This window comes from Rhinolophus sinicus, linkage group LG01, assembly GCF_036562045.2.
Source record: "Rhinolophus sinicus isolate RSC01 linkage group LG01, ASM3656204v1, whole genome shotgun sequence".
Lineage (NCBI taxonomy): Eukaryota > Metazoa > Chordata > Mammalia > Chiroptera > Rhinolophidae > Rhinolophus > Rhinolophus sinicus.
The window spans coordinates 62,984,140-63,443,458 of NC_133751.1; the positions used below are offsets into that span (position 1 = coordinate 62,984,140).

At 38.9% G+C, this 459,319-nt stretch overlaps 5 protein-coding genes and 1 long non-coding RNA gene across 18 annotated transcripts; 3 read left to right on the plus strand and 3 right to left on the minus strand.

The window, feature by feature from the left end:
• Positions 1-9,591: 9,591 nt before the first annotated feature.
• On the minus strand, positions 9,592-15,852 carry LOC109446331 (uncharacterized). Its single transcript, XR_012496032.1, has 3 exons — positions 15,665-15,852; positions 11,677-11,956; positions 9,592-9,790 (listed from the first exon to the last, which is right to left on the minus strand). It is a non-coding gene; the product is annotated as an uncharacterized LOC109446331 (long non-coding RNA).
• GPR156 (G protein-coupled receptor 156) lies at positions 11,770-101,457 on the plus strand. Of its 5 annotated transcripts, XM_074331477.1 has the most exons (11): positions 15,741-16,083; positions 19,100-19,268; positions 40,445-40,881; positions 41,048-41,184; positions 74,247-74,382; positions 74,633-74,743; positions 77,795-77,920; positions 78,904-78,999; positions 81,343-81,579; positions 91,451-91,609; positions 95,784-101,457. In XM_074331477.1, exons 3-11 carry the CDS (start codon positions 40,786-40,788, stop codon positions 97,110-97,112), a joined length of 2,427 nt encoding a protein of 808 aa, XP_074187578.1. In that variant the 5' UTR covers positions 15,741-16,083; positions 19,100-19,268; positions 40,445-40,785; the 3' UTR covers positions 97,113-101,457. The 5 variants fall into 5 exon arrangements, with proteins under 5 accessions (XP_074187570.1, XP_074187580.1, XP_074187578.1 ...); XM_074331469.1 differs by lacking the exons at positions 15,741-16,083; positions 19,100-19,268 and adding an exon at positions 11,770-11,907; XM_074331459.1 differs by lacking the exon at positions 19,100-19,268.
• Positions 101,458-146,653: 45,196 nt separating this feature from the next.
• Positions 146,654-336,934, plus strand: GSK3B (glycogen synthase kinase 3 beta). 5 transcript variants are annotated; one of them, XM_019729654.2, is made up of 13 exons: positions 146,672-147,812; positions 212,230-212,423; positions 243,907-243,990; positions 263,815-263,925; positions 270,783-270,913; positions 274,212-274,318; positions 278,484-278,581; positions 296,330-296,425; positions 304,993-305,031; positions 307,682-307,868; positions 323,398-323,496; positions 328,637-328,686; positions 336,730-336,867. In XM_019729654.2, exons 1-12 carry the CDS (start codon positions 147,725-147,727, stop codon positions 328,639-328,641), a joined length of 1,239 nt encoding a protein of 412 aa, XP_019585213.1. In that variant the 5' UTR covers positions 146,672-147,724; the 3' UTR covers positions 328,642-328,686; positions 336,730-336,867. The 5 variants fall into 5 exon arrangements, with proteins under 5 accessions (XP_074187592.1, XP_019585213.1, XP_019585211.1 ...); XM_074331491.1 differs by lacking the exon at positions 304,993-305,031 and having other exon boundaries at positions 146,654-147,812; positions 336,730-336,905; XM_019729652.2 differs by lacking the exon at positions 328,637-328,686 and having other exon boundaries at positions 336,730-336,934.
• Positions 336,935-344,999: 8,065 nt separating this feature from the next.
• NR1I2 (nuclear receptor subfamily 1 group I member 2) lies at positions 345,000-373,648 on the minus strand. Of its 5 annotated transcripts, XM_074331494.1 has the most exons (10): positions 373,352-373,624; positions 371,936-372,035; positions 355,414-355,632; positions 353,241-353,374; positions 351,735-351,922; positions 350,574-350,848; positions 348,494-348,547; positions 348,156-348,272; positions 347,716-347,821; positions 345,000-346,310 (listed from the first exon to the last, which is right to left on the minus strand). In XM_074331494.1, exons 3-10 carry the CDS (start codon positions 355,443-355,445, stop codon positions 346,020-346,022), a joined length of 1,197 nt encoding a protein of 398 aa, XP_074187595.1. In that variant the 5' UTR covers positions 355,446-355,632; positions 371,936-372,035; positions 373,352-373,624; the 3' UTR covers positions 345,000-346,019. The 5 variants fall into 5 exon arrangements, with proteins under 5 accessions (XP_074187595.1, XP_019585216.2, XP_019585215.2 ...); XM_019729657.2 differs by lacking the exon at positions 371,936-372,035 and having other exon boundaries at positions 348,494-348,636; positions 373,352-373,648; XM_019729656.2 differs by lacking the exon at positions 371,936-372,035.
• A 9,217-nt stretch (positions 373,649-382,865) lies between these two features.
• Positions 382,866-440,970, minus strand: CFAP91 (cilia and flagella associated protein 91). Its single transcript, XM_019729664.2, has 18 exons — positions 440,755-440,970; positions 435,429-435,505; positions 434,256-434,413; positions 433,391-433,474; positions 432,232-432,288; positions 425,714-425,895; positions 419,341-419,518; positions 415,932-416,089; positions 414,066-414,248; positions 412,821-412,963; positions 402,733-402,849; positions 401,210-401,281; positions 399,871-400,017; positions 396,775-396,996; positions 393,034-393,182; positions 392,385-392,476; positions 389,828-389,989; positions 382,866-383,317 (listed from the first exon to the last, which is right to left on the minus strand). The coding sequence occupies exons 1-17, from the start codon at positions 440,876-440,878 to the stop codon at positions 389,829-389,831; spliced, it is 2,304 nt and encodes a 767-aa protein (XP_019585223.2). The 5' UTR covers positions 440,879-440,970; the 3' UTR covers positions 382,866-383,317; position 389,828.
• A 5,012-nt stretch (positions 440,971-445,982) lies between these two features.
• COX17 (cytochrome c oxidase copper chaperone COX17) lies at positions 445,983-452,989 on the plus strand. The gene is made up of 3 exons (XM_019729663.2): positions 445,983-446,200; positions 448,049-448,142; positions 452,861-452,989. The coding sequence occupies exons 1-2, from the start codon at positions 446,094-446,096 to the stop codon at positions 448,131-448,133; spliced, it is 192 nt and encodes a 63-aa protein (XP_019585222.1). The 5' UTR covers positions 445,983-446,093; the 3' UTR covers positions 448,134-448,142; positions 452,861-452,989.
• Positions 452,990-459,319: the final 6,330 nt, after the last annotated feature.

The following is a 459,319-nucleotide window of genomic DNA, read 5'->3' on the forward strand; positions in this document are numbered from 1 at the left end:
AGGACACTCTACAGGCAGCCCTGAGCCTCTCTGAGTCAACAAAGGGATTACCCAAAGGGGCTCAGCAGCAGAGGGGAAGATCAATCAGAAAAGATAAAACACCAAGAAGACACAAGTGCAGGAAAAAAAGACCTCTAGAGCCAAGAAGAAAGAATGGAAGAAAGGTTGGGAAGGATGGAGGGAGGGAGCAAGAGAAGGAGGGAGAAAACGGGAAGAAAAAAGATTCTCTAATTTAATTCTGTGCATGAATGAAAGGACAGAATGATTGCTGTTGAGACCTAAATTAGTGGGCTAGAAGATCAAATGGAGAAAATAAAGTACAGAGCGAAGATATTGAGCAACTGAAATCATGAAAGAAAAGACGAGGCGTGAGGATACATCCAAGGGGCCTAGCACACAATATTAGGATCTCTGGATAAAGAAAAAGGCACATAGGAAGGAGAGGCAATCATTAAGCATATAAAAGGAGGAATTTTTCTTGGATCAAGAAATACCTGAGTCTACAGATCAAATGGGCTCTCCAAGTTTCAAGCTGAATCAATGAACACACACACACTTAGGAATATCCTGGTAAGAGTCCTGAACTCTAAGGAAAAGAAGAAATTTTTCCAAGCTTCCACATAGAAAGAACAATTGCCTTATTATTAAAAAAATATAGATCTAGATCTATCTATCTATCTATCTATCTATCTATCTATCTATCTATCTATCTATCTATCTATCTATCTACAGAATTAGACCTCTTATCTGTGTCACCAGCAGCTAGAAGTTACTGGAATAATATTTGCAGACTTCTGATAGAAAAGGACTTCTACTCAACAATTCTGTAACTAGCCAAGGCATCATTCAGCTGTCAGAGGAAAGAAAGATACTTGCAGATATGTAAGAAGTCAGAGACTAATACCTATGTATTCCCATTAAAGAAAATACTTCAGAAGAGGCTCTAGCTAAACAACAGATTAACCGTAACAGAGAGAGCGAGATGATGAAGGAAAAATTGTCGTAGTAAATAGACCGATATAAAGATAGAGATATAGAGATAAAATATAGAGATAATTATAGACTGACAATGTGTATATATATGTACCAAACAACAGAACTGCTAAATATATAAGGTAAAAATTATACTAATAATTTGACAAAGTGTAATTATTATAGGGGAAGACTAATACTTAACTTCACAATTGGACAAATCTGGTATATAACAAATATTGGATGACAGAGGAATTGAATAATACAGTCAATAAACTTGATGTAATAGCTTTGTATAGAATCTAATATCTGTCAAACAAACAACAACAAAACAGTTTTTTGGTACCCATAGAAGATTTACAAAAATTAGTCATATATGACAAGAAAACCTTAACAGATTCTAAAAACCACATTCTCTGATCTGCATCCAATAAAGTTAAAAATAATGTAAAGATGTCCAAAAAACATGCACAGAAGAAATCAAAACAAAATTATATCTATAAAGCAATGAAAAAAACACACTTTTTACCAAAACCCAAATGTCACAGTGGAAACTGTACTCAGAAGGAAATATATACCTTACATGTTTTCATTAGTAAAGAAAATAATATCAAAAATAAAGTTAGCTTTTACCTTAAAAAATTAGAAAAAAAGAGCAACAAAGTAAACTGAAATAAATTAGGAAAATGGAATCATCAAAATTAAAGCTAAAATGAATGTAATAGAAAAGAAGTAGAAAGTACAAATAAATACAAAAGCCCTCCTTTGAAAAAAAGTACTAAAATCTGGCTGGATTAACAAAAAAACAAGCAGACGTGGATAAAATTATGAATTCTGTAGAAAACAACAGGTAGAGGAGAAATTAAAAGTATAAGAAGAACCTATGGCAACAAATTTGAATCCTAAAAAAAATAGGTGATTTCCTAGTAAAAATACAAATTACTCAAATGGATCCTGAAATAAGGAAAATACAAATAGACCAATTAGCATAAAAAACTTGAAATGGTACTTAAAAACCTTGCATTGGAAAAGCCCCCAAGATGACATGGGTTCACAGCTGAGCATTAGCTGAGCTTTAGTTAATTGCGATGTTATTTTAAATAACATCTCTAGCTCAAAGCCTAGAGGAAAAAAATGGGATCTTTTCATTTTAAGGTTTAATAAAGCTTGATATGTAGTTGACATATTTCATCTAAGATACCAATCATTGTAAAATTCACATTATTTTATGTACATTACAAAAATACTTCCTTAGCACTTAGAATTTTTATTTTAAATTTAGCGGAGGCACTGCTTAAGGCTTATTTTGAAAGATTACTTATCTTCTGTCACCATTGTGCATTCATTAAAAAAAAAGAAAACATCTTCATACTCATTCACAAGTGCTTCTGAATCACTTTTCAAGTGAAAGCTGCTGTCTGTATTTTTCCATACAATATTGTCCTCTGTGATTTCACTTACATGTGGAATCTAAAAAACAAAATAAATGAACAAACAAACAGAAAACAGACTCATAGATACAGAGAACATTTTGATGGTTACCAGATAAGGGGATTGGATGGATGGGTGAAAGGGGGGAGGGCAATAAGTACAAATTGCCAGTTATAAAAATAGTCACAGAGATGTAAAGTACAGCACAAGGAATATAGTCAATCATATTGTAATAACTATGTATGGTGTTAGGTGGAAACTAGACTTATCAGTGGGATCACTTTGTGAGGTATATAAATGTCTAAAGCATTATGCTCTATACCTGAAACTAATATAAGTGTAATTGAAAATTTTTTAAATTAATTTTTAAAAAAGCATTGATAATACTGCCTTTCCCAGAAGGAGGGCCCATTATGGTCTCTGGGATTTCTTTTTCCAAACTGCTGACGTTCACTTGGCAAACTTTGGTGCCATAGCTTTCTTACTCTTGCTACAGGTGTCCATGGACAGTTTCAGACAAGTGCATACAGGCAGCGACAGCTATGTCGGGACTCAGGCCTGGCCGACAGCAATTGTCAGCTGCATCCTGACTTCAGAGCTACTAAAACATGAAAATATATGTATCTCCAAACGTGAAAAATAGTAACACAAAAACAAAACTATAATCTCACATATGGAATACAGGTGCAAACATTCTAGGTAAGGTATTAGCAACCAGAATCCTGCAATGGATCAAAAACAATGACCAAACACCAATTCTCAGGAGCAGTTGGACAATTAACAGGAAGAGAAATTGAGTGAAGATAGTCAAATCATGACTAGAATAGTGCTGGTATCACTATTTTAGAAAAACAGTACTTGACCAGGGGCCCAGAGACCCGAGTTACAATCCTAGTTCAATCTTTTAGTACCCTGTGACTTGGACCAGTACATGTCACTCCTGCGTCTCAGTGTCCTCAAGGAAAAGGAGGACATAGACAACGTCCTTTACAGCTCTGATATCCTGGGGTCTAGTATGCGTCTATGGCAGTGGCTCATCCACTAAGAATCCAGCCCAGGTTTTGTACAGGACTTTGCACAAATCAAACCTTGGGTTACTCAGGTAGAAAACTGGTCACACTGCCCAATAAATCTGTCTGCTCTTTAATTTCACACAACAGTGTGGAGTCTAATCACAACTCGAATGGAAATTTTAAAATTACCAGGTTCCCCTCCCCACCTTACTCCAGACAAATATGCATGTCTTGGCTCCCTTCTGAACCTCCCCCCCCCCCCATAAAAGCCCCAGGAGGCCTCCTGTGCTGTAGCCTTCAGAGAGAGTCACAAGACAAGGCATTAAACTTGTTTTTACTGCCACCACAGAGCTTTCTCACACACTCACTCCATATTCTTCCCGCAGCTCTATTCTTCCCTTGATACTTTTATTTAAAATGAAGTTACATACACAAGGTCTGACAATTAAGTTTGCAAACATTGCAACGATGTTGTTAACCTTTTTTCATATCAGAGGGATTATTCACTACGAATTTGTACCAACTAGGCAAACAGTTAACCAAGTTTACTATTTGGAAGTGCTGAAAAGGCTGCGTGAAAAAGTTAGACGACCTGAACTTTTCGTTAACAATTCATGGCTCTTGCATCACGACAATGCACCAGCTCACACAGCACTGTCTGTGAGGGAGTTTTTAGCCAGTAAACAAATAACTGTATTGGAACACCCTCCCTACTCACCTGATCTGGCCCCCAGTGACTTCTTTCTTTACGGGAAGTGAAAGGAAATATTGAAAGGAAGACATTTTGATGACATTCAAGGGTAATATAATGACAGCTCTGATGGCCATTCCAGAAAAAGAGTTCCAAAATTGCTTTGAAGGGTGGACAAGGCGCTGTCATCGGTGCACAGCTTCCCAAGGGGAGTACTTTGAAGGTGACCGTAGTGATATTCAGCAGTGAGGTATGTAGCACTTTTTCTAGGATGAGCTCGTGAACTTAATTGTCCGACCTCATATTTACTTGTTTATTGTGGAAAAATATACATAGCATAAAAATTACCATTTTAACCATTTTTAAGTGTACAGTTGAGTAGCATTACGTACATTCACATTGTTGCACAAACTACTTCTTTACTGATTTTGATTTGTATCCTTTTGCTATAATAAAACTGTCATTGTAAGTGTAGCACTTTCTTGAATCCTGTCATTCTAGAATATCATATTATCAAACCTGAGAGAACAGTGGGAACCCCTGAATTTGTAGTCAGCGGGTTAAAAAGTGGCCTGGAAATCCCAGAACTTGCAGCTGGTGTCTGAGTGAGGGCAGTCTTGTGGAGAACTGTGCCCTTAACCTGTGAAGTGTGGCCTAACTCTGGATAGTTGGCATCAACACTCATTATAGCGAGGGAGAATCTCTACGCAGAAGTTGGAATTGTGAGGTGTAGTCACCCCTACCCTTAGAGAGAATCCATGACAAAAAGAGTTAAGAAAATGTTCATCTATGTTCATTACTAAATAATCAAACAGCCTTGCAGCTTAGCAAATAGGTGGCTTCCACCTAAAATGTCCTTTCCTATCTTTTCTCTAAAGACTTGACCCAATGGGCTACTTCTACAGGTCAAGGGAGAGAATAGTAGGTTCATCAGAGACCATAAATATTCAACTTTTTGTCCCACTCTGAAAACCTACAACAGTGTTTCCCTATGATGATAGATACTCAAAGTAGTAGTAGTTAGTAGTAGTAGTAATTTAATGAAATTCAGCAAGATCCACATATGGTAGCCAAAGGGCTTGAGAATTATTCATCTTAAGGGTTAAAAGAGACCTGGCCAAAACAATGAAGGCTGAAAGGAGATGTGAGAAAAGTTTATGAAATCTTGAAAGGTGTGGATGAGGTAACCAGAGAGTGCTTACTCTCCATTAAATTGTACAGTATTTAAATCATAAAGCAGAAAATTTTAACACAGGCAGTATACACAGTCGGTAATGGGCTGAGACAATCTATTATTCAATGAAATAGTGCAAGTTGAAAATCAAAAGGGTTTAGAGAAAACTCAAGAGGGACTAACCAAAATAGATAATTTCTTAAGGAAAAATAAATATTTAGGGGATTTATCATAACTTTCTGAGTTTACGAGGTAGCGCCGAAGGTTCACATAATACGTGCTTAGGTTTCACTCCAAAAGCAGAGCCCTCAGCTGGGTGGATAATGGAGATGACTCAGTCTCGCCTCCGAAAGCGAAGGGGAGACCCATTATATCAGATCCTGCTTAGGACTCAGGCTCATTCAGCTGTCCAGTCATGCGGCAACTCTTTCTCCTGCCCTCAGATGTCAGTTTATACACCTCAAAAGAAATCATTTCAGTCTTCCCTATTGGGTCCCTAACAAACTTCCATTTCTACTGGCACTCTCGCATACTCTGGTGGGAAGGGATACTGTACGAGTTTTGACAATTTGTCATTATTTATTGAGGAGTCCAGCTCCAGGCCAAAATCCTATGTGCAATATCTCAGACTCAATCATAAGAAATTACAAAGCTTTGCCTGGCAAAGACATCATGGGGAAAAGCTACCCTTTCCATACCAGACTTGATGTACTGCCAACGCAGTGCAATTTCCTGGAGGGAGTTAGTCAAGAACTTAGCTCCCCTTCTCCCCACCCCAACTGGCCATGCTCATACACATACCTACATTCTTAGGTATGAGATATGCCTCCATTCAGATCCCTCCTTACTGGGGGCATTGGCTGAGGCACTGCTCTACTTTCACTCAGTACGTTTCCACTACTAACCCTTCCCTCTCTCTCCCTCCCTCAGGCCCACAAGTCCATAAAGAGGCAAGATCGTTTTGTTCAGGGCTTCTTGACAGTGGAGATAATTTCCCCTGTATGTACTGCATTCACCTGAAAAGTTTTCAAAATGTGTACATTAACAACCTAAATGCCCAGCAATAAGGATTGTGAAAATAAATTTTGGTGTATCTATGATATAATAATATGTAGATATTTAAAATGATAATGGAGAGAAATGACAAGATGCTTATTATAGCCGGTTCAAAGCAGTAAGGATTCTGTATTTGCATTCATGTAAAAAAAAAGTATGTAGACAGAAGTTACCAATGGTTACCTCCACAACATTACCAATGGTTATCTCTGGGTGGGGAGGTTAGGCATGTTTGATTTTCTTGCCTATCTGTATTTTCTGATCTAGGATGACCATGTATTATTTCTGTAGTAAGAAAAAACCATGAAAGGTATTATGTTTAATGTGCATACTCCTTGAATGAGCAATTCTATATCTAGAAATTCATCTTAAAATTTTAAGCATGCATGCAAAGATTTAGCTAAAATAATGTTTATTGAAACGTTGTTTATAATAGTAAAATTATAGAAATAATTCAATTTCTAGTGTTAGGAGATTGAGAAAATAAATTGTAATACTTTCATAGATTATAATTTTAGGTAGCTATTTTAAATATTTAACCTAAAAAGAGGTTCATAATATATTAATAGGTTTAAAAATAAAAGGCAGGTTACAAAACAGTGTATTTCCAATATCCTTTGATCCAAAAACTCAACTTCTAGGAAATACTAGCACAAAGAAACAAGTATAAATGTCTCGATTGTGTCATTTCAGTGAAAAATTAGAAGCTACACTAATGTTATCAATGGAGAATGCTAAAAAAAAACAAAACAATAATGGCACAATCATATAGACTACTAAGCAACTGTTTAAAAATAAGAAATAAATTCCTATGAGCTAGCATGATAAATTTCATGATATATTCTTAAGACATACCTGTATGAAGGGATTGTAAAATACATCCTAAATTTTACATTTCTATATTGTTTCAATAGCTTTACAATAAGCATCTATAACTTTCATAAACAGAAAAAAGGTTTCAAGAAACATATTTAGTATGATATATGTGTATGTGGGGATATAATATGCATAGCAAAAAGTCTGGAAAAATATTTATCAAAATGTTAAAAGTGGTTATTTTTGGGTGGCGAGATTACAGCTGATTTTTATTGTTATTTTTGTTATTCAATATTCTTTGTGACTCTTATGGTAAATATATTATTTTATAATAAGAAAAATTAAAACTGCTTAAATTTTAAGACTTTCATTTCATTCCTAATAATCCCAAATGCCCTCCCCAGGGCTTGCCCAGAGCTCCTAGGTTCCTCCTAGGTAGTGGAGCTTAGTTAAAAGCATAAAGGCAAAGAAGCCCATTCACAAAAGACCACATATTTTATGATTCTATTTCTGTGGGAGCCCAGAATAGGGAAATCTACATCTAGAGAAAGCAAATTAGTGGTTGCTTAGGGCTAAAGGGATGAGGACTATGGGGGTTCCTTTTTATTTTCACTTACATATTTTCTTTATGCCATTCTATGTTGGAGAATAGATACTATAGTGGTTTAATAGAATTTTATTTATTTATTTATTTATGAATGTATGCATGTGTATTTATTTTATTAATTTCAGGTGTACAAAGCAATGTAATAGACATTTACACCCCTCACAAAATGATAACCAACCCCTCCCCCCCAGTCTACTACCCCTCTGACATCGCATATAGCTGTTACAAAAGATTTTTAGATGTCAGAAAGCTCCACAACTATCAGAGCCATGCTATTTTATTATTCCCATTTTCGAGATGAAGAAACAAGTCAGAGAACAAGGAGGGAGTGTTGGTCACGCAGCTCTCAAGTAGAGACAAGACTCCTGTCTGCCTTCACAGTCCACACCCTTTCTGCACCTTTAGTTGTGTCGGAAACCATCTAGAAAGGATCTTTCCTCCCAGGGGCCTGTTTATGATACTTCCTCTTCTAAAAAATAAATTGTGGTAAAATACACATAACACAATTGACTAATTTAACCATTATTAAGTGCACAGTTCTGTAGCTTTAAGCACATTCACGTTTTTGTGCAACCATCACCACCATCCCTCTCCAGAATTTTTCATCATCATCCTAAAGTGACAAGTCATTAAAAAATAACTCCCCATTTTCCCCTCTCCTCCTCCCAACCCCTGGCCACCACCATTCTACTTCTATCGCTATGAATTTGACTCTGGGTATCTCATATAAGTAGAATCATACAGTATTTGTCATTTTGTGACTGGCTTATTTTACTTCGCATAATGTTTTCAAGGTTGATCCATGTTGTAGCATGCGTCATATTTTCCTTTTTAAGGCTGAATAATATTCCATTGTGGGTATAAACCATATTTTGTTTATCCATTCATCCAGTGATGGACACTTTGGTTCCTTCCACCTTTTACCTGTTGTGAATTATGCTGATATGAACACAAGTATACAAATACCTGTTCGAGCTCCTGCTTTCAATACTTTAGGGTATATATACAAGATATAAATTGTTTGATTACATATAATTCTACATTTCATGCTCACCAGCTGGGGTTTCTTTTTGAGGAAATAAAAATCACTCTAAAATTGACCGTGGTGACGCTTGCAGATATCTGTGAATGTACTAAAAACTACTGAACTGTAAAGGTTAAATGGGTGAATTGTATATGCTACTTGCATAAATAAGCCTAGTTTTTTAAAAAGAAAGAAAGACATTTGCCTAAAAGCACTGCAGGCTGACCCCTTCTCAACTTTCATCCCCAAGAAGGTCTGGACGACCAGCAAGCTTCCCAACCTCAAAGGACTGGCAGTTTGCGTCAACTGTGTTGGATTCTGGACATCTAGTTTCGGGGAGTCTGGTGCTCATTAAAACTCTCCCTCTGGCCACAGTGCATTAAACATTTGGTGACGAAAGTGGGTTGGAGAATGTCTATTTTATTAATTTAATTATTCTTAATATAATGTTTACTTCTGTTTCCCACAGGTGTTCCCCTCTGTATCTTGTTCCTGCCTGTCCCATGGAACTCGCTGTCTGGCAAGAGAGGCCTAGGAGGCAGATTCCCTGCTAAGACTCATAATGGCAACACTTTCCAGTGGCCTCCCATCGTCCCCGAAAGCACCAACAAAAGATGTCTCTTACCTTTTAAAGGCTTGCTGGGGGTTGGAAACGTAACCTTAGAGTCATTTAGGTGCATGACTGTAACATGAAAAAGAAAAACAATAATCTACTAATTAGTGTGACTCAGCCCCTCTGGTTCATAAAGACCACTGTCCACACATGTAAGGACCAGAAATCTTCCCACTCACTTTATAAGAAAGTATTTAATTTGTGTTCCTGAAACAGTTCTTCCCCATTGTGTTATTGGAATTCTGGAGCACAGGCCACTTCTCATTCAAAGATGACGCTGTTGCTGCTTTTATTTCTTGGGATGGATTCCTCACATTGACAGCACCTTTAAGTGTTCCAGGCAGGCTCCTCGTGTTCAAGTGAATATTCACTTTCATCTCTAAGAGTTTCTTTCTTCATTTGGAAAAGGAGAAAATTAAAGTAGATTATCTCTAAAGTCTTTGACAGTTTTGATATTCTGTAATTATATACTGAGTAAATTAGAAAGGAAAGTATTTATTTAAGGGACATTTTCCTTCTGTTAAGGAGTTTAGCCTCTACAAGGACTCTTTTTTCCTACCCAGGGCCACTGAGGTGGAACCATTAGGCTCTACTACCTCCGATTAGGCCAGAAACCAAGCAACCACACAATCTAGTTCCAGCCCACCTGTTGTGTCATCTCCCATTGCGCTCCTATCAGATCCCTCCAGTTCTAAGCATGGACCGGCTTGCCTTGATCCTTGCCTCCAAGCTTATGCTCACACTATTTCCTCTTCCTGGAATATCTTCCCTGTCCCTGCCCTTTGAAATCCTCCCCTTCTTGGACAAGGTCAAGTTCCCTTTTCTCTGTGATCATTTCTCTATATGGTCCTTAAGAGCAGAAACCATCACTTGTTTCCATATTCTCAGCTTCTGTCATAAAACCTTAAGCCAGAAAATGATTTCAAAATAGTTGATAATATCCTCATTTGAATTATTGGAAATGTCCTCTCTCCACTACAAAACAAATTTCTTGAGGGCAGGGACCACGTACATAGTTCTTTAACTTCCTCACTGTTCCTAGCAATATATTGCACACAATGAACACCAAAAAACTGTAGTTTGAGAATGAGAATCATATCCCTATTGCCTCTGAGTTCTGAACACAGAAACATCAATCCAGGAATCGGACAATAATCTAAATACCAGCTTTTTACGGTAACACTAGATTGGAGAACACAGCCTGTATTAGAGGTTAAACCAAGGTTCATACTCCTTCTTCCCAAATTGAACGCAACCGTGCAAGCCCAGGCAGAACATGCACAACCACAGGCCATCTATAGAAGCAGGGTCTGCTCCAGCTAGTCTACCATACGAAGAAGGGAGGAATGCACATCTCCTGCGGGTAGCATCATTCCAAAAGAAAGCCCAGGAGGGACACGACCAAAGGCATGCAACGATCCTTTTTCTAAAACAATAATATAACCATTCTACCTTCCACAAGAAACAAGTGGGAGGTAAAAGTAAAAAGGATTGCAGCTTTCTCCCAAACATTTCTGAGAAGGCAGAAACACTACGCTTTGGACCAAAGTAAGAAAACAGGGGAGAGGTTGGTACCCCCTGTACTGGATACATTTTTGTTGAATAATAACAAAAGACATCGCTTCTCGGCCTTTTGGCTAAGATCAAGTATAATAACAAAAGAACGAATGCCATTCTGAGAACAGTCCATTGTTAGAATGTACCATTCACAAACTACCCGCAGCCTTCTAGGCACCAGGAGAAGTTGGAGCCAGTCTTTGGAGGTCAATTTGAGGCCACGGAGGCAGCATCTCAGTTATCTAAGGTGGGTGCTGAGGCTCAATGTCTGATGCTACTAGTTGGTTAAAGAGGGTGTGGCCTTGGGATTGTAGTGGCTTTCAGGGCAATTTCCAATTAAAAATTCTAGAGTCTTATTTTAAATTCCAAGTGGAACAAAATGAACAAGATGAGGAGCCAAAAGGACTCTTCTACGTACTGTTTATAAAGAGCATACAAGTTCTGACAAGTAAGTTCGCAAACTTGTTGCAATGATGTTGCTAACATTTTTTATATCAGAGGGATTATTCATTGTGAATTTGTACCAACTGGACAAACAGCTAACCAAGTTTACTATGTAGAAGTGCTGAAAATGCTGCGTGAAAAAGTTAGACTACCTGAACTTTTCCCCAACAATTCATGGCTCTGGCATCACGACAATGCACCAGCTCACACAGCACTGTCTGTGAGAGAGTTTTTAGCCAGTAAACAAATAACTGTATTGGAACACCCTCCCTACTCACCTGATCTGACCCTCAATGACTTCTTTCTTTACGGGAAGTAAAAGGAAATATCGAAAGGAAGACATTTTGATGACATTCAGGACATCAAGGGTAATATGACGACAGCTCTGATGGCCATTCCAGAAAAAGAGTTCCAAAACTGCTTTGAAAGGTGGACTAGGTGCTGGCATCGGTGCATAGCTTCCCAAGAGGAGTACTTCGAAGGTGACCGTCGGGATATTCAGCAATGAGGTATGTGGCATTTTTTTCTGGGATGAGTTCATGAACTTAATTGTCCAACCTTCGTACATAGGTAAATATATGACAGTGTAAGTATATTTTTCATTTGTGACTCTTCTTTCAATGTGATTCAAAAGACTGCATATAGCAGTAATTAGTTATAAAACTGTTGATGGGCTTATTATGTATAAATAGTAATATTTATGTGAAAACGATAGCACAAAAGAGGGAGGAGGAAATAGCTCTATATTGAAGCAAAATTTTTGTATGCTATTGAAATTAAATTGGTATTACTTAAAATTAGATTATTGTAAGTTCAGATGTTAATTACAATGCCCAGAGCAACCACTGAGAAAATAACTAAATATGTAAAATTAAAAGCAACAGGGTAGATCTGAAGTTTTCAGTGGCTGGGAGTAAAACAATCATTTACGACACTGCCAACCTAAAATTCAAGATTCAAATTCCTGGGAGAGAAATTTGTCCTAGTGTGGGTCATGCCCCCTATTGTGTTTAAAAGAGTGGGGTTCCAAGACTGGCAGATCTCTAGAACTGTATGGGAGAGACAGCAGGTGGCATTTTCCCAAAGGAAGAGATATGGGGCAGAAAAAAAAAATGATGACCACTAAATGTGTTAACATTTTGTTAACTAGAATTTTGATTCCTCAAAATGATCTATTTAATGTGACTCTGCCAGATAATAATATATAGAAAATTTGTACTATATTATAAACACAAGTATGTTTGAGAATGGGGCAATGTAGATTAATAGGGAATAGGATGGTATGTCAAATTCTAGAACAAGTTGTGAAATACTGAAATAGAAGGTTTCCCAAGGAAATTTGAAACCGCAAAATCTATTTTAGTTTCCTAAGTGCTATGTTGACTCTCATTATAAGGCATGTGAAATTAACTTGATGTCAATCTGAGTAAAATTGTAATTGGTTTAAAAAACGAAGTTGAAAGATAAATGAGAGATTAGGGAAAGTACTTACAACAGATACAGCATACTCAAGGGTTACTATCTATAACATAAAGAAATTTTTACACTTTCAAAAGGAAAAGACCAGTAATTCAAAAAGAAAAATGAACTAAGTATATGAATAAGCAATTTACAGAACAGAACAGAACATCTAAAGGAGAAAAAGAGAAAACATGAGCAGCCTCACTAGTAGTCAGTGAAATACAAATTAAAGGAACAACAAACTACTATTCACTTATCAGAATGGTTAAAATTATGCAGAGCAAACTGTTACAGCCTTTCAGAAAGGCGTCTATTAACATTTTAAATAGACCAATCTCATATCTAGGAATCCATCTTTCAGTAATTAAAGTACCAGGGCATTTGAATACACATATAAGGATATTTACTGAAACATTAATGGCAGTGGCAACTTTTTTAAAGAATCTGAATGCCATGAATAGGGGAAACATTGAATAAAGTTTGGTACATCCAAAACATTAGGCGGCCTCTAAAATAAAAGAATGAATTAGAGCAGTATCAGTTAAATTGGAAGAATGTTTATGACTTATTACTTAATGAGAAACGCAAAAAGCAGAGAAGTGTATTTACTGATTCCTCATTTTGTAAAATAAATAAGAACAAAAATATACGTGTGTGTATATATATATATATATATATATATATGAAGTTATATCAGCATGCTTAACTTTTTAAATAGTTGAGAGTGAGGGGGAGAGAGTAAGAAAAAACTAAAAAGAGAGATCTGAAGAAAATACAGCATACAAGAAACGATTGCATGAGTGCATATATGGATGGATATGTGCATGAAGAGATACGTGAACATATCACCAAAATATTTACAGTGGTTATTTCAGAGTGTGGGGGGTTATTTCCTCCCTTATACTTTGATGTATTTAAATTTTTACAATAAATACACAGTTTAAATACAACCAAGAAATGGTTACATATTTTAAAATGTGTGTGTGGCTAATACTTGCTGTGAGGGATGAAGATGAGTCAGAAACACAGCCTGCCTTGCAGGCCCTGACAGTTAGTGGGAAGACAAGAGGACACAGCCAGCTGTAACCTAAAGCCAAATTTAGTGAGTGTAGTAACAAGCACAGAGTGTTGGGAAAGAGACATTAATTGATCTCACAGATCTGACTAGGAAGATGTGGAAGAAATTCGTCAAAGGAGAAGGTATTTGAGTTGGATCTTGAAGGCTTGGGAGATATTCAACTGGTAAAGATGGGGATAAAGAGAAATCCAGGCTCAGGGACCAGAGTGAGCAAAATAAACAGGGGTATTAGAAAACCAGGGGTGTGTATTCAAAGAACGGCAAGTGGCCTGGCTTAGTATAAATGGAACACAGGTGTTGATTGGACAGAAGCTTGGGAAGAAAGGTCAGCTGCTTCCAAATTGTGTAAGTGGTCGAGAGGGTATTCCAATCGCAGAGGGAAGCTCTGCAGGTGTATGTGTGTAAGGGGTAGGGGCAATGTTTTGTTTGTTTTGCCAGGAGAGTGACATTCTTAGGTCTGTGTTGGGGGTGGGGAGACACAGGAGGCAAGAAAACCAGTTAGGAAACTATTAAAATTATTCAGCCCAAGGTAATCAAAGTATAACAAGAGCAGCAACGTGGGAATGCAGAGGAGGGGGAAAACTCCAGAATCGTTTCTGAGGTAAATAGGGCAGGCCTTGGCAGAAGATGAAAAACCTTCTGTGCCTGGCAACTGAGGGGACGGGGATACTCCAATCTGAGAGAGAACACTGGGATTAGCGGTGGGAACCACATGCAAAGAAAGAGTTTGCAGAATATAGAGGGGATAGTGAGAACAAAGAGCCCACTGAGAAATGCGGAGGGATCAGACCATCACAGAGATCAGAAGAACAACTAACTTCTCAATCTAGAACGACAGAACAGAAGATTTGATTCTGGCTCTGAAGTCAGCTGCCCTAAGATGAACCTACAAGCCTTCTTAACTAGAGTAACTCCCGCGGAGGATTAAATCCATCCCCCTCAGTTCGCGCACATACCAAATTAAAGGGTCTCGCTATACAGCATGAGAGCTCTGGAAAGAGTCTTGGGTAGAACCTCAGACATAACGCGTACTCTCGGGAAATCCAGCTTTTTGCTCACTGCCTTGAGGCCACCCTTGGCTATCCTTCTTACTTCTCATTTTTCTCCTCAGTAGAACCTCTCTGTGAAAAGAATTCTTTGGGGGTAACATCGTGCCTAGGACATCTAAGAATGTCACTACCGTCCTGTTGGGAGTGGGAGCTGGCCCCACCTGTCTTTCCTCCCTTACCCCTTCGCCAGCCAAGGGTTTCCTCAAGGCAGTCGGGAAAATGTGGGGTTTTCCAACCAGCATAAATACGTCTGAGATTTTTAAATAAATGAAAATATGAAAAGTCTAAATAGATTCCCAAGACCCTTTCCAGATCTCTCACCCTGTACCTTCTTCAGGGTGTCTTAAACAAAAAGCTCACACATATTTTTAATGGGTGGGCATCTTGTTTGTGGCTTTTAGCATTCCGGGGCAAAAGTAACGTTCTTGTCTTTCTGATTATAAATAAAGTACAAACTCAACGTAAAGAATTTGGAAAATCCAAAGAGTCTGAAATAAGAATACTAATTGGTAACTTCTCCCCAGAAATAAAAAATGAACATTTGCACAGAATCCCTACAGTCTTGCCACTGGCCTGTTGGGGACCCGAACCTAAGGCTCCCTCCACGGCCCCAGGTCCAGCTCGTGGCGCAGCCGCTGGCCTGAAGCCCGGGAAAGGGCGCCGCAGGGAAGCACCCACCGAGGGAGGGTCGGAGCAGGGCGCCCGGAGGCGGGGCTGCCCCTGGGGACTCCGCGGCGGAGCGAGGAGACAGACGCGCGCGGTGGGAGGAGAGCACGGCGCGTGGGTCCGCGGGCCCCGGAGCGGTCTCCCAGCCGAGCGCCGGGTCCGGGCGCGCCACGCAAGGCTGCGCCAGGACCCGGCCAGAGGCTTCCTACCCCACCGGGCACCGCACGCCCGCGCAGACCGCAGCGGCCGGCGCCCGCGGCCCGCCGCTTCCACGCCCCGCTGCCGGCGCGGCGATGGGCGCGGCTCCCGGCCCTGGCCCTGCCCCTCCGCGTCCCATCCAGTCCCGCGCACCCGCGAGAGACCCAGGCGTCGTGGGCGTCCCGCCTACAGCCGCGGGCTTGGCGATTCTCGGCGGTCGGGGACCTGGTGAGGTGAGCAGCGCGCCCTTGAACTTGTTCCCTATCTGCCTTTCAGGGGAAAGTTCACCCTACCGTGCAAGGGTGGCGGGTAGGGTTGGCTCCTCACCGGAACAGTGAAGTCCTGAATGCAGAAAGTTTCGTTGCGCTCCGGGCTCTCGAACTGTCTTGTTCTGGGCTGAGGAAAGTCGCCCCGGAGCTGCAGCATCCTTGTACCCTGGCAAGCACCCGTTTGCAACTTAGCTCTCAGAAGCGCGGGGCCACTTGTTAGAACTCGGTGTTTGAATGGTGCATATGCAGGTTTACTTGCGCTCCTGCAGAATACCAACCTTGAGATTTTTCTTTAGAATCGAGTTTTGTTGTTAACATTTCAGAATAGAAATATGTGGGGAGAGAAGTCATGACACGATGCCCTCACGCTTCCCTTTGTTGGTTTTCTAGGTAAATGCGTGCACCAGTAATAGGCAAATTATGTCCTCACCTGTACTGAAATGTATTTCCTGGTGTAGTCCTTTAAACCAGGATATGGAAGATAACGTTAGATTATTGCACCCCTACGTGAAAGTGAAAGATGTTCAGGTGGGGATTAAAAGCTGGAAAAAATGTTGATATCGTTGCATTAGGCAGCAAGGCCTGCAAAGGAAAACAAATGTTTCTCCACCAATGGTGAAATGCAGCATAGAAGGTCCCCTTTCAGGGTGCATTGGCGGCCAGGCTTGCAAAACAGTCACTTCTTCCTTGGCTGCAGTTGAAGCAAAGGAGTGTGGAGATAAATAAATGGCTGTGGAAGCGATTGTATAGAGTGTAAGGCAGTTTGAGTCTAAAGCATAAAATGCCTTAGAAGACTTTGCTTGAATTAGGGATCTCTTGGGAGGGGGGCGATGGACCTCTGGTCCCCATTTTGCCAGTCTAATTCCACTTCAGGGCCACTACTGTCTCTGGAGTGCTGCCTGTATGTCCCTTCTCTCTTCTGCCACCAGCCTTTAGCTTCTCTCTGTTCCTCCCGAAAGTCTAGAGTTGAGCCTGGTCAGAGGCAGAGTTATGGTAGCCTGGGGATAGAGAACTTCAAGTCTAGTGAAAGCAGAATTGTGGTCTAGGAGAGACCCAGGGGGTAGGGGGGATGAAGCCACTGACTTCCAGCCTAGAAGGCTCTCTAAAGAGTGGGAGAATAATGATTGAGGGAAAGAAATTCTCTCGGAAGGACCAGAGGTGCTTAACAGTTTTCTTGCTGAGAGTTTTTATATTTTGTTGTTGTTTAACCACAAGGGCATTTCCAGATGGGGTTGGGGGAGGGAGTATGAGGACTTCTCTGAAAAGTGTCCCCCTGACCCCCATTCACATTTTATTCTATTCCCTTAGAAGTTTCCAAAGAGTAATTGGGGGCAGGGGGAGAGAGTAAAGAAGCACAGAGGCTCTGACATGCCATAGAGACCATGGGCAGTGGACAGTCTTGGGCAGAGAAGTTGGATTTGAAAGTTGAAAGGAATGTTCTACCTTTAGTTAAAAATCAGAGCCTTTATTTTGCAGAAAGCTGTTGAGAACTGCAACATTAATGTTTAGTTGCTGATGACTTTTGCTTGATAAATATGTCAATCCCCACCTTATTTTGCTCCAACATTTTATTATGAAAAATTTCAGACATACAGAAAAGTAACCTACCTCTCTTTTTATAAACTAATAACTACCTTGAGACATAAACTTGTTACTAAAATATCAGAGTTTGGAATCCAGACATATGTGATCTGGACCCAGACAGAGCTTGAATCAGGAGGTAGTTAAAAAATATTAGATGTGTAAAGGATATTAAGCTCTTGAGGGGAAAAAATAGGGATCTATTCTTCTGACGCTTCCCTAAGAATCTTAGGCAAAGCTCTTAATTGCCTCCTTTTTCCCATTCTTAAAACTTCAGTTGGATTATATCACTCCCCTCTTTAACACTCTCCACTGGTTTCCCTTCACACTTTGAATAAAATCCTACTCTCTTCCAGGGCTTATCCAAGCCCTATATGTTCTGGCCTGTTTGACCTCATATGCTATCACGCTCCCCTCCTTTGCTCTTCCCTCTGCCTAAACACTCTTCCCTCAGGTACTTACTTGCACTGCTTCTTTCCTCAATTTATTTGGTCTCTTTTCAAATGTAACCTCTTTGATCAGGTGTCCCCTGACTACCAGAGCCAATACAGCCCTTTGTCACTCCCTGTTCTCTGACTCTGCTTTATTTCTTCATTGCACTTATCATTACCTGGCATTATATATAGTATATATGTTTCTTTGTTAATTGTCTATACATACCCCCCACTCGAATGTAAGCTCCATAAGGACAAGAAATTTTTGTTGTATTCATGACTGTGTTTCCGTTTGGCATATTGTAAGCAATTAATAAATAATGGTTGAATTAATTAGATAAATGACACAAACAAGGCATTGACTTCCATAAGGGTTGCAGAACCCTTGGCAAAATACTAGAAGTCCTTTTAGGTAATTCAAGTCAATCAATATTTTATAGGTAAATGATGATCCTGGAGACCAGTGGCCTCTTTTATACTCACAGCGCTTCAAAGCTGAATCCTGTGTTAGAAGCTAGGCCAGTTTTGACAAATTCACATCCCAAACAAGATATTAAAAATGTCAATCTCAGAAATTTCCTTATGCCCCTTTCTGGTCACCCCCACCATCCAGAAGCATCTTTTGTCATAATTTCTGTTATCATAGATTAATTTTACTTTCCCGAGCATCATATAAATGAATTCACATGGTATGTACTTTTATGTCTGGCTTCTTTTTGCTCAACATAATGTCTGTGAGATTCATCCATGTTATTAAGTATAGCAGTTGTTCATTTCTTTTTATTCTAAGATAGTATTCCACTGTGTGAATCTCTACCATGTGTTTATTGATTCTATTACTGATGGATACTTGCATTGTTTCCTGTTTGGGGCTGTTTTCAATAAACCTTCCATGAACATTCTTATAGGGTCTGCCTCATTTTGAGTCCTATGTACTTTATTTAAAAATCTTTTTTGTGTCCCAGTGCTGAGACAGAGGCATGGCAAGGTTGGGAGGGTTGTGACTGGTGTGGCAGCCTGCCTGCAGCCCAGCGAGCACCTGCTCCAGACAGCTCCACTGGGCCCTGACTGCCTCCCACTGCAGAGACAGAACACGTAGAAAATGAGTGTCCATGCACACTGGAAAGCCCTAAGGTACACTTTCCGTGTTTTTAGATCCTTAAAAGAGACTATAGAATGCCGGCTGCCTTTGCTGTTGTGTTCCCCTCCTCCTCTTAGCTGCCCACCCCTGTACAAGTTGACTCTTATCAGCCAGTGAGCATTATGCTATCAAGGAGTTTAAATATTTATGAGCAAGAGTCTTGTTCATAGCCTGATAAAATATTTATGTGTTTCCACGGGCACTGGTTTCCATCTAGACTTCTCAAGGTGTTTTTCTGAACACTTGTCATAATCATGAGTTCCCCAGACAGAGATCGATGATAGGGCCAGAGAACATCCCATGTTATTGAACCCCACTTTGCAGAGCACCCTGCTTTCTAGGGCTGGGGGGAAATGAGCACACAGAAGAGTGGGCATTAATAGTGTCTGGATCAGGAGAAATACTGCATGTGCTGATGAAAATGGATTGGAAAAAGAAGGGCCTGTTAATATAGTACCCCTAAAGGTGCGAATCCAGTAGAGATAGTGAGAAAGAACTTGTTGGAGTGAAGAGAGATTAATTAAGATGGAATGTGTTCATTCCAAATAGAAGAATGAAGGAATCAGCCTTGTAAAAGACACACACAGTTCCTTTGACACTGAGTAGACAAGGCCTATTGCAGACGACTATGTTGAGTGCTATAATTATCACACCTGCTATGAAAATATGGGCGAAGCGGTGGAGGCTAGCCAGGGTTTCTAAGTGTGGGGTACAGAGCTAGTTATTTCAAGAGGAATTGTTATTCTCCTTTAAGGAAGAAGTGCCTTTTGAGTGGAGTTCTGACGGAGATGTGGCTCTTTGATTGGCAGCTGTGGTGTGGTGGGCAATTCCTGGAAGAGAAGAACTTGAGCTGATATTTGAGTCATGGCCAAAGTGCTGCTGCGGCTTGAGTAAGGGGAGAGGGCCAGGTCAGGTCAGGTTTGCAATAAAATAAAACAGGAAACCTAAAGGCCAGCTTGTCAAGGACACCACAGTGTTGACTTTGGTCTGTTTGTTGTGGGGAACCACGTGACTTTTTACCAGAGATTGGGTCAGATTTTGAGCAATTCTTGGGAGGTGCATCTAGCCCAGGCAAGGCCTTGAGGTCTGTTTATATCCAAGGCACTTCCAGAATATTCTCCTGTTACCAGTCCAGTCTAGAGACTTTGTGCAGTCTAGTCTAAAGTAGGTAAACAAGAGGGGATCAGATTCATTCAGGATACTCCCTGGACTGACCAGAAACAGGTCTTACCAACCACCTTCCTGCCCACCATAACAATTAATGTGACTCAGAATGCTCTGAGTCAAACTGAATTCATAGGATATATGCTGCATCCTCTGATCTCCTTCATAGCCACTTTGCCTCAGTGGAGGGAGTTGAGGGGGTCTAAGTACCCCTCTATCACCTGAACCCAAATCTGGGTCAGTGTACTTCAGACTTGGGTTGCTAGGCAACAGAGGACTAAGAGATGAGGCTGGCAGACCATCCCTGCAGAACTTGGGCCTGCTTTGACCAGGCTACTGGGCAGTGACTAGAGAGGGTTGAGGTCATGCAGATTGATAACCCATAGACAGGACTGCCCAGGCCACCTTCCACATATGTGCTCCCTTCAGATTACAGGTTTCTATTCAAAAGTACCCCCAGGATATTCATTCATTCATTCATTCATTCATTCATTCATTCATTCATTCATTTATGTTTAACTCCTAATGAAAATAGGAAGGGAGGTTAGGAAAGATATTAAGCCTATCGGTCATCTATACTTCATGATGTTTGTGCTAAGGGATAACTGTAGAAGTGATGACTCTGGGGAAGTCCGTCTTCAGTGAGAAGCTTTACATGTACATAGATTGGCCAGAAAGCACTGGAGTTCTGATGGGGAGAGGGGATTTCTTGGTGTGAGGACAAGAAAGGGCATGGGAAATCCTCTTAGAGAAACCATGATTCTGCCCAGGGCCTTGCTAGTTGGAATTGCTCTCTTGCAGCCGAGGATATTTGGTCCAGAGTGATATTGGGAACACCTAGGAATGAATACTCTGGGCCTTCCTGTTGCCATCTGTCTATCCTGGGAAGTCAGACTATCATTTGGCACTGCCAGCTCTCCATCCTGATTTTCCACAGGTAGCTGGGGAGACCTGGAGAGAGAAGGCAAAAGCAATTGTCTTAACTAGGGAAATGGTAAGGGTTTAAAGGTTTTGTCTGGACGGAAGGGGTGGTGAGGCCAAAAGTGTCGGTCTGGCTAGACTCCAGACCAGTGCGGTCCTTCTTGGCTCTAATCTAAGATAGTCCTGATTTTCTGTGTGGAGTGGAGTCTCCCAGGGGCCACATTAGCTGTAGTTTTCCCTCTGAAGAAGTGAACAGAATGCATGCCTCAATGAGCACCTTTTCCAAGTGGACACTTCAATGATGATTGTGCCCAGGCTGATGATGGCCGCCTGCTGTTAGGATAAACCCAGAAGATCAAGTAAAGAGGGAGTGGGAAACATAATAAATAGCAGGAGACAGGAAAGGGAAGAGAGAGTAGTGACCCGCTGGGAGCCTAGGTACCCAATTATCTGCCGGTGAAAAACTGGAGGAAAGAAGATCAAATAACCACCCATGGGAATCTACCTGCAAATATTGCCGCCTTCCAAGGCAGCTGTGAGGAGAAAAGAAAGGCCGACGCTTGAAGGCTGCTGTCACAATCAGCCTGAGGAATATTAATGCAGGCTTGACCGTCCAGAACACACAGCCACACCACAGCAGTCATACGCTGTCTACACCCCCTTCCACACTTCCACACGTTTTCTCATATCCATTCATACTGTTATAATATTCATAATACGTGAGACATTCATCTACACTTGCAAAGCTACACAACCGCAGACCTACTTAAAAAGGTAAAGACTTTAGTTTCTTTAGAAGAAGAAACTATTCCAAACTATTGCCAGCAGTGGGATTATAAATGATTACTTTTTATTTATTAAACTTACCCATATTTTCTACGATTGCTATAGCAAGCATTTCTGCGATAATCAAGAAAACATTAAGTAAAAAATCTGTTAAAGAAGTTACGTAGGAAGATAGAAGAAGAGGCATTGGTCGAGGAGAGTAGGATTGTACAAAAAGAGAAAAAAGATGTTAGAAAATGAATGATCAAAAAAGATAATTCTTCACAGGCTGCTAGCCTCTGTATATTCTCTTTATTACTGAATAGGATATACCTATTGCCCACCAGAAGATCTGGAAGCTTCTATTAGACTGAAACCAAATTGCAACTACTAAGCCAAGTGTCACACCCACCTCCAGGGCCTGAATGCCATCCTATGGGCAACAACTGGAAGGCCCACAGCTGGCTCCCAATGGTCCTCAAAGAATCTTCCAGCAAAGTACTAACCCAGAACCCTTTAAACCTGGGCGGCCACGTCTTTCCCACAGAGTTTAATATTTATTCCTGCAGCGGCTGGGCCAGCTTTGTGCATCTCATCTCTGAAGTATGGAACAGGAGCCAACAGAGGCTGTCAATAGTTGGAGTGGTGGGATTCTCCCAGACAAAAGCCTGTTCCAGCCTCAGCCATGCCTCTGCCCACTGCTCACTGGCTCAGGAGGCCACTTGGGAAGTTGTGCAGCTGAGGCTTTGGAGAAGCAAATGCAGTTTTCATTTCACAACCACCGGCCTTTCCCAGAGGCTCTGTGAAGTCTTTGCTTTAATTGGCTTCTGTTGAGGGACCCAAGGTGAGGCCCCTCTGCCGGAGCAGAAGTTCCTATGTATTTACCTCTACCCACCAGGATCGATTCAGAGCAAATGCCAGAGAACTACACACCCGCTCAACTCGAGTTCAGCGTTACTTGTAATATTATTTGTAATTATTAAAGTCTCAAATCCCTTCTATATTTTAAATTTATTACATTTTTAAAGTATAAAAGCAATAAACACTCATGATAACAAGTCTAGGAAGACAGCAGTAGGTAAAGAAAATGTTGTTAACCTCTCCCTCCTCTCCCTTCTGTCTTCCTGACAAAACCACTGTTACAAGTGCAGTGTGAATGCATTCACTCCTTTTCTATGTTCAAACAAACATATGTAGAGTTATTTTTTGTTTCCTACATGGGTGGTATTATATTTCATATAATAGGAGTTACTCTGTTATTTGTGTCATTTGATTTATTATGTACATTATTCTAGATACATACATTTAATTAATCATCCAATTTATTATTTTTAATAGCTACCAAATATTCCTTTGTGGGAAGTTTCATAATTTTCCCCACTATTTCTGTATTGGTAGATATTCCAGTTTTTCTTCCAGCTTTTTACAACAACAAATTATACTACAATAAACAGTCTCCAATTATTCTTACACTTTGGTTTTGATTTCCTTAGGAAGACTCCCCACATTGGCATTTCTGTGTCAGAGGGAATACATACAATTTTAATGCTCACTGTGGGTCTCCCCTACGACTCTTGTTTCTCTCTCTCCTTTGTCCTTCTCTCCCCTCTCCCAGTGCCTTCCTCAAGGGGAGCCTGGTATTTAGGCAGCCGAGCCCTGCAGTGTGAGCTCATCCTTGCCAAGTGTGGATTAGATCAGCTCAGTGGGGAACAGGGTCTGGGCTGCAGACCCTGGGCTGCATTGTGTCTCTGTTGCTTCTGGTTGGCCAGACTGTTTACAGTTCCCGCCTTGCTCATTTATTCCATGCTGTGGAATTATACACGGTCTTCATCTGTAGCAGGAGCCGTTTGGTCATTGGGGAGGGTGGGGGAGGCGGAGGAGGAGGGAAGTTTCAGAGAGAAAAGGCTGTTACAATGCTTTCTCACAATGCCAGATCTGCTATGGTTTTTGTTATGCCCTTTCTTTAGTAGTTGGATTCTTTGATTCTATCCCCTTGTTCTCCCTCTATTTGGAGGGATTTGGGATTTGGGGACTTTTATGAGTATATAGTCAAGCAACTACAACTGATTACTTGACATGAGGATAATTAGTTAAGAAGGTAGGGGTCTTGGAGCTTAAGGATCAGTGCCAAGCAACAGATGCGAACATTTTTAAACAAATGATTTCAGCAAACCAGGTTTAAGAGCAAGCTTCCCGGGAGTACATGGCTTTCATTTTTAGTGTTGCTCTTGTTTGGATTTAAACTTCTCTAGTCTGGTCCACCAGACTAGAGAGGAGTGGGACTCCCCACCACACCAGGGCTGGAGAAAATATCAGAGAAGCATTAAGGGAAGCTGGTGAGTACAGATAAGTTAACTGTAAAAAGTGAGCTGACAAAATAACAAGAAGTAAACGAGATTTTAAAATTCTCAGCTGAAGGCTGCTGTGTGACCAGTGGGCCTATGAATATGAGTTGGTGGACAGTTTATAGAAATCTTTGGTCTCTAATCCACATTAGAAATCCAATTGTGAGTCTGTGTTCAGAATATAAACATTAGCTAAGCAGAGGAAAAGAAATTACAATGTCCTGTGGCAGACATTTTGCTACTGTCTCCTATAACACATGCTGCAGCTTTTACTCAGTAGCTTTGAAATGCGTTTCTGTGTCCTAGATTTAAGATTAAAGGAAGAGAAGAAAACCAGGATAGAAGTCATTGCAATTAATTTGAATTAAAAAGAAACTTTAACTTTAGTTTCAATATGTATAAATCTCCAAAATAAGCATTAACTTTTGTGTTAATACATACTTTTACATAAACTTTTAATTTTCAAATATGCACTGACCAGTAATAATGATAGTAACCAGTCCCTATAATAGGTTTGTCTTTTATAACCTAGAGATTCTATAATGTATCTTAATTAGTGTCATAGTTAATAGTAAGGATAATTATATCTTATACTGTTTGCACTGTCATTTGTGTCTGTAGTGTAAAGATTATCTTTAAAGAGCTTGGTCTTGTTGGTAAAAAAAATTTTAAGGTTAAATATAGCACAAGACATTGGATTACCCAATAGCAGACCATTGCTCCCATAGAGGACATCTACAAAAGCTACTCGTAGGTTTAAAAAAACTACTTGAAAGCATAAAAGACCTATGAAGAGAGCTAGGACTTACAAGCTAAGACCTTAAAAGAACAGAAACTCACTGGATATTCCACATTCCAGGTTGTTTCTTCCCTTAATACAGTTACCATTTATTAAGTAGCACCTGAGGAGAAGCTAAGCAAAAAGCAGCTGCTAAGATTCAGAAAAGCTGAGTAGAACATTCTACAGTCTGATAAGGCTGGGGCATGGTGGGGGGGGGGTGGGAAGAAGAAGGAATTCAAGGATACTAAATGAGGCAAGACATGAGAGGCCATGATCATGGAAAGAAAAGAGGAACAGAGAAATCATGCCAATGAGTTGAACAATTTTCCTTCCAAATTCTTCACTTATTTATTTATTTTTAAGATTTTATTGGGGAAGGGGAACAGGACTTTATTGGGGAACAGTGCGTACTTCCAGGATTTTTTTCCAAGTCAAGTTGTTGTCCTTTAAATCAGTTGTGGAGGGTGCCGTTCAGCTTCAGGTTGTTGTCCTTTCAGTCTTAGTTGTGGAGGGCGCAGCTCAGCTCCAGGTCCAGTTGCTGTTGCTAGTTTGCAGGGGGCACAGGCCACCATCTCTTGAGGGACTCGAGGAATCGAACTGGCAACCTTGTGGTTGAGAGCCCACTGGCCCATGTGGGAATCGAACCAGCAACCTTCGGAGTTAGGAGCATGGAGTTCCAACCACCTGAGCCACCGGGCCGGCCCTTCTTCACTAATTTATAAGTAGCACAGACCAAGAGGTAAAAAAGCCAATCAGAAAGCAGGTGCTAAAAAGCCAAGAAGCTAATGAAAGCTACTTGCAGTCTTAAATGTTTACAGATAAAAAGTGGAGTGTGGGTCCACCAAAGTGAAAGGCCTGAAAAACACTGTGATGGTTAATTTTACGTGTCAACTTGAGTGAGCCACAGGATAGCCAGGTATCTGGTTAAACATTATTTTGAGGTGTATCTATGAGGGTGTTTCTGGAAGAGATTAGTACTTGAATTCATGAGCTGAGTAAAGCAGTTGGCCCTCCCCAATGTGGGTGGGCATTCCAATCTGTTAAGGGCCTGAGAACAACAGGCAGAGGAAAGTTGAAATTTCTGTGCGTGACTGTTTGAGCTGGGACATTGATTTTTTTCCTGTCCTTGGTACTCTTGGTTCTCAGGCCTTCAGACTCAGACTCTCTGGCTCTCAGGCCTTCAAAGGACACCATTGCTTTCCTGGGTCTGCAGTTTGCAGATGGCGGATCCTGGGTCTTAGCCTCCATAATTCCATGAGCCAAAACTTTATAACAAATCTCTTTTATGTATATATAAAATATTTGTCCTGTTTCTCTGGAGGACTCTGATTAATACAAACACCCTAAGCTTTCAGTTGGGACTCCTGAAGGACTGTGCCTGAGGAGTTAGCCCAGAAATAGACCTCGTCTTATAAAAACATTGAAATCCAATCCCCGGAGACCAGTCATTAATTAGATTAAAGTGATCTGTTTTTACTTTAATACCCTAGTAGAAGCTAAAGAGCATATTCACTAGAGAAGAAAAAATGATGCAGAGTCTTTGCATTTTTAATACATGGTTTCTGATATTCAGTGAAACAAAATGAAACAAAAGCAGGCATACCAAGATACAGTTTCTAGAATATGGTACAAAAAGAGAGAATTCAGACTCCCTGAGTTGCCAAGACAGTTTCAAGTCCAAGGAGATCAAGGCAGCTGGAGATTGTAAAACAGAGTATTAGAGAGGAGAGAGCTGCACTTGACATGAGAAAATATATAAGGTTTTTATCATTATTTAAACCTCTTTTAAATATAATTGGTAGGGTGTTTTTTTTAAAAAAAAAAAAAACATATTGTGGGGTTTATAACGTATGTAAAATGAAATATATGACAATAACAGCACAAAGGCTGGGAGTGAAGATATGGAAGTATATTGTTATAAGGTTCTCTTACATGTGAAGCGATATGATATCACTTGGGGCTAGACTGTGATAAGTTAAAGATGTATCTATAAACATAAAAATAATCACAAACAAAATAAAACAAATAAGTGTAGCCAATAAGCCAACACAATGGGTAAACAAAAATGGTTAAAATGGAATCACAAAAATTCACCTAACAGAAGGCAGATAAGAAGGGAAAAGGGAACAATTAAAGAGATGAGATAAACAAAAAACAATAGCAATATGATACATTTAAACCAATAACTACTTTAGATGTAAATGATCTCAACACTTGAACTAAAAGGTAGAATTGCCAGATAGAATAGAAAAGCAAAGCCAATTGTGTACTAGGTACAAGAAACACACTTTACATATAAAGAGGCAAATAGGTTAAAAGAAAGGATGGAAAAGATTTACTATGCTAACACTAATCAAAATGTAGCTGAATAGCAATTTTAGATAAAGTAGATTGCAAAGAATATTACCATGGATAAAGAAGATCATGATGATAAAGTAGTCAATTCATCAGGAATACATAACAATATTAAACATTTATGCACCTAGTAACTTCAAAATGCATGAAGTAGAAATACTATAACTTCAAGGAGAAATAGACAAATCCATAATTTAGTGAAAAATTTCATTAGCTTTCAGTAATGGATGTAATAAGAAGACAAAATAATTTAAACTATAAAAGAAGGAATCAACACAATCAATCAGCTTGACCTCATTGATCTTTATATAGCTCTATAACCATCAGCAATAATATATTCATTCCTTTTCATGGCACATGGAACATTTATCAAGATAGACCGCATTCTGAATCATAGAACAATTCTTTATAGATTTAAAAGGATTCAAGTCATACAAAATATGTTCTTGAGCTTATGGAATAAACTAAGGAATCAATAATAGAAATCTTCAATTATTTGGAAACTAAACAGTGCACTTCAAAATAGCTTCTGAGTCAAAGAGGAAATGAGAAATTATTTTGTACTAAATGAAAATTAAAAGTTATGTATCAAAAGCAGTACTTAGGTGGAAATTTATAGTGCTAAGGGCTTATAAGAAGAAAAGTCTCAAATCAATATCCTCAGTTTCTATCCTAAGAAACTAGAACAAAAAAGAGAAAATGAGACCCAAAGTAAACAGAAGAAAAGCAATACTAAATATCAAAGCAGAAATCAATAAAATAGATACAAAAAAGCAGTAGAGAGAATCAATGAAAGCAAATGCTGATTGAGTATGAATATCAAGAAAATCAATAAATTTCTATCCAGACTGATCAGGGTAAAGAGGACAGATACAATTTACTAATTGCATGAGTTAAAGAGGTGACATCACTCAGCTTTATTCCAATAATTCCATCAAATTAGATGAAATGAAAAAATTCCTTGGATGACACAAACTACCAAAGTCTTTCAAGAAATATTAGAGAATGTGAAAGCCCAGATATATTGAAGAACATCTCAGCAAAATAGGAATAAAAGAGAACTTCCTTAACCTGTTAATAGGAATCTATGGAAAACCTGCATCTAACATTATATTTAATGGTAAAAAACCAAATACTTTCCCCTTAAGATCAAGAACGAGACAAGGATGTTCACTCTCACTAATTCTATTCAACATTGTCCTGGAGGTTCTAGCCAGTGCAATAAGGTAAGAAAAAGAAATGAAAGGCATCCAGTTTGGAAAGGAAGAAGTAAAACTGTCTTTATTTGCAAGTCACCTGATCAATCATCTATGTAGACTATTCAACAGAATCTGTAAAAGAGCTATTAGAACTAATGAATGAGTTTAACATGGTTGCAAAATACAATATCAATATACAAATGTCAATTGTGCATATTGATTGTTGAACAATCAAAATTGAAATTAAAAAAATTAAAATAGCATCAAAAATATGAAATACTTAGGGATAAACTTGATAAAAAATTATGCAAGACCTATATATGTAAAACTACAAAACCTTTCTGAGAGAAATTAAAGAAGACCTAAATAAATGGAGAGATGTACCTTGTTTGTGGATGCTATGAACTAAATGTTTGCATCCCCCCCAAATTCATATGTTAAAATCTAGTCTTCATTGTGATGGTATTTGGAAGTGGGGGTGGGGGTGGGGGGAGCCTTTGGGAGATAATAAGTCATGAGGGTAGACCCCTCATGAATGGGATTTAATGCCCTTATAAGAAGAGGCCAAAGAGCTAGGTAGCATTCTTTCCATCATGTGAGGATATAAGAAGTCAGCCATTTGCAGACTGGAGGAGGGCTTTCACCAGAACTTGAGCATGTTGGCACCATGATCTTTGATCTTTGACTTCCAATCTCCAGAACTGTGAGAAATAAATGTCTGCTGTTTATAAGCCACCCAGTCTATGACATTTTGTTATAGCAGCTGAGCTCACAAAGACAATGGATTAGAAGACTCCATATGGGGGAGATGGCAATTCTCCCCTAAGTGATCTATAGATTCAGTACATCCTCAATCAAAATCCCAGATGACCTTTTTGTAGAAATGGATAACCTTATTCTAAAATTCATGGGAAAATGTGCAGTATCTAAAATAGCCAAAACAACTTTTTTTTTTTCCCTTTAAGGGAACAAAGTTAGAGGACTATCAATACCTGCTCATTATTTCAAATGAAAGAATGGTTTTACAGGCGTATATATAGTATGTTAAAAGTTACCAAATTGACACTTCAAATATTTTAAATATATGCAATTTATTGTATGTAATTTATACCTCTATAGAGCTGTTTTTAAAAAGCTAATAGATAGGAAAATGAGAGTAAAAGCTACAAGAAAAGGAACATAGGACAGGTTGGAAAAAAAACAAATAATAACATAATAGATTTTTAACTCACTTATGTCAGTAATTATCTTAAGAATAAATATACTATTCCAATTAAGAGATAAACATTATTAGACTAAAGAATAAACATTAAAAATGATTATTAAAATGTCTTAATTGATGACAGAGTTTGTCATAGCCTTTATCATCTTAGTGCACGTGCTTTTTTGGTGAGTAGCCACAAAGAAGTATTTGATTTACGAGAACAATGTAAAGAAACTTAATTTAAAAACATTTGAATCCCTGGCTTAAGCTGATTTGTGGTTTGAAGTGAGCCTCCTCATTTGAGATGATTGGGGTTTAGAGGGAGAGGTTGATGCGTGGCCTGTGATCACCCATCCTGATTTTGTATGTAAAATATTACGTATTTGTATGTTTTTCAGGAGAATGTCTAGAGCAGGGGTGTCCAAACTGTGGCCCGCGAGCCAACTGCGGCCCACAATCCATTTTTAATTGGCCCGCAGCAAATCCCAAAAATATATTTAGTTTACTTAAATGAACCAGGTGAGGCAATACGTACTTCACCTCAAGTGAGTGGCCCGGCTGTTTGTGTATTTTACCGCATATGGCCCTTGGTAAAAAACGTTGAAAAAAGTTTGGACACCCCTGATCTAGAGCTTTCATCAGTATCTCATGTACAAAAAAATTTAAGAATCATGGTTTAAAGAATGAAAAAATTGAGTGCTAGTCTGTGTCGAATTTCTGAACAGAACTTCTTTGAAATTAATTTAAAATAAATAATTCAAATGACTTGGTCTATAAATGTGTACGTGAGCCTCATCACAGCAGCTTGAAGTAACAAGTTAAAGGTTATCCCAAGGGTTTATGTGGTTTAAACTCTGACGAAAGCCCTTTATTTCCTTTAGCTGGACTGGGGTTCTTATGGTATGATTCCCAGGTCAGCAGCTGTAGCATCACCTGGGAACTTACTAGAAATGCAAATTCTCAGACCCTACTACTGAGTCAGAAATCTGGAGGTGGGCAAGGAAGCCTCCAAGTGATTCTGATGTGCACTAAAGTGTGATAACCACTGGGTTAAACTATGCTTAGAAAAGCTATTCTTTACCGCCTATTTTCAGGCCAGGTTTAGGACAGTTTGTTAAGATAGGACAGTTTGTTAAGAAAGTGGCTGCAGAATGAAGTCTAATAATGTTGATAGCTTGTATTTTTCATCTTTATCCTCAAAGAGCCTGAATTGCTCTCACCCAAGTGTCTTTTGTTGTGCAGCAACAGTGAACAACAGTTTAGAGAAATCCTATGTCCAACTGAAATTGGAATTTAGAGACACAGCATGTAAGTTCACATATAAAAATTATGACGAGGCGGCCGTTCAGAAATGAGCCCCAGTAATTCCAAGGGCCTTAGATCTCTGCTTTCTTTGAGGAGTGGAATATTCAGTCTCCTGAACAGACTGACCCTCAGGAACCAAGTTTTATTTACCTTTTTCCAACTGTGAGGCACCCTCACAAATGTCCTTTAAAGGAGTGCTCAGTACCACCGTGGTTCCATTTGTAAGAAGTTAACAAAACCACTCAGCCTACGTTCTGAGTCCCGAACAGGACAGAGGTCTCAGCTATAACAGCATAAAACTTGAGTTTTCCAAAACCAGCCTCTGAAACCTTCAAATGATCATTCTCTGGTCCTTCTGGTGCCTGAAGCTTGATTTGTCGAGACACCTTACTGTTTCGCTGATGAGTAATACGTAGCATTGAGCTCTTCACAGCAGTTCTCATTAAAGGAGGGCAGCCAAGTGGAATTCATTCTTGGCTCTTAATAGTTTTCGAATGAGAATTTTATTGCATATTAATGAGTACTAATTGACATTTGTGACTGGTTTTTATGGAAATCAAGCACGTATAATTTGCATAATAGTACCTAAGTGCTTTTAGGTAACAATACAGCTCTGGGAAGTTGGTGAGGGTTTTAGTATGTTGCTGATTTTTGTTTTATTTTCATTCCCAACTACAGTCCCTGGTTATACTGCGGAGTATAACAGGTCTCTAGACTATAAGGCAGTAGTGACCGACAGCCCCGTTTGTGTGGTTGTGTCAGCTTACACCTGAGAGTACAGAACGAGTCAGCAAAACATATTGGGTCAGGGCTCAAAAAGCAGGAGATATTTCTGCGGTATCAGGGAGGGATGTCCCAGCCCTCCTTCCAAATCAAACCTCCCGATTCTCCTGAGTTATAGGAGTATCTAGATGGTCCTGAGGATTGTTCCTAGGAGTCTGGAACTCCTATTCTGTATAATGTTTTGAAAATGTCTCTGAGTCCACTTTAGCAAATGGTTATCGATTACCTACTTACATACCAGGTACTGTGCTTGGTACTAGAGCAAAACCATGTTGGCTGGTTCCATGCTGCATCCCTAGCTCTTAGCATAGTGACTAGGATATAATAGTTGATCAATCAATATTCGTTGAATTAATGAACATGTTCTCTACCATTAGGGATCTGTAATTCATTATTCTTACAAAATCTGATTTTAAGTACCATATAAAGTTCATTGTTCTTCATGTTAGAAATACATTAATGGTTCAGAACTTGGGATTCTGTCAAGAAATTTAGAGAAACAAGATGGATAACCTCAGTTATGTGCCCCAAGTCTTCTGTACCGATAACCCTTCTATTGCATGGAAATGAAAGAAGTTAATACGTATTTATTGATGATCTAGTATGTATAGCTTACATACATCTTATAGATCATATGATCTCATCACTAATGAAACTTATAAGATATAGCTAGTTATTATCCTCATTTCCTTGAGGCATCTAAGAAATAAAAAAGTTAACTAACAAAAGCCCCAGATAGAAAATGTTGGAGCTGAGACTTAAACTCAGCCTCAGCTCTGTCCACTGCAGTGCCACTCATTACACCCAGTGGTCCTGGATATGTGAAGTGAGGCCAACTCCAGGTACTGGGCTGGAGAGCTGAATTGGCCCAGGGGCTCCGGGATGTGCCCTGTATTCAAGTGACCGACTGTTCATAGCAAATGTACTATTTACAGCACTGTTTCCCAAATCCTGTGGGCGACCAAAGTCAATAGCCAGTCTGATTCACTTTAATTCTACCAAGTAGCCAGGAAAGTTTAAACGCTGTGTAACAAAGGGAGAAATCAGGTTTAGGCATAGAAAAGTTACAAGTAATATGAAGCTAAAAGGTTGTGTACAGCTTTCTATAATGTTGAGCAAAAATGTTCTCCATATTGTGGGAAGATCACTAACTGCAGGCTGGGAAGCGTAGGAGGGGAGAGGCTTTGGAACACAGGGATTAGGAAAGAATGGTGGTCTAGTTCAAGAGTTCATACAAAGCCCAAGGATCCCAAAGGTTTATTTTCTTTAAGTTCCGCACTAGACTAAGGGAATGAATCAAGTTTGCTCTTCTTACCCCACCCCACCCACCTCCCACTCCTGCCAAGGGACACCAGTGAGTCCACAATGCTTTTAAAATCCCCTGAGACTGATGTGTTTGGAGCAGCCATCTCTACTGCCCCTGCTCTTCCCTCTGGTGAATCAAGAATCCCTGCTCCAGGGTTCCTGGGGGTGGTTATTCAGAAACCATAAAAGTATGGGGAAACCTTAATTGGAGGCACTTCAGACGCTTTAAAAGGGAACTTTTATCATCTCTCCCTATTTTATAAGGCAAATGTGAGATACTGAGAAACAGATTAATTCAGTCCACTTTATATTGTTGGGAAGAAAATGTACAAGATCCAAAACTTATACTTTCCCAATAGAATAGTCTTTCTCCTTCTACTGCAGTGTTTTCCCGAAAATAAGACCTAGCCAGACCATCAGCTCTAATGCGTCTTTTGAAGCAAACATTAATATAAGACCCGGTATTATATTATATTACACCCTGTCTTATAGTAAAATAAGACCAGGTCTTATATTAATGTTTGCTTCAAAAGATGCATTAGAGCTGATGGTCCGGCTAGGTCTTATTTTCGGGGAAACACGGTGTGTTCTTCTTCTCTCTTGGACCTCCTCCACAAACTTCTAAGCTTTAGAGCTGTGACCTCTATGGCTCTGCCTGCTCCCCAAGTCCAGGCCTCTGCCCCAGCTGCCCCAAATGGGTGAAAGGCCAACCTTAACTTCCTCAACAGGTCCTGTAAAGTAGTATAGAAAGAGCACTGAACTTGGGAGACCTAGTTTCTGTTCCTACACTCCCTATGGGACCCTGAGCCTCTCAACCTCTATGGAGCTGTTTCCTTGACCCTAAAATGAAGAGATTGGACTTTATGCCCCACCATTCTGTGACTTCACCTTCTTTCCCTGACTGAATTATCTCGTCCTATATATGCAATACTTTCCCACCCTAATCTCATGCCCATGTTCTCCTAGAAAGTATGTGCAACTGTGAGCCATCTTCTATGTTGAGGATCTATGAGTATGTGGCAGGAGGTCTTAGGGGAGGTTGAATCCCCTCTGCCTTGCTTGTACCTGCCTGCTGCCCCCACAAAAAGCAATGTATGTTCAGGGAATGGAAGTTAATTTTTCTGTTAGTACAGGTGATCCATATTCAGGATGTTTGTAAATCTGCTACCAGAACATAACACATGCATTCAAAGGTAATTAGAAATGCATTTTACATTCCCTGCTGTTTATAATTCTCCATGTATCTGCTGCCTACATTAGCACAGTTAATGGAGAGCTAATACCTCCAACAACAGTGGTACCAGAAGGAACCTTAGTGAACATCTCGGCCAGTGCTGTTGGTGGTGGTGATTTGAAAAGATACATTTCTGATGCATTTGCATGTGGTTCTGTCGTATCTCTCTTAGTGGGTAGCCTGAGTCTGAGGTACTTCAATATTTGCTCATATTGGATAGAAACATCCCTATTACTCCAATTGTCCTTTTTCCTGCTTTTCTTAGGTTGGTGCAAAAGTAATTGCAGTTTAAAAGGTTAAAAATAATTGCAAAAACCACATGACTTTTGCACCAACCTAATAGTATAAAACATATAGTGGGATGAAAAGTAGAGAGGTAAGGAAATCAGGACAAAGGGAAAATAGACATAGGATGATAACACGAGGCAGAGATACCTAACACTGCACAGTTGCTATAAGTGAGTCGTATTTGATTCTGAACTTCCCAGCAGCCAACAAAGAGAGAAACAGACTATTCGTGACATAAAAATGTTCCAGAAGAAGATAAACTTATCTTGATATTTGAGAGGAAGAGAAATTATACCATGTGTTCTCATGGAGGGACCACTAAGTCAGTGTTATAGACCATACCCTCAAAAATAGTCTATTAATATCTCTAAGGCTATATTCATTCATTCCGTAAGCATGAATTGAGTATCTGTTATGTACCATATATGTTGCAGTGCATTACAATTATTCTTTTATGATGATGAAATTACCCTTTCATTGGCCAGCGGGAGAGCCATTTGATTCCTGTATCCTTTTGACATGACTGTGGCCTCTGATACTTTTTTATTTTCTGGTATGACAAGACGTCCCAGATTTATGTTGTATGTTTATTTCCAGCACCAAAAATTAAATTGTCCATTTTGCTAAAGAACACTGATTCCGTTTAGTGGAAAGTGGTTTTAAAGATCCTAATCTGGGCAGTTGGAGTGTTTATTGTTACTGGGGTGTAATTACTTCCGAGCCAGTTAACAGACTAGGAAATAGGAATGTTTTAGAAATAAATAAATTCTGAGTCCATACTCATATTTCCCATTTAAATTAAAGATTGAAAATTTTTTACTTATTTTATATGTGTATCTCTTCTCTCTCACTTTGAAAATCTTACTTCTCAATGACATGAATATAATTACTTATTTGCTTTATCTAATAGATACTTATATGTGTGTATGTGTATGTGTGTGTATCCATATATGTAAAATAGGAGCAATGCCCACTTAAAGCAGTTTAAGATTTCTTTGTGGGTATTTTTTGTCCTTAGAATGTATAATCAAGTTCCTGTTACTTAAAATAATTCTTGTCTATGTGGTCATGCCATCAACTTGATATAGTTAGGTTCACTTATTTCCATTTGTTTTTAATTTTTAGAGGTCGATTTTCTTCTTTTTGATTTAGTTTTGTTTTTAAGTACAATATTTACATGGCTTCAGAGTCAAAACTATAAACATTGAGAGGTCTGTTTCCTCCCTGCCCCTCCCCTGTTGTTCTTTTCCTCCTCTTATAGGTAATGCTTTTATTCTTCCAATGTTTGGTTTTGAAAATAAGCCAATGACCTGTATGAATTTCATCTTTCTTACACAAAAGGCAGCATATATGTTTTTGGGGGTTTTTTTTGCATCTTGCTTTTTTTTTTTTTTAACAATATATCCTGGAAATCATAGCATATATAGATATTCCTTATTATTTTTGTAAAATGGAAATACTCCTTATTTAAAATAACAAATATTATTTATACAAGAACAATAGAGTGAGTTCCCTCGGGAGAGCAGTTCTGATGGGTGGGAGCAGTGGCCTGGAATGAATATGCCAAGAATTCATGCTTAATTCTGGGTGTTGTTATTTTCTTCCTTGTACTTTTCTGAGTTTTAAAGATACCTATGAATTAAAAAACAATTTTAAACACAACTGCACACCAGGGCAACAAAGGAAAACTCTCAGGAATCACTGAAGTATGAACATCTAATGGAACTCGATCAAAGAGGGAAAGTTCAGGTAAGGATGGGAAGGGTCTGTAGATGGTGGAGCTGGTCCTAAATGGAGAGCTCTATATACTCTAAGAGTATTTAGTGTGAGTGTGAGAATTTCTCACCTGAAGTATGAGAATTTATCACCTGAAGTGTGAGAAATTGCTGAAGAAAAGGGAAGACGCAGATCCTCCCCGAATTTAGTTTGCAATAGTCATTTTTTTTTTATCATCACTACTTCTCATTTTCTGCAATAACAGGAGAAAGATTAATTTGGAAAGCTGTCATAATTTTCACTACAGAATCAGCCTTTAATTTTTTAGGCTTATGTGGCCAAACCTGGAAACCTGATTTAAAATTGCTTCACTGCCCCTCGGTCCTTCCCAGATGCTCTTGCCCTAATCTACCTTTTTCTCCATTGTCCTCAGCACCTTCAAAATATTAATTTATTTAGGTATTATGTCCACTGATTATTGTTTGACTCCCCTCAATGTAATACAAATTATTTCAAGATAATATATTTCAGGTGCCTAGAACAGTGCCTGTCCTACTGTTGGAGCTCAAAGAAATATTTACTAAACGGAATGAATATTGGCAGCCACAGTGTTTTGCGGGGGAAAGGGAATGTGTGGCCAAGGAGTTCTGCATTCATGTGTATACATCATCCCCTTACACATTCATCTTATCACATCATGGCTTTGGAAGCCTTGTATGATTCATCTTTATTATTGGTAATGCAGACACCAACACAGCGAGCAGTGCGAATGTGAACCAAGGCAGCTGTGTGTGAAAAATGAAATGACACAGGTGAAGTGGGTTAAAGGAGCATTCAGTGTATGTGTATTTTTCCAGTAGGTATATGCTTATGAGCATAGCTTTAAAAATAAAAAAAATAAAAAAACACGATCTTTTTACATTTACCCACACATTAACATGTACTGCACCCCTCATTCCTTTGTATAGATACAGATTGCATCTGGTGTCCTTTTCCTTCTGCCTGAAGAACTTCCTCTAACATTTCTTACAGTGCATATTTCTCAGATTTTCTTTGTCTAAAAATTATTTTACCTTCATTTCTAAAAGACATTTGCACTGGGTATTGTATTCTGGGGTGACTTTTTTTTTTCTTTCAGCACTTTAAAGGTGTCATTCCATTCTCCTCTGGCTTATATAATTTCAAATGTGAAGTCTGTTTTAAGTCTTACTGTTGTTCCTCTGTACATAATTTGGCTGCATCTAAGATTTTATCTTTATTACTGGTGTTCAGTAATTTCATTAGGATATGACTTGGTGTGTGTGTGTGTGTGTGTGTGCGCATTTTAATACTTAATTTTCTTGGGGTTGGTTGAGCTTCTTAGATCTACAGGTTTATACTTTTCATCAAATGTAAATTTTTTTGGTCATTATTTCTTTCAAATATTTTTTCTATTCCCCCCCTTAACACCCAGAACTCTAGTTACATATATGTTAGACCACATGCTATTTGTTCCATAAGTAACTGAGGCTATGTCCACTTTTATCAATCATTTTTCTCTCTATGCTTCATTATGGATAATTTCTATTGTTTTGTCTTTAAGGTAACCAATATTTTATTTTTACAGTGTCTAATTTAGTGTATTTTTAATTTCATAATTATATTTTATCTCTAGAATTTTATTTGGGTCTTTTTTATATCATTCATTTTTCTCTTTTTGTTTATGTTGTGTTTTATATCTTTGAGCATGTTTATAATAGTTGTTTTAATGTCCTTATGTGTTTGTTGTATCATTTCTGTTATTTCTCTTTATTTTTTATTGATTTTAAAAATGTATGGTTATAGGTTATGTTTTTGTTTCTTTGCATACCTGGTAATTTTTTATTAGATGATGGACATTTTTGAATTTTATGTTGTTGAGTGCTGGATCTTGTCGTAGTCCTTTAAAGAGCATTGGGTTGTGTTCTAGAATGCAGTTGAGTTTCTTTGTGGATCAACTTGATCCTTTTGAGGCTTTCTTTTAAGCATTATTAGGACAGGTCCAGAGTAGCTTCTAGTCTAGGGTTAATTTAGTTCCCCTACTAAGATATGACTTTCCTGAGAATTCTGTCCAACATCTTGTATGTTATGAGAATTGGTATTGTTTACCTCACATGATGCTGTTGTAGTGAGAAAATGAGGTGTTTACACACACGTATGTGTGCGCGCACACACAAACACACACACACTGGTGTAAACTTCAATGTGATTTAAGGATATAAAAACATGGACTTGATAATGACTCAAATACTCGTATAACTGTATTCATTTGCCAGTATGATTAAAAGGGAAATATAGAGGAAAAATATACCTTCCAATCCACTCTGTAGTATAGGCCTCCCTGTGTCTTACAATGTGGCTCTGTTCTAGAAGGCACAATCGGGGGTGTCTAATTTTAAGTAGAAGGAAAGGAAAAAAAGGTATTTTCAGCAATTTCAATTAAATCAGGATGCAAATAGTCATGTGTTTATGTTTACTTTTCTTAAAATGCTAAAATAAATGGTGTTTATCGTTATGACTTCATAATATATTTCCTTCTTAATTTTTCATTGAGTAATCTGACTAGACTGCACAAGAATTTAAATGTCTTGACAAGAGATAGTATAGTGGCTCTTAGGTCTCTTGGGATTTCATTGTAATGAATCTAGTAAATAATTCAGGACCATATGAGAGTCCAATCAATGGGCAGCACCTGGTGCTATATTGTTCGTGCCTAAACACGCAGAATCCAAAGATGGCATACTACACCTGTCACTATTGTTCTGGCTTAAACACAAGTCCCATATTCTGTGGCTACTGAAATAATCATTGATATTTTTTTTCCTCTTCCAATTTTTCTCCACAATGAAAGAAAGCTGTGCTAAGCTGTTTCAAAAACACAAAGCAGAAGTGGCAGCCTCTTTTAAATTCCCACCAGCAAAATTTCAAATCTGTTTTCTGTATTAAGGGATAGATTGCTTTAAAGAGTTAGGGACATATCTACCTTGTCTGCCGGGGCTAACTGGAGCTTTTTTGCATTTCAACTTTTGTTCTGCAAGGTAGAGCTTCTTTTTTACATCACGATATTCATATTGCAAGCATCTCCTCAGAGAAATAATGCTATCATCAGGACACTCACTCATTCCTAGAGACCTCAGTTTCTCTCCCTATTACCTGAGTAGCCTATCCCACTTCTAAGAATTTTAAAACAAGCAAACAAAAACCTCTTGCCAAAGGGCTTGCTTGTCTTTCTGTGCTCCCAGCTGACTGGACATAGAGCGTTTCTCCGCTCTCTGAGAGACCGAGAACTGGAGAGACCGGTAGATATTACGTGCAGACTCATGCAGCACCAGAGCCCGCCACCACCAGGGTCAGGCGGAGCTTAAGCCATGTGTTGCATGGAAAGGTCTTGGCAAGGCAGGGGATTTCCCAGTAGGCAAAAAAGGACAATGTACCTCACATGTCTAAACTCAAGTTTTTACAGTGCTGGGCCATAAAAAGGATCTGAAGAGACACTGTAGAGCTTTATATCTACATAAAGCTTCAGATGTGCTTTGTCTTTGTTTTTAAAGTACTGCTTATTAAAGAGGTTTAAAATGTATTTATTTAAATATACTCGTATATTCTATTTTAAACCTTTGTTATATATAATAAAGTATATAACTATATATAATAAAAATATAACTATATAATTAAAATATAGAAAATATTTTAAACCTCTCCTAAGCCATTTGCACATATATGTATATGTTTCTGTATATGTATAATTTGTTTGTTAACAGGATTAATTGCTTTCCTTTCCTTCAGGACCTGTGTTGAGTACTTGGAGCAGTGACTGCCATCTGGTGGCAAGCCAGATTCATCACTTTGTGTAACCTGTTACTAAGATGCCCACTCCTGGCTCACATGGTGTGGACTGACAACAGGGGAGCAGGACAGCCTGGAGGGTGGCCGATGAAGGAGCTTAATGAAATAACCCTTCACTTCCATCTGCATGGGTTGTTCATCCCAGATTCTGAGCCAAGAGCCATGGTGCCTCTGAAGAAAAGATTTGAGTTGCTCTTGTGTTTCAGTCAAAGATCTGCTGGTTAACTACCAGCGGGTAACCGATACTGCAAAAGCACTCACCAAGAGGGACATGTGATGACATGGAGTCTGAAATAAACTGCTCTGAATTATGTGACAGTTTTCCTGGCCAGGAGCTGGATCCGAGACCAATTCATGATCTCTGCAAGACAACAATTGTAAGTAAGCAGCCATGGGATGTCAGGGCTGCTCAGACATACATGTCGTTGGTGGAGGAGGTGGGGGGAGGGGGAGGAGGAAATGCTTTGGTGATGATGGGGCAGTTCGTGTTTGATCTATAGAAGAGCCTTCATTCCTAACAGCTTCTCTTTATTCTGTTCTCAGACCTCTTCCCATCCCAGCGGTAAGACCATTTCTTCATTATCTCCTGTCCTCTTGGGTATTGTTTGGACTTTTCTCAGCTGTGGACTTCTTCTGATAGTCTTCTTTCTTGGCTTCACAATTCGCTGCAGGAAGAACAGGTAAGCAGCCCCATGCCGAGTTTCATCTCCCATCGCCTGAATCATGAAACCCTGAGTGTTAGTATCATTTTGGCACCATGAGCTGCTAGCTTGTCTGCTACTGTGGCATTAAGCTATGTAAGAAGTTCCCTCCCTGCCTCCGCCCAAATGGTCCTGGCCTTGCAGTATCGTTTCCTCTTGAGAAGGAGAACGATCTAGCCTATTGTGCTAACTATTTAATATTACAAGGATCCCAAAAAAACAGAGAGTGAAGAATCTCTCCTCAAAAGGACAGTACGATCCTTCTAAGAAGATGAGGTACTTGTATTAAAAACAGAGAACATGTAGGGAAATATTCCAAAGCAACACTAGAGTTTATAGCCGCACAGTTGGAACCAGTCTGGGTGGGATAAAGTTTTTGCAAAAATAGTGAAGCCCTACTACCTGGCTGTTCTGCTGGACAATCGTGCCTGGTTGGAAAGCCGCTGGCTCATTAGGGTAAGAATCTACAGCTCCCAGGGATGACAAAAGAAACAAAATGATAACGTTTTCCTGAAGGGACTTGCAGAATCTTGCCTTCACTGCTATTCGATCCTGCCCTCACAGACCACCCCGTCTTTTCCACTCCAATACTCTGTACCCTCCCTCTGCTCCAGCAGTCCCAGGCCTCGCTCCCTAGCCCACAGCTGTATTTCTGGATAGAGCCTATAGCAGATTTCAACAGCTCCAGCAGAGAGGCCACACTCCTCTGGCCCCACTCCAGCCTTACACTTTGTGGTGGTCAAGTGTGTTTTGCTCCATTACCTGAGTTTGTCACTCAGGATGAGGGTCAGTCAGTTGAATTTCTCTAGCAGGCATTTTGGGGTGCTATTGGCCGTTTGAGTCACGGAGGACATGGAATTGGTAAGCAGCAGTGACTTGATCTGCTGGGTCAGCCGCAACGGGACAGTGATGCTGTGTGGCACTCAGTCCTGAGTATACCCCTGAAGCTGCTTCAGCCACTTTTCGTTCTGTTCCTCAAATACACCAAGCCTACTCCTATCTCAAGGCCTTTGGCTTATTGTCTCCCTCTGTTCCCACCGCCTAATGGTCTTCTCCAGATCTTCCCATGCCTAATTCCTTATCATTGTATAGGTCTTGGCTCAAATGTCACCTCTTCAGAGAAGCCTTCCCTGGTCATCTTATCTAAAGTAGCCTCTCTACCCGATGGTCACCCAGCCCCTACATCTCATTCTATATCCCATCACTGTTTTATTTTCTTCATAGCAAGGATAACTCTCTGGTATTACCATATTTATTGATTTACCTTTTGATCATCTGTATCCCCCACCAGAATATAAAGACTATGAACACAGGGACCTTGTCTGTCGTGCTCACCATTGTCTTCAACATTTAGAGCAGACTCAGGAACATAATAGGTGCTTAGTAAATACCTTTTCAGTGATCCTGGGAGGAAGGAGATTTTAATCCCAACGGTGGATGCTGCCAAGAAAATGACTAGGAAAACCACACGTATTAAAGTTAGAGAACTATGGAGTACAGTCTTTTCACCTGCAACACATTTCTATAATGCAAACTAATAACTGATCAGCAAATAAGAAAACGATATCATTGGTTCATGTATAATGTTTTCCTAGAAAAATCAATGATTTAAAGAATTCAAAGACAAGCTTTCTTACAGTTAAAGAAGGAAGCCTTAAGCTAAGAATACTGTGGCACTGCCTTGTCTTACAACGAGTAGTGGCTGGTTTAATGGCGTTCAAGAACTCGTATCCTTCCTACAACATGAAGCTATCTGGTGAAGCTGTAGGAATAAATGAAGAAACAGAGAACATTCCTGTGTTTAAAAACAATTGATTATTAAAAAAAGCACAAACCCAGAGCAGATTTTGATAACAATGTTATTTATTGGAGGTGAATACCCTTGAGGACCTACATCCTGCAGATTTAAGTCTACAACCATCATCTACCATGTTTCCCTGAAAAGAAGACCTAGCCGGATAATCAGCTCTAATGCATCTTTTGAAGCAAAAATTAATATAAGACTCGGTATTATATTATATTATACCCAGTCTTGTAGTAAAATAAGACCCAGTATTATAATATAATATAATATAATATAATATAATATAATATAATATAATATTATATTATATTACATTACATTACATTACATTATATCTGGTCTTATATTGTAGTAAAATAAGACCTGGTATTATATTATATTATATTATATTATATTATATTATATTATATTATATTATATTATATTATATTATATTATATTATATTATATTATATTATTATATTCCTGGTCTTATAGTAAAATAAGACTGGGTCTTATATTAATTTTTGCTCCAAAAGACATGTTAGAGCTGATTGTCTGGCTAGGTCTTATTTTCGGGGAAACATGGTATGATCCTGGGAACAAATAAATGGTAGTGGACATTTACTGAGTGCTAGTATTTTAATAGGGTTAATTATTATTTTTATTGGTATTCTGGTTATGAAGTTAAATATGTTTCAAATGTTATGGTCTCATACTGTCTTTCCCATAATATATTCTCTTTATACAGTTTTGTAGAATGCCAGATTTTGAAAGCATTTATATATCCTGTTAAAATAGGAACACTTGTATACAGTCTTATAGTGGGAACAACTGTATTTGCTGCCTGTCTTGCTTGCAGTGGCAGCATGACTAGGCATGAAGAATAAAATATTAAGAGGCACTGTGAAAAAAACACATTTTGCAATTAAGTAGCTTACAAGGTCAAACAAGGAAAGAGAAGATAACCCAGTTTCAAAAGTGCTTTCTTAAATAACAAAATTTGTTCAAAGGCAAAGCATCACAATTAGATGCTTCATTTTGTTCCAGTTCTGTGGTCTCTAAACTTGTGGTTATGTGTGTGTGCACACATGCACACTCATGCGTGTGCCATAGGAAAGAAAAATATTTTAATGAAAGAAAATAATATAGTAATGTTCAAGTTCAGTTGCAGATACTGCATTTTTTTGGTAAAATTTTACAATGTAGTCTACAAGAGAAAATCAGTAAAGATATAGAAAACTTGAATAAGACCATGAACCGACTTGACCTAATTGACATTTATATAATCCAACACCAGTAGAATGCACATTCTTCTCAAATATACATGGAACGTTTACCAAGATAGAACATATTCTGGGACATGGGAAAAGTATCATTAAATTTAAAAGGATTCAAGTGATACAGAGTATGTTCTCTGACCACAGTGGAATTAAATTAGAAATCCGTAACTGAAAGATCTATGGAAAAACCTGAAAGATTTGGAAACTAAATAGAACATTTTAAAATAACTCATGGTCAAGGAAGAAATCAAAAGAAAAAGTACAAAGTATTTTCAATGGAATGAAAATGAAAACACAGCGTATCAAAATAATGTTGGCTGCTATTAAAGCAGTACTTTGGTGGTGGTGGGAGGGGGGCGGTGATTATAGCACTGAACTCCATGTTAGAAAAGAAGAAATATCTGCTTTACAAAACAGGAAAAAAAAAAAAAAAAAGGGCAAATGAGTCCCCAAAGTAAGTGCAAGAAAGGAAATAATAAAGATCAGAGTAGAAATTGATAAAATAGAAAACAAAAAAACACAGGGTAAAACAGTGAAACCAAAGCTCTTTATGAAGAATGATAAAATTGACCAACCTCTAGCTGAAGTGATCATGAAAAAAGAGAGAAGATATAATTATCCAAGTAAGGAAAGGAGAGGTAGCATCACCTAAGATTCCTCAGATATTAGAAGGATAATAAGGTACTATTAAGAACAACCATGGTAGGCAGTCTCTAAGATGTTCTTCAATGATTCCAGCCTCCTGATAGTTACCCTTCTGTGAAATCCCCTCTCCTTGAGTATGTGCTGGACTTACTGACTTGCTTATAAGTGAGATGTCACTTTTGGGACAAGATTACAAAAACACTAGGACTTCCATCTTAGATCTGTCTCATTCTTTCACTCATTCACTCTGAGGGAAGCCACCTGCTATGTTGTGAGCTCCTCTTTGGAGAGGCCCATATGACAAGGAAGTTATGTTTCCAGCAAGGATCTGAAGCTAACTAATGGCCGTGTAATAAGACTGAAAAGAGATCTTCTGAGGTCTGCTAACAGCAATGTGAATGAGCTTGGAAGCAGATTTAACCCCCAGTCAGGCCTTGGAGGACTGCAGCCATGGCTGACCCATTAACTGCATTCTTGTGAGAGACCCTCAGTCAGGGGTACCCAGCTAATCTGTGCCTATATTGCTGCTCTTTTACTCAAACTCTCCTAAAACACTGAAAATAATGGAACATTTTCTAGCTCATTCTATGTGGTCAGCAATACCCTGATATCAAAACCTAACTCCAAGAAAACAAACTAACAAAAAACCCTATAAGTTATGCTCATGGTATCCCTCATGAGCATAGCTCCAAGATTCTAAACAAAATTTTAACAAATTGAGTCCAACCAAATATCAAAAAGATAATGCATCATGACAGAGTGAGGTATATTCCAGGAATGCAAGGTTGGTTTTAACATCCAAAGATTAATCAGTATAATTCAGCGTATTTACCAACTTGACAAAAACATGTGATCATCTTAATAGAGAAAAAGCATTTGACAAGATTCAATATCCATTTCTGACAAAGTCAACAAACTAGGAATAGAAGAGAACTACCTCAACCTAACATCTATGGAAAACCTATAGCTAACATCATTTTTAATGGTAAAAGACTGATTGCTTTCCCATTAAGATTAGAAAGATGAGATGTCTGCTTTCACTACACTTATTCAACACTGGAGATTTTAGCCAGTGCAATAAGATAAGAAAGAAGTAGAAGGCACCTAGTTTAGAAAGGAAGAACTGAAATGGCTTTATCCACAGGTGACCTGATCATCTATGTAGAAAATGCAATAATCTATTTCTTTTAAAACTTCTAGAATTAATAAATGAGTTTAGCAAAGTTGCATGATACAAGATAAATGTACAGAACTCAACTGCATTTCTACGAGTATAGACTAAAAACAGACAATTGAAAAGTAAAATTAAAGACAATATCATTTACAATAGCATCAAAAATATGAAATATTTAGGGATAAATCTAACAATGTAAAATACTTATACACTGAAAAGTACAAAACATTGTTAATCTAGCAAACTTTGAAATAACTACATGCTGAAAGCTATAAAACATTACTGAGATAAATTAAATTCTAAATAAATGAGAGATACTGTGTTCATGGTTTGGAAGATTCAGTATTGTTAATTCTCCCTTAATTATATAGACTAATCACAGTCATAAGCCCAGCTGGCATTTTTTTGAAATAAATTGACAAGCTGTTTCTAAAATTCATATGGAAATATGAAGGACCTAAATAGCTAAAAGAACTTTAAAAAGAAATAAATTTGAAGGACTAAGACCACCTGATTTCAAGACTTATTACAAATCTATAGTAATGAAGATAGTTTGGTATTGGGTAGCGATAGACACATACATCAACAAAACGTAATAGAAGACAGAAATAAACCTATGTATATATGGGAAACTACTTTTCAACAAAGATGCAAAGGACATTCAGCAGAGAAGGGACAGTACTCTTTTCAACAAATGGTGTTGGCACAATTGGATATCCACATGAACATTGATATTAACGTGGAAAAAATGAACGTTGATCTACATCTTGCACTATTAACTCAAAATGGATCATAGACCTAACTGTAAAAACCTAAAACTAAAATTTCCCAAAGAAAACATAAGAGAAAAATTTTGTAACCTTGGAATAAGCAAACATTTCTTAGATACAACACTAAAAGCACAAACCATAAAAGAAAGTATTGATAAATTGAACTTAAAATTAAAAACATCTTCTCTTCCAAAGAGAATCTTAAGAAAATAAAAAGAAAACCACAGCCTAGAAGAAAATGTTTGCAAATCATCTATCTGATAAAGAATTTATTGATGTAATACAGAATTGTACACCTGAAATCTATGTAATTTTACTAACAATTGTCACCCCAATAAATTTAAAAAATAAATTAAAAAAAAAAAGAACTTATATCCAGAATACATGAAGAACACTAAAAGCTCAATAATAAGAAAACAAACAAAAAGAAAAAGAGTGCAAGATTTGGACATTTTACCAAAGAAGAAATATGGATGGCAAATAAGCATGTGAAAAGAGGTTCAACACCATGAGTCACTAGGGAATGCAAATTAAAAACAATTAAATACACTACACAGTTATTAGAATGGCTGAAATTTAAAAAGACTGACAAAATTAAGTGTTTGGTGGTGGGAATGTAGTATGGTCCAACCTCTTTGGAAAATAGCCTGGCCATTTCTTTAAAAATTTGGTAAACACCTACCATATGATCTAACCATTCTACTCTTGGGATTTTATCCAAGGAAAATGAAACTATATGTCTATACAAAGGCTTATACCCAGTGTTCATAACAGCTTTATTTGAATAGCCCTAAACTGGAAATAGCACACATATCCATTAACAGGTGAATGGATAAACAAATTGTAGTATATCCATATACTAGAATACTACTCATCATTAAAAAGAATAAATTATTGATACTTGGAACAACATGGATGAATCTCAGAATAATTACGCTGAGTGAAAGAAGCCATGAAAAAAATATGACATACTATATCATGCCAATTATACAAAATTCTAGAAAATTTAAGTCTATTGTTAACCAATCTGTGGTGATAGAAATCAGATCAGCGGTTGCCTGCAGATAGGAGGGGCTGGCACCGGAGAGGAAGGAGGGTTTACAAAGGATGTGAAAACTTTGGGGATGGTGGATATATTCATTACCTTGATTGTGGTATTTCACAAGTGTATACATTTATTAAAACTTATCAAATCATGACTTTAAATATGTACAGTTTATTTTATGTCAGTTATATGCAATAAAGCTATTTGGAAATGTAGTCTACAAACATTCTTATTTTTCTGAAAAGGTTCTCATAAGGGAAAAATGTGTATCACATCTGTTATCCTTTTCCAAAGGGCCCTGCTAGGTGACCTAAAACCATCTGATAACTTTGCTAGATATTAATATCAGATTTGGGTGAATGTGTTCTTTTTTTCTAGATTCTTCATGTAGTGTAATAAGGACCATAATAACTTAACTCTTGGAGCAAAGCAGATATTTTAGGACCAAGAGGTATCTTTCCTGGTGCTTCCTCTGAAAGATATAAAATAAAGGCAGTGTCAGACGGGCAGCTTCATGCTTTTGCGTGAAGCCAACTCGTTCAATTTAAGGACTAGCTTTTATTCTGAGAGCTTACTCACTATCACTTGTGATAATGATTGTAGATCGTAGTTGTTATTTACATATCGTTATTTCTCAGAATTGAAAGTGGCATTCCCACAGTAATTCCCAGTATCTGGGATTTTACTATCTGGGAAATCCAGAAGTTTGAGTAATAAGAATTGTGTAGGGTATGAGCTTTTGCCTTACTTGTAAGTTAACAGATTAACCTGTTACTGTTTTAGGGATGCCAGCAAGAGACAAGAGACTCTTAGGTTAGAGACAGAGTACTTCATTACTCATGGCAAAAGCTGTAGTCAGAGCTTCGTGTTGGCTTCATGCTGGCTCCCATGACCCCAGGTCCTATTAGGATAGATGCAGCCCATGATGGGTGATGCTTGCCCATACAGTGGGCTGCCATGAAAGGAGAGGAACTTGAGCCTGGGGAATTCACCACTTCTGTAGTGAGTTGTAACAAGCCTGTTCTTTGTTTGGGGGAAGATATTATCTCATCCCTCAGGGTTGCTCACTGCAAACACAACCCTGAGAAATGGCCTGGGTCAAGAGAAGGCAGGGCTTTGCCTCTTGGTATGCCAGCAAGAAGGTGCAGAGCTGCTCGGGGTGTGTGGCAGATTGCCTCTCCCAACGCGGGGAACTGTGCACGGAGGCACCTGCCACTCTGCCTGCATCTTGGGCTGGAGTGGCAGCTGGAGACCCAGATCCTGGTAAATAGCTGAAATGTGTGCATTCCTGTGGCCTCCTTTCTCCACCACAGCTTCCTTCCCGGACAGGTCCTTGTGTAGGCCTCCTGGCAGCATCCAGCAGAGCTGAGTTACTTACTTCTCTCCTCCTCTGAACATCCAACACACTGTATGAGTCCTGGTTCTCAAGCATGTTCTTGTTGTATCTTCTGAGACTCTCTCTGATTCCCCAGCCTTCACATTATTTTCCATTATAATGAAAGGCCTCAAGATCGCCACCCTTTTGAGAAGGATTAGACGCATCCTCATCTGTTCTGTTTTCTTTCTGTTCCTGAAAGCCTTATATTACCACCTGAGTGAGGCTGATCAATATCAGTAGTCAGTACACACGCAGCTAAATACATACTGTGTTCAGGAGACTGTAAGATGTGATTTAAGGGTCCCTGGGAGCTTCAAACACATCACCTGCATGGAAAAACATGAGCAAGTCCAAAAAGTACATTCTGTTTTTTAAAAATAGCTTTTCAAAAAGTAATGCTTTGCTGCAGGGATGGGAGCTGTCCTTTCATATTGATTGTTTCAGGTCTGTCCTCTTTGTGGTTTGAGTAATTGGAGCTGAAGGGAAGGTAACTGAGAAGAAAGGAAAGCAGGACTGGTCTTGTTGGCTACAGGAAAGTGTGCACTCATATTGTGCCCTACAAAGATTTCTGGGATCTTCTCTATGAATTCTGGTATGATGGTGATTGCCAAGAAGGAAGAAAGGGAACTAGTCAGGACTAGGATAAATACCACCCGCACAGCTCAATTTGGGGATAGTGTTGCAGGGCCCAGGATTAAATGAGGCAGAGTGGCCAGGAGCAGATCCTGTAAGGTCTTATCCAAAAAGAAAGCTAAGGTTCACAGCTGGAAAACACTGTATCAATCATCATTTGAAAAGGATTGAGCATAGAGCCAAAAATAGGTGGTGTATCATGAGGTCAAAAGCCTTTGGCACACAGGAATGGTGCCAGAAAAGAGGTGAAAAGCAGGAATGAGGTGAAAAGGTCTAGGATTGTGAACAGAGATGAGGTCTTTCTTGGATAATGGCTGTAGGGTGGAATATGGGTGAGTCAGTGAAAGTTAATGACGCAGGATCAGGATTAATACATAGGAGTAGTTTCTACACAGCCCTCTGAGGCTGTTTGTCCATCCTACAGTCAGGCCTACACCAGTATCACCCCTAGATGGAGTGGACGCACCCTTCTTTGTGCACCTGTTGTTATAGGCATATCATTGCCCCATCACAGCTTACTGAATTGGGAGCAGGGGGAGCGCTGTCTCCCTTACCAGATAATGAGCTCCTTGGGTTTAGGACCACATCTTATTCGCCTTTGTATCTCCATCGTGCCTGGACTATGTTTCCTGAATGAACAAATTAAATGGCCTAGAATATAGACTGATGATGATAAAGTTAAGTTCTTAGGAGATGGGTATTTTCATTCTTTTACTTTAATACAGTATCAATTCTGCATGAAATTGTGCCAAAGGTAAGCAATTGTTTCCTATTCTCTCCTCCCCCTGGTGGTTGCTCCCTCCAGGAGCCCCAGGAGTGACGTCCAGAGTCTCAGATTCTCAGTCCTCCTGGTGGCCCTTCGTTCTAAGCTATCCTTTCAGTTTTTTCATTCCATTTAAATCTGTCTGTTCTTGATACCCTTTTGACCACAGAGTTCTGTACTTTTTAAAAGGCTTTCTCGTAATTACAAATTACGAGTTTCTTACAACTGTGCCTATCTACTGTTTTAAAAAATATTTAGTCAGCAATGTATCAGATACTGTTCTGAGTGTTGGGATTACATCAAAGAACAAAGTAGGCCAAAAAATCCCTTCCCCTGTGGATTTTGCTGTTCTGGAGGGGTGAGCAGACAATAAATAAAAGAAGTTGTCAAATACATGGAATGTTAATGATAAGTGCAGAAAAAGAAAGTAAAACAGGGAATGTGAATGGGGGATATCAGGGTGGTAGCTGCTGTTTTAGAGTTTGGCCTGGGAAAGACTCACTGACAAAGTAACATTTGAGTATAGACTTGAAAAGTATAAGAAACAAGTCATGAAGTGGAAACCATTCCAGGAAGAGGGAACAGAATGTGCAAAGGCTGTGAACATATCTACTGTTCAAAGAAAAGCAAGGTAGCTAGTGTGGCTGGAGCAGAGCAAATGAGGCAGAGAGTAAGAGAAGATGAAGTAGGTCAGTAATGGGGGCCAGATCATGTAAGATCTTATAAGTCAGTGTAATGACTTTGACATTTACTGCAAGTGTCATGAAGAATCATTATAGGGTTTGGAACTGAGGAATGACATGACCTGACTTACACTTAACAGGGAAACTGGTTGTTTTATAGAGAATAGACCTTTAACGTTTAAAAGAGGTACCTATAGCACTCCCTTAAATAAAGTCATGCTCCTTGGGGTACCTTAGTTCAAGAACAGAAATGGCTAAAAGTAAAATTTAAGACTACTTAACCAGCCCCCAAAATTGCATAGGCCAATTGCCTGTGACAAATCTATTTATCTCCTATTGGTTCTGTTTCTCGGATTGAACCCTGACTAATACACTAGGAAAAGAGATGCAGTATCTCTACCTAGAAAATCATAAAACATTTTTGACAGAAGTTAAAGAAGTTCTAAATAAATAAATTATATATTTATATATTAGAAGACTCAATATTGTAAAGATATAATTTCTCCCCAGATCGATATATGGATTCAGTGTAATTACAATAAAAATTCCAACAAGTTTTTTTCTGGTGAACTCATCAAACTGATTCTCAAATTTATGGGGAAATTCAAAGGGCCAAAAACACCCTGGGAAAAATGGACAAGGTGAGAAGCTTTCCTCTTTTGGATATTCAGGCTTCTTATAAAGCTCGTAATTAAGACATGCTAAGTATGCTGTAGGGACAAGGATAGATAACTAGACCAAAGGAACAGATATAGAGAATCCAGAAACAGTGCTAAATATGTATGGGCACGTTTTAATAAATGGTGTTGGGTCAGTTGGTTATCCACATGGGGAAAAAAGGCAACTTGACTCCTACCTAACAGAATCATTTGCATTTGTACTATAAATCTAAAAGCAAAAGACAAACAACAAAGCTTTAAGAAGATCATTTATCTTCATGAACTTGTGGCAGGAAAACATGTCCTAAATAGGACAGAAAGTACTATTCATACAAGAAAAGATTGTTAAATTGTTCTATGTAAATACTGAGAACATCTTCCGTTCGCTAAAAGAGACCACTAAGAAAGGAAAAAAGAAAGCCATAGAATGGGAGAATATATTCATAATGCCTGTATCATTAAAAGATATTTACACAGAATAAAGGGCTATGAATTGATAAGAATAACACAGAGAACACAGTTTTTTAATGGACAAAGATATGAACAGAAGGACATATCCAGGAAGTCAATAAATGAAAAAGTGCTCATCATTAGTTACCAGGTAAATGCAAAGTAAAGCCACAATGAAATAACACTACATACTCACTTGAATGTCTGCAATTAAAAAAGACTGACAAAACCAAGTGTTGGAAAGGATGGGGAGCGTCTGGAGTTCTTACGCATTGTTGTGGGAGTACACATTGTCACAATCCGTTTGGAAAACTGTTCAACAGGACCTACTAAATCTGAACATACTCATACTCTATGTCACAGAAATTCCAGCAAAACTTGCATACATGTATTCACCAAAATAGATGTACTAGAATGTTCTTAACAGCACTATTCATAATAGACCCAAATTGGAAACGCCTCAACTGTCCCTCAACAATTTAATCTCTTACTACATCCCAGTGCATTCAGTGATTGGCTACTACACAATCATGAGACTAAACAGTCTACATGCGACATTATGGATGAGTCTCACAAAAGTAATGATGAGCAAAAGAAACCAGGTGCAAAGATTTACTCCATATGATTGCACGTATATGAAGTACAAAACCAGGTACATCTAATCTATAATGTTATAAGTCAGGATAATAGTTACTCTGGAGATTGAGGGGGGAGGTAGGGGAGCTTAATGACAGAGGGATCAAAAGGAAGGCTCTGGAATGGTGGTGATGTTCAGTCCTTGACCTGCTTGCTAGTTGCACAGGTGTGTCAGTTTTCAAAAATTCACTGAGTTGTGTGCTTATAATATACTTTATGCACATTTTTCTTCAATAAAAGTTTTAAAAATGACCTTTGAGTTTCTTAAAAAAACAAAAAAGAAACATTGAAAAGAGGATACATGTCAGTTTTTCAGTAGAGACCAAACCATTTTAAAATACTTTTTGAAAAAAATTCTCACTTAAGGTTTTATATTACTGCATTTCCCCAAAAATAAGACCTAGCCGGACAATCAGCTCTAATGCGTCTTTTGAAGCAAAAATTAATATAAGGCTCGGTATTATATTATGTTATATTATAACCAGTCTTATAGTAAAATAAGAGCCAGTATTAATATTATATTATATTATACTATATTCTATTATACCTGGTCTTATATTGTAGTAAAATAAGACCCGGTATTATATTATATTATATTATATTATATTATATTATATTATATTATATTATATTATATTATATTATATTATATTCCATTCCATTCCATTCCATTCCATTCCATTCCATTCCATTCCATTCCATTCCATTCCATTCCATTCCATTCCATTCCATTCCATTCCATTCCATTCCATTCCATTCCATTCCATTCCATTCCATTCCATTCCATTCCATTCCATTCCATTATATTAAAGACCTGGTCTTATATTCTAGTACAATAAAACTGGGTCTTATATTAATTTTTGCTCCAAAAGACGCGTTAGAGCTGATTGTCCGGCTATGCCTTATTTTTGGGGAAACATAGTATGGGCATCGAAAGACAGGATGGATAGTTTTACTATTGATGCAAAGCTGAATTGCATAACACTTTTTATGACACCATTGATAATAGTAAAAAAATTAAGAATTTCTGTTTATCAAGAGGACACCAGTAAATGACACCAAAAGTACAAGCAATGACAGAAAAAACACACTAAATACATTATTCAGTGTCATCAAAATGAAAAACTTTTGTGCTTCAAAGTACACCATCAATAAAGTTAAAAGAACCAGAGAATGGGAGAAAATATTTCCAAATCATACATCTGATAAGGGACTTGTATCTAAAATATAAAAAGAATGTTTACAATTCAATAACAAAAAGATGAACAACCCGATTTTAAAATGAGCAAAGAATCTGAATAGACATGTCTCCAAAGAAGATGCACAGATGGCCAATAAGCACATGAAAAGATGTTTGACGTCATTAGCCATGAGGGAAATACAAATCAAAAGCACAATGAGATACCACTTTATATCCCCTAGGATGGCCAGAATAAAAAAGACAGAAAATCACAAGTGTTATTTTCTGATATGGAAAAATTGGAACTGCGTACACTGATGGTGGGAATGTAAAATAGTGCACCTGCTGTGGAAAACAATTTGGCAGTTCCTCCAAATGTTAAATGTAGAGTTACCATATTACCCAGCAATTAAATGCCTAAGTATATACTCAAGAAAATGAAATCATGCCCACACAAAAATTTGTACATGAATGTTCATAGCAGCATAGTTCATAATAGCCCCAAAGCAGAAACAACCCAAATGTGCTTCAACTGATGAATGGATAAATGAAATGCCATTTCCATACAATGAAACAGTATCCGGCAATAAAAAAGAGTGATGTCCTGAATCATGCTACAATGTGGATGAACCTTCAAGACATTATTTTAAGTAAAAGAAGCCAGGCACAAAATGATTCCATTATATGAAATGTCCAGAATAGAAAAGTCTATACAGACAGAGTGTAGATTAGCAGTTACCTGTGGCCAGGAAAGGCAAATGAAACTATTAGATGTTAAATAAAAACCTTTGAGGCTGAAAAGTCCTGAAAAACAGGGTTTATTGAGTCATATGGTAGCCAGAAAAAGGACCATGTCCTGGGGCATACAGTCTAAACCACGGGCAGGGCTAGACAGAGAAGACAAACACGGTCTCCTGCCCTAGGGTTGATCGGGCTCTTTTATACAATAAGTTTGGAGAAGAAAGATGACTTGTTTTGAAATAATTTACATTGGCCAGAAGGTGAAGAGGGAAAAGTTATGTGTTAGGTGAATAGTCCATAAGGAAGAAGTACCTTTGGATTGGTGTGGGCAACAGTCTCGAAAGTTCATGCATAAACAGATGTGGTAGCGTCGGGTGGTGTGCTATTCTTTCTAGATAATCACTGAAATAGCTGCCTGGAAGTTTATTCAAAGTTTCAACATACATTCAGGAATGCCAGCAGTCTTGTTGGTTTCAGCACATGGCTAATTAACTGATTAACTTCCCTTGTCTCTTCCTCCCATCCTCTGGCCTGCTGTGATTTAATTTAGGGCATCTCAGACATTTTCTCTTGTTAGAGATATATACCAAATGGCTTAAATTTTTAAAGATAATTTTAAGATAAAGATGTAAAGCTATGAAATTCTCATCTACTCACAGTGAGAGAGCAAATTGGCACAACCACTTTGGAAAATAATTTGGCAAATCTTCTAAAATAACACCTATACCTTGTGAGCCAGCAAATCCATTTCTAAATTATACCCGGGAGAAATGTATGTGCATTTATACCATGAGTAAAGAATATTCACAATAGCCTTATTTGTAATCACCTCAAATGCCCTCCAGTAGTAGAAGGAATAAATAAGGCAGGGTGTAGTCTTACAATGGAATACTATACAGCAACGAAAATGAAGAAGTTACAGCTACATCCAGCAACGTGGGAGAATCTCACAAAAGTCAAACTTAAAAAGCCAGCCACCAAAGAGCATGTACTATATGACCTCCTCTCCTATAAAATTCAAAACCAAACATAACTAAAGTATTGTGTTAAAAGTCACGATAGTGGTTTACCTTTAGGGAGGAAGATAAGGATAATAATTATGAGTAGAGATTTTGAGGTTCTGTCATGTTCTCTTTTTTTTCAATGTTCTTTCTTGATTCAGTTGACAGTTACATAGATATCTTTTTTGTGATAATTCACTGAGCTAAGTATTTATAGTTTGTGTACTTTAAAATACCTTTCCTAGCCCAAGATTATTAAAAAAAAAAAAAAAAAAAGTCATCCTGTCGGGGATCGACAATTACAGAAGTCATGAAAAGGAAGTGGCAATGTCTCCAGGGGACTATTGAACATGAGGACAGAGTCAACTTTCAAATACCTTCTTTACATAATATCAAAAGTCCACATGTGCTCAACTGCTTCACCACAATAGGCTTTCTTTGATCAAATTACTGCATCAAGATTTATTCTTAAATTTTCTGTTCCCTTTGTTTTTATAAATGTAACTGAGCATCCAAATTTCACTTAATTTGGATGCTAACAAAATCAGACAATAATCCTACATTAATCAGTTTTTGATCCTACTCTATGCCTTCTTCCGTCTCCATCCCACTGAAGAGCTTGCTTTTTTGGGAGGGTGGCGTCAGATAATAAACAGTTCTCAGGCATTTTGAATTTTGCCATTATCAATGGTGAAAGATACTATTCTTGTGTGTGTGTGTGTGTGTGTGTGTGTGTGTGTGTGTGTGTGTGTGTTGGGAGGAGGTGGTGATCAGGATGCTAATCTATGCACAGTGACCTTTGTTTCTATCTGACTGAGCAGATGTAGGAATTAATCATTGTCACTCCTGGATGCTGTGGCTGCAGCTGTCTCCCTCTGCCTTTCTGCCCGATAGATTTCTTCGTGCATTTTGTTTGCTAGAAAACATTCCTCAGCACTGAGGAACGGGCAAATTAGAGAAGCCTATTTGTGAATATAATTTTCTAGAAACATGTCGTTTTGTTCTATACATCTGTACCTATTCACTCTGAACTCTTTAAAAGAAGAAGAAAAAGAGAAGAGAAACAAACTGGTAATAATTGTTTATGTAACATCTAAACAATTATTTCCCATCCTGGGAAATTTCACATTGGACCAGTGTCCTAGGGTTGCAAAGAACTGTCTTCTATCCTCTATACCCTTCTTCTTTTTGCAACCAGCCCCCATTAACTCCCAACTTTCAGTTTAGTCCCCATCCCCAGAATCTGGGCATACTTTGGTTTTCGACTCAAGAAAATAAGTGTTCTTAATTAGTACAAAATTCATTTTATAGTAGGCCCCACTACAACCTTCAGACGATAACTAACACTTTTTGGACCCCAAGCATCCGCTTACATAGATGTCCCTGCAGCCTCACCAAATCCAACCCCTGGAGATACTGATACCAGCCTGGGTAGAAATCAAAGTAGCCATACCCCTTTGGGTGTTGGGAGTCAGCTCCAAAATCCAGTATAAATTTCCCAGGCTTGGTTTATCTTTTTTTATCCCCCTTCCCCCACCACCACCCTCTCATCAGGTCAGCATGTCCTGAGGCAGAGGCTAAAGTGTATTCAGAATCTGTTCATTCTTTTCCGGTGGCCCACTGCCTACCACAATCCTAGAGCTCAGCATTAGAAACCTATGCTAGCCTGGGCCTTTCAGGCACCACCTCTCATTCACTGGGACCGCAGCTAATTTCCTGCACTCCCTCACCCTGCTTGGTTCTCACTCATAGTTTACTCCTTCATTGATTCTTTCTGTATTTCTCTCCCTCAGAATGATCTCCTGGTTTTAAACACCCTTGCATGTTCAATCCCTAAATTACCACTACTTGTCCTTATTTGAATGCTCCCAGCATCTGCCTTATGTGTCTTAATTTTTTGAGTCTGCCTAGACTCCTGAATTCAAACTCTTTTGATCTAACCTCTTCAGCCACCATTTGAGCCCCAATTCTGACAGTCTTTCTGTTTGTGATAGTTTTACCAAGCACCTTATTAGGAGAATACAGGTTAATCCTTTGGATGTCACCTTAGTGGTTGGGCCCATCTCCCCAAAAAAGAGAAACAAGCAAACCAAGTGTCTTGACAAGAGAACAGATAAATGAAATGTGGTCTATACATACAATTGAATATTATTCTGCCTTAAAAAGAAAGGAAATTCTGACACATCCTACAACATAAATGAACCTTGAGGACATCTTGTTAACTGAAATAAGCCAGTCACAAAAAGATAAGTACTGTATGAATCCACTTGTATGAAGTATCTATCATGGTCAATTGTGGAAATAGAAACTAGGATGGTGGTTGCCAGGGACTGGGGGGAGGGAGAAATGGGGAATTGTTGTTTAATGAGTATAGAGTTTCAGTGAATCTTCATTTAATTATTGTTTAATGGGTATAGAGTTTCAGTTTTGCAAGAAGAAAAAGTTCTAGAGATTGGTTGGAAAACAATGTGAATATAATTAACACCACTGACCTACTCATAAGCTCGTATACCTAAGAGTGGAATTGTTGGGTCATATGGTGGCTCTGTATTTACATAAGTACTGAGCTGTTTTCCAAAGTGACTGTACCTTTTTATAATCTCACCAGCAATATATGAGGGTTTCAATTTCTCCACATCATTGCTAACACTTGTTACTATCTTTCTTTTTTATTTTAGCCAACCTAGTAGGTGTAAAGTGGTTTTGTGGTTTTGATTTTACTGAAATCATTGTGATTTTGATTTGCATTTCCCTGGTAGCTAATAATGTTGAGCATATTTTCATATGCTTATTGGCCATTTGTATATCTTCTTTGGAGAAATGTCTATTCAAATCCTTTGACAATATTTTAAAGTAGATTATTTGTCAGGAATATACTAAAAACCAGTGATTTCTCAAAATTGGTTCACATAGAATTTCCTATGGAGCTTTTAAAAATCCAGATACCTAGGATTCCCCCTACACCAGTTAAATCAGAATCTCTGGGGGTAGAACACCAGCAGAAATGAAAAAAAACTCTCCAGGTAATTCCAATGTTTGAGGACCAGTGCTATAGACTAGATAACCAAGCTGATGATACCAATATAGAAATGTTAAAAATTTAGAAACTTAAAAATTATGCAGGTATTAAAAATTGAATTAAATATGAATTATAAAAAGCCTAATCAGGTCAAGAAGAAGAGGCGAGCATTTTAATAAGGATTTTTTTGATAGGATGGACTTTCCTATAACAGGAAGTTTCCAACCACCTATTAGAGAAAATGACTGGAGGTGGTTCTTACTTAGTGACTGGGAGTTGGTCTTAGGAGTTAACCATAGGTAAGCCAATAAATGTGAGTAATCATGACACAATTAAATCCAGAAGCCCAGAAAATTGATCTCAATTATTCCATGTTCAAAAGGAAACTATGACCACATGTGAGTATTAACTAGGAAAAAAATGAAATGTAGGCTTTTGAAAGTCATTAGAAGATTGGAGACACAGTGGAGGGAAAAGAACATCTCTCAAAGAATGTAAAAAGCTCCCCAGAGGAGAGCAGGGGGCCCCCAGAGTTTGTCAGGTTAGGTACAAAATATGAAAAAAAGACTTTGAGAAGCACCTTTGAAGAGAGTTCTAAACACATTAAGGGATTGTTTAAATCTATTCAAAGGAAGAAGCTAGAATAAGTGGGAACTTTTGCTGCCAATAATGGGGCATAGGGAGTGTTCACAGACCAACAGACAAGACCAAAGAAATTGGGTGCCTTGGAATTTACGAAGATACCAGAATGATTACCACACTCAAATTGCCCCCATCGATGGATCAGTAGTAGTTAATTAAATAGTATTTTTGTGCTCTGCATATTTCGAGTCAGGTAGACAAATAAATACTGATGAATCACTGGAACCTGTTGGCCTCTAAAAGAAATGTTTCTCTTGGTCTTGCCTCTCCCTATTGCCCCAGCCCTCCGCCTCCCATTACCACCAACCCTCTTAAAAGAGTGGCCTTCACTAGTCACCTCCACTTCCTCATCTCCAGTTCATTCTTCACCTTATGCCCTGATTCCACCGAATTGACCCTTGCCAGGGTCATTAAACCAACTGATCTTTTTAGATTCCCTGTGTTTAGTCTCAAGCCATGTAACACTTAACCATTTCCTCTGTTCCTCTTTTTTTTTTCTTTTTTTTTTTTTATTAAATTTATTGGGGTGACAATTGTTAGTAAAATTACATAGATTTCAGGTGATGTTCCTCTTAAACCTTCTCTTTTCTTGACTTTCCCCTACGTGAATGCCCCGATTTTACCTCTCTGCTTCTTACCAGCTGCTTTCCCTGGCTGCTGAACTCCACCTACCTATTTAATGCTGATATCACCCTGGGCCCCAGTCTTGATTCACTTCTTACACTGCTCCCCTCACAGGGAATCCCTCCTGCACCACATCCCCAAGCCCTGCCTCTTTTCAAAGCCCATTTTCTAACTTCATCATTGATATTGTCAGATGGATGTTCCTCAGTCAATACGGCTCTGTGACCATAATTTACCCTAATCTTTCTCTACTTCATGTCTTTCCTATCTCAGTTAATAGCACTTCCATCCAGCCAGTCCTCATGCTGGATTCCTTGGTCTCCCTACACATCCAGTTAGCTCCAAGTCTTAGATATTAAACCTCTGAAATATCTCTCAAATCTGTCTCCTATTGTCCATCTCCATTGCCCAAGTTTACCCCTGATTTACTTTTTATCTGAATTATTGCAGTAGCCCCCTAACTGGTCTTTTCCATTTCCAATTTAGCTACTGTCCTCTTGCCAGCATTTTTTTTCAAATGCAGACCTGGCTTTCAAACATAGATGTCTATTGCTATACAAGATCTTTTGTAGTATGGCCTTAATGAACAATTTCTGCTTATTCCCTTTAAGTTGTGCTCTTGTCTTACCATGCGCTGTCATCACCATGCCTTGGTTTACAATCTCCCATGTTTAATGAGCTTTCTCGTTTTTCACCCATTCATCCTTTAAGACAAACTCTGATTCATCAAAAATATGGTCCCTAGACCAGCAGCGTCAGTGTAGTCTGGAAACTTGTTAGAAATACAAATCCTTGGAGCCCTACCCTAGACCCTACTAAATCCGAAACTTGGGAGATCCGTAGCTGAACAAGCTCTTCAGATGATTCTTACCAATTCTGAAATTTAAGAACCACTGTTCTAAGGCCCAGTTCCTTTATCAATGCCCATAGCACTTTGCATATGCCTATATTACTTTGTACATATTTACCTATTCATTCTTTTGTAATCATATTTACGTATTCACTTATTATTCTCCTCAACTACATATTGAGTCCTCAAAGTCAAACACAACATTTTTGTGTGTTTCCTAGCACCTGTTACAATGTCTGACATATAGGAGAAGCTTGATAAGAATTCAGATCCTAAAATGTACTCCACACCACTCCAGGATTCAGTCCAGAGTGCATACAAACACACAGGGCTATTAATCAAAAGGTTTCTACTCCTAGAGGCTGACATGTGCCACACAAGCCAAAAGAACACATACAACACCAAGAGTCAGCAAGGATGCAGAGAAACTGGATCTTTCACATATTTCTGTTAGGTCTGTAAAATGTTACTGCTGTCATGGAGAACAGTTTGGCAGATAGTACAAAATCAAAAATATACTCATTGTGTAATTCAGCAATTGCACTCCTGGGCATTTACCCTAGAGAAATGAACACTTACATTCATTTAGGGGGAAAAAAAAACAACCATACACAAATTTTACAGCAGCTTTATTTGTAATAATAAAAAAACTGGAAACAACTGAAGCACACTTCAGCAGGTAAATGGATAACAAACTATGGTGCACCCATACACTGGAACACTACCGAACAATAAAAAGAAACAGCTGTTAATACATGCAACAACTTGGGTTAATCTCAAGGGCATTATGCTGAGTGAAAAAAAAGCCAATCTCAAGAGGTTACACACTGTATGATTCTATTTATATTGCATTCTCAAGAGACGAATTTATAGTGATGAAGAACAGATCGGAGGTTGCCAGGGTTTATGATTGGAGGAAGAGTGTGACTATACAGAGGTAGTTTGAGGGAGGTCTTGTTTGCATGATGGAACAGTTCAGTATCCCTATTATGGTGGTAGTTACATTAATCTATACATGTGATAAATTTCATAGAACGAGAGAGAGAGAGAGAGAGAGAGAGAGAGAGAGAGAATGTAAAAATTGGTGAAATTTGAATAGAGTCTATAGTTTAGTTAATAGTTTTGTGCCAGTGTCAATTTCCTGTTTTTGATCATGTACTCTAGTTATGTAAGATGTTATCTTTAAAGGAAGCTGGGTGAAGGGTACCCAGAAACTCTCTGTTCTGTTTGCAACTTCTTGTGAGCCTTAATTAATTTCAAAATAAAAAAGGTTTTGAGAAAAAGAAAACACAGGGATTTCTGGTAAGAGCTATAATAAATTAGAAAGCACTACTTGCCATTATGCTAAAATAGGGCCCAGGAAATGGTGGAGAGCTCACTGCCCAGTGGGGGTGGGAAAGGAGGAAAGAGGGGTAGAGATTCCTACCTTGGAGACCATCTGGTAGAACTTTGCCCAGGCCTGTTAGCCTCTCTCCAATTCAACTGTTCACTCCTGCTTGCATGGGGAGGAGTGAATACTGGAGTGAAAAGGGAGGTGAAAGCCTTTCCTCAATAGGTCCGGAATTGGGGGGAATGGAGAGAGGGGATAAGGCTTCTCCTTAGCAATGTTCACAAGCAGGTTAAGTATGTGAGCAGTGAAATATTAAATGGCATAAGCACTCAGGCTCTGGAATCAAGTCCACCTCAAATCCCAGCTCCATGGCACTTACTAGTCATGTGACTTCACCGCTATATTGAACTTAACTGAATCCCATTTCCCTATTTAAAAATGAAGGTAATGATACTACTTGTCTCAGGATGCTGTGAAGACTACATTAGATAGGCATTTAGCAACTGCCTAGCACATGTTACATATATAATCAATGTTAGCTACTGCTTTTAATATTATTCCATATCATTACCAGTATTCTAAGAAATACCGTGTTTCCCTGAAAATAAGACCTAGCCAGACAATCAGCTCTAATGTGTCTCTTGGAGCAAAAATTAATATAAGACCCGGTATTATATTATATTATATTATATTATATTATATTATATTATATTATATTATATTAATTATATTATAAGACCCAGTCTTATATTACAGTAAAATAAGAGCAGGTCTTATATTAATTTTTGCTCCAAAAGACTCATTAAAGCTGATTATCCAGCTTGGTTTTATTTTCGGGGAAACAGGGTAGAAAACACATATAGTCAGAATCATCTGTAATATGTAATTTTTGATGATTCAGAAATACTTCAGGATCCTTCAGTACTTTGAATTCTTCATAAAATCAGCACTTAGTCCCTATATGTATGTGTAAATACAGACAATTTGACATAAAATTAATAGTTGTTACTTTCTATACCAGGCTTCTTATGTGCTTTTCACTTTAGATACATATCTCTAACTGTTACAACACTCAAGAGGATAAATATTATTTTCCACATTTTCTGATGAGAAAAACCAGCTCAGTGTGGGTAAGCAAGTCACTTGCCATACACAGCTAGTATATTTAGTCAATCTGATTTCAAAGCCCATGCTATTCCCACTACATCATGTTACCTTAGTATTAACCTCAGTATAATCCATGAAAGCTGCTTAAACACGTGCACGGATTATCTAACAGCTGTTCCTTTCACATCAAATCGCAGGACAGAATATACAACTCCTGTCACAGCCCAGGCCAGACAGTCCAGGCCATTGCTGGGGCCAGGATTTGGAGACACTAGACAATGATGGAAACCAAGAGCCCAAAGCCGATTGTAGCAAGTACTCAGTCTGGGGTTCTAGCCAGTAGGTACAGTCAGGAGTTATAAAGGGAATCCTGACAAGGGTTGAGGTCCAGGCCAGCAATCAAACTCAAAGGACAGGCAAAGCCCAGCAGAAGGCACTCCTGGGCACTCAAGACTGTCTCCTCTTGATGATAAGTGCCAGCTAAATGGGGCCTTTGAGGAGCCTCAGTTGAAGAGGCTGGTGAAAACCCTTGGCCAGGGCTACTGCTGGATGTTAGAACCAGGCTGAAAAAGGCCCCTAGCAGAAGCGGGGTGATCAGAAGCGGGGTGACCAGGTGGTTGGGGAAACGAGGGGGGAAGTGAAAGAACACTGGAGGGAGCCAGGAGTCAGGACACCTGAATTAGCTGTCCCAATGTGGTCACTATCTGGCTGGAAAACTGGATGCAGGTCCTTTCATCTTAAAATGAGAGGGTCAGGCCTGATTACTGGTTTAAGCGTGTTCCTTAGAACCCTGACTCAAATCCTGCCGTAGGCAATTCGTGGGGGCATAGGGTGGGGAACAAGCAGGCTGTGCCTTTCTAGCAGTCTCCTATCTGTTCTAAGAACTGGACCTATAAGGGCCCTTCTAAGTCTCCTGATTTATCCAGGATAACAAACATTTAGTAAATTCCCACCAGGGTCAAGGCCCTGTAGAAGGTGCTGACAGGGACACAGCTGAGTACAACTCAGTCCCCACATCATGAATTCCCAGGTTCTGGCCCAGTGGGGAATAAGTCCAGCGGCAATAGTTGTTCAAGACTCTTCTCAGATTCACCAAGGCCCAAAGTTCTCCTGCCGCAAATATGAGGACAAAAAAGAAAAGAAGAGGAAAAGGAAACCTCCCCAATATGGCAGGCAAATCTTTCATGTCTCAAAGAGAGGAATTTACGCGTAGCCTGGTAGACAGTAACCCGGCTCACAGCAGACTCCCTGTGATTGGGTGTTTCATGCGGCCAATTGTGCTTGTGTTCTGTGCTCTACTTAAAATCAGGGCATCTGCTCTGCCCTTTGGGAAATGCTACAAATCTCCTGCTAGGAATTGCCCAAGGCCTTCTCCCGTAGCTAAGGGAGAAAGGAAGATGAAATCACTGCTTTATAAATTACAACACATGCCTACACTCTAGGGTCGGAGTCTATATAAGGGAAGAGGATTTTTTGTGTTTCTAGTGTTTCCCCCCTGGCATTTAAAAACACATTTAAAATATATTACACTTGTATGAGACATGGCAAAAATACATTTGGAAACTAATTTTTTTTCAGTGATGTTGAGTGTGGCCATAATAGTCCTAGTTAAAGCCATGCAAGCTCCTTTCTACTAAGGGTATTCTTTGGGGTTTTTTTCCCCTCTCATCTCCAGCTTATCTTGAATCTGTCAGTATGCTTTTTCACTACTGTCCTAAACTTGAGCTGGTATAATGAAGTAATGGAGTTTGGTGTTATAACTAAATTTCCACATTTTAGCTTTAAAAATATTTGCAAGGGTGCATTTTTAGATAGATCCTTGGGCCTATTCATAATCCAGGAGAGCTATGCATTCTGAAATTTGTACACTGGAAATTTATATGCATGGTCACATATAAACATCTATAATAAACATACATTCATATACATAGATTTTGTTGCATGGCCCAGTGAGAAAACTGAAAAAACAACTGATAATATTAAATTAAAATTTTATTCTATTTTAAAACATGAAAACACAGAGTAAGACAATTGTCTTTGCAGTGAAAAAGTTAGAAACCAGGAAAGTGGTATCCTAATGGCTAAGGACAGAAATTATATCTCATTTGCTTTTCTGTTTACAGTTTTTCTTAATACCTTGCTTAACAAGTAGGTATTTAGGAATTGTTGAATTAATGTTTGACACAGGAAGATCATTAAAAAGATAATAACTTATAAAACATGGAAACACTGAGGTCATCTGCTAAAAGATTTTGATGGCAGGATATTTAGCAAGTTGTCTTTTGCACTTAATAGCTAAATATTTTGATTGATTGATAACTGATTGATTGGAACCTAAATCCTAGTGCATCTGTGCTAACCAGCTCAGCCTGTTGTTCCTGCTCAAGGTAGAAAAGCAGAAATGCACAGTATGACTGGCTTATTTTCCCAGTGGCAGGGGTAAAGAATCTTGTCTCTGGAATAAATTAAAGGAAGAACTGGAAGGGACCTTAGATTTCATCAGGTCTAGCCACTGCTAACCACAGTAGCTATTGTGCAGGCAGAATGTCTTTGTTCTTTCATTTCCTCTCCAGCTTCAGCAGCTGTAGGCCTGAACTGACAGAAGACTAGGTAGGGAGCTAGCTCTCAAACAAATCTATGCCAGTACTTATGACTGTGGGAAAGCAGGCAAATTTAGAGAGTGCAGGCCCAGCCAGGACAAGAGGCAGGGCTGAGTGTTTTAGTTCATGACAAAACAACATTTACTGGCTGCAAGGATATAAAGAGAAAGCATGCATCCTAGCCTGGCTGAATGCAGCAAATCAGTCCACGATCAGCAGATTTTCTGAAGCCAGTGAATGGGATGTGTGTTGTTAACCTCTGAGCAGATGTAAGCTGAGAGTCTAATCTGTGTGGTCGTGAAGATGAGGTCTCATCCATCAACTGCTTGACAGGAGCTGTCCTCATATCACTGGGCCTGCATGGCCCTCAACACATGATGTAAGAGACATATTGGACAAAAGCATTGCCTGGGGGAATTCTCCAGGAAGAATTCAGCCAATAGAAAGGCATCTTTCAAGTGGCCTGATTTCACTGGAGACAAGTAAATACATATGTGCATGTGCATATGTGACTACACCCACCCCCCAAGAGGCTGCACTTTCCTAGAAACAAAGAGAATGGGAGAGCAGAAGCTTCACAAGCACAATGATCCTTTCTTGCATTTATTTTTAGACTCCCTTTAGCACCATGCTGACAGGGGAGGCAAAAGAGAGGCTCATCCAGAAGAAGAGACTTTTCAGTGAGGGTTTAGGGTATGAGGACTTGTCAAGTGGTCAAAACCCAGTGTCTGTGGAAATCCATGGAACTCAAAGCCCCCAAATATATCTCTGGCCCTTTTGTGTTCAGTAATGCCAGGGAGTTCTCAGCCATTCCAGGAGGAACCAAACGGATTCCCCTGAAACTCCTACCAGTACCCCTCTTATCTTAATATACAGGCATTGAACCAGCTCTTGACTCTCCCTCTGACTGTCACTGATCTCTGCTGCTTTACAGCCATTAGCCACCTAACAGAGAGTATTTCCAAGGGAAATGAGATTAGGGAAGAGGACAAAGAAAGGAAGGAAAGATGGGTCTTCCATACCCATTAACTAATGTATTCATTCACTAACTTATGGTTATGGAACACTTGCCATTTTCCAAAACTGCTAGGGGCTGAGATACAGATGAATAAGAAACAGCCGGGCTTTTTAGGAGTAGAAACTGTAGTGGGACAAACATAAAAATCTGGTAATATAACATGACAATTTTATTGATGCTCATATACCTTGGGGTTGTTATAAGGACATAGAGGAGGACACCAAAACTAAAAAGAGGGCATCATCCAGACACATATGTGCTCTTATTTCTTTGAATTAAATGAGGTGAGTCACTCACAAAGAAAATGTTCATTACTCATAGAACAAATAAAAAGATTGACTGGTAACACAGTGAGCTTGGCTGATTGATATTGGAGACCATCGATTTTGGTGGCAATAATCTCCAAGATTGTATAGTGTTTCCCCAAGCATTCAGCTGTCTGGATGTAAAAGCGGACAATGGATTATAATTTTACGAGAGTTTTGTGGAGCAGATACAGCAAAGGGGCTTATTTGGAATGAGTGTTGCTAAGAAAACAGTCCAGATGACCAACCAGAGGTTTGAAATTGGGTAAAGAAAGGAAGAGAGGCTGGTAGACTCTGAGGAAGCGAACAACCGAGGAACTGGAGGTGTGTATGCTGTCAGTGAGCAAGTGTGTTAGAGGGAAGCGTATGAGGGGGCTGCAAGATTGGAGGTTCATTCATTCATTCAAGTATTTATTGAGTGCCTTCCATATGTGAGGTAGTGCTCTAGTGCTGGGAGTACATCATGAACAATTCTAATTGGAAGGAGAAAACAATAAACAACAATAATACTAAATATGTAAATTCTGTAATACATTAGAAGGTAATAAGTACTATGGTGGGATGGGGGTGGAGATAATAGGGCAAGACAAGAAGGATTTGGAATTCTGGGGGAGGGGAGTGATTTAAATGGGGTGTGATTATGGCCCTAGTTGAGAAGGTAACATTTGAACAAAGACAAGAAGGGAGAGAGGGAATAAATCAAGCAGGCGTGTGAATTAAATATTCCAGGCAGGGAGAATAGCCATTTCAAAACCTTGAAGTGTGTGAGTGCCTGGTATTTCCAGAAACAGCAAGGATGCCTGTGTGGAGTGGAGTGGGCAGGAGACAAATGAGGTGGAGAGATAATGGGGACCAAATGTGTAAGCCTTGTTGACGCTGGCAGACACAGGCTTTTCCTCTGAGTAAGATGGAGAACCATCGCAGGGTTTTGAACAGAGAAGTGATATGATCTGATTTACCTTTAATGGATCACTCTGACTGCTATGTTGAAAATAGATATAGGGAGGATCCGGTGTAGAAGCAGGGAGATCTGTTAGGAGGCTATTGCAATAATCCAAATCAGAAATGCAAAGTAAGACTTTGATCTTGGTGGTGGCAGCAGAGGTGATGAGAAGAAGTTGGATTCTGGATGTATTTCAAAGATAGAGCCAACAGGATTTCAGGACAGAATGGAGGTGGGTGATGAGCAAGAGTAAAGGATGACCCCAAGATTTTCGGTCCAAGGAAATAGAAAGATGGAGCTGCTATTATCTAAACTAGGGAAGAATTTGAGAGGAACAGGAGGGAGAAGATTAGGAATTAAATTTTGGAAGGATTGTGATCAGAGAGTGAGTTACTAGTGTTTAAAACTTCTGAAGTGGTACCATTCTGAATGGTTATAAGACCCAGGGTATGACCCTGGGGATGGGTATCTGAAAGTGGAATAAAGTGAAGATATTACGTTTAAAGAATATAGAACTCTGGAGGTTGAAAGGTTAATGAAATCTCCTAGGATGGTCTACTAGCATGGTGGCCCAGTCAGGAGAGGAAGGAGCAGGGTCAGGCTCCTCTTGTCCTTATGATACAAAGTTTGAATATAAATGGTTGGAGGTCACAGAAATAGGAGTTTGAAGTATGTAGAATTTGAACTAGATTCAGATTTTGAACCCAATACATTAGAAATAAGGAAGATAGAAAAATGATCACATTCGCTGAAACAAACCAGACAACATTATAATAAAGCTGTTTGTAACATATCCAGATGAGAAAGATTTATAATCTTATTGTAGCATGAATCAAAAACAGTGGATTCAAAAAGAAATTCAGCAAATTCTCACAATTTAATCTTAATTGTTTTATTATAAAGCTTTTGAAAAGACATTCGTATTTGATTTTAGTTATGAGGTATGATCAAAGACAACAGTGAAGGTTTAAATAAAAAAATTTATTACAGTAAGACACATTGCCATTAATACCCCTCAAAATACTCTCCTTCAAATACACTTATCCCATTGTTCTTGCCACTTTCTGAAGCAGTTCTGGGAGTCCTCTTTCGTGAGTGTCTTTAGTTGCATGGTTGTGGCTGCCTCAATGTCCTGAATCGATTCAAAACGTTTACTTTTCATGATCATTTTGACTTTAGGGAAAAGCCAGAAGTCGCCCGGTTCCAGATCCAGCGAATAAGGTGGATGAGGACACATCATAATGTTTTTATTTGACAGAAATTGCCGTACCAGAAGCGATCTGTGACATGGAATGTTGTCATGATGGAGGATGAAACCGTTTGTCCATTTCATATTAATGCGTTGTTTGTGATACATGATTTATGGCACACTTTAAAACACACCTCTTAACCGTAGCTCACACCCTACTGACTGCACCAAACAGGTTGAAACTTTTCACACACTATTACTAAGGTTCGATGTGCTGCTTCCTGTAATGGAAATCATTGCCTTTCCATTGGATGGCACCCAGCAATAGCATTCACCATATTTATTGATCACATCTCATATGTTTAAAACTCAATGATACCATTTATATCAACTCATGTAGCATTTTAGAAAGCATGGCCCTTTGACATCTTAGGAAAGTTTTCTAATAGTCATGGCAAGCCAAGAAGTACCCTCAGCCCCGTTTGCAGTCCATGTTTCCTAACTCAGTCCTTAACTGTCATTAAAAAGAAACAATAACATAACCGGTCAGTCCTCCATAACTCCAAGTATGGTAAACATCCAAGTTCAGAAACCAATATTTGATAAAGATTTTTAAAACATCATATTTGTGAACTGGTAGATGTCACATATGCATCTGAATTCATGAAAAACTATTGAGGGGCAGGCCCGGTGGCTCAGGCGGTTAGAGCTCCATGCTCCTAACTCCGAAGGCTGCCAGTTCGATTCCCACATGGGCCAGTGGGCTCTCAACCACAAGGTTGCCAGTTCAATTCCTCGAATCCCACAAGGGATGGTGGGCTGTGCCCCCTGCAACTAGCAACGGCAACTGGAGCTGAGCTGCACCCTCCACAACTAAGATTGAAAGGACAACAACTTGACTTTGAAAAAAAGTCCTGGAAGTACACACTATTCCCCAATAAAGTCCTGTTCCCCTTCCCAAATAAAATACAATAAAATAAAAACTATTGAGATGAGAATACAGGTTCTATAGATGTAAATGGATATATTTCTCTATATGTATTGAGACCTTACTTAAGAATAGAAAAATCAAGAAAGCACTTGCCTTATATTGCCAACCAATAAATGCAGAAAAAATGATAATGAGATAGTCATGTGATGCTTTTTTCTTTTTTTTTTAGATTTCTTTTTTTTAATTGGGGAAGGGGAACAGGACTTTATTGGGGAACAGTGTGTATGTACTTCCAGGCCTTTTTTCTTTCCAAGTCAAGTTGTTGTCCTTTCAGTCTTAGTTGTGGAGGGCGCAGCTCAGCTCCAGGTCCAGTTGCCGTTGCTAGTTGCAGGGGGTGCAGCCCACCATCCCTTGTGGGAGTCGAACTGGCAACCTTGTGGTTGAGATGACGCGCTCCAACCAACTGAGCCATTTGGGAGGCAGCTCAGATCAAGGTGCCGCGTTCAATCTCACTTGCAGGGGGCACTGCCCACCATCCCTTACGGGACTCAAGGAATTGAACTGGCAACCTTGTGGTTGAGAGCCCACTGGCCCATGTGGGAATCGAACCGGCAGCCTTCGGAGTTAGGAGCACGGAGCTCTAACCGCCTGAGCCACCGGGCCAGACCATGATCCTCTTTTTTAAAAAATCCCTCCTTGTTTTTGACTGTCAATAACCTATTCCAAGCTTTTCTCTCTTCATAAATGCAGCACAAGTAATCTAGATATGACTGGCTCTTTATAATTAAGTATATAGTATTTAAATCTTCTTGCTTTGTGGAAATTATGTATTTGTGGTTGATTAAAACTCAGCATATGTAAGTTTCATCTTTTAGTTCAATAGAAAAATATAAATGACAGAGGTTGGATTCCTATCAAAGTAGCAGATATTCCCCAGACATGCATAATTATCCAGCTGAACTGGATGTGATTCACTTTCAGTGACTTCACAGGTGTTCACTTGGCATAACAAAATAGGTAAATCATTTTCCATTCATTTTTTTTCTGAGGCAAGTTTTCAGTAAAATTGCTTTTCTAGGAAATATACATATATGAGTCCATAACATGTCTGTTTGAAAAATGAATTTGCATCAACTTCTGAGATGTGAAGACTATGTAGTATATATTTTGTCAGAGATAACTAAATTGAGTTCCTCCTAACTAAATTAGAAGAGGGAGGAATTCTAAATCAGGATTTCCTGCCAGTACTGGATTATATGAAAGGAGAGCTGATTGTACAGTGGTGTTCCAATAAAATGGGTCCAGAGAAGAATGAAGAAAGAAACCTACCCATCAGTGATCTAGACAACACAAATGTGTGGCTGTGAAACAGGGGCTGTTGCTTGGTGAGTAGGTCACCATCAGATACTTATGGCTCATGCCCAGGAGCTTGTGAGTGGCCATGGGGGAAAGTGGCCTGTTATTGGTCTTGCAGGAGTCCAGTCATTGGCAGTACCTCTGCCCAACCTTCTGACTGCACCAAGTGGCCAGTCCCAGGTCAACGGTGTGCTCCTTTCTGAATCAGGGCAGCACTGGTCTCTCAAGCGTATTCCTCATAACACATGCTTTGTGAAGCTGCTGCTTAGCGTTGCTCTCATGTCAGTAGTCAACATTCACCACATATCCCCATTCTTATGGAAGGAGACAAAGAAACTAGGGAAGATTACTCTCCAGAAGTCCACAATTTGAAGACGTGGTGACTGAGGAGGATAGAACTAGATCTTAAATTTGAATACAGGAGACTTAAGGTAAACAGTAGGAAAATGTTCTTTACACATGTAGCTCTCTTGCTAAGTGATGAAGGTGGTATTTTAAGAAAATAAGTCTGACAGTAATGTACAGGTTGTCTTAGGACAGGGGAAAATGGGTATTACACTAAAACTCCAAAAATTAATGTTTTAGCATCACCTTAGAGTTTTCAAAGAGTTTAGGCACACACCTCATTTGGTCTTTGCAGTAACCTCTGGGGTGGATATGAAAGCTACTATCTTCAGTTCACACATGAGGAAACAGGAGTCTAGGATAGTTAAAAGACTTGCCCAGAGTCACACAGCTGTGAGTGGCAGAGCCAGGATTCCCATTTTTCACACCTGACTCCAGTATCATTGCTCCTAATGTGACTGTCTTGGATAAATGTGGTAGCAGGAATGGAGAGTGAGGGACAACTCAAGAGAGATTTTGAAAGAACAAATGAAAGAAGTTGGCAGTTGATTGGGTATGGGTGATAAAGAAACAGGGGAAGGAAAGCTAATTCCTAGGTTTCTAAAGTCTGGGAGCTGGTGAGATTAACAATGTCATCAGCTGCTGTTGGCAAACATGCTTACTCTGTGGCAGGTCCTGTGCCACGCTTGGCTATACTGCCTCATTGAATCCTCACAGCTCTGAGGGTCAGGGGTATTAGTATCCCCATTTTATAAGGGGAATACATGAAAGTTGTTTTCACTTTTAGAGGGGAAAATGAAAGGAAGTATTTTTGCTCCAAGACAAGGGAAATCTCAGCTGGACTCTTTGGCCTGTGTTGACCATGCTTGGAGCCTGAGTCCTGGGGCAGTGGTTTGGTGTTCTCATGTGTATGGGTGCAGTTATGCTGCCAGCCATGCAGTCATCAAGCTGGGCCAATGATAGTTATGATGCTTGCAAATCCAGCACTGGCAAAGTTTTTAATGCCTCCTAGATGCTTTGCCTGCTATGAAAATAGGCTGCACCAAGCAGACGGTTTTTCCCTAGCTCTGCACTTTAAGGTGGTCAGCCAGGTAATCCAGGTACATAGCTAACAATGCTTTCCTCCTCTGATATTATTCAAAATAAATATATAACTAAGTGTAATTATCATATGACTCAGTGTAAATACTGCATTTATGTAAAATACACTATTTGGATTAAAACTCTTAAATACGATTGCATTCCTTCTTAATTGTTACCAGTGACTTTTACTTCTTATTGTTATCCATAATAACAACAAAGCTTAAGCCTGGTTTTACCCTAAATTTGACCAATTCACACATTTCTACCTTGTCCTGAGCCTCTGTTGGCGCCGCCTAGAGTTTGTCTGAGACCCTGACTGTCCATACCTCCCTCTAATCTTTGAATTGTTCTGTAACCTTATTTAAAACTCCTCAAGAAAAGACCCTTCCCAGATTTCCTGCTTTTAATACCTGCTTCCTCTTTCTCTCTTGGTCAAATAGAGACAGGAAAACAATTTATGTCTCAAATAAAGCAAATAACGTGTGGGGAAAAAAAAAATCCCAAACCTTTTTCCAAACGGGTTTACTCTACAGCTCATTTCCAAGGGCTCCAAACTGTATCTCTTTAGGTATCTACCTGCTACTTATTTATTCACTAGGCTGCATACAGCAGTCTCTTAGCAACCATAAACTTCATGGAAAACTAACAATTCTTTGATACCATCTGTGTTTAGAAGCTGGCCTCATTTTAAAAGACTTGGAGTTATACAAGCAAGACGTGCCAGAATTCAGTTCTTTTTGAAAATAAATTTAAATAAATCATAATATTCTATGGGGCGATAGGTGGTTTCTTCCCAGTGGCCCTTCCCTCTGAGGCTGCAGTGCTGGTGGGGAAGCTCTGTCCACTGTACGTGTGTTTCTTCCCGACTCCTCTAGGATTGTGAAGATGTCCAGTCCTAATCTGAACATTGTGACCTTACTGGGCAGTTGTCTGACTTATAGTAGCGCTTACCTCTTTGGGATTCAAGATCGAGATGCTTCAGTGGGAGGCTCAATGGAAACTCTCATTCAGGTAGGTGAAGTCTTACATTTTTGTTTCGAATGTAATGCCAACGTTTGAAAATTGTTTTAATCAGTGGCTTCTGCGGGTGGTGGTTATCCTCGCTGTGGGTACTTTCAGAGGTGATCCCTGAAACTCTCAGTCCATGGGGTCCACTTTCTGCCCCACACCCTCTGTGGACTGAGGCTTTGCAGGTCAGAATGTGTGGAGAAGAACAAAGGTTCCTCTCATGCCTGTTGTTTCTGTCCCTTTCCACCTGTAGGTAAGACTGTCTATGCTGTGCATCGGGACCTCTCTCGTGTTTGGACCCATTCTGGGGAAGAGCTGGCGACTCTACAAGGTGTTTACGCAGAGGGTCCCGGACAAGAGAGTGGTGAGTAGGCAGCAAATACACATTGCTCAACTGCAGACAGCAGCTTCACTCTTGATGAAAAACTGGAGAAGCTTGTGCCAGATTACTGGTCTGGCCCTTTTACGACAGAAGTTCTTGCTCCTCATTTCAAACCTTGGAGTCATGTGGCCTCATGAGCCCCCACGACTGGAAAGATGTGTGTCAGTGCTATTGGGAGATAGGCCTTTGAACATAGCTTCTGCTTCATATGTACCTCAGGTCCTGGTACTGCTCCGGGTATGTGAGCGGACCCATAGGTGGCACCAGCATGAGAAAGCAAGATGCCCAGAGAGACTGTTGCTTAGCACAGCTGTGAACTGACAGTGGAAGGAGGGAGACTGAGTACAAAGAAACTCTGGCAGATAAGTAGTTATTTTCCTCACTGGAGCCCAATTCTTTTCCATGTAGAAGGCCACTCTCGGCATTAGAAGGATGATGGGCCTGGAGCAGTGAGCAAGGAAGAGGACACCCATTCAGCATAGAGAATCAACCCTAGAAGCTATGTGGCAGCAGATCACCTACATGTCCCTGATATCAGCTGTCATCCTAACCACATTCCCCCATTTTATCACGTTCCCTGGTACAGCTGCCCAAACTTCAAAGCTTATCATCAAACTCTTTGTCTCTGGGCCCTGCCCAGACCCAATATATCTCAGTTGGAGTTTACATCTCTGGAATGGTGGTTTTTGTTTTTTAAAGAATTTTGTTGAATCGTGGTGAATATTTATCAAAAGCTCCGTTGTACTCACATACATATGAAAAAGATTGCCTAAAGGACAAGAAGTTCATCCATTTTTTAGATCTTCTTTCATTTCTCTCAGCAATTTTTTTGTAGTTTTCAGTGGAAGTCCTTCACATCTGTTATTAGATTTATTCCTAAGTATTTTATATTTTTATGCTACTGCACATGTTATTGTTTTCTATTTCACTTTCAATTTTTGTTTCTAGTACATAGAAACACGATTGATTTTTGTATGCTGATCTTATTTGCTGCAACTCTGCTAAGCTATTTATTAATTCTAGTAGCTTTTTTGTAGATTCCATCAGATTTTCTACATGAATTATCATAACATCTGTAAGTAAAGACAGATCCTGTCCCATCTCTTGTATAATGGAAACAACAGTACAGATGTTTGGTAGAAATGCTGAGAGTAGACATGCTCGAGTTGTTCTTGATCTTATGAAGCATTCGGTCTTTTAAACTAAGTATGATGTTACCCATAATTTCATTGTAGATTTCCTTTATTTAGTTAGGGAAGTTCCCTTCTATTCCTATTTTGCTGAGAGTTTGTATAAAGAATTGATGTTGTATTTTATAAAATACTTTTTCTGTGTCTATTGAATTGATCCTATGGTTTTTCTTTTTCAGTTTGTTCATATGTTGGATTATATTAAGTGATTTTAGGATCTCAAACCAACCTTGAGTTCCTGAGACAGACTCCACTTGGTCATGATGTATTATCCTCTTATATTGTTGAATTTATTTTGTTTATAATTTGTGTATTAATGTTCATGAAGAATATTGCTCTGTAATTCTCTTTTCTTGTAAAATCTTCTTCTGGCTTTGGTATCAGGGTAATACCTGCCTTATAGAATGAATTGGGAAGTATTCCCTCCTCTTCAATTTCTGGAAGAGTTTGTGTATAATTGGTATTCACCTAGTATAAGTACTTTAAAATAGTATCCTTCTTTTTCTTCCCTTCTCAATCTTTGTGTTATTCTTTTTACTTTTATATGGTATAAACCCCGCACAATTATTTTTGTTTAAAAATTAGTTATCTTTTAAAGACATTTAAAAATATAAAAATAAATCACATATTTTCCTATAAAGTTAACACTTCCAGAGCTCTTAATCTCCTTGTATAGGTATTAATTTGATATTATTTTCCTTTTGCTTGAAAGATATCTAACATTCTCATGTGGGCGTGCTAGCCTTGAATTTTTCAGCTTTTGTTTATCTGAAAAAGTCTATATTCCACCTTGGTTTTCAAAAGATATTTTTTGCTGGATGTAGAATCCTAGGTTGAGGTTTTCTTTTTTTCCTTTCAGTACTTTGAAGATTTTTCTCCACTGTATTTTCACCTGGCCCTGTATCTGATGAGAAATCTGATGTCTTCCTTATCTTTGTTTCTCTATACATAATGTATCCTTTTTGCTGATTGCTTTAAAGATTTACTTTTTATCACTGGGTTTGAGCAGTTTGATTAAGCAACCAATTTATCTTTATCTTACAAGCACCATGAATCATGTAACTGGTTGTACTTCCTTCTTTTCACTGGTTGACAAAAACTCAGATCCACATTTCTATCCCAATTCATGAATATTATATACTCTCCTGACCTGAACCGTCATCGTAATTCTCTTTATCTTCTCTTTTCCTTAGTATTTTTCATTCTTTATCCTGTTGCAGGATATATATTTTCTTAGTTTTATTTTTGTAGTCACGAAAGTAACACATCTTCTTTGTATTAGGTCAAGTGATTCCTATCAGTATATATAGTAATGCTCGTCCACCACCCTCAGCTCTCAATCCCACCCTTCAGGTTAATGGTTAATAGTTTTATGTGAAAGCTTCCATATCTGTCTATGTGCTCATATAAACGTATCTAGAAACAATAGAGTATTTATTTTGTAAGACCTTTGAATCTTCTGTGGAAAAAGGTAGGATATGGAAAAGATAAACAAATGGAAATATTTAATGGTGATAATGAGGATAGGGACATAGAAATCCTTGTACCTTTTGGAGGGTGGTGCCAGGGTCTATGAAGCCACCTCAAGAGCTGGAGCTGTTGTATTTCCTTCTGTTTTACTTCTGGTTGCAATCAATAAAGGCAATTCGTACCATAATCAAAAGAAAAAATGAGAAAGAACTCCTTGTAAATATTTAGTATCTGTTTCACCTTTAATGATTGGATTTGAAGCTTTGGGTGAGGGCTAACCCTGGAGCCTGTAGTCAGAACACAAAGGACACTCTAGCCCCTTTGTCAAAGAGCCAGTGAGCTAAGGAAAATTATGACCTTGACTCTTTTGCAGATAATCAAAGACCTGCAACTCCTAGGGTTGGTGGCAGCCCTGGTTATAGCTGACGTGATCCTGCTCACGACGTGGGTGCTGACTGATCCCATCCAGTGCCTCCAGATTCTCAGTGTCAGTATGACGGTGAGGATTCCAAATTCCTGGAGAATTTAATTCCTGAGCTGGGGTGGGGGGCGGGCTTTGAGGGTACATGGAGGTCATTCTCCTAGTTACTTGCGCTGTGGGGTCATCCTCCCAACAAGAAGATAGATGGTCCAAAGAGGAGGGCAGGTCAGGAGCTGTGGCTGCCATGAATGCCTTGCCCCTTGTCTGCAAGGTATGCGACCACTCCCACTGCGCCTCCGGCCCCAGCTGTCTTCCAGAGGCTGCCACCGAGATGACTGCATGCTGGAATGGGCCTCTGCTTCCATAGTATCAATAATGAGAACTTGTAGCTACAGGAAGTTGCCTTCCCTTAATTGTTGAGAGGTAAAGGTAGAATTTTGAGGTGGCCTTTGGAGTTAGTCACCCCGGCTTCAAATCCCAGCTCTACCACGTTCTACCCATGTGACCTTGGGAAAGTCATTTAACCTCTCTAAGTCTCTATTTCCTCATAGGTAAAATGGGGATGATAATACTACCTTTTTCTTAGGGCTCTGGTGAAAAATAAGTGAAGCGATGCAGGTAAAGAACTCGACTGTGCCCGGTACATAGTGTTCAATGGATAGGAATTATATGTCTCCAGCCTCACACTGAGCTGGCGAAGACAGTGGAGTCTTGACATTGCACAGTTAATATTTAAGGTTTCAACTGTTAACAAATAGCAAGAATATGATGTGAAATATTATAATTTGTCATTTTGCTGAGGCAGTAATTTGAATCATTGTGGTAGCAAAGCACATAACGGGGGGTAAGCCATGCTGCCACCAAGCGTCCACATGTCAGCCAACTTTATTGTCTATTCCTCCAATTAATAGTCATTCATTAAGATTCCAACGAAGTCACCTAAATATTACAGCTTTTCTATTCTAAGGGGGTAATTACATGCGCCAGGATGTTCACAGGGATCTGCTGTGTGTTCCTGGTCATTGTGGGCGCCCTCAGCCCGGACTCTCTGTCCCTCTTAGGTGACAGGGAGAGACGTGTCCTGCTCACTGACCAGCACGCACTTCTGTGCTTCCCGGTACTCCGATGTCTGGATTGCTCTTGTTGTGGGATGCAAGGTTGGTAACCACACCTCTTGGGGATACAGCTGGTCTGTCACCAACAAAACGGATATCAAGAGGGAATTAATGAGGTGATTTCTGCAAAGACTCATGGAAGCAGGGGAGACCACTGTTGACACATCAATCTCAAAGTCATGACCCTTATTATTTCTCTACTTTTTTGGGGGGCAGGTCACTTTTTCAACTCTTTGAACTTCTTCATTTTGTCCTCCCCATATCATGTGGAATTCACCTACTGTTTCTCCCATTTCTTGATCTGGTTTTTAACATTGATTTGGCAATACCAGTTTTCTCCCCAGCTCCCTACAAGGAAGATTTGGATCAAGGTATCCTTTTGTCATTCACCCACCTACCTTTCTCACTGTGGTTGGAAGCAGAGTTGGCCCTAAGACTAGTGACAACATCCATGGTGTCCTTTGAGTGATTCCGGCTTCCTCAAAGTGTGTCCCATACTGCCCTGAATCTCCCATCATTAGACTCATTTGTCTCTGTTAGAGACAAAAATAAGATATTATTTCCAGAGGTACAGGATACCTATACAGTGCACTAAGGGAGGTCCTTAGAACCAACTACCTATTAGCTGGTTTTCAGCTTGGAAGGACAGAAAACCTGGCTCTGGGGAGCACAGGGCAGGCCTGTTTCAATGAACAGGGCATTAAGTTCAGGAGCCCCCAACCTGAACCTGTCAACTGCCCCTACTCCATACTTATAAGCAGTGAAAGCGAATGACATCCAAGTATATATGATTCACTCAAACACAAGTCATGGATGGATAGAGGCCTCATTTCCTTTTGGCAAGAATTTTAATGGAATTAAAACATTTTAATAGAATCAGATTTGAACATTTCAAAATGATAAGCATTGCATTCACATTTGATTAAATTACTAATCCAACTCTGCCAAATGCCACCTGATGGCATCAGTTACCCAAAAGTCAGGCCCCACTGGGCTCCTGGTGTGTTTATCTTCTAGTCATTGATGATATCAGGGTGGCCACGTTTGGTCCTCAGGCCTTATTTGGGACAGTGGGCATTGGGGGCACCCAGAAGGCATTTCTGCCACACTGACTCCTTCACTGTAGGCACAACCAGGCTTTCCCAAAATCATCTTTAGGGCCGTCCCTGCAGGTGGAGTTGGTCACGTTGTGGGATTTCAGGATCCCTGGCAGAAGCCCTGCTGATAACTGACCTTACTTTCATTATTAGTTCTCCCTCTGAATCCGCGTAGCTCCCACACACCCCCTCACCCACCGTGGCGTCTTCACATTCTGTGCTATAAAACACGAACATTTGTATGCTTGCCTTACATCTCCCTACCAGACTGAGCTCCTTGAAAAGGCAGGACCATGACTTCTTTCTCTTTGTAGCATCATTTCCTGCCCTCCACCTAGCATGACACTGCACGTAGTCAGGGGGATATGTGTTGAATCTATATATTCTGTATTGTTGATTAAAGTTTTGATTTCAGTTTAAATGCAGCTCTTTCCAAGAAAGACAGCAGTTAAAGGTGCTGTGAGTCATTTTCTCCTTAGTACAAATGAGAAATCTGAGAGCAAGTTTATATTCATGGGAAAGAGGAAAGAATAGGACCCTGGGTTCCCAGTGGTGGGGGCAGAAAATATCATAAAGAAGGTGAGGGGTATAGGTGGAGCCTTTGCTGCCTGTGCCTGCCACACCGTCTAGTCTAGGTTCCAGCCTACCTTTGTTCTCCCCTGTTTCCACTTTCCATCTCCCATAAACACCCACTGGCACAGAGCCGCTGCTAGCCTATAGAGATCCTTTGTGTAAATCAGAAAAAGGCACCCCTTCGAGGCAGATGCAATCTTGCTGGTGCAAGGCTCGGCAAGCAGATGGTGCCTTTAGGAAAATTAGAAAAAAGAGCCCGTTCCTCGGGACACTGCCCCTCCTAAGGCACATGACTCGACAAGCAGACCACAGGGCTGTTTCAGCTTCCACATGGCCCTCAGGGCCATGCAGCGCAAAACCACACCATGGACGTGGCAGCCCTCAGCCCCAGCAGCACGATGTACCCACTACCCTGCTAGTGCCCGCAGCCTTTTCTGTAGAGTTCCTACCCACCTGCACCATCCTGCCCTGTGCCTTGTCCTGGCAGACTCCTGTCTGATGGCTGACTTGCTGGCCTCTGATAAACGAATTCTCAGTGCAGGAGAGAAAGGTAGCATTTAGTCAGCACCTCCTCGGTGCTCATAGCAACCCTGTAAGGTAGATATTATTATCCTTTTTTTACAAACAAGGACATTGGTTCCAACCCTCTTGCTCTTTGACCCCGAGCCTGTTATTCCACATCCCTGAGCCTCTGGTTCTCCCCTCTGCCCTCCAGGGCCTGCTGCTGCTGTATGGTGCCTACCTGGCTGGCCTGACCGACCATGTCAGCTCTCCTCCTGTGAATCAATCTTTAACCATCATGGTTGGCGTCAATCTTGTGGTGCTGGCTGCTGGGCTTCTTTTCGTGGTCACCAGATACTTGCACTCCTGGCCCAACCTGGTCTTTGGCCTCACATCTGGAGGAATCTTTGTTTGCACAACCACAATCAACTGCTTCATCTTCATTCCCCAGGTATGCTCTCAGGAGAGTTTGGCAAGGCCAGCCCTCCTAGTCACTCCAGAGGCTTTGCTGGGCATGATAAACTGTGCTTTCTATTAAGACTTTTGGGTACTATTTATTGGAGGGTCAGAAGGAAGGTGGGGTCTTAGTGAGCTGGCTCCCTCTGTTCTTCCCTCCTCGCTTTTCTGAATGAAGATAACTCAGCTCCCGGTCAGCAAGAGGACAGGCCAGAGTGGCTGAGCCATAGTGGCAGCCTGTTTCCACTCCTAGCAGAGCTGCCTTGCAAACGGGCTTTTCCACGCACCCTCCACTCTGCTTCACTCTTCCCCAATTCCTTCTTCTTCTTAATAATGTCATTCTTTCACTAGACTGGGAGTGAGGAACCTTTCTTTCTTCCCATTTGTGATTGCAGATTTACAGGGAAAAACTCATTTGGAATTTTATGCGATTATAAATGTTTTTTCTTTTTTATTAGAGGAAAATCTAGAGCATTCCTCTTCTTTTTACAATATGGAGAAATTAAAATGTGTTTTATATTATGGGGATTAAGGGGGGAAAGTCAAATGAGGGAGGCAGATAGAAGCAGAAGTGTCCAGACAGCAAAGAGGAAAAAAGAGAATTGGAGGGAAAGGTGAAGGAATTCATAGGCTCTGAAAGGAAAGTGATGTGAAATTATTCATGATATACCTGAGGGTACCACTGAGCCACACACATCTGAGTTAATGAACTTGGCATTAGGTACTTTTCCTGTTTCCCTTCTAGTCCTCTTTTTCTAACCCCAAGTTTTCCTCATCCCACTACGTCCTCAAGACTCCATCCTGCTTCTCACTGCAGCTTCTAATTGACTGTGAATGACTTCTCCATGAGGACACTAACTAATAAAGCATTGGCTGATGAAGGGTTATAGTGTATTTATAAAAGTGAAGAATGTACTTTGGGATATGATGGTGTGGCACAGGCATAGACCCTTTACTCTTTTTCCCTTTCATAAATTCTCATTAAAATAATCAAAAGACTCAACAAATATGGAAAAATCTGTAACAGCAACACTAAAAACCAAGGATGGGTATTGCCTCTATGTGAGAAACGAGAGGAATTTTTGCTGAATCTTTTTAAAAATTTTAACAGATTTATTGAAATGTAATTCACATACTACACAATTTACCCATTTAAAATGTACAATTCAGTGTTTTTTAGTATGTTAACAGATATGTGCAACCTGAATCTTAATATTGTAAGAAGTGGATTGAAGGAAGCCATTGAGAGCTGAGTCTTATTTGTCTGGAATGTAACAGAAAAGGACTATGAAAAACAAGGGCTCTTCCTCTTTGGGAGACGGGGAATGTGGAGTGTGGATGGGCCTTTTGGGAAGCCCACCCTTTAGGCCCTACGGCAACATTGTTGATTGGTAACCCATCCACCCATTGCCAAACTCTTTCTTCCTTGCTCACCTCCACTATATAGGCTGAAAGAGCTAAACCACTTGCTTTCCCAGCCTCTCTTATAGCTAGGGATTCTCATGTGACACAGTTTTGAACACTTAAGGTTTTTTGGCAGGTTTCTGGAAAAGCTTTTCCTTTCTTGAAAGAGCTATGAGCGTGGCTGGCATCACTTCTGCCATCTTTTTACCTTGAATGTTTGTGATGCCTGGAGCTATGGCAGCCATCTTGTGATGATAAAGGAAAAGCCAAGAGAATGTATTTACTGTACCAAGAAACTACCTCTTCCCATGTAAAACTATAAATTCAGGGGAAAAGGACCTATGAAGAGATTATGCAATTCATAAGAAGAGGACCACAAATTTCTGAAGGTTTGGGGAAGTTGCCTTCCTCTGAAGTAAAATAAAGAGTTTTTAGAAGACATCGGATTTGTTTTGTCAATAGGATTCAAAGGATATTGCCTCTCTTCAACTAAAGCAAACCATCTTGAGAACATAATCTTAGATCATGAAATATTAAATAAGGATGAAAATATTGTGTTAAATTTAAAACCCCAGTAAAAGCATTGAATAAGCAATTAGACATGGCAAAATATTGAATTAGTTAATTAATTTAAGGAAACAGAACACAAGGAGACAGATTAAAAAGTGAGAGACTAGATAAGAAAATACGAAATTTCCAGTCAAGATGGCAGAATAAGTAAACATTGTGCTTGCCTCCTATCACAACCACATCAAAATTACAACTAAACTACAGAACAGCCATCATTGAGAATTGCCTGAAGTCCAGCTGAACAGAAGTCCTACAACTAAGGACATACAGAAGAAGCCACATCAAGACTGGTAGGAGGGATGTAGATCCCAGACAGGCTGGTCCCACACTCGCATGTGGCAGTTATAAATCAGGAGGGATATCTCAGCTGTGGAGGTCCCTCCTGAGGAGTGAGGGGTCTCAGCCTCACATCAGGCTCCTTAGCCAAGGGTTCCAGTGCCAGGAAGAGAAGTCCCCACAACTTCTAGCTGTGAAAACCAGCATAGATTGTAGCTGAGTGAGATAGAGGGCTGCTGGAGTCCCAGGAATTCCTCTTAAAGGGCCCATGCACTGACTTACTTGCTGACAGACTCACTCGTTCTGAGCTCCAGCACTGGGGCAGTAGCTGGAAAGGCTTCAGGTATATATGGGGAGGAACTAAGTTGTTTGGTTTCAGGGCAAGGGCTAAAGGGGCAGCTTTCTTCCAGACAGAAGTGGTGGCTGAAGGCATTGTTCCTTTGTTGAGCACCCCCTCCTCCCAGCATGCAGATTTAGGGGGGAACAATATCTGAGTCTCCATCAACCTGGCTGACATCGTTTGTCCTGCCCTGGTGATTACTTGAGCTCCTGCCCCACCCAACTTGTGGGCCCACCTAAGCCACTTTCAGTGACTTTCCGGTACAAATGGTCAAGCCAAGATAGACTTCCCTAAAATTTCTCTAAGGTTCGCAAACCTCAAACAAGCACCATCTGGCCTTGGCATGCCCCATACCTCTTCCTAAGCATACCCAAACCTTTCACTAGTGGGAACCAGGCTCGGTTCACAGCTTAGCTTATTCCAGTCACCTCCAAACCCAGTGTGGGTGGTGGCCATCTGCAGGTTACTTTGTGGCTCCTTCCAGGTGGCCCCAGGCAGGACACAAGCTATTGCTGAACTTGGCCTACAGCTGGGCCCTTCCCAGGAGGCCCGGGGCTGGCACACCCAGTGGCAGGCTTCAGACTGAGTCAGAATACCAGCCAGCTTCCTTGGATGACATACCCAAAGGGCAGACTGGACAGGCATCAGAGCCCTGATAAAGCAAATCCTGCTTTGTAGGGTCAGCCCCTGCACGACACTTCCTCCACTGTAATCACAGCCAGTCCTTACAATCAGCCCAAGGGTCAGTCCCTCCAACTGATGTGCAAACAGCAACCTAGGCTCAACTACAACAGGAGGGCACACACAACCCACACAAGGGACACACATGGAAGACCTGGCTCAGGTGAGCAGGGGCCACTAGGCCCCACAGGACACCTACTATATAAGACCACTCTACTAAGACTAGGAGACACAGCAGCCCTACCTAATACATAGAAACACAGGAAGGCACACAAAATGGGGATACAAAGAAACATGTCCCAAATGAAAAAACAGAACAAAGCCCCAGAAAAAGAACTAAACAAGTTGGAGACAATGACCACTGAGATCATTTAGCATCCTTATAACAAGTGTTTGAACTCTGCAAACCAGATGCAGAGTTCAAACACTTGTTATAAGGATGCTAAATGATCTCAGTGAGACTTCAACAAAGAGATAGGAAACAAAAATAGAGGTAGAAAACATAAAAAAGAACCACTCTTGGGCAGCCGGATGGCTCAGTTGGTTAGGGCGCAAGCTCTGAACAACAGGGTTGCTGGTTCTATTCCCACATGGGCCACTGAGCTGCGTCCTCCACAACTAGATTGAAGACAACGAGCTGCCGCTGAGCTTCCAGAGGGGTGGTCGGATGGTTCAGTTGGTTAGAGAACGAGCTCTCAACAACAAGGTTGCCGGTTCAATTCCCACATGGGATGGTGAGCTGTGCCCCCTGCAACTAAAGATTGAAAACAGAAACTGGACTTGGAGCTGAGCTGCACCCTCCACAACTAGATTGAAGGACAACGACTTGGAGCTTATGGGCCCTGGAGAAACACTGTTCCCCAATATTCCCCAATTAAAAAAAAAAAAGAACCATTCAGAAATGAAGAATACAATAACTGAAATGAAGAATACCTTAAAGAGAATCAACAGTAGCTTAGATGAAGCAGAATATTGAAGGAGCAATTTAGAAGATAAGGTAGCAGAAAACACATAATCAAAACAGAAAAAAAGAATCCAAAAAAATGAGCATAGTTTAAAGGGCTTATGAGACAACATCAAGCATACCAACATTCGCATCATACATTCACATCATAGGGGTACCAGAAAGAGAAGAGAGAGAGAGCAAGAGAAGAGAGAGCGAGCAAGAAATTACTTAAGAAATAATGATGGAAAACTTCCCTAACCTAGCGAAGGAAGTAGACATACAAGCCCTGGAAGTGCAGAGTCCCAAACAATATGAACTTAAAGAGGCCAACACCAAGACACATGGTAATTAAAATTCCAAAGGTTAAAGAGAAGGAAAGATTCTTAAAAACAGCAAAAGAAAAGCAGTTTGTTACCTACAAGTGAACTGTAAGACTATAAGCTGATTTCTCAACAGAAACTATGCAGGCCACAAGAGATTGGCATGAAATATTCGGAGTGATGAAAAGCAAGGACCTACAACCAAGATTACTCTACCCAGCAAAGCTATCATTTAAAATTGAAGGACAGATAAAGAGCTTCCCAGACAAGGAAAAGCTAAAGGAGTTCATCACCACCAAACCAGTATTACAAGGAATATTAGAGGGACTTCTTTAAAAAGAAAAAGTATGAATAATAAAATGGCAATAACTACATATCTGTCAACCATTACTTTAAATGTAAATGGACTAAATGCTCCAATCAAAAGACATAGGAGGGCTGAATGGATAAGAAAATAAGACCCTTACATATGCTGCCTATAAGAGAATCACTTCAGATTGAAAGACACACCGACTGAAAGTAAAGGGATGGAAAAAGACATTTCATGAAAATGGAAATGAAAAACAGAAAAAAGCTGGATTAACAATACTTATACCAGACAAAATAAATTTTAAAACAAAGGCTTTAACAAGGGACAAAGAAGGATCCAGTAATCCTACTTCTGAGTATTTATCTAAAGAAACACAAAACACCACTTCAAAGGAACATGGGTATCCATGTGTTCATTACAACATTATTTACAATAGCCAAGACATGGAGGCAATCTGGATGTCCATCAATGGATGAACGGATAAAGAGTAAGTGGTACATATATACAGTGGGGTATTACTCAGCCATAAAAAAGAATGAAATCTTGCCATCTGCAACAATATGGATGGACCTAGAGGGTAATACGCTGAGTGAAGTAAGTCATGCAGAGAAAGACAAATGCCATATGATTTCACTTCCGTGTGGAATCTAAAGAACAAGATAAATGAACAAACAAAATAGAAACAAACTCATTGATACGGAGAGCAAACTGGTGGTTGCCAGAGAGGAGGGGTTTTGGGGGGTGAATGAAAAAGGTGAAGGGATTAAATAGTACAAATTGGTAGTTACAAAATAGTCATGGGGATGTAAAGTACAGCATTGGAAATATAGTCAATAATATTGTAATAACTATGTAGGGTGTCAGATGGGTACGAGATTTATCAGGGTGATCACCTTGTAAGTTATATAGATGTCTAATCACTATATTGTACACCTAAAACTAATATAATATTGTATGTCAAATGTAATGGAAAAATTAGAAAATCATTTAAAAAATACAGAGAACTGATCTAGGGATACAATTTAGAGCTAATAGGAGTCTCTGAAAGATAACGAAATAATTTGGGGCAGAAGTAATCACCAAGGAACTAATAGAGGATCTAAAACTAGATCTCCATCTGAAAATTGAGTGAATCCACAACCTCCATGAGATGGCCCTACTTCTGTCTCCTCTCTCAACCCTTGCCTCTGCCCCTCTTGCATCCTAAGCCTCAGACACGACACTTCCACTCTCCTTGGTGTTTGAATCCTCAGCACCTAGGACAGTAGTGATATCTAGGTGCACTCCCATCTATACACAGACATAAAAATGCAGGATGAATTTCAAAACTTCCAGGTTTGAACTAAGCAACAGGCACCTGATTTGTTGAAGTGAGAGTGGAAGCGGAATTATTATGGGATACAGGAACTGGATGGATGGACAGTGCTGGTCTTTTTCTTTCCTTCTCCGACTTCCATTTTTCCTCTTAACCTATCTGTCGAGCTTTATTTTTCTTACTTTCTTTCCTCTTCTGTTTTCTCTCTCATGCTTTTTCTCCTCTTGAGCTGACCACGACCTAAAACTTAAAAATATATATTTTATAGTTCATTGTATTTTAGGTTTAGGAAGTAATATTTTTCCCAACATATAAAGTAACATATAAGGTTTGTCTGTTTTTTTCTGTGCCCTTGAATTGATTTTCCCCTCTGGCCCAGTGGACTTTGGTAGAAGATTCTCCCTGTGAGATCTGCACTGTATATTCCCAGGAGAATCGGACAGCTGAGCAACTTTGGGAAAGTATCTGAGTATCATGGGTACACGAGGGAGCAGAGGGTGGTGAGGCTTCCTTCTTGCAGCTGAATCTTCAGACTGGATTGTAGTGGGAGGGGTTTATGAAAACAAAGGCGCAGATACCTCAAGGGCAGCTAGGTGGCGCTAGAGAGCTGAGTGAAATAGATGAAGAAGCAAGTGGACCAAGTAGCATTCTATATAGATGCCCTCCGGAAATGCCTGAGTGCTTATGCCTAACACTGAGGTCATCTTCTGCTTTTGTGACCTGAATGTGAGCCATCCCCATACACACCTCCCGCTTCCCTCCCTCCACGCCTGAGAGGCAGGTGGGTCCTGAGGTAGGACATTATTTTCTCCTCTAAACCCCCAAAGTGTTTCATCTGCTTCTCCAGGTAAGTACCTAGGATTTTCTACTCTGCATTGGAGTTATCTGTATATGTCTCAGTGCCCCTACTAGATAGGTGAGCTTTTTAAAGTTCCTTCGTTTTTTTCATGTATTCATCCATCCACTTACTAAGTGCTAGGAACATGCAGTTCAACACACAGCCCCATCTCTAGGTCTAGTTTGGGGCAGACATGAAAGGAATTATAATACGTGTGTTAAGTGTTTGAGGAAGTCACGTTACACGATGCTGAGGGAGGGGTGCCCCAGCCTGTCTGGGAACTTGGTGACACCTTCTCAGACAATGGTGTGTTTGGGCCCACTCATAAAGGAGGAGTAAGAGTTCACTGAGCAGGTCGGGGAAGGGCAGTGAGTGGCATTTCACATGTGGGAACACCATGACCAGAGGCAGAGGTGTGAAAGAAAACAAGGTATGTTTGGAGCACCACAAGTCTTTGCACTTTTTGAAGCACAAATTGAAACGAGGGGAGAGTGACAAGAGATAAGAAAGGCATGTGAGATGAATTTCTCAAGGCCCTAGTGTATCCTGTTAAAGACTTGAGATTTAATCCCACTGTATTAGTTTCCTATTGCTGCTGTAACAAATTACCTCAAATTTCATGGCTTAAAACAATACCAGTGTATTATCTTATAGTTCTGGAGTTCAGAAATCTGAAATGGGTCTTATTTGACTAAAATCAAGGTGTCAGTAAGTCTGTGTTCTTTCTGGAGGCTCTAGGGGAGAATCCATTTCCACGCCTTTCTCAGCTTCTAGAGGCCACCTACATTCTTTGACTCATGGCTTCTTCCTCTATCTTCAGAGCCAGCCGTGTAGCATCTTCAAATCTCTCTTTTTCTGGCCTGTTTCCATCATCACATCTCTTTTTCTGACTCTGACCCTCCTGCCTCCCTCTTATAAAGACTCATGATTACATTGGGCCCACTTGGATAATCTAGAATAATCTCCCCATCTCAAAATCCTTAACTGAAGTAAAATCCCTTTTGCCGTGTAAGGTAACATATTCACAAGTTCCAGGAATTAAGAGGGGAACATTTTTTTGGGGGGTGGGGGGCATTATTTAGCCTATCACACCCACATAACCCGGAGGCTAAGAAAACGAGAATATGCCTGTCCTTCTGAAAGAAGGATAATGGAGAGGTCCTGAAATTGTGACCTGAGGGTCATTTATTGCCATATTCTAAAACCCTGAAGGGTCAAGCCTTAAGGACCAGGATCTTAACAAATGGGGAATTAAGGCGGAGTAAGCTTTACTCAAGGGGCACCCTGGCTTCACCTGGCCAGCTTAGGGTGAGACAGACCGGAAGCCCTTACACAAATGTGGGCAGTTCCTCCAGCAGCCCAGCAGAGAGGGCTCAGGCTGAGGGTGATGGGGAAGAAAGAGGAAAAGCTGTGCTGCTGAGCAAATGAGGAGACCCCAAGAGGGAGCAGAGATCCTGTGACACTGCTAGGGGCAGTGCCAGGAGAACAGCACTGGCGGTCTGCTCCATCCACTCCAGACCACAGCATGCTCCTGCAGTACCAGGCTCTAGTAACTAACTCCTCAGCAGGGTGATAAGCTGATGGCACCCTAGGGATGGGGCCTTCGAGAAGGGCCTCTGAGGGGGAGGTTCCTGGCCTGACCCAGCAGGGGTCACACAGGCTCCCTATAGCATGAGGGTTCTCTTGCTATCGTACTAAGTCAACAGAGAACCCAAGAGGACGTGGGTGAGAATGTGGTATTGAAATTGATGGAGAGACTTAGACTCTTAAGTGACATGTACCACGTTTGGGTGAGTATATGTTTAATGAGTGAGCCAAAAAGCCCCAGGATACCTGTGGGGCTGGCTCCTCACACACCCCTCAGCATCATTTCTGGAGCTAAGGAGCCAGAGCACCCAGTGTACGTCACTGGGACTCTCAGTGATTTAGTTATGAGGATTCCTAGGAGGAAAAGAGAAGCCTCCAGAGCTCTGGCCTCCCCTGGCATCCACGTCACGCATTCACCAGGTAGACAGCGACGCAGGAACAGGCCCCCATGTGTGAGTGCTCTATGTTCAGTTCCATCCTGTTACTCCAAACCAGCTCCCACAGATGGTTTCTCATAACGGGTTTCTCCTGAAAAACTTTCCCCAGGACCCCCACCGTTAACAGTCTGTCTCGTCATCAGCTGTGGTGAGGTCATGCGGTGTGGCACGGTGCCCCAGCACAGCTGCCAACTAGCTGCGTGGGCCTAGACCAGTCCTGTTCCTTCTGAGGCTTTCCTCATTTGTTAAGGGAAAAAGATGGTCAGATCGCAGACCTAATGTTCTACCATTTTTATTGATTTTTTTTATTACCAGTTGTGGTTTTTCTATCTGAGCCTTGACTGTTGAGTTGGGTTAGAAGTCCTCCAGCAAGGAACCGGGTTTTCAATCGCAGTAAGCACACCATTACTCAACAAATGAGGATAATTAAGAACAGCTACATATAACCAGAAACAGTTTCATATGAAACATACAGTGTTTAGATTGTTTAACCCTGTTATCGCTCCTAAATGCTGATTTTTGAATGTGTCCCTAGAAGTATTCCTCAGCTCTGGTTTTCTTTGACCAGTTCGACAATGGGTGGGTCAAGCTAAGATTGTTTTATTGCATCTACCTGTCATTTTCCTTTCCCTTCGGCATCTTTAAAACTATATAACCTTAACATTCGCTATACCTTCTGTGACTACTACCTATGAGCTTTCCACAGTAAAGTACATTTTGAGGAGAGAATAGTTTGCACATTTGTGTATCACTATCATTCCTTGGTGTTTTCTAGAAAGAATGAGAGAATGTGTTTCTGCGTGAGTAATTAAATAAATAACATGTGTTCTTTTATCTAACAGCTGAAGCAATGGAAGGCATTTGAAGAGGAAAACCAAACAATCAGATGCATGGCCAAATATTTCAGCACTCCCAGCAAAAGCTGCCATACCCAGTATGGTGAGGAACAGAATTGCCACACTAGAGGAGACAAAAACACCATGGAAAGGCTCCTCACGGAAGTAAGCTAGACCCCTGCCTGGTGGGTTCTCTGTAAAGAAGAACTTCAATCATGCACTGGTGGGCCCTAGATGCCACATTGCTAACATTTTCTTCTCCCATTCCTCTACGTCCTAGCCATTCCCACTCCCTTAGTAGCAGGCAACACCGCGACATTTCCCCATTGCTGACCCTCACTCACTTCCTTCATTCATTGAACAGATGTGTGCCAGGCATTGTGCTAAGTGCTACTGAATAAAACAAATACAGTCCCTACCCTCATGGAGCTCAGTCTAATGGAGGAAATAGATATTGATCAAGAGAATGATGAAGGAAAAAATCAAGGTGGTAAGACAGAATAATGGGAACCTAATTTAAAGCAGCAGAAAAGACTCTCTGAGCTGAGAGCTGAAGGGTAAGTACAAACTGGCCTGGCAAAGAGTGCAAGGAAAAGCATTCCAAGCCGGGGAACAGCACTGTGAAGGCCCTAACTTGTAGTGGATGCTAACTTCTTCTGTGTGATACATTCCTTTTTTACATAGAGTAGTGCCCTCATTTATAAGATCATATGGGGCCCCTTACTGTCTTTTCCAGGATCTCAGTCATCGCACCAACCCAGAGAGTCAAGAAGTGGCTAAAGACGGGGAGGAGTGCTGAATAGAGCCTCTAAATATCATAGTAGCACCAGGGGAGGAACAAGGCAGCCCCCAACCTTCTTCTGTACTTGAGCCAGAGTTGGCACGTCTCCCAGAATTGGGCAATGTGGTGTGGGCTTGAAGAAAGCACATGGAAAAGCTGAAGGCTGCACTTCCTCAGAAAGGAGGCATGGGGCCCAGAAGACTTAGTCAGTATTTTCACACTAACTAAATTATATTCCATGTTCTTTTCAGTACAGGCCCTACCTGAGTAGGTGCTGTTTGGGAAACTATGTTTTTCTGTAATTGGACTGACACCTGGGTGTCAGCAGTCCCTGTGTGAGAGGATGGTGTGATGGGGACCTAAGAAATACAACCAGTGGAGGGATTAACCTCCCCAGACACCCACTGTTCACGCTCTAGTCTCCCACACCATAGCCTCAGTTCTGGACCTTTTTCATCCATCAGAGTACTACTTCTCCATTACTTTACTATTTATGAAGCATTCAGGACCTTATTTCAAAGCCAGATTTCTCCCCACCTGGCAAGGGAGTAGCTTGCCTTTGATACTCTGGGAAGTCTTCAAAGGAGCTTTTTTCCCCAGCTCAACAGAAGGCCAGAAAATTGGCGAGAACAACCAGGATGATTTTCATTCACAATCAGCTAATGTTGGAACAGCCAAGTGGCCTGACTCTTTAGCCTTATGGTAATTCGTGACGTGCTTTTTGTACTTCTGCCATGCTACCCTGTTTCCCACGCAGTGACTGAATCTGCTCTATCCAAAAAGATGCCTTGAGTTTGCAGAGGAAGGGCTCTAATAGGAAGCAGATGCATGTGCAGTAAAAGGCTGGCCTCCCCCCAGCACCCTACACCTGGAGTATCTTTCCCAGAAGAGGCCTGAGAACCAGCAGCCATCCTAGAGCGCCGCAGCAGGCCTCAGAGGTTGCAGTTCTAAACCCCCAGCTCCGGCCCTGCCTGGTGGACAAAGTATCTCTCCGGCCTCCAGACTCCAGCTCCTTGGTTGCAGCTCCCTCCTGTGCAGTCCCCTCTCCCACCATGGTGTCCTCCTCTTACTTTTCCATGATCTGGGCAGGCCATCTTCTCATTCTTGCCTCCTTTGCCCCAATGGCTAGAGGTCCCCCAGAGGCTAGTTGGGGCAGCACCCATCACTGACTTCCCAGGCTGTGTGAAGGCCAGCAGATAGAACCTTCCCAGAGGTAGAAGAACCTCCCTTCTACACTCTGCAGCAGAGCAAACCCACCTGTGACTTTTCTTCCTTGAACCAGAGGAGCAAGAGGGTGATTCAATTTATCCTATGACCTGCACCTTATAAAACACACCTGTGCATGTTTGCTTTCCCAGATGTGCCAAAAGTAATAGTTAATAAGCTCATTTAAATGCAGCTGCCATGGTAGGTCAGATTTTGGTCTCACAATGTCAGTGGCTCACACCACGCCTCTAACTAGTGTTCAGCCATAGTGAAAACAGAACCTCACTTCTTTCTCTGAAAGAAGAGAAATTTACTGTTTAGGCTGACCTTTCTGAATCCATCACCAGACAACTTCAGATGTTTTTTCTGCTGGGAGAAGAGTATTCTTTCCAACAGAGTATTTATCCTATTTTCCTACACTCAAGGAAATGTGTGGATTAGGCACCAAAAGACGGCACTCAGACTTTACTTGCTGAGGTAGTTCTCATCAGTGGTGGCTTCCTCCTAATTCTGAGGCAGAAACTTCTGGCCTCTTGAATCCAGCCTGACAATGGACAGGGTAGGCTTCCTGAGGAGGGGCTGCTGAGGAGGAGGAGGATGGGGGTCCCTCCTGAGCAAGCAGCACAGTCATGAGATCCTCAGACAGATATCTGGCACCAGCCAGGTACCATGAAGAGCCTGAATGAATGGCTCCCAGTTACTCACCCACTCTGCTCCTGGTGAGTCCTTGAGTCATCGACCCTTCCCCACCGACACCCAGACCTTACCCTGTGGGTGAAGAAAAGGGAGAACAGAGGCAGGGGCTCCTCTGCAAGTCCCTTCTGCTTATTCACCAGTTACTCACTGGCCTGGGACTCTCCTGATGATGAAAGAAGTAGACTACACCAGGATGTAGCTGGGAGTGTCAATGAACAGAGAACTCACCTTCCTGTTATAAATAGGAGCCGTAGATTTACCTTGGCCTTGCTGCCAGAAGACGAGTTTACTTAAAGTACCACTTTCCAAAAGGGTCCTTTCGGGGCAACTCTCCCATATCAACTTGAGAAGACACCACAGGTTTGCTCCATAGGCAACTAGTATCAGGGATCCTAAAGAAGGGAAACACCCTTTCACGCGTAGGGCAGAATAAATGGATGTCCAAATGCCCATCCTCAGCTTCTGAAGAGGATGGCAGCAAAGAGGCAGCATCGGGATATCCCGACAGCAGTGCCTAGATCACAGTGCCTGTTATTACCTTCCCCAAACCCTCGACCCTGGTGGTCTGCCCCAAGCCCAGCAGGTTCCCATGACGATCTCGTCCGTGCTCTGCTGCCTTTGAGCAGCAGAATTTTCAGAAGGTGGACACAAGGTCAGAGTTACAGAAGCTGCTGCTGTACCCCTGCAGGACGCTCGGGACATGCCCACCAGTACTCTTCCTCCTACTTCATGCCCATGATGTCAGAGTTAGAATGGGCACACCTCTGCAGCTTGTACCTGCCAGCCCTTCTGGGCACAGACTGTTTAAAAACTAATAGCCGTGCAGCAGATAAGACAGCTCAGTGGCAGAACTGACCCACCCTCATTCATCCTCTGGTCGCCATTCTAGACCTACTGAATCAAGCTATCAGAGACTAAGACCCAACAATCTTATTTAAAAAAAAAAAAGTCTCCAATAATTCCAGTGCCTGCACTTGTTAGGAGATAATAACTGATAGTGCCACATGGTAGTTTTCACACACACACCCCCACCCCTGAAGTCCAGCCAGGGGAGGTGATAACACCAACCTGAGATTCTCATTGGCCCCTCCTGGCTCCAGTCTTACCTCTTTGGCCCAGGAATTACCACCTTTCTCTCTGTTTTTCCATTTTCTAGTCTGTTGAGCAAGAGGCAAAATACTTATTTCCCCTTCGATGGTCCCCTTGAGATGTGCTTGCAAAAGTGTGATAAACCCAGAGTTGGGCCATCCCAAACATTATTCAGACCGGTGTCCTGCAGAGCGACCCGACCCTCTCCGTTCTGAGGAGACGAGAGGGTGTGCAGCAGCCAGCCGGCTGCTATGCTGAGCCTCCTCCCACATGGTGTCTGGCTGACATGCCCCAGTGTGCGGGGAGGTGGGGGTTAAGGTCGTACAACAATAAATCATGCATTCACCTTTGTTGAGCTCCAAGTGTCAGTTATTGTACTAAGCACTTTGTGTCATCAACTTATTTCACCTGGTGGAGGTAGCGCCTCAGAGCCTAAGATCTGCAGCTGATACACAGAGGAACTGGGACTTCAACCAATGTCTTCTGGCGCCACACTTTCTCCACTGTGGGAAACTGTAAAAACCCTCGGTGGCATCTTTTGTTGATGGTTTTGCTTTTATCTTACAGAAAAATGCTGTGATTGAAAGCCTGCAGGAACAAGTAAACAACGCCAAAGAGAAGCTAGTGAGGCTGATGTCAGCTGAGTGCGCCTGTGACCCCCCAGAGTGGGCTGTCCTGCCTGTCTCTTCCCACAGCAAAGACGGCCAGGCCGCAGCCCCTGGGCACGGCCTGGCATCTGAAAGGCATTCAGGATTCCTCTCTGACTCTCAGAATGAGCCGAGTGCAGCTGCCCAGGACTCACAAAGTACCTCAGTGCCCTCCTCAAGTGCACAAAGCCTCGAGGGGTCTGGGAAGGGCACTGGCCCCTCCCCAGGGCAGGAGATGTCTGACTTGAAAGACTTTCACGATCACTTAGATCTGGGCTGTAGCCGGAAGCCTCAGGCTGAGCAAAGCCAGGGTGCAGAAAGAAGAGACCAGGTACCTACGACCCCCCACTGGAGTCTCATACCAGGCGAGGAAGGCTGTGTTCCCCAGAGACAGGGGCAGCTGGAGAACTCAGGGGAGCCCCAAAAGCAGCGATCAAGGGTCAACTCAGTGATCAGAGAGAAGCTTCAGGAAGTCCTACAAGACCTGGGCCTAGGCCCTGAGGTGCCCCGCCCCTCTCCCCCAGCTTGTCCCCAGCAGCCCTGGAAGAGCAGTGCTGCCCAAAGCCCCCAGAGGACGCCCCTTTCCAGGGAGCTGGGCTTCAGCCCATACATGGTGAGGAGAAGGCGGGCAGTGCAGCGGACTCGCTCACACTTTCCGGGCTCTGTCCCCTCCTACATGGGGTATCGGGCAAATAGGACTGTTTGGGGGGCACAGAGTGGGCTCAATGTGCAGAACAGAGACAGCCTCTGCCTGGTCCCCCAAACGGCTGACTCCAGGGTACCCTTTCCCAAGAAGCCTTCACTACTCCCAGACTCCCAAGGCAAGCCAGGCACCCTGGAGGACAGCAAACGATGCCAGACAGAGCCCCAGGGCGCCAGGAGGAGCCGTGAAGCTTTTCCTCACCAGCCCTCTGCTGCTGGGCAGGCCCCATGTCCCCCTGCCCCACGTCTCGCCCCAGCCTCGCCAGATCTGCCTGAGCAGCGGCAGTTCCCACGATCTGCAGGCTGTCCCTCCCTTTCTTCATGCAACTACCTTGACACTGAGTCCAGCAGCTCAGACGAGTTCTTCTGCCGCTGTCACCGGCCCTACTGTGAAATCTGCTTCCAGAGTTCCTCTGATTCCAGTGACAGTGGCTCATCGGACACTGACCTCGAGGAGGCTCGGGGGCTGGCTTCCTGGGAAAAGCTGTGGGCCCGTTCCAAGCCCATCGTGAACTTCAAAGATGACTTGAAACCCACGCTGGTGTGAAAAGCAGCAGAGGAAGAATGGCTGTAGCGGTCAGGCCAGGACCCGCCATAACAGCGCCGAGAGGAGGAAGACCAGTTCTGGCCTTCGGGAAACACCCCTGGCCTGGGTTTGAGCAGCTCACATGAGCACTGTGTTACCTTGAGCACTTCTTGATCTATAAAAAGAGGGGTATTGCCTGTCTTGTTACTACCTCACAGCATTCCTGTAAAAGACTCCAGTTGAGTGATCATAACAGATACTCCTTGGACAAAAGGTGCTCAATGAGCACGGAGGATTTTCTATCCTGGTCAGCTTATATTCTATAAAACTCTTACTACATACCTGATGGCTGGCTGGTGGGCAGACAGATGGAGACATGGAAGGAAAATTTCTACAGAACCAGAGTTGAGGACTGGGACCCATCAAACTTGCCTTTTGGTGGCAGACCTGCTATAAAGATGAGTTTCCTATATCCTTGGGTGTCCCACTCTTGGCAGGGGGTGGTTTTGTTTCTGCTGAAGGCTGTAAACAGCACCAACCTTGGGTTCCAGCTTCCAGCCAGACTCAGCTCAGAGCCACCTTCTTCAGCAGAATTTGGGGTTCATGTTTTTCTACTATGATGGTATCTCACCATCATCCCTGACACAGCCAGGTCTCCACGTGGCCGCAGTCTACCCAGACCTCCCTCCTAGGCGTGAGTGGCACCTGAGGCCAGACTGTTTACTGGTCCTGTAGTCCACCCTTGGACTCTGCCAGCGGTGCGGTTTGGCACGAGGGAAGTACACACTGGCCGTCTCTGTTGGCGTCAGTGTTGCCCTGTTGGTCAAGAGGTGCTTTTTGCGTCACTGTAGTTACATGACCACCAAGGGATACATAAACCTGGAAACAGAAAATGGGGAAGTAGAAAGGAAGAAATCGGGGAGAAGGCAGGAAAGAAAACAGGTTTTGAACCTGGTACTTGGCAGTGTCAACTGTCACTAATTCCGTATGGTAACCCTGTGAAGTAGACAGTGTCACTTCCACTATTATAGGTGGGGAACATGAGGAATATGGGGACTATGAGCCTTTGAGAACTTGAGTAACTTCCCCAACATCACACGGCTGGAGAGTGGCTGATGTGGGGTTTGCCCGCAGCTCATGGGACTCCCAGTTGGTAGATTTTCCTGCGGACACGTCTTCACTCATTCTTCTGAGACTGGCAAGCAGGGCTTCGCAGGCCAGGCAATAAACCAAGGGCAAGGTAGGAAAGCTGACACGTGCTCGCCCTGGAGTCCAGGACACCTTCCCCAGGATAACAAAACTGGGTTCCTTGCCTTGGGATGCAGCCCTCACTGCCTCAGGGGCCCACCTGCACCTCCCAAGTGAGCCAGGGAGCTGGTGAAGGGTGAGTGCCAGGAACTCACCTGCTGCCAGAGCCACAGGGAAAGCACAGCTGTGTTCACTCTTGCTTATTGCTGAGCTGCTGGTTTGGAGGCCACCCCCTGCCCCCATTCCTGTGTATGCACCTGTGTGTGTACATGTTCATGTGAAGGAGTTTGAGCCTCATTAGATATGCCTGGGGGAGGGGGTGAAATTTGGCTCTAAATGTCTCACAGAAGATTTATCACAGACTCTCGGGGGCTGCCAACATCTTGTGAATCTCCAGACACTGGACTGGAAGGCCGTCCTGGTAGCACAGCTTCTTCCATCATCTCCTTTTACTTACAAATGTCATAATTTATTCTGCGTGTGGGTTTGTAGTTTCTGCTTGTGCTGTTTGTTTGCTGTCCAAGTGATACCTTAATAAAAGAGAAATGGCTCCCAAGGCAAGTCTCTTCCAAAAGTGTGGCCTCAGGCTGGGGAGCAAGAGCGTAGAGAAGACTGAACCGCCCAGAGGAGTGGACACACAGCAGCCATCAGTGTTGCTGCTGGGTTACCCTGGGTTCCAAGAATATCTTCTACCAAACTTCCATTTGTAACAGACTCTGCTGTGGTCTCCTATCCCAGAAATACCTGTCCCAGTGGATACAGGAAACTCGGGGGACCCTGGTCTTTTCCCACTCACGTGGCGTCCGGTAGTTGGGCTTCACCTCCTTCAGCTCCTTTCCTTCCAGGATGTCACCACGAGCAGCCTGCTGTTTGTTAATGTGCAATGTGCAGGCTCTAACCCTGGCCATCTTCTAGCCCTCTCACGCTATGCCCCTGTATCCTTGGTCTCACCCTCCCAGCCCTGCTCCATCTCCATCCCTCTTCTATCTGGAATTCCTTTCCCCTCTCAGTGCACCTTGTGAATTTTTCATCCTTCAAGACTCAGGGGGAGCACGCATTCTCTCTTCAGCCTTTCCTGAACACCCCCAAATAAAGTTGACTAGCCCCCCCACCCCCTGACCCCCAGTTATACAAAGAAGGATGCTTGGAGGCCCATGTTTCAAACTCAGGTACATAGAGGCTTCTATTGTTCATTTGACCTACAATGACTTTGTAACCCTTGATAGATTTGGTTGAAAAGATGGAGAATATATCCCCAATTTTCCCTATCATTTGATTCAAAAACTATGTGCCGAACACAACTACCTGCCCAAAAATACCGTTTCCAATCTATTATTTACTCTTGCACCACCCCACCCCCACTCCTTGCCAGCTCCTTCCCTAAATCTTTTACTCAAAACCAGCTAACCCAGTGATGAAATTCGTAAAGGAATGAGTGTGCCTTGACTTTTGGCATGCTCTTGATTGCTATGCTCTTAAAGAAAGGGCAGTCACTTCTACAAAGGAATCCTGGAGAAGTAAACATTGTCTCTGTTGCTGTCATCTGGGCTATGCATGTCTCTGTTGATCCAAAGCTCTGGCATGGAGCCAGGCGTGATTCTGACCCAAGCATGCGTTGCCCTGCTGATTGAAATCTTGGAAGTGTCGATCCTGATTTCAAAGTCTGTCACTATCTCCTGGCCTGTGCCCAAACTGTCTTTCCTTAAAGGATCAACTTGGCCTTCCTGGAGCTAGTAGAGGAGAAAAGACGCATCAGATGTAGGTGGCATGTTTTTAAAGAAAGCCATATTCTAAAATGGTAAAAAGAAGAGTCAATGCAAGTTCCACAAAATCTCTTCTGTGTCTGTATGTATTTTATTATATTTAAATGTGTCTCCTCCACAGATTTCATGTTCCTAAAAAGCATCAAGTATGTCTTCATTTTTGCATCCTCTGGAGTAGCCATCAGAGGACTTTGCAGAAAGAGTAAGCCCAATAAATGTCTGATGGATGGATTTCTGGGCAGATGAGTGGATGAAACAAAGGAAGGCAAAGAACCTGTGTGGGGCTAGCAAAGCATCAGAAAGGGAGGCAGAGCCATCTGTTTTCACTATATTCCAACGAGTTAAGAGCAAGAAACAACATCACCCAAAAGTAACTGAATTCTGAAAGTGATAGTCCTTTAAGTCTCTTTGGGAGAGATGGCATAGAGTGATGCCATCTCATAGAGAGAGGGCGTAGGGTTAATGGAAGAGAAACAAGAAAATTATTGTGAGAAAGGTTTCTTCTTAAAGATACTTTCTCCACAGGCTTGTAACTAACAAGCATTAGCAGGAGGACAGTCTACTCATCTTTATCACCATCACCTTCCCGAGTCCCCTTTCTTAGAGCTACAAACAAAGCAGTGTCTCTGTTCCCTCTGGCTGCTGCACGTTTCCCAGTAACACCATCTAGGCTTTGTTATGGGAGGTCTAATGCAAAGGTGACATTTATGGGGCTGAAAGAAGGAGAGAGGCTACTCTTGGTCCTCAGATTTTGCTCTTCCTCACCTGTGGTACCTACTTTGATCTCTCTCCCAAAATATTCTTGATCTTAACATCCCCAGCCAAACTGCAATTTCACTACTGAGATCACAGCGAGACAGGAAATGCCAATGTCACAGGACAAAATAACCCGATAAGAGCTGGACAAGCTGTGGGTCAGTGTCTCCCAACCACCTTCATTCTTTGACTTACCTTTGGATGTTCAAATACACTAGCAAGACCCATAGGCTCAGAGAATAAGTGTTTGGGAGAGGCACTGGAAAGGTCTTCAGGTGACTAAGAGAAAAGCCAAAGGACAGGAAAAAAAGAAAAGGAAGACAAGAAGCCCAAAGGACACAGACATGTGGGTGCTGAGATGAAGGAGGAAGGCAAAGAAAGACAGCCTCCCGCTTGGCTTCGTCAGTGGAGAGACTGTGGCAATTGCCTCCCTTGTAAATGAACGTGCTGGCTCCCATTCTGCGTTGGGAGAAAGTGAGCCTCACGTCTGCGAAGAACAGCAGAGCTACCCTTGCAGAGCCCTTTCTTCAGCTGTGTGTGACGGCTGGCTCCTTGCTCAACTTCCCCCACTTGACTGTGAGCTTCTTGAGTCCACAACTTGTCATAATTATCTTGCCGCACGGTGTGTGGCATGGGGTTGATGCTCAGTAGATGTTTGTCAAAATAAATAAATCAAGAAGAGTGGCCTAGCCTGAATTGAATTGGCTCAAGGGGGGCCCTCATACGGCAACTCACGAGCTGAAGTCACTTAGGAAAGCAGGGCTTCGGTATCTCCTCTCGGACAGCAGTGTTGTTGATCCACTTACGTTGAAATCCTTTGTGATAATACCTGAACCCTTTGTCAAAAGAAGACATTTTTGATGGGGTCTCTTCTCCACTAATTTGTATACAATAATTTTCTACCCCCATTGCAATGCCTGGGCTTAAAATCACCTATGTGTCTGGGTGACTTTCAGCAAGTTGCATAACCTCTTTGTGGCTCAGTTTTCCCAACTGTAAATTGGGAGAATAACACCTACCCTATAAGGTTATTATGAGGGTTAAATGAATTAATATTTGTAAAGTGGTTTGAACTGTGCCTGGCACAGAGTAAATATTATGTGTTTGTCTTAGAAAGTTGTTTGGGAAACAGGTTTACATTTAGAAATCCCTTCATGTTTTCGTGCTTTATACCCAAATCCTCCTTCTTTGTTTTCAATTTATTCCTGAGGGAAGGGTCTTCTAAACAGATCTGGCAAAATGCGAATTGGTTCAGCGCACTTCCTGGGCAACAGAATTTTCTCCCTGAATCCCTTCTAAGGTCAGGTTCACTTACTGTAGGGAGCACAACCACCTACAAGACTCATATATTAAGGCTGGCCTAGAAAGAAAGGTGCGGTTGGAAAGTCAGGAAATCTGATTTTTTTTAGGGTGGAGCCAAAAGAAACAATTTCCGTTGTAGAACCATTATACACTTCGTAATAGAAAAAAATACATGGAGTAACTACTATGTGTTACTTGATATTTGTCTCATTTAATACGTATAACCACCCCACAAAGTGGTAGTTGTTTCGGTTTTACAGATGAGGAAACTGTAACAGGGAAAGGTTAGGTAACTGGCCTAAGGTCACTCAACTGGTTAGGGGCAGACCAGAGTTTGAACTGAAATCTGACTTGATTCTAAAGCCCTTTTTTCACTCCCTGATGCTGGTTCCGGAGCATGTGCTACAGGCATGCTACCAGAAGACAGAAGGAATTTCAACCCGGCAGGGCAGGGGCCCAGTCTGAGGTTTTTTTAGGACACCAAGGCTTCCTTAGGAAAAGCAAGCTAGTCTGGTTCTGTAAGCCTATTGCAAAACCCTCCACTGCTGAGTCATTGAACAGCTTCCTGGAGACTGGAAGGGAGCTTTCTAAAGTTACCTGGTCACTCCCACCCCCTTCAGGAAGTTCGCTACCAAATACTCGGGGTACAGAGAAAAAGCCAGTCCCTTGTTTAAAAAGACCATGGTCAGGCCCCTAAGCTGAAAGTTTTTTTCCCAAGTACTGTGTCCTTTAAATGGGACAAAAACATGACGCTGGGAAAGGGTCCCAGAAGATCCCATGACAACTAGAGACAGACCACAGATCTTCTGCTGAGACCAAGGTAGAGCCATAGAATCTCTTCAACTCAAGTTCTTACTTTGCTGAAAACCCTTCATTGCTCCTACTTCCTGCAGAATGAAATCTCACCTTGGTTTGGGGATTGAGGCCCTCCAATCATGGAGCTCTGCCCTCCTCCATTCTTAGCTTACCTAAAATGCTCCTCCTGGCTCCTGCCGAATGGGTTTACAGTTGCCAGAGCATACCTGGGTCCACCTCAGGCTTATGCAGGAGGAACAAACTTTCCTCTAGCCTCAAGGCTCTTCCAGCCGATCTAATAACCAAATAGACATGAGACAGGTTAGCAAGAGAAAAAGAACCAAATTTTATACATATCTATGTATGTATGGGGACACTACATGCATAAGAGGTTCAGAGGCAGAAAGGGTGATTAAGGTATGTAAGACATCCTGAGCTACTAGGGATGAGGCAATGCACCTTGGAGGCTTCAGAAGGTGGGTGTAGGATGATAAGAATAGACCTTTAGTAAATACAAGTTTACTCTGCCCTATAGATAGGTCAAAAGAAGTTGTCTCTGATAATAGCTTATTTTGGTAAGGCCCCCTATGGCAAGTTTCACTAGGAAGTTAAAGGGAAGGGCAGAAATTTCTCTTTAACTGACGTTAAAGTTGCCTTTAGCTCAAAGTAATCTACATACCACTGAGGCATATGTTGGGGTGGCCCATTCTGAACCCCTACAGGCTCTATACTTTTGGTCACACCAGCCCCTCTCTCTTTCATTCTAACTACCTCAGCCTAAAGGGACCTGTTTTCCTTCTGACTAGTTCCAACTGCCTTTTTATTAGGCAATAAATCAAAAACGCCTGAAATGCCCCCTGACAACAATTTTATTGTTGTCCTAGGTTGCTATATACATCCTTTATTGTTAACTTTTCACACGTTCATTTCTTCCTTCTCCAGCCAGATGATGAGAGACTGGAGGGCAAGAACCATGCTTATCATTGCATTTTTAATTTATCGTTGCTTTTCTTTCCATAATACCTTATACACAGTGCTGGATGCCTTCTAGGTCTCAATCAACATGTCTAGGTTTATTTTGAAGACTGGCCAAATCTTTCTTTGCTCCTACCTTTTTGTTTGTACCAAGAATATCTTGAGCAAATAAAAAGGAATTTGGCAATATTTTTCTTTGAGATTGTACTTGAAGTTTAGCATTTAGAAGGCTCTCTGCTGTCTGATTTGTAGAGAGTTCACGATATGCCAAGCATTATGATAGGGCCTTACAGATAATACTAGAAGAAATTAAGCTCACAGGACCCAAGTAGTAAGATCCCTAAAACTTGGGACCCAATTTCCGTAAGAGTCTCAGAATAAGCAAACAAATAAAAACCAGCAACAACAAGACCTGCTTTTCTGGATGGTCCCTGTCTACAAGCCCCTATAGGAAGTTGAAGGGTCCTGAAAAGAGGGAAAACAGGTTAGTTCTGCAGCTCTTGCTCCCATAAAATATAGTAGAGAATTGGAAACGGGATGCAGATCTGTCAACACATTCTCCTGATGTCACAAGCAGTCACTTTTACAGTCAGGAAAAGGAGGCCATACCAGTGGAATGTGGCCAGATGTCTTATTTCCAGCGGTTATCCCATCGTGCCGGAACTGCAGGAGTCTCATGACTGGGCCAGAGTGGCCTGAGTCTTGCAGCCAGAAGCCACTGCTGTCAGTCCACATCCTAAAAGGATTTCTTCCCTCTGAAGCCCTGCCTGCACTTTCTAGGACATCCCAATCAAGGTGGAGTCTTGGTATTAGCATTTTTTTATAGTTTCCAAGGTGATTCTAATGTGCAGCCAGAGTTGAGAGCCCCTGGGCTTTGGCTCCCATCTCCTGGGATGCCAGAATGAAGCTTCTGGCTTCTGTTCCTCATCTCCATCCCCAAGCCTTGCCCAACCTGGGCCTGGACCAATCCCACTCCTCCCTGAGCATAGGCCCCAGGTGTTTGCACATTCTATCCTCCCCTATCCTTCCTCCTGTTCCCTTCTTTCATCTCCAGTGCAGGTCCCTCCTCCTCCAGCCTTTCCCTCCACACCCTCAGCCCACTGCACCTTCCCTCTGCAGCAGTTACCATCTAACACCTGTCCAGCACACCTACTCCGACCTGGTCGTGGAATGCAGCCTCTCACATGGGCATGTTTTGTCTCTCCTGAAATCACAAACTACTCAGAGACAAGAGCCCTTCTTTGAACCTCCTTATGTTCTGACAGGGATGAGCATGGAATGCCGTGTACACAATAGACAGAAGATATGCTTAAATATTGAATGGAAGGAGAGAGGGAAGGGGACGAAGAAGGATACATTCTTATTCAACAAGTCCTTACTGCACATCTAACATGAAGCTAGTGGAGAAATAGTGAACGAGTAAACAAAAAATAAAATAATCTCCTAGATTGTGGTAAGTGTAATGAAGAATAAATACATCAGAGTTAAGGAGATAGGGAATGAATAAATAAATGAATGAATGACTTCATCCAGTGTCTAGTAAATGCAAATCACGCGAACATTTAATTTGCATCCGCACAGGGTTTTTCCCACCAGATTGTACAAGAGTGAAAGGAAGCCACTGTCTATTAGTTTGCTAGGGCTGTTATAACAAAGTACCACAGACTGGAGGGCTTAAACAATAACAATTTATTATCTCACAGTTCGGAACTGTGTCTAAAATCAAGGTGTCAGCAGGATTTAGTCCTTCTGAGGGCTAGGAGGGAAGGATCTGTTCCAGACCTTTCCCTCTGATGTGCACCCTAATGATCTCACTTGAACTTAATTCCCTTTGTAAAGGTCCTGTCTCCAAAGTAAGGTCCCATTTGAGGCACTGGGGGGTTAGGACTTCAATATATGAATTTTGGAGGAACAATTCAACCAATAACAGTGTCCAAACAACGTTTTCACCTTTCTATGAATATCCACATACCTTTCAGAATTAACCACTTACAGATTATTTTACTCAGTTGTAAATTCCTTGAGGGCAGGAATTCTGCTGTTGTTTACACCTATCTCTGAAGTCATTAAGACCATACCTGGCCAGTGGAAGAGATTGAATTCACTTTTGTTCAAGAAAATTCAGGGCAAAGGGTAAAGCCATTTAACCCAGAAAATCAAGAAAGCTTGATAGCCTGCAGGAATTCCTGGAACTCTCTGAGTCAAAGGAAATTACGTTTCCATGACACAGAATCTGTCTCTGGATTTCTTAATTAGGGGTATTTGCATGATGAGAGGAGACTTGTTTCTGAATAGTCATTGCTCTCCTGTCAAATCAATGGCCTCTGCTCCTGACATTGGAATTATCTCTACAGCTACTACGTGAGTCATAGAGAGAAGGTTTGACTCTCAGTAGGGGAATGAACAGCAGGAAAGAGGGAAATCATCTTAAGATAGACATCTCTTACCAGGATATACAGGAGAAAAGGAGAACCCACAGCTCAGCCTCTCAGTTACCAAATGCAATAGAAATAGCGAAATAGCTTTTAACCAAGTGTCTCCCTCACCTTCAGGATATGCTGGTACTTCCCTTCCAGCTGCTCAGTAAAGGTCTCCAAAGCTCCATACCACCTGGGTACCCTGCTCTCTGCCCTTAGGGCAACTGTGAGAAGCTTAACACCCAACAACCCAAAAACAAGAGACCATGAGTGTGGAGGTGTGGGCTATTACCACCATCCTGCCTGACTACTGGCCTTGTCCTCTAGGGATTTCAGATCTGGTATCTCAATCCAGCCACCATGGATTCTCTGAATGGGGGTATTCCATATGTGATGCTTCCCATGTCTTCTTCCATCACTAAAAGCGTTGAATAAAGGTCTCAGCAAGACTTTGTCACAGTGGGCAGTATTCTTAAGATCCATTTGTTCAGATAACCAAGAACAAGTGCCATGTTTAAGCAGGAACTTTTCCGTTCTTTCTCTTCTGCCAACTGGCAGCCTGTGTCAGGGATCCAGGCCTCTAGGTTGGATACCAAGCAAAACCTTAAGAGAGACTTTTGGAAGATGATCCACAAAGCTAAGGCATGTCAACCAGAACTCCATACAATAATAAAGAATGTTTTCCTTATATTGCTGTGAAGAAGCTGCTGAAGAACCACAATGCAGCTGAAAATGGTTAACAGCAATTAGGGGACGTTAGCAGTGTACCTGAGGGAAAGACATAGAGATGGCCAAGACCAAATTCTTGAACTACTGTGTTTCCCCAAAAATAAGACCAGGTCTTATATTAATTTTTGCTCCCAAAGACGCATTAGGGCTTATGTTCAGCAGATATCCTGAAAAATCATGCTAGGGCTTATTTTCCGGTTAGGTCTTATTTTCGGGGAAATACTGTATAGCTTCCCAAGGGAGCTCTGGGGAAAGGACTCTTGCAGCGAATGCACACAGCTTCTGATTACAGGACTTTTGACCTTCATTCACTCCAGGAAGTTAGACTGGGCCATGTAAGTGCTGGGAAGAATTTGTTTGCCCCTCTGGCCTAAGGCTTAGATTAGTATTTCTCTAATGCAGAAGATATTTTCAGAGAACTGTAAGATCTCTCTGAGACTTTTTTTTTTTGAAATTTGGCTCTTTATTTTAATGACAATATAAAAATAATTCTAAACTTGTTCTGAGTCTCCTGGATGACTGTTTTAAAATGCTCCATGAAATTTCAGTACCTAGGGTTGTGTGTGTGAATGTTTTCACAACAAATGAAGCTCAAATGACATTAAGGCCTGCTGTATAAGTGAGGATTTGGAAATGGTGCAAGTGTAAAAAAAGTAGTGGGAGAATTGAAACATCACATGACAGATGGCAAATGCGGGAGATTGTATTGTCCAAAAGTGGGCTCAGCAATATTCCTGGTCCTACATGCTCTTCCAGAGCCTTGTCACTATTTCATCAAGAGGCAGAGACTCTCTGTACTCTCTTTCAACCACCATGGGCCTTTGTGACTGCTTCACCAAATAGAATGTGGTATGACTTCTCAGGCTAGGTCATGAAAAAGATAGAGAGCTTCCTCCTGGCTCTTTCTCTCTGAACATTTGCCCTTGGAACATAGCTCTATGTTGTGAGGAAGCTCAGGTCCCATGGAGAGGCCACACGTAGGTAATCTGGCTGGAAGACCCAGGTAAGCTCTCAGTCAGTAGCCATTGTCAACTGCCAGACATGTGAATGAGCAAGCTTTTAGATCAGAGGTGGGCAAATTTTGACCTGTGGGCCAAATCTGACTTATCGCCTATTTATACAGATAAAGTTTGATTACTCTATAACCATGCTCATTTATTTGTCTATGACTTCTTTTGCACTACATGGCACAGTTTTAATAGGTACAACAGCAATCATATGGTCTACAAAGGTAAAAATATTTTACCACCTGGTCTTTTACAGAATAAGTTTACCAACCTCTGCATTAGATTATTTCAGCCCCCAGTCTTTGAGCCACCCCAGGAAAGTCCTAATGGAGCAGGGACAAGCTGTCCCCACCAACCCCTGCCCAAATCATAGATTTGTCAGCAAAACAAATGTTAGTTTTTTAAGCCACTAATTTTGGGATGGCTTGTTTCATAGCAATAGATAATTGAAATAGCATGCTGGATTCAAGAGGACCTGGCCACAGCAGGTGATTACATGTGCAGATTCTACTACTCAGAGCTGGTCTTTGTACGTACCAACTTGTAACAGTTCATTAGCAGCAAGTATAGTAGGTAATTATAATAAAGGGTTTTTCCATTCCCAACACTAATACGAATTAGATTAGATACCCCCTTTAATTCAGATTTCAATAGCATCACAATACTAATCTTATCTTTAAGAAAAGATAATTTTGCATTATTTTCTAGTAGCATCTCATTAAAATTGGTCTTCAAGAATCATTTGTTGGCACTGTTATGGTTAAGTGTGTGGTCTGATTATCCTACACTACAAACCAAGCTTTGATGTTCTAGTGACATTTTCTATAACTTACTAATGCAAACAGTTATTCTCTGCATTAAAATGATTCAAGTCAAAAATGGAGACAAAAATTAAATATAGAACTAGAAGCAAAACTCAATTATTAAACAACTTTGGGGATTTGTTTTAGCAAAACATCATCTCTCACATTAAATTTAATTTTATAGGACTTTGTGGATTTTTAGGTTATTTTGATTATTTGTTTTTCTAATTATCTAAGCTATAGAGCTGTAAGCATAAGATTCTATAACGACTTTTACACACGTGTGTGTATGCAACATCAGAATAGTCAGTAGAGTAAATCTGTAACATATTTTTTCCTTTAAAAGAGGCCTGTACAGACACAAAAGGACAAACATTGTACGATTCCACTTACACGAGGTACTTAGAATAGTCAAATACGTAGAGATAAAATGCAGAATAGTGTTAGCAGGGGTTGGAGGGAATGGGGAATATGGAGTTATTGTTTAATGGTATAGAGTTTTAGTTTGGGATGATGAAAACGTTCTGTAGACAGATGATGGTGACGGTTGCACAGCAGTATGAATGCACTTACTGCCACTGAATTTTATACTTAAAAATGGTCAAAATAGTAGATTTTATATCATTTATATTTTACCAAACAAAAAAAGAGAGAGACCTGTACCTTACACAAATGTGAGAAATCCCAGCCCAAGCTAAAAGCAGCTGGGAGTCTTTCTAGGCCCCTTCCCCTCAGGCCCAGATGCTTAACCTAGTCCTTTGAGACTAAGACTCAGAAGGTGAAAAGCGCCCCTTTGCAAAGGGGCACCAAAGAATCAGTGAGTGTCTCTCACTCAGACGGAGCAGCACCAGCTGGAACCACTCACCCCTGGACTTTTGGTCCTTACCTCCCCTGAGCTGGGAGGAAGGAAGTAATTCCAAAGAGGAGCCTGGGCTTTCAGAAAGGAGAAGGCCCTCTGCCTGGAGGCACTCGGAGTCTCTTCCTGAACAAATCCTCATTGCTGATTTGTTTCCCACCAAATGGAACTCCTCTTCCTAGAAGACGGGGATCTTTGAGTTACACAGGAGACTGAAGAATCCTTCCAACAGGAAGCAGGGAGGCTCAGTGGAGGAAATGGGGTAATTAAAAGGGAGATTTGAGGGTGGGCATCAAAAGGAAATGACTGAGCACCTACTAGTGTCAGACTCTGTGCTTTACATTATTTATAGCCTTTGAATCATCATAATAACACTAATTGTTTTTCTCTCCACTTTACAGAAGAGGAAACTGAGGCCAGAAAGACCAGCTCACTTATCTAAGTTTCACATACGAAGCCTCGAGCACTGGGTCTGTCTGATTGTAAAATCCTTGATCCCTGCCCCTCCGCCTCCCTGTTGTAGCCACACTGACCCCATCGAATCTTCTCTCACCTGCTCTGTAATGGCTCTGCCTCCCTATACGTCAGCCTCCTCATCCAAAAATACCTTTTTCACAGTCTTCATGGAGTCCTTGGGCTCTCTGAGTAATGTAATAATTTGGCAAATAGTAAGGGACCCTGGGGAAGTGGGGTGCACAGGAAAAACAGTGAAACAATCCACCCCAGATGGCACCAGAACGCGAGGACCCCTGTAGTGCCCAAGGAGGCACTCCACACTATTCAGGGTGCACTCATATGGAATTTATTTTTTCAGAGTGTTTAATTTAACGTGCTGGTGCACCTAGCAACAAAGCCCTCCGTAAGAAAGCTAGACATGTTAAACATTCTTCATCGCCAAACAGCACCACGGTCCTTTCCAGCCACACTGTTTGAAAACAGCTCTAAAAATAATATCATGAGCAGCTTCTATTTGCCCCTTCCCAGGAGAAGGTAAACAAGTAAAATCAAAGTCAGCTGTTGCTCCGCCGCCTCTTCCTGTATTTGTTTCTCCTCTCAAGGACAACCCCCTCCCCACCCCGCCCACCCCTGCTCTTCCTGCTCTCCACAGCTCCTCCATCAATTCCTCTCTTCTATCAAATTAGACACAAGGGCAGCATCAGTCACTGACATTTTCTGAGTAATTATTTACACTTTAGTGTGAATACATTTTTTGTGTCATACTGCCCGTTTGACATTTTCATAGTTGGATCAATATTCTCCAGTAACCAAACGAAGGGGCTAGGGCCTGGAAGGGACAAAGGGGGTTATTATACTAAATGACTTGTATGGACCATGATGATTCCATACCTGAAGAGACTATCGATGGCTGGAATGGAGCTCACACTTGTGGGTTTGGGCCACTAGATGGCAATTACACCCCTTTTGCTGTTGCAGCTGACCCTAGACAACAGGCCAGCAATCAACTCCTCCTTATCTACCTTTAACTTTCCTAGAAACACTTATAAAATCACTCAGAGAAACATTAAAAATGAAGAGAGAACATCCTCATACCTCAGTGGGAGCTCCATCTGACCAAATATTTATCTAATATTAAGTAAGAGCTTTTGCTCCACTTTCAATCACGTTCGTTATGTTGTGTGCCTTGGAAAACCGTGATTCTGGGACTCCTCTTTGGAGCTGCTCTCTCTTCCCAGCCTCTCCCTCAAGGAAGCCTGTCAGGACACTCTGGTTTAGACTACTTCTCGTGCCTCCATTTCCATCTAGAAAAGTCCTAGCTCCCAATCCACTCTGCTGTGAAGCCTTTACTAAGTCCTTTCCCAAACCTGAGCCCCATCCTCTCACCAGGTATTTTCAAAACAGGTATTTATCATAAGACTACTAAAGAGTAAATACACCATTTCATTCTCATTTGCCCATGTGTGTCTTCCTCTCTAGACAGCAAGTGTCTAGAAACAGGGATAAGGTTTTCTTTATTTCTGATGCCCATAGCGTCCAGCCCAGCAAGATGCCAAATACAACCTGAACAGCAGGTAGGGACTGAAGAGAAAAAAACCCTGTTATGTGCTGTGAAAATTCCAGAACTAACCATTATCCAGTCACTGAACAATTTTATGTCATCTCTTCTGCCCTATCCTAGGGCCTGAAAAGCTGAATCACACTATCACTAGGTGGGTGGGTGAGGAATGGGGCGTGTGTAGATGAGTATTTGAGGGGGGGTATATGTAGAGTGGGGTGGAAATACTGACATATGTCTGGATTCCTCTGGACATTAATCAGTTTCCTTATCTCTGCTTGCTCACAAAGAAATGTCATCTGTCTGGGAGAAGATTACAAAAACCAGGTGATGAAGCCCATTTCCATTTGTCTTAAAGGTGACTTCCTTTCTAGCTGCAAGATGATTATGTCCATAGAAGGACATAATTTGGAATTATGTCCTGAAATATTTTCCATCTGCTCTGCTTCCTTCGGAGTCTTGCCACTCAAAGTGTGGTCCTCTGACCAGCGGTATTTTTTTAAAAGATTTTTTATTAAAATATAGCTAACATACAATATTATATTAGCTTCAGGTATACATCACAGTTATTCAGCAGTACCCACCTGGCTCTATACAGAATTATTACCACTTATTGATTATATTCCTTGTGCTAAAGAAGTGATCACCGTAAGTCCAGCAACCATCTGACACTGTACCATGCTATCACAATGTTATTGATTATATTTCTTATGCTGTACATTACATCCCCATGACTTATTTTATAGCTGAAACTCTGAACCTCTTATTCTTTATCTTTCCCCCCACTTTTAAAATTTTTCAATTACAGTTGACATTCAATATTATTTTATATTAGTTTTGGGTGTACAGCATGTGGTTAGACATTTATAGAATTTAGGAACTCATCCCCCTGACTAGTATCCTCCTGGCACTATACATAGTTATTACCATATTATTGATTATATTCCTGATACTATTTTGTAACTACCAATTTGTATTTCTTAATCCCTTCACCTTTTTTACCCTGCCCTCAAACCCCTTCCCATCTATCACGCTGATAGATCTAGTACCCATCTGACACCATACATAGTTATTACAATATTATTGACATATTTCTTATGCTGTACCCTACATCCCCATGACTACCATATAACAACCAATTTGTACTTCTTAATCCCTTCCCCTTTTCACCCACCCCCAAACACCCTCCCATCTGGCAACCATCAAAATGTTCTCTGTATCTGTGAGTATGTTTTGTTTCATTTGTTTGTTTTGTTCTTTAGATTCCACTTATAAGTAAATCATATAACATTTGTCTTTCACTGTCTGACTTACTATATTCAGCACAATACCCTCTAGGTCCATCCTTGTTGTCACAGGTGGCAAGATTTCATTATTTTTTATGGCTGAGTAATATTCCCTTGTGTATATGTACCACCTCTTCTTTATCCATTCACCCAATCAGGGATACCCAGGTTGCCTTCATATCTTCGCTTACATAAACAGTGCTGCAATGAACATATGGAAGAGCATATCCCCTCGAAGCAGTATTTTGGGTTTGTTCAGATAAATACCCAGAAGTGGGATTACCGGGTCCTTCTTTGTCTCTTGTTATAGTCTTTGTTTTAAAGTCCATTTGGTATAAGTATTGCTACCCCAGATTTTGTTTGTTTGTTTCCATTTTCATTAAATATCTTTTTCCATTCCTTTACTTTCAGTCCATGTGTGTCTTTCAATCTGAAGTGAGTCTTGTAGGCAGCATATGGAAGGAAGGGTCTTGTTTTCTTACCCATTCAGCCATGTTCTCTTTTGATTGGAGCATTTAATCCATTTACATTGAAAGTAATTGTTGATAGGTATGTAGTTATTGCCATTTTATTATTCATATTTTTTTATTCTTTTTATCTCAAAGAAGTCCCTCTAACATTCCTTGTAATACTGGTTTAGTGGTAATGAACTCCTTTAGCTTTTTCTTATCTGGAAAGCTCTTTGTCCTTCAATTTTCAATGATAGCTTTGCTGGGGAGAGTAATCTTGGTTATAGGTCCTCACTTTTCATTGCTTTGAATACTTCCTGCCAATCCCTTCTGGCCTGCAGAGTTTCTATTGAGAAATCAGCTGATGGTATTATGGAGCTACCTTGTAACTAACTGCTTTTCTCTTGATGCTTTTAAGATTCTCTCTTTGGGGCTGGCCCTGTGGCTCAGGTGGGCTCCTGTGTGCTGCTGCAGGCTACCATGTGCCACCATGAGCAGCTGGTGGCCAACGTGAGTGGCCAGCAGCCAGTGTGAGTGGCTGGCAGCCATCATGAGCTGCTGTGAGTGGGCCGACCAATGACCAGCGACTGTGCCTCAATGGGAGGGGGGGGACAGCGCAAGGCTCATAATACCAGCATGGGCCAGGGAGCTGTGTCCTACACAACTAGACAGAAACAAAGGCTTGAACTGGAGTGCGGGGCGGGGGTGGGGGTGGGGTGGGAAGGCAGAAGAAAGTGGAAAAACAAAAGATTCTCTCTTTGTCTTTAACCTATGGCATTTTAATTGTGTGTCTTGATGTGGGCCTCTTTGGGTTCATCTAGTTTGAGACACTTCCTGAGCTTGTATATCTATTTCCTTCACTAGGTTAGGGAAGTTTTCTGTCATTATTTCTTCAAATAGGTTTTCAATTCCTTGCTGTCTGTCTTCTCCTTCTGGTACCCCTATAATGCAAATGTTAGTCCCAGAGGCCCTTCAAACTCTCCTCAATTTTTTGTATTCTTTTATCTTTTTGCTGTTTTGATTGGGTGTTTTCTGCTACCTTATCTTCTAAATCACTGATTTGATTCTCTGCTTCATCTAATCTACTGTTGATTTCCTGTAATGTATTCTTCATTTCAGTTATTGTATTCTTCATTTCTGACTGGTTCTTTTTTGTTTTCTTTCTCCGTTTTTGTTTCCTATCTCTTTGTTGAAGTTCTCCCTGAGATCAGTGAGCATCCTTATAACCAGTGTTTTGAACTCTGCATCTGGTGGATTACTTGTGTCCATTTTGTTTAGTCTTTTTCTGGAGCTTTGTTCTGTTCTTTTATTTGGGACATGTTTCTTTGTCTCCCCAGTTGGCTGCCTCCCTCTGTTTGTTTCTATGTATTAGTAAGGCTGCTATGTCTTCCAGTGTGAGTAGAGTGGCCTTATGTAGTAGGTGTGCTGCGGGGCTCAGTGGTGCAGTCGTCCTGGTCACCTGAGCCATGCACCGCAGGTGTGTCACTTGTGTGGGTTGTGTGTGCCCTTCTCTCGTAGTTGAGCCTTGATTGCTGTTTGCATGTTAATAGGAGGGATTGACCCTCAGGCTCACTGGTTGTAAGGACTGGCTGTGCCTACAGTGGGGGAGTTGTGGTGCAGGGGCTGATCCTACAGAGCAGGATCTGCTTCAGCAGGACTCTGGTGCCTGCCCAATCTGCCCCTTGGGTGTGTCGTCCTTGGTGGCAACTGGGTGATGTTCCAATTTGTTTTGAAGCTGGCCTCTGCGGGTGTCAGCCCCAGAGCCACTTGGGAGGGGACCCACTGCAGGTCAAGTTCAGCAGCACAGTGCCCCACCCAGGGCCACCTGCATTAGCCACAAAGAAATCCGCACATGGCCACCACCCATGCCGGGGGTGGAAGTGCCTCGAGAGGCCAAGCTGAGAACCAAGGCTGGCTGCTATTAGTGCCAGGCTTAGGGCTGCTCAGCCAGAGGTACAGGATACGCTCAAGCCAGATGCTGATTGTCTGGGTTCTGCGAACCTTTGAGAGACCCTAGGAAAGTCTGCAGCATGAGCCAAGGCAGGCAGTTTGTACAAAAAAGCCACTGGAAGTGGAGTGGGTGTGGCTGAAAGTTGGGTGGGGCAGGGTCTCAAATCACCAGGGCATGGCGAATGAACGGCATTAGCCAGCTTGATGGAGACTCAGATATGGCGGCTGCCTGCGTATGCACGCTGGGAAGGGGGAGGGCTCAACAAAGAAACAATGGCCTCCACCCGCTCCTCTATCTGGGGGAAAGCTGGCCCTCCAGCCCCTGTCCTGAAGCCAGACAACTCAGTTCCACCCCCAAACTCGAATGTCCCTGCCACCTCTCCAGCTGCTGCCCCAGTCCTGGAGCTCAGAGCCAGTCATTCGACGGTAAGTACTTGCGTGGTCAGACCGCTGTGTTAACATCACCTGGGAACTCACCAGAAACGCAGAATCTCAGGGCCCACCAGTACCTGCTAAATCGTAATCTACATTTTTACATAATCCCCAGGTGATTCACATGCACATTACAGTGAGAAGGTTGATCTACAGCATACCTTGAGGTGACAGTGGGATTAGTCAAATTCTGCATGCTTTCGGTGTTTCACAGAAAGCCCGTTATTTGGTAATGTGAGGCCACTTCACATCCCTGATGCATCTTCCAGATATTGGGAGTTAACCATAAAGGCCCAACTGGTGGAAACCTGTAATCCAGACCAGTGTCTCTGTCAGGCTCTCAAAAGATTCCTGGGGTTAAGCAGGCCGTGATACCTGTGGTCATCTGAAGTAGTGTACACACCAGGTTAAAACAAATAGTTTCTAGCAGGCTCTGTGGAACCACTGCAGTCCATGTGAGGTTTTCTTAGTAACTGCATCAGAGAAGATTGACAATTAGCAAGCCACTTGGGGTGGGAGTAAGGGAGTTGTGTGACCTGTGGAGGGCTGTAGACTGAGCTTAGGTGAATGATACTTATGAAGACTGAGGACACCAATGACCAAACCAGGGTAAACCCCAGAAACCTCCACTGGGCAGTAGGCCCAGCAGGGATGGCCTGGGCCTAACCTCAACCACAATCTGCTTCTGTAATTGGGGAAGGACACTGTTCCCAGGCCTTCCTGAGGTCAGGTGAATTAGAGGTCAGAGCAGAGCACATTCTCAGGGAAGACAGGAATTGAGTTCACCTGGGAAAGGCCATGCCACTCATGAAATTGTACAGATTTGCCAGGGTTTGTAATAAAGCTTATCCCTGGCAGATGACCATCCATAGGGCAAGACAGCAGTGGCAGGTAGGGGGTTAAGCAGCCAGTGTGTTCATGGCCAGCTAAATGTGGAGGAAACTCCTGAGGACCTGTAAGGTCCAGGAACCCGAGTCAGGGCCTGAAAATAAAGCCAGAAGTGACATTCAGGAAATAGGCAGAGAATGAGCTCTTGTACTAATTAAGTTCCAAGAAACAGAAATAAGTGAGGCAAAGAAATGAAACATAGTTTCTAATCTTTAATATAGATATGAAGTAGAAATGAAAGAAAATGAGGTCCAAGGAGATAGAAAAGCATTGGAATTGGAACTGAAAATCTATTCCATTTATAACCCAATCTTACCCCAAGCTGACCTTGATGTTTACAGAGCGTGTATCATTTGGTTTATTATTTTATCTTTTCCTTGGTGTGCAGGAAGTGACTCGTTGCCTCTCTTCTCCCTACTCAAGTCTTAATGGAACCCTTTCTTTCCTCTGTCTTCAACCACATTGGCTTTTCCAAACAGAATCCTAACAGTCCCTAGTCTGGAAATCCTCATTGACCAATGAAGTGTCCAGTCAGAAATTGTTCCCAGACTAATGTGAACAATGTGTGCATGTATATATATTATGGTAACAATTTAACAACAATTTTATATTTTTAATATTTCTTAATTTTGTGGTAACCATTTAATGGTAACTATATATATTTGTCATTAACTGTTACCACAAAAATTACCCATAACTCCTTCACTTAAATACAACTATTTTTATCTATCATTCCTGTGTGCCTTAAAATGACAAGTAAACACATATGAATATAACCCATGTTGTCCCAGGTCACACCTGTCTGAAATAAAATAGAGTCACAGTCATGGTAAAAATGGCATTTCTCTGGCTCTGCTGTCACCTTCAATTTTGGGAAATCTGACCACTCTCAAATTCCACCCAACTATTTCTGGAGTCCCTAAGCAGGGGTGGAGACGGGGGGTGGTCTCTTGTGTTTTCCCAAACAAGGATTTTTCAGTACGAAGTGGTCTCTACCATCCCTCTGTTCCCCCCTGTTCGGAAGCTTTGCTGTTATCTCCTGCATGTCTGTTCACCCAAACTGTAACTTCTTCCCCAACATCTGAACCCCATAGGTAGCTGCCGAAGCTATTAGGCCCATTATAGATTTAGATTCCTCTAGAAGGCACTCCCCTTCCCTTTATCGCTGAACAGGGGCTCTCGAAGTCTTACACGCCTCTGGTTCTCCAACATGAGTCCTGTGTGCAGGGCTAACAGACATGCTGGTAAATGACGAGGTGTTACAATCTTCGGTTTTAATGATTAGTGGTAACAAATGGTGACACCCCTCACAACCTGACATCACCAGTAAGAACTGGAAAGCTGGATGTTCTCTTGCTATTGGAATTCAAAGGATTAACTCAGCTGGACTGAGAGAGAAGTCCTCATATAGGAACATGAGATATGAGCCCAGTTTTTAGAGATAAGTAAAACTGATATGGGTAGGAAGAGCTGGTGAAAGATTTTTAGGTAGAGAAAATGGTGTGGACATAGGCACTGAAGAAGAAAAGCACAAGACTTGTTCAGTGACCCGTTGGCCTTAACTACAGGCTCACGTAGGGTTATCAGTGGAAGATGGAGCTAGAAAGGTAGGTCTGGGGCTGCCACCCTGAAGAGAAACCTTAATGCCAGTTCAGAAGTCTGGATTTTTCATAAAGGCACAGAGAGAGATTGAAAGATTTTGTGCCTGTGAATGACGTAAAATTGGCATTTTAGAGAAAATTGTTCTGGAACATGTTTTCAGAAAATATAGGAAAGAAAAGGTGAAAGAGATAAAGACAAATTAATTGTACCAGGTCTTTGGGTTCTTAAAAATCTTACTCTAAATTGCTTGTGTAAATGTGTAAATATAGTTACTGCTACTTCTAGTAAAAGTTGAGTACATGTTATTCTTGACAATTTAAAAAATTCTATTTTTGATGGTAAATAAATATAACTGAGTGAAGAAGTACTCTTTGTTACTCTATTAACCATGCTTGTGGATAGCTGCTTAAAACATCAGACTAGATCTAATTTACTATGTCTATTTACCTGTTGCTATATTAGGAGAAATAGCTTCCAGTGACAATAAATTCGTCAGAGAGATTGAAAAATGGCAGGCATTCTGAATCGAACTTTTAGTTAGAAAACCCAGAAAATGTGAGATCAGTATGTTTCAAATATGAAAGGTACATAAATTTAGATGACTTCATAATTGTTTTTCCCCCAGATGTGTCTAATATCTGTGCATCTATTTTTCCTATTTAAAAAAATAGTAATCTTTCTTAAAGTACTTACTTTCATGTTAGACTTTTTGTTTGGTTTGTTTCGGAGTGGTTTGGGTTTTTTGTTTTGTTTTGCCTTATTTTAAAAAATATTATAAACATAAAGGAAATACTAAATTTTTATTTTGACTTTTTGTATTTGGAGAACTCCTCATCTATGAGTCTTCATGGGAGCATAGCTTGCATCCTATTACAGAAGCTTCAAGTTCAGATTCTTACTTTCCCAGCTTCTTTGTCCTTGGGCATGGGAAAATCTCCTAAGTTCAGTCAAACAGATGTGAACTCCCCAGACTCTGAAGCGTGGCTATTGTCACAAAGTGGCAAGTATTCATTTTGGTGATAGGTGAGGCCAGAAGAGCTTCCATTCAGCAAAGGTGGTACCCAGCATTTAAGGGTGGGTATCACTGTAAGCCATGGTGACTAGGAGTCATGGCAATGGGGGGCAGGGGTTAGTGGCAGCAATCGCACTGTCTTCACCAGACTGGTTCAGTTTGGGGCTCACTGATGACTGCCTTCCTTCCAACCTGGTTTAGCAGACTGCCAGATGTCTTTGTGAGCTCCCAATATCCTTTCCGTAAGTTCCTCTTCCACTTAAATCAGACTTGGTCATCTTCTGTTGCTTACAAATGCCTTAGCTGATATGAAAAATTCATTGTTTAAATTTAACAATATATAGAGACAAGGGAAAAACATCACTCATAATCTCCTTTAGGAGAACATCTTTTAACTTCTTGTTTATACAGCCTTTCAGAATTTGTCTTATACACCTATATTCCTCAGGTCCTCAAAGTCGTTTTGGTCAACATTGTTTTGTTATAATGTTGATGAGATGCCATAGGAACTTAATTGTTTATATCAATTAGCCTACGGTAAAATTGCTTTCGTTGTACGTTGCTTCTCGCAGTTCCAAGAACCTATCGACAACATGAGGTGGGGACCTACTGTGCATTAAAATATAGCGCATGTGAGCACGCGTGCATTTGCCTGCGCACGAACCCCTCTCCCCCCCCACACACAGTTAGTTAGGATACTTTTGGTTGCAAGTAACAGAAAACTCAATTCAAATTGTCTCTAGCACATCTGCTGTTCTTGGCATCCTGCCCTTTAACCTCACCAAGGCCTTATAGATGAGCGTGCAGACTGACCTCTTAGCTGCCCTTAATGAGCCTGGATTCCTGGCTTGCCTGGTCCTATTTTGAGTCTCTATCATTTCATAGTTTCATAGACTCCACACAGTCTGCCTTCGGACTGAATGTGGCACCAGGAGCTGCCTACAAAGCTCCAGGCTTTGGGGACCGACAGCGGCCCACCTACGGGAAGGCCCTGGGGACGTCTAGAAGAGCTCTGCATAGCAAACACTTCCTGGACCACGTCACACGGATCTATGACCTCTCTGATCTCTTTGCAACCCTGCTGAGATCTGAGGTTCCCTTGGATCTTGATTCCCATGCCTGTGCTTTTCATTGTTCCATTGCCTTACCTCAGCCAGTGCCTGATTTGTGACTTGGTGTTTGGGGTCCCACTGCTGGATCCAGGTCAGGATCCTTGGTCCCTGAGCCTGGAGCCAAGAACTGGGTCAACGTGTTATTTCTCCTTGTAGCAATGGGTACCCTGTAATCCTGGCAAGCCTGAAAAAGGAAAGTAGCAGAAAAATCATCAAAATCTATATCAACAGAGGCAGTCTGGGAAAAAATAATGGGCCAATGTTCGTTTTCTTTTTACAGTTGTCTACACTAAAAATTTATATTTTTTAGCAATGGAATAACTGTGACAACATGTAATCCATTGACAGCTAAGTAGAGTTTACCCATATTAATAAACCCATATTAGTATAGTGATTTTTAAAGTGTGTTTTAAACCTTTTAAGGGTTGGCATGAATTATTCCAATTGATATAGGAAGGCCAGAAATAAATATTGAAAGGTCGAAATATCTACCAGTTATCGGGTACTACTAATTGCAGAAAGGACCCATTTATTTTAGCTTTGAGGGGCTTTAAAAGTCTAAATAAGCACTAACATCTCCCTTAAGCACCAATGACTCCCAGACTGAGAGTCATTGAGTTTGGGTTTAGGAGCCAAAGAGAGAGGAGGAAGGGACGCAGGATTCGAAACATCTATTGTCTATATACACCTCCATTTCGCCCCAAGTCTGCAGTGAACTCTACTCTATACTGCATACTCAAATGTCTCATGTAAATTTGGGGAGATGGGGAATAGAAGGAGGATGTCACCAAAAACAAACAAAAAAAAAAATAGCTGAGGTTCATATTAGGTCAGACAGCACACAGGGAAGAAAGAGCTGCCAAGGGTGAGATGCACATGAGATACTGGAAAGGAAAACTGGAGCCAAGTAACTATGTGACAATATGAGCTTCCTGCCCCTGATCCCCCAGGATGGCAGAGGGCAGTGCTGCCTCCTTGGAGTGTAGGGGCAAAGTGGGTGAGGGGCCAGATATTTCTTCAGTCTTGAAGGACAAAAATCACCTCTGCTGATATCTGCATTTAGGTATTCAATATTTCACCTCTGACCATCTATTTTATTTTTTCAAGAGCGTGTCATTACCTGTATCTCTATTTCACTGCTCAATAGGGAGTCACCTACCAACAGAAAAACACAGTTAAATGAGCTTACTTCTCCTGTAGAACTGACCTCTGGAGCACTTTTAATCGGTCTTCAGGGGCCCACTGCCACTAATGTCAAACAATGTTAGCTAAGAAATCTGTGTATTTAAGTTGCACCAGTTCCTTAAACATGCCCATCTGCCTGTGACATCCAAAGAGACAGAGAAAATAGGGGAAAGTATGCATATCTGACAACGCAGGAGTGAATGAGAGCAGGCGTCCATTAGCAAGTGTGTCCTACATAATAAATGAATGAACCGGTGAGTGAATGAGTGAATGAATAAATCCACCCTTCAGAAAATCCTTTCCAAGTATAGAACATGTTTCTTTTTAAAAGTGTTTCCTTCTTTTCCTAATTGAGAAAAATCTGCTGATCTGCTTTTCAAATCCTGGTCATATCAATTTGCATTTAAATTATTTACCCAATATAATCTCCTCAGTGGTCCTGAGTTAAATGTCAAAGAGGGGAGTTATGCTCTCAGCTGGATTTAATGTAGGAGTCAATGAACCTTTCTTCCTGATTATTTCCTAGGAGTCCCTGCCTGCCCTGGCACTCTCAGCTATAGGCCTGAATGCCCCTAATCTACAACTCTGTTCCTGAGCTGATCTTGACCAACGCAGAAGCCTCGCCCCACCCGCTGTTGGGGCCTAGACACAATCTTGTCATTTGTTGAGTCTCAGGTGGGTCTTAGCAACCCAAGTGTCGCAATGCTACTGCATACCCCAACATATCATGTTTATCCATCTTAACCTCCTCCTTGCTTGACCTCCTCCTGCTTGTCCAGAGTTCTGCCCTGAATTATGATCCATTTAGCCAGAGCCCCAACTCTTTACCTGGATCCTAGCAGCACTTTTCCATTTTATTCTGCACCTCTAAACTCAGGCTGGGTGGAGATCTGAATAAAGAGAACTTGGAAACTTATGATCCTGTCCTAACGTTAAGTGCTAGCATTGCCTGGAGACAGTTTCCATCCTACAGAGTGACCTCCCTTGAGTATCAACATGGAAGTGAGCCAACAGTCTTACAATGATATCCCTCTTTATTTAGGCAGATGGGGTGTGAGTGGGGCTAATATCAATCTGATGGGCGAGGCAAGGCACCAGACAGTAACATTTGAAGTCAGGGAGTTGCCATCTGTAGCAGCAGCTTAGTTTGAGACCATCTGTTCATTCTTGGCAGGTGTGATGGCAGGGTCTCAACTCTCTGGACAAAAGTGGATAAGAGCTAGACCTTACTTAATTGGGCTGGGGTTCAAGGGAGGTCTCCTGTTCTAATGGGCTAACCGCTTACCAGACAGGGAAACGCAAATGGGCGCCTGTTATTATACACTAGTTTAACACAAGGTAGGGGAAAGAGGACAGAGCTTTTCAAACTGTGGGTCTCAATGAACTAGTGATTTTGAAATCAGTTTGGAGGATCTCTGCAAGGATTTTTTAATGGAATTAAATTAGTGGAATAAAAAAAAAAACCCAGAAAGTATCACAGGACGTTGACTGTAGCAAAGAGAAGTACATTTTATGAAACTTTTGCTTCAGTTACATAAACTTATATAGGCACTAACTATCTCTGAGATGGTACATGAGAAACAAAGGGAACTGGGGGATGAAGAGGGAGATTTATTTTCATATTCAGTTTGAAGTGTATACCACACACAGAAAATGAAAAGGTAAGCAATAGAAAAATATTTGCAATAAATGTAATGGACAAAGCTCAACACTCAAAATAAATACATCTTACAAGGAAACCACAATTGCACAAAGATATATATGTTGTTTATTACAGCATTGTTTGTGATAACAACAACTTGGGGAAAGAATGTCTATTAATGAAAAACAAAACGTTTCAGCCCACTTTGAACAATTACACAGCTATCAAAAAGAATGAGGAAGATCTATACATATGTATCTACGTGAAAAGATATCTACGATGTATCCTTCAATTAGAAAGTAAGTTCTAGAATAAATGTGTTATGATATCAGTTTTGTATAAATGATTATTTGTTCAATAAGTATTTATTGAGCTCCTACTAAGTGCTGGACACTATTTTAGCTGTCGGGGATCCAGCAAAGTACAAAACAGACAAAACTCATGACTCTGTGATTCTTATATTCTAATATAGAGACTGAAAATAAATAAGTTTCCTAGTATACGGGTGGAAAGTACAATAAAGAAAAATCAGGGAAGGAGAGTAGAGAGTACTGGGTGATGAAACTCACAATTTTAAATCAGGAGCTAGGGAAGATCTCCCACAGAAAGTGACATTTGGGCAGACTTGAAAGAGGAGAGGGAACAAGATAATGGGATACTAGGAGAAGAGCTTTCCAGGCAGAGGGAACAACAAATCAGGAACATGTTTTGGTTGTTAAAAGAACAGCAGAGGCCAATGTGGCTAGAACAGAATGAGCATTACTTTTAGAAATTGAAAAATATACATACACACATATGTAATAAATGCTTAAACTCCATGGGCAAGTGGATAATGGCTGTGACTCAATAGTTCACATAAGAATAAATATAACCTAAAACCAACATTTAGAACATTTATGTAGCTTCTCTAATGCAAAAAACAAATATTCAGGTCAATTCTTCCGAACGTGTTCTCTTGCCACCCACCTGCCTGCCATAGGTATTGGAAGTGCCTATATCCCCAACTAGTCTGTGAGCTTGGTGAGTGTAGAAACTGTTTCTGTGTCTGTTGTGTTTCCAGTTTTATCTCTGGAATGTAGCACTGTCCTGGCACTTATGGGCACTCATAATAGCCTGCTGTTATAGGGTGCTTACCAAATGTCAAGAACAGTTCTCAGCACTTGACTCATTTAATTTTCACAGTATCCCTTTGAGATTGCTACCATTATTGTTGCTAAACATAGAGTGCTGAGGCACAAAGAAAGGAGGTAACTTACTGAAAATCATATGTCAGTGCAAGAATTTGAACCCAGGTAGTCTGGTGCCAGAGTCCTTGACTTAAACCATTACAATGGCTTTTAATAAATATGCTCAATAAATTCATCAAGTATGAGCTAAAACTTAACGTTTATCAGATTAACCAAAATAAAAAGAATAGAATCCCTTGCTGGTGAGGCTATGGGAAAACAGGCCCAGTGGTCCATTCTTCAGAACACAGCGACTTAGGAGCTTCCTGTAGAGTAGTCAGTCTATATGGGCAAAATGATTAAATCTTGTTTGTCCCTTTGATATACAACTTCTTCTTCTTCTTAGTAATGCATAAAGGAAATAATTGAAAACAAAAAGAAAATTGTTTGAGTAATGATATTTACGTCTGCACTGTTTGTAATAGGGAAAAATGGGGCACAACCCAAATGACCTGATTTGAGGACTGGGTTTGCAAAATATAAGGTAAAACAATGTAAGTATATAACTATGAAAATGTTAACTTCGTGATTTAAATTTGTGTATCCCAATGTGTATATGAAATAAAGCCATGGGACAAAAAAACCAAATTACTATGCACCCAGGCATTAATACATATATATTTTGCAATGATAAATAAGGATCAGAGAGCTTTATTTAAATAGTTAGCTGTGTTAATATAATACACTTTTTTTTCATAAACATTTTTTTAAATGTGTAACAAAATTCCATACATGGTGATAGAAAGAGAACTGAGTCTGGGTGGTGAACATGTAATGAGATGTATTGATGATGTATTACAGAATTGTACACCTGAAATCTGTGTAACTTTACTAACAATTGTCACCCCAATAAACTTTAATGAAAAGAAAATGTTAAAAAAAAATGTGTAATAAAGGTATGTCATCCCTTAATAAGGTTGAATTCATAAAGCAAGTTCTATAAATGCCGTGTCCTCTAAGGACTAACTCAGAAGCGTTGGTAGCTGCTGATACGTGCACATCCAAGCCTGGGGTTAGGATGGCAGAGTGGTGCTTTCAGTCCTGCTCCTAGGTAAAGAGAATTTAATTTCTAAATCAGAATCCCAAGCCTCGGTATTTAAAAAAAAAAAAAAAAAACTCTAAGGAAATTCTAATAAAGTTATATTTGAGAATAATTGCAATAATACTTGGACAAATTTAAATATACAGTATATTCTTAGAAGCATTCACTGTGCCTGTTTTTCCATAAGCCCCATTAATAAAGGTTTTAAACCTTTTATTTTAGCTAATCTGATAGGTGTGAAGTGTTATTTCCTAGCTGATACATTTATTGAACATATTCATTAAAGGACATCATTAAGATGCACTTTTTTAAAGAAAGCAGCAGGAAAATGCTAGCAAAAAAATAAAAACAATCTAAATATCCACCGTTTTCAGACTGGTCAAATAAATAATTGTACTTCCATACCATGGAAAGCTCTGCTGCTATTTAAGAAATGAAACAGAACTCAATGTACAAGTAGGAAATGTCTCAAACATTTATTGTTCAAAGATAATGGTGAAGCACCCAAGAGTGTGTCCATTATGTCACAGTTATGAGCCCATCCCCAGACTATCTCTAGAAGGAGACTCCAGAAACTGGTAACAGCGGTTGTCTCTGGACTGGGTTTATTGAAGTTGCAGCGATTAGGCAAAAGGGTAGATTGACTTTTCATTGTACACCCTTGCATGTATTCATTCTTAAATAATAAAACATGAGCAATTCGGTACAAGTGGAGCCCCAAATCTACCTCAAGTTCATCCCCTGTTAATTATTGTTAAATTATTTGGAATGTCAACCCAGATCTAAGTGTGACACTCCCTACAAATAGTTTTCAGGCCTCATTCACTTCACCACTTTGGTTTCCAGGGCTGTTAGGTTGGTCCTTCTTCCAGTGTTCAGCTCTTAATTAGTTGTTTGTCCTATTTTCTCTCTCGGAATGTATCTGTTCCTGTATCTTGAAGCATTTTCATTTCAGCTACCTGGGGCTTCCTGGTAGTGTAATCAGGAAGAAAAGAGGCCTTTGTTCTCTTTCCACTGACCTAATGAGGTCAGAGAGACACCCACCAAAGCAAATAAACAAACTCACCCCGAGTTCAGTACCCTCAGAATAGTCAGCACCATCTTTTCTTAAACCAGGGATTTCTTTTAACAACCAGAATTTCTCCTAGCAGGCTTCATGAACCCTAACGAGCACAAACACTTCTGTGCAATGGAATTTCTTTATTGAGCAATGAAATGCTGAGGATTTTCAATGAGTCCTAAATATTCTAAAGATTCCCTGAAGGAAATTTTAAGAGGGCATTTTAAACAGCATTTAACATAAAATAGTTCTGTAAAAACATAGCGGTGTATCCAAACCCATAGAAGGTACAACATCAAGAGTGAACTGTCATGTGTTTTCACTTATCTTTGTTTCTCTGTATACTGGTAGAACATGAGTGACTTCTTTTAAGTTTGTCTCTTTATCACTTGTTTTGAGCAATTTATTATGTGTCTTCATGCAGTTTTCTTCATGTGTCTTGTGTTTAGGGTTTGGTGAGCTTTTTGGACCAGAGAGATTAAAGTTTTCATTAAATTTGGGAAAGTTTTGGCCATTATGTCTTCAAATATTTTTCTGTCCACTCCTACAGGAAATCTGGTTAGTGCTTAAGCTGTCCCACAGGTCACTTTTTTAAAAAAGATGGACTCTAGTTAATAAGTTGAGAAACAAAACTTCACAAATTTTTGGTTCTAATTATGGAAAAGCTTGAAAAAATAGTGATATATTGAGTTGCCTGTAGGTAACACTGTACTTAAGCATTCAAATCACATAATTTGCTTATAACTTCCTTTCTTTGAAGCAATATCTCATGGGCTCATTCATACCAGGCAGAATTAGGTGAGAACTGATCTCAAAGAAAATTATTGAGCATCTAATAATTGGATACCTAAAAGTGCACCAGGAAAAAAACAAAAGAAAATACACTTAGGCCTATTTAGGTTCAATGAAATTTATCCATAAAAATCTATTTCCATTTTTCACTTTTATGTAGTGAGATCTGTTGACTACCTGGTACAATTGTAAAGCCTATAAAATGCCTAATTCTAGAGTCAGTCAGAACTTATAGTGAAGTGGTAATTAACCTCATATTATATTTTAGAATATGTGGATCATGCAAATCTCACAAGGAATTGTTTCTTTTTACTTTACATGTGTTGTATAACAGCTTCGCCAACTAGCCTTCCGCATTGACTGCTTTGACTTGGTTGTTACTTTTTATTCCTTGTTTCTTAACCATTTACAACCTGGCTCCAACTTCACTGGAATTATTTTCTTCAAGATTATCTGACTACTTCCTCACTGATAAATTCAGTAACCTCTGAAGAATGTTTGTTCTCCAGGAGCTTTCTGCTACATTTGATGTGATTGATGTTATCTGCTCCTTTGTGTAATAATGTCCAGCTTTGGCAGACCCAACTTTAAACACACCAAGTTTTCCTTCGATCCTCTGAGCACTCCCCTCACTTTGTCTGGGACACTCCTCCTCCAAATACCTATTGTATGTGGCCTTTGCTAAAGGATTTATTGTTAGTTAGGATTTCTTTTTTCCTGGTCTAGACTATCTTCAACATTCTCATTCTCTTCAAGCATCTCTGTTGGTGACTAACAAATCTGCATTTCATCTTTGCACTCCAAATCCAAAATACTGAAAAATGTCAAACTGTTTCTAGATAGTATCCTCAGGTCTTCAAATTCAACATGTCTCAAAATCAAATGCTTCATTATCACGTTAAAGTCTGCCCTGAATTTCCTAACTCTGTTAACAGAACAACTATTCTCTCAGTCATCCAGGCTAAAATCTTGCTACCTTTGATTTTTTTCCAATATGTTTCCAAACTATAAATACATATATAGAAATACATATATTTAGAAATATATGTATATATACATATATACATACATATATAGTTTATATATATACATATATGTATATATATGTGTGTATGTGTGTGTGTGTGTGTATATATATATATATATATATATATAAAGAGTTGTATGCTTGTTCAAAAACAGTGAGGTAGGGAAAACCTGGGAATTAACTCCTAATTTATGAGTGGTCTTGAGGAAGAGTCACCACTGAGCAAGTGTGCTAGCCGTCACTGGAACTTAGATTGTAAGATCCGTTGATAATGCCTCAGGTGTGTAGAGCGCCTTACATCTTTTGTCCTGGATTATTGTGATAGCCTCCTCAATGCAAGGCCTTGGGCTAGGTTTTCAAAATCTACCTGTGCAAGTCAAGGCAGGAGAGATGTGAGCAAGCAGTAGAACATAGCGGGGGCAGAGGGCATGGGAAGCAGGGCCGTTAGCTACAATTAGAGAAACATGAGCATTAGTGTGAAGTGGACCTCAACAAAGTGCCATATTGGGTCACCCTGTAAGGCCTAGAACAAGAGAGGTGATGTAAGCTCTCTAGTTGGAGGGTGTCATGAAGCTGGGTATACTGCCTTCTGTTCTTGCAACAATGCATTAAAAGAAACAGAGACAAAATGGAGTTTATATGAGCCAGTAGTCTGAATAGTGGAAGGGCCCCAAAATTAATTCTCATGAGGAATTTTTAACCAACTGGAGATATTTATCTTGGAGAAAATACAAAGGGGATAGTATAGTTGTCTTCATATATCTAAAAGACTATCTTACGGGAATCACCGAATAATTTTATAAATGTCACAGTTGGCCTGAGATGGCATGCATTCATTGCAACAAATACGTAGTGTATGTCTACTCTGTGCTGAGCACTGAAGAAGCACGATCATAGGCAAGGCGGTCCTTACCCTCAGGAAACTTGAGTTCCACTCTGACAGACAGATAATAAGCGAATAAACAAATAAATAAATGAGTAATATAATTTTAGAAAGTGATAAGCTCAGTTGCTTAGGAGATGATGATAATGTATCTGTTGCTAGGAGTCTGTGAACCTAGCTGTGATGACCACTTAGTTGGCAGGAAGGTTTGAGGAAGAAATTTAGGCATCGGATGGGTTATTGAATCGATAAGATGACCTCAGAGGACCCTTCAACTCCAAGATTTTATGATTCTGCCTTTCTACTACCATCTACCAAATTAGGACTTCCTCACAGATACCCAAAGGCTTAGAAACCTCAAACTCCGTGCTATTCCAGGAACAAGCCCTGCACTGAGGTTAATGAGTCAACAGTGACTCAATGTGAGTATTTGCCCATGTGGTTCCTCTGCCTGGAATGTCTTTCTCTTATTTCTCAGCCTCTCAGGATACTCCTAGTCCATCAAGTCTCAACTCAAAGGTGAACTTTTTAATCAAGGTTTCTGAATACCCCTGAAGTGTGTTGTTCCCCCCCTCTGGGCCCAGTGACAGTTGCTTGTAGCACTTTTAAAGCACCTACTGTATTTTACTTGTATTGCAGTTCACTGTTTCTCTGTCTGCTTCCCTACTAGCTTCTGATTTTCTTGCGGACAGAGACCATCTCTTCCTTCTTTCATGATGCTCCATAGTGCAAATCTCCTAATTATTGCTTTGCACCCAGAAGATATTCAACAAATAATTGAATGTGATACCTGGCAATAAATTTACTCGTAATTGTCTGGAGTGAATTAGACAGGACCACTGCTTGAAGTACAAAAAAGAAATAGCCTATAGATTTAACTACCGTGTTTCCCCCAAAATAAGACCTAACTGGAAAATAAGCCCCAGCGTGATTTTTCAGGATGACATCCCCTGAACATAAGCCCTAATGTGTCTTTTGGAGCAAAAATTAATATAAGGCCCGGTCTTATTTTCGGGGAAACACAATAACAACTTTCTCTACCAATCTCTGCTGTATCCCTCTCTACTCACTAGCGATGTGGCCCTGCCCATGTTACCTAACATCTTCATATCTCAGGTTTTTCACCTGTACAATAGCAATAGTAATAGTAGCTACTTCATAAGATGGTTGCAAGGATTAAGTACAACAATCCATGTCAAGTGCCCAGGTCAGTACCTACCACATAATTAACCCTCACAAAATCATAGCTATTATTATTATCATCATCATCATTATTATTATTATTAGGCATTCCTCCCTTCCAATAGCTTTATGGTTTAAGAGTATGAAAAGACAAGAATTTTTGAAAGGAAATTGCAAAAGAAGGCAGATGATGAATTTTCTCTTAAGTAAAATTTCCATCATCCTATGAGGCAAAGATAATTTGAGATATAAAATTAAGAAGGAAGCCTCTACTTCCTTGAATTGGAAAGCAGTGTAATAGAAGACTAAATATAGTTACCAGCAAGAGTCCCTGTGGGGGATGGGCATAGAGATAAACTCCCTTTATGGATGAAGAAACAGATGGTTCAGAAAGATTCAGTGACTTGCCCAAGTTCACATAGCTAAGGGTCAGAACGGAGACACACACCTTAACCTTCCAGGTCTACTTGGCTCCTTAGCCACTGCTCTTTCCACTGCACCTGCTGCCTCCTACTTGAATGGCTGAGGCCAAGACAGACTGGAGATGCTGTTCCTCCAAAGCCACACAGGCCCTAATTCTTCATTGTAGCACTTTATGGGCAGCAAGTCTCATTACAGACTGTTGGACTGAGGCCGCTGATATCCTAGGGTCTGAGCCAGAACTGGCTCACAGCCTCAGGCAGACAGGGGCCTGCAGGTGGAGGTGATGTGGGGCTCCACCTGTGGCAAAGCTGGGGACATGACAAAGGCAGAGGAACTGAGGCCTGTCTGAGGTGCACTTACCCTAGGAGAAGTAAGAAAGCGTTACATGGTTCTGCATCCGGTGTGTCAGGAAGACCAACCCTGGAATGGATCAAGACTCACCCAAAATGCCAAGCCAAGCAAAAAGGATTTTCAATCTATGTTTGGAACAAGAAGCTAAAATCAGGAAAGGATAGCCCTCACCCCCTTGCTCTTTGAGAAGCAGTGTAATAAAGAATTGAAAGGAGGCAGAGTTACTCTGGTCTCAAGAAAGGGAATAGGTTAGAACAAACAGAGAGAGGAAACGGAAGCCCAACTGAGAGGAGTTCATAAAAGTACATCTTGCTGCTCTTCTTGAGTCTTGGGCTTAAAAGAACTGTAACCCAAGGGGCTGATTGCCTGACATTGATCTTTATATTATTAGTGCATTATATTTATATAAAACTCTTCAGTTATGAAGAGTTCTCATTTCAATAGTCAATGAACTCAAGTTAACCAACATTTATTGAGCTTTTGCTTATGCAAAGTGCAACCACTTTTCCCCATTCAAATTGAATGACAGGACTTCTAAAATCTTTCCTAAATATATATCAAGCACCTCTGCTTCTCACCCTGGGTTATGGAGGGCCCATGGTGCATCTCTGCCATGCGCCGGGGAAAGGGAAGCCATGGACAAAATGAAGCATCTTTCTGAAGTCAATTATTTGAGGATTTATATACAAGAACGGTGTGTGTCCAAGCAACCATTGTCCATTTTGTGGAGTAGAGGACAAAGTGTGCTCCTTTGAGCTTTGTTATGAGCAGCTTCTAGTACAATAGGGATATATTTTTTAGTGCTAAAGTCTGAAAAGTACTAAATCTGAACCTGGATACCTAAACTGATACACTTACTTGTAGACATATCAAAACTTCATTAATTCAGGCTCCATTTATTTGGACTTTTTAATGTGAATAAGTGCTATAGTCTATGTATATGTAAAAATGATGATGAAAGCTAGTTTTTTAAGTTCCATTGTTATTATTTAAATATTGAAAAAACAAAAACATTCTCAAACATTTTATAAGGAGTAATTTATCTTCAAATACTTAATATACAATTTATAAGTATTCTTATCTCCTCATCAAAGCAGATGTGGAAAGTTGATCAGTCTCATTTTGAATTAAATTACGTATTTGAATATTTACAAAACTTCCTTTAATGTTCTTTAACAGTATCCTTGTAATCAAGGCTTTTCCTTCACCTTTTTCCTCTTTCTGCCATTCGTGATAATAAGGTTTAAGTCACTAACCACCTCCCATTTTCTACCACATAAACCTTCTAAAGAAGGTGTGGTTTCCTAGCTTCTAGATGGGAAAGTTGTAACAGGGTCATTGTACCTAGGTTCCTCAATACTGTTGCCCTTGGAATGACCTTGTTAACTTCAATTCAGAAGAAAACCTTGGCAAACAGTAATAATTCGATGGGCCATTCCCCAGGGAAACCCTGACATACTTTTTAATAATTTGTAGCCCTGAACCACTCATTCTATTTATATAGAAGACAATTGTCACAAAATTCCCTTCCCAAACCAGTAGAACAAAAGTTTTCGGATTAATTCCCAGCTTTAGAGAATTTCCTATTAAGAGGGTAGCAAATTCTACATAAAGGTCATTTGCAAACACAGTATGTTGCAAGCACACTGTGTTTTTAATTCTCAGTATTGCTTCATGCATCATTTATCCCATGCCACGCTGTTCCCTGGGTACCAGTTCTACTCACCCTTTCCTAGTGCTTAGGACCAGAGGAACAAGTTGTGTGGGGAATGGAAAGCATATTGTCTTGGCCACAGGGGAAGGACTGTGTGTGGCCTTGGGAATATCACCTCATTTCTCTGGGCTTTAGTTTCCCCAACTATGAAATACAAAGATTGTATAAGCACCACCTTCTTGATGATTGCCTGCTCCAACAGTACGTGCTTTTTCAATGTGAAGCAGGAAGAGGTGAGATTGGAAAGGTGGTAGAGACTGGTGGGTGAGTGGCAGGGGTGGGTAGTTGAAGAAGAACTCTGAATGAAAGACTGAAGAGCTTAGATTTTTTACAGCAGACAGAGGAATAAATTTAGGTTCCTGAGCAGCTGGGTGACATGATGACAGTGGTGTGAGAGTTAGATCAACCTGACAAGTGTGTGGGATGCACTGGAGTGGTTTTAGGGGTGGCACACATACACAATAATAGCAAAGGCAAGGCAAACATCTCATTATTTTTGCCTCCCAGACAGGAAAAGATTTCACTCTGTCACATTGGAAAGACCTAATTTAATAAGAAATTGTAAGGCTAAGGAAAAATTCAGGGCTTAACTTTTTGTTATTGCCCAATAATCATCCTCATCCATATCCCCTACATGAGTGCAGGCCTTTAAATTGTCAAACAATTTTCACAAGTGCTACCTCATTTCATCCCCTCAAACATCAAATATTTTCTAATAACAGAAATAGTCCTACACCAAGGCCAAAAAGCAACTGAGCACAGACTCTTTTAGGGAACCTGACCGCATTAGCATTTTGTATAGAAAGCTTCACTCAGCTGATGGCTACTCAGAGAAGGTACTCTTGGGCAGTGGGCCATGAGTAATGAACCTGGAAGCCCACTTCCTGGGGTCAGCTGAATGGCAAGTGGTTCCCTGACCTTCTGGACAACCTCATGAGTGTACATTGACCCAGTTATGCTCCCCAACCTCTTGGGAGACGAGAGCCCTTCCCATAGCCGAGTGATTTTTAGGAACTTATCCTCTCATCTGAAGGTAGACTAGGCATCGTCACAGGGGAGCAACACACAGGTAAGGAAATAGGTTTTAAAATGACCTGACGGGGTCACTGGTTAGCTCAGTTGGTTAGAGCGTGGCGCTAATAAAACCAAGGTCACTGTGAGCTGTGCCCTCCTTAAAAAAATAATAATAATAGATAAATAAAGTTAAATGACCTGACAATTACCACTGATAGGTAGTACCTACTTAAAGTTCTCTATTAACTGAGAAGGACCTCAGAGACTGAGTTATCTATTATCCATGCCTGCCATGGTTATGGAAATGGACTAAATGGTGCCACAGGTCCTATTCTTTGTTATGCCTGCCCTAGGCCTTAACACTTAGGGCTTAAAATCTCCACTCAAGGATTTACCTCTACTAAGGTGGTTTCTGATTTGCCAAGTCATTAAATTAGCCAATGCCTAGTTACTAGTATTTTGCCTCCAGCATAGCCTTCAGTAGGTCCCTAGGGCATCAACTGTCTGGAAGACCATCTCTCCCTCTGGATTATATGAGGCTCCTGTGCTGTCCATGATGGAGTTTGATATGTTTGGCAAATCATCATTTGGCTGTCAGCATAGTATGTATCCTCTTCCTAAAGCAAGGTAATTCTAATTTTGGCAGGGAACAAGTTGTTCCTTTAGGGAGCACCATGAGGCATCTTTCATAAGTTGTCATTTGGATGCCAATAAGGTATGACCTCAGCATTAAAGTTCAAGGCGAGGGACCAGTCTTCTAAATGGGCACTTGGCAAAAGCAGTGGAGTTTATGCCCACATTCAATGGGTCCTGAGCCAATTTCCAAAGGGGAAAAATGTATATTATATTAGCTTGCTTGATGAAATTTCAGCCAGTCTCTAAAATTTGCAACTTTGGACTCATTCACCTCGGAGTTAAATGTTAAATCCTATAGATTACCAAATGTCCAAAGTATCAATATGGATTATCTCAGTTTAGTTTGTAGTTTTTCCATGAGGATATTTCAAACTGTGGCTTGATTTTCCATTGTATTAGAAAGTAATGCAAATCTTAACTTAGAAGAATACCTGTCTCTATGCCAACTGTTGGCTTCCAGAATGATCACCAATACTGACCTCCACTTATTCTTCCAAGACATTGTTAGGGTCAAGACAATTTCTATTTTGCCTGCCCCAAAAAACATTAGCATCCCCATATCTTCTTAGTGTATTCTTCCCTACCTCTACCCCCTGATTTCCTTAGCTTAAGTATTCTTTTAGCTATTCAAAATTGCTCTGCAACCTGAATTCTGCAACCTTCATAATTCTGACTCTACATAGTTATAGAGGACTCTAATGACTTCCTAATGCTAAATATAATATCATTTGCAGTCTTTTTTTTTTAAAAAAAAATTGATATAATCGTTTACTGTTTACCCTCCTAAATTGTTCTTTCTACTATTTCTACATCTTTGCAATCTGTAAAAGTGAGAGAGTTAACACCTCAGCTCTCTGTTCTGTCATTCCACTGTTTCTCAAATGCTTCATTCCTCCTTACAGAGTTTGTGATCAATCTTACGTGGATAATCCTTATCCTTTTGATACAGCTCTAGATTGCCTTCTAGGCACTGGCCTTATACCTCCTGCTGCTTTCTGAGTGTGGCAAATATCCCACTGAAATGTATTAATTTATTAACTAAATAGACCTATAGTTGCTTGGGTAACTGTAGTTTTGGTCTTCCCAGTATACTGTCCCAGCCCTTCACCATTTTTAATATTTGCAATGGAATTCTTTCTTGTGGGGACATTATTCATAGGAGTGGATGTGCAAGATGGGTATGGCCAGTATAGTATTCCATTGTGAAATTTAGCTATCTGCTGAATCTATCTATCTATCTATCTATCTATCTATCTATCTATCTATCTATCTATCTTCTATCATCTATCATCTATATATATATATATATATATATATATATATATATATATATATATAATCTACACATATATCCTCATATTCTTGGTATTTATCATGTGCTACTACTTTGGACCAATAATGATCATTTATAGTTATCCATCCATTCATTCATTCAACAAGTATATGTTGAAGATCTTCAATATACCTAGTCTATACTAGTCTATATCTTATCCCTTCCTAGCCAGATGAAAAATTATTAAGGGTGGTGAGCATGTCATATATATATATATATTTTGATTCACTCTCATTAAGAACAATACTTTTCACATAATAGGTATTCAGTGTTTGTTCACTAGTTAAATTCCAATTGCAACCATACTTTAAATCTGGTGGGACTCTACATGTACATCTTTCCTTTAAAAAAATCTGGTTCATGTATCAGATGCCATTGACATTGTTCAGTACTCCAAGAGTATTGTTTTCCAAGATGTCTATTTATTTTTATATAATTATTAAACACCAATCATTACAACACATAAAGGAAGTAAATAGCTCGATGAAAAAAAGAAGACTCATGAAAATTTTTTTGAAAAAAGATGTCCTATTGTAAACTACTCTCATTTTATGAGACTTCTCTTACCTGCTCAGAGCATACTTTCATACGTTGTTTTTTTTTTAAATATTATTTCAAGAACAGGGTGGAATGCCATAAACCTGTGGCTACTCAAAGAACATTTATTGGTCAATGTGGTAAAGTTGGGCCAGAAAAGCTAATTATAAGTTTGGGTTTTTTTGTTTTCTTTTGCCTCCATTTAAAAATAAAATGGGAGTAACCAGTTTTGTCTTATAGGTTTCAGTATACATCCAATACAATAATGTTCATTATAAGCTATAAAGCATTATATGAAAAGTAAAACCCTGGAGCTGCCTCTTTGACAAGGTTTAGGTTCTAAGCACAGCATTTCAGGTGCAAATCACATACATCAAAAATTACCCTTTAAAGGACCTAAATATCAATGAATTCCATTCAGCTAGTTTTTCTCCCAGTATTGGAACACATCACTGTTTCTTTGGTTGAACACCAGAAGAAGAATTGTACTTAACTTGCATTTATAGGTTGTGTTATAAAAAAATATGCCCTGTATTTTTAAAAAACTATCAGTACCCTTAGTTCTGTGAAATGCTCACACAAATAAGAAGGATGTGGAAATGGGGACCACTGAGTGAGGAACAGCAGATTCACTTCTCACATTGTATTCTTTATGAACTAAAAACCATAATTATGAATTTATGGTTTCATAATTCATATTTCAGTGGCTCCTTCCGTTGCCTGCTGATGCAGGACCTCCAGCTCCTTGCAAAGTCCCCTGCCCATAATTTCTAGGAGCCCTTAGAGAGTGTTTTATGTAGGCTCTAGAACAAGTGTTATCTGCAGCCACATGGATTCTGCTGCTGAGGTTTCTGTTGTCTTTGAATATTTCTGGTACTCATCATTGAGCCAGCCCCATTAAGCCAGGGGATCACCACCTTCTACTGGAACTTTTCATGCTCTCCATTATGACTCTGAAGAAATTAAAATACTTTTGTGCTTCTGGAGTCTCCAATACTGCAAAATTATGTCGTATTTCCTGTGGAATTGGAAACAAACCCTAATTTTTGCATTATATTTTGTGATGTAATAAAGATTTTAGTGCACTCCTATTTCTGCTTACGGTGCTTCCAAGAGGAATCTAAAGCTGCATTATAATATGAATCTTCAAGATAGTAAGGCAATGTCCCCTCAATCCAAGAGTGACATCCAAAATAGGTTACCAGCTGGCACGACATGGGCACTGACCAATCGGAACACTGGCTGGGGCATTGTGGCAGTGCAAATTGACTGAAAAGTAGCCTGGCCAACCCCCTCCTCAATGGTGCCCACACTTCTTGGCAGTCTTTCCGCCAAAACCCTTATGCAAATCACCGCTTGGCAGCATAAATACCAGTCTGCCAGATATGCCAAGACATGTTTGAACCCCAGTGGTGGACAGAGCTTCATCCCAAGCTGTGATTGTGTTATTCTTAAATGCATCTAATTTTTAAAATTTGGTACCCAAATTACTCATATATTGTAGGAACATTAATGGAAAAATTTTAAATATAAGAAAAAACATTCAGAAAATGAACAAATGAATAAAACAACTTTTTATTTTTGGATATTCCCTCTGAGTCCTGGTCCATATGCAAATATTTTATAAAATTGTAATTTTTATGGTCATAATTAGGATTTACTTTTTCTTTTTTTTAAAGTTTATTGGGGAGACAATTGTTAGTAAAGTCACATAGGTTTCAAGTGAACAATTCTGTATTACATCATCTATATATCACATTGTGTGTTCACCATCCAGAGTCAGTTCTCCTATCACCACATATTTGAGGTTTTACTTTTTCAACTGTAATAATATTGCTTATTTTGCGAACATTTACTAAGTTCCTACTATGTGCCCTTCATCAACTGAGATCAAGAGAAACACCATACACCTCCATGTAATTCCATTTAAGCAGGAAGAAAGTTACACATAAAGGCAAACTGTGTGTGTGTCCTCTTTTGGCAACTTCTGTTGATAATTTTCTTTTTACTCTATGGTTTCTCTGGTGCTTAGAAGTACTTCACTTTAATTCCTCTCATGTTAGATTAAAAGCTTAACTCCATAGAATAGTTTACTTAAGGTTCCAGCTGACTTGGCTCTGTAAGAGATATGTTTTTAATTCTAAAAGAGCCCATACCCCTTTGACGTTGAAAATATTTAAAAATGCAGTTGAACAGATTATAGTCAGGTTTTAAAACCTATACAACAGTTTTCTCAATTTGCTATAAGCAAATGTTTCCACTATGTCTGGCAGAGTTCTGGGGACACAGTAGATACACAATAAGTACTTCCTACTGCAATCAGGATATTCAATATTGTATCTTTTCATGTGTTTTCCAACACAGACCAGCAAAATTTATAAAATTTATAGACTCACAGCCAAAGCATTTAATGATTAAAAAAAATAGAATTGGATCACCTTTGAAAAGAAAACTAAATGTGTAAGCTGTATTCCAATTATCAAAAAATGGTTAGAGAAAGTAGAAGAGTGCATATAGATAGGGACCGTGCTCAACTGTCTCAAGAAAAGAAAAATCTAAGTATTTTCCTGAGACTCTTGAATGCTCCTAAAATAGTATGTTATTTAGAGAAATAATGGTTTTTCTAAATTATTATTTTTATCTTCAAGTACTGCTCACGACTACGGCATATACGATATAAATTATAAAAATAATGAACAGATGTGGTGAAATATTTATTAATGGATTTAAAAAACTGAGCTATAAGCCCTCTCCCACAGGAATCTTTCCTGGTCTGATATCTGGCACTTCCTACTACTGTTTGAGCTGGAAGTTATACAAGAAAACACATTCCACTGGGCTTTGTGCATTCTCTCTCCCATTCCCTTTCAGAATTCCATCTTACAGGGCATAGGAATGAAGTCAGAGCAATGATGCACTTTGATGGCCACAATCCAAATGAAACTGTGGCCTGCCTAAGGGATACAGGCTCTCTCTGCATTCTGGAATTCCTTCTTGGATAATCCATGGGATATCTTAATTGTTTTTTGAGTTGTTTTCCTCCTCCAAGTCAAAATGTTCGATAGCCAAGAAACAGAATTCTGGTTTTCCTTTACACTCACATTCACCGTCAACATGATATAGATTAAAGACCTAAAGACTTTTTTGTTCTATTCTGAGATATGTGAGTTCTACTTCCATGTGAAGAAGAAAATATGACTATTTCTGATTTACTAATTGGCTAATGAGTTCCTAAAGTATTTGTTCCAACTGAGAATTTCTCAGGCCTATATTTATTACATTTTAATGCACATAAAACAAAGCTGGGTGACCTAGAATTTTTTGTAAAGAAGTATGCTTAAGTCAAAGTATTGTCAACACATTCTTAACTGTTTTCAATTCAATTCATGTGAATTCATTTATGCAATTCAATGTGAAAATATTTACACTAGTCTAAAAAAAATTTTCAAAAAATATGAATAGAAACAGAATAACAGAAGTGAAATTGAAAGTTTGAAATAATCTAATCAATGAGAATATATTAACCTCATAATTATACCCTAATAGGGGCAAAAAAATGTGATAAACATAAAAAATTAAAAGGATTCATCAAGGATTTGTTTTTCTTTTATCTTAGATAGTAAGTTCCTTTAGATGTCAAAGTTAAAATAATTATATGATTTGTCAAAGGCTTGATATAAAACTTTTACTACAACCAGAGTCCACTTTATAGTGGCAATGTTTCAAACACTTCTTTTTGGGTAGTCATCCATTACTTTTCCATTTGGGCACATCTCAGTAGTTATAAGAAGCATGACCAAGAATGCTGTGCCTTGTTACCCTGGGCACATTTTCAGCATCAGGAAAAACCATGTGGTGTATGTTACCTCAGAGGCTTTTGGGGGGGTTCATATCAAGCTACCCCAAGATGTGCTTCTGTAGTATGCCGATTGTTTTGACCTAAAGATAATTTTAGCTTCAGGCTCAAGAGAAACTTCTGCCCCTACCTTTAACTACCTGGGAGAAACTGAATTAGGGGCCTTGCCATAAAGAGATTATCAGTGATAACCTTTTTGACCCACCTATATGGCAGGGTAAACTTTTATTTAATAAACACCTCTTACCATCCTGCAATGACCCTTTGAAGTCCCCAAGGTTCATTATCTCATCCCTAGCTCAGAATGTGTTATATACCGCCATCCCTCTATCTCTGAATCTCTCCTGCATGTGGCCATCTCTGACTCATGTGTGTGGGGTTCCCATACATACTCATATGTATTAAATTTGGTTCTTTTCTCTTGCTGATCTGTCTCATGTCTATTTGATTATTAGACTAGCCAGAAGAACTGTGAAAATAAAGTTTGTTGCTCCCTAATCCTTTTTTTAGTGACAATGTCTTATATCTCCTAAAATACTTCTCGTAATTCTCTATAAGAATTTGTCTATAAGACAAAACCCAATTTCTTGGTGGAACATTCAAAGCTCTATCAAATCTGGCCACACATTACTTTTTAAACCTTATCTTCCATTGGTCTCCTCTATCAGCTTTTTTTCTAGCCAAACTGGTTTTCCTGAAGTTATACAACAGACTCACATGGTTCTTAATTGCTTTGACAGCTCCACCCACCTAAGAGTTTATAAGGGGGTGGGGGTGTGCATGATGGGTTAGAAATGAAGTGGTGGAAAATAATTTACTTCCTCTCTCCTTTCTTCATCTATTTAAGATCCACTTTAAAATGTCCTCCACCCACCTATTATAAATAGGACAGTATGAGCAATTCATTTGAGTATGAGTACAATCATATTAGCAAATTTGTTCTGCCTCACAACTTTTTTGTGGATTCAAAATGTGACTTTAAATAATTATTTAACTTTTCATATTGTTATTTCCCCAAAGGATGAGCTCCCCAAGGACACAGAGCTGCTCGTGTACTACTTTATATCAGATAGATGTCTTGCATATAGTATGTACTCAATAAATATTGCTAGTTTTATTAATTTAACTCATATTACAAAGGGTTATCAGTAAAAATGTTAGTTGGAAAGCACTGCTGAGAAATTTGGAGTTTTTAAGAATTCCATGTAATCAGAAGCTTTCTGAGGAGTGTGTGAACCACAGTGAAAAAATGAGTTATTTTGGGGGCAACGTCCTTTAAAACCAAACAAACAGAAATTTATTGCAGAAATATTAAAAACATTTAAGGTGAATATTTTCATCTCTAATTAAATATGCCAATATATTAAGAAAATTATTCTAATTTCTGTATTCCTTTCAATCTTGATCTAAATGTATATATACTTTACAGATATGGAAATATATAATCTGAAGTTCTATATTATTCAGTTAGTATTGTTTCTGAGTTGCTATGAGTCTTTGTATTTATTATTTTTACTGGTTGCATAACATGGATTTAATACAACATAATTTACTTAACTACACCTCTGTTGGCCAATACTGTCTTCCTTTATTTTCTCTAGTTCCATATCTTATATGCTACATAATTTCAAACTACCTCTAGCTCACTGAGGTCGGACAATTTGTGTACTCATCCTAGAAAAAGTGCTCCATACCTCATTGCTGAATATCACTACGGTCACCTTCAAAGTATTACCCTTGGGAAGCTACGCACTGACGCCAGTGTCTAGTCCACCCTTCAAAGCAATTCTGGAACTCTTATTTCTGGAATGGCTTCAATGTCATCATATTACTCTTGATGTCCTGAATGTCATCAAAATTTCTTCCTTTCAATATTTTCTTTATCTTCGGGTAAAGAAAGAAGTCAATGGGGACCAGATTAGGTGAGTAGGAAGGATGTTCCAATACAGTTACTGTTTGTTTACTGGCTAAAATCTCCCTCACAGACAGTGCCGTGTGAGCTGGTGCATTGTTGTGTCATGGCAAGAGCCATGAATTGTTGGTGAAAAGTTCAAGTCGTTTTTGTCTTTTTTACACAGCCTTTTCAGCACTTCCAAATAGGAAACTTGGTTGTTTGTCCAGTTGGTACAAATTTATAATGAATAATCCCTCTGATATCAAAAAAGGTTAGCAACATCGTTGCAACAAGTTCACGAACTTGAGAACTTGATTGTCAGACCTCATATATATATATACACATAATTTTGTATAAACAGGATAAACAATGGTATTTTTTGATGGAGGGCAGAGTGATCTAGCAGAAAGCTGAATTCAAATTGACTCAGGTATAAATCCCATCCCAACTCTGCCATTTACTAATTGCATGACCTTGAGCAATATATTTATTGCTCATCCCCCTCATCTATTACAAAAGGAGCTAGTAATGTCTCTCTTGGGGTTTTGGGAAGGATTGAACAGGCACTCAATAAATGTAAATTTATTTCCCCTACCTCTTAATCTTCACTTTGACCTTGATTGGAGGGCTTTCCTAGGGTTCATTACTAAATAACTCTATCTCATAGTATCTGACTACAAGTACCTGGCGCAGAGACCATATCATATACATTTTGAAGAGCAGCATCCAACAACATTCAGGTGTTTAACATGTATTGGCTGCGTAAATGAGGTCCTAGGAGGAGTTTGTTCATTTACTTGTTTGAAATGGTTGACTCTGGGTTCACCTAAATAAACAGCATCTTATATTCTCTTTGCTATCTTCCTTATTAAATGTGCTTATATTTTCTTCTAGTTGCAACTAAAAATTGAGCTAAGTGATTTTGAGCAAGTCGCTTATTCAAGTGTGTAGTTTCCTCATTTGTAAAAACATTAATAGTTTAATAATAGTACTTCCTAAACATATAGTACTTTCTAAGTGCAAAGTGCTATACAAATACAGGCATACCTCATTTTATTGCACTACGCTTTACTGCGCTTCACAGATGTTTTTTAACAAATTGAAGGCAAAACCCTACAACCAGCAAAAAGATTACGACTCACTTTATTGCAATGGTCTGGAACTGAACCTGCAATATCGCCGAGGTATTCCTGTACTTCTTATTACTACACAAGCCTGTTCATTGTGCATTTTAATTTATAACTATTACCTTGTGGGCACGTTCACTAACCTTTTTTTTTCTACACTACTTAACCTGTTGTGTACCACCCAGCTTTCCTACCTTTATCTTTTCCTAGTCCTTTGGTTTGTTACTGTGGCTCAGAATCACTGATCTCTGCAAGGGACCATCTAATAAGCCCTGGAGGAAACCAAACTGTTATAAACCAAACTAGGGGATACGTTCACAACCAGACACAAACAGTTCAAGACATAAGGCTTAGACTTTAAGATAAAGCAAGATATATCAGGAGAGGTGGGGACTGCTTGAGAGAGAAGTGTGTATTAGAACAGTGAATCTGAATCTTGGTTCTACTTTAGCTCTGTGGACTTAGCAAGTTAGTAAACCTTCCTGGCCCTCAGTTTCTTCATCTGAAAAGCAGAGGTGATAACAGTACTTATGTCATAAGATTATTATACATTTGAGATAGTATATGTGTGAAGCACTTAAGAACAGTGTCTGGCATATTGTAAACACTCAGTAAATATTACCTATTAAAATTATTACAAACTAATAAGTGGTTAACAGCAGTTGGGAAGGTAAAGTGTTTGAAAATTCAGAGAAACAAACACTGAATGTTAATTTTATTAGTTCTGTATTTTCTCATAAACTTCTTCTTTAAGTCCTAATTCTGGACCGAAACACTTTTTTTTAAACAGCATCATTTCAAACTATTTGAAGGCAGCAACAATAATCAGTCTTAAGGTAGACTATTTTTGTACTTTATTATATAGAAAAAAATAGCCATGTTTCCAATTTGTATAACCTAAATATGTTATTCACTTTCCCGCTGGTAGAATTGGGAGTATGGATGGAGAGTCAAGAGAGAGGCAGGACTTAAAGCGCCTCACAGCATTTTTAGGGCCTAGTGACAAAGGTCGTTCACTAACAATAGTTTGCATGGAGAGGCAACATTCATTGGCAAAGTTGCCATGCACTGAGTTTGCTTTTAACATTCTTTACTCTCCTCCATGACATTCAGAGATCTCATGTTCTCACTTAATTGCAAAGAACAAGAGGCTCTACTGCTCTGGGGCTATAAAACCCATGCTCAGGTTTGAAATTACAAATTGATTGCATGTTGGCTACATTTATCCCAGGATGTTAGTTTGGCCTTCAGGGTTTTGAAATACTGGTTGCTAACATTTAAAAATAGGGATATTTTACACAAATTAGGGTTTCTCTTGGGAGAGAAAAAACCCCACAATATCTCAGAACACTGGACCCTCATTCCTGAGGGCAACAATCTGCTAGATCTGAACAGCTGCTCCCTTCAGTTACAGCATGGACACTCCAATTTGCCACATTCCTTATCATTCCTCATTGTCTTCCACCAGGCCAGTTTTACTCATTTGCTTTACTTTTCTGGCCCTTGTAGACCTGTCTGCAAACCCTACCTAGACCTTTTTTGCCTCCCATCAAAGCTTACTTTGTTTTGCCCTAAGTCCCTCATCAGTTTTTCAAAGCAATAGCTACACAATTTGATTAGCCATAGGTATTTTTACATGCGCTTTCTGGAGATAGTATTTTAACAGAAAGAGATGACTCCTCAGGTAGAAATCACCTGCACCACGGGATTACAATCAGGATAGCAACTGTCCATTCTACTTTTTCTGCTATCCTGACGTAGTCATACCTCACTGTCCTCAAGCAAACCAAAGGAAATGATTTTCTGTAGAACAACGAACACCCAGCTCTATGTGAAACCTACTTAAATAATATTTTCCTAGATCATGCTAGTTCCAAAGGACCAAAAGCTACTAAAGGCTATTCTGACTCCCCATTTCCTCGGAGGCTTCAGGATATCCGGCCTGATGGCATTTCCCTTCACCTGATTTCGGGGCCCGTTTTGCGCTGGGCAGTCGCGCCCAAGGAGCGCGCGCATCCAGCATGAGCTCATTTCTCAGGGGGCGTTTCCAGAAGGCCGGCCTGGCCGCGCGCACCAGGCACAGTCAGCCTCTTTCTAATCAATGGCCCCCACGGTTGGGCGTGGCGCTGCCTCTCTGAAAGCTTTGTTCCCACTCTAGCGTCTGTGAGCTCGCACCCCGCCGGGGAGGCGCCTGGATCCATCTGGCCCTTGCGGGGAAGACGCCGGTACTCGGGACTTGCTAGCCTGGGCAGAAGGGCGTCTCGGAGGAGCAGAATTAGCCGCGCCCCGCCTAGAGCCTGTAGTCGGTGGGGACAGCCCCTAAGCCCTCTGCTCGCCTGAGCGCTCCGAGCTCAGCCCAGCCGACCGCAGCAGTTTCGGACCCGCTGTGTGGAGGGCCTGCGCTCCCTATTTGCGGTTTCCACATGGTCTGAGAGCCGCCGCCACGACCCCAGTCGAGCTGCTTCTGGCTCCTGGGACCGCCGCCGGAGGTCGGAGGCCAATCACATTGCAGCTAGGTCTTGCGATTGGAAGGCAGTGAGTGCCGATTGGCTATCGCTAGGGTTTCCGCCTCCCTCCTTTTCCCTTTTGCCCCAACTCTAGCTCCAAAGCTTCAGGCCAATGAGAAGGCGCTTTATAGACGCCCTCCCTTTGCTTTCTTCTCCCCTCCTTGGCGAGGGAGGAGACGTTGTGACTGGCCAGACTGTCCTCGGAAGCCCCCTTCCTTTCACCAATCACCAAGGGAGGTGCACTCCCAGCGGAGTTTTTGGCCAATTACAAAGCGGCCACGGAGCCCAGCCGTGCTGTTTCACCCGCGACTCGGAGTTTCACTGCCCTTAACTCTTCAGGCGGTTTCGTGAGGGCCGGCGACTCTGATTGGCCACTATTGCCACTGTCGAATTTCTCTAGCCAGCCACAAAACAAGACGAACCCACCTTCTTCTGGTTCGGGTATCTTCGGCATTCTTCGGTCTTTGGGCGTGGATTTCCAGCGGCACATTCTAATTGGGTCCTCAGGTCCATCGGGTTTTTCCGGGAGGAGCCGCAAACATACGACGTCCGTGATTGGCTACGCTCAGGCTTCGGCCCTTTAGCAGAAGCGGCGGGCGCAGGGCTCGGCCGGCGATTCCCAGACTCCTGTTACGCGGGCGGCGGGGCACTGGGTGGTGTAAGGCTGGGTGGGGGAGGAAGGAGGCGGAGGACGAGTAGGAGGGGGGAGAGGGAGTGGGGAAGAGCTAGGCGGCTGCGCAGACGGCTCTCCTCACACAGAGCAGCCCCTGACCCGGGCGAATGCGGGTTTGTGCTGCCGTCGCCGCCGCCGCCGCCGTCGTCCGGCCCCAGTGACAAAGGAAGGAAGGAAGGAAGCAAGGAGGAGTCGGCCCCACAGCCGCTGACAGGGCTCCGGGCTGGGGGCAAAGCGCGGATACTACTTGAGTAGGCACCGAGCAGAGGCGAGGGGCGGGAGGGCGACCGCGCTGGTGCCGTGGACGGGGGAGGGGGCCCCGAGGGACGGAAGCGGTTGCTGGGTTCCCATGTCCCCGGCGTATGGGGAGCAGTCAAGGAGCCGCTGCTTGGGGTCTGAAGGGAGCTGCCTCTGCCACCGCCGCCGCCATGGCCGCTGGATCCAGCCGCCGCCTGCAGCTGCTCCTGGCGCAATGAGGAGAGGAGCCGCCGCCACCGCCCGCCTCTGACTGACTAGCGACTCCGCCGCCCTCCAGTTTGCCGAGCCCCCGCCGTCAGCCCGCCGGATCCCGCCGCTGCCGGAGCCGCAGCGTTTTCCGTCGCATCTCCGAGCCACCCCCTCCCTCTCCCTCCCTCCTTCCCATCCCCCTTCTTTTCAAGCGTGAGACTCGTGATCCTTCCGCCGCTTCCCTTCTTCATTGACTCGGAAAAAAAATCCCCGAGGAAAATACAATATTCAAAGTACTTATTTTCAATCAAGTATTTACCCCTGTTTCGAGTGATATATATATTTTTTAGGATTTCTCCCCTCCCTTTTTCTCTCCTCCAAGGAAAGGGAGGAGAAAGAATTGTATTTTTTCCCAGCCCCAATTCATCTATATGTTAAATATCCAGACTGATCTGTCTTGAAGGAGAAATACATCGCTCGTTGTTTTATAGCTATACAAAAGGAGTGAAAAGCCAAGAGGACGAAGTCTTTTTCTTTTTCTTGTGGGAGAACTTAATGCTGCATTTATCATTAACCTAACACCCCAACATAAAACAAAAGGAAGAAAAAGAGGAAGGAAGGAAAAGGAGGAAGGAGGGACAAGAAGGTAATTCGGAAGGAAAAGGTGATTCAGAAAGAGAGCAATCATGTCAGGCCGGCCGAGAACCACCTCCTTTGCGGAGAGCTGCAAGCCAGTGCAGCAGCCTTCAGCTTTTGGCAGCATGAAAGTTAGCAGTGAGTATTGATTTTATTTTACACCCCTTCGCCACCTCACCCTTAGAATAACAAACCTTGAAATACCAGGATCTTCAAATCTTAGACCTCCTGATACAACAATCAGAGGGAATGGAAAAAGGCAAAAACCTGTCTTCAGTCAAGGATGAGGCAGCTCCCTCTTTTCTCCTCCCATACTCCCTCCCCCGGTCTCATTAACCTTGAATTGAGAGACTATGCTTTTTATTTGGATGATTTGGTTTGCGCCTGATTTCTTTTTTTATACTTTCCTTGCTGTTGATAGTCAGCTTCATCAAGTGCTTAAGTATTTCCACGTTAAAATAGTGATGAAAGTGTTTACTTGCTCATCCTTTTGGATAAAGGGAAGGACAAGGCTTGATTCATAAACCATTATGTACGTTTGCTCAGTGTATGTCTTTTGGAATGAGGGATATTTTAGGTAGCTCAGGTCTCAGAGGTTGTCATAGTTTTGTATACTTAATAGAAAGACTGAGTGTCACAGCCTCCTAACATTTCTTTCTTGCTTAACTATATACACAAAGTATTTGTTCTTAATCCGGAAATCAACTTGCTCAGTAACCAGCATTAACGTTGGGAGGCGAGCACTGATCGTTCCCTTTACAAGGGGCGGGTGGGAACTGATACTCAGTAGCAGTAGTATGTCTACATGCATTGTTTTAAATTGGATAAGTGGTTTAATGTGTTCTCTTAATCTTCCCGTTTTGACATTACCAATCTACCACTATATAATTACGTTTAATCAAAAGATAACTTGGTCCAAGTTTTGATTGAGGTTTGTATTGTCACATTGCCAAATATGAAGTTCAATGTTGATGTTAATTGTTATTGACTCCATCATTTAAGTGCAATTTTGGGGTGGCGTTGCATGCAGTACTTGTTACATGAAGAGTTCAGGGGTCCCTTCTTAGGACTATTTAAAATACTCTTGCATTGGTTTCCTGTCACATTTAGATAAAACTGTGGATTTAGTTATAAGATTTAGACCTTTCCATCATAGGTTTTGCAGAAGGCTGTGATCCTGGATATAATAGGGAAATTTGGGCTCTGTTCAGGGATGTTGCTATTGCTAGACTGTATTCTTATCCCAGATTTATGCTGAAAAGTCTGTGTTCTTGAGATGTTATACTAAGTGTCCAATGTTCCAATGTATCTCTCTTTGTGGGTATGTTTATGTGCTATTTAATGACAGTTTATTTAAACATACATACAGAATTTGACAAAAATATAGCTTTATGTTCTTATTCCTGAGGAAAGGGGCATGATGAGGGTAACGAAAAACTAGTTTGTTGCCTAGAAGAAGGAGAGAATGAAGAACTGAGATTTTGTTTTTTTTTAAAGTATATGCTGGTATGTGAAATTGATTATATCTTTAAGCAACATAAAATGATTTTAATTGAACTCAGGCTTTCAAGTCATGTTGGCCTTTGGAACTTGCCAGAAATAGGGTAGTCTAAGGTAATAGGTGAATGGAAGATTATTTTTGAAAGTTAATTTTTTTTTTTTTTTTTTGGGGTGAGTGGCTTGTACAGAATGCAGGGTATGTGAAGAGGGAAGCTGATGATGCATCTTTCAGGGACGGATCAGGCTTTCTAAGCACTGGGGTCATTTGAAAGGAATATTTAAAAATTCTGGGGTAATTTTCAGCTATGATGAAGCAAATTTTGTAATAGCTACTTAAGAGCCTCTTGTGGTACTGGAGTGTTTGCTTTTCATCTTGGTAATACAGTTTAAAAACCACTCAAAATCAATTTTAGGTAATTAATTTATTAGATCTGTTTTAGAGAGCCAAATAGAATAGCTTACGATGTTAAATTTTTGGACTTTTCGTTTTGTTTCCAGGATTTTGTTTGAAAAAGACTCCTTAATTCTCGATAGTGTGGATGTTGGCTAATAGGGGAACCCCTTATAAAGTGTGTAGGTTAAAATGTTTAATTATCTGTTACCATATAGGTCAACTTAAAAAAGCTGGAGTTCAGTGCTAATTGTTTTTGACAACATTGATTTTAAGGACATTTTAGAAGGGAATTGCTAAACATTGGTTAGAGTGCTAGTGTACTAAGGGACCCCTGTTCAGAAGAGCTACATGAGAAATTGTAGTCGGTGGCCTCAAAAGCTTATGATTTAGTTCTAGAGGCAGGTTTTAAGGACAAAAGATGAAAACAATACGGTGATGACTGTAAGTGTAAAAATACAAATATAATGCTTTATTCAGAGGGACAAACAATAAATGGGGTGAGGCAGATGGGTTGGAGAGGGAAGACTTCCTGCAGAGGTGTGTTTTAAGACAGATGTTAAAGGAGGCAGGAACTTCAATTGACAGAAGTATAAAGGATTCTAGATGGAAGGAATGGACAGAGGTACAGAAAATGGTGATTTTTGTTTGACAGGTAAATGATTTTTGTACTTGCTAAGAAAGTAGGTAAATTTGAATTAAAGGGTCCTAAATTGGAAAATAAGAAGCGATGGAATTTGAGAAATGTGTTCATGTTAGCTGATGGGGGTAAAAGGGGTCTGCAAGAGTTTGGTTGAGATTCAAGAGAGATTGGAATTTACTGTAGATTGTTTAACAAGATTTTGTAGATGATTTGGGTAGCTGAGTTGATGGATTAGAGTAGAGACATTAGAGCCCTTTTAGGGAGATTGAGGGTACGTTGTGAATCATGAGGGAATATAAAATAAAATGTGAAAATGGGATGAAAAGAACACATTTGAGAAAATAGTGTGAGTGAAGAAGTGGCAGGATTTTGGATTGGATTGAAGGGGAATATTTGGGAAGGAGTCAGGAGTTAAAAATAAATTCTGATGTTATTGGTCTGGAAGACTTGACCGCCAAGTTATATTGTTGATTGTAATGGGAAGGTTGAGAAAGTGCTGAGATGAGAGGGTAGATGAGTTCACTTTTTAAAAATTTAATATACAATAGATTCCCTTGAAATTCAGCAGACATCAGTTGGTTCCAGCCTATTAAAATTGCAGTTTCTAATTTTTCTGCACCTAAAAATGTTGGGTTTATTTTTGGGAGTAGTAAACTAAGTGTTTTTATTTAAATGCTTTCCATTAAACTCTTAAAGAAGAACATAATTTTTTATTTAGATTCACATAAAAGCCTCACACTTGAAATCTACTTGTAATAGTTCCATGGTTATGTATATGATAACAATGAAAATATTTTTTTGCTGTGACCTAAACTGTGACTTAAAAATTTCAGATATTTTACATAGCCTTGAATCTTTGGTACAACTTAAAAAGTTTTGCATAAATAATGATTATTCTCAGGTAAACCTTGCATTTAAAATAATGGCAGTAATAATCATAGCAGCCTTTTCTGGGTTCATGAAGGCTTCAAGCTGAAACTAAAAGTTGATTTTGTAACAAGTAGTTTTTGCCTTTTTTGTTGAGTTAAGCATTCATCCCAAGTTTAAATCAGTATATTTGAAATATTTCTTTTTATTTACGGTGGTGAAGCCAACATTTTTTATTTAATAAATGTTAAATAAATGTTAATAGCTAATAATTCACATGATATTATACTCAAAATAGAGAAAGTAGGACTCTCTATGGTGATTTTGGTTAAAATATTAGTAATAAATCCTTTGATATAGGTGAAAATTTAGCTAATTGCCTCGGCTTACATATAGGATTTGGAAAGAAGAAAATAAGTTGAGTATCACTTACGTTATTGCCTCATATTAAAGCTTTTTTAGATTTTTTTTATAAGTGAGGAATGATTAATAGTAGTTAACATATTATTGTGCAATATTTAGTCCTATGGTGATTAAAACCAGAGTAGGTGGCAACTTAGAGTTCCTCTGTTCCCAAGGGAGTTTAATCTCTTTCTGACTTCTAAAAATTAGGTTATTAGAATATAGCCAATTTCTAGATTATGCATGTTGTTGGTGGAAGAGAGCTCATGTGTGAGACTGATAACCAGAACCTTATTTTCATTCCTTTCCCAACCAGACCCTTCCAGGGTTGGTAAGACACTAAGACCTTCATGTAAGAATTGCATGCTTTCTTGTCATGTGCCTGGAGAAGGGAAACTTCAAGGGAACCCAGAGATGCATAAACCCATTTGTGGCTGATTGGGAATGGCATTTAGAAAAGGAAGTGGAATCTTCTCATTTCGCTGGCCTAGCTCAACTGAAAATTAGTGCTTGCAACCTGTGCTGTCTGCCGACTGTTTTAGACTTGAGTTGCAGGTGTGAGATACTGGTTTGGAGAACACAGCAAGGCTGGGACCACCAGTTTTTATGTCGGCAGCAGATTGTGAGGCTAAAGGAGCTTTGTGTGTGTGCGCATGTGCCTGCGCACTCCGTGTATAGAGAAGGTTGTGAAACGTGCATGTGCTGACCCCGGTGCCCCAGTTCCATGCTTTTTCATAAACATTTGTTAGAGTGCTAGTGTGCTCATTTTTAAAATAAGACTCACATGCATGTGAGGCAGGGATGGGGAAGGGCAGGCAGTGAGATTGTCTCTTGCGATGCTCCACCCTCCAAGGGAGAATGGAGGGGCAGAGTTCGTGGGTGTGACAGGAGTACATGCTGGTAGTAACAGGACCAACCTGATTTCCTGGATGTGGTACTACTAAGAATATAATCACCATGAGTAAATGAATTTGTTGGAATGTTTAGTGTCGTTTTCTAGCATATTTTGGGGGGAGACAGGGTGGGTGAAAAGGGAATCTTGCATGATTTCAAGGATACAAGTATTTTTATGGTTCATTGGTTTTAAAGTAGAGGTTGCAATCTTTGTTCCTATCTTAGGTCTTACAAATCTTCCTTGATTATGTAAATGTATTTGAAATTGGTTGAATGTGATGTAGAAATGTCTGTCTATATAAAGACCTGTGTAAATAGAACAGAAGGGAAAAACTGACAATAACGGAGAATAACTCGTTTTCCCAAGAGTTTCCTACCATTAAATTGATAAAGTAAAGGGATATTCTATTTATTATTGAGTTTTTAAAAAAATGAGTTAATACTCAGCAAATAAATAATGGGCATTCAGTAAACTATTTCAATATGTTTTTGTGTCTGTAATGTACTTGACCTGGTATAAGATAAAGATACAACTTTGTTGATTTGGAGTCTTAGTTTACAATCCTCCTCACTTAGTTGTGTTTTGAGGAGAAAAGTCTACTTTCAAAGGGTGTATGCAAGTTAAAAATTCGTAAATGTTTGAATCTTACATTTTTGTATTGAATAGGTTTTTTAGAAGCACTTTGGTTTGATCAAATTAAGGCAATAATGTATTGTTTTTTTTGGAAACATTCTGCTAAACCAGCTTTTCCTTTTGTCTCAAGTGCAATGGCCAACAGTGGTGCAGATAGGAACCCTTAACATGTTCCCTCATTCACATAGTCTGGAGTTGGTAATTTCTTGATTGTCCTTTCAGATCCATTTAATAATAGAAGTAAACATTTCTGGCAAGGGAAGAACTATTTTTCAAGAAACTTGTATTTTAGGTGATGGTATAATTTAAATGAATTTACAGGTTTAGAATTGGATAGGCGTGCGCTAAAGCTGGCGACAGGTATGCAGGCAAAAATAGGAGTAACATTGGTACAAAGTAGTAACATTAGTCCTGCATTTTTTTCATTACCATTAATTGTACAATGTTGAAATCCTTGGTTTAGAAAGCTAAAAATAAACAGGTTGCTTTAATAGAAAGTGGTCATGAATAATGTCACACACCTATTTAATGTTTACTGTTACAAAGTATTCTGCCAAATTCTTCATATGCAATAATATCTCCTTTTAATTATAACAACTCTACAAAGTAGCTAATAGTATTATCTATCCCCACTTTATAGATGGGGTAAATGAGATTCAGAAAGGCGAAGCAACTTGTCTGAGATTACCTGGCCAGAAAGTTGCTCTGCCAGAATTTAAATTAAACCCAGGCATTCTGATTCTAGAACCCTTGCATTGTGTGTGTTACAGAGAATGGATCCCTATTACCTTAACACTTGGATTCCAGAGATAGGCTGAAGTGCTTTTTGCTTTTGGGATAGTCTTTCATTGATAATTTGACAGTGACTGTGTAAGACTTTCATTATTAGAACTGCTTTTGAAATTAGTTTCAGGCATGCCTATTAGCAAATACAATACTTAACTACTTACAGTTTTTTGGAAAAAATCCTTAATTCTTTCAAGATTTCAGGGAAAACTTCTTAAGACGAATACTGAAAATGAAAATATTAGGACTTATGCCAGCACAAGAAGAAAAATAAGTAATACATGGTATTTTTTTTGTTTGTTTAATGTTCAGTCAGAGCTCTGGTTTTTATTGAAAAGTACTGATTGTTCATAAGTAAATCTGGTGTATTTGTATTTCCAGGTAATATGAGAATGCGATTTTCCAAATTAGCCATTATTAAGGATTATTGTATCTATCTCTTCTTGTAGGTTGTATAGTATTGTACGTGTTCTAGTCCTCCTTTTGATGTTTGACAGCAAACTTCACGAAAGGCTTTCTTAAAATTTTTTTTTATTACATATGCACAACCAGTTAGTATCTGTTGGACATTTGTTCTGCCTGGAACTGAGCCTTCAGGGTTGTTGTTTTTAATTTATTTTCATTTTATTTTTTTTATTTTTACAAATAACAGCTATACATCAATGTGGAATTGGAATTGGGTTATTTGGAATATCATCTTTTGGGAATAGGTTGATATTTGGCAATCAGAAAGTAAACCAAAAAAGCTTCCAAGCAGCTGAAATGCCCAGACAAATGGTGCATACATTTTGCTCATAGGTTGTTTTTTATTTAGACTTCTTTATTATTATTTAACACATAGTTCTAATTCATTCAGTTGTTTTGGTTTTCTAAAACTGCAAATTAGAATGGGATGAATGAATGGCTACTGATACAGAGCATCACACCTACTAAAAAGAATAGACAGGCAATTCAGGAAAACAAGCATATTGGGATTACTTAGAACTTCAGGGGAAATCACTCTGATCATTGTTCAAAATGTTAACCAAGAGAAAGTTAAATTATACTAACTTCACTCTCTTTTAAAAGAGCAGGAGTCATGGAATGGCCAGTTGCTCAGTTGGTTAGAGCGTGGTGCTAATAACACCAAGGTTGCCGGTTCGATCCCTGCATGGGCCACTGTGAGCTGTGCCCTCCTTAAAAAGAAAGCAGGCATCAGGGAAGTCAGTTCTGGATAACTGGGGTTCTATAATAACTTCTCACTACTTCAGACGTTCTCTAATTTGTTGGTCACGAAAGTGATGAGGAAGAGATCCGGGTCATCTCCTCTCTGTCTGGTTGACCAACTCTAGTTGGATTTCAGTGATCTAGATAAAGGTACTCAAGTCTTCAGTATGCTAGCTCAGAATATTGTTTCCAGCTCCTTCTGCCATTGTCCATTTACATTTATTACACAGCCACAGCATTTTATTTGATTTAAGGTTTGTTTTATTTTTTTTCTTCGGTGGTACACATGGAGTTGCTATTTGGATTCTGACCTGCCCATGTCTTCTGTTTATTGGGATGCTTGAAGGCACTGCATGGAGTCCTTTATTTAAGCTTTCTTTATGAATTATGATTAGCTATTAGAAAGTAACTTTACCAAATACACATATGGCCTATGTAATGAGAGTTGAAAAGGTGGGTATCTTAATTGTTGATATGCAGAAAAAGGACAGTCATACAAAGTACTTTTTTCCTTTTTGGAGGTCTAAGAAATTTTTAGGGCATAATTGGCTAATATAACTAAAAAGGTTGTGTGTTTTAGATTTTTTTCTAAGGAAAACTAACCTGTCTTTTAAAAATGTGACTCCCTCTACTTCCCTTTATTCCTTAAAATCAGTTAATTCTTTTAAAGTGATTAACCACTTCATGACTTGTGTTGAAGTTACTGAGCTGCGTCAAATTACTGCTCCTAACTGGAGTTTTGAGTTTGTAGAGGCAGCATCTGAATAACTGCAGGCACTGGAGTTACGCCTGCATCAGACTGATCGCATTACTGGTACATTTGCTGTCCTGTTGGAGTTACAGAGCTCCCACAGTATACACATTATTATTTAAACTATGCGGGGAAGAGGGATACTTTGAGTTGGTAAGGTTTCAGTATTAATATATAATTATGTATGCATATATTTACATAATATGTAGTAATTGCAGTGTTATTAATTGAATGCTATATGATAGACAATTACATGCTTATTTACATATTTTGCTTTAAGAAACGGAATTTACTCACATGATTCAAAATTTTAAAGGTATTTTGTGTGGTGTCTTTTTCCTGCTTCTGCAATACCACTTCCCTTTCCTGGAGAGAGCCAGCTTTCCTATCTCTTTCTTTTTAAAGATTTTATTGGGCAAGGGGAACAGGACTTTATTGGGGAACAGTGTGTACTTCCAGGCCTTTTTTCCAAGTCAATTGTTGTCCTTTCAATCTTAGTTGTGGAGGGTGCCATTTAGCTTCAAGTTGTCGTCCTTTCAGTCTTAGTTGTGGAGGGCGCAGCTCAGCTCCAGGTCCAGTTGCAGTTGCTAGTTATAGGGGGTGCAGCCTACCATCCCTTGTGGGAGTCCAGGAATTGAACTGGCATCCTGTAGTTGAGGGCCGCTCTCCAACCAACTGAGCCATCCGGGAGGCAGCTCAGCTCAAGGTGTTTAATCTTAATTGCAGCGAGTTGAACTGGCAACCTTGTAGTTGAGAGCCCACTGGCCCATGTGGGAATCGAACCGGCAGCCTTCGCAGTTAGGAGCACGGAGCTCCAATCGCCTGAGCCACCGGGCTGGGTCCCCTATTTCTTATGTATTATCCTTTCATAGGTATTCTGAATCTTTACAAGTTATTTCTACCATGGAATTATATTTTGTGCATACATACCTACATTAACACTGGCTTTAGCATAAGAGTCTTAGAATTAAAACAATTTAAATCAGTTACTCTAGAAAATTGCTATTGTTTTTCATCACTAAATTTAAATGATTTAAAAAAACTTTTTAAAAAAACATTTTAAACAAATGTTTAAAAAAATCCTTATTTTTCTGAATGTGAGTTAGATGGGGAGTAAGGACGAAGAAGAGAGAATGCTTCTCTTGGCAGTAACAGGTAAAGTGCTAAGACATTACCAGTGAACACTTAACTTAGTAGCACATTTAAAACATTTCTCACAGTGTATTTGAAAAATGATTTGTAGTGTCAAATAGATATTATCTGTGTTCTTGCTGCAAATAGTTGTTTATTTCATGGTAAAGAAAAAAACAAAGGGTGCTTTATTTTTTCCCCCAACTTTCCTTTTTTCTAACATCTTAGATGAAGCAACCTGTTCTCTTGAGAGATCAGAGGCGCAGAGTGCGTCAGTGTCGGTGAAGCCTGTGCCTTTTACCTCTTTAAGAGCGCACGGTTTCATTCTGCTCGTACACCAAGCACTTCTTAGTTTAGTCATTTTTTAAAATATATGTATTTTTTTATTTTTATAAAGCAATACAGTCATATCATTTAAAGACATCAAATAGTGCAGAAAGTCTTGTTATAGAAGCCAGTTTTCTGTCCCCCATTTCTTTTCTCAGAGGCAGCCTTAACAGTGACTGCTGTTTCCTTTAGTAGTGTTTGTCATATTTTTAATTAGTGTACTCTTTGTCTATTTCTTAAAATTATTTTTAGAGATTATTTATTGTCTTCTCATTATGGTAGATACTATTTATTGTCATCCTCATCTCCCTTTTGCTACCATGCTGATATAATTATGCCGTTATTGTTAGTTAATCATTATTTTATTTATTTACTTTATAATTCAAATGATTAATACTCAGCGTCTAGATACTAAACAGTATTCTTGGCAGAAGCAAGTAGTGTACAATGACCACATCTTTTAAAAACAGCTTTATTGAGATATAATTCACGTACCATAAAATTCATCCATTTAAAGTTGTGTAGTTCAGTGGTTTTTAGTATGTTCACAGCTATGCAACCGTTACCACAGTTTAATTTTAGAACATTTTTTTATCACTCCAAAAAGAAACCTGGTACCCATTAGCAATCATTCCCCATATTCCCGTTCCTCCTAGCGCTAAGCAACCACTAATCTACTCTGTGGATTTACCCATTCTTGACATTCCATGTAAATGGAATCATATAATATGTGGCCCTTTTATGACTGGCTTTTTTTACTTCCCATAACGTCTTCTACGTTTATCCATGGTATAGTGTTTGTCAGTACTTCATTCCTTTTTATTGCTGAATAACATTCCATGGAATGGAAATGTCACCATTTGTTTATCCATTCATCAGTTGATGGACATTTGGATTGCTATTTACTTTTTGGCTAGTGTGAATAATGCTGCTGTGAACAATTGTGAGCAAGTTTTTGTGTGGACATATTTTCAGATCTTTTGGATATATACCTAGGAGTGGAATTCCTAGGTTGTAAGGTAATTCTTTTTAATATTTGAAGGAACTTTCAAACTGTTTCCAAAGTGGCAATCACATTTTCTTTGCTTTTAATTTTTTAAAAAATACTTTATTGTTGCCATTTTTTCCTTGCATTGTTTGCAATTACCATAATCTTGGTGTTTTCCCTTAAATTTTATCAGGCATTCTCTAGATTCTGCCCCACCCTCTATTCTTTCCGTGCAGTGTCCTTTTTCCTAGAGTCCTCATCCTACTGCTGGGATCTGGCCTGGTGGTTCTCCAGGTCTCGCTGTACAGCTGTCATCCTCTAACTTCTTTCATTGCTCTTTAGTGCCCACTCTCCTATTTCCTGGATCCCATGTCTTTGTATCACTGAGTAGTTCTTATCTAACAAGATCTCGTGACATCAGCCAGCATTAACTGCTTGGTAAATGTATGTGGAAAAGATGTAGTTGGTTACTTTTTTCCACATTTGCTCCAAAAGGGTAGTTAAGCTGACACACTTTTTTGGCAGGTGTCTTACCTTTTCAGTATCTAGACACTGAGGCATAGATGTTTGAGAGGTTACTTTGTATCATTATGATCAAGTGATTACCAAGCCAGTATGAAGCAACAAGATGAAGCAAGTACAGAAAGCTGAACAATGTTAACATTAAGCAACTGTTTAAATCCGAGCTATTGAATAGAAATATAATGTAAGCTGCAAATGTGAGATACGTATACAATTATTAATTTTCCAGTAGCCACATTAAAAAGAGTAAAAAGACACAGGTGAACTTAATAATATGTTTTATTTAACCCAGCGTATCCAAAATATTTCAACATGCAATCAAATATAAAATTTACTAATGAGATATTTTACTTTTTTTTTTTTTGGTTCGAATCTTCACAACCTAGTGGGTATTTTACATTTACAGCATGTCCTAATTTGGAGTATCCATATTATAAGTGCTCACTAGCCACATGTTGCTAGTGGTTATTGTATTGGACACTGCAGGTTTAAAATACTGTCCAAGAATTATGTTATTGTGTAATATTGTTGTGTGTCTAATCATATAGGCGGTTTATTCTCAAGTGTATGTGGTTTAAAAACACTTCATTGATTTGTCTCATTGCTTTGTTTTGTTTTTAGTCATATCTTCAGTTTATTTTGAAATTTTATACCACATTAAAGGAGGTTGGGACATTTATGTTCTTTAGAAAGGTGCTTGGTAAAGGAAATAATGATTTCTCTCCCATACTTTCGCACAACTGTTAACAATGTATATTGATATTCTGTTGGTTAGTAGTTGTCATTGTCGTGATTGTCTTGGTCCCAGCGGAATTTTATTAGTCTAAGTATTCTTTGTCATATATTCTTTCCTCTTGCTCTTTCAAAGACCTGCCCAGTGTTCAGGGTCCCACAGGCCACGTCAGCGACTGAAATCTTCATGCCTTACCCCCAGGCCTGGGATTCACTTGCTTGTAACTCCTGTAGCACAGCACGCTCTATCGGTCTCCCTCTCTTCTCTGCGTTCTAGTTAACTTGTTTTGTCTCTTTAGGGGATAATAAATTCCAGTGTGGCAAAAAAGTATTTTACTCAAACCTTTATATTTTCTGCAATGTGAAGCACATGCTTTCTGTATTGGGTTACTTACTACATATTTGAGTTGAAGGGAATTTTTTGTGGTAGTACATGAATACTAGACATGGTGCTTCCATGATATAGAGTTTCCAGGTCACCAAACTATCAAATGTTTCTAGGAACATTTCAGTTTTGATATAAGAAATTTTAAAGTTAAACCTGGGTTTTGTTTAAACATGAGGGAGCAACAGAAGGGAAAGGAAAGAGAGACAGAGATGTAGACACTTCTGTTATACTGTGTGCTTAGCACCGAGTGGCTCTGAAATCTTTGGATGTGTCGGTGAATGAATGGAAGGACGTGGCTGTCAGGTTGCCCTGGTTGGGAAGCATAGTACCTTGGAAACATTGAGCCTGTCCGGCTACTGCAATACCCCCAAGCCTTCCAGGATTTTATCTGGAGTAGGTGAGGATACGGATAGAAGAGAGATTCAGAACAATAAAACCTGACAAATCAATTTCTTTATTTTCACCAAGTAGCTTATCCTGTAAGATATAAACAGACAGTACTAAATATGAGCAGGCATGCCCTGTTTATCATAGATGTACTTAGACTTGTAATTGTAGGGATTTATGAAAACTTTAATTTTTACAGGACTTCTTTTTGTGTCTCTAAGATAATATTGGTTTGATGTACAAGTGCATATTATATCCATTTAAGAGCTTTCCCAGAGAGAGTGAGAAATATTAATAAACAATATAGGCTCTATTGCTAAATAAGCCAACCTCTTAAATAGCTTTAAAATTTTGCTGTTCATATTTGGTTTTGAGAAATCATGTTGTCAGGATAATAATTTGGTTCCTATTGATAAACATGATATCTGCCTCTGTGACTGACTGTTACATTGTGAGATGTTTGGCTGGTCCAGGGTATGATTCTTAGACATAGAGGAGATTGATTTATTTTCTGTGTAAGTAGCAAATGCTTACTCTGCCCTTCTTGAAATGTAAGAGGAGTTCCTAAAGAACAAAGCGCAGTTCTAGTTAAAAGTTCAGTTGAACATAAGTGATAACCTTGTTTGAGAGACTTTTGAGACCTTAGTTATATATTAAGTTTCTAGAAACTTAACTGCTAGTTTCTAGAAAATTAAAGAATAGCTGTGTGCATTTTTTTTTAATTGGGGAACAGTGTTTTTCCAGGACCCATCAGCTCCAAGTCAAGTTGTTGTTTTTTCCAATCTTAGTTGTGGAAGGCACAGCTCACTGGCCCATGTGGGAATTGACCTAGCGATGTTTGTGTTATGAGCGCTGCGCTCTAACCAACTGAGCCAACTGGCCGCCCCCTCGCTGTGCATTTTTAAAGGATAGAGGAAATGTTCTAGTATTATATTTAATTTCTGGGGTCCAGAGACAGAAGATTCTCTGACTCCACTACTTTGTACAGTTGACCCTTGAACAACACAGGTTTGAACTGTGTGGGGCTCCTTAACTGTGTTTTTTCCCCAATAAATACACAGTCAACCCTTCATATCTCTGGGTTTCTCATCCATGGATTCAACTAGCCATGGATTGAAAACAGTGTTTTTGATCCGCTTCTGGGAATCTGTGGATGTGAAGAAGGGCTGACTATGTGCATTGCTCAGTGCCATTTTATATAATGAACTTGAGCATCCTTGGATTTTGGTATCTGCGGGGGTTCTGGGGGGGTCCTGGAACCAATCCTCTGTGGATACTGAGGGATAGCAGTAATTGTTTTAGGGGAGTCAAAAGTTACAGGCAGTTTTTCAACTGAGCAGGGCTTGGAGAGACCCTAACCCCTGCATTGTTCAAGGGTCAGCTGTATGTGGCATCAGTAGAAAGTGGGTAGCTTGTCAGCTAGCAGTATGTACTTAGAAGTAAGATATTGTTTAAAAACGTGGCTTTACTTTATTTAAAAAAATGAAACTAAAAAATATCTATTTGATGGAATTGTAACAGCTATATACAATGAGGGGAGGAGGGTTATCACCTTGTGAGGGGTGTAAACGTCTAACTATTACATTTTTTGTACACCTGAAACTAATAAAAAATAAAAACTCTTCCAAAATAATAAAAAAAAAGTGTCTATTTGTTTGTCACATATAACTGAGAAACCCTGTGAACTTTCTCAAGTTTAGGGGAAGAGGTGAGAACTGCTGCTATGGGCTGTAGGAGTAAGGTTTGGGGAAGAAGTTAATTAGAAAAAAATTTGTGGTTTTGATGGGTATACCCAGGTAATTTAGTCTAGAGCTCTTAATCTTAGCTCCTTTGTGTCCTAAGAGAATGTGAATGATTATGCAAAAATGGAGCCTTGCTACCATTTTGGTAACTTGATGGCACCAGTTTTGAGCCCAAGTAACATACCATAGCTTGACTCAAGGCAAATGTTAGACTTCACAAGCTTCCATCCTTATTGTTTCCTGTGGTCACGTGTCTCAGTATTTTTTGTTGTTGATTTGTATTGTTCTTGAACATGAAAATCCTCTTTATCTAGTTGGCACTTAACAAATGTTGAATATTGAAAAATAAATAAGAAATTTGAAACATTGACTCTAAAGTATAGAGACCAAATTTTAATACATCAGTTCGTAAGCATGTTTTTCTTTTTAAGATGTGTTTTTGTACTTTTTAAGAGTAGTTGAATGTTAATTTAAAAAGTTGATTTACAGTTCTCATGATTTGCAAAAAAATTTTTTGGCCACTGAGGAACTTGCCTTAGTTGATGAGTGTTTTAAGTGTCAGATTACAATAATATTCTGGGATGATACAAACTTCAGAAACAGTGTAATTGGCTCCCACCCTCTACCCTAACTTATTGTTTGAAGGTGAGGCCAGGTACACATTTGTCTGTAATAATTGCTTCATTTCATGCAATTCTAGTAAATGAACACTGAAACATGAACTTACCCTTCCCTGTCTCCTCTGCTCTGTAACCGGAAAAATACTGTTTTCTGTTAACTTGGCAATCACAAGCCCTGTTCTTCATGCAATTAGATTTTTCAGACCACACTTACAAGAGGATGGCTGGGTTTTAACGCACAGTATTTTGTAAATGGAGTGCTCGTATATTAGCACGCACATTGGTTTGCCACTTAACTGTACAGAATGAAGGCAGAAACTAGGTAGTGGATAAAAATGAACACTGGAGAGCAAAAAGAGCTGACATAGAATCTGAAGCAAAGTGTTGTTTTGTTTTTTTAATCTATCGTGTTTCCTGGAAAATAAGACCTAGCTGGACCATCAGCTCTAATGTGTCTTTTGGAGTAAAAATTAATATAAGATCGGGTATTATATTATATATTATTATCTTATACCCTGTCTTATGTTATAATAAGACCGGGTCTTATATTAATTTTTGCTCCAAAAGACACATTAGAGCTGATGGTCCGGCTAGGTCTTATTTTCGGGGAAACACAGTATATGAAAGGCCTTTTGGTCAATATTTCCTAAACAGTGTTATGCTGTAATAAATATTCTGCGGTCAAAGAAGTTTAGGAAATGCTGCTCGTAGGAACCCCTGAAGGACTGGTATTCCTTGGATCACACTTTGGAAGCTTCTGCCTTAGGTAATTTGGAGCTTGCTTTTAGAAGAGAAGGGAGGGGAGCCAACATTCAAAGAGCGTTATTTCCCATGGCGTCGGTGATCTGTTTATTTTACATACAAGGAACCCGAGGTCCTTCTAGAGGGTAAAAGATGTAAAACTAGTAACAGGGCAGAACGGGGAATGGATCCCTAACCTCTGATTCTTAAGTCTTTGCTCTTTTGACCTTACTGTGTTACTGTGTGATTGTAATGAACTGCCAATTTAGGTTTTACTCATTAGAAACAGTAATTTAGCGGTCATAGTAGGAAAGAGACTGTCCTAGATAATTAATTGACTATTTGACACATGTCCCCATCCTTTGCTTTGCATAGATGATGAACTCCATGTTCCAGAAGGGAAAGTTTCAGAGACTATACTGTAAATAAAAGTGCTTTTTGAGTGAGATTTGATATATCTTTAGATGTGTATAACTTTATTTTTTTCATCCCAAGGCACGAAGCACAGCCCTCTCTGAAGTGGTGATAGTAATGCTTACCCTTTCTGGGTGACTGTAAAGCTTACAGGAGGTAATTATGCATGTAAGGGGCTTGGCACAGTGTCTGGCACGTAATTCTAGCTGCTGTTATTAGCAATAATAAAAATAATAAAGGCTTCGGTGTAGATTGTTACTTCTCTGTATCCTGTTTTGTGTGTGTGTGTTTTAAATGGGAGTGTGTGGGGTGGTCATATTAGTTTCAGGTACACAACATAATAATTTGATATTTGTATATGCTGTGAAGTTGTACATCTGCCACCATACAAAGTTAAATTGTTTTTTTGATGAGAACTTTTAAGATTTACTCTCTTGGCAGCTTTCAAATATGCAGTACAATATTGCTGACGATCGTTGCTGTGCTGTGCGTTACATCCTCATGACTTACTTATTTTATATCTTGAAGTTTGTGCCTGTTGACCCCTTCACCCATTTCACCCAACCCGCTTTCCCTTGGCAAGTATCAAGCTATTCTGAGTTCTGTTTTTCAGATTCTCCATATAAGTGAAATCATATGGTGTATCTTTCTCTGACTTACTCCGCTTAGCATAATGCCCTCAGAGTCCATCCATGTTGTTGCCAATGGCAAGATTTCATTCTTTATTTTATGGTTGAATAATATTCCGTTGTACACATGTCCACAATTTCTATATTGTTTCCATTTCTTGGCTATTATAAGTAATGCAGTGAACATAGAAGTGCATATATCTTTTTGAATTACTGCTTTCATTTTCTTCGGATAAATACCCAGAGGTGGAATGGTTGGATCATATTTTTAATTTTTTTTAGGAAACTTCATATTGTTTTCTGTAGTAGCTGTGCCAATTGATATTCCCACCAACAGTGCATGAAGATTTCCTTTTCTCCACAGCCTCTCCAACACTTTTTAATTTCTTGTCTTTTTTATAATAGCCGTTCTAACAGGTGTGAGGTGATAGATATCTCATTGTGGTTTTAATTTGTATTTCCCTGTAGTTAGTGATGTTGAGAACTTTTCATGTGTGTGTTGTCCATCTGTATATCTTCTTTGGAAAAATGTCTATTTAGCTCCTCTGCCCTGTTTTTAATTGGATTCTTTTTTAACTAATGAGTTGTTTGAATTCTTTATATATTTTGGAAACTAACCCTTTGTTTGGCTATATGATGTACAAATATTTTCTCCCCTTTAGTAGGCTGCTTTTTCATTTTGTTGATGGTTTCCTTTGCTGGACAGAAGCATTTTTAGTTTGGTGTCACCCCACTTGTTTATTTTTGCATTTATTGCCTTTGTTTTTGGTGTCAGATCCAAAAATGTATCGCCAAGACCTATGTCAAGGAGCTTACCCCCTAGGTTTTCTTCTAGAAGGAGTTTTATGGTTTCAGGTCTTACATTCCCCAGATGCCTTTTTAAAGTAATGGAAATTCCGTCTTGAATATATTTTATAGGGCGTTTAGAAAGTTCAAGTTCCCATTAGGGATCTGGCACTTCTCAGTATGTACTAGTTGTGGGCAGCACATGTTGGCCTAGTACCATAAAGTTTTTGTTTGTTTGCTTGTTTTTAATGTGAGATGTGTATTTTAAGTACATCTGATGTCTGTGTGGTCAGTCTTTTTAGACTGAATATTTTTCTTCTGAAAACGATTTTCAGGCAAGTCTGTTTGCAGTGGCAGTTTGGTTTGCATTGACCGTTGGGTATGAAATGCTTCCCTGTGCCGGGCGCAGCGGGTTGTTATGGATCCGACGATCTCCCCCAGCTCCGATCTCTGCAGTGGGGTTCAGCAGAGTAAAATGGCCTGAGGTGCCCTCTGAAAATTTGGAGAACTATTTAGAATCATTTAAAACCACTGTGGCTGTTAACTGTGAATTGAGTTAAGCAGAATACAGTATTTTTTCCCCCCTTTAATTAGTCCTCCTCAATTTTTAGGAAGTGGGGGAGAGAAGTTTCTTTCCTTCTCTGGCAATTTTCTTCTCCCTTCTTAGCGTTTAATTTCCTGCTTTGAAATAGGCAAGATCCTGGGGCCTCTAAGAACATCAAACAGTTTTCACAGCTTGAGGCCGAAGGATTTTCATGGGAACCTTTTCTTATAAAAGTAAAATACTCTTTGTCCTTGCCAGGACGTTTTTAAAAGAGTAGCACCTCACTGCTTTGTCACTAACTAGGGTGAGGGAAGGGAAGAGTGAGTCACAGGTTCATTCTTTCTCTTTTTCCAGTTTGTTTCTCCCTTTCCCTTTCCCTTTGGCTCCTTGTGGGCACTGAACTTGGCTTCTAGTAGAACGGGGGTGATTTTATTTATTTATTTATTTAATTTATTTATTTTAGGGAACCTGGTATTCCCAAACAGGTGATCAATATTTTCTCCATTTTGAGGTGTTTATTTTTAAATTACTCATACATTATTAAGACATTTTCAATTATATAAAAGTACGTAAAATAGTGAAACGAACCACCATGTGTCTATCTCCAATTTCTATAAATATCTATATGCGGTCAATCTTGTTTCATCTATACCCTCACCACTGCTCCAAATATTTTTGAAGCAAATTTCAGACATGACTTTTTGGGAAATATTACATCTCCCTAAAGGTGTTTAAAACGAACAGACAGACAGACAAACAAACATAATGTAGTACCATGAGTCTACCTTTCGAATATTTAAAAATTTTCTTAACATCAGATATGCAGTGTTCACATTTCCTGATTGTATTTTTTTTTCCCTTAAAAAAATTAGTTTGTTTGGATTAGGAACCAAAACAAGGCCCATATGTTGCATTTGGTTGCTATTTTTAATTCTCCTTACAACTGATGAAAAATTTTTGTTCCCCCTCCTTTCCTTATCATTTATTTATTGAAGAAATCATTTGTCCTTTGAAACTTCCCACGTTCTGGGTTTTGCTGATTGTATCTCTGTGGTCATTTAATAATAGAGGGGATGTTCCTGTATCCCCAGAATTTCCTACAAACTGATAGACTTTAGTCAGATTGCTTTATAAGGTGGTATTATTTCCTATTGCATAATACCAGGTCAAAGTAATGTCTAGTAAGCTGTCTCTTTTTGTGATCGTACAGTTGGTCACTGGATTTATTCTTGTCCAACCGGATTCACCGTCCACTATGAAGTTCCCTCTCAGCCTTTTATATAATAGTTTTAATAGTCATTGATGATCATTGTGTAGATCAGAGTTTGGCAAACTACAGCCCACTGGCCAAATCTGATCCACTGCTTGCCTACTTTGTAAATAAAGTTTTATTGGAATAGTGTGGCTAAGGAACTAGCCACACTAGTTCCTTTACATCTTGTCTCTGGCTGTGCTTGTGCTGCAGTGGCAAAGTTGGGTACCGTGTTTCCCTGAAAATAAGACCTAGCTGGACCATTAGATCTAATACGTCTTTTGGAGCAAAAATTAATATAAGACCCAGTTTTATATTATATTATAAAGACAAGGCCCGGTCTTGTATTACATAAGACCGGGTCTTATAGTAAAATAAGACTGGGTTATAAGACCGGGTCTTACATTAATTTTTGCTCCAAAAGACGCATTAGAGCTGATGGTCTGGCTGGGTCTTATTTTCAGGGAAACATGGTAAGTGCATTCACAGTGTTGTGTATCCATCACCGCTATCTAGTTCCAGAACTTTCCCATACCCCAAAAGGAAACCTTGTATCCATTAAGCAAGCAGTCATTCTGCATTCCTTCTTTTTCCCAGACCCTGGCACTAACCTGCTTTCTGACTCTATGGATTTGCTTGTTTTAGACAGTTCACATAAATAGAATCATACAATATGTGGCCTTTTGTGTGGCTTATATCACTTAGCATAATGTTTTCAAGGTTCATCCGTGTTGTAGAATGTATCAGTATTTCATTCCTTTATGATTGAACAATATTCCATTGTGTGGATATATCACATTTTGTTTATTCACTTCATGGACATTTGGGTTGTTTCCAGCTTTTCTCTGTTTTGAATAGTGCTGCTGTGAATAGAAGTTTTTGCTTGAACACTTGTCAGGTTTCTTGGGTATTTATCTAGGAATGGAATTGCTGGGTCAATTCTAGTTTAATTTCCTGAGGAACTGAAAAGCAGTTTTCCACAGTGGTTGTACCATTTTACACTCCCATCCGCCATGTATGAGGGTTTCAGTTTTTCCGCACCCTCTCCAACACTTGGTGTTTTCCATTTTTTGATAATGGCCATCCTAGTTGGTGTGAACTGGTATCTCATTGTGATTTCGATTTATATTTTCCTAATGACTGATCTTTTCATGGACTTGTTGGCCATTTGTGTATCTTCTTTGGAGAAATGTCTATGCAAGTCCTTTGCTCATTTTTATTAAAAAAAATTTTTTTTTAAGGAGGGCGCCCTCCACAGTGGCCTATGTGGGGATTGAACCGGCAATCTTGGTGGTGTTATAAGCAGCTCTAACCAAGCCACCCTCCTTTGCTTATTTTTAAATTGGGTTGTTTGTCTTTTTGTTGTTGACTTGTAAGGATTCTTTATTCTGGATACTAGACCCTTATTAGATACGTGGTTTGAAAAAACATTCTTCCATTCTGTGGGCTATTTTTTTATTCTCTTGCTAGTGTTCTTTGATGCACAGAAGTTTTAAATTTTGATGAAGTCAAATGTACCTACATCTTTTTTCTTCCTTGTGCTTTTAGTGTCATATCTGAAAAAGTATTCCCAAACCCAAAGTCATGTGTTTTCATCTAAGAATTTTATAGTCTTCTTATATTTAGATCCCTGATCCATTTTGAATTAATTTTTGTGTATGGTGTAAGGTGTAAGTGAGGGTTCATTTGTACAGATTCCATTTGTTGAAGAGTCTGTTCTTTTCCCATTAAATAATCTTGGGACTTTTGATGACAGTTAGTTGACCATGGATGCGTAGGTTTATTTGTGGGCTCTCAGTTCTATTCCATTGAATATATTTTTGTCTTTATGCCAGTAGTACATTGTCTTGATTACTGTAACTTACTGTAAGTTCTGAATTGGGAAGTTTAACTAGTCCAACTTAGTTCTTTTAAATGATATATTTATATTATTCAGAATCCTTTGCAATGCCATGCAAATTTTAGGTTCCTCTTTTCCATTTCTGCAAAACAAAACAAAACGAAAAAAAGGCCTTTGGGGTTTTGATAGGGATTGTATTGAATCTATACATTGCTTTGGGTACTATTCACATCTTAACAATATTAAGTCTTCTGATCTATGAACATAGAATGTTTTTCCATTTTTTAAAATCTTCTTTAATTTTCTTCAGTAATGTTTTGTAGTTTCAAGTCTTGAACCTCCTTGTTTAAATGTATTCCTAAATGATATTTTATGCTATTGTAAATTGAAAATTTTTAATGCTGTTGTAAACTGAATTGTTTCTTAATATCCTTTTCAGATTGTTTATTATTAGTGTATAAAAATATACAACTGATTTTTGTGTTTTGACCTTATATTCTATAACTTTGCTGAATTTTGTTGTGTAATTATTTAAATGAAAAAATACACCATGAGTTCATATCAATATTTCCAACTCTGATTCTGTTTTAAAATTAAGTTAAACTTTTTAAACTGTGTGTGTATATTTATAGCTCTTTTCTTTTATGTTGAAAATGTTGAAAGTAGTGAATTACTTGCTTTATTTTATATATATACACATGTATATATCTTTGCACATATATTAGTATTGTTATCTTGAGATTGTAGAAAGTGGTTGCTGAAAACAATTTAAGAATTCTTAGAATTAACAAATTCTAGGGATTTACAGTCAAATTACTGTCTTCATATCATTTGAAATGATTTCTCCCTGAGATTAAGCCACTCATTTGATACGTAGTTACATTTATGTGTTTATTGATGTTTTTGGCAATAACTTATTTTCACTTTGATTAAATTTTGTTTTATAATTATGTAAAATATTTATGTGGTTCCAAATCCAAAACTAAAACATGAAGTGGTATGATCAGAAAAATTTAGCTTTTATCCTTTCCCTCCCTCATAGATAACCATTTTTATTAGGTTTTAGTTATTTAAAAAATAAACATATGTATACTTATTCATATCTCTCTTAGATAAAGCTTATACTGTTTTTCTAATTCAAAAAAATCCTAGACATCTCATCGTATATGAAGCTCTTTATTGCTTTTTATACTGCACAGCACTGCTTTTTTGTATCCAAGCAATTCCATATGGATGGACATTAAGGTGTTACATAGGGACATTCTGATGGGACCAAGTGCCTGGTTCTTCTTTTGGAACTGAAACTTTAAGTATTTTATTTCTCATTTTTATCATAATGATATTATTTTACTACAAATATTCAAACAGTATAGACGCATATACAATAAAAAGTGTAAAGTTTTCTCTGATTCCCTTCTGCCTACTTTCCTTTTGTACCAAGCTCAAGAAATTACTACTGGTAAGTTAGTTCAAGATGTTTTCTAGGTGTGTACAGCACTTATGTATACTAAAAATGGTTTTTAGTCAAAATTGGGATCATATGAATAGTCTTTAACTTGATTTTTTTAAATGAAATATTCTCAATTGAGCTTTAGAGTGGATTATGAAAAAGATCTTGAGTGTAAATAAGATTCAAAAAATGTTTTTGAGACATTTTTCCTTCTCTTTCATTAATGCTAGGTAATATATTTTGTGTGTGTATAACTTCCTAAATTTCCTGTATCTTAATTACTGCTCTAAAATCCAAAAAGTAGTACTCGTATGTGTAGCTATATTCTTTACTTTCCTCTAGATTCCAACCTCTATTTGGAAAGAAATTGAAAAAATGTTTATTGTTGTAGTGTCTTGTAGCTTAATAGTTAAAGTAAACCCAGATAAAGTCAGGGTACCTATTAACAAACAGAGTTTAATGTAAGCTCCATAAACACAGGAAAAAAGCCTGCCTATGGTGTTCACCGCTGGGCCCCTAGCACCTAGGACAGCGACTGCTTCCTTAGTCCCACACTGTATTTGTTTTATATTTGCCATGTGATTTATAAACATCATGCTATACAACTGTTCTATGTTCTCTTTTCACTTGTTAATACATCATGGACATTTTCCGTGTCAGTACTTTATTCTTTTAAATGAATGTATTAATTGAGATAAAGTTTGTTAGATAATTAGGTAGTTTTAAAGACTTTAATTTGAACCCTTTTCTTCTCTCAGATTTTGGCACTAGTGTTTTGTTTTTAAAATATTAGTGGAAGATACTAACTTGAGAGTTATGATGGAATGAATGCATATAACTCTCTCTTTTTGAAAGTGTATTACATAAGCATACGTGTTTATGTAGAGTGGCAGTGCATGTAATGTGCTTTAATCAAATCTAATATGTGACTGTTCTGACCATGGATACTGGAGTAATTCCCTTGAAAATATTTTGACAAGCAATTTACAATTTAAAGGAGAAAAAAAATAGTATGTGAAAGTGTGCAATTTACTATAAATGAGGAAACACAAAAATAAAATGAAACCAAAAACACCCTTGCTCTCCAATCATATTTTCAAAGATTAAAGTATAATACTTAGTTGTTGACAGGGTTTTGGGAGATGTGTTGCTGAAGGAAAATAAATTTGTATATTGTTTCTGGAGGGCAATTTGGCAAGAGTTTAAGTTCTACTTTCTTGCTCCCACCCTTTTCAGGAATTGAGAAAATTTGTTTATCAGGTTGCTGCTTATAAATCTGATATATGTAGGACTAGAACTTATGTAGTTCTATATAGTTTTATGTCGTTTCATCGTTAAGCCTTGTTAAAATGTTTTTCTTAGTGAGGCCTTCTTTGAACCCTTATTTAAAAATTTACAGCTCTTCCCCCTGACCTTGCACTTTATATTCCCCCTTTCTGTGTATTTTAAAACATTTATCCTAACCTTGTAATATATATGATGTATTGATTTTGTTTGTTTCTGTTTTTTCTGCCTCTCACCCCTTGTAAGATGTAACTCGGGTTGAGTACAGGGATTTTTGTTTCTTTAGCCCACTGTGTATTCCTCAGAGCTCAGAACAATGTGTGGCACGTAGTGATATTTCATTGGATATTTTTTGAGTAATCAGTAGTGGACACTCAGTATTTGTGGGATGATTTGCACGTTCAGTTTGGTTGATGGAGGTGAAATTTAAGTGTTTACCGAAAGTTAGGGTTCCTTAGTTTTGTAGTATGGCTGTTTCATTGTAGGTCTAGTAATAAAATTAAATTTGTAGACAAGTTGAAATTTCTGAATAATTGCAGAGCAGGGATTAGTTTTTTGTTTCATTTGTATGATAGTGCTTATTGAATATTGCTCAATGAGCACCAAAAAGACAAATACATAGGGGGGAAAACCTTTTAGCTTGCTCTGAGAGTCTGGCCTTTTTGATCCTTGTGAGGGAGTTAGACTAAAGTTTAAGAGCTCACCTTTTCTCCCTCTTCCTTTAAGACTCATCCCAGGGACTTTGTAATTTTAGGTATACTTCTCTGGAAATAAGAAGTTGTGAGGAAATGAGTTGGATGAAACTTGCTGCATGATTGATTGCTTTTTTGAAATCAAAACTGTTGTTGAATGTTAATTAGCATCACAGCTTTGTGTGAAGGCTTTTAGACCTGAGTGCTAATGGGACCCATTATTAGACAGTTAGGTGTTCCAAGGTCTCATGTATTCATCCAGTACTTATGGCCAAGTAACTAATCGCTCAGCTTAGCATCTGAGGATCCAAAAGTCAAGTAGGACAGTATCAGAAACGGAGAGACATCAGCAACATTTGTTCACAGTGCTTCTCCTGGGCTCGGGATTTCCCGAAAGATGGAAGAATTTATTTTCTTGGGTGTTTTTGGGTTTGATTAAATTGAAAGTGAAAATGAGCCACTAAATATTGAGAATACCTATAATTACAACATTATTTTGATGTCCATTTGCCATTGAGCTAGAGTTTGTATCTATGTATGTATGTCTTTTTGAAGGAATTAGCTCTTATTGAGTGTTATATTTTATACTCTTTACATGCTTTATTCTTTTAACATAATCCTTATTCTTTTAACATAATCCTTATAAGAATCCTGAGAGAGAGGAATTATTATCAGTATTTTACAAATGAGAAGCTTGAGCTTTAGAGGTTAAATAATTTGCTTAAGGTTCATCGCTTAACTGTGGATTTTAAACCAGGTCTGTTGATGCAGAAGTCCGTAAACTTTTTGTGAAACTTCCCAAAGAGTTATTTTTGTTTGTTTGTAGATAATGTTAAATAACAAGATGTACTGAATTTGAAAGTTCTGTTGCAAATTTTTCCCCCAAAATTGAATCTCTGGCTTTTGAGCCAGAGTATTTCAAAATACAAACATACAAAATACAAACAAACAAATTTTTCTTATTAAAAAACTAAAATATGTTCATTATAGAAAGAAATGTAAGATTAGAGGGAAGAGAACAGAAAGAATGGTAGCTGGGGTGGGGAGAGAGCCCTGTTGACTCACTGTTACCCTTTTGGTGCACAGGTGGGATTTAACATTAAATAGAGTTTTGAGTTCCAGAGTCCGAGACCTGGAGTCAAATCTGGGCTCCACTACTTAATGGTTTTGTGAGTTGAGGTTTTCATGGTTTGGGGACCAATTACTTATTTCAGTTTTACATGTGAGAGAACTGAGATTTAAGAGAAAGCAGCCTATATCATAAGAGTTTTGAAGATTAAATGTGATAAGGCATATAAAATTCTCGGCACATACCTAAAATTCCCAGCACATAGTTCTTCGCATATGGATGTATTATCTTTTTTTGAATCATCAAAAATTGTAAGTGCCTTTTTTTTTTTTTTAAAGATTTTATTGGGGGAAGGGGAACAAGACTTTATTGGGGAACAGTGTGCACTTCCAGGACTTTTTCCAAGTCAAGTTGTTGTCCTTTCACTCTTAGTGGTGGAGGGTGCCGTTCAGCTTCAAGTTGCTGTCCTTTCAGTCTTAGTTGTGGTGGGTGCAGCTCAGCTCCAGGTCCAGTTGCTGTTGCTAGTTGCAGGGGGCGCAGCCCACCATCCCTTGTGGGACTCGAGGAATTGAACTGGGAACCTTGTGGTTGAGAGCCCGCACGCTCCAACTAACAGCCATCCAGGAGGCAGCTCAGCTCAAGGTGCCGTGTTCAATCTTGGTTGCAGGGGGCACTGCCCACCATCCCTTGTGGGAGTCGTGGAATCAAACCGGCAACCTTGTGGTTGAGAACCCACTGTCCCATGTGGGAATCGAACCGGCAGCTTTTGGAGTTAGGAGCATGGAGCTCTAACTGCCTGAGCCACCGGGCCGGCCCCATAACTGCCATTTTAAAAACCTAATTTATCAAAGATACCTTTCCATATACAATATTTTAAATCATCAGATAATAACTAATCCACACAATGGGATTCTGTAATATATTCAGCCGTCTGCTTCTTGGTAGACGTTTGTTTCTAGTTTTCTCTTTTGCAATTATAAGCAATGCTTCAATGAGTATTCTTGTAGCAGACTTTTGCATGTTTTTATCCTATTAGGATAGAGTTGGAGGCTGAGAAGTATATACGCTTTTAAGATGTCTGATCCATGTTTCTGGACTGCCTTCTAGAAGATTGTAACTAGATATGTTCCTAACAGTAATTTATATGGACACCTGTTTTCCTGCATTCTTTTCTTTGGGGGGGGGGAAGGGGAGGGTCCTGTTTTTCAAGGACCCATCAGCTCCAAGTCGTTGCTTTCAGTCTTGTTGTGGAGGGCACAGCTCACTGGCCCATGTGGGAATCGAACTGGCAACCTTGGTGTTATGAGCACTGGGCTCTAACCAACTGAGCCAACCGGCCGCCTCCCCTGCATTTTTACTGAATTCGATGTTATAATTTTAAAATACCACTGCTGATTTAATCAGTTTTAAATTCGCATTGCTTTGGTGACTAATAAGTTTGGGGGTTATTTTTCTACATGCATATCGGCCCCTTCTGTATTACACTGTTTTCCCATTAGTTCTCATGTCCTTTTTGCTATAGTGGGAGAGTATTTGTCTTTTCCTTAATGATATGAAAGAGCTCTTCATATGTGAATACTATGAACCCATTGTTGTACATTGCAAGTATTTTCTCTCAACTTGTCAGTTTTTCTCCTAATTTTGCTTATGTTTATTTTTGGATGTATGGAAGTTTAAAACATTTATATCAACATGTGTGTTGGTTGGTCTTCTTGCTTTGGGGTCATGCTTAGAGAAGCTTGCCCCTGCTTAAACTATGTAAATCGGCAGTTCTTGAAGTATTTGATCTCAGGATCTCTTTATACTCTTTAAAATGGTTGAGGACTCAGAATAGCTCTTTTTCATGTTGGTTACATCTGTAGACGTTTGCCACATTAGAAATTAAAACTGAGAAATTTATAAATATTAATTTATTAAGAAATATAATTGTTTTTTCATAAAAATGTTTTTGTTAACATGTAAGTCCATGTAAGTCCATTACATGTTAACAGAAACATTTCTATGAAAAAATAATTATATTTCCCCTAATAAAAAATTACTGAGAAATTTTACAGTTTTTGCAAATCTGGCTTAATAGAAGATAGCTGAATTCTCATATCTGCCTTTGCATTTAAGCTTCTTAATGATTGTCTATCACAGGACATGTTCCCTCTGGAAAACTCTATTGTATACTCCAGAGAATGAGAATGAAAGAGCAGATGTCATCTTATTATTGTTATGAAAATAGTTTTAGCGTTGTGGGCCCCCTGAAAGGGTTCGGAAATCCAGACTGTACTTTGAGAACTGCTGATATAAATATTCACTTATATTTTCCTCTTGTATTTTTATGACTGAATTTAAATCTGGAATGAATTTGAGTATAAAGTTTCAAATATCCCCTCCCCCATCAGGAGCCAACGTCTTTTGTTGAAAGATCCAGTTTTAAGTAAATCATTGACCGACTAGGATAAAACTGTACACCTTTCCACGTTTTCTCAGCTGTCACTGGATGAGCTTAATTAACTATTCATTGAAAGCAGTAGTTTTAGCAATGGTTGCTTAATGTTGTATCTCTCTTTTTGTATATTCTTTCCATTCCTGATGCCTGTTCCCAACCCCAGCTTCTAACTTCACAACCATGTTGTCCTAAGAACATAGATTTTTCATTCATGTTGATTTTGGCATTTTGCTCTAAAAATATTGTTTCCTCACCAATTGTGAAAATGATGTACGATCATTGTAGGATATTTAAAATGTACATAGAAACATAAACAAGAAAGAATATTTTGTCTCTTTGACTATACAGAGCACTGATATGCTATTATTGCTGTATTGTCATGGAGCTTACTTTAGTATTGAAAAATGCTGGCATGTTGAACTACACATAAATGCCTATTTCACTATTAATAAATTATACATCTTTGGAGGTGTTACTTAGCTCCTTGGAGTCCCTCACTCACCAGACTTATGTTTGTTACTCTTTATGTGTTCCTAGGTGCATTGGATAAAAAGAACGAGACACGGTTTCCTGCCATTAAGTTAGCAGGTTAATGAAGAAATACACATGTTATGTGATAAGTATTATAGCCACAAGCAGTATTACAGTATAGCCTGAACAATCTATTGTTGAGAAAAGATGGGGGAAGGGGAAAGATTTGAAAATATTAAGATTTTATAATCTTCTTTTAGTATTTGATGATTTATTTGGCTGTCTGGGTCAAGAGAAAGACGGGGTGAAGAATTACGCTTAGCTATTTGGCTTGGAAGACTGGGTGGATAATGTTTACTAAGTAGGGAGTATACCGACTCCTAACAAAAGAAAAAGTACAGCTACTCTTTCCAGGGCTCAATTCTTTGGCTTTCCAAGATCAGTTAGTTGTGGCTGTGGTGAGTTTGAGGGCCCTGGAAATCCTCAGATGGAGATCTGTGGGAGGCATTGGAAAGCTGCCAGGGTGGTTGTGTGTGCTAGAGAGTTAGATGCACAGCATGAGTGGTTGAATGGAGCTTAAGACCATTATTTGAGAATTCTTAATAGAAGAAGAGAAGAAAAGAAGTCCAGGGACCCTCCAACATTTGAGAGACAGGCCAAGGAAAATGAGTCCAGCAAAAAGTAGTAAGAAGAGGGAAACAGAAGAGTGGTAGTGTAGGAGGCAGCTGAGCAGACTTTGAAAGAGGAGGAGGGTAGAGGAGAAAGGGGTCTGAAGTGTTAAATCCTGCTTTAAAGGACCAATAAGACCCGACAATTGTTCATTTGATTTAGGAATAAGGAGTCATTGATGACGTTAGCAAAAACAACTTAACTGGGGAAGCTAGGGACAGAAGCTACAGCAAAGAGGAAGGAGGTGAGCAAGTGGAAATAATGAGTGTTGGCTACTCTTTGAGAAGCTTGCCTATTAAGCTGGGTGAGTGCAAGTTAAAAGTGGACAAAAACAGAGACTTGAGAATGTGTATGTGCTAAGGAAGAAGAGAAGAGAGGATAAAAGATTGAACTGAGAGATGGGGACATACCATCATCTTGAACTTTCTAGAAAAACAATTTCAAACTTTGTTTGCACTTTTTGTAGAAATTATTCTAAAAAATATATTTTAAATAATGCTGAATATTGTTTTTTGATACAATTTTATGATACAGTAAGTCCTCACTTAACATTGTTGATAGGTTCTGAGGCTTGAAGTAAAATGCTGTGTAACAAAACCAATTTTACCGTAGGCTAATTGACATAGACGAGTCCTTATAGCATCTCATCAATGTTATAACGAAAGGATGCTGTTATTGGAGCTCCAACTACACTTCAGTTGTCATGAAGATCAGTTACTTTACTGTTCTATTGAAGGAGAAAGAAACAGCTGCATTTCATCTTTTCCTGTGTGTGCAAGCGTGTCTTCCTCCCCGTACCCCCAACTTACTAGTTACTAGTCTGGGGTGGTTCCAGTGGTAGTACTACCACCTGTTCCCACAAATGTGCTGCACCTAAGTAACTGCACTGGGAAATCCATATGAGCCAGTGTTAGACTTGTGCAATGAGTGACGTTGCTAATTTTAATCAGTACTGGACATTGTAAGGCCCAGCTGGGGGGTTGCGCTCGTAAAGCTTAGTCTGTGATGCACGAGGTCTGACAATTCAGTTTGCGAACGTGTTGCGCGGCAACGATGTTGTTAACCTTTTTTGGTATCAGAGGGATTATTCATTATGAATGTGTACCAACTGGACAGTTAACCAAGTTTACTATTTGGAAGTGCTGAAAAGGCTGCGTGAAAAAGTTAGATGAAAACAACCTGAACTTTTCACCAATTCATGGCTCTTGCATCACGACAATGCGCCAGCTCACACGGCACTGTCTTTGTCTGTGAGGGAGTTTTTAGCCAGTAAACAAATAACTATTGGAAAACCCTCCCTACTCACCTGATCTGGCCCCCAGTGACTTCTTTCTTTTCCTGAAGATAAAGGAAATACTGAAAGACAGTTTGATGACATTCAGGACATCAAGGGTAATACAGCAACAGCTCTGATGGCCATTCCAGAAAGAGTTCCAAAATTGCTTTGAAGGGTGGATTAGGCGCTGGCATCAGTGCATAGCTTCCCAAGGGGAGTACTTCAAAGGTGACCACGGTGATATTCACCAATGAGGTATCTAGCACTTTTTCTAGGATAAAATAAGTTCGCGAACTTAACTGTCCGACCATGTATATGGTTTTTTGCTGCTATTTGACTTAAAGAATGCAGAGCTCTACAGTTAGATTGCTTTAGAATCCCAACTCTAACATTTTGTAACTAAACTGGAACAAATGACTTACTTTCAAAACTTGACTTCATTCATCTTTAAAATGATGTTAATGGTACTTACCTCACAGGGCCATCGTGGAGGTTGAATGATGTGATGCATGAAACACACAACCTGGCACAGAGTAGGTAGGTTCAGTACATGTTAGCTATTAATAATTATTTTCAGTCTCCAGGGCTTTGATTCTCTAAGCTTGGAATTTCTGGAAGTCTTCTTGGTGAGAGGAATGTTATTATATTTGAAAGGGAATAGATTAAAATAGTCATACTGTAGATTTTAGGTGTTTGGGAGGGCAGTGAGAATTTGCAGCGTATATAAACGAGATTTATTTCCTGATGTAGGTTGGTTGGCTGTTATAGCTATTTAGGGAAGGTTTTTTTTAGAAATACTGTATTTCTTACAGCGGTTCTGTAGTCTCTTTATTTTTGGATGGAATACTAAAAAGTATTTAAAAATGAGAGGGGGTAAAAGACTGCCTAGCATTATGGTATGGGATATTTTACTTGGAGTGTGTGTGTGTAGGAGGGTAGGAGGTGTAGACTAGCTATTTTAGGGCAGGAAATTAATGTAACCCGGTGAGGCTCATGAATATTGCAGGCTTAGTATCAAAACTACTGGTAACCTGTAATTTAAGCCAGGGCAGTACTTGGAAGGCAGGAAGTTAGGGTTTGTGCCATGGTTTGAGAAAGCCTATATTCACCTTTTTAAATGAGACTTGTACTCTTAAAAGAGACACTGAATGAAATTATCTAGGATATTTGATAATCATCAATTTAGTCATGCTTTCCTTCTATCAAATAAACTTTACTATTCTTTTAAAAATTTTAGAGTCCTGCTGAGAATCTGTACCTTTTTGATATAGTAAAACGTTAATGGATGGAAAATCCTTCTTTGTAACTTTTGTGAATGTACCGGTACATTTGTAAAGTAGTTCTGGCCACTGAACTTTTCTGACACACACAGACCTCCCTTTTAAAGGAGAAGAGCATTTAGTATATTTAAAAATAGTAAAGTAAATTGTTTCCTTCTGAGAGTTTCTCTGGATGTGTTAATAGAGTTTAAAGTTTAATGCTGCTAAACCCACACAGGAATTTTCACTTGTTTTAAATGCCATGAAAATAGATTTTACTCTTATTGATAACTGATTTAGAAGAAAGACCATGTGAAATTCAGGAATGATTTAAAAAATTATTAAAGTATTCATTGCCTAAGTACAGTCTTACCTCAGTTTTCGAATGTCTCCGTTGACGAACATTTCGGTTTACGAACACCATACATTTTATGGATCTATTGTATCATTAGATAGTAAAATTCATGCTAAATTTACACTTTTAGGGGTTGATTTTAAAGGTCTGGAATTGATTAATCCATTTTGCATTACTTTCTATGAAGAAACTGTGCCTCGGTTTTCGAACGTTTCAGAACTCGAACGGTCTTCCGGAACGGATTACATTAAAAAACCGAGGTACCACTGTACCTCCTATTTGCAAGTCTTTCCGTGTCTGAAATCAGACCAAATGACTCATGAGTGCCTTGGTTCTTGCCTTGCGTACAAAATTACTCTCTCAGCAATAGGTAGGATTTGTGGGCAGTGATGGGTCAGTGACTTGGCTACGAAAGCAGTGCTAGTTTTTCACTGAGGGGAAGATGAGATCTCTGTTGTCTGTTGAAATATGTTAGATGCCTGTCAGTTGAGAAGACTATTGTACTATTTGTGGGAGGTATTAAATTAGTATGGTTTAGTATTTGTGACTTTTTGAAGTAAGGTTTGATTGCCTTGTATTAAAAAGTTGCTCTTATGGTAAAGTGCTTCTGAAAATTAAAAGCCACAATAGTAACACCTGAAAAATTTAGAAACCCCTGGAGAATTTTCTTGCTTAAAAGGAAAATCTCCTAAAAACTCCAGTTTCAGTTAGCCATAAAAATACCTCCCCTTTGGAGTACAGTCAGTTGCTACCAAGTGATAGTTGTTTTCCAAAGACAACGTCATGTTATCAAAAATTGTGTTTATGTTTTTAATGGTTTTAAATTGCTGTAATTTTAGGGAAAAGGGTTGGTGGTGGCTTAATACATGTGTCTTCAGAATTGTTAGTTTTTTTCCTCTTTAAGTTAATAGGTGTACCACACTGAGCAAATTAGCATTTGATGACATAACTCTAGCTTTCACGCCAGATGAATGGCCTTTTCCTGTCATCACTACTATCATTAGTGTATGTTAGCTGTTGATATATAACAAAACCACTCCAACACTTCGTTTCTTACTGCTCTTGAGTCTTTGGATCAGCTGGGTAGTTCTGTCTGGGCCAGGCTTACGTGATCTTATTGGGCTTGCTCAGATTTCTCATGGCTTAGTTGGGAGATAGGCTAAACCAGTTTGTCTAAGGTGGTCTTACTCATATCTGGTGGTTGGCTGGGTGCCAGCTGGGCAAAGGGTGACTGGGCCATATGTCCCTAGATATGCAGTAGGTTGGCTTTAGCTTGTTCCATGGTGGCAGAGCATATTTCCGAGAGAGGTGTGGAAGCAAGTGGGAGTTCTTGAGGCGTAGGTTCAAAACTGGCAAACTCATTTTCACTGCTTTTCTATTGGCCAAAGCATGTCGTCAGTCCAGTTCAGGTTCAAGAGATGGGGAAAGAACACAAAGTGACATTGCCAAAGGTGTAAATGTAGGGAGACCAGAAAAATTGAGGGAACTTTTGCAGTCAGTCTCCCACACTTAGCATAGTGCTTTTTTCAATTACCCATTTATATACTCCCCCCCCCAAAAAAAAACCTTTATTAGTAAAACACATATCCACTCCACTACGTAGCTGTGCTTACACCTACAACAGGTTTTATCTTATTTTCTTCACAGTTACAGTTTCTCCACATAATGCAAATTGGGTTCCCTAGGTAAACAGTTGAGCTGTGTCACATTCTAGTTGAGAAAACTGGAAACGATGCCTAAAAGTGTCCTCTGTAATCTGTTTTAATCTGATTAAAATTTTCTGCCTTTCTTTGAAGGCTTTTAATAATCTGGTTTCTCATAGTCTATACAGGTTTATTTCCCACTGTTCTTTTCTCTGGCTTGCCTACTGATTTTCTCCCTGCCATTTTTAAAAAAAATTGACATGAAATTTATGTAACAAAAAATTGGCCACTTTCAAGCTTAAAGTTCAGTGGCATTTACATTCACAGTGTACAGCCACCACCTTTTTATCACGTTCCAAAACATTTCATCACCTCAAAAGAAAAATCTCTCCACATTAGCTGTTACACCCCTTCTCCCACCAGACTCGGGCAACCACCACTCTGCTTTCCGTCCCTGTGGATTTACCTGTTCTGGGCTGTCATTTGTTTTTAACCACTGTGCACCTGTGTATGTATGTTCTTTCTGCCTGGAGTATCCTAAATCCTATTAGATTTCTTCATTGTTTGGTCCAGTAATTTCTTCTTCCTCATCAAGATTGTATCCTCTAGTTAATTTAGTTACAGTAATCCTTATCACTCCACTCCACTGAAACTGCTCTTCTGTCTCCTCAGATTGTTTCCTCTCATTCTTCCTGCAGGATGTTTCCCCCTTGCAGGAGTGTGGAGTGGTGTGTTGGGGGTGGGGAGAGGGCCCTCCCCGCAGTGTTTATACTTTGACCTCAGACCTTTGTTTTTACTCTACCCACCTTCTCCCTGGGTGATCTTAACTACTTATGTGACCAAATCTAAATCTCTAGCCCAGATCTCTTCAATTTCCAGACCTGCTGGAATTATCTCCTGAATGTTTCAAAACTACTTTATTTTTTATTTATTTTTTTTAGGGGAACAGGACTTTATTGGGGAGCAGTGTCAGTGTGCACTTCCAGGACTTTTCTCCAAGTCAAGTTGTTGTCCTTTCAATCTTAGTTGTGGAGGGTTCTGTTCAGCTTCAAGTTGTTCTTTTTTTTTCAGTCTTAGTTGTGGAGGGCGCAGCTCAGCTCCAGGTCCAGTTGCCTTTGCTAGTTGCAGGGGGCACAGCCCACCATCCCTTGCGGGAGTCGAACCGGCAACCTTGTGGTTGAGAGGATGTGCTCCAACCAACTGAGCCATCCGGGAGCTCAGCGGCAGCTCAGCTCAAGGTGCTGTGTTCAATTTTAGTTGCAGGGGGGCAGAGCCCACCATCCCTTGCGGGACTCGAGGAATTGAACTGGCAACCTTGTGGTTGAGAGCCCACTGGCCCATGTGGAAATCGAACCGGCAGCCTTCGGAGTTAGGAGCACGGAGCTCTAACCTCCTGAGCCACCGGGCCAGCCCCTCAAAACTACTTTAAACTGAAAGTGTTAAAATTGAAATAATTTTCTCTCCTCACCCTCTGTGCTTCCTTAAACAGAAGGAAACCTCAGTATTACTCTTCCTTCTTTTCTGTCTTGGTAAAGGGCGCCATCATTCCCAGAGATCCCTGGGTTTGTTCCCAGGAATCGGTGTTGTTTCCTCTTTATACTATAGTGCTCACTTTCGTTTAGGAACTCATCACTCTTTGCCTAGACAGGGATTCACAAATTTATAGCCTACAGGCCAAATACAGTCAGCTGCCAGTTTTTGTAGATTCAGGTTTTATGGGAATAGTCTTGCTCATTAGTTTAAGTATTCATTATCTATAGCTATTTTTATGCTAGAGGCAGAATTGTGTAGTTGGAACAGAAACCATATGGCCTATAAAACCTAAAATGTTTACTATCTGGCCCTTTACAGAAAAGGTTTGCCTACCCTTGGACTATTACTGATTTCATGTCTCTAGAATTGTTGAGCCTTCTCTCCCTCCCCAGGTAAGTAGTATTCAGAATTTTGACCATATGTCCCCTTGCGTGAATCTTTTCTTTCCTTGCATTGTAGAGTTTCAGACCCTTATCATGGTATAAAGTCCCTGCCTACCTCTCTTGGTTTATTTTCTCATTCAGAAGGTATCTCGATCTCTGCTGTGCTTTTGCCCCTGCCTGAAACGTTCTTCTCTCTCTTCCTGGTAAATTTATCTCAAAATCTAGCACAGATGTTCCTTTCCTACAAAGTCTTCTCACATTGCAGATTATTCCCCCTTCCTTGCTTCCTTCATATCTTTTACAGTTTTTGTTGTACTTAACAAACCCCCTGTGGTTTTGTCCATTTAACAGTATCCCCCAATAGACTTCAAAACCAAGCTTGGACCAGGCCTGGAGCTGGGCGCTAAATACTCCTTCAAGAAGTGTTTGTTGACCGAATTGATTGCTGTTGTGTTAAGAGTTTTCCTTACTAATCTGTCAGGACAGGAATTATGGCTCCAACAACCTTTAGTACTCTGATTTCTACATAGGGAAATAATAGGCCCAGATATTGGTTAAATTATTTGTTTGAATTACCTGGATAAAGTGAAGAGACACAGAGATTCCTTTCGGGGAGAATGGATGTTCATCAAAGAGAGACTATCTAGCTAAGCCCATTAAAAAGGAACTTGATTTACCTGAATTACTAACTTTCCCCCCTTGTCATGTATAGGCATTTTTCCTCCTCTTCTGTACTTGGTGATTTGATGGATTTTAATTAAATATTTTGTGCCATTAACTAAGCATTCTATGATCTGTTCTCCACAGTGCATGTAGAAGAACAGGTTAGATGGAATGTGCTAAATTGATACATTATTACAGGACAGAGTCCTTCTCAAAGTACTGAGTTAGTCTGAGTTGTAAATGGGAACGGAAATGGAGTGTTCCTGTTGCCATTAGCTGTTAGCTATGTGTCCTTTTTTACAGGATTCATTTGCCTATCTGGTACCTAGATGCCCGCCTTCGTGGGATTCTTAGCAGTAGAAGTAGAAGTAGTAGCAGTTGTCGTCGCTGACACCTGTTGAGTGTTTTGATGAGCCAGCCACTGTTGTAAGCGCAGTACATGAATGAACTCATTTATAACCTGTGAGCTAGATGCTGTTGTCCATATTTTACAGATGAGGAGCCTGAGGCACGGGAAGTGACATAAGGCTGTAATTAGTAAGTTGTGAGCCAGAATTTCACCCCAGCTGTCTGGCTCCAGAGGAGCTGCTGGTGGGCAGGACGCCGGACTGTCTCTTCGTGGGTCACTGAATGGTTGTGTGCACGGTTCTTGCATTCATTGCCTTCCTCTCTAAAACAGAAACTCAGACTGGGCTTTTGGGTCAGCGAGGAAAGGAGGAAAAAATGGTTAAAGATAGGTGTGTTTTTTTTGTTTTTTGTTTTTTTAAAAACATATGTATTCCACTTTATATTTATCATGTATGATTAGTTATAGAGCTCCTTTTTAGCACCATTCTGTTTTTATCTTTTACTGGCAGCTAAGGCAAGAGTTTCGTTTTCTTTTGCCTTAACTTGTGTGTATACGGTAGGTGTTTATTAAATGATTGGCTTTAAGAATAGAACTGTGGGACAATAGAGGTAAACATATTCAATTGGAAAGTTAAATATATATAATGAAAAAATCACGTATGTGATTCTAGAAGGTGTAATTGTATTTAGTTATAGGGATTTATAGTCCCGAAATATGGAAGTATATTAATAATTGAATTGTGCTAATCAAGAGGAAATCGTCATTGGAGCTGGGTAGTGTTGGTCTTTTACAAGCTTAAAAAACACATAGAGTTATAACTTATACACAGTAGATTGCATGAAGCCCAGGTATACAATACAACTCAGGGAACACACTGCCACTCAGCTCAAGCTAAGCACAGAACATTTTCATCATCATTCCGGAAGGCCCTCTTCTGGCCCCTTCCAGTCAATAAACACCTTACCCCTTATCTTGCTTTATTTTTTAAAATTGCGTTTATCACTACTTGACATAGAAAAATTTGTCTTCCCTACTAGAGTGTAAGCTTCCTGAGGACCGGAACTCAGTGTTGCTCACTGTTCTGTCCCAGTGCTCAGCAGAGTGCTGCCTTGCAGGAAATGTTCAGCAGCTATTTGATAACTGTAAATTGAAAAATGCTGATTGTCCCCTATATACCATGTTACGTGGTACACACGTGCTCTTTTAGGTACTGGGTGCTGAGGATAGGCGATAAATGCTGGTTTTCTAGGATGAGACTTTTGACGTTCAGCATGATTCTTAGACCAATTGTAAGACATGGAAATGGAACTGTCCTGGCGTTGGGTTAAGTGTGTGCTGGTCTTTGCTCACGTGAATGTTAGGAAATAGGGGAAATTTGCTACCAGTAAGAGATAATGGCAGCCTATCTATTGGATTGCCTTCTTGAGAGTATCTGATTTCTTACAGTTATCTCAAATTCTTAACTTACACTCTTGATGATCTTTTTGAATACCTCCAACAAGTTGCAAAAGACTAAATGCTCTTGTTCTTTTGGGGAGAGAATTGTGATAGAAAAAGCATTGGTTTATTTGGTCAGGTAAGACAGTTTAACTGTCGTTTGTGTCACCTTAGTTAAAACAATGGAAATTCTGTTTGTCTATCTTGATTAGGTTTAAGATAAGTAAGGAGTCTGTGGTTTAGAAATTGTTTTAGTTTAAACTTATATTCATTCATACGGTGGAGAAAAATTTGAGCCGAAAGTGACCCTGGTTTTCTGGTTTGTGCTCTTACCTGTCAAGTTTAACCCTCTCATTTTACATTTGAGGAAACAGGAGCACAAAGAAGTTATGTTGTATGTGAGTTTAGTACAAAGTGGCAGCCAGACCAGTTTGTTTAACCGAAAACTTCCTGGCTCTTTTGCATCATGTTGAATCACTTGGGAAGTTTTATAAACATATACATGTTAGGGTCCTACTCCCAAAGGTTTTTATTATTGTTAGATTTGGGATAGGGACCAGACATGTATAATAAGGTAACAAAAGCAAAGCAAAATAAAAACTCAAACCACTGTTTTTTCATGTTTAATAATGAATAAATTTTCTGAGTGATACACACTCAAGTGGCTTAGAAGCATTGTGCTATGATGCCTTTTTTCTTTTTTAACTTAATGCATTAGAGCAGTTTCAGGTTTACAGAAAAGTTGAGCAGGAAGTAGAGAATTTTCATACATTCCCTCACTCCTACCCACAGTTTTCCCTATTATTAAAATCTTGCATTGTGTGGTACACTTGTTAAAATTGATGAACCAATATTGATACATTGTTATTGACTAAAATCCATAGTTTACTATTCACAATGGGTATGAAGGCACACTCTTTGTGTTGGATAGTTCTGTGGCTTTTGACGATTGTATAACGTCATGTATGCATCATTATAATACCACACAGAAGAGTTGCACGGCCCGAAAAATTCTCTGCTCTGCCTATTCATTCTTACTTCCCTCCTCTCCCTGGCAACCACTGATCCTTTTTCTATATATCTCTTTATTTTTGTCTTTTCCAGAATGTTGTATAATTGGAATTATACAGTACGTATAGCCTTTTTTAGACTTCCTTCTTTGACATACCAACATGCATTTAAAGTTCTTCCATGTCTTTTTGTGTTTGATAGCTCATTCGTTTATATTGCTGAATATTATTCCATTGTATGAATACGCCGAGGTTTGTTTTACCCTTTCTCCTATTGAAGGACGTCTTGGTTGCTTCTACACTTTTGGCAAATACCAGTGAAGCTACCCTAAACATTTGTGTACAGGTGTTTAAGTAGACATGCTTTCAACTCATTTGGGTAAATACCCTGAGTGCAGTTGCTGAGTTGTATAGTAAGCGTGTGTTTAGTTTAGTAGGAAACTGCCAAACTGTCTCTCGAGTGGCTGTACCATTCTGCGTCCCCACCAGCAAAGAGTGCGAGTTTTCTGTTGCTCCACATCCTCATCAGCATTTGGTGTTGTCAGTGGTTTGGATTTTAGCCATTCTAATAGGTTTTTAGTGGTATCTCATTGTTTTAATTGCAGTTCCTAATGACATACGGTGTTCAGCATCTTTTACCTGCTTATTTGCCCTCTGTATATCTTTGGTGAGTTGGCCAAGTCTTTTGCCTGTTTTTAATGTTGCTTGTTTCCTTATTGTTGAGTTGTAAGAGTTCTTTGTATGTTTTGGATAGAAGTCATTTATGAGATACATATTTTGCAAATATTTTCTCCCAGTCTGTGGCTTGTCTTTTCATTCTCTTAACAGTGTCTTGTTGTAGAGTACAAGTTTTAAATTTTAATGAAGTCCAACTTACCAATTTTTCTTTCATGGACTGTTGTATCTAAAAAGTCATAATCAAAATGCATTTTACCTTACCTAGATTTTCTCCTGTTATCTTTTAGAAGTTTTATAGTTTTTTCATCTTACTTTAGGTCTCTGATCCATTTTGTGTCAATTTTTGTGAAAGATACAAAGCTCAGTTTCTATTCTTTTTTTTTTTTTTGCATGTAGATGTCCAATTGATGTAGCATAATTTTTTGAAAAGACAGTCATGACTTTTGGATGTCCCCTTTCAGTGGAGCATGCTTAAGTGTGAATTACGGTTATTAAAATAAAATAAACCTGAGATTATTATCATTATCCTGTTTTTTTTAATACTGAGTCTTCAAAATCTGTTAAGAATTACAGCACATTTCAGTTCAGACAAACCATTTTCAGATGTTCAATAGCTTCATGTAGTTAGTGACTATTGTTTTGGACAGAGCAGGTAGAGAGAGTCAATGTGACTTCAGAAGGAAGAATCATTGTAGTTTACAATGGTTAGGAAAGGTCACAGAGAAGAGGCTACTTGAGTTTATTTTGCTCATTTACTCACTGATTGATTGATTCAGTCATTCATTCACCTAAGAAATCTTGAGCTTTTACTCTATACAAAAACTGGGGTGAAAAATACAGACATGTCTTATCTCTTTGTGGACAGTACATTTAATGGTTACTTTTACAACTATTAGAGTAGATTGCTTATGAAGTAGTAAGTGGTAAGAATATAGATTGAGAGTTAAATATTCCCTGTGAAACAAAGGCTGATGATAACTCCACTGTGGGATTGGTAGGAGTAAGTGAAATGTGATACACCCAGCGCTGGACTCGTTGTCAGCTGTTTAATAAATACTACTTGTCCTTCTCTCCTCCCACTTCAGCCTCTGTCCCTTGTTGAACGCTTGAGTCTGGGCCTGGGGAGAAGAGGCTTAGGATGTGGCTGAGTCCAAAACAAACTGGCTACCCAGGGATGCAAATGAGCTCTTACCTTCCTTTTTTATCCCCACCCTTTCACTACAGGGTCCTGCTTCCTGGACCCAGAACTAAAGTTTATACTATTAGTACTAATGCCTATTTATTAACCACTGTTAAATAGATTCTTGTGGACTGGTTTAATATAAATTACTTCTTTTCCTGGAAAATTTTACCTATTTCATTCCAAACAGTTGTTTTATTAGTGAAAATGTGAAGCTCCTGTCTGATAAATTACTTATTGGCTGTCTCTTGTTTGTTAGATAAAGGACGTGTTTTAGAAATATTTTGAGAAATGTTGAAATAAAATTAGTTTATAACTTTTTTGATGACGCCATCCTCCCATTACATTTCTAAGCACTCTGGTCCTTGTATGTAATTTTTACATTGTAAGAGATCTTGAAACTTGACCATATCCTTTTACAATAAGGATTATTAAATCTATTTAAATATTAAAGGTAGTTAAATTATGTTTGAGATGAGTTGTCTGGACATTATTATTGTGTATTGAATACTTGATTTAAATTGAACAGCTCTTGTTTTTCTGTGTGTTAGCTGTATGTTTGTAGGTAAGTCCATTCATTTACTGATTTTTGATTCATTCAAAAGATCCTTTGACTATGGTCAGGACTTTATTTGCATATTTACTTAACAAATTGTGATAAGTGCTTTGAAGGAAATGAACTGGTTACTGTGAGAGGATAATAGGAAAATTACTTTAGATTGGTTAGTCGTAGAGAAGGCATCTCTGAGAAAGTGACATTTAAGCTGAGACTTAAAGGATACAAAGTAGTGGGTAAGTGGGCTAGAAAAGGAACATTCTATGGGGCTCAGTTGTTTAGAGTGCGAGCTCTGAACAACAAGGTTGCGGATTCGATTCCCACATGGGCCAGTGAGCTGCGCCCTCCACAACTAGATTGAAGACAACGAGCTGCTGCTGAGCTGCCGGAGGGGCGGCCGGATGGCTCAGTTGGTTAGAGCGCGAGCTCTGAACAACGGGGTTGCCGGTTCAACTCCCGGTTCAATCCCCGCATGGGATGGTGGGCTGTGCCCCCTGCAACTAAAGATTGAAAACAGCAACTGGACTTGGAGCTGAGCTGTGCCCTCCACAACTAGATTGAAGGACAACAACTTGGAGCTGATGGGCCCTGGAGAAGCACACTGTTCCCCAATAAAATTAAACAAACAAACAAACAAAAGAACATTCTGGGCAAAGGCAAAGGGAAGTATAAAAAAGAGTCCTGAGGAGTCAAAGAGCTTTGTGTATTCACTAAACTGAAAGGCACCTAGTGTGAGTGAAGGATAGAGAGCAGGGGGAAGAATGGCGTGATATGAGACAAGCCAGACCTTGGCAGAGTCTTGTAGAACATGTCGAAACCTTCCAACTATTTTTATCAGGGAAATGAGATAGACAAGTATAACTTCGAAGTGGGAAGTAGAATGTAGGGGTCTCTAAAGGTTGAAAGAATGGTCTGGGCTACAGAAATAAATATGAGAAGCAACAGTTCTCAAATGGTAATTTATAAATGCATAAGATAATTTGGGGAGATGTAAGAGAAAAGGGGGTCTCAGACCAGGCCCAGAGGAACGCCAGTATTTAGAGGTTGGTAGAAGAGGAAGCAACATAACAGGGACTCAGGTAAGCAGGGTTTTTGTGTTTTTTTTTGGAGGGGAGGGGTTGGCTGACCAGAGGTCCTGAAATGGCGGTGAGGGGCAAGGAGGACATGTTTGGAGATGTGTGGAGGAATTGAATAATCTCAGACTCAGTGGAATTTGTGAGAGTAGTGTCTTTAAGGGAGTTATGTTTTTCTTAAGGCCGGAAGATGGAGTTTGCTGATCATAAAAGGAGGAATTCTGAGGGCATTCTAGAAGGGGGAGGGTTGAAGAGTTCACTACGATGAGCTAGATATATAGAGGAGATGGGGGATGAGAGTTAACAGCAAATGGGAGAGGCTTGCATTTCTGTTGAAGCCTTAGGTAAACAGCTTATGAGGTGTGATAAATGTAGTCCTTCCAGTCTCTTGTAAGCTGGAGGGATCTATGGTCTTAGTGATGTGGTCTGGACAATTTCATTCAGTTTCTTGGGGGAGGAACAAAGTTTTGGCAAGGTGGATTGGCTTAGCGGTTCCACTAGTTACGGCATGGCGAGGCTCTGGCTGGCCTCTTCAGTTCTTTAATCTGTGAAATAGTACTGATACCTCATTGGTTGTTTTATGGTTTAAAGGAACAGTCACAGAGTGGTTTGTAAAAGTTGAATCTGGATACAGATACAACCTTTTAGGAAATTTTTAAAACATAACATCGTAATGTTATGATTGATCTACCTTATTTTGTTGTCACTCTTTTCTGTATTGAATATAAGCACCAGTGCTTAATTGAAGAGTAAACATTGGCTATGAATGAGGTATCAGGCCATCTCTGTAATGCTGATGATACTCAGTTTTAGAAACAAGTATAAATCATTCAAGAAGTAAATATTTGCTCAGTTTTACTTTAAACAGTTCCGTAAGCATACTTGAATTTTTTAGAACCCAGCGAAGAAATGTTAGATTATAACAATAATACTTCTATGGAAAAAATATCTTTATTTATTATTGGGGAATATTGGGGAACAGTGTTGTTTCTCCAGGGCCCATCAGCTCCAAGTAGTTGTCCTTCAGTCTAGTTGTGGAGGCCGCAGCTCAGCTCCAAGTCCAGTCGCCGTTTTCAATCTTTAGTTAAAAGGGGCGCAGCCCACCATCCCATGTGGGAATCAAACCAACAACCTTGTTGTTGAGAGCTCGCACTCTAACCAACTGAGCCACCCAGCCGCCCCAGAAAGAATATCTTTTCAGAACTTTAAGCAAATACATCTTTAAAAAAGTTTACTTGCTCAGTTGTAGAGAATTTGGAAATTACAAAGGGGTACAAAAAAGAAAATGAGAATTTACCTGTATTCTCACTATCCAGAGAGAATTCCTGTTTGCTTTTTGGTATTTTTTGTGTAATATTTGTTTTCAGAATTGGGATCACATAGTTTGTAACCTGCTGTTCCACATATTCTTGTATCATGAATATTTTCTTATAACCTTAAATATTCTTTGAAAATGTAATTTTAATGGCTGTTTAATATTCTGTGACACGTGAACATATCCTGTTTTCCTAATGATTCTCTTATTGGGCATCTAGATTGGTTCCAATGTAGTGATATTATATATAGTGCTTCAGTGAATGTCTACATAAATCAATCATTTTCTCTCAGTTTGATTATTTTTTATCACTGTATTCCTAGAAAGGGAAATACTGGGTCAAAGGGTAGGGCTTTGTTGTTGTTTGTTGTTGTTGCTGCTGCTTTTAAGGAAAATTATACTAAATTAAAACAGGATCTCATTTTAAGAATAAATATATATGTATATATTTGTCGGTATGAAATTATTTATTGTTCTGTTCCAACGGTGATTAATCTGTGTGTGGATTTGGAAACTTTGCAATAACAAATACTTTACAGGCCTCTGGCCCATATGGTGAGAACTACTACTGGAGGCCTTCAGGGCCCCCCTTCACCTTCTCTTTCACTGCTCTCGCTCCAGCAGATACCTTAACAAATATTCCTTTTTCATTCAGTGACTTTTTTTTATAACCTTCTTGCTTGATATTTGGGAACAATTTTAAGACTTTTGTAACAGTTTTAAGATATCAGTCCTCAAACACTTGAGAGTAAAAGTGTAAACTGATAAAACCTTTCTAGAATTCAGTTAGCAAGCGCTCCATCATGTTTGAATATGCTTAGTTTTATTGTATCCTTGTTAACTTCGAATGTTTACTTTATATATTGTTAATTTGCTAGGTAAAATATGGTAGGTATATTTGGGGGTGGGAGGAATGACTGAAATAATAAGTTCTTTCTTTCCCAGCTTAATAAAATTAAAAGATGAATACTGAATAAAAATTGAAAGGCGAGAACTAGGTTATAAAACCCAGTGTTTGAAATTTATCTTCTTCATCTGGCTGCCATGGAAATAACATTTTCAGTGCTGAAAGGTATCTAAAAATTCAGTTCTTTTCAGTTTACAGATAGGAAAACTGAGGTCTAGAAAGGAGCTTCTTTGACTTTCCCAAGGTCATAAGCCAAATAGTGGTATAAAAAAGCTTGCCCTGTTCTTTTCCTAACTAGTCTGTTGATTTTTCCACAAATGCCTTCTGCCCCCACCTCCTCCCCGCCCCATAAGTGACTAGTTTCTTTTTCTGGTTGGATGACTGACAGAATTGTTTTATCCTTGCGTTTAACCAGGATAAGCTGACCATTCTGAGTCAGTGGTGTTTGGTGTGCACTGTACCTTTTTGTCCTGCAGATACAGTTGGCTCAGCATCAAGGAAATTTATGTCTTTGAATACGTCTTCTATGCATGTGTTGGATCCATTCTTGCGATAATAATCCTTATGATGAATCATGTTTGTTCTCCACATTTATTATCTTCTCCAGAATTACTTTAATCTCTTCATTGATTCTCTCTGCGTTACTGTGATTTCCTTTCCTCTGTGCATTAATTTTTCACTAAGTCTCTTCTCTGCTGTTTCTTGTTTATTAGATCGATGGTTGTTTTGCTAAGCTAAGAAACAAATTGTGAACTGTGGTAGGCCAAAAAAATGGCCTCCCATAGGTATCTAGGACTGAGAGAATAATTTCTGTTATTTTAAAGCAACCCAGTTCATGGTAATTTATTACTGCAGCCGCAGGAAACTAATAAAAGGACCAAAACAATTTTCCTTTTGTACCTTTCTGTTGTTTTATGACTTTATCTCTGCACGCTAGTTTTATTTATTTCATGTTCTTATTAAGGTCTTCTGTAGCACTAAACTTGGGAAGTAATTTTTTCCTGCCCTTTAGATTGTTTTCTCCCAGATATAGTTCGTGGTTTGGCTTTTGCATGTTTTTCCTGGAGGGTGTTTGTGTCAGTTTTTTCAGCTTTCTGATGGTTAAATTGGGCAGCTCATTCCAGATATTTGTTTTGATATGACATTCCCTCAGTAAATTCTTTTTCTTTTCCACCATATTTTGGACATCTTTGTCTTCTAAGAATGTAGCTGTTGTTTTTATTCCAGTCTTCTGTAGCCTGAACGGTTTGCCACCGAGGTAAAATAGAGAAGTCCCCTGGCCAGTGCAGTTCTTTCTGAACAACTTGCCCACCACCTAGTCGTGTGTGTATAACGCTTTTGTGGGCTTCTTTTTCTGCCTTCAACTTCGTACGCTAATCTGGAAGAGAGTGGCCTTTCTGCCTTTGCTGAGGTTCACAGGTGATGTCTAAGGGGCTTTTGCGGGTAAAAACCATAAGCTATAGACTTTTTCTGGACACTCCTTGCCACCCACCTCCATAGCTATGTACTGCATTTTCATGTTCCACTTTTTACTATATGGAGGAGTATTGCAGAGAATTCTGTTTTGTCTGTTCACCATTTTCCTTCAGAACTGCTTCTAGACGTATGAGCAGTGTTAGGAACTGTGCCATACTGCTCGTGGCTTCAACATTTTCAAGTTTTTTCCTTGGTTCCCCTCTCTCATAGTTTATAGCAAAAGCTGGTTCTGCTATCCATTGTTTGGTTACTGATGGTGAGTTTTTGGTAATTAAAATACTTTGTGAGTGATTGGGGGAGAAATAGTGGTAATACTGATTCATTCCACTTTCTCTACCTAAAAGATAAAATGTTTAATTAAAACAACACAGGTGTTTTATTTTCATTGATAGTCATTGTCTTTCTAAATATAGCAGGGCAAGATGTTTAATTTTATGATCTGCTTAATTAGACACCACTCACTTCTCAGCAATTTCAGTTTTATTTAAAATGTCTACCAGCTAAAGTAGTCAAATTATTTATCTGATGTTTATGTAAAGCCAGTGTGGGGAAGGTAGTGGATTTGTTCTTCAAATAACTGTTTTTGAGTTGCAATGAATATGTACTGAGGTATCAGACAAGAAGTCATTTAATTAAACCTAGTGATACTGGAATGGCCTACAGAGCTGCCTAATGATAAAGCTTCTGGCCTCTTCTCCAACCCCCCTCCATTCTTTTTTTCTCACCGTGCTTTAACCACATTGCCTCTCCCCCGTTTAAGGAGGATGGTTTTTTATTTTATTTTTAACAACTTGATTGAAATATAATTTACACACCATAAGTTTCATTTATCTAAAATGTGCAGTTCAGTTATTTCTAGAATATTTACAGGGTTGTACAGCCACCACCATAATCTACTTTTAGAACATTTTCATCATCCCCAAAATATATCTCTTACCCTTTAGCAGTCCTCTCCCCCAGCCCCAGGCAACCGCTAATTTGCCTTTTATCTCCGTAGATTTGCTTATTGTGAACATCTCATAAACAGCATCATGCAATATTTGATCTTTTATTCACATGTTTTGTTAAATACCTTCACCTTTTTCTTTTTCTGTGCTGTTATTATCTTTTCCCACCCCACTGTTCCTCCTCCCCTTCATACTTTTCCAAATTTCAACTGAAATGCCAATTTCTCAGGGGACCCAACCCTGATCAGATTTTAGACCCTTCATTGTGGGCTCCATTGTATCCTGTAATTCTCTTTTATATACTCTTACCTCAGTTATTATATAACTGGACAATCCGTATGAATAATATTTGCTTTTCTCACTATAGGCCCATAAAAGCTGGGAGTTTGTTATTTATTGTTGATTTTTCACAGTCTAGTTTAGAAAGAGACACTGGGGTGTATACATTCAGGTGCTCAATCCAGTGGGGGGGGGTTTCAGAGAATAGAGGGAGTGTGTGTGTGTGTGTAACAGTGTTGTAACACTGCTCATAGTTGAAAATGTAAGCTTAAAAACTAGAAAATTAGTGGTTAATTAGGCTTTGTGTGTGTGTATTGGACAGATACTATAAGAATTGTCTGTTATACTCGCCCAGAAATATGAGTCTGGAAATTCCTTGCCATAGGAAAACCTAACATTGTCACTACCAGGTTAATTTCTGGACCATTTATGTTGTTGGCTAGATTATCTGGAATATTTAACTTACCCAAGAAGTTGAATAACCCAACTAAAATCTTCTTTCTTTTATTTGGAATCCAACAGTTCAGTTTTCCAAGGACATTTGTAAATTACGGGTTCTACTGTCTACGTGGGACACAGTTTATTGCAGGAGGGTGTTGCTTCACTTGCTTTGATGGATGTGTTAATGAAATTGGCGAGGTTCAGCTGCTGTTATTGGCCTCTGGGATCCACCATTTCTTCTCTGTCTCTCATGGTGCCTGGATTGTTAGGTACATTTGTTCTCTTCTCCCTTAATGTTTACTTTGCCCCTTTTTGGACAGTGCAGGTACCTGGGACAAGGTAAGCAACTCTGGGTTGTGTGTGTGTGTGGGGGGTCTCAAGATAGGGGAAGTAGTAGTTTTCTTCTCGATTAAAGTAACACTTAAGTAAATAGGTCAGATGGCTTTGTGTTGCTCTGCAAGGCAATGAGTAACACAGGACTGTTTACCATATCAAATCGTGAAGCCTTAAACTGTCTGCTGTGGGTCTCTTCTGTAGGTCTGTCGTTACATTTTTGATCATGGAAACAGGTGAGAAAATAGGTTTGCTCTACAGATGCTTATTTGATAGCTAACTTTTATTCCAAAGTATCTCATTATTCACTTATGTGTTCACGTATCGCGGTATTTATGTGTCTATGTATTTATGTATAACAAATGGAAAACGGAAGCTGTCCTACTTTGGGCACATCAGGAGAAGGCAGGGTTCTTTGGAAAAGACAATAATAGTGGAAAAATGGGAGGCAACAGGAAAAGCGGAAGACCAAATTTGAGATGATGGACCCATAAAAGCAGCCATAGTGTGAGCCTGCAGGAGCTGGGCAGGGCTGCTGAGGACAGGACATTGTGCACATCACTATTCCTGGGGTTGCCAGGCCTTGGAGCTGACTTACTGGCATGTGACAACACTGTCATCTATGAAGCGTGAAGGTGTATAGAATGGAGGGCTGTATTGGATGGAGTCTTGGCGGGACTGCACTCAGAAAACTCTTCAATGGAATCTTGGTCCTGTTTGCATATATATTCCTGCCAGAAACGTTTTTAAAGGTTTTGGGCATTTTTTTCTACACATGAATTAATTTCATAACCTGGGCACCTGGTAGTACCTTTTCCTGTTCGGCCTTTACTTAGAAGCAGATTGATATATTAGCAATGGAGTTAGAACAGCTGTTTTTATTTGGCCCCTCTTATTAGTTTGTGATCTCTAATAAGTCTCTTAACTTCCTCAGTTTTGTCATCTGTGAGATGGATATAATTTCATGCACTTCACAGGATTGTTAAGATTAAGTGAAGTATTATGTGAAAATAATTAGTAGGGTACCTGGCTCTATTAAGTTATGAGAGATGCTGAACCCAGGTTTTGAATAAGTAATGAATCCAGATTTCATTAATAGATTCTCTTTGAACAGAAGCCCTATGAAGGAAGGGGCCTTGTTTGTCTTACTCATCTATTTGTGACCCCAGTTCCTAGCGTAGCACCTCCCTGGTATGCAGGTAGTGCTTATTAAGCATGTGATGGATTAATAATGACAGTGTATTCGAACCAAAAATTCTGTATCTTTTTTCCTTTTCTGTTCTCAAGATTTCTGTCACTGAGCCTACTGTGTGACAATATAAGAGAGTACTTACAAAATAGAAAGGATGTGCATAGCATAAACACATGTGAGAATTAATGTTTTATAAAGCCATACAGATGTTTTATTGAAGTTCAAATACTCAAAGTACAGGATTGTGTCCCCCCACCCCCCTTTTAAATGGAACTCACTTTTCCCGATTTCTTTTAAAAAGGAGTATGTATTCTAGTGTTTCTGCAGACGGTGGGGGTATGGTATAAAAAGGAATTCAGCCAGCAGTCACTATTAGACTTAAGATGAAAGTTCTTTGTCAAGAGAAAGTGTTTCCTGCCTTTCAGTCCCTGGGCTTCTGACACTGAGTAATGCGTCAGCAGTGCGGGCCGCGCTCTGTTCTGGCATTGGGTGTCCCAGCATGCTCTTCTGTGACCCACTAGCAAGAGGGTCGGCCGTAGTTCTTAAGCAGTGGCAGTTGGAGCCAAGTCTTATTATAGTCCCACTGTGAGTGCAGGACTGTGTCATTCTAGTGGCCTTTTTTTTAACAGAGCCCAGTTAGCATCTCTTTAGCAGCGCTTTGTGGGGAGAAATACTAAGTGGACTCTGCTTTGTGAATTGACCCAGTTGGTCTGTTAGTCCCCTTCCTCTGTGGAGACATGGGCCTGGCTTTGCCCTATTTGAATGGCATTGCTAGGATCTCTAAAGTCTGTTTTTTTTGTGGGGAATGTGTTGGGGGCTGTTAAGCCCGTTTTCAGAGGGAAGGGCAGAGGGGCAAATACAAAAAACCAATATGGATTTGATTCCTAGTAATTAAAATCTGTTGGGACAATTTCATTTTGTAGTTTTCTCTTAAGCATATTCCTTAGTAACTATGAACATAGCATCATTACTTGCACAGTTGTAGATGTAAACTAAAAATTACTCACTATTTGAAAATGAGTGGTGTCCCTTGCAAAAATGGAATTAATGACAGAACTCGTACCTGTTTTAGTTTTCATAAAGAGACTCTTGTAAAGCTCTTAGGGGGTACCCTATCTTATTTCCACTTTAATAGTTTAACTAGTTAATCTGTAATATTTTAGGTGTATTGCCCCCCCAGATTATGTGAAAAATATGGCCCATAAATGGATTGTGTTGTAAGAGTTCATCAGTTGTTTTGGAACTTAGAACATATTTTTCTTACCTTTTTTTTTTTTTTTGTAATCATGTATATGTTTATTCAGAAAATGTTTCTTGGGCACATAGATTGTTTGGCTTGCTGAGATACCAAGACCTTGAGTAGCATAAGTTAGGGAAACAATTATCATGCAATGTCATAAGAGGTATGAATAGAAAGTAACTTGAGGACATAAAGTTTAGTCTATCTTTACCTAATTGGCCCTGAAGAGGTAGCAAAAAAGCAGCGAATTAAAGGATAATTAGGCATTTTCCAGAGAGGAAAGACATTTAAATTATTGCATTACTTCCATATCCCTTGGTCAAAAATTTTACCATTCAGAACCCCCATGCAATGGGAGTCAACCTATTTGAATTAATTATTTCTGACTGTGCCTTATGCTTTCTGAATTTTGTTTCCAGTTGTGTCTGTTCAGTCTAAAACCTGCAGTGCTTTGCTCTTTTCTTTAAACTCCAAATACTGTTTTTCTTTTCATGATCTTCTAAGAGTCCATTCATCTTTCTCCTGACTGGCAGTCATTTGGACTGAATATCTGTTTCCTTTCTAATAGGACTCAGAACAGTCGACCTTATATTCATAGCTTCTTTAATGCAAGTTACCTCTTACCTTCCTAATAGGACAGCAATGGCCATGTGTCATAGACTTAACGTTAAGGGGAAAGATTTTATTACTAAATCCAATTAATACCTTTCCATTCTTATCTTATTTGCCTCTTAGTAACATTTGGCACTGTTGATTCTTCTTGAAATACACTCTCCCCTTAGCGTCTCATTTTTTCTGCTACTTCTCTGGCCACTTCTCAAGACACTTTTTGCAGGTTCTTTATACCTATCTGTCCCTTGAGTATCTGTGTTCTTCACGAGGCTCTCCTGAGTTCCTTTGTTCTCGCGCTTCACACACACAGTCTTCCCCAGCCGTGTTACTCAGCTTGGTGGCGGAAGTGATCATCCGGATGCTTGTGCCTCCTGAGTCTGAACCCTTAGTCCAAAGTGCTTTCTCAGTTCAGAACCATAAGTGTGACTTCTGCCGCTTGGAGGTTCTGCAGGCACTTCAGCTGCAATATGTTCAAAACTGAACTTGTCCTTCCCCCTTTTCTCTTATAATTCCCACACTGGGGTGGTGGTGGGAATGATGACACTGAGTATTTAGATGCCAGTATTATTTACACACTTCACGTGAATTAGTTCATTTAATTCTTCTCGGTATAATTATCATCTCCATCATAAGCATGAAGAAACCGAGGTCTAGAGAAGTTAAATAATAGTCCCAGATTCCCCCCTTTTAAATGGCAGAGCTGGGAGTCTGGCTGTAGAGCCTTTGTCTTAACCGTTCTGCATCATTAACTCAGTTGCTCAAGCCACAAACCTGGGAGTCATTCTTACTTCATCCCTCTCAGCCTTTCTCACATACCCCGAAATCCCAACCAAGGCCTTTTGATTCTATCTCTTCAGTATCTCTCAAATTTATCTTTCTCTTTTTATTCTCACAGTCGTCATCTCTCCCTTGAATTATACAGCTGCTGAGATGGTCTTCCTAGTTCTGGTCTGTACTTACCCAGTCCTTTCTCTACATCGTAACCGGAACTTCAAACCTTTTTCTAAATGAGGTTGATAGACTCTTAGGCTCTGGAGTCAAAAGACCTGGGTTAGAATTCTTGCTTTACCAGGATTAGCAGTGTGACTGGTCAGATTCCTTTCCCTCAGTAAACCTTAGTTTCATGATCTGTAAAATCGAATAATTATAGTGCTTCCTTTATAGATTTCGTAGGACCCTATGAGGATTCACTGCAGTCCTGTACATAAAGCACTGAGCACAGTGCCTGGAAAACAGCAAGCACTCAATAAAGGATACTGTGTAAATCTGATTGTGTCGGCTCCTGGCTGAACTCTTCCTGGGATTCACGGCGCTCTGAGGTTAAACCTCCTTTCTTTACCATGATTTCCCAGGCCCTTTCTGACCTGGTCCTTGCTCACCTCTCTGGCCTTATCTCCCATCTCCTTAGCTGCACCGTTTGTCCTAGCCTCACTGCACTGCTGTCCTTTCCCAGAATGCACAGGAACTCGGAGCCTTCTCCATGGTAGCGCAGCTCCTCATGTTCAGACTGTAGGTCACCGCTTAGATAAAACAACTCATTTGGGAAGCCTTTCCAGCTGCGTGTCTTAGACTTCTGTGTTCCCTGTCAGAATGCTTTTCCTACTATACTTGCCCTGTGTAAATGGTTTTCCTATGATATTATCACTTATTTTTTCATAATTGTCTGTTTTGTCCATTAACTCGCAGTTTCCTGACCATTAGCATCAAGTCTGTGCCATTGGCAGTTTCCCCCAGCCTGCAGCACAGGCCCGGCGCGTATAGTAACAGACACCCTTTAAATATTTGAACCAATCAGCTACTTGGTGGATGTAATTTTATACTCTGCTATGTTCCAGTAAAGATTTAAACATAAATATATACGCTACAACAACAGAAGTACCACAACATAAGAGGAGAAATTAAGGTAAAGGGAAAATAAGGGTGTAAGGTTAGGATACAACATATATGTTATAAGGTTGATATATAAAATATATGTTCTATATTCCTATATAATGTGAATTATATTCTTGCACTTTCTGTTGAGGGAAACTGAATGGTATCCTTGACAGGGTACATAAGATGCTTGGAAAAAGCGCGCTTGTTTCTGCAGGACTCGAGAGGCAGCCCTGCTGTGCCGCCCCCCCCCCCCCGTGCGTCCTCATGGCTCTGCTGAGCCCCAGCGGCTCATCCACGCTGCTTTGCGCGCACAGGACAGTGGAGGACAGTCTGTCATGGCACTCAGAAACTCTCTTTTGAAGTTACAGCTTTTGAAATATTTATTGAAAACTGAGCAGCTTCTTTGAAAAAGTGCTGGTTGTGGCAGAACACTGTTCACACATAGCTCTTATTGGAAGAGTACTGAGTAGTGTCCAGAACATATTTTGCACTGAAAGTTTTGTAAATATGTAAAATAAAAATGTCTAGGTTCCCAGGCTATCCTACAAAAGTCTCACTACGCCAGATTAACTCAGATACCTGTCTACCTATATGTGCAGTGAAAAAATAATAATGTTGCAAGAATAGTATTAAACAAAACTAGAACCCCCCCTAAAAATTAGTTTTCAAAAATTTTCTGAATGCTGGCACTTGGTTGATAAAGAATTTAATCTGAGGGAGATAAGGAGTAGATAGAGATTTATGGAATGCTGGCAAGATCTTTCTGAATACTTCCATGAGCTTTATAGGTTAACGGTATTGGCTTTTCAACTCATGCTATATTCTTTTGCTTACCTGCTGTGGTTAAGGCTTTTTTTTAATAAACTCTTCAGTGGAATGCAGAGAGTAGGGAAGAAAAAGGGAGGGGAAGTTTTCTCAGGTAACTAAGATCTGGGGGCAGAGGAGGAAGAAGGTGACTTAACCTAGAATGCTGCCTGAGGTGGATTTAATTGACATAAAAAGAATCGGCAGTTTAAGGGAATGAAGGGAGAGGATAGCAATGTGGTGAATGTCTCCTGCTGGGGGAGAGGGGACGACGAGGATAAGACAGGACGCTGGGTTAAACAGCGCTGCGGGTCAGTAAAGGGTGCTGGTGCCGGCTCTGTTTAGAACGGGAGTGAGGAACAGTGCTACCTTGGTATTTATATACGTACACATTTTAGAGGTGGTTTTTTGTGATGTGGGACAGCAACCACCGTCTAAATATTATATACATTTGGGGTACTTTTGAAAAATAAATTTTATTATTATAAGCAAACATGCTCTGTTATCTTTAAACGTATGGAAAGTAAAATATTGTAGCTTGGGTAAATTAACAGGAGATACCTAAAACTATGTGATGTAGAAATTTAGTTTTTATATTCCTTTTTTGTTTATTGATTAGAAAAATCATGCTTCACTGCTGTTTTAGTCCCCAGTGTTTCTTATTTTGAATAAACCAGTAGAAAACAAAAAACAAAAACAGGCAATTGTACTTCTATTCCTGCAAAAGTAGCAGCTGTGGTTAACCAGTGGCCTATTGCTTTGTATTCTGATAAATCTGTTGAAGTGCTTAAATTTAAATGTTTACTATCAGTTCACTGATTCCATTTTCCTCGGGAATTCCGACTCTCCGTTTACTCAAAAATTTAGACACTTTTTCATTCAGGCTAAATGAAGTATTTTGCTATCAAAAGGTATTTTTGCCTTAATATTAAAAGGTGTGAGGACGCTTACTAAAATGTGTGGTTATTTTGGACTGAGTTATTTTTTATTTTTTTGTTAAGGTTTTTTGTTTTGTTTTGTTTTCTTTTTAATTGGGGAAGGGGAACAGGGCTTTATTAGGGAACAGTGTGTACTTCCAGGACTTTTTCTTTTTCTTTTTTTCCCCAAGTCAAGTTGTCCTTTCAATCTTAGTTGTGGAGGTTGCGCAGCTCAGCTCCAGGTCCAGTTGCCGTTGCTAGTTGCAGGGGGCGCAGCCCACTATCCCTTGCGGGACTCGAGGAATTGAACTGGGAACCTTGTGGTTGAGAGCCCACTGGCCCATGTGGGAATTGCACTGGCAGCCTTCGGAGTTAGGAGCATGGAGCTCTAACCGCCTGAGCCACCAGGCCAGCTCCTGGACTGAGTTATTTTTATGGATTTATTTTGGAATAGAAATAAATGGCTTGATTCACCTCCAATTTTTATAGGCATTGGAAAGTCTACTAAACTTGGGAATTGGATGACCTGGGTTGTAGTTTTCAATATTAATGACCTTGAGCAATTTTACTTACCTCTTGAGGTTCAGTTCTTTCCTTCTGGATTTAGCATTGGCTCTACCTCCCTCATAGGACTGCTGCCTGGATAAAGTGGTGTAATGTGTCTAAATATGTTTGTAAAATATCAGGTGCTCCACACATACGATGTTTGTAATGATGACGGGTGATGATGGTGTATGGTGATCAGGGTTGGTCCCAGGAAAAATTGCCAGATCAGTGAATTTTGTCTTTGTATTTTCTTCTTATTCCATTGGGTGACTCGGCCCTTTCGAGGGGTGATGACAGGGTCCTTTTGTCATCTTAGAGGAAGCGTTAGAGGTACTTATGGGGACTTTTAGACCTTTAGCAGTTATCAAAGTATAGTGGAATCCTGTAGGAATTTGTCTACTCAGAAATGAACAAATATTTACAGCCTGTTATGTGCATAGGCATAAAGTGAGCCCACAGCGTTAAGTGTGTGGTAACATGATTGCTGCCCTCATGGATTAGATATTCATTGTGTCAATTTAAAAAAAGTCCAAACCTGTAAAGATTTTTTGTAATTTTATTTGAGCCAAAACTGACAGCAGTTGCCTGGAAGCAAGATCTCAAATGCTCCCAAGAAGAACTTTTTCAGTCTTTTATGCATTTGAAATTAAGGAGGGGAAAAAGTAAGGAAGATTACATGAAGGTGGGAGAAAGCGAAGCAGGGATTACAGGCTAGTTAAGATGATATGCTCTCTTGAGGGTGGCTAAGCCTTCCAGGGGTGTTACTTCTGGCGTCTCAAAGGTGTGTTAACCTAGATGCACAAGAACAAAGGACAGGGCTTGCTTAAAACCTTTCACTAGAGAAGTTACAGGCCTGGGGCCTGACTGCCCACCATCACCTGCCCGGTTGGGACTTTCTGATTTATTGCAGCATCCCCTTTCATCCATTTTGTTGAATTGTAATTGGTGAAGCATAGAGGACCAACCAAGAGGAAGCAAGTTTTCTGGAAGAAGACAAGTCCCACGCTGCTCTTTTCCCTCTATTTCCATCTGAAATTTAACAGAATACTTCAGGCTTATAACCAGGTTTAAAAGGCATGTAAAAATGTATGTAAGTTTGTGTGTCATGCTGTAAGAAAAGCTGTTTGGATTTAAGGTTGGGGATTACTTTAGTGCATCATTGTTCAGGGGAAAGACTGAGTGAGTTGTTACATTGTGGGGATTTGGGTTGTCAGAAAGCAATATTGAGGACCGAGGGGATGTGTGGTGAGCCAAACACAGACCTAATCCATTAAAAATTTTTTGTAGAGCATTGATTTTAATATTATGCTCACTGAAGACTAGAATAAAATATATCCGCTCTGTGAGTACTATTATGTGGCTTTCTTCGTGGCTGCTGAAGACTGAAGTTGCCAGAAGTGTTACCACTGGATCAGTGAATCTTTTTTTTAATTAGAATCTATTGGGGTGACAATGGTCAACAAAACTGCATGAGTTTCCCTTTTGAGGGCTACGACGAAGTCTGTGAAGCCGCCCCAGGTGCCGGAGCTGTCGTATCCCCTTCCTCTTCCACTTCAGGTTTGCATCAATAAAGGCCGTTGGTACCGTAAAAAAAAAAAAAAAAAAAAAAAAAAAACTGCATGAGTTTCTAGTGTACAATTCTATAACACATCATCTATATATCACGTTATGTGTTCACCACCCAGAGTCAGTTCTCTTTCTATCACCATATATTTGACATTGTGTTTTTTAAAGTAATTTGTTTCTTTAGTTGAAGTGTTTACCACTTATTCTTTCCATCCATGTGTAGTGTACTGTTTCTTTGGTAATATGATAAACTTCCTCATTAAGAAAAATTTAAATGTACTATCTATTCCCCCCACCCCCAATTTGTAAATCAAACGGATAAGCTTATTTAAGACTTAAAGATTGTAATATAAATTCCTAAAAGCAGAAGGTCTTTACACACATGCTGCAAGTTTCTTAGACTTTCATGGGAAATAAACCTGTTTCTAAAATATATCTTGATATTATTTCAAGTGAGGGCTTAAGACCAAATGAAATATTTGTTCATTTTGGGCTTGGTTTGACTTTATTCCCGTTCACTGGAGTTAGAAAAAAACGAAAATATGCTTGATTCCAGTTCTTATAAGGAAAGTAATATTTAAGTTCAGGCTGTTGAAAATTAGCATGGTTTATTCTGGTTTTTGGTTTGTTTGGTTTAAAGTAAAATTTGGGTTTTAAGAGAAGATAAAAAATTAAAGTTAGTTTGAAAGGAGCATGGATGTTTCAAAGTAAAAATTTGGGTATCTAATAGATACTTTCATCAGAATCTTCTGTAAAATATTTGAAATTTTCAGTTTCGGAAAAATGTAAAGTTGATTTTAGGACCACAACCCCTCTGTTATTTTTATGGAATGGTCTTAAGCAAAGTAATTATTAGGGTACAGGTTTTAGAGTTAATGGATGGGTCTGAATCCTATAGGTACACTTTATTGAAGGGGTTTACCTTGCGCAAATTACCAAACTTTTTTGAACACTGTAGTTTCTCCTGTTTGTTAAATTAACATGAGTACCTCGCAAAGTTGTAGGGATTAAATGGTATTCTGGTTTTTCTCAAAGTATGGTAGCTGGAGCTGCATTAAGAATCATTGAAGGGGTGTTTATTAAAAACAGTTTCCTGAGCCCCACTGCAGACCTACTGAGTCTCTCTAGGGGTAAAATTCTAGCTTCTTTGTTTTTAGTAAACGTTCTCAGGTGATTCTGTCGTCTGCTGTGAATGGTACTCAAGGAATATACTTACTTACATCTGTACTGATGTAAATTGAACATCAGACCTCAGAGGCGCCCTTGCCCACTTCTTACCCAGTGCTGCATAGTGATGCGCCAAGGAAACCGGAATTATGGGAACGCCTGTTAGTTACTGAGCAGCAATTCTCCACCTGGAAGTAAATCCACATGTGGCACATTGGGTCATTTGTTTTGACTTCTTGTTACTATATTTTCAGTAAGCCCTCTATTCTGCTTTACTACTTGTAAGACCGTTATATGTACCGTATCCCTAGAGATTTGTATCTGATCAGTGCAAGCACAGGAGAAGCAAAAGCATTGCTTCCTGTTTAGCATGAAGTAGTCAGTTCCTAAATTCTAATACTTCTTTGCTTGAGTGATTCTTACCTAAATTCAGCAGTAAACCTTTGCTGAGCACCTGCTTCGTGCTGGACCCTGTGCTAATAAGCGCCAGGCAAATGTAAATGATTCAGATAATGTCTGGCCACCCTAAGAGCTCTTAGTCAAGTGAGGGCTCAGACTCTTAATGATGATAAGACATGTGATAAGTGCTATCGTAGGACACGTGAAAAGTGCATAGCAGAGCAGAAAATATTTTTTTGTTTCCACTGGCAATAATTCAAAGTTCAGAGAAACTATATAATTTATTGAGTACCCACTATGTGATGTACACTGGAAAAATACCACAACAACCCTGCATAACCTGTTATTTAATCATCACAACAACCCTATATAATAGCAGCTATCTCCATTTTATAGATATTAAGTCGTAGAATATATGATTCAAACCTTTGTATGACTTCGGCGTACATACTATACCGTGATGCCCCTCTTTCCGTAAGGAAAGAAATTTGACTGAAGTTTTTTCTTAAGGGGAATTTTTTGGTTCTTCAGATTTCTGCTTGTTAATTCATTTGGCATGGTATCTTCCTGAGATTCAAAATGCGGTATTCTTGTGCTGTCTGTGACTCTGGAATCTTTTCTGTCTCATCTTGGTCTTTTGCCAGCCCGTGTTTTCCTATTTCTAGAAGTGATATATAGGCAAACATCTCCTAAAGCCAGCCCACGGATGCCATCTGGCCATTTTGTTTTCCCTGCCTCTCCTTTTGCTTACCCTTCCTATCCCCAAAGAAAATTTAGTAATTCTTCTGTTTGTTTTGTTTTTTCCCAGTCCTTTAGGTAGAATCATGTGGAGATGAGTGGTATCTAAGGGAAAAGGCCCTGCGAGAAAGATTTTTATAGTGTCAAGGTTAATGGAAATTGCCCTAATTTTTTTTTTATATCGTGCTGTTGATCATGAGGGTTGATTTGACTGATTCAGCTGCTTGGTTGGCATTCCCCTTCTTTCCTCATAGTCTTGCTCCAAGAGACGTGAGCAGTTGCGCTCTGGCCAGAGCTTCCACGTAATAGGGTAGAGGCCCTGTTTCGTGACAAGACAATTTATTTTAGAATTCGTCTAACTCTGATTCTGTGGACCTTAGTTCCTTAGTTGTTATTTCTTTTGCTTATTAATTTTTATGTTGTTTTCATGTTTGCAGTCTGTTTTGTTTATTTTGGGGAGAACGTCTTGTTTTAATATACGTTCCTTAGCAGTTACTTAGGATAAAGAGTTGTTTGAACTTTGATTTGAAAACCTGAAAATTTGACAGTGGTCAGTTTACCCTTCAGACAATCTTAATCGTGTCTGAAAATAAGGTTCTTCTTGGTTCGTTTGAGTAATTTATATAATAATTATTTTCAATAGAGTACCATAGGTATCTGGTATTTCTCTTCCTGCTGGGGAAACAATAGGCAATGCTACCTCCCCTACTGTTGTTAGGTAAAACTTCATAAGATACTTTGTTTCTCTGGGCTTTTGTTACAGACTTTAAACTTTCCTTTATTTCTACATGGAGACCTTATTCTTGAGTTAAAAGAAGATATATAGAGACAGTCATTACTGACTTCTTTCAGTTTGTATCAGTAGAATGGCTTATCAGCATATCTCTAGAAGTTACAGTGTCACAGCTGTTACCTTTTCTCTGCTCACGAATCTTAAGGAACATTAAATTAACTGACTAAAGTATGTTCAATTTTGAATTTATCATTCATATAAAATGAGAATGCCCGTGTCAGATACCTCCTAAATATTTAAACATGCTTGAAGTGGCCTTTGGTTTTTGGATGCTCACTGCACACTTTGGATGTGGATGGGCTGTTATGCTTTAACACTTACTTGTTCATCTCAGGGTGGATTGGTCCGAGGAGTGACTTCAGAAGGCTTAAAAAATGTGACCACCAAGTATTGCTTACAGATACAAACCTGTGTTTGAGAGATTGAGAACTAGGCTGCACTTACGGTTTTGGGCTATGCCAGAAATTTTTATAGAAATCGTATTCTATATTTAACAGTCTTCAGTAGAAAGTGGTTTGTTGTGCTGTTGCATGCCATCTTTCCATTGCTTCATGAGGAATCTATTGTGATGTATATATTTAAGATTTCTCCATTGTGGTGAAGAGTAGGGGATTTAATTCTGTGCGCTGGTTATAATGGGAAATTAATACCACCTGAGTGAATTTTGACTGAACTAGAGGAGCTCAGGGGTCCCCTGGCCGGAGCAGCACTGGAGCCCCCTAATCCTGCTGTTCTGCTGCTGCTGTCCCTGGGAGACGGTGGCAGTTTCTGGACACCACTTTTATCGTAACTGCTGAGACTCACTGCACCGTGCATTCTGGAAAGTTTAGTATTGGGCGAAGTGGAGACTTCTTATAAAAAACGAGGCACATTTGTTATGATTTCTAGGTTTTTAGGAGTATTTTGGTCTCTTAGTACAGTACTTAAAATGCTCTATTGCTAAAATCCAAAATTATCCAATTTCTAGTAGCAAATGTTAAATTAATTTGAACATCACAGAATCAATTGTTTTATATTTTTGTTTTACATATGCTTTTGCTTTGGGATAAGTTTCAAAATCTAATATTGTCAAAGTATGTTTAGAAATTGCTTTTTAGCTATTAACAAGTGAATAATTAAGGTCTGAAAACTGTAAAAGATCATTCATTCTCTAATTACTCTTTTTACATCATATTTTCAGAAACAACTGCTACTTTGGGGGCGGTAATAACAGTATATGAAGTTAGTCTTTCAGCTGTAGTAGGAAGGTTGTAAAATACAGCAGAGCAGTGTGAGGCAACTGAAGAGTTCTGCTCAAGCTTTATGGTACTGGACACGCTAGTCTGTTAGTCTCACTTTCCTCATTTACATAGTAAAATAATAATAGATATCTACATTTGTTGTAAGTATTAGAGTAGATGAAACAATGAATTGGAAAGTTCTTTGTACAGTGAAATTTTGCACAGCTGTTATTTTCTTGCTAAGTCGACAAATTACAAGGCCAAATGGTGACATGCTTTTCCTTGGCACACTAGCTGCTGACTGTCCGTGCGCTGCTCGTGTTCATGCCAAGTCATCCCCAGCGCTATCTTGCCTTTCTTCACAGCTCTGCTAGTTCAGATCTCCGATGGAGCAGTGTCAGGTGGTGGATATCCCAGAATAAAAATTCCAGGATGCTTGAGGTAGAAAGCCTGAGAGCTATTGTTCCTGGTATACATAGGGATTGCACATTAGTAGAGTATAGCCTGTAAGAGTTCTCAGCAATTTCTCTAACTGCTTGAAAGAGAATAGAATAAATCTTTTACTTTCTGCTAAGATAGTAAGTAGGTTTTTACTAGATAACACAAGAAGGTGAAAGGATTGTTCCTTGTTCACATCCAATTGCAGTTTCAAATTAAGAGGCCTCAAGCGTCTCTTTCAAGTGATGGCATCTGTATGACCTGTTTATCTTTCTACTCTGCTTTTAATATTTTTGCACAATTACCTCATTTGTGCATTTTCCCTAATGCAAACTCTGATGCTGGGCTGGATTGGATGTTCCCATGTATAGTAGTTGAGATTGAAGAGATGCTGAATCCCATGGCTGTGACGGGTATCTTTCACAGCTGGTTCTGAGGGCTCTGAACCGTTTTTCTGAAATGTGAATTTTTTCTTTTTTGGAAATGCAACCTTAGAGGAAGCAAGAGGGGAAAGTCATTACACATGATCATATTGCTTAAATTCTCTTACTGGAGCAAGCACTAAGCTGTAACTACTGTTTTCTTTATTAAATATGGCTATATAGTAGAAAAGCATAATTTTTGGTTATATCCCAGACAGCCTTTGTTTTTTAGTTAAGATTGTGGAATACAACAGTCATCCTTAAAATCTATTAATTTATCTTAATTTAATAATAATGATGCTTTGTTTTGTGAATTAGGCCTGTGAAATTTTGCAAGCAACTTGTTCAGTGGAATTATTAATTCACAGTTTTTGACTTTTTTTCCCCCCCGATATAGTAGTTTTAACTAAGATGATCTAGGGAGGTGTCAGACTGTTTGAAATCACTGCTACTTTTTATTTTCTTTGGGACAATTAGATTATAAGAAAATGTATTCAGTACCTTGGATTTTAATCTTTCTGGATCTGACTTTCTAGATCTCTTTATTTAGAGTTTAAGTTCAAAAGACTGTGGTTCTGTCTTTAGAAGTGCCATAATACAGGTAAAGGCAGGTTTATTTTACAAATGAAGAAGAAAATAACTTATAGTAAGTTTTATAGTCAATCTGAACAATTGTAGTTGAGATTAGTATGGTCAGAAACAAAAGTAATATTGACTATTTTGGGGGATTGGAGCATGATGATTTAGAACTCAGATTAAACTAGTTTTTTTTAGCAAGTGTGTTAAGATTTATTTTACTAGTAAGTGAGATGGGAAGGGAGCATTTGAAAGCTTTGAGAACTGAGTATGTGTCGGCTTGTGCTGGGTTTATATCCATGTAAAACGTGTAATACTGTCGTAGATGCAAATGGTGGCATTAAGCAAATGCTTGTGTTGACAAGACTTGAGTTATTCTTTCTACAAGTAGTGTTGGATTTGTGCTAACTAAATCCTACCTGTTGGGGTGTTTCACCTTGGAGCTAAAGACTTATATGTTCAAGATAGCTGGTCATTATATGATATAGACTGCCTGTTACTGACTTTTGTCTGTATTAATACCTCTGTGAGCTTAAATGGCAATAAATATTGGTTATAATATGCTACTAACATTTTAGATATTCATTTATCTGGCAATATTATATTTGGTAGGGGAAAACACTCAAACCATTGAAAAATTAGGTTATATTTTTTATCTTTTTAGATGTAAGGTACAGATGAATATTTCATAATCTTGGCTTGGTATCTAGAGTTAAATATTACATTGTTTTTTCTTTTATTAGGTTAGTATGAATTCAGTTAGCATCTTGAAAATAAAATTGATATAATGGAGGAGTAGCAGAGGATAAAAAGAAGAAGTGCAATTTAGTCAGTGAGCCTAAGGACTTACATTGTACTGAGAATTGGTTTTAGATTTTTCAGGGAAGGGAGAAGACGCACAAGTCATAACTGCGGTTTCACAATGGTTGTTTGTAGTCAGTAGAATCTGTGTATTTTGAAATCAGTAAAAGAACAATTTAAAGCTCTCTAAAATCAAGTGCTAGGTAGCCATAGAATGGTTTAGAATTGTTTAAGAATTGAGAAAAAAAGATGACTGTGAACTATGCCTAGTCAAGTAGGAGGAGGTGGATTTTGAGCTTGAATTGAAGAGAGTCTTTGGCTTGTTACTGGGGGAGTGGGGAGGAGGAAAGGCACAAAAGGAAGGAGAGGGGCCGTGAGTGGGCAGAGACCCCAGAGCCAGCGAGCTGCTTATGAATGAGGCTCAGTTCAGAATACATTTGATTTTCTTTTAAGTTTTACATCTCTTACCCCCCAGTTAACATTCTTTCCTGGTTCTTTTTCCCCATCTGACCCTTCTCTTAGAGGTATTGCTCTATTTCCTTACAAGAAATAAGCTATGGAGAAGCAAAAACTCAAAGCCTTACCTTCCTAAAGGCAGAGTGGTCTGAATAGAGTTGGCATATTTAGATGTTTTCAGTTGTACATATTTTCAAGTAAAATAAGGCAGCCTTGGGGAAATCTAGTGCTGTTGGAATTGGACAGGTCAGGCAGATGAGGAGTCAAACCCTGGCAGGTCCACCTTTCTTCCCCTTATGGATAATACAGAAAAGTACTTTCAACTTCATGGTGCTGGTGTTTTCATTAAAATTACTTACAATTGAAACAAATAGTTGAAGTAATTCTATATGATAAACTACAATGAGCACTTAAAAAAATAGTTTGTGGCAAAGAATATAGTTTCCTTTGTGTACTTTGGCAATTTTCTCTAATCCTTTACAGTACTCACTTTGTATCCTTTTTCTTTTAGGAGACAAGGATGGCAGTAAGGTGACCACAGTGGTAGCAACTCCTGGGCAGGGTCCAGACAGGCCACAGGAAGTCAGCTACACAGACACTAAAGTGATTGGAAATGGGTCGTTTGGTGTGGTGTACCAAGCCAAGCTTTGTGATTCAGGAGAACTGGTTGCCATCAAGAAAGTACTGCAGGACAAGAGATTTAAGGTAAGACCTTTGGTATTTCATGGACTTTGTTGCTATCAACACATGTAAATGATTATTTTTTTCAATTGTTTTGTTTGTTTTCCTTCCAGTTTCATGTATGGTACATGTTTTTGTTCAGTTTACCTACTAAAGCAGCTTTATTTCCCATTGTGTATTTTGTAGAGATAAAATTTACTGAAAATTGCAGTAATATTTTTGAGCCACTGCTATGAGTCATTCGTGTTTAAAATGCTGTGAAAGGTAGATTAAAATTTCCTAATTTATACTTTCAAAAAGTGACCTCTCCCTACCTTGGATGTCACTGGTGTAGAAGACAGAGAAACACTGCTTATGGCACATGATCATTTGATAGTTGACTGTGCCTCCTTTCTGGAAAAATTTTCTTTGAATCTGTGACTCAACACTGTGACTGCCACCCCCTTCCCCCCCACACACAAAAACACCCAAACCTAGCAATCCCCACAGTTCATTTTATTTTCATTTCTTACACCATTTTATAAAGGGGATCCTGTGCATGGATGTACAGAGGTCGTCTCTGTGTTACGGTGTCGTGGAGAGTCAAGGATCTGGGCTGTGTCACGGCTCTGCCAGTAATAAACTGCGCAGTTCTGTGCCCTTCTCTGCCCCTCCCACCTCTGCAGTATTTTCCTGCGAAACTCCTGTGTGTTAGGAAGCAATTATGCTAAATATTAAGTGATAGAAAAATAAGAGGTGATCACGGCTCTGAAATAGCACACAGTCTGTTGTCTCTATGTTGTAGAATGTCTCAAACATTCTCAAAAGGTTTAAAAAAAAAATTGAAGTTTTTGTTTTCAGAGTTCTCTCTCCCAAGCACTAGGCCCATGCTGTCACGTGCCCACTAGATCTTGATACTTGAATGTTGCACTGTTACCTCAAATTGGCAAGGCTTCTCATACAAGCCTGACTTAACTTTCAAGACACAACAGAAATTGTTTCTGTTGGTTCCTGTTCATTTTTCCTTCTTCCTTCTAATGGTTGTATTTACCTTGTCGTTCCTGTTCTTCCATTCTCTCTTACCTCTTTACCTGAAACCATTATCAAATTTGGTTGATTTGTTTTTCCTCGCTGCCTTGTTGATCTAGCCCTTCTTTCCTTTTCTCATCACTCCTCTTCTAGTCAGTCCCTTGTCATTGTTTGGCTTAACCACCAGTAAGACTCTCCCTCTGCTCTTCTCATTTCCAGTCCCCTCTACATACCAATACTAGAATAATCCCATAGTTCACTTTGGTCGTGTTGTTTCACACACAAATCTTCTGTGGTTCCTCATAGTCTAGGATATAAAGCCTGCCCAGTTCAAGTGTGCATTCAGGAGCTTCCATAGTGTCGTCGAATCTCCAAATACTCCGCTTTCCAACGCTCTGTGTCATTGGTCTTTATGGCCTCTCTGCTGTATTCAGCTTCCTATATCACTCCCATTCTTCTGCTAACGAAATCCTGTATGTATATAAAGACCCATGTTAGATTTTTCCCTTATGAAATGTCCCAGATGATTCCAGCCAGCTATACGGATCTCGGTATTCTAAATTCCTTGACTACTAGGAAATTCCAAATTCTTTATGACAAGGACTCCATTTTTACTATGTATGTTTCCTGGATACCCACATATTCAAAGTTTTTTTAATTTTTTTTGTTAGTAGTTGATGATAGCAAATACTTAACCAAATCCTTATATGCTTGGTAATCTAAGCTTTTTACATGAGTAGTGTTTTATTTGAGATTTACCGTTAGCACCATGAGATTGATACTGTTATTCGGATTAGGAAACCTACACATAAAGAGGTAATACTTTAACTTGCCCAGGGTCACACAGTTAGCATGTGGATAAATGGGCAAGTATTTGAATCCAAGCAGTCTTGACTCCAGAGTGCTTTATTGCATTTTATTACATTTTATTATTGCTGTATCAAACCCGTGTATTCTGTTGGGAGGTATTTGGGCTTTTCTTTTTCTTACTTTTTTATTTTTAATTTAAAATTTCCTCTTTAGCATAGTTAGATTATTCATTTGCGATATAGTTTGGTTTATCTATTTCTGTATGTATCCCTTCTTAGAACTTTATGCCCATTTTCTGAATTTTTATTTAAAATTATATTTTAAATCCAAAATTTTATTTTCAGTCTGTGAATCACTAACATGGTTCTAAAAGTAAGAAATATACGAATGTCATTCCCTGTCATTCCCGCTGTCTTATATTCACTCACTCCCTGTAGATGGCCAGTCTCATTATGTTCTTAGTTTATTTTTTCTGGGTTTCTTTTGTACAAATGAGTAGTTAAGTATAGTTTTCTTGGGTTCTTTCTTATACAACAGGTAATATGTTAGAGATACTCTTTTGTACTTTGCTTTTTCTCTTAACTGTAGCTCCTGGGAATCATTGCCTATCAGGTCAGAGGCTTTTCTCGTCCTTTATACAGGTACACAGAGTATTACAGCATTGATTCAACCATTCTTGTACAGGGAATATGTAGTTTCTTTTCAGTATTTTTTAAATCTCCGAGTGCTGTTGTGCAAACCTTGTCCATATGTATTTTTTTCTAAGATGTGTATCTTCAGGGTAGATTAGAAGATGTAGGACTGCTGAGTCAAAATATAAATACATTTTGTTTCATGCTGCTAACTTCCCCCCTAAGGGTTATACCAGTTTGCATTCTCTCCAGTGATACGAGAGTGCCTATTTCCCACAGCTTTGACAATACGCATTGCTTTCCTTTTCCAATTTTTGCCAATCTGATAGGTGAGAAGTGATAACTCATTGTAGTTTTAATTAATAGTCTTATTATTATGAATGTACTTTAACATCTTTTCATCTGTTTGGTGTCCATTTTATTTGTTATTGTGAGTGTGTGAATTGCCCTTTTTTTGCCCATTTTTAGTAAAAAAAGTGGATTTTTGGTCTTTTCCTCTTAACTCTAAAGAGTTTATTATTGCTATAGTCTTGTCTGTGTTATATATGGTATTTTTACTGTATGTGTTCTGATTTTTTGCCATGTGAAAGTTCCCCCTACACATGTAGACAAATGTATCGTTCTTTTATCATATCCAGATTTTGTTAGAAAGCCTTTTCCCTATAAAGCCTCTTTTTATAGATAGCCTTCTCCTTAGGTTAAAGAGAAATTCATCCTTATCTTCCTCCAGTAGTTGTAAGATTTCACTTTTTACATTTAGATCCCTGATCCATTTGAAGTTTATTCCTATGTGGAGTTTATTCCTAGGATTGATCTAATTTTATCCTTTCTAATCATTAACCAGTTGTTCTAGTACAATTTAGTAAAAGATCTATCTTTGTTGCACTGATTTGAGACGCCATTGTTATTACATGCTAAATTTCCACATGTAGTTGGTCTATGTCTGGACTTCCCATTCTGTTCCATTGGGTTGCCTGCATTATCCTCTGTAAGTACCACACTGTTCTAATTGTAGTTTCGTGGTATGTTTTAATGTCTGGTAGGGCTAATCCGCCCTTGTAACTTTTCTTTTTCATGTTTTTCTAGCTAATCTTGGATGTTTATTTTTCCGTATGAAATTTGGTACCATTTTGGCTAACTCCGTAAAAACCTTGTTTTTATATATATACAGTAATTAACATAGTTTATTGCTCCTTGTTTATATTTTTAATTGGAATTTCATTAACTTTATAAATTAGTGAGCACTAACCTATTTTTGATATTAGATTATCTTAACCAGGAATAAGAGATGTCTTTCCATTTGTTCAAGTTTGCCTTTGTGTCTTTCAGGAATTTTACTTATACAGGCTTTTGACATTTCTTGTTAAGTTTATTCCTAAGTATTTTATGGCTTTCGCTATTGTATAGTTTCGTTTTTTTCTCCTATATGCTAAAAAGTGGCAGGCCGCCATACACAAAGCTCAGTTCTTTCCACTATATTATCTTTCCTTTGTGGAACTTAAGTATTCTTTGTTCTCCTTGCTGAATGTTACCTGTTTCCAAAAAAATGAAATTTGATATAGTGACCATTTCATTTCTCTTGATTATCATAAAATAGTAGGAATTTTTCTGACAACTTAGAATTCTGTAGTTTTACATCAGTGATTTACATAGCTGCTGGCTAGGATTACATAAAATAATTATCTATTTCCAGAAAAAGATTGGAATAAGGTCTTCTCCTTGACCAATTAAATAAACCAATGTGCTGAACATGCTAATGTAAGTGAGAAGCAGTTTGTTTTGGTGAAAAAACAAGATCAGAGAGGTCCGAGATAAAAAGAAAACCAAGAGTAATTATCCTTGCATCAGTAGTCACACAAACTATTATCTAAGACACTGAGAGTTTTTTTTTTGTGTTTTTTTTTTGGTTTGTTTAGTTATTTCTGGTATAACAAGCTTCATTTTATGTTTTATTTAAAACTTGAATGCTTTTTTTCCTCTGTGACCCATCATACTGTGGCAAATTATGTAAAGTAAAATTAAACTACGTCATTTGGCCAGTTTGGAAGTGCTTGTGATAGAAAATGCTATTGTGGTGTTGGGGTAAAGTCCAGCTAGTGCCTTATGTAGGAGACCTTTGATATTAGAGCTGGGAGAAAATTAATCAATCCCCAAAGCTACTGATGGTTGTAGAGGCTGGCTTTTCCATTTGAAAATCAGTAAGTTGCATTTTTAATTAATTAGTGATCTTAGTTAGCTTCATTAACTATTAATTTCAGTTCTCCTTTGAACTAAGTCATAGGTTTCAGGTCTCCTGCTTGGTTTCATTTGTTCTGGGTTGGGATGTGGGGGTGGTGATGTGAAGTGTTGCTGTTGTTCTGTGGTGAATGGAGAGTGAATGGAGCCCTACTTTTTAATCCACACCATTTTGGAGAGTGAGAAGAGATCATTAATGTCTGGTTTCCATCCTTAGGGAGAGGATTATTCTCTTCATGATATTCTGGAGACAGCATAGGGGAAAGACCTATTGAAGGGCATCTTGGTTGCTTCCATATTTTGGCAATTAAGAGTAAAGCTGCTGTAAATATTCAGTGTAGGTTTTTATGTGGATATGTGTCTTCAACTCATTGGGTAAATACCAGGTAGCACAATTGCTAGATAGTGGGGTAAGAATATGTTTAGTTTTACAAGAAACTGCCAGACTAACTTCCAAAGTGGCTGTGCAAAAATAATTTTGTATTTACCCCAGTGAGTGAGCGCTCCTGTTGCGTCACATCTTCACCAGCCTTTCGTATGGTCAGTGTTTTGGCTTTTAGCCTTTCTAATAGGAGTGCAGTGGTGACTCGTTGTTTTAATTTGCAATTTTCTGGTGATACACGATGTTGAACACTTTTGATACGCTTATTTGCCATTTGTATATCTTCTTTGGTGAGGTGTCTGTCTAAGTCTTCTCCCCATTTCTAGTGGTTGTTTTCTTACTGTTGAGTTTTAAGAGTTCTTTATATATTTTGAACAACAATGCTTTATCAGATATGTATTTTACAGTGATTTTCTCCCAATTTGTGACTTACCTTTCTTTTAATTAGTGTCTTAGAGAAGAAGCTTTAAATTTTAATGAAAAGTCCAACTTATCCATTTTTTCTTTTAGTATGAATTGTGCTTTTTGGTGTTGCATCTGAAAAGTCGTTGCCAAACCTGAGAACACCTAGAATTTCTCCTATGTTTCCTTGTAGCTTTGCATTTTACATTTAGGTCTGTGACCCATTTTGGATTAACTTTTGTGAAAAATGTAAGATCTGTGTCTACATTCATTTCTTTGCATATGGCTATCCAATTGTTCCAGCAGTGTTTGTTGAAAAAATTACCCTTTTTCCATTGAAATGCCTTTGTTTCTTTGTCAAAGTTCAGTTGACTATATTTGGTGGCTATTTCTGGGCTCTTTTTTTCTATTCCAGTGATCTATTTGTTCTTTCTCCAATATCATCACACGTCTTCTTTTATTGTAGCTTTATAGTAAGTCAGTTAGTATCAATCCTTTGACTATTGTACAATATTGTGTTGACTATTTGAGTCCATAAAATAACTGTTGGGATTTTAATTGTGTTGAATCTATAGATCATGTTGGGAAGAACTGGCATCTTGACAATATGGAGTCTTCCTATCCATGTGCATGAAATATGTTTCCATTTATTTAGATCTTTGATTTCTTTCCTCAGAGTTTTATAGTTTTCCTCGTGTAAATCTTGTACATACTGTTTTTGATTTATAATTAAGTATTTTACTTTTTAGGGGGGATGCTACTGCAAATTGTATTGTGTTTTTAATTTCAAATTCCAGTTGTACATTGCTGGCATATAAGAAAGAGTTTGACTTTTGTAACTTAATCTTGTATCTTGCAACATTGCTATAATCACTTATTTGCTCTAGAAGATTTTTTTGTTTGCTTGTTTTTGGTTCTTGATTCCTTGAGATGTTTTTTTTGTTCTTGATTCCTTGAGATGTTTTTACATAGACAATCATGTCATCTGTGAACAAAGACAGTTTTATTTATTCTTTCCCAATCTGTATACTTCTTCTTCTTGTGTTTTTTTGTTGTTGTTGTTGTTGTTTTTTTGGGTCTTAATTGCATCCAACACAATGTTGAATAGTAGTGGTATGAAGAGGACTTCTTGCCTTGTTTCTGATCTCAGCAGGAAAACATCTCCTGATTAAGTATAATGTTGGCTGTAGATTTTCTTTGTCAAGTTGAGAATGTATCCCTCTATTCCTAGTTTGCTAAGAGTTTTTTATATATATTATGAATGGATGTTAAATTTTGTCAAATACTTTTTCTACATCTATAGATATGATCAGATGATTTTTCCTCTTTAGCCAATTGAGGTGATGGATTATGTTAATTGATTTTGAATGTTGAACCTGCCCTGCATACCTGGAATAAATTTCACTTGGTCATGGTGTATAATTCTTTTTATCCGTTGTTACATTCATTTTTAAAAAATAGTTTGTTTAGGATTTTTGTATCTATGGTTTCTGAGAGAAATTAGTCCGTAGTTTTTCTTTCTTGTAATGTCATTGTCTGGTTTTGGTATTAGGGTAATGCTGGCGTCATGGAATCAGTTAAGAGGTATACCCTCTGCTTTTGTCTTCTGGAAGAGACTGTAGGGAATTGATATCATTTCTTCCTTAAATGTTTGGTGGAATTCACCAGTGAACCCAGTTGGGTGTGGTGCTTTCTGTTTTGGAAGACGATTATTAATGCTTTAATAGATAAAGGCCTGTTCAGATAATCTATTTCTCCTTGTGTGTGTTCTGGTAGATTGTCTTTCAAGGAGTTTGTCCATTTAATGTAGGTTATCAAATTGTGGGTACAGAGTTTATTGTAATTTTTTTTATTCTTTTAATGTCCGTAAGGACTGTGGTGATGGCCTCTCTTTGATTTTTTATTAGTAACTTATGTCTTCTCTCTTCTTTTCTTGGTTAACCTGGCTAGAGGTTTATCAGTTTTATTAATCTTTTCATTGATTTTGGATTTTCTTTTTATCTAATGTATGCAATCATTGCTGTAAATTTCCCTATAAGCACTGCTTTCGCTGCATCTCACAAATTTTATTTAGCTCAAAATTTTGTCCTGAGACTTCTTTGACCCTTATGTTATTGAGAGGTATGTTGTGTAAGCTCTAAATATTTGGGGGTTTTTCTTGCCTTTAAAAAAAATTTCTAGTTTAATTTCATTGTGGTATGAAAGCATACTTTTATAATGTTTATTTTAAATTTGTTAAGGGATGTTTTATTATTCAGAATTAGGTCTAGCTTGGTAGATGTTCTATTTGAGCTTGCGAAGAAGGTGTATTCTGTTATTGGACAAAGTTTTCTGTAAATGTTTATTAGATCTAGTTTATTAATCGAATCAGTTCAACTATGTCCTTATTTTCTGCTTGCTGGATGTATCAATAACTGATAAAGGGGTGCTAAATTCTCTAACTATAGTGGTGGATTTGTCGATTTCTTTTTGTGAGTTTCTTAGTTTTTGGCTGAAATATTTTGATGCTTTGTTGTTAGGCACATGCACATTAAGAATTACTATGTTTCTTTGGAGAATTGATCCCTTTTTCATTATGTAATACACCCTCTTTATCCCTGATAATTATTCTTCATCAGAAGTTTGCTTTGTCTGAAATTAATATAAGCAGTCCAGCTTTCTTTTGATTATTGTTAGTATGATATATTGTTCTCCATCCCTTTAGGTTTTGTTCTATAAAAATATATAACATTAATTTTATCATCTTAACTAGTTTTGGGGTTTTCAAAATTTTTTTCTGGACTCTCCCTGTCCCCCCAATTTTATTGAGGTATAATTGACAAATAAAATTGCATATATTTAACATGTTCCATGTGATGACCTCATACATGTATACATTGTGAAGTGATTGCACCAAACAAGTTAATCAACATATCTGTCACCTCACATAGTTACCTTTTGTGTGTGTTTGTGTGGTGAGAACACTTAATATCTACTCTTAGCACATTTCAAATATATGATATAGTATTGTTAGCTATGTACATTAGATCTCCAGAACTTCATTTTATAACAAGACTTACACCCTTTGACGAACATCTCTCCATTTTCAGCTAAGTGTAGATTTTTAGGTATTTTTTTCCTCTGTTATGTTCTCTGAGCTTCCTGCATCTGTGGTTTGGTGTCTGACTTTAATTTTGGAAAATTGTCAATTACTACTTCAAATGCTTTTTCTTGTGTGTTTTTTTTTTCATTTTTCCCTTCTTCCACCCACCCTTCCCACTCCCCCACCCCCAGTTCAAGTCCGTTGTTTCTCAGTCTAGTTGTGTAGGACACAGCTCCCTGGCCCATGCTGGTATTATGAGCCTTGTGCCGCCCCCCTCCATCCCCCCACCCCCAGACTGAAGCAGTGGGTCACTGGTCGTTGGTCGGCCTCTCACAGCAGCTCACGGCAGCCCATGGCAGCCCAGCTCCAGGGAGATCCTTTGTTCACAATCTTAGCTGTAGAGGGCGCAGCTCACTGGCCCATGTGGGAATCGAACCGGCTTCCTCGGCCTTAGGACCTGAGCCACAAGGCTGGCCCTTTTCTTCTTTCTTTTCTCCTGTGCTATTCTCATTATGCATGTCACACGTTTTGTAATTGTCCCACAGTTTTTGGATATTCTGTCCTGGTTTGTTTTTCCTCTTTGCATTTCAGTTTTGGAAGTTTCTGTTGCCTTCCAATAGAAGCTCACTTGATTTTTTCCGTCGCCATATTCAGTGTATTGATGAGCCCATCAAAGGCTTTGTTAATTTCTGCTACAGTGTTTTTGATTTCTAGCATTTCATTTTTAATCTTTCTTAGAGTTTCCATCTCTCTCTGCCTACATTACCTATCTATTCTTGTGTGTTATCCACCTTTTCACTTAGTACCCTTAGCATATTAATCATAGTCGTTTTAAATTCCTGGTCTGGTAATTCCAGTGTCTCTACTGTATTTGAGTGGATCTGATGCCTGCTCTGTGCATTCATGTTCTCATTTTGTCTTTCTTTTAGTATTCCTTGTAATTTTTTGTCGAAAGCTGTGCATGATATACAGAGTAAAAGTTACTTAGGTAAATGGGTCTTTAGTGTGAGGTTTTATGTTTTTCTGGCAGGACATAGACTGTGTTTATTGTTTGCCTACAGAGATATCAGAAGCTAAAATTTCCTCCGGTGTCTTTTTGTCTCTTCTGTTTCTTTGGGTTTCCCAAGAGACTTCTTAAAGTCTGATACATGCGTTTCTTTCCATTGTACTTCTGTGTCATTATAGAGGAGGCCTATTTCTGTGGTGGTAAGGTGTTTGAGAGGAGAAATGCTCTGTAGTTTTAAAACTAGGTCTCAGTCTCTTAGGAAGCCTGAGCTGAACCTTTATAAGTGCATCTCTGTTTTTTCTCCTCTCCCCAATAGGAGAGACAAGAGGCTAGTGGGGCCTGGAGTTTTATATTCCCCTCCTTCCACATGGAAAGCTAGATGAGGTTAGAAGTGGGGTTTCCCGCCCCCAAATTGGAAGTCTGGGGAGGGCTAGAGTTGGGTATCTCCTTTCCCCAAGTAAGTTAGCTCTGGTAAAATAGTTTTCCTTGAGGGCAGGTTCTATGAAGAACAGAATACTTGGGCCTGTTTTAAAATGATTACCTTTCCCCTCCTTCTTCCAGCAGATTTGTTTTGGATCTTCACTGTGAGAACCTTGTAGGGTTCCTGGAGGTAAAACTGAGAAAAGTGTGGGGCCCCCTGTGGAGTTTTTAACTCTTGAATTAGTTCACACTGGCCTCCTGTCAGTTGCAGTTTATGTTTTTCCGTGTTGGTTCTGGCTTCACAAGCAATTTCTGCTGCTGGGCTGCTGCCTCAGTGAGCTGAGACTCTGTTTCTCTGCCTCAGGTCTCTGCTGGATTTCAGAAGAGTTGTTGATTTTTCATTTTGTTCAGCTCTTCTCCTGTTGTGAAGATGGGAGGGAAGACTTTCTAAACTCATTTCATGCTGGATTGGAGACCAGAAGTCCTTCTTTTGATCATTTTTAAATAGATTTATTTGTCTTTTTATTGTTGAATATAGTTGTTTATTCTGGATACAGATCCCTTATCAGATATATGATGTTTTCTCCTGTCTGTGGGTTGTCTTTCCACTTTGTTGATAGTATTCTAGAAGCACAAATGTTTTTCATTTTGATGACTCCCAGTTAATCTATTTTTTCTTTCGTCGTTTGTGCTGTTGGTGTTAGATCTAAGAATCTTTGGCTAACTAACCCAAGGTAACAAAGATTGACTCTTATGATTTTTTTCTAAGAGTTTTATAGTTGAAGCTCTTACATTTAGGTCTATGATCCATTTGAAGTTAATTTCTGTCTGGTGTCAAGGGCCCAAGTTCAGTCTTTTTGCAGGTGGATATCCAGATGCCCAGGCTCCATTTGTTGAAAAGATTATTCTTACTGAATTGTCTTGGCACCCTCATCAAAAATCTGTTGGCTATAAATGTAAGCATTTTGTGCTCCTAATTCTAGTCCATTGTTCTGCAAGTCTGTCTTGATGCCAGTCAGTCCCACACTGACTTGATTATTTTAGCTTTGTTGTAAGATATGAAATTTGCAAGTATGGATGAATCCTTTTGTTTCTTCTTTATCAAGATTATCTTGGCTATTCTCTGTCCCTTGCATTTCTATATGAATTTTAGGGTCATCTTCTCATTATCTTAAAAAAAAAAAAAAAAAGGCAGCTGGAATTTTGACAGGATTGCATTGAATCAGTTCTGGGAACACTGTTATCTTAGCATTATGTCTTCTAATGCATGATTATAGAATATCTTCCTCTTTATTTAGATCTTTCTTAATTTTTGTTTTGTGATTTTCAACATAGGAGTTTTACGTTCTTTGTTAAATATTCCTAAGTATTCTTTTTTGTGCTATGTTAAGTGGAATTTTTTTTCTTAAATTCATTTTCGGAATATTCTTTGCTAGTGCTTTATTATTTTGACATCTATTCAGTATGTAATTTTAACCTGTGTTCAGAGTTCATTTTTATATTAGGCGAGGTTAATTTTTATAAATGTCATCCTAAGATAAAAGATCCTTCAACAAGATAGAGTGGTGGTAGGATATAGCTACTCCTGAACTCGGGGGTATGATTTCTGTTTTACTTAAATTATTTGAAAAAGATTTCACTGTTAACCCCCAGCTAGTCTCTTCTGGTTCTTCAGTGTGCTTTGGTGACTATATTATCTGAAGGTACTTATCTGTGCCTCTTTGCCACCATTACTAGTTTGTCATTTTCCTAATGCTCTAAAAGTATTGAATAAAGCCCTTTATTAAGTTAGACGTGTTTATTTCACCTTTCTGAATTTGTTCCTTGTTGGTAACATGTAGGAGGAAACATTTAATACTTACACGTTTTTTACCCAGAATCAGGTGAGAGAACTTATATAAAATAACTTTTTAACACTGTGAAGTAATATCTAAATATCAGGGACCTTCTCTCTTCAAATTAGATTTTATCATCTTTTAGCTTGGGATAATCTAGCCAGATTCATCTGAATAAGCTCCTTTCACTTACCCTTCCACTAAAAAAAACCTTTGTTGACCTGTTGAGTTACAGGGTCAAGTGTAAACTAAGGCTAGCCAACTCAGTCTGTGTATACTTTGCACCATGAACTAAATTATATTTTGCGTGGGTCACAAGAGACGATAAGACGCAATCTATGCACTCAAGTCTACAGTCCACATAGGATGACAAGACAAACCTTTGGAATGTGAAGTATTAAGCAGATCATGTATTTTATTATCAGATATGGGAGCTCACGATTTGTGTGATGGAATAACTTCTTGTAGATTCCATCAAGTCCTAGAGAGTCTGCATGGTTTATATTCCTAGTCACTGTTTGGGCTAGATAACACCTAAACTGAACTTTAGGGCTTATTGAGGAGAATTTTTATCTTGTTATTGCCATGTAGTACCTGACTCTTGGTGATGCTTCCATATTGAGGAGGAAAACTTGGGGGTATTTTTTGGTGAGGGAGGAGGGAGTTAGGCATGGTGACTTTTCAGTTGGACTGGTAAATTCTTTCATGTCAGTATGTTCTTGCAAAACTTTATTAAGGTAATATTGTATTTTCCTGTGTTCTTTCATGGACATACTTTGTTAAGAATATTCTTTCATTGACATATAAGTGTAGCCTTTCATTGACATACTTAACTGTCAGTGAAAATTCAGAGATACTAAATGGCACATTAACCTATTATCTATGTAGGGATGCTTTCATTAAGATGTTGACTGAAAGGCAAAGATTTGTGTTGTTATAAACAAATTCAGCTTGGGTTTGGAGGATTAGAGGGAGGTTTTAGTTTTCTCATCACTTAAAATGCCCAGACAGTGAGGAAGAGAGAAACACTTTTGTATACATGCGTTCTTTTTGATGGGCTAGAGCCTGGCTGAAGTGTGGTGTTTTCAGGCCTGCGTCTTTGCATTGCCGGGCATGTAGGGCCTTGGCCAGTTCTTCATCTGCACTGATCAGGTGGAGAGTGACTTGAGAGAAAGTTACACATCACCACAGCTTTATTCTCCTGGATGGGAAATAGTCTTTTTATGTGTGTTGAGAGGGGAAGGGGGAACTTCGTATTTGGGGCTTATTTGTCTCTAGTTCCCCCTTTGTTTTTCTGACTGGTTGTATAACCTTTGTTACAATGAAATGCTTCGTTATAATGTATCTTTGTAAGTAGGAGTATTATTTTATGTCATCAATCCAAATATGCATTCAACCATTGGATTATTGAGCACCTCCTATGGGCTGGGCCTTATTCTAAGTTTTAAGGATACAACAATGGATGAAACAGACAAAAAAAATCTGTGCCATTTTTAAGCTTATATTTTAATGGGGAGAGATAGACAATAATGAATAAATATGGAAAATAGATACAATATGCTAAATGATTTGTTTTTGTAGGAAAAAATAAGCCAAGAACAAGGGAGAAGGAATGCTGGGTGTGAGGGTTGAGGTGACAGTGTACCATTTGAGGAAACATTTTATGTAAGTATGGGGACTAGGTATTCAGGTGTTTAGGAGAAGATGGTTCCAGATGGAAGGCAGAGCAAATGCAGAGACCCTGACAGCAGTGCTGAAGTAGAGGAACAGCTGATGGTGAGGGTGGTACAGGTGTGAGGAAGCTGAAAGTAGTAAGGTTAGCTGAGCAAGGAGAGTGGGGCTGGGGAGTGTCTCTGCAGCAGTGGGTGGAAGCCTTGTGAGCCGTGGAAGGATTTTGGCTTTAACTCTGCTCAAAGTGGGAGCCACTGGAAGTTTTAAGCAGAGAAATGTCATGATCTTACATTTTAAAATCTAAGATCACTCCGCCTGCTTTGTTGAGCATAGATCGGAGGTGAGCAGGAGGAAGCTGAGAGACCAGACCATTTAGGAAGTTATTTTAATAATTTAGGCAAACAACTCCTAAAAGACTTGCTCTAGGGAGGGAATAAGAAATGATCACATCCTGGAGTTACATACACACACACATAGTTTTTTATATTGAGATACACATGCAATTGTAAGAACGAATACAGAGAGAGCCTATGTACCCAGTTTCCCTCATTGATAACATATTGCAAAACTAGTACAACATTGCTACCAAGATATTGACAGGAACATGAGTCACCAGTCTTGCTCAGGCTTCCCCAGATGTACTTCTTTGTGTGTGTATTTAGTTCTCCATGTTTATCACATGTGTATGATGGGTATTCATTAGTCGAGATACAGAACGGTTCCATCGTGAGGATCCTTTTATTGCCCTCTTCTAACCATACCCATTTCTTTTCGTCCCCATCCCTCTGCTTTAACCCCCAGTTTAACCCTTCGCAGCTACCATTAATCTGTTCCCCATTTCTATAATTTTGTTATTTCAAGGATGTTACTAAGTTAAGGGTTCTTAGACCCAGTTCTAAAGTGTGTGTGTGGGGGGGGGGGGTTCCTCCCACACCAACAAACAAACAATTCTCAGACACCAGCAGGGTGTGCAAGAATTCAACTCAGTTCTGACATGGTACCGGGAGGGAGCATCAGATTCCACAGAAGGGTTCAATCCTTCCTGCCAGGTCTCCCCCACCCCCACGCCCACACACACTTCAGATGCCAGCCACAAGCCCAGGCTCTTACCTGTGCAAACCAACAGGCTATAGATTGAACATTCCAGGGACCTTCTCCTTGGGTTTAATTAATTTGCTAGAACAACTCACAGAACCCAGGACAACCTGTTTACTCACTAGATTACCAACTTCTTACAAAGGATATTAAAGGATACAAATCAACAGCTAGATACATAGATAGATACATAGAGTGAGGTCCCGAGCACAGGAGCTTCTCTCCTCCTGAAGATTGGGGCCGGGCAGGGTGGCACATGGAAGTGTTCTTGAAACCCGAGGCCAAATGAGCCCGGGGCTCCTGCTGCCTGCGCCACTCAACTAGTACGGACGCAGGAGTTGGGTCGTATAATAAGCGTTTATTATCAGAGCACCGATGGTCTGAGAAGGCAGTGGGTTAACACCTCCAAAAACTGCCTTCACATTCTCAGACTAGTCTGGGAAATTTAAGGGAAAATCGGGGCCTTCCTCCAGAGGCTACATGATGGTTCTAGAGGTCTGCATGGAGCCTCCCCTCTGGCGATGTGGCTCTCCGACATGCTCCCCAACCCAGGAGCAGTGATGACAGTAACCTGGAGAGAATGCTAGGCCATAGAGATTGTAACCAGCAAGCACGGGGGAGAGGGACGGTGGAGGGGGCATTGTGACTAGTAAGCAAGCATAAGTTTCAGGATAATTATCTAAAGCAGGGAACTGGGACAGGGGACATCCTAAGCTCAGGAACTGGGACAGGGGACATTCCAAGCTCAGGAACTGGGACAGGGGACATTCCAAGCTCAAACTGCAGGGAGGGGGTTGATCAACTGTTAAGCTCTAGGGCAGGGAGAGGCCAGGCCTCTTTTGTGGGGTTCCCAACCGGGCCCTGTTTCATTTTTGTTCCCCAGTGTGGAAGCTCTCTGAAAAAAAGGACCAAGGAGCTGTTCCCCTGGGTTTTTATGGAGGCTTCATTACACAATCATGATTAACTAAGTCATTGGCTGTTGGCAATTGAACTTAACCTCCAGCTCCTCTCCCTTCCCACTCCCAGGTCAAGGGATAGGACCTAAAGCTCCAAACCTCTAACCACTTGGCTATTCTCCTGGCAACCAGTCCCCACTCTGGAGCTGGGACCAAAAGTCACCTCATTACCATAACAAAAGACACTTTAAAAAATCACTTTGAACACTTCTGGAAATTCCAAGGGTTTGGGGAGCAGAGAGCCAGAATTGTATACAAAGACCGCATATCTTACAGATCACAATATCACAGTTACATAAATGGAAGCATATACCATATGTAACCTTTTGGGATTGGCTTTATTTGCTCAGCACAATTATCTGGAGATTCAGCAAAATTGTTGCATGTATCATTAATTCTTTTTATTGCTTAGTAGTATTCCATAGTATGGATATAAAGTAGTCCCCCCTTATCTGTAGTTTTGCTTTTGTTGGTTTCAATTACCTGCACTCAACCACAGTCTGAAAATACTAAATGGAAAATTCCAAAAATAAACAATTCCTAAGTTTTAAATTAAGTTTTGAGTATCGTGGTGAAATCTCACTCTCTACTGCCCTGGACGTGAATCATTCCTTTGTCCGTCATCTTGATGCTGTGTATGCTACCCTCCCTTTGGTCACTTAGTCTAGGTTATCAGGTCAGTTCTTAGAGTGAGGGGGGGGATGGGGGGCACACCACATTCACATCACTTTTTATTATAGTATATTGTTATAATTGTTCTATTTTATTATTAGTTGTTAATCTCTCACGGTAACTAATTTATAAATTAAACCTTATCATTGGTATATATGTATAGGAAAAAACATAGTATATCGTGTATGTATATAGGGTTCGGTACTATCCTGGGTTTCAGGCTTCCACTTGGGGGGTCTTGGAACCACTGTTCCATAGTTTGTTTATCCATTCATCCATTGAAAGACATCTGGTAGCTATTCTGAATAAAGCTGCTATGAGCATTCATCTGCAGGTTTTTGTGTGAATATAAATTTACATTTTTATGGGATTAATGCCCAAGAGTGCAATTGCTAGGATCTTGGACATATTTTGAAGGTGGAGCCAACAAGATTTCATGACATATTGAATGTGAGGTTAGAGAGAAAGAGGAATCAAGACTTCAAAATGTTTGGCCTGTACATCTAAAAGAGTGGACTTGTCCACAAATGAGGCAGGGAAGGCTATAGGTGGAGCAGGTTTAAGGAAGATCAGGAATTTGGTTCATGACATGTCAAGTTGAGATGTACGCATATATACCAGACACACAAGAGTTGTCAAGTAGACAGCTGGCTAAAAGATTCTGGAGTATATAGGAGATATCTGGCCTGGGAATATAAAATTGGGAGATATTAAGAAGAACTAGCAAAATAAACTGAATTTAGCAAGAGAGGAAGAAGGAAAACCAAGATAATTTATTGTCCTAGAAGGCAGTTAGAGAAAGCATTTCAAGGAGTGACCAACTGATACCGGTTTGTGTGGAAACCATAGTTCTAGCACATAGGCATTCTCTGTAGTAGCTGAGATTTTAGTTGGGTTGTATTCTAGTGATACTGGATGGTGCCTGCCCCCCCCAACCCCCCCCAACCCCGTTTCTTCTTAGTAAGAAAAAAAAAGCAGTTTTAAGAGTTTTTGTTTATGTATTCAGAAAGCCAATGGTCCCTGAGAGGAACTGAACCCTGCTAGTTAAGATCCAACTTAATTGTATGTGTATCCTTTCATGAAAAGTCTTTTAAATCTCAGGCAAAAATGTTCTTTCTCTTTTCAAAACTCATGTGTGTTGTTTTTTTTTGATACCTCAAATGATACATCTGTCATGTGGTATTATTATTTGCACACTAGTAAACTTGTCTTGTTTTGAATTACAAGTGGTTTCAATACTGAGGTCCTGCTTTATTGTAATAATGTTCCCCAAACATATAATAACAAATGAAAGTTGATGGAATTGAGTTACATTCCATTGTTAGTTAAGAGCATGGGTTTAGGAATCTGACACACCTGGGTGGAAACCTTGCCTCTGCTCTTTGCTGGCAAATTCCTTTAACCTCTGTACGCCTTCACTCTCTCTGTAAGAGGGATAATAACGTTGCCTATTTGATAAGTTAGTGGAGAGGTTATTAAATGAGTTCCTGAAGATGAAATTAACACATTCTTGGCTCTGGATTCTCAATAATCTATAGTTTTTTGGCACCATCAGTTATGCTAATTATAATATGCTATTATTACATTGTCTTTCAAAGATATAGGCTTAAAGGAGTGTTGCATTTAAATTAGTGTTGACTTACCTGCTGGGGCCTCTGAAAACTTAAGTGTTTAAGAACCTCGTTGATCTTCCGTAGTCCATAGTAGCTGACAGGAAATAGAAGTCCTTCAAGCTCTCCAGGAATCCTTTCTGTTGTTTTCCTTTTCCTTCCCCTTTGAATGCTGGGCAAGCTGTTTATGTGGCTGTTTAGCAAAATCAGCTTGTATGAATCCCATTTTATTTTTTCTATAAAATTGGAGTTTCTTTGTAGAAAATTTTCAGCCTACCTGAGCAGTGTGTATTTTATAACTATACAATTTAGATTTTTTATTTACATACTGTCTAATTATATTAATGTAAAAGAAAAATATCATAAATTCCCAGAACATTGGTTGATAAATTAATATTAGAAATTCCATTGTGTGTATGATATATATGCATTAAGTGAGAAAGAGATTATATATAAGGAACTTTCTTTCCTTGGCTTTTAGAGCAGGAAATGGCAAACTGTGGGCCTGTTGCCTGTTTTTGTAAATAAAGTTTTATTGGAACATAGCCATATCCATTCCTTTACATATTTTCCTTGATGCTTTTCCACTATAAGTGCAGAATTGAGTGGTTGCAACAGAGACATACTATGGCCTGCAAGCTCGAAGTATTTATTATCTGACTCTTTACAAAATGTTTGTGGACTCCTATTCTAGGGTTTTATTTTTGTGTTTTGTTTATTCTCAGTCTCTTGTATGATTCCTTTTTTTCTGTCTGCCTAAATGTTGGTATTCTCCAGGATCCACTCCTGAATATCTTACCTGCTTGGCTTTTGTGACATCACTGTCTAGGTTATAATGCCTGACCATGTTCTTTTTAGTGTCTTTTATAGACTTTTCTGCTGCTGGAGACTCTGGCCACTCTTCTTATTTTCCAGGCAATTTTACTTATTCCTGTGGCTTCAAGAACCATCCATAGCTCTTGCTAGAGAATAAGAGAAACATATCAGATTGCTTCCTGGACCTTTCCACTTCAGTACACCTCAGTCGTTTCAAACTGAGTGCTCCTGCCTGCTTCCCAGCAGCTTGCTAGGCCAGTGAACTCCGCTGCCATTTTAATAGTCACGTGAGTCAGATAGTTATCACCCCCTCCTTGCAGTTACCAGACAATAGCAGTAGGTGATTAATAACTGATCTGTTATTAATCTTTCATTTTCACTGTTCTTTCATCGCAATCTGCCAGTCCTAGTGTATCTTCCTTCTCCTTTAGGAACTTTTTTTCATACCCAGTGATCTTCCCAAAACAAATGTCTTGTTTAGAATACATCAGTGGTTCTTTTTTTTAAAATTTTAACATAAAAAGTTTACTTGGCTTGGGCTTGCATTTTACCTTGAAATTCTTCATGTTCAATTGCATTATTTTTTTAATTAAAAATAATGTTTAAAGATTTTTATTAAAATATTAGTTTCAGGGGTACACCATAGTTATTCCGCATTTATAGACCTAATAATCCCAGCAACCATCTGCCACTGTACTGCGCTATCACAGTATTACTGACTATATTCCCCCTGCTGTGCATTACACCCCCTACATCAGCGCTTCTTTATGGCTTGTACTAGTCAAACTTTTTAGCACTGTATTTAAGACTTTCTACCTGACCTCTTTCTAGAGGTTTTCAAAGTAATAAACAAGTTTTTTAGCTTCTGTTCCCATTGACTTACAGCACTTTCTGAGTTAGACTTTTCACATCATATTGAAATTGATGGATTTGCTTGTCCATTAGAATATGAAACCTTGAAGGACTCTGAATTTTTGTATACTCAGACCCCTGGCTCTGACACATAGTTGGCTTCAAAATATTTGCTGTACACATGGAGTTATTTTGAGGTGATAATCTAGTCAACTGTAGCGTCTTTGGGGGCATCTGAATTCACTGTGGAATCAGAGAATCAGAAGTGGATTCAACAGTTTCAGTCCTAGTGTGATTACTAAGGATAGATGGTGGAATTTTGGATAATCCTCATTTTTTGAAGAAAATATATTTTGGGAAAATAGTCTTTGAGCAAAATTTTTGAGGTGAATCCTAACTTACGAAAATGGAGCTTTCTACCGTGGGGGAAAATATCTCCTGGTAGGATGAAATTTGGTGAAGAACAAAAGATGATAGACAGCCATGTGTGCCCACCCGTACGCCCACCGTGTGAATCTTGCTGGTTGTTACTTCACCTAAAAGTTCACTTTTCCTTTATTGAACTTTTACATAAAGGTGCATAAAGTACCCTTCTGGGAATCTCTTGACTCCATGCTTTTAGCTTCCAGAAGGATTTCCCCCCCTTTTTTTCCTTTTTTAAGTGTGAGGTATGAAATGATGTAAAAATGAACAAAAGCCTCTATGTCTGTTTTAGAGGTGGATATATTTTAATGGTTGTTACTTAAAACAAAAGGATAAATTTTTTCTTTAAATGTGCCTTTCAGGTTTTCTTGTACTGGTGTGATATCCCATCTTTACTAGTCATTTTGTTTTTCAGATCGGAGTAATAATGAGATAGAATCTAGCTTATATGTACTTATGTTTTTCTATACTGGAAAAAAAAATGCCTTTATAGGTAGGTTGTTGACTACAGTGGATTTCAAAATTTTAACCATGATTCTGTAGTAAGAAATACATTTTACATTGCAGCCCAGTGCACGGGAGAAAAACTAAACACATTTAATGAAAAAGTCCTTGCTTTTACTATGCTTAAAGTTCTGTTATTTTATTCTATTCTGTTGTGTTTTCTTCTGTTTATCTTACCCACTCCCTTCTCAATGCTGATTGGCTGGGACCCACATTTTGGAAAATACTGGTCTGCAGCAAGTAACCTGCTTTGAGAGAGGTCTGTGGGTGATATGGAAAAATACAAAATTCAGCTTTTGCTCTTAAGGCACTTATGGTAAGCTAGTTGGGCAAGTTGTGTGTGTCTCTTAAAAATGACTGTAATGTAATATCTGATTTCTGTGAGCTGCTTTTTAAAAAGCATTCTTTTATATAATACCATTGAACTGTAGTTGTAAAAATAAAACAAAACGAAGAAAGTATATAATAAATTTTAAAATATTTGTATGTGCTATAGGAATATAGAGGTCGGAAAAGATTAGTGGGAGTTGGAGCAGCTGGGGATGGTCTGTGAAAGAGGTGGGAGTTAAATGGGAACTTAAGGGACGGGTAGAATGTGTGTAGGCGGGAGGGAGGGAGGGAAGGTCGAGACATTCCAGGGATGGTGTGATCAGTGGCTGAGAATTGGGATTGAAATAATATGTTCAGAAAGAGAGAAGTGGGATCTAGTTATGACCATATTGGTCATGAGTGGAAGATAAGATGAAATTGATAAGGAGGGACTAGATTATGAAGTGATTAGACTTTATCCGGTAGGAAATGGAGATGTCTTTCTCTCTCTCTTAAAATTTACTTTGCTAATGACACTGCCACTCCAGATCTCTTTTGGGTGCTGTTTGCATGGTATATCTTTTCCTATCCTTTTACTTTCAAGCTGTTCGTGTCTTGGAATCTAAAGTATGTCAACTATACAGAGAATATACTTGGAGCTTACTTTCTTATCTGAGAATCTCTGCCTTTGATCCTATGCTTAGTTAACCACATTTGGTGTAGTTTTTGATATGGTTGGAATTACCTGTTCCATGTTCTTTGTTTTCTCTGCAATGTTTTTTTTGTTCCTCTCTTCTCTCATTTGTTGCCTTCTTTTGTGTTTAACAAATCTTTTTTACTGTACCATTTCAGGTCCAGTGTTGATTTTTTAGCATTAAAAAATTGTTTTCTTAGTGGTTGCTTATGAGTTACAGTATGCAGTTTAATTTGTCACAGTCTGCTTCAAGTTATACTGACTTAATTCCAGTAAAATACAGCATCTTTTCTCCAGTATAGCTTTATTTTCTCCTTCTTCCTACTATTATTGTCATATGTATTATACCTATTTATGTTATAAACCTAATAATATACTGTTACCAGAATTGCTTTATACAGTTTATGTCTTTGATGAAATTAAGAGAACAAAAGTGAAATATATGCAGTCTTTGATATTTTCCCATTTATGTTTACCATTTCTGGTGCTTTCATTTCTCTTCATGGATTTGAATTACCTTCTGGTGTCATTTCCTTTTAGCCAGAGAGTAATACTTGCTTGAGTATTTCTTAAAGACAGGTCTTCTGTAGAATATTCTCTTTAAAAAAAAAAATCTGGAAATGTCTTCATATTTTCTTTTCATGTTTAAAGAATAAATTTTTTGTATATAGCATATTAGTTGGCATGATTTTTTTTTTCTTTTGGCGTTTTGAATATTTTTTATTGCCTTTTTGCTTCCATTAGTTTGATAATCAGTCAGCTGTTAATTGTATTGTTTCCCCCATGTATATGATGAATCACTTTTGTTATTGCTTTCATGATTTTTTCTTTGTGGCTTCATTTCTAAAGTGATGTGCCAAAAAAAAAAAAAAAATTAATAAAAAAAAAAAGTGATGTGCCAAGATGTGAATCTCTTTTTGGAGGTTCATTAAGCTTGGGCTACCTTAAGCTTTATGGTTCAGTAGATTAGTGTTTTTCACCAAATTTGGAGAGTTTTCAGCAATTATTTCTTCAAATATTTCCTCTCCCTTGCCCCTTGTTTAATACTGCTTTTATATCTGTTGGTAGGTGTAATGTTATCCTGCAGCAGGTGTCTGAGGCCCCGTTCATTTTTCTGATGTCTTTTTTTGCTTCAGTTGGATAATTTGTATTTCTCTATTTTCAAGTTCACAGATATTTTTTAAATGTCATCTGAAATCTTATTTCGAGCTCATAGTGAATCTTTCACTTCTGTAATTATGTTTTTCAACTCTAGTATTTCCAGGTTTTAAAAGTTAATATTTCTTTATTGGAATTTCCTATTTGTTGTGTAATTGTCATCATATTTTTCCTTTATTTTTTTAAATTAAAGTTTATTGGGGGAACAGTTGTTAGTAAAGTTACATAGATTTCAGGTGTACAATTCTGTAATACATTATCTATATCTCACATTGTGTGTTCACCATGCAGAGTCAGTTGTCTTTCCACCAGCATATATTATAATTTTTAAAATAGGATTTCTGTTAATTCTTTGCACATTATTTATATATTTATTTTATTTAAAAAATTTCCCCCAGGTTTATTGCGATACAATTGGCATATAGCATTATGTAAGCTTAAGGTATACAACGTGTTTGATGCACTTATATATTGCAAAATGATTACCACTATAGTATTAGCTAACATGTCACGTCTTGTAATTATCATTACTTTTTTGTGGTGAGAACATTTAAGACCTACTTACTCTTTTAGCAATTTTCAAATATACAATACAGTGTGATTAACTGTAGTCAGCACACTACATATGAGATCCTCAGAACTTTTTCATGTCATAACTGGAGGTTTGTACTTTTTGAGCAACCTCCCCCCTCCCCTGGTAACCACACTTCTAGTTTGTATGAGTTCAGCCTTTTTAGATTCCTCATAGAAATGGTATCACACACTATTTGCCTTTCTCTGTCTGACATTTCACTTAGCATAATGCTTCAAGGTCCATCCATGCTGTTTCAAATGGCAGGATATTCTTACTTGTTATGGTTGAAAAATCCTCCCCCCGCCCCCCACACACAATCATGTGCCACATGATGACGTTTTAGTCAGTGAGGGACGGCATATACACCAGTAGTCCTGGAAAATGACAATGGGGCTGAAAATTTGTTAGCGATGTAGTAGCACAGTGCATTACTCACGTGTTTGTGGTGATGTTGGTGTAAACAAACCTCCTGCACTGCCAGTTGTATAAAACGATAGCACATAAAATTATAGTAATAGACCATACCATATAGATTTGTGTAAGGACACTATGTGTTCGTGAAATGGCACAATCACTTAATGCATTTCTCAGAATGTATTCCCATCATTAAGCAACATGTGACACACACACACACACACACACACACACACACACCATTTTCTTTATTCATCTGTTGATGGACACTTAGGTTTTTCCATGTCTTAGCTGTTGCGAATGATGCTGCAACGAACATGGGAGTAGAGGTATCTCTTTGAGATAGTGATTTCGTTTCCTTTGGATGTATACCCAGAAATGTCATTGCTAGATCAGATGCAATGACATGTTGAGGAACCTCCATACTGTTTTCCATAATAGTGGCAACAATTTACATTCCCAGTAGCAATGGACAAGGGTTCTCTCTTCCCCGCATCCTTGCCAACATGTTATCTCTTGTCTTTTTGATGATAGCCATTCTAATAGGTGTAACATGCTATTTCATTGTATTTTTAATTTGCAGTTCCCACATGATTAGTGATGTTGAGCACTTTTTCATGTTCCTGTTGGCCATTTGTATGCGTTCTTTGGGAAAATGTCTATTCCGGTCCTTGGCCCATTTTTTAATTGGCATGGTTGTGGGTTTTTCTCTTTTTTATTTATTTATTTTTGCTATTGAGTTGCATGAATTCATATTAATCCCTTACCAGACATGATTGCAAATATTTTCTCCCATTCAGTAAGTTGCCTTTTGATTTTGTTGATGGTTTTCTTTGCTTTGCAAAAGGTTTTTGATGTAGTCCCAGTTTATTTTTGCTTTTGAGATCTTTCCTTTGGTGTCATATCTAAAAAATCATTGCTGAGACTATTATCAAGAAGTTGTAAATGGGATTGTTTTCTTAATTTCTCTTTCTGACAGTTTATTATTGTGTATAAAAATGCACCCAATACCTGAATGTTAATTTTGTATCCTGTTACTTTACTAAATTAATCTATCAGTTCTAATAGTTTTTTCGTGGAATCTTTTGGGTTCTCTCTCTATATAGTGTCATGTCATCTGCAAATAATGACAGTTTTACTTCTGCCTTATCAATTTGGATGACTTTTTTTTTTTTCTTGTCTGATTGCTGTGGCTAGGACTTCCAATACTGTGTTGAATGAAAGTGTAGAGAGTGGACCTCCTTCTCTTGTTCCTGATCTTAAGGAGAACACTGTTAGCTATTCCCTGTTGTGTATGATGTGCGCTGCAGGTTTGTTGTGTATGGCCTTTATTATGTTGAGGTATGTTTACTGTATTCCAACTTTGTTGAGAGTTTTCATCATAAATGGATGCTGGATTTTGTCAAACTCTTTTTTTTGCATCTATTGATATGATCATATGATTTTTATCTTTCATTTTGTTTATGTGGTGTATTCTGCTAATTGATTTGCAGATATTAAATAAACCTTGCATCCCAGTAATAAATCCCACTATGATCTTTTTAATGTATTGCTGAATTTGGCTACCTATACTTTATTGAGGATTTTTGAACCTAAGTTCATCAGGGATATTGGCTGATAATGTTCTTTTTTTTGTAATGTCTTTGTCTGGCTTTGGAGTCAGGGCAATTGTGGCCTCATAAAATGAGGTTGGAGCCATCCATGCTCTTTAAATTTTTTGGAATAGTTTGAGAAGGATAAGTGTTAATTCTTTGAATTTGGTAAAATTCATCTGTGAAGCCATCCGATCTAGGAGTTTTGTTTGTTAGGAATTTTTTGATTCCTGATTTTATTTCATTTTGTAGTAATTGGTTGGTTCAGATTTTCTGTTTCTTCTTGATTCAGTCTTGGAAGATTGTATGTTTCTAGGAATTATCGATTTCTTCCAGATTATCTGATTTGTTGTCATATAATTGTTCATAGTAGTATTTACTCTTCATCCTTTGTATTTCTGTGGTGTCAGTTGTCACTTCTTTTTTGTTTCTGATTTTATTTTGATCCTCTCTTGATGAGTCTCACTAAATCATTATCAATGTTGGTTATGTTTTCAAAGAATCTTAGAAAAGGTTGCGTTGTTATTTTAGACTATATTTTGTTTATTTATGCTCTCATCTTTATTATTGCCTTCTTTCTACTCACTTAGGGCTTTGTTTGCTATTCTTTTATTCTACTTCCTTTAAGTGTAAGGTTAGATTGTTTATTTCTGATGTTTCTTGTTTCTTGAGGTAGGCCTGTATTGCTATGAATTCCCCTCTTAGGACTGCTTTTGCTGTGTCCCATAGATTTTGGGTCGTTTTATTTTCATTTGTCTCAAGGTATCTTTTGATTTCTTCCTTTATCTCGTTGATCCATTTATTATTTAGTAGCATGTTATTGAGCCTCCTTGTGTTTGTGTGTTTTTCGGTTTTTTTCTTGTAATTGACTTCTAGTTTCATACCATTGTGGTCTGAGAAGCCACTTGATATGATATGCATCTTCTTTAAATTATTGAGACTTGTTTTGTGGCCTACATGTGGTCTGTCTTGGAAAATGTTCCAAGTGCACTTGAAAAGAATGTATATTCGCCTACTTAGGGGTGATGAAATGCTGTAAAAATACCAATTAAATCCATCTGGTGTAGTGTGTCGCTTAAGGCCACTGTTGCCTTATTGATTTTCTGTCTGGAAGATCTGTTCATTGATGTCAATGGGGTGTTAAAATCCCCTGCTATGATTATATTACTGTCAATCTCTGTTTATGTTTTATTATTTAAAAATATAGTTGCTTTATATATTTATGTGCTCCTATGTTGTGTGTATAGATGTTTACAAGGGTTATATTCTCTTGTTGGATTGATCCCTTTAACATTATGTAATGTTCCTCTTTGTCTCTTATAGCCTTTGTTTTAAAGTCTATTTTCGCTGATGTAAGTATTGCTGTCCCATCTTTTTTTTTTTTTTAAGAATTTTTTTTAAATTAGTTTCAGGTACACAAGACAAAGTAATACTTAGACATTTATCATTTATATCCCTCACACTGTGTGAACCCCCTCCCCCATCCACTGTCCCTCTGACATTGCACAGAGCCATTACATTTCCACTGTCTCTATTCCTAATGCTGTGCTCCACTTCTTATAAGTGTATACATACATATATATGTACATATATATATGTATGTACATATATATGTATATATAATTATAGTCAACATTCATTATTGTTCAGCTTCAGGTGTACAGCGCAGTGATCAGGCATCTACATCATTCCTGAGGTGGTCTCCCAAATGTGTCCCATCTTTTTAAAAATTTCCATTGACATGAAATATATTTTTCTGTCCTCATACTTTGTGTGTGTGTGTGTGTCTTTCAATTTGAAATGGCTCTCTTGTAGACAGCATATGTACGAGTCTTGTTTTCTTATCCATTCAGCTACCCTATGTCTTTTGATTGAGTATTTAATCCATTTACTTTTACAGTGGTTATTGATAGATATGTAGTTATTGCCATTTTATTTTTCAACTTTATGTCTCCCCTTCCCTTCTTCTAAAGTCCCTTTAACATTTTCTCTTAAAATTGGTTTGGGGTTCAGGACTCCTTTAGCTTTTTCTTGTCTGGGAAGCTCTTTACCTGTCCCTCAATTTTAATTGATAGCTTTGCTGTATAGAATAGTCTTGGGTGTAGGTCCTTGCTTTTCATCACTTTAAGTATTTCATGTCAATCCCTTATTGCCTACAGTTTCTGTTGAGAAATCAGCTGACAATCTTATCAGAGCTCCCTTGTAACAAGTAACTAGTTGCCTTTCTCTTGCTACTTTTAGGATTCTGTCTTTGTCTTTATCGTTTACCATTTGAATTATAAATGGTCTTGCCTGTGGGCCTGTTTGGTTCATGTTGTTTGGGACTCTGTGCACTTCCTGGGCTTGTATGTCTATTTCTTTTGCAAGGTTAGGAAAGTTTTCAGTCATTATTTCTTAAAATAGGTTCTCAATCCTTTGCTTTTTCTCTTTTCCTTCTGATACCCCTATGATGCAAATATTATTAGGCTTGATGTTCTCCCAGAGGTCTCTTAAACTATTCCCATTTTTTAAAATTCTTTTTCCTTTTTGCTGTTTTGATTGCTTTCTGCTTCCTTCTAAATTGCTGATTCAATCCTCTGCTTCATCATGTCTGCTGGTGATTCCTTCTAGGGAATTTTTCATTTCAGTTACTGTATTCCTCAATTTTCACTGATTCTTTTTTATGTTTTCGATGTCCTTTTTATGGTTGCTGTGTCCTTGTTGAAATACTCACTAAGTTCCATGAGCATCCTTATAACCATTGTTTTGAACTCTGTCTCATTTGTTGCTTGCTTCCATTTTGTTTAGTTATTTTTCTGGAGTTATCTCCTGTTCTTTCATTTGGGACATACTTCTTTGTTTCCTCTTTTTGACTGCCTCTCTCTGTTTGTTTCTATATTAGGTAGTTCTGCTACATCTCCCAGTCTATGCCGGGTGACCTTATGTAGTAGGCGTCCTGTGGGGCTCAGTGGCACAGTCTCCCTGATCACCTACGCTGGGTGTTCCATGAATGTCCCTTGTGTGGGTCGTGTTTACCTTCCTGTTATACTTGAGCCTTGATTGTTATTGGCATATCAGTGGGTGGAATTGACCCTCTGGCTGACTGGCTGTGGGGTTTGGCCCCATCCACAACTTACGGGCTGCTGTGTGGGTGGCTTATCCTGTGGAGCAGGATTAGCCCTGGTGGGTTTGTGAGCCTGTTGAGACTACCTTTTGGGTGTGCTGCTTGTGGGGCTATTTAGGTGTGCTCTGCTGTGGTCTGAAGTGGGCTTCCAAGTATGTTGGTTCTGGTGCCTTTTGGGAGGGGCTCTGGTATAGGCCCAGTTTAGCTTCTGCCTCTGATCAGCTGGGGTCTACCTGGTAGGAGCTACAAAGCGATCCACAGTTGTTCGCTGCCTGTCCTGCACCTGGAGGCATGTGGAAGAGGCCCTAGTGTGAACTGAGGATGTCGGCCACCAGTTCTGGGCTTGGGGTAGCTCCACATAAGGCCTAGGGTACTCCAATGCCACCTGCCAGCTCCCGTATGGTTCAGCTGCTGGTATAACCTTGGGTGGTCACAGAGTTGGTGAGGTGGGCTCACGGGGAGTCATCAGTATGGGACTATTGGTGTTCAGTAGATTAATGTATGTTCTGGTTTGGTACCAGTTCTGAGCCTGAGCTACTCAGCAAAAGTCTCAGAGCACACTGAGGCCAGCTGCCCACCTGGGGCCTGGAGAACCCCACGAGTTGTCCAAGAAATAGTGCAGTGGGAGCAGGGCTGGCTGTTTGCCAAGAAAGTGCCTCAGGTGTTGCTCAATTTGGGTGGAGCGGGGCCCCATGCAGTCAGCAGGGTGAAACAAGCTGTGTTCACCAAACCAATGCAGATTCAGATTTGGCTGTGCAGTGGTACCTCGCTTTCGAACATAATCCATTCTGGAAGACTGTTCGAGTTCTGAAACGTTTGAAAACTTAGGTGCAGTTTCCCCCATAGAAAGTAATGCAAAATGGATTAATCTGTTCCAGACCTTTAAAACCGACCCCTAAAACTGCAGATTTAGCATGAATTTTACTATCTAATGATACCGTAGATCCGTAAAATTTACGGCGTTCATACACTGAAATGTTCGTCAACAGAGACGTTCGAAAACTGAGGTACCACTGTGTTGGGGAGGGCTCAACACAGGAAAGGTGGTGCCCACCTGCTGACTGCATAGGATGATTCTACACAGGGGAAACGGCGACTGTCCCTCCAGTCCTCGCCCTGCAGCCACACAACTCAGTCTCCCCCGTATGTCTCTGATGCCTCCGAGTCACTGCCCTTCTGCCAGAGGCCAGGCTGAGCACCTGCAAGCAAGTGAATCTGTGCAGGGGCCCTTTAAGATGACATCTGAGTTTCCTTCTGCCTTTCATCCCACCCAGCTGGTTGGAATTCCTGCTATTTTTCACAGCCTGATATTTGGGGGCTCGTCTTCCTGGCACCAGTACTCCGGGTTGTGGATCCTGGTGTGGGGCTGGAGTCCATTGCTCCTCCTATGGTGGCGGGAGGGGGAGGGGATGCCTCTGTAGCTGAGATATCCCTCCTGATTCTCAGCCTCTACACTCAGGTATCAGGCCGGCCCATTCTACGTCTTCATCCATCTTCCCACTCCTGACGTTACTTCTTTAAATCCTTAGTTATACAACTTTTGTTCAGCTAGACTTCTGATGGTTCTCCAGGTTGATTGTTCTATAATTTAGTTGTAATTTTAATATGGTCTTGGGAGGCAGCAAGCATAGCATTTATCTGTTCTGCCGTCTTCTATCTCTCTCCCTAAAACAGTCAATCTTAATATCTGTACGAGTATAACACAAGAGGCATGAATCTTAGCTTACTAGTAGTTTTCCCACAAAACTAGCTACCTAGATGCAAATTGGCAAACTATAGATATACTTACAGAAATAGGTTTAGTTTGGAATGGAAATGGCCACAGTTTTGAAATTGGTAAAGTTTTCTGCGTTCTCTTCAACAGTCAAAACTTAGTCTGACTTCAGACTTGAATTATCATTGTTCAAGCAGTTATACTGTACTGCCTAAGTTTGTTTATTGCTTCAGCTATAAACATTTTGTAGCAAGTAATGGAATGTATGATTGATACCTTATAAAAGAATTTTAAATATCACCATACACATAAGCCCAGCTCTCATGGTCAGGTTAAAGGGACAGAAGGAAAGTCTTCTTGAGTTTCCTATTTTCCTGAGAGGAAATGCTAGAACAATCATAGCGTGTTTGGGAAGTTTCTAGAGGAGGAGAAACATTCACTTATTTCTGCTACCATCTTCTAATAACTGAAGCTTACTCTGCTCTAGAACAGTTCTGCTTATTTGACTTGTAGTCCCCTGTCCATCGTCAACTCCTTTTTTTGGGGGGCCATTTTTCCCCTAACTATAACAGCGTTTCCCTTCCAGATTCCCAGGTATATACTTTATGTTTTGTCGCTCTGCTAACTTATTATTTTAACTGAAAGTTTGTATTTTTTGTACACATAGCTATTACTCTGGTGTTCTTTCTCTGTGTTATGTAGTTTAGCCATTACTAACTGATTTCTGACAGCCCAAGTATGTTGTTGGAATTTATCTTTGTTAATATATGAGTGTACTCTTCAAATTTACTACTGCGAGATGTATTGTGTTAAGAGGTCATTATATTATTTAATGAAGAATCAGCATAACTTTAAGTCTCCTCCAAAGGGAAATTATTTGTGTGGTCTATAAATTTATCAGACTGTACAATTTCTAGCATATCATATTTTAACTCTGTAAAACTTAGCAACTGAGCCCTTCTAATGGGGTTGATTCTCATATTTTTCACTGTATCTTGGAAAACAGTGGGGCTTTTAAAGAGTTTTCTTTGCACTCAATTTTATTTGTTTGGGGAGAAGTTTGATTTTTATTATAGTTGTAAAAATTTTGGCAGTAATAGCTCAATTCAGACACCTCTTATATACTGTAGACCAGTGCTTCTCAAACTATTTGTGGTAAAGTACCAATTTAAAAATTTTCCAATTTATTAAGGACTGACATTTTTGTGAAATAATACAATTATTGAATTACTGGAAAAGTAGAATTTTAGGAAATACGAAATATAGGCCCCATTTCATTATAAGATTCATTGATACAAAATTATTCTGTCAAATTGCTATAAAAAATTCTTACACTTATTCTCAATTTGATTTGTGGAGCAGTAGTAAATAGTTCATGGACTAGTAACAAATAGTTTACAGGTCAGCACTGGTCTGTAGACCATACTTTTTAGTAACATATCTATAACCGCTGTTCGTAATGTTTAATATTAAGCATTAGTCAATGTGATGAATAGCAGTTATCCTTTAAAAAATATTTTCATGTGTTTCCTTTTCAGAACCGAGAGCTCCAAATCATGAGAAAGCTAGATCACTGTAACATAGTCCGATTGCGTTATTTCTTCTACTCAAGTGGTGAGAAGGTATGTCTTGCAGAAAGTGTGTACTGAACATTGTGATAGACTTGTTATTCTTCTAGAAATAGTCTTCCCCCTCCCTCAAGTGAAATAGTTTTGTTAATTGAATGGAAGAATTGCATAACCCAAGTCCTTGTGATTCTGGGCTCAGTATATTATCATTAAGCGTCATTAGTTATATCAGGAAAACGTTAATGAAATGACAAAGGGAATGAATTTTTCTAAAACTTTCTTTTTTTAAAACATCTGCCTTCAGTTCTGAAGCAAGTGTGTGTGTGTGTGTGTGTGTGTATTTTAAACATTCTATGTTCCCTATGTGCTTTATTGGAGGGAGGAAAATGATGTCATTTTGTTAATTTGAAGTATTAGAGGGGAAGGGGAAGCAGGTGGACTTCAGTAGGACCAGAATGAGACTTACACATTGGGAGAATGCTAATGTTGTTTTGACAACTAAATTGGCCTTTTAGTGAATCTTTTTTTGCAGCCCCCCCCACCCCACCCCTTGCCTTTTGAGTTTAAATGATGGCCTCTGCTTGTATTAGGGACTGTAAACCCTCATAGGTATAAACCTCTCTAGGTTTCTCTCTTAACCTAGAGAAAAGTTAGAAAATGTGTATTTCAGAGCTTGTTGTGAGTGGTCACTATTTATGATCACTTTTAAGTTTGTGAAAGCAGAGAATAATTAAAGAAGACTTGTGCTGTGACACTTCTCCCTCTGTCCCATCGGTTTTTCTCTTCAGAAGATGTATGAATTAATGTCATTGTACTCTCTCGAGTCGGAAGCATAGAAAATCAGTTTCTTTTGTTTTACTGTGGTCTTTTTTATTTTTCTGTCTGTTCACTGTCCCTTCTTCCCAGATTCAGTCTTTGCTTTGCATTTTTCCTTCACTAGTTTGAGATGAGGGGTCAGGGCAAGTAACAAAGCACTTAACGTTTTCAACTAAATAAATAGGATTTTAGATAACATCATGAATAGACTATCCAAAGTCCGTAAGATCCATGATGCCTCTTGATTTGTAGCCTAGTGTTCTTTTTACTTCACATAACTATTTCCGAATTAGCCAGTGTTTGATTATTTTCCATTACATTTTATTTAGATTATTTCCTTAGAAATTCCTTTTTTTTTTAAATGACTGAGCCTGTTATATAGGAAGGTACCTACACAATGAGCCAGAATTGTGATATACATGCCTACAGATACATAATTGGTGTGTGTGAGAGAGAGAGAGAGAGAGAGAGAGAGAGAATGCTAATGTTGTTTTGACAACTAAATTGGCCGTTTAGTGAATCTTGTTTTGCAGGCCGCCCCCCCGCCCCCAACACACACCCCTTGCCTTTTAAGTTTAAATGATGGCCTCTGCTTGTATTGGGGACTATAAACCCTCATAAGTATTTGAGCTCTTTTGTTTCTAAAGCCGATTACTTGGCTAATGCTACTTTTCTTTTTTAATCTAGCAAACTGCCTATTATGTCTTTAATCTTATCTGTTTTGGCGTGTCTTTACTTTTTCCTATCCCTTCCCAAATAAAATTATGGAGCATCTGTTACGTTCACAGCACTCTTATAATGGAATTTTGCATCCGTGTGGCTTTTTGTTATTAGATGCTAGACATTGTAAGACACCAGAGAGGAAAGTAAAGGTCAGAATTATTTGTTCCATGAACGACTGGATTGCATGCAGATTCACTTGCAGACGTCTCCTTACAAAGCCCCTTAAACATTTTCTCTTGACTACTTAATTTACACTGTTTTCCCTATATGCTGGGTACTGTTTTAGTGCTTTACAAATATTAACTCATTTAAGGCTTATGAAGATAAAAAGCAGAACGAGAAGAATATCAAACCTTTTGAATGTAAGGCTCTATTTGTGGCGGCACCTGAAGGCTTACCTATCTGAGTTTGGTTTGGCAGAAGCCCCCCCCCACCCCCACAGTCTTCCTCCCTGCTGTCACTTAATCCAGCCTCACAATGACAATGGACTGACTGTTATCTGTGTATCCCCAGGATGATTTTCCTCCCTGCTGCTGTTCAGAGCTGCTATTTATCTTAAACAGTCTGTTACTGATAAAGAGCAATTGAGAAGTCATTAAGGGAGATTAACCAGAAGGACAGTGAAGGAACCTCTATTATAAAAAAGAAATATACTTTCTGATATTTTATTTATCTCAGAACTTTCCCTTAAACATTGTAAATTTTCCAAAGTGAAAAAAAGGCAACTTTTAATTTTGTTGGATAGCTTCATTAAAAGAACAGAAAGAAAAGTTGTGATATATTACTGAATATAATTATCCTGCCTTGTCAAAAAACGGAGCTTTTCTGAAGATATACAGAAATACACAGGGTCAGGACATCCAACCACCACAAAGATAATTTCTTCTTAGCCTGCTCGCGATCTCCACTTCCTTTCGTCTGAATTGTTCTGGCAGGACCAGTGTTACTCAAGAGACCAGTTAGTAAACTAATACGTTTCATATGAGACCGGTTCTGCCCGAGGGTTGAGAGCTCAGGTTTGTTATTATCAGTTCTAACTCGCCAGGAGTAGATGACTGAGAGTGAACTGAGAACCACCGTTTAGAAAGGGATCTAAATGTCTTACGAAATTCTTACAAATTCTTAAAGGTGATTTCTCTCTAAATGTGGTGGTTCTATATTAGGTAGGTATTTTACTAACAGAAGCATTATGTATTGTCTGTGTGTATGTTAGAAGAGCTTTGGAGGAGGAAATAATAAATTAATAGTTTGAGATGGCCTGTGAGACGTGCAAAGAGAGATGCCCAGTAGAAAGGTATATGTATGATTTCATGGGGGTGGGCGTGGGGCGGTAAATGAAGAGATGACATTGAAAAGGTTGGGTAGATAAGCTGTGTAACCATGAGTTTGGGAAAAAGGGAGAGGCGATGTTTGAGGCCAGGACAGCAAGGAGCCAGCCGTTTGCAAGCGTTGCCTTCTGGTCCTAGAGTAATGGTGAAGGGTGAGAGTAGTCTTTATTTGAGAGAACCGCAAGGAAAACAGTACCATCGGGTGGGATCCAGATTTTATCTAGGGAAACGCAGTAGAAGGAACCCTCTCTGAAGAGACGGGGGTTTGAAACTCCATGGAGAGTTTTTTGAGGGGTTTCAGAGAGCTCAGGGGAAGCTGTGGGCCGGAGATCAACGGTAAGAACGGGAGCCTAAGAGTGGCTTGAGCAGGCAGTTGGGGGGGGGGGGGGGGGCCTTGTGAGGGTGAGAGAGAGAAGGAGGAGTCAGTGGTGCAGGACTATGGGGCTGAAAGACTTGGTTAGCTTCCCAGGACGATTCCACATGTATATGGGGATACTTCGTAATCCTCTCCTCTTCACTGTCATCATCATCATCTCGGACTCGCTCTCCGTCTCCGTCATTTTCTACCTGTTCTTCTAAGCCTTTCGTCTCTTTTCTCTATACTCGCTGTCCTCTCTGGGTTTCTGTCCCTTTCACCCTGGACTCTGGGTCTCTATCTTTGTGTCTCTGGGTTTCTGTCCCTCTCTCTTGGTCTGTGTCACCTCTCAGATTTCTTTCCCTTGTTCACTCTGGTGTTTGGCTGGCTGGCTGTGTTTCTCTGTCTCTCTGTGCCCCCCACCCCATGGTGGGTCCTGCATGGATCTCTCAAGCTCTTTCTCTGGGTTTCTGTATCCTTCTTACTCTCTTTCTTTAAATATCTGATTCTTTGTAAATTTTTGTATGGATTCTCATCTGTCCTGAGCCTTCCTCATTCTCTTTCTTGGTATCTTCTCTCTGAGCCTCTACTCTTCTCCCTTTTGTGATAATTTTAAAGAAGAAAAGTTTTTAGTCACTATCCTGACTTTTGACTTCAATTCTACATCTTATTTCATACAATATACATGTTTTACATAGTTGTAGGAATAATTCTTTATAACCTTATTAAATATCCAGGATCTTGTAAAATCTTTCCCTTGTTGCCTCATAATATTTGTAGTTACTGGTTATGTAATGTTCCATTGAGTTGTACTACATAACTATTCTCCCATTGTTAGTTTTAGTTTTAGAATTGTAGGTAAACTACTCCAGGGCCTCATTATAACTTTTGTCCGTAAGTACTTTTTAGTTCTGGGTGAAGTTCAAGTAGGATTGCTGTAATATTTGGCAGATATTTTCACTGACCACACAGTTTGACTGGCTGTGTCTATTTTGGTGACCTTTTCTTTATTGTGCTCCAGCCATTTAGAGACTGTTTTTCTTTAGTGATTATAAATAATCGGCTTTTAGCCTATAGTTGGGGGAAGGTGTAGCCAGTGTAACTAGAAGAAGGAGGAATTGAGTCAGGATAGAGACTAAAGATGTGACCTAATTAGTATTAGTCTTTTGATTGGAATCATTAATGTTTGCTGTTGTAACTGGAACGTCACGTACTTCATTAATTAGTATACTCTTGCTTACCCTAAGAGGTTTTAGTGACTCTAATTTAGTACAGAGTAGTTTTTCTCCATGATCAGAGAGGAAAAAATGGGATTTTTGAATGTTTTGAAAGACTGGGCTTATAATACTTTTGTGAATTCCATGTATTATATAGGATAGTTCTTTTTGTAAGTATTGATATTTGGCAGTAGAAACCCCTGAGTAAAATTTTATGAAGAACCCCTATTGTATAGAGAGCACAGATAAACACCAAGTTGCTCTGGTTGAAACTGGGGTGTGGGACCAGGTGACTGCCTTCCCGGAGTCACTCACTTTTGTAGAACCCCAGGCCTCTGAAGGCCATAGTATGAAAACCACATGGCACCTTTACAGCAGCCTAACATTTTATTTAGATCAATTAATAGTTTTAAGAAAAATTTCTGAGTGACCTTACATGTAATAATATTTTACCTGTGGTTCATCAGAGATTGATTACTTGAATAATTGAGGTCGCTTTCCTTAAATACATCTTTCCTCTCACTGTATGAGAGAAGTTTACATAGCAAGGATGGCGCATTGATTTTATTCCTCGACTTTGTTCTACTGATAGTAAGACTGTGCGGAAGGGGAAGATGGCACCACTGCTTCCGGGATCAGGGAGAAGAATGCAGTGCCCTGATTATGCCTGTTGCCGCCAGCCCGGGAGAGGGCTGGGCAGAGGCAAATCTGTTCTCAAAAGTAAAGAGCACTGGCCTGTAGCGGGGCGTATTTGGGTTTGTACCCCAGTTCTGCCGACTCATAGTTATGACTCGGAAAGATGTTTTCCTCTTTAAGCCCTTTTCCCCTCCTCATCTGTGTAGTAGGGACTTTGCAGGGGGAAAACATAATAATGTTTAGTAAGTGCTTACCATAGCACCTGGCATGTAATTAACACTTATTAAACATTAACTTACTATGTATTTTACAAATTGTTGTTTAATAATAGCAAATTTATATTGCACTTGCTATGTGTCACACATTACTCTAAGCCCTTTACATGTACTTTTATAACTCTCTTAAACCTCACAGCAACCCAGTGAAGAATGGGTACTGTTATGATCCTCATTCTATAGAGAGAAAAAAAAACAACTGAGGCAATCCCAGTTAAATAAGTTACCTAAGAGGGGTACAGCCACTGAATAGCAGAGCTAGGGCTGAGCTCTAGGCAGTCTGTCTCCAGAGTCCGTATAGTACACTGTACTATTTAGCTTAGAATGCCAGTTTCTAAGCTAAGCACTGTGTTACAGATGTAACATTTAAAAACATCTTAGTAATGATTGTTGAAAAAGGGGAGATTATGCCGTTCTTAGGAGAACTTTAAGAGAATTAATAGCTCTTTGCTGTATGATTATAATAGTAGTAGCAGTAATAATAATAGCCAAAATTTATATGGTGCTTGTTATATGCCAGGCATTAATCCAAATACTTATACTCTCTTTTTTGAAGGGAAGAGCTTAAAGAGGATTGTTGTTAATTCTTTAAGTGTGAGAATTTACCATTGAAACCATCTGGTCTTGGATTTTACTTTTTGGGACGTTTTTGATTACTGATTCAATCTTGTTATATAGGTTTTTTGAGATTTTGTATTTCATTAGTATAGCAATTGGTGTGTGTCTAGGAATTTGTTCTTTTTTTTTTTTTCTGTTACCTGATTTGTTGGCACACAGTTGTTTACAGTATTCTGTTACTGTCCTTTTTATTACTGTAAGGCCACTGTTGTCCCTACTTTCATTTCTGATTTTAGTTATTTGTGTCTTCTTTCTTTTTTCTTTGCCAGACTAGCAAAAGTTTTGTCAATTTTGTTGATCTTTAAAATAACCAACTTTTGATTTTCTTAAATCTATTTTTTGTCTTTCTCTGTTTTATTTATCTCTGGTCTAACCTTCATTATTTCCTTCCTCTGCTAGCTTTAGGTTTAGTTTCCTCTTTTTTTAGTTCTTCAGGGTGCAAAATTAGGATACTGATTTGAGATCTTTCTTAATGTAGGCATTTACAGAAGTAGATTTCCCCTTTGAGTGCTGCCTCCACTGCCTCTCATAAGTTTTGGTGTGTTGTATTTTTGTTTTCATTTATCTCTTAAATTCTCCCTCCTTCCATCCCTCCGTCCCTCTCTTCCTTCCTTCCATTCAAAGTGTGTCGTTTACTTTCCTCTTTGACCTGTTGGTTCAGAGTATGTTGTTCAATTTCCATGCATTTGTGATTTTCCCCCCTTTGTTACCGATTTCAAGTTCCATTCTATTGTGGTTGGAGAAGATACTTCGTGGATTTCAGTCTTTTTAAATTTATTGATATTTGTTTTGTGGCCTATCCTGGATAATATCCATGTGCACTTGAGACGAACTTATTCTGTTTTGGGGCGGAGTGCTCTATGTATATCTGTTAGGTCTAACTGGTTTGTAATGTTGTTCAGATCTTCTGTTTCTTTATTGCTCTTCTGTCTTAGGTGTTCTGTCCATTATTGGAAGTGGTGTATTCAAACAAGTCTCTAACTATTATTGTAGAATTGTCTATTTCTTCCTTCAATTTTATCAGTATTTACAACTGTTGTTTGGTACGTATATGTATAAAATAGTTATATCTTGATGAATTGACCCTTTTATCAAAATACAATGTCTTGGATACCTTTTACTTCTTTTTCTTACCACTGCCCTGCTTAGAACCTTCAGTATAATGTTAAGAAATGAAAGCAGACATCATCTTCTTGTTCCTGATTTTAGGAAGAAAAAGTATTTAGTCTTTCATTTTTAAGCTATGGATATCATCTACCAATGTCATTTATCAATAAAAGGGGAGTTCCCTTATATTTCTAGTTTGTTGAGCATTTTTATCATAAAAGGTTGTTGGATTTTTGTGAAATGCTTTTTCTCCCATCTATTGAAATGATCGTGTAGTTTTTGTCCTTTATTCTATTAAGGTGTTTTACGTAAATTTTTTGAATGTTAAACCTATAGCTTGCATTTCTGGAATTAATCCCTTTTGGTCATGGTGTATAATCATTTTCATATGTTGCTGGACTGTATTATTTTTTTAGAGGATTTTTGCTTCAGTATTCATAAGGGATATTGATTTGCTGTGTAGTCTCCCCTGATGTCCCCCGCCCCCATGACTTTGTTTGCTTTGTATCAGAGTAATACTGGTCTCATTGAATGAGTTGGGGAGTATTTTCCTCTTACATGTTTTTAAAGATTTTGTGAAGAATTGGTACTAATACTTTGAAAATTTGGTAGATTTCTCCAGTGACACCACCTGCATCTGGGCACTTTTTGTGGGAGGCTTTTAAATTACTAATTCAATTTCTTTCCTTGTTATAGGTGTATTTAGATGTTCTATTTCTTCTTTTGTCTAAGTTATCTTACTTATTGGCACTAAGTTATTCATATTTTTCCCCTTAAAATTATTTTTATTTTTGTAAGGTCAGTTATGATGTCCCTTCTTTCATTCCTGGTTTCGATAATTTGAGTCTTCTCTTTTTGTTTCCTTAATCTGTCTGGCCAAAAGTTTGTCAATTTTGTTGATTTTTTTTTTTTTTTCAATAAACCAACTTTTGGTTTTATTGAGGGTTTTTTTCCAGTTGCTTTTCTATAATTCGTTTATTTCTGTTCTAGTCTTTATTATTTTCTTTCTGCAGCTTGTTGTGGGTTTATTTTGCTTCCCCCCCCCCCCAAGTTTATTAAGGTAGAAGTAAAGGTTATTTATTTGAGATCTTTTTTTGTTTTAGTGTCACTTACTGGTCAAAGGTTGTGCTTAAGGTTCCCATTGCCAGTTACGTTTTTATCCTTTACCACTGTACGTGTGAGTGGCTTGGATGCTGCTGTCATAGGTCAGGGAGTTCATATTTATCTGTTACATGTTGAACCAGGAACTAGTGACTTGGAAGTTCCCTTCTGATTGCTCCTGTGAAGGTGCAGCTTTGGGCATTCCCAGCCTTTCTGAGCGCAGGGATGAATGTGATTTTACTTCCTGGGAGCTGCTCAGGGGTCAGAGTAGTTTATTGTTCAGTCTGTGTTTGCTTAGCCGTTACGTGTGAGCCCTTTGTGCCAGGGATGTGTCTGCTGTGTGTTGATGTATCAACTTAGGGAATGCGTCCTGCGTGTCCCCCATCCTGCTCAGTCCAGCACCTGTGCACGTCCTTACTGAACCCCAGAGATCACTATAACCCCCACCGAGTAGGCGCTTCTTGGCTGTCTCTTTCCTCGGTTCTGTATTAACTTCTGGTGCCTTGCCGTTTTCCCTTGTGTCCTGGACCTACCAGCTTCTCGAATTGCTCTCCGCAAAGATCTCCATTGTTCTTGGACAATGTCCATAGGCGTGGAGTTCTTCCTACTGTGTTGCAAGTGAAGTTAGTCTCTTGGCAGAGCACGGAGCCTGCCTTTCCGCCTGGACAGGACCTTTGTTCCCTGGCACTAGAACTGAGAGTGAGAACTGACTTGTCCCAGAGTAACACCCCACTTTCTGACTGGGCACTGCAGGAGGGGCAGAGGCAGCCCTGGGCTTCACACCCCACCCCTCCCGCCTGGGAGCTGTGCCCTCTGCGCAGCTGCCGATGCGTCTCAGAGCGCCCAGCCGGCTGCACCTGGAGCACAGCTTCTGGCCAACTGGTGGGGACCAATTGGGGGAGGGACACACAGTCCTCCTGGCTGTGCCCCGCTGGGACACATGGGGCACAGCTGTCCCTCCTGCGGTGAAACCAGCCTGGGAGCTGAAGGGACAGGAGTTACCCCTCTTCTTGCCCAGGCTTGTCTGGAGTAGAGTAGCGGGCGGAGCTTCCCAAACATGCAAGTAGGATGGCAGGTCTGCTGAAACGCCACCATTCTTGCTATTACTGAGATTTGTTTCTTCATTTGCTATGTGCCCTTAAAACAATTACCAGTTACTTTTTACCAGTTAAATCATTTACCAGTTAAATTTTTGCTTCGCTGAGGAGATCTCCTGAGCTACCTACTCTGCCATTCCAAAAGTCCTGCTCCCCCACTGTTATTTTCTATACTTTGTTAATGGACTGCTGATTGAAATTGTTAAGCTAGGTTGAAAAGATGAATAAAATAGTGGCTTCCAGCTGTGGCGGGGCGGGCACAAGGGAGTGTAAAGGGATGGACTGAAGAGTAACGACTGAGCAGATGCTGATCGGCTTCTCTTTTGGTTATATACCTTATCATGAAAAAAATGTTAAGCAAGCACAATAAATTACTATCATTTTACTAATACATTTTAAAACATAAACCAAAATAAATATTTAAAACCATAAAAGGAGTATAATATACCTTGTGAATGATAATTTTTATCAGATTCAAATTCTTACAGATATTCTCTTGATTAACTAGAGAGTGTTACATGTCTTGAATCATGAATACAAATACTTGATTTTCTTTTAAAATTTTATGATTTATAAAGGGCTTCTTCTGTGTATTTTACGCATTTTCTGATTTAATCATCGGTGCTACAAGATAGATAATAGTATCATTTTGTGAGCTTTATCATTGAGAAAATCGGAGCCTAGTGTGATTAAAGAATTTGCTCGATGTTGCATAATTTGTAACCACATGGGAGCCACTTTCAAACATAGATTCTTCAACTGTAAAGTCTGTGTCCTTTCCAACCACCTATTTTTTTTTAAATTCCTATAGTTCACTTCATTTCAGTTTACTGGCACTGTATAGTGTTTTAGGTACAAAGACAAAGTATGAGATCATTCTAAATGAGTTTGAGAAGGACAAGAAGAAAAATATACTGCAGAACGATACATGGAGTAACAGTCATTTTTTTCTATGAACAGATGTAGTGTAGAGGAAAGTAATAAATTAGCCAGAGCGTCAGCAAAGGAATTACGTAGAGGTGGTGCTTATCCAGGTTTTTGAAGGTTAAATAGGGGCTATTTAGATAAATACCGTGTTTCCCCGAAAATAGACCTAGCCGGACAATCAGCTCTAATGCGACTTTTGGAGCAAAAATTAATATGACCCGGTCTTATAGCATAGCATAACATAGAATAGAAATAATATAATATAATACAATACAATACCGGGTCTTATATGCATTTTTGCTCCAAAAGTCGCGTTAGAGCTGATTGTCTGACTAGGTCTTATTTTCGGGGACATACGGTTGCACAGAGAGCGTGTGTATCAAGTTCAAAGTAGAGGGTGTTCGAAAGGCCTGGTACAGTTAAACAGCATGGTCTGTATATAGGAGTTAAGAGTATTTTGAAATTTCTGGTATATAAAGTATGGGAGTGTGGGGATAGTAGTGGGAGGTGAGGTTAGGAAAGTAGAAGTGGGTTCATAAGTGATTGTTTGGGTCAAGGTCAGCCTCCTTGTATGAAAAGGACTTTATGTTGTTATTTTTTAATTAAATGAAACCCCAGGTTATAGAAATGGTGTGTGTGTGTAAGTACTATGCAAAGTTATAGCTAAGTTTATACACTAGTCCCCCCTTTTCTGTGGGGATATGTTCCAACACCCCCAATGGATGCCTGAAACTGCAGATACTACCGAACCCTCTGCTGTGTTTTCTCCTCTCCATAGGGAAAAGTGCTTCCTTTTTGCTTCAAGGAAGCACTTGACTACTTCTCTTTGGCATGTCCAGATTGTCAGCATCACTACTCTTGTGCTTTGGGGCCATTAGTAACTAAAATAAGGGTGACTTAAACACAAGCATCAAGACACTGCAGCAGTTGATCTAATAACTGACACAGCTACAGGTCGGTCGCCTACGAGTATACAGCGTGGATATGCTGGAAATAGGGGTGATTCACATTCTGGGTGGGACAGAGCGAGATGGCAGGAGATTTCATCATATTACTCAGAATGGCATGCAATTTAAAACTTAGGAATTGTTTATTTCTGGAATTTTCCATTTAATATTTTCGGACCACAATTGCCCCTGGGTAACTGAAACTGCAGAAAATGAAACCATGGTAAGAGGAGACTACTGTACATGGTCAAGTTTACGAAATACAACTTTCATCCCCCTTCCTTTTCCTTTTCTCTCACTTTTCTTACTGTGTGAAAATCAAATAAAGAGGTTGCTAAGTGAGCTGAATTTTGTGTCTTCCTTAAAATTTTATGGTGACTTCTGTTAAAGTGGTATGTTCGTTATCTGGATGAAACTTTTACTGATGAAATGCTGACATTTTCAGAGGAGTGTGACCTAGGGAGTGATTATATAGGTAATGTAAAACTGTTAAGGTGGATGAATTATCAAGACCTCCTCATAAATTATAACTGTTATAGCAAATAAGATGATAATTATCATCTGCTTAAAATGTGAATCTAGAAGTTTATTATGAATATCAGTTTCCAACTTTGCATTTATATTATTTTAATATTTTGTGAAACTAAATACTGTTATTACATGCATATTTTAAAAATATTGAAATAACACAGAAAGCAATAGATAACAAGTAAAATCTTTGTCCCCCCAAATCCCTTTCCATAGAGGTAACTTTCCTGTATTTTGGAACATGTTAATCCTCTTTCCCAACAATATACCACAATGGCTTTTTGTGTCTCTATGCATAGCCATTGCACCCAGGTTCCCCTATTGTTACCATTTATGTTAGTATGTTAGTTACATTTGTTACAATTTATGAACCAATATAGTGATACATTATTATTAACTGAAGTCCATAGTTTATTCAGATTTTCTTAATTTTTACCTGATGTCTCTTCTCTTCCATGATCACATTTAAGCTATCACATTGTGTTATTATGTCTCAGGTTCATCTTGGCTGTGGCAATTTCTCAGACTTTCCTTGTTTTTGATGACGTTGACAGTCTTGAGGAGTGCTAAGTAGCTATTTTGCAGGATGCCTCACTATTGGAATTTATCTGATGCTTACCTATAATAAACTGGGGCTGTGAGTTAATTTGGAAAAAGACTACAGAGTGCCATTTTTATCCCATTATATCAGGGGTACATACTATCAACACGATTTGTGACTGTTGTTATTAATCTTGATCACCTGGCTGACCTAGTATGTTTCAGTTTTCACCTCTGTAAAGTTACCCTTCTTTCCCCTCTTTCCCTGCTGTACTGTGTCCTTTGGAAGAAAGTCATTATGCACAACCCACACCTAAAAAGGAGGGAGCTATGCTGCTTCTTAAGGGCAGAGTGGCTACATAAATTATTTGGATTTTTTTTGCATGAGAGATTGTCTCTTCTCCCTCATTTTTTAATCACTGTAATCATTTATGTCAGTGTGGATTTGTGTATATTTGTTTTATACTTTTGGTTATAATCTAATACTATTTTATTCATCAATTTGGTCCATTTTTGGCCATTGGGAGTTCTTTTCAGTTAGTTTCAGCGCCCCTTTCTCATTCCCCCATTAGTTTTATTATTGAGTATGTCTTTACTTTTTGGCATGTAGATTATTCAGCCGTCTTTGTGCATACACACATACACACACACACACACTTGTTTTCATAGACCTAATTCGTAGAAATGACATTGTTGAGTCAAGTTGAGGGTCTGTATGTCTTCACTTCGGGATAAATGTATTTGCCCATTGACTTCCCGAAAGACTAAGTGTTTGGGCTTTCACCAAAAGCGTGTTGGACTATGACCCTCTTCTAGTACTTAGTTTTGTCAGATTGAATTTTCTTTTCCGATATTATAGATGAAAAATTGTAGCTCATTGTTATTTATTACATTCCTTATAAATTAAGTTGAGCATCTTGCTAGACTTATGTTGGCCGTTTGTATGCCCATCTGTTCATGCCCCTATCCATTTTTTTTCTGTTGGACTGTTAGGCTTTTTTTATTGACTTCCAAGAGCTATTTGCATTTTAAACAAAAACAAATTAGCCCTTTGTCATGTGTAAGCAAAATTTTCTTTTGCCAAATTGTCCATTTTTTTATTTGGTTTGTTCTGTGTGTGTGGTTTTTAAGTAGTATAAAGGTTTCCCATGTTTATGTAATCAAATTGGCATTATTTTCCTTAATAGCTTACAGATATTTTGTCCTCCAGCATTTGCAAACGCACTTATGTTTTCTTCTGGTACATTTATAGTTTGTTTGTTTTTTAACTTTAGTGATTTTGGAATTTATTTTGTTTGAAGATGTGAGGTAAGGAGGAAGCTTGCTATAATTGTGTGTTAGGTGCTCATCTTTCCCCAATCCCTCCTCTCATCTCAAATCTAAAGGATGTTTCTCTTTTCCTAATTCACATCCACTTTACTATTAGTATTATTCTTATGTCTAGCTGTCAGAGAAAAATAATTTATTTTGAAGTTTTTTTGCTAGTCCAAGTTCCCTAACCCAATTCTCAGGGGAATCCTGGGCTACCATGTTGAGTGTCTTATTAGTGGGTTCTCTGATATGCTGCTTTGCATCCCATCAAATTTTTAGAATTATAGTATGATTCTATTTAAAACTGCAGCCTCAAGCAACTTTGTTTCCTTGACTTCAGAAATCACCTGGGGGGGATAAGGGTATCAGAGTAGTATCTGTTTTTCAAACATAGGGTGGAGTTTTCCCAGTTCTTGTTGAGTTGTTGTGAGGTGTGATCAAAATTTTGTCATTTAACTGTCTTATTCAGTGAATGGTTTTAGAGTAGAGTTCATGGAAGAGTGGTTATTAGAAGTTAGAGAGTAGTTTATTCATAAATGCGGTAACTAGAAAAGTTGTACCATTGAGATAAATACTCTGTAAATTGTACATCGTATAATTTTTTGAAGACTTCTGAATAACATACACTTTTGTATACTATAGATTCTTTTTAAAGGATTTATAGCTGTGACTCCTTAGCAAATTTATTGGAAGCCTAGTAACTATTCTTTGAAATTAGTACTTTCTCATTATGTTAGTAGACTGTTGTCAGTATGTCTATTTAAATTTTACTTTTGTATGTTGTATTTTTGTATTAGGCCCTTAAAATCTGCAGCTAATCTGTATTTAGGCATTCTGCTGATAACCCAACAGAGAGAGACAGTAAGAAAACTGGACCTGAGGTATTTCAGAAAAGTACAAGTGGTAGAAATGCTGAATCCTTGTCCTTCTTTCATCTCAAAATAATAGCATCTCAGTCTCATGAATTGTCTTTTGCACAAATCTCCAAACAAAACTACGTTAGGAACATGAAAATGTTCATATTTTTTCTACTGTGATCATGTTTCCTAGGGAGGAGCACTCTCCGCTCAGGGTTATTCCTGTGGCTGTTTTATCTGCAGCAGAACATCTGTAAATTTAACAAGAGCATCTAAAAAGCATGATGTTGAGCCCATTTATTTCAAATCGGGATTGGTGGTAGTATTATTGGTTGATTGTTTTGGTTTTTCAGTCTTAGGACCCAGTTAGATTTTTTTTTTTAAGTGGATTTGATCTGAATACAAGCACAGAGCCATGATGTAAAAGGTAGTTCACAGAGTCTTTGGGTACAATGAGACATGTCCAGTCTTTCAGAAAATGAAGACATTTAAAAGGACAGCTTTTAAATGTCAAAGGGATATTTACATCATACCCACAAAATGGACAAACCTCTTCTGTGATTCTAAAGGAAATTGCAAGTTTTTGATCATTAATGGAATGAATAAACAAAGTTTATTTGAGCAAAAAGATAAGCTTATGTAAATCCACAAAGTACTAGTACAAATATAATTTGAACCCCCATATTTCTCACAGTGTAGTAAATTACAATTTCAACCTATAGCAGACATGGTTTAATTAACCCTTCTTTGATATGTTCTGCTTTGTTAGTATTATGAATAAAATACACTACCTGAAAATGGAGATGATCAGTACATTAAATTAAATCTGAACTGTACAAAGTAGAGTGGGATTATCTTTATTGATCTGAACACAATACTTCTGTAACCTAATAGTGCATTGTTTTTCATTAACTGTACCTCAGTGTTGATTCCTCTTGAGTTCTGTTCAGTTATACCTATCATTTTTTTCCAGATGAATTACTATCAAGTCTTATCTGTCAGTCTACATAATAAATTGATACTTTGATTTTAATCATAGGGCTTTATATTTATCTTTGTTAAATTTTAAACTGTGGGTTTGGCTTAGCGTACCAGACCATTAGAGTTCTTTACATTTCTTATTTGGTCTTCCATGTAAGCCACTCTTCCTAGGCTGTGTGTCAATCTTCAGAGTTTTATTGAAGTTTGAAATTGTAAACTGACGCCCAAATCCATCCTCTGATGTGTTTTATTTGTTAATAATTTTTGAATTAGAATGCTTTTAGTTAAATCCTATACTCTCTGATTTACCAACCACTACCCCTTACTGCATTACACTTTTATGTTTGTTGCTTAGTCATTGAAAGCATTTACATTTACAACCCCTAGTAAATGAAATCATTTAGGAAAATAGTGACTGGGACGAGTGAAGGACAGAGCTTGTATCCCTAACTAGAAACCTTCCTTGATCTTGGCATTCATTTTTTCATTTTTTATTATTTTTTAATTTTAATTTTTTTTTTTTAAAGTTTGTTTTTCCAGGACCCATCAGCTCCAAGTCAAGTAGTTGTTTCAATCTAGTTGTGGAGGGCACAGCTCACAGTGGCCCATGTGGGGATCGAACCGGCAACCTTGTTGCTAAGAGCACCACACACCTGCTCTAACCAACTGAGCTAATGGGCCGCCCCTTGGCTTTGATTGTTCAAATCTTTTTATTCTTCACTTTTGTTATGATTGTTTAGCAAATGAACTAAATTGTAATACAGTTGCATGTACATCTCTAGGTCATTCATAAATATATCAGGATTAACCTTGTCATATGATTTATAAAAATCAACTAACCTTGTAATCAAATAACAGTTAAAAAAGGATAGCTTCGACGTCTGTGTTAATGACCTTTCAAAAACCCGAGACTCACCATTCCTTGAATTCTACTTAACACAGCAATCCCTTTGACACCAGTTTAGCCGTCTATTTACTCGCTTTATTGGACCTCACTTTCACTTGGAAGTGATCCTTGTCTAAATCTCAGTCTCCGAAATGTTAAGAGAAATCTTCGGCATTACTCTTGCTACCCTTGGGTTTCCATATGACCTCATCTCTTTACCAAAATTAGGCTTATCAGACATACACTCATTTTACTTTTAATCCTCCCTAACACTTAATCACTTATTTTAGGTGTACAGAAAGAAAAAAAAGTGGTGTCATTCCTTTTTAAAGATGATAATAGTTAAAATTTGAGTCTTTATTATGTGCCAGGTAATGTGCTTAAAGAACTTTATATGGATTATTTCTTATAATCTTATGACAGTCTTTTAAAGTAGATACCAGCATTAGCACTATTTTATAGGAAACTGAGGCTGAGAGAGGTTAAGAAACTTGCTTGTGGTCACATAACTTGTCGTAGCAGAGTTGGAAGTTCGGTGTAGTTTTGTGTGATTCACGCTAATTACTGTATAGCTTCTTTGTGTTCTTGTTCTCGTCTTATGATGTTCTAGAACCTTGCTTTATCACTTATCCCTTTTTTATAGCTTTATTCTGTTCATTCAGCCTACAAATAAATTGGGGTCTCTTAGCCATTAAAAAATACAAACACAAAGCACATCAACAATTTTTGTTATCTGCTTCTCCTCAAGATACCAGCTCCCAGCTGTCTCCTTATTTTCAACATAGGGATTTTGTAAGAACAAACTAAATTAACTGCCTCCTGTTTCTCACATGCCATTTGATGAACCATGATATACCAGATCCAACAACCTTTTCAGTCCTGTCCTTGCCCCTGAAATTAATTGTGATAGATAGATAGATAGATAGATAGATAGATAGATAGATAGATAGATAGATAGAATATGTGTATATGTGTGCGAAAAAGAGGCGAGTGGGGAATTAATGATGCTGCTGAGGTTTTTAGCCTGAGCAATATCACCTAGACAGTTGAATATAATACTCTGGAGTTAAAGGCAGAGACCCGGGATATACATGAATTTGGGAGTCATCAATGTATAATAGTATCAGCTCGTCAGGGGAGTGAGCAAATGTGAAGAACAAAGATCTGATAACTGAGCCCTGGGATCCTCCATTTACTTCAGAGATAACGGAGAACAGAAGGAACCAGAATAGGAGAGCAAGAAGAGTTGTCTTTAAGGTAGGATGAAAACCAGAAGAGTACAGTGTTCTAGAACCCAAGTGAAGCAGGTGTTTCAAAGAAGGGAACATGACCAACTGTGTCAAATGGTAGTGCTAAGCCAAGTAGAAGGGAGAAATAAGATGACTAAAAATTGGCATTGGATTCAGCAACAAGAGAGACTATGGATCTGGATGATGAACGATTCTGGTGGAGTAGTGGTGCTCAAATTCTACGGGAATAAGTTTTAGAAAGAATTAAGACAAGACCGGTATTGGACAATCTCAGTGTGGACACCTCTCTTCAGGAATTTTGTTCATAAAGGGGACCAAAAAATACGATGGTAATTAGTGCAGTTAGAGGTTTTTTTTAAAACAATGGGAAAAATAACAGCAAGTTTGTGTACTGATTGTAATGCTCCCACAGAGAGAGAACAATTGATGAAGAAAGACAGGAAAATTACTGAAGCTGTGACTATGAATAGGAAAAACAGTATTTTTTTTTTTTTTTACAAGTAGCAGGGTTTGTGTACATGTGTGCAAAAAAGGGGAATGGGGAATTAGAAAGGAACTGGCTTATCTCTAGAAAAGTGAAGGCAGAGGGTGCATGGGGATAGATGATGGTGGGTGGTACATGGGATGGTGCCAGCAAAGTCACCAGCGGAGGGTGAGAATGGGCAAAGAGGTATTGGAGGGTGAAGAGAAGGAGAGAAGAAATCACGTAGCTTGGAAAGGTGAATAGCAAATGTAGTATGATTGCTGGCTGATTGGATTTCTTGAAGATGAATTTAATATGAGACCAGTCAACACGATTTTAGGTTTGCAGCCGTGTTCATCTCTTGGGTACAGGCCTGGAATGGGTGGAAAGCTGGACTTAACCAGACTTGTGGTTTATCAAACAAGTATGACGTAAGAGAAGGGCTTACACACACGTGCGCACACACACACTCTCAGCAAACTTTTTCATAAAGGGTCATATAGTAAGTATATTGGTTCTGCAGACTATATGGTCTCTGTCACAACTACTCAGTTCTTGCCGTCGTAGCCCAAGAGTCATCACAGACAGTACTTAAGTGAGTGAGCATCACGGTGTTCCTATAAAACTTTATAAAAACAGGCAGCACGCCTTTGCTGGTCTTTACTGACCCCCACAGAGAGTGAAGGTAATGATAGATCATGGAATTTAAGCTGGATGTGGAGGGAAGAGAGGAGAACGTGAATGTGTGAGAGACAGTGAAAAGGTAGTAGTAGGGTCAGTGGCATGCTGTGTCCCTAAACTCTTCTGAACTCTGCTGTATTCTTTGAGCCCACATCTTGAGTATGGTTTTCTCGTTGCATGAAATGCTCCTTTCATACTCAGTTTAGGTGTCATCTCTTATACCTGTACCCTTGCTTCCTCTGTCATGGCTACTGACACATAGAAAATGTTCAGTAAATGCTGAGAATTGAAATTCTTCACCTCAGTTTGATAGGTAAGATGATATCAAATTGGGAAGATTGTGGAAGTTTGTTCACCTACAGATTTTCTCACTCAGTAGCCAATTCTAGACTTCAACTCAGTGATTATTCAACTTTGTTTTCTCCTTCAGTTTACTTATCTGATATTCACACGTTCAGGGGAAGGGTAGTGCTCTGTTTCTCTGTCTTACTTGGTACTTAGTTGGAATTCCCTTCTTTTCCTCCATTGATCTTGGGTTGATGTTTTTATGCTGCTGAGAATGGATGTTTAAACATGTGACCTGCAATAAACTTGTGACTATGGTAACTTGCTGCTTTATAAGTTATTCTTTTTCTTTCAGTTAATTGTAGAAGACAAATGGTTGTTCTAGTACGTATAGACTATCAGATAACCATAGAATCTTTTTTGTATAGGTGAGAGAAATTTTGAAGACTATCTAGTCCAACTTTTCATATTATAGTTGAAGAAACTGAAGCCTAGAGAGATTTACACATCAGTTAGCAGCAGAGCTAGGGTTAGAAATGCACATTTTTAGCCCTCAATTCAACACTCACTTTACTACTCTGACACCTTTTCTGATAGGATATGAGGGCATTCATTTTCAAACTATAAAATATGAAATACTGTGACAGGTGATAATTTTGAATACCATATAACCTAAATAATAGTTTAAATATGATTAAGAAGCTTAACAGTATCGAAGTGGCTATGTTTTTTCCATGAAATTATTAATAAAAAGGTATGGTAGATCATTATTACTGTTGTGGTTATATTCTGAATTAATTTTGTATAATTAAAATTAAACATGTGAACCTTTTTTTAAATCTGAGTAAGTGGATGTATAGAACATTTACTGTAATTTGACTATTTAAATAAAGACTGGTTTCTAATCTTTTTTTTTTTTTTTTCATTTGTTTTTAATGACCTTTTTCAGAAAGATGAGGTCTACCTTAATCTGGTGCTGGATTATGTTCCGGAAACAGTATACAGAGTTGCCAGACACTATAGTCGAGCCAAACAGACGCTCCCTGTGATCTATGTCAAGGTATGGAAAAATGGAACAATTTCCCATTTTACAAAGTATATCATGAGCTAGGGAGAGGGTTGGGTGTGTTTTGACTATATTATCACATCTGAGACTGAGGGAGAAAAGCTAGGTATTGCTAGAGCTTCATTAAATTCTTGTACAGTTTTAAAGTGTGAAGCCTTCACCTTTTAAAGTTTCATGACTCAGGTATTAAGGATACTTGTTATCTTTCTGACAAGTGAATTTTTTCAGACAATTACGGACTTTAATTTTACTAGCCATAGTACCTTTTTATTTAATGTCTGATACCCTCGTTGTGCCACAGACTGAAATAAGAGCAAGCATGTCATATAAAATTATAAAACATAGTTATAAGTATGATCAAATTCAATGTTTTATTGCCATTTGTAGATACTTTGTGTCTGCAGCTGAAGTTTAAACTTTTGACAATTTTAAATACTGTGTTTCCCCAAAAATTAGACCGGGTCTTATATTAATTTTTGCTCCAAAAGACACATTAGGGCTTATGTTCAGGAGACATCATTCTGAAAAATCATGCTAGGACTTATTTTCCGGTTAGGTCTTATTTTCGGGGAAACACAGTATGCATAGACTATCAAGATGTTATTTAATTTTTTTGGTACCTGATATCAGTGCCATCTTGTTTATTTGCTAGAGCTCATGACAAAATGGCTAGAAATTTATCCAGCTTAATTCTGATTATCCAGTTACTGTTTATATTTCTAATATGTTTTATACATATTTTTTAAATCTCTTTGTTAGAGTCAGGATCCAAGTAAGGTCCACATGTTACAATTGGCTGATGTGCCTTTAATGTTTCTTTTAATTAACCCCCACCTCCCACCCCCTGCCACCTCACATTCACACTCACGCTCTCTTTCTTGTTGAAGAAACTGGGTCATTGACCTACAGTTTCTTAATCTGGATTTTACTGATTGGATTACTGTAGTATAGTGTATTGCTGCCCTCTGTATTTCCTGTAAATTGGTGATTAGATAAATTTTTGTAGGAATCAAGACTACTTCATACACAGTTTTGAGTGCTTTCCTAAGGAAGAAGATAATATCTTTTTGTGATGCTTGTAGCCATTGATAATTGCCGATACATCCATTAATTCATCAAAGGTTACAAAATGTTGATATTTTAATGTTATTCCTTCTTTAATTTGTAAGCTAGAATAGTTCCATAAATAGAAACTTACCCATGTCAACTATTTGATTATTCTGAAATACAGTTTATATAAGAAAGACAGGATATATATTTGATTATGTCTCTATATTTACCAACTTTTATAAGTTGGTTTCATATCATTCACCAAAGGTGACCAATGACATACTTTTTCTTGTTGTTTTGTGTTTGTTTTAAAGCTTCTTGTATTCTTCTTAATAATCTTTGATAGCTTCCTTGCTTTCTAGCATGCACGACAGTGTTCTAGGTTCATCTTATACCTTTCTTTCCCAGACTTGGAATGAGCCTTTTCTTCAAGGAAAGCTTATTCTTTTATTGGGAAATGATATTTAGAGACCATAGTCTGGAGGTTAAGGGTGCTGATTGCCACAGGGTTGGTTATTGTTTTTAGGTCTTTTTAGTGTGCAAAGCTAGAAAATATGTGGATAATTTTTTCAAAGGTAAAATGAATCCTTTTATTATCCCAAAGATAAATATATTATGAGATCATACTGATATTTCTAATTAAATATTGGAGGGCTTAACAGTCTTCCATCTGTATTTCCTATCTCTTAACATTAAAAATTCCATTTTTCAATGACTGTGTAATTACTTACTTTTTCTATCCCACACACTGCGTACAATAGTCTTAGGATAACAATACCAACGCTACCAACACTGGCTGAAAATAATTTAAGAGATTTTTGCAGCTCTTTGTATTCCCCTGGTATATCCCATGAGGTATGAATAGTCAAATTTCTCTACTTTAAAGAAACATTGAATAATTCCTATCTGTGTGATTATGCCTCGTTGACTTTTGTTTGTTTCATTTTGCCTTTATTATAGATGATGTTTTAAAATTTTTTGAAAGTTAATTTTGCTTTAAATTTTACATCAAAAGAAAATATTTACAGTTCTAAAGTAAAGTCTACCAAATAAGGTATATACAGTTAAATAAGTTTAGCTTTTATCCCTATTTCCTCTACCCTATTCCTTCCCTCCCCCAGAGTTAGATATTTAAATTTCTTAATAGTTTATCCTACCATTTTATAAATAAGCAAATGTGTATAATTATTTTATCCCGCATCTCTTTTTAATGTAAATGGTTACATAATGTATATATTTCCTCTACCTCACTTTCTTATTTAAAAATATGTTCTGGAGATCACTCTTATTGTAGGTAGGTAGGTAGGTAGGTAGGTAGGTAGGTAGGTAGGTAGGTAGATAGATAGATAGATAGATAGATAGATAGATAGATAGATAGATAGATACATACATACATACATACAGCTATTTTGCCTTTCTTTTTACAGCTGCATATTAATCTGTTGCATGACTATATCCTAATTTACTCAGCTGGTCACATTTTAATGGACATTGTTTTTCCATTCAGTTTTGTTTGTCATTTTGTTTTGGTTTTTGCTATTACAAATAATGTAGTGAAGAACCTTATGTGTATCTCTGTATTTTTGACAGCATATATTTGGATTAGATGCTCTGGCATCTGTATTTAAGAAAAAAATAAGATTATTATGCATATTGAAGTTGGCATACAAAGAAATATCTAGCATTCCCTTTTCCTACTTTTGGAAAAAAGAATGGTTCTTTTATACCGTGTTTCCCCAAAAATAAGATCTTAGCCAGACAATCAACTCTCACGCGTCTTTTGGAACAAAGATTAATGTAAGAGCCGGTCTTATAGTAAAATAAGACCGGCTCTTATATTAATTTTTGCTCCAAAAGACGCATGAGAGCTGATTGTCTGGCTAGGTCTTATTTTTGGGGAAACGGTATAACCACAGTCCTTTTAGAGTCAAATCTATTGGCTGTGGACATTATTCTTTGAGGACACAAGTCTATTCTTATCTTTAAGGGTCTGGAAAGATAAAAACATTGTCTGGAATTGATAAGTTGATGCCGTTCACTTACTCATTCTACATAGTTTATGAAAAGTTTTTTGTGTGTGAAAAATCCTGGATTGGGAGATGGAAATAAAAGTGATAAACACGTATAACTTTTGCCTTCACAGACTTCACCACCTAATAAGAACCTGTTTGGCACACGTTACCAAAATGGGAGCTGTAGTTCTTTGTGATGTTTTGTTTTTTGACTTGCACTTTTTCTGGGGGAGTTGAGTATTTCTATGACCTTATTGCTTCAAACCTCGTTCTTCACTGCTTTTATAGTACTAATCACTTTGTAGCTGATGATGGTTATATGTATGTTAAGTGTTTGAGCACCTTTTCTTTTCTGATGAGCTTTTTAAAAATAAGTGGGCTTTAAAACACAACTCTAAAACAGATGGCTGGCAATCATCGTTGTAAACTTGAATTTTTTTTTAATTGAAATGTTATGTTTAAGGACAGGCTCTGGGTACACAAGGGAGCTGGATGCATTTTTGTGAATCATGAACAAAATTATTATTCCACTATTTGTTTTAAACAGGTTTAGTAGCACAGAGGAGAGGACATTGGACTTAGTTAGATTTGATAACTTTGTAATAGGGTTCACATTGTGTTCAACTGTTAATTAGGCCTCAGTGACCTCGCCTGTAAAAATTAGGATGCGTGTATCTCACAGAGTGATTGCAAGAATCAAATAAACAAATGGAGGAAACACATTTGGTTTGACAGTACATGTTAAATAAATCTTGAATTTAAACGTGTTAAATATCTCTGAGTTTCTAAGTGTTTATCATTCTAGTCTTTTACTTAGTGATCAAGCTATTTAACAATTACAGTTTTGCACATTTCGTTAATGGAATAAGAATATGGCAAAAGAAAGAAAGAAATAATTAAAAGAGCAGTACTTATCCAAGCCTCTACAGAATATTAAGTGTGTGATATTGGACAAATTGCTTAACCTCTGTGCTTCAGTTTCTTTATATGTAAAACAGAAATAATAGTAGAGCCTGTTACATAAGGATTAAATGAAGTACTACATGCAAAATGCTTAGAATAGTGCCTGACACACAATCCGTTGTTTTTCTCATTATTGCTATCTTTCTAGTGTAGTAAGCCTCCGTTATCCTAGAAATACTCTTTTACAGAGTCCAACAACAACAATAAAAGATATAAAATTGCATATTTCATTCTTTATCTTGACTTTTCCAAAGATAAAGTGAAGAGAATGTAGATAGAGTAGATCTTGCAGGGGACTGAATAGAGTAAAAAGACACCTTAACCTTATTTAAACTCTTAAACATTTTTGACAAAGAAAGTGTTTTTTCCCCCCACTAATTTTTGCCTAGACATTAGTACCTGATACAGAGTTAATAAAGTCTCTCCTTTAGTAAATTAATGTCTGTGAGTTCAATTTCTTATGGAAACATATTTTCTTAGCTGTAGTGAACTTAAACTCTTAGAATTCTGAGAGTAAGCTTTAAGACTTGGAGACTGATTCTGTGAAGAATGATACAATAACAGTTACAAGGCTTTTAAAATTTACGTAAATTCCTTAATTTTAACTTTGGTGGCAAAATGCTGACCCAATTGAAGATCTTATCTGTACATTTTACATCGTGCTTCATTTTAATGTAAGCGGGCATTTTCCCGCCAAATCGCGTCATAACGCGGGGCTTTTTTGACATTTTCTCGCCAAAATTAGACTTTCCGTAAAATATTCATATCTTTCGATCTATTTGATATTTTTCTATGAAACTTTCAGTGTTTTAGTTTAAAAAGAGGTCTCTATTTATTTACTTTGCAAAATTTTTGCCGGTTCCAACTAGAGGCGATATGACAAGTTTACTCGTTTCCCGCAAAAAATGTGTCAAAGAGGGCTTAGACTTTTCCAGCTTTAGTTCAGTATAGCAAGCATGTACTGACATTCACCTGTCGGCAGTTTTCATCATGCCCGTTTGAAGGAAAGTAGGTCCCGTGTTAACTTTAGTTAACTAAGTCTTAACAATAACTTCTAAATATGGTGCCTTATGTCAATGCTTTACCTGACCTTTAATTGTCTTTTTTGTTGTTGTTTTTACCAAGACACTGGTATCTTTGGTTTCAATCATTTCAAAAATTCTTCACGTGGTATATAACTTTGGGGTAGAGGTCAGAGGTGAGTAGTCAGAAAAATTTAAAAGTGAACCAGAACACTGACCTTGGGAAAAACAGAAGGTTGACCCTTTAATACAGGGGGTTAAGGGCACTGACCCCCACCATGTGCACTCACGGTCAGAAATTCTATAACTTTTGACTCCCCTAAAACTTAACTACAGATAGCCTACCATTGACTGGAAGCCTTACTGATAACATAAACAGGCAATTAACACATGTTTTGTATGCTGCATGTATTATATACTGTATTCTTAAAATAAAGTAAGCTAGAGAAAAGAATATTAAGGAAATCATAAGGAAAGTACATTTACAATACTATACTGTGTTTATTGATACTGTAAGTTTATTATCTGTTTACAAAATAAATCGTCTCTTTCAGTACCTACGGCAATATTGTCTTATATGATACAAAACACGGTAGATAGCGTACCGTGTTTCTCCAAGTATAAGACCTAGCCGGACAATCAGCTCTAATGCGTCTTTTGGAGCAAAAATTAATATAAGACCCAGTCTTATATTATATTATACCGGGTCTTACATTAATTTTTGATCCAAAAGATGCATTAGAGCTGATTGTCCGGCTAGGTCTTATTTTCGGGGAAACACGGTATGTATTACTAACAGTAGACATCAAAAATGAAAAGATAATGTGAAAAAGAAATTCATTTATTTACGGGTATAACAATTCATGCATTGGTAACAAAGAAGTAGCAGTATGATAGCTTCATGGTAGCCTGGTGTAATTGATATGTGATTGTTTCACGGTAGTAAGGAACTCTCTAAAAATTTTTTCAACATACATAGTTGTTGAAAAAAAATCCACATATAAATGGATCCATGCAGTTCAAACCCATGTTGTTCAAGGGTCAACTATACTTACTTTCTTCATAAAGTCAATCAAGGGTCTGATTCTTTCCTGCAGTCCCAGTTCTCAGTACTTTTTTCCTAATAAAATTGAAATAAATATTCTTTTAAGTTGATGTCAGTAATCAGCTAGGATCTGTTTTTAAATAGCATTTTAAAGTCTACTTATTTCTGGAGGATATTAATAGGAAGTATAGTGATGCTCTTTACAAGGTTACTGATGTTGTAATAAATCATTAATTATAGATTTTTCTCAATTAACATGTGAATTTTTCCAGGCCACTGTATCAGTAAACTCTGGGGCTGACATCTCTGAGAATTATTGTTCTAAAGATGAAACTGCAAATACTTTTAAAGAATGATGAACTTAAAAAAACAGAAGACTTGGCGTTTGGTCTAAACTTTGCTACTTATTAGTCACATGCTTTTGGAATACCTCTCTGAGTTTTTTATCTATTTGGGAAAAAAAACACCCCATCTTAGGCTTGTTGTGAGATGTAAGTAAAATAAAAAGTTACAAGCACATTGTAAAATCTCCCTTTTTAAGTTATTAAAGGATGGTACAAATAGAACATGTAGTTAATGAAACTAATTAGTTGATTGATACAGAAATGACATGAAACTTGTTACAGGAAGGTTGAGTGCTAATAATCCCTGGCATTTCACCTGTTTTGTTCTGAAAAATCTGTTACTTCATTTACTGCTTAAGGTTTCTGATTTGTTTGGGATAGGAGGTATTCAATTAATTTTTACTATTTATTCCAGTTGTATATGTATCAGCTGTTCCGAAGTTTAGCCTATATTCATTCCTTTGGAATCTGCCATCGGGATATTAAACCACAGAACCTCTTGTTGGACCCTGATACAGCTGTCTTAAAACTCTGTGACTTTGGAAGGTAAGCTAGCTCTCCTCTCCCTGTTTTCTCCCCTCTTACCTCACCTTTCTACCCCATATGTTCTTTTTAAATATATTTCTTTTATAATGTCAGTCTAAAAAAGCTATAGTTCTCATTCAAGGAATATAAATTAGAGCAGTTTCTTGCGAGGGTAGTTTTGGTAAATTCTGTCAGAATTATAAATGCATGTAGTCTTTGCCCAGCAATTTAACTTCTAAGGAATTATTCCCTTAGAAATACACATTTACAAAATAGTGTGTATACGGGGATTTTTATCATAGCATTGTTTATAAATGTCTGTCAGTAGGAAAATGACGAGATAGATTATGGTACCTATGCATATAATGTAGTACATGTAGCTGTGAAGAAGCATGAGCTGGCTCTCTATGAACGGAAAAGGAGTGATCTCTAAGAAATACTAAATTAAAGAAAGGTCAAGACTGTACATATAGTATGCTATCTTTGGTGTTTTAAAGACACACAGAATGTAGTCATATGTATACAGATACATGCATGGCTTATTTCTGGAATGATATATAATAAATCCATAATACTATTTGCCCCTAGGAAGGGGAACTGGGAGTATAGTATAGTATAGTTAGGGAACTTTTTCATTGATTGTACTTTTGTGTTGTTTGAATTTTTATTATGTGTATGTATTTCTTTTTCAGTAAGAACTAATTTTTAAAAAATACTTATTATACATTACTGTGTATCTTCAGAGTTAATCGCAATTTAGAGGTGCAGTAAGAGGTCTAATAGCAGTATTTTCTTCTTTTCCCACTATAATTTAATCTCTTATCCTCCCTTTTCTGCAAATTCCAATGCACTTTCTGTTTTCTTAAACTCAATCCTTGGTAACATAGTGTGTAATAAGACTTCATCCTTTCCATCTCCATAGTGTTCAGCATCTTTTACCTCTCTGATCTAACCTTTCAACATGAAGCCAAGCCTGTATCCCCATGTAACTCAGTCAGTTACCTTCTACCTTCTCTCTAGTGTAATCACCTAGAGTCTTCGCTCTCCTCTCAGTCTCTAAGACATGTCTGAGTAACTTGGATTCTCTCCAATTTTTTTCATTCTCTCAAATTTTTATTTTTCAACTCAACTCTTTATAGATATTGACCCAGTGCTAATATCTGTATTTCTACCTCTTTGTAATACTTTTATGTCAACCCAAATTTAAAGTCTAGGTTTAATATAGGATGTATTTTCCACAGGCTGTCTCTTGAGAGAGAGTCTTAATAAGCCCATCTGCTCTGTCATGAGTTAATTCTTCTTAGTATCACAAGGGTTTCCTCTTTCAGACCATTCCCTTTTAATAGTTTTCTAATTTCAGACACCTATTACAAGATGCAACTCATTTTGGAGGCTATAACTCTGTCCTTTCAACTATAAGAAATGGTGAAGGATATTAAATCAAAACTCTTTATTTGATGCCTGAAACAAAGCACTACTATTATTATCTGTAGGACCAACTACCTAAATCAGATGAGTTTTGTTTTTATGAAGTGTCTCCCCCACTGAGAGTATCTGATTGGTATGGACTGGAAAAGACAGACGACAAGTTCAGTAGGGTTTCCGCTTCCACCAGAGTGTCTACACTGTTGCAATGGGTCATTCTGTTGGGATATAGAAATCGCTTTGTTCTAATGTATTTGGGACAGGGACTTCACTTGTATGGTAATACCTCATTTTTAATAGCTCTGATAACAAAGCCCTTTTTGGTTTTTAACAGTTTGTTTGGGCAAGTAGAGTTTGGGATATACTTTAGATCCTTAGTGCCAGGTTGGTGGTGACTTAAAGAAAACAGTATTACTGTCTTAGCAGTAATTCTTTACTGGATGAAACAGGACCTGGAGGTAGGTGAAGGGCTAGTTGGGCTTTCTTAGGACTATATGTGATTACGGTATTAGACGCTCTCAACCCTCAAAGGGCAGGAAGTTACAGCCAGACTCACTTGAAATGAAAGAACATAACTCCATCAAGCAGTGAAGAAATCTACAGGCTGCGGAGTTTCCAGTAATATCTTCTTTATCTTATAGTGAATTTCTGACTATATAATTGGAGTTTGTCTTGTTAATGAAAAAAATTCTTCATAAGGTAGAAAGGTTTTATCAGTTATGCTGAAAAAATATCTCAACTTTCATATAGCTTAAAAACAGGGAGTAATATTTTTTAATTTATGAAATGGTTGCTGTGTGTCAGTACTTGTGGAAAATGTTAAAAAATAAACTGCCTCCCACCTTCAAATCTTGTGATGAAAGAAAAATGGGTTAAGGTCAGAGTTATCATGGACCAGAACTAAATGGAAGAAAAGAAAGCCCAAACTTTGAAACCCTTGTGACCACTTTCATCCATCTCTACTCTGATTTTCCCGTACCTTTACCCCCCAAAATTTTTTACCTTCTCTTGTTACTTATATTTTTATTTTTATTTTGTTGTTTGTATTCATTTCCTGTATTTATTTTTGCTATTATTATATGTCAAAATAGTTAGCTTCTACGGCTGTTTTTTTATTTCAGTTTGTCTTCAAGTTATCTTGAGAGACATCTTAAAAGAAACTGATTTTAATTTACTTTAATATTTAAAATACATGCCACAAAGTTTCGGAAGGAAAATTGGATTAAGAGAACATGTAATTGAACTTAGGACAACAGAGTTAGATTCATCTCTGAACCATCTCTGCCCTGAAGGAGTGAGCCTGTCTTTTTTATTGGGTAATGGATGTTTAGACAGTTAATAAATTGACAGAGATGGTGGGGAAATGAATTAGATTGGGTCTGTGAGCCTTAGGATATTGATACTCATTCTGAGTCAGAAGTCAAATTATAAAAGAGTAGCCAATTTCTTACCCTTAAAAAAAAAAGGGTAAAGAGTGTTCATTCTTATGTTATAATCTATTACTGTGCCTTTTGATAGGGAGAGATACCTCTTACTTTTCTGCCCTTTCTTCTTTGTATTTTGTTTTGGAGATGGAATTTAGGGAACAAAGGATCAGAAGAAATCCAGCATTTATCCTTTTGTGACTTTTTATCTCTTTTTCCTTAGGTGACAGTTATGAAATGAAGTCTTTAAAAATTACTATTATTTTTTAAATTAATGTTATGTTAAAATTATGTTTCATTTGTCAGATAGATATGGTTCATATTTTCTTTTTCATATGCTGCATGATTGGAATTGTATGACTTAGATAAACATTCAGTGTTGTGTGAATGATAGCAGTTTAGGATTTCTTAAGGTTTAGATTTAGTTAAAAGACTTTCTGCTTTTTATTTTTATTTTTATTTTTTATTAGTGCAAAGCAGCTGGTCCGAGGAGAACCCAATGTTTCGTATATCTGTTCTCGGTACTATAGGGCCCCAGAGTTGATCTTTGGAGCCACTGATTATACCTCTAGTATAGGTAAGTACTAAATCTGAGTAATGGCTTGTCATTAATCACTTAATCTTGTTTTTAGTCATTTAGTATTACTAATCTATACTTTAACTTAAATGTAAAGATAGATATGCCCTAAAATCTTTCTTCTTAAAGATTGACATGCAAAAAATGTGTAGAATGTTTTCAATTTTACCTTTTAGAACTTAAACTGTATTTATGATTCTCCTTTTAGGTTTCTTCGATTATTAGAATAATAATATTTAATATTCACTTTATGAGTGCATGATTTCTTTATGATTACATTTGTTTTTAACTTAAACTTCCAAATAAATCCTAAATATACTTTTCTTTCCTTTTTCTAAATTTTAATTCCCCTGAAATACTCACTTCTGAGCTTGATCACCAGTTAGAGAATTTGCATCCATGAAGTTTACGGTGATAGTAATGGGATGACCATATTGTTGATATTCCTACTGTGCTGTCTCAATTGGTTGATTTTAATTCAGGTTTAAAAAAACCACTCTGACTTCTGCATTAGTAGTTTGGCTAAACCCACGATTCTGTAGAAGTTTTCATGAAGGATCTTTAATGATAGAAGGCATTGAATACAGACAATTTGCTTCAATCTTCACTGACCTCTTCTGCCCCCTTCTGCCCACGCGTCAGAGTAAACACAGAGTGTATGATCAGGTAGACATGAATAGGAAGCTAAGAAAGCCTTAGGCCTTAGGCGAGGTGTGAGTGGAGGTCGGAATTATTGTATTGTTATATATTGTTTCTGAAGAGAATTCCTTAGTCCAAACAGAAACAAAAGCATACAAATACCAAGCAAACAAACACCACCACCACCTCAGTAACAGAAAACTAAGAATAATCAGAACTTGTATAGTTTTTGTTTTTTGATACAAGTAGAAATTCTCTGGTGAACAAAGACCTCTAAACAGAAACACATTTCCATTTTTATTATGCCAAGGGGCCAGAAGTTTTATCCACCATTTCTTTTGTACCACTAGTGCAATTGTGAACACAGTGAAAAAGGCAAATAACATCTTAGTATTTTATAAAAATAGCTTTGCCTTTCAGGAACTCTGAAAAGGTCCAGGGGCTTGCGGCTCTGCACACCATACTTGGGACCTGTAGCACTGGGGGATAGAGAGTGTAATTGTGTGTGTGTGTGTGTGTGTGTGTGTGTGTGTGTGTGTGTGTGTGTTGCTCCAGGTTTCATCATGGCTGCATTATTTGGCAGTGTTAAGGGATAAATGAGAAGTGAGTTGCAGGTTTATTACTACTTAACTAAGCTGTCAAGTGGACATTACTAATAGTTCTGCCTACCTTTCTGAGTGGCTGTGAGGATTAAATAAAATGTCAGTAAAAAGTACTATAGAGATGAAAGGTAGTATTCTTTTTGTGGTTAACTTGACTCTCTCCAAGAGCACATTTCAGCCCTTTATCTTTAGAGAGGGATTTTCCAGCTGCTTTATATTTTATTCAGATACATGCTACTGATCATCTGCATACCAGCTACTGGGATGAGTTGTGCCTGAGTAGATGCAGTTTGCTTCTTTTAAAAAAGTTATGACCACATCATCTGACACATTAAAGCATGTGTATATAAACCTTTGACCTTCTTAAGAGTGCATTACTTCAATAAATGTCCGTGTGCCTGGCAGTTCTTTGGAATCTTCTCACAAAAGGACAGTATAGTCTGTTTTATCAGTTAGGAACCAGTTCTCTGGGTGTTAGGAGCACCTGCTTTTCAGTAGCCTCCTTTGCGTGGCTAAGGCCAGATTCTGACTTCTGACTTTCTTGGCTTAGGACTCACCATGTGCCACTGATCTAATTCTGGGGCCTTTTGAACCCCAAGGAGCCTAAATTTGGCCTCCCTTTTTAGATTTAGGATACTTACCTCTGAAGACTCTGGAAGATTTATAAACAGACAAAAACAAAGGTATTTAAAAGTGTACTAATACAGGTACATTTTAGAAATTTTTAACAGTGATTTTTGAAGTGAAAGAGTAGTTGGTTCTGGCTATATTATTACCGTATTTGGGTATAACCAGAGGTAAGCCTGATGGTCCTGTTATATTGTCTTACTGAGAAATGGCAGCGTGAGAAACAGCTGCTTGATAAGGAATTGAACTTACAGACCCTTGAAGAAACAGTTAGTTATTCTGTGATAGGTAGTTATTTAAGACAGTGGTATCTTGACTGGGAATTGAAATTCAGCTCCAGGCCTATCTCTGCTGTTCAGTAGTGTCACTTTGGACAAGTCATTGAACTTTATTATGCCTTAATTTCCTTATCTGTGAAGTAAACGTGTTAAGCTATTAATAGATGCTCTTGAAAGATTGCTTTTACCATGAATTAGAGTTAAGTAGGAAATAGTATACCATTTTAGCTCAAATCCCAAATAAACAGAAAATTCAGTGTGCCAAAGCACTTATTTTTTTGTTCTTTCTGTTCTTTTATTCTTGTTGGAGAATATCATCCATTTGTCCATTGTGAGGTAAGAACAGATTTTGGTATTTCTCAAAAAAATGAATGATAAATATCTTGGTTTTAGTAATTTGCCTGAGTTAACATATACTGAACACCACTAGTATAGTTGCCACTTGAACCTTTGATTATTAATCTTCTGTGGCAACCACTAAGCAATAGTATTCCTTAATGTTTTACTCCCTGTCTCCCATATTTGTAGCTTGAATCCTGCCTAAGAAAGTGTCTTCCGTGCTTTTTTAATGAAAGTGTAATTATTCCCCTACAATTTTTCCAGCCTTGTCTTCTGAGATGAATTATTCTGTATTATAGAGGAAAGAAGTGAGTGCATATTACCTTTAACCTAATTAGCGAGGTAAAGGGATACTTTGAAACCTAGATCAAAATAAAGCATTTACATTAATAAGGAGATAGATGTTTTCCACTGGATTTGATTTTAAGAGTTAATGTTACTATTAGCTTTGAGTAAGATTTCCTAGCAGATTTTCGTATTTGTTTCATTTAGCAATTTCCTAATATTATCAAGGAGGGCTTTTTTGACCTATGTTTGCAAAATAGGTGTCTTGGTTGTCATTATATGAAAGTGGACAAAACTGACTTAAATTTCTTAAATGAATTTTGTGTCATTATTTTTCTCGGTTACTAAATAGAATCACTGGAGCAGCAATTACTAGTTCCTCTTGAGAGTGCATGTCACCATATCTGACCTCTTAAATTATTTGTTGTCTGTCCCCATGCCATTCCACTGTTCTCCTTCCCTACTGTTAGATAGGAATGCCCAGCAATGATTTATGTTTATCTCCCTAAAGCACTTGATTGTTGGTTCATACAAAACCCAGCAATCTCAGGCATCCAGAAACTGAAAATTAGCTTTTCTTTGCAGGAAGTCTTAATGATGGGCTATAGATAGAGTGACCATATAACTTATCTTCCCGCTTGGTAATACTATTAAAGGAGAAAGGGGATGCGATTAGTAATTATCCTAGGACAATAGATCTAAACCAGGATGATTTTGGAAAGGCAGGATGTATGCTTTAAATTATTTTTTTAATTTATTAATTAAATTTATTTATACATTATTAAAATTTATTAATTAAATACTTTTTAAAAATTTTCTTCAGGGATTGAAGTTTCCACTTTGACTTAAAAGTGAATTTTCAAAATACAGTATATTGTATCTTTGCATTTAAAAATTATATGACATATTTAAGCACATTTTCCTGTCCATATTATCGCATAAAAGTCAACTATTTGAGGTCTAAAAATTTTTCTCAGATTTTGCATTGGCTTAAAACTCTATGTACAGGAGATTGAACCCTTCGTTGTTGCTACTCTGTTAACACCGGCTAATGTGTCACTTTAAATATGATAAGTAGATAATCATGCCTTAAGTTTTGGTACTATATTCCCCTGTCTTGGTTGTTGAAGACTTGAACCTGATATTTGATAATTAAATAGACTTTACCTTTTTTTGAATGTTATTAGCCTTGTTTCCTCTTTCGTTAAGTTTAATACAGTTTTAAAATGCATTAGGAATAGTTTGATGACTTTTTTCCTCTGTTCTGGATTGTACAATCTTTTGGTTTTAATATTTATTCCGTGATCAAAGTGAAACTAGAAAATGTATATAAATATTTTTCAACTCAACTTAAGCTACACAATATTAATGAGCCTTTGTTTCTTTTCTCTTCAGACGTATGGTCTGCAGGCTGTGTGCTGGCTGAGCTGTTGCTAGGACAACCAATATTTCCAGGGGACAGTGGTGTGGATCAATTGGTGGAAATAATCAAGGTGAGATTTGAATTGGAATTTTTGAACTGGAAGGCATTTTGTTATTATTCTAAGTGCGTATAACACACACCTCCATGAAAAACTTAAAAATGGAGACAGTGATCCAAGATCACAAAGCAAGTTTAGCTATAGAGGAAGTGTAAGAACACAGCCTTTGGTTTCTAATTGAGTTATTTTTCTGCTGTATGATCCTGGAAAAGCCATTTTGCATATCTGATGCAAAAAAGGATACATCTGTAAAGTACACAACTGTAAGATCACTAAATTGTATATAAACTGAATACAAGCACAAACTATGTCTGATTTTGCTCACCATGTACTTTGTTCCTAATACTTTGCTGAGCACATAGGAAATGCTTGCATTTATTTAATATATTGATATTTGTAAAATGGAAGAATGAGTATCTATATATACAAGTACATCACTTATAGAAACAGAAATTTGACTCATCAGTTTAATATAATTTTATTTATTAGGTCTGTCAACACTTTTAATAACAACAGATTCAAAATATTATCTTGGAATTAATATTGTCCCTTAAGAACAGTGGGGGGGGGAGATTTGAATTGAGTTTTTAAATGTAATTTTTAAAAGTTTTTAATATTTCAGATCTTAAAGAAGTTCCCACCTCTTTTTTAAAAAAATCTAATGTCTGTACATTTAGACCATTAAATTGGTTCACTCTAAGGTTACAGTTTGGCCAAAGCAACAACATCTATTTTGGGGGCTTTATTCTTGATTTTCCAAATGTTTCATAGAAGTGTGAAATTGAAAATCTCCTTAAAGGTCATGTAGTTCAATCCTCTGTCCAGTGTAAGAACCTTCTTAGTTACATTCCAGTGTTTTCCAGTGTTTTCTTGAATGACAGATGGTTTTCCAGTGTTTTCTTGAATACTTCCAGCCATCAGATCACTACTTGGGAATGCAGCCTGTTCTGTATCTGGACAGCTTGAATTTAGTTTTTGTTGTACTGAGCCATACATAACTCCTCGGTAGCTTTTACCAGTTGTACACAGGACCATGATTAAGTTATTTTAAAATCCTTGTACTTCATTCTATGAAAATGTTAGTTTTTGATAAGGTGCTTTTGTTAGGTATCAGTTTGTACAAGTGTGGTTGAAAAGATCAGTGTGTGATCAAGAATCCCCCTTCCTATCCGTGTAATTTCTTATGGTGTGCATCTGAGACCACCAAAGTGTTTGTAGTGATTTTTGTTTTTTGTTGTTCTTTGTTTTTTTGTGTGTTTTATTTTTTGATAACCATCTTTTAGTTTCAAATTGAACCTTTAAACTTTGTTCAACAGATCTACTTCCTTCCTGATTGCCTCACTATACTCAGATCTAAATTCAAACATTTTGACCTTTTTGTCTCCCAAAAGCCTATATATTCCCCATTATTCAAATTAATATTCTGATACAGGGATTGGCAAACTTTTTCTGTAAAGGGCTAGATAAAATATTTGGGCTCTGTGGACTAAATGCAAATCAAGAATATCCTAGAGATATATAGCAAAAGAGAAAACAAATTTCCACAGATTTTTCGTTAATGAAATTCAAAATACAGTAACTACGTATAATTTTTTTGTAATATAGTCTAATTACTAGAATGGAGTTATTTGTCGGGGGAGCTCTCAACATTTAATTGGGTGCAAAGTTAGTATTCCCTATCATAAAATTGATTGCAAATTGATCATCTGTGAAGTCAATTCTTAGTTCACGGGCTCTACAAAAACAGAGGTTGGGCCATAGTGTGCTGACCTCTGCTCTATAGCAGCCATTTAGCCTTTTTCCTGTCCCCAGGCTTTCACTTGATGAGCTTAAGCTCACAATTCTCTGGGTATACTGCCATTCTATTTGTCATGTGTTTAGCTTATTGGAATTGTTTCATTTCTCTACTGAATATAGTTTTAGAATTGTCATTAATTTTAATCAATTCATACATGATACAAATGAAATTGCCCAGGAAACTTAAGTGTATAGCTGTGATGAGTCCATAGCCCATACTTGCCACCGTATCTTATAAACCTTTACATGGAGAGCTTTTTTGCACTTTTTGTCCAGTTCTTATAATTCACTTTTCTGCTAATATTGGTTTGTACTTATTTAATAGATTTTAGTAGAAACTCAGTTTGTTGTTGATGGTTTAAGACTTCGTTTTCATTTAGGGCTTATCTGTTGCAAGTTGGTCCAAGATCAATTTGTAGCAGTAGGCCACCTCTAAAACAACACTTTTTCATTTCTGTATTTTCTTGTCATCTTGCATTTACATGCAAGGAACATAGTCATCACCCTACTATAGTTCCACGTCACTGTCTATAGGTGTTTTGAAGGTGACATGAAATCATGGAATTAGCACCCCAGAGCTCTTTGGAATATCTGGCTTTTTGGTCCCTTTTAGTCCTAAGCATGACTCCCCGGGATAAATGAAATATCAGTACAGTAGTACTTCGTTTTTCGAACGACTCCATTGACGAACATTTCAGTTTAAAAATGCCGTAAGCCCAGAAGTAAATGCTTCGGTTTTCGAACATGCCTCGGAAGTCGAACATGTCACATGGCTTCTGCTGAGTGCAAGATCCTGAAGTCTAGCTGTCAGCTCTTTTCGAATGTTTCAGAACTCGAACAATCTTCCGTAACTGATTACATTCAAAAACCGAGGTACCACTGTACTAGTTTACCATCCATTTGGTGACATGAAGTTATACATTATATTGAGGTTAACAGACATTGTGTTGTAGTGTGTATGTGAGTCTGTGTGTGTAGAATAGCATTAAATCTCATTGCATGGAGGTTAGTAAACATTGTAGGGGTTCTCTGTGTTTGTTTAATATAGCTCTAAATCTTGTTAATTCTACATATGTTTCTTAAATATTGAATATCTATGATGTTTCATTGGAATGAATTTCATAACTAATTCTGATTTAACTGTTCCAGTTTTCCTGATTTAAGTCAGAAATCAGAAAAGAGAAGTTGTGTAGGTTCGCTTTCAAAGTTAAATATTAAGACATTTTTATTTTTTAAACAGGTAGTATCATTACTGCTAATCAGAATTGATTTGAATTGTCCATGAAAGGTGGTCTCAGGTCCCCAGTTCATTTCCTTTTTTTTTTTTTTTTTTGACATAATAGTCACGAGCCATTAATCCTTATGGTAACTACGGAATCTATCAATCTGTTCTTTCCTACTCTTTCCATTTCTCCTTTGAAAACCTCATGGGGATTCCTCTGAAATATCTGTGGGTAGCTGACCCCCCACAGTGAAATAGATACTCTTCTCTTTGATTTGAGTGTATACAAAAAAAATGAACAACCATATAGCAAACTTAATGAATTTTATTTGTGATACACTGCCTCATTATTTTGTGAACTTTCTGAGCAGGCACTTTGTTTTACTATATTTTAATATCCAAGGGCACCAAAATAGTTTTCAATAAACATTTAAATTGAATTAAGCTGCTAGACCATTGTTCACTCATGAATTTGGAATTAACCTGGAAATTAATAAGAGAAGTTAGTATGGTTTTTGTATATGTTGTTCATTAAGTTTTATTGGCTCAGATGTTCATGCCAATATTTAATCCATGAGTAACATAGTTTTATAAACTGAGCTAACTTTGTCTTATTCTAGCAAACCTTTTAAATCTCTTCTCTCCCTGCCCTCCAATAAGAAGGCTTTTGCAACATATTTAGAATAAGTAAAAAGTATAAAGCAGAACAGAATTGAAAGTCATGAAAAAGTATGAAGAACACTTAATTTTCTGAGGTTGATTTCATGCATAGGATTATCAGATCAGTATTTTATTATGACAGGCAACCTGTGAATATATACATATGAAAAAAAGCTTTGGATTTTTAAAGCATTTGTAAAAAGAGAAATTCTATTAGGGACTTCTCAGATAATAAGATATTTTTCTTAAAATTTTCCTCAACATATTAGTTAAAATAATCTCAAGAGTTATCTGATGTGGTTTCACATACCTGGTAAAAAATAAAGCATTTTGGGAGAAACTCTACCAGAAATTTCACAAACATAGGTTTAGTGCCATAGCATTATTCTTTGACACCTCTGCCATCAGTCACACCAATGGGGTTATTTAGAAAAGAGAGTCTTCTGAATAGTTGGAGAAGATAGTAGTTTTAATGATGATTACTTTTTAAATAATTACATATGTTATAATTTTATATGCTCAATGCAGAAGACTGAAAACACAGACACACAGAACAAAAGCAATTCCTTACTGTTCTGGCATGCCATGAAAAATAACTTTTATAAATATTTTTATATACTTTCATATGCATATATATGTTTATATGAAAATGCCATCTGTTTTATAGATTTTTTAAAAATAATTAATTGTATTTCTCACATGAAGAACTATATTTTGACAAGTGATTTTAATGACTGTATGGATTTTATTGTATGATTATATTGAATTACATAATTGATTCTGAAAAGAATATAAGGTAAAGTGATATATTGCCTTTGAAAAGAAATTATGTACAATATTTAGCTTCTCAAAGATTTGATCATTAACTTTCTTATGTAAATGACAAATGCCCCCCAAATTTCCCAGATGGATTGAAGTTGAAACAATAAAGGAATTTCTGGACCTGGGAATACTGGAGGTTTTACTAGTAGTTTTTTTTTTTTTAACCCCCTTCAAATTTTAAAACAAAAATTTCAAGTAAGAAAAAGTAAGCTTCAGTCCAGAGTTCAATTTCTAGATTAAAATATCACAAAATCAAAAGTTTCAAAGAAACCAACCAATTTGGAGAATTTCAAGTTTAAAATGCATTAATGTTCCTAGAGATACGCTTTCATTTATTCCATAACATTTACTTACGCTTAGTAATAATTTGACCATTGCTTTCTGATGGACGTTTTAGGGCAGAATTAGAGTCTTAACCTTTTGATGATAGAATTTCAGTAGTTTCCATGGTTTTAGTAACAAGCTTTTTAAATTTGGATGTATCTCTTAGAAAAACATGACAGTTAAACATATAGATACATAAGTTATTTACAATAATAAAATTTTTATATGGCAAGTAAAGTTACTTAATTTCTCTTTAAAAAAACTTTACCATTGTATCATTTTCTCAGCAATGATCTCAATTTAGGTATCTATGTAGATAGCTCTTAACATAGCTGAGAGCTAGTAAAATCTTAATCTCTAGCAGAAATTTGAAAGTAAAAACAGTAAGATCCAAATAATCTTCTGCTTATGTTATTATCGCTACGTAGATGGACTTCATTTCTATGGCTATCAGTAGAAAAAGATTTAGAAGGGAAAAGATTTAGAAGTGGAGAGTGGAATTAAAAGGCAAGAGAAAGGAGAAGATTTTCATTTTTTTCTGTTCTGTGATACTGGTTTTTTTTAAACCATCTCTTTTTTCTTTCTTTTTTTTTTTTTTTTGGTAATTACAGAAACTATGAAAAAAATAGATGCTTTTAATTGTTTCATGCCAGAATCTTTTGTTAGTAAGCAAATAAAAACAGTTATATAAAGTTGAGAGAGCCACATTTTGTTACAAATGTTTTTCTAAATAGTTGTTTTCCTGGTCTTCCAATTTGACTGATGGCTATTTGCAGTATAATTCAGACCAAGAAATCAGTGATTTTCTGGCTCCTCAGAAGTCTACATTTTCAAAATACTGGGAAACTACTGCTGATCACAAAGCTGTCACTTAGTGAGATCTTCCTTTGTACCAGGCACTGGGCTAAGCGCTTTACATACATTACCACATTAAATCCTTATATTAATCCTAGGAAGATGATGATGGTGATGATTACCACCACCACCACCAGATTTGGGAGGGGTTAGGTGGTAGGAAAAGCCTTTCTGATTAATCTTTAGCTAAATTGATGTTCTCTATTGATGGAATTTTATAGATCTAGGGAAAACAATATGATACTTAATGTCAGCTTGATATCCAGAACCCATTAAGTCATATTTATTGCATATTAGTATTTTTAAAAAGTGACCACAAGCTAAAGGAAATAGCCCTTAAATCTTATTGTAATAAATATACCAATCAGCTTAACATGTCTTTGGACTAGGTTTAATTGTGCTTCATCTAAAGCAATCACAGTTATAGTGGTGATTTTCTTTGCTTTCAAATACAACTCAACCTTATTTTCACCATCTTTGTTTAGCAAATGTTTTAGATTTTCTCCACATTATGGTTTGTCCAGCACTGGTGTGCTTAGACTCTCCTGGTTTAACATTTTCACCAGCAAATAGAGACAGAGGTCTAAGCTAATAATTAAATAAGTTTAATAAGTGTAAAATACTTTTTTTCTTAATTTTTTTGATAGATCGATAATATATCTTTTAACATGCTTTTGGAGGTTAATCAGGTTACCTGGTGACATTTCTTGTGTTGTCATATCATAGAGCTCTTGTGTTACTAACAGAGAGCAACATATTAAACTTCTGTCTTTTCCTGCTCCCCAAACATGTACATACACCCCATTACACATTGTGTTATAGATTTTTACTTGTAAGATACATTGTATGTAATATACAAACTAAATATTAGATTGCTTAATTCATTCTTACATTATTTAAATTTTTCCATGTTTATTACTGACTAGAGAAGCAACTTTTAATAGCTTTTGGATCATGAACCACTTTGAAAATCTATTCATAGCAGTGGATTCTCCTCCAGAAAAATGATGCATGCCAGAATTTTGCATGTGTCAGGTGGTCCCTGGGCTTTCTGAAGCTCACCCAGTAACCCTAGGTTAAGGGTTAATCTTTAAAGGTTGCATGCAGCTGAATTACTGAAGTTTGGCGACCTCTCGTGTTGAGCTATTAAAAAGCAAGGCTGTGAAAGAAATACTAATGTTTATTTCATAGCTTTTGTCAGATTCTTGGGTTTGTTTCATTTCTTGAAAAAATAAATCAAAATTTCTAGTTTTATATTTATCGATGTCTTGGTAAATTTTTAACTAAATGAATGAAAAAAATGTTAAAACAAATGTGGATGGGACTGGCTACAAATGAGACGATTGACTTAATCGTAAGAAATGAACAGCATCCCCAAAGGTATGTGCAGGCTGATCTCTGATTCTTTGGATTTTTCCATCCCTGAACCCCCATGATCTAGGATGGTGGACAAAAGAATAGGTGCTTTATAAAAAAATTTTTGCACTAAATATTAGAAAGGTCTTATTCTAATAATAAATGACTGAAAATACATACTCTTCCAGTGGTGTGATGATTTTTAACATCTCCCTTCCTTTTATTTTTTTAATTGTGTGAGATATCATACTTACAGAAAAGTACATAAAACATTCGTGCAGTTTCATTTCCTTCAAGTCATGGAGGAACTCAGTTTTTCAGAAATCCAAAAATAAGTTTTTTGGTGGTTTTTTTTAAGACTTTTTCAAGTCTAAAAGTCATGAAAAAAATATTCCTTTTCCATCTCTTAAAATTAAAGGGAACCTTAAAACTTGTTTTGTGACTGGAATGATGTGGTCCATGTCAAACATTTTTTTATCTACAAAATGAAAACATTTAATTATACTATTTCAGAGTTTCTAAATACAGTATATAATTCAGCAGAAGTAGATTGGGTGGGAATATACTCTGAACCTAATAAAAACTAAATGTAAAACCTAAAGATATACTCAAAAGTAGAAATAGGATAGTCTGTTCATTAAAATGTTTGTGGTATTGACGCATTTATAATCTCTGCTCTTCATCTGTCACATGTTTACCTTTCAGTCTTTTAAGTTTGCCGTCCATTGTCCAATCTTGAGTCTATCACTGCTCAGCTATTACAGTTATCCAAATCACGCTGTTTTCCACTTCATACCTAACATGCGGAATGTGCTTCTGACTCTCTTGCTTCCTAGATTCCTTAAATAATACCAAGTTTTGTCTCTCCTTACAGAACCCTTTCCTGAATCCCTTCCTCACTCCAGTGCTGTTTAGCACTTTCACCTCAAACATAATCGATGCTTGTTTTGTTGGTACTGGTTTTGGCTGATTGTAGTTGTGTACAAGTCTCTCTTCCCTACAGCTCCTTGAGCGTAGGAACTCAATAAAAGTTTTGAATGAGTGAATGATTTAAGAAGCTGACAAAAATCTTTTAAATGCCTCTTGATTATGCCTTACCTTTTCATTCTTAACATTCCTTTGCATCTTAAATCATACCTTTGCTTTCTTAAAGACTATATATATTGTATATAAAATAATTCTGATTTTAGGGTTTGACAGACTCTGATACTTTTAATGCTAGCCTTAAAATAGCAACATAAAAAGGATAAACATCTGGCTATATTTAGTGTAGTAAAGACATCACGAATTACATAATGGTCTATTGTTTTACTTTTTAAATTAACTTTATAGAGATGTAATTTACATAGAGTAAAATGTAGCCATTTTAAGTGTACAGTTGAATGAGTTTTGACAAACCCATATAATCACTGTCCTGGTCAAGACTGAGAAAATTTCCATCACCCCAAAAATGTTTCTGTGTGCAGCCTGGGGTGACCAAACATCCCGGTGTGCCCAGCACTGAGGGGTTCACCCTTGTCATTCCCCTTTAGAGTCAGTCTGCTGTCTCCTGTTTCAGGTGACCATTGGTCTGCTTTCTGTCACTACAAATTTAGTTTTTTCTGTTATAGAATTTCATGTGAATGGAACCATATGATATGTTTCTATTGTATCTGGCCTCTTTTGTTCAATGTCATGTTTTTGAGATTCATCCATGTTGTTGATTCGATCATCTGTTTACTCCATTTTATGCTGAATACACAACAGTTTGTTTATCCATTCACCTGTGGATGGACATTTGACTTGTTTTTGGTTTTTGTCTGTTATGAGTATAATTGCTATGAATGTTTATTTACATGTATTTTTGCAGGCATGTGTTTATATTTCTCTTCCATAAAGAACTAGGAATGAAATTATTGGTCCTGTGATCAGTGCATGTTAACTTTATAAGAAATTACCAAACTGGTCTCCAAAGCAGTTTTACTATTAACACTCCCACCAACAGCATATGAGAGTTCCAGTGCCCTGCGTTTTCATCAACACATGGTATTCACAATAATTTTAAGTTTAATAGTATTAAAATTATTTTTATCATTAAGAAATGTCCCTCTTTATTTTTATTTAATTTCTTTGTCCTGAAGTCTACATTTTCTGATACTAATGTAGGCAGTCCATCTTATGATTATTGTTTGTATGATACACTTTTTTGTATCCTTACCTGTGAGTCTTTAAAGTTTATTTCTTATAGACAATATATACTTAAGTCTTATTTTTTTATTGAGTCTAACAATTTCTGCCTTTTGATGGGAGCATTTAGACCATTTATATTCACTGTAGTTATCAATATAGTTGGGTTTAAGTATTCCACCTTGACATTTGCTTTCTTTTTATTTTTTCCCCACTTTTACTGCCACCTTATGGATATAATGAGTATTTTTTTATTTTCCTAGTTGACCTTTTTAAGCTCTACCTCCTTCTTGGCATTTTTCATATGTTGTTGTATGATTGAAAATTTACTTTATTACGGTCTACAAATAATAATATACCACTTTGCATATACAGTAAGAACCTTACAACATTAGATTTCCCCTTCCTGTCCTTTGTACTATTGTTGTAATATTTTACTTCTACCATACTGTTACTTTGCTTTAAACCAGGGGTGTCCCAACTGCAGCCCGCAATCCCATTTTTAATTGGCCCGCAGCAAATTCCAAAAATATATTTAGTTTACTTACATAAACCACGTAAGGTAATACGTACTTCGCCTCGAGTGAGTGGCCCGGCTCTTTGTGTATTTTACCGCATATGGCCCTTGGTAAAAAACGTTGAAAAAAGTTTGGACACCCCTGCTTTAAACACTCAGTTTCTTCTAAGAAATTTAAAATCAAGGGGGGAATCTCATATTTAGCCACATGTTTACCATTTTTGATGGTCTTTATTCCTTTGTGTAATAGGAATGGCCATTTGGAGTCCTTTTCTTTTCATCCTGAAGTACTTTCATATAGTGAAAATCTCGTGGTGATGAACTCTCATAGCTTTTGTTTGCCCAGTATCATTTGAAGGACATTTTCACTGGGTGTAGGATTTCTTGGTTTCCAGCTTTTTTTACTTTCATTCTTTATAGAAAGGTCTCTATTTTCTTCTGGTTTGCATTGTTTCTAATGAGAACTCGGCTGTCATTCTTATTGTTATAAGATACCTGTATATAATGTGTCTCTGGGCAAAGATTTCCCCTTTATCTGTGGCTTTTATTGTTTGATTGTGACTTGGTATGGTTTTTTGTTTTTTTGATACTGCTTGGGGTTTATTGAGCTTTTCATTGCATTTTCCTCAAATGGTTTTTCTGCATCTCTTACCCAAACCCTCTTTTCAAACTTCAATCACGTGTAAGTATGGTTTTTTTTTTTAGGCTTTTGTACCTCCACGCTTCAGCTTTGATTGTTTTTCTTTTTTAAGTTCACTGATTGTTTCTCTTCTGTGGTCTCTGATCTGCTGTTAGACTTCCAGTAAAGATTTCCATTTCACATATCGTAGTTTTCAACTGTACAATTACTATTTGGTTCTTTTTAAAAATCTTTTATTACTCAATATCACTGTGTTAAAGTTGTTGTTTTCTAATTTTGTCTCCTCTGTCATTTTTATCTGTGTTGACTGATATTTTTTTCCCTCTTGCTTTTGTCTCATATTTTCCTTCTTTAAAGAATATTTTGCTTGTCAGTTTTCTAGTTGTTTACACCTGGAAGGCAATTCTAGTATCAGTTACTTCATAATGACTAGAAGCAGAAGTCCATAATAGTTTGCTTTTATTTGTTTGTTTAGTAATGCAAGCCTTTACATGTCATTCCAAATTTATTGAACTACTAATGTAAAGTCATACAAACTTATGCTACTTGATATAAGGCTTTTAGTTTATATTTGACCACCAGAAGGCAGTTATGGTTCCCTGTTAGATGTGTACAATATTAATACCCAAAGCAATTCAGTAACAGCAGTAGTTTCTGCAATTTAGTCCTTGCTATTAAAAATGTTTGCAATAACATTACTTATAATATGCATATTCATAGTACTTGCTTACCATATATATTCTAAGCAAAATTCTGCACATGTGAAACAGTTACTAACAGATGAAAATACTAAACTTGAATGTTGGCCTTTTTAAGCTATACCTATTTACTTCTACCATACTGATTGCAAATATACTGAATCATGAATAAGCATGGGATTTAAGCATGAGAACCTATAGCTAAGGAAACCTGAAAGTGATTTATCAAAACTGCTAAATCATTAAAAGAATTTTTATAAAAAATTTGAAAACTTATAAAAGTTTGACATTTGTTATAGTCTTTTATTTTGTTTAGCTAATTTGATGCCTATATTTCTTCATGTTATTCTGTTGCCTAAAATCTGTAATATTAACAGTTCAAGGTATTCTTTTTATTAAATTGAGTTACCATGCTATGGGTAGATTTTATTTAAATCAAGTTTTTTTAAGTTGTCAAGAAAAGTCTATTTAACTTTTTAAAAAACTTTTAATTATAGCCTCATGATATCATGTATATATAGTATATCCAGCACGACTTAAAAGAATTCAGGTTTCATTTTATGGTATAATCAATGGAGTTTAAGAAAGTGATTTTTTTTAAAAACTATTTTTTAAGTCTTTTTTTGTTTTTGCCCTTAATGTTGGGTAGACCTCTTAAGGGGTCATCTACACATGCATTTAAATCCCATATTTACCACTGATATACTGTAACTTTGAGAAGTCAGTTTTCCTCAGTCATCCTTAGGTTTCTTTTAGGTATAAAATGGGGTAATGGAGTATGTATAAATTTTAAATGAGAAAAGAAAATTGATATACATTGTACAGAGCTTCTACATACTGGGTGCTCAATAAGTATTTCTTCTCATTGTCCTCTCCTTCCCCTCACTGCTGTACCTTTTGAAAAGAGAACTTATAGATGCTGTCTTCACTTACTCATTTCAGATGATTTTGGTCTGCTTGCCCTTCTCATGACTGATCTCACCAAGGTCAGAAAGGAAGACTCCATGGCCACCTGCAGTGAACACCTTTTGGGCTTTATTTTACCTGGGCTCATGTCATAAGATACCCGACCTGTCTGTCCTTTAATGTTCACTTTCCTTGTCTCCCATGGTATCACTGTGGGACCTCTTCCAATTTCTGGACTTCTGTCTCAGCCTTCCCCCTGCACCCCCCCCCCCCGGTCCTCATCTTTAGCACTCTTCTCCTCCAGTCTGCTTTGCCTGTTACACACTGTCACAGCCACCTAACTAACACCAGTACGTCAGGAACTACGACCAAAGCTGGTTTTCCTAGCCTCAAGCTAGATGACATACCTAACATCCACCACTTGGTGGAGAACTCCTCTAGGTTCTTCTTGAATGTCTCAAATACTATTTTTTCTTCCAGCTCTATTCTTTCATGCTTAATAGCATCAACATTTTTCACAGTTACCCAAATTAGAAATTGTTTGTCCTCCCACCAAGTCCAGTAAGCAGATTCTTTGATACCATCTCCTAAAATTGGTTTGCCACTAACGAGATTTAAATTTTGTCCTAGCTCTGCCTCTAATTAGTTCTGACCTCTGAAAAGTGGATCCTTCTGGGCTTCAGTTTTTGTCATCTCCGAAAAATGTTAGGACTAGCTCAGAGGTGGGCAACTAGGATGGGGGCCTAATACAGTCTGCTGCCTATTTCTGTAAATAATTTTTTTTTATTATTATTGGGGAAGGTGAACAGGACTTTATTGGGAACAGTGTGAACTTCCAGGCCTTTTTTTTTTTTTTTTTCCTAAGTCAAGTTGTCCTTTCAGTCTTAGTTGTGGAGGGCGCAGCTCAGCTCCAGGTCCAGTTGCTGTTGCTAGTTGCAGGGGGCGCTGCCCACCATCCCTTGCGGGACTCGAGGAATTGAACTGGCAACCTTGTGGTTGAGAGTCCACTGGCCCATGTGGGAATCGAACCAGCAGCCTTCGGAGTTAGGAGCATGCACCTCTAACCGCCTGAGCCACTGGGCCGGCCCCTCTGTAAATAAATTTTTGTTCATAGCTGCTTTATGCTACAGTGGCAGAGTTGAGTAGTGACAGAAGCTCTTTAGCCCACAAAGCCTGAAGAGTTTACTTTCTGGCCCTTTACAGAAAAAGTTTGCCCACCTTTGGACTAGAGGATCTCCCGTCTGGTTTCTATCTCTACTAACTAGCCTGGGGAGGACCTGGTTTTAATATTAAAAAACAGTAATAAGAGGAAGAGTAGAAAAAATGATTATAGTAGTTAAATATTTGGCAAGAGAAATTAAACGTAGAACAAACTATAACGTTAGAATCTCTTTTCTCCATCTAATAGCCTTAGTAATTCAAGAACAAAGGAATGAGAAAATCTCCATTGCCACTTTGTGGTGACAGACTAATTTATTTGGTTAAATTGCTTTTAAATAATTGATAGTGAATAGATCACTGAGTCCATTTACTAGTTAGTAATTAAGCTTAAGTCACAAATATTCATATTTTGAAAGAAAAGAATTCTGACCGCCAATTAAAAGTACACATAAGAATCTTTTATATGACTACTAGTCAATAAAAGCAGAATTATTTCCCATTGTGATAAAAGATTTTCCACATGCATGTACTGTTTTGTGTTGAAGGAGGATTCTGGGTATGTAAAACTGATTAGGTAAAAAGACATAAATATACAACCTTAGTGATGCCTGCTCCTGACTTTGAACTGCATCAAAAAATAAAGTGGATTAAAAAATAAAGTGGATTGATGTATGGACTGAGGAATGGAAATGTGATGAATCGAACATAGTAAAGTGTTAATCATAAAATTAGGTCATTGGTATAAGGGGAGGTGGTTTTCACTGTAAAAAAAAATGTAGTACAACTTTATATATATGATCTTTTTCTATATATATGAAATTTTTCATTATAAAATTTTGGGGAAATGGTTAGATCTAAGTGGCTGTGAGACTAAATTTAGGAGAAAAGATATGAGAGTGAATATACACACGCATACAGTATACCAGTATGCTTTCACATTAAATAAATTATTAAAAGTTTGTATGTTAAGCAGACCTTGTGTATATGGCGTATGTTTCTCATCTGTTTGTGGTATATTTCACGAATTTACTTCCATTGGGAATATTCTTAGGTTATAAAATAACATGTAAGAATTGTAACATTCGCTCCAAGGAGCATCCTGCCTTTTCATTATCCAGTTTGTAACTCTTGCGTTCTCTCACATAGCCCCTATAGGAAAGTTAGCCCAATGGCGGGAAAGTCCGTGTAATCTCTGTCTACACAGTAAAAGGATGCATTTACTAATGGACATCATACAATTCTCATTCCTTTTCTCATTCTTCCCAGCTCGTAGGGACTTAGGAGTGTGTCTTGTGTTAACACAAGAATAACACTGAATAAATAGTGGGGGATTATACAACAAATACTCACTGATTCAAGAGTGGGCATTTCTTAAGTGTCATTTATTGTGAAATATATCATAGTGCAAAAATAAATAAAATTGTGTTCAGTTTAAAGCACAATAATAAAGTGAATATCCATGTAACTAACATTAAAAATTAGAGGAACTAGTTATACGCTGTTCCAATTACAATCCCTCTTTCTGCATCCTCTCTATTAAGCTTAATAATCTGTACTTGATTTTTCTAATGAATATTCGCATGCTTTTGATTTATTTTTGCAGTTTTACTATGTAAACGAAACTGTAGTTTACTGTTGCCTGTTTTTAAACTTCATTTAAGACAATCATACTACATGTATAAATTGTTAAGTGAAAACTCACCACTGTGAGATTCATCCATAAGGTATGTGTAGTCTGGTTCATTCATTTTCATTGCTAGTTAGTATAACATTGTATGACTAGGCCACAGTTTATTACTTCTCTTGTTGGATTTTTGCTTTTGCCTGCAATATTTTATTATTATGAATAATGTTGCTTGGATGTATAAGGAATTTTTCTAGGTTAGAGTATATACCTTAAAGTGGAATTAGTAGATTGTAGGGTTATTGAACTTTTAAGTGCTATTCATGTCACTGCTGTTGTTTTCCTTCAGCACTTAAAATAATCCAGTGGAGTTGCGTTTCAGGGGACAAAATTATTCATTAGTTCACTTGTTTTTCTTTTTCACTCCTTTCCTTCTTTCCAAGTACATGTACATATACACATTCACAGACATACATATATCCTTCATCAAGGGTCTAATACAGAATATAAGTGCTTGCTTTATTAAAAATAAAAACGAAGTCAAAGTTTTCATTGTAGGCTTTATGTTTTAAGTATGGATAGTTTCTGACTATTAAATGTATATCTACAAATACAAAGACCAGATATTTTTCTTCCCAATACTAGATACATTTTGCTTCCTTCTATAAAGCTGGAATTCTACAAAAAGGAAGGGAAGTTGTATAACTGAAGATGTGTTTCCTATGCCCTAAGAGTGAACCTTCTTCCAGAAAAATGTTAGAAATAGGAGATAGAATGATGTGTTGCAATTTAGATTATTTTTACACCTTTTTATTTTTTTCCCCAACAACATCAAGAGTTCACTCAGAAATTATCTTATTGGCAATTAAATATCAATTTATAGTTAACTAAATTCCTTTTTTTCTTATGTTGACTTACAGCTCTTTGGCCCAGAATGTCCTTTCGAATCCCTTAAACTTTATATATTCTAATATGTAAATCATTTCTGACAGTTTGCATTATAGGTATAATTGACATACAATAAAGTACACATATTTAAAGTATACGATTTGGTAAATTTTGACCAGTGAAACTATCACCATGAAATCAAGATCATGAACATTGTCATCATCCCCAGTAATTTCCTAGTACCTCTTTGTAATACTCCCTCCAGCACCTCATAACCATGGATCTTATTTCTGTCACTAGAGACAGAAAATTTTCTAAATTTCCCCAAGAATGAAATTATACAGTAGGTATTCTTTTTGTCTGGCTTCTTTTACTCAGTATAATTATTTTTAGATTCATCCTTTTTTTTTTTTTATGATTACTGAGTAGTATTCATTGTATAAATATACACTTGTTCATTCACTTGTTGTGGATGTTTGAGTTGTTTCCACTGTTTGGCAGTTGTGGAAAAGATACTATGTACATTTGTATAAACATCTTTATATGGATATACGCTTTTATTTCTCTTGGGTAAATACCTAGGAGTGGGGATGATGGGTATATGGTAAGTATATATTTAACTTTTTTTTTTTTTTAATAATTATTGCAAGTTATTTTTTATTTTTTTAAAAATTTTATTGGGGAATAGTGTGTTTCTCCAGGGCCCATCATCTTCAAGTCGTTGTTCTTTCAAGCTAGTTGTGGAGGGCGCAGCTCAGCTCCAAGTCCAGTCACCATTTTCAATTAGTTGCAAGGGGCACCGCCCACCATCCCATGTGGGCATTGAACCGGCAACCTTGTTGAGAGCTCGCGTTCTAACCAACTGAGCCATCCGGCCACCCCTCCAGAAGCTCAGAAGCAGCTTGTCTTCAGTCTAGTTGTGGAGGGCACAGCTCACTGGCTCATGTGGGAATCGAACCTGCAACCCTGTTGTTCAGAGCTCGCGCTGTAACCAACTGAGCCAGACACTTCTTTAGTAAAGTGTCTGGTCACCTTTTGCCCATTTTTATTGGGTTGTTTTATTGTTTTTGAATTATAAAACTCCTTTGTGTATTTTACATACAAGTCCTTTGCAGAATATATGCTTTGCAAATGTTTCCTCTCAGTTTGTAGCTTGGCTTTTGTTTTCTTAAGAGGGTCTTTTGAAGAACAACACTTCGAAGGTTTTTATTAAGGTCTGAGAGTTTCAAAGAAGTCGAGAAAATTAGTAACAATGAAAAAAATACTGAATTTCTTACTTTGCCCTGATTATTCACTGGTTGCCACCATAAATCCAGTATGTATCATTACATTCTACTCCTCCTGTACAACTGTCCTTGAATTGTAAATGCCTTAATATTTTATTTCAACAAACTTGTTTTACACCAGGCCCTAGAGTTATAAAGATCAGTAATATATGTCATTTTTTTCAGAGTGCTTATTTTTAGTATTTGGTGTCCTTCCCGTCGTCTGTCTTATGTAGCAGGACCACATACTTTCCTTTGTTCAGTGCCTACTACAGCTCTAGACACAACAAAGTGCTCAATATTTTTTATTTGTATTGTAGTTACGCTTTTTCCATACACAAGTAGTTAAGTTCATCATACAGGAAATCTCTTCAGGTTTGGTTTTTTTTTTTTTGGTATCCTCCATATAACGTATTTCCTTATACACAGGGGACAATCACTAAATATTCAATGATTGAGTGGACTTACTGATGACTGTGTTTGAGTAGGGTTCTCCTAATTAATTTATTGATAATAAAACCTTTGGCTATACTTTACTAAATGAATAAAAGGTATTCTGATTTTGATGCCATCATTGCAGTAGATTACATTTTAGATAAAATGAAGGTGCCTGGTTTTTACTTGAATGTTTTTGAGTGATCTGTTTTACAACCCTGATTTAACAGGATTGTTGTAAAAGTCTGTGTAGGGTAGTATAGCGTGGGTCTGTAGTCAGTTAAAAATCTTTTGCAAAGTCTGCTCTTGTTTATGTATTTTATAACTTTAGAGTTCCTTTTCCAGTGAAACCAATACATTGAAACATAAAGACTATATAAGTGTATAGAAAAACATATGGCAATAACTTGTTTTTTTTATTTAGGTCCTTGGGACACCTACAAGGGAGCAAATTAGAGAAATGAACCCAAACTACACAGAATTCAAATTCCCTCAAATTAAGGCACATCCTTGGACTAAGGTGAGTCAAATAAAGTTTTTATAAAAGCACATTAACCAATAGTTCACTATAACTTGGGTTTCTCGTTGTTCTTAAACTAAACTATTTTGAGACTCGATATCTGTCTGAATAAAAAGTACCCAGCAGTTCTGTATGTAAAGATAGTTGGATAGTTGTACTTCAGTGTTTCATTGACTATATATAGTTTCATCCCCATTGATTTCCTGTAGTCAGTTTCCAGCTTGGGGTTTTGTTTGTGGGTAAGGATAGAGTACTTGTATCATTAAAATACAGAATTTTATTAAGAGCAAAATTCATATGTAAATTTTGACAACTTAAAATTCAGAAGTTAATTTCTTTACATCAAGGTGCTTATTAGTTCAATATCATACAGCATATTGAAAAATACATTTCATGTGTTTATTCTTTTTCTAAACTACTAATATATAGACCTTGTTATAGATGAGATAGTGTATTTTTCTTATTCGCTTTCCTATTGATGTTCTGGGAGCGGAATAAAAAGCAGATTTGATCTTGCTAGGAGTATACATTGAAAGCGATTGATATGTTAACAGGATGTCACTAGCCATCGGAAATTCTAAAGTCAGCATTAGATGGAACCATTTCTAAGAGTATAAGTACTAATTTACCATGTAACTTTTTTTTCTTTGACACTTAGTTGAAATAATTTTAAGAGAGATTTTCTTTAGGAGGTTTTTTTTAAAAAAAATCTCAGTTTGATTTGTGAGATTAAGTGCGCAAAGAAAAGAAATTTAAAAACTCAATAGGGATTATAGTTAGAGTGAATTTCTAGCTTCCTCATTTTACAGATTGAGAAATTCTAGCCAAAAATACTAAGTATCCAAGATTAAATAGGTAGCTGTGATGAAGCCAGTAAACTTCCATTCATGCGCTTATGTGCACGTGTGTGTGTGTGTTTAATGCCAGATCTTTTAAACTTCTAGTTATGTGCCATATACCCTCCTCTCCCATTTATTTATATTTTTGTGGGTTAGAAATGTTCAACTTTTTGATAGGTATTTCAAGCAGAGACTTTGTTTTTAAAGTGTACATATAACAGTTTATTTTGAATATTGGTAAGTTCATTTAATTAGTTATAGATCTTTTATAATGAGGTGAAGTAATTTAGTTGAAAAAATTTGCATTTCCAGATTTAAAGTATGTCTATTTCTGTTTCTAAATTATAATGATTCCAATTACTTTCCTTCAAATTTTTATAATCTCACTACCTCTGTTCACTTCAGAAAATACTTGTTACTATTTATATATTATTTAGAATCAAAGACTTCAGTAGTATTTTAGTGCTAGAATTATAGACTGTAGCTTTCACCAAGATGTTGCCCTCTCCTCGCCCTTATTAAATTTATAATAAACAGTAAATATTTTGAGACAAACCATTCTTTGATCTTTGTGTTGAAAGTTTATTGTAAGTCTGGGTCAGAAGATATTTAGGGTGTCTAACCTGGCTCTAAATGCCGAGAATCCCAGGTGACCTATTTGGATTTAGAGGCTGAGTTGCAGTTTCATCCAGTAAGGTTGTTGCAAGTTAAAGTACTTATGAGTGGTTTGTAGTGTATACTATGATTTCAACCATGTTAAAGAAAAACAAAAAACAAAGAGAATTCTGTCTGTTCAATAAATACAGGGAAATATTTCAAAATGCTAACGATAGTTTTGGTGAGAAGAGTAGTGTAGGTGATTTTATTTTCTTTGTTCTGCATTTCCATGTTTCCTTTAATAATAAGCGTGTTATTTTTATGAAGAAAAAAAGTAAAGCTCTTTTTGGTGTAATCTGATCTAAGTATTCATCACGTTACTCTTTATAGTATAGAGTTTCTGACAAGTGTAATGCTGAAATTGAGGTCATAAAATCTTATTTAACAGTCCCCATCCTTATTTTTTTTTAAATCAAGACTGCTACCAATATTAGTATGTGTCATATACTACATTTTTTTCTCCTGGATTATATCTCTTCAATTCAAGTATTAGCCAGGGTGGAATGCGAACGAAGGATGATTGATTATAATTAAAATGCAGCCAAGAGAAGGTCTATGGTAAATTTGTATGCTTTACACTTTCCTTTGCCCATGTGGATTCCTGATGTTTCTGTATCTTACACTAATGTTTTTCAAACTGAGTAATCTATATAAAGCCCTTTTATTTGTTTTATTTAGGTTTTCATTCTTACCATGTATAGAATAATCACGCAATTCTCCCACCTATTTTGTGTGTCAAAACTACTGTGAGCTCTTCGTTCATATAGTGTGCCTGGATGTAATTTGGTTTCCACTTGGTACATATGTATTTATTATGTAATAAGAGCACTTATGTTAATTTCTCATTAGTGCACACAGCTAGGTTGGTGTGATTGTGGTTGTAAACACAAAACCAAATTCAGAGAGAACTTTCATGACACTACTCCATCATCTAGAAGAATCTAGATGACCCAGGGTATGCTTATATTGATTTTAAAAAATAGGTTATTATCAATATAAAATTTTAAATTTCTGGAGGGAACTCAGTCCCCTTTGCCCTCCATTGTGATGGTAGACACCAACTTGAGAAATGCTCTCTTAGGCCAGGCACCCAGCAGAGTTATTTTTAAAAAATATATAATGTTGTTTTCTAAAGCGTCTGGAGGAGAGATAAACAGAGTTTGGAAACTCAAGCTGCTTTCCCTTTATTGCAGTTTGTTAGAATGCACTTTAGCTTCATTTCCTGAGGTCATAGACATGTGAACCCTGGTTTCCTGTGCTGAAGTGTAGTACAGCTGTGTTACCAGGATTGAGAGCTGGTATTCTCAAAAAAGTAGGTAGACAAAGATCAAGAGAGAGAATGTCTTCCATGGAAACACTGAGGTGAGGGAAACAGAAGATGATCCCAGTGTGGTATGTGGCAGGAATCTTGAGAATTTAAAAATCAAATAGGTTGCCCTTGACTATTACTTAATAGCCACAGCAACCTAACTCATTGATAAGGCACTTGTGATTTAAGTAGGAAATGAAATAGGTGCTAATGCTTTGAAACAGGTACCATTCTCAGGAATGGGGTTGAGGAGGATAAAGACCTGTGCATTGGTATGCTCTATACTTCAAACAATAAAAGCCAGATGGAAAGTAAAAAGAAGTGATGCAGAAGTAGATTGAGAATTAAATAGAGATGGAAATTGGTTGGAAAAAGAGAGGAAGCTTAAAATTTTTCATTTAGAACATGGAGGTATGGTTAAATGACAGTTCGCTAGGTATGAAGTGAGGATCTAGTTTAAGCATTGTTCCTTCTCTTTGTGCCTCAAGTTTTCTCTTTCATAAGATAGCAATTAGCTCTTGTGTCTTTTCTCTGGATTCTTTTGAAAATATTAAAGTATGCATATAAAGGATTATTTCATTTAAGTTCTGAATAAATGTGAAGATTCTACCTCCAATATAGTTCTGTGATTTGTCCTCTCTATCTCCACTGCCCCGACTTGAGTTTAAGCCATCATCATAGCATAGAATTGTTAAAACAACCTCCTACCTCCTAACCAATTTCCCTCCTTCAGTTTCACCTCCTTCACATTGTCATTGCTGTCAAAGTTAGCTTTCTTAAAAGCACACGTGATACTGTCACTACTATTTAAAATTCTTCTCTGATTCCTCATTGCGTTTGGGAAAATTTGACGTAATATACATATGAGTGTAAGGCCTAAGGTGATCACATGTCCCAGTTTATGCTTGTCCAGCATAATTATTAATTGCATGCCCTTTCACGCTCACGTGTCCCAGATTGGGTGACAGATTATACATTCACTCTGTTCCTAATTGTTTCTACCTTTCCTTTCCAGAAAAACAAGGTATTTAGTGCTTACCCTGTTCCTAACCTTCCCTGAAGCATCTAGTTGACAGAACCCAGTCTCTTTGCCAAGTTCTCCAGCTCCTCCACCCTTAATGCATATAGTTAGGCAATGGATTTTAAAAGTTAATGTTTCATTAGAGTAGGTTAGAGATTCTAATAAGGTTATATGGTAATCGATAAGACATCCCCCATTGTGAGTACCTGATTCTGCTAACATTTTGTTTAAAGCTCTTAAGACAAGTATTCTCCCTTTGTCCCAGTAGTAAATAATCCTGTGAAGTCAGGTGACACAGGTGTGTCTGTACATTCTTTCAGATTAATGAAATTCATAAGTGATATAACTGGTTAGTGGAAGGAAGTAGATTAGAATCCCAAGGGCCCTGATCTCTTTCAGTTGGATTAGGGCTGTTTAATATATTAGCTACGTGTGTGAGTGTTGTCCTGCTTGCAGCTCACTTGGAAGGGCTGATGTAGTCATGCTGAGTTCTTTGGTCTAGTCCAACTGTTCTCCTTAGTGGTCCCCAGAGAAGCCACATTCATTTCTGCCTCTTGCTAGTATCATTTTTTCACACTTAGAATGTTCTTCTTCTCTACTTACCAAGTCTTAGCCTTTTCTCAAGACCTCAAATCTCACTTCTCCCATGAAATATTTTCTTAATTATCTGAGTTCTCTGTGATTATTCCTACCACATAACTCCTGTAAGTACCTACCGAGTTATAGCAGTTCTTAATTTCTCTTTCATAATGGTAATAACAAAATGGATACCACCTCCCTTAAAATGTTTGTTGCTAAGTTTTTGGCATACATGGCAGTTTACTTAATAGTTAAGTGACTGTAGGATATGAGAGACCATAGATCATTGATTAAGTATCCCAGAAAGCATTGTCTACAAAACTCAATCCTTACCTACTTGATTTCTTAGAACATTGTCCGCATACTTCAAAATGAATGAATACTAGCTAACAGAGGAAGCAGAAAATCGAGTTCAGCCATTGTTCAGGAATTAGCCTACTGAACAATCAGACTTGTATTTATTATTCTCTATGCTTAAAGCTTAACAGTTATAATTTTTGTAAGATTTCAGAATCTTACCATTTTTTTGCAAGATTTTTCACTTAGTAAGCTTACCTGTTCTAACTATAGTTTAACACATTATCAAAAATGCCTTCAGAAGGGCATAGAGAGCACAAAACAAAAATTGCGGTCAGACACTTGTTTGCAGTTCCACTTTACCTCTTCTGGTCTCTGCCTTACTCATTTTGCTCACACGTATTCCAGAAAGCATAAAACTGTGTTGGGGATTTCTATTGGTTCCTGAGATTGCCATTTGTCTGTTTTGTTCTATGGCTTAGGTGAATCAGTTTCTATATTATTACCCCTCTGCCCTGAACCTTTCACTAATCCATTATCATTTGTCGCACGGAAACACTATGTTCTCTATCAAATTTTCTGCCTACAGTTTATTAGTGCTAGAATAATCACTTCTCCTTTTCTAACATCCAGTTTCCTAGGTGAGTAGACTTCCTCACTTTTCTATTTACACAGGCTATACTACCCTTTCTTTGCTGGAAACTAGGCAACTAGGGTGGCTAATCCATATGTGAGAGGAATAATACAAAAAAAGAAAGAATGCTAAGATCTAGTTGCAAGATCACTTGGAGCAAAGGGTAGGACGGGGGTGGTTTGAAAAAGAAGGCAAAAAATCTATTTGTAATTTATCATTTGTTCTTTAAAACCCCTATTTCCTATGTAACCAGTGCTGTGCTGGATACCATAAAGGATGCGAAAGAAGTAAAATATACATATACGCTTATCCTTGAAAAGCTTACTTACTGACTCAGTTGAAGCAAGTATTGAATAATATGATAATATATAACCACATACTTGCTTGATTGCATGCTATAGGTATTCAAAGGTATTTCCCATGCTGTAGGTATTATAAGACAGGGCTCCAGGAGAGTGGTGGAGGGAAAAAAGAAACCTAAAAGTGATAGAAGGACGAGGGGGGGGGGTCGGGGGGGGTGCGAGGACACTGTTGAAGAAAGATTTGGATTTGCTTAGGTGTGGATAAGGTTGGGAATTGTGGTAGACTATCCCTTAGGATGAGGAGGAAGTGTGGATGAAAAAACGATATTCCTATATTATTAGAAAGGTCAACCTGACTGCAATGACTGTTTCATGAACAATGAGAGATTAAATTGGATAAATGGACAATGGTAAATCACACTTCTGTGTCAGCCTGTAGTACTTTTTTATCAGTGAATGATATTAGAGGGAGAAATACATTGCATAGTTGAATGCTGATATCAAAACATGTAATGTTTGTTATATGTAGTAGAACTCAGGAGAGCTCAGTAAGCCTTTTACTTAATCAGTGCAGATTAAATTCATTGAATGCTAGCTCTGCCAGGGCTAAGGAAAGCATGTTTGTGTTTCTTAAGAATTATGTACTATATAAGCACTTCAAGTAGACTTCAATTTTGTTCTTCATTAACTTGGTTAATCATCATAATTAATATTTAACAAATCCATGGCATTCTCTCATTCTTAGTCTTGTATTTAGGTTTACAAACTGCAGATAATTTAAATGATCAGTAGATTACTTGAGAGGCAATATTGGGGTTGCTGTTTAGGAGTGTTCCGTTTTTAACATTGGGTGCTTGTGTATTTTGTGTATAACCAGAGAACAGTGTCTATGTTGCACATTTATCACAATGAAAACTAGGGAGGAGTGGCTGTTTGGAATAGGGCACAGTAGTGTCCTGTGTTCTACTTAGATTAATTATCGTTGCCCACAGGCATTGTCACATTGCTCTGGTTGGCTATTTAATACAGTAGAATTGTCAAGAGCTGATAACTATGAGAATCAACCGCAGGCCTGCTTATAAATGTTAAAGGATTTAAGATTCAGTCATAACAATTAGTTCCAGGTTGAAATTTGATATTTGATGGCAAAAGTCTATTCTAGGACATGTAAGGGGGAAATTGCCTCTGTCATTTTTGAGTTATCCAAATGCAAATTTGTTTTGAATAATTCTTTATTTAAGGACTCATTTGCATTTGTTTGATACCACAGAGACTTTCTTTTTGAAAAAACTTAATTTTTTCTGTTAGTTTCTTCTATGGACTAGTATTTGTGATGAGAGTTTGTTTCAATTTAAGAAAAAATGAGTTGCTGCACAGGTGAGGTAGTATTTGAATCACTTAAAAGTTCATGTCAGTGTTTTGGTTCTTTTCAATTTTTCCTTTCTCTTCTTTTTTTTCTGATTATTTATTTTTTTGCTTTGTTCCGTTTTGTTTTATTTATTTACTTCTGTTTTTAGTTTTTACAGGGGGTGTTTTGGGCTCTTCATGGCCTTGCTAACATACTTGGCTGGCCATATTTAGTCTGCGCACTAATTGTTAGTTGGCCCAGTTGAGTCTTACTTTGTGCTCTCAGTTTTTTTAGTCTGGTTTTCTACTTTTGTCCACCTGGTTGTATTTTAGTTCATGAAAGATTTTTATTCTGATGGGCCGGATTTTAATCCGTGTACTAAATTTTAGTCTGCAGACTAAAAGTAATCCGCGGATTATTTATTTTTTGCAAAATATTTAATTCCCCCACTGGAAACTATCCTAAAAGAATGTTAAATTCTCTTAGAATAGCCAAGGGAATTCACAGCTACTGGTGAGCTCTGCCATTGTTTGTTCTCAATGCCTAGACTTAATAGACCCGACTGCCTGGCTGTGCCTAGGTGTTGGTGTGCATTACTGTGCATGTCACCTCTAACTGTGACTGTCCCTTAGTTGTATTGTTCATTGTATACATTTTTGTTTAGCTTTTGGTGGGTGAATTGGGCATATTTGCAGTTGGAACTGTGTTGAATTTGTAGTGCTCAAAGATGTAGGATTTTTTTTTTCTTTTTCAGTGAGTTTTTCCAAAAAGGAAAGAATGTTCTATATTTATTTTTCCTAAGTAATGGGTGCAAGGGTATGAGGAGGCAAAGCCCACAATAGAAAATGTAAGTTTATACCCGCACTCCTGAGGTCATATGTATTTCCTGAAGAGTCCTAAGATAATGAGAATGTAAGCAAATATCTTTTAGCAGGGAAGTCAATCCAAAATGGAGAATAATCCGCGGTGGCCTGATCCTTCTTAGCTCACACAAATTGAAAATATCTGGCTTGAAATCTATAATAATATAAATTAAATCTATTTCTAACTTTCCTCTCATCACTAATAATATAGCAAAAAATGTTTATACTGTGTATCTGGAATACGTTAATAGAGAAAAATTAGCATATTGGGAACTCGTATCTTTAAAAGCAGTCTTAATATGCCCACTCCCAGCCTTGTCAATGGACCATGAATCCAGGTCATAGAAGACCAAACACTTTACTTTGGGAACTTTACTTCTAGATTTGATTTTGATTTTAACTTTTTTTGGTTTTGTATTTTTTTAATAAATGCACTGGCATTGGAACATAATAAACTAAAATTAAAATGTTTCTTTACTGTGCCTCACCATTGCGCAATCAAAAATTTTTTTGCATACACTGTGGTGAAATAATTTTTAAAACTTGGACTTGCTACTGTGGAGACTGATGTTTAAAGTTTATAACTGTATAAACATTTTCTATGTCCCCCCCACACCATGGATTTCTTATAACATTGGATATATTTTTCCTTGCTGGACTATTCTCTTTTGGATTGACTTCCCCTGTTTGGATTATTTCACTGCATTATCATCTTTAGGATTCGTCAGGAACAGGACATTTCACCTCAGGAGTGCGGGTATGTATTTAATTTTTTTTTCCCAAAATTTCAGGGCAGGTCTATAAAACTAGGGGGAAGACTTTTTTTTAAAGACTAAGCAGTTATTCATTCTTGAAATGTAATAGTAAAAACAATATAGGTAGCTCTGATACCTGTTTTCATTCACTGTATGATAAAGATTTTGCTTATGGTATATTTAGATTGTCAGTCTCCTGAGTGATTTATTGACATCTAGACTGAAGTTTAGCATCTGTGGGGTTTGAAAATTAGTATTTTTGTAAGAATAAATATTGACAAGGATCCACAGAACCAAAGGTTCTGAATGTTAAGCAATTTAAATGGATAAGGAATGACTTACTTATTAAATAAGTTGAATTTTCAGTAGTAATTAGTTTCCTTTTCTTTAGACACAAAGATAATTCAGAAGAGCTATTTGCTGGTTGGCCTGTAATTTTCAGACATTGCATGCTACCACACCCTATATTATGGCCAGAAATCTGAACTAGGAGATACTGGGTTTTGACCCCACATAGTTTTCCATTTAACCTTATCCATAAAGTACTGAACCAAAGCTTTTCTCATCCAGAATCTCTCAAAGGGCTTAAAGTAATAATGGATGCTTTTCTAAAAGGCAGGTTAAGTCTTCATTTTAATATAGGCTCTTGAAATGAATTATTTTCTTTATTGTTTGTAACTTTGATACCATGAGTTAGGATTCCCTGGTAAAATAGGCTAATATGTGTTTTAGTACCAACATTGATGGTCACTTGTAGCCTATAAGATACCAAAAAGATGTGGATGCCTTTTTTTTTTTTTTAAATAATCAGAGATAAGCTTACAGTATTGGTTTATTAATAGCTTTAACACAGAATCTTCATTAATATAACATTAAATTTTTTAACTTAAAATACACTCACTGTCCAGCTACCCTACATTTAAATATTAGTAGGAGATACTTATTTCCACTTTCAATTCTACTTACGTGCTCCCATATTGTTGCGGAAGCATTTTGTAGTATACTAGCTAGCAAAATAAATCCATACGCTGTCAAATGAATGTAAATTGCCCTCAAGGATAAAATATGTCAGTTTTCGCATTGATTATTTTCTTTTACACATGAATGTGATTATGGATCTGGCTAGGAAGCAAGAGAGGGAAAAATGACCAAGAACAGCGGAAGGTCTAAACATTTCAAATGCTACGATAACGTTAAGGTTTCTTGACTGAGGCAGGTCCGATCACTCAAGAGTAAAGATAAAGCAGTTTTTCACCTTGCAGAGGGTTTTCTAACACAGCCAAATAAATTGACAAGGCCTTCAGTATTCGGAAATAAATTCCTGAAACCCTACTCAAACCAGTTTCTCAATTTGCACAGAAAATATCTTTGTTAATAACAAAGTTTGTGTAAAAACATTTAAAAAAAAAGGTTTTCACTGTAGAAAATACTCTTGTAGTCTCTTGAAATCTAATGAGCTCTGTAGTAGTAACTAGTTCTCCTACCTTCAGCCTAAGTGAATACCCAGATGTTCGTGAGCCTTTCTCGTTAGGAAACCTTAGCCTCCTCCAGGCCTTGTCACAGCCTACCTGTCCTCTCCTCACTGTGAGTCTATTCCCCTCTGTTTATATACTTCTGCTCCTTTTTATGTGTCTGCTTATCTCCACCACCACCACTTCCACACCTTCTATTTGATTCTGTGTTCTTCCTGACAAGAGATCTGTGTTTCATTTTTCTTTTTACGTCAAAGGATTTCTATCCATCTGCTTATGTTTATTTCTATTTTTCCCTTTTTGCTTTTATTCTTTAACTCTCCATAACTTAAAACAATGTATATTTTCATAGTTTTAGGTATTGATTAGGAGTTTTAAAACATAAATAAATGGAAAGCTTTCTATTCCTTCAGGCAAATTAATTTATTTGCAGTTTGCTTCAATATAGCCGTCAGTTGACTTTTTCTGTGAGTTAATGGCACTTAATGAAAAGTACATTTTTCTCTCCCAGATTAAAACCCTAGAACATTCATTCAAGTGAGGGTAATCTGGCCATGTTCATGTTAAACAGCTACTTGAGAAAATAGTTTTGGACATTTTGTCAAATTCTGTGTATTCAAGAATTTCTTCAAATAATGTGAGGTTCTATTTATTGAAGATATAATACCAAATCATTAACATTTATAGACCTAGAGTAAATAGCTTTTCTTTTTTAAAAGGTATTGATTGCCAAATTTGAACAATGCCATCCATTATCAAAAATTGTTCTGCTAAAAATTACACAAAAGAGGCAACCTTTTATCTACTGCCACAGCAGTCAAAACTTAATTTTTTAAATATTCTTCTTGTGCTTGCCTCCAGAACCTACCTTTTCTCTTGTGCCTGTCATATTTTGTGTGCGTGTTTGATTATACTGCTTCATGACTAGCATATATAGACTTTTTCCCCCATTTCCCCTAGCTTTTTTCTCTGAGCTTTTCTCATATAGCCTTTAATTAGCATTTTATTTACCCCAGTGTGGTAAATTGTATGCAGTTAACTCTTTTCATTCTAGAAGGTTCCTTTCACAAATGCAACCATGTTTTTGTTCGTGGTGGGAATTAACTCAGTACTCAGAGGATAAATTGCTAAGATACTTAAAAGAAACATTAATTGCTCTTACCCTCTTTTTGTACTTCAGGTCTTCCGACCCCGAACTCCACCAGAGGCAATTGCACTGTGTAGCCGTCTGCTGGAGTACACACCAACTGCTCGACTGACGCCACTGGAGGCTTGTGCACATTCATTTTTTGATGAATTACGGGACCCAAATGTCAAACTACCAAATGGGCGAGACACACCTGCACTCTTCAACTTCACCACTCAAGGTAATTCTAAACCTTTAGCTGTTTTACCATTCTGGGAAAGCTACACATGACTGTGAAGCTACACTCTGTTAATCAAAAATCCGGAGGACAAAAGTGGATATATTTAGTACTTATGCAGGTAGGAAAGATACTTTCTAACCATCTATTAGGCCACTACTTACATGATTTTGAAGAAAATAATGGCAGCTAAAATTTTTTGAATAGGCATAGCTTCTCTCATTTTTAGCAGATTATAATAAATCTTGGCATATGAGAAGTTGTAGAGATTTCACTAATGACTGCTGTACAATTTAACCTTCAGGTTTGTGTTTGAAGCTTAGAACACGTAGCATTTGCTTCCCAAGGATTTATGTCAAGTTTTTTAAACCTAGAAATAAATTGGTGGCTGTATTTGTGTAAATTCAGGTATCTTACAAATGGGGAGAACTGGAATGCTATAACTCTTTGTTACTTGGTACCGACGGCCCGAAGGGGCAAACAGCTTGAAACAGTTGAAACTCTTAGGGCTAAAAGGACTTAGGGTGAGCCATGGGCAGAGGGGGAAGTGGTCTCCTGCATTGTGTACATAAGTATTTATGTTAGAGTGAGATGCAGTGAACCAGCAATAAAGACCATGCAGATAAAAAAAAAAAAAAAAAAAAAACCACACAAAAAAAACATGTAAGAGATGGGATGATATAGAGAAATTCCCATCCCCTCTGGGGCTTGGCACCATTGCTGCTGCTAAGAAAACATTGAAAGGAAAATTGAGTTTGAATATCGTAGGTTTCTAAAAGATCCAAGGATAGTCATTATTTCTTCACCACTTCTGTGTTCACTTTTCTTTTCTCTCTGATTGAGACCTTAAGTGATTCATTTAATCAGCCACACTGCCTCTAATGATGTGATTTTCTTCTTAAATTGAACATACAATTCCGTGTAGATAAAATAAGCAATAAATAGTTGATTGATTGATTAGTTTAGCTTAGTCAAGCTAAAAATATAGAAGGAAGACAGAGCTTTCAATGACCAGGAAATAGATATATTTTCTTTATTCTAAGGTGAATTTTTCCCCCCATATTTAAACTTTTTAAAAATTGAATGTGGACAAATGTGTTGCTTATATCTGTAGATTTGGAAGACCTGAGTTGCTGGTAAAATAGACTTGGATGATTCTGTTGACTATAGTAATCTTAAGCTTTCAATATTATGTAACTACTAACAATATTGACATAGTTTTAAACTACATTCATAAAAGAGAAATCTTCATGTATCCTGGGACTATTCTGACTGTTTAGGGATAATTAAAAGTCATTTGGAATGTTGTTTTAGGTCCTGGCTATGCCATTTAAAAAAAAATAATGAATGGCAGGTAGGGTGTACAAAGGAGCAGAAATGAATATAAAGCCTGGAAAAGTGAAGATTTTAAGGAACTCCTGAGAGCTGTTTAAAAATACCTCAAAGTCTGTGTTCTGTTTAAAGAGGGAGACATACATTCTTCAGATTGCAAAATCGAAAGTAGTAGCAAAAAATTAGAGAGCAGTACACATTTGAGCTTACTATAAAGACCTCAGACCCTGGCACAAATAGAGACTGAATAAAGTTATTAAAGAATCAATGAAGTTTTTAACTGTTTAACAGTAGAATAAGTTGTTTTCAAAATACTGATCTCTGTGTCAGGAAAAAGCTGGATGACGTCAAATATTGTAGAGAAGACTCCTATTTGGCGAAGGTTAGGCTGGGAGGCTCTTCTTGGTCTCTTCTAGAGCAAAGATTCTGTGATTCCATGTCGTAAGTTTTATAACTACTAAGAAAATAAATTTTATTTTTAATTCTTATCGCTTCTATTTTAATCAAGAGTAATACATGTAGATTGAAGAAAAAGTTGAAAATACAAAGGAAGTGTAGAGAAAATTAAAATCATAATCCCAAAATAGCACTTAAGATTTAAAATAATCACTTTGTAGCATATGGTAGAGCTTTTTTCTATCTTTCTTCCTAATGCATATATTGATAATCCGTGAATATAAAGTGGTCCTCTATTTTCTCATTAAGAAGATCCCAAAAGGCTTTTTGTTATTGTTGTTTACTCACATGTATTTAAAATTATGTATTATGTAAAGTTAATATTAATTTAGGAACTTTACTTTTTTATATCTCATTGTCATGAAACGATTCAAACTCTTTATGTGCATGTTTTACATATGTGTCTATATAATCAGTAGAGCTACTTTTTGAACCATCTATCACAGATTTTAGGTACAGCACCTAAATTTTTTATATGAAACACCTTTTGAATCTCTGTGAGGCTACTACTGGAAATTCTACAAGTACCCGTTTATATATATATAAAACAAGTATTTTTTTTCTTTTGTACTTTAGGTATATATTTATTATCTGCACAATGTAACTGTTGATTAGATTGCTTTTTAAAGTGGTCTGTAAAAGGCTTTTGTACACAGTAACATCCAACATTGAAACTGTGGAGTATTGGCATCAGAAACTAAGTTAGTGTTAAATTTCTTTGCTTCCATTTTTACCCCTTCTGTCAGGTGACCTTAAAGTTTCTCAAACCAGCAATGATTGATGTTTTTTTTTCACACTGAGTGTCTCCTCCAATGAGGACTTTGTTTCTCACAATATATGACTCAAGAAAGCCCCTTGTCAAAGAAGCAACTTGGTAGAAATCCAAATTCAACATGATATTTATGATGGATATTCTCTAAATGTACGATGGATACATTTAGAGAATGACTCTCCTTATATTCAGACACATATGGTACATACTCTTCAGTGTGTGTACACCTGTATGTGTCGATCAAAACTGAGATATTTCTTAAACCTTTTGATCAGATTTTAAAATCCAGGATTCATTTTTATTGTTTACATGCGCCATTTTTGAAGTACAGTGGTCTCCCTTTTCTTTGGTTTTGGTTTCCACGGTTTCAGTTACCCCTGGTCAGCCGCAATCTGACAATATCTACATCATTCACCTCACTTCTCTCATCACATAGGCATTGTATCATCTCACGTCATCTCAAGAAGAAGGGTACAGTATGATAAAATAGGAATTTTACTTTTTTACATCTCAAACGTCATGAAACAATTTTATTCAAACTCTTTACCTATGTGTCTTTGTAATCAATAGAACTAGTTTTTGATCTATGATTTTAGGTTACATCACCTAAATTTTTTATATGAAACACTTTTGGAATCTATATGAGGCCATTTTTTTTAAGGTATTTGTGTTACTGTTATTTCAAAAGCACATCATTGTAATACAATTAAGAAAATTGTATTCCTCCTTTCTGCTGATCAGTTTATAACCTCCCCCTCTCCCCCATTCCCAACAATACTGTGCCTAAACAATATCAGTGAATCCTCATTACATATAAAATCATGCAGGCCAGAAAAACCAAAGGAGAATGAAATCTTGAGGAGATAACACCCAATATTTAAGGTCTGATTATCTTTCTGTTATGGGATAGGATCTACCAGAAGCCAGTAAAATGGAAGAGAAGAGTAAGCTTCTGTGAAGCTGGGTGTGGGAGTGCAGGCTTGTGGGAGAAGTCACAAAGGCACAGCTCACTCTCTTGTACAGTGTTCAGTAGACTTGGCTTTCAGATGTAGCTCTGCCACTGGTTAACCTTGGCGCTTGGACAGACAAGTAAACTATCCAATGCATCCCTCAGCCAGTTCACATGATTATAATGGAGATCGAAATAGCTCATTTATGGTAATGTCTCCTTGTCACCTATATAACATGACAACAAAGTTTTTAGTTCAATAGCTACCATTGGCTACCCCTCGTTAAGGGATGACTGAGCTGGCTTAGACAGGATTGAGAGTGGGGGTCATGGAAGTGGCAGAGCCATGCCGTGCTGTTTTGTGGGATCAGCACTAGGGGAGACGGGGTGAGTAAACATGACTGGAGGAATAAGCAAAGCAAAAAACCGTGAGCTTGCTGAAGTTCAAAGGGCCAGAAGGAACAGATGAGGGTTATATGAGCCCACATTCACATAATTTTCATTACAGTATATTATTATAGTTGTTCTATTTTATTATTGTTCTTAGTATCTTACCTAATTTATAAATTAAACTTTATCATAGATATGTACATATAGGAAAAAACAGTATATATAGGGTTCGGTACTACCGTGTTTCCCCAAAAGTAAGACCTACCTGGAAAATAAGCCCTAGCATGATTTTTCAAGATGACATCCCCTGAACATAAGCCCTACTGCGTTTTTTGGAGCAAAAATTAATATAGTACCCAGTCTTATTTTCGGGAAACAGTCTGCATTTCAGGCACCCACTGGGACCTTAGAATGTATCCCCTGAAGATAAAGGGGGGACTACTGTAATTACATTTGATTCTTTAGTCACTGGCTAATAATTTTCCATTATTACTATAAAAAATAAAATTCAAAAACAACTAAATTTATTCTAAGCTTAGAATAAAGCTTAGAGTTTCTAAGCTTTTTTTAAAAACAGATAAAATTCACATAACATAGGACAAACCATTTTAAAGTAAAAATTCATTGGCATTTAGTACATTCGCAGTGTCCAACTACCATCTCTGTCAGGTTCAAAAACAATTTTCATTGCTCCAGAAGAAAACTCCGTACCCATTAAGTAATCAGTCCTCATCAACACCTCCTCCTTCTGTCTCTGGATTTACCTCTTCTGGATATTTCATATAAATGGGATCATGTAATAAATGACCTTTTGTGTCTGGTTTCTTTCAATTAGCATAATGTTTTCAGGGTTCATCCATGTTGTAGCATGTATCAGTGCTTCATTTCTTTTTATGGCTGAATAACATTTCACTGTATCCTATCTTAATCAGTGCAGGCTGCTATAAGACAATACCTGCCGTAGACTGGGTGGCTTAAACAACAAACAGCCTTGGAGGCTGGCAAGTCCAGGATCAAAGTGCCGGTAGATTGGTGGTGCGGTGAGGGCCTACTTTCACCTTTGCAGATGGCCACATTCTTACTGTATCCTCGTATGCTGAAGAGAAATCTATAGGGCCACTAATCCTATTCATGTGGGCTCTACTCTCCTGACCTAGGCGGTTACCTCCCAAAGGCCCCACCTGCCTATACATCACTTTGGGGACAAGGGTTTCAGCATAGGAATTTTAGGGAGACACACACATTCAGTCCATAGTATGTGTACATGCCACATTTTACTTACCCATTCATGTATTGGTGGACATTTGGTTTGTTTTTACCTTTTGGCTATTGTGAACAGTGCTGCTAAGACCATTTGTGTACAAGTATTTGTTTGAATACTTGTTTTCAGTTCTTTTGGATACTGCTGAGTCACATGGTAATTCTACGTTTAACTTTTTGAGTAACTGCCAAACTATTTTCCACAGTAGCTTGCACATTTTACACTCCTACCAGCAATGTACACAGATTCCAATTTCTCCATATCCTCACCGATGCTATTCCACACCCCCCGCCCTTTTTTTTTTTTTTTTTTATAAACAGCCATTCTAGTGGGTGTGAAGTTACCCTAAACTAAGCTTATTGCAATAAAATGAATCAGGACCTGGTAAATGCTATTTACCTATTCTTTAATAAATTACATTTATAAAACGGATTAACATAAAAGTAAATTGGCTTAGATTTTAGAGTATGGTCTTGAAAATATTGGAAGGACTTTTGTGAATGAGTTTGATATTGTTGGCAAATATAACAATTTGAAACATCAAAATAAAACAATCTTCATTCCTTTTTTAAAACTAATAAACATTAGATATGTATGAATAAAGTTTGAACTTTATTTTTCTTTAAATTGAACGTTTACTTTAAAAAAGCATGTATGTGTCAATGCTGAAGTTACCATATAAACTTTGGAAGCTTCAAAGGACATTAACATTAGTTAATTTTCAACAATATCAAACATAACTGTGTCTCTGCATGTCTGAATAGCCACATGTCTTTGAGAATTTGAAGACTGCATATATTTGGATGTGGTGTGTATAGACGTAGTATGCAGTCTCTGTGGCGGTCAGAGTGCTTGTGATTCTCTTAATATCAGAGAAAAGGTTGTACGTGAGTCTTTGTATTTATTCAAGTGGACCCTGTAAATATATCCTTGAAATAGTTTTTCATAAAACTAAGTGTAAAAATTGAAAGTGCCATCATTTTGGGATATGGTCCTCCTTTTTTTATGTATTAAAATGCCCTATCTGCATCCATTCTGAAACTGGACTATGATTACCTAGTGATACTTTCTCCCTGTCGTTTAGATCATGTTTATATTTAAACAGTGTTTCTATATGAAGAAGGGCACAGCTTTCCAGGGAAGAGGAGTAATTTGATGTCATTGTATTTGGTCCTCTGTGTTCTGATTTTGGAGTAATGTTTCCAAATGGTGATCTTGTTTACTAAGCAAAGATGTAACTGTTGTGCAGATGCAACTTTGAAGCATTTGTTAGTTAACAGCAATTAATGGCTGATCAGAATAAAACTGGCTAATACAAAAGGTTGAAGAAGAAGAACAAATCCCCCAATTGGTTATATAGCTAGAAAGAACCCAGAGATAGGAAAAATTTAGTGGTGGGTCAGTTAGTGAGGTTCTGCTGTAGGCAGAATAAAATGCTCCTCTGCCCTAACAACAAATTTTCAGTGAAGTCTGTACGAATTCCTCCAAATGAAATAAAGATAATTCTTGATCTTCATAGAGTAGTGCTCAGTGAATATTTGAATGTGTGACACGTGGCACTTTAAATAAACACAGTATTTATTAATTCATGCAGCCAGTATTTATTGGGCATTTCGAATGCTCCCTTTAGGTGTTATTACTGTTGTTTTAATTAGTAAGGTAAACCTACCATATGAACAGAACTAGGAAGATTAAACACGAGTAAAATATAGTGTATGAAAGTAAAGCTTAACAATAATGCTAACTGCAATTTGGTGTTTGTTGCTATGCCATGAGTAATTAGCTATAAGTGGTAATTAGTATTACTTTCATATAATCAGAACAAGTATTTCTGTGATCAGCTAGAGGAAGAGAGATGAACAGATATGGGTCAGAAAACTTTGAGAGCCTTCTGACATTCTGGATCCACAGCTCAGGGAGACTGTCACACCTCACATTCTTCTGGCACTAGGGCTTCAGTGTTCTAGGAAGCCTTGTCTGACAGCATTATCTGCATCCAGACATTGGAAACCGGGACGTACCTTTGGCACACCCCTTTTCCTCTGATCATTGGATTTCAAGGGTGGACATAACTGAATCAAGCCTTAGGAAGCGGTGGAATCAGGAAATTCCAACAGGGATTTATATCTATATAAAATATCTGTATACTGCGTTTCCCTGAAAATAAGACCTAGCTGGACAATCACCTCTAATGCGTCTTTTGGAGCAAACATTAATATGGGGCCCGGTCTTATTTTACTATAGTATAAGACCGGGTCTTAATAATATATAATATAATATAATATAATATAATATAATATAATATAATATAATATAATATAATTAATATAACATAACATAACATAACATAACATAACATAACATAACAATACTGGGTCCTATATTAATTTTTGCTCCAAAATACGCATTAGAGCTGATTATCTGGCTAGGTCTTATTTTGGGGGAAATGGTATCTATATCTATCTATATACCAGGGGTACCAAAAAATGTACACATTTTAAGAGATGTTATCTATGTATTACTTTTCAAAGTTGAACTGAATAACACTAGGAATGTCTAGTATGACATTCGCTCAAAAGATGTCGTCAATCAAATGAATGCTACCATCATTCATGGTATTACAATTTTAATACAGTTTGTTCCTTTCTTAAAATGTGTGTACATTTTTTTTGCTGTGTGTCTGTGCGCATGCACTTTTTTTTTTTTTTTTTTAATGGAGGGCGCAGCTCGTAGTGGCCCATGCGGGGATCAAACCAGCAACCTTGGTGTTATCAGCATCACGCTCTAACTAACTAAGCTAACCGGCCACCTGGTGCACGTGCATTTTATTCACCAATTCCTTGCCTATTCCAAAACTGGAATATATTGGGAAATAGGTTGTTTGTATGTTCAAAGATGAGTCTCCAACTAACCCCACTACACACATCCCTGATCCCAATTTTTACTCAATTTGTATGAAATTTTACCAAGTGAAATTATGTTAGCAAGCATCACCCCCCTGAGAGCATAGGACAGGATGAGGGTTGGGCAGGGGTGAGTAAACGTTATCAACCATTTATGTTAGTATGATTTAGTTTGAAAAGTTTACTGCTCTACCAACTTAGCTGGGTTATCTGAGAGAAAGGTAGGTTGGTGGCGAGATGAGGAGTGGTGGCTTATTGGTTAGGCCAGAAGAAGGGAGAACTGCTTAGAAGAGTTAAAATAGGATATTTGGGGCAGCCGGAGAGCAACATGCAAGCTCAGGCAGACTGCAGATGTCTTGTAGGCCAGGGGCAAGAGAATCTGGACGTGAGGGAAGCAGATGGTGAAATAGAAAAGGGGGTCCAGAAAGCAAGTGAAAAAAGGGACAGTAAAAGGAAGATTAAGAGAACACAAAAAGAAATTAGAAAAAGATCAGAGAAAGATTTTTAAGAGTGTTGGAATGTGTCAGAATAGAAAGTGATACAAACAGGATTGAGACTAAGTTGAGGCTAGGCAACAAAAATACCTTGTTTCCCCAAAAATAAGAGCTAGCCAGACCATCAGCTCTAATGCGTTTTTTGGAGCAAAATTAATATAAGACCCGGTATTATATTATATTATATTATACTATACTATACTATACTATACTATACTATACTATACTATACTATATTATTTTAGACCTGGCCTTATATTATAGTAAAATAAGACCGGGTCTTATGTTAATTTTTACTCCAAAAGACACATTAGAGCTGGTGGTCCGGCTAGGTTTTATTTTCAGGGAAACACAGTAAGTGTTCTAGAAGCCCAGCTCATCAAATTGTTATACTTATTTGAAAGCAGCGGACTACTTATTTATAAAACTTATGTAACTCATTATTTATGATAATTAGCAGAGTCTATGATCGTTGTAGCAATGAATTGTAAACCAATTTTCCTGTTAATAGTTATTCACATAAATATGGTCAGCTTACCTGTTTATCTGCCCTTCTGTGTCCTGGGCATTTTCTTGTAGCCTGCTTTATCCCCGCTACATCTACAGCAGGCACAGTATTTCAACCATCTGAAATAATGACGTATCTTCTGATGATATTCTCAAATTACTATAAACTTTGATTTGAAGCTTTTTGGTTTTTAGACTATCTTTTTATAATTTTCATTGGCAAGGATAAACTTACGTAAGATAGGAAAAGAACTCTTGATTTTTATGTAGGATATGAATCAGATCATAAAGTGAAACTCATTAACTGCTCTAGTTTGCAGTACCCCTCCATTTAAAAAAGCAAACAAACAACTGAACTGTAAACCTTTTCCATGGCTGCCTATCCCTGTTTTCTGTTGTGTTCTTTTTAGTGAAATGGCTATAAAAGGTGTTTATTAGACAGTGAACTTGAGGAAATTTGGGTATAAATAAATAACTTATTCTGTTAAATAAATGAGAGGTAAAGCTGTTCATACTTATCAAAGGAATTGATGTAAGAATTATTTAATGTTTTATAAATAATCTAGAAGAGGAAACTTTCTAGGTAAGTAAGCAGTACTGTTCTAGGTATTGAAATACTAAACTAATGAAAATGCACTGCAGTGAGAGCTTGAGAAAATTCCTGCCTTAGAAGGGGGCTGGTAAGTTTTAGTTCAGGCAACAAGAGTACTAATGACAAATAATGTTGACTGTTTTCAAGATTTTAAGATCTAAATGATCAGTTGTTTTATGAGAATTATTGTTTTCTGTGAGATTATTTGGTCGTCTCTGCTGCTTTGTCCATGCTACTGGGAAGAATGTGGAATGATACAGGAACGAAAAATCAAAAACTAGTATCTTGACTTAAACTTGTGCATGCAGTTTGGACAGATGCACCGCTAGGAAGACCAGAACACTGGCGGTGTATGATAAGTAACCAAAGCAATAAAAATATGCAGTATTTGCTGGGTTGCAACGTCTTCTAGAGCTTCCCAGGTATAATCTGAAATGGGCCCCCATTTTTAGAGAGCAGAGAGAGACCAAAGAAAAAGTAGTCCACTCCAGATTGGTAGGTAGCAGGTTTAAAAAGCAAGGGAACGAACTTACCAGGCTTATCCTGGGTGGCTGGCCGCAAGATGAGTAGATCTCAGCACCTGCCTGTCAAATTTTAAAAGTTTTTATAGAGGCCCTAACTGGATCAGTCACGTACCCAGCCCAGATAGTTTCAAGACCGTATTTCTGTCTCAAGGCTATTCCCTTGGAGCAGCTTCTGGGAGCAGGGAAGACAAGCAGAGCACACATTCCGAAGCTCAGGGTAGGGGCTGAGGCGTTCCAATTGCCCAAGTCCATCCAGCTTGAGCGTCTAACCTGCAGCCACATCTTCGTGTGGCCTTCCCCAGCAAGTACTGCTATGAAAAGTAAGTCAGACCTAAAGTCTAGTTACCAATCTCTAGGTGCAGACCTTGGCCAAAGCACTATCTCTGAGTTTCCTCATTTAAAATATAAGGTAGTAGGATACTTCCAGCTCCAAAATGCTGATTTTAAAAATGAATCAACTCCAGAATGACAAAGGAAAATCAGAAATAAAGCTAAAAACATTGACTGTGCTAGGGTGAAATATGTAAAATCATAGTATAAATGGATACAGAGAAACAGAGGCTCATTTTCCCCCAGAATTTAAAATATTAGCAGTTTTATTTTTAAATGCTCAAAAAGGTTATTAGTTGGATTAAAAAAAAATCAAAATAATGCTACATTTATTAAACTTCATCAACAATGGAATTCTGAGTATAAGATCTTTAGGTTATTAAAGCTTATTCTTTTTCATCAGAGCTTTTAAAATATTAAGATTTTGCTAGATAACTTCTAAAATATATCACTACTGTAAATGTGCACTAAATGCATCCAGACTTTTGGGGCTGGCTGGTATCAGTGATGCTCCCTCTGGGGCCGTTCAAAGCAAAGTAGTCATGGGTTTTGCAGAGATCACATAGTCATTCACATGAAGCATCACCAGAGTCACCACGTAGCAGGAGGAAGCCTTGTAATTATTTGTTTACTATTTGTCTGATCTTCTAATTAGTTGAGTGTTTAATTTTCTGAGTGAGTATGGAATATGTAGTCACGTTAAGAACTTAGTTGACTTGGTTTCTTAGGCACTTTGAAATTATTGGGAGAGGACACAAGCAGTTATGAGGGGGTTACTTGTTTATCTAAAAAACTACATGTCCAAATAAGCAACATTAGAATTCAGTAATATGAAAGATCAAGGTGCACCATCCCAGCATTTTAATTACTACTCCAAAAAGTACACAAATGAAATGGGCACACCATTGTTAAATCATTCAAAGATTTTTGTGAATGGAGAAAAATAACAGTTTAACTATGCAGACAACCACTGGCAATTTTCATATATACATAAGAGGCCTGATACACAAAAAGAAAGGCTGCCTCTTTTAGTGTCTGCTTTCTGGGGATCTGCAGGTTGAGTTCCCTCAGAGCTAACAAAGGAAGAATATTCCCTTCTATCTGATGACTGCTATTTTATTACATGACTGTAAGAGTGGGTCTAGTCAACAAAGGGGTTATTTCTTCCCTCTGGTTAACACATTGATTGTTGCTCTCAAATTTATCCTTAGCTTTAACACTACACTAGTTTGAACAAACATATATACCCTACCCTTCCTCCCCCCAAAAAAAAAAATTAGGAAAGATTTTTACCTGCTCCCTATCACTAATTTTGGGAATCTCATATTTGGAAGAATAGAGATTTTTAGATTAAGAGAAATTTCAGGTTTTCACAGGTGATTAGATATGGTTAAATTTATCCAGTTGTCTTTTCATGGAAATTTTTATTTTACAATTTGCAGTAGAAACAGCCATAAAGCAAAATTCAGTTAACTGAATTTGATTAACTTTTTAGTTGATTGATTGAGCTCTATTCCAAAATTTATTTTGCTTTTCTTTAAATTGTGCGTCTATTAAAATGCTTGGTTATGGAGCATGCGATAATTGATACACCATCAAAGATTCTTAATATTTCCTGATAAACTATTATGTGGTTTTTGATGACTAGTTTCATAGCATCTGCAATTCGGTGAAAAAATCCTTATCATGCATTAACTTTTCTACAACCTGCTGGAACGTGTTGCCATGTTGTTTTGAACCATGTCTTAGCTCTTATCCTTCCTGCCTCTTCTCCAAAGCTAGCCCCACTTCAGCATTATGACCCTCCTGGTTCCCTTAATTATTTTCTTACTTTCAAGGCTAGCACACATATTTAATAAATAAATACTAGCTTATTTTCATTTTCAGTCTATTCTACACTCCTTATTCTCCGTATTCAAGAATACATGCACTCTCCTGATCCTGAAAAGTTTTATTACTTTGCTGTTTCTGTCCTCGGAAATGCCATCCTTGGTTGCACTCTTTCACTACAGTTTGTGTCCACACTCATTGCCTCGATGTCCTTACCGCTCAGTGCCATGCATAGACAGGGAGCTTGGGAACAGGTGGGTGTTATTGTAAGCAAAAACAGTTACAGCCTTTTTGGACTGTTGTGACAGCCCTGTAGAAGTGCCCATAGTCTGTCCCCCACAAAAGGAACAGATTTGTAGAGAACAGAAATATAACAAGAGGAGAAGGAGGCTTCCTAATTCACATAGCAAAGCTGACAATGAACAGGCTGTCTGAAGTAGAGCTTCATACACAAAGATGCAAAGCACTGGACCTTAAGGAATGCCTATCACTAAAGAAGAGAAGGACAAGGGAGTATACGAGTTGGAGGGATCTGGAACTATAAGTGATTGTCCAGTGTAGAATTTCTTACTTTTAGGATGTTTGACTCAAAAAAGTTCACAGAAGTGTCTCTCCCCGTCCACCCAAAAGGCTGGCGACTCTAGGTAAAGAACCTAGTCTTTTTAGTTGTTTTGTGGACTTACACTCTCTTCTGTGTCTTTAAATGTGGCTAAGCCTCCAGGATCCCATAGCTTCTCCTTTTCTTGCCTCCTGTTTTCTTCACTTTCCCCCTTCTTTCCCTGCATGAGTTGCCACTCTCTCCCTACCCAAGGCCAAAATGACTGTCTACCTACAGAAAAAGAGGATTGCTTTTTTCAAGCTGTGTGTGTGTGTGTGTGTGTGTGTGTGTGTGTGTGTGTGTGTGTGTGTGTGTACACGTACCCTTACCCAGAATAAGACACAAACCACCATGGCCCCTCAACTGGGCATACAGACGCACAGAAAGATAGGTGATCTGGTGAGAAAGTGTAAATAAATGGGAGGAAATGGGCAGCGTGGGCCATAAGGAAAGTGCCCACAGACCTTGATACTCAGTTTATTTTAAAGATTATCTTAAAAGTAGCTTTGTCAAAAAGTCTTACATTAAAATCTCTGGTCTCTTTTCCTGTTTTAGATTTTCTTTTAAACATTGGGCACTTGGTCATAGAGATCTTTTCATTTAGAGGTGCCTGTATCCTGAGTAGGTTGAATGCCTTTCTTGCCTGCTTGTTTGTCTGGTTGTCTCCATTTTCTATTTCTGTTGATCAGACAAAGACAAATATCTTTTTCTCTGTCCTGGGACCTAACACCTTATTCATGTTCAGTATTGTTCAATGGATGGGAGTGTGGGTGAGTAGGTAGATTGATGGATATGAAAGAAGCCTTTCTAATTTAGCAGATTTTAATCCTAATTGGAATGGTAAATCTGACTTTCTTTTAAGTTACTGAGAGTAACTACCACATCCTACATTCATTTTTATTCCTAGAACCACAAAGTTATCAGCCATGGCAACTGAGATTCTCTTGCTTTCCAAGGAATAAGACTGTAGATTATAATTGAACTGACTTGATTTTCCTGTTCCTTAGTCAGAACCAAAAAAGCTACTAAAGCTGATTATGAGAAAACAGCATCTCTTTGAACCTGATCATTAAGGTGATGGTTTTCCAACTGTCTTCCCAGGGAAGACTGTTATGAGCTGACCTAAGTCATCTCATTTAAAGGCAAAGAATAACGAATAATTTCTCTCAGTTTTAAACTTTGCCGCTCATTCATTTTTTTCATAAATCTTGACATCAGCTTGTTTCTTGTTACCAGAATTAGGTATCACTTAATATCTTAATTTAGTACAACATTTAGACATTTAGTATTAAGTTGAATAACTCAATATTAACAGGGACTTTGCACCAGAAAGCATTTTCAAACTACTACATTCAAACATTTCCCGTGCTAAGGGCTGAAAGGAAGGACCAATGGGAAGAGACTGCTGGGAGGTTTCCCTTAAGGGCGATGAAAATGTTCTGAAGCTCGATAGAGGTGATGGTTGTACAAGATTGTGAAAGTACAAAGTGCCTCTAAATTACGCACTTTAAAATGATTAATTTTATGTATGTGAATTATATTTTAATTAAAAAAGAAAAAGCTTATTTCTTAAGTTTTAAAATTCCATGCCATGTCTGTGAATTGTCAAAATGTATACTGTAGTTCAGAGAATAACGTCTTTCTGTAGCTAGTAGTATAGTTGTGTAATTATTCCTCCAAACTGGCATTTATTAAGGTGGAAAGAGAACACTCACTGGTGAAATGCTGGAATGAACAACAGGAATAAACTAGGGTTATCCGGGCAGACTGGGAGAACAGTCACAACAGTCACATTACTGGAAGCTGACACGAGATGCTTATATACACAAGCTTACCAACACTCCTTTTGTTATCTGTCTACATCGTTAGATTCAATATCATCTTAAAATTATCTCTTAAGGCTCATCTACAGAACTTGATTCTTTAAAGAAAGCCAGTCTGTATACAACTTACAGAAACTTTCCACATGCAGGTAAAAAGCCTATTTCAAACTTTTAGTAACAATCTTATTGGTTAACAAAGCAAAATAGAAATGAATAAAGATATTTTTGAAAAAAGCAATGAGACTTTAAACAAATGTTTGTTAAATCCTGTTTCCACAAGTGTTTGAATAGATCTTATCTGCCACTGGCTCGTAGACAATTGGGTAGATTGTTCTGTGTGTGTATACACATACAGACCCGCAGACTACAGTCATACTCTTTTTTCTCTGACACCATCACCCTCAATTTTTGTAGTTAAATATTGTCAGAATGGTTTGGGAAAATATAGTAAATTTAAGTTAATGAAAGATGGAAATAGATCCTATTAATACGCTTATTCTCAAACTTCGGCCAGTGCCTTTCTCCCAGATATCTTTAGTTCTCAGACATATTCTAATTCTAGCAGACAGTTTGTTATGTATTACAACATTTCTGTGGGCTTTCTCTGTAGCTCATTGATTTAGTTTCAGATGTAGGTTTATCACGTCTTTTTGTTGTTGTTAAGCCAGTGCTTTTACAACACTGGTAGTATTATATTTATTGTCACCAATGAAGTAGTTTACATACAAAGTTAAGAGTGAGTTCTAACATGTGTGTCTTCCTTTTCTCTAGAACTGTCAAGTAATCCACCTCTTGCTACCATCCTTATTCCTCCTCATGCTCGGATTCAAGCAGCTGCTTCAACCCCTACAAATGCCACAGCAGCCTCAGGTGAGAACACATTAAGTCTCTTCTATGAAAATACATTGTATTTTTTAAAAAAAGACGTGATTACCTCCATTATATTTCATTTGATACATGTGAACATTTAATACCTCCCAAGTATCAAAAACATAGCACAGCCAGATGAATAAATGTGACTAAAATATTTTTTTTTATTTTCGAAAAGCACAAAAGGACCCTGTAAATACTTTTCATATAAGGTGTAAATATCTTATTATAATGTTAAATTCTGTCACCTTATTTGTTAATTTGAAAGTCATGCTTTCCATATAATTTCTTGATTATATATATCAAATGAGATGCTGATAGCAGAACGCAATCTGTATAAATGTAATATTATTGAACATAATTCACTTCAGTTTCATTGCCCTGAATGTAAATTATATTAGTATACTAGAAGGCAAATTTTTAAGAAGTATAAAATATAGATTGGAGAATTGAGTCATTTAAACAGGGCTAAAACTGCAATGCAAATACATTTAACTAAGATTTGGATCAGAATGTGACTAGATTTTGTCTTTCAAAAACAAAAAGCCCACATGATTCCCAGGGTAGATTTCCTTATAGTGCTGGTCCCTAGCCAGCTAACGAGGTGCCTGATTAAGTAAGGCGTGACGAATATCTGTCATTACAGATATTCTGAAAATACTCAACCTTTGAGTGAATTGAAGGTCCTCCAAAGAATGGCTGGATACTGTTTAAAAGGAAATTGGAAATATAATAGGAGCACAATCGGGCTCAGAATTTGGTGCGTCCCCTCCACCACCACCCCCTTTTTTTTTTTAACAAAAATCAGATGTCAGGAGCTGACTTTATTTTCATTAAATCATCTATTACATTGAACTAAGTTGGATCAGACCCATTTTTGCCTAAAGGCATTTATGCTGCAGGAGATAAAATCTTTCATTATTAGTTCCTAGCATTCAGCAGTAGGTCAAAATCCATCTGTTGTCTGACACAGAGTTGTTTGTTCCTGTCCGATCTTAATCTTTTAGAATGTTGCTAATGAAGATTTAAAACATTTTGTGCTAGTCCTTGTCCTACCTTTGTTCCAGAAAGAAAGGTCTTTTTTCTAGTTCTATTTTGGTCACCACATGCTACCCTGAAGAAGTCATTGGAACTTTATTAGTTTTAGTATTGTCTTATTAGTTTTCTCGTTTCTGTAAAATGAGTGACAGCTCTCCTAGAGTAATTTTGTAAAAAACAAATACATAATGAAATGTGCTTTAAATTTTTTTAAGGTAATACAAGGTTTCAAAAAACTGACCTATTTGTTTAGAAGGAACACAGAATTGCTCAGATGAGTTATTAATAAACTTAATAAATCACTGGTCCAGGTTAGATTACATTGATTTTCAAAACTTGAAATAGGCCCTAACCCTGAACTAAATGTGTGTACTTGTTGAGCTCGTTTCCAGGAGTTTTTATAGAATTTCTTTAGACTATGAAGAAAAATGAGAATTATGATTGTAAGTTTTGAGTAATTTTAAATTTTCTTAATGTGAGATACTAAACTAATTAAAGTAAACTAAGGTTTTTGGGCAATTTGCCTAGTAGGAGCCTAGTGTAACTTTATTTTTACGTTACTTTGACTCAGGTTATAGTAGTTACCAAAATTTATTTTATTGCTATATATATATATATATATATATATATATATATATATATATATATATATATAGAAATCAGACTTCAACATAAATATGGAAACTGGCATTGGACTGTGATCCTGAGAGTTTACTTCAAAGTTGAAGTAAATCAGGAGATGAGGAATTTAATAGAAGACTAGTAGGCTGAGAGCAGAGCTAAAATTAGTTTAGAGAAATGCATGCCTTGAATATCTTAATAGTGACCAAAGAGGATTTCAGATATTGCTCTGAGCTTCCTACTGGCTAAAGTAAATAAAGAAATGTTATCTTAAAATTTCCCGTTGTTCATTAGATAAAAAGCACCCTGGTGACATAAGAGAAGCAAAGCATTTCTGGAGCCGCTCTTTGAGAAGAATTTCTCCCTTAGAGCCTTAGATTTGGTACTGTAGGAGATACAATAAATGAATTTCTCATTACCATTCCAACAATAAACATAATAGAGTTTCATAGATACTTTTTAGGTGCCCCTCAGTGTCAGCCAGAGTTGTAAGAGCCCAAGTATGTCACCAAATGTTCCTCAAGAAATGCTGATCTGAATGAATGGATTGACTGTGTGACATTAGCGGCTGCCTGTATTTAAATAAATGCGTGTGTGTGTGTGTGTGTGTGTGTGTTTAATAAGAATTTGGCAGTGTGGACCATATTTAATAAGCCCTTAAAATACAAGGTGTGATCAACAAATATGGTGAATGTTGAAATAAAAAATTTTATTACAGTGGAAGACACATTGCCATTAATCCCCCTCAAAATACTCCCCATTGCTCTGAACACACTAATCCCATCGTACTTGCCACTTTCTGAAGCAGTTCTGGAAATCCTCTTTCGTGAGTGTCTTTAGTTGTGCTTTCATAGCTGCCTCGATGTCCTGAATAGAGTCAAAACGTTTACCTTTTGTGGTTATTTTGACTTTGGGGAAGAGCCAGAAGTCACACGGTACCATATCTGGTGAATAAGGTGGATGAGGACACACTGTAATGTTTTTATTTGACAGAAATTGCCATACCAGAAGCCAGGTGTGACATGGAGCCTTTCCACTGTGATCACAAAATACGATGAATACTGCTGACGAGTGCCATCCAACAGAAAGGCAGGGATCTTCAATACGAAAAGTGGCATGTAAAACTTTAGTAACTGTGTGACAAGTTTCAACTTGTTCAGTGCAGTTGGATGTGAGCTATGGTTAAGAGATGGTGTGTTTTAAAGTGTGCTGTAAATCATCCTCCATCATGACAACGCTCCAAGACGCACATTGCTTCTGTCAAATAAAAACATTACAGTGTGTCCTCATCCACCTTATTCACTGGATCTGGCACCGTGTGACTTCTGGCTCATCCCCAAAGTCAAAATGATTCAGGACATTGAGGCAGCCACGACAGTGCAACTGAAGATACTCACAAAAAAGGACTTCCAGAACTGCTTCAGAAAGGGGCAAGAACAACGGGATAAGTGTTCGAAGCAAAGGGGAATATTTTGAGGGGGTTATTGGCAATGTGTCATTTACTATAATAAATTTTTTTTACTTAAACATTCACTGTATTGTTTGATCACACCTCGTATACATGCTCTCTCAGCTTCAGTTTACTTATCCATAAAAAAGGAACAGTAAATACTTCATAGAGTTGTGAGAAGTAAGCTATAAAGTGTACAGAGTGCTTAGCTGGTGTTGTGTTCAAAGTTCAGGTAGTGACTGCCGGTGAATTGATTAAGACTCACTAGAAAGCATTACTGTGTATAATGAACCATCAGCGTTCATACTTTTTAGTTCACTAATCCCCCTTTAGGAATCTTAACTTCAGGATAAATCTAACAGAAGAAAAAAAGCTGCCATGTACAAAGATATAAATAAGAATAAGTCTATAATAACAAAAAGCCAATCTGATCTGAATGGTCAACAGTAGGTAATTATTTCAGTACATTATGAATCTCCATTTTTATGTAACCAAAAAAATTATTATGAAGCTTATAGATATTTGTGGAAATAATCATCTCAACTTACGTGAAGAAAATCTAAAAATCCTATGTATCATGTTGGTAACTGCCAAAATGTGAGTTTGCATGTGGATAGGAACTACATAGAAACACAAAAATTAAAGGTTGTGTTAAATTGTAAACAACTAGTCGTATTAAATTGTGGGTGTTGACTTCTTTTTTCTCTCAAAAGCTTTCACATCTTTTAAAATTGTTAAAATTCCTCAGTATCAGGGAGCATTATAGTTGATCATGGCTCTGATTGACATGAGAAATTCTTGAAAATTACACATACTACTCTCAATCCATAAAGCATAATTTCTTATTTTGATACATATATAAAATTCTGATATTCTCCACACCCCCAACAGATCCTCTCATTTACTCCATTTGGGAAACCATTCATCTAGACCATCTTGAGACCATCTAAAGAATCTTGAGAAGTTGTAGTTTTACTAATCAAAAATGAACCCCTTTGTAGATTATCTGATGCCAGATGAGTTAAGTGTGAGGAATGGTGGGAAATTTCAACTAGAGCAGTTTTCTCTCTTTATTTGTTTTGTACATTAGTCTTCTAGGTAAGGTTTCTTTCAGTGCAATGGTTCTTTTATTAAAACAAATTTGAAAACCACTGATTTGAGTTCACCTCTCTTATTATCTACTGAGAACTAGTCATCTGTCCTATACATATATATATATTCACTAACTGGAAGCTCATATCCAGAAGAATGAGCACATTCCATCTTTGTGTCACTCTGTTAGAAAGTTTATCCTTTATTCACCCTGAAATTTGTCCCCCAATACCTTCTTCCACTGAGTGATTCTACTCTGGGGTTATATAGAACCAACCCAATCCGTGCACACACAAATCCTTCAAATTTTAATAATGGCTAACATGCCGTCCACACTAATGAGAATTTTAAATCCTAACCCTGAATATGTTCTCAAGTGTCAGGGTGTTAAGATTTCTGTACAATTGTATATCATTTGCACATTTCCTAACCATCAATTTTTGCCTCTATCCAAGCAACTAATAAAATCTATCAAATAGGACAAGGCAGGGCCTACTACAGATTTTTGTGCCTTTTTTGAAATTACTGATAAAGTAAGTTAAATGGGACCAGGTAAGGTTTACTAGAGACAATTCTTCTAGTGGTCTTTAAGTGATTGGTTAACCTTCTTGTTGTTTGCTTAGCTATAGACCAACCTTACAATACATATAATAATGTTACGAAAAACTTTGTAAAATGCTTTGTTGTCAAGAAAACTTTCAGATTCTTTTCTATCAAAAAGGTGTTAACTATCAAAGATGAAAATAAAACATTTTTTTTAAGACTTAGGGAAATTTATAGTGCTTAAATATTTCTAAATTGAATTTCTGTAATCCATGTTAGAATTTGTTTCTTGACTATATATAGATTCTGGGTTTAAAGACATTTAAATATGTAGATTGCCCTCACCTTCTTTGGGCTGCATTTTGTTTATTAGGATTTTTGTTATATCCTTTCCAGGTTGAAAACCCTTCTAACAGAAAAGGGAATCATGATAGGAGTTGGACAAGGTCTGTCTTCTCTGTCTTTTTACCTGATCAGGGGGCTTAAGTTTTCTTGATCTTGCTTTGAAAACCTTTCGCTGTTACTTATTTAAATGAAACCTAGCCTCTTCTCACAGGTTCACATTGTTATTTTCTATTCCCTGGATATGTGCCCTTCTTAAAGTTATATATTTTTAATATGAGCTCATCAGAGAAAACTCTTTTAGTTGCTTTCTTTGGTTCTTCTCCCTTTACTTTGCATTGAGATTATTTGCAATTGCTTGGTCAGAATTTTGTTTTTTATAAATTTCTGTTTCTTGTTAGTTATTAGCCCCTTTTGAAGCCTCTAGCCACAAAATCATACCTATTTGTTCTCTGAACTTTTTGAAATCCATTTTGCTGAAAGTCACGGTTCAGATTTAGCCAGAGCCAGTGATCTTCTTTCCTTACCTATTACAGTTATTTTTACCCAGAATGACTGCTGCCTTCTATGTCACCAGCCAGTTCTTTCTAAATGGACAGAACTAAACCCAGAATAGTTTCTCCCATTGTTTGTTTCCACTGATTTTTTAAGAGATGAAATGTTAAGTTAGTGTATCAAATTCCCACTTTTCTAAAACGACAGCTCCCATCCCTCTTCCCCTGCCCAAGTACTCTGTTGCTTTGCCTCTGTGCCACTTTCACAGTGCGCATTGGGAAAGCTGTGTCCATGTCCTGTGTAGTTGTAGAATCTGCAGGGTGTGTCCTCAGGTGTTCCTCCTCCTAACCCTGTCCTTGCTGTTTGCTCTATCTTAATCCATATGTATGTGGAATTGCATAAAAGTATACAGCTTTAAAAAAACAACAAAAAACGGATTTTTCTCTATTAACAACATAATATATATAGTTATTTTAGAAAAAAACATCTCCCATATTCTCACTTCCATAGATAATCAAAGATAACATTATTTTATATTTTAGTCTATATATGAATGGACAGAGACACATGCTTTTTAAGTGGGCTTATGCTAGTTAGGGGATGGGAGTAAATGACTATATAGTATTTAGCTGGTATTCTAAGCCTGTACCATAATTTATTTAACTAATTCCTTATTCTTAGATACTTGGGTTGTGTCCCAGTTTTTAGAAATAGAATTGCCAGTCAAAAGGTATGAAGAATTTTTAAGTTTTTGATACATGTTGTCAAACTGCCTTCCAGAAATCTTGTCCCAGTTTACACTGCCCACTGGTAGTGCGCGTTTTTCCATTTTTCCATTCCCTTCACACTAGCCAGCCCAGAGTGGGGTGTGGCGCACAGTGTGCTCATTCTTATTTTTAGGCATTACCAACGTGGTAGCCAAAGAACGGGGGTGTCTCTTTTAGGTACGGAGCTATACCCCTTTCCTCCTATTGGCTCTGTGTTTGAAATAGACGTCCATCCACATCTGCCAGTTTGACCAAGTCACTGACACTAAGGAGGTTGTATCTACCTCATGTCAGGGTTTTGGATTCACTTGGCGAGTTAATATAGAGATAACTGAAGTCATTAGCTTAGTCATTATTTCACCAGCACAGTACTAAATGTCACTTCTAGGAAATTGTTTCTTTTTCATGCAAACTATGTTCTCTCCTATTAAGTTAAAATTTTTACCAGGATTTTTTTCCCCACCAGCAAAAGTAATGTAAAATCTTAAGTTGGTGGGTGTCCTATGGGCCTTTCAGGTGTTCCGTGCTCCTCAGTTCTTGACTGAAGTCACCTGCTTAGATTTATACACTTTTTCTTACTCTTTATTTCTAAATTATTAGATTTTTTAACTTAAAAGATGGAAAATGTTTTCTGTGTCTTCCATAGCCTTCAGTTCCCTACTTTGAATAGCCAAGCCCTTAAATACAACGTGCTCTGCTCCCGAGCTCCGAGCTAGGGCCTCTCTGCTGCTGGCCGAGCAAATATAAACAGGCTTGTTGACAAGCTCTCCAGTCTGCTGCTGGATTAGTTAGCTCGCTGGCGTCTGAATTTCAGTTCTGTTTTTGAAATGACTGAAGCCACCTTGGTGTCTCGCACCACACTTTTTCCCTCAGAATAATATGAAAAGAGAGACAATGAGGTTTTGCTGAGGCAGATTCCCTCCCTCTCCCTCATTATTACACACGCAATATTGTCAGAATAATAGTAGACATTATATCACCTTACAGGTGATACTTTGATTTCGTTAGTGTAGATTATGATTTCAATTTAAATATGACCTTAGGATATACCTTTGATTATCTGTAATGATTGTGTTTGTTCCACGCATCCGTTACAACACTAATGTCCGAGACCTAGTTTTACAGTTAGTGGCATTGCCACTTAGAACAGCTTGAATAGGGACATACCCTGAGTTAGCTACACGCTGTAAATAGCATCCCAGGCTGCCAGAATCTTCCCTTTTAGAAAAGTTGACCTGTCATGAGCCATTTCTGACTATTATAGAAAGAGGATAGCTGGTGAATAGAAACACATAAAATGAGCCTGAAAGAGCACAATAAAGGAAATAAGAAATTAAAAGTTTACTTTATAAGTTCCCAGATATACTTATAAAGTCCATGTAAAACACAAAAGGGATTTGCTATATCTGAAATACACTTTGATTGATATGCCAGTAATAAAAATATTAAACATTGAATGATCTTATAACTTTTGAGAACTTGAAACGTGCTTGGGATAAATAAGGAACTAAATTTTTATTTAATCTCAAACTTACTCCCGTCTAGCACGCGGCCACCCTCTCAGAGAGTGCAGGTGGAACATTCCCATCACTGCTGCTGGGCCAGACAGCGAACACCTATGACAGTTAGAACCCGTAGTTCTGGAACACTGATCGTGGTGGCAGAGCCTTGGGAACCCAGCCCCTATGTTTATTCTCTGTCCTTTTCTCCCAACCTGTTTCCTTGTTTTCTCCTCTTTGTATTCAAACCCTTGAGCTACAGTTTATAAATGTAGGCCCTTCCATCCACTCTCCTTCCCCTCCCCATGTGCATGTTCAGTCAGACACTTTTGGTTTCTGACCTGGGCAGCTAGGTGGAGTAGTTTCCTCAGTATTGAGACAGCTGCCCATCAAATCCATGACTCAGTTATCTAGCGACTCTTACAGATCTCTGAGAATTGGTGGGGGGAAAACGAATCCTCCCCTAGAAAAATGTATATGTATCACATATGGAATTTTGCATGTAAAAAATTTACTCTAGAACAAAATTGCAGCCTCCTGGACTCTGTGGTGACCTGATACCTTAGGGCTTCACCCTCGGCTTCACTGTGACTGCCCGACTTCTTGTTTTTACCTGTAAAGTAACCCAGAATAAAACTGGTTTCAGTGAATACATGCACAGATGCCTTTTGCCACATCCAGTACAAAAGCTATAGAACCATAGACTTGTCTTAGGATTAGGGAAAAAACAGTTGGTCATAGGATGCCGTCTTCCTATGAGGAGCAAACCGCGTTTTGTAGAGTGCTGTGGTGCTGTCCTGGGCTTATAAACCCTAACTGGTATTTAAGTTCTTTGACTAGTATGTATGTATGTATTGGTTTTATATTGCTGCATATCAAGAGATGCTAAAACTTAGCAGCTTTAAACACAATAAACATTTATTATCTCACACAGTCCATGTGGGTCAGGAATTCAGAAGCAGCCTAGCTGGATGGTTCTAGGTTAGGCTTTCTCACGAGGTTGTAGTCAGAATGTCATCCGGGCTGCAGACATCTGAAGGCTTGCCTGGGGCCGGAGGATAAGCTTGCGGGACGCCCGTTCACTTCATGTGGTTGGGGAATCCCTGCTGGCTGTGTGCAGCAGACCTCGTCCCTCAGTGTCTCTCCCCATAGTGCGACTTGAGTGTTTCACATTGTGGCAGCTGCTTCCCCTAGACCAAGTGGTCCAAGAAGGAAGCCACGGTGGAATCCACACTGTCCTTTATGTCCCAGCCTTGGACGTCACACATCATATTTCTGTAGTATCCTATTGGTTACACAGGAGAGGGACTACATTAGGGCATAGACACCAAGAGTCATGACTCATTGCGGCCATTTAGAAAGGTGGCGACCACAATATATAAGAATGATGTTATACCTTCCTCTCCCAAAGCTGATTATTCTCTCCATTTCCCCTCAAGTCTGTGGTTGGTTGGTTGGTTGGTTGGTTGGTTGGTTGGTTGGTTGGTTGGTGTTATAGGAGCAACAGAAGGCTGGTAATGGGCATTGGTTTCTAGGAAGCTAGGAAGTCAGTAAACTATCAGCTCTATAGTTCTTTCCCAAACACTTGTAACTATATACTTCATACAGACTGTTTGAAAATTAGAAAATAAAATAACTGTACCTTTAAATCTTCTTATCGTAAATTCACTGATGTGTTCTAATGTAGTAACCCTTTTAGATAATAGAAATAGGCTTCTAGAAATCACAGTGGATTGTGTAGAGGTTAGGTCCGAATGAAAGTCCCCTTAAGCTCTTTTCTCCCGTTGCTAGGAAATCTTTTCTGCTGTTGCCTACTGCCTGTAAGGTCACCATTCTCTCCTCTGCTCCCTCTGGTGCTCAGCAATCCCACTTATTAGCCCTGTAGCCTTACGTACATCACTTCATCTCTTTGGGTCTCCATTTTGCCATTTGTGAAGTGAGGGCAATAATTGTACCTATTTCTTGAGATTGCTGTGTAGGCTAAATGACATGCCTGCACTGCGTACTTAGTATGATGTCTGGGGCGTTGGTAAGTACTCAGACACTAACAACTGCTGCCACTGGTACTTACTGCGGTGGTGATGGTGGTTATTGAAGTCATACTAAGCCATCAATTTATGTATTTTGAGATGTCTCTTTTACCTTTCCATTTATGGAACAATTACTATAAGCCAGGTACAATGCCAAGCACTTCATGGGCCTTACTTCATAAAAATAGGTGGTATTACCACCATTTTACAGATGAGGAAATTGAAGGATAGAGAGGTTAAGTAACTTTTTCCAAAATCACACAGCTATTAAGTTGTACAACTAGGTCTCATACTCGATAAATGTTTGTGGAACTGAATTAAAGAAAGAGTGTCAGTGTCAGTATCAGAAGAGCATCTCAAGACTAAAAACAATGGACTATAGAGCCAGTAAAAACAATGGACTATAGAGCCAGTCTTTGGTGCTTCCTAGTTGGATTGGATGCTTTGTGTTCAGAAGACCTTAGCCCATCCTATAAACTGGTAACATCACTTTTACCAGTGTGAGTGTAAAGAAGGGAATGCAGGAGAAACAAAGTGAGCTTTGCTGCTGCTAACGACTTACTGTTCAAATGACTGAGAAGAAAAGTTACAGAAATTAACAATAAACATCCAAGTCAAGTGACAGTTTCTCAGAATTTTAAATTAATGAACACTTTTATTACAGAATGCCCATATTAATTCAATTATGGTAAAATAAGTGTATAGAATTGACAGTGAGAACAAGACAAGCATATACCAAGAATAACTTAAGAAATGTAGCTGTGTTCAGTGAATAAGCCAAGGGGTCTGTTGGTGCGACTATTGAGTTTGTAGAACTTCACTGTTTTGTTTTGTTTTGCTTTTCTCCTCCCTGTACTTTGTCTCCCTCTGAAAAACGGAGAAGTCTGTTCTTTTTTTCAGTAAGGACATGTGTAATTAGATTTTAAGTAAAACTCATTGCATTAGGCAAAGGGTTTGTTATTTTTATGCATGAGTACAGTGCTTTGATTTTAGGTATCAACAGTATTTGTAATCAACATAATTAGCTGTTAAAATTTTTCTCATCACGTAATTTGGAAATAATTGAGAGAAAAATATAGATCATTAAATTACAGACCTGAGAAGCCTGAGTGAGTGCCTTTTCAACTGTTATTGTTCAGAAGATGAACAATGGTTATGTGCCCACTTAAAAGGCTTGTGCTTCTTATGACCATACAAGCAGCCTTGAATTGATCCAAGGAGGGGGAGACTAATTTGGGGAATGTCATCAGCTCACAGGTAGTAGCCAGTTCAGAAAGGACATCTGCGGGTTAGTAGCTAAATAGGATTTTGTCAAAGAGCTGACAAGCATCACGGGCTGGGTGGCCATGTAGATGGGACTTGCTGGGTGGTGGCCGACGTAGCCGATGGCTGCCGTGGCCTGAGCTGCTAACAGTGCTGGTATATGTGCTGACGTCATGGTCACGCAGATAAATTCCTGATGACGAGGGAATCTCTTAAGTCCTGGGGAAGATCAGAATGTGACAGATTGACCCGTCATCTTCACGTATCTGAAAATGAGAGAGCAGTGCTATTTGATGATGGTCACGCACAGGTTCTCAGTACCATCCAAAGCACAGGAAATGCTGCGGTACGCTGGTATGTGAGGAACGTTATAAGTATGAAATAGCTCTGTGGCCTTACAGGCTTTCTCTAGACTGCTGTGCTGAAATTATGAAAATGAATGTTTTTCCCAAGAAAGACTTACAGAAACATGTGGCCTGGATAGGAATTGATGTTAGGTTATTTGATGCCCAGAATTTGGGAGATCATTGAGAATAAAACTCCTGCTAAGTAAGGCATATCCAAGAAAGACCAGGAGTCATGAGTGAAGCATTAGACATAGTTAACTGACTACTGGAAAAGGCTCTTTACCTGCCTTTGGAGAATAGGTTCTATGTCATATACCCTTTCCTGCCACCTGTTCACATGTCATACCAGTGAGTTAATATGACTCCATGCCATGGGCAGTGAGAAGCTAATGCATGGACCCTGGTGCCATAATGTCTGCACTTACTTGCATGAAAACAGGATTAAAAGCAGCTATAGCTATTTTGAAGCAAATTAAATTAACTAAACATAACCATTCAAATTAAGCGAGGTAAACATTTCTTCCCCAACGGTTTAGTTAAATGTTTATAAGGGCAGATTGTTTTGAGGTCAGGAATTCAGAAAAGAAGTATAGTTTTTATAGAGTGGCCACTGAAATTATAAACTGACCAGCTAATCCTTAAGAGTTCCTGTGTGTCCTCGGGGTCTTTTGTTTCTCTCTCTAATTAAAAAATTCAAAGTAGAAAAATCCAAAGACCGTACGTCGCATTCAACCATGATGTTGTTTACTCCTCACAGGATAGAGGAGAGCCACAGGCTCTAGGGAGACACAACTTCTGGGTCTGTTTTTGGTGTCACCAGCCTTGATGGCCACAGGTGGTATGACTTCTAGGGAGATGACTCTTGGATGTTGCCCACCCCCACCAAGCCACCTTCCTGCCCATGGCTTAGCATGACGTGTTTGGAAGAAAACTGGCCCAGCAATATATTCCCAGTCGTGCATGAGGTGACAGGGAGGCAATAGACCAGCCACTGAAATAGCAGTCTATTGCATGCCCAAGATGGAGAGCCAGTCTGGACACAATTAAATACCCACTTAAATGTTAATGGATACTGTGAAATAATATTGGACCTTTAAAGGGGAGAGATGGTGAAAGTTAAAGTTATATGTATTTCCAAAGGATTAGGCAAATTAAGCTCAGTGCCAAGATATTTGACTATAGGATGCTTTGTTGAATAAGTGAATTGGTACTACAGAGGCTGTTTTCTTTTTTTGCTGATTGTCTGTCTTCCATTTCTATGAATAACGAAGAGGGGCTGTGCTTAGAAAGCAAGCAGCTGAGTTTGATTTACGTATAGCACTTCTGCCTGTCAACACTGACCAACATTACTTTCATTGCCTCCACCCATTTTACCCACTTAGGCAGAAGGCATATTCAGAACTTTTAGCAAGTTTTTCCAGCTGTGCATTTTCAAGTGAGCTAGATTCCAGCTGAGTATTCATACGCTGCTAATCCCAGCTATAACGAGCTGTGACGGAAGTGGTCTCTGGCTACCTGTCTGTAACTTACTCAGACAGTATCGTCCTGCACCAGCACCAGGCTAATGCATGGATTTAGCTCTAAGCAGAAAGAAATCAGATTTCAGAGCATTGGCCACACTTAAAACAACATTCTAGACACAGCTTGGAAGACCACACAGCTCACAGTCTGCAGTGGAGGCAGTGTGCTTTCCTCTTTGGGGTATTCTAGAATTGCTCATACCCTCTCGGAACGTTTGATTTGCAGATGCTAATGCTGGAGACCGTGGGCAGACCAATAACGCCGCTTCTGCATCAGCTTCCAACTCCACCTGAACAGGCCCGAGCAGCCAGCTGCACAGGAAAAACCACCAGTTACTTGAGTGTCACTCAGCAACGCTGGTCACATTTGGAAAGAAAATTAAAAAGCGAAAAAAAACCTGTTCATTTTAGTGTTCAATTTTTTTATTATTGTTGTTGTTCTTATTTAACCTTGTAAAATATCTATAAATACAAACCAATTTCATTGTATTCTCACTTTGAGGGCAACCCGGGGTGGGAGGGGTTGGGGGGGAAGCGGAGCACTAGAACACACAATCTCTCTCCCACGACAATCTTTTTATCAAAAGTCTGCTGTTGTATACTTACCAAACAGGACTGCTGCCTCATGCCCCTTCCACAAAAGAAGAAAACTTGGTTCTGTGCTGACGTTTTTGTGAACTTTGTTTTCTTTTAAAGTCAAGTGTAAGACCTTGGTATAGTGCACAGCTTGAACTTGGCTGGGAGCTTAGCAGGCGTAACTCCATGGGGACTCAGTGTCACTTGTAAAATTAATCCATATCCTCGGGTGTTTGAAGACTTGCCTTTGGCATGTTGGTGGCAGGTGTGGCAGACAAAAAAGGAAATGTGTATGTTTGTAACCCAGGGATGTCAGTCATTTTTGAAACTATAAAAGGGGAAGATTTTTAATTGGTTAACGTTTTGTTTTGCTCTTCATCAGTGCTAGTGGTGGAGAAACTTAGTAGGCGGCTGTCAGAGGAGGAGCACACGTGCTCCACGGTGGGTCTTTCTTTGCCAGACCAAAGGTTCTCTGCAGATCGCAGTACAGTCTTAAACTGGTGACCTAGGAGAAGACTGAAAAGGGCCACTCTGGCTGCAGAGGTCAAGAGCCGATGGACCTGGCAAAAGGCAACGGGCCAGGGGCAGAGCTCACCACTGTGAATGAATTAGTCCAGATTTTTTCCTAAAGTTGCTTCCCTTGGAAAGATACACTTGAGAGGACATTATAGTTAAATAATGTGAACTGAAACAGTCTACTGGTTTATTTTTCATATTTTTTTCATTGTAGATCGAGCTTGCAGAAATTGCCACATTCTGCACATAGTTCTAATTTTAAATCCAAATCTAGAATCTGTATTTAATTTCAGCTTTTTTTAACCTCATGCTTTTTAAATTTTATTTATTGATGCATGTCAGATAGGCCATTATGATTTTAGATGGTAGTAGGAATATTAAAAACTACACATCAAAATGATATACAGTCACTTGTACCTGCTGACTTTATAGAAAAGTTGATTATATAAATGTGTGTATATATGTTATATATACATAGATTCAATACTGCTTTTTGTTTCTGTTTTGTTTTTATTTTGTCCACAGTATCAAAATGGGTTGGAGCGTGAGAAGAAGGATGTTGCCCCCCCAACACCCAGTTAAGAGTTTTTGTTTCTGTTTTCTTTGTGTATCAGTGAACAGTGTAAGACTCAGTCTGTTTTTGAAGAAAAAGCAATATTCCTTGGAAAGCAAGGACTGAAGGATTATGTTTGCAGTGAGGAAATAGATTTTCACAACTAGTTTGTTTTGTACTTTGAAGGTTGCCATCTTTGTGGGCCTTATATACTCGAAAACGAACTTAGTCACCTTGGTGCTTACGGGCCATTACTTGACCTATGAATCTTTAAGGCACAATCAGTTGTACTTTACATTTAAAGATCACTTAAGTGATGGCCCCCTTTCCCTCCGACCCGCCCCTTCCCCACACCTGCCAGGATTAGCTGAGCCCTCGAGTGTGTGTAACCTCCCTTCACCCTCCTCGTTGCCATCGTAGGTCATGTTAGGGGTCTCGCCCTCCAGGTGATTTGGAAGTGGAGTCACATGGCAGCCCTCACGCAGGTCGCAGTACCCTGTACTGCTGCTTCACCAAGTGTGTGTGACTCTCCAAGAGAGCCCTGCTGCCTGCTGAAGTGAACCAGTACCCAGGAAGGAGACTGTGAGCCATCTTAGTTTTCACTCACTGTTCAGCTAAGCTCTTCGGCCATGAAAGGGGGGTTCCCAAACCTCTGGTTATATCAGAGTTCATGAGAAAGGAAACACTCAGTCAAGCCAAATCAAACAAATTGAGTTTTATTTTTTATAATGAGCTTCTGAGAGCTAATTAAGATTTGAAAGATGTCTGAATCAAAGTATTTGGCAGCAAAATTGCTACAGGGAATGGCTTTGATAAACCATTTTCAGAAAGGATTTATAAAGAGGCTGAACAGCAGGTCTGTGACAGAAATGGACCTGTTTTCAGACCAAACTGCCCAGCCAAACATCTGGACACAGACACTACTCTGGGCTTGGTATACTTGCTGGAGTCCATGAAAATCTGTTTGTTTTACAAAACACTTTCCTCCCCAATCAGTGGGGTAAGACAAGAAGAGAGAAAAGTCAGCTGCTTTTCTCGCATTTTATTGTGTGTGTGTGAGGGCTGAGATGCATGATTTTTCTTTCTCGAGGATCATGGCGGGATCACAGAACTCTTTTATACAAGTGAGATCCAGGTCTCTGAATATCTTTTTGTAAATAATAATAATAAATAATAATAATAAAAAGCTCCTCACCAAATTCAAGCTTGTACATTATATTTTCTTTCAATGTTTTTAAATTTAAGTTTTATTGTTTTGTATGTAAATATGTGGACCCAGGAACTGTTATTAATGAGCAAAAAGTTACTGTTCAGGGCAGTGATTCTGTTTAATAATCAGACAAAATGTAGACGAGCTTTTTAAAGCCATATAGTTTTAACTCTGTACAGTAGGTACCGGCCTGTATTATTGTAACAATAACTCTAGCAATGTATAGTGTATCTATATAGTTTGGAGTGCCTTCGCTGCCATGTGTTTGTTTTTTTTGTTGTTGTTTTTCATTTTTAAAATTTTAATTGGTTTCTCTATCCATGTCTCCCGGTCCCACCCTTTTCCCTTTGAAATAATAGCTCACTCATCACGCGGTGTCTGTGCCCCTTCATAGTGAATTTCAATAATACCGTGCTCAGGAGTGGAAAGAGGAAACCATGTTCATAATCTCGTTTCATTCAAGCCCTGCCTTTGTTTTGGTTCTGAGCATCTGTTTCCTCCTCAGAAGCAGTGACCGGTTTCATTTCGGACGTAGGCCACCCAGGGACTTAGCTGGTGCCAGGGAGCCCTAGAGCTGGAGGATACCAACAGGTTCGATTTTGCTCGTCTCTTCCCCAAACCCTAACCATGGGTCTTACACACAGCAGATTCCATGCTTGCTTTCTCTCCTCGTCGCCTTCCCTCACAAATGAGAGAGAGAAAAAGAGAGAGAATTGGCTCTTATAAATCAAAGTTTCTTCCTAGTTCCAGGTTTTGGTTATCAGGGAGCTAACCTGCTTTAGTGCATCCCTGGCAGTGGCCGCGGGTAGTGCTGGGGTGGTGCTGCCGCGCGCCGGCTGCTGTTCCCACGGGGGAGCTCTTAGCCCATCCCCTCCCTCCTGCCTCCTCTGCCCATGTTCAAGGAAACAGCATTTTCATTTCTTTTTCAAAATCAGTTTAATTCTCACTATGTGCCCATCATGAAGGCCTTTTTTGAAAGAAAAAAAATCAAAATCATTTGTTTTGCCTCCAAGTACTCCATGTAAGATGTCTTTGAGTAGAAGAAAACAAACTTTACCAAACCAAAGGTTGCTATTTTTGAAACATCACGTGTTCATTCCAGCAAGGCAGAAGACTGCACCCACCTTCTTTCCAGTGACGTGTCATCTTTTTTAAGTCCTCTTAATTTTTAGATACATATTTTTGGTTTGTGTTTTAACAAAGCCTACCTAACCAGTCATCTTGTCTGCACCAATGCAAAGGTTTCTGAGAGGACTATTGTATTTCTCTATCCCTGTGGATATAAAGACACTGGCATTTCATTTCTTTTTCCCTTCCTTTTTAAGGGATTTAACTTTGGAGTCTTCCAAAGGAAGTTTGGCCAATGCCAGATCCCCAGGAGTCTGGGGTTTTCTCTTTGTTTTAAACCAAAATTGTATCTGATTCCTGTTGTCATGTTAGAGATCATGTAATCACAGAGCCGAACACTTTCTCCCCTATATAGAAAAATAAACTAAGCATGCTTTACAAGAAAATCTGTCTTTTCTGGTAGAAACCTGAGCCACTGAAAATAAGAGAGACAACTAGAAGCAGAGTAGAGTCCCAGACAGGTCTACGTTTGAGAGGCTTTGAAAGTAATCCCTAGGATTTGGGTTATTTTCACAAGGGTGATAACGTATTCAAGTTTGTTGCTCCATTTTGCACCTCTGCAATAAACGCAAAAGGACAACCAGTGCATAAGGAGTTAGCTTGACAAAGTAGACTTCCTTGTGTTCATTTTTTAAGTTTTTTTTCTTACTATATCTGTCTACAGGCAGATACAGATAGATGTATGAAAATGTGCTTGCCTGTAAAATTTGCATTTATAAATGTGTTGCCGATGGATCACTTGGGCCTGTACACATACCAATTAGCGTGACCACTTCCATCTTAAAAACAAATCTAAAAATTTATTATATATATATATATATATATAAAGGACTGTGGGTTGTAAACAAACTATTGCAAACACTTGTGCAAATCTGTCTTGATATAAAGGAAAAGCAAAATCTGTATAACATTATTACTACTTGAATGCCTCTGTGACTGATTTTTTTTTTTTTCATTTTAAATATAAACTTTTTTGTGAAAAGTATGCTCAATGTTTTTTTTTTCCCCTTTCCCCACTCCCTTGTAAATACATTTCGTTCTATGTGACTTGGTTTGGAAATAGTTAACTGGTACTGTAATTTGCATTAAATAAAAAGTAGGTTAGCCTGGAAATGAAATAAAAATTCACAAGTGTGTGGTCTTTATTTCAGTACCCCACCCTCTTTTTTCTTCACCCTACCTACTTTGTCACTGCAATATGTAGTCACGTCACCATCACCGTTCCTCCAATTAAAGAAACATGGATCTTTGTTACAAAAATCAAAATATGAACATTAGTTCTCGTTCTTTCAAATGATCTTTTTACATTGTGTAGCCCCAAGAGGTGCAGCTTCCGTCTCGGAAACCTTTGGATTTGATGTAGAGGAAGCTTTGCAGGCACTGCTTTGAAAAGAAAGCAAGCATCCCTGGAAGGGACAAGTTTTTTAAAAGTGTATAAGCTGCTGTCTTTGATTACTGTGTTCATGGTTTGGTGTAGCTGTATTTTCTTTTATCTTTCAACCCATTAGTAATGGTCTTTGGGAGTATCTGTAAAATATATGAACACCACAAACAGTGGGGCTGTACCTCCCAGGTAACCAACACATGTTGTATTTGAGTCTGCTCATTTCCAATACTGGATGATGTATGTAAACATGTAATGTCTCTTAGTGCAAAAAGAAACCTTTTTTTAGGGCTGGCTCACTCTGTCAGGCCTAATCTAAAGACTAGATATAAAGTCATGTGACTGCTGCTTCAATAAAAACAAATTTATATTGGATAACATCTGGTCCTCTTTTTTTATTTCTTTGTGGTGGGGTGTTGGCTAATGTAAAATAGAGACATTTGCCAGTTGCAGAGGGGAATAAGCACAAACACGAGGTGTCACTTGTGGGATGGGCCTCTTGATGGCATTGAAGTGCATTTGTTTGGGATTTACTAATATCTTATTTCCTGCTCTGTTTGAATTGGGTTTGAGCAAGATATCCTTTTAACTTAAAATACTGGAAGACAGCATTTTAAATTTCTAAGGTCTTCCAAAAAGCACTGACCAGCCAGTGCTTTGGGATCTGTAGCTGTACGAGCACTTTGGTACATCTATCCTTGAATATTAACTTGGACTACAAGTTATAATACATATTATAATACGTAAGTCATGTTCATATCAACTCAATCTTTGGGGAACTGCCCAGGTATTTTTAAATCAACACTGGGAGATGGGAGTTTACAGCCCATCTTAATCTCAACTTGCCCTCACCTTACTCTAGCCCACACTTAACCATTTCAGGCTTTTGAATGAATTTCAGGAGAGGGGTGACAGTGGATGCCATTTTAGATGTTCTAAAAGGGTAGTGATGAGAGGGAGAGATCAGGTTGCAGGTCCCATTCACAGAGAAGTTTGTGAAAGGAAGAGAACAAAAGTGATGGGGTGGTCGCCCATTTCTCAGGTGTAGGAATATTTCACTTACTACCACCTTCAGATGTAGGAGAGTGTGGGTATGTTAAGGGACCGTGTCCAGGGCAAAACAAGGTGTGGGGGAAGATGGCACGATGAGGCCGGCAAGTGGTCAGAAGCTGGGAAGGGATGGTCAAATGTATGTTTCTCTTTACATCCTGTTTTCTCCAGAAAGGAGAAGCCACCCTGGGCCTCCCCACAAGAAGACTTGATGTCAAGGCTTTAATTGGATCCTTAAAGTCTGGGCCTGCTAGGGATTGGCTGCTGAGTGGCTCCAACTAATGCGTGAGCCAGAGGGTAAACACTCAGAAGATCTTTTCTCCTGAGCTTGGAGACTAACTCCATCCTTGAATGACAGAGGCAAGACCTAGAAAAAGAACGGTGGCCACAGGGATGCCTAGAAACTAATGTTTAGTTCTACATGCTCCAAACCTCTGGGAAGGGAGCAATAGGGAAACCCAACCGCTTGAGAGTAGGAGAGTGGAATCTAGCTCATAGTCCTATAAACTGGAGGTCCACAAAGCTGCTGAAAGGAGGTAGTATCCTGTATGAGCACTTTGGGGTGTCTAACCTTGAATCTTAACTACACTTGGACTACACTTAGTTTTTAATAATACATAAATCATACAAGGCAGACAATTAAGTTTGAGAACTCATCTCCGAAAAAGTGCTACACACCTCTGCTGAATATCATACAGTCACTTCCCCACTTGGGAAGCTATGCACCGACGCCAGCCCTTATTCCACCCTTCAAAGCAATTTTGGGACTCTTTTTCTGGAATGGCCTTTAGAGCTGTCGTCGTATTACCCTTGATGTCCTGAATGTCATCAAAATGTCTTCTTTCAATATTTCCTTTATTTTCAGGTAAAGAAGTCATTGGGGGCCAGATCAGGTGAGTAGGGAGGGTGTTCCAATACAGTTATTTATTTACTGGCTAAAAACTCACAAACAGTGCTGCGTGAGCTGGTGCATTGTTGTGATGCAAGAGCCATGAATTGTTGGTGAAATGTTTTGGTTGTTTTAATCTAACTTTCATGCTACCTTTTCAGCACTTCCAAATAGTAAACTTGGTTAAGTGTTTGTCCACTTGGTACAAATTAATAACGAATAATCCCTCTGATATCAAAAAAGGTTAGCAACATCGTTGCAACGAGTTCGCAAACTTAATTGTCAGACTTCATCTGTAAGTATTAATTCAATGTTTGGGGACCTGCTGGGTATTTTTTTAAATCAACACTGGGAGATGAGAGTTTATATCCCATCTTAATCTCATCTTGCCCTCACCTTACTCGGCCTACACTTAACCATTTCAGGCTCTTGAATGAATAGCACACACAAAATCATTCCAATGGGGAAGAAAGAGATACATATGATTTATGAATACAGTTGAATGAAATTTATATTTCCAAATGAGACAAATTCCTTGGAGGCAAAATCTGTATTCACTATATTTGCAGAGAGGAGCATTTATTCCACCTCAGTTTCTTTTCTAAAAATAAGTTTGTTCTATAGCTCCTTGATGCAGAAGAGCCTGGTAAATCTGGAGGGAAAGCAGGAAATAGGTTTGCTTGCTTTGCTATATGGTATTGATGATTTCTTATGTTCTCCAAGTTTGGCCTGCTTCCTGTAAAATGGTAAAAGCTAAGCGAGTATCTGTTTTTTAAAAGTCAGTTAACTTGTAGCTTCATTTGCATCAAAATATTAGACTTTTAAAAGTAATTCAATTACAACATTTTAAATTATGGGATAATATATAAGTTTTATAATAGATGAAACAATCATTTTATGGGAAAACCAAGTGAATGCATTTTTATGTCCTTGCACCAACAGTCTTCAGCTGTATAATGGGCAATAGTAAAGTAAGTAGTAAAAAAAAAGAAATTTATTATGTATATGACATTTCTATTTTCCCACCCCCATGTCTTCTTCCCCTGAGAAGAAGGCAAGAAAAGGTTTAAACCTCTGGTGGAAAGTTACTTAAGTCCTCTTGCCTTGATATGACATTAAATCTAGGAACAGATTTGCTAAGCTTAGTTCTTACCTGGGGAATGCCTTGTGTAAAATTAGTTAAAATGTAATTGACAGAAAAAGCAAAAACGTTTTTACTCAAAATGGTACAAACAGAGCAGACACTTCCATACTTTTTAGCTTTGAAAATAGACGTGTAAATGGGAACATACGTACATGCCGATGGAGCACGTTTATTAACAGCCTGTCAATGTAGCCTCGTCACAACGCACCAGTGTTCCAGCCTCAGGAGCAAACCCGAGCCCCAGGGCAGACGAGTAGACCCACACCAAGTCACACACATGTGCACACAGCCAGTCAGTGCCTTCCTCCCGCAAACACACGTCCCAAGGACCCCTCACTTGGGTCCCCGGGGGGAATGTAGAACCGCATAGCTTAGCGTCCACACAAAGAAATTTCTTCATAAGATTTCTTCACCTGTCGTTTCTCCTTTTGATTGAAGTCGTTTGTGTTTCTGCTTTGTTTTCTCTCCTGAACTATAAATTTTCCAAGGTCAGGATCCATGTGTGAGTTAGCGTGTATACCACACAGCAGGTCGCATATTGTTGGTACTTAATAATGCGTTTGAGTGGATGCAGACACACGGAATGAGGTGGCCAGAAGGAGGGAAGAATGGACATACAGAGTGGTCCTGACAAGCTCCTAACATGTGGTGCAGGCTTTCTGGCTTCTTTCTAGAAAACTCCGAGACACTAATGCACCTGCTGATTGACACAGGCCTGGAACTCACCCAGCAGCTCAGGAAACAAGGCTGCGAGTGAAAATGAGGGGGAAGCAGGAGATGGGAGCACCGGAAGTAACAGCAAAAAGACTCAAGAAGCTAATGAATTTGGGTGTGGGTACAGACTGTCCGATGGCACAGCCCCGGTCCCCCTTTCCCCTCTCCCACCACAACACGAAATCCCCAGACCACAGGGCCTTTTCTAAGGGAACAGTGGCCTTGCCTCTTCATGAACCTGACCCATTGGCCAGTGCACTCTCCATATAAGGATCTGTGGCTTTGCTCTCCACAGACTGAGCTGGGGGCTGGGGGCCCATGTCCCCTTCCTGCGGCTCACTAGCTAGTGTCGTCAGAGTGGTTGTGAATTCCCTGAGAAGGCAGGACCCATAGGACGCAGTCGGCTCTCAGCGACGTCCGTCAGTGTAGGCCCAGCAGCCGTGGCCCCCATGGCCCTGGCTGTGGCTGCCCCAGGGAGACGAGCCCCCGGGCAGGCGCTCAGCCATCCGAGATGCTGAACAACTCCCGCATGAGTGGCGTGGCGAAGGGGTGGATGTCCTGGATGCGCAGCAGCCGCCGGGTGTGCTGGGCGTTGATGCTGCGCAGCTCTGTGAGCATCGCCATGATCTTCAGGAACAGGAACCTGCAGGTGGGGTCACAGGAAAGGTTGGGGGCGGCCCCTTGTCCCCACCCACCAACCCTGGGCCCGCTCTGAAGCTGCACGAGTTTAGGGGGTGAGGTGTTAATCAGGACATCTCTGGTCAGCCAAGAGACAAGGCTCGGTTGAATTTCGTAAGCTTCTCGTTCAGCCTGCGACAAGGAGGACAGAACAGACGGGGACTGGAGGTGTGGACCGGCCCTGCCATCGCACCTCATCCTCTGGGCTCCAGTCCTTGCACACAGAGACTTCCATGAGAGCACCTAGGCACTGCAGATGCCAAGTGCATAGCTCAATTTTGGGGGAGAAGGCCACTGCCTTGGCTAATGGCTGGGGGTCAGGACTGAGTGGAGTGGTTGTGGAGGCAAGGGCTGCAAGCAGCAATCCCTTCCTGACTCTATCTCGGGATCTAGTGGAGGAGACACACCTCGTGCCTCAGTATCCCCATGATGCCGCCTGGCTCCATACCCGGGAGGACTGAGCAAATAAAGACACGGCCACCACAGCATCCCAGGATGCTGAGCTCAGAAGAAAGCTGCGGCAGGCCAAGTCGGGACTCGAGGCTTTAAGTTCACGTTACATGCCCAGTGCTGGCCTTCACCTCACGGCCCAGGCCTGTGCCCAGCAAAGGACGGAAGCCCCTGTCTAACCAAGCACTGAGCGGTCTTCCTCCGTTAGGGGGGTGACCAGAACAATCGAATGAACAAGCTCATTCCTGCCCCGTTTTGTCTTTGTTCTGGGAGGCGGTTAGGCAGTGCTCGGGAGGGAGGGCTGTGGGCTTGGTCAGCCTGGATTCACCTCCAGATCCCACCTGCCTGGCTGTGGGACAGTCAGGGGCAGTCGCCCTAAGCCCCAGGCCCCTGTGGGATGGTGGTGGCACCCACATGGTGGGGCTGTTTTCAAGACTAGTGGTGACAATACATATAAAGTGCTGGGCACCAGGGCTGCCACTTCTCGATACGTGGTAGCTATTACAGACTTATTTTTACCATCATTATTGCTATCTTTTTTATCATTATGATTATTGCTGGCTATTGCTAGAAGACCCTGTAGGAGCCTCAGGAGAATACCTGGCTGCTCTCACCCCCTGATGACAGATGCTCTGAAGGCCCTGGGCAGATGAGAGCTGTGCCTCAGGCAGCAAAGTCCCATGAGCTGGGCATGGCCTCAGGCCCTTTTCAGGTTTCTCCATTGTTGGGCTGGAGCTCAGGCTGACTGGGCAGGAGGCCTCAGTGGAGGTCATAGAAAAGGGCGCCAAAGCCCTGGTAATAATCAGAGGCTGCCCCAGGCGTGGTTCCATTCTGCTGTCCCACAGAGACCCAGAGCAGGTGGGAGCTGGGAGGGCAGGGCTGCCAGGGGACCCCTCCCGCGCCTGCTGCCTGCTGCTCACCGGTGGGCGGGTTGGGGCCGATTGCACTCGATGTAGTCCTTCAGGGCGATGGCGAATCGTTCCTGCAGCTGGTCCACCACACCGCGCTGCACCACACCTGGCCGGTCTGGTGGGAAGAGGGAGGCAGGGTGGTGCCAGCAAGGCCATGGGGGCAAAGACACGCTCAGTCCAGCCCAGAGAGGGCACAGTGCCAGGCAACTACCTCCCAGAGCCAGAGACACCCAGGCAGGGAAATGAGGGGAGCACTGCATCACCCCACCGACCCAAGGAGAAAGTGGCGGAGTCCCCATCCCGGCTCTGCAGTGACTGCGGGTTGGGTTGAAGCCGCTGTTGGTTGGGACCTTCCCTGGGGCAGGCAGAGGAGGGGCTGATAGGAGCTGCACTAAAGTTGAGTGGGTGTGAGCAGGCGTGGGGCGGGGGCAGGACAGGTGGGTCCTCACCTGGGGAGAAAAGGGAGATGGCCTGCATCAGCACATACTCTTCCTTGTGCAGCTGCAGCTTCTTCAGCATGTAGTGGAATTTCAGCACAGGCTCTAGGAGAAGCTGCTGGAAGCCACCTGGGGGAGGAGGGAGAGGGGGAAAGAGGAACGGAGGAGGGGGGAGGGGCAAACTTGTCAGGAAGTGAGCCCAAGACCCAGACTCCCCTTATCAAGCTCTTTCTTCCCATCACCGAGGCTTCTGCCCCACAATCCCAGGGCAGGCACGTCCCAGTGGCTCCTGTCCTCCCTCCCCAGTTGTCTTTCCCTCCCTCTGCCAGGGCAGGAGGGCAGTCAGGCACCTGCAGGGTCTTCCAAGCAGTAGGACAGCCGGCCGCACTCCCAGGTCCCAGTCTCTGCATTGAACACCGTGTTGAACCTTAACTGGCACAGCTCAAAGGTGGCCCCCTTCAGCAGGGAGATCTGGTCCTCGATGGGCAAGTCCCTGGCAGCAAGGATGGGAGGGGATGCCAGCTTCCTGGGGAGCCTCACAGGCCAGCACCCACTCCCATAATCCAGAAATCGGGGGAGGGGGCAGGGAGGGAAGAGCAGGATGTGCTCCTACTGCAGGGGATTATGGCAGCTGCTGTTCATTGCTGCCACCCTCTCCCCCTCACAACCCAGCCAAGCACAGGACTCCCTGCCACCTTCCTCTAGTCTCCTGCTACCGTCAGGGATGCCCCTGCCGATGGAGCTTGGCGTCCAGCTCCCTCACAGCCTGGCCCCATTTCCTCCAACTCCCTGTACAGCCACTGACCCACAGCCGAGGCCTTGGCTCCTGGTCCCTGGCCTCAGCCTTGCTGCCTCAGTTTCCCCACTTGGAATGATTGCCCTGTTAGCTTCACTTAGGTAAATCCTGCTAGTCCTCAGGCCAAGTTGTCTTTGCGCCTCCTAGAAGTCTTTCCAGAGTACAGAGTCTTTCTATTGCTGCCCCTCCTTTAGTGTGAGTTCCATGCAGCAGGGGTATTTGTTTCCTGAGGTCTATTAGGGACATCAAGCCTGGATGCCTTGAGCCCCACTCCCAGCACTGCGCACAAGCCTAGCCACAGGAACTGCCCCTGCTATTCATGGTTAGATTGACACCCCTCCTAACCTGAGAGGCCCTCCGCTTTGCTCTCCTCGGAAATTTAGTCCCTTGTTTTCCTCACACCTCCCTTCTTTTAGATCCATAATACTGAGCTACACATGCCACAAAATTGATCTTATTCTCATCTCCCCAGTGCCCAGCCCAGCACCTGGCAGGTAGTGGCTCTGACATCTGTACTCTGTTCTTCCAATCTGGCCTCTCAATTTAACTGCGACCCATGCAAGTTCCTTAACCTCCTTAACCAATTTTCTTCCTGTAGATTGAAAGTGATAGTCATGTCCGTCTCCTGGGTGGTTGTGCTCAAAACTGTGGCCACAAGAAGCAGCAAGTGACCTCCCACCCTGGGGTTAAATTGTGGGTCATCAGATGTCAGTGGGGATGGCCAAGTGCCCCATGTGTAAGGAGGCCTCTCTCCCTGCTCCCTTGACCTAATGTGGCACAATCTGAACCCCACTCCAGCCTGTGGCCACTCTCCCCCCATTAAAGATGTCTTATGTGTGGGCTTCTGGAATATCAGCTGCCCTCTGCCTGCTGATGAAATCGGGGGCTCCTTGTATATGACTCAGCTCCGCCTGACCGGGCCTGGCAAGGCCAGGTGGCCAACCCCAGGACACATATGCCCAGGGCCATCTCCAGCCCTGACACACTACATATTATGGGGCTGTGGTTGCCACCACACCAAGAGGTTCCCGGGTTTCTCACTAAATGTTGTTCCATGGTTGTTGCCTGCATGCCTAGCTCTGGGGAGTCCCGACCCTTTCATTGTCAGGATCAGACCTCCTCCTCATGGCCTTCTCAACTTTCTCTTGGTGGCAAACTGCTGGAGACTGAGCGTCTGTTCCTGTCTCTTTCCTTCTTCTCCCTCTGCACCTCCTTCCCTTTTCTTCCAGCTCCTTCTTTGTGCTGGACTTATCAACTTGTGATTGCTGCCCTTTTGGCGGGAAATGGAGGAGGGAATTACTATCTCAATTTCTGTCATGTACGAGCTAGATGGTCTTCAGATATTTTCTTATTTCATATGACAGCCCTAAAAGATCGGAGTTCTTAGCTCCCTTCTAGCAGAGCAGACTGAGACACAGAGAGGTTTAATGGCAGGCCCACAGTCCCAAAGCTAAGGAGCCATGCAGCCAGGGCGCCATTCCCTAGAGGTTCCAGGTGGCCTTGGGGGCAGAGATAAAAGAGGGTCTTTGATTACCAACATCCTCCAACTTCACAGAGATCTACCCCAGACCCTTTGAACCTGTTGGCCATTTCCTGCTCCTTCCCATACCCATCCACCCAGCCCAGTGTCCTACCTGAAGTGGGAGATGACTTTAGCAAAGTTGATGATGCCTTTGAACATGTAGGTTGACATGTCAGCCATGTGGGGCAGCAGGGAAAAGATCTCTTTCCCGCTGCTGGCGGCTGGGGGTTTGTAGTTCCAGACGCTGCCATCTTCCCCCCGCAGCTGCAGAGAGACCTTCAGTGAGCACAGATCTTCCCTGATCTTGCTCCACTTGGCAGCTTCTTCCCCCAGTGGAGTCTGCAGAGACTCTGGGATCTCACGGCCACTGGTGAGCACCTCTGGCAGCTGGGGGAGAACGGGAGGTAGGACAGCATGTATTCTCCCAAACAGGCCCCAGATGGGTACCACACAGCCCCAGATGGGTACACACAGCCACAGCTGCAGCCTGAGAGGATGCACCATTGCACGCGCGCACACACACACACACACACACACACACACACACACACACAGAGAACACTTGTATCTGCTCTCTGCTCTCATATCAGGTGGTACACTTTCTAGATTTGTGAATTGGTCTTTCACATCCTCATCTGGGTTTGCTCCCTTCCCAGGGGAAGGTGAAGGGGCTCCGCCAATGGGTGTGTCCCAAGCATCTCAACCTTGTGCTCAGGAGACTCAGAGAGAAGGGTCTGGGAGCTGCAGATGGAAAGAAAAGGCTTCTGGCGCCATTGGCTACCAGTTCTATGAGCAGAGCAGGGCACCAGAGACCCTGTGAGCACAGGGTGGGAGGAGGGTGCAGGGATCTAACATGGCCGTCGGTGCCGAGATCACTAACGTTTCTTGGATCAGTAACAGCAGATCGCAAACATCATACCCGCAACAGGCCCTGACCCTGTGTGTCCTCATAAAGCCTTAGGCAACTCAGCTTCCCAAATGCCAGTTCCGGCTCAGACCCAATTCCTACCCGTGGTGCAAGAAGAGAGCAGAGATTCTCAAACCTGAGCATGCGTCAGAATCACCTGGGGGGGTCTTGTCTAAACACAGACTGCTGGGCCCACCCTCAGAGTTTCTAATTTTGAAGGTCTTCTGCATTTTTAACAAGTTCTAACAAGTTCCCAGGTGCTACTGCTGCTGGAGGTCCAGGGACCACTCTTTGAAGACCCCTGGAAGTGAGATTGGGGTTTTGAGGAGCTAGCATGGTTGCTGAGCCAACTCTAAAGCCTCATACCCGGAAATTCTTGAAGTGGGAGAAAGTAGTGTCAAAGGTTTTCATCTGAGCGTCCATCAGCTCCCTGATCATCATCTGCTGCTCTTCAGTCAGACCCTTGGCTCCGGGGGACTGCGTTCCGATCCGTTCTCGCTTCTTCCTCCTGATCAAGGCCCGCCTCTGCTCCACGGCTGCGTCCGACATAATCACTGCAGAGACAGCCAGGAGCAGGCTCAGGAGCCAGGCCACCCTCCTGTAACCCCCTGGCAGCAGTAGGGGGCGTGTCGGTGACAAGAAACCCGTCCTTCTCTAGACTCCTCCGAAGAAACACTTGGGCAAGGACGGAGGGCTGTGCTGCCTCCAGCGGTGGGGTTTGTGATCATTTTGTGTAAGTGGAAAGAGATTGGGCTTCACAATCAAAAGGTGCTGGGTTTGAATAACAGCCTTGCCGCCACCTAGCGGCAACCTTGAACAAATTCCTTAACCTCTCTGCCTTCAGTTTCCTTCTTTATAATAATGAGTGACAGTGCTCACCTCCTACTGCCGCGACAATGAGGCATTGCATGGAAGTGCGTAATATAGTTCCTGGCTATATCGTAACAAGACTTCTCAAAGTCCCCCAAGGTCTCTCGGTCTCCGAGCCCCTGGAAAGCTGGGGCTACTGCTTAGCAAGAAATATCGACTCAGCCAATTCCTGTGTAGCCTACAGCTTTAGGGCCTTCCATGCATTTCTGGAGCCTACTTGTAAATGCAGAGCGAAGCTATGGGATCCTTGGAGGGAAAAAGCAGGGATAACAGGTGAGGGCCTGGCCCTCTGCTCGTCAGCAGGAAAGGATCTCTGCCCACATGCCCGGGAACTTGTCCCTGGAAAAAGGCTGCCCACTCTGTGACTGATGGAGACAAATATGCACTTAAAATTTCCAGTCTTTTCCCAATGAACTTTAATCTCAGAGTGACCTGGGAGCACCGTTATACCAAAGATCGACAGGTAGAAGGAGACCACCCTATGTCACCTGTCTGCAAACAGGTCCTCTGTAGGATGCCCAGTCTGCAGCAGCTGAGGGGTCCTAGCCACTGGAAGATTGGGGGTCATATCACACCATGCGTCTCTGGCTTCCTGCTCCTAAATTCACCTCCCCCAATATGGCTGAAACAATATAAGAACATTATGAAAGAGACAAAAGGAATCATGTAAGGGCAACTAAGGGATGAGAGGGGCTCGGCCCTGGCCAGAGACGCCCACCACACCCAGAGCAGAAGATAAGATGCCCTCCGTCTGTCAGGTCCCCCAGGACAGGCTGTGGTGGTGCAGGCAGATGGGCTGCAAGCTCTGCTCCATGTTCCTGCTCGGTTGCACACAGTCCACACGCTGCCACGGGCACCTCTGCACATGCACACACGCGCTGCACACACGAGAATCCACATGCTCACGGCCCGTTCTTACTTGGCCCCGGGCACACCTGAATCAGGCTCCCAGCGCCTATGCACCCCACCCCCTGCCTGCCCAGGGCACATCACGCTGCTCACTCTCCTTCTTCATGCCGCTCTCCAGGCACTTGCGCAAGCGGCAGGCCTGGCATTGCCGCCGGGTCTTCCGTGTGATCTCACAGGTGCCCTTCCGGAAGGGGCACCTCAGCCGGGCGTTTCGTTTCATGGCCCTCCTGTGAGAGAACAAAGAGCAAATGGTAGGCCATGGGGAACAGGCCAGGGAGCTCTGGGCCACCCCTCTCTGTCTGCCTGTCCCTGCCTAATTCAAGGTGAGGGGACACTAGCCACACCCGCTGTGGGCTCTGCCTTTACCTCTGAGTTGAGACCGGTTCATAAGAAAGGACGTGGCAAGGGCTCCTCAAGCTTCTGGTCTGGAGTCTGGGTTGGGCTTCCGGGAGGCCCAGGAGGAGGTTGGGGGATGAGGTGGGGAGGAGGAAAGCTTCCCTGCAACATTCACCCTGTGCGGTGCTTTCAATAGCCCCCTCGCCCACCCCTGCAGCCAGAGCTGCTTTCTGGGATGCTTCAGCTCCAGGCTCAGGCCCAGCTCCCTCATCACCACAGCCTATCCCCTCATCCTTGTTACCAAGGACCTGTGGGATGTTTCCATGTAGGTGGCATCTTCCAGGATTGTGCTGAGATCTCTAAAAGGCATTGACCCCACTGCCCCAGACACAGCCGTGCAAGGGCCCATGCCTGCAGTGCCCACACACCCCACTATTACAGGGTGCTGAGCCGCTTTGCACCCTAGGCCAATCAGGAGAAGCCACTTCCAATGGGAAAGCCATTGTCCAGTGAGGTAGAAAGCCTCCCCAGATTTACGTGTCCCTCCAGCGACCCCAGGTCCCCCAGTCTAGAGTAAGGGCTGGGGAAGGGAGGGGGCTTTCTGCCTCCAGGCTGAACACTGTGCTCCCTGCCTGTGGCCCCAACACTATGCTGCCCCAAGTGGAGCAGGCTGAGGTCAGAGCTCTCATGTCGGTTGGCAGGAGAGAAAAGCGGACAGAACTGAGCTGCTGAACTCACCAACCCCGAAGCCTTCAGACTGCTAATCACAAGAGGTAACGTGTGCTCCTTATTGATAAACCCTTTTGAGTGGAGTGTTCTGTCACTTGTAACTAAATGCAGGCTGGTACTATCACTGTGTCTGGCCTCTGTTATAATCCACAAACACAGATATTCATTTCCTGCAGGAACGTTGGTGTCTTCGGACCTGTCCTAGGCCCACCTGACCTCGTGGGACCTGAGAATGGCTCAGGCTTGACCACATCAGACTGAAGCTGGGGTTTCTTCACTGGGCTGGAGGGCGCTGGGCTATGGGACAGTGAAATGCTGCGGTGCCTCCCTGAGCTGATCCCTGCCGGGAAGCCCTCCTGAGTTCTGGCCCCTGCCCCCCACACCCCCCAACACGCTAACTCGCAGCCCATCTTTGGGACTATAGGGTTGGCCCTGGCTCTAGGGTTCATTTCCATCTGCTTGTCCAGCCACCAGGAAGAACTCTGCAGAGGGCCCAGTCAGGCTGGCTGTACTGAGAATGTATGCGAGTCCCAAGTGTGTCCCTGAGGTGGGAACTGCTCTGTCATACCTGGTCCTTCCTGAGAGCTGCCAGAGACCTTTCCTCACACAGTCCTTCCTCCTTTTCTGGCTGGCTTCTCTTTCTTTTGGTCTGAGCCCTGCATTGAGCTTTGTTCTTCTCTTTCTTCAGCTGGAAAACGTGAGCCTTTCTGTCCGGGCCTGTCTTGCTGTGAGCTGGAACTTTCTAGTCCTTCATTTTTTTGGACCTCCCTGTCTGCCTGTTTCTAGAGGAGCTTGTTTTGTCATAGTCTTCATTTATGTTATACCATTCTTTATTTAACAACCACTCCCTGAGACGGATTTGAACACTTGCACTCTGGACTTTCAAATTCTTTCCTCTTTTATGAACTGATTTTTCTATTTTATTAAAGAATATGTAGAGGAACAACAAGGTATCTTAATGGAAGGAGACCTTTCTTGGGTAGGAAGACAGCAGATAAAGGATTCCTCTGAGAGATAAATGGCTTTCCTGAGACTAATGAAGGGGACTTTGAATGGGCCACTGGCCCACATTTTGAACCTTGGAGAAAGGTCGAGCTGAGGCCCTGAGATGGTACCCCATGGACTCATGGTAGAACCCTAGTTAGATGTGACCCAGTGTGTCAGAGGTGGCTAATAGGTGAAGGTTGACAGGTTACTCTACCTGAAAAAGCCCTTGCATCCTTCACATGTCATGACATTGAAGTGATAACCAGTGGCCTTATCCCCACATACACGGCAGATTTGGGGACCCCCATCTCCCTCCTTTGCATTGACTGTGGGCTTTCCAGGAGCGGAGGCTGCATCTCCGCGGTGCACGAGGTCAGCATGGTGCCAGCTTTCTTCATGTCTCACCTCCAGGTTTGCTTCTGGGCCTCGGGGACTAGAAGTAAAACAACCACAGGGAATTACAAGGGATATGCGAAGGCGTCCTCCCTGTGCGTCACTCACATTTGGTTCTGTGGACACAAGAGACGACCTATCATGGAAGAAGTGGGGGCAGGGTTGGAGTTGTCATAAAGAAAGATGAAACAATGTCATTGTATACACACTAATAGGGCCTTGGAGTAAAACCTGTGAATAAGAACATGGGAGAGAGAAACATAAGAGGAAGAAATGAGAAGTAAAAAGAAAAGGATATCTGAGTTAGATCGTAGAAGTAATTCTTGAATGGACTGAGATTAGGAGACCATGAGCTGGTCAAAGGCCTGAATAGGGAGCAGCCCATGAGACAAGCTTCTTGTTCAAAATGGCTTCTGTGACTGGGGAGAACCAGGAGGGGTGGCCCCTCAGGTGTGTTGTGGCCCCGTCTTCCAGAGAGAGCTGGAAAGGATGGGCAGAAAGATGATTTTCCATTGACCAGATGGGGAGAAACTAACCAGATGGGGAGAAACATAGAGAGGAGCCAGGTACAAGAGGCGGGAAGAGAATGGTCTGGGTGCCAGTCAAGCTGGGGTACGAGTGAATAACCACAGATTTTTTTAAAAAACAGGACTTTATTGGGAACAGTGTGTACTTCCAGGACTTTTTTCCAAGTCAAGTTGTTGTCCTTTCAATCTTAGTTGTGGAATTTGTACCTATTGATAGAGCTATCCTTAAGATGTTCACCAGGCAAATTTCACCTTGAGAAAGTGACCTAAATTCTACCTGGGATGGGCACTGAGAATGATGAGTAGAAATTGTGAACTGTCCTATTCACTACTCTTCCCAAAAGTCTCTCTGGGCACTGATTGCAAAGGGCCACCATGCCACAAACGATGTAGCTTTTTCTAAAACCAAAATAAAACTTTTAGTAAAATTGCAACACAAAAATTTCTGTGTCTAATAGCATGACAGATGAAAGGTGACAGTTTTACCTGTAAGGATGAACTAGAAATTAATCTGTCCCCTGACGCTGACCCTCCAGAAAACTGCAAATAAAATAGGCTGACTGGGAACTTGAACTGAAGAGGTGTTGGGTGGGGGGGAATCTCCTCCGATTTTTCAAGTCATAATCCTGACCTCATATAGGTTTGCAGACAAAATGTATACTTCAGGTGTTCACAAAAACTCACGCCAAGAATTTGACTTAAAGTGTTCTTGGGGTGTAGTGCTCCCAGCCCCCCACAGAAGCAAAAACATTCCTCCTTTCTACGTAACCTCACTTTCCACTTAGGCACAAAGAATCACACAAGTAATTTTCAAGAAATATGAGCAAAAACTCATAAATCGTGAATCAAAGATAACACAGTACCATGAGCAAGAACCAGCAAGCAAAAGCAACTTACCGAAGAATTAGACATGCAAAGACTCCTGAACTACTTAACACAGAATCTGTTTAAATAAATGGTAGAAGAGGTTGAAGAATTAAGAAAAGAGCCAGACTATAAAGCTGACCAAGCAGATTTGAAAAATGAATAAACATTGACCATAAAATCTGAACAAACTATCAATTTCTTGGGAGTTAGAAAGAGCAAAACACAACCGAAATGGCAATAACATGTAAGTCAGAAGATAGACGATCACAGTCAAAGTTTTCTAGGGTTAAAGGAGGAAAAATAGCAATAAATAATCCAGATTTTGATTAATAAAATATGCTTGTTAAAATTTCTCGGTAACCCCTAAAAGTCTAGAAATAGAATGTATAACTTGGAAGTTAATAGAAAGGAAAGAAATGGAAGGAGAAAAAAAATATCCAACTAGAGATAAAAAGAAACTGAAAGAGTGAGACAAATAGGAAGCACAAGACAAGATGGTGGAAGTAGCAAATACATTGATAATTAAATGTAAATATATTAAATGCCCTGTGGTGACTGGGGTAATCTAAGGTTTGGGATTAGTATTTTGGGTGCAGACTTTGTGTCAAAAAGTAAGCGATGGTGATGGATGTTAACCAGACCTATTGTGGTGATTGTTTTGCAATATATGTATACAAATATTGAATCATTACATTGTATACTCAAAACTAATATAATGTTATATATCAATTAATACCTCAATAAAGAAAATAAGGGAGGTGGCTGGTTATCTCAGTTGGTTAGAGCACGGTGCTGGTACCCTGTCTCCCCAAAAATAAGACCTAGCTGGACAATCAGCTCTAATGCGTCTCTTGGAGCAAAAATTAATATAAGACCAGGTCTTATATAACATTATATAAGACCCGGTATTACATGATATGATGTGATATAATATGATATGATACGATACGATATGATATTATATAAGACCCGGTCTTGTATTATATAAGACCGGGTCTTATATTAATTTTTGCTCCAAAAGACTCATTAGAGCTGATTGTCCGGCTAGGTCTTATTTTCAGGGAAACATGGTAGCACCAAGGTTGCCGGTGCGATCCCCGCATGGGCCACTTTGAGCTGCGCCCTCCTTAAAAAGAAAAATAAAATAAAATAAAAGGAACAAAGTAGTCTTTAAAAAATAAAATTCCCTGGAAGTCATGTGCTGACCTCAGCACATTAGAAAAATATATTTGGGGCAGCAGGTTAGCTCAGTTGGTTAGAGCACGATGCTATTAACAAGGTTGCCAGTTCGATTCCCCACATGGGCCACTATGAGCTGCGCCCTCCACAACTAGATTGAAACAACTATTTGACTTGGAGCTGATGGGTCCTGGAAAAACACACTTAAATAAAAGTTTTTAAAAAAATAAAATAAATAATTTTTTAAAGGATGGGGTATATACTAAAGTGGTAATTAACAATTATTGAAATTCACAGTGTTATAGGTCCTTTGCAAAAGGTTAATTCACTTATTCACCATCACAATTATTAGAACATTTATCATTTCATTCAACAAACGTGTGTTGAGCATCTATCACATCCTCTGTTATATTGGGTTCTTTTCCAGGTTCTGCAAAAGCTGGAAGTGACTGTTTTGGCAGAAATCCAAGGCCAGCCATAATACTTTCTAACTGCTAACAGTCAAAAAGACTGTTCCAAAATCAAAGGATACTGTGTTTCCCCGAAAATAAGACCTAACTGGAAAATAAGCCCTAGTATGATTTTTCAGGGTGATATTGCCTGAATATAAGCCCTAATGTGTCTTTTGGAGCAAACCTTAATATAAGACCCGGTGTTATTTTTGGAGAAACATGGTATCACAGGAAGGGAAATTTTTATGTGAAGGTGTTGTTTCAGAGTGCACATTAGAGGAGAGCAAGCTTCCTTAAGTTCACAACTTCATTCTAGAGCCATTGGGAATAGCAGAAACTGGGGCTATGCAGACGGATGGCAGAAATTCTGCACATAAATGATCAACTTTTGGCAAAGGAAGACAGTGGGATGGCACTCCCTCCGCCATCAGTATAAATGCTGTTCCCTAGTAGGGAAGCAAGACGTAATTACAACATGATGCGCGAATTACCTAAGAAGCTCAATAGATGACACACACCAAGATGAAAGAAATGTCTCCAAAGAGACAGAGGAGAGGCCTTTACTTCAACTGTGTCTGATTAATACACTCCCCAATTCTGTAATGAGGAGGTATTAGAATTAATGCCAGAATCCCACTCCCTAGCACTGCTACAACTTACTTTATTTTGCCAAGTTTTCTGCTGTTAAATAAACAGACGCTGGTACAATCCGTAGTCCGTTCTTTCCTATTCTTATGAAATCCCAGGTAGAGAACTATGGCAGCTGTTCTCCAGAGATGATCCCGGGATTCCCACCCTCGTGACAGCAACTCTCATGATGAATCTGGGATGGTCTGTGACTTGCTTTAAGCAATAGAATGTAGGGAAGTGACACTGTGCCTGTTCTGGGCCTGAACCTGAAGAAGGCCTGATAACTTCTGCGTTTGTGCTTTGGGGAGCCCTAAACCACCATGTGAGAAATTCTGCTGGCAAGGACAACACAAAACAAAGAGAACTACAGACCAATATCTCTGATGAATACAGATGGAAAATCCTAAACAAAAAAATTCTAGCAAATTGAATGCAAGAATGCATTAAAAAGATTATTCATCACGACCAAGTGGAGTTCATCCCAGGGGCACAAGGATGGTCCAACATCCACAAATCCATCAATGTGATACATCACATAAACAAAATAAAGGACAAAAACCATAGGATTATATCAATTGAGGCAGAAAAAGCATTTGACAAGATGCAACATCTATTTATGATTAAAACACTTAATAAAATAGGTATAGAAGGAAAATACCTTAACATAATAAAGGCCATATATGACAAACCCTCAGCTAATCTCATAATTAACGGTGAAAAACTGAAGCCCTTTGCTCTATGTTCAGGAACACGACAGGGCTGTCCCCTATCACCTCTGCTTTTCAACAGTGTTGGACATCCTCACCAGAGCAATCAGGCAACAGAAAGAAGTAAAAGACATCCAAATTGGGAATGAGGAAGTTAAATTGTCATTCTTTGCAGATGACATGATGTTGTATATAGAAAACCCTAAAGACTCCACCAAAAAACTACTAGAAACAATCAACGAATACAGTAAAGTTGCCGGCTACAAAATCAATGTACAAAAGTTCATTGCATTCCTATATACTAACAATGAAATCTCAGAAAAAGAAATACAAAAAACAATTCCTTTTGCAATTGCAGCAAAAAGAATAAAATACCTAGGAATAAACTTAACCAATGATGTGAAAGACCTATATGCTGAAAACTACAAGACATTTTTAAAGGAAATTGAAGAAGACACAAAGAAATAGAAAAACATTCCGTGTTCATGGATTGGAAGAATCAACATAGTTAAAATGGCCATATTACCCAAAGCAATATACAGATTTAATGCAATCCCCATAAAAATCCCAATGGCATTTTTTAAAGAAATAGAACAAAAAATCATCAGATTTGTTTGGAACCACAAAAGACCCCGAATAGACAAAGCAGTCTTAAGAAAAAAGAACAATGATGCAGGTATCACACTCCCTGACTTTAGCTTGAATTACAGGGCAACAGTAATCAAAACAGCATGGTATTGGCAGAAAAACAGACACGGAGACCAATGGAATAGAATTGAAAACTCAGAAATAAAACCACATAAATATGGATAGATAATTTTTGACAAAGAAGCCAAAAACATACAATGGAGAAAAGACAGCCTCTTCAATAAATGGTGCTGGGAGAATTGGAAAGCCACATGCAAAAGAATGAAACTGAATTGCTATCTGTTGCCATGTGCCAAAATTAATTCAAAATGGATCAAAGAATCAAGCATAAGACCTGAAACAATAAACTGCATAGAAGAAAACATAGTTACTAAACTTATGGACCTTGGGTTCAAAGAGCATTTTAGGAATTTGACTCCAAAGGCAATGGAAGTAAAAGCTAAAATAAATCAATGGGACTTTATTAAACTTAAAAGCTTCTGCACAGCAAAAGAAACCATCAACAAAATAAAGAGGCAACCAACTGAATGGGAGAAGATTTTTGCAAACAGTGCCTCCGATAAGGGGCTAATATCCGAAATATACAAGGAACTCATGCAACTCAACAACAACAAAAAAACTGACCCAATTGAAAAATGGGCAGAATACCTGAAGAGACATTTCTCCAAAGAGTACATACAAATGGCAAATAGACATATGAAAAAATGCTCAACATCACTAATCATCAGAGAAATGCAAATCAAAACCACAATGAGATATCACCTCACCCCAGTTAGAATGGCTATCATCAATAAGACAAATAGTAACATGTGTTGGAGAGGCTGTGGAGAAAAAGGAACCCTCATACACTGTTGGTGGGAATGCAGACTGGTGCAGATGCTATGGAAGGCAGTGTGGAGATTCCTCAAAAAATTATGAATAGAATTACCGTATGACCCAGCAATCCCTCTCTTATTTGGGTATCTACCCAAAAAATCTGAAAACATTTATCCATAAAGACACGTGTGCTCCAATGTTCATTGCAGCTTTATTTACGGTGGCCAAGACATGGAAACAACCAAAATGTCCTTCGATAGATGAATGGATAAAGAAGTTGTGGTATATATACACAATGGAATACTATTCAGCGGTAATAAAAGACGATATAGGAACATTTGTGACAACATGGTTGGATCTTGAGATTATAATGCTAAGCGAAATAAGTCAGACAGGAAAAGCAGAGACCCATATGATTTCACTGATATGTGGTATATAAACCAAAAACAACAAAAGAACAAGACAAACAAATGAGAAACAAAAACTCATAGACATAGAAAATAGTTTAGTGGTTACCGAGGGTGAGGGGTGGTAGATGAGGGTAAAAGGGGATCAAATGTATGGTGATGGACAGAGAACTGACTCTGGGTGGTGAACACATTATGTGATTTGTGATTTATAAATGATGTAAAATAGAATTGTACACCTGAAATCTATGTAACTTTGCTAACAGTTGTCACCCCAATAAACTTTAATTATAAAAAAATGAAATTCTGGCTACCCTGCTGGAGTGCCCATGCAGTGAGGCCATGTGAAGAGGGAGAACCCTGAGATGACATTGATGAGAGGGACCGAGCTGCCCCAGGCTTCCCGCCATCCCCACCAAGCTCCAGACATGTGAGCAAGGCCTTTTGCACATCCCAGCCCAGGTAAGCATCCAGCTGATACCATGTGGAACAGAACTCCCAGCTGAGCCCTGTCAACACACAGAAAACCAAATGGTGGTTGGTTTAACCCAGTCAGTTTGGGAGAGGCCTGATAACATGGCAAGAGGTAATGGAAACGGAACGCTTGGAGCTTTGTTAGAAAGAGATCTGGACTCAGATGGGTTGGGCGTGCCAGCCGGCCCCTGGAGTCCTGACCCTATTCCACACTCACATCAGTCCTCCTTGTAGAACGGTGCCCGGTGGGCAGGGAACTGACAGTGACAGGAGACTGGTATGTGCCAGCCAGCTCTTTCTTTCATGTGAATTTAATAAGACCGATTAGACCTGCAGATTCAGTGGAAACCAGCTGCGTTTACCCGAGGCATGGGGATGTGAGCAAGCCAGCCCGCCAGCAGAGGGCCGACATGATTGCCTCCCGTATTCTATGAAAGTGAAATCCTTCAGTGAGGCCTTTGCAAAAATAATTAATTGTAAAATCCAGTACATAGGCTGAATACCGAAGATAGGATATATTCTCAGCAAGGAGGAGCCACCAATGAAAGAATTATAAATTAGTGAATGTAGTGTTTTTACAAGACAGAGTCTTGCTGCGCGGAGCACACACATCCCACCCCTTCTCTGGGTGGGTGATCACCTCCTTACCTAGTAGGAGGTGGAAACAGAATTTAAATCCAGATCAGTCTGACTCCTAAACCTGTGTTCTTAATTCAAAGTTATGCCCATCCTTCACAGGATTTGTTTCTGAATGAGTGAGGCATTTATTAAACTTCCTTCATTTCTATGCAACATTTTCCTAGGCAGTGCATTGCAAACAGAGTCCTCCAAGGCATGTGGTTCCTTTGATGTAGCTCTCTGTTCTTGGGCAGAAAGTGATTCGCTAAGATCCTCAGTTCTCGCCGTCTCAATGCTGCTGATAGCAGAAGGGACCAAGGAACCTGGCTGCCATTCCTGCCACACCCAAAGGCATCTTGTCCCATGCCCTCTGAAGGGCTGAGGGTCCTCTCTTTCATGTCAGAGAAATATTCAAGGTCGTGATGCCCATCCACTGGATCTTGACCAGTTGCCAAGAGGCCCCATCTGTATTCCACATCCTTGACTTTCTGAGGAGAGGTTCATGTAAGTGGCTGACCATGTGTCTAAAAGGACCTGCAGTTTTCTGGGGCTGAGGGGTGCCTGTTTTCTGCAGATTCAGTGGCTCTCAGCCTTCGGATTTTAGTCATTTATGTTGGAGGCTTTTTCTTTTGTTTCCCACTAGTCAGGCCTTTTAATAAGCTCTTAAAAATACCAGCTTGCCTTACTCACAAGAGACCTCTGAAGAGTTATGGGATGGGCCACACATTCAGATGGTCTCACAGGGTGCTGCCTAGCAAATCGCTAAAATTGCTGAAGGCTCAGTCGTGTGTGGGGGCAGCAGTGGCCTTTCCAGGTATGCAGTGATTTCCTTTGCTAAGTGCCCCAAATTCCCTATTAAATTAGGGAGGAGGGAGGGCTTCCATGAATGGACACATATACCCGTGGAAATACTAATTGTGACCAAAGAGGACACAGCTGTCCCACAGTCTCCTGGCAGTCAGAGGACTTTGTTGTTTGCTCCCTGAGGCTGGAGATGCAATGAGCACTGTCCTACTCTTATTGTTAAGAAGACCCATCCCCTGTCACTGACCTTGGACTAACTTGCTCTACTCACCAACTTCTCTGGTGCTTAGGATTCTCAGAAAGAAAATGGAAGCTGCTGAAGAGGCCAACGTGGCGTTGGGCATGAAGAGGACGAGCAGAGAGCCCTCAAGGGATCAGGGGGGATGTTGCCATAAGGGCAGATCTGACAGGGCAAGAAGTGAGGGGAGAGGAGGAAGTGTGGAGGCAGGGGCACGCAGAAGCCAGCCGGGGGGACCCCCCAGTGGTGAAGAGCATGCACTTCAGGGGAGACACGTTTGGACTTGGGGAGAAAGAAAGGAAGGAGAGTGGTGCGGAGGGAAATTCTAAAGAAAACATAAATCCCATTTCTGCTCTAGGAGGAGCAAGGATCCCCGGGAAGAAGAAAAGAGGCAAGGAATGGGGGTCGGAGGGGGATGGGGGACAGCAGAGTAGCACAGATGTTGAAAGAGGACAAAGGGCTGAAAAGGGGAGCAAGGAAAGAACTGCAGAGACAGCGCTGACAGATGAGAACTAGATGGAACCCCATGGTGGGCTGGCACCAGCAGAGGACAATGGGTTACAGGAGGCTCCCACAGGGACGCTTGCAAAGTGCTGCTGCCATGGTGCTGGGAGAGGACTCGAAGCAATTTCAGGTTCCGAAATAAGGATGAATGAGACCCTGCTTCAGGTCCGCAGACTTGAGGTTTCCTGGTCAATGGGGATCAAGCTGTGAGACACAGCACACTCAGCGTGAATGTGTAAATGACCTGAGATGACTCAATGACACAGGCTAGATGGCTGATCATGACTACAAACTAGAAAAAAAATCAGAAAAATGAGTGAATATGTACACTCCTCCCCCTGCACAAGGAACATGTGAAAGGGAAGGACGAAAAGGGAAGGTGTGGGAAGCAATCAACTGGTAACCTTTGGAGTCAAATATTTAGAGACTGTGTGTGAGAACATGGGTGAGTGGTGCTCTGGGTAATCCAGGCCAACGGGTCAGAAATCAGACAGAGACGTGGAAAGTGGTTGTCTTCACGTGCAAGAAAGGAGAAAACGCCCCGTAAGAGGTTCAAAATGATGCCTGTTAGGTTGCAAAGGTTAGCAGAGAGGTAGAGAGAAGGGGAAAATACTCACTAGAGCAGGAAAAGCAAAATGTTAGAAGAGGAATGATGAGCAGGAGAGAAGTCCTTGTCAAGGTGTTGGGATATAGTAGAGAAACAGAGAGAGAGAAAACTAAGGAGGGGAGAATAGGGGATTTTCGCTTAGAAATTGGCGAGAGCAGAGTGAAAGAAGTTCAAGCAAAAGTGAGGGACCAGCCTTGGCCAGCAGCACAGACGGTGGGAGGGGAGGCAGCATTAAGTGATAAAGATTGAGGACACAGAGAAACCACTGGTGATGGGTGTTTTCCTTATGGAGAAAAGCAGAGGGGCTGCTGGGTAATGCTGAGGCCAGAAAAGAATACTGGAGAGCAAGGCAGACAAGCTGCCATCTCGTAGCCATAAGCAAGGGCGAAAGAGTTGACTGTGTGAACAGAAGAGAATTGTGGCACTTCCCAAGGCAGATTTGTTAAGTTCCCAGTGTAACGGTTCAGGGGGTCACCCCTCTTCCTCACGACCCTCCCCCGCTTGTGAGCACACAAACCTCATCTGTTATTCAGGGCTCTGTGCTGCCCTTTGCTCACTAAGTGATGCTCTAACATCATAGACAGAAGGAGGGTTCCTGGTGAGGCACCAGTAGTCTCCACTTCCACACTAGTTTGGCTCCCTCGCTGACCTAGGCACTGACCCACCAGCCAACAGCAGACTCTTCCCTGCTAGGGTGGGAGAAATTTCATCAAGCTCTCAGTTTAGTCAATGGGGGTGCAGTGGTGCCGTGCTGTTGGTCACCATTATATCGTGGTACATATAATGAAATACTTTCAGCCTTGCAAAGAAGGGTAATTCTGACACCTGCTACACCATGGATGAACCTCCAGGACATTCTGCTAACTGAAATAGGCCAGTCACAAAAAGATAAATATTATATGATTTCACTTACATGAGCTATCTAGAATAGCCAAACTCAAACAGAACGTAGAATACTGGCAATGCACAGCAAGATACCTATAGTGCATAATACAGTGTTAGATACTTGAAAGTTGCTAAAAGTAAATCTTAAGCATTCTCAACGCACACGCGCACGCACACACACATGAGTTCACTGTGTGAGGCGAAGGATGTGTTAATTATCATGACCCTGGTAATCATTCTACAATGTACATGTATATCAAGTCATGATGTGTACCCTTTACATATATACAATTATAGTTGCAATTATTCCTCAATAAAGTAAAAAAGAAAAGAAAAGGAAAGGTGCTTGCCAGGGTCTGTGGGAGGGAGGAATAGGGAGTTGTTTAATGGGTGTAGAGTTTCAGTTTTACAAGATGTGAAAGGTCTGGAAATCAGCTGCACAACAATGTAAATACAAGTAACATTACTGAATTGAACATTTAAAAATGCTTAAGATGATAAATTTTTTGTTATGTATATTTTACTACAATTAAAAACCATAACATCACTTGTCACTAAATAAATGTTGGTCTACTATTTAAAGAACGTTCCAAGGGGAACCAAAATATGACTCATGTGAGTGTCCACGTGACTCAGTCTGGCCTTGTACAGGTGGCCCTTATACCAACAGAGAGAAGGCAGGACATGGAACCAGGAGAGCTATGAGGAAACAGAAGCTATGAGACAGAGAACAAGCAACAGTAATTAAAAGCACTACAGTGCGGAGTAAAAAGATGACCAGGTCAGTTAAGCTGCATTTGATCCATAATGACCCTCGGTGTTTTTGTTTTGTTTCATTTGTTTTTAGTTTCAGCTGTACAAAACAATGTGATAGTTAGATATTTATACCCCTCACAAAAGAATAACCCTCCTCCCCCAATCTACTATCCCTCTGACATAGTATATAGCGGTTACAATGACCTTAGTTTTTGAACCATATCTGAATCTTTGTGAGGCCTGGGTCTGTGGCAGTTATGACTGCTGCCTCCCTTCTCGCCCACGTCTGTTTCAGAATCCCCACTGCTTAAGGTAACCTGTTGCTCACACTTATAAGCTAAGATAGTGATTCTCCAACTTTACTGTGCATACAAAGCACCTGGGGAGCTGGTGAAAATGCACATTCCAATCCAAGCCCTGGGGTGGGCCTGAGACCTCCTGCCTTTCTGACAGATGTAAAACTGTGGTCTGCAGGGCCAACCTGGTGGCTCAGGCGGTTAGAGCTCTGTGCTCCTAACTCCGAAGGCTGCCAGTTCGATTCCCACATGGGCCAGTGGGCTCTCAACCACAAGGTTGCCGGTAGACTCCTCAAGTCCCTCAAGGGATGGTGTGCAGCTCCCCCTGCAACTAAGATTGAACATGGCACCTTGAGCTGAGCTGCCATTGAGCTCCCGGATGGCTCAGTTGGTTGGAGTGCGTCCTCTCAACCACAAGGTTGCCGGTTCGACTGCCACAAGGGATGGTGGGCTGCGCCCCCTGCAACTAGCAGGCAACTGGACCTGGAGCTGAGCTGCGCCCTCCACAACTAAGACTGAAAGGACAACAACTTGAAACTGAACGGCACCCTCCACAAGTGAGATTGAACGAACAACAACTTGACTTGGAAAAAAGGCCTGGAAGTACACACTGTTCCCCAATAAAGTCCTGTTCCCCTTCCCCAATAAAATCTTAAAAAAAAAAAAAAAAATTACAGGCTTATCTTTAAAAAAAAAAAAAAGAAAGAAAGAAAGAAAGAACTGTGGTCTGCAGCGCACACTTGGAGTAACAAGGATCTAGAAATCCAACTAACCCAGATGGAAAACCAGCCGTGTAAACAAAAAAGACATGAGGGAGAAGATGACCAAATGGCAATGGAGGCTACGGCAAGAAAAACATCTGGAGGTTCTGAAAAACAGAGAAAGTGATTGTCATGCAGGGTCTCAGCTCCCGCTCCCCGCACAAGAACACAGGATTAGGTGAGGCCAAAAAGGAACAAAAACAGAGCCATAGACAGTGGAGTCATATTACTATATTCTCGAGGGCAGCTGGTCGAGACACAAAAGCAAACATCCACCAGTACCCCAACGAGGGGTCTTCCTGCACCCCAATCTCGCTGGTGGCCAGGCGAGACACAGGAAGTAGGATCAACACAATCTGCAATCCACCAACCACTTCTCTCCCAACCAACCAAACCCCTAGCGTAGCTACGGCAGTTATATCTGTGGCTAATAGCTAACCGGTAACTAGCTGTGGCCACTAGTCACAGCAGATGGCAATTTACTACCCAAGCCAGCACCTTTCCACGTGAGGCTGAGAGCCTGGAAACTGCTCTCTGGGACTCTGTCCCCACACTGATCAAACAAGCTTGTGAAAAGACTGGCATCATAAATTGTTATTTATTCAATATACATTTAGGGGTGAGAGAAACAGCACCTTCCCAGGAAAAGGGTGTGTGGAAGTGATACAATAACATTTCATCTTCAAATGAGTCAAAGCAAAGGTTTTGGGACCAGATCACAGAGATTATGGGAAGGAAAGAGAGGGCAATAAGGACAGAGTGGGCAGAGTCTAAGTGAAAGAGGGAAAATGGTAAAAAAAATCATGATCTTAGGGATAGAAATTATTGGAAAAAACAGGATTTTATATATATATATATACCTAGATACATATATGTATATTTTATATATGTAAAATAATCCTGCTTTTTTATGTCTGTATGTCTTATGAGTGTATATATGTGTATATCTATATACACATACGTGTGTGTGTGTGTGTGTGTGTGTGTGTAGCAGAACTGGGCAGAAGATGAAGGGGAAAAAGCAGGTAAAAGGAAATTATATAAGAATTGAAATTCTAACAAGTCAACAGTGAAGCTTATAAAACTGTTGGCTTTGTTCAATGAAGGGAGAAGTTTGGTTAATTTATTAACTCACATTACACAGGTTTTGATGTTTACAAAATGATTTCAAAATCATCATCTCCTGTCAAGGTGCCTGTGAGGTGGACAGAGCAGGTCTATCCCCAGGTGAGCAGGGCAGGGCAGGTCTTGTTATCCCTTTCACAAATGAGGAAATTGGGGCTTTGACATGTGTCAGGAAGGCAATAAGTGATAGAACTTCTTTTCCCTTTATTCTGATTCTTCCTGTAGTGCAAGTAGATACACTATGTAAATTAATTTTTGTCACAAAGCTCACGGGAATAAAATGAGATCATATATTTAATTTTTTTTGATGGATCTAATATTGTGAACAAAAATCTACCCTCCCCTTCTTGGCCCTGGCATGGGCCGGCCACCCAGAGGGAACTCAGGTAGCAACAATCACATTGTATGAATTCACATATGAGCAGTCTGCTGCTATCTTCAGGTGGCCATCCATGAAAATTGGCCTTTGTGTTTCCCAGGACGCAGTCATCAGATCCAAGAGGTCAGAAGGTTCATTCCTAGACATGGATCATTAGTGAGAGCTGGCGTCGGCCCAAGTCAAAAGTACACTGCCTACCCTCTTCCAATATTTAACAGGGTGCAAAGACCTCTGATTTAACTGCCTGTCTCTTACATGCATGTGTAGATTCCTCTTATTGCCTACGCTTTTATAGTTTGACTCTTTGTTTGGAATTCACAGAAACCCAGGAGAATTGTTCATATGTATCTCTTTATCTTAATTGTCAGTTGGATATTCAGTTTGTTATTTCAATGTTTCACAGAAGTTCAAGAGGTATGGCAGATGGATGAGCAGGTACTGGGTGGCAGGGAACACTTCTCAGTCCCCTTCATATCACACCACCTAGAACGCCCCTGTATGCAAGAACAGCCCCACACATAGTTCTATGTCCTGCCCAGGGTGTAACTAGAGCACAATCCCAAGCCTCAAAGAATCCTCAGAGGAGTCTTCAAGAAATATGAGCTTACAGCATGTAATAAAAATGGATTAAAATCAGGAACATGAGAAGACTACCTACGACGTCTAAATCTGAATGGTACCCCTTAGAACCGTGCAGTGCACAACCCACACGACTATACCTCAGCCCTGAGACTTTCCTCTCTCATGGCTATTACTCAGCATTGCGCTGGAAGGCCAAGAAAAGGAAATAAGAGCAAATATGTATATTAGGCTGTGTAAAGATTAGAAAAGAAGGAACAAAACTTTTGTTGTACATATATAACATTGTTTACCAAAAAATTCCAAAGGAATCAACTGATAAACTTCTACAACTATTAAGAAAATTCAGTAAGGTGACCAAAATATCAAAACATAAAATAGACTTTCTATATATCAATAAAAATCAATTAAAAACAGTAAAGCTACAATGGAAATTGGCTCAGGAATAGAAAATGAATACAAAGAGTAGAGTATCCAGCAACAGACATGTAAAAATGAGAATTTAGTACATGATAGAAGTGACGTTTCAAATGAAAAGGGAAAGAACAGACTTTTCAATAAATGCTCTTGGAATAATTCATAGAAATAAATTCCAGGTGGACCAAATAACTATTTTTAAAATAATGAAAGAATTAGAAGAAAGTATGCCAAAATATCATCATAAACTTGGAGGTTGAGAAGGCTTTTTAAAATAAGACCCAAAGAGCAAAATCCATAAAGGAGAAAATTAGTAACTTCAACTACATCAAAATAATGATAGCAGGACAATAATAGTAAATACTTCTGTTGACTAAAAACATCATGCAAACAAAGTTAAAAAACGAAATTACAGACTTAGAATATTTATTATACGTATATCAAAGAATTAGCATCATAAATAAATATTAGACTACTACTAGTAGAAAAAAAATCCCTATATAAAAGGAGTTAACAATATAACTAAGCAATTAAGAAGAATTATATTAAAAGATGGCCAAGAATTGAATAAAAAGATGGTTCACCTCACTAGTTGTTATAGGTTGACTTGTGTCCCCCAGTACCTCAGAATGTGACTATATTTGGAGATAGGGCCTTTAAAGAGGTAATTAACATCCAATAGGGTCGTTTGGGTGGCCCCTAATTCAATATGACTAGTGTCCTTGTAAGATGAGGAAATTGGAGCACAGAGACATCAGGAATGAACTCACACAGGATAAAGGCCATGTGAGGACACAGGGAGAAGACAGCCACCTGTAAGCCAAGGAGAGAGCCCTCAGGAGAAACTAAACCTGCTGACACTTTGATCTTGGACTTTTAGCCTCCAGAATTGTAAGAAAATAAATGTCTATCGTTGAAGCCATCCAGTCTCTGGTATTTTGTTATGGGTGCTATGGAAATCGAATACATTAGTAATCAGGGAAATTTAAATAATTTTTAAAATGGGTTACTATTTTCACTTAACCAATGGGAAAAGTAATAAAATGTTTAATGAATAGCAAGCATCAGGTGTGAAGGAGCACTAACGATTGCTCCCTGCTGGTGGGAGTATACATTGGTACAGACATTGTGCAGGGCGATGTGACAGTATCAAAAATTAAAATGCACATATTCTATGACATAGCAATTCAACTTCTCAGTATGTCCTCTGGTAAAATACCTGCACATGGGCACAAGGAGACATATACAGTGAAGGTCATTGTAGAATTTTGGTAAGAGTGGAAATTTAGAAACAGTTTACATATCTATCAAAAAAGAAATGGCTATAAATACAAGAATTGTACTCTGTGGAATACTATGTGGCAGTTAAAATTAATGAGGTGGAGACATATAGAGATCTGGAAAGTCTCCATATGGAATACACATATGGAAAGTTTGTTGAGTGGAAAAACAGAATGACAACAAATAGTTTATTAGTACATATATGTAGGTATAAATGCCAAGGAGACCATCTGGCAATAAATACATCAAGCTGGTTAGAGTAGTTACTTCTGGGGAAGAGGTTATTAGCATTGGCAGGATGGCTCAAGAAGAATTTAGCTTTAGCTATACTCCTTTTTCATTTTATAAGGAGCAAGTAATCATTTGTAATTTTAAAAAGCTATTACCTGCTAACAATAGTTTAGTTTTATGATTGTCCATTATGTTTATTCCATAATAATTGAGGAACAAGCTGATAACTTGAGACTAGGAGTTGGCAAACTTTTTCTGTAAAGAGCCAGAAAGATAATATTTTAGGCTTTGGGAGCTACACTGTCTCTTTTGCAACTATTCAATTCCACTGTTGTAGAGCAAAAGCAGCTATAGATAATACATAATGAATGAGCATTATGTATTCCAACAAAACTTTAAAGAAACTGTGTTCCAATAAAACTTTATTTACAAAAAATAGCTGCGGGCTCAGAACTGGCCTGTGAGCCATAGTTTGTAACCCCTGGTTTAGACTGTTTATATATAACTAAAGTTTTTAAAAGGTATTTATTTACTAAATATTTAATACTATTTTACTTATTTTATTTTTATTTTACATTATTATATTTATTTGTATTATTTAGTTATTATATAACTAAAGTATTTTAAGTAAGTATTTTTGGTAGATGGAAAAATTATCTTTCCTATTAACCAAATAATTAAATAAGTAGTAGCTTCTGGGGCCTTGCTTAGAATGTTTTAAACTCTGGTCATATCATTAGAGACCAAACACTCATCCCAGTGGAGATAATCCAGTCACCATGGCCATCTCGTTGGTGACCATTGACTTTCTCAGCAGCAGAGTTGCACAACCATGCATGTGGCGGGGGATGGCACCTGCCACGGCTGATTCACTGAGTCAAGGTTCAGTGACCTCAGAGGTGACTCCTGACCATCCGATGCGATGTGGAGTTGCCTGACAGCAAAGCCTCTGGCCACAGCCTCAGCCAAGCTGGGCTCTGCAGTGGGGAGCACAAGGGCAGAGCTCAGTTCTGGGGGATGAGGTGACTCCCCTCGCAGCTAGGGGTAGAAAACTCACTCGTCCAAAGCCAACTCAGCCCCAGGGGTGGCAGGGCCTCTGAGGGTCCCCTCTCTGAGGTGGTGAGGCGCTGTGACTGTCACGCTGCTGTCTCTTAGCCCTGGTTCCAGGGGCTGCTAACGCAAACCCAGCAGGCAGAGAGGAGCCAGGGCTGAGTCGTTCCCAGCTCCCACAGTCAGGAGACTCCAGCTCTGCAACAGAGAGGGGCTGATTGTATGTACAACTCATGGCGGCTCCTATGGGACTGAGGTTTCCACTGTGACTCTTTCTCGAGGAGGCAGGTACAGGATCAGAGAGCATCATTACTGGGACTCAATAGGAAGTGACTGTCTTCATGGTTTCTTCCAGCCTGAAATTGTGGAGAGCGACAGGCCAACATGACACACAACCCCTGTAATGCTGACCTCAAACATAAGAGACTGTGTTCCCTCACTTCTTTTGCATGGAGCTGGGGCGGGGGGGGGGGGGGGGGGGAGTCTGCCCCCAGCAAAAGAGAAAGAAAGAAAATCCATACCTGCTGGGAGATAAATTCTTTGCTGTGACTTCTCCTTTGGGGTCCACTTTGAACAATCAGGAACAAAGGATCAATCAGAACATCAAGCCCCCCATTAGCTTAGTCGCTGGCCTTTGAAGGTGAACACTTCCCTTGTAGGCAGAGCCTGAGGCAGTGCTTCCTCTTCCTCGTCTTAGAATAGGTTATTATTCCCCAGGATATGAGCCAATCTTGTCTCTCACCTATATTTCAGGCCAGGTCAGATGTCTTCTCTAAGTGGCCCCATCTGGCACTCCTAAGTCCCAAGTCCAGCACTCCAGTGAGCAAATGAACAGATTACCGTATTTACTCTCATTATGTGCCCCTACTTTTTTCTCTCAGACGGCTTCACTGAAAAACACAGAAGGGGAGGAATGTTGCTAGTATCTGCTTTGTCTCATTAGTTCTGAGCAAATTTCATGCTTCTGATGGTCTCTGTATTTTAGCCACTGGGGCAAACTTAATTTAAATTTAGATCTTTCAGCTTTTTTCCTTTGTCTAAGCCACCTGCCTGGATAGTGTTACTTGATGTGAAAGCCAGTCAAGTATTGGATTCTGTGAGGCCCACATGTTTATGTAACAGAAAAACAGGCACAGAGGAGTTGGGAGAGTGTGAGATGAGGGGACTGAGCTCGGTTCACAGGCGTGTGACCTGTGGCTCCACCTCAGGGCAGCTGGCTGACCAGGAACAAGGAGAATGGACCTCGGGGAAAGGTTCTAAGGGTTCTTTCCTCTTCCAGGCCCTGCCAGGAGCCAGCAGCTCCTCACTCCTTAGCCTGATCCTTCGTGTTCCCCAGCAGTAGCTGCGGATGGCTGTTCTAGATCCTAAGGGAAAAAAATAGACAAAGGACAAAAGCAGTAGGTTTCGCAGGATATATTTCTTCTACTTGCTTTGTTGTAAAGGATGCTTTATGACAGATGGGGGCAGTGGACTAGCCATACTTCAGACAACAGCAAACAGGGTCATCAGCCACATGGGGAAATGGGAGAGGGAGACTCACCAATTAGACAGGAAGGGAAGAAAACCAGGGATTTCCAAAAATCACAGCGATCTTCATGTGAAAATTTGGACTTCCTTACACTTATTTCCTGATTTAAGCTGTTTTTATTTTGAATTACATATCTGAATCCAGCCCTCCTGAGGAAAAAAGCAAGTCTGATTTTTTGTTTTTTAATTAAATTGGCTTCTTCTCTTCCACTTAATTTGCCTCTACCAGGGGGTGAGGAACATTTAAGTCTGGAATTTCCTAGGGTCAACATTTCTCAAGTGGTTGCTTGCTTGCTCTTCCCAACCAAATACAGAAAATAAGACAGTTTACACAGCTCACTGCCAGCAGTGGTGAGCGGGACCCAAGGTCCTGGGCCTTCTTTCTTTCAGTCAACTTTCTGACTGTCCACAAGGAATTCTGCTAGGGCTGGAGGCACTGGATTATAAACCATACTGGTTGGGAGGTTGGCTTGGGCCTTTGGCAGGGAAGACCTAGAATAAATGAAATACTGGATTCAGGTCCCAGTGGAAGCAGCCTGTCCAGTGTTCCCTGGGGACTATCTGAGGGTCCTGGTGGCACCTTTAGGACCCTGGAAGCTATGAGCAGAAGGCCATGACCACAGTCACAGGAGGTGGAAAGACTGAAGAGGGTTAGGAACTCACCCCAGGAAACTTTTGTTTCTAAGACTAAAAATAGGCCTTTCTGGGAGCATAGAAAATTTTTAGGACAGTGAAAATATTCTTGCATGATGTTATAATGGTAGACACATGTCATTATACATTTTTCCCAGCCCATAAATTATATAACACTAAGAGTGAACTGTAACATAAACTACGAACTTTGGGTGATTATAATGTGTCGGTGTGGGTTCATCAATTATAACACAGGTACCACTTTGGAGGGAGATGCTGATAATGAAGGAGCTATGCCTGGGGTGGGTGTGAGGGCAGGGAACATATGGAATCTCTATACCTTCCTCTCAATTTTGCTGTGAACCTAAAATTGTTCTTACAAAAAAAAAAAAAAAGTCTTAAAAAAGAAAAAGGTAGGCGTTTTTGTAAAGACAGGCATTTCTATGTCCAGGAAAAAAAGGCAAGCTCAGGGAGGGCAGCTTGCCAGAAGTCCCTGGGTTATGGGTAAAATACACAGCTTTCGTCATCTCTCAAATCTCTCCTGGCGCACAAAGGCCTGGCCTTATCTCTCTTATAAAAATGGTGAATTATTTACAGCAGAAACACGGAACTAAGAACAGGTTATTAAGTCACTAAGACAAAGAAAATATTCTCAGGTTTTTGCAGGAATCTTCTGGATTCCCTGTCCTCTGCTGTGCGGTGTCATGGACCAGAAGGCTTTAGGACTGCCAGGCCTCTGGAGTCCATAAGGGCAGTTTTAACATTAGGCATGGCTCTGAGGTAAGAAAACACCTGGAAAATACCCTGCAGTTATTACGGACAGCATACTGATGCCCCCGGATGAGGGTCTGGGTCAACCTCAAGCACAGCTGGGAAATGGGAGAAACTTGAGTCCTTTCACGATTTGTCTATTGCAGCAACCTGAAATGTGTTGCTCCCAAGCCACTCATAAGAGAAAAGTTCTGATAAGCATAGAGTTTCCTTAATAGGAATTCATTTCATGTTTTACCTCCCTCCAAGGAATATTTCCGTTTAAAAAGAACCGAGTCGACAAAAGGAGTGATGCACTAACAACGGAATAAATTCAGACAGACCCTGAGGAAAACAGATGTTTCTCAACCAGTCAGGTGGTCTTTCTCAAAATCTCTTAGGAATCCTCTAGGCTCAGGTATGCCTGGAAAAGGGGTCAGGGCAGCATATGAAGGTGAAGCCCCGGTCCCATGAGGTGACCTTGAAGGAAGCCTTTCCCTTTTGTTCTTGGGTGGAGTCAGTAGAAAGCTGTCCAAGAAGATGAGGAATAGAAACCTTGTCTTTGGAAGTGGTCCCGTTTTATCACAAATGGAAGCAGTGACAAGAATTTTCCCATCCTAGAAATGGCAGGTTCCAATAATTGAGGGAGCTACTACAATTGAGCTTCTGCTATCCCAGATCCTATAATTGCTTCAGGACCCCATCAATCCTACCTGTGGTATTTGGAGCCCCAATCTGTCTCTCCTCAGACTCTTGAAACACTTTCTATTTTAATTATACTGCGGAATGTGATACCTGTGTCTTACTCCCCAGTAGGTTACGTCTCCCTTAGGGCAGAGGGCCTTACCTGTCTTTTATATACCACCTTGTACCAAATTCATTGGGTGGCTGCTCAGGTTGGTTCAATCATTCTTTTAAAGATGGTCTTTCCTAACACTGCTTTAATTAGTGTCCTGCTTTTATTGAAAAGGAGAAAAAAAATCAGCTCACAACCGCCTTGAGAGAAACTTCCCTGCTGCTTATGCTACCATTAAATGAAACCCATGCTTACTATTAGTTTATTTTTAAATGAATTAACTCTTAAATGAGTAAAACCTCTTAAATTTTAATTTGTAAAATTTAAACACATGATGATGGCAAATGTCATGATGAGATAAATTATATTTTGATAGCAAAGAGATAATTGGGTTTTAATAAATATGGAATTATCTAAAAACTAAGAATTTGGAATTTCATATTTTTGATAAAACACTATAACGTATAGATAATAATATGATCATTACCTTCGCTCATAGCTGTAGCTGTTAAATTCCTTTGCTCCACAATATTGCATGAGACTCTTGAATGAAATGTAAATTTAGGGGTCAGATGGAGAACACCTTTGACCCAGCAGTTGGCTCATCTCCTGGAAAAACTGTGCCTATTCCATGGATAGATAACCAAATACTGATCATATTTACAATTGAGGTTGCTTAGCCAGTCAACCTCAGCCAGTCAGTTGCTTAGACCTGTTTTGTCTCTGTAAAATGAGCTGTAACACTATTCCCTAAAGTAGGAATTGAAGAAATTCATTCTAGTATTTAAAATTGCCAGGTACTATTATTTTTAATTCATTAATTTTATTTTTACATTTTTATGAAGTATAATTTATGTCTTTAAATTGTTTTTATTATGGTGATATATAGATCTATAGATGATAAAATTAGTGAGGTTAAGTAACTCGTGGGAGGACACAATGTCATTGGCCTGGGATTTCAATCCGGACCATCTGGCTCCAGCGCCTGCTCTTATAGCCTCCGTGCTGCTGCACTTCTAGGCTGCTAGCTTGGCTTTGTTCCACAGTTGGAGGCCATTTGCTGTCACTCATGTGCTCACTGGTATTCTCCATTCTGCTGGTAACTGGGTCTATGGGCCTCCATGCGGCTTGCTGCATAAAAATACTCCAAGTTTTCTGAGTAGATGCAACTCTACTCCCAAGCGGGTACCGTAATCCAGAATTAAGGAGGGGGATGAGAGTTAGTAATGGGAGCTTCCCCTGAACTAAAATATACGCAGGCTTTAATATAATTTGTCTGGGATGTCTGCACTTCAGGAATTTGGAATCTCCAACAATTTTGTACTAACAGTTTCTCATCCCAAAGAGATCCTTTACTCCCACTACACATGTCTTCCTTGGATTTCACCTTGTCTGTTCTTAAGCATTTTGAAGCTATGCCTTTGTTAACTGGCACAAGGGTTCATGATATCTGATTATGCATCCATGAAAAAAAACACGTTTTCTATCTCAGAAATCAGTTTATTGTGATTTTGTACTGCTTTTGACTGTATTATCAATAGTTTAGTCTCAATCCACTACGTGGCTCTACTTGCCATGATAACATGGCTTTAAACATAAATTTTGCTCATCACTCAAGGTGTTTTATTTTCAATGGCAAAGGTTATTAAAGTTGAGGTGTTTAAATTTAAGCTATTATAATTAGAAGGTAGCCAGTATCAGAAAATTTTTTTCCTCTCCTGGTAAACTTCAATTAGCTAATGGGAATTCTGTAGTACTTTGTAGTTTCCTTTTTGTCTAAATACAAAGCTTTTTTTTTTGAAGACTACATAAGGATAAAATTTTTTAGAAAATACTCTAAGTTTCATTATATGTTCTCTATAGAAGACATTTAAAATCCTTCTTCAAAGTAGGTATTGAGGTTAACTTTAGTTCATTGCTATATAGCAGGGATGGGCAAACTATAGCCCATGGGCCAACTCCTGTCTGCTGCCAGTTTTTGTAAATAAAATTTTATTGGAACACAGCTACATTCATTCATTTATTTGTTATTCATGGCTCTTCTCACCCTACAACAGCACAGTTGAGTAGCTGCAACAGAGACCGTCTGGCCTGCAAAGCCTAAAATAGTTGCTTTCTGGCTCTTTACAGAAAAAGTCTGCTGTTCTCTGCTGTACAGCATGACTCCTCTTTCCTTCCATTCCATCATTCCTAACTCACTTCTCATTTTGTGGTCCTGATTTTTTACTTCACCAGTAAATAATACAACCTTTTCCTACTTCAGGTTAGCATTTTGAAAGGAATAAAACAAAATTCAATTGCCTCCTTACTTGTGCAATACTTTTCTGTCAGTCAGTGATCATCAGGAAAACTAAGTTGCCCAACTTTAGTTTTCCTAGGACAAGGTAAACCCTTTCAAGTTTGCATCATCATATATTTTTTTCAGCTTAGAAAATTTTTTATTATAACTTTGATTATTGTTTCTATTTTACTTGTTTTGGTTTCTTCTTTAAGCATTCCTGTTGTGTATTTCCAGTTAAGATGGCAGAGTAGGTAAATGCCTGCTTCTTCTCCCAACAACATCAAAATTACAACTAAAGTATAGAACAACCATCATTGAGAATCACCTGATGTCTAGCTGAACCAAGGCCCTACAACTACGGACATACAGAAGAAGCCACCTCAAGACTGGCAGGAGGTGAGGAGACACGAAATGAACTGGTCCACACTTGCTTGTAACCATTAAAAAACTGGGAGAGCTATCTCAACTGTGGAGGTCCCCCTTGAGGAGCGAGGGGTCCCAGTCCTACACCAGACTCCTCAGCCCAGGGTTCCAGTGCTGGGCAGAGAAGTCCCCATAACTTCTGGCTGTGAGAGGCAACAAAGATTTTGGCTGAGTGAGACAGAGAGAGGCTGGACTCCCAAGCACTCCTCTTAAAGGGCCCACACACTGATGGACTCACTTGCTCTGAGCTCCAGCGCTGAGGCAGCAGCTCCAAAGGCACCAGGGACTTACGGGAAGGAACTGAGTTGTCTGGCCTCAGAATGAGGGCTGGATGGGCAGCTTTATCCCAGATGGCAGAGTTGGCAGAAGCCAGTTTCTTTGTTGAGCCCTTCCGCCTCCTAGCGTGCAGACACAGGTGGCTGCCATATTTGAGTCTCCATCAATTGCCCTGCCCTGGTGATTCCCTGAGGCCCTGCCCAATCCAACTTTCGGGCACACCCAAGCCACTCCAGTGGCTTCTCCATACAAAGAACCTGTTTTCATTCATGTTGTGGCCTTTCCTAAAATCTCTCAAAGGTTCACAAAACCCAGACAAGCAGCATCTGGCTTCAGTGTGTCCTGTACCTCTTGCTGAATATCCCTAAGCCTGACATTAGCGATAGCCAGCCTCATTCACGGCTTGGCCTCCTGAGGCACCTCTAAGCCCAGCACCAGTGGCAGCCATCTGCTGAGTGCTTTGTGGTTCATGCCAGGTGGCCCCAGGCAGGGCACAGGCTGCAGCTACATTTGGCCTGTGGTGGGGCCCCTTCCAGTGGACCCTGGGGCTGGAATGCCCAGTGGCCAGCTTTAGACCAAGCCAGAGCATCACTCAGCCACTTCTGGGAAAGGACACACCCAAAGGGCAGACTGGGCAGGCACTGGAGCCCTGCTAAAGTGAATCCTGCTCCACAGGGTCAGCCTCTGCACCACAGCTCCTCCACTGTAGTCACAGCCAGTCCTCACAACCAATCAGCTCGAGGGTCAATTGCTTCCACTGCCGTGAAGAAAGCAACAGGGCTCAATTACAACAGGAGGGCACACACAACCCACACAAGGGACACACCTGGAGCACACGGCTCAGGTGACCAAGAAGACTGCAACAGTGGGCCCCACAGCACACCTACTACATAAGGCCAAAAGAATAAGGATAGTTTAAGGGGCCTCTGGGACAGTATCAAGCGCATCAACACTCACATCACAGGGATACCAGAAAGAGGAGAGAGAGCAAGGAACTGAAAACCTATTTGAAGAAATAATGACAGTAAGCTTCCCTAACCTAGTGGAAATAGACATACAAGCCCAGGAAGAGCAGAGAGTCCTAAACAAGATGAACCCAAAGAGGCCCACACCAAGACACATCATAATTAAAATGCCAAAGGCTAAAGACAAAGAAAGAATCTTAAAAGCAGCAAGAGAAAAGCAGTTAGTTACCTACAAGGGAGCTCCCTTTAGAACATCAGCTGATTTCTCAATAGAAACTTTGCAGGCCAGAAGGGATTGGCAGAAAATATTCAAAGTGATGAAAAGCGAGGACCTACGACCAAGGTTACTCTACCCAGCAAAGCTATCATTTAAAATTGAAGGACAGATAAAAGAGCTTCCCAGACAGGGAAAAGCTAAGGAGTTCATCACCACAAACCAGTATTACAAGAAGTCTTAGAGGAACTTCTTCAAGATGGAAAAAAAAAAAAAAGATAAAAAATATGAATGAAAAAATGTCAATAACTATGTATCTATCAGCAATTACTTTAAATGTAAATGGATTAAATGCTCCAATCAAAAGATAGAGTGGTTGAATGAATAAGAAAACAAGACCCTTACATATGCTGCCTACAAGAGACTCACTTCAGATTAAAAGACACAGACTGAAAGTAAAAGGATGGAAAAGGAAATTTCATGAAAATGGAAACAACAACAATAAAAAAATCTAGGGCAGCAATACTTATATCAGTCAAAATAGACGTTAAAACAAAGGCTATAACAAGAGACAAAGAAGGACCCAGTAATCCCTCTTCTGGGTATTTATCCGAAGAAAGCCCAAACACTACTTCAAGGGGATGTGTGCATCCACATGTTCACTGCAGCCGTGTTTACAAGGGCAACCTGGGTCCATTGATGGATGAATGGATAAAGAGGAGGAAGTACATATATACAATGGAATATTGCTTGGCCAGGGAAGGGAATGGGCTCTTTCCATCTGCGGTGGCCTGGATGGAGCTGGAGGGTATTGTGCTGAGTGGAGTATGTCAGACAGAGAAAGACAGATGCAATGTGATTTTGCTTATATGTGGAATCTAAAGAACAAAATAAAGAAACAAACAAAACAGAAACAAATTCATAGATATAGAGAACATTTTGCTGGTTCCCCAGATGAGAAGGGGGTTAGGGAGATGCAAAAGGGAAAGAGAAGTACAAATTGGCAGTTACAAAATATTCACCGGGATGTAATGTAAAGCACAGGGAATACAGTCGATAATATTGTAATAACTATGTATAGTGCCAGGTGGGTACTAAACTAGTCAGGGGGATCACTTCTTAAATGTCTAACCACTATGTTATACACCTGAAATTAATATAAAATAATATTGAATGTCAACTGTAATTGAAAATGTAAAAAGGGAAGGAAGGTACAGGGGAATAAGAGGTAAAATTTTCAGGTATAAAACAAGTAAGTCATAAGGATGTAATGCATCGCATTGGGAATATAGTCAATAATACTGTGATAGCGTGGTACAGTGTCAGATGGTTGCTGGACTTATCATGGTGATCACTTCTTTAGGTATATAAATGTTTAATAAATGTATACCTGAAACTAATATAATATTTTGTTGGCTGTATTTTAATAAAAATCTTTAAAACAAGAAACTTACAAAAATACCCCAAACTCCTATTGCTCATAGGATTGGTCATCCAGAGCTAACCTCTTTGTCATTTTCATCTTTTTGCTCTTTCCTTCCCATCCTATACTAGGTGACTTAACACATTGTCAGCAGCATACGAATTTTATTCTCTGCTGTGAGATTTCTGTTCTTTTACCTGCACCCAAATGAATGTCACTGTATTTTTAATCTTTTTGTGTATTTCTTTTCATGTTAGCCAGCTTAGCTTTTCTTTTCAGCCAGCATCTGTCTGGTTTTTGGCCTCTGTCTGTTCTTATTATTCCCTGCTTCAGTTTCTTAGAGGCCATTTCTTTTCTGTCTTCTATTAAAAACACCAAGCAGATACTTTCTGAAGCTTTTCTTGCTTCCTATAGTGAGGTAATATACATTTTCAGAGCAACGTACATTATCTTTTGTAAATTCTTTACATTGGTCTCATGTTAATTTGTTGTTCATACTTTTGTTTATTGTTTTTCCTATTTACTAATCTTTAAATGAGGAAGGATCCATTCAGCAATGATTCTTGTCAACACACAGGATGGGCAGACTGCCCTCCAGCATCACCCTCTTCTTAAAGGTAAAGCTCACTGGTGAGTTGATGTGCCACTGCATTGATATGCTAAAATTTATTTTTCCATTCCAATGTAGATGGATATTTCGATTTCCAGTTTGGGGGCTATCATGAAAAATACTACTATGAACATGCCTTTTCGTATACATACTCATGCATTTTTATTGGGTATGTATCTAGGAGATGAAATGCTGGGTCATGGGATATGCATATTTACAACCTTAGTAGATAATGTTAATGTGCTATGAATAGCAAACTAAAACTGCTCAAGAAATATCCAATAACATTGCTTTTTGTTTGATTCCATAGCTAGCATAGCCTCGTAGTCAATAAATGTTGAAATGAGACATGACAAAACTTTCTCTTGAAGTAGAGCACTTAGAAAACACTAAAGAGAATAAACCTCCTTCATTTGACTATTATTATTACTGAAAATCATTTTAAAGTATCGGGAGTTTAAGAAACAGAAATCTCTTTCCTCATGACACACTGACAAGCCTATAAGAGGTGCACATCGTGGGAGAAGCAGAGACTACTGGAATTCTTTATGATGATTTGTACAGCTTCTTTAAAAAAAAAGATCATAATCTGTAAAAAAAAACAAAACACAAATGGTTATGACTATGTCATCTTTTTAGAAACAATCATTATCAGATCAATACATCCAAAAAATTACTGTGATACAATTACACTGAGGGTGGTTTTGAAGTCAGACAGCCCCAGACAGCCCAGCTCTGCCACTTAATGAGCCCTACGAGTCAAACCTTTCTTAACACACAGGGTCTCCAAATTCTAGCACTTAAAAAAACAACCTTTACAGTAACTAGGTCATAATTGAAAACTTAGTCTGTGTACACCATAAAAATATTCAAATTACAAAAGGATACAAGCATGAGCAAAGTCTCTTTTCCCTCAGTCTGACCTCCAGTCTCCAGTTTCCGTGCCTAGCGACAACTACTTATCAATTTCTTGTCGATCTTTCCAGGAATAGTCTGTGTATACTGTTTGCATAATGAATGTATATACATGTTTGTGAATATACATACATATTTCTAACTTTTAATTATGGACTATGACACATATAGGAAAATATAGAAAATATGTGCAGCTTAATGAATTCATGTATTCATCTGTGTAAATACCACCCAGATCAAGAAATCCTAGAAGCTCCCACTTACTCCTTCCCAATCACAATCCTCTCCCTGCCTTCTAAAAATAATCTATTCTTATTTTTATTTGATTTTTCCAGTAATCACTTCCTTGCTTTTCTTTATATCTTTACTTCCTAATTATACATTCCTAAACACCATAGTTGAATGCTAATTTTGAACTTTATATAGACTCATGCTGCAGATTTTTTTTGTATTTGGCTTCTTTTGATCCTTATTTTATCTGTGAGATTCATCCATGTTGTATTTACTTCTACTTCATTCATTTTCAACTGCTGTAGAGCAGGAAATGACATAGTTTTTCTGCAGAGGGTCTGATAGCAAATATTTCAGCTTTGTGGGCCAAAAGACAAAATCAAGGATATTATGTCGGTACTCAAATAAAAAGAGAAAACAAATTGTCACAATTTTTTATTGATAAGATTCAAAAGATAGCAACAATGATTGACTACTGTTCTAATACAGGTCTACTAATGAGAAGAATGGAACTTTTATTTAAGGGATACCATTTTGCTTAATTGAGGTTCAAATCATCAAAATTGACTGCAGATATTCATGTGTTAATGGTGATGTGTAATGAGGCATCACCCACCTCAGCTTTGAAAATGTCTCTCACACAGATATGTGCTGCCAATACGGATATTAATCCATGAGCTTATGCTTTTAATTGTGCATATTTATTACTTAGAAGCTTTTTCGAATTCCAGTAGATTTTTCTCAATATTTGCCTTTTAGCATGTCATTGCAATGAAATGACTTCTGATTGAAGGTTAGGCAGATATGCCCCCATCGCACAGTTTAAACAGATTTTGAAGTATGGACATTTCTTTTGCACTTGTTTCAGGGTCCATAAGACACTCCTGGCAGTGCAGTTTTAAATTCAGAAAATGTATTCACTGCAAATATGTGTGGGAATTGCAATCTTGCTTCTTGTTTTAACTTTTGGCAGCACAGGAAGTATATAAAGCAGCTTACATTCCCCTCATAATGTCCCTGTGCCTTTGGCAAGCCTGAATCTTAGCTTGTGCCCAGAGTTGGCCAGTGCCCCAGGGGAAGAAAATGGGCAGTGATCTCAGATCACTTAGGAAGGACTCTTTCCCCTCTATCATTATAGTTCATATAGTCCCCTTTGTTTCCACAACTTTCCAATGTCTTTAAAAATATGACATTTACAGTACAACCATTATTTTCTCTAATTGTTGCAGCTGCCTACTACAGCCTACCTAAAATCAGAAGACATATCTATTTTCCCTTTTATTGATTTCTTTTATTTTTATTTTATTATTTCCTTCCTTTTACTTTTTTGCATCTAATTTGCCGTTATTTTTCTAATTTATTGAAAAGGATGCTTAATCCTATTTTCACCTTTTCTAATAAATGCCTTTAAGACTACAATTTTCCATCTAGTGCGACATTAGCAGCATTCCACAAGTTTGATAAATACATAACATTTTGTTATTTTTCAGTTCAAAATATTTTCTAGTTTCTATTCTGATACTTTCTTTGATGAACATTTATTTACAACTGTATTTCTTAATTTCCAAACATTCTAGAATTACCTTGTCATTGATTTCTAATTTCATTATATTTTTATCAGAGAACATACTACACGATTTAAACTCTGAAACAGCTGACACTTGCTTTATGACACATTTTGTAGACGGCTGCCTTCTAGCTATGTCCTCACATGTGAGGGAAAGACAGAGAGAGCAAGCTCTCTGGTACCTCTGATGATAAGGGTACTATTCCCATCATGAGGGACCCACTCTCATGACCTCATCTAATTTTAATTACCTCCCACAGTCCTCATCTCCAAATGCCAACATATTGGAAGTTAGGGCTTCAATATACAAATTTTAGGGTGACACGATTCAGTCCAGAGCATTCCACACCGACCCCAACTTCCAGATTCATGTCCTTCTCACATGAAAAACACATTCATTCCATCCCAACAGCTCCAAAAGTCTTAACTCATTTGAACATTAACTCTAAAGTTTAAAGTCCAAAATCTGATCTAAATATCATCTAAATCAGATACGGGTGAGACCCAAGGTATGACTCATCCTGAGGCAACATTCCTCTCCAGCTGTGAACCAGACAAGTTATGTGCTTCCAAAATACAATGGCGGGACAAGCGCAGAATAGATATTTCTATTCCAAATGGGAGAAATCAGAAGGAAGAAAGGAGTAATAGATCCCAAGCAAGTCCAAAGCCTAGCCAAATGCTATTGGATCTTAAAGCTTGAGATTAATCCTCTTTGGCTCAATGTCCTGCCTTCCAGGTCACTGGGATGGCAGCATTACTCCCATGGCCCTGCGGGGTGGCCCCCCTCTCAGGTCTGCTGTGCTCCATCCCCATGGCTCTCAGTAGGGGTCCCGACACTGAAGCTCTGCCAGGGTAGGGTCCTATGTGTGGTCCCACCCTTAAGGTTCTAGGCAGAGGCCATCTGAGGCAGTGGCCCTGGTAATCTGAATCGTCTTCAGTTATTTTTCCCTCTTCTTGAAGAATTTTGCACATTAGCAGCATAATAGCTCTATCCTCTCATCCTGTCAAATCCAAGAAGTCTGACAGGCTTCCTTCATTTCATCTCATCTCCATCCCTTTCAGTTCAAATTGGCAGTGCTGCTACTCTTATAATCCCCATAAACTCTTCATCAAATAGCTGCTCAGCCACATTCTTAGTGTTTTTTCTAGAACACATTTTCTCATTCTTTGAAATAATGGATAGGCTAAGAATCTTCAAGTTCTTCTTCCTTTTGGCTTAACAATTATTTCTTCAATTCATCTCTCTGCTTTCACGTTTTACTATAAGCAATCAGAAGGAACCAAGTCACTCCTTCAACACTTTACTTAGAAATCTTCTCAGCTAAATATCCAATTTCATTGCTTGAAAGTTCTACTTTCCATAAAACAGTAGAACAAAATTCAGCCAAGTTCTTTGCTGCTTTATAACATGGATTGCCTTTGTTCCAGTTTCCAATAACACATTCCACATTTCTGTCTGAGACCTCACCAGAATTGCCCGTAACATCCGTATATATTTTTAACATGCACCCCAAAAATCTTCTCACCTGTACTTATTATCTAGTTCCAAAGCTGCTTCCACATGTTTAGGTATTTGTTAGAGCAACTCCACTCCTGGTACCAAAATCTGTCTTAGTCAGATCGGGTTGCCATCACAAAATACCACAGAGTGGGTGGTTTTAAACAATTGAAATTTATTTTCTCACTATTCTGGAGGCTAGCTGTTCAAAGCAGTAAATATAGTTATTTTAAAATTTATGTTTAATAATTCCAATATTTTATATCCCTTTAGTCTGTTTTCATTATCTGTAACTTCTGCTGCTGTTTTTTTAAGTTGTTGTGCCTCCTCATAAGCTTGGATATCCTTGATTGTATTCTGGAAACCATACTTGAAAAATTGTTTGTGAAAATAAACTGAGGTCTAAAACTAAGCTGTCAAGTTTCTCCAAAGAGAATTTGTTTTCTGACAAATTCTTTCAGGCAATAGGAATCAAGGATCTACAATTCAATTTCTGGGATTCAGATTTTTTCATTTTTTTTTTTATCATTCAGGTGATCAGATGCTAAACTGCAGTCTATGCGAGGGACTGTTTACTTCCAATTAACCCTTACAACTAGGGCATAGCCTTTTGGAGTCCCAACCCAAATGGAGGAGATTTGCCAGGGCCTCAACCTTGACTCCACTTTTTGTCCCCCTGGTTTTACAAAGCTGGTAAAAGCACTGCTCAGCCATTCAGCCACATTTTCTAGAATTTGCATATTCGCTCAGGGAAAAAAAAAAAGTGGCACCGAATGCCAGACCCAACGCTCTGAATTTGTCTTTTCCTAGATTTTTGCCCAGAAATTCCTCACTATTTTATTAGCTTTCCTTGTCTTAAAGCTGATTAAAAAGTTTTGTTTTTAAATCAATGTCCATGCCTCCTGCCCCTTTCCCTAAGCATTATTAAATAATCTCACATCTGTCCTTCCCTCTGAGAGAAGGAAGAGGGAGTAATATATATGTGGGGGCCACTAAACATCATGTTCCAGTCATTTAATAAAGTATTAAAAAGATACTTTATGAATTTATTGGTTGCTCTTCCTTGCTGGGTGTCTGTAGTTAGCCTGCCAACTAGAATTTTTAAAAACTATATTTCAGAACTACAATATGCTTTACAGTTTTAATGAAATGTATTTTATTTCACTAAGTACAAAAGAGAAAATCATTTTAATACTCTTCTGACTTGATTTCACAGCTCACCATAGATGTCATAGAACAGGTGTTAAACTCAGAAGAAAATGCAGATATATTTAGTTCAATCTATGTAAATTATTACTCTTATTAAATTTGCTAAGAAAAATGACTACCCCAACATCAAAGCTGATTTTTATCACAGTAACAAGACAGGCAAAATGCTTTGGTCTTTGAATTTCTGTTATACAGATAGTATATAACGTTATGTGTAAATACATGGTTTACATCTTCAATGATTTCAGAGGTTATTTCATTGTTAATTTAAAACAAAAGACTTTCTGCTGTGATTTATAGCCACAGCTTCATATTTAAGAGTCCTTTATCAGTTTTCTGTCTGCTCTCTTTCTTAATTTCCCCCTCCTTTCAACCATCCTTCCATGATCCTCTTTTATTGAGAATTAAGGTCCCCATAGATTCCCCTGCAGAGGGTCTCTTGGTCACATGTGCATGGACAAGCCTCTAGGGAAATTATTCATATAAAATTATACAGTTAGTGGCAGAACTGGCCAATACTCAGACCTTCTAAATGCCAGGCTCAAATTTCCCCCGAAGTCTTGGTGCCTTCCCTTACCTGGTAGCACACCCTCAGGCCAAAATAGCGGATGATATTCCTCTACCATGGGAGGGCTGAGGGAAAAGGTATAGGCAAAGGGTTCACTCCTTTCCCCGTCTCATGAGATTTGTACTTTCAATTGACTCTCTAGCTCTGTTCTTCTAGTAATCTGATAGGTGGTATATGTCAACTACGTTACTAAGAAATACCACTGAAGGTAAAAATGACCCCTGATTAGGATCTAGCATGTGACTGGGAGGCATTTTAAATGAATTATTAATACCAAATAGGAAACCGTAGCTTTGAGCTTTGCTGAGTGTGCTGACTTTGGTCACTGGGAAAACCAATTAGGGAGACACTGGAAACTTTGCCTATGGAATTATTACAAGAGATACTGGTCCAGGGACATGAAAACCAGGCCAGCTCCCACACCCACCCAATGTGAATCTCTTCCCTGTGCCTGAGCTTCGTCACCCATGGGCAAAAGAAAATAGATCTAGGTCCTCTGTGTGGATATGGCAAGAGCTCCCACAGGAGGAGAAACACCTGATTCTGCCCTGCTGGACACTGTGGTTCCTGTCTTATCATATCTTTCTGAGTAGAATGATACTCAAATCCCATTAAATGTGGTCTCTGTTAGTCTCGTGAGTATGAGTTGAGGCTGAGACCAATCCCTCGTGGGCATTGCAGAAGGTCTGGGCTAGCACCAGGCAGGCTGTGTCTCGTGCTATGTGTAAAACTAGCACAACGTGATAGGGTACCTCGTGCACCTCCATAAGAACAAGGTTTTTTTAAAATATATAATAACATTGACACATTTTGTAGCTTTATTTGCAATGGAATATTGTCACATGCTAAAAGAAACCATAAAAATAATCTGGAGTCCCGTTTTCTGGTCACAAGAGTCCAATTGCTATAATATCAACCCTATTCTCTAATAATTTCAATAGTACATTCCATAACCTAGATGAAATGTGCCAATTTAAATGGGAGGGCTTCATTTTCTTAAACAACAGACAATCTTTTCACATGATGATTGTGAGAGTGTAGCACAAAGCTGAATGAGGCTACTTTTCGTCCTCTCTCTACTTCCTTTCAGATGAAAAATCAAACTCACCTTAGCTGTCTTTCTCCTTTTGAGTTTCTTCCTTAAGTAACTTGTCAGTGTTTGAGACCTCATCTTGCTGTTGCTCAGCAAAATTCCTTAGGAGCATGGATTCTGTGTGCCTGTGGACGAGCTGATGGGCTGCTAGAATATGCTTCCGCTGTGCGTTCCTCACTGTGCCAAAGTGACAGAAGAATGTTTACTCTGAAAGTCTGAATGAAATTACTCCCAAAGGTTTTTCAAGAGAGTAGTGATAGAAATGATAATTTTGCATTATAACGCAAATTTCATGATGCAAAGATCATATATGACTTAAAGGTAAGGTGTGTCATATTTCTCTTTGAGCCTTAGTTCCTAATACGGAGGGTACTAGTTGATTGGTAATGAGTTTCTGAGCTCACATCTTTAGAAAGTGGTCCTAGCTCCATACCCTAAGAATGTTTATTATCAAGGCTTAGTATGTGAAGCATCCCACATCCCTTGGAAAGGAGTGATGATGATAATGATGACGATGATGATATGTTAGCAGTCAGCATCTGTCCTTACTTTGTGCCAGGTATTGTTTTAAGCAGTTGGCATATAATTATTCATTTAAACCACCCCACAACCCTAAAAGAGAGTATTATTAATATCCCCATTTTCAGATGAGGAAACTGAAACACAGAGATTAGGTAATTTGTCCAAAGTCATCCAGCTAGTAAAGGACAGTAGGAAGTCCTGGGGATTACATTTTGTGCTACTTAGGTGTCAGCTGGTTTATATAGGGTAAATCACACAGGAACCTATAGCACTTCACAATAGCATGGTCGACTTTGGAGCCTCACAGACCATGTTTCAAATCTGCAAGTCGTATAATGTCTCTAAGCACTAATTTCCTTAAATGAAAAATGAGAAAACACCCACCGCTGTTGTAAGAAATTGAGATAAAGTACTTTTCTTAAATGTTTAGTACCTGGTCTGGAACTTAGTATGCATTTAAAATTTGGTAGTTACTGTTATTTTGTATGTATATACAGGTCTCTTCAAGGTCTTTCCAATCTATGAGCTTTTTATAAAAAAGATATCTGGAAACTGTCTGTATATAATATTATCTTAATTGGGGGTAAAGAGTATATATAGTACATATGGTTCTCTTATTTGAAAAGAGAAACAAAAGGCCCCTATCCATTCAGTATGTGTGTAAAGGGAAGAGGTAAGGACCTGCCCAGCTTACCCACAGACCAGTCCCACTGGATTTCTTCAGCTCAAGTCCCCCCCTCCAGCTCCTTCCCCTCAGAGCCAGGAGAAGCTGGGGGAAATGGGGTGGGCGGGTCACAGACTAGTAACTATTCAACATACTATTTCCCCTTTTCCTTCAATTCCCTCAGGTGGAATTGATCTGAAGCTGACCTCACTTGGGACCTAGGAGAAGTAGAAAGGAGTTGCATATATTCTTAAGGATCCAGATAACACAAGATCCCTCTTACAGTATAAGATGACACAGAAATAGTTATTATTTGATCTGAAAATCAAATTTTGTTGCTGTAGGCACTATCACACACTGTTGATGGGAGTATGAATTAGAACAATATTTTTGTGGTGGCAATTGGGTACTACCTACCAAAATGTATAATGCACATACCCTACTTTTAGCATTACACTGCTAGGAATTTACTCTTAAAAGTATGACCAGGATATGTGTAAAATATACCGATTGCAGCACCAGTAGTTATAGGAACACACAGGAAACAAACTAAACACTTATTGCTAGAGGGTACTGTTTTAAAAATTACAGTTCAATCAGACAATGAGAAAATAAGATATTTTTTTGTTCTCTTGAAATGCGTGTGAACTCCAATCATTCCTTTATCCCTGGTTACGTGATTGGAAATCACTTTTACACTTCTCTTAAACCTGTCCAGAATCCCCCTGCATAACTCTGAAACCTTCTGAGATATTATTTCATTTAAATATTGCACCCCTCCCTCTGGAATAAGGACTGAAAGCTCCAGAAGAATATTCTTTTTTTTTAAGACATGTTTGTTTGTTTGTTTCTCCTTCTCTATTGACTGAAAGCATCAATCTTTAAAAACATGCCACTTCTGACGAGTGACATATGAGGATATTTATACTTAGATACAGTCCTGGAAGAAACACAAGATATTTGTGACACAGACAGAGCATAGAGTCGATTTAAGCCTTTGACGGCATCCCAGTTTTTCAACACCCACCTTGCATGTGCCCTGCTTAACAAAAGGACGCTATAGTTTGAAAATCTTGCACATTTTCGACATTTGCTTTAAGTTTAAAAAAATAATCAAGTCCCAAAATACACCTCTTCTGGGAACTTGGGAACTTCCTGTTAAAGAAGGTTTGGATTTTGATACTCTGTCAAACTTATTAGAACTATACTCCATTTGTACTAGAGGTAATTATACTCTGGAATCAGATGGTGTGAAGAGAACTTGACGTAACTCTGAAATAAAAAAGCTCAGTGGTTCTTCTTCAGAAATTTCTGCAAATCTCTGGGATAGTGAAAATCATTCATATCTTTAAAAAATCATAAAGTGCAGCATTTACATTGGCTTACCTTTTTCTTTGACAAAGTCCCTTTGCACCTCTGGGATCAGGAAACTATAAACCAATTCAGCAACAATTTCCTCTGACTGAAGCTGAGTTCGACTGGAAAAAAAAATTAAACTATTTTCTTTGTTGCTTAACTTGAGCTGCCTATTTATACTGAGATCCTCCTCACTTGTGTAAGGAACTCCACTGCTCAAATCCCGCCATAGCCTTTTCCTGGATTAAGTGATCTGAAATATTATATTCCTGCTGAGCTTGGTTAACTCCATGAAAAATTACTATTTAACCCTGTCCTTTGTTTGTCCTGTCTGCCTGGAAGGGAATGTTAGAGATACAACTTATACCTGGAAGCCAAACACCTTGGGGTGAAGTCCAGGTAGTGTTGCACCTACTTACTCACATAGCTTTCATGCTTGTAGTGTCTAAAAGCAAGTAATATGAAAGTGATCCAGACCGCACAGGATAACTGAAAATTCTATTCCCAGTGCTCCTACCATACAAAGGTATAAGCGTGTTAGCTTCCAAAGAGTTATGCAAACCAAGCAATGGACAGTGAAGCATGGTGTTCTTGGTGGTAACATCTTCAGCTCTTAACGATGCATATAAGTTACGGTGAATGGGCTGTCCATCCTACCATCCACTCTCTTGGTACATACCGGCTCTCCATTTCGTAAGCAATGTCATTGATTTTCTTAGCCATCTCCTCAATTTCGGCCCTGGCTTGTTCTTCTGCAGTATTCTCTTCAGTGTTCAGTATTATGTCTTCCAGATAGGAAGTTATAGTACTTTGGTGAACTTTAACCACCTGCAAAAACGCCAAATAATCCCAGTTACTGAGAACAGGGATCCTACTATTAACAAGACAAGAAAAATGCACAAACATTGGTTGACTTTTTTTTTTTTAGCACATCTGTTTCCTTCATTAATTTGATAGTCACCTCACTCACCATTCCTTTTCTTTACTATCTAGTCAGTCTGTTTCCAATCCACTTGCCCACCCATTCTGGGGTAGGCAGCCTCCTCCCTACCCATTTTAGAATCATGGGTCTTACTTGCAGGTGGGCAATATAACAATTCAGAAAGGTCATGGGCTTCACAGTCAATAATGCTGTTTTGGATCCTAGCTTTGTTCTTACCAGCAAGGTGACTTGGCCAAACTACCTAACTATGGCAGAGACTTAGAGGTATTTCCCAATGTCCTTTCTCTCCTTCCCCTTAAATAATAAAGCCCCTGGATTTTAGCTGAGCCAAAGGTCCCTAGAACAAAGACTATATTTCCTAACATCCATAGTTCTGGCCAACGGAATACATACAGAAGTGATCTGAGCACCTTCCAGAAAGGATTCTTAAAGGAGAAGATCTAACTTACTTTTTTTCCTTTCTCATTTCATAGGGACCCAATGCTGGAGCATTAGAAGTCATCTTAAACTGCTATGCGGTCCATGCCTTAGGGACAGAAATGCAGAAAGCTAGAGGGACCCTGGGTCTCTAATGAATTTTTTTCAACTATCACGTCAGCTGAGCCCTGCACTGCTTCTTTTTTAAGCTTTCTTGAAACTGTGAAATATGATACATATTTAGAGAAGTGCAGAGTGCGTAAATGTAGAGCGTGATGAATTAGAGTAAAGCCAGGACCCACGCAGCCACTGCTAGTAACCCAGAAGACCGCTTTGGGCTCTTCCTGACCACAGCCCTTTTCCAATATCATGATTTTATAGTGAACACTTCCTTTTCTTTATAGATTTGCTCCCTAAGTATACAACCATAATAAGACAGTTAAGTTTTGCCCATTTTACAGGTAGACACACAGGAAGAATCAAACACAGCACACTTAGTTTTGTATGGATTCTGTCCCCTCATCATATTTTGAGCTTCTTGGGTGAAGGCACTTTTCTATTTCATATCTGAATATTTCTTTGTGTCTGAGATAATACCTGGGTACCTGTTTCCTGACTGGCACTGCAGCAGGACTCTGAGTATGTAATGTTTACTGGGTATCTACCTGGAAACACCAAGTCCATAACTTTGAATTCCTTTGCCTTTCCTATGGGAGAGACCAAATGACCAGTTTAATACAGCATCAACCAAGCAAGCAGGCAACCAAAATACATTTGCTCCATATCTGTTCTATGCAGGCATCTAGGCCGGTGCTATAGAAGCCACCAAGGCCTATACAACACGCCTGCTCCAGGAGCCCTGTCTCACTCAGGAAGCAAGTCACACTTATATGGGGCGATTAGACAGCTGAGTCTTGTAATAGTTCAGAGGTGGGAAGTTTCAGAGGGTTCACTGCAGCAACATACGTATTTGTGTGTTTCTGTATATCTTTACACATATGTGAGTTTCCGGATACATTTGTGCGTGTATGTGCATGAGTGACTAAGGAACCATACAGGTGGCTATATGTGTGTCTCCGCGTGTCCCTCCATGTCTGGGATAATGAGCACACTGGATTATATTTGTGAATATGTATTTGTGTATGTGCCTGCAAAAGTGTATATGTTTAAATATGAGTCTATATTCCTCAGTATTTATGTTATTTCTCTGAAAATTTACTTAATGTAAACATACTCTGTTTTGGTATATTTATGTGCCAGTATATTTATCTTTAACAGGGCTGTATGAAGGGAGATTGAGAATTTAAATGGCAAATGGTATTTGAATAGGGGTCAACAGATGGATACATTCTTTACATAAATGATCCTTAAATCAGGTGCATGGGTCATCTTAACCCTTTCTTGCCGTCCTACACATGGCTGACATTTCCTGGCATCATTCCTATTTAGGAGATACCTTCTCAGAAGCCTTTTACCAGCTTCTTCTTTTCTGTGTTTTTGAGCATAGTGGTTCCTCTGTTCCTTTCCTTTTTATTCTCACTCCCAGTTGGATACTCCCATTCTAGCTGTTTTTTTCTTAGTGATATAAGGTAGGGGATAGTAAGTTCTGATTTCTTAATTTCTAAATATCAGTAACTCTTTTTGAAGCTAAATGTGTTAGGATGGTAGGAAGCTAGAAAATGAATTATTGTATAGTTAAAAAGCTGAATTTGACAATATAGAACTCCAAACTTAAGCTGTATAAAGGAAGGACAATCTGTTTTGTTTCAATCAATTTTGTAATTAAGAAAAACATACACCAAATACTATTCATGGATCAATCCTAATTCCATGGGAATTGGGTAAATCCTTAAAAATCTCAAATCAAATATGAAGACTCCAAATTGATGTAGCAGTTTTTTCTTTCTGTTTTTAACTGAGAAGCTCAAAAGTATCCACATATACAATTCAGACAGTCATCTTGGACAAGAATTATTTTAAGTTCCAGATTGGCTCTTTCCTTCCCATGTGGCCCACATCTGGTCCAAGGGAAACTCTCACACAGTCTCACACAAGTCTTTGCCTTGACATATTCTGGGTGTGCCGGCCACCCATACAGCCTCTTCTGTGCCCACCTCCAAAGCAGCCAGCGTGCCCAGCTTCCCTCCTCTCCATTCCTAGGGGGTCTGACACCCTAACTGAAAGAATACATATCAAGTTCTCCAATGAGTACAGGAAAGGGAAGTACCACCCCCATCCTCTGGAGTTTTTTGAGGGGAGTATTAGTCACAGCATTAGTCACCCCTTTATAGAAATCTTCCTCACCAATCCCTCCAATTTCAACACTTGACCTTTTATATTCTCAATACTTGACCTTTCATATTCTCAAGAATGCTTTGAGATATTACTGGTTCCTCAAATTTCCTCTGAATTTGCATCTTGGTCACTTTGGAATTTCACATCCATTGTGTCTTGGTCAGAATTCTAATTTACCAATCGCCTGGTACCCTAAGTCTCAAGTTCATACTTTAGCCAAAATCTCTCTTCTAATTCTATCTTGGATATCTATCTGCTGAAATGACAACTCTAGTTAAGCTGTCTTAAACTTAATATAAATCAAATTCCTGCTAATCCATGCCCCAAACCTATTCCACTATCAGCTTTCCTTCCTCAGAAAATAGTACAATCATCTTCCCAGTTGCTTAAGCTGGAAACTGGACATTATAAGTGACTTCTCCAGTTTCTCTGGCCTAAACTACTTCGACAGCTTCCTTTCTGGACTCCCCATTTCCACTCTGTCCTTCCTCCAACCTGTTCTCCATAGAGAAAGCATAATAACGTGTCACTGGGCCCCATTTGTTTCCTTCATGAAACTTACTACATTTTCTAGTTCTACACTTACTTGCATGTTATGTAGTAAGCTCCAAAGTATCCACAATGCCTTTGCACATAGGAACTCAATACATATTTGTTGAATACAATGAAAAATAAAAAACAAATGCCATGTCCTATTATGAGTTTCCTTTGGCTTGACTCGGCTCCTTACAGACAGTTTCCAGACATCCCGCTGCCCCCACTTGCCTCCTTAAATATCTGGTCCTCCTCCCGCAGGCGCCTTTGCTCCACCTGGCGCCGACCACTCTCTTCGGCTTCCCGCATCCTCCGCTGTCGTTCAGCCAGCATGGCAAAGGCATGGATTCTCCTCTCTTCCTGTAGTCTCACCAGCTCTTTGGACAGGAAGTCAAACATGTCTGCCAGCGCCCTTCCTTCCAGTCCAGCCAAATGGTTTTCAACTACTGACACCTTAAAAATAACACAATTTTAAGGATGCAAATTCTGCTAAGAATGGTGATTTATAAAGAAGGTTGCTGGATTACCCAACACTCTGACAGTCACTACATGTTCAGAATGCACTTTGTTTTTATTAGTTATATTACCTCTTGACTGGCCCCATCCCAAGAGTTTTTACTAGGAAAACTTAAGACACAAACTTAGACATGAGAAAGTGGATTGCTCAGTCACTAGTAGATTGTAGTCCTCAAATTATAAGGACAATTTAGCAACACATTTCTGTTAATGTCCACACAGACTGTATTTTTTAGTTTCAAATTTATCCAGAAGGTAGGGTGCTATGTCTTCCCAATATTGAAGGGAAATGTCAAGGGTTTTATTAAAATATAATATTAGAATTTAATAAAATAGAATCTCCTAGAAATTCACTCATGATACCTTTTAATTTTTTAATGCTTGATCCTTTAACACAAGTTTGGGGAATTTTAAGATTTTGAATAACATGAAAGTAGAAAACCCATGGTACTTTTTACTCCTTTTTTTTTTTTTTTTTAATTTTTATTTATTTTAAGTGTGTTTTTCCAGGACCCATCAGCTCCAAGTCAAGTAGTTGTTTCAATCTAGCAATCTAGTTGTGCAGGGCGCAGCCCATAGTGGCCCATGTGGGGATTGAACCCGCAACCTTGTTGTTAAGAGCACTGCGTTCTAACCAACTGAGCTAACCGCCCACCCCTTTTTATTCTTTTAAATAACTTCAACGTCATTAACAACTATCTTTGAAACAGAGCAGGAAAAATACACGTCTATGTGATCACTGAGGTAAAACAGAGGTCTGGAGCTCTTCACAAGGAATGAGCCACAATATCTATTTATGGATCCCTGTGTCCCGGCTTTGACACCTGGAGAGTAAATGTGTCTAAGAAGATTGTATCCTTTGAAACTTCACCCTGTTCCCTCTCCCATCCTCAACTATAAAGAAGAACAGCTCTCCTCCCAGTCACATGCTACTTTAACATTGACAGTTCTGCCACTGTGCTCAGTTCCCCTCTCGTTTGTATCTGAAAGGGAAGAAATCCACACAGGTATCAAAGGTGACATGGCTACTGGGTGAGACTGTCATTCGGGTGTTACTCACCCTCCTCCTTACCCACTGCCTAGCCCAACATACTTTCTAACCACAAAGTCCAGCTTTACCTCCAGGGAGAGGTGGAAAGAAAGGGAAAGACCTACATTTATACACCGTGGTCATTCAGCCCAGAGATCACAGATTTTCTCATGCCCAGGGATCACAGCCCCCTCACTTGGGGGGCAGACGCAATCCTTAAAATCCTGAGATGGCTACCTGTTCATGTTTAGCTTCCTCACTCAGCAAGAACTGGGGTTATGCTCAAATAGTGCAATTTAATTTGAAAATTAAGTAAAATATTCAGTGAGGTGATTCGGCTGCAGTCACATCAGGTAATGCATTATGTAATTGGGAACTGTGCATTTTCTGGATTGTTTTCCATAGAAAATATAGGACAAGGAGGAAGGAGAAGACCGGCATTGCCGCAGGCACCCGTGAGGGGCCTGTTCCCTCGGCCCCTGCGCATCACTGGTGTATGTAAGCACAGCTGCAAGTCAGCAGGGTGAGTCCTTGGCTACTATCGCTCTTCCCATTAACTCCTCCCTTAGCTCTTAGCTGACATGATACCAGTCAGGTATTTGTCCACTACATGGCATGGGTGAGTTGAAAAGCCTAGATTGGCTTAGCTGTACCTGCCAGGGTCTATAATCAGAAACCTCACAGGGCCCCGGAGGGCATTTGCCTATCCAGGTCCTGGGACCTGGTGCTTCCAGGGCATTCTGTTCCCCATCTGAACGGAAGTGCAGCCCTGCCTCCATCATTTCCAGGACTCTCAGACTCTAGATTCAGAGACTCCAGTGTCCACATTTTCTTCTTCTTTCTATGGTCCTTCTGTTGGGTCTCACAGCCCCAACCTATCTTCCTGCCTCCCCCACACTCAGGGACCATCCAGTCCTGCTGTCATGTAAAAGGAAAAACGCTGCGCTCATTTCCGAGCTGCTTATCATTTGTGCCCAATTCCATGCAGCACAAGAGTTACGGGTGTTACTAAAGGTGGGTCATATTAACTCTACTATAGGTTTACTTTCTTAGAACACTACAGTCTGTGCCAATTGATTCTTTGTCACATTGATTTACAGATCAGCGGGAGAGGTAGTAAAAGTGCTGCACTGCAGTCAACAACATTACAAACTGTGTGTATAGAGACGAGCACCACAAGAGAACAGGAAAACATTTACAGTTGTTGGGTTAGAGCTGCGATTACCAGCTGTTGTCAGGTGAGCAAGGCGCAGGTCGTGACAAAAGTCACAAAATAGCATGAGATAGTAACATATTTAATATGCAATATAACCAGCATGAGCTACGTAGAGCTCCAAGGCTCATACATAGTGCTGATACTTAAAAATAAATCTCATTTCTCACTTTTTTCTTATTGCTTTTTTTACTTATTCATTCTGCTAAGCTCCCACTAACTGAGATATACACGTAGTAGAGTTGCCAAATATTTAAGAAAAATGGGAAGGGAAAAACCTTTTAAAATTGTAGTTTATTTTTTTTAAATCTTTTTCCTTTTTTGTGTGTGTGCAAATAATGAAAATAAGCCCATCTTCAATTCACTGAGGGCAATTTGAATGGGGATTCAAATTATGGACTACAGCAGCATTGTTTAAAAATGCTGACTGTGATAGAGCGATGGGATTGTGGGGGAATGTTTCTGTCTCAACATTTTGTTTATCATCATGATAATGTTGCTCATGCAATAATAAAAAGCAGGGAAGAAAACGTAACAAGAAAGTTATCAAGAAAGAAAAGGTAAGAACCTTGTGTTGGTACAAGTGCCTCTGCCGCTGTAAGGCCAAGGTGACTTGCTTCTCAGCTTTCTTCACCAGCCTGTCATCTTCTTGCAGTGCATGGGTGGTACGCAGCTCTTGGATCAATTCCAGTCGCTTTTCTTTCCCTTCAAACATCTGTATCAAATCAAATCAAAGAGAGACTTGCAAATTAGCCTCCCTTGCAGCACGTACAAGGACTCACACACAATGACTTGTGAGCAGTGGGTTCTCTTCTGCCGTTGGGGATGACAGAGCAGGTGTGTTCCACAGAGCAAGTTCAGCCCTCTTTTCTACACCTGCAGCTGCTCAGGCAGAAAGGGAGCTTAGTTAAGAATGAGTTGTTTACTCAATTTCTTAAAATGCCTTGCAAAGACAAGGTGATAACTTAGGGTCATATTAAGAACCTTGAACCTTCCCCTCATTTCCTGTGCTGCTTCCCTAAGAAACCAGGGGATGGTATATTTCGTGGCCATATGTTTTTTTCCCCAATAGATCTGTCCCTGGTTTGTAAGATACAATGTGCTGTCTGAACTGTGGCATTTCTCCTGGGGAAATACTGAAAGGACAGTAAAGAAGAATGTGGAACCCAAGCTGCACGCCCAGCTTTCCTGGACTTATTCTTCAAAACTGAGTCTCTTAAAAGTTATAACTGTCTAGGGACAAGAAAATGTTTGTAGCTGGGGCTTCATATCAGTCCATTTTTAAATTGAGTGCCTGCTCTGGCAGCACAAATGATCTGGCTAAGGCTTTACAGTTAGGGAGACCAGAGGTGAATTTGCTGGCAATTAACATCATCGCTCTCAGACTCACATTACTTGCCTGTAAAAGGGGATAATGGATAGAAAAAAGGAGATGATATAGAGAAAGCAAAGAATATATAATGTGAGCATATAGCAGGGATTCAAAACTATAGTTATTATGTAGCTATTTCATTTATTATTCAGGTATTGTTAGCTATATGCAAACTCAAATAATTATACTATGACTTTGTCAAAAATTAGGAAATCCACTTGGTTTGTGATGCTTTAATGGTCAAAATTCAGGTAAGAAAATTGCTGTATTTAGCAGTCCCAAGGAAGGCAGACCTTACTTTCACACTGCCTTGGTTACAACTGTGACAAACAGCAGGTGGGTCCTTGCCGTCCTTGACACAGTGTCCTTGACAGTGGACAATCCATAGCAGTAAAAGGAATGGTAATTCAAGGGTATAGTTCCACAGGACAGCAGGGTGCAAGAGGGAAGTCACCCCGAGAAACCAAGCACATACGCATTCTCTAAATCTATTTTCAAAGCAGAAGCATAGGGCCAGCGGTTGGACCCTACACACCATGTTCTGAACGACTCTGCCCCGGAGTAACTTTTGAAGGCAGATAACAGCCATTTCTTTATCTTCTTCTTCCTAAAAGAACAAAGGGAGAACCAAGCAGTTTGAGAAGAGCAGTCAGCATCAAATAGTTTTTGAAGAATCGTATCAAACAAAAGAGACTGTGCTCAATGACAGAAGGATGTAAAGAAAAAAAAAAACATGGCTCCTACCCTCATTGAACATATAGCATTTTAAATGTTACTGTATTTAAAAAAATCCATTATTATTTTTTCATTATAAATATCATTAATGAATCATATTCAAAAGCAAAAAGTTCACCCACTGTGTCATGCTATCACTATAAATTAAGCCATTTTGATTTTTCTATACTCCTTTCCAGCAAAATCTTTCTTGAAGTAACAAGTATCGTTGATAACATCTATTTTGCAATAGTTTTTTCATGTTTGACCACGAGTAGAAAGAAGAATACAGCTAGTCTACATCTGGGGTGCTTTTCACAAGAATTTATTATAGCTACACTGGTAAAATCAGAATATAATGTACAAGGTTAGCGATCTACAAAAATCACCTTAAATAACTGTGTCAAAGCAGGAAGAGCAGAGTCTACAAATCTAATTAAGGCACCTCTGACTGCAGAAGAAAGCAACAGCAAAATCAATGGCATTTAACACACATGAAAGTCCACGTGTTAACCAGAGGCAGTGGCTAGCACAAAGTCAAGAAAATGGGGTGCTGTCCAGAAGCATCTCCTGGCCGGTCATTGGGAGCATTCCAGTCCCACCACAGAGCTGATCCATCAGGGGTGCTAGCGGCTCTCCTGTCCACTCCCCACCCTCTGAAGCACAGCAACCTGAATACAATCTGGCTTCTTGTGAGAATTGCCCTACACAGGGAGAGAGTGGGTTGACCTGCCAGGAGGGACATCTGAGTCACCAGGCAGTTATATTTCTCTCTGTAAAATTCTAAACTTACATTGTGACATTGCTAGCAGTTTCTTATGGGTTTGTTTAGTTTGAGTCGGTCCTTTAAATCCTAACCAACTCTGTACCTTGATCAAATTAAGTAGAGTGATGTACAAAGCTGAGGTATCATTCTGATCAGAGTGAACTCTGCGTCAGTCCTATCCCAGAAGCCAGCCTGTCGGGATGGCTTCCTGGCAAGTCATTCCTCTCCGCTTCCAGCTGTCATCAGCCACCTCCCCACGTGGGAAAATAGTTATAGTAACTGATCATCACTTTAACATTTTTTATTTGACATACATGAGGACTTCCCTTCTGATGCCTATTTGTCTTGGGAAATCTTTTTATTCTTTGTGTTTTCACTCTTAGATTTCATTTCATTTCATTTTACTTGCTTTTATGTATGTTTGATGTTTGAAAGAAACATAAGGAAAAAAGGCAACATAGGTCAGTTCTTGGGAAATCAACACTCTTAAATTATTTGTTTTTAATCCAGACTATCCTAAGAATAAATGGGCAGCAGTGCTGAATCTAGCATTTCAAATAAAAAAGTTTCCAACTTACAGTGGAAGTCATTTCCAAGGTTGGAGTTGGAAGCCGAGGTTGAGGTACGGGCTTTCTTTGGAGAAAAAGCAGAGGTTTCTTTGGTTCAAGAACCTTATTCTTCTTATCTAGTAGTGCCTGAAATAACATAAACCACTGTCATTTCTTACCTTTGTATTTTCTTCCAACACCAGATCTAGGTCAAAGATCTGAATAGCAATCAGAAATAATCTTCTCTATGGCTATGCTAGGACAGTTGGAGAAAGTCCAAAGCAAGGTGCTGTATCTCCCAAGGGACGCTATGCTATTCCTAAGGAAAAATTAACCACTGAAAAAACATGGCACATATTCTAGGTGTATCCTTTTTAATCAAAGATTTCAGGGACTTACATTTTTATTTATTTTATTTTTTATTTATTTTTTTTTTGAGTTTTTAAAAGGTTCTGTCATGTGTGTATGCAAGCAAAACCCCTAACGCCTATTCTTCCACATAAGCTAGTTTGCTGTTTTAAATGACTGCCTGGACAATAGAAAATTTTCCTGTGCAGTAAGTGACTGAAATGTTTGGCATATTTTGCTGTTAGGGGGGAGCTGAGGAGCATTATATGGCAATTGTCTCAAAGTGAGAGAGAGCTTTACTTTAGCCTTAAAAGCCTGCATGCCAAGCTTTTTGAAAATGAACTTGTTTCCTTATAAAAAAGTGTGTCTGTTTCTGTTTCAATATACATTTTTTTTTTTACTTTTGATCACCAAAAGTCCTGCCAAAATTATACATAAGATTTTATTCATTCATTGGTTCCATTTTCAGCCATAGGAGGATTCTTTAACTTAAAAATATCAAAAGTTCTGATCTCTATGATTTTAAGATCCTACTTTAGTGACTTTTTCATCAAATAATAATTTTTATATTATTTTTTCCCACAAAAAACAGATAAGTGGTAAAACAACAGACGCTAAGCCAAAAGTTAAAATTAATAAAAATATGCAAATTATGAGTAAAATCGGGAACTATATGAAATTACTGTGGTTGGAATAGAGCCTCTGAGTTTCTTCAAAATAAAACTGACAGCAAATATATAACAGCTCTATGATAATCACAACTAATGAATCAATAGAAAGCAGGAGCAATCTAAAAGTAACTAATAATTCTAAATTCTGACATGTCCTTAGTGAAATGCCCTGAGCAATATCACATGAAACTATTTTAGAAACAATCATTCTCAAATATTTTTGTTGATTTTATTATGCTTTGCATTGGACTTCTTGACCTACTATTTTTCTTTTTTTTTTTTAATTAAAGTTTATTGGGGTGACAATTGTTAGTAAAGTTACATAGATTTCAGGTGTACAATTCTGTATTACATCATCTATAAATCCCATTGTGTGTTTACCACCCAGTCAGTTCTCCTTCCATCACCATATATTTGATCCCCTTTACCCTCATCTACCACCCCCCACCCCTCTTACCCTCTGGTAACCACTAAACTATTGTCTGTGTCTATGAGTTTTTGTTTCTCATTTGTTTGTCTTGTTCTTTTGTTGTTTTTGGTTTATATACCACATATCAGTGAAATCATATGGGTCTCTGCTTTTTCTGTCTGACTTATTTTGCTTAGCATTATAATCTTAAGATCCATCCATGTTGTCACAAATGGTCCTATTTCATCTTTTCTTACCGCCGAATAGTATTCCATTGTGTATATATACCACAACTCTTTATCCATTCATCTATCAAAGGACATTTTAGTTGTTTCCATGTCTTGGCCACCGTAAACAAAGCTGCAGTGAACATTGGAGCACACGTGTCTTTATGGATAAATGTTTTCAGATTTTTTGGGTAGATACCCAGGAAAGGGATTGCTGGATCATACGGTAATTCTTTCTTCCTTCCTTCCTTCCTTCCTTCCTTCCTTCCTTCCTTCCTTCCTTCCTTCCTTCCTTCCTTCCTTCCTTCCTTCCTTCCTTCCTTCCTTCCTTCCTTCCTTCCTTCCTTCCTTCCTTTTCCATTTTTAAGAGTTTATTTGAGCAAAAATCTATTTGAATTGGGCAATATCCAATCACTAGAAAGGAGTTCCAAGGAACTGTACTAAATGAAAGACTCTTATAGGGAGCAGAAATAAGGAAGTTATACTGGGAAAAAAGCGGGTTGGTTATTGCAAAGTTCCTTTCCTTCAGGGAATGGCCGGGATCAGGCAGATTCTCTAGTCTGATCAGGTGAGTCCTGATTGACAAGTTTAAGATTCCATTTCTGGGAGAACCGAAACTGTAATTAAGTTTCAGTTTGGTGAGACGGGCCTTAGTATAAGCAACTCCATTTTGGGCCTGTTGTCTTGTTTTTAACACTCTCCATTCCTGCCCTCCCCCAGTCCTGGCAACCACCATTCTACTTTCTATTTCTATGAATCTGACTACTCTAAAGCATCTTATTAAGTGGAATCATGCAATTTTTGTCTTTTTGTGACTGGTTTATTTCACTTATCATGTCCTCAAGGTTTACTGATGTGAATGTTAGAATTTCCTTCCTTGTTAAGACTGAATAATATTCCATTACACATCTACCATATAAGGGCTTATCAATTCATCTATCAATGGATACTTGGGTTGCTTCCGAGTCTTAGCTACTATGACTAATGTTGCTCTGAGCATGGGTGTACAAATATCTCTCTGAGACCCAGCTTTTGATTCTTTGGTGTGTCATACGGTAATTCTATTCGTAATTTTTTGAGGAACCTCCACACTGCCTTCCATAACAGCTGCACCAGTCTGCATTCCCACCAACAGTATATGAGGGCTCCTTTTTCTCCACAGCCTCTCCAACACTTGTTACTATTTGTATTGTTGATGATAGCCATTCTAACTGGGGTGAGATGATATCTCATTGTGGTTTTGATTTGCATTTCTCTGATGATTAGTGATGTTGAGCATTTTTTCATATGTCTATTTGCCATTTGTATGTCCTCTTTGGAGAAATGTCTCTTCAGGTCCTCTGCCCATTTTTCAATTGGGTTGTTTGTTTTTTTTGTTGTTGAGTTGCATGAGTTCTTGTATATTTTGGATATTAGCCCTTTATCGGAGGCACTGTTTGCAAAAATCTTCTCCCATTCAGTTGGTTGTCTCTTTATTTTGTCGATGGTTTCTTTCCTTGTGCAGAAGCTTTTAAGTTTGATATAGTCCCATTGATTTATTTTAGCTTTTACTTCCGTTGCCTTTGGAGTCAAATTCCTAAAATGCTCTTTGAACCCAAGGTCCATAAGTTTAGTACCTATGTTTTCTTCTATGCAGTTTATTGTTTCAGGTCTTATGCTTAAGTCTTTGATCCATTTTGAATTGATTTTGGTACATGGCAACAGATAGCAGTCCAGTTTCATTCTTTTGCACGTGGCTTCCCAATTCTCCCAGCACCATTTATTGAAGAGGCTGTCTTTCCTCCATTGTATGTTTTTTGCTTCTTTGTCAAAAATTATCTGTCCATATTTATGTGGTTTTATTTCTGAGTTCTCAATTCTATTCCATTGGTCTCCGTGTCTGTTTTTCTGCCAATACCATGCTGTTTTGATTACTGTTGCCCTGTAGTACAAGCTAAAGTCAGGGAGTGTGATACTCCAGCATTGTTCTTTTTTCTTAAGATTGCTTTGGATATTCGGGGTCTTTTGTGGTTCCAAACAAATCTGGTGAATTTCTGTTCTATTTCTTTTAAAAATGCCATTGGGATTTTGATGGGGATTGCATGAACTCTGTATATTGCTTTGGATAATACGGCCATTTTAACTATGTTGATTCTTTCAATTCATGAGCACGGAATGTTTTTCCATTTCTTTGTTTCTTTTCCAATTTCTTTTAAAAATGTCTTATAGTTTTCAGTATACACGTCTTTCACATCCTTGGTTAAGTTTATTCCTAGGTATTTTATTCTTTTTGCTGCAGTTTCAAAAGGAATTGTTTGTTTGTTTTTATTTCTTTTTCTGAGATTTCATTGTTAGTATATAGGAATGCAATGGACTTTTGTATGTTGATTTTGTAGCCGGCAACTTTACTGTATTCGTTGATTGTTTCTAACAGCTTTTTGGTGGAGTCTTTAGGGTTTTCTATATATAGCATCATGTCATCTGCAAAGAGTGACAATTTAACTTCTTCATTCCCAGTTTGGATGCCTTTTGTTTCTTTCTCTTGCCTGATTGCTCTGGTGAGGACTTCCAACACTATACTGAAAAGCAGAGGTGATAGGGGACCCTGTCGTGTTCCTGAACGTAGAGCAAAGGGTTTCAGTTTTTCACCATTAATTATGAGATTAGCTGAGGGTTTGTCATATATTGCCTTTATTATGTTAAGGTATTTTCCTTCTATACCTATTTTATTAAGTGTTTTAATCATAAATGGATGTTGTATCTTGTCAAATGCTTTTTCTGCATCAATTGATATAATCATATGATTTTTGTCCTTTATTTTGTTTATGTGATGTATCACATTGATGGATTTGCGTGTGTTGAACCATCCTTGTGTCCCTGGGATGAATCCCTACTTGGTCATGATAAACTATTTTTCTTTAAATTGTGAAAATTTAATGATTTTTCTTCAAAGTTTGAATTACTTTTTTCAGATTGTTTGGTAAGGTTGTTGGAAAACAGGTACTCTCACACATTACAGAAATTAGTACATCATTGCTATAAGAAAATTTAGCAATATCCACCAAAATAATAGATGCGTGTATATTGCGGGCCAGCAATTCCATGTTTAGAAATTTAATTCTAGATTGTTCACACGTGTATCAAATAATATGCAAACAAGTTTATTCATTGCAGCATTGTTTTTAATACTAAGAAGTTGAGAACATTATAAATATCCATCAAAAGGGGACTAGTTAAATATATTATGATACATTTATACAATGATATATCATGCAAAAAATAATAAGAAAGTTTTTTTGGTAACATTGATATGGAATGATCTCCAAGATATATTAAGCAAAAAGGGCAGAGGCAGAACAGTATGTATGATATACTAACATTTATGTAAAAAATAATTTAAAAATATAGAATATATTTATATGTATTTGCTTACATATTTATAAATACACACATGCATGTATATATTTACACATACACATATATTTGCTTATATAAAATATCTCTGGAAGGATAGATATGAAACTAAAGACACCAGTTGCTGCAAAAAAGGAACTGCATAGCTGAGAGACAGGAATAGAAGGGAAACATTTCATTTAATACTTTTATATAAGTCATGAATTTTGAACTATGTGGATATATTTTCCAGTCAATAAACAATTTACAAATACAAGAAACAAAAAAGAAAAAAAAAAAACCTTCAAACTTTGAAGGAAAAAATCATTAGATTTTCTTAAAAGAAAAATGTTAGGTCAAGAAGTCCAATGAAAAGCATTATAAAACCAACAAAAATATTTGAGAATTTCTTCAATCTCAGTCTCACCATTGCCTTGAAAGGTAAAGCTTGTGGGGTGTGGGGGGGGGAGAAGGGGGAGGATATGAACGACTATGAGAATATTAGGGAAATGCTCTTATCAAACAGTACATTTTAATATGTTCAAAAGGCAAACTTACACAACAGGTTAGGCAACTAAGTTTAATTCATGGTTTTCGTAATAGAAGAAAGGATTGATTGGCAGACTCTTTTAGCCTACTTTATGACATATGCAATTTGACAAGGTATCAAAAATATATTTCAACCTAAATTTCTACCAAGAACAGCCTGAAAATATTGTACTGTGGAAATTCTTTTATGCCATTCTAGACATTTCTCCTTGATGATAACTATGACATAGTTCATAAAGTCTTTTCTAAAATCTTATACCACCCATACCTTCATATTTCTATGACTCTGAATTCTCAAAATAACGTAACCATGAGACTAAGAAGATACATTGCCTTGACATAAACCTGATATTTACTGAATCCCTTCAATTCAAACTAATATTTCAAACTGATAGACTTCATTTAATGGCATCTCATCCCAAAGCCAGGAGGGGTGATAAAAACAAGGGCAATAAAAGAAATGTGAATCCTCTGGTACCATTAGCTACAACAAACATGAAACACAGTCCAACTCCTAGCCAGATTAATATAACTCTACACCACAGCCTAATTACCTCACTTCCTATTACTTGATAACAGATGTTAGGCTATCAACAAAAAAATCAAATTGAAGAAAACCAAAGACAGAAAAAATGTTGAAAGTAGCAAGAGGGAAAACACACCTTAGCTACTAGAAACAAAGATAAGCATTATAGCAAAGTTCTAATGAGAAACCATGCCTGCAAGCAGAGAATGGAGTGAAACCTTTGAAGTGGTGAAAGAAAAAACCCACCAGCTAGAATTCTACTCCTAGTAAAATTATTGTTCAAGAGTGAAAAGATCAAAGTTAAAAACTTTTGTTCTTCAAAAGATACTATCAAGAAAGTAAAAAGACATCCCACAGAATGGGAGAAAAACTTGCAAATCATATATCTGATCAAGGTATAGTCTCCAGAATATATATAGAACTCTTACAAATGAACAATAGACATTAAAAATAATGACTATAATAAGCAATAAAAAGACAACTTAATTAAAAAATGAGCAAAGGATCTGAATAGGCATTTCTCCAAAACAGACATACAAATAACCAATAGTACATAAAAAAATGCTAAAACTCATTAATCATTAGACAAATGCATGTCAAAACCACAATGATATACTACCTCACACACAGTAGGATGTCAATAAAAAAAGGATGATAACAAGTGATGGCAAAGATATGGAGAAATTGGAACCCTCAAACATTGCTGGTGGGAATGTAAAATAGTGTAGCCACTTTGAAACAGTCTGGCAGGTCCACAGAAAGTAAAACATAGTTACCATGTGACCCAGCAATTCCACTCCTACATATAGACTCAAGAGAACCGAAAAACACACGTTCACACAAAAATCTGTACATGAATTGTACATAGCAGCATTATTTATAACAGACAAAAAGTAGGAACAACTCAAATAGATACACAGAATGTGGTATATCCATGAAAGAGAATATTATGCAGCCACAAAAAGTAATGAAGTACTGAGACATGCTAGAACATGGATGAACTTTGAAAACATCACGTGGTATGAAAGAAGACAGACACAAAAGGCCATACATTGTATGATACCATGTATATATTATGTCCAGAATAGTCAGATCCAAAAAAAGAAAGTAGATGAGTACATTCCATGGGCTGGGGAAAAGGGTAATTGGGAATGACTGCTAATGGGTACGGGGTTTCTTTTGGGGATGATGAGAATGTTCTGGAATTACACAGCGGTGATGGTTGAACAATCTTATAAGCATAGTAAAAACAACTGAATCGTATCCTTTAAAAGAGTGAATTTTATGGTATGTAAATTATATCTAAAAAAAAAAAAAAGGAAAGGAAAGGAAAAATAAAGACTTCCTGAGACAAACAAAAACTAAAGAAGTCCACTGCCGTCAGAACTGCTCTACAATAAATGGTAAAACAAGTTTTTCAAGCAGGAGAAAAATGACATAGGCCAGAAATTTGGATTGTTATAGACAGAAAGAGTGGTGAAGAAAGAATATGTGAGGTAAAATAAAATCTTTTTTCCTAGTTTAAATTGATCTGCAAGATAACTGTCAAAGCAATACTAGCAGAAATGTACTGGGTGATTATAGCATATGGATCAGAGAGATGAATGACAGCAATGTCACAGGGACAGTATGGAGGAACTGGGAATAATCTGCTAGAAGGTACCTGCACTACATGTGAAGTTATAGTATTATTTGAAGGTGGACTTCGATTACATTATATGTAACATATATACTAGTTCACAAAGTAAGCCTCACTAAATTTTAAAAAACAGTACCATACAGACTAGGATCCCTGAACATACAGCAATTGAGTTAGAAGTTAATTAGAAAATGAGTTAAAATTCCTGCATATTTGGAAATTTAAAAACACAGTTAAACACTCACAGGTTCAAAAACCGTAATGGATGTTTTCAAAAATTAGATCTTAACAACAATGATAAATACTATACATCAAAACTAATGGAATGTATCAAAATTAGTGTTTTGAAGGAAATATTTAGCTTTAAATACTTATATAAAACTGATGAGTACCTGAAAGTTAATGAGCTATGTGTCCACTTTAAGTTAGGAAAAAAACTACAAAACAACTCCCCCAAAAGTAAAAAGAAAGATATAGTAAATATGAGTGGGAATTAATGCAACTGAAAAATATGTGTATAATAGAGAAAATCAACAAAGTCAAAAGTTCATTGTTTGGAAAAACAATAACAAGAAAATAAACAAGCATCCAGTAAAACTAATTAAGGAAAAAGAATTAAAGCACACCTCAATAATATTACGTGCTATCGTACACTTAATATACTACAGTATTATATAAAAAAATAATATTATGAATGAAATGAATATGCATGATTATAGATAAAATAAATACTAAAAAGATCATAAAATAATACTGTCAACAACCATATGCCAAAACATTTGAAAAGTGAGGTAAAATTGTATATGCAAAGAAATTATAATTTACCAAAACAATGCAGAAAGTTCTGAAGGTTGTAAGGAAACTGCAGGTGTGGTTGGTTAAAATGTTTCCCATGAAGAAAACATCAGTCTCAGATAATTTTATGTGAATATTCTACCAAGCTGAAAAAACAGATCATCTCAAACTTATTTAAACTCTTTTCAAAAGTAGAAAAGAAGGAATACTCCCAGTTCATTTCAGAAAACCTGCATAACTCTGACACCAATGTCATATATAGTCAAAATGAGAAAGAAAAATAAGAAGGCCAGTTCACTCATGAATATAGAATCAAACTTCTGACCAACACATTAGTAAATCAAATAGAACAATGTATTAAAAATAAGATAATACACCTTGACAAAGTTAGGTTCATCCCAGGTATGCAAGGATAGATTAATATTTGTTTTTAAAAAACCAAAAACCTATAAATGTTCCTTAATACAATCATTTTAAAAGAAAAATGTATAGTTATCTCAATAGATACAAACAACACATTTGATAAAATTCAACACAAACACATGATTAAAAGCTTCAGGAAAATCAGAATAGAAGAGAACTTCCATACCTTAATAAAGAATATCTACAAAAAACTCTTACAGAATGTGAGAGAATGATGAACACAGAGTTCAGAATGGGTAAATGGAGACAGGGGAATGAGGTAGGAAAGAACCTCATAGATGGATGTAAATGATTGTCAAGGTACCGATTTTTATCATGAGTAGGAGCTCCCACGGATTCTTATTCTATTATTAAAACCAACTGAACAAACATGCATGGATCAGTGATGAGAGTATGTCACAAATCAGTGAGTCAAAGTGTTGTTCCGACAGCATCAGCATCACCTGGAAACTTGTAAAAAATGCGAGTACTCCAGCCCCAGCCCAGACCTGCTGAATCAGGAACTTTGGGGGGTGGAACCCAGCAACATGTGTTTTTACAAGCCCTCCAGGCGATTCTGATGCATGCTAAAGATTGGGTACCACTATCACAAACCACGAAGTCTATACACCTATTGTCCAATGAACAAAAGAGAAAGCCCAGTTGGTGGAGGCAGTGTAGGTGGTTCACAGGGATGACCATCAGACTTTCTCATTTAGTTGAGTTTTAAAGTAGATGATAGAGTTTTAAAGTAGATGACTCCCTTTCTTGATGATGCCCTGGCAACAAATCTACAAAGGAGAAAAAGAGGCCTATTACACTATTAAAACCAACAATAATTCCTAACACTAGAAACTTGCTACACCTTCATGGAGTGTCAAATTTTATTATGTAGATCCAAAATCAGAACCACTTTTAGAAAGTAGCATTCTTCCCATTTGCAGAAGAATAACCTCCAAGGGTTTTCCTACAGTTTCATATGAGGGGGGAAAAACCCATTGGTTCAGCACAGCACAAGCAACCTTCAGTAGAGAAAAATCTAGAGAGGATAAAGAATGAAAGGTGGTGTGTTGAAAACTACTGGGCACTGCTGCCCAAGACAAAGTGCTATTTTTGGAGTGCAGTATTTCTCTGCAAAGGTCCTACCAGAAGCATCTTGTCTTCCAGATAAGGGTTATACCTTATGAATCTCCTCCAACTCATGGTCCATCCTTGCTGCCCTCTTTAGAAAACCAGCTTTGGTGGTAATGACTTTAGGTTTTGGAGGCCGGATTCGGGGTTGTGTCACAAAATCTGGGAGACACGACTCAAGTTCGACTAACCCTAGGGGAAGGAAGTACATGTTTTTAGTATCCGGTGCTTAAATTTAGCATTTTGAAAGCCTATTGTTAATTTTAGTAGCTGTTTGCCAAGTCGTCTCATTTAGAATTATTGATAAGGAGTATCTCATATAATTGAATTGTCCCCCAAGTGTAAAGCAAATTTCTATATAGTTAACTCATGTTCTTTGTGACTTAGACTGTAAAACGAGAAGTGACTTCTAAGATGAAAACACTGCCTTACAAAAAATAAATTCCACAATAAGAATCCACAGAAAATGAATGATCATATGATACACGGCACCACCAGTAAAAAGCAGATGTACATCAAGTCATCACACTCTGCCCTGGAGACGGTCGCCAGGGCTACATGTTCAACAGTGTAAGAATCAACTCTTGGTCTAGGCCATGTGATATTTCAACTTGTCAACTGAAATTTAAATAATTTCAATAAGCCTCACTTGAAATTTACAACAGGGATAGCCCTCTTCATGAATTATCTCCTTGGCTACTAGTTTTCTGCCATTTCTTCTTAAAGGACTGATTTCATTATTTATTTCTTGTTTGCTTCATAACCCAGTATAGAAGCTTTTTCTATTTCATTTTTTATAGAACTTTGATTATTAGTGACCTTAAACATATTTAACTGTGTATTATCTATTTGACTTGACTCCTTGATAAACTGTTGTATAGTGCATCCATTTATTTATTTGGCTCTTAATAGTTTTTACTTGTTTGTATCAACTCATATAAATAAAATTAAATCTGTTAATTGCTATTTCTTGCAAATATTTTTATTTGTTGTTTAGCTTTTAATCTAAATTACTGTATTTTATATATTTAATTTACATTTCTTTTGTTTTCACCACTGTTGAATTATGTACTCTTATATTTGTTTAGCTAATCTTACTGAGGTATATTTTGTTACCAATTGCTAATTCTCAATACGTAATCTTAATCACTAGTATAAAAGATGTAAAGTACTGCTCATATCAAGGTCCATATAGGAAGACTCTCCTCCCCAGGATATATATAAAGTATATATTTAATTTGTATTTCTAAGATAACCCTCTTATACTAGACTTGTAATGATGTAAATTACTTACCTTCATAGGTATTGAGATAGTGGTTTTTTACTACAAAGTCCTCTGAGTTGTTGTCTGGGAAACGACCAAGGCGAGATAGAGGTCCATAGACCTGTGATGCATAATCAGAATAATCCTTGATGATATTTCTTCTCTCCAACTTCCCTTCTACATTCTTTCTCTTTCCCACAAGTTTTCTGATTGCTAAAATACAACATACCTCGATGACTATCTCCAAAATATTGTTCTGAATGATCCAAATGCAGAATAGTGGACCAATCCTAATTTTATTCCCAGGGAAGCTACTGAACTGAATAAATTTCCTGAAGACCACTCAATGCAGCCCTAATGTAACACTAAAAACAAAGTCTATCATGGGTGTAACCCAGATGGCCATGAGACAGACAGGAGTGACAGAAGCTGGATCAACCAGTGTCCTCAATGGGTACTCATCAAAAATCCTATATAAAAGCATTTCAGGTTCTGGGCCAAGAAGAGATAGTCAATAAAAATTTGTTAAGTGAATGAAAGAGACTCAAAGTAACTGAAGAAATACAAGTTCAATGGAGTCTAAGGGACTTACTCTCTCCTAGGAGAATAATTAAAAGAGAGGGAAGACTACAGGTTCTTCAACAATCTCTGTCCATCTTGGCTAACCCCAGAATAAATTAGAATATGTCAAGTATTGAAAAGAAAAAAAATGCTGACAATATCTAAATGCCTACCTATAAGCTATTAAAAGTTATTTTCTCACATCAAAAGAGAAAAGAAAACAAAAAAGTTAAAAGTTCAGTTCAGTAAAAATAATTTTTAAGGAATTAATTTTTTGTAATTGTTTGACTTTTGCTAGAAAAATGACAATTTTGAATTATTTTTAAATGTGATTATATTTCTATTATTATGTCTATAGATTTCTAATTTACATACATAATTGATACATTACAATTTTATAGGTAAATAAATTACATTAAAAGTTACTCAACACACTTGTCTCATTAGGGAGACCACCTCAGGGATGATGTAGATGCCTAATCACTGCACTGTACACCTGAAGCTGAAGCTGAATAATAATGAATGTCAACTACAAGTTTATATATATATGTTTACATATATATAAAAACATATATAAACATATATATGTATATACTTACAAGAAGCGTTGTACAGCATTAGGAATAGAGACAGTGGAAATGGAATGGCTGTGTGCGATGTCAGAGGGGTAGTGGATGGGGGGGAGGGGGTTGGCACAGTGTGAGGGATATAAATGATAAATGTCTAAGTATTACTTTGTTTTGTGCAGCTAAAACTAATAAAAATAAAAATAAAGTTATTCAACAAATTAACTATAAAATTAAGTGACATGGTAATAAGTTAAAACTTTTTATTTTAAATTTTAATTTAAAATTTTTATTGACATTTTTAATCTTCCACTGACTCCTCTTTTAATGTATAAAGTACAGATACACTTGCAGTAAATAAACAGATATACAGTATGTCTGGTATTAAAACTTCATGGGAAAGGGCGAGTAGGAAAAACAATGTCTCACTGTCTCTTCTGGGGGCAATAATGAAAAAAAGGTTGAAAAACAGGACTCTCTATCCAGGACGTCAGTCCATGAAAATGGGAGCCAAACACCTACCCCCACACACACATACCCCATAATGTCAATAACTTGACTACCTGTTAGAACATCATTACTTGATTTTCTTGGTGAGGAATTTTCCTCCACTCTCCTACTATTAAGAAATAATTCATCTCCTGTCCCTTGCCTTTTTAATAACACTAGGACCAAAAAAGAATTATATCATAGTTAAATCAGGTTTGGTGAAAGAACCAAAGCAAGGCCAACTTTTCCATTCTCTTCATTGTTCATGCCACACTAGTACCTGATACATGTGCACGTCGAATTTGTGCCAATTTTGCCTCCTTTGCTTCCTGCAGTTTAGACCATTGGGCATTCAAGTGCCTCATGTTCACTTCATTTTGATTCTCGTTACGTTTCTTCAGCAGCTCTTTTAGAACTTCCAGGCGAATTTCCTGCAGTCTTCAAATAAACGATAAAATATAAGTGTGTGGTATCTCAAACAGGGTGTTCTACTAGAAAGGGAACAACTACCATAAACAGGATCTTCTTTTTAGGTTGGTATCATATTCATGTATTCTAAAAAGACCACCCTGGCAAAAGTGTGACAAATGGGGGCCGGCGGGGAGCAACTTAATAGTGAGTCTAAATGATAGGAATAAGTATGGGTGTAGTTCTGATGGACAAAGAAGAGCGTGCCAGGTGATGGGCGAAATAAGGGCTCTCTAGGCAGATGGGCCTAAATGAACAACAAGATGTCCGTGCACAGTTCCAGGCTGAGTGGTTGCTGGAGGGCTAAGTATAATAACAGAAGGAGTGAAGAGAAAAGGAGGTTGAGGCATGTCATCTTACGTAGTGAAATGTGCAAACGCCAGTGTCTGGCACATATAGGTATTCAGTCAACCTTTGTTTCCCTTCCCCTTACCTTTATTTTGTTCTCCCAGGGTTACCTTGCTCATGTGTATACAACTATACACTAATGACTTTAAAATCTTTACCTCCAGCCCAGATATTTCTGAACCAGACTTTCTGTCTATTTGAATCTCCAGGTATCCCCTGGAAACCTCAAAAACACCCACTCACTTTGGTCCCCCATAAATCCATGTGTCCTGTTACATCTTCTTCCCTCCTCTAAGGATTCCTCTTCTAAAACCCTTCTTGCATCCACTCCCTAGCTTATGTTTTTATCATCTCTCTCCTAACTTGGAATATAGTTGCTAGTCTAGTTTCTCCTTCTAATCTTTGTTCCACATAGCTGTCAAGATTTTCCCTCCTAAAATAGATATTTGAACATTTTACACCTACCTCAAAATTCACACAGTAATTTAGTCAGTCATTCATTTGCCAAATATTTATTAAGTGCTCACCATATGCCACACAGGGAACCAACAATGATGAACAAGATAAAATGCCTCCTTTCCAGAAGCACTGTTGCAGTGGAGTAGGCATATAAACCAACATTTACAACACAAGGAGATAAATAATAGACCAGAAGAATGAAAAGACTTCTGTGGGAAAAAGAAACGACAGAGCATGTATGTGTAGTGCTAGTCCCAGTTGGTCAGCGGGGAGGAACGGGTTGGTGGGGAGGGCTTTCTTAGAGAAGCCATTAACTCAGCCGACTGGAGGATAAACAAGGATTGAGATTTGTCAGAATGACAACAGAGAAGTGAGGCCTCAGCAGAGGGAGACGAATGTTCGACTCAAAAGGACTAGAGACAGAGCTCGTGCTGCTGGGGCTTCTCAAACTGAATATGCATGGCGGGTGGGGAAATAGTGACAAGTGAATACGGCAAGCCGAGCATTTGTTAAAAATAAGCCACACAGCAACAGTCACCTTTCTCTCTAGAATTAGAAATCTTAGGTTCAGTTCTCAGCTTCATCACTTACCTCAATTTCATGTCATGAAATGGACATAATAATAGTATCCATCCCGCTAGGTTGTTGTAAGCATTAAATAATTTAATGTATACAATGTGCAAGAACAGTAGTTCTTGAACTTGGCGCATGTATCACATAATCGGAGGGTTGTTACGACAGATTGCTGTGCCCGAGGCCTGATTCAGCAGGTCTGGGATGGAGCCTGAGAATTCGCATTTCTAACAAGTTCCCAGATAATGCTGACGCTGCTGGTCTTTGGACCACACTTTGAGAATTACTGAAACTTGGTTCCAGCACATAGTAAGCACTCTATATGTGTTACATGCTATATGAATATCATCATCATCATCACTGATATTATCACATTATCTGTGAAACCTGATGGTTTCTTACTTACTCTGCAACACCCAGCTCAGAGGCTACCTTCTCTCAGTAGTTTTCCCAAATCTCCGAGCACCTCAAACAGAACTGATTATTCCCTCTCCTGGGTTCCCCTAGCGCTTTGTGGATAGAGCAGCACACCACCTGACAGACCCTTCCTGAGAGTTGTTGCTGTGAAGGTCTTTTGCATCATGCCCACCCAACCTCCCTTCCCCCACCCCAGTGGACCATAAGGAGCCACGTCAGGGAATACATAGCAGTTTCCTATTCATCCCAGTTTCCCCAACTCACAGCACAGAGCCTGGCACAGAGGAGGGACTCAAAACACGTTTATTAAAATTACCCTCAGTTGAACAAAAGTACTCACTTTCTCAGATAATGTCTTCAGTCTGGCCAGATTTATTTTTGATATTTTTGATGTCCTTCTGACAAGAATATACTTCTCCAAATTGCAGCAATAAATTTAAATTTCTGCAGACAGGATTGAATATCTGATACCTACTTTGCTCCAAACACTATTTTCTATAAAATTGCAAGTTTTTACCGAAACACCACACAGTCCCGATTCAGAGCTCATCAGAAGGTGTTGCAAAAAGATAAACATACTTTGAATTCAGAACCACACTGAGTCCCTGACCCTCTTTGTCCCTAACATTCTTGTATGTAAGCAACACCGTTAGCAACCTCGGCAGCTTTGCTCCCAGCACCAAAGTGCCTCTGCCGGGCTTGGAACAAAGGACAACCTCCGCGAGATCTCTTCCCTTCTCTCCTGCTAGGAAGTTGTCATTTTTTGGTTCTCATCATTTCTACATATTCCAGAGACGACCTCAATTACTGAAAATACATCAGTGAACGTGACTGAAAATGCAACCAGAAGTACCTAAGCAGACGGTTATTTATGAGCCGTGAGCTCATCTCTTAATTGAAAAATTCCACAATTTGGCTTTTAAATAGAAAATGCCTCAATAGCTGTAGCGAGAACTCCAGGTGTCCTTACTGTGACTCGGGTACCAGGGGAATAAGAGAGGATCAGCTAGGAGGCTGTTTGATGCCTGTAAAGAAGGTCCAGGCCCAGGGATAGTGGCACTGGGAAGGAACAGCAAGGGACAGTTTGAAAGACAGTTTGCAAAACTCAGTGGGATTCTGTGACAGTCTAGACCAGATACTAAAGAAAAAAGGGAAGAGAAGAATCAGAGGTGCATTGAGGGAATTGCTCAGATCTGGGTTCCACGCTGAACTTCACACACAAAGAGGGCACTATGCATTTTTATATTAATGGAGAGAAAATTACAGTGTCATTATTCCTGAAAGAGCCAGAAACCCAATTTCCTATCTCTATAGGCTGAGGATTATTTTTAAACCTATACATTTGGGAAAATGCTTTACAGATACAAAGTATTAACATTACTTCCATTGTGCAGGAACAGTTGTCCGGGTGATGGAGAACCTACTTTTCAATCTCCTGCTCTCTGAAGGCCCACTCCTTCCTCTCCATTGCATTTATCATCCTCCTCCTCTTCTCAGCCTGGGAGGCGTCACTCAGAGAGGGAAGAGTGGCTTCCCAAGCTCTCTTCTCCCGGGCACGTTCTATCATCTCTACCTCAGCTTGTCCTGCTGGGAGACCTCGACCTGGAGGATGAAGCAAAATACTTTAGAAAAACATGGACAAACTCATTTACTCCCTCTCAGTTCCTGTCCTCTTTAAATTCAAGGTTATGACAAGACGGAATGGTACCGGGAAATATCCTCCAGATGTGCCTCACAGCTGTAACCCTGCACTGCTTCTTGTTAATTTAGCTAGAAGACATTCTAGTTGCGTGTAAGATGCTAGAAAGTATTTGAAGAGTATTATGGGACTACTGAATAATCACAGCTGGAAATGCCCTATCTTGGACAAATCTAAATTTTGAAATACAGAGAAATGTCAAAGTAACTTGCAGAAGGTCACCATTTATATCTTTTTCCATAAACACCTTGCACATGTTTTCATTAAGTGGTTACCCAGGTACTTTGCTGCTTGTTGGCATTAAAAACTATTTTTTTCAATATTTCTAATTAGATATTGCTCATCTATAGGAAATCTACTGAACGTTATATGCTGATTTCATAATCAGCTACCTTGTCGAACTCAAGTTCTTCTGATCATTTATTTTATTTGAATTTCTAAATGAGCACATTGTCTGTAACTAAAGATAGTTTTCCTTCTTGCTAATCCTCAAACCTCATTTTTTTCTCTTATCTTACTGCACTGACTCAGTATTTCTAACCGGAGCGCTATTATTGCCATATTGGACAGTTATTTGGTTTATGGGCTGCCCCCCCCCCCCCAGGACAGGATGTTTAACATCCATGCCTGCCTATCCCTTAAACCCCACCCACGTACTAAATGCCAGGAGCCCTTCCTAATCATTACCACATACAAAAATGTCCCTGAGGGAGAGGGGTCATAGCCTAACTTAATACGCTCTGGGCTGGGATCTTCTCTGCATTGCTGAATAATAGTGGTGATGAAGGGATCATTGTCGTTTCCTTCACGGATAAAAGCTTCTCAAGTTTCACCTTTAGTATTATGTTTATTGAAGGCTGTGGTAGATACCTTTTATTAAGTTACTCACATTTCCTTCAGATCCCAGAGTTTACATCATGAATGAGTCCTGAATGTTATCAAACACTTTTTCCACATCTATTGAAGCATTTTTTCTATATTTTCTGTTAAAATGGTGAATTACATCGGTTTATTTTCTGATATTGTATTAAACTTGAATTTATGTGACTAAACCACTTGTTATGACAAGTTATCCTTTTTAAGTACTGAAAGATTTGATTGCTGGTATTTTACTTAGAATTTTTGCATTTTCTTCATATGTGAGACGGCCCTGTAATTTTCCTTTCTAGTATTATCTTTATTCAGTTTTCAAATCAAGGTTATACTAGCTTCATAAAATGAATAAATTAACTTTTATTTTCTCTTTCTTTTTTCTGGAACAATTTGTATAAAACAAAGCTTATGTATTCCTTAAAGGAGTGGTAAACTTACCTTTAAAACTGTTAAGGCCTGGTGCTCTTAAAAGGACTTTTTTTTTTTTTTTTTACCAACTCAATTTCTATAGTTATTCTATTCAGGTTTGCTATATCTTCTTGAAACCAACTTAAATTAATATATATTATCTTCAAAATTTTTATAATTTATCTAAGTTTTAAAATATAGGGCAAAATATGTATAGTCTTCTCTTATAGTTCTTAAATAATTTACTCTGTAGTTATGTCCCTCTTCCAATCCTAATACTGTTTATTAGCATCTTCCATCTTTTGTCTTAATGTTTCTTATAAGAGGTTTAGCTATATTATTAATCTTTATTCAAAAAGTTCCTTTATGGTCCTAATGACCATTTCTTTTGCCTTTTCAAAGCTCTATAGTATTAATTTCTGATTTAAATTTCATTATTCAATTAAGAAGATTAAATAAGTTAATCTTCATTAAAAATGTACAGCACTTGGAACAGTTCTTGGCACATAGTAAACACTTAATACTTTTTTTCTTAGTGCTTATAGTGTCAACCTTTTCCACTATCACTATTTTTCACTTATTTTCATGTACACATTTTATTAATGTATAACATACATGCAGAAAGGTACACAAATAAACATTCCACATAACCAGATCAAGGAACAGAATATTACTAGAACCTTAGATTGCCCATCATACTACCTCCCATCTCTTCCTGCCTCAAGCATGTCGCATCCCGCGCGATGAGGGTTGTGGGGAGCAAGGAGGGCTGCGCAGGGTTAAGAAAAGTCAGTAGCCATGAGTAGAATTTAAGCTAAAGCTCGGCCAAGGGACGTGCAGCCTCAAGGACTGGACGCGCCTAATCGGGCCAGAGCATTAGCTTTTATTAATTAGGTGGGGAAGTAAAGGAGATAAAGCTTGTCAGTCTCAAGATCTGTGAATCCTATATATTATAATAGGAAACTGATTCAAGCCAATCACCCTTGCCTGCAGGTGATGTCTGTACTTCCCCAAGGGACAAAACCTATATGCATATGAATAGATGGCGAGCACACCATTGAATCTCTTCCCTTGCAGGTTTTGGGAAGGAATGCAGCCACGGAGGCTGAGGCTTTCCTTAGCCAGGGGAAGGTGGGGGGGGGCTGTGCCCACCTCTGTGAACCCCGTGAGTTCTCCAGTGGGTCCCTACTTGACTGCCCCGGTCTTAGGTTGCTTTCCACATAGAAAGTCGTACCCGTCTTTGACTGTCCAGTCATCTTTGGGGCCAAACAGGGAGACATAAGGTACAAGCACAAAGGTGAAGCAAAGTCCCTGAAAGGATCCGTCTCACAGACTCTCCTTTCTTTAAGGGCAGGTACATGGAGACAGACCGGTAGGCTGCTGCGTGGCAACACAAGCATAACCACCATCCTGATTCCTAACATATTAATTTAGTTCTGATAGGTTTTGAGCTCTATATAAATAGAATCAAAGTGTACATACTCTTTTTTATCTTACTTCTTTTGCTCAGCATTACATATGTGAGATTCACCCATCTGGTTACATGTAGTTGTACTTTCATTACCATTGCTATTATATATAGTATTCCATTATGTGAATATGCTGTATTTTATTCATCCATTCTATGGTTGACGGATATTTGGGTTGTTTTTAGTTTGGAGTTATTATGAATAGTGCTGCTATGAATTTTCTCGCACTTGGGTTTTGGTGAATATTCACATGCATTTCTGTTAGTAGAACTAAGTACTCGCTTCTCTTTGGTATATAGCTAGGAATGAAATTCCTGGGTCAGAGGTATGAGTGTTCAGCTTTAGAAGATACGACCAATTTTCAAAAACATGGTTGTAATATATACATGCAGTATATGAAATTGTCTTTGCTACAAATCCTTATCACCACTTGGTAATGTCAATCTTTTCAATATTAGCTTTTCTGGTATGTGTGTAGTAGTACTACATCAGGGTTTTAATGTGCATTTCCCTGATGCAACTAATCAAGTCGAACATTGTTTCATATGTTAACTGGCAATTTGAAAATCCTTTTGAATTAAGTGCCTGCTCACATCACTTGCTCATTTTTCTATTGGGTTGTCTTTTTCTTATTGATTTTTAGGATTTCTTTATGTGTTCTAGTTATGAGTCTTCTGTCATATACAGCTATTGCAAATATCTTCTCCCAATCTGTGGCTTGCCTTTTCACTATCTTAATGTGTGTTTTGTTGACTAGAAGCTCTTAATTTTAATGTGATCTAATTTCTCATTTTTCCCTGTATGGTTAGCATTTTTTGTCCTATGTAACAAAATCATTGTCTACCCAAGGTCATGAAAATATTCTCTTAAGTTTCCTTCTAAAAGTGTTATTGTGTCATCTTTCACATTTAACATCTTGATTTTGGTTTGTGGTGTGAAGTAAGAATCGAGTCACTTTTTTCAAGATGATCTAATTGACTCAGTATCATGCATTGAAAAGATCATTTTTTCCCCAATTGCACTGCAGTGTCCTCTTTGTCTTAAGTCAGATGATATTTATCTGCGAGTTAATTTCTGGACTCTATTCTGTAACAATGATCTATTCATCTATCTTTGAGAATATGCCACACTCTTTAATTATTACAGCTTTATAGTAGTTTACATCTGGAAGTATATATTGCTCTGTTTCTTTACATTTGCCGTGGCTAATTCTGAAACTTTCACATTTCCATATTAATTTTAGAATCAGGTTATCAATTTACACACACGCGCGCGCGCGCACACACACACACACACACACCCTGTTGGGTTCTTTACAGGAACTGCATCGAAGTAGGAATCAGAATTAAAGTTTGGTTTTTTTGCACATGAATATCTAATTGTTTCATCACCATTTATTGAAAAGACCTCCTTTGTCCGACTGAATTACAGTGGCGTCTTTCTCATAAGTCAAATGACTATAAATGTAGAGTGAGGAATCTGCCAGGTCAAAGGAGCCCAGAACCATTATTATTTCCTTGCAATGCTACAGTCAAGTATTTCTACATTCAATTCCTTAATGCATTGCCAGATCTACAGCAGGTCTGGCCATGGCCTACCACACACAAATTCTTTTATGTGACGCACTTTAATCATCTTGTTCAAATTGCTTAAACTTTACAGACTTTTGACAGCTTCATCTGAAAACGACCATTAAAATCCATATGAATAGGGATTTGTCCATTTCTCCTTGTGATTCAGTCAATTTTTGTTTTATATATTTGAGTCTATGTAGGGTACGTACAAGTTCATGACAAATACATCTTCTAGTAGATGACTCCTTTTATAACTATTTCATGTCCTTCATTTTCCCTTTTAGTGTTTTTCTGATTAACTTTGGTCTAATATTAATACTATGACATCAACTTTCCGTGGGTGAGCTATCAGTACATTTTTCCACCTATTTATTTTCAAAGTTTCAGTGCTATTTTATAAATAGCAAGCTGTTTTTGCTGGGTTTTTATTAATCCAACCCAAGAATGTTTTTTAATAGGCAAGTTTAAGTCACAATTTCTAAAGGTCCCTCTTATTAATTTTTATTGTTTCACATAATATAGGTTTAGGCCAGATTTTATTACATTATAAAAGTGACTTTCTAAGAGCTGAGAGATATCAGCATTTCAGAGATAAAATCAAAGATATCCAAATCATCCGATAAGCTATGCAAGAGAGCTTTGATAAATTCCAAGTTAATCTGGCAGAGTAAGATAATATTATACATATGTTGAAAAATGCATTCTGTAATACACTCAAAAAAGGTTTATGTATAAAGAAGGAGTATGGATTGCTTAATGAAAAGGAATTGATTCAGTGGGAGAAACGGTGAGAGTAGGAAAGTGAGTAGTCAGCAAAGCAACCACAAAATTAAACCGACTGACCAATTTCACTTAACATAATACTCTCAAGATCCACCCAGGTTGTCACAAATGGCAATATTCCCTCTTTTTTATGGCTAAGTAGTATTCCAGTGTGTGTGTGTGTGTGTGTGTGTGTGTGTGTGTGTGTGTGACATCTTTTTTATACAATCATCCATCAATGGACACTTTGGTTGTTTCCATGTCTTGGCTATAGTAAATAATGTTGCAATGAACATAGGAGTACATATATCTTTATGAATAAGTGTTTTCATATATATATGTAAAAGCAAGAAGACGAATTGCTGGATTATATAGCATTTCTATTCTTAATTTTTTTTTAGGAACCTCCATACTGTTTTCCATAGTGGCTTTACTATTCCCACTAACAGTGTATGAGGGTTCCTTTTTCATATGTGGAATATAAAACAAAAAGTAACAAACAAACTAATGAAACAAACAAAAACAAACTCATATATACAGACAACAGAAAGGTGGTTACCAGAGAAAAAAAGGGGTAGGAGGAGGGAGAAGTGGGTAAAGAAGATCAAATATATGGCAACGGAAGGAAACTAGACTTTTATAATTAGACACAGATGTCGGATTATAATCTTGTATACCTGAAAATTATATAATGTATTAACCAATGTTACCCCCATACATTTAATTAAAAATAAGGAATATGGATTGGGAAAACAGCTCAGCCAAAATATAACTTCAGCTTCAGGGGTCACACGCAATAAGCCTCCTTACAATGAAAAGGGTGCAGCTCTCTTTGAACAAAAGTAGCAGAAAAAGTATGAGTCTATGAAGTAGCTCTACTGAGCAAGATACTTTAAACAGCAAAATTTTAAACCATAGTTGTCTCTATGTGCTCTCGATTTCCTGGAACTCAATAGCCAGCATGGTTATCAGGATTGTCATCTGCAAATATTCAAGAGAATTACCAACTCACCCCAAGTCAGAGTAGCCAGGGTCAAGAGTTCAGGGATTGAATCCTGACACACTACATATTCTGGAGAATACGGATCTGTTTGAACTTCGGCATCACGATAATCAGTCTGGGTGCCCACGGTGTACTTCGAAAAGATGGGTGGGTACTTAGCAGAAGAAGGAGGAAATGTGTATGGCTCCATCCTAAAAGGGAAAATTATTTCAAAAATAAAAACCTCATACAATCACTTATACCATATAATCAAATAAAATTAAATTATTGAACTTCACTAAATCCTTTCTCCCCTTAAACATTGACAGGCACAATGTTATGAATCTAGTGTAACCAGGATTACGCCCCGTAATCTTGAGAGAATCACCTTGTTATTCTCACCTCTGCCAAGAAACGGAAGGGGTATAAAAACCTAGGTCTATACACAAAAGTGCCTATATATCTGCACATCCTTGGGCAGGGCTGTAGTACAGACTATAAAAAAGGTAGATTCTAGGATGTCCTGAGTTACTTCTGAGTCTATTCAGAATTGCTACTTCTCTGTTTTCTTTCTTCTTTGCTTTTAGTTACACAGCCAATTTTAGCTGTTTCCCTTCAGAGATACAAATATAGGAGCAGGAAAAAGAGAAGAAAACTTCATTCCTTGCACAAAAATTAATTCCAGATAATTTAAAGCATTTAATGTAAAAACAAGACTATAAAAGTACTAATAGGAAGCATAAGTAAATAAATCATCTTTGAGTGAAAAGTCTTTTTAAGCATGGCTCAAAAGCCAGAAACTATAAAAGGAAATGATCGATAGAATTAAGTTTCAGTTGAAACTTCTATACCTCAAATTACATAAACAAATTTAAAATGTGAATGGTACACTTGGAAATAGATTTTACAATATACATGATAAAAATTAAACAGCCTCTCTCTATAAAAAAGCCCTTGGTAACCAACAAGACAGTTAAATACCCACAGAAAACCAGGTAAAGGACAATTCACAAAATAGAAAGTAAAACTTCTAAAAAAAACATATGAAAAGATAATGACATAACTAGCAAGCAAAGAAAAGTAAATTAAAACAGCAAGATGCTATTTTATTATATCACATAAGCAAAGATTTAAAAGATTGAAAGTACCTAGCGTTGATGAAGTTTTAAAGAAACAGGCATTCTCATAAACTGTTCATGGAAATACGAACAGGTACAACCCAACTAACAGGGAAATGAGAAATATATATCAAACCCTTAAAATACCTTTTTGCCCCAGCAATTGTACTCCTAGGAATTTATTCTAGGAAATAATTGGACAAGTGTACAAAGACATATGAAAATATGTTCATAAAGTCTCATAAGAGTAAAAATTGCGAATGTAAATGATCAGCATCAATAGAACTGGTTAAAATAACAATTGTTAAACAGTAACAAAGTAATCTATATTTATGAACATACAAAAATGTCCATGATTCCATGCAAAGTAGAAAAAAAGGGACACTCTATACAGCAGTATGCATAGAAGTACATTTTTATGTTTTTAAAAACTGTTTTTGTGCATAAAAAAATGCCTAGATGGTATACAATAAAATAATCACAGCAATTATTTCTGGATAGTAGGATAACAGAGAGAATGTTTTTTTCATATTTATAATTTTCTGAATTTTACTTTTTTTTTTAACCTGAACATGTACTACTTTTAAAATAAGAGGTATACTTCCATTTAAAAGAAAATATTTTTTCTAGTTGGTAGAAGAACTGGTTAAATTACATGAACAATAAACAACTAAATATAATGGCAAAAAAAGAGATTTCCATTTTGAAAACTAGTCAAAGATAATGGGAGATGCTGATATATGAGCACAGCAATCATAGTTTAGCTCTAAGAAAAATGCACCCCAAGCCAGCTAGAAAGAAACACCTATTTGGAGGTTCTACCTGTGCTGGAACAGTACGTTAAATTCTTTTTAATGCTGAATTCTAATGGATATTGAAATAATTTTTCAGCAGTTGCTATGAATTTCTAACATATGTAGACAACATCGTATTTATAGTTTCTTGTGTTTTCAGCAGAAATTATTCTATTACAAAAGTTCTACTTAAGGAAATAACTTCAAATCAGCTTTATATCATTCCAGACCATATGAATATTATTACAACACCATTAGCTCAAGTCAAGAGAATAAATTCTTGTTTTCCAAATTAAATAATTACACATTTGAACCATCATATCAAATGTGCTTAGATTACAATAAAGTCTAATGACTCCTTCTGACTAAGCTTTCTAATGACTTAGAATCCTTCCAGGTCAGTCCGAATAGAGGATGTGAAGGAGAAATGCTAATTTCACAGAAGTCCTATGGTAACTTAATACAGTTTCTTTCCTATCTAATTGGATATTTTTCCCCCAACCTATGCTTTTTTCTCCGTTCCAGTTGGATGAGGGAAGAGTAAAATGTGAAGAAGAAAGGGCAGTGAATGATTTCTTTCCCACCTCTCCCCAACCTCAATCAGGACCCAAAACCTTCTGACCCCACATCTGATCCCTCTTGGGCGTGAGCCCTGCTTCGTCCTGGATCCTGTCCGGAGGCTCATTCACTCTGGCTCTGGTGTCCTTACAGGTGCCACGGCTTCTCCATTCCCTCAACACAGGCCCTTCCTCCTCCACTACCACCCCAGGCACCAGGACCATGCACTATAAGCTACAACCATAGTCTTCTAAATTTCCCCTTCCAACTCCAACAAAACTACACACAAAGAGGGGCTGGCTACACAAAGCTAACAAATACTGTTCTGTTAGTATGCACACCACTGAACGTTTGTATTTTTTTAAAGACAATTTAAATTTTTACTTCTCTCTCTTCTTGCTTGCATGATTTCTGAAAAGATGTAATTCTTACCTTTGTTTCTTTATAGATAAGGTATTCTTGTTCTCTGGCTTCTGTTGGAAATTTATCTTTGATTTTCATTAGTTTGAATATAGTATGCCTTGGCATAGTTTTCTTTTTTGGCATTTATCCTGCTTTGTGTTCTCTGAGCTTACTGACTCTGTAGTTTGGTGTCTGACATTAATTTGGGGAAATTCTCAGTCATTATTGTTTCAAATATTTCTTCTGTTCCTTTCTCTCTTTCCTTTCCTGGTATTCCCATTACACATGTTACACCTTTGTAGTTGTTCACAGTTCTTGGATATTCTGTACATTTTTTTTCAGTCTTTGCTATCTTTGTTCCCTTTGCTTTTCAGTTTTAGAGGTTTCTATGAATATACCCTCTATCTCAGAGATTTTTTTTCCTCAGCCATGTCCAGTCTATAATGAGCCCATCAAAGGCATTCTTCATTTCTGTTACAGTGTTTTTTATCTCTAGCTTCTTTTTTTCAGTTCTTTCTTAGGATTTTCATCTCTCTGTTTATATTGCCTATCTGATCTTGCATGCTGTATACCTTATCCATCTGAGGAGCCCTTAGCATGTTAATCATAGTTGTTTCAAATCCCTGGTTTGATCATTCTAACATCCCTGCCATGTGTGGTTCGTATGCTTATGCTAATTCTTCAAATTATGTTTTTTGCTTTTCAGTATGCCTTGTAATTACTTGACAGCTAGACACGATGTGTTAGGCAAGAAGAACTACTGTAAATAGGCCTTTAGTAATATGGTAGTAAGGTGTAGGGGGAGGGGAAGCATTATATTGTCCTATAATTGGGTCTCAGTCTTTTAGTGAGCCTGTGCCTCTGGACTGTGAACTTCATAATTGTTTCTCAGTTTTTTTTCTTCCCCATTAGGTAAGGCAGATGGCTAGAGGGAGCTGGAGTTGGTTATTTCCCTTCCTCCAGGTCAGTTAGGCTCTGGTAATACCACAGGAGGTTAGGCTCAGGTTAACTAATTTTTACTGAGGGCTAACCTTGTTAAGAAGAACAGAATACTCTGGCATATTTCAAAATGGTTTCTTTTCCTTTTCCCCTGCCAGAAGCATGAGAGGATTTTTCTCTAATATTCATTATAAGAATGTGGTTGAACTCCTGGAAGTAAATCTCACAAGGTTGTGGGAACTCCCTATGACTGGGTCTCCCTCGAGTTTTTGATTCTCAGAATTTTCCACACTGAGCCTCCAGCAATTTGTCAATTATAGTTCAGGTTTTCCTACCTGGGACTGGTTCCCAGGGCAGTTTCCATTCATGAATCTCTGTTCTGAGAAGCTATTACTCCCCGTATTTGCCGGTCTGTCTCTCTGACCTTGGAGCAGCTGTTTGCCCTTCATCCTACTCTCTCTTATGGATCCAAGAAAAATTACTAATTTTTCCATTTTTTCAGCTTTTTTACTTGTTGTTAGGACAGAGTGGCAACTTCTAAGCTCCTTACATGTGGAACTGGAAACCACCATTGAACTTTTAAAAAAATATTAGCTTTTTATCCTCTTCTCCCAGAGGATCCAAAGAATCCAAAGTTATGACTCCATGAAAAGGGTGTGGCTAGAGAAGTGGTCCCCAGCGGGCCCCCAGACAAGCGCATCCCTGCTAACATAAGGTGAAATTATCCTCACTTCTCAGACACTCAACCCTGCCAGAATTCCAGAGTTAACTTCACTCAGGGATACTGATTCATTCTTTAGACATGTCTAAGAAAGATAGAGACTATCCAGAGTGGCAACTGGTTTAACTCTCAGAGGGAATCTATATCCCTTATGTCACAGTTATTTATGAAGGAGAGGGAGGGTCCAAAGTTCATCACTGTAGACCTCAGAACTCCCCACAATTAACTGAACAACTTTTAGACCTGATGTAATTAAGACCTCCAAAGCAGGTGATTCAGTGAGCCTGCTTTTAAAGAATTACCCAAGGTATCTATAGGGATCCACTTATCTCATAGCTCCCACTTTGCTCATACAAAGCATTTTATGGGAAACAAGTCTGCAGCTATTCCCAGGTAAACTGACACCACACGAAGATGCTCTGTCTAGGGGGAGAGCAGGCAATCTATTCTCCATCTATGGAAGCGCCAAAGGTGTCCATATAGTTTTAAAAATCCAAGGAGAATTGGGATCATAATTGGCAGTTATCTTGAGGATCACAGACATCTTATAACATATACCCTATTCATAAGATGATATATCATTAGGAGTAACCATATCCCTTAAATGCTTGTTTGAAAGCCAAGCCCTATTTATGCCCCCAATCAGGGAGCACCGAAATACACCAAGCAACTACTAACAGAACTAAAGGGAGAAATTGACCAAAACACAATTATACTAGGGGACTTAAATACATCATTGACAGCTATGGATAGATCATCCAAACAGAAAATAAATAACGAAATAGTAGCCTTAAATGACACATTAGATGAAATGGACATAATTGACATTTATAGAGCACTTCATCCTAAAACATCAGACTATACATTCTTTTCTAGTGTACACGGAACATTCTCAAGGATAGACCATATATTGGGACATAAAATCAGTCTCAACAAATTTAAGAAGATTGAAATCATACCATGCATATTCTCTGATCACAAGGCTTTGAAATTGGATATCAACTATTAGAAGAGGAAGAGACACCATGTACACACATACAGAGAAGACCATGTGAGGACACAGCAGAAGGCAGCCATCTACAAGCCAAAGACAGAGGCCTCAGAAGAAACCAACCCTCTGGCACCTTGACCCTGGACTTCCAGCTTCCAGAACTGTGAGAAAATAAATTTCTGTTCTTTAAAAAAAAAAAAAAAAAAAAAAGAAAGCCAAGCCCTGTCTAAATTTCTATTGAGAAATTTGAGATCTTAGAAAAGGTTTCTTTTCTTGATCGTTTCATGAATAACTATGTTTGGTTTTTTCTCTTACAGAAATATTAAGTTTTGACACAGGAAAGAGTACAGCAAAACTTAGATTTTTAATGGGACATTCTACCTAACCTTCTGCATTATCCTAAAACAAAAGACTGGGGAACTGCAGATTAATCCCAGATTCAGCCCTTGTCCGTTGCTGCCTTCTCACCCTGGTTTACTTCCTTGTGGGACAGAAACCATGTTTTATTTATCTTTGTATACCACATTGACTTGTACATAGGTTAGGTAATTGATTATTAAATTATAAAATTCTACTATTCAAAAAATATTTCATGACTGATTAGTTTTCTTGATAAAATGTTTAAAAAAACGTGTTATGTTAAATGTGAAAAAACTAAGTGTGTGTTTCAGGGAAGCAAAAGAGAACATTAAAGGATTTTTCACCTTTTATTTTTATCATAACTCATAATAAGAAATACATTGAACATCATAACCATTATATATATGTATATATCTATCCAAAACAAATATAAATACAAAACAACTTATCTTCAATATGTCTGATGCTTTTGGTTATTTTCAATTCTATTTCATTTTTCAAAATGCTGCTCGTGACCCACTAGCAGATTTCATGACATTCTAATGGTTTGTGATTCAAAGTTTGAAAAATGTTGATTTAGAAAGCTATCTTCTGGAAACAAATATGGAAACAAACAATAAAAAAATGAACTAGAAAAAAACAGTTTTAAAATAATGGTTACTTACTTGGTTGTTGCAAAAACAACATTGAGTGGCACCTGTTGGTAGAATGGAAGGAAAGGCCTGGGGGAGAAAGGAAAACACAAACATGTAGGACTTTTGAATTATGTGCACTCTGAGCTTTCTTCCAATTTTAATACTTATCCCTTAAAATCAGTGAATTTGAATATCCTGTATATCAGTAACCCTTAAACTTTTGACACATACAAAATCATTGAGAAACAGGAACATTCTTGTTTAAAATGCAAATTCCCAAGTCTAGCCCATGAGAATCAGTGGCTATAAGAGCCAGTGAAATCTGCACTTTTAATAAACATTCCAGTGTTTTCTCTACAGATGGTAAACAAGATACACTTGGAGAAGCAGTGCCTTATAGTCGGTTGGGCTTCAGCTGGTCATTAGCTAGCTCCCAGCAACTTCTCAAGTTCCCTAAGGCATTCTGAAATTCCCAATGATTTAGTTTTTAAAAAATTCCTCCAAAACGTCTAGGAGTTGAGTTTACTATGTAAAGAATTTAACATTTCTCTGAAAAAGTCAGCATCATAAAATTTCCGTAAGGAGTTTGTTCATAAATAATAACGTGGATTACAAATTTACTTTCTCAAGGAAGCTTGTATAGATCAAGACTTTTTTCTAACTCAGATAAGACCTACAGGGAAATCCTCATCTTATTTTAATTTGATCTGAGAATATGATAATCTCGTGAGTATTAATCACAAAATGAAACAAAGTGAATGTTTTGACCGCGTTGGTTTTGACAACATTCACAGAAAGAGCAATGTCATCTATTTGCTCACATTTAACAATTTTCCCTGCATTATGACTCTCATGGTGTCTCAACTATATCACTTCATACGATGCCTTCATTTTGTTCTCAAATATATATTCTTATTTGCAATTTAGTACCTCTGAAGTCAGGCAGTTGGAATTCCAGCTCTGCTACTTGCTAACTTACATGAGCTTGAACAATTTATTGCTCCTGTCTTGGTTTCAGCTTCCTTACTGCTAAATGAGGATAATATATCTCATACTACATTCTGTTGTGAAAATTAATAATATGTTGCCTGGCACAATGCACGCACTTAAAAATGCTAGCTGTTATCATTAGCATAAAGAGGTTCTCTAATAATATCAGGGTTCATATTCATTAGTAATTACTTTTTACCTTTCAAAATACTTATAGCGATTCTTTCCAGTAACATCAGGATCTTCATAAACTTCTTTAGGAATCTTAAAAGAAGCATCAGTTCTAAAACGAAGCAGGAAAACATTCAAGTCTAACATATAATTGCCAAATATAATTTCTATTTAATATTTCCATCTCTATAAATTAGGAGATACAAGGGTATCTCGGATTGAGAGCAAAATCTTCTATAACACGTATCTGACTGATCTATATCTCAGACGAGATACAATTACTTTCCCTGAGCCAGGAAACCAGAAGCTAACAAGAAGTGAAGAAAAAAGCCAATTTATGAAATTCTACATTAAAAAAAGAAATGCCCACTTTTAATTAATAGCACATGAGAATAACAAAGTTTTAAAAGGCAACTTTTTATGTCTAGGCTGAAGGGTAGAATTTTTGTTTAATTTACTAGGTATAACTTGTAAATATAATTAAAAGAATAAGGAATTCAAGAGACTTGTCTCTGAAGGTGCTTTGGCTACAAGTCTCCAAAAAACACATTTAGATACTAGCAGAAAAGTACACTTGCAATTTCTAAGAGGGACCAAAGGAATAACAAATTCAGTCACCTCAATCTTTGGTGGCAAGATGTCATTTAATATATGTATATATTAAATCACGCCAACCTTCTGAGAACATCTACTAACCAATAAACCTATAACCATTGCTCCTGAATCAGGCTTGTTTCGGTCAAAGGGGTTAAGGGAGAGAATTTGGGGTCAATGGCCTAGGTATAACATTACAATTGTACATTTTAAAATAATGCAGAATAAATAAGTATTTTAATAAGAAAAATGCATTCATGAAGAACATAAAGCAGCAGTTGAAGCTACTTGACACTTACGCGACAAGTTGCCGGAGGACTTCTCTATGTTTCTCCCCATGTCCTTTCCATTCCCGGCTGATGAACGATGGCACGGGATCTGCCTTGCTCCAATATAGAGAATATCGTGGATGATGGATCAGATTACTGAACATGGTTCTAAATCTGGGAACTTTTTTCTAATGTTAGGACGGAGAGGCAAGGAGAAAAAGGACAAAATTATACCATCAGATTTTCTAAAATATTTTACTTATATGGTAAACATTTTTTTTTAATTGGGGAAGGGGAACAGGACTTTATTGGGGAACAGTGTGTACTTCCAGGCTTTTTTTTTTTTCCAAGTCAAGTTTTTGTCCTTTCAATCTTAGTTATGGAGGGTGCCGTTCAGCTTCAAGTTGTTGTCCTTTCAGTCTTAGCTGTGGAGGGCACAGCTTAGCTCCAGGTCCAGTTGCCATTTTCTAGTTGCAGGGGGCACAGCCCACCATCCCTTGCGGGAGTTGAGGAATCGAACTGGCAGGTTGCCAACCTTGTGGTTGAGAGCCGGGGGCTCCAACCAACTGAGCCATCTGGGAGCTCAGTGGTAGATCAGCTCAAGGTGCCGTGTTCAATCTTAGTTGCAGGGGGCGCTGCCCACCATCCCTTGGGGGACTCGAGGAATTGAACTGGCAACCTTGTGGTTGAGAGCCCAATTGAACCGGCAGCCTTCCGCGTTAGGAGCACGGAGCTCTAACCGCCTGAGCCACAGGGCCGGCCCCCTGTAAACATTTTTAAAAGGTACAAAAGAGTGTATATGGTACAGAAAGGAGGGTTATTGGTATACGCATAGAATATCTCCAGAAGGATACCCCAAAAACTGATGACAACAGATGATTTTATGAAGGGGGCAGGGGGTTAGAATTTACTTCATACTGTATACGCTTTTGTACTTCTTGAATTGTTTTAATACAGACATATATTACTTTTCCCATTGAAATAAATTAGGCTAAAATGAGTCCTTTATTCAATACCAATTAATTAATCCTCAGTTTGGCCACAAGTATCAAGATACCTTATCTCCTAGTAATCATGGCAAAGTAATTTCTGCAGAATATAAAATCCAGTGGAGATTGTTGATAAGTCAATCTCACAAGTGCAGTTAGCCAAACTAGATGGTTCCGATTCATTAGGCTGCCTTAGTGGAGGAATTAGACCTACCAGTCTGCTGCGACTCAGGATGGCTTGCATATTTGCCTGTGCCTGGTCTTTCTCACTTGACACAATAAATAATGGATCTGCAAAATAAACAATAAGGTATTATGAAGAATAGAACATATCTACTCATAGGCTGAGAATAATGACAAAGCAAGGTAATTTGTTAATTGGGAAACAAATTTAAAAATGTAGATATTGGCTAACTCTGCAACAGCTCGTAGCCTTGTTACTCTACCACCAGTGAGAGTCTCTTAGATGCATTTCTTTTCTATGTATCCCAAAGTCGGTTTACAGAACTGGAATGCAAAAAGGGCCTAACATAGTCTCAAATACCACAGCCTAAACATGCTTTCTTCTATTTTATGAACAAGTCACCTTCTGGGTCTGGGTCTGGGTCTGGGTCACCCAGAAAATAGTCCAAGAGGAAAGCACTATGCCCATTTGCAAGTAAAAAAACAATAAATTTGGACACTACCTCCCATATTCAGTACACAGAGAAGATACAAACTCTTAACAGCATGTCATCTCCGAACTGGTAGACATGGTAAGAAAATATTATTCTCTAATAAGAGATAAAATAAAATCAGCTATCTTCAGAATTCACCCCTTAAGTTTATAAGCATGTTAATGATGGGACAAAGTTATTTCTCCAAAGAAACAAAAGACTGTCCTGCTGTAATAATTATCTGCTTATTAGGTATATCTTTAAAGTGAAGACGCATATTCATGATTTTCTACCGTCCCTTAAAACCAGATAATTTAACATTAAATTCATAAGCAACCTTCAGATATAAACTTGATTTCCCAAGTAGACATCTATTAAGAAACAAATACCCTGACCAACTAGTCTAGATGACTTGGTAACATATATTTCTCCACAGAAATGAATAAATTAGTATTGTGAATTAGAAATAACTCTCTTTTGAATTTCGATAATGTGAATCAATTCTTAGGGCTTAATAACTCCTTGGTTACCCAACAGAAAAGATTTATTGGATGCAGAAAATTTGATATTCCCACCAAGGCTGAAAAGCCACAAGAGGCTCAGGTTCTCTTTACTCTTTCATTCAAGAAATATTTATTGACTGGCTACTGTGTTCTAGGTGCTTGGAACACATCAATGACAAGGTAAAGATCCCTGACTTCATGGGAGAAAGGCAATAAACAACAACACAAGAAATTAGCAAATTATATAACAGAGTTAGAGGGTAACAAGTGCTACTGAAAAAAAAGGAGAGCAGTGTGAGGGAGACTGAGTTGCATTTTTGCATAGGGTGGTGAGAGCGGGCCTCATTCAGAAGGTGATATTCAAGGAGACTTGAAAGTGAGGTTAGAGTTGTTATCTGGAGGAAGAGCATTCTAGAGGAAAAAACTAGAACAAAAGCCCTAGGATGGTGGCATGCCTGATATGTTTGAAGAACAGCAAACAGACCAATAGGATTAAAACAGTGAGAGAGAGGAAAAACTAATGGATAAAAAGGTCAGAGAAGTTACAAGGGGCCTAGATCATAGGGCTTTGTAGGCCACTAAAACGACTTTGGCATTTAATCTGAGTAACAAGGGGAACCATTGCAAGATTTGGATGCAAGGACTGACAAAATCTGACATATGTTTAAATATTCATTGTGGCTGCCCAGTTAAGAACAGACTGTAGAGAAGCAATGGAATAGGTAGGGAGAAAACTATTAGGAAGCTCATGCAACAATCTAGAAGAGACGATGGTGGTTTGCACCACGGCGGGAGCAAGAGAAGTGATGAAAGTGGCAGGATTCTAGACATATTTTTAAGTTAGAGCAGAAGGGACTTGTTAACGGGTTGGAATGGTGTGAGAAAGACAGAGGAGGCAATGATGGCTTCAAGATATTTGGACTCAGCAACTAAAGGATGGTGCTGGCTTCCATTGATATAGGAAAGCCTGTGGAGGAGCAGGTTTGTGGGGAGAACATCAGGAAAGCATGTCTAGTATATGTCCAAGTGGAGATAGAAAGTCAGCAATTCGATATACAAGTCTAGAGTTTGGGAGGTAAGTCCAAACTGGTGAAATAAATTAGGGTATCATCGATCTTTAGATATATTCTTTAGCTGCATCACCCAAATCCATATCTACCATTCAGGTTGGGAAGTGATGGAAAGTGGGCTGATTAGCAGTGAAGAGTCCAGATTTTAGGGCCTCAAATGACAGGCTAGTGAATTTGAAGGCAGAATGAATGCACCTGTTTGAAGAGAAAGACGAATATAGCTTCAACATCTCTGATATACTGGGAATAGTAAGCAATAAAGGGAAATTTCTATTCATACTCTTGTTTTAAGTATTTTAAAAGATATGGGCCTATGTTTGCAATTGTGTTATGCATCTGACATTAGTTTAGTGTGCATTTTCCCGGAGTCTGAATAATAAATAATAAACCATTTTACTCTTATTCCCATAAGGCGTGTGAAGACATGCTATTTATAGAAACATTCTTGCCCTTTATAGATGATAATGACACAACACTGTATGATTTGTGACTACACATTCTGCAACAGATCCTACAACTGTGATCATAATCAGTGCTGAAAAGGCAGCAGAAAGGTCTGTGAGATGCCCAAGTAAAGCAGTCACCAGGTATCGCCTGCTTACTTTTAGACAGGTAGTAAGTGCTTTATATGCAATATTCCATTTCATCCTCACAAAAACACAATTAGGTAGATACTAGGCATCCATTTTATAGGTGAGAAAACTGAGGCTTCAAGAAGTTAGCAACTCACTGATTGGCAGGATTTGAACGCCAATCCTTCTGTCCCCCAGACCTAATGAATTTTTTTAATGTTTAAATTAAAAGATTAAAAGCCCATTAATTTTATGGGGGAAATTTTCCCATGGAAATCGTGAGAGAGCCCCTCAGCCAATCTACGGGTATTGTAGAAACAGTTCTAACAAGCCCAGGAAGTTGTCACAACCAAGTAATGGTGAGAGAAAGTGTTTCAAACCCCAAGACATAATGATTACTTTTAGGGAAAAGTATAATAAATTGCAGATTTTAGTGGGAAAGAAAGAAGAAAGGAACTCATGATAAACCCAAAAAGTATTTTAAAATATTTTTAGAAGCTAGGAAAAATATATCATATTTTTAAAAGACTTGAATTATCAGGGCAGTAGTGTAGCTACTAATCCATCAACAAATATTCAGATTCAGGGAAGTGACAAAGCATGGTGAGCACTTCAAGAGAGATATTTGATATACAGCATTCACAAAAAAGTGGAGTGAAATGCAAAATGGTACATAAATGAGGTAAGATTGATAAAAGAATGATGTTAACTGTAAAGTACTATGTAAATGTAAGGTATCTGCATCTATCTTAATTGCTACGGTGATCAGAAGAGTAAAACATTTAGTGAAGATATCCAAGCAAAGCTTCCTAGAGGAGCAAAGCTTTGCATGGATAATTAACTACACTGAAAGGCCATTGGGTTTGAGGGGTGGGGGGTCAGGGGAAGGGTGACAGAGCTTGGAAAGGTGTTCGTATTTGTACCAGTGACTCCTACATCCACCCCATCACAGTTCTTTCTGCCACGATGGAAATATGACCCAAACCAGTCAACTCATAGGCTGGTCAACAATCTATCCTATTTATCTCTTCAATTTTCAGCTAAGACACATAAGAACTCTCTACAATTGGTGGTGAGCTTAAGGTTAAGAAGTCATGTAGAGTGCCACCCCAGTCCCTGTCATAGTAAAAGAAAGCATACACAAGGCTTTCTGTCAGATGGAAGAAGGACGCATATACACAGAAGGAAGCAGGATAAAATATAGGATGCCCAGTTAAATTTGAATTTCAGATAAACAACGAATAACTTTTTATATAAATATGTCCCAAATATTGCATGGGACTGAAAATTTGTATTAAAATAGTGTTCGTTATTTATCTCAAATTCACATTTAACTGGGCATCCTGTACTTTTGTGTGCTAAATCTGCCAACCCTAACAGGGTGAAAGACCGTAAGGTCCAAGAAATCAAGCAGGAGGGCACGGCACCTTAGTTCTGATCTTCCCTGTCCTGGCTATATTATGCTTCCTGTCCATGAACAGTTGTAAAACTGCCTGTTTTATTGGAAAAATCCAAACTTTCATTTGGCCTATTCCGAGTGGATTTCTGTTCTTTACAAGGGACATGGAAACATTTAGCAATCCCTCTGCAAAAACAAAAAATACTTTTAGGGATAAAAGAAACTTTTTAGGGATAAAAGGTACTTTTAGGGATAAAAGAAACACGGACCTTAAATTCTTTGCCTGTCTTTACTGAAGATGTCTGTCCTCATTCCCAAATTACCTTTGAACATACATGGTGATGTGTTTAGAGGAGTTTACTAGATTTATTTTATAAGATGAAACCAAAAATGAATAAAGAAACCCACTGGCCAGAATATAAACAATCATTACATAGCTCTTATACCAGGAAATGGGTACTCTATAGGATTCCTATCCAAAGGAAACCCTGGGAATCCCAGAGGAGATAGACATGATTAAAGGCAAGGCAAGGTTCAGGTGAAGAGCCTGGGACTACTGAGTCAAAATTGGGGGGGAATCATGCTTAACTGCTTAAGTTTTGTAAATTCAATAATTTAATAAACATTTAGGAAGCACCCAGCATACGTACCAGCACTGGAATAGGTGCTGAGAAGGCTACAAAAATGTATAGAACAAGACTTAAAAAACTCAAGAGACTTAAGGTCCAGTAGAAGAGGCAGAAGATAAATGGACAATCAGGGCATTAAAATAAACGGGCTTTATTGGCCCAAAAGGACCCAGTGGACCTAGTTTATAAGCAGTGCTTTCATGGATAAGAATAAGTTTAAAGAGAAAACGAAAAACAAAGGTGAGATAAACTCGCACTTCTTCACTGAGAATGCCAAATTTGGAGGTGCCAGAGAATGGGAGCGGGAAGGTTATTCTTGTTGGGCATTTTATACAGTTTGAACGTGGGGAGTGTTAAGTGACTCTCCAAATCTGAAAATCATTGCATACTTTTCTGGACACTAAAACTCCCGTAATAGGTTTCAGTAAAATCGCCTAGGGATGTGCAAATTATCAGAAGAAGAGAGTGGCAAAGAGTAAGGCGGCGCCGCGCAGTGCTCAGAGACGCAGAGCCGCTTCCGAGGCGCCCGGGACAGCGCCGCCACGCGGACGGCTCGGAGCTGCCCCCAACCAATGAAAGGACAACTGCGGGCCAGGGATCGGTCCTGAGGCTTGTCTTTGGTTCTCGTTTTCCTGGCCAGGTCCCACCGTCTCGAAGCCCATCTGTCCCAGGAGTAGACAACTCAGGAAGGAGGTCTGGAGCCGCCCTTACCGTACAGGAAATCATATGTTCGACTGGAGGAGACTTTGCCCCAGTCCCCCGGCCTCTCCCCGCACCGGGTTTGAGACACCTGCGGCTTGGCCTGGGGCTCCTCGATGGTCACTACGTGGCTCATGGTGCCTCCTCGTTCCTCCGGCCAGCGGGGTAACAACTAGGTAGGCCTAGCTGTGGCGTTCATCGTAGCTATGGTAACCCCCGCGGGAACTCTAGGGTGAGGGGCGGGGCGAGGATGAGGGGCGGGGTTGGCGTGTGGGAGAAGTAGGGTGAGGATTCGCCAGCGGTGGGGCGAGGCACCGGAGAGGAAGGATGGGGGAAAGGGATGCTAGTGGCAGGGAGCGGAGGGGAAGAAAGGACGGAAGCAGGGCAGCTTTGGGGAGAGGAGAGAACGGGTGGGGAAGAGGAAGAGTCAGCCTCACTTCCCACTACGTTCCCGAGACAGATCCTCGAGCTTTCATCCGCCCATCCAGGGTTAACGCCGCAGGGCCCGAGGCTGAGGAATAGGCTACTACTCAAATCTAGCGATTTGCCATTTACACGCTGTATCTTCCTTCGGAAATCCCTGCAAAATCTCAGAACGTTTTGGAATATGTGGGGGCTTTCATTTCGGACATCCCCTTTCCGCGGGGCTACTGCGAGGTGAGGTATCCAAGCTCCTGAACACTGGGCCTTGGCTCACTGAACTCGGGCTCCACCGGCATCAGCGAAGGTGGGCTCGGTAATTAGTCACTGTTGATCGGCAGGCTGCTACCGCTTACTGAGAGCCCTAGGCATCAAAGCAACTGAAGATTACTTGGTGTAGGCACTAGCTCTGCTTTTTAAAACTTTTATTATGGAAATTTTTAAACATAGGGAAAAATGAATCCACTTTCAGTAATGAACCCTTATGTACCCATCACCAAGAGTCAACAGTTATCAACATTTTGCCAATCTTTTTTTATATATCCCCTCCCCTCTTTTTGCTTGAATATTTTAAAACAAATCCCAGCTATTACTTTACCCTTGAATTAATCTGCATCTCAAACTGATACGGATTTTTTAAAAAAAAGTTTAACCACCAATGTCACATCTAACAAAATTAATAATTCCTTCATATCATCTAATACCCAGTACATATTCAGATTCCCCTGGTTGAGTCCAAGATGTCATTTAATAGTTGGTTTGTTTTGAATGAAAGATACAGAAAAAGTCACATTGCATTTTGGTATGCCTCAAGTTTTTTATCCTAGAAAAATGATTTTAATACTTTCAATAATTTTCTTTATACCTGGGGTTCTTCTATTTAAAAGAAATACTTTCATCAACAACTCCTTGGTTACCCTGAAATACAGGGATCTTAGAGGAAAGATTGGAAAAATACTGGATTCTTTCACTTTATTATCAGATTTCAGAGAAATAAGTTGGTGCCCTAGCAACCTCCAATGTTAAACGATAAGGGTTTGTTTAGTATCATTATGAATGTGTGCATTTTTACATATGTGATGTTTAATCCATTATGAGCATTTTTTATGATGCTCAAATTATCCCGTCAGGCTAGTGGCACACCATAGAGTTGGCCTCTTCATCCTTTTGATGTGACCCACAGACACACTACTTAAATTAGCCTCCCAACCTGCTGTTCCTCTTTCCACACGTACACCTGGTTTTATTTTCTCTATTCCTACATGTCTGGGGTTTTTTGCAAACCAGCCTTATACCTTGTCACCTCCAAGCATGTATTTGCTCAAGCTGATTCCTTTGCCTAAAATGGCTTTTCCTATTTATTCCCCCAACTACTTTAGGTATCCTTCAAGACTCAGCGCTAATTCTGCACCTTTATGCGGTTTCCCCAAATTCCCCCGAGTGAGGCTTCATTGTTTCTTCCAATGCTGTCTAGCACCAAAAGCATCGACCCCCTTGTATTAGTAACAGTTTTCAATTCTGCTCTCCACAACTGGGAGATCACTGAGGGCATAGGTCTTCATCCTTTTGTATGTCTGAAGTAACTGCTACATGAAAGAAAGCTTAATAAAATGATTCCTAAATGAATAAACCCATCTGTTTGTTAAACAAATTTACTGTCTACTATGAAATAGGTATTAAAGATTTTGAGATAATTTGTACAACTCATTGGATGATGGAGAAAACAGACACAAACAAAATACAGTGTTATAATGGTATAATATTTTTCTGTCTCTGGGTATAGCTACATTTCTCACTTTCTGTTCCTTCTCCCCAGAAAGCTCCTCACCCTGCCTCTCCCATTTTCTCACTGCTGACTCCTCATCATTTGAGGTCTCAGCTAAAATGTCTCCTCAGAAAGACTTTAGTTCATTCTATCAGACAAATTATCTGAAGTAGCCAATAGCCAGCCCCCTACATAAACACATCAGAAGACACTAACCAATAGAATATGTAAACCGTAATAGGATATATGTGACTATGTAATTATCTTTCATAGATGGAAGAAGGGGGGAAAAATAAAATGAGGAAAAAAAAAGATGTACAAAGGTGCACTACCACTAGTTTGGGGTAATATTGTTACCCAGCAAGAAATGACTAACATGCAATCTTTATGAAATTAGGTTCTTTTAGTTTACAGTATAGCAGAAACTTTGATATTGGGGAGGGGTACTAATAATAAAATGTCATTAAAATGAACATTACACTTTGCCATATTGGGAGACAGTTCGTGGGTCTCTCATGTATCCGTTTGTCTTAAATAAGCAAGCAAAAAAAAGGGAGGGGAGAACTATTTGCCTTTTTTCCTTTGTTTGTGTAGGAGACAGCTTGCTTGAACAATAGAAACAGTGTCTGCCTCCAAAACAAAGGGTAAATTTGTTTACAGCCTTAGAAGTCAAGGATAGTGTCTTCCTTTGAACAAAGGGCAGGCGCTCTAACTGCCCATTATTAAAGACTTGGGTTTCCTAAGCTCACTGTTCCTTTCTTGTGATGCAACCCAGTGTGTAAGCAGATGTCATCTAGCCTTCTTCACATCACTCTGTGGGAACTGGGGCTCAGGAAACTGGCACAAAAATGCTGATACTTTGCTGCTACTGCTTTGAGTAATAAATTATCCTTCATCTCTGATCCAGCAGTTTTCTGGCTTCTACCACCATTCATGGAACTGTCACAGGCCAATAGGGCAAAACTTCTCGAAAAACTATAGAGAATTATGTATAGCACGTACTTACCTGTGGATATTGGAAAGCATATTTTTGTAGACGCAGAAATGTAAATACTATGTAAAATTACCTCTGAACCTAGTAACCAGGCAAGTGAGAATTCAAGTCTTCTAATTCTTCTCTCTCAGCATATGGTGTTACTCCTTCTCTACCAACTTTCACTACCCACCCTTATTTGATAAAGTCTCCACACCTGGGATTAATTAGGCATGAAAAATAGCTCAGAACACCTTTATCACGGAGGAATTTTAGAAAGTATTTCCTTAGTTGTTGCTTGTTACAGTACCAGGGCTGTCATCCCATCCACAGACTGAGTACTTGGTGCCATTCATAGCTAATGTCCACCTTCAGTACCATACAATAACATATTGTACAAAGAAAAAGTCCATTATACTCACCATTTCATTTCTTGCTGCCTACTGTATTAGCAATTATAGCAATAACAAAGAGCCCCAATGGCTTAAAATAGTAGAATATTGCTGGTTAAAATCAGAATTAGGGAGTGAGAACTTAATAAAAAAAGGTACTAATCAAACTAAACTCAGGGTTGCCTCTGTAAAACAGATGGTTGAATCCAATCTTTTATTAGTCTCTACATGCCACCTACTCTCAATTTAATCTATAATTGCAGCTCTAAAAATTGTGTTTTGAGGGGGGAGTAGGTTATTGAAATTTTTCATAAGGTAGAATGGGAAATACTGAATTTCATTCCGTTATACTCCTACTTTTCCTTTAATACTAAGACCATCCAACAAGTCTAAACACATTTAGGCTGGGTAATAAAAGTAAAGCATGACTGTTAATGTAAAAATCAATAATTGACCTTAAAGCTTACTTATTCATAAATTAAAAGGCAAAAGAAAAAGTAACCCACATGTGTGGGTTAGCTGTACCATTCTGAAACGAGGAGAGTTAAGTAGCTGGATATAAGTGACTAAATATTTTACTTTGGAGAACATCCTTTGGTCTTTTCTTTCAAAGGCAGAAGAGTATTCCATCCCTAAGAAGCAGTTGTTTAAAGAGTTTAAGAGACACAGTGCTCAGGGAGGAAACCAAGAGTTCTTGAATAATATGTTGAACACATAGGTTAAAAGAAGTAGGGGGGGTTGGGGGGAACTGTGGGCAAGGAGCTGTTACCCAACTTCTCTGCCTGAGGCCTGCCAATACTAGCTGACCCTGAGGAAGTCACGGAGAGTGTCGTCACTACAAGTACCCTCTCTTTACTGAAGCAGGGAAGGAGAGTGGGACATTTTTTCAGTTGCAGAAAATCTGTTTCAGTCTTTTGGTTTATAATCTGTGTCTACAGTTCATCTCAAGTTTCTTAACTCCCTAAACTTAGCTATTTCTTTCTCTTACTTGTTCATTTTCTAGATACAAAAATTAGAAGTGCAATTCAATACAGATTAATGATTAATTTTTAAATAGGTTAATATTCACCTTGCATTTAGACAAATTAAGTGGGATAGTAGATAGAACACAGACCTTAGAGGGCATGGGGTTATAAAGCATAGAGCATATAGTCAACAATATGGTAATAACTGTGTATAGTGCCAGGTGGGTAATAGAGTAGTTAGGGGGATCATTTCTTAAATTATATAAATGTCTAACCACTATGCTGTACACCTGAAATTAATATAAAATAATATTGAATGTCAACTGTAATTGAAAAATTTAAAAGGGGAGGGGAAAGTGAAGGGAAATAAGAGGTTCAAATTTCCAGGTTTAAAACAAATAAGTCATGGGGATGTAATGTACAGCATAGGGAATACAGCCCATAATACTGTGATAGCGTGGTACAGTGTCAGATGGTTGTTGGACTTGTCATGGTGATCACTTCTGTAGGTATACAAGTGTTAAATAACCATGGTGTACACCTGAAACTAATATAATATATATTAGCTATATTTTAATAAAAATCTTTAAAAATAAAAATAAACTGTACTTTTAGCCCGCCTCCCTGTTCCTGCGCAGAGGTGCCCTCTATTGTCTCATTTGGCCTCCTCTGCGCAGGCGCTCTTTCTCTCCTCGCTCACGCCCTTCCGTCTGAGAGAGGCAGAACTTCCTGTCCTTTCCGGAGCGACTGCCGGAAGTGATTGGGGGCAAATTAGCTTTTGCGGTGGCTGGGAGAGTTGAGGGTGTCTGTGCTAATTGCTGCTTTGGGCTTGAAAGATGCCGGGTGTGGTGGCCGCAAGCCCTCTGCCGTCTCAGACGCAAGAGAAGAAGCCACTGAAGCCCTGCTGCGCCTGCCCGGAGACCAAGAAGGCGCGCGATGCGTGGTCAGTGCGCAGCCTGGGAGGGGTGCTCCGCTGGGCCCCTCGCCGCTTTCCGGTGCTTCCGCTCTCAGCCGTTCCTTGGGCTCGTGGTGGCCATCGCTTTGCTGGGGGGGGCGCTCTTTGGGGTTATATGGCCCAGTAGGCTTCTTGTCGGCTGTCTTATGGATGGTGCGAGCTCGGCCCCGGAAACGGATGAGAGGCTAGGACAGAGGTCAGAATGAGCCGGCCCGCTTCACACACGCATTCCTTACTGGGAAGGGTTTTTGATCATGTGTTATGTGTCAAGCACTGCCTTTGGTCGGAAGATGTAGAAATGGATAAACTTGCTCCTTGATTTAAAAGAGCTTAAAGTTAATGGACACATATACCAGTGATTGCTGTACCACGTGGTATGGACTATGATAGAAGGTTTGGCAAGGCCAAAGAGTAAAATTTTTCCGGTAATTTCTCCCAAAATTTAGACATAGTAGGGCACAAGGCACATTTCTGAAAACACTAGAGTTCCGCTTATTTACCCTACCCCTCCCACTGCCCCGCCCCATTTTAGGTAGATAATTTAAAAAATCAGTCCCTGACTATGTGGCATAGTGTGCAGAATTAGTAATCTAGATTACCATCAGTCTACGAAAGCTGTTGTTTTCATTTTATGTAGCCTCTATTGTGGAACAAATCATATCAGCAGGAATTCTCAGATAATGTGAATGTACACCTCTCCAGCCCCTTTTTTGTCCTCGCATAAAGAAATAACTGGCATAGTGGGGGTAGTAAGAGTTGTAGGAGCTCAGTGCTTTTTCTTACTACTTAGTACTTTGCAAATAATACTGTGGAGAGAGAATTGAAAGATTACAATCTGATAACAGAAATTGTTTACACAGTAATATTTGAATTCTGGTCCACCAACTTTGACCTTGAGCAAATTATTTAACATATCTGTCTAATGTATCTGTGAAATGGGCCTAATGAAAGTATCTGCCTCCAAGATTAAGGGTTAATGATATAAGCCACATCAAGCATCTAGCACAGTATTTACAGCATGCAATAAATGGTCAGGGAATGCTAGCTACTATCTTCATAAGGAGCCCGCCATTTGCAGGCAGCCCTCGAGCTGTTGAAGAATGTATAGGATTTAGATGGAAGGAGAACCTCCCCTTCTTTAAATTCCTTTGGCATCAATTGTCTCAGACCACTATGGCTTCTCTCCAAATATCTATAGTCAAGAGTCAATTTTTTCTCATAATTGAATTTGGCGTAACTTGATTCTTGGCTAAAATTACATTTTCAGGCCCTAGAAAATAAGCTGTGTGGTCCTGTTCTTTACTTTGTGAATTTTACAAGTAAAAAGTTCTTCGATCGTTATGAGGTGGTCACATCACACTGTTCTCGGCTGCCAAATCTTGTTTGCTGTTTATGTTGTTAGGTGGCTTGTGATTAGAAGTAGATTTATTTGGGTATACTTGCATATAGGGCAGAATCAAAAATTTAACGCCTCTGTGATAGCAGGTAAAAAAATTAACCTCTCCTTTAAACATTTTATTCAGGCAGTTTATTTCATTATAGAGCAGTATTCCTTGGATATGGATGAGAAGCAATATTTGATATGCATACTTATTTCTTCTAATCAAATTCCCCCGAAATACTAGTTATGTATGGAACATCTTTATGGGCATGGAAATACCACAAGAGCCAATAAAAACAAAACCATTTGGTGTAATAGCATTTTTTAAAAACTCCAGCTACATGCCGTCAGATCCATGTTCTCTGCCTCACTTCCCATCACTGTTAAGCCTGCTTATTTACTACTATGTGCTTGATGCTCACTTTGTTAGATAACTAGTATATTTCGTTTTGTAGCATCCTTGAGAAAGGAGAAGAGCACTGCGGACACCTAATTGAGGCCCACAAGGAGTGCATGAGAGCCCTGGGATTTAAGATATGAAATGAAATGGTGAGCATTGTACTTCTAATTAGGAAGGTAACAACACTGAGGCTCATTACTTCACATATCAGTATTGCTTTACAGACTTAGCAGTCATTGGGCAGCATTCTCTCTGAAAGGTGGTTCACCTGGTGAATCTAATACGCTGAAGTATCACTAAAACATAACTTGCCAGTTTCTAATGTAGGGAATAAATGATTCTAATAAATTGAGAGGCATTCAGTGGATTTGGGAAGGGGAGAATTAATTTTCAAGAAAGGGCTCGACAAAAGCCTTTAGTTATGTCAGAGTCAGAAAGAATCATGGCTTAGGAAGTTCAAAATGCTCCGTTGTCTAACTTAAAGGAACTAAAAGGAAAATGTTCTCTACTCCTTGCTTCTAATGTTGTGGGTCTTTAATAATTCCTTTTAAATAGGGAGAAGGCAACAAATTGTTGCTATTTCTTTTGTACTGTTCTTTATTCTAATAAAACTAAAACCTCAGACTGTTCGTTGAAGAACTTGAAATCAAATTTTAATGCTGAAAGGGACCTTCAGTGGTGTGTATACAACAATACCCCAAATAAATGATTTTCTTTCGTTTGGAAGCTCTTCCTTGAACTCACGCCCACTCTTCATTCACGTCTGTTCAAAACTCTCCTTATTAGAGAGGCTTTCCCTCAACATTTCATCTAAAGTAGCATCCCGCCCCCATCACTATCCCAGCTCTGTTCCATAGAACTTTCTGTGATAATGAAAATGTGCTGTACCTGCACTCTCCAGTATTGTAGCCACTGGTCATAGGTAGCTGTTGAGCCGTTGAAATGTGGCTAGTAAAACTGAGGGACTGTCTTTTTATTTATCATTTGGATGGCTTTAGTCCAACTAGAATGGTAGTTCTGAGAGAGTAGGATTTTCTGTTTCATTCACTGTCATATCCCCAGGACCTCAAACAGTACTGGGTACATAGTAGATGCTCAATAGAAGATTGTTAATGAAATGAATCAATAAATGAGGAAGCTAAGTCCTATAGGAGTGAAATGACTCTTGAGGTGGGTCAGCAGGATCAGAACTGCAACCTCTGTCTGTCTCCAGGCAGACTCCCTCTGCGTTGTGCCAGCCCTCGCATCCACACCACACGTCTACTTTTAATTTAATAATAGCTGAGAGATAATGCCAAAGCCACATACCAATATCACAGTAATAGAGCCTGGGCTTCTTTTCCTTTCACCTCTTTCCTGCCTCTTTGGAATTTCATATATGGCCAGTGTTCCTCATTGAGCTGGGAAAAAGGAGGGGTAAGGAACCTGTCCCAAGCTGATAAGAGGTATCACGTTGTAATGGAAAATAGTCTAGGCTGAAAGCCCTGAAGTCTCCTGATGTCTAGCTTAGCATGTGTTTTACTTCAGCTACATTTAATGTTCATTAAGGCATTAATCCTCTCTGGGTTTTACTGTTTTCATTTATAAAAAGAACCACAGTAAATTTTGTGATTTTTATATATAATATGTATATCTACTCTGTGTACACATGATATTCTTAAGTGACTTTTAGAATAGATGGTCATTTAAAGAAACCCCATGAATCATTTTGTAAAATAAGTAAATTTGGATAGGTGGTGTTCTTACAAAGCACAAATATACCTATTAATTGTTTTTAAAGACATGCAATCTCAACATTTCTACATGATTTTCATGTTCTTAGTACACAGCCCCTGGGGAAAGCCCTGAGACTGAAAATCTGCCTCGCTAAATGGAGAGCAGGGAAAGACCAAAGAAAGAGGCTGGCCACCCCAGTGTGGTAATGGAGTAAATTTATTATGGTTCTCTTTATATAAATGAAAACAGTAAAATCCAGAGAGGATGAATGTCCTGAAGAACGTTAATGGAGTTTATTAAGGGACACTTCCATACGAGGCCTGTTTTGGGTGGCTATCAGATGAAATGGATCCCCGCACCACTTGACAGGCGCCAGAGAATTATATAGGGTAAAGGGGAGGAATAGTCATGGGTGCTAGTACGTGAAGGCTGCCAGATACAGGAAATAACTACATGCTTGACCAGGTCGAGACGACGGCCTGTTCCAGGAACCAGCACATAGCAGGAGGCAAGGGAAGGGTGCTGACTGATGTCAGAATGCACAGCAGTTATAATTAGACAATCTGTAAGGCGGGTTTGCAGAAAGCAACCTCTGTTCTGGCCCGGGTCCAGCTTGTGGGACAGACGGGTCCCGTCATGGAACTGTCTCCTCCGCACTTGTTCATAATCTAACTGTCTTCCTAGTCAGTTGTGTAAGCTGTTGGCTAGTGCTGAGCCTGCCTTGATAAAAAGGGTGATTTTTAAAAATGCTAATTTTAGGAACGTCAGAAGCTTCTCTTGGACTTAATGTGGACCACAAAGATAGTACAATTGTTATAAGTAGCACGTATGCATAAGGACCAGAAGATAATAGTTTTCTTATGTTATTAGGACAGAGAGTGAGAGTAATTCCTATGTATTTCATTTGTGTCTAAAAGAAAACACAAGAGCTTTGGATGTAGAAGACCTGATGTGTAATTGTGTGGTCTTGGGCAAATCCTTAACTTTCTGAACCTTAGTTTCTTCATCTGTAAAGGAGAGGTGATACATGACCGAACTACTTCATAGAGTCGTTGTGATGATTAAATGACATGTGTATGAATAGACTTTGTAAGCTGTCAGTAGAAACCAGAAAGGAATATACCATATCTTGGGACTTGTGGATAGCTGACATTCAGTTGAGGTCTGTTGAATGTATGACCTAATAATGTCTTTTTGAATTCTGGTTAAAGAACAACAGTCTGAATCAATACAGGGCCTTTCTAAGAATTCAAAATGTCATGTTTTCATTTTCAGTGAAATGATACTTTTGGAAGAGGAATAGGTGTTTGGATCCCTATTGGTCCCAGCTGTTCTATTTCCCTAACCCCCATGGGGAAATGGAGAAACAGTGAAGTCAAAAAAGACTTGCTCAAGTTAAGAGGAGATAGGTGGTGGAATTAAAACTATAGTCTAGGTCTTTTATGTTCCCCAAATCACAGGCACTTTACACTTCACTCCTTGCACTTAATGGGGTTTTATTGCCAACATACTCATTTTTAGGATTGCACATAGCCTTGATCATCAATCCTAAAACTTTACTATGAATACCCATTAGAAAGCCCTGTTGTTGAAATGCATCAGTGTATATAACTCAGTAACTAGGTCATTGGCTATAGGGTAAATCCAACACTACTATCTGCACTGTTATAAGATAAACTTAACTAAATTGATGTATCTTAGACTATTAGACCACATTTTTCTGAGAACACCTTCAAAGGAAAAATAGTTTCTAAACTTAGGTCTTCCCAGTAATGATTATGAAAGTTCCGTAGTTCAAAAACCTTTGTAGACGTTAATGTTATTTCCTAAATAAGTCTTGGTTGTACCTTGAAATCAGTAGGTTGGGACTTAATATAAAAGTAGGCTACATTCAGCCAGACGTGTACCTTACAATCACCTGAGGAGTATTTTCCAAAATTCTCAAGCCTGGGCCCCCATCTGCACCTGTTGACTCAGAAACTCCTGGATAATTTTCAAGTGTTCTCCCCTTTAAGAACCACTGGCTTAAACTGAAGAAGTAGAAGGGATAATGCTAAATATAAACTATCTAAAGACTCAATAGTAGCAAAGGCAGAGACTTGAAAACTCTGAAGGAAAAATAGGTGTGTGATGTGATGATTCCAAACACTTTCTTCTGTCTTATGACTGCTGCTTTCACTGAAAAAGAAAGGGGAACTGAGAGCCTGCTTAGAAATGTAAGAGGAAATGGCAGCTACGTAGTAGCTTTCAGCCTGTAGGAGTCAGAAGGAACTTGGAGAACTCAGTTTGGGGGCTAAAATCTTGAAAGAAATTAGAGAACTAGCCCTGAGTGGTGGTTTAACTGAACTTCATTTTTATTTATCTTTCCTGCTGAAACTTTTCCTTAACTGTATTCTTCCTTTGAGCCTTTTAGAAAAGAGAGTTTAGATGTTTTATTGTTGATGAGGCTGATCTTTTCTAAACCAAACTAAATAGCTAGATGAGGGGAGCACTTGCATTAATTAGACTTGAATACCTGGCTAGCTCAAATTGCTTACCTTTTTAACATTGTTCTCTGTCATCTGGGAAAAGAACTGGGGGTGGCAGTGGAGGTGGGTAGGAGCTGTCTGGAGAGAAGCCTGGTACTCACTGACTAGATCCGCAACCCTATCCTTTGCTACTCTCCCTTTTTGATCTTTCCAAGTGGATTTCAAAAGGGTTACCCTTATGTTGCCCTTGGGATTAAGTGAGTAACTTTCCACAGGAAGTGGCTTGTATACAGAGCTGACCTTCTGCCTTCCACTTCATGTATCTTTGCCACACATATTTGAATCAGCAAGGAGTTTGCAAATCTCTTCTTTTGCGTATCTGTAAAAATAAACTGCCTTAGCCTTTTTGGGATGTTTTTTAGAAAATAAATACATACTTTTTACTTCAACAAAGACTTCTAAAGACTAAACAATGTAATGAACAGTTTCAATGATGTTTTTAGTTAGGCAAAACTAGACTTAAAATGTGAATCTTTTATTTCATGCCTGGTTTAGAATAATTGTGGCAGTTAGTTAAAATGTAGTACTTGGCTGAGGAACTCATTTATAGTCGTCTTAATTCCTTAACTCCATAGATCTGGCATGATGTTTGAAATCTGACTTTCTAAAATATTTTTCTGTAGGTGATCTGCTCTGTGAATAAATAATTCTTGAAGAATGAAGATGACTTAATAAATTGAAGAGTTTTTTGATGAATGTTGATAAATGGAAAAAGTATTTGTAATTTATTAAAAAAAATAGGAAAAAAACTATCCCTTGTGAAAAATCTTCAGGTGTGTTTCTTTCTGTGTTCCTCACATCCTCACATGGCATTTATTTATTTATTTTTCTTAAAGGATATAGAATAAACAAATCTTGTAATATAAATTTCTCATGTTGTTGTGTCATTCAGGGAACTCTAGGTATTTGTTGTAAGGAGAAAACAGATACTGATCTCATCCAGTGACATCTCCAAAATCAGGCGCATAGAAGTGAGAATATAACCCTTTACCAATTTGGAATGAATGTGGTCGCCATGTCCTCTCATTCAAGGTTTTATTTTTCATTTAACTTAAAGTCAAGAACTGGACAAGCCTTCAGTCTTAACATTTTAAATCTTTATTGTTGTTCTTTACTACTACTCTCTTTTGGAGAAGCAATTAGTTTAGATTTTGAACCACATTAGAGTGCCTTGGCTTGGAAGATCTCAGCTGTTTGACACAATCTGAACTGGCTAGTTATATTGTAGGATAGACTAAGATCATAAGTTTAATGCCCAGGGGCCAGAGAGAGTTGTCTCTTATTAGTTAGAAATTGGCCCAAGCCAGAGGCTGAATTGGTACAAATAAGTCACTAATGAAATAGCCCTATGCTACGCGGTGGTGATACCTGGAGTAGAACACAGTGTATTTTGCTTACTATAGCAACCCTGTGGTCCTGTTAGTTGCTTAAGGGCTAATGAAACAATTGGTCATCTTCTGTCTTTTAAGTAAATTGAGTTTCAAATCTCAACAAAAGATTCTGAGGAACATAAGAATACATAGTGTTCAATGTCATTGTGTGATGAGAAAATTGCCCCTTATATGAGATAAAGCAGCGGAATTAAATTATTCCTTAGGATTCCTTCCTAGTTAATTAAGAGCATGGCTTTGAAGTGTGATAGCCTTAGTTTCAACAGGTGGCTATGTGACCTCAAGCAAGTCATCACCTCTTTGAGTCTGTTTTCCCATCTAAAAGAAAAAAAAGCAGGAATAGTAGTAATACCTAATTTACAAGATTGCAAGTATTAATTAAAATAGTGTATATAAAACATTTGGCACAGTATCTAGCATTTAGTGTTATTAACATTCTCTGATTATATATTCATATTTTCACGTGAATATTTGGATATAATTATTTTAATACACACTTTATAGTTTGGGGAGCATTCTTCTAGGTCAAGAATAGAATCTTGGGGCCGGCCCAGTGTCTCAGGCATTTAGAGCTCCGTGCTCCTAACGCGGAAGGCTGCCGGTTCAATTGGGCTCTCAACTACAAGGTTGCCAGTTCAATTCCTCGAGTCCCACAAGGGATGGTGGGCAGCTCCCCCTGCAACTAAAATTGAACATGGCACCTTGAGCTGAGCTGCTGCTGAGCTCCTGAATGGCTTGGTTGGAGCGCATCCTCTCAACCACAAGGTTGCCAGTTCGATTCCTCGACTTCCGCAAGGGTTGGTGGGCTGTGCCCTGCAACTAGCAATGGCAACTGGACCTGGAGCTGAGCTGTGCCCTCCAAAACTAAGACTGAAAGGACAACTTGAAGCTGAACGGCACCCTCCACAACTAAGATTGAAAGGACAACAACTTGACTTGGAAAAAAGTCCTGGAAGTACACACTGTTCCCCAATAAAGTCCTGTTCCCCTTCCCCAATAAAATCTTAAAAAAAAAAAAAAAAAGAAATAGAATCTTGGACTGCTAAGACAGCTATGAACCAACTTTTCATCTAATACAGATCCCTGGTAGATAGTTATCCAAACGCTGCTTGAATATATCCTGGGACTACAAAAAGGAAAAACAAATTTCATAACCTTATCACCCAATGTTAATTTTTGATGTATGCTATTCCAGATTTTTCATAGGCATTTATACATTTTTAAAACAAAAAGATCATTTTTCTATGCTACATATTTTTAATGAGTTCATAATATTAATTGCCTTTTTCCTTAATATGTTTTACCATCAATGAGTATAGTTCTACAATGTGATTCGTGTTGGCTATGTATAAATCTGCTCTGTGGCTTACCATAATTTAACCAATTCCCTATTTGTACATTTATTCATTAAACAAGTGTTTTATAGCATGCCTACTGTATGTCATATACCATTCTAGGAATTGGACCTTATTCTTGTATAAAGTACATACCAGGTAACCTAATTCTGATTTTTTGGGAGGAGGCAGGGGATATTTTGTTTGTTGGTTTTATGGAAACGTAAGGAAGAAATCTGAAATCCCACCAGTCTACAATAGAGCCACTACCTGTGACCTTCGTGGCATTCATCTCTTTCTGCATGTATGCACTCTTTGTACTTTTTTTTTTTTTTTTACTCCATAATACTGCAGTGGAAGTTTCATAGGAAAGTCTTTACAAGCATCCGTTACTAATCACTAGCTAAGGATGGGCCAGAGGCTATGTTGCTTTCAAGGCGTTGGATGAGTACTGCCTGACTCATCTCCAGAAAGGGGGTACCCTTTGTGTGTTAGTATCTGAGGGTGCCTATTTCCCTAAACTCTTAGCAAGGTTATTTTTTTTCAACCTTTGCCAGTTTGATATGCTCACCTGATTTGTAAAGGAACTAACGCACCCTTCTTTTCATCTGCCAGAGTTAATGATACATCTCATGAGACCTGCCCATCCTTCCCTAGTGCTTACGTCTTCCCAAAGATCATGTGCATCATTTTGGTACTGATGATAAGAGATGTCACCACCATAAATTGGAAAATGAAAAACTTAGCTTCCCAGCAGGTGACCACCACATTCTGACATACTTCTGTGCTAAGCCTCTGCTATTCACAATAATTCCCCAATTCTTAAAGATACATTTACACTATTCTCTCTAATTGGTTCCCTTTGTCTAAACTTGAACTGTTTGATGAAGGTTGATGAGAACAGGATCGTGTCCCTAGGCAAGGCCTACCTTAGGATAACTATACCTTCCGTAAGTCTGATGGAAAAACTATAACCCCCATTTTACAGAAATTCAGGTAAGTACAGACATTCAGAGAGTTTAGAAAGTTGCTCTGGTCAAATAGCTTGTGATCTGGGATGTGAGCTCTGGTCATTAGAATTCAGGCCCAATGTTCTTTCCTGTATCAGGTGTCTAATATAAACATCATGTGTCATAAGTTCATTTCTTCAGTACATAATCATTAAAGGAGCTGCCCTGGGTGTTGAGTATCCATGTGTGAATCAGACATCTTGTCCTCAACGAGATGGGAAGACTCAACATTTGACTCAACATTTACTGAGGACATACATTATGCCAATTATGTGCTAAGTGATGAACAAAGCTTAGTAACACATGGACCCTGCTCTCAAAGAGCTTATAGCCTAGTGGGCATATTTATATAAGCTATAAAAATATAAAGTTGAATTCTCAGGGCTATGAATGTGTGACTATATCCAGTGTTTATTGAACTATTAAAAACTGCTAGATCATAGTTCCATCTGTGTTGATGATGGAGCTTTTGACAGCAAGTAACAGGAAATCCTCAGCAAGGAAAGTTAGGCCAAGCTCTGTGTGCAATAACAGGCTCAGTGATGCTATGACTCAAGTTATTTTCATCTCAGAGCTCTTACTTACAGGACTGATGAAGGCAATCACATATGTTATTGTTCAAGTCTTGCAGAAGAAAAACGATTCCCCAGGTATGAGTTCTCTTTTTTAGTCTGATTGAGCCAAATTAGGGTATATGTATTTTTATGGACCAATAATAGTCAGCAGAATGTCATCTAATTGGCTTAAACAGGACCCCCCACCCCCCCGGGATCCATGTGTAAGTTAGTTAAAGCAAAACTAATTCTGTTACAAGGAGGAAGAGAAAAATGGATATTGAGTAGGTGACCAGTTTACCACTAACCCATTTTGTTCCCTTAACAACCAAGTCATCCTGAGTTTAGAGGAGCAATTCCTCCCATAGTTCACTCAACCTTTTGGGAGAAAATTATTGGTAAAACGTTAAGTAGTCTGATGTTCAGTTTTCATAAACTAGACAACTGTTCTGTTCAGAGAACTGTTCTATGAAAAGTAGTCCTTAGGGAGATCAGGGACATCTGAATCTGGATGCATTCAACCGCAAGTACCAAATACCAGCTGCAGTGGTTTAAGAAATAAATATATTTCCTGTCTTGAAGTCTGGAGGTTGAAAGGTCAAGGTTTGAGACAATGGCTCAATAATGCTCTGAAGAACTGAGGCTCGTTCTGTTTTTCTGCTCTTTACCCTTCTCATCCTTAGGCATATCGTGTCATGGCTATGGTAGCTTCTAACGTCACACTATCGCACAACTGTATTCAAGCCCGGAAGCACCTCCCGACTGTGTGAGGAACTGTGTATACTTTTTCCCAGAAGCTCCCACACACTTCCTCATATCTCGTTGGTGACATGCCCACCCTTAAACTTTTTGCCATCAATGGGAATGGGATCTCATGCTTGTCTTTGACCAGTCTTATTTCTAAACTAAGGAAACGAAGGTTGCTATAGGATAGGCAACCTGTAGTGGCTGCCTGAGGCCAACTTGGCAGTATGTGTCTGGAGCCTCCGTTCTAATGTCTATACAGGAGAGCATTAATCTCAAGCCCAGAGTTTAAATTATATGTGGTGAAGAGCCAGCTTCATTTTTTTCCAATTCACAGACAGAGACTAGGAAAAATTTATACATATATAAATTTATATATATAAATTTTTTAAAGACACGATAAAAGCCCAAAGTTTTCATTAAATTCAAAGACCATAAGTTTCTCTGTCAAATTGCTATAAAAATGTCTAACTGCTCTTAATTTCTGCCCTTATTTCATCATAGACCAGTAACAGTTCACAGACCACTATGGTTCATGACCACACTTGGCAAGGCACTGTTTAGCTAGATGACTTCGTAATCAGGCCCCAGCCTGCTTCTCCTGCCTCATGTCCGGCTGCTCCCTTTGATTCACCTACAGCAAGCTGTTCTCTTACCAGAATATGCCATATAGTTTTGTTTTACTTCTGGACTTGACTTCACATTCTGTTCTCCCTTTCTGGAATGCCCTTCCCTAGCTGGGAAACACCTACTCATCTTTTTAGACCAGCTTAAATGTCACCTTCCCTGCAGTGGTTTCCTGAATTCTTTGCTCCCCCATCAGTGCTTCCTTTGAGTCCCAAGTATACTTATTTTACTGGATAATAGTTATTTCTGGGTCAGCTTCCCTCACTAGGTCAAAAGTTCCTTGAAGGTGATAATCGTCTTGCTCATCTTTATATCCCCTATTCTTGGAGCACACACTTTGCCCTAAATAAATGCTTATTGAATTGAGTAGACTCAACAAATGAGACCTCTGTTTATTTCCTTTTATTCTCCCCCAGATACTGTGCTTCTGCCTGCATGTTTGTGGATTTCCTTATAAGAACATACCATTGTGACACAAATTTTTCTTTCCTCTTCTATCGAGTCTGTATTTAAAAACAAGATACAACTTTCCGTTGTTGTGTTCCCATCATAGGTTCTATCCTACAAGCATCTGTGTCACCATCACTGCAGGCAGCAGGTGGGGTTTATGAACCCATGATGCCACCCCAGCAACATGTTCAAATACCCTGTAACAATAAATGAGCTTGTCTATGGATACATATAAATTCCCAAAAGTACCTAGCAAGGTGGCACAGCACAAAGAATTTAGAATCACAGTGGCCTAGGCTTTAGTCCTTAGCTCTGTGACCTTGGACAAGTTCCTTACCCTCCCTGAGCCTGTTTCTTCCATTAAAAAAACGGTATCATGGGATGACACGAGGAAACAATAATTGCTTGATAAATGTTAGTATTGTGCTCAGAGGAGCACATGTGTGGATTGACAAGGAAAGCAGGCTGAGAACAGTAGTCAATGGGGCTGCCTGTCTCTTTAAAGGGTCAGGGCCAGCCCATTCTTCAGGCTTCCTGAGAAAGACGACCTGCTTTGAAATCCTATCTTGGGTAAGCCTTGGTTGCTTCTCTGTTCCTGTGCTTCTGATTTCCTTGCTCGCAGCTGGCAGGGACAGTGGCATTGGCAGCACAAGGGGTGCATGACTAAGGTGGAGGGATGAGCAGCTGCTGCTCGTTAAAGTGGGTGGTTTGTCTGGGAGGCAGGCAGGTGACATGAAAGCAGCATATGGAAATCCCCAAACTGCACTGCTGAAAGGACATCACAGATCCAAACCGTCGCTGTGAAGGAGGCTCCAGGGGAGGCCTTTCCTTCTCCAGGCACTCTAGCTTTTCTCCTTTACCACTGAATTTCCCTCCCTCTTAACTTTAGAAAGGAGGGAACAAGATGCACATTTGTTGATTTTAATTAAATAAGAAAAAATCTGGCTTCCTTCAACTTGCCATGCGTTTTCA

Bases quoted from the DNA above. Each gene is read 5' to 3' on its own strand.
- GPR156 (XM_074331469.1), top strand. From the start codon at position 40,786: ATGGAGTCTGAAATAAACTGCTCTGAATTATGTGACAGTTTTCCTGGC. The intron at 41,185-74,246 runs GTAAGCAGCCCC...CGACTCCTCTAG, and splicing joins ATTCGCTGCAGGAAGAACAG to GATTGTGAAGATGTCCAGTC. The intron at 81,580-91,450 runs GTATGCTCTCAG...TTTATCTAACAG, and splicing joins GCTTCATCTTCATTCCCCAG to CTGAAGCAATGGAAGGCATT.
- COX17 (XM_019729663.2), top strand. From the start codon at position 446,094: ATGCCGGGTGTGGTGGCCGCAAGCCCTCTGCCGTCTCAGACGCAAGAG. The intron at 446,201-448,048 runs GTCAGTGCGCAG...TTCGTTTTGTAG, and splicing joins AAGAAGGCGCGCGATGCGTG to CATCCTTGAGAAAGGAGAAG.
- NR1I2 (XM_019729656.2), bottom strand. From the start codon at position 355,445: ATGACATGTGAAGGATGCAAGGGCTTTTTCAG. The intron at 348,548-350,573 runs GTAGGACACTGG...TGTTCAATGCAG, and splicing joins AAAGTCATCTCCCACTTCAG to AGACTGGGACCTGGGAGTGC. The intron at 348,273-348,493 runs GTGCCTGACTGC...CTCCTCCCCCAG, and splicing joins CTGCTTGGAAGACCCTGCAG to GTGGCTTCCAGCAGCTTCTC.
- GSK3B (XM_019729652.2), top strand. From the start codon at position 147,725: ATGTCAGGCCGGCCGAGAACCACCTCCTTTGCGGAGAGCTGCAAGCCA. The intron at 243,991-263,814 runs GTATGTCTTGCA...GACCTTTTTCAG, and splicing joins TCTACTCAAGTGGTGAGAAG to AAAGATGAGGTCTACCTTAA. The intron at 307,869-323,397 runs GTAATTCTAAAC...CCTTTTCTCTAG, and splicing joins CTTCAACTTCACCACTCAAG to AACTGTCAAGTAATCCACCT.
- CFAP91 (XM_019729664.2), bottom strand. From the start codon at position 440,878: ATGAGCCACGTAGTGACCATCGAGGAGCCCCAGGCCAAGCCGCAGGTG. The intron at 402,850-412,820 runs GTATAACCCTTA...ATGTTATTTCAG, and splicing joins AGTTGGAGGAGATTCATAAG to GCACTACTAGATAAGAAGAA. The intron at 400,018-401,209 runs GTGTGTAGGGTC...GATTTGATACAG, and splicing joins GCAGAGTCGTTCAGAACATG to ATGTTTGAAGGGAAAGAAAA.